The sequence below is a fragment of the Pantherophis guttatus genome, chromosome 6 (assembly GCF_059756535.1).
Source record: "Pantherophis guttatus breed Tessera chromosome 6, ASM5975653v1, whole genome shotgun sequence".
In the NCBI taxonomy this organism is placed as follows: domain Eukaryota; kingdom Metazoa; phylum Chordata; class Lepidosauria; order Squamata; family Colubridae; genus Pantherophis; species Pantherophis guttatus.
In genome coordinates, this window is record NC_142068.1 from 45,243,835 (window position 1) to 45,800,833 (window position 556,999).

A 556,999-nucleotide genomic window follows, 5' to 3' on the forward strand; every position below is an offset into this window, starting at 1 on the left:
AAAGGGGAAAAGAACTCAAGAAATGTGGGAAACACTGAAAAATATGATCCAACACAATACCACTGAAAAAGAAAAGCAAGAAATCCAAAAGGAAACCAGCATGGTTGCACAAAGATCTCTCTGATAAACTGAAAGACAACAAGGATAAGTACAAAAAATGGAAAGAGTGACACATAACTAAGGCAGAATATCAGCAGATAGCCCGATTCTGCAAAGATGAAGTCAGGAAAGCAGGTTCAGAAGGAATAAAGACTTGCAGCAAAAGTCAAAGATAATTTTTAAAAAGTATATTTCAATATATAAATAACAAGAAAAAAGTCAAGGAAACAGTTGGTCCACTAAAGAGAAGGAAGTAGCAGGCAGTAAAGGGAAAGCAGAACTGCTTAATTCATTCTTTGTGTGAGTCTTCACACAAAAAGCCATCCTTGGATCCGGCTGTTTTGGCTAACTATCGTCCAGTCTCCAACCTTCGCTTTATTGTGAAGGTTGTTGAGAGTGTGGTGGCGCGACAGCTTCCCCAGTACCTGGATGAAGCTGTCTATTTCAATCCGCTCCAGTCCGGCTTCAGACCTGGGTACAGCACGGAAACGGCATTGGTCGCGTTGGTGGATGATCTCTGGAGGGCTCGGGATAGGGGTTACTCCTCTATCCTGGTCCTGTTAGACCTCTCAGCGGCTTTTGATACCATCGACCATGGTATCATGTTGCGCCGGCTGGAGGGACTGGGAGTGGGGGGCACCGTTTTGCGGTGGTTCTCCTCCTATCTCTCCGACCGGTCGCAATCCGTGTTGACGGGGGCAGCGGTCGACCCCGAGGTGCCTTGTTTGTGGGGTGCCACAAGGGTCGGTCCTCTCGCCCCTCCTGTTCAACATTTATGGGAAGCCACTGGGTGAGATCATCCGTGGTTTTGGGGTGGAGTTCCATCAGTACGCTGATGATACTCAGCTGTACATCTCCACCCCAGACCATCCCAACGATGCCTTGGAAGTGATGTCCCAGTGCCTGGAGGCCGTGCGTGTCTGGATGGGGAGAACAGGCTTCGACTCAACCCTTCCAAGACTGAGTGGCTGTGGCTGCCGGCATCCCGGTATAGCCAGCTGACGCCATCGCTGGTTATTGGGGGCGAATCACTGGCCCCCACGGAAAGGGCCCGCAACTTGGGCGTCCTCTTGGACGCACGGCTGTCTTTAGAAGGGCATATGACGGCCGTGGCCAGGGGGGCTTTTTATCAGGTTCGCCTGATACGCCAGTTGCGCCCCTTTCTGGATCGGGACTCCCTACGCACAGTCACTCAAGCACTCGTCACCTCTCGTCTGGACTATTGTAATGCTCTCTACATGGGGCTCCCCTTGGGGTACACCCGGAGGCTCCAACTGGTGCAGAATGCGGCTGCGCGGGGGATTATGGGAGCAACGGGGCGCTCCCATGTGACTCCTCTCCTGCGCGAGCTGCATTGGCTTCCGGTGGACTTCCGGGTGCGCTTCAAGGTGTTGGTGATCACCTTTAAAGCGCTCCATGGCTTAGGGCCAGGGTACTTACGGGACCGCCTTCTGCCACCAATAGCCTCCCACCGGCCAGTTCGCTCCCACAGAGAGGGCCTCCTCAGGGTGCCGTCGGCTAGACAATGCCAGCTGGCGACCCCCAGGAGGAGAGCCTTCTCTGTGGTGGCACCTACCCTTTGGAACAATCTACCCCCAGAGATACGAGTGATCTCCGACCTCCGGACTTTTCGTCGGGCCCTAAAAACTCATCTCTTTCAGTTAGCCGGTCTCTCTTGATTTTATGATTTTATGGTTGATTTTAAATTTTGATATGGATTTTAAATTGATAAATTTTAAACTATGGGCCAAATTTAATTATTTTAAATCTATTTTTAATCGTACTTTATGTATAAATGTTTTATTTTGGCTGTTCACCGCCCTGAGTCCGAAAGGAGAAGGGCGGTATAGAAATTTGAATAATAAATAAATAAATAAATAAATAAATAAATAAATAAATAAATAAATAAATAAATAAATAAATAAATAAATAAATAAATAAATAAACCAAAGCCCAACCTACCAAAAGCATAACTGTAAAAGACAGGCTAGAAATAAATATTAAAATAAGCAAGAAAATGGTACCAGACAGAGCACCTGTCTGACCTTGATGAATATAAATCACCAGGACATGATGGATTAGGCCCAGGCTATTTGTCGGACCACCTGCAACCAGCGTCAACTTCCCATCGCCCGGTGCCCTCTCACAAAGAGGGCCTACTCAGGATGCTGTCAGCTAGACAATGTTGGCTGGCGACCCCCAGGGGTAGAGTTTTCTCTGTGAGTGCCCCCACCCTTTGGAATCAACTTCCCTTGCGGCTCCGGTTGGCCCCTGATCTTCGCACCTTCCGCCATGAATTGAAAACCTGGCTATTTATGTCCCCCAGCCTGGACTGATGGGGTAGTATATTTTAAAATTTTTAAAACTTTTTATATTTTTGTGTATATTTGTTGATTTTAACAGTTGCTTGGTCGATTGTTATTGTGAGCCGCCCTGAGTCCTTGGAGATAGAGCGGCATACAAATTTTATAAATAAATAAATAAATAAATAACATCCCAGAGTTCTGAAGAAGCTGACAGATGTTATCTCAGAACCATTGTATCACATCTTTAAAAAAATTGTGGCACACCAGGGAATTACCAGAGGATTGGAAAAGACCTGATGTGGTACCCATCTTAAAAAAGGGGAAAAAACAGACCCAGGAAACTACAGACCAATCAGCCAACATCAATATCTGGGAAGATACTGAAAAAAATCATTAAAAAACAGATCTGTGAACATCTAGAAACAAATAAGCTGTATTTGTACTAGAAGATCTCCAAGGTCCCTTCCAGCTCTGATTCCTTCATGTTCCAATATGGGTACACTCGGGTATGTTTTACTGAACATGATAAAAGAGATGATGTAGTTGTCCAGCGCCACCATTTCTCCATGAAATTCTGAATTAATCCATGCTGGATCTCAATACTATCAGGAGCTTTCTGAATTATGTAAATTGCTGTTTAAGGATTCTTGTTACTATGATTTCCCACCCTCTTTCTTTTGACCAAATTCTGAAGTATTGAACTACTATGGCTGGTTTCTACATTTATATTCAGACTTTCTCAGGCACTATAAAATTCTACTTTCATTTGCCTCAACTTGAACTGAGTATAATGTTTTATGCAAAATAAATTGCAAATCCTTCCAGATTATAACAACAGAAGTTATAGTGCACTTTCATCACCGGAGCTATACCACAGTTATAACCTGGAAAATAGCTCTATCCCTTGCTACATAGTTAGATACCTTCTTTATTAAGTTCCAAATTCTCAGTATTTTTAGAAAGTCTGAATAAAACAGAGGTTTCAGGGGGTAAACTTGGAAAGCTTTATTTCCTGTCTTTGAAAAATATCCTGCATAAACTTAAGGCCTACTGTAGAAGGTGTTAACTAGAGAAAATTTATAATTCACCCTAATTCGAAATGTAACTTTAGCTAATTATCAGTAAACCCTTTCCATTTCTAGGTGAAGCCTCCACTCACTATCTTTTGTCCCATCACTGATGAACATTACCTCTTATTTATGATTGGTTCGCTGTAAAAGGCCTCCCAAATCTGCTACTCTCAAGAACATTGGACACAAATATTTCTATAATTCTCTTCAGATGGTAAATAGAATCCCAAACGTCTGAAAGAAACAATTTTAGAGAAGGCTACTTTAATGCAGGATATGGACTGAGATTTCATCAAATTGAAATAATACAGCAACATTTATGGGCAAGATGACAAAGTTTTATTTCAGGGATTCTTTTGTGAATTGAAACCCTTAAGATTGGAATTCATTCATGGAGGCAGAGCTTAGTTCTGGGATATATTAAACAGTACTGTACCCATACAGAAAAATAATTTCTGAGCATATTCAACATGTACTATTTTTCTTAATTTAATTAACATACATCTGGAATTAAAATCAGCTCTTTCAATTAGAGAGTGCAGTTTAAGATGGGAGGAGCCTTTAACCCTCTGTTTTCTGAAAAACACGTTACCATAATAATGCTACAAATACTATCGGGTGTATTCAAAAGTTTTTAAATTTACAGTAAATAATTATGTATAAATATCTGTTTAAAACAGAATATTCCTGTGTAAAACAAACAAACAAACAAAAAACTCTCAAGAAGCCCATATGGTATAAAATCTGAACATTTCATTTCTAAGGTCCAAACAGGATAGCATGAATAATAAAACCAATATTGTATACCAGAAGGTGATAATACCGAAACCTTCCTACAGCAATCAGATATATTGGAAGTACAGATCAGGTCAAAACTTCCCAGACCCATAGAAATCCTCCTGCCAAAATGAAAGAAGACAAGAGAAAGAAAGAGAGAGACAGAGAAATGAATCCACAATCTGGTTTCCAGGTGTTCCTCCTAAGATGCATCATTTTTAGCTTCTGGTTCATGACAGCATGCGTCCATCTGTGGATGAAAAGTTCAGACATCTGGAGGTAAAAGCATTCATAACTGTCAGAAAAAATAGGATATGCATCAGGTTTTCCTCAGGAAGGTGACAGCATCTGGAGCAAGGGATTTATAGGCTAATTGTATGCTAGCTTTATCCATCTATTTGAATAAAGTCTGTACTTCTTGAGCTTCTTGCATCTCTCAGATGATATCATGGTGCCCCTGGAACCGCCGTACCAAGCAGTAGAGTCCGGAGAGCAAGTACAGGAAGGCAGTTTTACCAGCAAAGATAGCAGCGACTAAATAGGCAGTATAACTGCAGGGCTGGCTGTAACCTCGCAGGGTACAATAGCTGATGCTCCGCGCCTTGTAGCCTATGATGGCTGCAGAAGCCGTGAAGAAAATAACTCCAAGCAACAGGTCATGCAGAATGTTTGTTAGTAGCCAGCGGGTCCCCACCACAGGAATCAGAGCCCATCGGCCCAATAAACTGAGTCCAAAAAGAACCAAGGTAAGAAGCCACACCAGGACTGCTGCAAAGACTGCAAAGTAGGTTGCTCCTTCATACTTGTGTGCAGCTAAAGTTATCCAGCAGACAGCACCCAACAGCAGCTGTGCTATACGCAGCCCTCCTAACAGGCTTCGTAGGAAGGGCCTGTTCAGGCTCAGAGATTCTCTAGATGCTGGACACGGGGGTGGAGGTGAGGAAGGGGGTGGTGGAAGAGGCATGTTATATCACTAGGTCCTCCGCAGCTCCTGTCTCCTCTAGTGCCTTCTTCTGCCCAGCAAATCTCACTCCCCTCTTAGGCACTTCCTGTCTGCAGCTGCCAAACATCTGCAGCTTAGCAGTTGTTCCTGCACTGGGGCCTCTCAATTTCCTGTTCTAGCCCTCCCTTTCCCACCCTTGCCCCTCCTTTTTTTGGAACTCATTTCATTTCTCCTTTGTCTTACTAATAACTCTCTCCCTCTCTCCATTGGTCCTGTAGCTCTAGCCAAGAACTTAAAATAATTTCTGAATGCTGCCTTCTTTAGAATCATAGTTTCCTTAGTTCTGTTACTACTTGGGCCAACAAGGCTCTGCCAAACCAAAAAGATTGACTAAAGAAAACATGGACTCTGCAAACATCAAGTTCAGTTCCTCCCTTCTGCATGGAAAAAGGCCAAGTGATTGTCACTCATTAAACTCCCTAAAAGGAAGAACTTGAAAGATGTAAACCTAAATGTACAAATAGTTTCTTCATTTGTTGCTCTGGCATTTAAATTCTGTTGCATTCTTTAGATTGCAGAGAGGCAACTTTTGATTTTGAACAAGCATAATCTCTAGAGGATCTTTTCAGCCTTCCGTTTTTGCTGCAAGCAAAACTTTTTATCAACCTCAAATTGAAGCTGATCTAATCACATCCATAAATCATTTTAAAACCACACCCTGTGTGTTAAATTAAGAAGCTAGAGCATGAGGGACTTGGAGCTGTCCACCAAGGCATATTGTAACTGCAATGAGTGGAATAAATTTTGGATTTATAGTCCAATGCAAGTTACCCTTTGAGTGTGGAAAATAAATGTTCTGCATAGCAACTTTGAATTTTGGTCAACGAATTTCAGATGGCAGGATTTAATGTATATATGGTATTTTTATTGAATAACTAAGTCGCCTAGATACACTTTGGTGGGATGGGTAGTATAGCAGTTTAATAAATAAAATGAATCCCAGATGCATTCCAATCCAATGGAACTCCTTTTTTTCTGTAAATTTCATAAGCTGTCTCCTATGATGCATTTTAAGTTCTACTTTACTTTTAGTTCATCTCCATAACTGAATCTTTCAGAATTGTTGTTGGTCATTCTTTGTGTCATTCTAACTTAATTTTGGTTTTTATATGCTCTTGCAAACAAAAAAAATTCTATGTGCTGCATGTGTATTATAGGTCATGACTGAATATGTACCATCAAATCTCTGCTGACTCTTAGTGACTATCGGTATATAGATAGATTTTCTCTATGACTATCTGTCCCTAACTGGAGCTTTCAGGTTTTACTGTCAAGATAAGTCACTTACTTTTGGTATTTTCCACATGTATATATGGGTATATAAAACATGTATCAAGTCAAATAGCCCAAAAATGCTAGGGAACGCCTAGAAGCCTGTCATTCAGACAAATCATCAACAGGCACATAGAGATAAACAATGTACATACTACTCAAAAGAGACAATCAAAAAGCCAAAAAAGAAACAAAAACATCAAAACACCTCCCAACCAGCAAACAACACCCATAAAAACAGAGATTAACATCAAAATTAACACCAGACCAACAGTCAGGAAGTAAACAATACCCCAATGAAGGAATTACAAATGCAGACAAACAAGCTAATGGTAAACAGCCTAATGAAGGAACCAAAAGATTATTCCCACCAACACTAACAGGACACGCCACTAGTATATAAAAATAAGACCAAACCCCACTCCTTATTACCACTGATAACATTACCTAATTGGGTAATGAAACGTCTGTAAGGAAATTACCAAACTAGGAGAGCACGAAGGACCCCACAGTTCAACCCTGAGCTACAAATATTTTCTTCTGTAGGTATGGGAAGAATCAAGCTATCATGGTGCTGCTTTAGCCAGACTTCAGCATATAAACTATTGCTGGTAACCTTGTTGTGTGAAAATAGCAGAAGGGCTTTAACACAAGCTAATGGACAGCAACCGCAAGGAAGCCGAGAAGCGGTGGGGGAGAAAAATGGTAAACTGTCCAAAGTTGCTTTCCATAGCGGGATGGGCGGCATATAAATTTAATAAATGAATAAATAAATAAAAATCGACTGTGACACTATACAGTTACAGGCCGTCTATTTATATTGGATGGTGGCCCGCATATGAATGTCTGTGCAGGAGCTGAACACAAAACCACGCGCCCCGCCGAAAGCAAACTTCTAGACAACGACGTCCTTTTGCCCTGCAGGCTAAACACTCCCTTCTGACGTCAACAATCCTGCCTGCCACGTGTTCCCAAACGAGACCTCGCCGTCCCTCCCTCGTCCTCAACTGATTGGCTAGTTTACAGCATTCTCTTCGGCATTTGGAGAAGAGAGCAGCGGAAGGGGATTGGCCGAGATGTTTTATTGTCATTTCTCTTCATTGGCCAAACGCATCTTCTTAGGAGCCGAGTATGAATGGCCGGAGGTCGGTTTGAGAAGGGAAGGGAAAGCTTCCCTGAGCTCGGGCAACTCTGGCGGATCTTCGAGAGCCTTCGAGGGGCCGGCGACCCCCAGCAGGACGGCAGACGCCAGGTCCGTGAGTGTCTGCAGAGCTTGAGGGTCTCGGCTTCAGCCTCGATCGCCGTTCTAAAATTCTGGACGGGATGGGGAAGGGAGGGGGGGAGAGGTGATTCCTTATGGCCGCTCAAAAGCCGTCCGAAGATTTTCTAGCAATAATTCAGACAAATCCCCTTTGTCTGCTGAAATTCGTTTTAGCTAGGCGGCTGCTGCGTATCTTCAAAGAATCCAAAGTGATTGGGTTGGGTGGGGTGGGGTGGGCTTCTCTGAAACGAGGGACTTGCCCTATATTACTCCGTGTATTTAATGACTGGCAGGGAGGACTTCTTATATAATATTAATGGTAGCCGACAGTTGCGAATATCGGAGAGCATTCAGTTAATGGCTCTCATTCGACCGAGAGCCTACCCGTTAGTGTATATTTCAAACCTCCCTCTCTCTCTCTGGAATTCAGGACCCTTCTAAATACGAGCGTCCTCAAACTCCGATATTGTAGTATAAATAAGTGTTCGGTATTGTGTTGTAAAAGGAGGCGCTTTTACCCTCCTGAGAACTGAGACATTAGTACCAATAAAGGAGAATATTTGTAGCTCAGGGATGAAACGAGGGTTCCTTGGTGCTTTCTGAGTTTGCCTGTTTTCTCGCAGACGTTTCATTACCCTAACTAGGTAACATTATCAGTGCTAGTAAGGGAACTTACTAGCACTGATGATGTTACCTAGTTAGGGTAATGAAACGCCTATGAGAAAACAGGCAACCTCAGAAAGCACCAAGGACCCCCCACTCCCCTGAGACATTAGTATTAGCCCTCTCACTCTTCCCCCCCCCCCCGCCTTTCAGCCAGATTGGTGGATTAATCGAGGTGGCTCATTGACATAATCTGCCAGTTTAGCCAATACAATCCCAGTTCAAATTGTTGCTGGTCCATGGTGTGTGTTGCTCACTTTTCTTACCTACTTTTTTGGGCATTTGGATAGGTAGGGTTTTCATAGGAAATTGTAGCTATTGTTACTAGGCTTTGTCAAACACAAGGCATGTCAGAACCTGAAAGGCTGACGGGGAAAAATTGTCCTGTGGTTGACTGAGAAAACTTCCCACCCCAAATGGATCCACCCTGGTACTCATACCAGTTTAGGTAGAATAACCTGGAGCTCATATTTCCTGCTAATTGAGTAAATGTGCAAGTCCTGACTTGACAATACATATTCTATCTACTACTATATATGAATTACTATACAGTTTTCACATTAAGCTGCAATATCTGAATGTCAATGCCTTAAGTCTTAGGCAATGAAAAGCTCTGAATAAACATTCTTGAAATATTGCATACCTGAATAACCACAATGGTAGAGAAAGGAGTCTGCCGTGGATATTTTAATTTGGATTCTTGCACAGAGCAGAGTTAAGACGTAATGACTTAAATGATTCCTCTCTGTTCTGAGGAATCATCTTCTGGGAGGAATTAGGATGAACTATGTTATAAGGAAACTTAGTTCTGACCTGTGGTCCCAAAATATAGGTGCCTCAGATTAAGGCTATTAAACATCTATGCATGTGTCCACTTAGACCCAGGTTATGATAGGAAAGAGGAACTGCTGTCAGGACCAGTTAACTAATCTGCTTCTTCCTGGTTTCATCTTTTCTACAGAACTACCATTAACTACAATATGGAGAGATCCTAGCACCATGGGAACTCCAGCCTCTATTATCTGTGACTTGCCACAGAATCAAATCGCTAAATCATGTGCTAGAAAGAGAGCATCTGCCAATATTTTTCAGGGGGTGGGGTTACTGCAGTTACGTCGCCTCTTCCGTAGCAGTGGGGATATGCAAGCAGAAGAACGAGCCCAGCTAATTTGGGAGCGTGCAGAAAGCCAATGCATTACTCGGGCCTTACAACAGCTCCACAGAAGGCAGAGGAAACTGAAGCTGCAAGCCAATGGGAGGCCTCTATCTGGAAAGGGCAGCAGTACCAGGCTGCTAGAGCTACAGCACTTCAGTCACTTACGGTATGATTTCGAAATTTGCTCTTATACCGCTTTTTAATTTTACTTAGATTGCTGGTACTAGAAGCAGAATTTGTAGGCTCTATTCCCTCCCCCAGAAACACCTTCAGTTACTTTCAACTAAGAGTATGAACATATTTTTATTCCTATTCACAGTTGATTAATGTACTATATATCTTTCTTTAGGAAGGAAGGTAAGGATTTATTTAGCTTGGGTTTTTTTAATTGAAAATGATTTTTGGCATGTATTTAGAAAGTAAAACCTTAGTTAGCTGCTGCACTATTTAATTGTGAACTGTGAACCATTCAACTGGAATATATTTCCAATACAATTGGTATTGTATAGTTATTAAACAGTAATAAAAGCACGTATTGGGAAGAGTTTCTTTAAATAGGTGTCCAATCTTGAAGCATGTTAAATTATATTCATAGATATTACAATATAACCAAATTGATGTAGAATTGATTTTTATAGGGCTTTCAGAAAGGGAAAATAGATTTTAGCTCATATAGCCGAATAGGTAGTTGAATAATTTAGAATACTGCAGATCAGAAGAGACAAAGTTATAGGAAACTGCAGTGGGAGAGAAGATGAAATGATAAAATGCGTCATGATATTTCAAGATAACCTCTACCTTTTGGAAGTGATATGCAATTATGTAAGGGGCAGAGCTTGCATCATAACATCACAAGAAACATTTAATTTTCTCATTTTGTTGCCATCTGGTCTTGCTATAGGCAACCCTGGGCAAATTCTTTCTTCTCCCTTCCTATTGTTAGGGGTTGTTAAAGCACAGAATATATCCATCATGGCTAAACAACATGCTGAAATCAACAGTAAACTGACATTGTGAGATTATTTGGATTTTATTTTCCATCAGTTCTAACCACCATGATCCATGGCAAATTATGGATGTCTAAAACACCTGGAGAATAATATAAGTATTTTTCTGCTAACATAGCAAGAGGATATTGAGTTGAAGAGCAGCTGTATAATTTTTTGTTACATTAGCAAACCAGCATCACAATGCTTTGCTCCCTATTCCTTATCTTGATTGTCTGCTTCTAAGAAAAAGGGAGTATAAGGCAATTCTTAATGAGACTTTTGTTGACCCACAGGATTGAAGATTGTAATACATCTGCTGCTGCTGCTGTTGATGGTGACAGTAGGAAGAAAGAGATAGAGACAGCAGATGGAAGTGGCCACTACATTGCTTCCCAATATAGGAAGAAAGAAAAAGAGATGAGTGTGGCTACGTACACAATGAAAAATGATTGTGATCTTATGCCAATGGTTGTGGCCGAGTGTAATCAGACTAGCCTGGAGAAGCCTCAAAGGGAGAATGTCTGACAAATGATTGCAGGTAACAGCAGAAAAAAATCGAAAAATTCTTTTGCTGTCAAGCACTTTGGTTTGCTAATTTAGACTTGATTAGTTTATGTCAAAGCACAAACACTACGTATTTTGACTATTTATGGTTTATATTTAATAAAGCTTCTTGTCTAAAGACGTCTCTGAATGTAAGAGTCCAAATGTCTCTCTAGTCCAGAACTTCTTTCTCCTAAGAGATCTTTGGGAAATTTACAATCAGAATCCAGAAGAAATTATTTTCCTCATTATTCCACGTATGCAAACTTACCGCTGTTCAGAGGTAGTGTATGTAAACACTCAGTTAATAACTGCTTCTATATTTATCTTCCATCTGATCTGCTTTAACAAATTGTTTCAGAGAAACCAATTTGGTCATTATGCATTGTGTGATTAAGTATATTTTGTCTAGCCTATGAAAACATATAAGCCTTAGCATAACAGCTTTGTGATATCATGATGTAGGAGGCCACATTCCCTCACATCACCAGCTTCATCAGTTTTTGTTCAGCAGAGTGCCAGAGAAAGAACCTGCCCTACCAAAGGTCTGGAATCATTTGCTGCAGTATGCCATATGAAAATACACCAAGCACTACGTCAATTTTAGAACTGCAGGCTGCTTACCTTTGCCTTAAACAACATTGAACTGGTAAGGTTTATTTAAATAAAAGGTTTTAGTGAGTACAGCAAGTTCTGAACATGTTTCCTAATTCATTGCAGATAGAACTAAATGCTTTCCCACTGCCACAAATGCACACAAATATTCTAAAGGCAAGTACCTTTTCTCTACAATTGCAAAAAAAGCACCACAGAAAGTCTATTAAATCCACATCTGTATTCATATGCTCATAATATGTATAAGATATATAAAAATAAGGTCTTTGGCAAGAGAGACCCCATTGCTTCATTCAATCTTGTCTGTCAATCTTGCCATCTTTTATCAATTTTACTGTAAGTTGTTTAATTGTTAGCCATTTGGACTCATTGGGAGTCAGGCAGAACACAACTTTGATAAATTATTACCTTCTCCAACTAAGTCTTAGGGAATCATTTGGCCTTGTATGTAATTAGTTTCACTCAATATATTAACCCAGATTATTATCAACCTGGCACATAAAAAGATAATTCAGTTTCTGTAGCCTGTTTGAACTACTAAGGATCCAACCATATTTTAGCCTAGAGCAGTGCCCTGCCAATTTTTTTTCTTTCATTACCCAAAACTGTTTATCGGAGAATCCTTTTTATCCAACGTAGGTAAATACTTTGTCAATTTAAATGTCTCTGTTGTGATTAGGTAATAGGTTTATGTCATTACCCAAAGAAAAACTACATTTACCCAATTTTGGATAATTTGCTCAAGTCTGAGAAGTGCTGGCCTAGAGTAATATATGAACCAGTTATAAGCAGCTGCAGGACAGCATGATACACTTAACTGTTTTTTCTCTTCATGGATCTGATTGACAACTGCCAAGGAACAATTATGTCATATTGCCATTCAAGCACTGATAGGCAGGTCTGACTTCCAATGGGCAAAAAGTTACATTACTACTTACTTTACCTCTGCAACCTTTTCTGAACATTACTAAATAATCAACATTTGGAAGTGTGTCAAGGCCAAATTAAACAGCAGCATAGGAAAAAATAAGGCACCACAGTTTCCAGGAGACAATATACAATTTTGTATCACCCTAAGCCTAAATGTAATGGTTTCCCTACAACTCTGGAATATAATCCTGTAAATCCACTCCATATTTAATACTGAATTTGAAAAATTGATTTTCAGTCACTACACACATGCAATGCTATCAGCATAGAACATGTAATAATTAAGTATCAGTTCTAATCGGGAAGCAACGATAAATGATTAAAATACAGGAATAATTTATCCATGTTGTAGCAGCTCCAACATAAACCAGGTCCTGCAATCATACTTTACAAATAAAACAAGAACAATAAGGAGGGACTTTCTGATAATGCAGGTATTGTAGTCTAAAATAATCTGTATGGTAAATAAGTCAATCATTATGTCAAGGCACAGTTGCAGCTCTACTGCATGGTGTGAGGCTAGTGAAGGGGGAAGATCCAGTTCTTATTAACTCCAGAAGACAAACACACACAAGAGACTTGACTCTGTAACAGCAGATCTGTTATGAAGAGACTTGCATTGATTTAAATATATTACATACATTTCTATAGTGCATAAGAACAATACATTTCAGTTCGGACTGGCAAAAATGTAAAGTATTTCCAAGTGCCAGCTTCTGCCTGCCACCTCTAGCAAAATGCAGGAAGCTGTCTCTTGAGCCAGCAACACCAGAGAAAAAGAGGTCCTACATTCAGCATATCAGGATTTTATTAAGAGGCAGGAAGCTGGAATTAGTAAAAGGTCTCTTCTTGTAGGTCTGGGAAGCAGCCAAGTAGCCAACTGGGAAACTTATATATAAAATTTCAAATAAGTTCTTGTTGCCAGAGGTTTAGTACAGTAGCCTATGAGAAGCAGCAAATCCACTGTACATAGAACATCATCTTGATATGGTAGAAATTCTACCTTCCTCTTACAATTCTCTACAGCCCTGTAGAAGATATCTCCCCATGTCAGCATCCCACAGAGAATTTCCCTCCCCACTTCCCTCCCGCTACAGATTGTCAATGCTCAAACCAGCCCAATAGAACTCCCACTCTGTAGGACAATGCACACCATTGCCTCTGGAATAGCCTCTCTTATCTCCTAAATCAGCCAGCATTTCTAGAGATGAGAGACAGCTATTGCTTACTCTTGGGAATACTAGAAATGTCTAAAATGCTAACCAAGGTAATAGTGGTAGGTATATAACCTCTTATTCGCTTGCTCTAGGACTATGTGGAGCATGAATGTATGAGCATGGGATGGATAATTTAAAACCAAATTAAAAACTAGTATTTGAGGCCCTTGGTCCTAGCCACATATGAGGAATGGGAAGCGCACTAGTTAATTTTTGCTCTATGGTTGTCTTGCAGAATCCGTCTGCCCTATTATTTATCCTAAGTGGAATTGAAGCTGTTACAATTGGCTTTGGCCCAATCCTCAATAAATTACTTTATATCAGATTAAATTCTGATTATAGCCACATTTCCTATTGAACAGCTCCAAGGCATACACCCTAGGAGCTTCTCCATAGGACAAGAGAAACAGCAAATCCAGTGGGGCAGGAAAACCTGCTTTCAACAGGAATAACAAATGTGCAACAAGGAAGGAAGGAACAACAAGGCTGGCAGTTATAGACAGTGAAGTGCTTCCATCCAATTTGGATTATCCCCTCACCATCAGCCCTTCCTTGTAGGAGACCTTATGAGATGTCCATCCAAATGAACATTAGAAGGATATCTTGAAACAAAAGGGCATGGCATGCAGGCTCCCGCTAGGAAATGCTGTCATGCTTGGGCTGATGATAGGACCTGTCCAGCCCAAAGAGAAGGCAGCAGCAATCAGACCAATGAACATCCCTTGTTTCTCACAGGGAACGTGCAGAGTTGAGACTGACCCTGCTTAAATTCCCGACCATCTACAGCAGACAACCTCAGTCTGGAAGGTTGATTGCTTGCTCTCAAATGATGCCCCCTCTAAAGTTCTTCACTGCGAATAGAGGCAACTGCTACCACCAGGTAAAGAAGGGCCTGCGGCTCTGGAAGCTTTGTGTATATGATTCACTGGCAGAGCGTTGATGGGAGCGAGCAGTCTCTACAATAACAGGAGGCATCTGGACCAAGTTAAGAGGGCTCTTCCCATCCTTCAGGGCTTGCATCAAGTTTAGGATCTAGGAATAGAAGAAAGACAACTGAATACTAAACTAATGTATAAATGGTAAAAATTGCCCAATGCCCAACCCAGGTTCCATCTCTCCAGTGGGACGAAGTACATACCTGACCACGCATTACTGCAATCTGCTTATGAAATTGGCCTCGGTCAAAACCTGGATCTTTCTATAAAAGAAATAGTATATCTAATTAGGATGGGTATGACATCTACATCACTGCTCCTAAGGGTACCTAATATTCCGATATTAACTTGTTCTTGTGGTTACCTTGAAGAGTTCATAGAGATCTTCTTCTAAATCCTTGACAAAATTAGGGTCTGAAATCTTTGGCAGGATAAGATCCTTGATCTCTTGAGAAAATGGCACTTTCGCCTGTGGCAGCCATGCCCAATAGAAAGGATCTTGTGAAGAAAGAACAAACATAAGGCAAAAATTAGGCTCGTAAAGCCAAACTTAGCAATAAGGGTAGCATAGATTCAAATACAAAGGAAATACTTCAGGACTTAACACCCTGGATTTATTAAAGGAACATCAAGAAATTAGCCCTTCACAAACATCCATACTGAGAAAAAAAATACAATGAACTCATATGGCTTCTCTTATTTGGAGTACTTACATGCTCTCCAAGAGTCTGGATGCTTAAGAGGGAAAGCCAAACCATTGTCAATGGCTGCCAGTTTAATTATAGGCTCCTTGACTACAACCCATTCTGAGTCCTACAAGGAAACGGAAAATGTTGCATCAGGAAATGATACAAATCCCAGCAATCATTGCCCATTAGTTGAAGAGATAATGTATAATTCCAGAAGACTCATTGCCCCAAAGCCAACCCAATGGAATGCTGACCATAGCAATAGCAATAGCACTTAAGACTTATATACCGCTTCACAGTACTCTCTAAGCCCTCTCTAAGCAATTTACAGAGTCGGCATATTGTCCCCAACAAACTGGGTCCACATTTTACTGACCTCAGAAGGATGGATGGTTCAGTCAATCCTGAGCTGGTGAAAATTGAACTGCCAAACTACTGGCAGTCAGCAGAAGTAGCCTGCAGTACTGCATTCTAACCACTGTACCGCCATAGCTCTTAAACCATGTCAACATAGTTTAACCTACCTCTGTTTTATATCCCCTCTGCAAAGGTGCAAAAGGAAACCAGGCACTGCTATGTTTGGACTCCATGGTGTTACAGACATTATTAATGCACTTTCATATGTTGCCCCCTATAAAACCAAGATGCCACAAAGAAATTGCCTAAGAAGGGTCTAGCAAATCCTAGATCTCTACATCTATTCCATATACTTTAAGCTAACTCTAATATTTCTATACAGTTCACATGACATATCTAAGTATTTTTATCATATGTACACCTCTAGTATATATGATTAATCTGGATCTCTAGTGTTTGAGCCACTTCCCTAGATCTGTTCCATGCAGGACATTATATGCAAGTCTCTGAGAGCCCCTTATTTTCTGTATTATATACTCATATGGAGTTGTCAGAGCCCCACTGGGCCCTACTCACCTGCATACTTGTACTGTCCAGGGGGCAATCACACTTGATCAGCCAGTTGTCATTACCCCTATCTATAAAGAAATCGAAATGCACAGATGGAAAACAGAGAAGTATCTCACCACACATAACAAACCTCACATCCCAATATTATGGGAGGAAAAAATTACTGGAATATGGCATGACTGGAATATGAAGTAGGAAGGAGGTCCTATACTTTCCAGCCAAACCTTATGACCTTCAGAAATGGCTGGAAAAGAGTCCTGTTTGAAATTCTGGGAAGCTGTTGCTAATTCATTTCAGCAATATTGAGACATATGGAACAATGCCTTGATTTGACAAAAAATTAAGTAGGCATACTGGAGAAGCTAAACAAACATTTTCAATATGAATAACCTCAATCAGCATTCCATGTCAAGAGCAAGGAAAAAGCAGAACCTACCAGTATTGCGTATAATATAGTCCAGCACCACCAATCTCTCAAACTGTAGCAACAATTGATGGTTACTCTTTTCTGGAAGAGGCTCAGACTCAAAGCGCCGCAACCAGTAATCTGCATCCTTATAGCCTTCCACAAAAAGCTGGAATGAACCCACCTGAGAAGAAGAAGCAAATACCTTAACAAGAGCAACATACCAAAGAACTATATTGAATGCCTTACTCTTTATCAATATCCCCTACCTTTGGTGGAAGACCAATTCGATGAAACCTCTGCCCAACCTTTGGCACTTTTTCCAAGGCCAGACGCTTGCCCCGGGACTTCACTCTGTCAATGGCGCTGTAGTTAAATGTTTCACTGGCCAAGTACACCACCTTGAAGAAATTATAAATTCATAATCAGTTTCTGTCTCGTCTATACTAGCAATCCAGCCATCCCCATTTACAGAACAAAGTCATAACTGCATAAATCTATGCATAAATCTGCATAAATCCAAGGCCTGTCTGTCTAGAACAAGTTCTAATCATCTGACTGAATGTAGAATTTAAATGGCTTGAAAAACAAATCATGACAATAATGGAGAATAATGAGAAATTAGAGATTGATGTCAAGTGTCCATACTATAACACATATGCCAGCTCTGAAAGATAGACCAGATCAAGAAACCAATGCCATATGAGCCTAAATCTTAAAAGTCTGAACGCGCTTCTCCCCTCCCTCACTTTATTTTGTGTGAACTAAGGAGTGGCCTGTTTGAGATTTCAGGCAAGGACTCAAGCCCTACTTTCCCAATTGTTACATGTGCCTAACTCTCAAAGTAAGATCAAATCTATTTTTCTTTTTTAAAAAAACGTAACTACAATTATTCTCGCATTACTACCAATTATTTCCTGTCTGCAGTGCCTTTTTTTAAAAAGAACAGGTACTTTTTCAAAAGTACCCGTTGTTTCTAACCAAATATAATGGAGATTTATAAATATTCACTGGACTAGGAATAAGTGACATGAAATGTAAAAGGAGAGCGAGGGGAAGAATGTCATTGTTGGAAGATGTGACATACTGGTGATCTCAAATGCAGTAATGGGAAATCAATCTTTCAGGTATTTTCAAATTGCAACTTCCATAAGTTTGAGTCACAGGGCCAATAGGCAAGCAAAGTAGGAGCTGAAGTTGAATGCAATCCAAAAGCCCCTGGGGTTTTCTGTACCTGGCATGTAGGGAAATATGGTCCTATTCCAAGCCTCATGATCCACAGTTTAATCCCATTTGATTATGTCTCTCCTATGAATGGGCTCACCATTGTGCGAGGTACAATGTTCAATTCCAGCTTTTGGTCAACAAGGCTTGCACCAGCTTCAGACAGATATCCTTGGTTGAGAACTAAACAATCTCTTCCAAAACAGCAGGGACAGCAAAGTTTTTGCAGCCATTTTGTCCACTTTGGGTTCAGATGCCCATAGGGTTCTTCATTCTTCGGTTTGAACACACCAATGATTTTCTGAAAGAGACAGAAGAGTGGATATTGCTAATATAGGCTGGATAAAGCAAAGGGAATTAATCATCCCAGCTTGGTGATAACCCTGTAGCTCCAAGATGTGTGTCTAAGGAATTTAATTCCTCTTTCCCTCTTTCTTTGTAGGAGATAAGGGTTTTTTAAGAGGCAAAGGCTTTAAGTAGAATATGGAGGTTAAATAACATGTGATGTTGAGTATGGTTTAAGCATAAATAAAATCACAAGATTAAAGCACAGGCTGTTGAAAACCATGACTCCAGTAAAAGACACAGTCACCAAAATAAAGGGAAAAAAATCTGAAAAGAACCTCCCATAGAAAAATACACAGGATAATAATATAGGGCTCTGAGCACATCACAAGACAGTATTGATCTCATCTACTAAACAACTGTGACATAAAAAATTGTCTAAAACGTTGAGAGGCTGTATAGAGAAAATAGTCACCAGAGGAAAAAACAAAAATCAAGCATAAACACACATAACCAGATTTAAAACAATCTTGTGCAATACATATTCCTAACTAATGATTTTTAAATCTATCTTTCAAAGATAGCTCTTTTTACAGAAACAATATATTCTTCCTAGACTCCTGGCTGATATTTCAGAATTGTGGTCAATATATTCTGCTCCAGAATTAGAGGATCCCTTGTTTCACTCAGCCTTGGTTTCCAACTTCTGCTTTTGTTTTAAAAGGGCAGTGTATTTCATTTTCTATTTCAGTGTATTTCAACGAGAAAGAAGTTTGGATAATCTGACTTTCCTATGTGATCCAGGGAATGCAACTGCACATAGGAAGATTACAGATCTGAGATGTGAGAATACAACACAAACTAAAACTACAACATCTGATTTTTTTTTTTTTTACTGAATATGGGACGACAGCCTGCCTGCTTTCCTATTTACTACAAAAGAAGCAAGGCATTAAAAACAACAAAGCAATCTTTAGTCAAGGGATTTCCACTCCCTCCTGCTCTTTAACTCTGTGAAGTAGTAGACCAGTAACTCCAGTAGATGAACATAGATCAGGATAAAACCAATTTAGTCATCCCTCCTCTCATGTCTCTTCCCAAATTTATGAAGTCTTCTAGAATGCTAATATAAAAAGAAGCAGTCTTGAGTGTGCTTGCCAGGGACAGGGGGAATCTAGACTTAAATAGCAACTGATTTTATTTTCACAAAATACTTCTGTTTTATAAAAAGTTCACTGGGTCTCATGATTTGTTGAACCCCTGAAAAATGCACAGATAATTTTGCTAAACCTTGGATATAGCATAGTGATTAAGGCTTTAAGCCTGAAGCTCTACCTTCAGCCTTTTTATTCCCATTTCTGTGAAACAGTAGAAACCATTTACAAATAAAATTGAGAAAATAAAGGATAGGCTGTCTGATTTACCTGACTTATATATACTAGTAATAATAAATGTTAGCACAACACATTTTGTCCATCAGATAAATCAATGTTTTTATCAAAACGAGAGCAAAAAATTGAAGTTGGGAACATCATTACTATCACAAAATCTCTTTAAGGAATATTTTTACATAGAAAATTCAAATAGGTTGCCAAGAACCATATTCTGAAACCATACATTGAAGATTCAGCATACTCAGGTGGAATATTCTGAAAATATTTACCAAAATTAGTCCTTTCCTTGCACTATCTGATCTGACTGCCTCTGAAATACAACTTATTAGCAGAAGCATTTCTGATAAAACTAGACTTTCCATATTGTCAGTTCAGTGTTAGATACTGTACTAGCTAAATCACTTCTTCTAATCAAGTAGAAAAGCATATTCCTAAACCAATCTTTCCCAATTTAGCAATGATCAGATATACTGAACTGCTGTACAAGTCCCATTTCTTCCAGTCAGCATAATTTACTGATCATTCTGTGGAGATTATGGTAGCTGTAGTTCAGCATATTTGAGGGCACCAGATTTGGAAGTTGCCCTAAGCCAGATGGGAGAACCAGTTTGGTGTAGAGGTTAAAGTTGTGGCCTAGAAACCAGAAGACTCTGAGTTCAGATCCTCCTTAGGCATGAAAGCCAGCTGGATGACTTTAGGCCAGTCTCGCTTTCTCAGCACAACCCACTGCACAGATTTTTTTTGTTATGGGTAAATAGGAGGCAGGAGTATTAGGCATGTTCACTGCCTTGAGTAAAATATATATAAGGTGGGACAAAAATATAATAATAGTTTAGGATTAAAAACATTCAAACATAGAAATCTTTGCAATAGAAATTATTGCCCCTTTGGGGCAATAATTAGGTCAATCCAACTAAACACACAGACTTTTCATTGTGAAGATAAAAGAGGAAAAGAGAATAATAGATATGACATTCTAATATTTGGGGGGGAAAGATAGAACACACAACTAATAAATAAGTAAATAAATACAACAACATAGCTGTAGCCCCACACATGCAGCAAACATAACCAAATTCCACAGCAAAATCTTACAGTTTTCACTGACCTAATCTTGCAAGGCTAACTGGGAGCAGATAACCCAGATACCAAGTCCTAAATTCCAAGACTTAATTCTTTTATAGTGATATATAGTGAATCAATACAAAAGTTTGATTCATCTCAGCTGCATCTCACAAATCCAACAAGAAAGGAAATTAATTTAAGCAGAAAAGAAGAGCCTGGATTCCTAGCAATGGAAAGATTTGTAATGCTATATGATTTCATGCATGTTGGGAATGCAGAATAAAGGAGCCAAATTAATTTAGTTAGATATAATAGGTCACAAGGAGAACCATCAGGCTACAAACACAATCAGCTCTATACAAACATGGGGAAACTCGTCATCCCATTCTCCATGTGATAAATTGTTCCTCTTATTTCAATACATTATGATACAGCATGTAAAACTGAACCATAGACTGAAACGTCCAGTTTCCTAAAGGTGGAGAAACAGTAATGCAAACAGAAGCAGCAACCACCACCAAAGCCTCAAAGATGTTCTAAACTAAAAAAACTACCCTATGCAAGTTTCAACCTGAGAATTGGAGAGCAAGAGAATTTAAAACCTCTTTCAGTTGCAAATACAGAAGCACAAATGGAGACAAATCTTCTCTTCATGTAATCTTTACCCAAATCGATTTTAAACTTTGAGTGATGCCAATTCCAGTGACACCTTGGGGAATTATCCTCCTGCCAAGAACTCTCATAGCAGTAAAAATAACAAAAAATATGCTTATTGTCTTCTCCAATGCTTTTGATAGAACATATGTATCATTGTCCAGCTGCCTGCCTCCAAACAAGCTTACACTCTAAAATAGCTACAAAAGGATCAATGTATCATAGAATTTTAACCCCTTTTCTAAAAAGCTGGGTTTCAAAAGGGAAAAAAAAGATTGTAGTCTAATTGCCATCAATGACCAATGGGGAAAAAAACAAGAATAAGCTGCATTGGTTTTTGAAAGCTGGTTGAATAAACAATGGCAAAAGTTGTTTGGAAAGCAAAGGGCAAATAGTAACCTGCTTCAGTTTAAAGCTGAAAAGGAGAACAATGAGCAATTCATAAAAGTTTTTCTACAAATCAAATTTGTCTGATTCTTTCAGCTTTCTTTTCCAAATGTACTCTGTATTGCCCAAAGTATGAAGGGCAGAGATTATTTTCAATACTGTATGCAGAATTAACCCAAATCAAATTTTGAAGATTTGATTTGCTTTGTTCAAAAGATCAGAAAACTTAGGAAAGAAGGAGTTGTTCTCAGGGCTAGCAGTTATTTTCCTCCACAGCAATGTTTTGCTATAAGGCAGCCATCAGATTTATAAGAATCTAAAATAATTCAAAGGAATGTATCTGGACTGTATTCCTACTGACTGACTAACATTCAAATTGATCATCTTCATGTGTAATTTGTAAAATAGAACCAAAAGCTAGCAGCAGTATTACTTGAATAAGACTGCACTACAGGACTATTAGAAAGCTTCCACTTCTGATCCAACATAAAGACTTAAGTATAAGAAATTAAATAATACCACTTTATAATGCCTCAATAAGACCACACTCGGAATATTGCATCCAGCTTTGATTGCCACAATGTAAAACATTTGTTGAGACTCTAGAAAGAGTGCAAAGAAGAGCAACAAAGATGATTAGGGGACTGGAGGCTAAAACATATAAAGAACAGTTGCTGGAACTGGGTATGTCTAGTCTGATGAAAAGAAGGACTAGGGGTGACATGATAGGAGTGTTCCGATATCTCAGGGGTTGCCACAAAGAAGAGGGAGTCAAGCTATTCTCCAAAGCACCTGAGGGCAGGACAAGAAACTAATCAAGGAGAGAAGCAACCTAGAACTAAGGAGAAATTTCCTGACAGTTAGAACAATTAATCAGTGGAATGACTTGCCTCCAGAAGTTGTGAATGCTCCAACACTGGAAGTTTTTAAGAAGACACTGGCCAACCATTTGTCTGAAATGGTATACAAATGGTATTTGTCTGAAATGGTTTTCCTGCCTGAGGAAGGGGTTGGATTAAAAGACCCCCAAGGTTCCTTCCAACTCTTAATTGATCATGTCAACCAAAAATATACATTAGCATCAAAATATCCTTTCCCGTAAGTTAATTGTTTTATTACATTATAAAATGTGTGTAATATATATTGAATAAAGGTGATAGGAACTACAGTGGTGTTTATGCAATAAAAACTAGGAATTGTCAACACTATGATAAGGTAAACTAAACTTTTAAAGATGAGGGAGAAAGTATATATCAATGGTAAATATAATTTCTAAATTGTTAACATAGGGCTCAGAACTGTTCAAAAGACATTTCACCCTGATAACCAAAAATTTACATCACCAAACATTTAATATTATTGATTGTAAATTCATTGATACCTCAGCATAATTCACAAAATTTCTGGGCCAAACAGAAACTATGTCACTATGCAACAACGTTGTTTCACTAAACATCATTATCTATGTTCCTCAATATGGTCTCATTAATTCAATAAAATCTTCCATAAGGACAGAGGCATATGGTGTGTCATTTTTTTTATGCATCAGAAGAAGCAATTCCAGTATTATATCTCATTCTGAAGACCTAGCTTAGAAGAAAAAAGTGAGCAAAAGTCAATACGGCATTGGGGAGGGGGGCGCAAGGGACTGAGAAAGGTAGCAACTACAAATATCCCGCAACCCTTGCATCCTCTCTCCAGTTATTTTAAAATTTCAACCAACCCCGTCCTGTTCTTTCTCCCCTTGTCCCGTGATCTGAATACTTTTCCCGAGCCCCGATCTCTCACCCCCTGCGGATCCTTGACGAAATAGCTGCCGCTAGAACCTTGGTAGATGCGCTCAGGGTAGATTCCGCGTTCGCTCGCCAGCTCTGCCAGTCGCACCACCTCGGCGAATTCTGGGTCATCGGGAAATTCATTCCGGTGCTCCCGTTCACCTCGACCCGCGGCGATCCCTACTCCGACCCCCACTTGAGCCTGAGTCTGGGTCGCCCCGGCTGTTGCTACAGTCCCCCGCGTGGCTCCACGCTCCGACCCACCAGCCCGATCCAACAGTGGCTGGCGCTCCCGGTCGCGGCCACCTGCGGGGGATCCCGGTGGGGAAGGACAGGGACACGGTCCAGCGGGAGTAGCAGGGGCAGCGGGGCAGGGCGGGGAGCGCACGGCACCCCCAGGCAGCCCATACCCCGGGGCCGGACCGCGCTCTGGAGATACCAGCGGGCTCGTTTCATCCATAGGCCGAGCCGGTCCGAGGCGCTGATCTAACCCCGGATGGGCGCTTGCACGCATAAACCACGGCCCCGCGGTCTCAGACTCAACGCCGCTCAGTTCGGATCACCTGACGCCGGCCCGCGGCCACTGCCGTTTCCGCCAGAGTAGCATCAGCCAATCACAGTGCGGCCACGCCCCCTGTTTACAGGGGACCCGGAAGCCACGCCTATTAGAGAGCCCATCGTCCATTCGCAAAGCTTGTCCCGCCCAGTGCACGCCCCTTCGTTATGTAGAGTTCCGCCTCCCCCTTCCTAGCTAAGTCATGCCTTTTGAATGGAGCATAAATATAGATCCATTCCTTACTTTTCAATCCGTGCTTCTTCTTTTTTTTCACTAGGCCCCTAATGCCACAATTCCGTTTCTTGAGCAGAGCGCCGCCCGCATTCCGTATTACATGTACATCTTACTGTATACTGTATCGCCTCCTGATTATGCTGAAGACATTCTATGTCATCTAGGCTCCGTTGCTAAATCACACCTACGTATTCTGCGCCGATTGCAAAGACCATTTGTCAATGTGCTACACACAATTCTTTTCGCTATGTCAATGTACGGTATACATCCCGTACGTATAACAACCGCTTTGGAATGTCATACGATCTTATTGTAAATCCTTTCAAAAAATTTATATAACCAACTGCCCGGGCTGCAGAAAGGCTGGCACTGCAATTGTACTGGACGGACTGCGTGGATTTTAAGGGACTTAAAACTTGTAGCGGGAAATAACAAATTATCCCATAGCCTTTAATCGCAACAATCCGTCTCTAAAGACTCCCTTTTCTTAGGAAATGGCTGCCTGTAGCCTCTGGATATTTATGATCTTGTTCATTTCTCAGAATTTTCTACACACCCCCATTCACTTTCATCATGGGAACTAGGCAACACTGTCACTGAATGGTGGAGTCACTGGACAGCTTTCTTGATTTGTCTTCCTCCTACCCAAGAGCTAGTGGTGTAGTGCTGAAGAAACCAAGCCACTGTGAATTCTAGTTCCGCTTTAAGACATGAAAGTCGTCTAGGTGACTTTTGGACCCAACCAGGATTGTTGTTGTTGGGATAATAGGAAGGAATATTATGTATGCTTACTACCCTGAATTACTTATAAAGTTTAAAGGCAGAATAAAAATCTAGTAAATAAATCCTGTTAGAACTCATCTGTTTTAATTATCTGCTTCCCTGGTTGTTTTGTTTCAGTTATTCTAATGTTGAGAAATTTTGTGGCTGTTCTGAGATAAAAATGTTGGAGAACAATCGCAACTCCTACATCCCCAACTCCATTTCAACTAGTTTCAGCACGGCATGCACACTTGGCAATTCCTGCCCTCCTCGCCCCACCGCCAACGCTTGCAAACACTGTACTTTCCCTCTTCAAAGTGACAGTTCCTATTTAATGAGGGGGGAAGGGAGAATGTTTTGCTTAAACTATTGAAAATTTAACCCCCTTCCCACTTCCTTAACAGCCTTAGTGTGCTTCTCAGAAATCATCAGCTATTGGACATTATTATATGTTTTATTTCATTCTTTTCATTCAGAACTACTTAGCACAAGGATTGTATAATATATTGAATATAATGAAAGCTTCTTCTAGCAAAACAATTGTATTTCTCAAGTGCTTGCATGTCACCAAAACTGTTAATATCAATGCAATTCACTATCATATTTATACCAATGCATGATAGCTGTGTCATGTCTGAAATCTTTCTAGAAGAATCATAGGGATATCATCAGTGGTGAAATCCAGCCGGATCTATCCGGCTCGCACGAACCAGTAGGGCTGGCGGCAGGAGGCTCCGCCCACCCGCCAGGATGTCATTACATCCCATTTTTGACCCTCTGCGCATGCGCAGAAGGGGCGCGCACAAGCGTAGCGAGAGTACACACGTCACATTTCCAAACCGGTAGCAAAGGTAAGTGCATTTCACCACTGGATATCAGATATTGGTCCATTATTTAATTATTCAATGAAATTTAAAAAAAGATTGAACTACTATTGTAGTACTCAAGTTTACATTTTTAAAACTAGATTCTTCCATTTATCTGTTCATTAGAATGTCTTGATTCAAGCAATACATAGGGAATCATTTCATTTGTTTGCTTTTGCATTAGCATACTCTAGTTTTAAAACTGTAGTTTATGCTTCAATGCATTGTATAAACCCAGTTTAATATGATTTATTTACTAAAGCATAGTTAAACAAATGATTACTATCCAATTAAATTTCACTTAGCTATCATAGAATAAGAATTTGAGTGATCTCATATAATACAAAAAAATAACATTTTCACAGTGGAGAAAAATGTAAACTGCCAGATCAGTTTATATTATAAACTGTTTTAACCAACCCTTACTAAAATATCAGTTAGGATACCTTATGTAGGACACATAAGTAAGAAAGAGAAAAAGAAATATTGCAGTTATTGGTGTTTTTAATGAACGTGTAGCTTGACCTGCAGGAATCTTATAGTACCTTTTTAATATATTCATGACTTATTTGGAATTAAGAATGAGAATTGACATGTCCATGTTTTCAGATTATTTTACATGATTTACATTAATCAAGAGTAATTTATTTCCAAAAGTTTTTAGAGAATAGGAAAATAATGCTTTTGAGGCTAATTATTATTTATTATTATAAACAATGTTACTTCTCTTATTTAAATTCTGTTTTTCTGTTATATGGTCAATCACGCTTTCTCATCAGATGGCAATATTTTAGAGGAAGAATTAGGAGCGTGCCACGCTATCTGACCTAATAGGATGAGTCATGGTGGCATAGTGGTTAGAGTGCAGTACTGCAAGCTACTTCTGCTGCCTGCCAGCTGCCTGCAATTTGGCAGTTCAAATGTCACCAGGCTCAAGGTTGACTCGGCCTTCCATCCTTCTCAGGTCGGTAAAATGAGGACCCAGATTGTTGGGGGCAATATGCTGATTCTGTAAACTACTTAGAGAGGGCTGTAAAGCACAATGAAACAGTATATAAGTCTAAGTGATATTGCTATTGCTATGAGTAAATGTTAGGGAAAAGCAGTCCCACAGATAACCTGGACCTGGGCTAATTGTGATGACCACCAGTTCACACAACAGAGGTGTTACATGAGAAAACCTAGGGACCCAATTACTGCGCATGCTCTGCATTCTGAACCAGTTGAAGTTTCCTGGTGGACTTTGGGGAAAGATTCATTTAAAGTACATTGTAATAATCCAAACAGGCAGTGACCAAGGCACGAGTGACCGTGAGCAAGGTGAGGAAAGGGAACAATTGGCAACTAGACAAATCTGTACAAAAGTCCCTTCCAGCTCAGTTTTGGTGGAGTGCCATTCCATCCAGAGTCAAAGATGAAGTATCATTTAGGCCTGGAGGGGAACCCATAGCCACTCATCTTGCCAGGATTGAGTTGAAAGTTCCTCCCCATCCAGAGATATATAATTAGGTATTGTTAGCATACTGATGATACTAAATTCCATACCAACAAATGCCAAAAGACCTAGCAGCTTCATGTAGCTGTTAAAAGGGAATGGTGAAAGCTCAAGCACTGGGACCCCACATTGCTTAACTTTTCAATTTCTACCAACACTGAATGGAACAGGCCATGGAAGAAGAAGGAGAACCACTACAACACAGTGCCTCTCATTCCTAAGCCTCAAAGCCAGTCCAGAAGGTGACTGTGGGCAATGGTATTGAATAGCCAGAGAGGCCCAGGAAGATCAGAATGGTCACACCATCTCCATCCCATGTTCTCCAAAGGTACGGTCAAAGCACAAGTCTAAGTCAGTAAAGTAGAAGTCTTCTGATATTTGTCTAGCCTCTATGCTAAAACACCATAGGTTTTCCAGTCATAATCTATACACTCTCATGTTTGGATGTAGCCCAAACCCAAATGGGCTAACTTACAGAACATGTCCAAAATCCAAAATATGTGACTCCCACAGAAATGAAATTTGACAAATTCTATAAATATTTTGAAACATAAAAATTATCATAAAACATTTTATGACATAATACAAAATGTCATAAAAAATTCCCGGCGGTCATCTCTTCTTGTTTGATTATGCTATATAGAGTTCACCATGGCTATTTTCATGGCAGATACATCTCTGGATATCTTGTTCTCTCCCTTTTCCAATGAAGGCAGTATATTAGAAGCTCGTTCATTGTTAAAGGCCTTGAGGGTAAGGAAATATCTCTGAAAAGATGACCAAGTGAGTCACAGTTGTTTAGTATAACTCCTCTAACATCATTTCATTTTATTTTGTTCAAGTGGCTGTTGTGACCAACTGTCGTGTCATAAATTAAAATAAGTCAGAACATCTTTTTGTTTTGTCTATTTTCAGTTAGTTTGAATGTTTCTGGCAATAAAAAGGGTCATATTCAATGCACGACTTATATCCTCCAGGTTCCTTGAAATTGGTGACCTTTTTTTAAAAATTGGCTTTGTCTAAATCCCTTAACACATGAAGGGATTTTGAAACTGCCCAGAAGCCTAAGACTCAGGGCATTATACAAGCTTAATAAATTGTAGCTATTAGTATTAATGGAATTGCTTCAAACATATGTGTAGTTGAAATGAAATACTAATTTCCTTGTTGTGGATTACTATCACTTTTTGGGAGGAGGAGCTAAAATTTTAACAGCCAGTTTAAAGAAAACTTCTATGCATAAATATCATTCAACGAAATTCAGCCACCCGAAATTATCCAGTAGCCATAAAGAAACATTCACTGCATTTCTTACTGAACAAAACAAAAACAAAAGCCAAGCACTTGAAAACAGTTTTATTGTTTCATAAAAGCCCCTCTTTGATCTTCTTCTTCAAGGGCACTGCCTATTTGCTTTAGCATCCTTTCCCGAATTTTGTCTCTTGGGAGCTGCAGCAGGCATCTCTTCCCGCAGATGAAGGGAGCTCTGGAGAGCCTCAGTATGGCAGCCTCTCGCTTCTGTGGAGAGGAAAGCCTTGTCTTTTTGCTCCCTCAGAAATATGGCCGTTCCGTGAAAATTTCCTTGCCCTTCACAAAGAAGGCCATGGAGGGAAGGGAGAATTAGCCGGAAGGCTGGGCAATAGAGGGGCGCGTTACTACCGGTTGTCTAGGAAACCACCAACAGCGTGAGCGGATAATTCCTAGTGGGCGAGTGCCCTGAGAGATGGATGGGGGGAAGCCTGGCATAGCGGAGGGAGGGAGGGAGGGAGGCGGTAGCCCATGGGGGAGAGCAAAGGGGCGTGCGGCTGGTGGCAGCTGCTACAAAGCTTGCATCCAGGTGAGGGGCGCGGTCATTGTTGGTGCAATGAATAGATAAAAGCATAGGAATGACGTGGTCGGGAATACTGCGTGGAATCCGGGCGGATAGGAAGGCTTTGGGGGTAGGAAACTGCAACGCGAAGAAAGGCTGAGTGGAAAGCAGCAGAGGTAGCAGCAGCAGCAGCAGCGACCCGTAAAGCGGGGCGCAGAGCCGTTGTAGTCTACTAGATGGGCGTGGTTCCGGGCTGGAGGGCATGATTTAAGGATGCTGGGCTCGGTCGCGGAGCTGTCAAAAGAGACTTTGCAGTGAGCAGTTTTGATTCCACTACTGAGGGATGCTGCCTGGGGGTAAGTGATGACTCAGGACTGTTAACATTGCCTGAAAGATTGTGGTTTAGGAAAAACTAAAACAGAGGAATATAGTAGTATACTATAGGAGTATCTTTGATTGCTGGCTTTTTGTTCATTGAATCAGATTCTGCTGATGTGTATGGAAATGTCCCCAGAAATTGGGAAACTGCTACCCGCATGGTTTGCTGCTGAGCAACTGCAGTTGCTCTGCTCCGTAAAACAGCTGTAATTATTTCCAGGGAAGCAGCAGTCATTGTACTGTAAGATCCCTGAAAGGACAAGCAGGTCTCTGATTCTTTCTGTGTAGCCCTTTAGCCAGCTTTAATCATTCATTACAATTTTTTTTCTTCAGAGGAAAGCAAATGTGTTTTTTCACAGCAGCAAGTTTTTAAAAATGTGATTCTGACTGGCATTTGAGAAAAGACTGACACAATGTATTTTGCTCCTTTGTACTAGCCTTATCTAACCTAGCATATTCCAGATATATTGAATGTTCAGTCTTACTTTCTTCAGCCAGCATAGACACACTGACTGGATGAATATGGAAGTTGTCATCCAACACATCTGGAGAAAATCAAGTTATGGAACATTCCTTTATACTTTCTCCTGTGAGATGGATTGGTTTGTGTACAGTATTGTGTAGCTTGAATCTGAGATTAGTTTTGAAATCTTGGTTCACTTTGCAGTTATTATGCTGCTAGTTTTCCCATTTAATATAATAAGTAAGCACTCCTATTTTTATAATCTTGGCTTTATTAGCTATGGACAAAAAAGGATATTTTTTTTCTAAATTGACCCCTACAAATCAAAAAGAAATTTAAAATGAATTGGATATGTTATCAAGAAAATAGAACATAACATCTTTTGTGGTTGCTCATTGTACATGTGATTATTGCTCTGGAACCCCTTGGTTTTACACTTGGAATTACTGTCTTTGTGTACTATATACCAGTATGAGAAATGATGTCCATGCTTAACAGCTTATCCAGTGGTGTATGAGAATGACTCTAACAGAGGATTCAGGATAAGTGTATAGCACTAGTATGCTGAATAGATAATCCACTAATAGGAGACGTTTGAGGAATATGGCCACCGCCGAGACTGAGAAGTGAGCATTTTTCCCATATACTATTACTGCTTACCAATCATTTGTGACTCGTTCTTCCTCAGAGGATTACAGTCAGAATATATAGAGTAAAGCAACAGAAATGTAGGCAGAATATCAGTGCATTTCCCTGTACTGGATAGATGAATACCTGAAAAATATAATTATCTTTGTAGTTGATGTATCTCCGAACATTGCCCCTGAAGAATTAACAATAAAGACAACTTGGGCATGCAGGATGAAATAAAGCATAAGTAGTAATAGCTTTTTTAAATATGTAAATCTAACTATTGTCACTTCAGAAAACATTAATGTTTTTTGTAATGTTTAATGTTCCAGCAGTCTTTGGCTTTTCTTTTCCCCCCAGAAGCAATCACATAGCCATTCATTTCTTACAAAGGAAAGGATGGTTCTCACCATACCAACCTTAAGTAATTCCTATAGCAGCAACAATTATCAGTAAGGAATCAGTTTCCTTATGTCCACTTTTTCTTTTCTAGTCTTTAGTGACTTTCAGCATTTAATACATAGGAATATAACAGATGGAACAATACCCAACTCAGGCTATTGAAGCTGTGATGGACAAAGCAACTCAGAACTACAGAAGCCTTGTGAAGTCAGAGAAGCTGATAGAATTTCAGAGACATGAGACTGTTAGAATCTATTCCACAGTTGATACAATTCAATAAACCATGTAAATGTTCCAACTGTTTGAAAGAAAGGCAATAACTCTAACACTTCACTGCTATTAGTATTCAATTCAAATTACTTCCATCTGATTACCTGCTGTGGAAGGGTGGTCTGCATCTTTGAATTGATCCAGCTGCACTCTTTTTTTGATAGAGACCACCCAGTTATTCCAGATAAATTGCAGTCATGAATGTTTCATAAGTGGAGCCCTTTTGCTCAAGCTACATTTAAATCTAGTCCAATGAAATAAAACTAATAAATTGTAAGATATAAGACTTAAATTTGTTGTGTAAGGATTGGATATGCTTTCTAGTGAAAGTACGAACTTGCTCTATATACAACTGGCATTGGGAAATACCTGTAGAATGAAAGTCAGTCTGTGGTGTGAGAATTCTACTACTATATCAATACCATTTGAGGGAGGATCCCATAAGAGTAGCATATCACAATCTATGTTTAAGAGGTTTATTCTTATATGTTTAGGATATAGGGGAATGGCTGAACTGGAAGTGATCTAGTTCAATATTGCATTGAAGTTCATATGAATAAAATTGCAGAATATTAATGGAAACAGTGGTTTTCATTCATTATGACACAACTCTGAAATGCAATGGGTGGCATCGTCCATTCATATTCTTTTAATTTAAGGTATCATGGTATACTATACCATATCATGGTATAGCACATAAGTGATGCTTGAGCAGATTCCGCAGGATTGTCTGGGGCACTACACACCCTCTTCATGACCTGTTTTCCTTGTTACCTTCTGGGAGGAGGCTTCATGGTGTACAAAGCAAAACATCTACATTCAATAATAATTTTGTTCCATATAGCATCAATCTCCTGAACTCTCAGGTTTTCCGTTACATATTCAAAATGGACAGTGATTAATATAGATGTATGGTGTAATATGTGTGGTGCAGGTATATATTTATGTATGTATATAGCATGTGTATATTTGTGTTATATGTGAGTTTGGGTAGATATACACTTTCTCTTGAGGGCAGGCAATAGAATTTCATTTTTAATGTGGCCGGTGTGCTCTCAGTAAAAAACAACAACAATAAAGTTATGTGTGCAGAAAAGGGGAGGTAAGGAAAGACGGGATTAAAATTTACTTTTATCACTCTGAGGGGAACTGTCTGATTTGAGGCCACTATCTGCAGTATGCTACTATTAGTATTTTAGAAGTAATTCTCACATCATAAATCACTATATTGTTTTAGAACAGGGCTGTCAAACTCCCAACCCATGGGCCAGATGTGTCACCCTCTGGCCACGGCCATGTCCAGTTTAGTGAAGGGGGGGAAAGTCCCAATATGTCATGTGATGACGCCATGACGACATGAGTTTGACACCCCTGTTTTAAAAGCTCTTAAGTGACATCAATATGAAAATACAAAGATTGTCTGACGTTTTGTTAATGTTTCAAAGAGAATTTTCATATGCCATTTTAAGGAATATACATTAGAATAAGCTGAACCGTAGGGTGATATATGACTAGCTGGAATCTGGACAGCAGCACTCTCCAGTGCTATATTTTGTTTCAACCCTAAATACATTATTTTAGTATTTCACTAATCCATTCTTATTTTGTCAGAAGAACATTTGAAAGTAATGAGCCAGTCATCAAAACAATGTGTCCATTAGATGTATCCATATAACATATGCTGTCAATTTGGTCATTAAAATTCTTAGTCTTCAATACCATAAAAATATTAATAGTATTAATGCACAATTAGTTAATAATTTAAAGAGAAAATACATAGCTCTTTCTTGGTTTGGGATTAAATTACTTCCTATGCTGTCCTTAGGCTAATTAGGCATTCCAAGCCATGAATGTACTAACTACATAATTGCAATACTTTCTAAAATATATTGTGATATTTGCTAATATCATGCATGAAATTAATACTATGATTTTGTGATGTCTGTGCAGCACCAGAAATTGTGTTTAGCTTACTATTAAGCTCACACATGGTGTGCAGATCATATTTCGTATGAAACCTAATAAAATATGGTTGCTCTGATTTTCGTGATATAGTTAAATTACTTTGGACAATGGATTTACAAGAGGCCCTTTTATATGGTAATTACTTGCTTATTTCAAAATAGGGCAAGCTAAATCTGCTGTAGTAAGAAACAGTGTGCCCCACCCTTTCTCTTGACAATACCTATTGTCTACCTTTTCCATTCGTAGTGCCACAGTTTTGTAAATGTAAACTCCATTCCCTCCTAGCACTGATGAAGTTACCTAGTTTGGTAATAAAACATCTACAAGAAAACTATGAAGCCCAGAGAGCACCGAGGATCCCACAGCTTTGTAAATGTTTCTTCTCCCCTTTCATTCTTGTCTTATGCTGCTTTCATTTTCCTGAACTTTCTGTTGCAGCTGCTATCCTGTCTTCCTGAAAGTTAGTATCATGACCTTGACTAAGGGCTCATTCACTTACTCCAGTGGAGAGGAATACTGTGGGGAATGGAAGGAAGGTAAGTGAATTTTTCATAGGTGCAGTACCATCAGTTTTACTTGTACGACCCTACTTGGGAAAGATACATACTATTTTTATTACTATGGAGAATTAAGCCAGGGGATTTTTTCTATTGTCATTATGAAATAGAATAAATTGTTTTGAAATTGGTTAGATCAGGAACTCTATTAAGATGAAGTTATGAAAATGACCATAGAACAAGTAAAGAGTCAGTGTAAAAGAAGGAGAACACTCTTAATATTTGTCTCAACAGAGCAAAAAGAAAGAGCTTATTATTTATTTTAAACATATATTAGATGCACAAGTATATAGGAAAAGTACTTCAAATCTATACATATCTGTAAACAAAATTGGATTGAAAACAAAGCAATTGGAACCGACAATTACAATGCTAATAGTCATCCAATAAATAGTATTTATACTACTACTTTTCTCAGAAACAAGAAATATGTACCTTGTGTTCATACTGCATTTCTAAAATTGGAGAATTATGCTGTACTTAAAAACAATTGCTATGATAGTTATAGCTGATGAAAGGAACCCATGCTCTTGCCAGGATACCTCTGATGTCTTTCATAAAAGGAGCTTGCAATAATAAGGAACTACAGATGACTAGAAATGTTTAATCCCATTTAACAAAGAAGATGCTTGCATAGCTTTTAGAGAAGGATGGCTATAAATTCTTTATTTCAACTTTGCAGTAGCTTCTACAAGAAGCTATGTTGACTATTGCAAAGAATGGCTCTATTAGGATAGGCAACAAAGAACATAAGCTTCATCCTGGTGAGAGAAGAGGTTCTAAATCTAGTTTTGCAAATAGGTTTTCTTTGAAAAGATGTCTAAGAATAATATGGTCTCTGCCCTCCTCACCCAGATACCTTTATTAGGAGATGGAGATGACCCCCTTCATGATCCCATACAGTTTACTATTGGTTACTAATGATGGGCCGGAGTACATCAATATACTTAATAGGATCATGTGGGATTTGCAAGTCATACAATATGTAAATCTAGGCAGCAATAGGATTATTGTTTTAAGTTAAACTAATGTTCTCCAGTCACTTGTGTTATCTGACAAGAAATAGGACAGTTAACAAAGGTAAGACTTTTCCTACTGCCAGCACAGAAACAAAATCCTAGAATGGCTGTTCAAAAGTGGAGCAACTTTAGGAATTATGATTTGGTGTAACTTTTACTTTCACCTTATGACTATATGAAGAGTAAAGGCTGGAAAGAAAGGATTGAGGTAAATAAACCTATTCAGTATTGTCCACATTGGTAATGACCAGCTATATAGTTCTCTGTTGCACTTTTATTTTATGTATGCAATATCTATTATTCGTTATGTCCAATATATAGAGCTACTGGCATACCTTCTCCCATCTAGCACTGATCACTGCTCTCCACACTTATTTTGGGACATCTGTCTCTGGTGGGGGTGGGAGGTGGGGGGGGCGAGGAACTAAATACTGAAACGTCCAGTACTTTGAGCGGTAGAATAGCTTATGCACATTGCTATCTTTGATAATTGGTGCTCTAAAGCACCCCTTCGCTCATTCCTATGTATGTTGTTGTTGTTAGTTGCAAATTCATGTCCAAATCATTGCAACCCCATGGACAATGTTCCTCCAGGCCTTCCTGTCCTCTACCACCCTTTGGAGTCCATTTAAGCTCATGCCTACTGTTTCAGTAATTCCAGCCAGCCACCTTATTCTGTGTCGTCCCATTATTCTTTTGCCCTCAATCTTTCCCAGCATTAGACTCTTCTCCAGTGAGTCCTTCCTTCTCATTAGGTGGCCAAAGTATTTGAGTTTCATCTTCAAGATCTGGCCTTTTAAAGAGCAGTCAGGGTTGATCTCTTCTAGGACTGACCGGTTTGATCGCCTTGCAGTCCAAGGGACTCGCAGGAGTCTTCTCCAGCACCATAGTTCATTCCTACGTATATGCATCTACAATAGACACACCAAAAATGTGAAGGACAAACAACAGATGGTCACTAAACTTTTTCATCTCTTTTTCAGTACATCGATGATATGCTGGACTTTTTTTTTTTTTTTTTGCTTTTAAGTTTCCTGCAGAAGTGATGAAAGCAATTGGGGAAAGCGTTTCTTTCATTTTTAAAAACTCAATTGTAATTCACAAGAGTTCTGCCAGTTACTCTTTCTAGTCCAAATGACAGAAAGGTGTTTTCTCCCCACCATCTGCCCAGAAAAAGTACATCAGATAGAAAGATTATTATTATTTATTAATAAATAATTTATTATTTATGTATTATTTATTTATCAAATTTCATTTTATTTTTAGCTTACCAAATTATAAGAGTCAACTGAGTGTTTTATGTGACATACCAAAGATCTATCAATGAAAATCACATGCCCTCAAAGACCTACCTTGAGAAAAGAAAGCAATTCTTGTTTTTATACCAGTCGGGACCATAGTAACCAGAATACCTGGCCAACATTATCAAATCTGAAAAATGGATTGAAAACTGGACAGCAATTTCTTAAGCCCACTTCATTTCCAGCCAGTTTCAACATAGGGCCCAGCTGGAAAAAAAAATGTTCTTTACAGATATACATTTGAATCAGTATGGTATATGAGAGTCTTTATGGTAGTAACAGCGGCTATGCAGTCAAATCTAGAAAACTAATCCTGTTCCTTAAGATCCACCCACATATCTTTTTTAAAAGAGTGCTGTGAACCTGTGCATGATATAATGCATGGAATAATGCAGCCCACACGTTTTATAAATAATGATTGGTAAAAGGAACAAACAAGAGGTTCTTTCCATTCTTGATTTGCCTACCAGATTATCTGGCATGGACTCTTGTTATTGTTTCTTTTCATTTTGAAACTAATATAAAGTAAGATGTCATTACAATGATTGATAGAAAAGTAATGCTGCTCATTTTCTTCTATTAGGACGTCGACATGGTATTGGACAATTGACTTTTGCTGATGGCAGCATTTACATAGGACATTTTGAAAATGGTCTCTTCAATGGATATGGAGTGCTCAATTTTGCAGACGGTTCCAGGTGAGTACTGGATTATGAGTTCAGTAGCACTATGCTAGCTAGTTCAAAGAGAGGATCCGCATGTATGATCTGAGTCATTTTCAGAAAATAAGAATAAATATGTAGTACATATTGCCCATGGTATGATAAAGAATTTTATAGAGTGACTGTGTTGCTTCTTTTTGCATGCATGAATTTTCTTTTAATACAAGTGTGCAACAAAAATATCCCATATTTGTTGTCATATACTTTTTCAGTGTAGATCATTGGTAGGCTGTAGAATGACCATTGAACGTTTTAAGATATTCCATTAATACTTCTATGGCTCTTTTCCTTTCATTTAATACTGATGTTTTAAGAACTTTATTATAGTGATTGCAAATGAAATAGCAGTGTCCAATCAGACACACTCCTGTTATTGTTGCAGATATGAAGGGGAATTTGTGCAGGGAAAATTCAACGGTGTTGGAGTCTTCACACGCTATGACAACATGATCTTCGAGGGAGAATTCAAGGGTGGACGGGTTGATGGTTTTGGTGAGTGATAAGGATACGTCCTGTGGGTGTAACTAAGCAGCAAAGCTAATAATCTTGGATTAAATCTATTTAGGGAACTCTGCGGCAGCATGGAACAGGGCATAAGTGAGAGTTCGTTCAAAAATACCATCCTCTGAGATACATGCAGACATATTTCACAGCACTGCATGCACAAATCAACTTTCCTACTGAACAATGATGCTCTATTTTCTCCCACAGGACTTTTGACTTTTCCTGATGGCTCTCATGGGATACCCCGTAATGAAGGCTTTTTTGAAAACAACAAACTCTTGCGACGGGAAAAGTGCCAGACAGTGGTCCAACGTGCACAGAGTGCCTCCAAGATGGCACACAGCTTGACAGCATAAGGGGTATAAATTTTACCATAACACAGGGCTTTCTTATGACTGGCAGCCTAACCCAGAGGTTGGTAAGAGTGTGGAGTACAAGATTCACAGAGGCAAATACCATCTCTAGGATGCAAACTATTATAACTGAACCCTGCTTGCCTTTATCATTTCCTTAAGCAGCTTGGCCCCTATAATGTGAACTGGTGCCAAAACTCAGCTATGAAGCCTATGTCTCCTGTCAGTATCACATCCAAGATCATAGCAATTCCTTTGTCAAAAGCATTCTCCATTAGACAGATTGCTAATCTTATAACCCCACAACTGAGTTGGGCACAATGGGTATCCCAATTACTGGGGCTCATTAATATACAATCCATCTTTCTTGCCACAAACCTAACACAGCTGAAATGTTGTCGTTATATGATCAGTTGAGTTGGTTTCCAGTGGTCAAAGGAGGATTAAAGAACTTGCATTTAGCTTAATTTTCTATCTTCTTATATGTCCCTAAACCACTAATTGATTCCTCACTGCTCAGTCTTCCTTTCTTTATAAAAATTAAATGAATAAATATAGATGAATAAATACAAAAAGCAAAGAATTAACATATTGAGTGGCATTAAGAATTCTAGACTTTCTGAATGTGACTTTTAACAATTTTGCAGATCAGCATAATAAGAATGTCTGAGTTCTGCTACACTTTATGCTTTAGGCTCCAGAATAGATCCAGGATCTCTTTCCACTCGTTATTCTAGCCTTGTGTTTTACACAATTTGCTAAGGCCGTTTTCACTGTGAGCTTCTTGTGTGACAGACAGCATTTCACAATTATCCCTTCCTTACATGAGATGCAGGTCACTTAACTAAGGGCCATAGTAGGAAGAGATTCACTAAGCTCCAGAGATGTTACATGGTTTTCATCTACCATAGTGCCATATACATACAGCTGTATCGTTTTACAAATGTTAAAAAGGGAATACATTACTTTTTAAAGCCTTGCCTCTGCTAGGCATAGGACAAGGCAAAGTTTTGCAAATTCCTTCCTACTTCAAAACTGGAAGTTCTTTGCACACAAATACTCCTAGTCTCCACCCACACTTCCCTCTTTTGGCTTCTGAAATTTTACCACACATTCCATTAATGTTTCAAGCCTGACTTTGCTGCCTTAATGGCTAGACATTTGCTTTAAAATAAAAATGAATCTCAGGATGCTGATCACTAGTCAAATATATTATAATATCATAGAATAATGGCATGCATAGCCCTATATGTATCCAAAATAAGCAACAGCATCTTTTATACAATGCTGTAAAGCTAAAGAGACAGCTGTTCCCAGATAATGCCATACTGTATATCTTTATAGAACAGTGTTTCTCTATCTTGGCAACTTTACGATATGTGGACTTCAACTCCCAGAAGTTGTCAGAAAGGTGCCAAGGTTGAGAAACACCATTGTAGAAAATGCATTACATAACACTGGAACCTAGCACAACAGCTTATAATAACTTATAAATGTGGAGATTGCAGGGCATTCTTAATATACAGTATAGTACAGATAGATGGGCAATGATATGGAAGGTGGAATAGAAGTTAAATTTTTTAGAGATGATAGCAAATCCCTCAGTGGGGTAACAATTGAGTTAAAATGGGTCAATAAAGAATAACTTTATTATCTGTCAACCATTTTGTTTCTGTGCACTAAAATTAAACATGGGATTGTTTAAAACAGGGGGGTGTTCTTAAGTCAAGCATTGACCCACGTAATGTGTGTTCCTAAGTGCCATGCTGGAGCCCTTGTAACCAGCCTATCTCCACACTGAATGTCTGTGTGTCAATGCTACCCTCGTGCCTTTGTGTCTTTGCCCATCTAAGGGCCTTGGCCAAATAAAGAGTTGCTGAAGCTCGACTTTGGTGTATTATTTTTCTCCAGTACTGAGGCAAGTGGATTAGCCTTATTCAATTATGCAGATCCAGAATAGATCTTGTGTTTATTCTGGCCTAATATGCAGTAGTGCCAAGCATCTGAATTTTGATCACGTGACTATGGGGATGCTGCAATGGTCATAAATGTGAAAAATGATCTTGTCACTTTTTTCAGTGCTGTTGTAACTTTGAACAGACACTAAACATACTGTTGTAAATTGAGGACTACCTGTAGGTAGGTTTTGATAATTTTCTTTAAACCAATGTATTTTGTTACATACAGTAAATATATATTTTGTACATTTGTTTAATTGGGTTCTTTATCTAGTTTTAGAACTCATGGGGCGAGCTAGTCACACTTTAGATCATATAGAAAATATAAAAGGGTTCACAAACTTTTCAGCATTACTATACAGGCTCCACTCACTAGTTCCATCACTCACTCATTCAGTCCTTGAAAGATTCAATGGGAACTAATCTGAAAAGCTTCCCCACCATTGCAATGAGAATATCTGTTTAGACTGAATATAAAAACAGGACAAATCATTATCTAACCACTGCAATGTTGGAATATAAGCTGCTGCTGTTTTTTTAAAAAAAGACAATATTTTGCATATGTAGGTAATAATAGACATTTATATACTACTGTAACTCTTATTTTTGATTGTAACGTTCAATTGAATGAACTGGTACATTATAGGGCAACAATTTTTGAATCAAGATACCTCAGATGGGCTAACTTATAGAATGTGTACGAAATCTGGGACCCATGACTCCCATGGATTGAAATTTGGGGAAGTTGTGGCAACTGGTGCAGTCATGTGATCATTAATACTCCCTGCCAGCTTCCTACAAAAAAAAAAGCCAATAAGAAAGCCCACAGGAAGATGGAAGTTGCTTCTGCTCCCACTGCTTTTTTCCTCCTGTGGTCATTCAGTTCAGTTTAATAAGAAACATATCTGAAATATTGACCCAATGGTTATGGGTTGTCTAGTTATTTTAAAAGGTGTACTTCCAACATCTATAATGGACCATCTTTGAATATATGAATTTGCTTTAAATGGTAGGTTCGAACAACACTTAGTCAAGATGCCATTTTGTTTGCTTGTGCCTGAGCAAATGTATGAATTCAGTTGCTGTAATTTATCCAACAATTAAGATTAAATCATAGCTTAGCAGAATGTGTTGAATGCAGCCAATGAGTTATAGATAATGATAAGCTACTCCAATATTTTACGATGTTATTCTATTCCTTTCCGTTTTTCCTTTGCTCCTTTGACTTACAACTCTCAAAACTGCTCCCTTGAGCAACCTTCATCTGATGCTGGTCTTTGTATTTGTAACTACCTACAATGCTGGCAAAATGATAAGTCCTTTACTTTTTTTCATGTCTTATGTTTTTTAAAGAAAATTTTGACACAATTAGTTAGCTTCCACTAACTGGTTCAACTAAACTTAAGTACTTGTAAGGAAGCAATGCATTTTCTTATTTACAACTTCAATTTCTCCCCCAACTTTTTCCACTTAAAGAAGAGATTTTTCATAACAATTTTGTTTCCATGCGTGCTGCTGGAATTGTATAAAATATTTTATGAAACAGCTTGATTAAATCTGATGCTCCAGTCTCACTAATCTGCAGCCATATAGTTATTGGGGTTGGGGCCAGTGGTGAGCTGCTTCCAGTTTGGACTGGTTCTAGCAAACAGGTAGTTCTGACCATCAGCTGGCCCTGCCCATCTGTCCCCGCCCTATCCTATCCTATATTTCTTTCTTTCTGGCTCAGCTGATTTGCGCGGCACAACTGATTTCCGTGCCTCCGCTGTTCTACTGACCGGGGCTGCTTTAGAAGATAAGCAGCTGAGCTTCAAATTGCTGTATTTTGAATGCTGCGCACGTGTTAGGTGTGCAAGCACGCAAAGCACGCACTCACAGAACCGGTTGTTAAAACCAGTTGCAGCCCACCACTGGTTGGGGCTGTGTGTATAAAGGCACAATTATCCACTTCTAGTCATTTTGGATCTGGGTGTACCGCAAGAAGTTGTGCCATCAATTAGCCTTAGTGTGTTTATGCTTTAGCTAAAAATATAGTCATCAGAAAAACTATTGAACAATTCTCCATTTCTTTTTCCAAATATAATGCACCATCATTAGACAGCAGAAAAAGGACAATAACAGAAGCATAATTATCTTGAAGGATGTATTTATATACCATACTATAACACTTCTGCCCTTGAGGACTATGAGCAAGACTCAGACCTATGCAGCAATGTTATGAAATATTTTTTAAAAAACGCTTATATTTTACTGATCTAGCTTTAGTGAATACTATAAATATATACTGTAGATAGCAGTTAGGGATAGATTGTAATGGAGAAAATTTATGTAATCACTAAAAATCAAAAATGATCTGATGGCACATTCACTAATTGCACATTCTTATACCATCTCAAGAATGTTCAATTTTTCAGTGAATCACACAACTATTCAACAAACTCAATTTACTGTGCATTAGGTAGCAGTGCAAATGGTATTTTGACCTAGTAAATCATAAAAATGAATGAAATGTCATCTTTTACACAGGACATTAAAATTACGCACATCTGATTTCCAAATCCAGAGAATTAGCCTTTCACCATTCTATGATTCCAGAACTAGTCAGGGTATAGGAAAATGCGGAAAAGAATAGAAGATAGATAAGACCATATCCTAGACATAGGTGTGCTATGTAGAATCGAGAAATTTTAAGTGGCAAAGGAATGTTGGCCTTCTAATCAATCATGAGATGCAGATACAGCATTTTCTCATCTAAAGCTCCATTCTGAAGATTTTACTCCATTGTTTTGTTGCTATAGCAATGCTCCAATAAGTACATTATGAGTTGAATGAGCTGCATGCGTTTAAGTAAATTGCAAGACATGTGAGCCTTTCCCAATTAGATAGTAACTGGCTGCAGCAAGATTCCAGGCATTGCTAGAACTCCTCTGTCTTTCAGAGCCAGCCATTGGAGGTGAAATTATGGCGTAGTTCCATTAATTGTATCTCAGTTAATGGGAGCAAAGGGGCACGACAAAAGCCTCCTTTGTAGCCAAACCACTCCATCGCCTGCTTGAGACCTGGGACTCCAAATTTCCGGGTGACCTGTTGGAACACAAACAATATAAAATTCTAAAGGCTAATATCAGACTAATATTGCAGAATAACTGTTTACAAATTTCTTTTCATGCACCACTTTGAAAACAGAAAGTGGCACAGATTGAAGACGTGTACTATCTAAGGATTGGTAATGACAATTATTTCTCTGCAATTTTTCCTAAACCTAAGTAAGGAATTCATATCTGTATCATTTCAGCATTTTGAGTCAATATAGTCTCCCTGAAACTATGTAGATTATTATTTTTGGGGGAAATGGTTATTTTTTTACTTACAGTAGGTAACATAAGATCTGGAGTTAGTATAAATCTACTACTAATTCAGGCCAATGGTTTAAATTTACATTTTCCTCTACGTTAACTGACAGATGCAAGGTTGATTCCCAATGTTTCTGTCCAATATCTTTTAACAAGAGATATCACAAATTTATTTTAATACCTTAGACACAGCCAGAATATTTTAGCACTGAACTATGAAAAACAGAAAGACTAGGAAAATTAGTAAAGGTTCATTAAAATTAAAATAGCCAGGATTTTAAATTAAAAGTCCTGGCTATTTTTTTTTAATATTGTGCCTAAAATTAATCTGAAAGTAGTATTTCAAAATTCGTAATTGTAATAATTTGGAGGGGGGAGAGAGACTCATTTTGGAAACACACCATGTGAATGAAACACAGGCTTTTCAAATGTTGTGATCTTTTCTTCTAAATGTGTGGTGCTGTTTTTTTAAAAAAAGCAAAATAGAAATTTTAAATGTGGTAAATTCGAATTATTGGAATGAAAGCAGGAGATCAGTAGACAATGATTTAGCAGAATTGCTTTATCATTGTATGTGACAGTATGGGGCACACAGCCTCCAGTTCAAAGTAGGTTATTTTGACAAGTGGATAGGATTGGATATCAGGCTGATTCCTGGCTGCGAGAATGCCACAAAAATATTGGATTTTTAAAATTATTCTAACCTTCTTTCCCAAAATTTGCCAACAAGGATAGTTCCACTTTCAAATGTTTACGTTCCCCCAGATTTAAGGGCTCTTACTGCAATGTTTGGCTCAATCAATCGGTGCTGCAGTTCACGGGCTTCATCCCAGTTTCCACCACGGCAAAGATCATCAAGCTGACAGACAGGACTGCCTAGTACATTGGCAAGGGCACAGACTCCTCCTGTAGCACCTACAGCAGAGCTCAGAGTCAACAGAAACAGCTTATAAACTATTCATCTTCCCATATATACTTCATCCACCCCAACAGCCTTTCTTGCATATTCTAGAGCATACTAACTTAATAACTGCTTCTTAGCAATCGGTTACATTATCATACAACTATTAAATATTTTTTAAAATATTACAATAGCTGCTTTCCTATTCTGTATTACTTCCCCATATCTTGAAACATTTATCGTACAACCTACCTACAATATAGCTGGCTAGCAAAAAACCAGCTGATCCTGCCAGTACCTGGAAGTCTTCATTCTGTGTCTTGTGGACAAGCAGCCCCAGGCGTGTAATCTGATAAAACATAGATTGATTTGATAGCAAGAGATAGCACTAATCACCAAAATGCCAAAAGGTGCCATTAGCAAAAACACAGGGCACTCATGATGATACTGCACTCATAAGCACACATGCCAAGGAAGTCATAAATACAAGGCACCTTAATGAACATTTTAAAATTGTCTGTTCATGTCACTTGTTTTTGCTAAAGAAACCTTTTACAATGTGGATCTCTCCAGATGTTTTGTCCTAAAAAATCCCAGCAGCTCCAGTCTGCATATCCAAAATGGTAACGGGAATTAGAGGCAAAACATCTGGAGAAGGCTACTCTAAGAAGGTTTGTTATCTTTTTAAAGTTTCCTATTTTTCCACTAATTTAATTTAATTTAATTTAATTTAATTTAATTTAATTTAATTTAATTTAATTTAATTTAATTTAATTAATTTTTTAATTAATTTAATTTAATTTAATTTAATTTAATTTAATTTAATTTAATTTAATTTAATTTAATTTAATTTAATTTAATTTAATTTAATTTAATTTAATTTAATTTAATTTAATTTAATTTAATTTAATTTAATTTAATTTAATTTAATTTGTATACCGCCCTTCTCCTGTTGGACTCAGGGCGGTGCACAGCCAAAATAAAAAACATCCCAATACAAAATTTAAAATTTGTTAAAAGAATTACACAACTTTGGCCCAAAATTTAAAACATCCCAACTAAAACCCATAGACAATTAAAAATCTAACATCTCAAAAAGGCGGCGGGGAGGGTGTTACACCAGCCCTGCTTGGTGAAAAAGAAAAGTTTTTAGGGCACGGCGAAAAGCCCGGAGATCTGGTATCATGCGTATCTCCGGGGGCAAATCGTTCAGAGGGCAGGTGCTGCCACAGAGAAGGCCCTCCCCCTGGGGGTCGCCAGCCGAGACTGCCTGGCTGACGGCACCCTGAGGAGTCCCTCTCTGTGGGAGCGTACTGGCCGGTGGGAGGCTATTGGCAGCAGAAGGCGGTCCCGCAAATACCCAGGCCTATGCCATGGAGCGCTTTAAAGGTGGTAACCAACACCTTGAAGCGCACCCGAAAGACCACCGGAAACCAATGCAGCTCACGCAGGAGAGGCATCACATGGGAGCGCCCCCTCGCTCCCATAATCCCCTGCGCGGCTGCATTCTGCACCAGTTGGAGCCTCCGGGTGCTCCTCAAGGGGAGCCCCATGTAGAGAGCATTGCAGTAGTCCAGGCGGGAAGTGACAAGTGCCTGAGTGACTGTGCATAAGGAGTCCCGATTTTTACAAATCCGCCTGGGGATTACCATGTTTATTCTTACCCATAAGTAAAATAAACTTTGTTATCACCCAGTGAGCTTTTTGGTGAAACAGAGATCTGAACTTGAATCTTCACAATCTAGATATGGTATAGTGCCCTCTATAAAACAGTAATGTGAACTTTAACAAAGTACCTGCTTTGTTGTTCTACTCTTAGTTTAATGTTCAAGTGATAATCAAATATATGGGAAACTGCCATCTAGCTGTGCTAAAAATGTTTTTAAAGTATTTTCTTCAACAGTTTAAACATTAATTCTTCATAGGAGGAAAGAACAATTCACAGATCTTCAGGTCTCTGAAGAGAAAATGTGTACAACAGCTTTTTTTTTTTTTTTTAATTTGATTTATATGCCGCCCTTCTCCGGAGACTCAGGGCGGCTTACAATGTGCTCAGCAATAGCCTTCATCCTTTTGTATATTTATACAAAGTCAGCTTATTGCCCCCACAACTGGGTCCTCAATTTACCTACCTTAGAAAGGATGGAAGGCTGAGTCGACCTTGAGCCTTGGCGAGATTCGAACCTGCAGTAATTGCAGGCAGCTGGTCTTAATAACCAGCTTAATAACAGGGTGCCTTAGACCACTGTAATACCAAAGCTTTCATTCCTTAACATCAAAAGATGCCCAATATGTAAATTCTCATAACACCAAGAAGTATTGCTTCTTGGTGAAGAAGAATCCCCTGAGGGGATCACATTAGAGCAGCACCTGGTTGTCATATTTCACTCACGTTGCCATCACTGTCCTTGATCCCCACTATGTTAGGATGTTGTGCGAGGCTGACCACTGCCTCATTGGGCAGTTCCAAGCCTGTGTTGGCTGGAACACTGTACAGTATCACAGGGATTGGAGATGCATCAGCAACCTGGGAACATAAAGTAGTAAAGCATGTGGGCATACAGGGAAACAATCCACCAGTGAACTACAACCTGCTCTTTCAATATCAATCTTCAGCAAGGTCCCCTCACCTATGTCCAGGCAATACAAGGCAATCTCCAATTATTGCAGAGCCAGGATGGTTCTTTTCAAAGACAAGGTTACCATCCTAAAGTCTTTAGTTGGTATGCTAAGGGCTGTATTTAAACAGTTGGCAGGGCCAAAATAAAAGCTACATTGAATTTAATTGACTAAATATAATTAAATTAAATTAACTAATTAATAGTATTTATCTCAGCTGTCAAAATAAATACTATACTTTGATGCCAACTTTTGGAGGATGTCTGAGGCTTTCAGAGAAAATACATTCTCGGGGTCACAAATTATGTACCTCTGCTGCATGGATATTGCAATTGCATCTGTCTTAAATTTTATTCAGCTTGTTATTGCACTTTAGTATTTAGAATCTGGACAACTGAACTGTTACATGCATTTCCTCAGTAGAATGTGGATAATCAGAATATATTATTTTGGTGAATTGTGATATATCCATTCTTTCACCACAGCACACTTCAGAATTGTAGTCCTTCTATGGCAATTAGCATGGCTTCAAGAATACCTTGTGATCCACCAATTGTTTAACTCAGCCTGTTCTAAAATGGCATCTTTCAAATATGTTGGAATTATAGTTCCCAGTATTCCCAGCCAACATGGCCAAATCTTATATGCAGCAATTCCAACAAATGTGGAGGACACAGATATAGAAAGGCTTTTTCAACTACTTGTGAAATTTTGTGTCTTGAGAATGAATAATGAGAAGTTAATCACAACTCTATAATGAAAAAGAATGGAGGATGCAAATTCCCATTATTCACTTTCTGTTCAACTCTCAGTCTTCAAGTAAAAGAATTCAAGACAAAGTACTTCTATCTGTAATCAGCCACTAAATAATGTAAGAAATTTCACCTGAATCAAGATTTTTTAAAAATAGCTGAATTTCTATTGTGTTTGAATTCTAAAACACCTTGAAGTTCAAACAACATGTAATAGATAAGGAATACATAACCTTCCATCACCGTTCCTAGCATCATCTTACCACACCTTCAAAAACTTTATTTAGTACCAATCATCTAATCTGGTTTATACACAATACTAAGCCATAATGTCAGCTTTACTTTTTTGGCTCAAGGTGTAATGTGATACCTTTGAGACCACTTCAGTCATCTCTAATAAATATAAACCAGAGAATATCGTGACCCACTTCTTTACCTGGGTGTAATGATGGATCAAGGCAGCACTGGTCATGCTTCCACGGAAGTAGCAAGGAGTCACCACAAGAGCAGCATCAGCACCCTTGTCAGCCATTTGTTTTGTTTTCTCAATGGTGCAGTGAGTTGCTAAGGGAAGAAATATAGGTGACTCAAAGGACAGCTCTTGAGATACTAGGAGCTTCTTGAGGGCCAAATAAGGCACCAGACATAGAATCCTTATATAAGGTATGGTCAGCTAGAGGCCAACTCCTCTAGTCTACCTTTTTATTGCTCACATTCACATCCTGACCCAACCAGCAGAAGCTTTTCCTTAGGCACAGCTTGGTTCACCCGCATCACTACTTCCAGGCATTCCTCCTGTGTCAAGTAGGGAGCTTCCCCATTGGAACCATGTACTACAAAACCTAGAGAAATAAGAAGATAACACTAAGTAGCTATTTATGTTTCCATCAAGCAAAATATCCCACTACTATGATTTTATTTTAAGTATGCATACAGGTAGTCCTCGACCTACAGCCATTCGTTTAGTGACCATTTGAAGTTACATCATCACTGAAAAAAATGATTTATGGCCATTTTTCATCCTTACAACCGTTGCAGCATCTCCACGGTTTTGTGATCAAAATTCAGAAGCTTGGCAACTGGCAAGCATTTATGACAGTTGCAATATCCTGGGGTCATATGATCACCTTTTGTGACCTTCTGACAAGGAAAGTCAATGGAGAAGCTAGATTCACTTAACAACTGCAATCACTCACAACAACTGTGGCAAGAAAGGTCATAAAATAGGGCAAAGCTCACTTAACTGTCTTGCTTAACAGCAGAAATTTTGGGCTCAATTGTGGTTGTAAGTCGAGGATTACTATGTTTTTAAACTAAAATTCTCCAAAGCAACATACTGTCATTAATGAATCAAATAATTAACATTATGGAACTATAAGATGAATAAACAATAGAGAAAGCCCCACAGAAGAAGATGTGGCAGGCCTGAAGGCCCAAACGTAAAAGATGGTTTCCGACAACTTGATTGTGCAGAAATGGATAGATTGGCATTGAAAATTAAACAGAAAGAGGATGTAGAATATTATCAAACATGGAATTTATTTTACCAATGGTTGGAAAAAAGGGGTGGAGATTAAGAATGTAATTTGTATTGTTAAGCAAATTAAATGCCCAGACAACACGATGTTTATTAAGCACTAAGAAATGTATTTAATAGAAAATCAATAAAATAAAAATAAAAAAGAAGCACACAAGCTGTTATTGATATAATATGGTCATGTGCTAGTTAATGTTAGTAGAACATTACCCAGGGATAGGAAAAATTTGCTATCCAGTGCATGTTCCTCCATTTTCCATTTACAGTAGGCTAGGTCCAAAGTCTGGGTGGGCAACTATGCTTGTCCTTGAAGACAAAATAATTTGGCTGTGCTTCTCCTTCCTATACTTTTGAAAGCACTTCTTACTTATATACTTCTTATACTTCTTCCTATAAGAAAAGTTAGTAAGAAGTAAGTAAGAAGATTTAGTTTCTTTTTTCTCTAATCTTTCTTAAACTAAGAACACTAGAAAAAGTGGGGCAAAAGGAGAAGGGTAAGGATGAGATGGTTAATAATGTCATCGATGAAATGACTATGAATTTGGAAAAACTCCAGGAGGCAGTGGAAGACAGTAGATCCTTGGTGTACTATGGTCCATGATGTTGCGAAGAGTTGGACACAACTTAGCAACTGAACAACAACAAAAAATTCTGGATAATATTCAGCCATAACGGGTGTATGCCTTCCTGTTACAATTTACTGGTGGCACTTTCTCCACAGTGAAACGTGTTGGTTTCTTGCCCAAAACTGAACATTTTCCATGCCAGAAATGTGCTTTTAACAGATGTCTGTCCAGATGGCCTGAGTTCACTATTTATGAACGAGTTAATATATCATGCTTTACTTAACTAGAATTTGAATTTACTGAATAAACCATAACTAGTTGGGCTCATAACCACAATGTCTCAGGTCACACAACCTTTTATATACAGTGAGTGACCCAGAGGCTTAATGTGGTAGTAAACTCTGTTCATAGACACATCATTAGCTGTACAAAAAGGAAAAGAAATGCAAGGTGGTTGGTTGCTTTTAGACAGGCAAAAGCAAGCATACTGGAAACTCTACGATTTTTTTCTCCTCTTTCCGCAGGATTCATAGAACACATTCAGCCACAAAATATAGATAAGTAACGAATTCCACAGAACTTGGCCAAGCAAAGTAAGGCAGAGTGGCACCCAAGCCAGGATCCCCCCAGGTGGCTCTCGCCTCCCCCCGCGTCTCCTTCTCCCCTCAAGAGTCCAAACTTTACCTCGGAAGGGAATTTCGGCGTAGAGGCGCAGATTCTCCTGCAACCGGGCGTAATCTACACGGCCTTGAGACGTGAAAGGGGTGACGAGGGGCGGATAGATACCCCGCAGGTCTAGGCGGCGAGCAGGTGCCGCTGCAGCCAAGAACCTTCGGAGAACACCTCCCGCAGCCACCCGCGCGGGGCTCGCGCAAGGGGTCCGCGGCCAAAAGGGGCACAGAAAGCGCGGGGCTAGGGTCGCCCTGGCCATCCCGCTGTTGCCTGCTGCGAATGCTCTGCCGCTCCGGGCCACCGGATCCCTTGAAGAAGGCGGGGGGAAAGTCCCCCGAGACCGCCCGCGGGGCGGGAAGTCAGACCACACCAGCTCAGACACAGCTGGCTGAACTCCCTTTAGGACAGAGTTCTCCAAACTTGGCAACTTTAAGACTTGTGGACTTCAACTCCCAGAATTCCTCAGCCAGCTTTGCTGGCTGAGGAATTCTGGGAGTTGAAGTCTACAAGTCTTAAAGTTGCCAGGGTTGGAGACCCCTGCTTTAGGAGACCTGAAAGCAGAAAGCAAGCGCTGCTTTTCCTTCCCTTCGTTTCTTTTACAAGTTTCAGGCTGGGCCTGTTCCTATACGAAAGTAGGCCAAACTCCCTCTGAGTCTAGGTTTTCCTTATCTTTTATGAATTTATAAACCGCTTCACTTGGTGCTATTCTAAGCGGTGTTCAAAAGGAAGTCTTTAAGGGTTGACTTTGCTACAATCCATGAACAAGAAAGGCGGTTGTGGAGAAGAGGAAGAAGAGGGGAAAGCCAGAGGTTAGGGTGAAAAACAAAACAAGAAAGAGCCTTTCATGACAGGTCACCACCACCAGCATAAAAGACCTTGGCAGGCAAAAAGACAGAGCAAAACGGCAATTGCGCTATATAAGTCATGATATGGTTTATTTGATTTTGCTTAGCTAAATTGGCTTAGACAAATGTGGCTTATTCAATAATCCACAGTTAAGCAAAGAGGTTGCTGAGAGAATGGGTTTATTTGCTTTGATATAAATTAGGCTTTTATGGCCTTTTCTCACTACAAAGTAGAAACATCTGCCCATCCCTTGAGCTTGTTTATTTATGGGATTTATAGCTGTTCCAGTCTGATACTACCTATAAATTCATTAATAAGCATCTGGCATCTGTTGGCTGTTTCAGATCAATTCAGTCATTAAAATTCCCCACCAGCCAGTCACCTTACTCTAGATGAGCAGTGACAAACCCTAACATATTTTATAAAGTTTGAGGTTGCTCTTGGGGATTACAGGTTTTTCCCCATTCTTCACTTAACCATGCCACAAATATGTCCTGGCCAGTGGTGGGTTTCAATTTTTTTTACTACCAGTTCTGTGGGTGTGGCTTGGTGGGCGTGGCATGGCTTGGTGGGCGTGGCTTGGAGGGCGTGGCAGGGGAAGGATACTGTAAAATCTCCATTCCCTCCCCAATCCAGGGGAAGGTTACTGCAAAATCTCCATTTCTTCCCAATCAGCTGAGACCTGGGAGGCAGAGAATAGATGGGGGCAGGGCCAGTCAGAATTTTTACTACCGGTTCTCCGAACTACTCAAAATTTCCGCTACCGGTTCTCCAGAACTGGTCAGAACTACTGAAATCCACCTCTGGTCCTGGCCATCTTTGGGGGGCATTTCATGATACGGTCTTCAGCGTGCCCTTAGCCCTTCAGAGAGACATGCTTAAGTATGCCTTAGCTGTACCAGTACTTTCCCTCCTTATCGACACCATCCAAATTTAAGCAATGCAATTATCCAAGGGTGTTAGTGCTTTTAATGGGCAAAAAATAGTGACTGTTATTTTGCATGCTGAACAACAGATCTGATCTCCATTTATTAACCCAATTTGGCCTTGTCTGCCCTGCAATATTGAAACCACATTTCTGCCAAAGAAGCAAAGGTTGTCCTATGTCCTCAAGTGAATTGTTCTTAAGTGAATATGCAACTTGGAAAGTAAAACCAGCAGACAAGCGCATGGCAGCCATCCAATTGATACTTGGGTTCACACTCTAGAAAGAATGTGATAGGTTCTCCAGGTTGTCAGACTTTGCAGTACTGTTAATGTATGCATAGACACCCTCTGCACATGAATTAAATTAATATTTAGGGTGTGCATTGCTGTAATTGGTAGATAATTTTAACAGATGGCTGGATCCATATTACATTTTTTTGGTACTCTGTTTTAAATGTAATGTTGTCTTTTTGTTCACCTTCTAGCCTATGTTTGTGTCTTTTCAACTTTAGTGTTCTGTGTCTAAATTGACTATAGGGTTGTGTTTTTACATGATGTTTTACACTTCCTTTATGGAATGTTTTTTTTTTCTCTGTACTCAGAAAGGCTGTTGTTTCTCAAGCTGTGAGTCTCTCTTGCTATTCACTACTTGGTCAGTTTTAGAAGATGTTCATGTCCTTATTAGCTGCACCTGCAAGCAGTCCCACAGAAATCACATTTGAAACTGTGTCATATCTGACTAATTATCATGCAGCTGTTTGAAACTTGTGGGAATTATCAATAGCTTAGTGCAATTTGACTCAGTGGATATCAGAATTGTGGTTGTTTATCAGACCTTTAACAACTGTGTGACAAGCAGAAATTTCACAATGCCTGTTTGAGAAAAATGGAAAGTTCTCAGCTATTGAATTTAATCTCATCATGCAATTGCCAAAGATAAAATAGCATTATGATTGACTAAACAAAACATTAGAAATAGCTGTTTTTTCACTGTTTTTTGGCTTTGTTTTGCTTTGATTGCATCTTTATTGGGGTTTTGTGACCTCATTTGTTTAAATCTCAAACCATTCTTGCTTCGAATTGCAGGTGTCTGCTTTGTTCATCCAACTACGGTTCATGTTGGCATTTCTGTTGTGTTTGGCTCTTTCTTTTCCAGCACTTCCCGTGTATCTGCCTGCCATAACTGCACCAGATCTGCAGGAGTTTTGCCAGCCTGTGTAGGAGAAACACAGATAAGAAAGTTTGGCAAACTCCAAACTGACATGAAAACATTCCATTACTTCAAAACATGGGTATGCATTTGTTGATTTATTAAATACTTGTCGACAGCATCTGAAAAAGAAACCACATTTCTTTTGCTATTATTTTTGTTACTATTGATTTATTTGCAGATGTTACCCACTGTATAGGCCACAGTGAGTAAAAACTTACCAAATTTTTGGCCAACATATCTGCCCCATGCAAAATCAACATCTTAATTATCTTGTAGCGATTGAGGCGTACAGCATCGTGCAGGGCACTGTCTCCCTCCTGCAGTAGAGAGATGACAATACCACACAATTCACATATAATGCTAATATTTTTAATCAGTTTGTTGAATAACTGTAATGACTTATTCATGGATAATGCTAGTCAACTGTAGTAAAATTCATAAATTACATTGTCAAAAATAAACAAACTGCACAACAACTGTGTTATATGGGAATTAGATCTATATGTAAGATTGGTAGTCAAAATAAATTTGCTTATCGTACCCAAACAGGAGAAATAGAAGCAAATAAACAACTAGATTTTTAAAAATGCATTAAAAATTAGCCTGGATCCACTGAATATAGCTTTCTGAGTCAGCTATAACAAGAAATAGGCAAATACTGTCAGCTGAATAATGTCTATCTGTGATAGATAAAATTGCAGGTTTGCTATTATTATAGGTGAATATTATTAGCACTAGGAATCAGAAAGTAGAAATAGAGTATTTCATTTTGTGTTTTGTAGGTTGAAAATATCTAAGACGATATGAAACAGTTACAATAGAGAATTCCTTGACTACCTTGACAAGAAAAAGAAGCATATTAAGATTGAGAATTTGAAATTAAACTTCAAAAGGAAGATGTTTAAATCCTAAAACCATAGCACATCTCTCTCAAGCTTAGTTTTCTGTTCATTTTGTTTCATTTGTGAGTTTGAGTGCAAATATTTGCATGAACTTCATATTACATTTATATTTCACTTGTACAAAAAAATCTGGGTAGTATGATTCTTACAAAATCCTTTGCATATATATAATTGTGGTCATTTACCTTAAAAAGTGGGTTAAGATGTAAGTTACATGTTAAGAAAACAAGCAGTCAGAAAAAGGTATTTCTTACACGGTCACGGGAATTGACATCCACACCATTGTTTATCAGATGCTCCACAACGTCTGCGACACCAGTGCGAGTGGCCACATGTAAAGGAGTACTAAGAAGCTGAGTTCAACAGACAATAAAGTAATGTAAAAAGGAAAAGCAGAGAAGGATAAATATGATTCCTTGTTACCTATTTTTTTCTTGAAAGGTAGTTAATTTAAGTGAGTCTATTTGGTGCCATAATGAATGTTGAAACTAAAAACAAGGTGACTTGTTGCTGGGGGGAGGAATAAGGAAGGAGGATGTTCATCACTGAGTTATTTCTATATTTTAAAAAGGTAGTATAGAAAGTTAATAAAGTGCTCTGGGACGTTAGAATTCAAAAAGACAAGCACCTGCCACATAACATTCCAGACTTAACAATTGTCAATAAGGAAGACAAAAAAATCTGTATAGTGGACGTGGCAGAACTTGCAGACAGCAGAATTAGAAGAGTAAGATCTGGAGAAAATCACAAAATACAAGGTCCTGCAAATAAAAGTAGAATAATTGTTGCAAGAGAAAGCAAAAATAGTATCAGTAGTAATAAGCACCTTGGGTGCAATCCCAAAACATCTGGGCACCACTTGAACATCACTGGCATTAACAAAATCCCCATCAGTCAAAGGGCAATTTTACTTGGAACAGCTTACATCCTCAAACGGTTTTTTTGACGCCATCAGATAATATCTGTCTATCTTAGGTTCTTGTGAAGGACTCAATAGGTGGATAAAAATGCCAAATCCAGTCTTAACATGTGGCTGACTGTATAACCAACAATAATACTAGAGATGTAGATGTAAGTGCATCCCAAATAAAATACTTACAGTAGATTCAGAAAACCTTATTTTTCAATTCTTCTAGAAAGCCCAGTTATATTCCTCAATCTTGAAAGTAGGGAGATGAAGATTTGTATCTTCACTTGTGACTAATGTACTTGGATGAGACTAATGTATTTGGAAAGTGGGCATTCTAGACAGAACTAATTTAATTTCATTAACTGCTGTCATGTATTTGATAAGTTTCTTCTTTTGTCACATGAAATATTATAGTTGGGTTTTGGAGACAATCTACTGGATCACCTAAGGCTTTGAGAGAAGTACTAGTTGTGTACTTTGCCTTAACATTAGAATCTTCCTATTTCTTTAAAGCTTTTTTCAAATTTCTTGTGTGACATTGATCTCTTTCTTTGAATCAGCTCTCAACTCACCTTGTCCTTCAACTTTAGATTAGCCCCTTTTTCCTGCAAGAGCTTCACAACAGTCAGGTGTCCACCACGACAGGCCCAGTGCATAGCTGTGCAATCCAACTGTCAACAAAAAGCATGACTTGTCAGGAGACAACTGTTCCAGTCTCCTTCCAAGGCTATCTCCAGTATTCTTTGGGGTCCCCTTTTTGAGTCCAAATAATTATAACTCTCAGCCCAAGACAAACAAACAAATAGATCTGAGCACAATAGTGTACCCAGAATATTCTATATCCTGTATATTTCCACTGTGCTTTAGAGGAATTTGGTGGCAATAATGCATAAATAGCCCATGCAGAAAAAGGGTTGCAATCTCAACAGACACAGAGAAGTATCTTACGCGATCTCTGAAGTCAATAGTGGCACCTTGGTCCAAAAGCTTCTGTACGATTTCTGTGTGCCCTTCCAGGGAGGAACGGTGCAAAGCTGTCCTGTGGAACTAAGTGAAGGGCAGAATTAGTCTTCTGTAAAGGGTAGGCTAAAAAGAGAAAAGGCCATGTCCAAAGGTGATTTTCTAACATTCATGGGCCCTTTCCTTTTTAAAAATCCTTGCCAACACCAGATTTTCCATAGTTGCTCATAACAAATCAATATGCGTGACTCCTCCATATGCTGTTTTAAACCAAATTTTACCCCCCCTCCCTATTTTTTTAGGAATATATTGAAAAGAGCAGATGTGCTATTGGAATGACGTTTCTATTAATAAAGGAGAATGTTTGTAGCTCAAGGTTGAAATGAGGAGTCCTTGGTGCTCTTTGAGCTTGCTTGTTTTCTTGCGGACATTTCATTACCCAAACTAGGTAACATTCATCAGTGGTCTATTTCTATTTTCCACTTCCATTTTCCAAACATTTTTACTCTTGAAGTGGACATGAGCAAGCATACAGATAGTCCTCAACTTATAACAGTTCATTTAGTGACCATTTGAATTTACAACGGCTGAAAAAAGTGACTTATGACCATTTTTCACCCTTATGACCATTGCAGTATCCCCATGGCTGGATAATCAAAATTTAGACACTTGGCAACTGATTCATACTTATGACAGTTGCAGTGTTCCAGAGTTATATGATCACCTTTTGCAACTTTCTGACAAGCAAAGTCTTGGGGAAGCTAGATTCACTTAACAACTATGTTACTAACTTAACAAAATGGGCCAACATTCACTTAACAACTGTCTTGCTTAGCAACATAAATTTTGGGTTCAATTGTGGTCGTATGCCGAGGATTACCTGTACTTGAAATCAAAGATGTTGAATCCAGGAGCAATCTACAAACTACTCATCTGCTCCTCTCTTTTATGGATATTTTTGGATATGTTTTTTTCAAAAGAAAGAAAATAACAAATTTGGGGCAACTTATTCCAATTTTAACATTATTTTTATTAGCGAACAAGAGCCTTTTCTCCCAATGGAGTTTGTATCAATTTAAAAACAGATTGTGCCCCCCCAAAAAATCCCCTCGATGAGAAGTTTACATATTGGATTCTACTTGGAGTAACAGAAGCAGCAAAGAACACCCTATGCCAAGCATAGAGCTCAATCAATAAATATTTGAATATGTATCTTTATGGAATGTGAAAAATAGTCCTGAGGAAAATACACTTCCGTGGTCTTACTTCATCGCAGGTGTTTGGGGAGCCTCCATCTACCAGGAACTTCTCCACTACTTGTATCCTGCCCTGCACAGCAGCTTTCAAAAAATCCTCCGCTGCCACAGGCCCCGTCTGTAAGCATTTTTTTAAAAGAAGGATGACAATATTTTAACTTTTATATAAAAAGTTATATGAAAAGTATTTGACAGGAAAAGGTAAATATGAACCCCACCATGACATTATGCACTGGATTTTTAAAAAACACTCAGTCTCCTAGATTCTAGCCTGATGCTTTAACCACTGCCCCAAACTGACACTTGGAAGATACTAAAATTCTCAATAATAATCATGTTGGCTCTTGAATTCTGGGAGCTGAAATTCATATCTTTGTATCGCCTCAAACCCCGGCAAATAAATTTGATAATTCTCTCTCTTTCTCAACAGCCAATTTGTAGAAGATTGTTCTCTGCCATTTTGCTCTGCTTCTCAAGATCTACTCAGAATAAATATTGATCCTTCTCCCTTTTTCTCCAGTATTTTCTTTTTCTCTTCTCCTACAATTTCCTCTGGTTCAGGCTCTGGTTTCTCCTCCTTCTTTTTTTCTTTTTTGTGTAGTTTGAAGAGGTATTCGGTGCCACCAACTTCAAGGATCTCCTTTCTTAAGTCCACAGAACTCTTCCGCACCCTTTCTTGTCCCTATAGGAAGAGAAACATATACAAAAAAACTTATGATTTTCAAAAATTGTCTAGGATCTATTAGTTGTCTGATTTGCTAAGTAATATCACGGAAAAGTTTTTGGCCTGTTACATCAGCCTTTCCTTCCCGGTCAGGCAGGGGAAGGTATGTTGCAGATCCTGTCAACCAAAGAATTCCAACAGGTACGGTCCAGGAAGAGAGCCTTCTTGCCATTACCCCCATCCTGTGAAACATTCTGCCCCAAAAGTGAGGTGGGCCACCATTCTCCTGGCCTTCAGGAAAGGCATAAAAGCATGTCTCTGTCCCCTTGCTTGGGACCAGTGGTGGGTTTTTCCCGGTTCGGACCAGTTCTCAAGAACTGGTAGTAAAACTGGCGGGAGGCCCCGTCCACCACCCCGGATGTCATCATCAGCGATCTGTGCATGTGCAGAAGCTTCTGCACATGTGCAGAAGCAAGGCGCCTGCGTGCGATCCCGTTGCGAACTGGTAGTAAAGGTAAGTAGAACCCACCCCTGCTTGGGACGCACAAAAAAGCATGAAGGCATGAGGCTGATTAGCGCCCTGAAGCCCTCCCCATGTCTTTTAATTAATGTTAACAACTCTTACCTCTTTTAAATATTATACACTGTTTTTATGCTTTTAATATTTTATTATTTTATTTTATGAGACTGCCCAAAGTCTTTTAGTGAGAGAGATGGGTGTTCTTAAATATAACAAAAATAAATAAATACATAAATATAGCAATCTTTAATTCTTTTTTCCTCCAATTTTTTAGCATCTTCATAGCAAATTGATATTTTTATAACAAATGACTATAGAAACTAACAATAGATTTTTAATTCTAAAGGATTTAACAAGTAACTTAGGGGTTTCAGAAGCTGAAAATGCTGCTGATCCAACCTTGTTAACTAGTGTTGTAACTATAAATATTGCTATTGAGTTACACTGGTACAGGATATTTCTCTCTTAACACAGAGTATGTTAAATTGATCCAAAGTCAATGATCATATTTCCATTCAATTTTTCCATATCATCATCCTTTTCCTAATTTTTAAAGTTGAGTTTCCCAATATAGCACTGGAAAAGGATCAAATCGTTTTTGATTAAATATTCCATTCCATTTTAACTGACTTAATTGTTTCCAGGTTTACTAGAGTTTTTGCATACAAGTTGTCCAAATGAAAAATTAACACCATCTATATTGGCTTTCAGTACTTAATATCTGACAATAGGCAAGCATGACGATATAACTCCAGATTCAGAAAACCAATCCCTCTCTTATTAATTAGTAATTGCATTTTCTGTGAGGATATTCTTGGAATCTAACAATCTCACAGTAATTTTCTAAAGAAAACAGTATTTTCTGAAAATGTTTTCCAGAAATATGAACTGGAATTCCTCTCAGAATATAAATTAATTTGGGAATAATATTCATTTTGAGAGCATTCACTTTTCCCCAAAGTGTAAGGATTAATGACTCCCATCTATCAATATCTGAAGAAACCTCTCTTGTATTTATATTACACGTTATGAATCAAGTTATGTCCTTTGGTATAGACATACCTGGATATTTAATGGATTCAGCACAAATATAGAATTTATATTCCTTAAATAAATGGGTAACCAAATGAAGTATTCTGCTGTTTTATTAAAGACATCCATTTGTGCATCCATTCTGAGATACTAGCATGTAGTTCAGAAATAAACAAAATAATTTCATATGCAAATGAAACAAATTCGTGTTCAACTAAGTTATGTTACCACTCCTGGAGTGGTGAAAAGCTAGTGACTAATAAACAGAGAACATTTTACCCAATGAAATATGTTCTGGGTGTGGATTTTGTTGGTAGAATAGGTAAAATAGGATCTAAGAGTCCCACTCACCTTAAGACTTGCAATATCCTTGTTAACAGGTCCATGTTTTTTCCCCTCCTCCAGATGTGGAGTATCCAACTGGACCCCTTCTGGTAGCATTGCAGAGGAGCGTTTTTTCTGGGTTAAAAAAATAGAGAAAGTGTCCAAGCCTGAGGCATCTGCTCTCTGCTTTTTTCTTTTTCTTTTCTAATTTATGGTGCATTCTACTTTTGAGGATTTTATTAGATTCATCTAAATTTTTTCTTCTAAATAATTTTATTAAAGTTTACAAATAGAAAGCTAAGCTAACAAGTAATATCAATTAAGAAAAATATAAAAAGTCAATAAACGATAATCTCTTGCTGCTCCAGGGTAACCTGATAGTTATTTTGAAACCTAATTTTTACCACCAAGATATCCAGATCCAATACAAGAATGAGGCTTTCTCTCTTAATAAGTAGAGTTTGGGATTATTTTGGTTTTTTGGGTGACCTTGATATACTATACTCTGATAAAACAGCAACATATTTCATTCCCCCTTTTTTAATCATAAAATTAAAACTGGAGGTCAAAACATGGCTTCCCCTCTAAATCTGCTTCCTGAACCAATTAACAAAACTCTCTGATAAAACAGCTGTGGCTATCAAGAATATTTTGCTTGACTTATGCCAACATCTTCCACCCATAGTTTAATATTCCAGTAAGTTTCCAAGTCCCATCTTTTGCATCTTCAAGACCCAAGTAACCAGCCTTATTTGGCTTTAGATACTCACTTGCTGCTGTTCATCTTCCAATTTCAGCTTCTTTTCAATCAGCTCCGTTGCCCATTTTATCTTATTGTCCATATCCATCTTTGTTTGTCCTGGAAATCTGAATATTCTCACCTACTCCTCAGATCCTGACTCAACTTCCCAATCTTTTATACTATGTACTTTCTGACATCTCCTCTTGCAGTCACTGGTATTAAGACCAGTCCTGCCCCCGGGTGCCTTTGTCATGAGCTCAGTCTGTCAAACTCTCTTCATAAATCATATATCTAGTGATCCTTTAATAGTCACATATCTCTGGCCAATCAGGAAGTAAACACAGAATTCCCTGAGCTACTGAGGGATACGAGATTTTGGCAGAATTCCTTTAGTCCCATAGGTGGTTGGCCTTCCCTAGTTAGATTATGGGTGGAGTTTATGGCTCCATGTCTGGACAGAATTCTCCGTAACTACTTATGAATTATTATGATGCTTGGTAGAATTATCTAATATATAATCATAGAAGTGATCCTAACTTGGTGCCCTCCAGATGTGTTGGGTTACATACCTGAGCACACCAGTTGACAACAGTAGATTTATAATCCAACACATCTGAAGAGTACCAAATTAGGAAGCTCTCTATTTATTTTAAAATGCTACCTGCTATGGGAAAGTGCTACATACCAGCCCATGGGATTTGCCAGAAAGGTTTGTCAACCTGCCAGGCATCTAACTTAGTCACAAAGCCTGGAATAGTGAGCATGGGATACTATGAATAATAATGGGTGAAACAGGGGCAGATGAGATGACATTAGGAAGAACTGAGATGAGAACTATTTATAGTGGACAGAGTCTCTGTGCTCCTCCCCTCCTTTAAATTATGACAGCAATGTTGCTCAACTAATGGAATGTTCCTGCATACACAAAATGTAAATCCTTTCCCTAATAATCATTCAGAATTTATTTGGATAACTTTCTTTCCAACAATAGACATTTGCTTACATAGGGATGCAGGACAGAATGAGCTACTGGGAAGAGAACAGACTGATTGACCAAACATATTTTAGCTCATTTTACAATAAGGTTTGAATTTGCTTAGCATCCTTTTTCCTACTATCCCCGTTTCCTGAGACAAAATAATGGTTCTAACCACAATCAGCCTATATTTCCTAATTCCTATGTGCATGATAAAAACAAGACCTGCATATACTGTGTATTTTTATAAGTGGATTAAACATGTGCTAACTCTTTCAGTTCCAGAGAATGAATTTATCATCCCTTAAATTCTTTATAACTTGTAATCTTGCATTCGAGGTATTTTTTTAAAAAGAAGTTTAAAGTGTTGAAAATGTAACTTTTAACATCAATATGAACCAGAGGCAAAGCAACTCTGCTACTAATTATGTTGATGACAGTTCATGGCCACAAGTTTTGCAAAAGTGCAAAATGTCTGTACAGTTTTGACATATCCAAATAGTAACAACTAATGTGAGTTTCTAGGGTTCATCAATCAGCTAATTTGACCTCTGAAAAATGAACAAGTTGATTTGTAATTCAGAGTTCACTCTTTGTTATCCCCTCCTTATTTGTACTTAGCAGATGAGCAATGTAAATATGTGTACTGAACACAAAATGAGTCATTAACATACATTATTAATTCTGACATGAAAAAATGTAATTAAATCTTCACTGAAACAGGCACATGGATAGTTGGAAAAAGATTTTATTGATAAATTACACTGGGACCCATATACACAATCCAGTCTCCACATACCACACCTTATCTGGATGAGGGGTTGTCCGTAGAACTAGGATGAGCTGACTTGTAGTACAGTCATCCTTGATGCCAACCTCAATATAAGCAACAGTCTAGATATGAAAGAATTAGCCCTGGCCATTGATTTATTTATTTTGGGCCTAAGGCATTCGTCTCTCATGTGAGAGACACTTTGGTCTCATGCTTTCTCTAAAAGCTTTTCAGTACTCAAATGGGAGCTACACTGAGTCCCTGAAAAGGACTAGACCCACAACCCATCATTTCAGGCTTACAGTCCCAATGTGGGCAATTCCAACTGGACTAGAATTGAAGGGAAAGAAAGGAGGCATTTTTTCGGTGCCAGCCGAGCCTAGAAATGGGTGAGGTAACTAATTCTTTGGAGTTTGGGGAAGGTAAAAATCTAGCCCAGATAGTCATGAGAAGCAAACCATTGGGAGAAACAGAAACCACTTTGAACATTGCACATCCGTACTACTGCTCAGCTTGCTGACTGTGCCCTGCAGTGAGACAGCATGTGCAACTCTTCAAAGGCATTGGCTTTGATTTTGCCAGTCTGCTTTTAAGTGCACTATCTGTTTCTCTAGATGCATAGGACAGACACCTGCTCACACAGGCTTCTGCTCAGTCTCTGGGTCAAACTGGGAGTCACACCAACTATCTCTAGCTCAGTTCCTTAGTGCAGAGGGCTGATTGACAATTACTTGAATTACAAAGTCTTTCTGGATTTTAGTCTCTTGCAGGCGGGTCCTATCTGTCAGCAACTTGCCAGAAAAAAACCAACGTTGCCATGAAGGCTCCAGTCCTTCCTGGGCGTAGAGTTGCTTCTTAAGTTGTCCAATTGTGTCTGTCATGCTGGCATTCAGACGTAGATCCTTGCCAGACGAGAGGCGCACTTTCAGTGGGAATTCACGGCGGGTATTGGGTGCCGGCTCTGGAGGTTCTGCACCCTCCTCTTCACTCCACTCCATAATCAAGTTAATAGGTGGTGCCAGGCAATACACAGGAAGTTGGTATCGGTTACCCAATTCATCATAGCACTCAGTAAGTGAGCCTGTAGAGGAATGAATACACCATTAGAGGGCGTGAGAAGCTTAAGGAAAAAGAAATCACAAAATTATTTTGAGAACATCTTAATTCTAAAATAAAACTTTCAAGTATAAGCTTTTAGTTTTCCTCTCTATAACTTGGCTTCTTTCCGGATGCTGTTCAAACCTAACCATGGACTCCTGTGTCAATCTTCCAGTTCTATAGTATGTTCCAGTTTTATCACAAAGTCCTAAAATCTCCTAAATCTTGAAATTAGATGTGCAGCCTCATGGACCATTGATGAAACTTCTCCATTACGAATGAAAGATCTGCCTCATCACCCAAGATATACCCATCCTTGGGAATTCTGTATGTGAAAGGAAATGGGGAAAAAATGAAAAAAGCTACTCCAACATTCTGCAGAAGTCAGTCAAACAATGACTGTCCAATGAAGATAGACTGAAACTTAACAGTTGTCTTTGCTGTTGAAGCTGATGTGACAAATAAAAATGTACCTATGTACTCAGGTCCTAGTACCAGTGAACTATTATCCTTGTATCAGGAGTAATTGTGATGCAGAGAATTATAAAAGAAGCAAAATATCTCTAAACTCTCAAAATTAACAATTTTGTATCAGCAAGCCTATTTATTTTTTGTTTCTTTGTTTGGTTTGTTTGATTATTTTTCACACTTTTGAACTGCCCATTTCCTTCAGAGAGGGACTCTGGGCAGTGTACATCAAATATTAAAACATAAGAACAATATATAAAATTTTAAAAATGTAGAAAGAGGTAAGGATGATAAAATACTGTTAAAATTAATTAAAAGGCATAGGGAGGACTTTCAGGGTATTGCCAGCCCCATAGCTACATGCTTCTTTGGGCTTCCCATTCAAGGCTATAGAACCATGTTTTGATTCTTTTTTGGAAGGCCAGGGGAGTGGGGACCTGCCGTACTTCTGGGTGGTGGATATTCCACAGGGTGTGGGCAATGGCATAGAAGGCTCTTTTACTGGACCTCACCAAAGTTATTTAACTGTCATACTTGCTTTGCCTGACTGGGTGGTATGGATGATATAAGGAAACAAAGCCCGTTCCATAGGTAGCCTGGCCCCATGCTGTGCAGGGCTTTATCGGTCATAACCAACACCTTGAATTGGACTCAGAAGCAAACTGACATGCGGTGACGTTTTCAGAGCAAAGCCCTTCTTTGGACACCCAAAATTGCTCATGTGGCCACATTCTGCACCAGCTGAAGCTTCCAGATACTTTTTAAGGGTTGCCCCAGGTAGAGCGCATTGCAACAATCCAAATGGGAAATAGCCAGGTCATGAGACCCTCCCTATCCAGGAAAGGGTGTAACTGGTATACAACACAAAGTTGATCAAAGACTCTCCTAGTCATGGCTGCCACTTGCTTTTGGAACAGGAGCTGTGAGTCCTGGAGAATCTGTAGACTATGCACCAGGTTCGCCTGTGGTAGTGCAATCCTCTCCAGGACCAAAGATGATAAGGATCCTGGATACAGAGAGGCCCACTCACAGCCACTCCTGCTTACCAGGTTCAGTTGGATTCTGTCGTTCCCCATCCAGGCTCACACAGTCTCCAGGCACCACAAAAGAACATCCATTGCATCACTCGCTTTACCCAGGACGGAGATATTTAACTGGCTATCATCAGCATACTGGCGATACCTCATCCTGTGATGGCGGATGATCTCACCCAATGGTTTCATGTAGATATGAAGACAGCACTGAACTCTATGGCACCCTGAAAATCAGGGGCTGGGAGCTGGACCTCCCACTCACTATACACAACTTATAGCAAAGAGAAAGCCAATTCTGCTTACTCCTATAACCACAGTTAAGAGCATGGATTTGCTCCATAGACATGTTATGGTTGTAAATGCAAGCTTTTTTTTTTATTTTAGTAGAATGAAAGAGAGTTGATCTGAGGTGCAACATCCTTCAAGTTCTAACAAGTTAGCACACCATTTCTATTATGCACTGAGGAACATACCATGAGGCAAGGTAACTCCAGCACCATCAATAATGGCTTGTGCTAGCCCATGATCATTTGCCTCCACAGCATAGGCAGCAGCTTTGAGTGCATCCCAAATCTCCTTGCGTCCCTCAAAGGCAGGGGCTGTATCCCAAAATTCATCCCGCTTGCTTCTTAGTTGCCCATCTGTCATTGGGTAATCACTTTTCCATTTGGGGCGATCCTTTTTTAGAGGTTCATTACGACCTGCAAAGAGATAGGGGACATTTTAAAAGCAGGAAACTTCAAAACCTCTAACTACATCTTCTTACAACCACTGCTTCATCTTTTTACATCAAATGCTGGCAAGTTGCAGTACTCCTTGAGCTTGTGATAGCTTTTCCTAGTTAATTTATCACTACTTTATCAGAGATAGGATTAATTAAACCCTGACTGAGATTTTTCATGTATATGTAATCACACACTCCTTTTATGAACAAGGAAAGCCTTAATATTTTTTAAGACTTCCCATGGTTTGATCTGAACATACCAATTTTCTTCAACTCCCATCTCTATATAAATCTTACAGACTTCATCTTACATTTTTAAAATTCTGCTTAAAAACTGTTTCTGCTTTTTTCTTTCTTAGCTGCGTCAACCAAAAACTGCTGAACGGTTTAATAGAGGAACAACTAATAGAAAACAGAATGCTACACATTCTGAGAAAGATGAGATCATCACTGAACTGAGAAGCATTAAGGGTGACAATATTTGCCTTTGTTGCTTAAAGCAATGAATGCAGCATACATCAATTTTGTAGCAATTATAGCATCTGACGTTACCAAAAACACTGTAAAGGAAAAATTAAATCAGCCTTCTCCTATCCTGTACTTTCCATGTCTGCTGGATTTTTTTTCTCCCATAATTCTCATCCAATATTATGGGGCTTACGGTAGTTAAAATCCAACACATGTGAAAGACATCAAGTTGGAGAAAACAGGACTAAATTTTCTGTAAGATTCTGTTACAAAGGAGAGCTGTGATAAGAACAAAGTCAGTGACATTTAAATAGGACATGATAGCCTCCAATCTAGATCATCCAAACAGACTGGGGGGGAGGCAATCTGGATATTGTAATCCAACCCATCTAAAAGACACTAATTTAAGTAAGACTACATAAAATGTTTAGCTCAAGGAAGACTGAATAATGCACACATGGATATGAACAAAATAGTTAAGACAGATGTGGACACACTTTAGAGTTATAGCATCATTTTTTTTTAGAAAACAAAGCAAAACACCAGAACACTGAAATCTACTAGCTATAGGCAGACAAAAAAACCCCAGGAGCTCATAAGTAGAATCAGTTATTTATTGCAGTGCAATCATGTAATGATGTGTGTGTGTGTGTGTGAGAGAGAGAGAGAGATAATTAATATTTTCAGGAATGAGAATTCTTTTAATATTACACCAAATCCTGGTCAAAAGCAATAAATAAATATCCTATTTCAGAGATAGAGATTGCTGAGACTGAAGTAAAAAATAAATGCCAGGCTCAACAGGATTTAAAAACAGAATGCTGTGTGTTAAAAAAAGAAGGTGCTACTCACATTCCTTTCTCAGCAAGAGAGAACTAGATGCTGAAAACTAACAGTTCAGGTATGAAAAATACAATTACTGAGAAAGGGATAAAAAATTCACTGCTATGTATAGAATACTGAAAGACAGAGCTTTAAAAAGCCAAATCATGTGACGGTATCACTCAGGACAAGTCATAAAGACACTCCTTAAGTCAACCCTAGTCTGGCATTTTTAAAATTTTCTTTTAAAATTAAAATTAATTTCAAATTAAATCTTTTAAAATTATTTATTTTTTATCAAAATAGTTCCAAAGTGGCTCTTTCAGAACAATTCCACTTTAGCAGCAATTTCCTTTTAGGTGATAATTACCCAAACCTTTAAGATTTTAGCTGACAGAATTTCTAGCCAGTGGATGTTTCAAGGGTGTTTTTCCCTGCCCTGTTCGATCATGCAATTTTCACAGACTACCCGGACATGTCCCTGCAGTTTTCTAGGAAAGGCTTTTCACAAGTGGTTTGCCATTGCCTCGTCACCAAGGCTGAGAGAAAGTAACTGGCCCAAGGTCACTCAGCGTCAGAATTAGAACTCACAGTCTCCTGGTTTCTAGCCTGATGATTTAACCAGTACACAAAAATTTCAAGTTTAGCCTAACATATATGGAGGGCATTAGACTGGAGAAGTCCAGTTTATGAGGGACCAGGTAAAAATGGGTAGAGAAGGGTGTCAGGGATTGCTCCGGCAACTCGGCTGTAATTTACAATTGGTAAACTTAATTAAAGGAGCATCATGGGTACAACAGAGTTCCTACAGTGGGGAGAGGGGTTCTGCCACTGCCTTTGCTTGCCATCCCTTCTCTCCCGCCATCCCATCTCCTTGCTGGATTCCACAGGCTGCTGTCCCTGTGATAAGAGAGAGGCTAACTGAATGGATTAAAGAATAGGGCATGTGATGCACGTCTTCCTTGACCTCGGTCTCCTCCTCGTCCTCTCACACAGGGCTCTTGTTCTTCCATGGTTGCTGCAGTGGGGGAGGAGCCCCCGGTACAGTAATTGCTCTGAAGATTGCTAGCTAAGGAGACCAGGGATGCAATGACAGCCAGCTGCAAACAGAGGGGAAAACCAAAGGCTGCCTATTGCCTGCATTTGTTTCCAAACAAACATACCTATTATCTACAGAAGGAGGTGAAAAAAAAAGGCACTAGGATCAAATGTCTGACACTCTATGGAGCCCAGCTGAGCTGGAACAGAAACAGTTAAGGTTCCTTGAAGTGAAAATTGGGCCTTGGCATGTTTGATAATAGATTCACAAAAAACAAAGAAACAAACCTGATGAGTTTCCAAGTCATGTGCTTATTATCCATGTCATTTGGCCAGTAAGGGGGAGGCATGTAGAAAATATTAAATTATGGAGCAATGGCTTGGTTCACTCTAAAGTATCACCACCAAAATCCCCAGCTGTCATCAACACAATCCTACTTGCCAAGTACCTTACTGTACTTTTTATCATTTTGCAATGCTCAACCTCTAAGACAGGATCAAATGTTAAAGAGATAGTGCAGGAAGACACTGATCTGATCTGATCTGATTAATTCTGATCTGATCAACCCCCACTAACTGCAGTGTCGAAATTCTGCAAGGATATAAATAATTAGCAGTAGCTTCTGTTTCATGGAAGCCATGAGAAAACTATGTTCTCCCTCCTTTACAATATCCACAAATCCCAAACAGTCTATAGTTAAAAGCTTTGCTTACAAACATCAGGCCAGTAAAATCACATGATGTTGGACAAATAACTGCACTTCATCACCACAAAACAGAGTCATCAACCTGACTCAGGGAATTAGGGTGTAGTGCTGACCACTAAGCTCCTGGGACCAGTTAGCTTTTCTGACCTGTATGTACATACACAAAAAAGGGCTTGGGGCAAGAATATCAGAGAGCAAAATTCAAAGACAGCAACTGTTGCATAGAACTCATCAGAACAGACATTAACCTGCACTTCTAATAAGGGTACCTCCTTATCCTGTCCATCCTGTTACCCACTCGCTTCCATAAAGGACAGTACATAGCAGAATTGATCCCCTTGTGCTCTTATCAGGCACTACATTTCACAGGAGAGGTCCTCACTGGCTCTCAAGGCACCATCTCCTTCAAAAGAGATTACACCCACTCAATTGTATCAGAGAATCAACACTATCTGATAGCAACAACCTCTTTGGCACTCACAGATCAAAAACATGAACGTGCATATTCCTGCAGCAAGGTGATCCAAAGTCAGTGACACAAATGAATTAAGGAAATAATTCAACTTTTCCATTCCTTGTTTTGAAAAAGGCTACAGTATTAACAATAGTTTTGAGGATTGGGAAGAAAGAACCTAAGACATAGTGTACATAAAGGATGGCCAGAAAGCTCTTCTTGCCCCATTAGCTGGATTTCATGCAATCATCTAGGACATCATTGGCCTTGTATTTCAGCTTTTGTTCCAGCTATGGCAGCTAGAAAAACATTATTTTAAAATGAAAGCAGAAGATCTGTGGATGCCAAATTCTGTAATTATTAAACTCCAGACAAAAAATAAACATATTCCTACTCCATCATCATTCAGTCTTTTGCCCAGCAAGATTATCTCCTTCAAGATAGGGTGGGGTTTTCCCTATAGTGCAGGCATATTCTCTCTGGAAAGAAGGCAAGAAAAAGTCAGATTCCTCAACTGATCCTATCTAGACTGCCTACGCAAGGAGTCTGAATTTCAAGCCAGCTGTATAAGAAGCCTGTGTTGCAGATTAAATCTAAACAGGATGGTAAATTGAGGGAAAGCATATTCTCAAGACAAACTGTAATGGCAATAATAATAATAATAATAATAATAATCTCAGGCTCAAGCTCAGTCTGCTTTTCCCTAAGCCTCCAAAGTGATAATTTCATTATGGATAATGACTGTGTAGCTCTTGTGGGTTTTATGCCTGCCCTGGCAGGGAGAGAAGAAATACTGCCCTAAATAGGGTATTATTTACTGCCTAGTATTAAAGCTGACCTATAAATAAAAAATAAATCCTGAACTAATGGCAAAAAACACCCAGGCCAGTTTAAAGTCAGTTAAGTAACAATTTTAGGTGAAACTTCTGTATCAAGAGATGGGAATGTCAGTAAGCAACTAAAACTAATTAAATTCCAAATTCTAACTCCCAATTTGCTAAGCTTCAATGCCAAAGTGTGCCTGCCTGACAAACAGGGAGAACTCAGATTATTCTCTCTACCACTTCAAGATCCTGGAAAAAGAAATTATATGGACATGTTTTCTTGCCATAGCTGCATACTCTAGCTAGCTCCCCAGCCCAGTGACTGCCAGATGTACAGAATTCGAACTTCCAAAAACGTGCAGCCATTATCAGCTAAGTCGCTAAGCAGAATCAAGTATTTTTACTGGAATGCTACCTCCCGCTTTCAGGACTAGATTCTCAGATCTGGGGCAGAAGCAACTACGGGAAGTCCTCAACTTACAACAGTTCATTTAGTGACCATTCAAAGTTACAATGGCACAAAAAAATGACTTATGACCATTGTTTATTTATTTATTTTATTCAATTTGTATACCGCCCTTCTCCTAGTGGACTCAGGGCGGTGCACAGCCAAAACTAAAACATATAACAATACAAAATTTAAAATTATTAAAAGAATTATATACTTTGGCCCAAATTTAAAACAATTTGAATTAAAACCCATTGACAGATTAAAACCAAACAACTAAAAAACTAAAAAAAAAAAGGGGGGGTCACGCCAGCCCTGCTTGATGGAAAAGAAAAGTTTTCAGGGCACGGCGAAAGACCAGGAGATCTGATATCCTTCTTATCTCTGGGGGCAAATCGTTCCAGAGGGCGGGAGATGCCACAGAGAAGGCCCTCCCCCTGGGGGTCGCCAGCCGACATTGCCTGGCTGACGGCACCCTGAGGAGTCCTTCTCTGTGGGAGCGTACTGGTCGGTGGGAGGCTATCGGCAGCAGAAGGCGGTCCCGCAAATACCCAGGTCCTATGCCATGGAGCACTTTAAAGGTGGTAACCAACACCTTGAAGCGCATCCGGAAGACCACTGGAAGCCAATGCAGCTCACGCAGGAGAGGTGTTACATGGGAGCGACCCCTCGCTCCCATAATCCCCTGCGCGGCCGCATTCTGCACCAGTTGGAGCCTCCAGGTACTCCTCAAGGGGAGCTCCATGTAGAGAGCATTGCAATAGTCCAGGCGGGAAGTGACGAGTGCCTGAGTGACTGTGCGTAAGAATCCCAATCCAGAAAGGGATGCAACTGGCGAATCAGGCGGACCTGATAAAAAGTCCCCCTGGCCACGGCCGTCATATGCTCTTCTAAAGACACCCGTGCATCCAGGAGGACGCCCAAGTTGCGAGCCCTATCCATGGGGGCCAATAACTCGCCCCCAATAGCCAGCGATGGCACCAGCTGGCTATATCGGGACGCCGGAAGCCACAGCCTCTCGGTCTTGGAAGGATTGAGTCGAAGCCTGTTACTCCCCATCCAGATCCGCACGGCCTCCAGGCACTGGGACATCACTTCAAGGGCATCGTTGGGATGGCCTGGGGTGGAGATGTACAGCTGCGTATCATCAGCGTACTGATGGAACTCCACCCCAAAGCCACGGATGATCTCACCCAGCGGCTTCACATAAATGTTGAACAGAAGGGGCGAGAGGACCGACCCCTGAGGCACCCCACAAACAAGGCGCCTCGGGGTCGACCTCTGCCCCCCTGCCAACACCGACTGCGACCGGTCGGAGAGATAGGAGGAGAACCACTGCAGAACAATGCCCCCCACTCCCAACCCCTCCAACTGGCGCAGCAGGATACCATGGTCGATGGTATCAAAAGCCGCTGAGAGATCTAACAGGATCAGGACAGAGGAACAACCCCTATCCTGAGCCCTCCAGAGATCATCCACCAACGCGACCAATGCCGTTTCCGTGCTGTGCCCAGGCCTGAAGCCGGACTGGAGCGGATCCAGATAGACAGCTTCAGCCAGGTACCCAGGAAGCTGTCGCGCCACCACACTCTCAACAACCTTCGCCAAGAAGGGAAGGTTGGAGACCGGACGATAGTTAGCCAAAACAGCCGGATCCAGAGCAGGCTTCTTGAGGAGGGGCCTCACCACCGCCTCTTTCAAGGTGAATGGCAAGACACCCTCACTCAAGGAAGCGTTGATAATCCCCTGGAGCCAGCCTCGCGTAACCTCCCGGGAGGCCAGCACCAACCAGGAGGGACACAGGTCCAATAAACATGTGGTCGCGTTCAGCCGCCCCAGTATCCTGTCCATGTCCTCGGGAGCAACAGGGTCAAACTCCTCCCAAATGGCAGTCTCAAGACCGGCACCCATCATCCCGTCTGTACCTACCCAGTCAGAGACCAACCCTTCCCGAATCTGAGTGATTTTATCGTGCAGATACTGGACAAAATCCTCGGCATGGTTCACATGACCATTGAGGCATCCCATGGTCACATGACCAAAATTTAGATGCTTGGCAACTGACTCATATTTATGCTGGCTGCAGTGTCCTAGGATCATGAGATCCCCTTTTGCGACCTTCTGACAAGCAAAGTCAATGGGGAAGCCAGATTCACTTAACAACTATGTTGCTAACTTAACCACTGCAGTGATTCACTTAATAACTGTGGTGAGAAAAGGATGTAAAATGAGGCAAAATTCACTTAATATTCACTTAATATCTCACTTAGCAACATAAATTTTGGGCTCAATTGTAGTCGTAAGTCAAGGATTACCTGTAAAAGCATTTACAATCAGGTGGATAAAAATCAATGATTTTTTTAAAAAAAAATAAAAAAAATCAGATTTTTATGATTTAAATCGGATTTTTTTGATTTTTATCGAATTTATTTTAATAAAAAACTTTTGGGGTAAAAATCTATCGTAAGATAGTTTTCTATTTAAGATACATAAATAATTTAGTTTATTCAGCATGAAATGGAGCTTAGTTATGTCGCATGAGGCTGTATATTCTGCAACACTGGGACTATCGGTGAGTCAACAGTGGGTCAAAGGAGTAGCAGAGATGACAGTTGCTCTTTAAAAATTATGATTTAAATCGAGTTGATTTAAATCAAGCCTTTTTACTAGTGATTTAAATCATGATTTAAATTGTGATTTAAATCAACTCGATTTAAATCAAATCCACCCTGCTTACAATCCTTTTACTGTATGACAAATTTCAACTTGTAAACTTACGAATAGGAAGTAGAAAAAAGGTGTCAACGTATTAGTAAACTATTTATCCTAAAAAAACAAGGTCTGGGCTACAATGTTCATTGATATTGCCACTAAAGCTAGTCCGTTATGACAGTTTTTCCAACCTTTTCACCCTGTAGCAATCTATTCTTTATGCATCACACAATGCCTGCCCTCAAAATGCTACAATTAGCCAAGTTAGGCCATATGTTTTGACCTTCTGATTGAACCGAATGTGATAAAAGAAGAACCAACCTTGACAAGCCTTTGGAAAAAATACAGTTAGTCATTGACTTAACAACCATTTGTTTAGTGATCATTGGAAATTACAACAGCACTGAAAAAAATGATTTACAACCAGTGCTCACGCTTACGACTGTCACAGCATCCCTACAGTCATGCGATCACAATTTGGATGCTGGGCCAATAGTAGATATTTACAGTTGCAATATGCCAGGGTCATGTGATTGCCATTTGCAAACTTCCCATTCAGCTTCTGAGAAGCAAAGTTAGTGGGGGAAACCAGATTCATTTAATAATCACATAATTCACATACTGTTAGCAACCCACCACTGGTGTCTACCCTATGTAGTTAAGGGACGTGGTGGCTCAGTGGCTAAGACGCTGAGCTTGTCGATCAGAAGGTCGGCAGTTCAGCGGTTTGAATCCCTAGTGCCGCATAACAGAGTGAGCTCCCGTTACTTGTCCAAACTTCTGCCAACCTAGCAGTTCAAAAGCACGTAAAAAAATGCAAGTAGAAAAATAGGGACCACTTGGTGGGAAGGTAACAGCGCTCCGTGCGGCTTTGGTGTTTAGTCATGCCGGTCACATGACCACGGAGACATCTTTGGACAGCGCTGGCTCTTTGGCTTAGAAACGGAGATAAGCACCGCCCCTACAGCTGGAAACAACTAACAGGCATGTGCAGGGGAACATTTACCTTTACCTTACCCTATGTAGACAAGCCTGCTTCTTCAGTCCAAATTTCAGGAAGGCCTAAATATCATTCCTACATTATGTTATACAGTTCAACTGCCCTTCCAGAAAGCAGTCATGCTTCCTTACAAATCACAATGACTGGATTCATGTAACGTGATAGATAGATAGATAGATAGATAGATAGATGGATAGATGATAGATAGTTTAATGCAAGTGTGATATAAGGGTATATAGCCACAGCATAATTTGTTTGGATGCTATATATAAAATATTTAGAGCGCTACAAAAAAGAATAGGCCAATACCTCAAGGCCAGTGGTGAAATCCAGCCAGATCTATCCAGCTCCTGTGAACCGGTAATACCAGCAGCGGGAGGCTCCACCCACCCGCAGGGACATCATTACGTCCCATTTTTGACCATCTGTGCATGTGCAGAAGGCTCTGTGCATGCACAGAAGAGACGTGTGCACTTACATTCCCGATAACCCAAGAGTGAGGAATGTCGGCGCAACGATGCATGAAAAAGGTTGAGTATATGGTACATGCAGTGGTGGGATTTAAATAAATTAACAACTGGTTCTCTGCCCTAATGACTGGCTGGATGGGCATGGCCATGCTGGGCATGGCCAGGGGGTGTAACAGGAAGCACTCGGCCTCCTGCACCCCCCCTTGGAGCAAAACCGGGCCACAGGGGGGCACCTCCCCCCCTCACCCCATTTTGGGCCTAGTAGGCCTCCCTGCAGCCTGCTGGGAGCAAAAATGGGCTGTGGAGGGCCCATTTTCCACTTTTCCGGGCTCCGGAGGCTTTCTGGAGGCTGGAAATAGGCCCATTTTTGTGCTCTATGGGCCTCTGGGAGGCCCATTTTCCACCTCCCTGGGCTCCACGTACCTCTTGCCCTTACCTTGGATCCAAAATGGGCCATGTGGGGACTCCTGGGAGGGGAGGGGCAGAGTGGGGCGGGGCCAGCTGGTTGCTGGAACTACCTGTTTGCCGAACCAGATGTAAAATTAACATCCAGTTCGCCCCAATCGGTCTGAACCGGCTGAATCCCACCTCTGGGTACATTGATTATAGTGATATATGTACCGTAGTGCAAAAACAAATAATGGCATCTCTTACAGCAGGGGTCTCCAATCTTGGCAACTTTAAGCTTGGAAAAGCTGGCTGGGGAATTCTGGGAGCTGAAATCCGCCTGGCTTAAAGTTGCCAAGTTTGGAGACCTCTGTCTTACAGCACTCAGAGTTTGAGAAATGTAAAACAAAAGCTGCAGCAAGGGAATAAAAACTAACATTTGTACAGATTAAATACCAAGAATCGCCTAGAATTTAACAGAATAAATGTAAAACATAAAATCAAGGAATTTATAGAATAAAAATATTTTTAAAATAGGATAAATATCTACCGGTAATATTAAATATCTAGTTTCCAAAGAATAAGGAAACACAACCTACGCAAGCAAAATTTTCATATGTGTGTGAAAAGAAGACAGGTTTCATTTCAAGTTGCTAGACTGGTTTAACCATAACATTACAAAAATACTTCAGATGCTTTTTTGGAACAAGAAGAATTACAGTAGCTTGTTACTTGATAAGGTGTACTTTGTGAGGTTTTCAAAGAATTAAACAATTTGATTGTGTATTGTTAGAGAAGCCATTGAATTGGATTTTTGGAATTGCTTCATAAAGGTAACATGCAAGCAAAATAAAAGGTACAATAAAGATTACTGGCATAAGAGACACTTTTAAAGGACTCCCTGGTGAAGGAAAACCAAGACTAAAGGGTAATAAGAAAGAATTAAGGGAGAAGAAATAAGTGCCTATGTATTCTTGAAATGCTGTAATTTCACATAATAATTATTTAAATAAATTTGTACCTATTGTTGTCAACAATAGAATCTGCAGAAAAGAAAACACATAAGGGGACTATAGTAATGACATCTGTGGAGTACCTTTCCTGAGTCTATCCAATCTCCATTTCTTCACTTACAGGATAGAGCAGAGCAGAGCTCCCCAACCATTTTGGATCTAGACATATCTGGAAAGTTGAAAGGATGTTATGGTCTCTCCCACAGGATATTTTGATGTTAGCCAAGGCTAATTACAAACACCCATTTCCCAGAATGCAAACTGATACACTCGTTCCACAGCATCTTCTAACCAGGATGCACTCTAAATGCTCAACCGGTGGGCATACTTTTTAACCTAAGCACTGGGATGTTGTTCCCCTTTTTATCTTATCTTCTAAAATGTTTTCAGTGCATACACAACATTAATAGCAATCAAGATTAAGGTTTAAGATTAGCTCACCCTTTACTCTGGATCATCCTACATCCTAATTTTAAAACATATAAAATGAGGTGGGGTATGAATCTAGGAGATAGATACAAATGAGGCAATCTTAAACTCATGGACCTAGTGGGGCATTAGATAATTTTTATTCTTTGAACTACCGTACACAGACTGAATTTCACAAACAGAGAACCAGTTGATATGAACCCACCACCTTTAAATCTTGCTTCTAGACTTCCTCTACGTGTCATAGACTCAAAAACAAAATACAGATAGTCCTCAACTGATGACCACAACTGAGCCCAAACTTTCTATTGTTAAGTGAGACATTTGTTAAGAGAGTTTTGCCGCATTTTATGATTTTTCTTGCCACAGCTGTTAGTGAATCACTGTGCTAAGTTAGTAATATGGTTGTTTAGTGAATCTGGTTTTCCTTTTGTGAGAAGTTCACAAAAGGAAAGTTCACATGACCCTGGGACACTGCAATCGTCATAAATATGAGTCGGTGGCCAAGTGTCTGAATTTTGATCACATGACCATGGAGATGCTGCAATGGTCATTAGTGTGAAAAAAGGTCATAAATCACTTTTTTCATTGCCATTGTAACTTTAAACAGTCACTAAATGAACTGTTGTAAGTTGAGGTCTACTTGTACTGCACCAGAGAGGCTTTTCTTCTCATTAAATATAGCTTTTATTATGTTCTTACAACACTGATTTGGTAAAAATGCATATGAAGTTGAATTTATAAAATGTGCATAAATGTTGATTTGCATATTTGGAGCTCATGAATATATCAGTCAAAGACAGTAGAAGGACAAACACGTAAGGAGGAAACAGAGCAATTTTTCCACCCAAAGAACAGGGAAAGGGGAGGCATATACATTCACAAACTGTCCATTCAAGTTCCCTAAGCAGGTTTCCCTGCAAAATATGACCACAAAAGAGCAATTTAGGAACTTGGACCACTTCTCATGTGATATACGTAACCAACAGAAGGGTTATGTATACAAGAGTTCCAAATCCCAAAGATATTTTCATTTTAAGGTTAGCAAACCATAACAATTGCCCTTCATCAGGAAACTGATTACATAAGTATAGCAATAAATATTCATAAATATTAAAAAGGTAATTGTGATACTATATACAGGTAGTCAACTTACAACAGTTCATTCAGTGACCACTGGAAGTTACAATGGCACTGGGAAAAAAAGTGATTTATGACAGTTTTTCACACTTATGGCCATGGCAGCATTCCCAAGGTCATGTGATCAAAATTCAGGTGCTTGGCAACTGGTTCATATTTATAACGGTTGCAGTGTGTCTGGCATCATGTGATCCCTTTTTGCAACCATCTGACAAATAAAGTCAATGGAGGAGCCAGAGTCATTTAATAACTGTATTACTAATTTAACAACCGTAGTGATTCACTTAACAACTGTGGCAAGAAAAGAAGTAAAATGGAACAAAACTCACTTAAGAAATGTCTCACTTAGTAACAGAAATGTTGGGCTCAATTGTGGTCATAAATCAAGGCCTGCCTGTACAGAACTAAAGAGAAGTCATTGTGCTGTCCCATTCACTCACACCCACATGTAAAGGTGGGCTAGTGGGTTTATTAAAATTCCCCAGCAATTCCTTTTACTAAAAACCCAGAACTGTCCCAATCAAGTTCAGCCAAAAGCAGACCAAAGCTAGTCCACAAGGTACTTGAAAGTTACCAAAATTAAATCCACAATACAAGAGGGTGCATGAGGCAAGAAAAGTCCAGAGTTCACAAATCACTATCCAAGGCAAGAATTGAATCACAATGTTCAGCTAGGAAATGTACACATTATTCCCAGTATCATCTGCTATGTTAAATAGCTTCTGGTGCAGCTCATCAAAAGGGACAAAGCTGCCTCCTCCTGAATAATCAGGCTGACCTTCACTGCTCCTGCCTTTTCTCTGCCCTGCAAGTTCTCAGATTAGGAGAAGGGTGGTATACAAATTGAATAAAATAAATAAATAAAATAAACAGGTGCAGAAGGCAATTCCTCATCATCATTACTAACTGGCTGCAGCTTAATGCTTTCTTCACCTGAAACCTCAAGGCTGTCCTGCTGCAGCTATGCTTCAGCCAAATCACTATCAGTTGGATGCTCAGAGCCACTGACCAACTCCTCTCCTGAAGTGCCCACAACTAGTTTATCCTCCTCTGAACTAACATCTAGAGAAGCATCTGGAGGAATCATCAGTCATACTATAATATAAATGCAACCTCTTTGGTATGGAAAGGGAGAATGCATACTACATTTTACTTGTCTTGCTTGAAACAAGATGCTGTGTGTGCTATATAAATTCTATTCCACAGCTTCTTGCCCAGACATGTCCTTTGCACACAGCTGTGCCCACTTTCTCCTTCCTCCTGCCCTGTATGAATCCTTGGAAGACAAATTACTTTGCATAAAAGAGACATTCTGCAAGAAAATAGACAGATCAGCCTTTTTTTGTTGAAAGAGCACTTCTTGAAGCTGTAAATGATTGATGATTTAGCCAAGAACTACCCTGTCCATTAAATGATGGTAGCTCTACGGTGTTGGGAACTGTCAAGACTACCTGCGTGACAATCTACTCTGTGCTGTACTATGTCATACGGAATATTTCTTCTCTTCAGCTCCAATTATCTTTAGGCTTAACTGAGTAAAACTGGAGCAGATCAGCCACAACACTGCCAAACAGATTTAGCATTAAGCAGCACGAGAATGAAAATACTCTGCTGAAAAAGCTTCATCAACCTAAGCCTTGCTACCATTGCTTCTCTTATGATGCTTAGCTCTAACTATGGAGAAAACCACATGGTTAATTCAGCACAGAAGAGATAGGAGCCAATGTCATCATATTTTGCCATCTAGGATGGAACTCCTATTCTACCATTTCATACAGTAGAACAGAAAATTTTGATCAGTGTTATTTCTCAGCTCGGCTGAATGATGACATGACCAGCTGCAATTGAAAAAAATTTTTTTACATGACTATCGAAGATGCACAACACTCATCTTAATTTGCTTCTGACAATTCGGAGTGACAATTATAGGTAATTCTATTCTGCAAAAAGACCAAGAATATGGCAAAATAAGAGCACTGCATTAAAAAGTTCTTCACTGGACACTGGAATAAGATACACTTAACCTGATCCTTTTAGTTGCTAAACTATGAACATAAATTCTTCTCTACTGAATTTGTGAACCATGCCTTCAAGCAGCACAATCTAAATTTAGGGCCCCAGGTGAGACTGCTACCTTGGATCCCATATGGGAAGACAGCTGGGTAATACCTTCTGAGCAAAACAAACAACAGGCCTGGGAGCTGGGGATTGGGAATTAATTGATGACTGTTATAGGTGAGAAGAAGTAGATTCTTATCAGTACTTCTAAGACATTGGCTTATGAAGAAGTAAATCCAGCCTAATGAGGTTTATATGGCATGCAAAAAGGAGACAAAGACCAGTCTTACTATGCCACGAAACCTATTTCTACTCTAACATCAGAGTAAAATCAGGATTAGCCAAAGCATGCATACAAAATTAGCCAAAGCACGCATACAAAAAAGTATACATGTGCATAAAAAGAAACCAGGAGAGGAAACTTCAGTAACGTTACTGCAAGTGTCAAATAAGATATTTTAGAAATTGAATACAAATTACTTTCAAAAATTGACATGAATTGCTAATTGATATGCATATCCATATAATTTTGTTACCAATATAGTATTGATATAGCCTGTCTAGTGCCTAGACTGAAATAATAAAAAATAAAGGTGAAAGGAGAAACTGAAAATTTCTACTTTTCCTAACTGTCATTTTACAAATTTAATCCAGGCCCACTATTCCTATGTCTTCCTGATTTATTTTGTTCATAGTTCTTTGACTATTCATGGTGCATGCTTTTTAAACTGGAAGATATGGAATATTTAAAGATGACAATTTTCAAAACCAATTATGTGTTTTTCCAGTTTAATGTGCTTTTACATCAAAGGTTATAACTATTGCACATTTTTAAATATATTAACAGCCTTGTGAATGTTTCTTCACAAGATGGGGATCCGAGTGTGAAAAGGTTCTAACTTCCTAACTCACTGGACCTGTATGGTTGAGACAGAAGCTTTACACCAGGAGAGGGAATATCAGAATTAGGAGGGAGAATGTAGGAGCCAGAAAACAGGGTAAAAGAAAGGATCTGAGAAGCTGAAGAAACAACATCACTGGTACACAAGGAAATTTGTTGCACGTGTTGCAATTTAAATGTCTTTATATTAAGGCCAATGAAAACTCCATGTGGGCAAGACAGCATGAGTTTATATTCATGATATGGCTAATAAAACCCAGTAAGGTATATTTTACTCAATTTAAGCAACAGTAAGCTATAGGCATACAAGACCACTTATCTCAACTGGCACTACTCATATTGCCTGTATGCCTGCAAAAATAAATCTAATGCTGAAACTACAATTCTTGGACAGGATGTCCAGATCAATTATGCATAGGTTTCCTGCCCCTAGAGATTAGGGCATCTTTTACCAGGAACTGAAGACGTTTACTTTCAAATAAGCATTTGACTCTATTGTTATTTATGTTAGTTATTGATTCTGGCTCAGTTGTTTTTATCTTTATTGTTATTTTCGGCGTTTTGCAACTGCGTTTTAATGATTTGCCATTGTCTTTATGTTTTTATATTTGTAAATTGCTGCACTGACTATTTTTTGAAAAGGTAAAAGATCCATCTAAATTGAGCTTAACTCTATTAATGGTATTTTTAAACTACTCAGTCTGGCCAACCTCTCTGATATTCCCAGATAATCACCAGTCAAGTACCAACAAAGACAAATGTTCCCTTAGCTTCCAAATTGGCTAATGTTGTTACATACTGCTTACTTTATGTTGCTGTCTGTGACTACTTTCTGGAAATCAAATACAGGGCATAATTTCTGAAATATTAAGGCATTAAACATTACCAACATTGGAAGGATCTACTCAAGTTGATGTTGCTGCTTTTATTTCTACCAGACGAGAACAATATTCTAATATGGGAGAATGAGAAATCTTAGTTAAGAAATGCCTCCCTCCCCACCTACATTATATACAAGCATCTGATGAGAGGTAATCAGCCTCCTTTTTGGAAAAATATAGCTTACAAGGGTTTCTCTTTACCCACTTACTCACCCCTCCTACTTCCTGTTTCTCATTTTTGCCTCCTACAAAATAATAATTATTACTGGAAGCAAGAGACATGCAATTGCTATCAGTAGCTATATGAGCAAAGCAAAAGCATGAGTCAGTTCCACAGTCCTTTGGTGGGGCCAGTTTCTTGTTTAAACAGGGTGTACTCCAGAATCACACTGTTCAAAGAGAATAAACACATCAATCATTTCGTATAGCACCCAAACTAGATAACAAACTACTTTTAGACTAGGTATGTATGTATGCTTTGCTTGTAGCATTCTAGAATTTAATATGAGTTTATGGTTCATGATATGTAAATTAGTAACAGATGCAGCTGACTCACCAACAGATCTATGAAATCCAGAATTCCCACTCAAGGAATTTCACAAACCTATCAGTACATCAAATCCATATGTTAACCATTTGCACATTGTTTATCCATCTATGTAGACACAAAAATGGTTTTTTATTTATTCCAATTTATTATAGCCAATGGATTCAGAATTTGCAGGAGCATTGTCAAAATAGTTTGGGCTCAAACAATGCTATTGGATGGAGACTGAATTATCATTCCACCCATAACACCAATGCAGTCATCTCTGGGGTGGAGCACATGATTTTCTAACAACAATGGACCCATAATTTAGGACCGGAAAGCAGAATAATAGCCTTTGACACTTGGATAATTAGAGTGTAAAAATGCCTTAGCTCTAAATTCCATAGAACTTCAGTGTTCTTTAAATAATTAGACTATTTTATTTCATACTTACTGGAAAAAAGGGGGAAAAACTATCCTGCCACTCTCTGAAATTTCACTATAAACCATACTCCACCGTATTTTAAATATCTTTTTCTTAGTCCAAAAATGTCATTTTACTCAGTAGTTTCTAGCTAATACTTTTTAAAACATTACTGGGGATGTATTTGTGATATGTATTTGATATTCATCTAATCTCATATTTGCAAAATACCAGCAATACATACTTGGAGTGCCATCCTATAAGAAGTCAAAGTTACTCAGCTTTCTATGTCAGCAAGTGTATTATTTAGCATCACAATCTTAACTTTTGACCTCACATTAAGACCCATCTTATTAGGTTCAATAATGCTAGTGTTGCAGTTTAAAGCAAATAAGTTGAAATGCTGATAAAATTAATGCATAAAAGGATTAATTCTTCAGGCCAATAATAATACGTTTTTCTTCTGGAAAAGTGTAACTTCTCACAATACTTCCTTCTTGTATCAGAAAATCATTAGATACTGTCTAATTAACAGTAAAAAATCTTAACATTGGAAGGAAATATATTAAGGAATACAAAAAACCCAAAGATTATTGGAACCATCTAAGTTCAATATTAACTATACAATAGCAACTTGTCAGACTTTGAATCTTGAAAAATCTGCATTAAAAATACCTTGGGATCTTGTACACTGAAAGCCTACATCTATGACCAAGCTACAGACTTTCCTATTTCCCACAATCTAGCTATTAGTGATAGATATTTCAGTGATCCCTGTGAAGAAAATTAGATGTTCTTGCCCAAGATTTGCAAACTATGCCAAGAAGTTTACTTCTCATTTTAAAGTGCACTCTCAGATCTTCCAAAAAAATTAAGGAAATCTTAGTCTTCCACACAAGAATTTTAAAAGAAATACCATTGATACTACATTGTTCTTCTTTACAGTAAGCAATATTATAGCATGTACAATAATCAAGAGACAACAGTAAACCAAAGAAATTTATGGCATGGAGTAAATAGAAAAAAAGGGGGGAATATAGTTAAATCTAGTTTTATGCTATCATTATTCACTACATTTCTCCACATCTTCCTATCGTTATATTTTTGCTTCTGAAATGCCTGTACATTGCTTCATACATTGTTGTGCCATCTGCTTTTTAAACATCTCACTTCTCTTTTTTGAGGATCACATCAACTCGATCCAACTATGAATTGCTCAGTTTCCCTTTCCTCTTGGCCCATTCATTCTTTTCTGATATGTTGCAATTTAATCTTCATTATCTCCAATAGTTTTGTACTGATCACCATTTTGTGTTCCTACACCCGTTCAGCACTCATTCATTCTTGATCTTATCTCTTATGTGACCACACACATTTCTTAAATACCCCATTCTCAGGGCATTCAATTTATTTTTATGTTTCTTCTAATGTAGCTAAGTCTCACAAGCATATAACAAAGTAGATAGAAGCATGCTCTTATACATAACAATTTTCACTTCATTCAACAACATTCATTCTTTCTAACAATTCACATAATATCTAGTACTATTCTACCAGCATTTGCATGCATTATAACATTTCTTCATGTAGGTTTGCTTACTTAATATTCTATCAAGATACAATTTACTTGCTCTAATTGTTCACTATTTGGGTATAACTTGCAATTGTTCATTCCATTTTCCTTGTCAAGAAAAGCTACTTTGGTCTTTGGTACATCAATTTTCAGTTCCATACTCCCTTTTACATCATACAGTGTGAATCACTCAGGTTTTCATAACACTGTCTGCCTAAAAGTATACACCATTTCACACCCAATCCAGATAAGTCTTAATGTTACCACAAGCATTCCTTAAACATTTAACCATCTCTACATTAAACAACCAAGGAAATATCACACACATTTGTAATATTTCCTGCTCAATGCTGAATAGATAAATGCATTCCATTTATCACACATGCTTTACTGCCATCAGTGGGCCTTCTCAGGGTACCGTCACTAAAGCAATGTTGACTGGTGATTCCCAGGGGGAGAGCCTTCTCTGTGGGGGCACCTACCCTTTGGAACAGGATACCCCCAGGGATACGAATGATCCCAGATCTTCGTACTTTCCATCGTGCACTTAAGACCTTTCTGTTTCACCAAGCCGGGCTGGCATAAATTTTTTCTAATTGTCTAAATTTTATTCTGAAGATCTTAACTTAACTGATGAGCCAAATTGGCTTAATTATTTTAAATTGCTTCTATTTCACATTTTTATATATATCTGTTATTTTGACTGTTCACCACCCTGAGTCCTTCGGGAGAAGGGCGGTATAAAAAATTAATTAATTAATTAATTAATTAAATAAACAAACAAACAAACAAACAAACCATTCATATCATTTTCAGCAATCCAACTTCCTATTCACCCAAAAATTTTCTACAAAAAAAATCTACATTGCATGTCAACATGCAATATAGTTTCTTTTTCACATTCATATACATCTCAATGACTTGTGGAACTACAAATTCTGATCTACATAGCTCTTGTCCAACATAAAGCAAGCCTAGATTTTTGGCCATACCCTTTCAGTCAAAATTATGCTAAGTATTTCCCCACAAAACTGTAGCTTCTGCATTTACTCATGCTATCTTTCCCTCTGTATATAGGAACAACATATTCTTTTAATTGTCCGGCAAAGATGCAATTTCACACACAATTTACACAAGTCATGTAATCACTCAATATTTAAATCACATCTATAAATTAGTATTTCTCGTTACACTATCTACACTGACAGACTTATTTTTCAATATGATCAATATGATTTTTTTTCTTAGATACTGTTTATAGCATTTGTTTCAATTCTACTGTTTGATAAATCACAATCTTTCATACTCGTCTAAGCTTTTGGTCACTTTAATTTCATCCCAAATCACAATATCAGATCTATTTTTAGTTCTATTCACTCTGCTTGAGGCTGTTAGTTCATTTCTTTTCTCCATCAAAACTGTTCTGCATTTTCTCTGCCTTTTTAAAGAATAACTGTTCCCTGTTCTCTTTGACTACATCCTCAATTATGGTATCTTTTTTCTCTATACAATTATACAATATTTTTACATTCTCATTTTTTAAACAATCATTCTCTTATATGTATTTTTCTTATCCACAATCGCTTTCATCATTTTTCGTACTCCCTGTTAGCATAACTCCACATATGTTTGTGACAGTCTGTATCATTATTCTTTTCACTCTGTTCCAAGTAGCTACAAACAAGCCTTAGCCCTCCAGAGACTGGTTCTTCTGTTTTACAAGATCAGTTTTGTTAAAAAAGAGAGGCAAAAATAGCAGGAATCAGAGTACAATACTGTATGTGACCAATGGTATCAGTCTCCCCGCAACTCTCAACAAAGTCTGAGGTCTTACTCTATCTTGGAGGGGCATCTTAGGACAAGCTGTTTAATGAAAGCAGAATAGCAGCTGTAAATCTCCTGGTTTGAAACCCAAAAATAATCCTTCTCACAATAGAGTTCCCTGAAGCAGAAAATAGCAAGGGTTCATTGGTCATTCCCCCCTTTTTTATCTGCTGTTTAAAAGCATATGGGGAGATTAATCTGCAGCTTTAAAAACAAATTTTAATCTTGAACAGTGAAGCACGGAAACTAAATTTTCCATCCTCCTCTGATTATTTAATTATTGAGGCATCTCTTTTGCTGAAGTCAGGACTCCTCCATCCTCAAAAATCCTTTATCAGTATTTATGTACCACAATGTTTGGAGTGTCAAATATTGCTGATGAGATTGTTAGGTTAGAACTGCTTCTGCTATCGATCCAACTAATGCAACTACAGCAGAGTGAGACAAATCTTAGCAGTCTAGAAAGGGAATAATAATGCTATCGACTGACATGGACTAAAGAATCAGGGCAGGTCTTATGCACATGGCTTTACATCACAAAGGATCACATGCATGCATTCAAGCAGCACTGATTCTGTGTCCCAACTTGCAAGAATTTACACAGGAACTTTGAACATGGAAACAGACAAGGATTTCTGATCCAAATATTGGTGAAGGCCATACTCCTTTAGTGTAGCAAATACAGTAGTTCTCTAATATGTGTTTTGAGGGTTCCCATATTCTGGGGTGCATAAAAATCAGACAGCAAAGCCAAATCTGTGTTTCTGGCAGGATGAAACCACAAATCATTGTGATTTGTCTCTAAGGAGTACATTTTGATCGAGCATGTGTGCTGAAACCCTGCTAGCCCCAAATCAGTCCTTAACCCAGCTAGCATGTCTGCATTAGTGAGAAGAGGAGGCACAGCAGTTTCCACTTCAACCTGGTGAGACGGGCTGGACTGGCTCTTACATAAAGTGAGTAGGCAAGTTTCCAAATCATCCCAAATTCCTAGACAAGGAATTCAAGGGATCTGTTAAAACTGGGATTGCTCCAAAAGCTTTGCACTCATAATGGGGAATAACGGAGTAACGAAATAAATCTACAGAACTTTATAACCCGGGAGGATAACTTCTCTATCTCCAGCAAGAGGGACCGTATAGTCCCTCTTATAGATATAGACCGTATAGATATGCCCGCTTCACTTCACGCTCATCAGAGCCACACACCTGGGCAGGGAAAGAGGGCGGAGGCACCCTTTCTCAGGCTTGGGACGGGTCGCGCTCGGTGCCCGCTTAGAGCAAGGATCGTGGTTCCCCCTTTAGGCCTTAAGGAGAGGGGCTGTACGGAGACCGGCTCTCAGTATTTGCAGAGTCTGAGCTACCCTTCCCGCGGTCGCCTGGACGGTTTAGTCGGGGAGCTCACCTGCTCGCTTGCGCGGGTTTCCCGGGGTGATCGGCCCCTCTCTGCGCTGTCTTCCCACGCAGCTGCCCATGACCGAAGTCCCAGGGTGCAACTTCAAAGGACCTACGTGCCTGAGCCCGGCTCAGGGCTCTCTCGCTCCGCATGAGGCAAGATCCCAGTTCGCCCTACGGACGCACAAACTTTGAGAGACGCGGTTGGGGGGTTTTCTCCTCCGCCACTTCAGATCCTCGGGTTTTCCTTGCAAAAAAGGGGGGGAAAAGGGAAGCCCGCAAGCAGGCTCCGTAGTGCCGAAGCGAGATCCGCACCAGGCAGGCCCGGGGATCGGTCGTTACAGCGCTACAACCGCCACCCCATAGAGACTGGAGCTCTGAGCCGGGATGAGTCCCGCGGCCCTGGGAGACACTTCTGGGCTCCTCCCACTCCAGGTGAGCATGTGACTCGGCGGCCGGAGCTCAAGCCCCGCCCCGCCTCCTCTCCGCCAGGAAGCGGATAGTCCGTGACCCTGGCCTTAATTCCAGCGGCGAAGGAACGGGCGAGAAAGGATGGCAACGGTGGAGGCTTAGTTCCAAAGCAGGGTGACTAGTTATCAACGGCATCCTTCCAAACTCCTCTTAGAGGACTTTTTTTTTTTTTTTACCCCCGAATGAGAATACAGGCGAGTTAGGGTGAAATAGGCATTTCCCCCTCCCAAATGCCAAAATACTCAGTGGAAACGTGATTTCCCGAAGCTACGAGACGCACCGAATCACCAGCTTCATTTTAGCTTATACAATAATGTTACAGTCAGCCTATATGGCTACTCAATGTGTCTTGTGCAAATCAATAACATTGCTTTGAATAAACAATTCAATTTTCAGCAGGGGGCAGCAGCTGGCTGATTTGGGAAGCTAAACCAAACCCAATCTGGTTAGCACTTGGCTGGGAGATTATTGGAGAATTCCAGGTTGGTAGGTCAAACGGCCTGAGAGAAAACAACAGCAAACCACTTCCATACAGTTGCTAAGAAAATCACATCACTGTGCAAGTTCACTTATGGTTCAGCTAATAATGTATAAATACATAATTCACATAAGAAACCATACATGATAGTGAAAGGGCTCCAACTGTCTCCTTGGTATCTGTTCCTTTTATGCATGGAATTTTGTCTGGTAACTGTTTCCCAACCTTTATAACTTTAAAATGTGTGGACTTTCCATTGGCTGGGGAATTCTAGAAGTTGAAGTCCGCACATCTTAGTTGTGAAAGTTGGCAAACGGTGATCTAATCGATGCCACAGTTCTTTCATCTTTCAAATCTTTTTTTAAAAAGAAAAATGTTTTATGAGATATTTAACTCTGTAGTTGGTTATCTTCCTATGTTTACAATGAACAGCAAACAGTGCCCATGGAAGCTTAGGTCCATCTAATTCAATACTATTGGTTCTACCAATTTGCATTGTATCTCCTGAATTTCAGAAAGAATTTTTGCCCATTGTTTTTTGTTTCCAAAACAAAACATACATATGCATACGTTCAATTTAAGCAATTAACTGAGAATAAAATTGTAAAAATATTCTGGTAGAAGACACTCATCGGAGCCACTCTTGGGTATTGCACCCAAGACAACTGCATGAATATATTCATGAAATCACCAGGAATCAAACACAATTCAAAGACGGTGCTTTCTTTTTCTTGCCCTTTTTAAAATGTTCAGCAATCCCCATCTACAAATGACCAAGCATTATTTTGGAGGGGGAAGGGGGGGAGTGTGTCATGCGTAAGTCTTAATAGTATGGAATTAATTTGTTCTTTGGGGATATTTTTTTCAGCTTCTCTAATTAGTTTACAGCCCCCAGATTTCCTGGTGAATTCCCAAGAACAAACCTATCCCTACTGAGCTTTAGAGGCCAAAGTTGATCCAATGTTAGCAGATGCTGACGAATCATGGCTTACTCAAATCACTTTTATTAGTTTGCATGATACACCAAAACCAATGGGCTGGGTACATGATGCCAAAATGTGGTTGGCAAGTTCTTCAAGAATAGCCAAATATTGTTTGAGCTGGGTCAGTGATCCAAGTTTTGGGGGACTATCAAAAGCAATTTTGTCTATTTCCCAGTTTTGATTAAAACACAGGCTTGTCTTACATTTTGAGCTATTCAACATGAAAAAAAATAGTCATTATTTCTTAGCCCTGTACAACCACTTCTAACAACAAAATCATATAGCATATTTCTTGTTTATATTTTAGATTGACAAGCGAACAGAGAGACACGGGTCGTCTGGGTATTCTGAAATGACTTTTGATTTTTCTACACAGCTTCCCAACTTGTTCCAAAATCAGTATCGTAGGAAATAAAATATCAATGGTTTGCACATTATTTGCATACTTAAGCAAGAGGATAAGCTTCTTACCCTCCATAACCTTAACCTTAACGCCTACTCTGCCCTTCGGCTTCGTTGGCACAACCTTGGCCGGCAGACCCGCCTAGAAACTCGCGCCGCTATTTTTGCCAATCGCTGGAGGGAGTTCTTTTAACGTGATATAAGTTTACCTCGGTACACGTGATAGGGAGACGCGCACGCGCGGTTGCTGCTTCTTGCCCTCCCCCTTTTTTTGCCTCTCAGGTTATCATGGCGGCCGGAGGGGCTCACGTTGCCATAGGAAAACCTGCCTCCCTGTTACAGGAATGCGAATGGGAAAACGCGGCCAGGCAGGCGGGTGAAGGTATGGTCAGGGAATGGGTGTGAATAGAAATGGCATGGAAATGAACTCGCGTGTTTCTGCAGTGCATGCAGAAAACGAGGTTCGTAGGGCAAGAAGGACTACTCGGGGCTTTGAAATAAATGGTGAATAAAATGGAGAGGAAGGCAAGACGATCAGGCTTACATCAGGAGAAAAGGAGAAATGCTGAAGTTAGGTGTGTGGGTGAAGAGCCTTCTTGGGAAATTATGCTCAGTAGTGTAATTCAATGGTATCCTTAAGAATAAATTAATCCTGGGGTTTATAGAGTGGCTTTCTCCCATCTCTAGTAAATGCGTTTTATCCGCCTCTGTATGGGACTCCAGCAATTATAATGGGTTGAAGTTGGGCACAAGCAAGGTGTTCGTTCATCAGGTGGAGCAATGAGTCTTGCAGGGTATGACACGTGTTGTTTTTGGTAAAGGAAAAAAAACAACCGAATAAGAGTTTTTCGTTCAAATAACCTTTCCCCCACTTGGTTTTCTTTGGAACTATATATGAACTGGGGGGATGTGGTTTGAAAAAAAAGGATAACAAAGACTCATGTAAATATTGTTGACATATTATTATAAAGCTGTTCGTTAGGAAAAAATGGTTTCATTTTCATGAGGTGTAGCATTCTCTGAAATACATAACGGAAAAGAGATTGCATGAAGGATTCTTTTTAGCATTTGGCCAAGTGGACAGATGCGTTCCACGGTGTACTTTTTTGTTTAGGTAAGACTGGAAGAATAGTTTTCCTAGCTACAGAGTCATTTATAGCACCAGTCATTTTATGGGTATTGGTTGCAGCCTAGATCAAGTTATAAAGGTACTATGATATTCTAACCTTAACTTGGTTTTTTTTTCATTTTGCAAGCAGTTATTTGATCTCACTTTTTATTTACTAAAGAGACTGCATTGGAGGATAATTAGCGTCCCAATTCAGGAAGAGTTTTCTTAATGTCAACTGTTTTTAGAAACTATGAAAAATATATGCTTGTTTTGGTTTAATACATTGGATTTTGTTTTCCAATCTGAATTGGAACTTTTTCTCATTTTACTTAGGAAAAGGATCAATTGATCGTGAGATTTTATCATGGGTTTTGGTGCTCATTACCAATAAATAACAACAGGGCTGAAAAGTGCTGTTGGAAACTAGCAATTGTATTTTTCAAAGAGACATGCTTTTAGAATCAAACCCTGTTCTTTTCATAGTAAACTTTGGATTAATAAAATGGGTAAAATGCAAAAATTACAACAAACTATTTAGCAGCCTATTAACTAGTTAATGAATTCAATGCTGGACTAGATTTTGAAAAAATTCCATACAATATTTATTTTCCTATTGTAATTAGACAATAAATGTTATTTATAAACTTGTTTACTTTTTTCCATGTACAAGTTTCCCCACTGCTAGTAAGATAATGCAGTTGTTCAATAAAGATTGTGGATACTCTGACCTTTTTGGTATCAATATATATTTTTTCTGATTTTACATTTGAAAATGTAATATACTCAAATATACTGTAAACAAGTCATGGCACAAAGATAACAAGTATATATTGAATGTAAAAATAATTATACTGCAGGCCTAAGTTCCAATATTCCTTTTGCCTGAAATGCAAACCTGCATAACCATTACAAAATAGGGTTCATAGTGAATTTTCAAGTCTAATTCTAAAATAATGGTGCTGTGACTTAACTCCCTATTTCATGAGGAGCTGAAAGCCAAGTCCTTCTATTATTACTAATATTGTAGAAGCACAATAATAACATTTGGATGTATGATCTTTTGGGAATTAAAGAGTTAAGGATATTTATTAGAGGGACTGTTTTGAACTTGGCTAATTAGAAAATGTAATTTTTTTTCTTCAGATGCCTTTTTTTTGTACATATACAACAAAATATATTGTCATTAAAATGTCACACTTAAGAAAAGTGCTAGGGTTAGGGTTAATATTATAATACTTTTTCATTCTAGATGAAAAGCTGAAGAAATTTAGTGAACTTTGTCTACTATAAGAGTTGCTGATGTTTCTGTTCACTATCATGTTGGCTTCTGTAACCCTTTTTTAATATGTTTTTAAAGAGGCAATATAAGTACCTAATTGGTTTGTTAAAGTCTTAACAGGTGTGCATGGTTTCTCAGACTATGCATGATTTCTCAGATCATACATGTAGGCTGAAAATGCCAACCTGTGTAGCTTATTCTTACAATCAGGTCACATTAAAGATAGGTGGGAATATATACAGTACTATATACCAACATAGTCCTCCATTTGGTTCTTGTTAGTGTCAAATGATTTCTGCAAAGACAGTTTTTTTTGGTGCTGCTGAACTTGACAGTATGTTTAGCAATATACAATAGTTAATCTTGATGGCTTGAAAGCATTTTGGAGATAACCCTGGATCCTTTCTAGTGTCAAATGATATAAAATACATTAAAGTGATTGCTTTTACCTGAGATAATGCATTATGGCAAAAAATTAAGAATTAGTCTTGTGTTAAGCACTGGTGTGATCCTAGATAGCATAGCACCTAGACTTATATACTGCTTCACAGTCCTCTCTAGGCGGTTTACAGAGTCAGCATATTGCCCCCAACAATCTGGGTCCTGATCAGGAATTGTACGGACAAGGTGCTAGACCTAGTACAGAGATATGAGATTCTTTGCCTCTTCTTTATGCTCAGCACAGAAAAGAAGCTAAAAGTATAGGAAGGTGCCTCTTTTAGGAAAAACCTACATGCTTAGCATAGTGTAAATGTTCAACTTGTCATGGTATAATGCTATATTCCCACAACTAGAATAATCCATTTTTTGTCTCCCACAGTCACCTGACTCATCTTTGAATGTCAATAACATATAACACCAGCAAGTCATTGATTCCCTAGTACAGGGGTGTCTCGTGTTGTTGTGTTGTCACGTGATGTATTTTGACTTTTTTCCATTTGCTAAAATGAGGTGGGCGTGGCCAGTGTGTGATGCATCCAGCCTGTGGGCTGCAAGTTTGACACCCCTGCCCTAGTAGGTAGCTTGCAGATATAATACAAGTTAGGTTAACTGAAAGCAAGATTGAGTTAGTTGAGTGCAAAATCTAAGCCCATCTTAGTTAATTAAGTGGAATATTTATGCAGTAGAGAGAGAGTATAACTTGCCTGTCTTTTTGCATGTCGCAATTAAACATATCATGAGATTTGGACCAGTAAGACAGACTATGCTTCATGAGACATAGTGTCTTAATTGTTAATTGAAGCACTGTGACAAGTTAACATTGGGATTTAAAGTACATACTGTATATTCCCATTTTTTCCCTGTGTAAAAGTTGAACAAGAAATTAACAATTTCAATTCCTTTTTCTCTTAGGAGTGAAGACTGGAACATGCTCCATCTTAGATGTTGTGGAAATCTTGGGGTAAGTAGATCATTGCGACAATCTCTGTTCCAAATAGTTACATCTTGTCCAGCATGTCTGTGTACTATATTGGAGCAATGGAGAAACATAAAGAAGAATATCAAAATTTTACTAAAATTTTAAGACATCAGTCTGATTAAATGAAATTACTGAATGTTTGAAGGTATGTTTGAATCAGAAGTAGCTCTAAGGATAACATAACAAAAAAGTCAACATTGCCCATTTCCTTTTGTATTTAAATCATTAAATTTATTTTTAACTTCATATTGTAATTTTTCCTTTCAGTTTCTTCTGCAATCTTTTTACCACTAGTGTATACTATGCTAACCAAAGTAAGGAAATATGAAGGGCACATAAATCTTCACAAGATTTAATTCATGTAATATGCACAACGAGATTAGATCTAATAATCTCTTTGTACATATACATTCTGTAGTAAAGAACTAGTTTGAGTAGAATTAAAAGGATTGTGATTTTGAGGTAGAATAAAGGACAAGTGGATGTGGGGGTGGGAAGGAAGATGGAGGGAAGATTAGATGAGTTTAGGTGGGTATTCTGCAGTTGAATTCAAGTGGAAGATTTGGCTGATGGACTGACACATATGTCATACTGAGTGTGCCTCTTAAGATCTCTCTACATTTGTTGCAACCAAAAGCCAGATCACACTAAATGACTTGATCATGACCTGCTGGAATGGTTTGGCCAAATCACTCAGATTTAGTGTGTTTAGTCTATGTAAAATACATTTTTCTTTATGAGAACTGTTAATGATAAATATATTTCATAAAGTTATTCTTATTGAATGGCTAGCTTCTGGATTTTAAAATTTACCTCACATCAGAGGTCCCCAACCCCCAGGCTGTGGCCCATTACTGGGCCTTAAGCCTTTCAGAACCGGGCCATAGAAGTGGCGAGCGTGCATGTGTGCACATTCCCTATTGTGCGAGCAGTGTGTGTGTGTGCCTGCCCCTCGTGCAAATGAAGCTGCCTGCGCTTCCCCATGTACGTGGGAAGCCATCCCCTCTTCTCCTGCCCCTGGTCTGCAAAGCCAAAAAGATTGGGGAAGTTTGCTTTTTGTGATACCCTGTTCTTTTCATTAATAGAAATGTTTTTTGTGCTTTCTGCATTATTTGAAAAAGGCAGGATCATATAGATATTTCTTCATTTCTGAATGAAACACAGAGATATATTTAGTGGCATATCCTTTACTTTTTTTCATACTGTCACCTGTGATTGCTATTATGAGGCACGTGGAATTTTTTGGAAATTATACAAAGTGTAATTCATTGCATATCAGTCTGAAAACCTGTCTTCTATTCTGCTCCAGGTACCTAAAAATAATTACTCCCTAACTTCATAGGATTACTTTTATAACAAATATGCATAAAATGACTGTTCTTGTCTAAACTTAGCATACAAAAAAACCTGTAGAGAGTGAATGTAAGGAAAACAATGTAATGGCACATAATTTGATCATGCTAATTAATGTAATTTCTCAGGGGGAAGAAGGATATATAATTATCAAACTTCCAAAACTCCCAGATTGAGGTTGGGCTGGATTCTGACTATACAAAAAATATTTTAAAATCCTGTTTAACACAGCTATTTGTCATAAATTTTTGACACATAGAAATATCTATTCTGGGAGCAGAAAATGTAAGTTCTTTAAATCTGAGACAAAACAGGAGAAGGAAATTGAGATAGTTGTTTCTGAGCCAATGTTAAAGAGAGAAAGGATTATTATAGCATTATTCCCTCAGAGCCTAAGGTTAAAGTTAGAATTTTCAGATAAAGAATAGAATAGAATAGAATAATTTTATTTCTATACCGCCCTTCTCCCCAAGGACTCAGGGCAGTGTACAGCTTATTAAAAACACAAAACAAACATCAATTAAAATAATTTAAAATTATTAAATAATTCGGCTCAATTTAAAACCCCAGAAATTTAAAACACCCAATTTAAAATTATTATGTTGATAGCCCTGCCTGGTGGAACAACAGGGTCTTGAGTGCACAGCGAAATACCCGGAGGTCGGAGATCTTATGCACTTCCGGGGGCAGTTCATTCCACAGGACTGGGGCTCCCACAGAGAAGGCCCTCCCCCTGGGTGTCGCCAGCCGACATAACTTGGCCGATGGCACCCTGAGGAGACCCTCTCTGCAGGAGCGAACTGGCCGGTGGGAGGCTATTGGTGGCAGAAGTCGGTCTCGAAGGTACCCGGGTCCTATGCCATGGAGTGCTTTAAAGGTGGTGACCAACACCTTGAATCGCACCCAGAAGACCACTGGGAGCCAATGCAGCTCGCGCAGGAGGGGTGTCACGTGGGCACAACGAGTTGCGCCCATAACCACCCGCGCGGCCGCATTCTGGACCAGTTGGAGCCTCCGAGTGCTCTTCAAGGGGAGCCCCATGTAGAGAGCATTACAATAGTCCAGCCGGGAGGTGAGAAGGGTGTCAGTGACCGTGCGCAAGGTGTCCCGGTCCAGAAAGGGCTGCAACTGGCGGATCAGGCGAACCTGATAAAAGGCCCCCCTGGCCACGGCCGTCATATGCTCTTCAAAAGACAGCCGTGCGTCCAGGAGGACACCCAGATTGCAAACCCTCTCTGGGGGGGCAAAGATTCACCCCCAATAGTCAGCGATGGCACCTGCTGATTACATCGGGATGCCGGAAGCCACAGCCACTCGGTCTTGGAAGGGTTGAATCTGAGCCTGTTCCTCCCCATCCAGACCCGCACAGCCTCCAGGCAGCAAGACATCACATCAAGGGCATCGTTGGGGTGGTCTGAGGTGGAGATGTACAGCTGAGTATAAAAGGAAGCAGGAAATAAATGCTTTAAGAAAAAAATGTTATTTTGTTCTTTTTTAATGGATACACATCTGAGCCAGCATTTTCTTTTTTCTTTTTTTCTTTATTTTTTAATTGGTTTGATTTATATGCCGTCCTTCTCCGGAGACTCAAGGCGGCTTACAATGCATTAAGCAATAGCCTTCATACTTTTGTATATACCTGCTTAGTAGGGCTTTTGGCCCCCCCTAAGCGGTGTTTTTTTTTGTACAAAGTCAGCTTATTGCCCCCACAATCCGGGTCCTCATTTTATCTACCTTGGAAGGATGGAAGGCTGAGTCAACCTTGAGCCTGGTGAGATTTGAACTTGAGGTAATTGCAGGCAGCTGGCAGCTAAGTGCTACTTAACAGCACTTTAGTCCGCTGCACCACCAAGGGTTCTTTAAGTTGTTCCTTTATTTTTATTCTGTATAGTGTTAAGTCACAGCTAATTGTAGTTTTTTTTAATTATAATTTTTCTGTGTAAGTTGTGAATTCTGCATAATTTCAGCCTTCAGGCTGAGCATGAAGATATTTGTATGTATAATATTATGAGCTGTAATAAATTGAACTCCTTGCAGCATTTATTTTTGAGATTCTGCCAAGAAATTCCTATTTTGTAGCAGATCAGCACCATCTTGTGATCTCCCTGAAAGTTTTATTTTGCATTGCCTTGTAGAGTTTCAGTTCAGTTAGTGAACCTGAACAAGACAATTGTGCAAATCCTTTTCTACAACAATGAATGTATGCATTTTAAGGTGCAATGTAAAAATGCAATTTTATATTTCTCTTCTTTTTAAAAAGTTTGAGAGAGAAAGACCTGATTCTGCTCTTCATATACTTCTATATAGTTCTATATCTATATATACTTCTACATTGCTGGGAGGAATTGAAGTTATTTTCATTTAGACGCTAGAAAAGCAATACCGGTTTTGAGAGTCCTTTTGTTCTTTTTGACCATGTCAGGATAAAGAGATAACAGCAGCTGAAATGCCCCAAAAAGATGAGTGGTGTCAACAGAAATTACCAAACTGCTACCTCAAAGCAGAAAGTTGAATCGGTGTGAAAGTCTAGAGGGCTTCTGGTAGGAGTAGTTTGAGAGTTCCAACTTTCCTGCCTAAGGGCTCAATTATTCTAGTGCACCTTAGTAGAAAGAAACAGTAGCTGGCTATTAAGCCAGTATAATATTTGTCAACAGCCAAATAAAAGGGAAAGAATTGGCAACTTAGTTAAGTGATCACTTTGGGGTAAAGGTAAGAGTCCCTGCAAATTTTACTCTGCTAGTTGTTGCCAATTGTAGGGGCAATGTTTATCTCTGTTTCAAGGCCACTGAGCCATCTCTGTCTGAAGACATTTCTGTGATCATGTGGCCAGCATGACGTCACAGAGCACTGTTACCTTCCCACCAAAGTGGTACCTATTTATCTATTCGCATTTGCATGCTTTCGAACTGCTAGGTTGGCAGGACCTGGGACGAGGATGGGAGCTTACCCTGTTGTGTGGCGCCCGGGTCTCAAACCTAGGCTGCTGGCTTTCCAGCTGACAAGCCCAGTGTCTTAATCACTGAGCTACCACCCCTCCATACTTTTGGATGGGCCCCAGAAATACTCTGAATTAGTCAAAGAATGTAGTAAGGACATCTCAAAGAACATTTCTTGTCTGAAAAGAATAAAAAAAGAATGGCAGTTGGAGGTTCAGAAAAATATATGCATATGTTAACGATAATTTATCAGAGCAATTTCTGATGCAGTATAATTTAAATTGTGATTGAGCAAGTAAGAGAAATCTCACTCCAACTCCTTCCTGGTAATACAATATTTTTCTCTTTACTTGCATGGTTCTTAAACGTTTAACTCTTATTTTTTTCTTTCTAATGCAGAACTCCTCTGAAGAATGAAGATTCTCAAGTGCGGGCACAGGGCATTCAAGTGCTCTCTGAGGTCCTCCTACAGTGTTATCCCCTCCTCCAAGAGCAGGAAGGTGGGACAAAATATAATTCTCACAGTGAGCTAAATTTCCTTACCAGGCACAAAACTGCCCTCAGTTTTTATTCAGTATTATTCAGTGATCAGGAGCATATGTGTAGGCAAATATAATTCAATGACTTGGTAGCCTTTGACATTTGCATCCTTGTGGGGCAAAACTGGACTGTATGATCACATATACAACTATTTTACATTTTGTGATACAGATAGCCCTCAACAGGAAATCCCAGCCTAGCCACTCTCATTGTCCTGCATTCTGCCACACCAGCTGACTTTCACTGTCTTTATCCTGGGTTTGCACAAAGCTGCTTGCCACATCTTTGCAAGGTCTCTCATGCCATTTTCCAAATAGTGCACAGACCTGTCCAAATAGCACGTATCCTCACAAGGATTTGGAAGGCTTCAAAATTTCACAAGAAAGCCACACACAATTTGGACTAGACTGCATGCATTCTCTGGCCAGCTGCTACTTTGAAAAAGTCCAGGCCTGGCCTGCTTAGTCAGCAGTAGGCATAAGAAAATAGCAAAGGACAGCAAGGGCTGCAAAGCACAGGGGGACAAAGGAACAAGGAGTAGAGATAGGCAGGTGGAGGGAGTTGAAACATCCCTCTGATCATAAATGCAGACTGGCTGCCAAATGGCCATATTTTGATCACCTGGCCATGTATGGCTATAACTTTGGTCATGGGTTGTAAGTCCAATTTTTTAACACTGTCGTAATTTTGAATGGTCACAGAACAAATGGTCATAAATTGAGGACTACCAGACACTCACTCACTCACTCACTCTCTCTCTCTCTCTCTCTCTGTGTGTGTGTGTGTGTGTGTAAAATTTATAATGTTTTAATTTTATGTGTTACTTCCTCATCTTTATAAATATTTAAACTGCAATGTGATTTATGTTTTAGTTTATCTTACCTTTGTGTCAGTTTTGAGTGCCTGAAGGCATTTAGATGTACTGTGCCACTATTAACTAGTGCATATGTGACAATTATGTTTATTTGGAAACGACGAGAAGCATCTTAATATTAAACAATATCTCATAAATTCAGCCAATGCAACTATGCAACTTCTTGGATTTCAAGGCAAATCCACTTTGGATTGAGAGCAGAGTACTATTGTGAGATAGTTATGATAGGCCGCTGCACAATCCCTGAAAAAATTGTATTACTGTAATAGTTCGTGCGCTTGCAAGAAGGCAGCTGACATTGTGGTGAAGCAGTGCAGACAGGCGGTAGCTCCACAAAGTCCCGCCGAATTATTCTAGCCAAGAGGCTCTGCAGGGCTGAAAATTACCCTGTAGGGGTGATGAAGACAGAGGGGATGCTTCGGTAGTCGCGAGGAGAGTGCAGTCTCCTCGTTTGACCAGAAGAAAGCCCCTTTAACTGGGGGAAGAGAAGACGGCCATTATGGCTGAACTGAAGCCATGACAACTGAAACGGAAGAGAAGAAAGGAAAGATCCTGTAACAGTGTGCTCAGTCTGAGTAAGAACTTTCTGACTTTTGCTGTGAAATTTCCTCCCAAAAACACCCCCTTTGGAAAGTGGGACTCAATTGAGGTAAATAGCGGCGACCTGGAGACCTACTGTCAGATTTGGAAAAGAAAGAAAAGAAACTGCAGACAGAATCAACCTTAAAGATAAAGGATAGACTGGATTGGCTAGTTTTTAGCAATTTAAATTGTTTTAAAATATTGGATTATACTTTTATTGCCGCCTTGATTTGAAGGACTTTGGAAAATTATTGGAAAATATTTTTGGAGATATTTTATTCGCAGCAAAAGTGGAGGAAAAAAAGTAAGAGTGACACCTGCTTGCCTGGGAAGACATCATAGAGCTGAAAAAAGTGGAAGAAGAAATGAAAGTGGTTTAGTCTACAAATTAGCTGGAATACACTAAACAACACCTGCAAATTGATTGTACTTGGTGTTTGGAAATCTAAAGCACTGCATGCTCCTAGTAAATGTGAGGTGAGGTGAATAATTAGTAAATTTAACAGGGAAGCGAACTGTACCAGTAGTGACACAAAAAGAAGGATTGATTGAATTGTTTGGCTGTTCCTGGATTGAGAATCCATTATGAATTTTGGCATTTTTGATTTAAATTGCAAACATGTAATACTATCCATAAATTGACATCATCCCTGACAGTGTTCATCACTGAGTATTTTCTCAGGGCCTCCACTTCTTAATGTGGCTTACAGCTGTCTCGAGAGAACATTTCTCCCAGTGTTTGCCATGCTAAGAACAAATGATTGGAACTGTGATTCTGCACTGAGAAGCGTGCTTTGTGATAAGTGGTTGATTATGTGCAGTTTGCCTTCTGGGAGTTTTTCCTTGTTATAGAAACTCTATTTATCATCAACCAAATGTTTCGATGAATGGGGGACTACCCGAGAAATCTGTGATACTTCTTTATTACCCATTTTTGTCCTGTAGTTCCAAGCCTGACCAAGATATCAGTTTGTTACATTTAATTCCTAATGTGTGATTTGAAAACTTGCTTACTAATATAGCACAGTGACTAATAATGTTTTTATTGCTAATTATAGTAATATTAATGTTTTTTATTCCAGTGAACCACCTTGTCTTGTTCTACGAGAACCGTCTAAAAGACAATCACCTTGTCATTCCTTCTGTGCTGCAGGGACTGAACGCTCTGGTGAGAATTTACTATCAATGATACATACGTAGTTCGTTTTGTAAAATTTCCAGGATCTAAATGACAGTTTGGGGTGGTTTTTTTGTGTTTCTGTATCTTTTCCCCCCCTGTATTTTCTTTTTCTCTGGACTTTGGTTTTTTTCTATTTTTCTTAGTTTATATTAGTTTTTTTATCTTTGTAAAATTATAAGTAAAAAAATGTACACCTTTTCTATAAAAATAAATAGCAGAATCTTCCTAACAGAGATGAATGACTTAACCCTGATTTGAATTAAATCTACTTTGCTGAGGTTCTGATTCTGTTCAGGGAAGCTACTGCAGATAGCCATCTCTTAATGCAGATGGACATTTATCAGAATTTTTTTTTTTCCTTTTTAGAGCAAATGTGTAGTGTTAGCTCCAGGACTGGCAGTGTCTGTTCTCAAAGCTATCTTCCAGGAAGTTCACGTTCAGGTGAGCATGGAAATCCTTTACATTCTGTATATATGATTCAACATTCCTTCCAACAGTCATTATTATTGCACTGGTTATACTGTATAGCATCTTATGCCTGCAGTGACTCAACATTAATACGTAGCTAGGGCCTTTCCTTTGGTTTGGTGTCAGAGTCTAAATATGTCACATTCTGCTAAAGAATCTTTATAATCCTATACTTCACAAGTTGAAATCATGTTCTGGTTCACTGATACTATTATTATAGAAAGAATGGTCTCCGTGGTCTGGTCAATGTATATATAGATACTACATTAATTGTCTTGACTTATTATGGTAGATTCTACATTAAATGTCTTGACTTATTATGGTAGATTCTACATTAAATGTCATTTCAAATCAGTTTTCTCTATAAACTTTCTTAGTTGCTTCTTTCTTTACGTTCTATTTTTTGAATGATGTCCTTATGTGATAGCATAATTAAAACAGGGACAAAGTGAGGCTGGATAACTGACCTTTGAGATTAAATCTAAAACTATTAGTATTATAGGTCTTACTCTTGTATATACAGATATGGCCACAATTGAGCCCAAAATTTCTGTTGCTAAGAGAGACAGTTGTTAAGTGAATTTTGCCCCATTTTATGATCTTTCTTGCCACAATTGTTAAGTGAATCACTGTGGTTGTTAAGTTAGTAACATGGTTGTTAAGTGTATCTGGCTTCCCTATTAACTTTGCTTGTCAGAAGGTCACAAAAGGTGATCACATGAACCTGGGACATTGCAGCCATCATAAATCTCCAGTGCAATATCCAGTTGCCAAGCAACCGAATTTTAATTAGGTTGTAAGTGTGAAAAACGTCACACATAAATGACTTCTTTCAGTGACATTGTAACTTCGAATAGTCGCTGAATGAATTGTAAGTTGAGAACTACCTGAAATGTGTGAATGGAAGTTCTTATGTGCATTACACTTATATTGGAACTAAAGTATCTTAGGGTTCACAAGAGGCAGCAAAGTATATAGAGCTGCACTGGGACTAAACATGAGACAAAAAATGGAATGAAGAAAAGTTTTGACCATCTCCGCATTAATACAGATTGTAGGCATAAGCTTTAACTTACATTTAATTAATCTGAATTATCCTCTGTGCCAATAGATAAATTATAAATAAATTTACCTTAGAAGAAATATGATTCTAAGAATATGTGAATAATTATTTTAATAGCCATGCTTTTCTTTTCTTTTAGTCTATGCTACAGTTAAATCGTCATACTGTCTATAGTATCATCACTAATTTCATGAGCAACCGAGAGGCAGGTAAGAAGAGTATTTTTGGAAGTAATTGAATCACATGTCCAACTTGAAAACTGTGGGATCTTATTTGCTACTTTTTTTCCACAGAGCTAAAAAGTTTAGGTGCTGATTTCACCTTGGGCTTTATTCAGGTGATGGATGGAGAGAAAGACCCACGCAACCTGTTAATAGCCTTCCAGATTGTTCGAGACATCATTGTAAAAGGCTATGCACTAGGTAAATTCGGCTCAAAGTGAAGTTAATCATCCAAGGAAAAGCTTGCATTACCATTATAGCAAGTGCAAAATGATCCACGAATGAACTGATCGGAGAACTCCATATTCAGTTTCTTTCCAGATCATCTCATTGGAGGTGAATAGGATCACTGGTTTCCAGAAGCATGTCTTTCAAACCAGAAGCTGTTTTGGGGTGTTCAAAATGAAATGAGGGTATTTCAACCAGTTTACCCCTCAAAATATCTCAAGCAACTTCCAGTTTGGATTATTTGTTTGTGAAAATTGTCAATCAACCCTCTGGAATGGCCTAGTCCAAATGGAAACAGAATGTTCTGGAACTATCTGACAAGAGTTATATCCAGATTGGAAGATTTTAGAAATCTGTAATTTCTACCCTCTTAGTTATGAGAATTTATTCTAGTAAGGAGGAATATTGAACATGGAAAATAGCTAAAATACACTTAAAGTAGAAACCGTTGAATCAAAGTTGTAGATTGTCTTGTGTTAAGCTCTAAGACAAATCTCCCGAGTTGTGGGTGATCACAGTTATGTCACTAGGTGAATTTCAAATATAGATCCTGTCTAGAATTTGAACCTCTGTAATTTGCAATGGCTTAATATGAAATTGTAACTCTGTATACTCAGATGCCATACTGTTATGTTTATAATTTTCAGGGCCTTTTGCAGAAGAGCTGTTTGAGGTGACTTCCTGCTACTTCCCTATTGACTTTACTCCTGTGAGTGAATTGTTCAGATGACAAGTTTGTCTTATAACTAGTTCTCAAACTGAAATATGGGTGCTGAAATAACAGTATCTGTTATGAAGGATATTTTTTATGAAGAGGTTTATTCAGCATACCCAGGGTGGGTGACTGAACAAGGTGACTTCCATAATGTTTTCAATCTTTGATTTTGTTCTAGCCCTCCAATGATCCTCATGGAATCCAGAGAGAAGACCTGATTTTCAGTCTGCGGGCAGTGCTGACCTCTACCCCTGTTTTTGCCGAAGTACAACAATTTTATTCAGCAATTGGTGCACTATTGGTTAACATGAAAAGGGACATGAATTTTCACGACACTGTTTTTCACTTATAGTTAAACGTAGTTACAGTGCTTTTCAAATTAATTGTAATTGTTGTCTCTCCTTGATTCATACAGGTGTTCCTTATTACAATTTTGATATGCTGACTCTAGTAGACAGCTTTTTGTTTATTGGGCTTGTTTTTACACTAGAGAGAAAGGAAGAAAGAGAAAATTATTCTCTTCTGAGCCTTTTGGAATTCCATCACATTAGTGAGGCTGTTTGTTTCCAAATACAGCAGCCTTTTTCACCAATTAGTTTTGTCCTGCTCGGGGTTCAGCTTCAGCTTCTTCCTTCAACTTCTATATACTTGGATTCACAGAATAGAAATACAGCACCTTCAACATCCAAGAGTCTCTACCATTGTCTAAGAGATCTGCCCTTTTATACATTGCTCACAGGTGCCCAAATTAGGCAAGAAGCTTCTCAGTGTTTACATATTACTTTACGCACAGAAAAAGGCACTCAATTATAGTTTGGAATCAATCTATAATATATAGATTATATCATTCAGATCATATCCTGCCATAAGAGGTTGAAAATAAATCCATCAACACTGATATTTGGGAAAGATTTCTGATTTGTTAATAGTAAGGGAAATAGTTCCTAGTACATTCACCTTCAATCCTAACTTCTGGTAACTTCCCTGGATGCATCCATGTGGTTTTCTTGGCATGATACAAAAGTGGTTTAACATTGTGTTCTTCTAGAAGGGGTGTGTGTGTGTGAGAGGGAGAGAGAGAGAAGAAATTTTTCCCCAAAATGTGCTTTTTAATACTTTTTTATCCAAAATGTGCTTTTTATTACTTTTTCCTCCTACAGTTCCTACTTCCATTGCTCATTGAGAAAATAGACTCAGATGTACAAAGTGCCAAACTGGATTCCCTGCAAACCCTGGTGAGAGCACTCAGTAGTGATAATTAAATTTGCCTGAGCCATGGGAATTAGTTTTACTTTATGCCCAAATGGTACAATGTATTGGCAGTGGGGCTGCTTGTTATTTGGCAATTAAGACACGCAGCTAATTATTTCTGTGTATCTCCTTACAGATTGCTGCATGCAAGATCTATGGGCATAAAGAATTGAAAGAATTCCTCCCTAGCCTTTGGTCATCCTTGCGCACCGAAGTAAGAGGAAGTAGTCTATTTTTTGGGTGGGTGGGGAAATAGACTGAACTTCTGGGGATCCGTGCATTCTGAATTTTCCCACTCTGCCTTTCTGAGGTTCTGCCGCACCTGACTTTATACAGTTTTACAGTGAATAGTTTAAAGAAGCTATAGAGATAAATGGAAGAAATAGATTAAGGAATAGATTAAGCTTGCTTTTTAAAGATGTCTGTAATACTAGCTAAATATACCTACCATAGCAAAAACAAGAAGATCTGACTCCACCTTTTTAATAGGTGTTCCAGACAGCAAGTGAGAAGATAGAAGCAGAATGCTTGTCTGCTTTGCGAGCTCTGTCAGCATGTCTGTCCCGTTTGGTGCTCGGAGCTGATGATGAGGATCTTCTGGATTTCTTTCTTAGAGGAGTTCTGCAAGGTAAGCCCTGAAGAGCTCTTACGTTGGTTTTTTTGGTCCTATGATAGGTATTCTGTTGTTTTTCCTTGACGTGCTATTAAAAGAAGTAAACATCTTGAGGAGAAGATAGTTCATTTTAATGTTACAGTCATGATTTTGCTCTAGCACTCAAGGAGAAGGTATCAGGAAATAAGATGCAGAGAACAATTTTTTAAATTAAACTTTAATGCCGTTGGCAATCATTACCCTAGTGGAATAAATACAATATTGGTGCTGCTTTGTAAGGCATGCTATTACTGTTAAGCAATCTTGTTTATTTTAGATTGCAGACACCATCTATGTGAACCTGACATGAAACTGGTGTGGCCAAGCGCTAAGCTCTTGCAGGCAGCTGCAGGAGCTTCTTTGCGGGCTTATTACCAGATCACAAGTAGTGTACTTCCTTTGCTGTTGGAACAGTATACCAAGCATGAGCAGGTGAGAAGAAATTGGGGCAGAAAACATTCTATTGAAGCAGGGTTAAAAAGTCATGTAACTCCAGACTCAATATAGTTTGTGGCAGTTCTGTCATATGCCCTAGGCTTATAATTCGGTTGGACTCCAATTTAGAGCAAAAGTCTGCATATCTTATCTTTTCCTCTATCTAGGGAAGTTTCTCCAATCCATCCTGTGTCCTCTTGATCTCTTGTAGAGTAGTCAGCACAGGACAGTCTTGGAGGTGTTGCTTGGTTTCTTGGAGTTACGGCAAATGTGGGATCCTGAGGAGGAAGGTGAGTTGCTGCTTAGTTACCTTCTAGGACAGAATTTTCTTTTACTTAAGTGTTTTGCTAACAAGACTGTTCTTAACAGCTTCCTTATATTAATGTGCTTCCGTGTTACCCAGAGGTGTGTTCTGCAGAGATAAATGATTTTCATCCATAGGGCCAGAGCAATAGTCTGAGAGGGAAAGCGGAGAGACAGGGAAATTTTTATCCTTTGTAATAGTTGAGGTAAATTCTGGAAAACTCTTTTTCTTACAAACCTAATTCTAAATTTCTAAGACTGCCTTGCTGTGATTTATCATGCATAAAGGAACCATTCCTGCTTGAATTTAGCCAAACTTTTCTTATAAATATATGTAATCAGTTTTGCCAAAGCTGCATATTTCCTCATTTTAGTCTCAGATGTTCTTGATTCTGCATAAGTTTCAAATTCTGTTATCTTTCTCAAGATACTTCCTCCTTTCTGGAGCTCATTTTTTATTCTTCCAGGAATTTGTAGGTAAGGTGGTATTGTTGTATCACCTAGAGCTTTAGATGGTTTTCACTCCTTTAAAATTATAATTTTTCTGCAACCTTCACAGACCACTGGTTCAACACTGAAGGTTATTATTATAGTAGCAATGCTAGCATAAACCTTGTTGTTTCTAGTTTTGAGTATCTGATATACTCAAGATTGTTTCATTAGATGTAACTCCCTCTTTCTGCCTCCTTTACAGACAAAAGTCCACTGCTTTCTTGCAAAGACGCTCTGTGTTCTATAGTATTCTCTGTCTTAGCTGAACCCAATATTCAACTCCAATTGGTTGGGATCCAGATTCTGACATTTCTAGGATCTCGTCAAGGTATGTGTTATTCTTTGGTTTGAAATGGCATTTCTTGGAGGTAGAGGAAATATCATATTTTTTTTCTCTCGAGTGCATTTTTATTTTTTTATATATTTTTTAATGTTTTATTTTATTTTATTGAAAAGACAGTGTCATGTCAGGATAACAATGCAAATAAAGCAGAGCCAGAGAGAGATCAATGGTAAATCTTAACATACATGCTAATAACTATAACTGTACTATGTTAACAGTAATTACAGCAATACAACCGAAAAGAAAAGAAAACTTCAACTAAGTTTCTACTTACATTAACTTATTTACAAATTTTTCCATATTATATCCATAGTTTTATACATCTTTGTTGTACTGACATTTATAAACTTCCCTCTCATTTCTACCTCTTGTCCTTATCCATTCATAAAATTTATTCCATGTCCTGTAATATTTCGAGTCTTCTTTATCTTTAATCTTTAATCTGTCCATTTCAGCACAATCCCAAATTTTCCTAATTATGTCATCGTCCAATGGGGTGTTCACATTTTTTCAATATTTAGCATATGTAATTCTAGCTGCTGTCAATATATGTAACACTAAATAAATGGTTGCTTTGTCATAACTTTCCGACAATATACCTAAGAGGCATGTTTCTGGTTTGAACACAATATGTTGCTCAGTTATCATTTCTTGCCATTTATGAATTTTCTCCTAGTAACTCCTTGCTTTCTTAAAAGTCCACCACATGTGGTAGTATGTTCCTGGAGTGTGATTGCATTTCCAACAATTGGCGGAGGAGTTCTTATACATTTTGGGCAATCTTGCTGGCGGCAAGTGCCACCTATAAATCAATTTGTAAAGGTTTTCTTTATAGGATGTGGCCATCGTCAATTTGTAGTTTCTCTCCCAAATTTTTAACCATTTTTCTAATTCTATGTTGTATCCGAAATTCTTTGCCCAGGCAATCATTGTTTCTTTAACTATCTCTTCCTCCATTTTATAGTTCAGTAAATAATTATATATATATATATATATTAATCAATTTTTCATCCGTCCCCATTAAATTTTGTCCAATGCTGTTTGTTCTTTGTTTACACCCCATAATTTAGCATCTTTTTCGTGCCTTGCTTGGATCTGCAAATACGGCCACCAAGATAAATCCAACCCCTGCTTCTGCAACTGTTGTCTGGATTTAAGATCACCCCTTTCATCTAAAATATCCTTGTAACATACAATTTTTCCCCAATTACAAGATTTAGATATATTATTGCCTCCATTGGAGAGAGCCAGATTGGTACTTTCCTATAGTGTTGCAGTTTAATTTTTCCCCAAATGTTTAAGTAACGCGTTCCTCATATAATACCTCTGGAAATATTTGTGTGCTGTATTTCTGCCATACCAAGGAGAAGTGTGTAATAATAGTCTTCCATTATTCAAGTTTACCCAATCTTTTAGCCACTTGGCTAAAAGATGGAGTGCATTTTTAGATGCTAGTGGGTATACATGTGTCTGGTATGCTGGTTAGCATGTTTCCTAGCCTTAACAGCTGAGCTTCTAGCAAATTGATCATTTTAATGGACTTTGTATATGTTGTGATTACTTCATAAGAAGTAGGATATAATATAGCAATTTTTTTCTGTTTTAGAGCTCCTGGATCTTGCAGATGTGGAAAAGCTTGCAGATCACTTTGCACAGTTCATCCTGAATGAAAAGGATTCCCAAATCAGGTCAGAACAATCCTCCTGATCAAACAAACAAACCATTGAGAATTTCTGAAAAAGCATTTTTCCTTTTTGTGATATTGGGTATTTCATTATAATTTGCTTGCAAATAGTAAAAAGAATTCCACCAATTAATGCATAACAGTAAATTCTTCAATTTCAGATTTCCATATCTTGAACTAAGATTTTTACATGTTAATGAACAGAAAAGGGCATTTCTAATACTGCTGTTGTGATCCCATTTGATTCCTCATGTTTGGTTTGTACTGCCATCCTTTTGATATAAATTTGTAATACTCTAGGCTGGATTCACATAACAAGATAATGCTCAAAGAAATAAGCTATGTTATGGCTCAACGTGAAGTCCTAGATCTCATATCATACTAAAATAAAGTTTTTTTAAAAAATAAAGGTCTAACCACAGACCTACTTTCACCTAGATTAGCATTTCCAGATTAATATTTTATGGAATTAGACCAGTAGTGTTGATAATTTTTCCATAGAAGTACCAGTGAATTCAGTTAAGTTTTCAATTGCTCAAGCTACCATTTAACCACAGTTCAAAGCCTGTCAGATTATTTGAAAATACGTCTAGTGAGAATCCCTATCCTCTACTACCAGTTTTTAGCCTAATGCTTCTGGATGGAATTTAGCAAAATCTAGGCATTTGGTATCAAATGTGTTTATAAACTAACATTTATAAAACCTCACATAGAATATATGGTATTGCAGTTTCAAAAATTTGATCCCCACAGAATGATCTGTGTGTTTCATTATGGCAGTTCATTCTTACTTTTTCTATATCTTCTTAGTTTGGCGGCTATGGATGCTGCTGGCACCCTTGCTCCTGTCTACCCAGAAATCTTCAGCAAGTGTTTGGTTCAGAAGCTTTCAAAAGGACTGGAGTCAGGTAGAATCTTTCCAGTGGATACCTTTCTTAATAGTTGCACAGAAGTGCTAATTCCCTGTCTGAATTTCTCAGTAGTCATAAATGCATTGTAAATAGATTTATTGTAAATAAACTTAACCTGCATATGAAAGATTGCTATTCTATCCTGAGAAAGTTTGGTAGTAACCAAACTAATTATATGATTGATATGTTTCAGAACTTCAGGACAGCACTTCATCCCATCAGAAACATCTACAAGCTCTGGCAGCAGTATCCACTCATCCTAGTATTGTAAGGCAAACTGTTCCTATCCTCTTGCAACATCTTCAGCATATTCAAAAAGGTAATGTTTTAAATGACAGTACTGGAATTTTGAGAAGGGGAACGCTATCTGATGTTTGAGATTGTATTAGAAAGACCCAGATTTCTGCAACAATGGTGATCTGAAAGATGGAAAGGCATAGTGGAATCTGTGTGTGCTTGAAAAGCCTCTTTCCACAGGAAGAGCACTGAAATCTAAATTTTTTCCACCCCCCCATATTCCCCCCACCCTTTCCCTCCCCTCATCCCACCCTTCCCCCCTGACTTCCCAGAGCAAAATACAAGGTGTTTCATTTAACAATCATAAACTAGATTAACCTACTTATCCTCAGACTACTAATTCCCCTCCTGAAACCTTAACTCCACTATAGATAACAAAATACTTCTAATACTTAACATTCATTCATAAGCTATTTGATATTTTCTTGTCTGATACTTATTTTGAATATAGTCAATCCATCTTCTCCATTCCGATACATATCTTTCTTGTGTATAGTCCTTCAAGTACGCTGAGATTTTCGCCATTTCTGCTAGGTTCGTTACTTTCAATATCCACTCTTCAATAGTAGGCAAAGAGTCCTTCTTCCAATATTGTGCTACCAACAGCCTAGCTGCAGATATTAGATTCAAAATCAACTTAGTCTCTGATACTGTACAGTCCATAGTTATACCCAATAGGAACAATTGAGGAGTAAATTTCAACCTTCTTTTCAAAATATTCTGCATCACCCACCAGATTTTTATCCAAAATGCCTTGATTTTCTTACAGGTCCACCATATATGATAATAGGTTGCATCATTACATTCACATCTCCAGCATTTAGCTTGCAAATTAGAATACATACATGATAATTTTTTAGGATCTAAGTGCCATCTATAAAACATTTTATAAAAATTCTCTCAAATTTTGTGCTTGTGTAAATTTAACATTTCTGACCCAAATCTTTTCCCACGTTTCCATCATCACTGGTTCCTGAAAGTTTTGTGCCCATTTTATCATACAATCCTTATGAACTCTAAATTTTTAATGTCTTCTACTACAGACAGTAAATCATTGTTCTATAATTACATATAGCGGGACTTTAAAGCTTGGACTAATTAACGAAATCATGTACTGAGGGAGATGTGCTGTCAGGATATTTGTTGTAGCCTATTATTGTCATGGTGTAGTGTCTTTGAAGAAATTACTATCTCATTTATTAAATCTCACATCTTGATTTATTAAGCTGAGAAATCATTTTTAAGACTGTGTGCACCGTCTCCAAATGGTAGTATAACATTGGAAGTATGAAATAAAACAAATCTGTTTTGAAAGTTTAGTTTTGAGGTCAGTACAAATTTAAAAATCTGTTTTGAGCAGATTCATTTTATAGAAATTATAGGCTTTCTGGTTTGATTGCTCACTTGCAATGGAGAGGAGCATAATGATTGCATGTGGAACCGCTTTGCAAATGATGCACTTTTAATCATTATGCCACAGTGTGATAATTCAACCACAGACAATGTAGTGATCGTTTTTCAAATATGTGAATTTTCAATAAGTACAAGTTCTTTTTTTTAATACTATGAGTTGTGGGTTTTAAAATTCCTTTTGTTTTTGCAGGCAAAATGCCAGCAAGTAATAATTCAGTGGTATCTGTGTGCCACAGCTTGCAACAGGTCGCCCTTCAGTGCCAGCAAAATGCTCAGACATACTGGTATTTCCATCAGGTGGTGGTGCCCTGCTTGCTAGGCTTAGCAGTGCAAGCTGCTTTGGAAGGTAGGATGGCAGAAATACTCACTCCTTTACACCCTCTCAACTAAATTTTAGCAGTACGTGTAGTTAAGGTTGGACTGTTCTTTTTTCCAGTCCTAGATTGACTAATAAAATAATTTTCTTTGTACTTCTGAGTTCTGAGCAAGAAGAGAGATAAAAGTTTTGTGTGTTTAAATTCATGTGTTGGGCTGGCTTTTATTCCTCCTTCATCTGTTCAGAGCTGCTTCTTGTGTTATAATTTCTTTTCTGTGAAACAGCCATTAACAGGCAATACGTTGGAAGGACCCCTGAAAAGAACTAATAAGAATGAACATCTCAATTTCTCTTACCACTTTCAGAAAATTCTCAAACAACACTTGACAAAGTTCTGCTAACAGAAGAAGCTTTATCATCCATGGTGTTAGTCATCAGTGCGGCCTGCATGCACTTAAGCCCAGAGTGAGTAATAGGTCCCTTCCTGTGGTTTCTGATGCTATACAATTTAGTATTTCATTTGGATAAGACTAGGTTTCTGTTTGACATAAATCCAATATTAGGAGAGGTGTTGGTAATCTCTTTCTCCTGATATTTCTGTGCGTTAATATAGTGTCAATTGTTATATTATGGCAGGTTGGCTTCCCAGAGTGTGTCCAAAGTGGTACCTCTCTTCCTGGATGGAGAACTTTCCTTCTTGCCTGGAAACAACTATCCCAGCCCTTTTCATCCCTTTCAGGTATTCGAGCTTAATCTCTGCCAGCTATTTATTTGATGCAATTCAAGGTGGTGTACTTAGGACTTCCTCCTTCTATTTTCCCCATATCACCAATTCCTTGAAGTAAGTTGAGCTGAGAGTGAGTGACAGTCTCAAAATCACCCAACCAGCTTCTGTGCCTAAGGGAGGACTAGAACTCATGATCTCCTGGTTTCTAGTCTAGCACCTTAAGCACTATACCAAAAATGGCTCTCTGTATGGGAAAGCATTCCTAGAAAGTTCTGGATAACCTGCATAGTAAAAATGATGTCTTTTCTACAGGATGGGCCATGTCCAACAGCAGCCCCAAGAAGACTGGTTGCTCTCCTTATGGCCTTCGTATGTTCACTGCCAAGAACAGTGAGTCCTGGGTAGAATTTTCAGTGGTGTTTTAGAGAATGGGATGGGATAATTTATAGTCTTTCAAACATCCACACATCAATTTCCATCATTCTAATCAACATTGCTGATGGTGAGGATTGTGGACATTGTAGGTCAGGAACATTTGGAAATTTACTTGAGAATAGATCGGCACTATGTGATGCCAAGGTGAGAAGCCAGTGTGCCAGTGGGAAGTTTTCTGTTACCTTTCTTCTTCTGCAGTGTCTGTTTTCCTTGCAGGTGGTAATTCCTCAGCAGGATCGGTTGTTGCATGAGCTTCTAGCTCTTAGCTGTTCCTGTGACTGCCCATTCACTGCTACTGCTGCTGCCAAATGCTTTGCAGGACTGATTAACAAATACCCAGAAGGTAATAAATGAAAGCCATAGAATTAGGGTAATACTCTCATGCTACTGAAACTCTAAAACTGGATTGTGCTACATATTACTTAGTTTAACTGTTAGAAAATGTAACACAGGTGTAACAGTTGCTCACTATGTTTCTACTGTTTTCAGGGCCACACTTATATCAGCTCTTGGAAATGGCCATAAAAACGTTGGAACAAGGCTTGAATGAAGATCCCTATCAACGCCAGGCCCTTACTCTGCTGTTGTGGGTAAGTTTGCATAATGCTGTATGCACACTCATTCTTCCTCCATTCTAGTTTCAGAGTTTATTGTATCTTTTTGTCCTTGCAGGTGAGTAAAGCGTTGTTGCTTCGCTACCACCCATTAATCAAACAGCTGACTGACAAGGTGAGCTCCAGAGAAAAGCTGGGATTCTCATAAAGGCCTAATATTTTGACCTCTTCCTTAAACATGTCCTGCTGTTGTTTGCTGTACAGCTACTCCAACTTTTGGGGGACGCCGTTCTTGGCTCTGCAGTGGGTGATGGCTTTGCCTTGCTCATGGCTGATTCTACTGATGTATTGGGCAAGAGCTGTCATGCTGAGGTGCGTCTCATGTTCCGCCAGCGTTTCTTCACAGATTGTGTGCCACAGTTGGTGCAAAGTTTCCACACATCCACTCCTGGTAAGAAATCTCATATTTCATTAAAAAGCATTTCCTGGGCAGTATATTCTCTCCACAGGAGAAATGGAACATTATGCTCTTTCCTGCTTTATTTCTTGCAAGGTTTGGGCTTTCTATTATTGCTTGAGGGGCAGACAGGAGAATTTGCAGCCTTAATTGTCCAGCTCCATGATTAGAGAAAGAATTGAGACATAGAAGAATGACATGGCTTTCTCTTTACTGCCAACAAGTGTTTTCACTATGGGCCTCGGTCTGTGGCTGTTGGAATCTCTTGCAAATGGATGTTGCGATGATATTTTTCTAGAAAAATCTTAACTGGATTGCCTTTTTCCTCCTAGATGTGAAACCAAATTACCTGAAAGGCCTGTCTCACATATTAAATCACTTGCCCAAGCCAGTGCTAGTGACAGAGCTGCCTACAGTGAGTATGAAATGATGGCCAAGGTTCTCTTTACCTGTTGGAGGTTCCTTAAATCCAAGTGTTTAATAGTAAAGGAAATGTGACCCTTTCCTTTTCTTCTTTCCCCATCCCCACAGTTGCTGCCTCTGTTGCTAGAATCTCTGTCATGTTCTGACCATGTAGTGCAGCTTTCAACTTTACGTTGCATACAGCCATTGCTACTTGATGCACCTCATGTTATGCATCTCCACATCGACACACTTGTGGGCAAGTTTCTTAACCTAACAGACAATTCTGCCATGGTGAGGAGAGTAGTATTTCCTTCCTAAGATTATTCTCTCCTTTTCTATCTGGAAGAAGCTTAGAAGGTTAATTTCCTGCCTTTTATGTGTTGCAGGCAATCCGTATTGCTGCACTTCAGTGCCTCCATGCACTTGCCTCCTTACCTACCCCAGTGGTAAGTGGTGAAAGCAAATGTGGCTGGTAATTTGGCAGTTCATCTCCCTCATTCGTTTATAAGTGGGGCTTTAGTTGAGTCCTCATTAAAGTGGTGCTTTCCAATTCATGACAGGTGATCCCATTCAAGCCACGAGTCATTCGAGCATTGGCCAAGCCTTTGGATGACAAGAAGCGCCTTGTACGTAAAGAAGCTGTCATAGCACGAGGAGAATGGTAAGGTTTACATAGTACTGTTTCTTTCATTTTTAATAGCAGCCCTGATCAACTAGGCCTCCTTGATATTAACTGTTTAAAAAGCCTCTGTAATGAAACTAGTCACACAATTCTTAAATGGGCCTGAATAATTTGACTTTGATAATAAGCTTTGGGGAAGCATGGTTTGCAGTGTGTATCCTTTCTTTTTCTCATCTAAATCTGTTGTCTGTTTTTTACAGGTTTCTGCTTGGGACCCCAGGCAGGTGAAACGTCACACTATGAATCCAGATTGACAATCTTTTGTGCTGTTGGCCTTGGACCACTTTTCTTGCAGCAAAGCTTTGGACAAAAATGGAGGAGTTTCCTTCCTTTTTAGGGGTGGACTGCCTTTTCTATAGGCTGCTGGAATCCTAACCACAGTGGATGCAACCCTCAAGCCTCACTTTTTACTGCAGTGCAGTACGGCACAGAGGTAGCAGAATCTCCTGCGTGCAATAGATGGGGTTAGATAAATAACCCATTTGTTGAAAGCTTCTGGAGAAGATGCCTCTTAAGAGAAAGACATTGAACTGAGCATAATGAGTTCAGTTCTGCTATTCTTCATCATGTTGCTGGAGTGGTACATTCTTATATTCGTCATTTAGTGGTATAAAAATTAACCACTATAAACCATAGCTAATATCTACTAGAGGAATTCAAACAATTTTCATTTATAGTAATTTTGCATACATGAAAAACGTAGTCATAAACAAAATAAATTATTACAATTTGGGATAATTATAAAGTTCAAAATTATTCTAAATACAAATGGCAAGAACTATGGAAAGGGTTACTTAGACAGTTGTTTAGCTATCTTGGGTAGCTATGTTTGAGAAAATATAAACTAGTGAAAGCAGAGGTAAGGCTCATTTAGAGTGCTGAGAATATGTTATAATATGGTTGACAACTGGAATGTGGAATTCTATAAAACACCAATTCACCAACAATAGGTTGCCACTTGTTGTCCCTGCTTATTTTTGAGGGAGGGGGTAAGTTGGATACTTCAAGAAACAAAAGTGCTGGGCTGAAACTATTCATCATTTTCTCTAAGAATAACTTTGGAGCTGCAAAATGATATTGGAAATAAAAATGGTGAAGGCTGGTTCTTTGCTGTAAACTAGTCTCCCATTTATTTTAATAAACATTTCCTGAAATAATTGAAATGAAGCAGAGAGGATGATAAGGGAGGTGTCCTGATTTTAACAGTTCCAAGCTAGTTTAGTGTTTAGAACATCAGGATGAAACTCTTGTTTAGATGTAAAATTGGCAACATCTAATTCCTTTCTTATATTCTTAATTAGTGCTGTTTTTATAAAGTATGAATATAGTATTCTACCTAGATTTTTATGAAGCATTTCCTATTCAATCTAATTTTGAAAAGCCTTAACAGTGGGATACTCCCTTGCTGTAAAAGACACTGTAAAGAAACAGAAGGTTTTCTTCATTTAATAATGTCGAAGGACATCTCATTAATGAATATAGCAGAATTGCAACAGAAAGTGGGTAAGAATAGATCATTGCACAGTGATCATGATAGTGTATACTACTGTGAATATTAGGAAAAAGCTGCACTTCACAAGAGTAAAAGTTGTTGAAATATAAAGCTGGGAAGGACTGCTGAAAAGTTCTGTTTAAAAGACCGTACCATTTCAACTTTTTTTTTTTTTTACATAAAATAAATTTTGGATGTTCTGTTCATTGAACATAGAATAATTAATAAACTGGGGGCTCCAGGCTTAAGTGCTTGACTATTTGGTTTCAATACTGTGCATAACAGCTTACGGTGCTTTATTGATAAATAGCTGGAGAAACGCAAGGCCATTCTGGCTACCTGGGGTGTGTAATTTTTGCTACAAAAAGAGTTGGGATACTAGCCAATTGTGCCATGTTCTGATTATTAGTTTACTATATCGGTGAAGGTTTAACTAGGTCATACTCAGTACAGATTTCTGCCTGTTGGGGAAGGGATAACGCTAGACTCCTGTCTCTTTAAATAACCTTGTTAAGCGTGTTATAGAAACATACCATACATGTTCTAGAGCTGCAGCTAAATTGTAGCTGTTGAAACATTAATTTTTCCCATTGACTGAAAAAACAACTTGTTGAATATAGCCTGGATAGAGATTGGTAATGGACATGTTGTTTAGTATCAATGCTATTTGTTGCTTGAAATAACCATTGAATCACAAATCAGTATTAAAAGTAAAGAATTACTATTTTTAAAAAAGAAAAATAGTCTACTCCTATTAGTTATGAATCAACAGTTTGTATTCAAATCTTTTCACTGCTCCTTTTCCCACTAAAGAGGAGATGATTGTTTATATATATTTATTTTTATGGTAAAAAATCTGTCCTTACAGGAAGAGCAACAAGACCTAATATGCCACATTCCTTGAGTTAGGGAAAGAACTAGTTGCCCCTTCTCAAAATCGACAATACTTTGCTCCAGCCCCATTGGACTATGTGCAAAACAAAACAGAGACAGGCAATAGATCCCCAACTGCAGCTGGAGGTTCTCCATTCTCCTGTGGGATGAGCAGTTCATTGCAGATATGCCACTGTGATGTTAGCTTGCCAGTTTAGGGACCGTGTCTTCTGTTATGCTTCCCAATGAAAGAAACCTGTGGTTTCAAGTCTTCCATTGGCTGGGACACTTTGTTCTTCATCCAATCAAATTGCCAAAAGAGGGGTCTTCTGTTGAGCAACATAAGGAGGAGTTTCCCAACTCAAGCCAGATCCATAAGGGGGATGTGGGGAAGGTAGTAGAACTCGAGTGATCCAGTGTCTGGGAAAAAAAGCAAGGCTTCAGTAAGAAATGTGTACAAGTAGTCCTCAATTTATGAGTGGTCACTTAATGACCGTTTGAAGTTATAATATATTCAAAAGTTACTTATGACCCATTGAAGTTATGGTTGCCATCCCACCCTGTGGTCACATGACCACATTTTGGTTGCTTGGCAACCAGCTCACATTTATACTGGGTTGCGGCATCCAGCTATTTTCCCCCATTTTCCGGCAAAAATAGATAAAATGGGTTCACACTTAATGACCACATGGTTTGCTTAAGGAACGTGGCGACTTGCTTGACCATCATAAAAAGTCATAAAATTAAGTCTGGTAATGTGGCACCTTGACTTTTGACCAAAATTTTGGTCCCAATTGTGGTTGTAAATCAAGAACTAGCTGTAACGCAGGAAGACATGGAAGTCTTTTTTAATATTGCTTCCGTTAGCATTTTCTAATTGCAGATACTTAGAATATATTATGAGTCTAAGTAATTCCAGTTATGATAATTTGTTTCCTCAATTGGAATGCTATTCTAATATATGTAGTACATGCACATCTGTTACCTGTGTCTTTCGACACCCAGGAAAACCTTCCAGTTGCCCAATGGACCAAAGCTGTATGGATTTCGAAATATCTAGAGCCAAGAGAAAAGGGGAATGAAACGCAAATTCAATTATTTTGATTCTAACTCAAGTATTCTTCCTCTATAGAGGAGAAAAGGTGTATATGTATTTCAGTGTGATTGGCAAGGACTTCAGATATTTAACAACAAAACTGCGTACAAGACATCTTTAAAATGTACAATAAAGAAAGCTCATGGTAATTGGCATTGAATTTTTGTGCTAGAAGTGTCAACCATAGTAAAAGAAAATGCTCTTGAAATAATTTTTTTGTCCTCAAAATTCCCTGAGCTTTACTTGATAAATTCTAAATTGCTAGTAAAGAAAGGCCTATAATTTATCTGTGATACACAGACCTTATAGGAGGAAAAAATCAGTTAAACCCTTTACTAGATGATGATAATGCATCTATAGAATCCTAAACGCATTAAAATAACCCAAATAAAGTAGCATAAAATTTAAAGCTATGATGAACTGCAGTGTAAAAAATGTCTTCCTAAAAGACAGAAAAGTTAAACAGGCAAATCTAAAAGATTTGTAGGTTTTAAAAGGCATGCTAGAAAGAACTTTTGGTCAGCAGCTGAGTGGGTCTGTCCCCCTTTTTCTTTCTCCCTTTTGGAAATTCAGCCTCTTCCCTTACCTTGCTCTTTTTCTGTAGCCTCTTTTTTTCTTTGCGGTTGATATGTCGTTCGATGCTGGTCTCGCCACGGGTGATGAGGGCTGAGTGCCAGAGCATGAGGGCACCCAATGCCAATGCTACTGAACTGAAAGTTTAAAAAACAAGGATGTCAAACTGTGCTGAGAGGATACTTGTAAAAATGAGTGGTGGAGCATCATGCAAACTCCAAGATTGACTTGGAAGCACTCTGAAAATTTCTTGAAGTAGCTTTTTTCCCTCCCAATACTTTTCACCAAAGAACTAGATCAGTTACCTGCAGAGGACCCAGGCGTACACTATGCTCTTGTGGAAAGCTCGCTGGCGGAAGGAAAAGGTGGGTGGTGGTGTCTGAGAGTAAGTCTGCAAGTAAGAGCAAATGTTGCCACAATTGGAAGTAAGAATGCAGGAAAGAGAAAGCAGTGGCCCAAGCCAGAAGTTGCCAAGGGCTTTCTAGGATGAACAAATGAAATGGAAAGCACAACAAGCAAGCCTGGTACATGTTTAAGACACAAAGACTATGGTCATGAGAGAGATGGGCAGAGCACTGGGACCCAGGACGCATTTTCCTTACTCCCGATTAGCATTTGTCTTTCAAAAGCAGACAAAACATCTGGTTTGGGAAATATTCCCTCTATGTATAGGGACAAAATGCCAGTTGAATGGTGTTCCATAGCTCCCTTATGAGGAAGAATGGAAGGAGTGTCTGCCCAGGAAATTAAAAGTGAATTGTTGTGACAATCACTTCTGTAGAATCAGAATGGAACTAAAATGGTAAACTCCCATTATATGCCCTGTCCTGTCCTTGACTTGAACAGCTGATGAGCAGATACACCACCTGATTGGCTGTCACGTGCAGTTTCTCCTTGTCAAGTAGTTTCATTTTCTATCGGATGGAAAAAAGGCCACCAGTTACCCTCATTTAATTCTTGGCCTATATGCACCCCTGCTGCATAGGGCAGCACTTCTGCAAGTTTCAAGGCCTTTCCCCTAAAGAAAACAGTCTGCCTCCTGTGCTCACCTCAATGGCAGCATAAGCTTCCCAGAACATGTCCCAGCCACTGATACTGCTGTAGATGCAGCCCATGGTCATGAAAAGCATGAAGGAGAAGAAATAGCGATGGTTGTAGTGTCCCACACAGTTGTTAAGCCATGCTGTCTCTTCAGGTTAAAGATCTTTAACTCCAGGGAGAAAGCCAACCTTTTCCCATTTACAACAGCCCAGCCCAACCTATGAACGCTGCTCACACAGCATTCTTTTGGACCTTCAATGTGAACCACTTGTATTAAAAAGAGAAGGCGTCAAACCTTTTCCTGATAAATCACTTGCTTTGGACAATTATTTTCAAGAGATTCCATTCTGTTTTGGGAACAGAATCACTTAAGATTTCTTCAACAAACAATCCACCTGAACCTGATCCTTTACCCTTAGTCCTATTACAGACCTGCAAAAGGATACGGCAGTGATGGTCCATCTTCAACACACACCTGTGGGAGGGAAACAGCATTAATTTTAATCACAGAAGGATTGTTGATATGCAGCATAACTATTAACAAAGGAACAGTTCAGCCATAGAGGTGAAAAACAAAATAAACCAGAGGCTGAGTTGCTTTTTACCCTTTAGTAGAGATTTAATGGACTATGAACATTATTTCCCAGTCTTGGGAATAATAATTAAGCTTGTGTGCTACCCTAATCTCAATAACTGATTAGCTCGTAACAATCAAGGAAATTATAATAAAATCAAGAAAAAGAAAGATAAAAAAATGACAAGTGTGATGGTCAGAGGTCTCATTCTGCCTGGGTAAAGAACCAGATCTTCATGGCTCTTCTAAAGACCCCAGCAGAATTGGGGTCATCCAAATCTCAGGGGGAACCTCTTCCAGAGTGCAGTTGCTGCTATCGAAAAGTCATCCTTCTCAGATCCCGAAAAACGATCTCAAAGAAATTAGGAACACACCAACTGCAGGATTGAACTAACCAGGCAGCAGTGATAGAACACAGCCAGTTGTTCAAGTAACACAGCCCTATGCCATGCATGCTTTATAGTTAACAACCAGCACCCTAAATTGCATCCAGAAGCAAACTGGAAATCAGTGCAGCTGGCATATTATGATTAATAACAAAGTGTATTGATTTTATTGATTACTTCATAATTATTAATATTAATATTAGAGAAGCTAATGTTAAATTTCTGTGCCCAAAGATAAGACTGTGTGTACTCTAAAGATGCATAATCACAAATAAAACATACAGTGTTAGTTGTTTGAAAAGGCTAACTTCTCATTTCTAAAAACTGAAAGCAAATGTTTGGTCTTTATTGCTTTAGGTGATGAAATTAAATATTTTTTAATTGCTGAAGAGTACAAAAAATTCAAATTCACCAAGAGGAAGAGAAATAGATTTAGATTTATAACTAGAATCTATTTGTAATCCCAGCGGTAGCAGAATTTATACAAGATCAATACATAGGAACCTATCAGGTTTGTGTAATTTTTTTCTCTTCTTACAAACAACCCTGCTTTATGTGTCAGTACAAATTTCACTTTGGAAAAAAAATTACCCTAAATTTTTATAATGCAGCTGAAACACAATATAGGGAACATTAGACTGTGCTGATGATGTTACCTAGCTGGATAATGAAATGTCTGCAAGAAAACACCCAAGCTCAGTGAGCACTCAGGACTCCACAATCCAACCCTGAGATACAAATACTCTCTTCTAAAATTAGACTTGTACTCACGCACAACAAAACAAAAGCCCACAGTTTATAGCCAGTCAGTCCTACTGTTGAGGAAATTACGAGATTAAAAAATGCCACCATTAACACTTCACTTCTACCTCAGAGAAACTTTGCACCATATAAATACATGCATTGGTGCTCACATATTATTCTAAGTCAATGATTTGAGCAGTTGATTAAAATATAGCAAGCAGGAATATACTGAAGGAAAACTAGCAATCAGAATGAAGACTAACAGATTCTTAAGAACTTCTGCTAGGCAAGAGTTGTATGCCTAATATTTCATGTTCACAGATTTGCAGATACAAACCTAATTAATAATTTTCATAATCTGACAGGAAACAGCAAGAAATGAAATTTGCAGAACCTCAGATGGGGTCACTGTATGCCTTGCAACAAAAGAGGCCAAGACTAGAGCTTTTCAAAGGTTTTCAAATAACAAGGATGACCCACCCCCAAAAAAGCACAGACGGCAGGGAAGAATAAAAGAAATGAAATACAGGTTTGACACGATGATGGCTCACCTGTTGCAAATGCTACAGTGGTGGGTCCGGGCAGGTTTGGGGGCAATACATTTCCTGCATATTGACACAGCAGCAAGATCATTCTTTGGGTGCTGTAGAAGGAAAAAGCAGTTTTTGAGGATGGTGGAACATTGCTTCTCAGACTTGGCTAAAATCAATTGTAAGTATTGTTTGAGTAGCAAAGATGTTGCCTTTTCATTCTTACCAAAGATAATGATCAGAAACTTTCTGGGGCAGTGCTTCTGAACCTTGGCATACTCTGGGTGGGGGGTGGGGGGGGTGTTGTTCACAGCATGTGAACAACTCCAGCTGGTTTTGGTCCATGACATTTCATAATAAAACGACTAGTGGTCGGGTTTCCACAACATATTTATCCATGGTTAACTGAGCCCAATGTTCTGGATTTACACAACACACTGAATCATAAATTAACCATATGGTTTGCAGAACACATAAGGCTGAAATGTGATTGGCTGGAAGATAGTTCAGTAAGTTGTGTGAACCCAGGAAGACAGAAAAAAGGCTGGAAACCACGCTGAGCAGCCCTGCTTATGAATGTAAAGAAATATTAAACACTAAAAGAAGTCCAAATATAAATATTAAAGCCTCAGTCCTACCTGTGGTGGATAACCAGGCTGAGTAGTGATAGCCATGTAGTAATGGAAAACAATCATGACAAGGTTCCAATGCCCATAGATAACATGCCAGAAGATCCAGGGAATGGGATAGGTCTGGAGAATCACGGGAAGGAGGCAAATGTACACTATGCCCACCACAGAAGTCGTCAATGTTATCACCAGACCCACAAACACCTGTTGAAGGGATAAAGGAATTTGAGCTAGCAAGACACTATATTCCAAGTCAGCCCTTTGGAAGAGAAAGGGTGTGTGGCAGATACATTCCCTTATTAAGCCCTTCTTGTTTTCTGGGAAGCCAAAATAGATAATAGTTAACAGATTTGATGAAGTCCTAATGCCACGTCGTCCTGCAACTTCAGTTCTTTTTTTAATCTCCTCGCTTTACTTAGCAATTTGAAATACCTATGTATGTAGCTTGAAAACTGGAGCTGTAACTTTATTAATACAGAAAATATCTCTCCTTAAGCTCCCAATTTTGTTTTGTTTTTCTAAGTACTCACCACTCCAAACCAACGAGTGACATGATCTACCAGCCAGTATATAGGCTCAAAGAGGGCATCAAGAGCTGTGTCACTATCAGCAAAAGAGTTGTAAAACAAAGAGCGCAAACAGAGATGTCCATATAGCCACAGTTGTTCCACTTGCTGGGTCAGCCAGAACCGGCGCCGCTGACCTATCCGCAAACACTTCAGGAAGAGACGCATGACAGCGGAATACATCCGCCGGCGACTCCTCATCCCTGCAGCTCAAAACCTGGGAAGAAAGGAGGAAGTGTCAGAAAGTATTTGACAGGGCTTGGTGAGGAAAATGTTTGCACCAGACATTCAGAGCACTGCTCTGGCACTGCTCCATCATCATCTTGTTAGGTAATGCCCCACTGTGAGTAGGTGGAGAAATCTTTGCAGCCATGGTTAGCATTGTGGCTGGGGAATCACTCACTTTGGATGTATCCAGTGCATCATTAATGGAAGAGTTATGCCCTCTTCCATAATACCAATGGGAATAATAACACAGTAATAAAGGTTGTGACTTTGCTGATGCTTCTGCTTACTTTCCTAGGCTGAAGAGCAAGATACCTTGTGTGACCACATGCATATTATATTCAAAATGCAGGAGGTGCTCAGAGCTTGCTCTACAATTGCCCGAAGAGCACATCTTTTATGATTATGTTTGGGTTTCTTTTTCCCCTGCATAACTGCAGAGAACCATAATAAAGGGAGAAAAAGGACTAACTCAGAAGGAACCAAAAATATATCAAATGGTGAGGATATTAGAGCTGATGAAACTGGCATGGTCTGGAATTGTAATCCAGGATTAGGCACCTCTCTGAGATATTGGACATCCGTTCTCCATAATCTCTAGCCAACACGAACATCATTTAAACTGCTAAGGAATAACTAGAATTTAGCCCAATACTTTTGAATAGGATACACTATATCGAACACTTCTAGATTTAAGGACAAGTAATATAGCTTGATTTTTTTCTAAAACATCATTGCTTTCATTCCTCATTCATGCTTTTATCTCTCTCTTTTCTAAATAACAATGTATTCCATAATCACTAATCCCTCTCAAAACTAATCTCTCCCTTGGCATCTCTGCCTCACTTGAGCCAATCATCCCACTTAGATTAGTCTATGGCCAACAAGGAAGGCCAAATGTTTAAAATATGACTTTTACCTGTTTGTAAAACTCCAGCATCAAGCAGCTGCTAATCAAAAAACAAGAAGGAACTTGAGCTGGATCAGCTCTGGAGAAAACTGATCTTGGCCAATTAATATTAAGTGAGAATGACCCTGGGAAGTCCTCTGTGGGAGCCAAAAGCATCCTGGTAAGGTGATGCTATGGCAGATTAAATTAAATTTTAGCCAATGTAAAATTAGACCTACATGTTTCTTTCTAAAACTGCAGCAACTGTTACTGGTTTTATGCCAACAAAATCTTAATATCTCTCTTCTCCCATTTTATTTCAAATAAGAGTTCTGCTATAGTCAATAGAAAGCATGTTATTTATTCTTAATGTTATCCCTGCATATGGAGTGGAATTCTTTCTTTGGTATTGAGGAACCTCATTCAGAAGTTTGATGATAATTCACCAAGTGCAGGAGTGTGGCTTCCTGTTAAGTTTCAGAAACAACCAAACAAATTATGTGGAAAGCTTTGCAAAATCAACCTGAAAATTATAAACAATAAAGATCTACTATCCTGAAAAATCTAAACCAGTCTGCTTGCATTCCATCATTGCCTCAAATTCTCTGGTCTTCCACTACCAATTTTAAATACAATAATGCCCTCCTCCAAGTATTAAAAGAGGACCCACCCTTTGTAAAGAGACAATATGACTACACAGATTATGACTGCACAGATTAAGCAGGGATATCAGTTTCTCACACAAAAATATTTCACAAGGAGTCAAGAATTACCTGAATCCACTTCATTTGGCAGCTGTGGGAAGTGTAATATTGTAGCACAGTTCTTGTCCAAAATATTATGCACTAAAAAGCAATGTTGTCAGATCGTTGTATAATCGCTGTATAATATTCACAAAGAACAGATCTCAATTACCGGTAGTTTTCTTGGGGTAGAAAATTTAGAGGGAAGATCAGAAGACCCTGGTAATTCTTGCAGGACAAAATGCTTACATTAATTCATTAAGCACGAGTAGGCTACAGAAAAAAATAATGTAAGCATATACTGAATATTTACTAACACACTTAAGTATTTTGTCTTCCCGTCATTGTCTTTTGCCAATCAAATTTACACCAAGACACCCACGAGGTAACGGAACCCACGAAGCAGAGCCAATGGACCGCTTTCTAAAGGTTGTAATACTTGGAAGTTGAACAAGGTGTGCTCGGGCTGTAACTCCGCCTCTGTGCAAAGCTCAGCTACTTAGGCACACATATGACTTTGGCAATAAAAATCTCAGATGGGGAAGGAGAAAGAAAGGAATTGTCGCATCTATTCATCGGAATCTTTGGAGAAGGCCAAGGCTTAAAAAAATAGAAGCACGTCTGCTTCTGCCAATCGTCCTTTTAAGACGCGAGAAAACAAAAGCATCCTGAAGAGGTCTTGCCCGCATGCATTTCAAAGAGGAGGCTAGGCAATTCTTCGGCCAATGAAGGAGACTTCATCCCCGCTTCGTTTCACAGCAACAAGCAACATCAACGCCAAGAGGAAGGGGACGATCAGAGACTTGAGCAAGAAGGCTAAGCCCTAAACAGCAATGCAGGAACTTCTGGAGGAGCCAGCCGGGGAAACCCAAAGACGCAGAAAAACGCCGTTTATCAACATCAACATCACTGTAAAATCGGTTTCCTTCCAACTCTTTCACGCTTACCTGGAGCTGCCATTTTTGGGGCTCAATCAACCCCGCTCTATAGACCTCTCCTCGACAATTGCAGCCTTCCCGGCATCATTTTTTTTTTTCCTCCTCCTTATCCTTATTCGCACATGCGCGACTACACGTTGGCTAAGCTAAATGAAACTACACTTCCCGTCATTCAAAGCGCTTCAAGGGCCATTCTTTTCCGCCGGCCTCCTAGTTACAGTTACTCTGCTGCAACATCCGAGGTTCGGTCGTGGGCTGCTATTCAGAAGAACGCGTGCTTGGAGGAAGTCATGTGAGCGTGGAATCGCCCAATGGAAATTCCAGCCACCCGCGGGGAAGAGGCGGCCTAGCGCCAAGTCCTTTCCGTCGCCCGGCATGGCTTCTGCGCGCTACTGTGTTCCTGGTGGGTGACCGGGAGAGGGCGGGATGGGAGCCGCTCTAAGAGGGACCGTTCCTGGCTTGAGCGCTAATTTCCTGGGCTCAGCTCCAGAGAGCCTTGTGGGTAAAATGTCTGGCATTCGGTTCAGCCCCAAAGCGAGAAGAGGCTGAATTTGGGGGTTCTGTGAGTTGGTTTGTAGGACACGGATGGCCGTGATCATAGGATTTGTTCGGCGTCGGTTTTAGTTCATAGAATATTAGTTCATAGAATATATCTACGAATGTAACTGGAAGGGATCTGATACAGATAGATCATCCAGACCAACCTTCTGTTCAATAGAGGATTCCTCTATTTTCCCCAACAAATGGTCATTCGACCTTGTCTAGCAAAATAACATTTCACGGTTCTAATCTAGGCAGAACATTATGCATTTTATCGGTCCTCACCATCTCATCTAGCAGTGGTTTAGATAGATGCTTCGGAAAAGCTTTCAACCAGAGCAGCTTGCATGCTTGGATTTTCAAAAAACCTTTACAGTTCTTCAAAGGCTGTTGAATAAAATTAGCAGCCATGGAATAAGGACCTATTTCTACAGGATTGCAAATTACTTAAAAAATTAGAAATAAATTGGATTTTTTTTCTATGAAGGGAAGTAAGTGAATTCTCCAAGATCCCACGCGAGAACCAGTGCTTTTAAGCTTAACCATTAATAATCTTAAACATAAGTACAGAGCTGCCCAAGTTTACAGGTGATACTAAAATACTTAGGATAGTTGAAACCAAAACTGATTATGAAAACCTCCAGAAGTATCTGTTTAAAATTGGTGAATAATCAAGTGTGATTCAATTTAAATCACTTTTAGGCAAAATACCATAACTGTACCTATACAAGAAAGAAATCCCAATTGACACTAATTTTGGAATCACAGTGGATAACTCAGTGAAGATATTAACTCTTTAGAACTGACAAAATAAAGCATTTTTCTACATACTGCGAAATTATTTTGTGGAATTAATTACTGGATGTGACAAAAATAATTTATTTGGATGTTTTAATGGGATTAGATAAATTCATGGATGACATCAGTCAAAGGCTTTCAGTCTTGAGATGTATTGTCACCTCCCGATTAGGGATTACGTGCCTATAGGTATAATACCATCGATTTGAAAACATTTCAGAGATTTCTCCTTGGTCATGGTGAGAAACAAACTGTTGGATTAACCCTTGGCCTGATCCAGTTGGTTTTTTCTTGTGTTTTTATGTTTTTCTTTACTCATTTATTCTATCTATGGTATCTATTTTTGTTGCACATAAACTCATGCACGTGTCACAGAGGAAGTTCTAGTGAGAGTAATCAGACATGAGTATTTAGAACAAGTGTCAAACTCACATCGTCAGGTGACGTGACGTATCGCGACTTTTTCCTTCACTAAAACGGGTGGCCCACGGGCTGCAAGTTTGACACTCCTGATTAAGAACATGAGAAGATGTGGCAGTAGGAAAATAAGATGTTTTGGCTTGTGTTCTATTTCACAGGAGAGCGACTCTGCAGTTTAGAGGAAGGAACCTCTGGGAATGGTACCTACACACGCCATGGTTCCATCTTTGCCTCTTTGGCTGGTTGTTTCATAAAGAAAAGTGAGAATGGCATGGTGAGAATCAAGTATTTCTGCATTCTTAACTTCTCAGTTGTGTCTGGGATTTCAGTTGTAAGTCGTGCACCCATGTCAGTGGACCTGATTTTATTACAGCAGTCATTAAGCTAATCATGTAATTGTAAGTCCAAATCACATGTTTGTTAAATGAATCATGCGGTTATAAGTCTGAATCCAGAAACAGCAAAAGATACTGGAAACCAGAAAAATTTAACATTGCAAATTGTGATCACATGAGTGCAGGACACTGCAACCAGTTGTAAATTTGATCCTGTTGCCAAGTGCACAAAATGAAGTCACATGACGGGTGGGGGGGAGAATGCAACATTTTACAATAGCCAAAAGTATTTTATGGGTTGTAAAGCACCCTTTCCAAGTCCATTATAATTTATGAAACATCATTAAACAAGGACTGCATGTAGCAGTGTGTGCTATGGATAAGTGGGAGGGATAATGATAAGGATTCCGTGCCTTGAATGACTTGACATACTGGCAATCCAGAAAGGGTTGGACTTCAACCTATCTCTTGGTGATAGCTCAATACCCAATGCATGGTTGAATCATGCTGGTTTTGCACCTCCCTACAGCTTCCGGTAATCACTGTGATGAGAGATGTGGAATCTCAGCTACTGCCTGATGTGGGAGCCACAGTGACCTGCAAGGTAGCCTCAGCAGATCTACCTAATAATTTCATTGTTATTTTTAATCCAGGTATTAGTGTCAAGAAAATAAAAGGTAATACAAATAGATAGAATGCTATATTTACTCATAAGTGAAGAGTAGGATTTTTTCCGTGCAGATCATTCATCTTTGGAAGCTCATGTTAGATTTGCTAATAGTGTGATGAATGAAGCAAATTAGGTTTTTGTCTAATCTCTCTCTGAATGGGATCATTTCCCCTACAATAAAGTAAGTATGTGAAACCTAGATCCCAATTATAATCATAATATATTGCCAGTGTTGTGTCTGCATTTATTTTTTACATGTTTTTTTAGTTGTTTAATCCCTGCATTCAATATTTAGCAGGCCCACTGTGATGTTGCAGAAAGAGAAATATATATATCCCAGCTTGGAGATTAGTTTGGTTATTTTCACTATGTAGAACTCTGAAGTATTATCAATTATAATCCTGAAGTTATAAGAGAGAACAAATTGTTACTAAAAGTTGCTTTCTCTCTTCCTCTTTTCCTCTTCAGGTTTGCAGTATTAATTCTCGTTTTGCCAAGGTGCATATTTTGTATGTTGGTTCTACACCATTAAAATCCCCATTCCGTGGAACAATACGGTATGAAGAAAACTTGTCTTTTGAAGGTGGCATTAGAATAAGCCAACTACAGTATGTTAATACTCCATCTCATTCTCATTATTGATGTTTGAGTGATAATGAGAATTGGAAATATTTTTGGTTCTAAAGCTCTGCTGATTATAATCTTTTCATATAATTAGCTAATTCTTCTTTCTAAATTACATTATTACACCAACTATGTTTTTTTTACTTATTTATTTATTAAATTTATTGGTGCTCACCTTACCACAAGGGTAACTCTGGGTGGTTTACAATATTAGAAGATAAAATATTACAAAGCCTATATACAGTACAAATATAAACACTCCACTATAACTAAAAGTTGGAAAAGGAGGGAGTAGGATGCATGGGAAGGGGAGATAAAGTCACTTGTTCTGTAAGATTAGTTGAAGAGGTAACAGAAGAAAATGGCAAAATTATTATTTCATCTTCTCTTCCATTATAGGAGAGAAGATATCCGAGCTACAGAAAAAGACAAGGTCAGATGGTTTTATATTTGGTTATATCAAATGAAGCATGTTTGTTTTTTTTACATTAATGTGTATGAACATACAGAAATGTTCAATCATTTTATTCCACATGTATTGGTATAGTTTTCAGGCAATGGCTAAAACTTGCTAGGAACAAAAATTAATGCAGTTGCGTATCTGGGGTAGTGATTTGATTCCTAAGGTAAGAATATAGGTGGTTAACAACCACTCATTCAGCAACCATCTAAATTTATAGTGGCATTGAACAAGCAATACTTTATGACCAGTCCTCAAAGTCATAGTCATGATCTGGTCACTTGGCAAATGGCCTGGATTTCAGACCATTGATCGTGATTTGCAACCATCCCTGCTGGTTTCCCCTAAGCAAAGTCAATGGGGAAGCTGGCAGGAAGCCTGGATCACATGAGGTCCTGGCTTAACCACCCACAATAATTTGCTTAATGACAATAACTGGAGACTTCTGGGAATTTCATTGGTAAAGAGTGTGGTCACATGACATTGCGCTTTACTTTGCTTAGCAATGGAAATTCCAGTCCCAATTATTGTGGTTAAGCGAGGGCCACCTGTATCTTACTTCAGATTTTTTTTTTAAATGTCATAATTATTTCAAACTTCTGTATCCAAGTTTCATTGCTCTATTTGCCAGAGACATTTGTCCCTTGAAATTGTCCTCGCATTTTGACATTTGCTTTCTCTTTCTTCCTACTTTATGTTTTGACAGATAGAGGTTTACAAGAGTTTCCGCCCAGGAGATATTGTTTTGGCCAAAGTTGTATCCTTTTTCTGTTACCTTTATGCTTGCTTTTCTGATTTTTTGTGGAGATTTCCAGACATTTTCCCTTAACCTGTGGGATTAGATCTCTTTAGGAGATGCACAATCAAATTATTTGCTGACCACAGCAGAAAATGAACTGGGAGTAGTGGTGGCTCATAGTGAAGCAGGTAAGAACAATTATCTTCTGAATAAATTGAAAAAACTGTAGCTTAAATGTGATTTTGTAGGAAATATCAGACATGCCATGTCACTATGTCTAAATGGGAAAATCTAGAATCATATCCAGTCCACATAAATAGCTGTTTTTCAGTATTAAGATGAAAGCTATGCATCATGGGAGAGTAATTTTGAACTGGAATTAGAGTCTTCAACTTACGACCACAACTGAGCACAAAAGTTATGTTAAGTGAGAATTTATTAAGTGAGTTTGCTCCATTTTACTACTTTTCTGGCCATATTTGTTAAGTGAATCACTTAGTAACAGATGTTTAAGTGAATTTGGTTTCCCCATTGACTTTGCTCATCAGAAGGGCGCAAGAGGATCACATGACTCCAGGATGCTGCAACCATCTTAAATCTGAGTCAGTTGTCAGGCATCCGAATGTAAATCATGTATCTGATCATAGGGATGCTGCAATGGTCCTAAGTGTGAAAAATGTTCATAAATCATTTTTTTCAGTGCTGGTGTAACTTTGAACAGTCATTAAATGAATTGCTGTGAATCAAGGACTACCTGTACTGAATTTAAAGATAGGCAGGTTGTGACAACATCAGAAATTGCAGGGTAATTTTCAAAGCAAATGACTTTCTTTTTTCCCCAAGAGGGTATATCTATATAAATATTGACTTTTTTTTAAATTTCAGGTTTACAGATGGTGCCAATCAGCTGGTGTGAAATGCAGTGTCCCAGTACACATGGCAAGGAACTGCGCAAAGTAGCCCGGGTTCAGCCTCAATTTCTGCAGACATAGTGAAAAATGCATACACCAAAACATACGACTGGTAGCAAAAAAGATTAATCCTAGGAGAAGAACCAGAGGAACTTGAAAGAAAAAAAAAGAAAAAGCAACTTCAAGAATGCAGCAGAGCACTTTTTAGTGAAGGACATCATGATTACAACTTTTTACTTTCAATTTTGTAACCTAATTTTATTGTTTTGTAATTCAGAAAACTTCCTACTCTGATTTCTGCCTTCAACTGAAGCAGCTAAACTCTGCTTTAGCAAAGCAAAAGGACAACAAGAAAACAATCCATAAAGACTGTTGGGCTGCCTGCATTTTTCCCTTATAAATTACAAGTCATTGGCCTGTCCAGGAAGTAAGCCTAAATCAATATCCATTTCTCTTCAAATATACTTTAATTGAAAGCCCTTTTGAATCTCAAATTGTCTCAGTGTCGCAACAAAAGATGGGATAAAAACTAGGAACTTGATGAAAAAAATGTTAAAATTATATTTTGTCTTAGATTTAATTTAATATTTTGGGGAGAAGTAGACTTTCCTGCCAAACTACTGAGGCAATCTATACAGTGGCACTCAGTCAATCTCTGGCATATAAAATTATGCAACTCTGCATCTTTTGACAGTATATATGATAGCGAGATATGCAGTCTCAAATTCAGCATCCTTCCAGTGCTCAAACTTTGGAATTGTTTCCTGGAATGAATACAAAACACATATTCTTGACCATGATTTTTTTTTTCAATAAAATCCCACGTCAAAAATGTTTTCTTCCACCTAACCATGTCCTTGTATTTCCTGTACATATTTTCTTATTTTTGACATCACCTGCGATGCACAATATTTTTCAGTCAAAGTGTTGTGTACAGCCTTGGAGTGGCATTTGAGGAACCACACAAATGAATCCCCCCCCCCCTATATTTATTCTGGTCTTGTTTTTTGGGAGTGTGGCCTCTGACATGTATAATCATGCATCCTGGTTTGAGTATCTCACACACATATGCACGAGATTTGTTTCACTTAAAATTGGCAACCCAGGTGATGTTCTTCACTGGAATAGTTACATATTTCTTAATACTATATTAATAAGCCACTTTTACAAGTAATACAGACACAGCAGCTATTGCACATAATTCCTTTATTTTACTGAGACTAGGGCAAATTCAGCCATTGTACAGTGAAATTAGCTCTAGTGTAAATCTGCCATCCATAAGGCAGAGACAACCACACAGACTATGGGGTAGAAAAGCAACGTGATGATACACAGTATCAGGGTTTACTGGCACTACACAAAGGTATTGGATCACAGGTGGAAATTCCAGAGTGGGAGCTAGTCCTAGTCTCACCCTTCCTACATTCAGAAGGCAATGAAATAAGAATTGGCTTTTCATCTAGCTTAAATGAAATGGTGTGTTGCTTATGCAAAATTTAAAAAAAAAACGTAATTAAAAAATGGTCCTTGCAACTGTCCTGAAAGGCAAAACCAAATGAAGCAATACTTGACTAACTGGAGTTCTCACATAAAGACAGCAAAGGTTCCCTTGAGAAAACCTTGGTCTCTTCTTCATTTCAGCAGCACTGAATTTCATTGCTTTGGAATTTGTTTCTGTCAGTAACCCTGCTGATCTATGGTCCACACCTCTAAAATATCTAGCCAGATCCTGCTGGAGAAATGTGAATGTTGAAGGATAAGCCATGGCTCTCATAAACTTCACCATCTCTGGCTCTTCAGCCCTGTCCCTTGAGGCATGTGCTAGGAAGGGGAAAGGGGTTATACTACTGATTACTTTGCCTGCCCTCATTTCTTAACTTTGCCCTGAGCTGCCACAGCTTCCATAGCTTTGCGGACAGTCTCCTCATCTCCCAGGAATTGCATTGGCTTGATAGGCTTCAAATTTTTGTCCAGCTCATAGACTATTGGTATTCCAGTGGGCAGATTGAGTTCCATGATTGCTGCCTCAGACATTCCTGCAAAGAATAACATACATGAAAATATATGAAAAGGTAAAAAGCTTGATTGTATTATCCCATTCAGGACCAATTACCAAAGAACTTTGGTTCAACTAACTTTTTAGACTGAGTCAGGCTTAATCAGTTTTTGTTCCCAAGTTACAAACAGAATACTCACCTTCTAGATGTTTCACAATGCCTCGGAGACTGTTACCATGGGCTGCAATGAGCACTCGCTTGCCTTCCTTGATCTGAGGAACAATTTCTTCATTCCAGAAAGGCAGTGCCCGGGCAATAGTATCTTTCAAACTCTCACATGTAGGTAGCTGATCTTCAGTAAGGTCAGCATAGCGGCGATCCTAGAGAAGGAAAGGCAGCGGCAACTTAATCACAGAGATTGATTCGTGTTTTCTCAAGACTTGCTATAGATTGCTGTACTTCATTTCAAAAAATGCTTTAGAAAAATTGTGCCTGAAGCTATCTGCTTGCTTGATACGTTAGGCACTTAAGTGCTTGTATAGGCTATTGTAATTTTTTTGTAATTCCTGCTCAATGACATTTTTAGATCTGTGCTATTGCCAGCCATATATTAGGCAATGAATAATTTTAAGGTCTCTAATGAAGTTTTAAAACATTAAATTACGCCTTAACTTTTTACCATCTTCAAGCACTGAAAAACTGCCTTCAGTATCATTCACTCATTATTGGATTCATACCTAAACTTATCTGGATTGGTTGCCTCTTTAGTAGCTCTATTCACAGTTTAACTCTACTATGTAGCTTCTTGGTGAACTAGTCTTTAAATATTTAAAAGAGTATCCTACATTAATTATATTACCACAGTACATAAAAACCTATTACAGTTTAAAACGGCATGTGAGGCCAATGCTCTAGCTATTTCTTAATCCATTAACAAATATTGCATAGGTGGAAAATTCTGCCAGTTTAAGAATAGCCTTGACTGTTCCCATCCATAGAATACAAACATTCATGAAAGACCAATGTCAATGATTAATTGCATAAAAGCAATCTGTATTCTAAAATTCTGCTCAAAAAAACCACAGCAATGTGGTTCTGATTGAACCACAGCAATCCCACATGGCTGCCCAAAACAGTGGGCCAGTGAGAATATTGTATGAATAGAGGTCAAACGAGATAAAAGTGAACTACAATGGAACTATTGTTTGAGTCAGAAATCAAAAAAGCAAAAAGCAAATGAAATTACACAGTAATTATATCCTAATCCCAGCATGACAATTACTTTAAAATAACCTCAAAGAAACAGCCATTTCCATCAGATTAATAATTAGTACTTCATCTTACCTTGCTAATGGTGCTATAGAAAGGGTGATCAGGCTCCATTGGAGGTGGAGGGATGTCAAAGGAACGCCTCCATATCTTGACCTGGGCTTCACCATGTTTAGCAGCTGTCTCAGCCTTGTTAAGGCCTGTTAGACCACCATAATGCCTTTCATTAAGACGCCAGGTCCTCACTACTGGTAACCACATTTGGTCAAGAATATCCAGCACAGTCCAGAGGGTCCGGATGGCCCTCTTCTGCACAGATGTGAAGCAGATGTCAAACTCATATTTAGCATCTGGAAGAGCCCAGAAAGAATACTGTAACTCATTTATCTTTACCACAATTATTGCTGACATACAGTTAATCCATTTCCCTATATGAAAAATAATTTTGCAAAAGATAAAAGAATATAAAAAATCTCACAACAAAAGATGATGCTAATGTCCTATAACTAAATATCTTGGGAGAGAGGCGGTTTTAACAGTATTTATAGATCTTCATAATCATCTTGTACTCCTTTGTTTCCTATTGCTCTAAAGTGCACAAAAATTTGATAGTGCAATAATGCAAACTAATGCCATGGTGGAGAAAGTAACAGTTGTGCAACACAGAAGAATGAATGAAAACATACAAGCATGAATAATACTTGCCAGAATCTCCTAAAATGAAAGGTGTAATTTTAAAAAATAACTTATTTATACAGTACAACATGCACACATCAACAATATTAGAACTGTTGAATGAACTTTTTATTCCTTGGATACTATAACACTGATTTCAAATAATCTTGCTTTAAATAGTATTCCTAGGAAAAGGTCAAACTTACAATTTACATTCTATTCAGATGGGCTCTCAAGTCCATCAACAAATTAAAAATATAATTTTAATATTCACATCTTTAATGCATTAACAAAAACTTTCTACAGATTTTATAATTGGCTGGAGAGAAATCAGATGAAACTTTGGAGAGATTGCACAGCTGTGGATAATGCAAAGTTGTCTTCATCCTCTGAGGACTTGGGCTCTCTTTCAGGTTTTAAGGTAAATAAACTAAAGAGCGGGATTAGGCTGTTTCTTGAATCTGCAGAGGTTACAGGTCTTAAATGTTTCCTGCCCCTCACCACCCGACTTCCTGCATTGAGCACAAACTTCTCCTTTCTCTGTTGCAGTACTGAATGACTCAGCTTCTACTACATTTCCTTAACAAATTATCACCCAATTGCCAATGCATCTAGACAGTCTCACTGCTGGATGCTTTCCTTGGAAATAAGTAAGGTATCATTGTGCCCTCAGGGGCAGATGGAAAAATAACGTAACTCGAGGAGACTGCCAAACATGCACAGCTTGGGAGGGAGAGGAACTCTTTAAAAAAAAAAAAGCCACCTATTCAAATTAAAACGTCCCTTTTTTAATGCAGAATAGGGCATTTTTTTAAACAATCAGAACAGTTTCTTCTGTTATCCTGGCGTTGAATGTCAGGTAGCCATAGCAAAATCACCAAAGGGCTCGGTGCTTGGCAAAGGGATTGCCGGAATGACTGAACTCCGAAAGGGGAAAAGGACCGGGATCCGGCTAGTGGGAGACTCCTCCCTTTCGCCTCCGGCAGGAAGGCCATCTCTCGCGTTCCTCCGCCGAGAGGGACGAGGCTGATCGCACGTGCCCAGGCAAAAATCACGGTCTTTTGTCCTCTAAGCAAGTTCCGGCGGTCGCAGCAGAACCTGCGGGCGCCCCGGGACCATTTTAACTAAAACGCCCATCCTAAACTACTTCGGTCTCCCATTCGCCACTCTTAGCGTTGGATAAGGGAGCATCTTTGCTTTCGAAGGCCAATTTTACGCAAAAAAACCCAAACCCAATTTCCATCTAATTCAATGACACTGGGGACACACGGGTGGGAGTATGAATTACCTTCCAAGGCAAACACTGACCCCGCGGAGAGGGTCTTTTTTTTTTTAAATCCACATCAGGTGGTTAAAATCAAAAGAATTCTCCATCCCCCGTTATTACAAGCTGCATTTATGACCTTTATAAAACAGTCCACAATTATCCACCTACCCCAGCCCACCCATTTCAGGAAAATCAGTCCCTCCGTTACTTCCCCCCCACTCCCGTCCCAATTTTCTCGGAGTGAAAAATGAGCAGAGGCGGCCCGGACAGCCGAACATCAGCGTCCCCGTCGCTCCCTCCATCCTGCCCGCTTTCCTCCCGCATCTTCACCTTTCAGCGCTTCGCCGCCGCGCCGCGCTTCTTCCTGCCCGGCTGGGCTCAAATCCGCATCGTACCAGCCACTGAAGCGATTCTCTAGGTTCCAGGCGCTCTCCCCGTGCCGAACCAAGACGAGCCTGTACGCAGCCGCCATGCTCTGAATGGAAGAGACCGAACCGGAGGGCGACGCAAGAAAATCAAGCTTCCTCTCACTCCCCCAACCAAGGAGACTCTTTACCGGCTAGTGCGCATGTGCCGAAAGTGGAGCCTCCTCTGTCTGTAGGACGCAGGCGTTCCCGCAATCTTCCAATCTGTAGACTCGCGCGGATTGTAGGCTACCCAGATTGCGGGTTAATTTGGGTGACTCCCACTTAATAAGGGAGGGGAAGAAGGTACTTCGTTAAATTTACTCTCGATGCCGTGCTTGTGGGCCAGGCACAGAAAGAGCTATTTGCATTATTGTCGTTAAGACTATAAAATGCGTTTAGGAGGTATAGCCGCGTATCATCCGTCCCTCTCATTCATTGCTCGTGAAGCGTATGTAAAAAATGGCGTGGCGTCAGCTGATGAGCCGCGATTGTCTCATTTTGCTCTGAAAATTTCCTAAGGGATCGGAATGAACCACACAGGCAGAAATAATAAAAGATCGGAGCAACAGAGCATCCTATAGAGTGGTGAATGTCAGCTACATAAAATCCATATGTTGCAAAAAAAAAAAAATAGCCATCAAAGGTTATAAGAGACAACAAATCTATTTTAACTTTGATCAAATAAACCAAGTTTATATTCCTTCCTTTTATGTCTAACAATTTTGGTCTGTAGTATCCTCATACCCTGAAACTTGATTTCTTTTTATTTTTAATTTGTCCCTCCTCGCAAGCTTCTTTAAAGCCTTATCAAGAAGCCTCTTTTGCAAATTCAAATAGGAAAATTATCCAAATCACTTTCTGCATAATCAAATATAATCAGCTGTAGGAAGTTAGCACCCACTCTTTCCTGGAAGAGTGAAATATTTTAGGAAATACGAAAAAGGCAGAATATTATATTTCCCTGGGATAAGCATGTTTTGAAGCAGCTCCCATCTTCCTGCCCCCACCCTTTGTCAATGGGCCATTAAGGCTTGGGCCAGTCTATTCTACATAACAAAGATCTACCTCCTTCAGGCAGAGCCGTAGTGGGAATTGCCAAAGATCCAACAAAGATAGGATTAGCCCTCTACACAATAGCAACAGAAACTCACCACATGTGACCTGGGAAGCACATGTGACCATCAGCCAGCAAGGCTACCTAAGACCCCCAGCTCCTGGGAGTCTGACAACCAATCAGGATACTTTTTCGGGGCCCCAAGAAATGCAGAGCCAGAGAGAGCATAAAAACCCGAAGATTTACTGTATCCCCCCACTTTTCTGTTCAGGAACTCAAGCCATGTGATCCTGTCCACCATTAAACCATCTTTCCAAGCAGTCTCCATGTTTCCAGTGTCTTTTTCCCCACTTGGAGCAGAACCTAGAAGGAGATTTCTTCCAACACAGCGATTGGACTTCTGTAACATGCTCTACATGGGACTGCCCTGAAGACCATTCTGAAGCTCCAACTGGTGCAGAATGCAGTTGGTAAATAGTACAGATACCCTTGACTTACGATTGTTTAATTACCATTTAAACTAGGCATTGAAAATATAACTTATGACCATTTTTCACACTTTCATCTGCTGCAGCATACCCATGGTCGTGTGATTAAAACTTTTGCAGTGTTCCAGGTCATATGATCCCCTTTTGTGACCTTCTAACAAGCAAAGTCAATGGGGAAGCCGGATTCACTTAACAATCATATTACTAACTTAACTGCAGTAATTCACTTACCAATTGTGCCAAGTAGAACTCACTTAACAACTGTCAAGCTTAGCAAACATATTTTGGGCCCAATTGTGGTCGTAAATTGAGGACTACCTGTAAAAAGTGCCAGATATATATAAGATAAGCTCACTTCACAATGGGGGAGAAGGCATCCCCTTCTCCTGGAGCCCATTAAAACGCGGAGCATCGGCTGCAGCCAGGCAGGGCTAGTGTCTCGAGGTGGAGAGAACGTCTCCCCAAGCGATCGAGGTGTGAGCAGCATCAAGAAGCGCCGGAAGAAGCGCCCGCAAGATGAGAGGCAAGTACAGGGACGCTTCCCTCCCGCTCTGGAATATGGAGCGAGTCTTCATCCCTGCCATCACCCGTATCCTTCTCAGGCGAGTAGTGACTGGGAGGGGAGGGTGAAGGGTGGGGCCAGCCAGCCAGCAGGGAGCCACAGCAGGAGGACAAAAGAACCGCATGCAGCTCAGGAGCCGCACGTTGCCAACACCCGACCTAGTTGGACAGGTAGAGACTCTTGAAAAAAGGCAATCCTGAGGTACCCCAGTTCCAAGCCATGTAGAAATTTATAGGTAACAATCAGCACCTTGAATTGAACCTAGCAACAGAATGCTAACCTGTACAGCTTATGCAGGAGTGGCTAAATTGCTAACTGGCCAAATATCTTGATTTTGTGTATGCTGAATTGGATGTTTTTAATTTTTTTTTTTTGTTGGCTATACTGTTTTTATTGTTTAAAATGTTGTTTAATATTTTAATTATAAGCCACCCAGAGTCACTGACTAAAGTAGGTGGCCATAGAAATTGAACAAATTAATAAATAATTCAGATCACTGCACCGATGACCTCCTCTGCATATATATTTCAATGTAGTTACTAGGAATCAAGGTTCATGTGACAGCATCATTAAGTTTTTAGTATTATCACTGTCTGCAGGCAATGGCAAACATTTAAATTTAATGGCACAGAAATAGGACTTGTTGTTTTTTAAAAAAATGATTATATCCACCACTCAGAAAAATAGGGTTAGTCCTATTAGAGTCAAGATGATCATCTTATATATTCATACTGAGTAATGGAACTCAGTGATTGTTTTTATTATGCTTAGTCAGCCAGATGTTTAGACTGGATTTGACATTTTTATTTACTTATCTAGTCCTTCCCAAGGACCTGGGATAGGCAGATGATGTTGTTTGATGGTATTAAAGGTTATTATTAATATTACCATCAGAGAGAAGTGTTTTGGGGATTCTCTTGAATATCAAAATAAATTATTTGCCTGACTTTAAATACAGTACTGTGTCCCTTTAAGTTTCCCCAAAAAACCCTTTGGGAGAAAAATTTTGGTTCCCCCCCCTCCCTTCAATCACCTTTCCAGACAATTATTACAACCTTGCATATCCCTCAGAACTTCACATCTGCATATTAGCAATGCTACCTTGGTTGTGTTCTTAAGACAAATTCTATTCCGAACAGCCAACGTAGATGTGGAATCAATCAGAAAACTTCAGAATTCTGCTGTGTTAAGATTTCAAAAAAAATTGAGAAAAAATAAGCTTCTTCCCCTGCCTGTTTTATTTACATCTGTGTGGATGGACTTCATCTCCCAGAATCTCTTAAATTACTTTAAAATGTGTGGACTTCAACTTCCAGAATTCCTCAGCAACAATGCTGGCTGGAGAATTCTGGGAATTGAAGTCCACAATCTTAAAATTGCTAACTTTGAAAAACATTGATTTACATCAGAGGTCTTCAAACGTGGCAGCTTTAAGACTTGTGGACTTCAACTCCCAGAATTCTCCAGCCAGCTATGCTGGCTGGAGAATTCTGGGAGTTGAAGTCCACAAGTCTTAAAGCTGCCAAATTTGAAGACCTCTGATTCACATGAACGTACAGGCCACGGTTAGAAAGGTGTGCAGGGCCAGAAGGAATAATAATCCAAGTCGGAAAAGAATAAAGTGGTCGGAGCTCATGGCTTTGCCTTCTGCTTTTTTAAGCAGCTTGCAAAATGGAAGAATCGGAAGTTGGTGTTCGGTACGGAAGTGGATAACCGGAATTACTTAAAATAGAGTGAAAGTAGACGCGGCACGTGGTTTGGGTCTTTTGCTTTGGCGAGCCGTGGCGAGAACCGAGCGATATGGGTCGTTCGGGCAAGTTGCGGTCCGGTACAGCCGGCAAACTTAAGCGTTGGCGCAAAGGGCACAGCAGCGATAGCAATCCGGAGGGACGACGTTACCGCCAGGCCGCCCGTGGTCGTTTACTCGCTCCCCGGTCAGGTATGTAAAGGAAAAAGCCGCCGCCGCAAAAGCTACGGAGGCGATGGCTTTAATTCAGTTGCGGTGCCCGATTCTTTTCAGTTTTAAATGCTGATCAGCGGTAACTGCAGCTCCTTGAGCGTTAATGAGGAATTACTATTCCACGCAGGAATGTTCTATGAATTTTGAGTAAAAATATATCAGTCATGTCTATTTGCGGATGAAACACCTACATCTTGAAGCTATAATAACTTCATCATAGAATCATAGCATTAGAAAGTACCTAATCTAGGAGATCATGTACACCAGTGGTCTGTTGACTCAAGGATCCGCTAAAAGTTACCAAGGTTGGACAAGTGTTTTGGACAAATGGCTGTACCATCTGTTTGAAGATCTCCCATGAAGGGGAATAAACCACTTTTTGAGGAAATCTGTTCCACTGTAGTTGAGAACTATTGCTGTTTAAGATTCCCCCCACCCCTTAAGATCTGCCCTGAATTTTCTTTTCAGTCTTATTTAGACTACAGGGCTCAGAACTGGACTCAGTATTCTAAGTCTGACCAAACCAAGGCAAAATAGATGGGATGGTACGGCTTTTGATCTGGACTTTCTATTCTTACAAATAGGTCCCCCCAAAGTGTGTGTCTCTTTAGCAGTTTTACTGCCATATCAAACCCTGTTCAGTATGGATCTGCTTGGGCTTGTAAATACCCAAATTCTTCCATAGATTCTTAAGCCCCCATCCTATACTTTTGCCCTTTATTTTTTCACCATTAAAGTGTGACTTTATATTTCTCCCTGTAAAAGTTTATCCTCTTTCAGTCCACTGCCCAACCTAGATCTTTTTGAATCTTGTCTTTATGTACAAATCTGATAAAAATGTATCCTCAAACCATTCATGTCATTAATAAAATCATGTAGTCATTTAGCCAGTTTTGAATCCATTTAATAGTTTTTTCATCTACCTCATATTTTAACCATTTTTTTTATGAGAGTATCATGAAAGGTTTTATCAACTGCTGAGATCAAGAGTGTGATCTATCAAAATCTTCAATAGATCACACATCCTTCTCAATGTCATTCCCCCAATCTATTCAGCTCTGTTAATAAAAGTGGAAAATTATTTTGTTGTATTTATTTTATTTCGCCTTTATTTTATTTATTTATTTATTTATTTATTGAATTTCTATACCGCCCTACTCCCGAAGGACTCAGGGCGGTGCACAGCCATGAAATAAAACACATAGATATACAAAATTTAAAATCGAATAAAATGAATTAAATAAATTTGGCTGAATTAATACCCAATTTAAAATACCCATATTTTAAAATCCATTAAAAATTTAGAATTTACACTTTAGAAGGGAGGAGATTTAGGCGAGGCCAGCTTGATGAAACAAAAGCGTCTTCAACTCGCGGCGGAAGGTGCGCAGATCCGGAATCCTCCGTATCTCTGGGGGGAGCTCATTCCAGATCGTCGGTGCCCCCACAGAGAAGGCTCTCCCCCTAGGGGCCGACAGCCGACATTGTTTGGCCGACGGCACCTGGAGGAGCCCCTCTCTGTGGGAGCGTACTGGTCGGTGGGAGGCTGTTGATGGTAGTAGGCGGTCCCGTAAGTAACCAGGTCCCAAGCCTTGAGTTATTTTTATAAATAACTCAAGGCAGTACACATCCCAGTACTCCTCCCTCCTCCTATTTTCCCCACAACTCTGTGATGTGAGTTGGGCTGAGAGAGTGACTGGCCGAAAGTGCTGGTTCTTGTTAATTGCTGCATTCCTATTCAAATGCTTACAAATATACTATTTAATCTTATGTTAGGGTATGGTTTTGAAAAGCCATGTGTAAATTTCTATTTTGTATCCCTTTAGGCAGCTTGGCTTATTATTTATGAATTTCTTTGCATAGATTATCTGATAGTGATGCTTCAAGAGTTAGCTCAGTGTTTGCCTTTCTCACAGAAAACAGTAACCTGACTGTGGATGCCCTGAAACTACATAATGAACTGCAGTCATCAGGACCTGTGCCTAGAGAGAATGCAAAGGCTTTTATGGTGGAAGATAACAGTGAATCTGCTAAGACTCACAAATCATCTGCAACTTTCTTGAGTGGCTTGACTGACTGTACTAATCTCACCTTCAGCGCAGTGCAGCGTCTTTGGGAATCCAATTCTGCTGCCCATAAGGAGGTATGTGGCTGCCAATTCTTATGAAAACCAACAAATGTTGTGATTAACAAGATTTTCATTATTTTTTCCGCAAAAGGCTAACTTGATTACATCTCTGCAAAGAGCATAGAATGTATAATAGGGGTGTAAAATACTAGCAAAGAGCAAGAGGAGTTCTTAATGTTTGATAAAAGCTTAGATTCTCAATACCTCAACAGCCTAATTTTGTGCAGAGTAGACATTCTGACTATGTAAATATTCTGAACAAAATATATAGAGTATGAGTTTCAAAATTCAAATACTTGATTAGATAATAAAAATTATAGGGAGGATCACAATCCATATATCTATATAGATTATGCCGGTGACTTCAGCTCTCCAGCCACTTCCCTGAAATGCAAACCTATTATCATGTTTGCTGAAGAGTTAATGTGCTGGTCAGCTTGGAAGTTGGAGAAACATACCATTATTTATGTTGCAGAGCATATCAGGCAGCTATATATATATGTATGTATGTATGTATGTATATGGTGGTTTGAAGCACATCAGCCTCTGTTTCCTGACAAATATTAAAACCTTCAGACCAGTTGCCCTAACATCTGTAGTTATGAAGACCTTTGAAAGACTAGTGCTCGGCCACCTGAGAACAGTCACGGATCTGCTGTTAGACCCCTTGCAATTTGCCTACCGAGCAAATAGATTGACAGATGATGCTGTTAATATGACTCTGCACTACATCCTACAACATCTTGAATCTCCAAAGACCTATGCAAGGGTCCTCTTTGTAGACTTCAGCTCAGCATTCAATACCATCATTTCAGATATTCTTCTAACTAAACTAAATCAGCTAGTTGTACCTGACCACACTTGTAAATGGATCATAAGCTGTGGGGACCAGTTGTACATGTGTTTAAATATTTTCGGGGAGGGCCTATTTTCAGGGTGGGAGTATTTTAGCGCATGCATTCAAAAGCCTGATTGGGCTTATTATCCGGGGAGGTCTTATTTTTTGGGAAACAGGGTAAGTAATGCAATGATATGAGAAATCTGTAGTGGTGCACTGAAATCTGAGAAATTGAGTTCAAGAATATTCTTGGAAGAGCATACTTTTTTGAATACAAATTACAGAAATAAATGTTTATTAAGTAATAGCTGGACATTTTCCACTATTCTTCTATTACCATGGAAGAAAGGAATAGAAGATACCCAAGGCTTGGATTTTCTTTGGTGTCTCATCTTTGATACACTGAGTAATAAATGCTGCTTTGTTCACAGCAGTTGGAAGAGCTTAGTGAAAGGATCAGCAGGTTTTGTGTATAAACTGAGAAGTATTTTACAAGAAGTTTTAATTGGGTGAATAGAGTTTTTGACTCTTTAATTTGGATTTCTTATAGATATGTGCAGTATTGGCTGCAGTCACAGAGGTAATCCGAACACAGGGTGGTACCGAAAGTGAGACAGAGTATTTTGGTGTATTGGTAAGTATCAAAGGAAATATATCCAAATGATAGCCTGGCAATTCCAGAACATTGAAATATAAAAATCAATATGTTTACTAAAAACAGAATAATGAGAATCTAAAAATATCTGAAAAGCCACATATTCCCTCTTTATGATACAAGTTTTCATTTTGCTCCCTTGTATATTCTGTAGTCAGTAGGACTACAGACTCCCTTGTATATTCTGTAGTTATTTTTTTTTTAAGTACCCTTCCTTCCACATTTTGAACTCAGAGATTTTCATTGGACACTATAAATGTCAAGTGATCTGATCACTGATCTGAAGCTGGAGAGCAAACATCTCCATGCTTTTGTCTGCTGGATGGGGCAAGGTGAGGCATGGAGAACCAGCAAGTATCAAAGAACAGTATATAGATAGGCTAATGTAGAGATCAGTTTCTTTCAGGATAAAGTCACATGCATCCACCTTTTCTCTGCTTTCCTGAGCTGTGTTATGTCTCCTTAGATGACTACTCTGGAAGCTGTGGAATCTCCTGAATCCTTGGCTGCTGTTGCTTATCTGTTAAGTTTAGTGTTGAAGCGGTGAGTTCTAGGAACACAACAAGCATTTTTGATGAATTTGCGGATGCACTTCAGTATAATTCAGAGAAGAAATTAAAAGGAATCAAGGAGGACAGTATAAAATTCTGTTCTGCAACTCTGTGCAGCAAAGTTGGTTTCTTGGACAAAGATCCTACTACAAATTAGATTCTAGATCTTGCAAAGAGTCAGTGATAGATAATCCTTTTTAAACTTACTTAAAGGAAATATCTTAGACATATATTCTTTTTTATGTAAAACATTTTGAAACTATTAGTCATTTCTTCTACTATGCTCCCTTATCACTGTAACTGTGTCCAGTTTGCTTCCTCCTTGAATTTATTCATGTAGATGGATGAGGGATGATTAAAAGTGCACTGTATGCTGTCTCTGTATGTGTCCTTGTTTTATATTAACAACGGGCATACTACTTATGCCTTACAAGAAGGTAGTCTGTGTCGTCATTGCTTGTGCATTTTATAAGTGGGATTGCAGATGTAAAAATGTGGAGTGTCAAAAGCGAGTTTAGTTGCCTAAGAATGAAATAACTGAATGTAAAAGGCAGTGGAATGCTTGTTACTTATTCCTCTTATTGATGCCTCTCATTTTCTGAATCTTCCCCAGGGTACCCAGCCCTGTGCTGATCAAAAAGTTTTCTGATACTTCCAAGGCTTTTATGGGAATTCTGGGCTCACAAGCTTGCGGAGACTCTACTTTGGCTCTACGATGGGTAAGTACATCAAAGAGGCCAACTGTGCATTATCTAAATATTAAGTATGGGATGCTCTTGTTAATAATAGAATGTTTCCTGGAATGTTCTATATATTTTAAGAGAGAACAAATCTGTTAGAAGCCCCTTTGCTCAGCATTTTGAATTGTACTGTAACAAGTATGTAAAGAAATGCTGGATTGAATTAAGCCTATTATTGGATTTAAAAGAACATGATTTTGCTTGATACCTGTTGTCGGGTACATTAAATTTAAAACTGAACTCCTGGCTTAAGTGTTTTACAGATATGTCAGGAAAGATGCTTCTTGATATCTAGTATTCATAGGACAATCCCTCATTTCTATCCTTTATCTCTTTATCAGATCCTCTCTTGCCTAGCTACATTGCTACGAAGACAAAACTTGATAACATGGAATTACCCTGTGACAATGCAAGTTTTCCATGGTCTTCTCAGCTTCACTGTCCATGTCAAGCCCAAGGTGAGTTCATATATTTTATATGGTTCATGGTTCACAATTTTAAAAGTCTGATTGTTAAATGTCCAGTATAATATGGCTTGAAGCTGGGCAAACATTCTAGCCTAACTTGCAGCCTCTCCTATTTTTCTTGTCTCCTTCAGGTCCGCAAGGCTGCTCAGCATGGTGTTTGCTCTATCCTCAGGGGTAGTGAGTTCCTATTTGGAGATGGAGCTCCTTTATATCACCCAGCTGCAATTTCTACTGCTAAGTTCTGCGTTCAAGAAATTGAGAAATCTGGAGGTATCTAAAGAAACTGTTCCATTTATCTTTGTTTGGCCCTAATTGTGATCCCTACATATTGTTCCTCTGAATTCCTCCTGAAACTATGTATTCTGGTTTCAAAAACAAAAATAAAAATAGCAACTCTTTAGCAGTAGAGCTGTGGCTATGATTCAGAAACTGGTTGAAAGGGCAAGAGGCAGGAGAATTGCAGGTATTCTGCAGTAGGACAACTCTGCAACCCATGCAGAACTCCTGGATAAGTGATTTGAAACTAGTCAATTCCTCTTTTTATGTTCTAAAGCAAATTTGCTGAAAGGCCAACTTGTTTTTCCTAGAAATATTTTCCCATTTTAATTTATATCTAATCATCCTTTTCCGAGGAAGGATCATTTTAATTCAAACTTTTCAAGTAAATATAACACTTGTTCCTAAAAAAATTCTTACGTGATTTTGTTTAATACAGGATTTTAATATTATATATTTATTCCACAATTTTGCACAATCTCAAGATGTTTGTAAAATTAGCTTGAAGAATGGAATGCAAACTTTGCAAGGAGCAATAGAAAACATGTTGTGTGTTGCAAGAATAGTAGGACTAATATTTGCTTGGCTCCTCAGGTGCTAAGGAGGCCACAACAACTTTGCATATGCTGACTCTGCTGCGTGATTTATTGCCCTGTTTTCCTGCTCCAGCTGTCAAATCTTGCTGTGAAACCTTGCTTCGAGTTATGACCCTCAGCCATGTAGTAAGTATTTGTCCTCTTTTTAGGTGGACTTTGTGCTGCCTTGTCTTTTGAATGCAGTATAGTCAAAAGACTCACAACTGCGTAAGCCAGTTGGAGGACCAGAGAGCTTCAGTGGTAGTGAACAACAAAGATGGACTATCTCTATCTACTCCCCTTAATACTTTGGCTTAGCCTAGTTGCAAACCCAAATGCCTCTCTTGTCGGAAATGGATGGGTTGCATTATACTTGATTTTCTAGTTACAGGGATGGGAAAAGAGAAAAAGCAAGAGCAATGATTTTTCTATTAAGTTTAATTGTTACTTATTTTTCTTCTCTCCGTCACTACCCAGATAGTGACAGCATGTGCTATGAAAGCTTTTCATGGCCTCTTTGCTGCCCAGTCATCTCCAATGTGTCTGTCAGCTGAACTTAATGCCCAGATTATCATGGTAAGTAGTGCAGTGATTGAGTGAAGGATGCACAGCCAGCCTTGGATGTTCGAGTAACACTTTCTGTTGTTCTGCACCACCAGGCTCTTTATGACTATGTACCCAATGAGAATGACTTGCAGCCCCTGTTGGCCTGGCTGGCTGTCATGGAACGTGCACATGTTAACCTAGCAAAGTAAGGATGAGATAATAATGGGGCAGATTTATGTGGAGATTGGGAAATGCTGTTCAGATAGTCAGATATAGCCTTTCTTTTGATTTTAGGCTGCAGTGGGATCTGTGCTGGGCTCATCTTCCTCGTCTCTTCAGCGTAGCTATGAACTGTTTCCTGTCTCCTCACAGCCAGGTGGTGGATGCTGCTGCCCAGACCTTAATGGTATTACATTGCTGTTACTTCTAGATGTAGAGTGCTAAGCTGGCAGGAACTATATTTCAGTAACTTTGGTTAACGTAAGAATTGTGGGGCATTTCCATGTGCAGTTTTGTGATGAAGCATTTCCTGCATTGTCATTGTTGGCTTATGTGCTCTTGATCTTGAGAGAATGTGGGCTGATGCAAATGTGAATTTGTACGATTCAGGTTTTGCTCAATGAATGTGTGGCCCCTCATGTGACAGAACTAGGACTTGTTTCATCTGCAACTCCCTCTGGATCCGCTGCTCACATTTGCAAGATGTTCAGGTACAGGAAATAGCTTGGTTGGCTGCAGGAGTTTAAACCTCCTATTTATGGTTTATTACACAGAATGTTGAGATTCTTTTTTTTTTTTTTTTGATTTGCCAATGGATGTTTTTTTCAGAGCAGTGGAAGAAGGTCTGACATACCAGTACCACGCAGCTTGGGCCTCGGTGCTGCAAGTGCTGAGGGTTTTCTTTGAAGCATGTGGGCAGCAGTGTCATCCTATAATGCAAAAGGTAAAGGAATGCTGTAGGTCATTAACATTTATGGCACATGAAGCAAGCAAGACATTCCCAAGTATCCAGATTAAGAATCTGTAGAGAGTAAAGCCTTTGGGTTATTGGTTGTTGTTATCTGAATTTAAGAACCTAGATAAGGAGACAAAATTTGAGTTAGTATAGGAAGGCTAGTGATTTGAGCCAGTACAGGGAGAGATTTTTTAGAATGATTTTTCCCCCTGGATATGAAGGCGCTGCAGTTGGAATTTCTGCAGGCACACAGCTGAAAGAAGTGAGTGCCTCCAGAGCCAGGCACAATTCATGTTTTTCAGGGGAGAAGACTCCAACAAACAAGACAATTTATGAATAAACAGGCTTTGGACTTCTCTTGTTAATCTTTTGATCTTAATTTTGTTAAACATGTTCCAAATTGTGCTTCTTTTTTCAAAAGAAAAAAATGATTTATCTTTGGGAGTTGTACTGGTGAAATTCAGCTAAGAGACTCCAAAACCCATTAGTTGCCAGTTATGCTTAGAGGATATTAAAAATTGTGGTGCTCTTTCCTATGTGATCCTTTCTTATTTCCCTTTTGCTGCAGTGTCTACAGTCGCTAGCTGATCTGCGAAGCTCCTCACACTTTCCCCACGCTGTGTTGCTTGATCAGACTCTGGGAGCCGCAGTGGCCACTATGGGCCCTGAGGTGGTGCTGGAGGCTGTTCCCCTAGATATTGATGGCACAGAGTGAGTACAGTTTCCATCTTCGTATTTGCAAGGCCAGTGCATGTGATGTTTCTGTATTATCGTTCTGTCTTCTGAACTAATTTCAGAATTGCCCCTAGCTTTTAAATTATAGAGGAAGGAGCAATATGACTTGTAATTTCATTGATTTTGCAAAGATTCTGAAAGCCACTTGGTTCTTCAAAGCAATGCCCCCATTTACCCTTATTCACAGAGGGTTTTCTTTGCAGTTGCACAAGGCATTAAGACAGCATCTGCTGATTAGTTTAGGCATAAACCAGAACCTGCCAATTACTTAATCAAAAATCAAAATTAATGAATTCAGCAAAGAAAAAAAAATCCCTTTCGAATTATTTTAGCTATCATTCTTATCTGGTTTGTAAGTTTTGATTGTGCTTTTAGTTGCTTTTAAAGACTTAGCAGTGAAAAAGAGAAATATGCATTGAAATAAGTACATAAGTTGAAGGGACAAATACGAAATACAAATAAGTGTGTTTATTTGTAAATTATTAAATAATTTAATAAATAATTTACAAATAAATTTATTTGTAAAGGGTTTTTTTTGTATGGTTGTTTTGGTTTTCTTAACAACTGAGCTTTTCTTTCATTTGTATATTCTGTGAATACTAATTTTTATAAGGAATATCAAATGTTATCCTTTCTAGACTCAAATTTCTGATCCCTCTATAGTAGTTTAATATTATTGGCATGGATTGGCAGCAATTTTCAAGAATTTCAGGGAGGAGTTTTATCAAACATACACGGTAGGACTTTTACGTGCTAAATATGTCTTTTACACTGAGCTGTGGCTATAAACTGTAGCTTATTCCTTTATCAGTTTATTTTTATCAGTTACTTTGGTATCACTGGGCATCTAACTGGGACAAAAATGTGACTCTCAGGATAAGCATCTCTTATGCTTTATGTGGAATTTTTGAAATCCTACCATCAACTAAAGCCAAGATAGGTGGAATGGACCTGTTAGCACGCAACCCTTGACACTTGCCATGTTTCATGCTCCACAACTTAATTTTTGTATTATTAATTTAAGCTTAATAGAGCAGGGTGTCAATCACTAGAGGTATTTGAGGGGTCATTGGATTGAGAAGGAGTCGTCTTGTGGTTTGAGTATATGACAGTCTGGATTTGAAAGAGCTCCCTACTGACCCATGCCTGTTTGGATATCAGCAGCTGAAATTTGCATTGGCAGAGGGAGAAGAATAACAAGTTCTTGGCAAGTGTTAACTTCAGTTGCCAAAATTCAAGCAGCCACAGAGGTCAAAATCCCTCTCTCCCCTCCTTTGAGGAGTTCTCTGCAGAGGTGGGAAGAGAAGAATTCGAAGCTATGCATGTGCTTGGATTTTGTATTTATTTATTTATAAAATTCATAGGTCCCCCCATCTTACCTCAAGGTAACTCTGGGCAGCTTACAATCATAAATCTGAAATCTCAGATCCACTTTGGATATCTGAAACTCAAGCATGCATGGAGCCCAAAATGCATCTCTCCCTATCTCCTTGTCCTTTCCTTGCTCTGCCTCCCTGCCCGAGAGGGTATATGTGGGGAGGATCTCAGGTCCACACTGAGCTGAGATTTCGTCCTGGCAGATAATCCTTTCACTTCATTGGCTTAACAAGCCAGGAGATTGCTTAATGACCACAACCAGGAGTGCCAAGATTGCAGTCATTGAATGAAGTGATCATGTGGGCATTTTGCTTAACAGCCTCTTCGTCAATGACGACTATTCTCCTCCCAATTTTGGTCATAAATTGAGGATTATCTGTATGTTCAAGAGAAACTAGGAAACCGTCTGACAAGCACGCTAAATTGTCCCTTTGGATTCTAGCCACAAAAATGTCACTAGAAACAGAAAGCCTTGAGGAAAGCATATTGGCACCCAAATCAAATATATTCACTGGTGGTATTTCTCATCTCCTCTTAATTGTGTACCATTATATTATCTACAGGGAGACACTGGATTTTCCTCACAGTTGGCTCCTTCCTGTGCTCCGAGACCACATCCAAAGTGCACCACTTGCCTTTTTCTCCAGTCATTTCCTGCCACTTGCTGCTTCTTTAAAAAACAGAGGTAATTAGACATCCAAGTAGGACAAGCCATATTTCTTCCAAGTTTTGGACATCAAAAATCATATGACAAAATAAACCTGAAGAATCCATCATCTTTACACTGGAGGTTTCCAAAAATAAAACTTAGCTTCATAAAGGTGATTTTTTTTTCTAGGAGATTACAATTTGGACTACTTGGTATATATAATTTTATAAAAATTGAGATTTAAAATAGGTTAATTGCATTTTTTCTCTTCTCTACATTATGAAAGGTTTTGGAAGGTATTCCATAAACAATTTATTGATTACCGACCAAATGTAAAGAAATACATGTTAAATATCTTGTGATAATTTCCTGATCCTCTGTGATATTGCAGTGGTATATATATTTCTGATACTTTGCAGACCCAACGGTGTCAAGTTATTTTTCCATACTAACTGTCATGCAAGGATGGAGGTGTGTTGCGGAATTAGCGTCCAGCAATACAGCTATTATAGTCATGAACAATGAAGCAACTGGGAGATACAGTTCAGTAGCATCTGGAGAGCCATCTGTTCCTCATTCCTATCCCTGTGCCTATTAAAACACAATTACAAATAGATCTCTCTCTTTTTGCAGCCACAGAGCTTGCCCAGGCAGGTCAGGAGTTAGAAGCTAAGATCTACAATACACTCCAGTGGCAAGTGAGGACTTTTGTTTTTGGGTTGGTTGGTTTTTTGGGGGGTGGGGGGTTGGATAGCTGGTATAAAGCATATTATGATTTTGACATAGGAAATATCAGTGAAGGTAAAAGATGTTGACCTTGCCTTTTTTGTCTTTCAGATCTGGACCTTGCTGCCTAGTTTCTGCAACCATGCTACAGATGTGGTACTCTCATTCAAAGGACTGGCTCGCACTCTAGGCACGGCCATTAATGACTGTTCTGAACTGCGGCAGATAGTGTGCCAAGCATTGCGCAGGCTAATTAATAAGGGCTGCCAAACAGGTAAATATAACTTGTTAATTGCCATATTGGCAACATCTTCACCTCATTTCCGTTTTGTTCCTAGACTTAGGAAATAAAGGATTATGATGTAATCTTCCCGAAGTTTGTCTGGGGTGGAAAGGCCTGGCAAGAGTCCTTGTTAAACTGGCTGAAAATCCTTGCACTCACAATAATACTTTCTTTGTTCCATTTCTCTGCTTCCATTTGCAGAGGCTGAGCGTGCTGAGGTTGGACGCTTTGCAAAGAACTTTCTGCCCATCATGTTCAATGTATACAGCCAAGAGGGTGATGATAGTGAGAGCTCAGTGCACCGGCGCTCTTTGCTGGACACCGTCCGGTCTTACTTGACAGTTACTGAAGCAAGGGTGAGCAGCAATCATTGGGGAAAAAATATCGGTCTCCAAATTCACCATTTGCTAGAATACTAAAACAGGAAGACACCTGAAACTAAATTGATTTTGGAATTTATGGTGGTATGTGCTGCTGGTATTGGAAAAAGATCCCTCTATATAGATTTTTTTTCTTTTATCTTTCACTGCAGCTGGTGAATTCCTTCCTGGAGAAAGCTTGTGAGAAACTGACCAGTTCTGATAGTTCAGAATTCACTAGGTAAAGTTTATTTATTTATTAGATTTGTGTGCCTCCCATCCTGTCTAGGTGTAAAATTACCAGAGAGATAGGCTTTATCTTGTGGTGTATTCATCTGTGCTTCAAGTGGATTTGCTCAGCATCTACCTTATATTTGCTCCAGAAGATAGGACATAAATCAGAGTTACTTATATTGATCTGTGAAACATTTCCAAAATCTTTTATTTTTGATGCTGTTGTCTTCCGTAAAAATTTGGGGGATTTTGTCCCATTCCATTGGATAAGATGAGAAGGAAACGAGGGATAAAATAAATTTCAGGGTGAGCTACATAGTCTTTTCATTGCTAATTCTAGTCTAGACCTGGTAGCTTTATGCCATTATAAGAAGAAGAGTTAGTCTTCTTCTATTCTGAAAGAGTTCAAATTCATAAAGATTATTAGGATTGTGTTCTTTTAACTCTGTCTTCCTTGCTGCAGGCTTTCCATTTTGGATTTAGTGGTGGCTATGGCTCCCTATGCTGATGAATCATCTCTGCATGCTCTGTATGGCAGCATCCACTCCTCCCTGCAAGTGAGTTGCTGTTCAGCTGTTGGGTTCTATGTTGTGACACTTCACACTGTGACCCTGCTGCTTTTGATCAATGAGGCTATCAAATTTAAGGAAGAGCTCTAGATAACACATTCATTTTTTTGAAGAAGCTTGCAATTAAAACTTTGTTCGGCAAGTACAAACAGAGTGGTGTGAATTTACCCACGTTAATAGTCACAATCCTATTATTTAGAGTTTTGTTGATCTAATGAAATAATTCTTAAATAAGCTCCACTGCTGCCCTTTTCAATTAAAAAACCAAGGGGCATGACTACATGTAATCCTTATTTCATGGGACTAGTGAAAATATGTTTCATTAACTGAGGGAGCCATTTATTTTTAATTTTTTGTACTGATAGGAAAGACATTATTTGAATTCTGTTGATTTTGTGGGAAAGATCCATATGTGTTTACATTTTTATTTAAACATCCTCTCAGTCACTTGAAATTGCTCATTTATAAGCTTTTTCCACATAGTTTAGGCCAGGCCAAGACAGTATAGCAATGGCCACTTATTTGATTATAGGTATTTCTTGAATTTATTTGTCTTGTATGCTGCTAAATCTTTCAAGACTCCAGAGACCTTATAAGAAGGTCTTGATATTGAACAATTTATATATCCAAAATAATTGCTTGAGAACACCTCACTCACCCCAAACTATAAAATACAAGCTAAATAAATTAAAAGCATTAAAATGCCTCAAATTCAAAGGTCCACCAAGATAAAGATTACATTATTTTTGGCAATTGGGCACCCCCTGGGCAACAGTGTTATCACCAGTAAATCCTTTCAATCCAAAAGCCCTCTACAATTAGCTCTGTAAGTGCTTCTGACAAGAAAACTGACAGACCAGTTTTCAGAAGACCATTGCCAAAGAAGCCCCTGTCCCTTCTACAAGGAGGATAGGGGTAAGATAATTGAACAGTTACATTTTGGGGTCTTAACCCCTCTTACCTCATGAAAATGAGGCACCACTTGCAGTTTCTCTCAGGGCTTGTCTTGGGTGGAGACTTTGCACTAAGTCATGTAGGCCTTTATAAGCCAAAAGTAGCAGTTTGCACCCAGAAACCTAGTTGCTACTCTGCAGCCTTACAAAATAGGTATAATATTCTCAAAGTAACAAGCACCAGCCAATAAGCAGATCACTGATTATGAACCAACTGCATTTTCCAGATGGTCTTTAGAAGTGGTGCCCAAAATACCACTAGGGTGGGGGGGTCATCAGGATATGGTGTCTCCCTTTCAAGGTTATGAGGGTTGATTCCCTGTGCTTTTTATATATGCACATTATATATTTTGAATAATCTATTTGATCTGATTATCCTAGAACAAAGATCATAGAATACAGAAAAAGATTTATCGGGTGCTAGAGGAAGTGTGCGCCTCTGACCAACCTGCATGTCATAATTTTGTGCAAAGTCATTTGGAGGAACTGAAGAGTGCTCTGTTGGACTCCCTAACCAGTGCAACTTCACCTGCCAAGAGAGTAAGGAAAAATATTTTTACCAACCAAAGTAGATAAGATGCAAACTGTGATGGGTATCAAAAGAGTGATGGCTGGGAATGCTGTGTATATTTCCATATCACTTTTTTTTTTGTTTTGTTCTTAGCCCCGGCTGAAGTGCCTCTTCCATGTTATCAAACAGCTGACAGTGGAACATGAAGATTTTGTCACAGCTCTGGTGCCAGAGGTGAGAGAACACAGGAAAAGAGAGGCTAGCACAGCCCTGAAGAAACTGGAAATTTGAGTGTAGAACTATGTTGTCAGAAGATGGAGAAAAATTAAGTGCATGGAATGAAGTATTCATTATTTTATTCATTTATAAAATGTCAAATCAGCTTTTCATTATAAAACCATCCCTGATCTTTGGCCATGATATTTAAATAAGTTTAAAACAACCTCAAATTTGAAATGCAACAAGTTCACAGTAAAAGATCTCTGAAAATATTGTAAAACTATAAAACTATTTAAACTATTTAAACCAAATAGAATAGACTACTTGGCCAAGTGTAATTAGACAAATAAGGAATTTGTCTCCAGTGCAAAAGGGGTAGTAAAGAAGATGGAAAGGATAATAAAAATATAGCTGTACAACATGAGTAATATGCTTAGACATAAGACATAAAACATCAGTAACAAATCAAAAAGTGTAATATAAACTTGGATGAAAGCTTGTAAAGCTCTTAGCAAACTTGTAAAAGAAGGAAAAGAGACCATATCACTTTTGCTTCTACATTGTTTTCTCTTTTTTGCAAACTTTAGGTCTTTCCCTAAGCAGGGTTGTATTTCTGTTCAGCACTCTTGTAATGGAGTTAGCATCAGAGTATCCTGGAATGTGTTACTACTACCATTTGCAGGGGTTATGCAAATTAAAAATAGCAACTTTCTCCTTTACAGTTGGAAGAGTAACTTCATTCAGTGTTCAGTCTGCTTATTTTGCAATAAACGTTGCTAAGGAGTTAATGGATCTGTGTTTAAGTTTAAATAACACTTCAGCAATAATTTAAAATATTTTCTTATTAATTAGTCAATATTAGAAAGGAATTATACATTCCTCAAAGTTAAGGAAATTGCTTACTCTACTGAAAAAACTTTATAGCCATCTAGTTCAGTCTTTCTTGAAAAATAATTACTGCGGTAGGAAATTTCTAAATTAGCTTAGTTTTGTTACTATTATTGTAACTGTAAGCTTTAGAATAATAGTTGGAATTCTAGTCTCTTAGTTTTTCTCCCCTCTCTTTTTAATATATAATTAAATTATCTGAATTTAACTATATATAATTAGTTATCTGAATTATAATTAATGCAGATAATTAAAATTAGGGTGGAAGCAACAGGTAAGTGATCAGACTGTTGACCATATCTTTGCTCTCTCCAGGTGATCCTCTGCACCAAAGAAGTTTCTGTGGGTGCCCGCAAAAATGCTTACAATCTGCTGGTAGAAATTGGTCACACTTTTATGCGCTTTGGTCTCACTCCAAATGGTGAGTCCCAGTTTCTTTATGTGGGGCTTTGCATGAAAAGGTTGGTTCTCTTTGTCTTTCGTTGCCAAGCTTGGTGTCAGGGTTCCAAGTAACACCCACAACGAGTCATCTTTCGTTGGGGATCTTATTTGGAACCCTGACACTTTGTCTTCTCTGTCTCCTTTCTCATTTAGACAACATTGCATCCCTTTTCATCTTGAGTACTTCATTTTTTCCATGATTAGCACTGAACTTCTTCCTATTGCTAGCCTGTACAGGTAGTCCCCGACTTCCAACCATTTGTTTAGTGACCTTCAAAGTTACAACAGCACTGAAAAAGGTGACTTTTGACTGTTTTTCACACTTATGACAGTTGCAGCATCCCCAGAGTCATGTGATCAAAATCCGATGCTTGGCAACTGGCATGTATTTAGGATGGTTGCAGTGTCCCAGGATCATGTGATCACCTTTTGTGACCTTCTGACAAGCAAAGTCAATGGGGATGCCAGATTCACTTAACAACCGTGTTACTAGCTTAACAATTGCAGTGATTCATTTAAAAACTGGCAAGAAAGGTCATAAAATGGGGTAACTGTCTTGCTTAACAGCGGAAATTTTGGGCTCAATTGTGGTTGTAAGTCAAGGACTACCTATATAGTAAAATATTCCTCATTAAACCATAATGCAGCGTTTCTTTTAATCGTGTGTGTGAATCATGCTAATTATAATTCCTTCAACAACCCCTGCTTAAAATAAGTCTGGTCCAGTATAATCTTTGAATACATTTAATGTTCCTATTTAAGCATCGGATTGCAGAATTCTAAAATGTTGATTAATTTTTGCAAATGAATAAATCCAGGTGTCTCTGGTTATCGTGCACAATGTTGTTTAGCTATCATAGCCCCATACTTGCATGTATAGAAAATTGAAAGCCAAAATAGGGATGTGCCAGATGGAAAGGTCCACCAATAGCAAGTCCTTTTTTTCTCTTGGAGTGAATCAGTCTAAGAATTTCCTACTTGCTTGAAAAAAGAAAAGAAAAAAGAAACTGAGTTATGGAACAAACCAATCTCTGTAGAGGCCTGAATTCCAACCTAAGAAGTATTTCGTCCCTTCTCCGCAACTCCAGTCTCCATTGGCACTATCTCTTCATTTCTTAGATTTTCCTCACTTCCTAAAGGGCATCAAATTCTGTGTCTGAGATTATATAACCATGACTAAAAGTCTGCACTCATCAACTCAGCTTCAGATATTCAATGTTTCCCATCATTTTCCCTTTGTTGCCTGTCTGTTGTTAATACCTGTGTTCTCATCTTAGAATGCTGTCTTTCATTAGGTCAGATCATGATCCATTCACCTTAATGGCGCCTCAGGGTTTCATTTTGTATTATTAAAATATGACAAAGTTCAATTGAGCTATGACCGTTATCATTTAGAGGTGGGTGAAAGCTGATATCCCAAGATAACTTGCTTTGAGGTTTTAACATTGTCTCCACAGTTTTTTTTTCTTGTACAAATTTCTGTTCAATTATTGGTGTTCTTGTGAGGCTTTCCATTAGTCTTGTTATAAGTTGTGTTCTTGAGTATCTGATATATAATTACAATACAAATTCTTGCATGTGTCCTTTCAGAGGGAATGCAGCGTTATCTCCTCCTGATCTATGCTGGCTTAACTGGTTCTGTCACTATGATCAGCTGCACTGTGCTTGCTCTTACCCGTCTACTCTATGAGTTCAAAGGTGAGAAAATAGAGGCTGTCAATTGGATTAAGTAAGAGTTTATACCAGCAACAGTTCAAAGCAGAATCTCTTCCTTATACTGGCAATTGCTTTAAGATTAAAAAAAAAAACTAACTAAATTTTTGGGGCTGCTTTTAAACTGAGCTGGGTTGAACATTTGTATAGATATATCTAAGATGGTGTTTCTGATATACTGACTGTCTTGAATAATGAACTGTAAATCTGAAGTTTCCCAACACAGTAGCTGTTGTTGGCACTATAAGTCATAGTAGGTTACTACTTAGCTGCAGAATTACTTGTGTCTGGTAGCAACTGGAAGGATTCTTTTGTTTTCCTAAGACCTGAAGAGAATCTGATGAATTGAAGTTTATACTTCTACTATAATCCATTTTATTGCAGAACATATTGGGTCAGATGCTCTGGAGCAGCTGATGAAACATGTTTGCCTCATGGTAGGCTCGCGGACTCGGGATGTTGTCAAATCAGCTCTGGGATTCCTTAAGGTGACAGTGCTACTCTTGGACACAGCATTGCTGGGTCGGCACTTGGAGACTATGGTGAGAATGGGGAAGCACACTGAGGGATCAGTATCTTAGGAATGAAGTTGGCCCTAGTTTACATAATTAAAAAAGAAGAATATGGAAATGCATTTGAATCCTTAGAACCTGTCCTGCCATAAGGCACTCTTCAGTTCCTTGTTGTCTGTTGAAGTCCATTAATTCATCTTTTGTCCAGCTCTTTGTGGTATTCTTTCCCTCCTATTGCAATTGGGAAGTAGCAAGATACCAGTCCAAGGTATCAATGTATGTCAGGGCAGATTGATAGGAATGGCTTATGGGGAGGTGACGTGTACAGAGTGGCCAAATTTTAAAAGTTTGTGTTTTTCTACAGTTAGAAGCCATTGGAGGATTGACAGAAGACATGAGGCGCCACTTCCGTATGAAGCTGCGAAATCTCCTTTCCAAATTGATCCGGAAATTTGGGTTAGTGCTGAATTTAAAGAGGAAGGGGCTAATATTGTGGTGATCAGAGAGATAAAAAAAATCCATCTCATAACATTCTAGAAATATAGCTCACCCAGAGCCTTGCTATCTTGATTGGCTGGACTTGAGGCAGCCCATTTTAGATACAGGAGTATGTGTATGTGTATAAATAAACGCATATATACACAAATGAAAGTTTGCAATGGAAAATGAGGCACCGAGGTTTGCAGGTATTTCAGGGGGATCTGCTCATTTTTGTCTAGCTTCTTCCCCTGAAAGTACTTTTTAGTCTAATCCCAGATAAGATAATAATTCTCTGTGGTCCTTTCCATTCTCATCACTCCATGCAGAGAGAGAGGAAATAACACTTATAGATGACCAGGCTGAGCCTGAAATCTCCTGATTTCTCCAGCGCTTAACACACTTAGGAATTAATCTGGAACCTGAAATATTACTGAAGAGTTGCTGCTAGGCATTATCAAAGTCTCACCTTTTTTCTAGCAAAGATCAGATAGATTTTTAAAAGCTCAGGTGTTTTAACACAAACAGTAGGATCAGTCAGTATAATGAGATTTGTAATTCGTCAAGTACGGTATGTCCTTTGAAGCTGGATTTTCCTTTATAAATTCTAGATTTGCAGATTATATCATTTATAAAATATGGATGAACCTTTATGAATAAATTCTTTGGTAAACGTTTCCTAAATACAATTTATAATTCAAGAGAAAAGATAAAATACTGTAAAATTAGATTATCCACATTCTTAGAATTTATGCCAAATGTGTTTACAAAGATCCAGTGCATGCAATTAATTTATTGCTTGTTTTATAATTCAATTATGATATTCAGACAAATAGTACCACAAGTATTCTTTCAGCTCAGTCACTTCATCTCCCTTCATGTTCAGAGAGTTAAGGGAAAGAGTAGCAACCATGTTTATGGAAGCCTGCTTTTAATTGGTATTTTTAACCTGTTTTTGTAGAAATCAATTTGCTTTCAGTCTCTTTTTGACCACTATTTGCACACTTGAAAGATTATTGAATTTGGCTGACAATTTAACAGCTCTTATATGAAACTATCCGAGTTTGGATATTTGACTAAATTCCATGACTGAGGGTGAAGTTTATGAAATAAATTGATTTCCATGATTTTAGATTATTATTTTCCCACCCTAGGTTCGAGCCCTTGCAGGCTCTGCTTCCTGAATCATATCGCAAAGTACTGCTTAATATCCGTAAGGCAGAATCAAGGAACCGCAAGCGACAAGCTGTGAAAAGGGCTGCAGCCACTTCTGCAGAAGAAGGAACATTAGCACCACCTAAGGGCGACAGGTATGAATGAGGTGCATGCTCAGAATCTTGAGCATGAGATACTAGAAGGGAGATTAAGAATATTTCTTAATATTTAATAGAATATTAAGATAATAATAATAATATTCTTAATAAGGCTGATTCCAAGTGCTTTGGAACCTGAAATGATCTGTAGACTCTCCATTAATGAGCCTGTATTATTTCTATGCCCTTGATTGTAGCATTGAGGATATTTTGGCAGACTCAGATTCTGATCTAGAAGATGAGACAGACAAACAAAAAGGAAGAGCGACCAGGAAAGTGTTAAGGCAACAAAACCAAGCTTGGCTTAAGGAAGGAGAAAGTGATGAACCTCTCAACTTCTTGGATCCAAATGTGGCACACAGGGTTTTAGGTAAGATGAATTTTTAAGATGGTCCATTCTAAGTTCATAGTATTTACTACTTCAGTTTGATGGGGAAGATGAGAGATCAGTATCTCCAGAATCAGACATATTTTTTCATAAGTTTCTTGTGCTGTTCTATCATGTAGCTACCAGGCCAGGCACTGCCCAAACTGGAAAAGTTAAACATGATTTCAACTTATCAGCTGATGGTCGCTTAATCATATGCGAAGAGGAAGAAGAACCTGCAGGTACAAATATTCAGCAGTTGATTAAATTTACATCAAATAACTATCCAGTGATCATTCCACAATTCTAGTTTCCATTATCAGTTGATTACAGAAATAACCAAAGCTATTTAAACAGAATGAGCTATACAAGGAAGCATTTTAGATTTATATTTTTTATTTTTTTTAAAAAAAATAATTTTTATTGAGTATGTATCTAGAATATCCTTAATGTAATATCTTGGAGCTTAAGGGATATAGAACCCCATAGCTTCTCAGTATAGAATTGAGATTATTTTTAATGCAGGCATTAAAAAAATACTGGACAGTGTGCAGAGAAAAGCAACAAAGATGATAAAGGGTCTGGAGTATGACTAAATTGTATGACGAATGGTTGAGGGAGCCAAATACAGTATGTCTAGCCTATCGAAGAGAAAGATTAGGGGACACAAGATAGCTGTCTTCCAGTACTTGAGGGGCTGTCACAAAGAAAAGAGGATTCAGTTATTTTCTAGGAGCAGGACAAGAAGTAATTTGTGGAAGATTGTTAAAAGAGAGATCCAACTTAGAAATAAGGAATTTTTTTCTGACAGTGAAAGCAGTTAATGAGTGTTCCTGGGGGTTGTGGGTGCTCCATCACTGGACGTTTTCAAAAATAGATCAGACAGTCATTTGACTAAGATGATATAAAGCTCCTGCCTTGAGCAGGAGGTTTGACTAGAAGACATCCAAGGTTGCTTCCAGCCATTCTTCTACTCTTTTTTCTATCCATAAGTTTTATGAGAAGGATTTGGCTTAAAAAACTATGGTACATATTTTGTGCTGTCTCTGATCTCTGTTATGCTGTCTACCACAGGGCTGAATGAGGACTCAGCAGATTTAATGCAGGAAGTTGGAATCAAGAATGTAAGTGAAGAAGGGGAGGAACAAGAATTATTGGCATTCTCTTTAAATATTAAGAAGCGTTTATACCAATACTATGTACTTTGTTTAAGAGTTGAGGTTGAGTGGCATGTTGGAGACCATCTGAACCAACTCAAAGTACTAAATTTGATTTTATTAAAATTAAATGACATTGAAATGATCATTGCAGTCACATATTTTTTTCCCCTTATGTTACATTCCTGGTAATTTTGGCAACATCTTTGGTAGATGTCAGGACTGAATGCAACTGTGGGTTCGCAAGTTGTGTGTGTCTACTTTGCCCCTTAGGGTTGTAATGGCTGGATCTCAGACATTTGGAGACAATTACATTTGACTTATCATGATAGATTACCTGTTGCCATTAAATAATGCAGGAAAGAAGAAGGCACAGAAATCTATAAAGAAGATGGTGGATCTTACCAAGTGCTGCTTTGATGCATGACCTCTCTCTTGCAGAAGAAGGCTCGGAAACGTCGATTTCGGGAAGAGGCAGATGATGAAGGGCTTCCTGCTGATACACAGCCACAATACAAAGGTTAGGATGTTCCTTGGGGGCTGTTATGGAGTGAGCCACCACTGCATGGATTCTAGTGTACTTTGACATGGGGGACGGGTAAAATAGTTACCTAGAAATAAGGCCTTGACTAAAATCAGTTGTGTGTACATATCTATATGATAATCAGTTGAAAGAACCTCAGTGTCACCTCCCTCTGCTTCCATTCTAATTTTGATGAATTGAGCCAAATCTTAAGTAAAAGGTACTGGTTATTTTTTCAGGATATTGATTTTTAATTGATTCTTAAGTGTATAGTTTTTATTTATTGTTCTAAGGTTTTATATCATATTTTAATTATATGACTGTGAGCCACCTACAGTCACCTCAGTGAGAAGGTGGCATAAAATTTTAATAAAAAATAAATAAATTCCAAGGAGTGAACAAGGTGGTTCTCCTTTTTCAAGCCTGAAATTCTTTGTAAGAGTCCTAATCTAACTTGTACTTGAGGGTTTAGTTATCCTGCTCCTGTTTGTTTATTCTTTATAGCGGGGGGCAAAGGAATTCATCGGCCTGTTAGCAAGAAGGCAGCACCTGGGGCAGAATACAAAGCAAAGGTAAGATCATAAGGTGATTGATTGGGGCCCAAATCTGACATAGGTATAGGAAATTGCTTGCTTTCCTATTGTAGAATCACGTGTTATAATCTTGTCAATTGAAGCATGGGTTTAGGATAACTTCACATTTTTTGTAACAGAAAAATCTATATCTTTATTTGGGGGCATATTCTTTAGGCATAATTTAAAACAGGCGTAGGGAATTCCACCTTAGGAATTGAGGTCTGAGATGCTCGTTTATGACTTTTCCTTCATACTCTTTCCCACCTACTCCTCTACGTTGTTGAAGCAACTTCCAAAGTTTCTTCTTCAACAATTCCTCAAAGCTCTCATATCTTTTTAGCAATCTAAAAAGATATTGGGGGGAGGGGGGAAAGGGGATGGTGGGGAAAAAATAGGCCCAAGCCAGATCAGATTTGGTATCAATAGTTCTGAATAACTGACATATCAATAACTGAAATATCAAGTCTTTTGGAAAGCTAGTGGAGGAATGGATTAGGGGATTTAGGGCTGTTACCATGTACTTTGCTAGATTGCCTATCACTGAGCATAAATCCTATTGTTTCTTATAGAAAGGCAAAGGTGACATCAAGAAAAAGGGTGGGCTAGATCCTTATGCATACATCCCACTGAACAGAGCAAAACTAAACAGGAGGTAAGAATGGTGAAGAAGCGTGAAAAAGGTTGCTAGAAACCCAGCAGCCAGTGATAACGTCCAAGTATAGAAAAATCCAAACTCAAAAAGTATTGTTCACTATAATCCATATATTTTATCTCCAAATATATAAATTCCTTTTTTATTCCGTTAAACATTTACCTGCTCAAATGTAGGCAATAGTGATTAGCCTCAGTACTGATTATCATCTATTCTCTCTGGTAGGAAAAAAGCCAAACTTCAAGGACAGTACACGAATCTGATGAAGGGGGCTCAGTGTGGTGCCCAAGCAGGCAAGAGACTCTTCAAAAAGCAGACCCATACCTGAAGGAGAAAAGACCACGCAGAAGTTATCTGGAAATCAGTCCCTTTAGGTCATTGAACTGTGGGTCTTGTTGCTGCTATTCCACAGTCAGAGTTATTTCTAATGAGTTTGCTCATTATTCCTGCATATTGGCAATACCTATTGTTTTCAGCGGAAAGAATAGTAAAAATGTATACATCCTCCCGTTTGTTATTTATGGATCCTTGTAATAGGGGTTTTCATGCCAGTTGTTACTCTAGTTTCTTCCACAGTTATGAGCAGTGTGAGCAAAACTAGAACTTGGGGTAAGAGATTGATTATTGCTTCCTAATGAACCCTTGAGCAATACATAATATAATAAATTCTGTTTCTTCAGTATAATATAGGCACTGGTCCTGTGAAATCTTTTTTTCTGTCTATTTCCTTTCTCTGTTTGAAGCAACTTGCTATTTTTATTTGGCAACTACTACAAATTCTCCAAGAATTTAGATTTATTTAGTAATAGGTAAGAACAGAGGTAAAGGTAATAAAAATAAAATAATTATTATTTCCAAGGACAATTTAGAGTTGTGATCTTAGCTTCTGAATAAAATGGTACTTTTATTGCTACTATCAGACTAGACTAATTAGAAAACACTGATCATAGCCCCAGATCTGAGAATAAGTACTGTCATGTGGAAAAGCTAACTTTTACAACCAAATGTGTGATTTAGGTTTTGCACACATTTTTTGACTTGCTGTATGCAAGAAAAACCCTGCCTCCCAAATATGAAAACAGTCATCAGTGGCAATAATTTTGTTCTATGTAAAATTCCATCATTGATTCTCCATTTTCATTTAAAGACATTTGAGGATGACTGAAGCTATTCACTGGCAGGTTTAAACTCTTCCAGCTATTTCACTGATCTAAGATGCCTTCTTGTAGACACGAGACCTAGAATAGAAATATGCTAGTAATGGACCACAGCATATCTTGGTTGCACTATTGCAAGAGACAAGAATCAAAGCTTAGAAATTCTCTCAACCAGAGACTAATGCTACATTGGATGTAGAACCTTATTTTTCCTGAGAAAAGCACACCTTGGATATAGGAGTATGCTGAACATTGTTTTGGATAGTATTGAAGATGCATGAGCTAATTTACCTCCTCCTAGTGGCTATGCTACACAACTGAGGTATCAAGGAGAGGAATTAAACCCTTTCACCCATAATTTTTTCCCCAAAATCTCTGGTTAGTCTCAGATACATATATGTCCACAGATAGCTGTTAGCCACAGAGAAAGGTATAGGCATCTGTGTTGAGCCTATATGTTTCTTCTGTGTTGAACTACAGAGAAATGATGGTTCTGGATCAAAACTATAATGGATAAAAGGGGCAGATATACAATAACCCTCTAGTTTGTGGGAACAATAAAGAGGTTAAAAGATACCTCCACATATAGGATTTCAGCTGTTGTTTGAGCGTGCTTAGAATTATTTGAACAGCTGCTTCTGATTCACTCTCTGCTTGCTATGGAAACCTTACCTTTGAGAGGATATTTTTCGTTGGAGTACATCCCTTTGGTTAAAAGGCTTAATATAAAACTGAATAACAGCTTGCATGGCAGCTGTGCACTTGTTATTTTCAGATTGAGTTAGTTGGCACTGATTTCATAGGGAGAAGGCCAATGAAAGGTGGAATAGCAAAGAAGTTGCCTGTTATCAGAAAAAGTAAAGTAACAAGGACATAATGACTGGAAATTATTTTTTCTGTTCCTCTAATTCCTTGATACTAAGATCTATATATACAGAAGAAATGTCTACTGAGATCACAAACATTGAAAAGATTTTTTAAGAGGTGGAACTAATTTAAAAAATGATAAAACTACAATATTTTAACATTCAGGAATTACAGATTTTTGGAGTGATACAGAATGAATAATGGATTGCTGATGAGTATCACTGCTGGTATTGATGCCACCATCCAAACAAGAATAGGAATGGAACTCTGCAGACCGTTCACATCTTCTAAAATTTACACTTGCCTCTTTAGACTTTGACTAAATAATTATTCCCATTTATGGAACAAAGAAACTTGGCAAAAGTTGATGAAACATTAAGGGCTGACTGAAATATAATGTGTCTTGCTGTTTTGAGAAGTTATAATAAAGTGTTCCGTTCATGAAAATGCTATTATGTAGATTATGTTCTTTAGATCTTCCTCAATTGTTTTCAAGGAAACAAAAGTTAGAATGCAAGGGTATATATTTTGCAATTTTGAATTATCAGAAGTTTTGGGTGGCAGCACTTTGCTTCCCCCATAAGAGTAAAATCTGCACATTTATCCATCTGCTTGTGTTTTTCTTAATTAAGCTTGGAAGCAATCAAGCTTTTTATTTTCTTAATTGAATCTGACTATACTCCAAACAGAAGCTGCTTCCAATTTTGTTTAAAGCAAAAACTTGCTGGAATAGAGCCTAGACGTTTCCATTTCCCTATAGAGAAAATTATTTGATAAATGTGAATCCTGCATATGAATAAAACACTGTAATTAAAACTTGTAAGCATTCTCTATTCCATCCCTCATGTAAGGTATTTACTAGATCTGCTTATGTGCTTATAAAAACTAGACACTCGAAGCTCGTGCTATTCCTGTTCCTATCTGGACTTCTAAGCCATCTCTTTCCATTGTGACTAATTTTAGGGAAGTTTACAAGAAAGTTCAGAAGTAATAGGGTGACTAAGGAAGGGGCAATTTTTTCAGCTGATTTTTAGATTTTATGTTCTGCAAGGCTTTGCAAACTTTGTACTATTGGACCCTTTCTAATAAGATTTTGGTGAATGCATTGTACATTTTTCTTATCTTTCCAAAGAAATGTCTTTGCAGGGCATCTAATTTAATAAGTGGCACTTAACATACATCCTTTTTTGGATGTATTTCAATTGCTTGGGACAAAAATGGTAATTAGTAGTCTCCATATATTACTACTATAACTCTTACAATCCCTCACTATTAGTCATGCTTGTTAGGCATTGTAATGCCACAATTGAATAAATGAGCCCATAGAAGACCACAGGTTCTCCATTCTGTCTTAGAAATACATTTAGTGTAGAAAGAATTCTACAGATAGCAGTCACTTTAATGGTATGTGAACTTGCCTGACAGGTATGTTAAAATATTCAGGTTCAACTTTATTATACCATAGTTACTGAACAATACTCCAGTTCATGCTTGCAATAGACAACACAACTCTCTGGACAGCCCCCTCCCACCTTACATTTTCCAATGTAATTACAGTCATACTGTTCCAACATGTGTTTAGCTCAAACTCTTGTGGATACTCCTCATGTGCAGTAATGTAATGGTTTGATTTTGGTACTATTACTCATATTTTGCTTTGTAATTTGCAATCCAGAGTGACCAGGGTGGCCTGTAATTATTGCATAAATAAATACAATTAAAACATTCAAATAAAGTAACATAACCCTTACTAAGTGCACATGGACCATTCCATTAACAATTAATCCAGTGCACTGTTTTGGGGCAATTTTCTCTCTTCCTTTAGATTGTTGAGGGAAGGACATTAAAAGCTCTATTACAGTATGTTATAAGGCAGCAGCACCAGGGCCCAGTTCCATGGAGAGAGGCTTTTCTATGGACCAGAGGGGGTGTGGTTTTGTGTGCTGCCTGCATCCCACGGATGGGGCTTCGCTTGTTTGCTTGGTCTGGTTTCCGGCATACCACGGACCGCTGCTGGTACATGGATTGGGCATTGAGGACTCCTGCTATAAGGGATACTCTAAATATGTCTGGGGTTTGTACATCCAGTTTTCAAAGGTTACATTTGCAGAATAACTATCAGAATTATTTTCTGTTTTAGCATTGCCTACCCTTTGTCATTTCAATCCATAGGGGCATCTGATAAACCAGCCAGAATCCACACCTCTGAAGCTTGAAAGTGATCTACAAGTGGACTAGATTTTATGGCCAGAAGCTTAAATTAAGCCAGTAATTAATTCTTAATCATGCTCTGGAGTCCAGCTTTATCACTCCTGTTTCTGAAAATCTAAGTGCTACATTCAGGAAGCAATTTGACACCTGAATATTTCTTTTACAGACTAGGATTGAATAGTCTTTATTGATTCTTAAAATATATATTAGGAAAATTGAGGTATCAGTATAGTTGGAGGGAGATAGATAGGTAGAAATTTATTTATGTTGGTTACCTAACTCCAGTGTTAATTTTTGCAGCAGAAAAAAAGGTTATCTGAAACATTGAAGTACAGGGATTTAATAAATCTATTCTGGCTAATTTAAGATACCCTTCCCCCAAAAGCCAGAAAGAAATGCTTGTCATTAATTAACATACCAAAAATTCAAAAACAATTTATCAATATGGAATTACCATCTGCTAAGCAGGCAGACATGCCCATGGAAGTTTGATTTCTCAAAATCACTTCTTGTACTGTCAGTTAAAAATTATTTTCAAATAGAATGTTCAATGGTTTTCTTAAGCAGTTTTAAAAAAAGATGCAAAATGAAATAATGTGAATATGGTGCTAAATTGCTGCCTAGTTTAAAATTTATTTCTTACTGAGATTTACTTCTGGCCTCACTAAGGGCCTGTGGAAACAACCTATATTTTTTCTTGAAATATTTTCATTTTTTTCTCTGAAAAATTAAAGGTTATGAAAATTCCCTAATATATTATTTTTAAATAATGTGAAATGTTTAAGATGTGAACAATGGTCTAGAAATAATTTCGTAAAAGGCAAATATGGTACTGAAACAAAGCTTCAGTTTACAGAGTCCCTGAAAACTATCAAAATCGAAGCTGCTGATGATAAGCTGGGCAAATCAATGCAAAACATGTTCAGCTTTATTCTGAAAAGTAGTGCTTTCTGTAGATATGTTTGATGTATTGGTGGAAAAATCTAGAATATATAATTTTCTTTGTTTTACTACAGAGTTGATGATTTTGTTTTGTTTTTTGCCCACATTCCTACAAAGCAGGTAAACATGAGATGTTACATTCTTGGGATTCAACAGTTTGTAATTCCATTTTAAATAATTGCCTGAACAAAATATGCTTTTCAATTTTATATACTAACTATACTTTTATAAAGCAACCAAATAATAAATAATATATTTTATAAATTAATGCATTTTATAAAGAAAAAGTGTTAAACTGCACATATTTAATTTTTCTACATTTTAATAATAATAATAACTTTATTGTCATTGTACATATATACACAGTATACCCATGCAACAAAATTTACTTAACACCCAAAGATCAGGTCCAACACACATAACAATCCCCAAACACACTCCCACCCACCGCAGTTCTCCACCCCTAAACCACCCAAACATCCACACAACAGCTCACTGATGGTGGCCCTTTAGTTCATTGTTGAGTGCAATTATAGTTCTGGGATAAAAACTATTCAGAAAACATGTGGTACGAGTTTTAATTGTTCTGTATCTTCTGCCATTTTCATTTTCACCTTTCAATTTTTCTTGTTCCTTTAAAATTTCTAAAAAGGTTAAATTTCTAATTATTCAAACACCATACCATAAAACTCATGTGTTTATTAAAACAGAAGCCATACTTCTAGTTTTCAGTTTATGTACCCAGAATGTCATAATTTTTGCCATACTGTATTCTTATCAAAACAATGTTCAATATGGTACATTAAAAAGTTACCTAATCTGCATAATTCTTCTGCCACATTGTTTACTTTGTTTTAAACTTTCAGCTGGATGATCTGCAGGTCTTTCACTCTTTATGTAGTATGTTCTGCAGATTGAAATATGATCTGTACTATTTTAAATTTAAAGCACTGAATTAACCAACCAGGCAGTTGATTTATATTCTTGTTACTTCATTTCCATTCCATATAAAATTGTCAATTGCTTTGCATGAATTATTTATTCATTCTGTTTCCATTGCCAGATCAATAAAGGCTCATTGCAGGTGAATAGTAAAATTCATGGTAAAAGTTAAGAAATCAATAATTTCATACAGTAAAATATATAGTAATCAATAGACAAAATTATGCAAGTAAAATAACAAAAGCCCAAAAAAATCAATTAAGTTAATTTATTCAGTCTTAAGTAACTTCTGAAATATTAAAAGGGATGGAGCAATCCTTAATTTTAACTAGACATTGCTCCATAACTTTTGTAATGGTTTGTGGGCAATACAAATCCTATATCCTAACTTTGGGCATAGGGTGCTCCTATGTCTCAAATATTTCTAGGGACCTAAATTCAGCATATAAAACTTTCACGTGAGTCCTGTCATTGCAGATGTCCACCTCATTAAAAAACGCAACAGCCACCTTTATCGAGTCCAACGTCACCTCAAAACTACAAATCCCAGGAAACTTAGCGCAATGCAGTTCCTTATCTCTCCTTTCTTATCGGTTTTCCTATTAGTCCGCGACAAATCGTTAAGCGGTTGCCACGTTCGAACAGACCAATGGGTGCATGAAGAAAAGGTGGGGGCCAACAAGCTGCTCTGGAAATAGCCAATTGACTCTTGCGATTGAACGGCCTATGGGAAAGCAAAGCGGCAGATATGAAATGGCGACGGAATCGACTGGGAGGAAAAGTGCAGCTGGGCAAACCTATAGGTACGACAAGAGAGCGCCCATCGCAGATTAAGGCGGCGTCCGGGAAAGGGCTGGGGGCGCTGAAGATTGACGAGAAAGCTGTTTGGTAGTGTTTGTTGTAGGAGCACGGTAGGGCAGCTGGAAAGGATGTTGAGAGTCGGGTTCCGAATGGACGAATAGACGTGTCCTGCGCGGTTGTTTTAGTGGTGAATTAAAGCAGCAGTACATTTTCTACTTCGTCCCTGCCATAAGTCACTATATTTCAGTAATCGCAAAGGTGCTTTTTGAAGAGGCAACTGGACTTTCTGGTTTTTCTTTGAAGACGTTTTGCTTCTCCTCCAAGAAGCTACTTCAGCTCCAAAGAAGTTTCTTGGATGAGAAACGAAACGACTTCAAAGAAAAACCAGAAAAACCAGTTACCTCTTCAAAAAGCACCTTTGGGATTCCACTATGATCTGGATGACTGAGAATCTCCATAGACATATATTTCAGTAATAAAGTAAATGAGTTGTGTGCAAGAAGCGCTAGGTGATCCCTGGGGTCTTCAGATAAGGTTAAAATATTCTTTAATCAGAGAATTGTTAGTCAATGACTGCGGTGGTACCAATACAACTCTAGGCTAAAATGTAGTTTATGGCTCAGTGTGTTGCATGAGCCAAACCAGTGTGGCTACTTTATGATTCAGTATGTTCAACAATTACACCCCTCTTTCATTAGAGTACTGTATGGCTTTATTCTCCCCAATAAGCTGGGCTGTTGCAGTGGTTGCACAATCCACTACAATGCAAGCTACCCTATTATACAGGATGAACCCAGATGATGTGTTAGTTTGTCTTTACTTGTGTCATAGAAATCCAGAACCCAGAGATAAATGGGTAAATCATAATTTGATGGATTGATAAGATGTGCAATGTTAGCTAGTTTTTCTCAAGGAAAGGGAATAGATGATTTGCCAATGCAATTTTTTTTAATAAAACAATTTCCTGTGTGGCAGTTGAATTATTACTTATAAAGTTCTGTTTTATAATTATGCTGCTTCCCTGAGAGTAGGTCCATTTTTTTGAGACATAAACTTGCTATATCAAAGGGGGCAGGGAAGAAGGTGGAAGTATTTTCTTCTATTGTCTTGATCACCCTTTCCCAGCCAGTTACCCTCAAAATATGCTACATGATCTTAACCTCAGCCAGTGTGGTGCTTGAGTATAATAAGAATCATATATGAATAGGTCAGAAAAGGAAAATTGCTAGGGTTTCAGATAATTTTGGGTGATCACTAGATTGGGGATTTGGAGAGAAAGATTCTGAGGGGTTCAAGATAGCAATATCAATAGCACTTAGACTTATATACCATTTCATAGTGATTTACAGCCCCTTTTAAGCAGTTTACAGAGTGTGTATATTGCCCTCAACAATCTGAATCGTCATTTTACCTACCTTGGAAGGATGGAAGGCTGAATCAGCCTTGAGCTGGTGAGAATTGAACTCTGGCAGTTGGCAGAATTAGCTTGCAATACTGCATTCTAAACACTGCGCCACCATGGCCTGTTGGTGGGGTAGGTCAGGTAGGATTATAGTTCTTCTAGCAGAGCAAGTACAAAATGCAGGTATAAAGATGTTAATTGTACTTCAAAAGTCACAATAGTTCTATATAAGAAACATATTTAGATAAGTTTTATTTGTGTAGCTTGAGAACCCCTCAATTAAAATGATAAAACAGAAAATAAGGTATGAGTTCGCCTATATTTAGTTATTTCATTAACCATGGCATAAAAACTAGTGCCGTAGCCATTTTTAAAAGACATATTCTTATGACTGTCTTGATTTTATTATCAGCCTATTGTTTGTTGTTTATTTGTGTCAGAAGCATCACAATTAAAATATAAAATATAAAATACAAGATTAAAATATATACAAATTAAACAGATCTTGCCCAGAAACTAGCAACATTAATTCTCAGATGGATTAATGTAGTGTAGGATTGCCCTTAAAGAGCATTTGGAAGCTGCAGCTGGTTCAAAATACAGCAGTTCTAGGCATTTTTGGATATTTTTTATACATCCATATAACGTCTGTTTGCGAGCTGCACTGGCTCCCAGTGGAGTTTTTTGTGCATTTCAAGGTGCTGGCTGTCATCTATAAAGCTTTACATGGCATTGGGTCACAATATTTGCAGGACCATCTGTCACCTATCATTTCTGCTCAGCTTATCAGAACTGGTAGGATTGGCATGTTCCAGGTCTCTTCTATTAGGAAATGTCATCTTCTGGGACTTGGGAATTGTGCCTTCTCTGTTTGCTCTATGGAACAGCATCCCACCAGAGATCTGGATGGCCCCAACCCTTCATAAGGCATTAAAAACCTAGATATTCTCTCAGGTTCTGGGGGCAGGCAGTTAAACCAGCCCTATATAGAACATTTCAGGTGTTTGTGAGCTACTTTTTAAAACACATTTTGCATTCTTTCAGAAGAATGCTATATACATTTTAAACAGTTCTACAAAATAAAATTATATTTAATTTCTATAAAATTATAAATTGTAAGGTAGTAGGAACGAGCTGATGTCATCTGATACCTAGGCTCCCTTTGAATGCACCAATGGAAAATGCTCCATAAAACCAGAACAAAGTTTGCCGCCTCCTCAACATTGCTCTCTGTTAAAGAGAATGGTTGGTTATAGCTTACTCCATAAATTATTAAAAGACATCTAGTTATGAAGCCAATCTAATCTGGTTTTTGTTCATTTGTCCTTGAAGTTGGTTTCCTTTCTCTATCTGATAGGATTCTACTGTATATCCTTGAGGATTTTACTCGAAGGCCATCTTCTTGATAACTTGAGGAAATCCTTAGCTTGCTAATTCTTTAGTCAAACATGTCTATGAAAGCAAATATAGAGTTGTTTATCTTTCTTCTGCTTCCCATTTCTTTCTTTTTAGTATGCAAATGGGAATGGGCAACTCTCATTCTTTCTTACCTTTAGATAGTGTGTGACTGAATTGTTGGAAAAGAGTTCTGACTTTCATTAGTGTTAGTAATAACCAAGCATATTTTTGTGCGAGGGAGTGTTGCTGATAAAGTGACCTTTCAAAATTACAAAGCCTAGTAATGTTTAGCACGGAATTTAGTAGAGAGTTAGGGGCTGCTCATATTGTGAAATTATTCACCATAAAACAGGAATGAGATTATTAAAGCAATGCACCATAATCCAGTTTATTATACATGATTGACATTTTCAAACAACAAAAAACTCTGAAGATTAATTAGGCTGAAAACATATTAGAGGTGAAAAAGAGGTGAAAACTTACACCTCTTTTTATACATCAAGAAAAATGAGAAATAATAAGGAAATATTTTTAAAGGAAAACCTCTTATAAGATTTGGCTTCATAAACTAGATATCAAATGAGGAAGTAATGAAATAAGATTTTAAAAGAGAAGATAAAACCAAGGCAATATATAGAAATCTTGGGTTAAGCATTAAGCATTAATAAATCTTGGGTTAAGCTTTGAGAGCTTAATACTAGATTCTTCCAAATAAATTGGACAATTGAAATGATAACCTCTTCAAGGATGCGGTCTACTCTCTAGTATTCCGTAAAGTTGGTTGATCTGAGTTCTGCTCTGACGCTAATGAAAGTTGATTATTTGTTAGAAGAGGGCCAACAAATGAGTCTTTGTCTTGTTTATTGTGTGTGGAATTTGCATAGGATGCGTTGGAGCAGGCAGTTCTATTTCTGAAAACAAGGAATGAGTTCTTCTCATTACATCTCTGCTTCCCAATGCCGCGCCAGAAACTTTCAGCACTTGTGTAAGAGATTTGTCTTTTCTATTATTTCAGAAACGGTTGCTTTAAGATTTCCTGGAAATTAAGAATTGAAAGTCCTCAAATAGGCAGACATATACTAGCTATTAACTTGAAAATTGGTTAGGAAATTCTAGAACATGGGGAATGAGAGTTTGAATAGGTGACACAGATGTTATGCAGACTTAGCAGTTTTATTGGGGCAAGACATTAACATCACATTAGTCTTCCTTAGTAGGACATGTTGGGTCTATGATTAGCTTATAAGTCATATTTACATTGTCCTGTCTGACTAGCATATGTTAAAACAGTGCAATGGAGAAAAGTATAAGGTCAATCAACATTCATCCCCAGCTGCTTGAACTGAAGGGCTCCATCTTGTTTTCAGCTTCTTAAACATATCAAACAGCAGGGTTTCTTATGAAGCAGTGCTAGAATTAGATTATTCTTGGCAGCTTACTTGTTCAGGGATGAAGAGAACTGTTCTTTTCTGTGGTTTACTGTTTTTGGAGTGATTTTGACAACTTCATTGCTTGGATGATTTCAGATTTAATTAGCCACTTCAATCCCAGGCTGGGACTGCAAAAGGTTATCTATTGCGATTTTCCACAGTGGCAAATATTGTCTATCTAGGGTAGTTCTGAATAATTTTGATAAAAATATTCCACTATGTTGGACTATTGGAATTCTCAAAAAAGGGGTAAATTCAATCGACAGCTTTTTCTTTATGCATTGTATATTTCAGAAACCTTTTAATTTTTATACAGCATATAACCTAACAAGTCATACATAATTTTCCTCTAAGAAAAGAACCGAATTATATTTCTACTACATGCTTCCCTAATATTACATCCAGTAAGAGCAGAAAATGTCATTTGCTATCCACAGGATGATATACTGTACTTTGGATGTACAGTAACTTCCACGCTAACTCTGTTCTGAATAATTTCCAAATGTTTGTACTGTTTTAGAACATTATTCTTGTTAAAAATGTTTCTATGCTTATATCATAAAAAAAATTGTTAAAAGCTGAATGAATGCCTTTTTGAAGAATAACTCTTAAATTTAATTTTCTCTATGTCAGTTGACTTATATGACCTATAATTGCCCAAGATGGGCAATTAGCTTGAACAGAGCTTGAACAGAGAATGTGTATTTCTTTGGGGCAGTATAACATGCAAATGACTGTAGTTTCTCTCTTATGCAACCAGCATGATTAGTATTCTGATATGTTGCATATTGCAGAAATGGGTGGAATGGTATCCTTAAAAGACATGAAGATTATATTAAAACATTATCTCTACAGTTTAAACTGTAACCCATTTTAGTTTGACTGCCTGCATGGCTAAAGATTATTGCTATATTGTATACGCATGTCTCTCTCAAAGTAATGCTTGACTGTCTTCCCCAGTGATGCCATTTGCAGTTTTGTTATCTGCAATGAGTCTTCCCTTCAGCGGCATCAAATCATCTTTAATCCAGACTTCTTTGTGGAGAAGCTGAAACATGAGAAGCCTGAAGCATTCACAGAACTTGTGGTCAGCAACATTACCCGATTGATTGACTTGCCTGGAGCAGAACTTGCTCAACTGATGGGTGAGGAAGAGCCCCAGTTGCCTGGTGGGCCTAGCATTTCCTCAGGTTTTTTCCGTTCCTTGATGTCTCTTAAACGCAAAGGTAAATATGATGTGTTTGCTAGTGCTTTCTATTGACTTTCAATGATAATATGATATCATGGACTCACTTCTCTATTGGCAGTGTTTCCAAAGAAATGGATACTATTACTAGAGTTGTATCAGGAGGGCTGAAGTTCTTCCAGACTGAAAGGATTGAATGGTGGCATCACAGTTGCCTAAGGGATGCCCAGTTGGGCACTCCTTTCACATCCCTGTTAAATTGCCCACCAATGTGGTACCCATTTATCTACTCATGGTTACCTGTTTTCAAACTGCTGAGTTGGCAAGAGCTGAAACATGTGACGGGAGCTCACCCCATCCTGCGGCAGCAACTGGGTCTCGAACACCAATCATCAGCCCAGCATCCTAACCTCGTGGGCCACCACAGTCAAAGAAATTGATGAAATAATATCTCCCCAAGTATTCATACGGCTGCTACTTTGACCTAAAACTGGCTCTTCTGTTACAGCAAAACCACAACTTTATTAATAAGCTTCCAAATTAAAAATTAGGAAAGCAGTGTTACAAAGGTATCTATCAATACAATCAATCCTTAGTTTTCACTATAGAAATTAAAGAATGGTAATATTTCTTTTTAATATCAAATGGCACATTTGGGAAAAAATAGTCAATATTGAAGGTGCTTCTAGGAGAAAAGCTATCCTGTTTCTTATATTCTTAGAACAGGAGATCTCTAGTTCAGTAATACAACAGCTATTTTAAATATATAAAAGTTCAAAGAAGATAATAGGCTAGATCAGTGTTGGCGAACCTTTTCGGCACTGAGTGTTGAAATGGGAGTGCGGTTGGGGGAGCACTGGAAACAGGAAGAGCAGTTCCCTGGCATGCATGCGTGCACCGGGAAGCTGACCTTCTGGTTTCCAGCGTGTGCATGTGCGTCAGTCACCTGGTCTTCCGGTTTCTGGAGTGCATGAAGACCAGCTGGCCAGCGCGCATTGGCACACCGGAACCCAGAACAGCAACAGGCGATGGCTGGCGTGCCCGGAGAGATGGCTTTGCATGCCACTTCCGACACATGTGCCAGAGGTTCACCATCACAGGGCTAGACGGACAAAATTACAACCCAACAGCTTTCATAGAAAGCAATACTTTCTATCATAGGTAGGTATATTCATTCTACCTGCTATCCCATTGGGCTGCTTAAGAATCTGGGATGTTTCCTGAATTACTAGATTTGGAAAAATGTCCAGATCTCAGACTGAGCTGTAAAACATTTTTGAATCTTGGACAAAGTAGCATTCTATATCTTTGGAGCTGACTACTAATTGCTAACTTCTTGTACTGTTTCTTATATCTTCTTTTTCATATAGTATCTTAGAGAAATGTTTCTGACGATTTAGAAAACGAGTTCTGCATTCTTATCCTGCCTTATGGTTTGCTATGTTTATGGAATCACATTGTAATCTAATTAGACTTCTTTCCAAACTGAATTCAAATATGCATCAATCTCTTCTTGCAGTGTAATTAGAAGTTCCATTCTGTTCTCTCTCATAATATAATGACAGTCACATTTAAGAAATGACATTTTAGATTGCTTAAGTGATTTTTGAATAGTCACAATATGCCTACAAATACTAACTAGAAAAATCTTAATTTAGTTTTATATTGTAACAGTAATTTCTTGGACTAAACTACTTTACATGGGAATGCTATTAAAAACCATCCAATAAGTAGTAGAAAATGCAGTGGCCTAGTTACTGGTAATATTACCAGTATTATATTATGCCTGTGTTTCTTACCCACATCTGGTTATTGACAGGTTTTCGGGTCTAATTCAGAGTACTGATTTTGACAGACACCAAGTCATTAGTACCTACAGGGCTAGTTACTGCTATTTTTATCAGCCTGTCTGTATGTTCTGCCTTGGATAAGCTTTGATCATGCCTCACTTTCTTGAAGAAATGGGAAATGGAGGCCTGGAACTGCAGTTTGTTCATTGTTGTTCTGGGCTTGTAGAATAGACTTTCCTGAGAATTAAGATTTGTTCCTTTCCTTCTAATGTTCCAGAAGTGATTGAAAGAGGAAGTTTTCTGATTAAAGAGCATGTAATTGCTATGTTTTATTTCAAAAAACATTTTTATCAGGAGTTGAACTCAACTGGAGTATGTGTGTATGTAGTTTCAGCAGCAGGTGGCAACACCTGCTCAACCTTGTCTAGAATCCAAGCCAAGTAGTTCAGGCAGGGTTAGATAATCAGAAGGTGAAAACTGGCTGTGAAGTTGAAAAACATCCCAGAAAAGTGCCAACCATTCCATATTGATGCTAAGGAAATTACATATGTCTACGAAGTCATCAGAAGTTACTGTTGATTGGAAGATGGCAGTACAAATTTATTTTCATGATACAAAATGGTAGGCTGGAATATATCTCAGTAACAACTACTGGAACTAGCATGGATACAAAATGTGAAGTATTTGGGGATAATGAAACGACTTAAAGGGAGAACTAAATGGAATATTTAGGAAAAGAGTGCTGAAAAGAAGAGAATATATGTAGCTGTAGGTTGAAATGAATAAACTGCACAGATGGATGGAAAATAACTCAACAAAAAACCCCAACATGCCCACCAACAGGGCAAGTTATTGTACATAAACAGAGAACAAATCCATACCCTTCTAACACTGAAGATATTGGCTAGTCTGGTAATGAAATGACTGCAAGCAAATAATCAAGCTCAAAGAGCACCCAGAGCTCCCAGGAGCGTGCACATGAAATACATTTGTAACTATAAGTTATTGTGAATAGTAACATATAATAGAATCACGGCTAGTATGTACCAAAAATAAAAAAATAAGAGTGAAAGTACATAATATGGCAAAGAAGAATTGAATGAGAAATCATTTGTCAAGCTAGCTCAAGTATTTATTGTACCTAGCAGCTTGACATATATTTGTATTTCAACAATGTGATTCTCCCAGGATCTTTGAAGTATATAATAATGATTATACTTACTTTTATTATATAGTTCAGTGTGCTAACATTTGAAATAGTTTTTTAATCAAGGTAGATTCTATCATATTTACACACATACACGCATATCTTGAAAGCTTAAAATAACCATAATTCCCCTAACAACTGTAAGAGAGTCATATCATCCGTATGTACATGCTTGTTTATGTTTATTTACATAATCATTGCACATACATACAAGAGCCATGGTGGCGCAGTGGTTAGAATGCAGTCCCAAAGGTGTTTTTTCAAGAGGCAACTGGACTTTCTGATTTTTGTTTGAAGACTTCTCATCCAAGAAGCTGAAGCATCTTTGGGACAACCATGACCTGGATGACTGAGAATCTCCATAGACAGTTAGAGTGCAGTATTGCAGGCTAGTTCTGCTGACTGCCAGGAGTTTGATTCAGCTTTCCATTCTTCCGAAGTTGGTACCCAGGACTCAGGTTGTTGGGGCAATATGCTGTCTCTGTAAACAGTTTAGAGAGGGCTGTAAAGCACAATGAAGCGGCATATAAGTCTAAGTGCTAGTGCTATGCTTGTTTGGTAGCAATCTTTGCCAAAACACATCATTTTCTATGTTTTATAGAAAAAAAAATAAAAACTAAAATAAGAAGCTTAAACATCATCATCTTTTTAAATTGTCTTGCTTCCTATAATTTCAGTACTTCACAATACAGCCAAGAAATTGATTAGATTTAGTTTTGTTTAATAGCAGCAAATAATTGAGAATATGAGTTTTATAACCAGAGCTACAAAACACTGTTGTGGTACATTAAATATAGTAGCAAAATATTATGACAAGTTGTTTTGCTTTTCTGTGATATCAGCACATACCCTTATGTGGTGAACGTTGGTTTCTACAGATATTATTTTAAGATTGTTCTTGTTCAAAATAATAAGTTGGTTGGATGCAGGGAACTTACATGAGATTGCCAGAGCATTTTCTATTACACTATATATATCAGGATACTCTTTTCTTCTTCGTCAGTTTCAAAATATTACATGTGATTTAATCCTTAAGATTTTGGCCTAATGGATAGGCCTAATCTTGAGTCTGTCTCTGAACATGCAGAAGCTGTTGGGGTGATAAACCTTGTGGACCATTTCAAATAATCTAGTCAAGGAAGTTAGTTAGTTTACTTTATTGTCATTGCACCTCATACAACGAAATTAAATGCCATCTTCAGTGTACAGTATACATCAAAAATAAAACAAAAACACACATCCTTCACATTCTATACAATTGAATTGAAAACCCCTGATATTGCATTAATATCGCACTATACAGTAGAATTCAATATAGTTACTGCTCTGGGATAGAAGCTAGGGTGGTGGAGGTGGTGAGAATGATATAGATTACAATTCATACCTGGGTAACCAAAGTATTATTCCTAGCTATGATGCTTTTAGCAGATGACTAAGAATCAAGACCTGACCAAAAGTAAGCAAGATACCAGTTTTTTCAAGTATACTACAATTTCAATTAGTTAAAATACTGAAAGTTGACCTAGAACGGGAAAGCATCTCTTATATACAGTGTTTCTATGAATCCCAGGTGCTGTGAACTAATGTTCTATATATATCAGTACACAGAAATACCGAATCTTAGGTATTTGGTATTTCTGAATGTTAGATTAGATACTGTTTTTCCCTGAAAATAAGACAGGGTCTTATTTTCTTTTGAACCCCGAAATAAGGGCTTGGCCTTATTATTGGAGTGGGTGGGTGGAGGCGACGTCGAGCGTGGGACTGGATGTCCCGTCATTGCCGCCGCCTCCCCTCCCTGTTCTTCGCGCTGGCCGAGTGGCTGGCCGCCACTGCCCTGACATGTCCTGCCGCTGCCCTAACGTGTTCTGCCGCCGCCACTACCTTGTGGAGCAGGACTCTGCAAGGCTTGTTGTGCCGTTGCATGCACGAACTGCAGCACCACCACAAGCTTCATCATACTGGCATAGCTGGCATCCTGCCGCTCGCGGCTGCGCCAGTATGTCATACCTCGCGGCAGGGCTGCCATTCGTGCGTGCAATGGCACAAGCCTTGCAGAGTCCTGCTCCACGAGGCGGCAGTGGTGCAATGAGTCTCACAAAGATTCATTTCTGACAGGTGGGGCAGGGGAGAAGTGAGATGCGTGGAGCAAGACATGGCTCCCCTTGCTGTTTCTCCCCCCCCCCCCCAGCCAGGCATGGCAGGGCTCCTGCCCCTTGCTTAGCCACCTGTCCCCTTTAGGGATGCAATTTGGGGGTGGCAAGTGGGGCGGTCAAGAAGCGGGATGCGTGTCTTACCTTTCCAGCTTCGTTGCATTCCTCGCCGTTGTGTCCAGGGAAACACGTTGTAAAAAAAAAAAATTCATTGAACTCATGAGAAGGGGTTTTGTGTTGTTTGCGTGGCAAGCAACCAGAGGAAATGGCCGGCTGCGCATGCATATAAGTAGTTGGTGGGGGGGCTTATTTTAACTCATGCGTTGAAAAGCCCAATTGGACTTATTATCCGGAGAGGTCTTAGTTTCGGGGAAACACAGTAGATGTTTATCTTAATTAGAAAAAAATATGTTGCTGATATTCCTTCATAAACTACACAATGTGAATACTACAGTGTGAACAAAACCCAGGCATAAATATAGATAAAAAATATCTGTTTTGTGACATAGCTTCCTTTATAGAAATCAAACAGTATCTCTTTTCCAACCTGATGACTTTTGCACTAATAATAAGAGTAAGGTTTTATTTATTTTTTTGAAAATGGATACTGAATGAACATATATTCTGGCCCAGGTTTTACTTCTGACATTTTGAGATAGTGAATAAACCAATCTGAGTTTCAATAAAACAGTTAATATTCTCTTTGATCATGTCCTTGTTGCTTTTTTGAATTTATAGAGAAAGGGGTGGTATTTGGAGCACCACTGACTGAAGAAGGCATTGCTCAAATATCTCAACTCGTTGAGTATTTGCATAAGAGTAAGTAATTTTGGAGATCTTTCTATAGTTCTTAAATTAGCAATTGTGGAATAATCTGAGGCAAAAATTTGATTTATAAAAACTTTCTACATATGCTTCTAGATCTGAACATTTTCTTCTCTCCTTCTGAAAATAGTTTTTATTTTATGTTTCTTTTGTTCTGGTAAACTAATAGTCATCACTAGAAAAGAACACAATCTGAAAATAAATTTAAATGACCATTCTGTGATATAACATGAGAACATATCAGCTCAGCCACAAAAATGTATATAAATGAGATATGACAAAAGTATATAAAAGGTAAACTATGATTCTGTGTTGGCTAATAACAAGTTGGAAGGCGTAAATATTTTAAAACAGCTTTTCATAATTTTCAGGACTGCTTCTTTCAAGTGCCATTGGAATAATAGAATTCAAGTAAACTCCACCCAAATGTTTGCACTCAAGAAACACACTCTTGTTTTGTAAATCAAGTCTTGATCTAGACTTTAAGAAATTCCTTTCATTGCATTCAATAGTTCCTATTGCCCTCTGTCCTTGGTAATCTTGAACCCACAAAAGATAACCAGATTGTTTCTATTTGATTTTGTGCAAGTCATTGACTCTTCTATTAGGGCTCTGAAGAGATTTAAAAAGAAGAAGAAAGATGTGAAAAGGGCCATCATATCTTAGACTGCTAAAATCCGGACAATCACTTGATCTAGACTCTAGCTCAAGATCTCGAAATTAAATCTAGATTCAAAATTAAGAATGGTAGCAGTTACTGTATCTGGCATATGTTTAATACCTCTCCTATCACGGTGCAGATTTGCGGACAGAAGGCTTGTTCCGAGTGCCTGGAAACAGTACTAGGCAACAGAACCTGAAAGAAGCTTTGAATAGTGGAACAGAAATTGACCTGGATTCAGGTGAATTTCATTCCAATGATGTGGCCACTTTGTTGAAGATGTTCCTGGGAGAATTACCAGAGCCTTTGCTGACTCACAAACACTTCCATGCACACCTTAAAATTTCAGGTAATCAACATTAACTAGGCGATTTTATCAGTTATATATTCTTTCCTGCAGGCACTTTTGAAAGAGATCCATCTTTCAAAATATCCATCTTTCTAATTCATCTGGTCATTGAAGGCACAATGGTCAGAGGCTTAATGATGCTGGAAATGGTCTTGGCTCCAAGCACTGTGTGGCAGCAGAGCTCCTGTCACTCACCTCAACTTCTGTCCATCTCACAGTTCGAAAGCATGTCCTATGCAAGTAGATAGATAGGTACCTCTTCAGTAGTGAGACAGGCTGGTGTTCTATGCAGGCAGTCAGATTCTTGATGGCTGTGAACCTTCCAGTTTGCAGCACCCATTTGCGGGGCAGTTACAGGAAGGGCCTTGAGTAACACTGCAAGAAGAGCCACTTGTTTTTCTCTCTGGCACAAAGCCTCCTGTGACATACCTTGGGAATTGTACAAGCATCTCCTATAACAAGATTGGTACTTTTGCAAGCCAAACTACTACTCTGCAATATCACTGTGGTTTCCTGGCCATTGTAACAATGCCATATGCTAATAATAATAATCTGCTGCTTTAAAAAGTTTGGAGACCTTGATATTTCCCTGTTCAAACCAATGGCAAGGATATTTAAATATGAAGTTTTGAGGATTCTTAAAAGAGTAATCACAAGTTGAAAATAAATAGTTTTATTTGGATAGAATTACTGATGCTACTGAGATTTCTTTTAGCCAGCCATGCTTAACATATATTTTCTTGATTCCTGGTTAATAGACCTGATGCAGTTTGATGACAAGGGCAACAAGACCAACAATCCAGATAAACAGCGTCAGATTGAAGCACTGCAATTGCTCTTCTTGATCTTACCAGCTGCCAATCGCAATCTGCTCAAATTGCTACTGGATCTGCTCTATCAAACAGCCAAGAAACAGGACAGGAACAAGATGTCAGCACATAACCTTGCTCTTATGTTTTCACCTCATATTTTGTGGCCCCGAAATGTAAATATTCTGTTTCATATAACAGTAAAAAGGGGAGTGTGGGGCAAGTAGGAAGGATGGAATTGCTTAATAGTTTGAGTGCTGTAGTTCACCTATTAAAATACACTTGCTTCTGTGATTTTACAACTCATTTAACCTGTTCTCATTCTGCATCTGTTGCTAGGTGACTGCCAGTGATCTGCAAGAAAACATTAACAAACTGAATAATGGAATGGCTTTCATGATCAAGCACTCACAAAAACTCTTCAAAGTAAGATCACATAAGAGAGAGGAACTAATCTCCAACTCTGTTGCCCTATTGTCTGAGGATATTACGCATTGGGGGAAAGTGTGTGCTATGAACAAACTATGAGGTGCTCTGCTTTTTTAGAAGTGCTGCTTTGGAGGTGTTACTTCTGTTGCTGGGCTTGCTGGCATTTACCTATTTTTACAAAATTATCTTTCACATGTGGAAGTTTTTAAAAAATATTTTCTACATGTACACCTACATGTAGGTGATATTTAATGTTATTAAGGGTTTTGATGAACCTAAACTCTGTATTTACTAAGCAGTTCTCTTACATCTTTTTCTTATCAGTTATTGATTTGGTTATTAGACCTTTAAAGACTTTTCTGTTTTCTTTGGGATTATGTATGCATAATGTATGATGTCTTTAGTTAGGCTAAAGTTTCTTAAGAAATGAACATTCTTTTATCAAAGTCAGCATCTGATAGTATACAATATATCTGAGAGTACAACACAGATCTGAACTCTTCAAGAAATTTACTTTCTAGTATTATATGCTCAAAAGTAGAAGTTTGACATTACCCACAAGAGAGCAATAATGGGTAAGATAACTGAACTTGAAGTGATAGCTAAATTAAGCTATTTGATTAGAAAAAATGAACTATGGACATTTATGGCTGACTTATAGACTTTTTACCTAAAATGAAAAATGCACTTATGACTTGAGGTTTTGATGATTAAAAAAAACTGAATAGAAAAGAGTGAAAGTTTGCTATAAAAAGGATTGCTACAAAAAAGATTGGAAACTGTTTTCTATTTCTTTCTATTCTTTTTTTCCTGTTTTCTTTCTTTACTATGTTTACTCTTTATTACAGATAGTCCTTGACTTACAACCATTTAAGACCATTTGAAGTTATGATGGTGTTGAAAGGGACTTACAACCAGTCCTTGCACTTAACAATTGTTGCAGCATCCCTACAGTCAACTGATCAAAATTCAGGGGTTTGGCAATCACCATACATTTACAATAGCTGTGGCATCCTGGGGTCACATAATTGTCATTTATGATCTTCCTAGGAGACTTTGGACAAACAAAATTGGTGGAAGAGTCTGATTAGGCATGATTCACTTAATAACTGTGGCAAAAAGTTCATAAAATCAGGCATGACTCAGCTAATGATAGATTGCTAGCAATAAAAGTTCTGATCCGAATTGTAGTCATAAGTCAAGGACTACATGTAGTTTGTGTTAGTTTTAATGTTCTTTGTAAAACTTTCAATAGAAATTTAATAAAGAAAAACATTAGTTTTCTATGCATGAAGTAAGGATGGGCAACGGTTTCCAGATTCATCTGTAGTTATATTTGCTGCAAAGGGATTTTGGCATCCCTACTTTATGGATAGAAAGTATTACTTTATGAGTGGAAAATGTAAATTGTCATAGGTGTGTATATCATCTTTCATGTGCAATTTCCCACATATAGTCATCAAAATCACCTTCAATTCTCATTTTCCCCTCACTTTGGAAAAGTTTTATATTGAGGAAAATAACTATTTCTAAAGCTAATGGGAGCAATCAGATATGGCAGCATGAAGGATGAAGAAAATATTAATTTAACTGCCAACCATTTCTTAAAATTGGTAACCTCACATAACATTTCTGCTTATAAAAAATTAAGTTCTGATTTGCAGTTAGAAAGAAAGGCCACTTTTTTTCTAAACCCAATTGCTCTACTAGCGGAAATAAAGTGAAGGAGAGAAGGTTGCAGATGAGCTCCAAAGGCTCATGCATTGTATGTGACCTATGGGTCAGAGAATCCCTAACTTGAATTCCATACTGGAATTATGTCAAAACTGATCTTCTCTTTGTGAAGAACTAATTGGAACCATCTCTGATACCTCTTTCAAGGAAAAGGTAACCAGAAGAAGGATCCCTGGAAATTCCTGATCAGTTCCTGTAAAACTATGTGTGTCTCTTGAGTATCAAGAGCATTTTGATTCATCTTTCTACTTTTCCTTCCCATTTTCACTGTAAGGCTCCAGTATATATCCGGGAATATGCCAGGATACATTATTTGGACTCCAGAACTCATGCCTCAAAGGTAAGAAGTTGTGCCATCTTTTACAGAAGGAAGGATAGAATTTAGGCATAGCCTGGACAGCAAACTGCAATCTGAAACAGGCTTCTTAATGAAAACTAACAGGAAATATTGAAGATGGAATCTTGTGGAGATCCATGTTTGGATTAAAAAAAGGAATGGCAGAATTAAATTTTAGATTAAGCATTTAGTTTATTATATACGCTTACAAATTATGATATGATGGATGACCTTTTTTAATGGGTGACCTTCTATCTGCATTTGGTGCTAGATTAAATATGAGAGATACAATATACACATGACAGCCATCAATCATGTATGTATGACAGCCTAGACAGTCTTTATAGGTTTGAGCCAATTTAGTGTAATGATTAAGGGGCTTCACTAAAACCAGGATGGCATATATTGTATTATCTAGTCATGGAGGCTGGCTGGGTGATTTTGGGTCAGTCATAAATCCTGCACCAATCCTAACCAATCTCATAGAGTCATGAGAAAATAGGAGGAGGGAGCATTATGTACAGTGCCTGGAATTGTACAAAATAAAGACAAGATATAAATCTAATAAATATATGCATTTGGATTCCTCATTGGGAAGTAATTAGACCTTGATGGCCTAAATAACCAATGGCGACTCTATGATAGGATGCTGGAATTATGGAGTGGGTGAGGGATGGCATCTGCTGAAAACCATTCTGGGGATTTTGGAGTATTCTCTACCCGTGGGCTGGGAAAAATGCATATCTTTTTATTCAACTGTCAACCAAATAAGAAGTCCATTTTAGTCAGTTCGGTTACAATGCACAATATTTGAACAGAGGAGAAGGGAAGATCAGGCCCCAGATGGGACAGGCAGATATTGTTCTATTACTGGATCTAAGGTTCATATTGGAAATATTCTCATGGAAGACTTTCACTGGAATAATAACCAGCTTTAGAGAATCAAGCGAGTTAGAACCAACAGCTTAATGGTCTGTTTGAATTTCTAAAGGATGACCTGGATTTGCCAATGCCCCAGAATTTCAAAGACATTCAGCTTCTCAAATTCAAGAAACGAGGGCTCTTAGATCCTTCTGCCCATTTGGAAGACACACAGCACCATACAGAAGAAGCACTGAAAGAGCTTTTCTGCCATGTTCATAATATGCCAGACTCTGCCAAGAAAAAGAAGCTTATTCAGCAGGTATGATTATTATTTTTGATATTGATATTTAGATTATGGCTCACCTCACAAAATAAAGATGATGTTAAAGCACCATATCATGAAAGAGAAAATGCAACGGAAAAGGTCCCAGGAAAGAAAGAGAGCCATCAAAGCAGTTTTACAGTAATAATAGGCTATATTGTACGGTGGTTCCAAATAACGAAGATCACAGCTTTATTAAAAGACCCGAAGGCATCACCTAATATCAAATTGATCATATAGGATGAGCCTCCCAAGAAAGGCATTTCACAGCAACTTTTACATCCATCCAGTGAGCCATTTGGCAGTTATTTATCTTGGTCCTCTTGGCAGCAGATTTCAAAAGGAATATTTCAGGCTCAAGTTAGGTAGATAACCATGAGTGGGAGAAAGCAATCTTTAGATATCCTTGTCTCAATGAGAGAGATTAAAGCATGGGAATCTTTGTAAAAGTAGGTGTTGGGGCAAAAAGGCATGAGTGGAAACTAGAACTGGGCTTTGGCGTAGACACTGGACAACATCATGGAATGAACTGAGCTCTTAAGTTTTCTTCTCCTAGTTTCAAAAGCATCCTGAAGCCCTTACTCCTCAGACAGCTATGTCCACACAGATTCAGAAACGTGCCCGAACTCGTTCCTTCAGCGGCCTAATCAAGGTAAAATCCATTCTACTGTCACCAAAATTTTCTGATGTAAAGGAAGGCATTGCATGAGGTGTGTCTTAGATACCTTAGATAATGGGTGTCCAACATTTTGGGGCTTGCTTGGGCCATATTGAGTGAAGAGGAATTGTATTGGGCCACATATATATAATATGTTAATGTATATAAAGAACAAACTTCCTTTAACATTTTACGATCTTGTGGGATCGTATTGCAAGGTCTCCAAGGTTGTATGCACAGCTTGTGGGGCACAGGTTGGACACATCTGCCTTAGATGCTGCTCCATTAAGGGCACTTATGAAAGTTGAAAATATTTTCTTCCATCTCATTTTATTATGTCTTTTCCCACGTCTTCTACATCTTCCTCAGAAATAATAGGATTTCATTTTAATAAGCTTGCAATGGTGTAAGAGAGACAGTATAAGACTTCTTGCAGAAAGGAAATATATTGCTTGGTCAAATGTGGGATCCAGAATCAAAACATCTCTGCAGAAAATATAGGGAAAGTACAGGGAAAAACTCACTGGTTTTTCACCCAGAGAAACGTATCTCTCATTATGCTGGAAATTTCCAGGAATAAATATTGTTCCATTACTTTCCTGCTCCCTATCACAGTTCAGAATAATTTTCTTTTCCAAATGCAGCGTAAAGTATTGGGAAGTCAAGTGATTTTGGACAAAAAGAAAAATGATACTGTTACAGAATCTGTAAGCACTAAGGATTCAAAGCATGGCAGCAAGGAGAATATCAGCATGGTAAGGTTTGCTGGAAGAAGGGTCTCTCCTATATTAACCAACGGAATTTATTTGGCAAGGGGAAATTTGTTTAAAAAAACTATAGGAAGTCCTCATTTAGTAACCAACAATTGAGATTGGCAACTCAGTCACTAAGCAAAACAGCAGCTGTGCTCATGATCTTACGTCAGCTTTTCTTGTTTTAAAAACCTATGAAAGTTATAACTGTGACAATTAGTTACAAAGTTACTTTTTCATCACAGTTGCAATTGAATGGCTGCTAAATGAGGCAGTTCTAGATGAGGATTTCTCTATATGGCATATGATCTTACTAACATTTCCAATGTATATCTACATTATTCTGTTTCCCCAATTTGTCTTGAGAATGAGAGTCTAGAATCAGGGCTACCGTATTTTTTTAGGACTCTTGTTTGCATAAATAAATTATACACCAATTAATCCTGTATTTCCGTTATACTGGAGCTGGAAGTGCACCCATAAAATAGCTTCCATATCCAGATTGTGCTCAGCCAATACTGGAGAAGGAAATGTAGCGGAAAGGAAAGAATACCAGTAATCCTCACTTAATGACCATAACCGGGATTGGCAATTCCATTGCTAAGTGATACAATGTGATTTCACATGAATGCAGCATACTTACGATCTCATTTTCACTACAGTTGTTAAATAAATCTCTGCGATCATTAAGTGAGACATCACATGAGCACAATTTGCATCTTGCAACCTCAAGATGCAAGTTTGGGGGATGCTACGGTAGAATAAACTTGATTACGTTTCCTCAGAGGATATAATTTCTCAGATGCTTGTGGGATTGATATGACCACTATTTGTTGTGTTAAGCAATGTAACAGCTAAATTAATGTCAAAAGCTTAGAACTGCTTTGACAACTAAGGGAACTAATAAATTGATTAAATGAGTTAATTTAAATTAGGATAATTGAGGAGACTCTAAAACTGTTTTAGTTTTAAAGGTCATAGTGAAGTTCAAAGAGTCTCAGTTTGCATCTTATTTAATTGCAGACACCAGCTTCTTCTCCAGCAATTAATGCGATAAGAGCTAAGCTGAAATCTCTTGAACACAGGAAAGAGGTGAGAGTTTTAATATATGTAAAGGAGCTGCATGCATATTTATATTTATAACAAGTGTCCTGGATAGATTGATCTCTTGTAATTGCATGTTCTTTGCCACGATCTCTATGAACTTCTATCATACAACTAAAAGTTAAATGTATATGATTGCATTTGTACCCACCCCCTACCCCCAATTTACAATAGGAAGTAAAAGCTTACTCATCAGGGTGTTTTTATTATGTGTGTCTGTGGTCTCTTGAACCATGGGACAGATGATTAATTTTTTTTTCTTCTGATTTAGGATGCCTCTAAAAATACTTGATTTCATGGAACTTCAAGAGTATTCCACTTGAGCTGATGGTGTACAGTATATATCTAACTTCACTTACTGGAGTTTACAGCTATGTGCCTTCCAGAATAACAAGACTTTCCCTTTTATAAGGACATTTCTGTCTGTCCCTTTGTTGATGCACTGGATGATATTTGCAGTGTAGCCTGTCTTCGAAGAGGTTATTATTTAGTATTATTTTTGTTCCCAACTGTTTACTATTTTGACAACTGTTTGAGACTTGGTTTGCATCCTCTGTCTATGCTCATGTTTACTGGTGAAGTTTTGTTTTTAGCAAGACTGTGTCTTTTTTTTTAACCTGGCAGTTCCCATTAGCATCCATCACAGTTAATTGTTTGAAGCTACACTCCTCTTATGATCTTTGGAAATGGCAGTTCTATGATTATGACTAAAATTGGAAGAGGAGTATTACATTTAACTATCTCCCACAGGTTGCTGGGGCCACTCTCACACCAATTTTTCAATCCCTGAGCTAATCTTGACACATTTTTAGATCAAGAGTGTGGAGAAATTGTGCTATGCACAATCTCCAGAAAGTGTCTCACTAACAAAATGTAGCAGGCTTCTTTATTAAAATTCTACTTAGTGTTCGGAATCAGTTACATCTTTCTCCTTTCACAGGACTAGTGATTCCATTGCTAAATGTACTTCTCCTGAGAATGCCATTCTTATTTTCTCCTCAGTGCTGCGAAAACATTTTGGATGAAGCTCCCCAGCACCACCATTACATTTCCATTGTTTGTAATCCAGGCTCTGACTCACATTTTTCAGGCAGGGCCAAGGAGCTGACAGTTTAATGACTAACAATCTACTGGAAGAATACTAAAAGGCAGAAGAGCTTGTTAATGTGGAAGGCAGCTGACTTGCTCATTGGGAAGGCGGGAAGGCTGTCAAATTACTAAAAGAAATGTTTCCTTTTTCTTTTGTCAATAACAGACAAACACATGTGGGAGGAGGATGCACTGATACAGCAGTGCTGCTGTTTGAGTAAAAAAAAAAGACTACAGCAATATTGCTAAGCAATACTGCTTGAAACTGCTAAGTTTCTTCCTTCTCTTGAAGAATCAGAAATCAGCACTGAGCTAGGTGAACATTTTTGCCATCTTTCCAGAAAACACATTGCTGTCTGAAAGATTTGTAACATGAGTTTCATTACCACCATCACCCCAAAGAAAAGTCTATATGTTGTCTTTTGTTTCATGCTGAGGTTTTATTTTGTTTTTAAATTTCAGACTATATTTTCAAAAAAACTGAAGTAATATGGAACAAAGCCTGGTTTGATTTTTTTAAGGATTAGGAGGCTATTTGGGTTCCTTAACTATAAGGACTGATATTTTCCTCCTCTTTTAAAGGAGTAGGCTTCTAAATCTGATATATACAAGGTGTTCTCTAGCAGGCTGCAAATACCCACAAATCTACTTGTCAATATTTTGAGCCAAGCAATAAAATGGTTGCTAACATTGTGAAGTCATAGGTTAGGCTGAGAGTATGCAAAAACAACTGAGGTAGGGAAAACAGTAGAGAGAAACTCTCTTTAAGTTCTCATTCTTACCTTGATTTGGTCATGTTTTACTACACTGAGAAGAATCTGACAGGAAGATGTCCAAAATCCCATTCAAATCTTGAAAGCGAAGCTTTCTTGTGTACCATGGACAAATCACTGTCATATTTTATGTAATACCAAGCCATTATTTGGTATTGTGTTCTTATACTTAACTATAATCCTTTTTATGCATTCTTTCCAAATAAGTGATTACATTGTGGCAAACCATTTTTTTAACTGCCATTCAAACTGGCAAAGTCTAGTTGGTATCTTCCCCTTCATATCAGAATTGCAAACTCTTTTGGAGGGAAAAATGCAAACTGTACCTCAATAGTTCAGATATAATTGTAAAGTGTAGTCCTGTACAAGCCATGAAATAATTAAGCATGCTGTGCAGGAGGAGAAAGTGAATGTGCAGTTTATTAGTTAGTGTGATATGTGAATTGTTCTATCACACGCAAGGAATTCACTATTTGAGACTGCCCCAAAAAGCATTGCCTAAATGCTTAAATATATTAAGCTCATTAGTAATTCAGATCTTTGAACTTAGAATTGGCAATTCTAGAACAAATCTAGAATAATTGCCTCCAAGAACTGTTACATTTTATTCTAAACTTCATCTGTGCTATGGAGAAGTTTCACTTACCAATGCAATGTAATATTGTAAATAATACTTTTTTAATGTTGTCCTATCTGTTAATGTGAAATTTCTACATTAAATAATTCTTGGTGTTGGATCCTTGTTAACAAATTTCTCCATTTTTGTTTCTTCAATTCTGGTTTGTAGCACCAAATGTGTGTCTGGGAGGTTTATAACATATTTAGATTGAGTTTTAAAAGATTGCGTCTCGAACTGAATTCCAAACAGAAAATTTCTAAGTATTAAAAGTCATTGTTTTTCCAGTGTAAAGAACGTTCAAGTTTCAGGAAAGATATATTCCAATGGAAGATAATATCTATAACTTGGGGCTGGACGATGGAATTCTTGGTGCTCTGTGAGCTTGATTGTTTGTTTGGAGATATTTAATTACCTAACTAGGTAACATCAGTGCCACTCAGAGAGCATCTGAGAGTAACTATTGGATTGTATATTACCTTATTTATGGATAGATGTGTGTCAAATTGTACTATAGATTGCATTCATGTTCTTGAGAGTGCCGTCTCAATTGAGTTTCAGAACTATGTTTAAAAAATCTGATTTAATCAATTTTAGGTTAAAAAATTGGGTTGACTTTTTCTATTTGTTAATTGGCTCAGGGAAAAAAGGTGCTGTGCATATGCCTCAGAAATATGTCTCTTCTTAAATTTTTCATTGTATTATCCTGATCTAATAAAATAAATTTATTTTTTATACAAATGGTGAAGTGAGAGGAAGAGAATAACATAGACTCCATCAATGTCTAATTGTAATTAGAATGCTCAGGATACCATTCTAGAAGAAAAAGACATTTTAAGAAGGAATTCATGAAGGATTTCTGGCTAGTTTGACCAGCAAGAAGCTTTTCGAAGTGTCATGAAATACCTGAAATGCTTTTTTTCCAATGTCTGGAGAAAAAAAAAAACTTTTGAGTAAATAAAGCATGAAAGAGAAGGCAAGACCCCTTTGGGGGTCATAAAATTCAAAGCAATAGAGAAAGGTGTGCCAAAAATCATTCACCTTTTCCAGGCAGAATGTTACTTGCAGTGCTTCAGATATGTTTTTGTTCACATGCATGTTTCTGATGTGGATCTGGAACAGTATATATGTAAAAGCAGAGGGGTAATAATTTCCTTTCTTCATTATTCATGTAAATCCCAGCCTGAAATTTAACCATGGCAATGACAGTACAGGGCAGACATAAAGTAATGAGGCTGGCCAGCAACTCTGAAATAACTGCTTTAATTTTAAGAGATATAAAACAAACCCAAAAGCTTAAACAAAATTGCACATCTAATTAATTAACATGTCCACTGCTCTTGGTTTTTTAAAATCAGTTTATGGGTTCTGGGGAGAAATATCTTTGCTTATGTTTTAGAAAGAAATGATATATTCACAACTTTACTGTTAAATAATATTTTATTACTAAATGAAGAGCCCATGTTGTATCATTATTTGATGATTTATTGAGGTAAAATAGTATTTTATGATGGCATTTTAATGTACATTTTGCAAAAGGTGAATAGAAGCAAGGCTTCCTTTAACAATTTGTAAAATATGCTGTCAAATGAAAAAATGAAGAGTGAACAAAGGCAAAGAAGTGAAAGAAAATTAAAAAGCAAAAGACTCAGGAGCTGGTATAAGGACATTAAGTGCAAAGAACTGGATGATTTATAGGATGAGATCAGTGATAGGGAAGAGGAGATGATATAAGGTTTAAGGAACTGAAAATAAATGGTTATTAGTGAAATAACCACTTAAATAAATGGCTGTTAGTTAAGCAAATAAATATTGTTGAAAAGTTTGACTCCTTAGCTTAATCGTAGCTATAGGGTTTTGAGGTAAGGAAATATTTGATTTCTTTTGCAGAGTTGACTTGTTTTTCTTAGGAAGATATATTCTTTTGGGGATAGGAAATGATTGTAGGTCAAATGTCTTCCTTTTCCTAGAAAAAAAAAGATGACTTCTCCAAAACTACCTTTTGCGATCTGAATTCTGATTACTTTACCATGCATGCCACCATTCTGTATACTGTTTTACTTGATGTTTAGACTGTCTATAAAGCAGTTTGAATTACCCAAAATGGGCCATTTGCTGATTCCAAATATAAAACTATAATAAGATTATCCTTGGAACCACAAGAGGGAGTTAGTTGTCCATCCTTGTTTTAAACCATGTGCTTATATGCCCAGACTGCTGTTTTCATGCACTTGGCAAGCAAAGAGGAATTGTGAGAGGGGAAGTGACTACTGTCTTTTGAAAAATTACTGCAAGAAATATTAACCTATTCTGGTTTTGGTAAGGCCCAATCTGTCCCTTTACTGGGTGAGTCCTGAGATTTAAGAACTTTACTGTGTTCAGTTATTCATTTTTATAAACTGTGAATAGGCCCAAATCCTTTACCGAAATAAAAACTATTCCACAAATCAACATTGTCACAGGCTATATACAGAAACTAGTAAGTGGCAAATCAGGATCAGAACTTACTTCATTCTAAATATAAAAAGACAACTTCTTGGCACTTCCTTGAATTAAGAAAGATGGAGCTATTGTATCTCCACCACTTCTTTAGCTAAAAGAAGAATTTGATGGTCTATGCAAAAGAAAGTTAAATGGAATGAAGAATAGTAGTGAGTAGTTCTTCCTAGTGCACATCTTTAGAAATCTTTTTGGCTATTCTAGAAGCTAAGGCAGTCAGGAGAAGCCCTTGGGAATCTAAATACTCTTTAACTAGGATGTGTTTATTGTAGTAAAACTGCAGTGCTTGACACTGGAGAATTATCTGAGGAATACTTGGCAATAGCAATGGAAAGTTAGCCTAGTAAGCAGTAAATTATCCTAGCTTTTCGGCAAAGGCTAATGATTTTCACAAAATAAGGAGAATGAAAGAAAGAATTGTTAATATGATCAATGCTATAAAGAAGAATAACCAAATGTTCACAAATTTGTCAAATGTCTAGACGTAACCTGACCTATTTTTGTGCATACTGTGGCTAGAGTGCCTTGGGGATGGGCTCAGTAGCGTATCTTTCAGTCTGTGTAGGAATCATAGAACTTTAAACAATAATCTCAAGTTGGTACACCTGCAAACAAATATTTGTGTGGTAAAATTATTTTACTATGTGGTAAAAATCATTTTTCTTATTCTAAAGAACAAATTGATATATTTAAGTTTAAAAAGAAATGTTTCTCTGATACATTCTGAAAGCCAGCCTCAATTAATTATCAAAATAACCCATGAGAACCTCTGGTCAGGTGACATAAAATATGCCAGAAGGCAAGCTATGACAAAAGTGGCTCTACATTGTAGCAGATATGTTCTATATTGTACATTTTAAAATCTGAAACTCATAGAAGGAGGAGGTGTATGCATTAACATTAAATACACGAACAAGCTAAAAATGGTGGGCATATAAATACGTAGCAAATTGAGCAAGTCAAGCTGTTCTTGACTAATACTTTCAGACAATTCATTTCTGGTTCAATTATCACAATTCTTTTTCTCTTTACAAGGAATGTCTGAAACAATCTGGACAGCATTCAGGACAGCTCTTACAGTTTTGCAAACAAGTAAACATAACCCCTGCTATACACAGAATTAGCCATCTTTTTCTTATAGAAGACAAAGAAATAGTTCATTGCTCACAAATTGCTCTGCAGTTTCCAAGCTTCTTGTTCAATAAACATTTTTTTGATCCCTTCAGCTCATCCTCTAAAAATAAAAATAAAAAACTTTGGCTATAATTATCACCTGTTTCAGTATCAAAAAGAAATTGAGGAGGAATAAAACAAAATATAATTTGGACAAGAAAATTTGGTCCAAGCATTTGAAGAGCTTAGGAATAATGTTAATAATATAGGAAATAAAGGATAAATAAAATAATGTAAGTGTAAATGTAAGTGTCTAAAATCTGGAGATGGGAAGAGATAATTGCTGTTATTGAAATATGAGGTAAGGTACAACAGAAGCTGTGATACATATACATCCATCACAAGCTGGGCATATACAAAAAATGATGGTGGAATCTCTGCTCTTCAGGCTATGTGCTCTGCCATAGAATTCCAGGTAAAGACTAAGGCACATAAACATGAAAGTGCACTATTGCATAACTGGAAATGCTCAGCTTTCCCTTTCTCCAATCACCAACTTCAATGTATTCTTCAAGATGAGGGCCCTGTAGTACCAAAGCATATTATAGAAGCATCCCCATCAGTGGTGAAATGTAAAATTTGTTACTACTGGTTCTGTGGGCGTGGCTTGGTGGTGGTGGGGATAATGTGACTGGGTGGGCGTGGCCAACTTTTTTTTTTCTTTTAAAAGCATTTTTTCTACAACCTCTTCGGCCAAAGAAGTTGTAGAAAAAATGCTTTTAAAAGGCTCTGACAATCCCAGCTGAGCCGTGCGATCATCAGAGGCTTTTTTTTAACTTTTAAAAGCATTTTTTCAGCCGAAGAGGTTGTAGAAAAAATGCTTTTAAAAGTTTAAAAAACAGCCTCTGATGATCATGTGGCTCAGCTGGGCATGGGGGGGGGGCCGCAGGGATTTTTGCTACCAGTTCTCCGAACCACCTGCCACCATCGCTACCGGATCAGGCGATCTGGTCCGAACTGGGAGCATTTCATTCCGATTCCCCATGGTCAGGAAGGCATTACTACAGTATTGCTTCAAGCAAGACTTTGTTGAGATACTCAAGGGTATCTCAAGAGTCCGTCCCCTCGCCCCTCCTGTTCAACATTTATGTGAAGCCGCTGGGCGAGATCATCCGTGATTTCGGGGTGAAGTACCACCAGTACGCTGATGACACCCAGCTGTACATCTCCACCCCAGATCACCCCAACGATGCCCTTGAAGTGATGTCCCAGTGCCTGGAGGCTGTGCGGATCTGGATGGGGAGGAATAGGCTCAGGCTCAACCCGTCCAAGACCGAGTGGCTGTGGTTTCTGACATCCCGATATAGTCAGTTGGTGCCATCACTGACTATTGGGGGCGAATCATTGGCCCCCACGGAGAGGGTTCGCAACTTGGGCATCCTCCTGGATTCACGGCTGTCTTTAGAAGAGCATTTGATGGCCGTCACCAGGAGGATTTTTCATCAGGTTCGCCTGATTCACCAGTTGCGTCCCTTTCTGGATCGGGACTCCTTACGCATGGTCACTCACGCCCTCGTCACTTCCCGCCTGGACTATTGTAACGCTCTCTACATGGGGCTCCCCTTGAGGAGCACCCGGAGGCTCCAACTGGTGCAGAGTGCGGCCGCGCGGGTGGTAATGGGAGCGACATGGCGTTCCCATGTAACACCTCTCCTCTGCGAGCTGCACTGGCTCCCGGTGGTCTTCCGGGTGCGCTTCAAGGTTTTGGTTACCACCTTTAGAGCGCTTCATGGCTTAGGACCTGGTTACCTACGGGACCGCCTACTACCACAAATAGCCTCCCACCGGCTGGTACGCTCTCATAGAGAGGGGCTCCTCCAGGTGCCGTCAGCCAATGTTGACTGGCAGCCCCTAGGGGGAGAGCCTTCTCTGTGGGGGCACCTTCTATCTGGAATGAGCTCCCCCCGGAGATACGGAGGATCCCGGATCTGCGCACCTTCCGCCGCGCTTTGAAGACCTTTTTATTCCACCAGGCAGGCCTGGCCTAATCTTTTCCCTCTTTTCTTTTTAATATGCAAATTTTAATCTGTTTTTTAAATGATTGGGGTGTTTTAATTTGTCTGGGCCAAATTGTTTAATTCGATTTTATCCTGTTTTTAAATTTTGTATTTATGTATTTTACTGTTTGGCTGTTCACCGCCCTGAGTCCTTTGGGAGTAGGGCGGTATACAAATCAAATAAAGAAAGAAAAAAGAAAGATACTCTTCAACTAATACAGTAATTGATCATTTGGTAAAACATGTATGCTAAGAACATGTATGGATAAGTACCCTGTCCACCATCTCACAAGTTGGAGAAGGAAGGCATGTTGGGTGCATTTCTTCACCAGGGATGTGATCACATTTAGAAATCCTTTTTTCTGTCCTCCATCTGCATGCTCCATTTGCATGCCAGAGACAAAAGACATATCAATATTATTATTGTAATGGGGCTCAGAGGGGAATATGCATGTTCAAGGGTATGCAACAGGAAAGGTGGAAATTACATTCTCCAGTTTGCAGGAATTGAGATGATTTCCATGGAAAGTAGAATTTTGACAGCCCAAACAGCATAAATCAGAAATGTATGTTCAGAAAGTGATATAATTTAAAGACTTTGATTCAAGAATTTTGGTAGGTGGTCCTAGGGGCCAAAGTAAAGACTTCCAGATGTAGCTTTGTTGTGATAATTATATTACTTAGTATCCAAATATTTTTTCCTCCTGGAGACTCACTGCAGTATCAGTCATGAAAAGCCTAGGACATCCATTTTTCACACACTTTTTCTTCCAAAGTCTGTTTCTTTTTTTGTCCCTTAGGAATTGAGGAAAATTCATATTAGTTGAGCAAATGTGTATGGAGATAGACTGCCTTGTTTTTTACTGGTTGCTCAGTTGAAATTACTATTACTGTACATCTCCATCCATTGATACTTTGAAATATTTCAATGAAAATAACAGCTTATCTTAATTACTTCTACGGTAAAATTTCATTTCTTTGGCATAGCTTGTTCAATATTATGAGAACTATATGAAATTATATTTTGAACTTGCACTAATTAATTCAAATTAATTGACCATTGGCTTAATAACTGCAGCTATATGTAAGAACAAAAGATACCAGCTCACCACAAGAAGCCTGTTGGTCTTAGCTCTGGCAAAGAATGATATGTATGCAAACACATTCTTTCTAATATGCAAAAATGTAAAAGTAGAACAAAATTTCATTCTTTGACAATTTCAAATCATTACATCAGTGAATGGATTATCCTGGGTAACAATCATTGAGTCTTTTTTACAGGTGAGAAAGTGAAGAAATCTTTCAATTTCTCCATCTCCTGCTCCTGAACTATTTTTACAAAGTTGTCAGGCCATATTTACTTCTGAAGTCTGGCAATCAGTACCACATTTTTTCCAAAGGCAACTGGAAGTATCGTAGCTGAAGTTAAGACTTTACGAACAAAACACAAATTGTTAACTAAAAACAGATTTTCTCCATGTACTACTTTTGTATAATTGCCATATATTTTTCTCTTTTATCCTTTCAATTCTGATTAAACTGCTAACTCATATTTATATTTATACACCAGATGATAATTGTTTTGTTCCTCTCATGTGACTTTCCCCTTCTTAATGCCTTTAGAAGTATCCAACTATAACCCCTATTGTATCAAATCACCTTGATTGAGGAATGATGGGAATTATAGCTTAATATGTCTGGAGTAGAATGCTATAGAACTTTATTGTGGACCTTGGGATTTGTATCTCCTTGAAGATTCCAGAATTCAATAAAGTCATACACTTTGCCACAGCATAATACTGAAACTTCGGAAAGGATCATAACAGTGCTCACCCCTGCCACACACACTTTCTTTCCCATATTTGGCAAATTGAACTGATTTCTGATTTAAGGCCCTTTGACCCAGTTTATTGTCTTGTCTTCAAGGTGAAATGATTTTATGATCCTAAGAAACTTTCTCATCAACTTCCTCAACAAGTCTGCAGGCTTCCAAGATCTAGTCCATAAAAGCATCCAATCTTATTCTAATATGATTTAGTATCTGAAGCTTTCAAAACCCGTGAGTTATATTTAGCAACCAAGATGAAAACAGATTGGTGTCTACTGCTCCACTTCAAATGCTGAATGGATCAGCAGCTGTATCAGTATTACTTCAATACTAGTTACAGGATAGCATCCTCCTATATATAGGTTCTCTGGTACCCACAGTTCTCTGTTTCACTACCTTATTGCCACTGCATATCATCCAGCATCTGCTACCTGCTTGATTCCCTTAGTTATACAGCTAGTTTTATCACTAGAGTTTGAGCCAGCATTTGTGAAAATGTGCTTTTAATTCTTGAATATATATACAACTTTTCAGCACACAACACTGCAGAGTACTGTACAGTTTAAGCAATTGTTTTAATTGGATGTGTGTTTATTTGTAGAAATCCATGATTAGAACATTGCAAATATACAGATGGAGCAACAGTGGTTTGAAGCCCACACAAGACTGATGGTGGCCTTCTGCCTCATCTGCAGTGTTTTGCCTATTTGCTAATTATTACTGCTGATTCACATATCACATCTTATTTTTGTTTCCCTCCCCCTTAAAAGATCCTAAAAATATTGTCTCCATTTTGATGGATTCCTAAAATACAGATGCTTGCGGCTGATTACCATTTAAAAATTTAGGCTAGTACCACCAAAGTTGACTTTGATTCTTTCTTTTCACTTTTCTTTGTGTGCCCAGAAACTTGGCATTACTGAAGAAAACAATTGAAAATGGGTTTTGGTATCTTGCTTGTGTCTGAGATATAGCTGACTAATTTATGTTGGATTATAAGAACTTGGCTTTCTGTCTATCCTTGGGGACATGGTATAAATCACATGGTGATATATTTCTGCAATGATAACTACCCAGCAAACCATGATATCTCTACAAGAGATTACAGCATGGATTTTGCTTCTAAGGTTAGATTAAATAAAATAATTCGAATTTGTAGATGGGAAACTTTTATTTAACAGTAGATTAACTATTGCTGAATGGAAATTCATTTAAGTACTCATTAGAAGATAGCTTTGACAAAAAAAACATTACATGTTGTCTTAAATGCAGCATAGAACTTCTATTTGCGCAATCTTCACCCACCTACAGTTATTAATATATTTAGTACCAATACATGAAGCTTGAGCAAATATCTTTTTTTAAAGATGTGATTTCTGGCAGCAAATCTATCAATATTTAATTATGGGGGTTTTTTTGCTCTAAATTCATTATCCTTTCAGAATACATATCCATACATCAGTATATTTTGCTCAAAATCTGGTATCTTATATGACCAGCAAAATGAACAGACTTGATGAAAGAATCTGGAAATAATAAATAAATGATGAGGCTTAGCAAAACCTATATTACATCTCCTTTTTCAGACTGTACAGTCTCAAGATTAAAAATACATTTTTTATTTATTTATTTTATTAATTTAATTTGTATACCGCCCTTCTCCCAGAAGGGACTCAGGGCGGTGAACAGCCAAAATTAAAAAACATACAAATGCAAAAGTTAAGATAATTAAAAGAATTAAATCATTGGCTACCCAAATTTAAAACCCCAAATCCATAAAATTTAAAATCCCAATTAAAAAACCATTTAGGCTAGGCCGGCTTGATGAAATAAAAACGTCTTCAGGGCTTTACGGAAGGTCCGGAGGTCCGGGATCAATCGTATTCTAGGAGGCAGTTCATTCCACAGGGCGGGTGCCCCCACAGAGAAGGCTCGCCCCCTGGGGGCCGCCAGCCGACATTGCCTGACCGACGGCACCCCGAGGAGGCCCTGTCTGTGAGAGCGTATTGGCCGGTGGGAGGTTATCGGTAGCAGCAGGCGGTCTCGCAAATACCCTGGCCCTAAGCCATGGAGCGCTTTAAAGATGAGAACCAACACCTTAAAGCGCACCCGGAAGACCACCGGGAGCCAATGCAGCTCGCGCAGGAGAGGTGTTACGTGGGAGCGCCACGTCGCTCCCATAATCACCCGCGCGGCCGCATTCTGCACCAGCTGGAGCCTCCGGGTGCTCCTCAGGGGGAGCCTCATGTAGAGAGCATTACAGTAGTCCAGGCGTGACGTAACCAAGGCATGAGTGACTGTGCACAAGGAGTCCCAATCCAGAAAGGGGCGCAACTGGCGTATCAGGCGAACCTGATAAAAAGCCCCCCTGGCCACGGCCGTCATATGCTCTTCTAAAGACAGCCGTGTGTCCAGGAGGACGCCCAAGTTGCGAGCCCCCTCTGTGGGGGTCAGTGACTCGCCCCCAATAGCCAGCGATGGCACCAGCTGGCTATACCGGGACGCCGGCATCCACAGCCACTCGGTCTTGGAAGGGTTGAGCCGAAGCCTGTTCCTCCCCATCCAGACCCGCACAGCCTCCAGACACTGGGACATCACTTCGAGGGCATCATTGGGGTGGTCTGGGGTGGAAATGTACAGCTGAGTGTCATCAGCATACAGATGGCATCGCACCCCAAAACCACGGATGATCTCACCCAGCGGCTTCACATAAATGTTGAATAGGAGCGGCGAGAGGACCGACCCTTGCGGCACCCCGCAAGCAAGGCGCCTCGAGGTCGACCTCTGCCCCCCTGCCAACACAGACTGCGACCGGTCAGAGAGATAGGAGGAGAACCACTGCAACACGGTGCCTCCCACCCCCAGTCCCTCCAGCCGGCGCAGCATGATACCATGGTCGATGGTATCAAAAGCCGCTGAGAGGTCTAACATGTGTTTTTGTCCAAAAGAACTAATTTTAATATCATGGTAATCGGTTCATTCTAAAAAAGATGCAGAGGTTAACCACTAAATTTAACAGAGCATTTTTAATTTGACCTGAATGATAATATAATCAAAATAAATTAAGATAATGGTTAAAATGAATTAAAATTGAAGAGAAAAAGGAGCCATATAATATTAATATAGAATTAAATCAATTCTTTAACATAATGCATCTAAACCAAATGTATGTTTTAAACATATTGCTTCATCTCCCAGTTTTACAATATGTAAACATTTCAAAAATTAGTAAACCTGAAATATATTGTACAGAATTTTTATTCAGACTAACAGGTACTTTTGCACCAGAATTCAGCCTCAAATATCCCAGCCCATACCATGAAACCTTTAATGATAAAAACTGGCACCTTGAATTGGCCCGAAAAGCAAACTAGCAACCAATGCAGGTTGCAGAGGAGATGTGTAAAGTGTGTCATTCTAAGAGCACACATAATTGCCCATGAGTAACCATGACCAGAGCCTTCTGATCCTGGAATGGGTGCAATTGTTGCACAACACAAAGCTGTGCAAAAACCCTCTTAGCCATTACTGCCACATACTTTTTGATCAGGAGTCACAAGTCTAGGAGGACCTCCAAGTTGCTTACAGGGTTGCTTGGAGCAGTGCAATCTATTCAGTACAAGAGATGGTGCAGTTCTAGAATTAGAAGCCCTCCAAACCCAGAGCCCCCAGTATTACAAGCTTCAACTGAAGCCTGTTGTTCGCAATCCAGATCCCAACAGCCTCCAAGCACCTGGATAGAACATCAACAGTGTGTTTAATTTGCTAGGAGCAGAGGTTGTATAATTGGATATCATCAGCATATTGATCATACCTCACTCGTAGTAACAAATAAAGTTACTCAGTGGCTTCATGTTGATCTTAAAAAGGAATGGAAAAAGCACTGACTCTCCTCCTCAATTGCCGACTGGTAACAACTCTGAAGACAAGAGGAAATCTGCACAATTCCTGGAGCTGGTCCAGAAGGATACCATGGTCAATGGTATCAAAGGCCATTGAGAAGTAAAACAGAGCGAGGATGGATGCCCAACACCCAAAAACCAGCACCCCAAAAGTATCCACTCAAGGTTATTTTATTCCTCTTTATTTTTCACAATAAAAAACCATTGTGCTCTTTATTCTCCACAATAAAAAAATGTTTTGAAGTTGGATCCACTTTGAGTTCATCATTTAGTTTTGAGGTTTTTCAAACTTCATTGTCTTCTTATTTCTTTCTCCTCTATATGTTGCTTCTTCTTCTGCTGGAATGTCTCCCACAAGGAAGTCTTGCACAGAGTTCTTTTACTGATTAATAGCCTAACTTTCGACTAGTGGCTGCCAAAATTGCCCGCTGCATTTCTTCATACTGTCACTTTCTATGTTGCCTTCAGGATAAAAATGATTGCAGCTTGCACCTACTGAACCTATGCAGTGTGAGTGACAAGTATGATTAACGTCTGAATCACAAGATTAGAGTGAAAAGCTGTGTACATCATCATCAATTTTATGGAAGAAAGATGCTGTGACAATTTGGCCTCTTTGTTTCCTGAATCTGACATAGTAGTTCTGAAATGGTCCAGAGCCCTCTCGGGTTCCATGTGTGATGGAAATCCTGCCAAAAATAAATCCATTGGGGTTGCAGGGTGGGGTAAGGTATATGTCCATATAAATTGTTCTTTGTAAATTCACAACTTCCAGACTTGTGTAATCACAGCAAGGTTATAATACTTGTGTAGTTTTCACATATTAAAACATAGGATTCATCTGTTTGTTTATGTTTGTTTGTTTATGTTTTATTAAATTTGTATACCGCCCTACTCCCGAAGGACTCAGGGCGGTGAACAGACACAGAATAAAACACAGAAATACAAAAGTTAGAAACAATTTAAAACCAAATTAAATAATTTAGCCCAAGACAATTAAAAATCCCAATAATCTCTGTACAAAACATCAGTTCATTTTTTATAAGGGGCTCAGATTATAGTCCTGATCCAAAGGAATTCATCCTAATTGTTGTCACTAAAACTGCATGGACAATATTCAGGACCAAACTTTTATCCTCTGTAATCATGTAATGTCTTTAAGGGTTTTTACCATTCTTGACTTCTGGTTGCAACTGGACAGTTCTACTTCTCTCACCCAATCCATCTCATAATTGGGGAAAGAACTGGCTCATCCAGGACTATATCAGCTACAGTGAGATGAGTAATGAGGAAAGAAAGATGCCTGTACTTTCAGGGTTTTTTTTTGAGCTTTTTCTTTTAAAAAAAAAAGGTTTTTGTTCCCAATGATTCTGCATTGGGAGTCACTAAGTGAAATGGGGACTATAGTAAAGTGATGGATGGATGAAATAAACAAACAAACACATTCACAATCTCATCCCTTCTTACAATCTCCTCCAAAAGAAATTCAATTATGTTAAAATCAGTTTTCTGAGACTGGAGATTTAGAACTTGTTCACGTAATTTATTAATGGGGGAATTCCCCCCCACTGCTTGTTTGTCCGGCTTTGTAAGTTTTAATGCCATGTTTCCACACAGACAAACTTTTTTAGAAAAGAAAAGAGAGGCAAAGAAGAAAAAAAAACTTCTTTCCAACCAAGATCAATATCAGATCTCCAGGAAAAAGAGAACACAAAAGTAGAGCTTTATCTTCAATTGTAGCCAGAGGTATTTATTCCGCTACTTTGTATCTTAATAGGAAACGGAAGGACTCTCCCTTTCAGCCCCTTCTCAAGCCTCGGCAGTCGCCATTTTTAAAAATTCTTTTTTCCTTTTCCTTTTCCTTCTTCAGTAACTGTTATAAAATAAATGAAATACTTGCGATTCAGGGTCACAGGTCCAGCTCACATCCTTTTTAATTATTCTGTTAATTTTGTAGGCTTGTTCTTGTCGCCTAGCTCTGCATAAGCAGAGGTCTCCCAAAGCCCTTGTAACCTCACGCACGCCCTTGTCACCTCCCGGCTGGACTATTGTAATGCTCTCTACATGGGGCTCCCCTTGAAGAGCACTCGGAGGCTCCAGCTGGTCCAGAATGCGGCCGCATGGGTGGTTATGGGCGCAACCCGTTGTGCCCATGTGACACCCCTCCTGCGCGAGCTGCACTGGCTCCCAGTGGTCTTCCGGGTGCGATTCAAGGTGTTGGTTACCACCTTTAAAGCGCTCCATGGCATGGGACCCGGGTACCTTCGAGACCGACTTCTGCCACCAATAGCCTCCCACCGGCCAGTTCACTCCCACAGAGAGGGTCTCCTCAGGGTGCCATCAGCCAAGTTATGTCGGCTGGCGACACCCAGGGGGAGGGCCTTCTCTGTGGGAGCCTCAGCCCTGTGGAATGAACTGCCCCCGGAAATACGTAAGATCTCTGACCTCCGGGTATTTCGTTGTGCACTCAAGACCCTGTTGTTCCGCCAGGCTGGGCTATCAACATAACAATTTTAAATTAGGTTTTAAATTCTTGGGGTTTTAAATTGAGCCGAATTCATTTAATAATTTTAAATTATTTTAATTGATGTTGTCTTGTATTTTTAATAGACTGTACACCGCCCTGAGTCCTTTGGAAGAAGGGCGGTATAGAAATAAAATTATTTATTTATTTATTTATTTTATTTATAAATAAGATAATTTATTGCACTTACTTTATTTACTTTTAGGCTTTAGAGAAGGAAACCTATGGGGTTTTGAATCTTTCAGATCCTGAACCCCCCTCTTTCAGCATACCCTTTGGGAATTTTTGAGCTTGACATTTCTGAACCCTAGAAAGAAAGTAACAGTTGTAGGGGGTAATTGAAGGTATTTTTCTTCTAAGGATATCTCTTTCTTATATTGGAGCAACAATCTAATAATTTTATGTTCTTGGATGTGATCTTAAGAAGCACAGAACGTAACTTTCATCTGTTACTCAGATCTATTTATTTAATCATCATTAGTAGTCTCCAATGAAAACAATACTGCACCATTCTGTTTTACAAGAAAATGCATTACCGGTAATTCTAACTTCATCTTGAAGACCCAGATATTAAGGTCTTTTCTAAAATAGCATATAACTTAATGTTGCATATGAACTGATAGGGCAAATGCGATAATTTTAAAGAAAGTTTTTGTTGAAATGAATTACTTTGGTATGAAACAAGCAGGAATGTATTGCAGTGCAAACAATCACTTAGGCTGATCCATTTTTTCTGCTTGAACCATGTTCAAATTTTACAGGTATTATTGCCCATAATTTAAGAAATAAAAATCCAAACAGGACTATTTAATTTTATTCATTAAATAATCTTATTTAATACCAAATAATTGGAATTGTTCCAGTCAAACAATATGTCTGATATAAAGGCATCAAGATAAAAGTAAGTTGTATGTCAGATACAATATATATAAAAAGACAAACAATCATATAATACTTCCAAATGACTACTTGTCCTTAATAGTTTGGGGCTATCCACATATTTCTTGGTACTTGTTCATATAAGCATAGCCATGTTTAGTTTGAATAATAGGTTCATTATGAAATCACATTTGATTGACTAACACTGACATCAAGTTAATGTTAATTCTTAGTGGCCACATTGATAGGATGATCTCTAGGATGATCTGTCCACTTCAGGTCTACCAATGGTGCATTTATTGCTTCTGAAATCAAGTACAGGTAGTCCTCAATTTATGACCCAAACAATTGAGCCCAAAATTTATGTTGCTAAGTGAGAAATTTGTTAAGCAAGTTTTGTCCCATTTTATGACTTTTCTTGCCACACTTATTAAGTGAATCACTGCAGTTGTTAAATTAGTAACATGGTTGTAAAGTGAATCTGGTTTTCCCATTGACTTTGCTTGTCAGAAGGTTGCAAAAGGTGATCACATGACCCTAGGACACTGCAACCATCATAAATGTGAGTCAGTTGTCAAGCATCCGAATGTAAATCATATAACCACAAGGATACTGCAATGGTCATAAGTCTGAAAAATGGTCATAAATCACTTTTTCAGTGCCATTGTAACTTCAAACGGTCACTAAGTGAACTGTTGTAATTCAAGGACTACCTGTACATTCATCTTGATGCTGGTTGTCTGTGCACCATCTCTACATCTTCTCTTCTACCTCTCCCAGCATTAGGGATTTCACAAGGAAGGCAAATCTTTGTATAATTTAAACCTGGTCATTTGTGCCTGTGTGAGAACTCAGATCAACTCAAGTGATTTGATTTATAATTTATTTGGTTGTATTGGGGCTATCCGTGGTATTTTTAAGAGTCTTCTCCAACACCAAAGTTTAGAACTTTCAATTCTCTTATCTGGCTTCTTCAACTTTCACTTCCATGAAGCATCATAGGGAAAAAATTGCCTCCACGATTCTGATTTTTTTTTATAGGTTTAACACATCATAGCATTTGAATATCTTTTCCAAGACTTCCACTGCTACTCTGCCAATTGCTGGTCTGCGATGTATTTCTTTTTAAAAAATATTTAAAATGGGTGGGGTTTTTTTCGAAACAGGGGGAAAATACACAAGGGGGGGGGGAGAAAAAAATGTTGATGCAGAGAAAATGTAGGTAGACAAAAGAAGTTACCAAAATCATACCATTACTACTCAGGATATTATGTCTCCTCTGGAAGGAAGCTGGTACTGTGGTGATTCTGTGTGGCTATGTGGATGCCTGCATCAGCGCTCACTCCTGTACAGGTCTGCCTTATGTTTGCCGTCTGCAAGAGTTTTACTCTGCGCATCCCTTTTCCTGGTCCCGTTCTCCTCACTGTTTGTTGTGGGTGGGTGGGGGGTTGCATCTCTGCGCCCGAGGCGAGTGCAGAGAGTGAGCTAAGGAGGGGGTGGGAGAGGTGGAGCCAAGGCTGCTCCTGCCATCTGGGATTGATGGATGAGTGCTCCTTCTGTGTGTGTGTGTGCCTGCGTGTGCGTGTGTGTATTTGAGCGAGAGAGAGGGGAAGGGAGAGCCCGTTCGCCCGTGCCCCGAGTTCCGCGTTCCGGACGCGCAAAGGCGCGACAGAACCTGGCATCCTTCGCTTTCGTCAGACACAACGAGCTGCTCCACGCCGCGCCAGCTCAACGCGCCGCTGCGAGATAATGTGCGGGGCAGCTCCTCGTTAGCAGGCTTGCCCAGGCAGGCGGCATGGCTCCGAAGCGGCGAGCGGGGTCCGGCGGCGTGTGGCTGCGCCTCTTGGCCTGGGCGGCCGTTTGCCGCGTCCGGGCGAGCGCTTGCCCCACACCGTGCGCCTGCAGCGGCACCACGGTAGACTGTCACGGGCTGGGGCTCCGCGCTATTCCTAAGAACATCCCGAGGAGCGCAGAGAGGCTGTAAGTGTCGCCTGACTGAGGGGACGCGCCGCCGCACTGGGAATGCTTGCGGCTTTACGGGGCCCCGAAGGGCCACTTGGGAGGCGTGTGTTTGGCGCGTTTCGCCGGCGCCCGCGGGATCTCCTCAAACGCTGGTCGTCGCGCTTCCCCTCCCGCCCCTGACAAAGGAGCCCAGCCGCACTCGGACGCTTAGGACGCCTCGCTCCGGGACGCGCTCTCACGGTCCCGGAGGCGGCCGAGACAAAGGTCCCTCTGGGGAAGTCGGAATGCGGGGTGGAAGTTGAGCCAGACTCGGGCAAGCGTCCGATTCCGAGCGTTCCTCTGAGGCTTCGGGAACAATCCCTCGGTTTGCCTTTGTTAGGCAGCCGTGGCGCGCTCCCGTGCGGCTATGCCCCCCTCTCAAACCTCCGGGTCTGCACGAAGCAGGAGCCTCCCGCCCTCCCCTTCGGCAGCCGCGGGGCAGCGGGTCGGGTCGGCTGAGGAGCGGCGGCTCCCGCTGGGCGCAGACTCGGGATCGCGTTTCCCTCCGCGGCGAATAGCGCAGAGATCCCCCGCTAGGCAACTTTCTTGTCCCTCCAGCTTGGTTGTTCGGGGATATTCTGTGTGTGTTTGTGTGTAGGAGGGGGCGTGTGTGTGTGTGTGCTAGGTTGTGCGTTCGCAAGGCGGGTGTGAACCTTCTGGGGGCCGGCTGGGGCTGGTTATTTCCCAGAGCTTTCCACGAAAACTGTTGTCTGGGGCTACCTCAGATGTGTGGAGCTCCAATGGGGATAAAGGGAGCTTTTCACCCAATGCACCCAAAGGGCACCAGGCTGGGGAAAACGGAGCTGCAGAGATAACCTGCTTTGGAAGGAGGGTGGGAATGGGGAGATTTTGTGGAAATGGGAGAGGAGGAGGAGGAGGATTTGAAGCCGGCGTTTACATGGCTGGAACTGGCTGCCGTCATCCTACCGCTCTCTGCCCTTTTGTAAATATCCTTTCTGAGTTGGTTGCAAACCTCTTCGGCAGGCAAACGTATGGCTAGAATGTATCTGGGTTGTATGGAGACTGCAGCAAATACGCAGGGGCTCAAAACTAAATGGTTGTTGTGGGACGGGCGCTTCTCCTTCCTAATGAGCCTGCAAGGCTTAAGGGCACTACCCTCCACACAGTCCCAGTTAGCTCCCTTCCCCCTCCTTTCAGCAGTTTAACTAGGGCTGTAGGAAAGCAAGAGGAAACTAATTGGGGAGATAACTAATTCTGTGGCTCAATGAAACCCATTTCGGCTTCTTACTAGTTGCCTGAAGCATTAGCAAATAAAGGAGAAATCAGGTGGGCATCTTTGATCTCTGTTGCTTGTGAAATTCTTCAGAATAAGTTAGTGATGATAGAACTATTAAGGCTCATTCATAGCAGCCTCATTTGCTCTGCTGATTAGAATGACCCCTATGTTTCTGCAGCTTGAAGGTGACCGCTACTTTGGAGGGGGTGCAAAGGGAAGTAAAGGTGGAAGGCATATTAAATAATTCATTAGAAAGTGCAACGCTGGATTGTGGAGTTTAGGCAGGGGAGGAGGACAAGTGGGCAAGGTGGAGTCACTGCTACTGTGCAAAATATTGCCTCTCATACTTCTTGTGGTTTCTCTTTGAGAACTAGTTGAAACTCTATGGATGGTTAATGATTAAAGTCTGGTAGAAAGAACTGATACCCCGTTCAGACCCCGCAAGCTCCATGTTGTCCGTTCTTCACTTCCTGCCAGTTCTGCATCCATCCCTGGGTCTCAAAGCTTCAATCCACCACTCTTCCAAAGTCTCCTGCTCCCCCACCCCCAAGAATTGCGTGTCCTGAAGCCAGATAGATGGTATGCTGCTTGGTGCAATGGATATACTTTTATAGATTTAAGCATAAGGTAACCTAGTAGAGAATGAAAATGGGCTTAAAATATTCCAAGGCAAGGTTTGTATGAGCAAAAAGTGAAGCAGAAGCAAAGGGGAGGGACTCCCCTTGCTGGGCAGAGCAACGGTTACACCTGACGTGAATGATACAAACAGCAGCGCAATGAACATTTCATTTGATATGGTAGCATTGCGGCATTCTGGTGAGATTTATACTTTGGAAAGTGACTAAGGGTGGACTTTCACAGCAAGCAGGTGACTTTCCTCCCTTTAGCTGCTTACTTCCTAGCTTGAGCTTTGTTCCCTCTGTGCTCATCAAAGCCAGATGTGGGGGTATAATCCATCCTTCTGGAGACTGAAATGAGACAGTCCAGTGACAGTTACAGCCTCCCCTACCAGGACTTACAGCTGCTATGGGCTGGAAGTAGCCATATTCTAGGCTTTGAGGATGCCTGGCCTATTGTGCATCTGGAGGATCATGTACAGGGCGACCCACCCCTCCTATTGTTGTTCCTCCTACAAACCAATTAATGTTCTCAGATTAAGCCTAATTAGGTCATACGCCCATGGACACCTCTGTGCACAACAAAGCAGTCTTGGTGAACTCTCCTAGCAGCCCTGCGTGATGTCTTCTTTAATGGCATTTCCTTCTTTGGCACCTTAATTGCCCTCACTGAAGTCATTATTATGCCTGAGCCATAAGGAGCTGCTTGGGGAGCATAGATGAATGGAATCTGCCCATCACCTGGCATGTGCGGGATCCTCACATACAAGATTCTGCTCTTAAATGGCATAATACCAAGAATGGGTACCATGCTGTGCTGACAAGAGGCATCTAGTTTGTTACTTACAGTTGCAATGCTGTCATTTCTTGTAACTCTTGCTTGCTCACATCAAAACTGGCAGAGGAGGAATGCAATGGTTTCAGGAATACTTTCTGAATTTATGGATAATATGAACACACTCCTCCTCCTCCTCCTCCTCCTCCTCCTCCTCCTCCTCCTCCTCCTCCTCCTCCTCCTCCTCCTCCTCCTCCTCAGACATACAGGGATTGATAGCATATGTTATATAGATCTCCTTGTTTAAAGGGGAATTGTGTTCAGGAAAAATTACTCCTACTCCTATATCTACTCCTACTATTATAAAAAGTACTATACAGGTTTTAAAATGCTCCCATCATCTGACCAATTAAAGTCCAAGCACTTGTTTAGTTAACCCTGGGTACTAATTCTGTTGGTCCAACAATCGAAATATGTGAGAGGAAAATAATCTATTATAGCTGTTTATTATGCTGCACTCTTTATTTTTAGACTTCCAAAGAACCTTTAGTACAGTGCAGTTCATGGAGTGATACACAGCTATCTGTACAGATATGTTTTACTTTATTATTTTAAGCAAAAACAAATGTAAGAAGGAGTCAGGTTGCTAGACTGCTAATTCTGTTAGGGCTGTTTCACATTTTATATATGGAAATGGGATGGCTGATGTAAATTATGAATTTGGTGATCATACATATAGCCAGAAGCAATTCCTGGGATGATAGTGACACTTTCCTGGCTTCAGTAATTGATGCTGGTTGTATCTGCAAATGCTTGCTTGGAAAGTTATAACTTCTATATGAATTCATACAGTACTTGGAAAGAATACAGATGTTCATATAAAGCAGAAAATGTGCTATGGAAATTGGTTTTGCTCTGATGCTTAATGCCTTGCTAAGAATAAAGTAATGCCTCAATTCAGACTTTATGCTTAATGAAAATCAAGGTTTAAAATGACATCCAAACTATGGAATTCTTGATGTTCTCCGAGCTTGGTTGTATGCTTGGAGACATTTCATTACTGAAGTAATGTGAGTCACACTCATCAGTGTGAGTGAGTGTGATGTTTACTCTCTGTTTATATAGAGTACTTGTCCTGCCTGTTTTAGTGGGGGCGTGGTTTTCTCCTTGGTAGTTCCTTGATTAGGGTTTTATTTTCCACCTGATTGTTGGCTTGATGTTAATCCCTGCTTATCTGGGTATTGGCTACTGGAGGGGATGTATTCCAGTCTTTTTGTTTTTTTTCTGAGCATTTATATTGTCTATTTTGAATTGTATGCAAATACAGTTTATTTCTGTATGTCAATTGTTGGCTGATTTGTCTGAATACCAAACTTCCAGGAATTCCCCAGCATTTTTATTTATTTATTTAGCTTGGTCTAGGATGCTCACCTTTTCCAGTTAAATTAAGGTTGGGTCTGTTTATCTATTGTGAGACTAAGGAGTTTTCATTGTGTCTTCTGACTGTTAGCTGGTGTTCATGGATGCATTTTACTAGTCTTCTGCCTTTTATTGGATGTCTTCTTTTCTAATATTTTCTTCTATTAGATGTTCAAACTGAAAACCATTTATTTTCAATTGTCTACCAAGGCACAAGAAGAAATAATGTACTAATAGAATTTGATAAGATATCCAAATAAGCAAATCATACCTAAATGATATTTGTATGCTGCTCTATGGAGACAAGAGTGAGTCAGGAATTTATGAAGCAATCATTGTAAAAACAGAAAAAACATTCTTACTCTTTCTGCATGTTTGATGTTCAAAACAGTAATTTGAATTCTAAATGATAGCACGTTTGTGTAATACCTGAATTGATCCAACGTATCTTTCTAACTCTGCGGCAAGGTTAGGGTTAGGGTAAGCTGCAAGTAGGACCAACTTGAGATATTTTATGTGAAGCAAACAGCAAATGATAAGCATTTTGAAGCCAAGTACAGAGTATCCAGCTCAGGTTAAATTAGTGTGAAACCTTTAGCAGTAAATTCTACAAGTATCTCTCTCCCTCTCTAGTATTTTCTTCTTCTTCTTCTTAGTGTTTTTCCTACGAGTGCAGGGTTCACATTTTTTTGCAGGAAGGTATGAAATCAACCATGTGTTCATCCATTGGTTGCCCCAGGAGTTGACTGATTGGCTTGTCACCAAGCCTGACATTGTGTGCTGAGACAGAGTGATTAGCCCAAAGACATCCAGCTGGCTTTTATGCTTAAGGCACGACTAGTGCTCACAGTCTTCCAGTTTCTAGCTTGATGCCTTAACTACTAGACCATACTGGCTCACATTCCCTCTCTAATAATAGAAAGCAATAATACAGTAACTAAAAAACCAGTTTTTATTATTTCCAAAAATCAGCTTTTCATGCCTAAAGGTAGACCAGCACTGCATTCTCATAAACTGAGATGATACAATAAAAGGAGTACATAATATCCTTAAGGTAACTGCATTTTGCTCTAAAATGTGCACTGAACCTTTTCCAAAGACTTTCCAAAGTTTAATATCTTCCCCCTGCCCCTGCTTCACACTTTTCCTGTATTTGCATGGTTCAGGGTACCACAGTTCTGTGGTTCTTTGAGCAGATGCTATTCTTGTTTCCTTTAGTATCACTAAGGAAGTTAGCTAGCCAAGTAAACTTTGTTTATAGATGTGAGCTTTGTTTTTCTTTGGCAAATCTGGGGGAGGCAATATGTTAGGAGATAGAGCAAGAGCTGTTCCGATGCTTTTTTGACTGCCTTTCACCAAATATATGGGCCTCTTTCTTTAACAAATAGGTCCCCTGGTGTCCTAGCTTCAGAAATAAATACCAAGCTGGAACAGTTCATGGATAGTTCTTTCTAAAGAAAGGCACCGAGAGAGCATTTGGTGAGCAACTAACATTGCAGACAGATTGCTAGATACCACTCGCTATTCTTAATGGCATTCTGCAAGATACTAAAATAAAAATGTAACTGTTAAAACAAAATCATATGAATGCATCTGAAATAAACGCTAATAAAGTCAAGGCAGCAGTTACTACTATAAGAACCCGGGAAGTGGGGGAATCAATGTATAAATTCTAGGTAGAAATACAGCCAACATCATGTCGCTGGCCTTAAGCAGGTGACATATGGTCAGCTGACAATCAACCCGAAGACAAGCATTTGTTGCAAAGACAACAACATCTCTTGTATGAAAGAGTTGGGTGACCTCACAGGTCCAACTCTGAATGGGTAGGAGCTCTTGCATTGTGGCTGTTTCCCATGCTGCTTTGGTAAGGCTGAAAAGGAAGCAATCAGGCCAACCGGCATGGTGATTTTTCATTGCAGTGTCACCAGCAAAGCAGTGCTGGGATGGGAAGCAGCCATTTCAGTCACATTCAGCCTGTGCATTTCCTTTTCTTTACACAGTGCTAGATAGATATGGGGAGAAGCCTTGCTATAGTGCGGCCCTACCTTATTGTTAAGATAAGCATATCAATTGAGCCATAGCTTCTTCCAGAATAGCCAATTGCATCTCTTTTTTATAAAGTTTCTGAGTTACAGGAACTATATCAGCTGTATTGCCATGGTGTTCTAATGATAGTCTTACTTTTCACACCTCACTTATTTTTATGACATGGAAGAACCTGATTCAGATTATTTAAGTGATATCTTTTCTTGATTTTTCTTAAGACCATTATATGCTGTAGATTAAGGATGTGCAAAATGTTTTGAATCTAAAATGTTTTCAGTTGCAAATGAGTTGCTCCTTTCAGTTTTAAAGCACATACCTTGAACTTAAAGTAATCCTGGGCTACATTTCATCTTTTGAACAACCGCTTTAAACTTGAAACAAATCTTCCAAGCTCCAATGTTTCAAATTCAAAAAACCTATAACCCTGCTGTAGTTCTTCATGGGAAATTTGCGTGTTCCAGTATGTGAAGGTCCAAATATTTTTTTATAATTGTAAATTACATGTTTCTCTTTAAGAAATTAAAAGTTAGTTTTCAAGTAACATATAGAACAAAGAACAAAATATGTCATTATAAACCAAGTAGGTATCAAATATGTGCAAAAATATTTTTTGGGGATGTGGGGGAGAGAATGCCAAAATCGGTATACTCAAGGTGAAAGGAACACCTTTATGTCACAATCCCTTAAATTAAGAGAAGACCCTACTGAAATCCAGTTTGGTCATGTCCAGATAATTGTTTGCTGTGATAGAGGTAAAAAACAAAGAAACCTGAGGATGAGAACCACAAGCATGCAGCCAACAAGAAAAAAGGGTGGGGCTTTGATCTCATGCTTATGGCTGTCATCTTGACTTTTTTGACCTCTTCCCTATGGATGCATCTGTTTACATTTTACCAAGTGCTATTGTGAACCTATCCTTCTAGGAAAGAATAAGATAGCTCCAGTTAACCATCCTGACCTTCCAATTATTTATTTATTTGTAAAATTTATTGGCTGCCCATCTTACCTTAAGGTAACTCTGGGCGGTTTACAATTGTAAAAGATAAAAATTATATAAATTAAAAACATAAATAAGTTAACACAAAAAAATCAAACAGTGTGGCTCAATTAAAAGATGTGGAAGGCAGGAGCAGGATGGTGGGGAGGTGGGATCTGTTCAGTGGTGGGTTTCTACTGGCTCGCACCGGTTCAGGTGAACCGGTAGTGGTAATTTGGCCTGGGTCACCGAATCGTTAGCGACTGCTGGATGGCCATGCCCCCGAACCGGTAGCCTGGTTGCCGCTCACTTGCCCCGCCCACCTGCCCAATGGCTCTCAAAGTGGCTGGGAGGCTTCTCGCAGTCACAATGAAAAAGCAAAAGCCTCCCTTTGAGAGCCACTAAGTGGCTGCGGTGGCTGGCCGCAGGCCATCGAAAGCTACCGAAAGTTGCCGAAAAACGGCAACTCATATCCCATTGCGTGCTGCGTCAGTCCGAGCGCAACGCAGCAGACAATGGGATACACATACGCAGCCAGCGTGAAGAACAGAGCGCTGATGGCAGCAACTTTTTTGGTAGGTTTTGGCGGCCTGCGGCCAGCCACTGCCTCTTTGAGAACTGTTTCCTGGCAGTGGCAGCTGGCTGGAGGCCACCAAAAACTACCGGAGGTCAGCTTGCCTTCCGGAGTCCAGATCAGCCACCACGGGAGGAAGGTAAGGAGCCTGGAGAAAGAGGTGGGGTGGGGGAGGAAACGGGAGTAGGGCTGGGGCCGCTGAAGGAGGGGAAATGGGGTGACGTGTATGACTGACGAAGGGAGGGCAGGGTAGCATGCAGGAGGAGGTCTTTGATAGATTATGGCCTGGGCAGAAAATAAGTAGATAGGTAGAAATTCAAAAAAATTTCCTACCTTTTTCTTTGGGTGTGGCTAGGTTGGGTGGTCATGTGACTGAGTGGCCGTGGCTGTGACTGACATCAAGTTGTCCATGCCCACTCATTCACATGACCACCAAGCCATCCCACCAAGCAAGCCAGGCCCACAGAACCAGAAGTACAAAAATATGAAACCCACCACTGGATCTGTTCTTAATAAATGCTCAATTTGTGGCTGGGTTGAATCATAGAACTTCTAGACTCGATTGCACTATCTTCACATGAGCGTGCTTTGCAGTTTCATTGTCCTTTATGCCTTTAAAAAAAAAAAAAAGTTCATAGTATATTGTCTCTGTGGCTTAGTCACATTATTAAATGAGCTATATAGCAATTACAACAGAAATACAGATAAGACTACCTATATAGTATGTATTTCAGCCCTGCAGAAGTCATATGTTTTCTCCAAAGGAACATCTAAACCTTGGGTGTCAAACTCGATCACGTCACATGATGTATTGTGACGTGTCGCAATGTTTTTTGCCCTTGTGGAGCCAGGGTGGGCGTGGCCTGTGTGTGACGCATCTGGCTTGTGGGCCACCAGTTTGACAGGCCTTACCTAGAGTGTGCTGATGTTCCAGATTGCTGTTAAAATAATAGAAGCTCTTTCTGTTGACTCTCCTAAGATCTCTCTTTAACCCTGATTTTCTTTTAATGGGTCTCAACACACCCATAAGTTGGAATATGTCTCCACCTAGACTAAATTATGCTGAGGTGGTTTATGATTTTGCTCCTCCTGTTACAAGAATCCTTTCCTTTTCTGCTTTATTGTATTGCAGATTTGTTTGGGTGTTACTACCATGTTTCCTCAAAAATAAGACCCTGTCTTATATTTTTTTGAACCCCAAAATAAGCGCTTGGCCTTATTTTCAGGGAGGTCTTATTATTTTGGGGTGCATGGAGCAAGATGGGGCTCCTCTTGCTATCTTACCTGATTTCCAGCTCTGCATTTAAATATTTTTGGGGGAAGGCTTATTTTAGCGCATGTGCTCAAAAGCCCTATTGGGCTTATTATCAGGGGATGTCTTATTTTTGGGAAAACAGGGTACAACCACTGCTGAATGGGATGGTTTTAGAAATTTAAATTGCAACTAAATAAATTATACATAATTTTGTATCCCAGAATGAATCACATAATTCATTCATCACAGAATAATTCTGAGAGAAACTTTAGTGTTTCTTTTTAGTCAGTAGGCAGAAGTGCATCCTTTCAATGTCAAGAGCTACATATGTGGTTCCTGAAAGGCTTGGGTACAGCCCACCCCCATCCCCCAGAGATTTTCACCCATTATTATCCAGTTGGGAAATCGTTAAATAGATGAGTGTAATCAGTTACTACTTTTTGAAGTGTGGTACTAGGCAAATCACTCAAAACCTTTTGCCTAGAAAAATTGTTGCCATATGTGCTTTGGGAAAATACGGATATACATCAGATCTTATTTTGGAATAAATGGGAAGTAGTGAAGCCACTTTATTCCTTTTTAATAGCCAGATGTTGTAAGGGACAAACGAGCTAATAATTCTAGATGGAATATGCATATATCTATTTTGAAAGTTTCAGATACATTTAGCTAATATGAGAGTTAAGTTGCTACTGGAGAGTTCACTGTTTTGGCACAAGACAAGATTCCTTATGGAAGTAGCATTATAGGCTTGTGATAGATCACAATGGCAGTCATGTTTCATTTCATTTCCTTCAGATCCTTGCCTGGGTGGTGGGGAATTTGCAATTCTATTCCAATTTCTCCCTTCAGCTACTTCCCAAGCAGATGCTGTCAGTATATTGCCATGGAAACACTGAGTTCGCCTCTCCATGGAATTGTGTGCTGAAAAAATATTAGTTTAAAAACTCTGCAGTGTTTGTATTGATGGAGCTGAGGTTGTTAACCAGGATGGATTGCCCCAGGGATGGAAAAAAAAAACACTAATAGGCAGTAAGGCTGCAGAATTTGCCTTCAGAGAACATTTTTCAATAAAATACAATAGATTTCCTACAAATTCTTATTGCCTTGTGTTTATTATGCCTTATATACGCTTGCTTTTAATCTATTATAGTGGCTTCTGAAATGCGCAGATAGTTTGAGGAAAACTATACGTTTATATCTCCAGGAAATCAGAACAGAATTTTAGCTTCACAACAAACCTTTAAGATAGACAAGTTTGATAGAAATTTAACAATAGACTATGACCTATTTGGCTGCTTCTTAGTCTTAGAAGGTTGGCAGAGAACATTTAAGCAGTCTGGTAATGATGACTAGACATGGATAGTTTCTAAATGGACCATACCTATGGAAGAAGAACTGCCCACGTATGGATGGAATATAAATAGGAAATCAACAACATATGATAACCGAGAGCTCAAAGAACAATAGGAAGAAAATGCAGATGCCACTGATATTTTAATTAGAAAAAGAAATCAGGTGAGTGGATCAGGCTGTGTGTTAACCATAGTATCTATATATAATTTCTAATATCAAAGACAGTGGCTGTGTACTTATTACAGAGCTACTCATGGTTAACCTAACTAAAGCTTGCTTAGTTTATCCAATTCTCAGAGTTCATATGACACAATGATCCAACATAGGCTGGATTTGTCCACCATTCTAAGTGAAAGTGTGGCATTGTGATTCAACGTGTGTGCAAATACAACCACACTGTCTGAACACCAGGTGCTGGGGAACATAAATGGGAGGGACGACTATACTACAGTTCTTCTGTAGGCTTCTGATTGGCTATAATGGCAATAGTGCTGTGTTAGACAGGTCATGAACCTGGTACAGTGGCCTTTTTCTTACTTCTTTTGTGCTTGGAATTTTTAGACCTAGTGTCACCAGTAATTGCTACTTTGCACTTTGCTTATGATGCTTCAGTGCTTTTTGAAAAGCCTTTGCCCTTTTAAAATATGCTTTTTATACTCCAGCTCATCATAAATAAAATGCTTTTGATCCAAGAGTGGAAAGTGGGTAAGATTCTTCCTTTAGTTTGAATTGTGTCTTCTTTTAAGAGTGAGAATTGTCTCTGTATTATGAAGGACTATTAAAGTAGTGTTAATCAAACCAGTTGATGGTAGATCAGATTCAGAGGATATTAGCTTTGAATGGAGTGTCATAATCTGTATGTGTGTTGTGCATTTGTATGTATAATTTCATGTTATGGTTGGAATGACTGAAGGTAAAAAAGCAGTAGAGTTGAGATAACTTCTGATGACTATAGACATTCAATTTTCTTGGCAGTGCAATAGAAAGGATTTGCCATGGTCTTCTTTCAGAATGCCTTTTTTCATTAATAAGAAACCTTGTATTTATAATCAAATCTATGTTATTATACCTGTGGCTCAATTAAACCTTTCCTTTATTCAAATAAGCTCTTGCATATAATTTGCTGCTCTCCCCACAAAGATCGGGTCCTGTGATTTTCAGGCACAGCAGTCATGATTCTGCTGCAGGGAAGGAAAGCAACACATCTTAGGAAGAGATATTTCTCTAATGATTTTGAGCTTTAAGAGGAATAGATTCCAGCTGATGCTTGAAGTGTAAATGCTAAGTTGCAGAACATCACAACAATTTCTTCACTATGCCTGTAGGTCTTGTATACTTTCTTGAAGAGCACCAACTGTGCATTGACTGAGTTTACTTCAAAAGTTGGAAGGAAGACTTGACTGCAGCCCATTGAATTATAGCATAACTGCATCTTCCTTCAACTTGATATATATCCTCCCAAAGTGATGAGTTTCTTATTGGCCACTAAAGGCAATTCAATGCATGTGTTAAACTGAGAAGGCGCATAGCTCCCATACTAAAAGTAATAACCAGAATGGTCTTATGTTCCTTGTTCTCCCAAATCGGGATCAGATCCATTTCCCTTCTTTCTCTGCTGATTACTCCTGCTGCTATATAGCTTGTCTTTCCTATTGTGTTACACTTTGGTTTTTCTTTTTCTACTGTGAACTTTTTCTACTATGAGATGGAAATTCTCTTGATAAAGATTTCATTGTTGGTTTTAATAGCTGTAGGTTATTGTGGCCTTGCAGACAAAGTTAGGAAACTTTGTAATGTTGACTCAGACAAAACATATAGAAAGTCAGTGGCAGATTAATAGGAACCTGATTCTGGTAGAGTGACAAACAGCACTGTAACATCTTAAGGTTCTTTGTTGTTGAACTGAAAAGCTGAACAGAACATTGTTTCCCTGGGCAACACATATGAAGAGACCTTACCCAATTTATATTTCAGTATTTGAAAGATTCAGATAGAAAAATACGTTAAACCAATGCAATAACAGAAATATATTAAACTAAAACAAGTTATGCCCGTATTTACTTTAAAAGACAATCTGCCAAAGACACCAAGAGAGGCAGGCAGACAGACAGAGAAGAAAAATTACATTAACTTGAGATGCAGTGGAATGAAAATCCTCTGCATGTGTGCCGGGGCAAGAGAGTACAAGGAACATTGTCCCCCTGGTCTCTTCAAGTCTTCAAAAGACCTGACCTTGAACTGATATATCCCGTAACCTAGAGAACGGTATTTGGTTTAAATAAAAGCATCCTGCCGACGTCCTCATTTGTGATTTATCAAAGAACCTGTGTGTCACAGTGTAAAAATATTCCCCCTCTCCATAAGATCTCACTACTCCACCACAGCTTTAGGGTACATAAAATCCTACAGTGTCTATTGTGAACATGACCAGCTATGTGTTTGGGGCGTATGGAAGGCATGGCTCACCCTCACCTCTTGTCTCTAACTTGCTTCCACCTCTGCTTGCTCTCCCACCATAGGCCCTCTTCGTTACTACTATTTCCTGAGTTCCTTGCATACCCAGTCATCTCCACCAGTTTTTCTCCAGCTGTCAACATGAATGAAGACAGGACTCCATTGGAAGGGCGGGAGGAGAAGAAGGGACATATTTGGAAACACTGTTTTAACAATACTCTGAATGGCCAGTGTCACTTTTTTTTTTTGAGAAGGAGAGGGGAGATATTTGTGTCATTCTGCTTAATGTGGCATGGTTTTTAAGGTGTTGGACTGAAAAAGGGACACCCAGTTGTAGTCCATCCTTAGTCACAGCAGCCATTGAGTGACTTCTTCCCAGTTATTCTATCCTCACATGGAGGTTGTTGTGGGGTTGAATGAAACACAGGTTTTTTTTAATGTATTTAATTAGTTATTATATTTGCATCCTCCCATCTCATCTTCAAGTAATTTAAAACTACTCAATCAGGAATCTTTGTTGCTTATTTCATAATTTAGTTATAATTTGTCAGTTTCAGTCCCTTCCTCCACCTCCCAAGAGAACAGTTGTCTAGCATCAGTTGCGTGTAGGCTGCCCTGCAGGACCTTGCTACACTCATGGCTGGATCTGCCTCCTTCCTCCCTGGGAAATTCAATTATTTAGTATCTTCAGTATATTTCTTTTTTTCATACTATTTTCACTTGGGAGGCTCAAATGGTATGTGCAGGAGTGGTAGGCAAACCTGCCTAGAGTATCCGAGGCAGACCTAAGGCAGACCCACCCCATTCCTCCTGCGGTGCCTTCCCCTGGTGGTATTTGAGGGGCGGAAGTAGGGAGGGGGTTGTAAAGCCAGAGGAAGAAACCAGCCTCTGCCTATAACAAGGGGCAGATCCCCAGCTCATTTAGCAGTGGCAGAGAAAAATATAAGGGCTGCCAATGTGGATAATGAACAAACGTTATGCTGGCATTTGTTTGATCAAAGTGGAATTGGTAGCAGGGAAAGGAAAAGGCGCACAATTACCGGTATGTGTCAGAAAAAGAGAACAGTTACATTAGGTTCTGTAAGAGGCAGTAAATAGAAGTAATGCACATAAGTAAGAAGGCAAATATATTTTCAGATGTCTTGACACAGAGTCTTTTTCTGGACATAGCAAAATGATCTCCATTATATTCAGTTAATTCTTTTTTTTTTCAGCACTTCAGAAGATTAGCTCTTGTAGCCATTGTATCAGAAGCCTGATTAAACCTGAATCATATAAATTTGAAGTTGAAAAGCACCTTTTTTCAGGCAGTCAGAAAGAAGTCAAGTTTCATTTAACAGATGAAGATGTGAAAATTAATTCTAAGCTTTGCGAGTGGAGAGCAACAGAAGTGGAATTCTCCACAAAATTTCCTGAGGTGAACAATATACTGTATATTTTAAAGAGAAGATACAACTGAGATCCTATTGTACCTTACAGCAAGAATTGATGACATTCTAATGCTGGAAAAGTGGCTGTTCTGTTTTGAAGGAAGAACTACTGGAACTTTTCTTGTGTCTCTGAGACAGAAGAGGGAGAAAGTCAGATTCCAGATCAGATCTTTTACATAAATCTGCAAGGCCCAAGGGTTAAGGAATGGGATAATTGCTATATTGGAGAAAACATACAAGTATCATACAAAGCTTCTCCCCGCAGGACTTCATATTCTATAAACAGAACAAAGCCACAAGGACAGAGTAGAACTGCTATTAATTTCCCAAACTAAAATCTAATTCCAAATGATGCATCGTGTTCATTGGCATCATTATATATGTAAAGGCTAAGGTATTAGATATTCCTTCTTCATCCAAGTGGCTTCATAGAGTTGCTGCTATGGTAAAATGAGGGGAGATCCTCATATCCATCCTGATTAACCATTAAGCAAAATAAGGGCATCAACAGAAGTAGGGTAACACAGAGGTTTTCCCTCCCAGCTATCATGCCCTTGAATCTTTCACTGCCACACTCAGTTCTAGTTTTCAGCACTTATTAAGTCTTAATGTATTTTCAGTTAAGGCATGGAAAGGCCAAGGGGCACCAATCTGATCTGTGTTTAGCGTATGAGTTGGCTGTAATCCAGTCCTGACACTGCCTTTAACCACTTTGAAAAAATGTGGGATATAAATAAATAAACAAGATGGATGCACTTTATAATGCTTCACAGATTCTGCTCTTGAAAAAAACCCTTTTATCTTATGCTTAATATTTGTTCAGGCATTTTCAGTTACTCCCTAATGATGAGATCGAGAAGACAACCCATTCTGATATACTCTTATTTAATCTCTTTGACTGGATTGAGTTTTCCTGGTGATGCAGAAGGGAACAATAGCTTTTGTTAACACCTTTTGTGTACTCTCTGGACTTGTTAAGGAAAAACACGAAAGAGCTTAGGAGAAAGAAAGGGTGTTGCATTTTAAAACAACACCTAACTCTTTTAGTGTGCATTCCTTGCCTTGTACAGCTGGATGAGTGTATGTGTGCACATATGTGTGTAAGGAGAGAAGAAGGGTAGGAAGGGTTATGCTGATTTTATTGTAGAGAAGAAATACCTCTACTAACCTTGTCCAGAATATTTAGGTATTTGGAATTAGATGTGATTTAGCAGCATTGTTTTTTGGTTCACAAGAATCTTATGGACAGCTCCAAGTTGAAAAAGTACAAAATTGGATTCTGAATATCAAGAGTAAGGGTAGACAATATGAATACCTCCAGTTGTCTTGGGACTATGGTTCCCATCATTCACCTCCAGTAGCCAAATTCCTAGCCTAGAAGGAATGTCTAACGGGGGGGGCTGGATGAATTTCAGCATGAAGATCAGATTGGAATGTCAGGTGATTTCTAATAATTGTTCACATCACTCAGTACATCAGGTTTTGTAAAAATTGGGATAAACTGACCCTACCAGATTCTTAGCTTTTAAGCCTGAAATTGAAAGTTGCAAAATCTATCCAAAGTAATGTGCCATAACTATGACAGATCACTGGTTTGAACTTCTTAGTGTGCTTGTAATGTCAGAACTAGATATTACTTAGGAGGAAATTGGGCATGTATTTTCTCTTAGGACAAATGAAATAAGAGAAGTGATTAAGATAGAATTCAGATTGGGGAATTGATCTTTCTTTGGTATTTATTTATTTATTTCCCATCTTTGTTATTTTTAGAAATAACTCAAGGCTGCAAACTAAAACTCATATAGCTCTCATGTTGATCCCACACCTCTGACATACATCATTTAAAAAGAGATAGAGGGGAAAAAATGGAAATATCCAGTTATATATATCCAGTTAATCAACAAACGTTGATTAGTGAATTCTAATAGCATGATATGATATCCAGTTATGGATATTTCACATCATACTATTAGAATTCACTAATCAACAAGATTTAATCAGTATATATGATGCTTTTGACAAGAAATCATGATTCACAAAAAGAAATATTCCGCAACCTGTTGTTCTCCATATAGGATCTCATTCTTCAGTTGTTCAATCACTGTCTCTCAGCAATTGTTTCTTTGAATTCCTCCTGTGTGTGTTAACAATGATAATACTGTATCCAGACATCTTATCCCCCATCAGCTTCTTCTGATTGCCTTCGATTTTTCTAAGTCATTGATTTCGCTAGTAACTCTGGCTTTTGCATTATGTGTCTGAAATATTTAAGCTTTATTTTCATAATGATCAGTGTTTCTAGTGAGCAGCCTGGTTTTACTTCTAGTATTGAATAATTTGTTTTTTCCTGGAGTCCTAGATAATCATAACAATTTTCTCCACCACATTTCAAAGGAATAGAGTTGTCTCATTCAGCCTTTCTGATTGTCAGCTTTCACAGGCATATCTGGGAGATACAGCACTGACAGTATGAACCACTTAGTAAGTTTATGGCTCTCCACTTTGCTATTTTGTCTAGATCTGTCTCATAGCCTTTTCCCCAACTACCAGAACTCTCTGTTTTCCTGACTCGCTGCTCAGACATTCCTACGTCTGGGTTATCTTCACTCTGATTTGTTCCACTGAATGCCAATCATTCCCTCTGAAGCTGGTCACGCCATCCCTTCCGGCTTTCCATCAGTCTTTTTCACTCAGTGAAAGGTTTCAGACTCGAGTGCCTTTCTCTAGTACATTTTCTCTACCTGAGCAATTTCTGATCTCTAATTTTGGACGTGGGGCTGCGCGACGTGGGATTTCATCTCCCAGTGGCTTGACGCGTGAGTAGGCGATCCGGGGCTCCGGACGCCGCTCCACGCTGTTTGCTTTGCCACGTTTGAGGCAGTTACATTTTGCTGCCATTTTGCCTCATTTGCGATCGCAGCTTCGGCTGTTTAGGTTTTTTCAATCGCCCGTCAGCAATTACTAGCGGCAATTTGAATTCCTGCCGGCTGGCATATTCTAGTTACAGGGAAGCGCCTTGCGGAGGCTGCGGTATCCCGCCTCCGCATTTTCGGCCCTGCCGTTGTCTAATTTGCCGCTTGCCCTTACTGTCTCATTAGCAGCATTGGAGTCCCTGCCGGCTGGCATACTCTTCCTTCAGGGGCGCGCCTGGCGGAGGCTGCAGTTCCCCGCCTTCAGCATTTTCGCCTGACCAGTTTCCTGATTGTCACCATCTCCTCTTTGGCCCTGCATCCAGCGCTTGGCTGCTGCTGTCATTCTGCGGAGGTTCCCGAGCCGCCATTTTGCCGCCACTACCCGCCCGCCATTTTCTTGTGGATTGGCGCGGTTTGACATTCACGCCATGGGTTTTGGTTCTCTAGGGCACAGAGAAAGTCTGCAGGCTTTGGACGCTGTCCATTTAGACCTGCTTCCAGATCTGCCCTGGTCATCATGCTACTCTGTATTAGTAGTAAACAGGGATAAGAAAAAGGTCTTACCTTCTGCATTTCGATATCCAGATAGACGATACTCCCCTTACCCAAGGCAGTCCTTTCGTCCTGACCAGGGAACCAGCGGTTCCTTATATCATCACTCCACGCCGTTCTCCTACCAGCCTGCTTCCGTCCGGGCTTCCTTTCGGGACCGTGGCAGACGTCAATCCAGTTTCCGCCGTCCGTTCAGAGGCTCTTCTGCCCGTTATTCCCATCGAGGCAAGTGACTCGTGGCTCCTGACTCCCATTGGAGGCAAGCTGCAAGCCTTCTACCACAGTGGGAGACTACCACCTCGGATGCATGGATCCTTCACACAGTTACCAGCGGCCTACTCTTAGAGTTCACCTCCACTCCCCCGAACCATTTCCTCCAGTGTCCTTGGCCCTCCCAACCAGCCAAGCGACAGCTCTTGACTCTAGAAATACAACATCTTCTTCAAATAGAGGCCATAGAGCCGGTTCCGGATGGTCAAGCGGGGACTGGGTTTTATTCAACCTTGTTTCTTGTTCCGAAAAGTTCCAGGAGTTGGAGAGGAATTCTGAACTTGAAGCAACTGAACAGGCATGTATTGTATCACCGCTTCAAGATGCATTCCCTCAAATCTCTCCTGGAATGCATCCGCTAAGGAGACTTCATGCAATCGATCGATTTGAAGGAAGCTTATCTTCATGTGCCTATACATCCAGCACACAGACGTTTTCTGAGATTCGCTTTTGCCACCAACCACTTCCAATACAAAGCGATGCCGTTTGGGCTCTCGTCAGTGCCACGAACCTTTACAAAGATCTTAGCGGCTCTAGCTGCATCACTCCGGGAGGTGCCAGTCTGTCTGGTTTGCTATCTAGATGATATTTTGATTCTTTAGTCCTCGCTCTCTCAGGCAGACATGGACAGACAACTTGTGATTTGGTCTCTGCAACGCCACGGCTTCACCCTGAATCTCGACAAAAGCCACCTATGTCCCACGATGAGAATTTTACATCTCAGAGCGGTAATAGACTCTGCTCAAGGCCTGGTCTCCTTGTCTCCCAACCATCAGTCCAGCATTCGGGACCTGATGACTCAGGTGTTGACGCACAAGAAATTGCCCTTGCTCCTGCTTTCCCAGCTTCTGGGGAAGCTCATCTCGTGCATTGCAATAGTTCCGTGGGTGCGTTACCACTTATGACATCTTCAGTGGTTCCTTCTCCTGTTCCAATGACAGGGGCGAGGGGAGTCTCTCTCCAAGGTCAAAGTGCTGGCACGAGTACGTCTCTCTCTCCGTTGGTGGCTCTCTCTGGCTCTCCGGCAGGGTTCTCGCTTCCTGGAACCGGAGCGGGTCATCTTGACCATGGATGCCAGTCTGTATGGCTGGGGGGCCCATCTACAATCCCACCTTGCATAGGGCACTTGGTCTCCCGCGGAAAAACTTCACAGCATCAACTGGTTGGAGTTACGGGCAGTACGACTGGCGTTGGTTCATTTTCATCAACTAGTGCTGCACAAATACGTTCCTGATAACATGGCCACGAAGACCCATGTCAACTGTCAATGGGGCACGCGTTCCTTGTTGCTGATGGAGGAGACGGAAAGGTTGATGTCGTGGGCCGAGTGTCACGTTCTCTCATTGAAGGCGGAGCATATTTCTGGAAAGATCAACCGCGAGGCGGATTTGCTCAGCTGGGGCCTGTTAGATCACTCGGAGTGGAGATTGGATCCTTGTCTGTTTCGAGAGCTGTCTCGTCGGTTCGGGAACCCAGTACTGGATCTTTTTGCAACTCCATGCAACACACAGCTGTCGAGGTTCTTTTCCCACTTTCCAATGCTGGGTGCAGAAAGGCACGACGCTCTTCAATCCCCGTGGCCTCGGGGGCTCCTCTACGCCTTCCCTCCGATACCGATCATTCCCAACCTGATTCGGAAGGTGATCAGGGAGCAAGCAGATCTCCTGCTGGTGGCACCACATTGGCCTTGGCGGGCGTGGTTTGCCGATCTGTCCCTATCCGTCGAGAAACCGTGGCGAATTCCACCCGATCAGATTTCTCTGACTCAAGGCGCTGTACAACATCCAGAGCCGGAATGGCTTCGATTGACTGTCTGGTGCTTGAAAGGACGGCTGACTAAGAGTCACCTGTCAAGTGAAGTTATCTCTATCATCCAAGCGGCCAGACGGCCATCGACTGTCCGCATATACAATGAGTCTTGGAAGGCCTTTGCCAAGTGGTGTGCTCTTCATCATGTAGATCCAACTTCGGCTTCGGTTCCAGATATCCTTCCATTTCTCCATTCGGGCTTCGCTGACAGTCTAGCTCCTTCAACGCTCAGAAGACAGGTTGCCGCATTGGCTACGGTTCTCGTTGGAGACAACCAGCAGTCCTTGTCTCATGATCCTCGGATCAAATCCTTTCTGCAAGGTGCGTCGAACCTCCGACCTCCTACGATACATAGGTATCCCACATGGGACCTGATACTTGTCCTGCAGACATTGACATCGGCTCCATTTGAACCTCTCCGTACGGTTATTCTACGTTACCTCACCTTAAAAATGGCCTTCTTGTTGGCAATTACATCTGCTCGTAGGGTCTCCGAGATTGCGGCTCTTTCTATTAGAAGTGACCTTTGTGTGTTTTATCAGGACCGTGTGGTTCTCCGATTGGACCCGGCATTTATCCCCAAAATTAACACTCATTTCCATCGAGCGCAGGACATCGTGTTTCCAAATTTCTGCCCGGATCCCCATCCCCCTTCAGAAAAACGTTGACACACGTTGGACGTGCGTAGGACCTTGAAGCGCTATATTAGTATTACTGCCTTCTTTAGGAAGACTGAGGCATTGTTAGTGTCCTTCCTGCCTTCTTCTCTAGGACAGAAGGTTTCTTCTGCGACTGTGGGCAGATGGCTTAAAGCCTGTATTTCTAAGGCTTACAAATTACGGGGTGACCCTGTTCCAGGACGAATCCTGCCTCATTCTACACGCAGTGCCGCTACTTCGGCAGCCTGGGCCACTGAGGCGTCTATTGATGACATTTGTCGTGCAGCCACTTGCGGTCTTCGATTTCTTCATTTGTTAGACATTGCCGTTTAGATGTTTATGCTTCTGCTGATGCCACTTTCAGCAGACGTGTCTTACAATCAGTAATTTCTACCCAGGGCCAGGAAGGGGCTTCGATCCCCGCCCCGAGTACTTGAGCTTGGGTATATCCCAGATGTAGGAATGTCTGAGCAGCGAGTCAGGAAAACAGACGTTGCTTACCTGAACATCCCTTTTATGCATGTTGCAAAGACATTCCGTCCCGCCCGTGATCTCGCCTTGTCCTGGCCTTGGGGGGGGGTTTCTTTCTTGTTTCCCTCTGCAGCTGGTGTCCCTACAACATTCAAGCCATTATAGTCCACTCTTGTCTATGATAATCACCTTCGCGAAAAAGACTGATGGAAAGCTGGAAGGGATGGCGTGACCAGCTTCAGAGGGAATGATTGGCACTCGATGGAATGAATCAGAGTGAAGATAACCCAGACGTAGGAATGTCTTCGCAGCAAGCATAAAAGGGACGTTCAGGTAAGCAACATCTGTTTCATGGCACAGACACAGGCATTATCCCGGTACAATTTTTGAGCCTTTTTTGAGATAAAGTCTGTTGACCACCACAACTTCTTCTTCACTGTTTGCATTGGGTTGAAATTGTCTATTGACATAACCTTAGTTCTTTTTTAAAAAATTGAGCAGCAGACAATTTTTGCACTTTTTCACCTCAGCAAGAAACTTCTTAAGTCTTCCTCATTTCTACCAAAATGATATCATCAGTATATCTGAGGCTGTTGATATTTCTTTCAACAATTTTAATTCCAGTATCTATTTTTCCTAGTTTGGCATTTTTCTCTAATAGTTTGCTTTTGATTTATCAAATAAATAAGGTGATAATATAACATTCCCTATTCTGAACCTTTAGTTACTCCATATTCTGTTTAAACTCTTGCCTCTTGTCATCACACATAATTTACAATATTTACAGCAAGTGGCACATTATCCCTATTTTTCTAATTTTTTATGGTCCAGACATTAAAAGCGATTTTATAATTAATGCAGTAAATATGTCTTTTTAAAATGCTCTTTTCCATTTCTGTTGGATGTTAGCAATCTGTTCTGCCCCAGCTACGGATCCCAAAGAACACAGCACACACAAACTCTGAACAAAACTTAGTTTACTCAAATAACACAGTTTTAGCAAATGTCGGCTGTTAATAAGCATTCTTAACAGCCTGCCAGAATTCCACAGATAAGATAGTCAGAGTCTTACTGGAGTTGGCAGAAAGCCCAGAAGCAAGATTGCAGAGAAATCCCAACGTGTTGATTAGCGAACTAAAGTTGTTTCCTGCAGCTTGTTGCAAGCTGCGTTCTTTCTTAAATAGGCTAAGGGAGTGGCCAATTAGCCCCAAGCCTTACTCTCGAGGAGACCTCCTCCTGAGGAACCACTCCTGCCTTTTGGCAGCTCTGCGTGCCCGTGCATTGAGAAGAGGCTCCTTCTTTTCATCCTCTTCACTTAAAGGAGCCTCTAGAGGTTCTGAAGGCTCTGACTGAATCCCTGCCTCTAGCACCACATCTTCTTCAGCCTCCTCGCTGTCCGACTCGAATGCTGGCTGCACAGGCTGCTGGCGCAGCACCACACCAGCCTCCTTGTCATCGGGATCAGCAACAATCCGCACAGGCTGCTGGCGGGCCACAACACAATGCAATCTTGAGGGCCCTTATTTCTTCGATGCTTCTGTTGTATGTAATGTTGAAATCTGGATTGAAAAATCTTGAGCATTATCCTACCAGTATGTGAAATAAGTACAATTATTCGGTATTTTGGATATTCTGTAGCACTGCCTTGTTTCGTCCTGGAATATAAAAGTCTCTAGGCTTGTGTTTTGTTTCCATATCCATGTAGTATTGTTACTGCCTCATTGTATAAGATTTTAAAAAGTTTTGCCTGGCATGTGAAGTTCTGCAGCTTTATTATTAGTAATACTTTTGAAGACATTTCTCTTCACTTTGCAGAATGTCTGGTTCTAGGTTAGTGACTAAGTCATAATATATATACATATATATTCTCCTTTATATTTTCTTACTCCCGTAGATTTGTCTCATCTTTAATCATGCTTACTTCTGGGTAAAATATTTTTATTTTTTATTTTTGTTAATTTTCTTAATGCTTGCAATTTTTTTTTTTTTGTTCTATTTGATTGTTATCCTTAATTTCCTTGCACTGCCTATTTAAATATAACTCTTCATATCTTCTTGGTCTTTTTTGAAACTCAGTATTTGCTTGGGTAGTTTTTTTCTCCTGTCTGTTGCTTTCTGCTTTTCTTCAGCTATTTTCAACATGACAGCAGGCAACCATTTCACTTTGTTTTGTTTCTTGTTAGTCTGATGATTTTTGTTTTCTTCAAGCTGTAATTTTGCAAGGAGTTTATTGTCTGTGCAGCAATCAGTACAAGTTCTATTTGTGTAACCAATTAGGGCTTATAAGTGTCATGGCTTGCAGAATATAGAGAATCTGATGTACTAACACTGATAACCTTTTAACAACAGAGGCCACTTTCATCTTCTTACATTTTTATGTTTTATGTTATATTTTATGTTGCCCATAATGGAAGATATTTCTCACATTCCCATTCCAATACATTTCAATTTGTTGATTCCTAGAACAGTAGCATTAGGTTTTGACATTTCATAATCTGACATTATTACATTCTCCTTGGAGCAAGATTCTAACATAACCATATACCAATAGCAATACATTTCTGAGCACATCAATATCTAGGTATCCTATTGGCTTTAATCCAGCCACAGGGAAAGCACCAGTATTATTCAAACCCACTGCTCTCCTCTAATAGTTCAATGGAAACCTTTCTACTTGGGAATCATCTTCCATTATTACTGTTTGTGTACATTTGTTTCTTGATAAAAAATATTGGAGTGGTTGTCATTTCCTTTTTCACACTTCATCTGACTCCTTATAGTAGGCCACCTTTCTGGGATTTGCCACATATTGGAACTATGTGCAGTATTACTCAGTGGTTACTGATTAGCATTTGCTGACCTATTGTCACTCATGGTTAGAAAAGGTAGTTTTTTCACAATGTAGAGAAATAGTTAGGTATTATATTTAGGGATTCTTTGCAGTCAAATGGGGAAAGTGAATTCCCGATGTGAAACACCAAAACCTCTTGCATGTGACAGATTTTTCACAGTCTCATACATGCATGTCTGATTCTCATTAGCATAGTATTATTTACAGCTTGCACTCTTCCAAGAATATATTTTTGTTTTTTATTTAATTAAACATTGCTGGGTGCAGGAACAATTTGGGGATGTGACAGTTTTAACTAGTGAGGTATGATTAGTATGATTTTATTCTGAAAGAACACATCCTCTTGTGTCCTGTGTAATTTATTTTACTTTTTAAAGACACACCTGTAACCTTCTCATTTATTTAATTGATGTTTTGCTCTGAGTGTAGTTGATTTCTCCATCTACGGTATATTTAAAATACTTAAAGTAATGTTAAACAGCAAATGGGCTTTATTATTATATCTGATTGAAATAAGCCGGAAATGGAACTTGAGCTTCCATCAGAAATAACCAGGCTTCTCTGCAGAATGAATAGGTGGGAATGATCCTAGCAGCACAGAAATGATAACTTTCCCAAAATGGCTATTGTTACTTTATTTTCTTGAGCAGTATCAAGAATATCACTATAGATTTTTCACACATCACTGTTACAGCCATATCATCAAGGCTTTGGGCTAAGAATAATACTACATTAAAAAAAAATCAGTATGAGATTTGCCTTGGATAGAACTCATAGAAGTCATGGGGCAAATTTCTATTGCATACTGGACCTCCATTACAACTAGCCAGTTGTCCTTTGTAGAGAATCCAGTCAGACAGATAAGGTTAGGATTAGAGTTAACATGGTATCCTGAGTAATTTTGATTCTTGTTATTGACTGTATTCATACAGCGTGCTTAATATGTTTATTGAGTTAACCAATTTTTCTGAGTTTGCATAATATATTGAACCACAGACTACCAAATGAACTTGATTCATACAATATATTAAGCTAGTTAAAAAACCCTACAAAATACTGCAATACACTAAGCTTGTTTAACACTAAACAAGCTTAGTGTATTGTCGGAAGGAAACAATGAGATTCACTCATGAAAAATTCAATTAGCTATTTTATTGTTCATGCCTATAACACAGGAGTCTTCTCAGACTGCTGATTTGCATCTGAGCCAAACTAGATAAGGTTCAATAGCATTCAAGAGGGGTCGGACTTTGCCCTCTTGTGACTATGTAGAGATTCCAGGCTAATTCCCTCTTGATTCCTCCCCTGGATCTGCTAGTCTCTTTCTGACATGTGTTATATAAATGAAGTTTCTAGCTCTATAACTTAACAAGTTAAGTTTTTTGGGTGAAAATTGCCTTTGTCTTTCATCATATATAGACAGAATGGGTGAATATTTTTCCAGTCATTAAGATGCTGATGATTTTCAAAGTCCAGATATCTGTAAAAAAATTGCTATTTTTATCTAGGATGTTTTTTGCTACTTAAAATTTATCTCCCATATAGGCCAGTATTATTAAGAACAGTGTTTCTTATCACCATTCTGTCTTTGTTAACTTTAGGGCAAATTGATTACAAGCCTGAGTCCGTAAGATAGCATGTTCCAATATCAGAGAGGAAATAATGTGAAATGTACATATCAATCCATATTTTTTAAGCAATAGCTTGATGAAGAAACCATAGTAACTTGGTTCACACATAATGCAAATTCCCAAATGCAAGCCATAATAGCTAGGTTCACAAATCACATTATGTCACAAGGAGACAAGGAACAAAGATACTATTTAAGCCTGGTTTTGGTAGAAGATTAGTTTTGGCAGACAATAATTAATACCTGGAGAATGGATGGAGACTTGGAAGTGGAAGGACTACTGTAGAGTCAAGTAGATTCACTGCAAATGATTTTTCACCAGCTGTTATTTCCATTCTTGCTTATCATTGTCCCTCATTCTTCTGAACACGGAGGCAGTAGCTTTCCTATGGCATGGCACAAATGATGGACATATACTGTGGGAAAGGGTATGAGCAAAAAAAGGGAAAATGTTAATCATTTGGATTAAATCAAAATATCCATATTCCTACAGATTTATGCAGAGGGACTTTGGCCCCCAATGTGGTTTCATGGATGCTAGTCTATCAGCAACACTTCCCTTGGTATCCCCAGTTCATTGCTCTACTTGATTTTAATTTTTTAAAAAAATATTTTAATTTTTAAAAATAAAAGGACAGTTACTGTACTGCCGTGCAAAATGCTGGGATTCAGAATGTCACTGGGTAGCCTACTGATCCCAGAGGTATAATTAGGAACACTTCAGTGATTCATTTGAAAAGTGCCCAAAATTTGAAGTTGTAAAGAGCTAGAAAGTATGGCGGGGTATAGTCTCATCAATTTACCTTTAGGTTACTTGGGATTTTGACTGATTACACTTTTCAAGTCAATCTATCATATAGCGGTTGGGAGCAGTAACATATATTATGTATACCCTTAATTGATATCTAGTCTGCATATATAGTTGTGGTAAAACCCATTTGATCATTCTCTTCTGGCTAAAGTAATGGAAGTAAGGGCACAATCAAAGGCCCACTCTTTTAATATGTTTCAGGAAACACAATTTTAAAGGCGGGGAGGGTCTTCATCACTCTGTCATAGCCAATATCTTGCCCTTTTTTTACTTCCCCTTCCCCTGCTTCCCCACTCCCAGCAGATGCCTCTGATTGGGAGAGCAATTTTCTTTCATTTATTCCACGCAACACCCAGGGTGAGTCTCTAGATATGATTATAGTTGCTAGCACCTCATGGAACCAGGAAAACCTTGGTCAATGCAGCCAACACTCAAAGCTGTTCATTTTAAAGTACACAAAAAAGCAGCAAGCAAAACATTCCCTCTTGGAGCTGGATTCTCTCTCCACTATCATGCTAAAAATCAGGAATACCACTGCATTTACTTGGCAGGGTCACTGCCAAGTGCTTTTCAGAGAGATGCACTCTAGTTACTATATTGAAATGAGCAAGCGGTGCATGTGTGTATGCGTCAAGCCTTCACAATGGTTCCACTATATTAGGAATTTATTGATCTCCTTCTAACATTGATTATGTCAGGGTTCCAAGTAACAACACCAAAGCAATCAAAACTCTTGAGCCCTAGAGTTTCCTCAAAATATAAAGCCCAGAGCCCAATGATTGTACTTCCATAATTGAATATGTAAATTCCTGTGGCACTGGGGCATTTGAGTGACAGTGCTTTTGCTTCACACTGGTACCCAAGACAATAGTCCAATCTCTAAGATGGTCTCCAGATACCACAAGCAATATAAATGGCAATTTGCTGTGGAAGTCATTTTCTTGAATCTGACTGGGTTATACCCCAGAAACACATCATGAGCCTGAGCTGGCGGTTGGCGGCGGCTGCTGCTGCTCCTCCTCCTCCTCCTCTGTCTGATGAGTGCAGTTTGCCAACACCTGCTGAGGTGCATAAATGTTGAACCAGTGTTAGCAGCTGTGACAAACTCTTTCCAGCAGTTGTCTTTACAGAACTCTGATGACGTTCTCTCAAAGGTCCTTGTCAATTCTCATTCTCTAGAGGTTCTGAACTTGTTGGGAGGGCTTAAATTTCTCTTCACAACATGCCAGTAAAGAGAGAATCACTATTATTATGATTGTATCCGGCTGAGGATAAAATTACTTTGGCAGTTTTTCCTGCCTTACAATTTTATCCAGGGGCTTTGCTGTTTTTTTTAAAATGTCATTAAATGAGTGGCTGTCCTCCTTTCTTTTGCTAACTAATTGCCTTTAACTTGCTATTATCATTCACAGCAAATATAGCCCAATTTCTCAAAGAGTTAGGAGATACGATCCATTCCTAGTATTGATGTGAAGCAACATTTAACAGGCTTCCTATCACTGCTATGCAGTGTTGAGAGAAGTTGCACACCTGTTACTAGTTTGCATCTGAACTTTTAAAGAGTAGAAAAGCAATTGCTGCATTATTAGCCAATCTGTAGGTGGGTTAGTTGACTTTGAAATCAGAAACTATCAGTAGTGCAGTTTTTCTTGTGCAAATTTCTGTTCCTCTCAGAATATAAAATCATTTTGCACACTTTCTTCAGGAATTCAAATAATTAACAAAATTGTGCCTTTTCTAGTCATTGGCCTTCAGCCCTAATACTAGCAAGTATTGCCAAAAGAGCTGAAATCCAACACATGTGGACAGCCCCTGGTTGAGAAATGCTGGTATAGACATTCTTTCCAATGGGTTCCCTCTATCATATTCCTTTCCATTCTCTTGTGAGTCTTAATCATCTCAAATTCAAGCATGTACAAAAATATCTATCACTGCTACATTCTGAATAGCACACATAAATATGTATATATTCAAATTTTATTTTTTTATTAATTTCAGTTTCCATCTAATGCCTCTGATATATGCAGACCTAAATTCTTTGTTTTTCTGCTCTCCCTTGGTGAACTTTACAAATCCTTCCACTTTTTACTAATTTCTTAATTACGATAATTTGAACCTGTACGGTGGTAGCAGTCTTGGTAGAACAGGAATTCTGAAAGGTGCTCATTTTAAAAATACCTCTTGATTATGAAATGCATTTCATAAGGGACTAATACAGAGCACTGACTGGCAAGAGAATGAGATAAACAATTTAATGAAGAAACAGGAGAGTAGGCTGCTTCCAAAAATGTCATAGTCCAGGAAGAACCTTTAGTTTATGAACTAGCTCAATAAATAATCTATACAAAAACTGGAATGACTTTATGCTTTATGGATGAACTGCTATATAATAGTTTTCCCCAGCTTGGTGCCTCCAGTTTCTATAGCTAACCTTCAACAAATCTGTAGCCAAAACATTTTGAAAACATCAGGTGGGGAGCTTGTGCTGGGGATTGTGGACTTGCATATCTCTTCATTGTTGATGTTTCCTTCTTTTTCACAGGGAACTGAATGGAAACAATATCACTCGGATCAGTAAACATGACTTTGCTGGGCTGAAGCAGCTGAGAGTTCTGTGAGTGATTTTTCATAATAAAACATAATCACCTTGCTCCCGTCTCTGTCTCAATATCACTCCAATTTTATGCCAGGTGTTCCCTTTAGTTGACAATGGATCTAGTCCCATAAGAGGATGGGTCCCTGTCTCAAGGAAGATGAGTCAAAGTCAAGAAACATGACTTCCACTTACTAGGGTAATAAGTGTGCCCTTTGTCCTCCTGTTTGTCCCTTTAGATATCCAAGTTCTGATTCTTGTTTCATTCTTATAGGCAGCTGATGGAAAACCAGATCAACATGGTGGAACGAGGAGCGTTTGACGACATGAAAGAACTAGAGCGACTGTGAGTGTCTCAGGGCTCTGGATGTGGTATGAAAGCTGGTGGTGGGGAAAATGCCAGAGAACGAAAAAGAGATGCAATTTCCTAATAGATATCTCCACTTTTTCTTCTCAACTAAACCATGCATTCACAAGCATGAGTTTGGGTTCCCTTTGGACTTCCTGTTCCTTGATAGATTAAAAGTGGAATTAAGCAGGGATAGGAAGAACACACCTTATGGTCAAAGGCAATCAATTCCATTACCTAGATCAAGAATAATTTCTCTCTGCCCCCACCCTCCTGCTCATATGAGCAGATGGTGCAAGATCTATGTGATTTTACACTCATCTTGAACAGCTTGGCTGGCATTTATACCCAGATGCTTCTCAATCTGTTTGCCATTCTTTTCAGGTCCAAAATAATTTTCAGCAAGAAGCATCGAATCAGGAACAGTGCACAGACCTGTCTCAGCAACATCTGCATGTTTTCTTCATAGCAACTGTAAAAAACACTACTTAAACACTTGCTGCTTCTCTCCTTAAACAGTTACCCAACTCTGCCACACTCAGAAAGATAAAACATTCCCAGTGCAATGTTGACTAATGTCCAATATCCTTAGAACCTCTCACCATTTAAGTTGGCATTTCTTGTAATAGAGATATGTCATCTATAAAGTGCCACACACAATGAAAGCTTTCTGTTTACTTCTGGGTGTATTTTCTGTGTCACATTAGCCTTTTCCCCTATGTCTGTACTCTTCCACCACCATCCCCATCCTCTAGAACAGGAGTGTCAAACTCACGCCGTGACATTGTCATCACGTGACATATCGCGACTTTTCCCCCCTTCGCTAAACCAGGGGTTGGCATGGCCAGCCGCGAGTTTGACACCCCTGCTGTAGAAAAAAAATCTGCCTCCATGGTGCTATTCTATGACTGAGTACCTTATTTGCTCTTGCATCATTAATATTCTCTGCTGTTCAGTGGTGGGTCTTATCTGGGAGGACAATGAAGATACCTATAGGGAAGAGGTGAAGGCTCTGGTGGACTGATGCAATAAAAGTAACCTGGTTCTAAATGTTAATAAAACAAAGGAGATCATTGTAGATTTAAGAAACAGTTGGCATGGTCATACTTCACTCAGTATCAAGGATGCAGCTATAGAGGTGGTTAACAGTATTAAGTATCTGGGGGAGCAGATACGGTAACTAACGATCTGAACTGCTCTCTCCACACATCATCCTTAGTGAAGCATGCAAACCAGTGTCTGCATTTCCTGCATTGGATGAGGAGAGCACATCTTTCTGCTTCTGTCCTGGCCACTTTTTATAGAGGCACGATTGAGAGTGTTTCAACAAACTGCATCACTGTTTGGTTTGGTGGCTGCAGTGCCTCAGAGAGAAAGTCCAGAGCGTGGTATGGACAGCCAAGAAGATTATAGGAAGCTTGTTTCCTGTCATTCAGGATACTGTTTATAAGCCCTATGTGCTTAGAGCTCAAAGAATTGTGAGAGATCCCACACACCCACTTTACGGACTGTTTCTGTTGCTGTACCACTACCAGTAGCTTTGATGGCATGGGATATGTTGAAGGTTATACTGCGTCACTGGTAAACTAGAATATTTCATTGTAGACATTTTACAGGGTTTGTGTTGGTAATCCTTGGCTAATGTTCATGTTTTACTGCACATATCTATGTCCATTTGCATAGAGAGATTAATAAATATGGACTAGGAAAATTATTTTTTAAGAGCAGGGAAGCATTATTCCATTCTAGCCATAACATTTTGAAGATATCTTGCAGAAAACTGACAAAAATAATTGAATTGCCACATATAGTAGTCAGCACTATAATATCCCTAGGTTGAGGAAGTCCACCTGCTTCTAAATGTATCTAAGAATGCTTATGATGATTTCTTTCTCCACCCTCCATTTCTCTAGACGGCTAAATAGGAACCAGCTACACACTTTGCCAGAGCTCCTCTTCCAGAATAACCAAGCGTTGTCACGACTGTAAGTAATGTACTGCATTTTGTTCATTGCTTGTTATGTAATATTTTGCAACTTGTTCTCCTGAAAAATGATGGTGAATTGGTGCTGCCATTCATTCAGGCATTTAAAAGCATTTAAAGTGCTGGAAATAGGCGTCAGTACCATGATTCAGATGAATCATGCAAGCAAGTATACCAGGGGCGTCAAACAGGCGCAGTGGTGGGATTCAAATTTTTTTACTACCGCTTCTGTGGGCGTGGCTTGGTGGGTGTGGCATGGCTTGGTGGGCATGGCTTGGGTGTGGCAGGGGAAGGATAGTGTAAAATCTCCATTCCCTCCCACTCCAGGGGAAAGTTACTGCAAAATCCCCATTTCCTCCCGATCAGCTGGGACTCAGGAGGCAGAGAATAGATGGGGGTGGGGCCAGTCAGAGGTGGTATTTACTGGTTCTCCGAACTACCCAAAATTTCCACTACCGGTTCTCCAAAACTGGTCAGAACTTGCTGAATACAACCTCTGAACTGGCGGCCCATGACCCAGATACATCATGCAGTGGCCATGCCTACCCCAGCTCCGTGAAGGAGAAAACTTCATGAAACATCACGTGACAGCAACGTGACACCATGAGTTTGATACCTGTGAAGTATACTAATGCAGCGTGAATCCTGGGGGTGACTTTGTTTTGTAGTTGTTCAATAAGAAACAGATAAAATTTGTTCAGTCTTTACCTATAGATGTTCTACTTCCTTAATACATGGGTACCAGATCAATACAAACCAATGTTTTTGCTTTCCTGTGCTCCTAAGATCCTTCTATATTTTAAGGAAGTCAAAAGCTATTTTCTATATTGTGTATATCAGAATTTATGCATTGTATATGCTAAGGTGAACATATTATAGTTCATATGTAAATACTGGTACTAGATGTGCTGAATTCTACCAAATGACATTTTAGGATAATAACTGAGATATGAAACTTGATTGGTAATCAGCTACTCATAGTGTTGATTGTTCAGTTGGCTGTACTTCTACAGGAATTTTTGGTGCAGTCTGATTGGTTAGGCATAGAGTAAGTATGACAATTGGGACAGGCAGAGTGCTAGCTACAAAGGAGCTCCATTGCATATCCAGATCCAGATACTCAAGTAATGAAAAGTACAAAGAAAGGAATAACTTCACATGCTGCACAGATGTACCTGGGTTGAAAGGATATTACAATTATGCCTCTTGCTAAATTGATATTGATACATTTTAGTAGCATAGTATACATGTATGACTCTTTGTGTACATTCATGTGAAGTATTTTCCAAATTGTTTCAGATGAGAAATTCATGAATGAGAACTGGATTTCTATCTTACAGAATTAAATGCTAATTTAAATATTTTATGTTTCTCATTAAGCAGATATGTAATTATTTGTTTTCATTTTTAATTGTCAGGAGTTAGAAAAGATAAGGGGATTATACCCTTTAAAAAAACTGTAAATAAATTAAAGGCAAAATGTACAAATGTAAAAAAAAATCCCTTTTATATTTGTATCCCAAATTGCTTGTCCTAAAATATTTAAACTTCAATTTGTTGATAAAGCATCTTTATAATTATTGTGTTTCTGTATAGCTTTTCTAAATGCAAATGTAGCAATAAGTTAGATAATATGTTTCCTTCTATGATTGTTAACTATTAGCAAAACATAACATCATGTGAGAGGGGAGCACCTGCTGAGGCTCATTATCACATATTGGAAGGATGTGAAAAGAGCTTCTGGAAAAGCTTTTGAATCAGAAAACCTTCTTACATAATTAGTGAGTGCATGCTTTTCCAGTTAATGAAGGTAAGAGCACAAGTAGAAATTTTAAGTAGTATTGAACCTGAAGTGGATGCAAAAAGGTGACATCAGCTATACATCAGCTTTGGATTTTTGAGAATGTCAAGAGTGGCTGTGTTTGTATAGCATGCCAGACTAGTCTGTTAGGTAATTGACTTATCTGGGGATACACCAGCAAATCATCAGCGGATCTCAGCTGCATTTCCTTAACATGTTAATGAAAAACTGAAAATTCCACAGTGAGCTCATTGTGGTCTGAAGCATCACAGAGAGATAGCACTTAGTTTCCAGGTTCTTTTTGACTCATTTTTTGTTGGATTTGCATCCTTTATCAAAGAACTCAGGGAACTTTATACATTCCTTTCCTCACAACAATTTAGTGGGGTACATGGTCTGTAATGGGAGAAACAGGTTGAAAATGAATTCCTATGCATCTGAGGGAAGGGGATCAAAAATAAATCCACTAGATATGGTTTCCTTAGAGAAGTCCTAGTCTTCAGGGTTGCTTTTGGTTCGCATTTCAGTGAAGGCAGGCAGAAGTATCTCAAGTAAACTAGGATCACCATAGTTAGGCTGCAGAAATCTCTATCACCACAGAAAAAAAGGTATGGAGAGTCTCTTTCTTTGCTGCTATTTTATGGTTGTCCAGATTTCTACAGGCCAGATGTGGTAACCCAAATTTAACTCCAAACAATTTTGTGTCCAGTTTGAGTTAAAATGCTACGTTGTTGACTGGATTTTCATGTTTGTATAATACAGTAGCCCTAGTTTGAATCAGCACATCATTTGAATCCAGCTGATAAAATAATTTCATTTTTTCCTGTTTCCTTTCTTCTTCCCATTTCATCATCTCTTCTGTGCTATGTTTTTATTTTCCACAATATATACTTGAATAAAGAGTATTATTTGTACCTTAGGATGGGATAGGAGTTTTTATAACTAAAATTGATGCTTTAAATGATTTGTAACTTGCCCAATGACATGTTTATAATGTTTCCAAGGCCATATTTAAGTTTTATCAGAAAAAAAGTTTATTGAAATCAGAAGTGACTATTGATACATTTTATTTTCAATACATTTTTATTATCTGAAAATGTTTATAAAAATTGAATATCAAAGTTGTTTACATAGCATTTATGGTGTCAGAGTGCCCATAAATATTTTCCTGATTTTTACAAATGTAATTATTAAAGACAAATATTTTACAAGTGCATAATATTTAGTTCTGATATTACCTCTGAAGCTCATAATGGTAACAGAGACATTCTTAGGAAATAAAAATGCTGCACCCCAGGCCTTTGAGTCTAAGTGTGGTCATCTTTCCAGAAAAATAGAAAAACTTTGGCTAAGGTAATAGAAATCATATGGAGTAGGAGGAGTAGAGGGAATAATAGGACACAGCCTGACTAGTTTGCCTTCTAAGAAATGGTTATGACTGGGTTTGTCCATCCTGGTGATATTTTTGTGGGATAGTAGCCATGGGAGGATCTCACAATTCCAAATAGATATAAAGCTCACCTCCCCCTCCAATTTTTTTTGAAATTATGAGCTAATACAAATTAAAATGTATTAGGGACTTTTTTGTGCCTTGCATACCTGAATGGTACAGTTCTGAACACTGTGAATATGTGACAAATTGTCTACTAGTGTCTAAAGCCTATTCAAAGCTAAGAAAGATAAATTGGTAGTCCAACATAATATGGTAATTTTATAGTTTATCTACACAAGCCAGATTTTATAGTGGAAAGAGGCAGAAAGCCCAGTTTTCTTTATCATACATTTTTGGGTAGTCTAGTAATGAAGGAATCCAGCAGTCTCAACCAGTGGGTGGCATTCTCCCACCGAGGAAGTGCAGAGCTGAAGAAAGAAAACCAAGCTATCAAGGAGAGATTTGCTCTCCCCCCATTTTCCCTTTTAAGAAACCCATTTCCCTCTTTTAAGAAACCAAGTTGATTCCTATGGAATGCCAATTTGGTTTGGTAATAGGGGCTTCAGTCTCAGGGACAATTGGGGGATGGGGGGTGGAGGAGAGATGTGCAATCCGTTTCCCACTGCAGTCCAGGACTTGCTTCTCATCTAGATGGAAGATTTTAAGAATGAGAATGAAAGGAAGTACCAAGGAGATGGTTTCCTCTGTTTTGTAAGGAATAATATAAAAGGACAAGAGCAAGGGTAGGTCTGTGCTAACTCTCTAAAAAGCATGGTTTCTGAGGCAGCCGTTGCCAAGGTAGCTGATTACTTGATCTGGCTCACTGCCATTGGCCAATGACTTTCCTCCTTCAAGTTTTTAGACAGTTGCCCACTGTTGTTGGACAGTATCCCTCTCATAAATAAAACCATAGCCGTTTCTAGATTTATGAGGGATCAGTACATGTACATGTTGTGAATGGATTAAGCCCTTCCACACAAATCTATGTGTCCAAGTCCCCCTCTCTGTTCTAGCTGGATCTAGGTGACTTTCAGCTTTCTTTTCCTGTTAGCATACATCTTTCAAACTAGATTATATGTTACATTGTCTTATATGTTTCTAAACTTCATTATGTCTTCAAGGATTTTTGGAGAATACAAAATATAAATCAAAGCTACAAAGGATTGTATTATATTTAAGTGGATTTTTCTGTCTTCTATTTGTTGTAATGGTGCATATGTTTGCTCTGAACCTAAAACTTAGGGGAATGCAAATGGCTATATGAGCTAAGGACATCCATGCATTATTTCTTGTACTGCATTGTATTTTTAAATGTCATGGAATTTTGCATACCTTAAATTTCTTTTCAATGCATTGAAGCACAGGATTTTGTTTGTTTATAGGTTACCCATTTCATTTTGAAAATGAGCAGCATGGAGCCACTGAGGTTTAGCATGATAGGCAATTTTACTATTGATTGCTATAGAACAACTGTAAATTTCAATGGTCTTTATGTTCAATTTATTTATAATAAGACACAGAAGTTAGATCAGAAAGAAACATCACACAAAAATTGCTATAGATCCAAGATACCTCTCCTGTCTGGAATTCTGAAAAATAGGTTGATGTTTCAATTATTTGTGGTGTTAGCAGTTATATCAAATGTTTTGTGGATTTTCTACTCCCTTTTATTTAGCTTTAACTTGAATTAAAATTTTAATTTGATAGAGGCTGTCAAATAAAAATAATATTGTATAAACATCTAACTTTAAGGAACTTATAGAACAGCAGACTAACTTGAGTTGCCTGGATGAGTTTTCCTAGGCTGTCTTAGTGTCATTTTGTACTCTAATGAAAATATTGTTATAGCCAATTTATTTCTATTTCATTTCAAAGCAGTGGAAGGGGTGAGGCAGCCTAAACTAGCAAGTAATCCATGGTGTCAATTAGCATGCAAGTAATTTTTTTCTCAGTTTATCCTAAATATTTTTGTGTACTTTTTGGTTATTATATTTCTCTGTACTAACAAATTAATGAAATAGAAATAAGTTCTGCAGGCAGGAAATTCTATTTATAGGCACTTTTGTTAAGGACTTAGTCTGCTTTTGAACAAGCACAGAGTTACTTTTTAAGCACATTCTCATTTTTCTTTGCATTGCTGTCCTATAATAAGTCTATGTGGTCACTAAGAGTTGACACCAACTTGACAGCATGTAATCAATCAACCTAAAATAAGAAAGACAGGCAAAGCTTCCAGGATGTGGACGAGATATGTGAGCGTAAGACATTTTACAGTGTCACCTTTGTCGTTTATTTTGTAACAGAAGTAGTCATTATTAAAAACTTCCTCTTTCTGTGCATATGGCTCAATAGATAATTAAACAATTAATTGATGCTGCCCAGACTCCAATTGTTTGTCATTTATATTGTTTGAAGCCATGAATATTTTTCACATTTTTACTGAAGAATTTGAAAGGTTTTGTTTCTAATATGAAAATTATCTATGAGACATATTCTTATAACCGGGTGGGGAGGAACCATTTACTTGTGTTGACAGTAGTAAATAGGATGAAGTTAGCCATGATTTTGATGAAGTAATTGCAGCTATATTGCAGCTTCATCAGTAATACGATATAAAAGACTATAATATGACTGCACTTCTAGGGTTATTATAATATTTGCCAAGAAGAGATAGGGAAACTACTAAAACAGGTAAATTATTACTGCTTCTACTAATAATAGTAATAACAATACAAAAATTATAATACACAATTGATGGAAAATATGTTGCAATAATAGAATCATACAGTATATATGAGGGGCATTGTTGAGCTCAAAACCTAGAACCGGCTTTTTTTAACTTTCCAGATTTGGGAGTAGCACAGTTATCTGGTTCTCCTCCGGCCCCTTTTTTTAATGGAATGCATAAGCCTTAATATCCAATTCTGAGCAGAATCACTTCGAACTCTGAGTTGGGAGGCAAACAAACGAACAAACAAGCAAACAAATAAGAAAAGAAAGAATAGTCAACATAATCAAATATTGACATTCTGTCATTGTACTTTGCCATTTTCATGATGGAATGGAGTATGGCAAAGTCTAGTTTGAGCACAAAGAGGAATTGCAGCCAAATCACTGTCACCCTTAACTTGGCTGTGTGTAAAACACTGTGAGGGCAGTTAAACCTTGTGTCATTCGAACAACTAGCTGTCACTGTGCCTTTTATTAGACTTTATTTAACCCTTTGCAAAGCTGACTTGGAAACTTCTCAAGTCAGTTCAAAGGACAAGCAGATACTGGTTTAACTGTTAACAGTTTCTGCCAAGAAACCTCTCAGATGGGTGGGAAGGGATTCCTAGCATCTCTGTGACATTACTTTCCATAGATGTAACCATGACAACCTGGTTTGCAACTTGTTTGATATTCATTATATAGTCTCAGTGTTTCTTTGAGTATCAATGTGCAAGACATAGAGAGAGAACTCCCATTAATTGATGTCTATTTCGTTCTGCTGTATGACTTTTTGTTGTAGACAGGTGAAGGAGAAAAGTAAGGAATTTATTTCTGTCAGGAAAACTATTTTATAAAAGGACTAAAGGAAAAATGGACTAGTGGTCAAGACAAAAATATATAGATTATGAATAATGTTGTACATTTCAGATCATCTACTTTGTTGAGGGAGTTTGTGGATAAACAGATTCTTCCTCAAAATATATTGCTTTGCTAAATAAAGTTGTGTTTCAAAGCACTATGACCATTTTTGTTTCTCTTCATGTAAGCAATTAAGAGACATAGTTGTGTGCTGCTAACTGCTGCAGCATTCCTAAGTTACAGTATTTTCATGGTGTATGTATATGTGGTATGGATATTTTTATGTATATACATTTTTAAGGCATTCAAAATAGTAAAGAACTCTATTCCTTTTTAGCTTCTTAGTTGATCTGCATGGAATGTGGGAAGCTCTGATTTGCTGAACATCATCTGGTCAGCTTCTCAGCTACTCAAGACAGACCTCTCTGTTGTCCCATGCTACAATTTGTCTCTATAATGGGCGCACACTCAAAGTCTGATGGTGTATGCAGTTACCAGAGCTCCTCCAAAAATTGCCATAAGCATGTTATTTTTAATGTGGCAATGGCAGATTATTAAATAAACTGGAAGTAATCATATTCTATTTAATGTAATTTAATTTGAGTTAATATTAAATCAAATTAAATCGATTTTTGAAGTGGGCTCCTGGTATGCCACTGAAAGGCCAAATGTGGCATTCAGCTTCCCCAAAGGTTGCACATCTCTGCACTATTGTAGATCATATGCAGTGTTGTGTACATTCCCTGGATGGGAATAATTGAAAGACAATTATATTGGGATGGAGAAATACATGTCCTTAAATCTCTCTTCCCGTTAATGAACGTTCAGAGCCAGGAAATGGTGCTTGTCTGATAGTTTGCTGGAGAAGACCCAACCCTGCTGACCTTATTTCAAATGGGGTTCAATTAAATTGTCAGCCTTGGACAGATGAACAAAAGGCCAGGCCTTTCCTGCTCCTTTCCTGCATCTCGCATTTGCAAGAGGACCAGTCTCACTGTGAAAATGAAGAACTGTTCAGTTGTCAAGGTCACCTTTTTGCTTTGGTAATCATGAGCTAAATACATTTTCATCATTCTTCCCTTGCTAGAAGTATAGCTTCATGACCCACATGGGCAGTGACCTTTGTTATTATCTAAGAAAACATATGGCAGGGGACTGTAGTGAGAGGGAGAGCAAATGTTCCTTTTTTCATAGCATCTAGCATTAAATTAAAGTATAAATAATTGCTTTCTTTCTTTCTACGTGTTTGTGATTGCATGCATCTTCAGCCATGATGAGGATTCTATATTATTCCTGTTTTTTTTTAATGCAAATGTTTTTTTTTAAAAAATGCAAATTCTCATGGCATTTCTGGACCTTTGCACAAGTGGATTGCTGCTTCCTTGTCTAATAGACTGCAGAAAGTCAAAATGGGGAACTCGCTGTCTAATCCTGCATCAGTTAACAGTGATGTTCCACAAGGAGCGTTTTAGATCCCACACTTTTCTTGCTCTATATCAATGATCTATGTGATCAACTTAAAAGCAATTGCGTCCTTTTTGACAATGACGTAAAATTATTTAATACTACAGATAATTCTGTTAATTTGCAAAGTGATCTCGACTATGTGTCTGAATGGATATCCATTTGTCAACTTCAAATTTCGATTAATAAATGCTCTGTCTTACATATTGGTAAACGTAATCAGAATGTCAAGTATAAGCTGGGTGGTATTGATCTAGCAGATGACCCTCACTTTGTTGTTTTTTTTAAAAATTTGTTTTATTTTTTAAAACAAACAAACATTTAATACATCAGTCATTCCTTCCATGTGACATCTCGGTGTTGTCTTCAATCGTTCTTCTTTTTGTTATGTCTTCTGTCTTTGTTCTCATAGAATCAATTACAACAATTCATCACTAACAAAATTTTCTGATTATGGCATTTTTATATATAATTATTAATTTACTTATTTATATCTCTTTTCTAACCAATAGTAAAATTGATTCCATATCTTAAAGTATTCTGAATCTTCTTTCTTTAATCATCAAAGTCAATCTATTCATTTCTGCACAATCTAATTTTTTTTAATTAGTTCTTCTTCCAAAGGTATTCTCTCTGCTTTCCAGTATTGTGCATAAACAATCCTTGCAGCTATTATTACATGTATAATCAAATAGATACTTTCTTTGTAATTTTTTCTGGTAGGATACCCAATAGGAACAGTTCTGGTTTTAAATCAATACGTTGTTGTATCATTTCTTCCAGTCATATCTTAATTGTATTCCAATAATTTTTTGCTTCTCCACATATGGCAATAAGAACCTGGTAACTGGTGACATTTCCAACATTTAGCTGACTTATCTTTAAACATTTTTGCCAGTTTCTGAGAGGGCATATGCCATCTATAAAACATTTTATATTGATTTTCCTTATATGCAGTGGACATTATTAATTTATAATTCTTTTCCCATAACTGTTGCCATTTATCTAGATCTATTGAATGTCCAGAATTCTTTGCCCAGGCTATTATTGTTTCCTTTACCTGCTCTTCCTCCAGTTCGATGCTTAATAAAAAATTATAGATCTTTTTAATTAATTTATCCACTGTTCCCATGAGTATACCATCCAACTCTGTTTTTTCTAAGTGAAAACCATATAGTTTAGCATCTTTTTCATATCTTGTTTGTGTCTGCATGTACATATACCAATCCATCTCAATCCCCTGTTCTTCCAGCTCTTGTTTCCCTTTCAAATCCCCCTTATCTGTTAGTAAGTCTTTATATCTAACAATATTTCCAACATTAAAAACATTTGGGTGTATCACAGCTTCCATTGTTGATAACCATATTGGTATTTTCAGATAATATTTATCTCTGATCTTCTCCCATACCAATAGCAATGCATTCCTTATATAATGTCTATGAAAGTATGGATGTATCTTATTTCTACCATACCATAAAAATGCATACCATCCCAATTGTAGATCATGACCTACATGATCTACAATACATTAATAATCTTGTATTTCTTAGACCCTCACTTTGTTAAGGACCTAGGTGTATTTATCTCTGACGATCTATACTCCAAAGTTCACTGTAACAGCATTGCTAAAAAAGCACTAAGAGGTTGTAAACTTAATTCTACGAAGCTTCTTTTCTGGAAACATTGTATTGCTAACTTGGGCTTATAAAACTTACAGTAGACCAATCTTAAGAGTACTGTTCAACTGTTTGGAATCCCTACCATAGAATAGAATAGAATAGAATAGAATAGAATAGAATAGAATAGAATAGAATAGAATAGAGTAGAGTAGAGTAGAGTAGAGTAGAGTAGAGTAGAGTAGAGTAGAGTAGAATAGAATAGAATAGAATAGAATAGAATAGAATAGAATTCTTTATTGGCCAAGTGTGATTGGACACACAAGGAATTTGTCGGTCCATATGCTTTCAGTGTACATAAAAGAAAAGATACGTTTATCAAGAATCATAAGGTACAACACTTAATGATAGTCATAGGGTACAAATAAGCAATCAGGAAACAATATCAATATAAATCGTAAGGATACAAGTAACAAAATTACAGTCATACAGTCATAAGTGGAAGGAGATGGGTGGTGGGATCAATGAGAAGATTAATAGTAGTGCAGACTTAGTAAATAGTTTGACAGTATTGAGGGAATTATTTGTTTAGCAGAGTGATGGCATTCAGGAAAACACTGTTCTTGTGTCTAGTTGTTCTGGTGTGCACTGCTCTATAGCATCGTTTTGAGGATAGGAGTTGAAACAGTTTATGTCCAGGATGTGAGGGTCTGTAAATATTTTCACAGCCCTCTTTTTGACTCATGCAGTATACCGGTCCTCAATGGAAGGCAGGTTGGTAGCAATTGTTTTTTCTGCAGTTCTAATTATCCTCTGAAGTCTGTGTTTGTCTTGTTGGGTTGCAGAGCCAAACCAGACAGTTATAGAGGTGCAGATGACAGACTCAATAATTCCTCTGTAGAACTGTATCAGCAGCTCCTTGGGCAGTTTGAGCTTTCTGAATTGGCACAGAAAGAACATTCTTTGTTGTGCTTTTTTGATGATGTTTTTGATGTTAGCTATCCATTTTAGATCTTGTGATATGGTAGAACCTAGAAATTTGAAGGTCTCTACTGTTGATACTGTGATGTCCCTTCTGGGAGAAGGGCGGTATACAAATTAAATTAATAAATTAATTAATAAATAAAATAATGTCTAGTATTGTGAGAGAGGAAGTATGGAAGGGTTTCTCCTATCACCATTTCTATGGTTTTGAGTGTGTTCAGTTCCAGATTGTTTCGGTCACACCATGAGGCTAGTTGTTCAACCTCCCATCTGTATGCGGATTCATCATTGTCTCGAATGAGACCGATCACTGTTGTGTCATCTGTGAACTTCAGTAGTTTAACAGATGGATCGTTAGAGATGCAGTCATTGGTATACAGAGAGAAGAGAAGTGGGGAGAGCACACAGCCTTGGAAGGCCCCTGTGCTAATTGTACAGGTATCTGATGCGATTCTGCTTAGCTTCACCTGCTGCTTCCTTGACATTAGTACAATCAAGCAGGTTCAGAAGTACTTTACAAGAAAAGTCTTGCATTCTTCTGTACTTTAATTCCTTATGCTACTAGGCTCGAAAGTCTTGGTTTGGATAATTTGGAACTGCGTCACTTGTGGTCAGACTTAGGTATTGCATACAAAATTGCATCTAGTAATGTTTTACCTGTAAATGACTTTTTCTGTTTTAATTGCAATAATACGTGCATGAACAACTGTTTTAAACTCAATGTAAATTGTTCTAAACTTGACTGTAAAAAATATGATTTTTTGTAATAGAGTTGTCAAAGTCTGGATTACTCTATCTGATTCAGTTGTCTCAGCTACAAATTTTCACAGTTTTAGTCACAAATTGACTTCCGTGGACCTCACTCCATACTTAAGAGGTCCGTAGAGTGGGCGTGCATAAGCGCACTAATGTGCCTATCCTCCCTGTCATTGTATTTTTATATTGTTCCTGTTTTTGTTTCTGTTTGACAAATTACAATAAATAAATAAATAAATAAAATGTATTTTATTACTTGAGGTTGACTTCACTCTCCAAGGGAAAATGCCATGCAGTGGGAAACTAAGGACTTTTTCTCACTGCTGAGTAAAATCACTCTCTACTCTGTGCTCAATATACACATTTTAACTATTTCAGATTCTTTGAGTCCGTGAAATCTATACCGGCCTAATATTTGTTGTCCCATTGTCAAGGTTTGTACTGCTCCTATTCTGACTCACTGCAAAATGACACTGCCTTAAGTACACTGAAAAAGTCCTCAGAGCAAAGGTGGGTGCATACGTTGTCCCAATCGGTCTCTCATTTAAAAAAAGCTGCAACTTTTTCTTGGTTGCATAATAGCCTCTTATAATCACAGGAAAATATTATTTTAATATGTAGTGAATGAAAGCAAAAGCATATGATTGAGGCCTATAGTTTTCCAGCAATCATCCATAGGGCCATTTTCATCCTACATCCATTTGGTCCTAAATCAAGTGGAGGATAACCTATGACAAGACTGAGATGGGGTGCTGTGTTCATTCTGGCCTGCCTTGATCAACATAACAAACTAATAACATAACAAACTAATACAAAATAAAGAGAACAAAGAGAACAAAGAGAGAAAGAGATAAGGAAAAAAAGACATGCAGAAAGAAAGAATCTTCTATTTTCCTTAATAGCAAATACAAGTACAAAATTATCCTTATGATAACAATTTGTAATTATTCTTATGAATACAAAAAAGCTCACTTTATACACACACACACACACACACACACAAAGTAAACAAAGTTAATTTAACCATTACTGCAAGTTCCATCATTTTCACCAACCATTCCTTTATTGTGGGTACTGTTGAACCTTTCCATTTTTGAGCATATAGTAATTTTGCTACGGTAGTCATATATGTATAAACAAAATTCCACTACTTTGCTTTTAGTTATTTGTCCGTTAGTGCTAAAAAAAAAAGCCATGGGATTTGAGAGTATTTGCTCACTTCAGCCTGTAATGCAACACTCTGATCCCTTTGATGTGTCCTTGACTTTGTAATGGGTTGAAAAGTGGAACAAATTTTGTACTTTTATTCTCCTTATAGCTGTTATTGGATGCTTTTGCCTTAGGAGGAAAACATTATTTAATGTTAGTACATTATTTAAATTGTCCTTAAGGACAACTTAAGTCTATTTCACTCAGGACAAAATTAAAATATTAACATAGCCTAACATAGCAAATATCTCAAGGTGGGTAAAATACTTAATACTCTTTTCTCCTTCTATTTTCCCATAACACCCTATGAGGTGGATGAGAAAGAGTGATGACCCAAAATCATCCAGCCAATTTTCATGCCTAAATTGGGACCACAGCTGGGGAAGTCTGTGCTGTGATTAGATGCAAAGCACAGTTTTCATTCTATATTACAGGTAGTCCTCGACTTACAACCATTCGTTTAGTGACCATTCAAAGTTACAATGGCATTGAAAAAAGTGACTTATGACCAGTTTTCACACTTACAACCATTGCAATAGCCCGTCATATGACCAAAATTTCAGGTGCTTGGCAACTGGCATGTATTTATGACAGTTGCACTTTCCCAGGGTGCTTTTCTTGCTCTTTGAGACACAGTGTGTACTCACAGTAGTGTAGAGTGCACACTGAAGCCTCTCTGCAGCCACTTTGGATTAACTGTCTCTCTACACTCTCTGTTTCCTATTCTTATCATTGTAACATTATTTAATTCCAAACAAATTGAGAAAATAATCATTTAGTTCACCGTCTGAATGCAAATATAATGCTTTGTTTTTAAGTAAGGAGATTGTTTATGAATGTTCCATGCCATTATACCATTATAACCAGTACAATATTAGGTTCCAGTATCACAAATTCAATACAAAAGCTCTCTCCTTTTCAGGCAACATTCAGATTAGGGAAGTGCTTCCTTAGAAGTTTCCTGGTATAAATACAAAATTGAGATAATGTCAGACGACGTGTAATAAATAACCCTACTTCTCTATGATCACTTACATTGACCTCTAGGAGGCACTGCATCACCAGTTTCAGCTTTAGAAGGACTCCTTAGATATGAGTAGTTCTCTAGTCAGAAGTTATTCTATGAAGTTTAAACCTTCTGCCAGGAATTGATCTCACAGATTTTCATATTTTAGTTGACTACATAGAGCGCATTAGCTTTAGAAACTATTCAGCTTCTGGCACTCAGTGTTGCATCACAAGGATATCTAGGGATATCTTGAAGCTATCAGGAAGATAAATACACACCACATACAGAGCGTCCCTGAAGCTCTGAGAGCAGAGAAATACCAATGTTATTGATTATATCATGTTCCTGTGTATGAAATTGTTTCTATAGCCACTTAGTCCTCCTGTTAAGATGGTGAACAACGTTTTTCTGTTTTAGCCAGTTCCCTCTATGAATTAGAAATACTACCTTTTTGTCATGCTCATCAGCCCTTTTAATGACTAGATATGGTGGGTCACATCTGAAAAGTAAAATTGTCAATATAGAGTGGGGAATTAAAATAAACTGTACATTAAAATTGGATGCCAGTAAGACATGCAATATTTGATTCATGTAGTTCCCATCTTTTCCAAGGTACAAGCTTTATTATTACTCATTTCCATATTTGTGTTTGAAATTAGCTTCTTATTCTGCATTTAGAATTTGCAAATATATTCATTTTGAATAGACTTTCTAACTATTGAGAATGATTGTCATTTATTTTACCTTTTAAAGTTACATCCTTTTGATGTAACTTTACACCAAAATTCAAGCCCAGACTAAGATGTCATCTGCAACATGTTATGGGTACCTAGATGACCTAGTGCCACATACAAAACATCTAACTATGTCTTACACAACAAATAATGTTACAAATAACCATTGTTTGTTGCCATGTGCAAATCAAGCAATCTGTTTTAGAAGGTGGATCTAGTAAGTAAAAGGAGAAATGTGTGGTGTGTTAAGTATCCTAATCACTAACTGAGTAGTTCAATTATTAATAAAGAATGTAAGAATTTAATCATTCATACTAAGGGATTCTTGATGAGAACCAATGTGTTCTCTCTCTTTTTTTTTAATTTGATTTATATGCCGCCCTTCTCCGGAGACTCAGGGCAGCTTACAATGCGTTAAGCAATAGCCTTCATACTTTTGTATATTTATACAAAGTCAGCTTATTGCCCCCACAAACTGGGTCCTCAATTGGGCCAAAATCTGAATGAAAACGTGATGGAGGTTTCTAGCTGTCTAGTTGTGTGTGGAAAGAAGTCATGTATCAACAGTGGGTTGAAAAAAAGACACTAAAGGCAGAACAGGAATCCTTTTAATAGGCATGCAAATTTCATGGTGATACCATTTTCTCCTGGCATAAATCAGCAGAGCAGGAAAACCCCTTACTTCGGTTTGCCGTGAAACTTGCACTGTTTGTTAGGAAGCATGCTCTGGCCGGTTTTTTAACAGGGCAACTGGAAGAATAAAATAGAATAATATTTATGTGTCAGATTAAATTTCTTGAAGAAAAGCAGGATATTTACTTCATAATGACATTGTTAAGATGGTGCCTCTTTGGTGCTTCTCAAAGGCTCTGAAACTGCCAGAAAAAGGATCTCTTGATTTAGTCTTTAGACAGACTCGGTCTAGAGAAGATATTCAAATCATTTCTGATTTAAACAGGATGTTGTTAGAGCTCAGAGCCTTAAAGTAATAAGAAGTTTTTGTATCACAATCCATCTCAGCAAATAAGAAACATTTGCCTATGTTCCAGCACCAACTGATGAATTAAAAAGGCAAGCTTCATACATTTCCTGTCTAGCATGCACAGTAAAGCTCCTTTCTATTCTAACAATATAGCAAAACATATTTTTTCCCTTGATGCTTGGCCTACAGTCGTGGCTTAAATTATTTCTGTGCACCTGGATCAATGTTGCAAGTTGCAACTCTCCAAGTGTCAACTTAGTGAATTATTTAAATACTGCTTCTGTTGGCTAAACTGGCAGGAAATTTGTGCACATTTAGAATTGTAACATTTCTCTTAAATGAACACTGTATTTAAAACAATGAAAAGTTAATAAAGTAATATCTTTTAGCATGGAACAAAAGGAGAAAAGCCTACCACTCTCTCCTTAAGAATAGTTTGTATTCCAAAATTAACATTCTCATTATAAACAAGAAACTAGCCAAATGATAAACTTAATTTTATAGAAGGATGCACAGGGAATTGCCCATTTTAGGACTTAGACGCTATTAGCAGAAAGAAAACACCATCTTCCTAATGCAGTTTAGTTCAAGCAATATAATAAGAATAAGAATAAGAATTACTCAAAGTAATTATCAAAAGTAAATAACCTTATCAACTGTTCACCAAGCAGGCCAGTTTAGGATAATTTGATTTGTGGAAAGGAAAAAGGTTAAAAAATATTACCTTAAATTGGGGTTATTGAAAGTGACTAGAGATATGAAACAGGGATGAAATCCAGCAGGTTCTGACAGGTTCTAGAGAACCGGTAACGGAAATTTTGAGTAGTTCGGAGAACCAGCAAATACCACCTCTGGCTGACCCCAGAGTGGGGTGGGAATGGAGATTTTGCAATATCCTTCCCCCAGGAGTGGAGAAGGAATGGGGATTTTGCAGTATCCTTTCGCTGCCACGCCCACCAAGCCACACCATGCCCACCAAGCCACATCCACAGAACTGGTAGTAATAAAATTTGGATTTCACCACTGATATGAAGCCTCTGGAGTTGACAGATTGCCCTATAGCAGAGTAATGTAATTGCATTTACTGGGGACATTTGCCTTATTTTGGTTTTCTTCCAGTCCATTGGTTTCTTTTTGCTGGATTTCTCTGCTGAACAAAACATATGACTCCTTTTGTTCTGTAATTGCCTGAATAACAACCCCTATTTAAATTCCCTTTTGTTTACATTTTGTCTTTTTCTGTATATCTTGTTGCTGACATGCTTCCATACTGTTTGGAAATGGAAAGATAAATTTACTGGCAGAATGTATCTGTTTAGACATGAGCTCATCGCAAATGGTTATATAGCTAATTTGAGCCCCAGAAAGTGAGAGCTGGATAGAATTGAATATAAGGTCTTTTAATATATATATAAAATAATAGATTTAGTTTATGCTTAATAAGAACACTGTGTCCTTCTTGTGAAATATGTTAATTAGCTGAATGTCAGAAAATATTAGAGATAGTTTGGATTTTTATTGGCTATGTATCCAGGATATTCACATAATGTGTGGTAATAAAACGCTTCCAAGAAATATGATGGCATCTGAATTGGTTCACACAGCATGCTAAGACAATGGCTAAATTGCCAAGCCATATTAAATCTTCATGGATGTGAAGCTAGATGTTATTCTTTGTAGGGTTTGGATTTAATTCTGCTGCCTCTCCATATATCTATCTGTAAATATTGTTGTCATCAAAGTTCCCCAAAAGTTATTATTATTTTGTGGAAGATGCTTTTCTTCTCTTTAGATGGGAATCATAACATGTCTGCCTTTTCCATTGTCATTGCTCCTTGTCACCAAGCTGGCAGGCTGCCCACTGTAGTATTTTATATGGACTTGGTTCCAACCTTCCTTGTATTTCTTCCTTTCCCAAAAGATTTTCTTTCATACATAGGCAATACACAAACATATTACATGAATTTTTAGTGATTTAGACTTGTTGAAGTCAATGGCACTTTTATTTGTCCATCCATCCATCTGTTATGGCCTGTCAGCGGCCTGCACGGATTGTGGCTGATCCCAATGACGAGGAGGCTGGTGTGGTGTCGCGCCAGCAGCCTCTGCAGCCGGCGCTCGAGTCGGACAGCGAGGAGGCTGAAGAGGATGTGGTGCCAGAGGCAGAGACTCAGCCAGGGCCTTCAGAACCTCCAGAGGCTCCTTTAAGTGAAGAGAGTGACGTGGAGGAGCCTCTTCTCAATGCTCGAGCATGCAGGGCTGCCAAAAGGCAGGAGTGGCTACTTAGGAGGAGGTCTCCTCAAGATTAAGGCTTGGGGTTAATTGGCCACTCCCTTAGCCTATTTAAGTTTGCACACAGATAGCAAACGTTGCTGGAAACAACGTTTGGTCCTACGCAGAGCATTTTGAGAGTGAGTTTTTTGTTACAACTTGGTTTCTGGGCTGATTGCCAACCCTTGTCAGACTTTGTTTAATCTCTGTAATTCATAGCAGGCTGATATGGACATTTGTGGTTAAAGACTGCATTTTGAAAGGGGTCTGTTTGTATTAAACAGAGTTTTTGGAGCTGTGTGTGTGTGCTATACTTCTTGGGATCCGTAGCTGGGGCAGAACACCATCCATCCATCCATCCATCCATCCATCCATCCATCCATCCATCTATCTATCTATCTATCTATCTATCTATCTATCTATCTATCTATCGGCTATCTTGCTGTGGGGCTACTCCAGGTGGCTTAAAACAGTAAAAGCAGAGAAATGAAAAGAAGTGTAAACATAACAGCAGCAAAATAACGAAAAAATAAAATAAACAATGAAAATGTAGTAATATGAGATTAAAAGATGGGTGAAGGGAAGCAGGGAATGAGGGAGGGGAGGTGGAGTTTACTATCAATCTACCAGTAGTAGCCACCAGTAGTGTGGGACTCCCCCACTGGATCCCTAGGCCAATTGGCAGAGCCAGCTCTTCAGGCTCTTGGGAAGGATAGGAGGGTGGGGGCAGATCTTATTCGGGGAGGTGTAGGGTGTTCCAAAGGTGGGTGCTACAGCAGAGAGGGATCCTGACAGCTGGAGTCCTTTAACTGATGGTATCTGAAGAAGGCCCTCTCTGTCAGCATGACTGACCTAGTAGGACAAGATGCTTTATCAGGTAGCCTGGACCCAGAGCTTTAAAGATCATAACCAACACCTTGAACTGCACTCAGAAGCAGACCAGCAGCCAGTGCAATTCGCGGAGCAGAGGTGTAACATAGGCCATTCTAGGGGCCCCAAAGACTGCTCACGCTGCTGTACTTTATACCAGCTGAAACATCCTAATGGATTTTAGGAGTAGCCCCATGTAAAGTGCATTGCAGTAGTCCAGATGAGAGATGACTAGGGCTTGAATGACTGAGTGCAGGGAGTCCAGATCCAGGAAAATTCACAGCTGTTGCATGAACCAAAGCTGTGCAAAACTCTCCTAGTCACACCTATCACCTGTTCTTTGAGCAGGAGTCATGAGTCTAGGACAGCGATAGCTAACCTTTTTGCCATCACGTGCCAGGAAGGGGGGCAGGGGAGGTTCACGCATGCCCACTCCCATAATTCTATGCACCCCGCCCCACGCATGCGTGCGCGACTCCCCCTCCTCCCTGCTCCTAGCATGCGATGGCCCTGTAGGCCTGTTTTTCTTTCTCACCTGGCTCCAGATCCTCTCTATGCATCTGGGGAGGGTGAAAAAGCCTTTCTCACCCCCTCAGAGCCCCTCCGGAGGCCTGAAACAGCCTGTTTTTCAATTTTCAGTTGGACAGGAAGTGACTTTTTTGCTGTTCCCACTTCCAGAGACTCCTAGGAGTGGAGAGAATACTGAGCCCTGTGTAATGCTGCAGATGAGTGGCTAGGTGCTGGATCTCTCAGTCCCTATCAACACCAGTTGGGACTGGTCTTAGAGAAAGAGGTTGGATCAGTGTAAAACTGTGCTGCCTAGCCTGTGGCCAGCCCAAAAGAATACCATGATTGATGTATTGAAGGATGCTGAGAGGTCAAGGAGCACAAGAATGGTTGCACTTCCCCCATCCCACTTTTGTCAGACATCATCCATAAGTCCATGGATGAATGATCCATAAATCATTCTTTTGGGAATTCTTTAAATGTAAGTTCCTTGATTGCTGGTTATAAATACTCTGATGTGGCTATCTTACTTTAGGAATATATGTTCACTTTGATATGGGATGGGTATGGATGATTAGAGGGATGCCGAATGAATTGGCAATGGTTGAGCCTTGCCTCTTCTGATATTCAGGCATGGCCTTCCTGAGTGGTATCAGATGAGATGCACACAGCAATTAGATATGCTGCATCAGCTTTTGCTTCTTGTAAAGGTCTTGGTTTGTTTTGATCCTTAAGGTGTGATTTCAAATACCTTGTGCTAATATAATGAGATTACAAGAAACTGAAAAAAATATTACATGAGAAAGTTATTGCTTTTTTATCAATTCTGCTTAATAAGATATATACATTTTACCAAAAGTCAAGCCCCATAAACAAATTATCTTATAAATTGCATTAAATGTTTGAACTGGCTTTTCCTTGTTAGTTTGAACATGACCCTTGAACATTCCTAAGTACAGTAAACTTATCTCTAAAAAATAATTAATAAAACATACTGTGATAGGGGACCTGACTTTTGGTATACCCTGTATAGTATATGTATGCAGGCATAAACACTCATCCTATCTTTAATAACATCCTAAATTCATCTGTTTTGGAAAAATAAGACTCATATATCTTGTCTGTTAAACTAATTACAATTCCAAATTTACCTGCTGTTAGGTACCTAGCCTGACATGACCTTTGTCTAAACTGTCCTAAAGCACTTGAGCAATTAAACAGGCTTTGGATTAACATTTCTCAATGTTTGCCTTCTGCTCCAACCCAAATCCCTTGGAGGCTCCAATCTCATTTTACACACGTTTTTCCTAAAGACAAGGAAAGCTGGATTAATTTTTACTGTGCCCAAGGGAACTATTTGCAATTAAAGATGTCCCGGTCACTGACTGTGACCGGGTGGTAGGAAATAACACTAAAGAAAGTTTGCAGGATATTTCTTTCTCATCTACTACTTATCTACTTCAGCATCTGATCGAGAAAAAATTGAGAGACGAGAATAATATTTCACTTTTATAATAAGGAGTAAACTCCAATTCTGCTATGGCATCTTTCATCCTAATTCCAGGAGTATTTATAATTTTTCAAATTTCTTCTCTTGTACTGGAAAACAGGCTTTTCCAACTTAGTAGGTGTGTTAAATTAGGTGTGTTAAAAGTCCACAATAGAAAATCAAGAGCCTTGGTGGTGCAGCGGACTAAAGTGCTGTTAAGTAGCACTTAGCTGCCAGCTGCCTGTAATTACTGCAAGTTCAAATCTCACCAGGCTCAAGATTGACTCAGCCTTCCGAGATAGGTAAAATGAGGACCCGGATTGTGGGGGCAATAAACTGACTTTGTATAAAAAAGAACACTGCTTAGGGGGTAAGGGCAAAAGCCCTACTAAGTAGGTATATACAAAAGTACGAAGGCTATTGCTTAACAAATTGTAAGCTGCCCTGAGTCTCTGGAGAAGGGCGGCATATAAATCGAACCAATAAATAAATAAATAAGTTGCCTGGGAATAGGTTTTATAAATCTCTTGTATGGGATACTTGTCCAACTATATTATATGGAGTGAAATGTATACTGAATTCTGTTCATTTAGAAAAGAAACACACTGTCTAGCAGCCGTTCCCAACCTTTCTGGCTCCGCAAACCACAGCAGTGGTGGTGGGGAGAGGGGATGGTTTTGTGCATGCACCCACCGCTTTCCCAAATGGAGTGTCATGCGCTCATGGACTCACCCGCTGTTTGCACAGCCTGGTTCCCAACAAGCCATGGCTTGGTACCGAGTTGCAGTCTGGAGTTTGGGGACCCCTGTTGTATAGAATTGAAAGTATTTCAGTTTATGGTTCATTTAGGAATATGGCATTTGCATGAACATTGTAGGTTCACTTTAGCTGATTATGTCTGGCTCAAACCTGACATCGTTTATATAAATTATGTCTATTTTTAATATTTCATTCTCAAGTCTTTTCCATAAACTTAAAATAGAAGTCACAGATGATGAACAGAAAGTTGGAAAGAGAGTTTAATATTTTTCTTACTCCGCTGTGCCAAAAAATGGAGCTGTTATTTTATATGGGAGAAAGTGTCTGCCACTAGTGACAACTAGTTTCTTCGCCAAATCCTGAAGAATATACCATTCTAAATTTTATGTTACTATATCAATACAATTCAGCCAAATGCTAATGGGAAAATAAATAATGCTAAGAGAGACTGGAAGCTTCTGCGGATCTTGACAAATAACTAAATAATGATTATGGTGACAAAATCTATTACTTAAAACAACAATATGCAGAGTTCTTGATGCACTCTGAGGTTGGTTGTTGCTTGCAGCATCTCTCGGGTCACATGATCGCAATTTGAGTGCTTGGCAAATTGCTCAGCTTGCAATTATGGTCACAGCATCCTGCAGGCACATTATAACCATTTTCTAAATTCACTGCCAGCTTCCAACAGGCAGTCAATGGAGAAACCGGTAGAAGGTCACAAATTGTGATCACATGACCACAGGACGCTGCAACTGCCTAACAATGGCAACTGGAACTGTTGCAACTGCTGTTGTAAATAGGTCCGGTCACATGATGTCATGCTTTATGACAGCTTTGTTGAGGGACAGAGTTGTTGGTCCCAATTACTATAGTTAAGTAAGACAAACCTTTAGGGTATAAAAAAAAAACAGGATGCTGAATGAATTATTAATGAATGTGGATTGAATACAAAAGTCAGTCATACCAATCAACCAATAGGAAGGTACCACATAAATACGACTTACAGAGTAACTCAAAGCATATATTCCAGAGGCAGACATTCCCTGAAGATGGGCTCCAGCACGAATCTAAAAGCTCGGAAGAGTTAAACCTCTTCTCCTGGTGACCAACCCTGATTCGATTTTGCAACAAAAGTCAGAGACCAGTATGAAAGAAGAATGTTGAGTATTTGATAATGAATAAGTAAAAATGATTAAGGATAACATTGCAAAAACCAATATATGAAAAAGGAACAAATGGACTAAGAGGAAGACTGAGTAAGCCATAGTTGGATGGAGTTGTTAAAATCTTCAAAAAAAAAAAGGAAAGGTGATAAGTTTAAAGAACAAAAGGCAAATAAATTATAGTGGAAGCAAAATTAATTTTGTAAGGATAGAGTGATGGGGGTACACATTCCCATGAATACAACCTTTAGTTGTGTTTCCTTTCCTTTTTTATTGTTCCTTTCCTTTATTTTGTTTATTATTTTATTTCTTCTTTGTGCTTTCTATATTATTTAAAAGGGAATAGTATGGTGTTTGGTACAGCTGAAATGTCCAAGTGATGTTTACAAAAGGCTTCAGTATAGTAATTTGGCAAACAAGAGTCTATCCTTCCCTCACTAAGCTCAAGGATATTTCTAAGTATTGTTCCCCCTTGCTTAAATAGATTTTCCCTTCACTATAATTCTGTTGTAAGTGCTTTTGCTTCTTCGACTGTAAGAAGACAGAGAATGGTGAGAGTCCAGGTTGGTAACAAATGCCATTCCCTCCCCCTCCCCCATTTCTACCTATGTTACAGCTGGGATTTTATGAAAAGGAAAATATTTACAAAGTTGCTGAGTGTGTGCAGTGGTTTGCTCTGCTAGCTTTTCTCAAAGGTACATTAAGTGCAAGAAATAGAAGGCCTGATGCCTCACCTGACTCCTTCTCCAGCCCCTTAATCAGAAATAGTATTAACTCATTGTTTTCCCTTTCCAAATTTAGGGAATTAGAAATCCTGGCTCTCTGCCTGCAATTGCTAAGACACAGTGCTGCAAGTGCATTGTATGGTTTACCCAGCAATAAGTTCATTCAGCCCGCAGAGACCTGGCATTTGGCTGCTAGATAAATGAAAGAACATATTTGACTCTCTAGGCCCCTCAAGAGGGGATTAGCTTTTCCAACTGGAGCTGAATTGGGAAGGGAGGAGGAACTGAAGACTTATGGAATAACATTCCTAGGAAGAGCCTAAAGATCGGTTAGGGAACTGCTCCTGGTTTATTCAGCACAGGACAGTGCCAGGCCCTCAGGATCCCATTATTTGCCAGCAGGGATTCTGAGCCAGTTCAGGACCCAGCTGCATGTGTTTTTCCCAGGGGCTATTGTTCCAGGTTGCTAGGAAACATGGCCCTTCAGGTGTCGCTAGGGAGACAAGGGCCTGGGTATTTGGTTTTAGGTCAGCCACAATAAAAGCTGCAGAACTGCCTGGGCGTCCTGGGTCCTCCTCTGTCATTTGTCAGCTGCTCCTCCTTCCCTGTGGTGTGTGTGTGTGTAGAAAAAGAGTGGGAGTGTAGGCTGCTGAACAACATAGGACCGATGCCAGTTTGGTGATCCACCTGACATCTTTGTAACAATGTAGTACTTTGCGGAGATGCTTCAGGCCCATGGCTGATGCCTTCTTGGGAATCCATTTCCTTGGTCTTCTGCATCTTGAAAAACATTTAAATCATCCCTGGCAGTTGTCAGTTCCTTTCTCCACCACCATGGCTTTCCTGGTTTGGAAGGACAAATCCTTTCCTCTGCCTCTAAGTCCTTTCTTTGGAACAGATGGTGGCAGGAATGGGGTAGGGGTTGGGAGTTCATCCTCCATCAAAGGAATGGTGCTTTCTGCCTCCTGTAGAGGTGTCAGTCCATTGCTATTGTGTGGCTCCCTGTATGAGGGGAACCACTCATTCAAAACAAATGGAAGCAATCCCTCCCCCCCTTCACTTCACTGTCTTTGAAATACAAGTTCAAGAGCTATGAAATTGGTTCCAGTGGCTGTATGAGAAGGAAGAATATACGTCAACCTTGCTGGTTTTTCTGACTGTAATCATCCACATGCCATTTTTTTTCTCCTCCAAATCTTCCTCCAGATGGCACAGATCAAATGCATATACAATATTCTTGAAATTAGATTTGTCGGTGGATGAATAAAGGATGCGAGTATATTTAGATGTTTATTCCATTGCAATACATATTATTATATAGTGCATTGTCTGATTTAAGGATTTGGTACTAATAAGATAAACACACTCATTTTAGATTTACAGACCAAACTACCTTCTCTCTCACTGTGGATTGTGTGGACATGGTCTTCCTAAATTCTTATCCTTGAATGTGGAGCCCTGAGACATTCCAGCTCCCACACAGTCTAGTGGAATTTGGTGCTTTCGTAGCTCATTACTATGCACATGATTTTCTGCAGCATGTTTGTTTAGCCATTTGCTTAATGGCTGCATGTTAATGTAAGTGGAGCAGGTGTAAGTGCAGACACTGACCATTTAATATGGAGATTTAAAACAGTTAATCAGTTCCAGTTTTGCCTCTCTACAGAGGTCAATAACTGATTTTGGTACAAAGAAGAGTAGTGTCTACAGGAAATTATTTTTTGCTTCATATACATCTGAGATAAAAAAGTTGTACTCTACGGAGTATCAGTTTTAGAATATTGTTTATTGATAAGCTGTTCGCATGATTCTGTATTTCCATGAGACTTCCTTTTGCTTTGCCTTTCTGTCCTTTGTTTCCTTGCTACAAATGGTTGTCTTACTGCTTACCAAGTTACAAATTCCTTTCATTAACCATGTTCTAGTTGCTGTTCTGTATTGATTTATTTTTTAAGTGCTCAGCTTCCTCCATATGGCACAGATCAAATGCATATACAATATTAGCTATGAGTAGGCTCTTGACTGACTCTGGTATCCTCTGGTACGATAAGGTTTAACTCTCAAAAAAGCCATGATGTTATATACCTACCATAGTAAGAATACCCAGTTGGGTAAAAAGACTCTTGTTAACCAACTACCATAATGAGGAAGAAGTCTTTCTTTTTCCTATTCCTGAAATCAATCAGATTTTTATAAGCTCAGACTAGTAGTGGCCACTGTCATTGTAAATATTCATTTAGGGTTGGACTTTCATAACTCAAGGCACCTCATAACCTACATAGAAAAAATAAAATCTGGCATATATGTTTTTCATTATTCTTATTTCTAAGAAGATTGTTAGTGCTTAAGATATAATTAAGAGTAGTGAATGTGACAAAATTTTAGGTGAATGTCACAAAATTTAATTTAAAATTTTAATTTAATTTAAAATTTTGATCAGACAGGGCAATAATTAAGGGAATACCCAAGTTTAGCTTAAAGTTTTGGGCACTGGGTTTCTTTCTAGGGACCTGGATTGTTATTTGAATTTGGTTGCATATTATCAGTGCCTTCCTATTTGATTTTGAGCCATCAGAGTTGCTGCCTTCCCTCTCATTCTTGGAGATCGGATGGCCAGATACATACTTCTTTCCTTTAATATAGAGATGCACAATCTTTTTTCAGGCCAAGAGTTGTAAGTTACGAGTATGTTTCTCTGTTCCCAGCCCAGCAGGGTTGGGTCACAGATTCTACAAGTTCTTTTCGATTTGGGAGCAATGACCCCATCAATATGAACAGGGGACTTTTATTCCAAGCCAATATTTAAAAATCAAATCAAAGAATCAGAGACAGAAATCAAAGAATATACAGGAATACGGAAACTATAACATTACCCAATATATTAAGAAATATCAATTCAAGACAGCAAGTAAAAGCATTCAAGATTACAACATGACAAAAAAGAAAAACTTTATACCCTTTCTGCTAGCTAGGAACCACAGAAAGTTGGTGATAGTTACACTCTTTCAAAGTCAGCAAATATGCATCAGCACTCAGGTAGGTCATCACTGAAGTTCCATTCTATGAGATTTTTAAATTAACTTATATAAGCCCTGAACCCTAATTAAGCACACCTGCTTTTCAATTGGCTCATCTCACTGGATTTTAACAAGGACAAAGAGAAAAGGTCGACCTTATCTTGGAACACTTTGTCGCTTTGCCAAGAGTGGAACCATCACAATTCAAAACTAAGCAGTCCTGCCAAGAATGAGACCATCAAGGCTAAGGAGACTTTGTTTATAACAGGTGGTGATGAGAACATCTCAAAATTAAAAAGTATCTGTTTCTCAGGGTTTATTGGATTGAAGATGAGAAAGATCGTAGGTTTACATAGATTTCTCACTGAGGACAGGGCAGAACAAAACAAGACCCAAGTATGACCCATTACTGAATAGAATAAATACTTGCTTAATTCTGCATTATATGGAAATATAAAGTCATATTAACTTCTATTGGTGAGGAGGAATTGGCAAGGAAGAACTGAGTAGTGGCATGTGTGATGCACGTAAAGGAAAGAGGTATATACTAGTAATTCAAGTTCTCCAAACCAATTATCTGTGGAACTACCAGCATTCCAAATGTAGGTTCCTGCTTTAAATAAAATTGCTTTTAGTATATTTTGTATTGAATAAGGTGCAGTATGGAGATCCTATGTTCATGGGTGAGTAAGGGGAAGAAAAGCTAGTTAAAGAATACATTAAAATGGATCATTTTGATGATATATTCTTTCTCAGTTTTAGTGTCATCGAGACTGAGGGAGGCCCACCTGTTGGCCTTTTCCAGACATTCTGTCTCTGAGCTGCCTCCTTATTGCTTGGATTCATGTTTCTTCCTTCTCTCATTTCCTTCCACAAATAATGAAAAAAATAAATAGTGCAGAATTCAAGAGCAGGGATTCAGGGACTGGGGAGAAGACTGATGTGCAGGATAGATTGCCAGTCTCCTGTAGAGCATTTTTCTCTCCTTTTCCACAGGTGCTGACCCTTGACATTCCACAGCAGCCTGGGTCACTAATTTGAGATAAAGCAAACATTAGCCCTCCCCTGAGTCTTAGTTGTGGGGTCTAGACGTCTTGCCTGCATTTACATTGCACTTGTGGCTGCAGGATGTGTGGTCTTCATAAAAATTAGTCATCCTATTCTTAACCATAGGCAAGCTTCTCTATCAGCCCTGTCCTAAAGGTCTACTCTGGGGATATTATAGCCAAATGCTGGATTCAATGAAGAGTAGAGATTTCACATAGAACATCATAGATAATGCACTTAAACTTTGATTTAAAGATCCTTAAAGCTGTTATATATATGCTTTCCTTAGCCTTTTAATAGATTTGCAAGTTCTCTATTTTGTTCTATAGAGAGATAGCTTTACTGATACAGATAATATTGTAGAGTTCCTCTTATAAGGAACTGGACAATGAAAGCTTGATTGATGATTAAGTTGTCTTTTCTGTATCCTTTTCTGTTCCTGATAGCTCTGTATGTAAATCTTTTTTTTCTCTAATGAAAAGTATAGGTTTTCACTAGGCGGATAAATGGGTCTGTTTACATGCTAAGAAAGTAACCCGATAGGGGTAAGACTTCACTCCTACTCAGTTTTACAATATATTTTTAACTATCTATTAGCTTTCAAATTATATTGTGTAACAGATATAGAATTAACTTAGTAGCTACTGGTGCAAGTCTGATGGATGAAGATCTCACCTATTTTGTAGCAAAGCTCCATAAATCATGCAATCTGTAACTAATACAAGACTTGGACATGAAACAAATCTCCAGTTCAATAAATTCTTTCTTTCCCATCCTGCAGATGGGACATTTCATAGACATTTATGAAAGCTAGATGTATTACAATAAAATATAGTAATAATATGCCCATCTTCAAATGTCTATAATCTTCTTTTGAGTCCACAATTTATATTAACTATCTTTGCTTAAACAACTTATATTAACTGTTTTTGTTTTTGTGTGTTTTTCCTAGCACGCCACTCAACAGATCAGTATGTAAGGATTAAGTTCATAATACTCAGTGTTAATCAACAGCATAGAAAAACAATACATTCTGAATAAGAAGAAATGAAAAAAAAAACTGTTCACATAAATTAGGGGGTTAAATGAGTACATGGACAGCTAAAGAGAAGAACTGCAATTTCTCTCTGCTTATTAAACTTATTAAACTTAATCTAAATTTTAGGTTCATATACTAGTGAAATATGGTCAATGACTTTGTACTGATCTTCCAGATATTTCTCAAATATTTGTGGATGAATTCCTCTTCTGTTTGTTCTCCTCTTGATACGTTAAATAACAACAAACTTGATTCCTAGCACATCGTTCTTAAGTGTCAGAATAACACAAAAGTAAATGTCAGATATTCTTGAGAGTTCATGGCCAAACTGTTGATGATAGAGGAGAAGATATGAAGTAGCTCAAATTTAACTTAAGTGTGCTTAGGCTAAATCAGACTTCCAGTCCAGGGAATGTCCTCCGGCTATCTCATTGTAATTGCAAAGGGCATGGTAGCTTCAATAAAAGTAGAAGTCACACTAGGGCATTATTGCATCACCCTTCAAACTCTTTTCAAAATAGCCCTACTGGAAAACTAGTTACGGACCAAACCACCAATCAATCAATCAGAATAGAGCTGGAAGGGACCTTGGAGATCTTCCATTCCAACCCCTTGCTCAAGCGGGAGACTGGCCGTCCAGTCTCTTCTTAAAAACCTTCAGTGATGAAGCACCCACAACGAAGGTCAAGCTGTTCCACTGTAATTGTCTTCACTATTAGGAAGTTTCTCCTTAGTTCTAGGTTGTTTCTCTCTTTGATTAGTTTCCATCCATTGTTTCTTCTCTTGCCTATAGGACAAGAAATCATCTTCTTCATTTTCAGAAGTGCCTAACAGATGTTTCTGAGAAATTTATAAGCAGGGTACTGTGGTGTTGGGTGACTTGTGCACGGCTGCTAGACTAGCAGGAATGAAGTGAGATGACAAATAAATTCCACTGTTGTGCTGTAACTGTGTTGTAAAAAATTCTGTAAGTATCCAGGTATTAAGATTCTGGGAGGGAAAGCCATAAACCGCCCATAGTCATTGGATACAAAATGGGCAGCAAATAAATTTCACAATAAATAAATAGATAATAAATGTATAAAATTTAAAAAGAGATGCAGTTTGCAGATTAAGGCTGCTAGGTTAAAAATTGTAGTAGTCCTCAAATTATGACCACAATTGTCCCCAAAATTTCTATACCTAAGTAAGACATTCATTAAGTGAATTTTCCCCCATTTTACGACCTTTCTTGCCACAGTTGTTAAGCGAATCTCTGCACTTGTTAAGTTAGTAACATGGCTGTTAAGTGAATCTGGTTTCCCCACTGAATGTGCTTGTCAGAAGGTCGCAAAAAGTGATCACATGACCCCGGAACACTGCAACCGTCATAAATATGAGTCCGTTGCCAAGGGGCTGAATTTTGATCACGTGATCATAGGGATGCTGCAAAGCTCGAAAGGGTGAAAAATGGTGATAAGTCATTTTTTTCAGGCTGTTGTAACTTCGAATGGTCACCAAACAAACCGTAGTAAGTTGAGGACTATTGTTAGTGTGCTAAGTTCTTTCCCTACCTAATGATAGAGTTGGCCAGGACTAGTGCCTACATATTAGTATCACTGCATATTTTTGTGTGAGTGTACACACACTTCACAGTCTCTCTCTCCACTGGTAGCTTTTGATGATAGGCATTTTCTTTAGGTTTCCATTAACAAATACCCCTGTTTTCTTGCCCAGTATAAGAAATTTATATGGAAAACCTAGTCTTTTCACTCTAAGAGGAATTAGCCCTTACTCTGTGTGCAAGAAGGTCACAGGAACTGGAGCATGCAACTTTATTATGTGCCTTTTGTACTGTAAATCTTTGTTAGAATAAACTGTCCATGGCCGCCTACCCCAGTTAAAGGGCATAGGCTTTGGTGACAGGAGCAGTCTGTCATTATTAGCATTCTCTTTCTGGAATGAAACCTCGTTTGCTACCAGTCTGCTAACAACTCTCTCATCCTGCAGATGATTACAGATATTGGGAGAGAATGCTAACTATTAGTCTTGCTTTCTTTCAAAGTCGACATTAGCTTGTGGCAATCTTCGTCTTAGAACCGTATGTCTATGACCTCTGAACATCAAGTAGGCTGTGATGAATTGTTATCAGCCTTGGATGCACATGTGTGCACTCACCAATAAGGTCTTGACAAAGTACAAATTTAAGCTACCTTCCTCTGAAAATTGCAACCATTTCCCCCCCAGAATATGAATACCTAAGATATTTATGGAAGTTCTTATAACATGGTTATAGCATGATCCAGTCTGTCAGTTTAACTGTATATAAGTATAAACACAGCAATATTAAGAAGATATGAAAAATGTAAGGGTTCATGACTTGAATGAGTTCTATTATAGCCTTTGTTTTGAATAGTAGCATTCTATTCTCATAGAATAATAGCATTCAATGTTTTCATGGGATTTCTCACAGAGATATTAGGTGATTTCGTGTTTGGTCATTTTGGACATTTTGTGAAGTTGGAAAAAAGTTGCAAATTGTTTTGAGTATTTTCCTTCATGCAAATTTAACCCAATGAGTAAAATGTGGCACCCTGATGGTAAACTCTTCATTGGAAAAGAATTCAAGCTACAAAAGGAAACTCATTCTTTATCTAATGGTAGGGTTTTTTCACACCATGGCTGTTGGAGTGTGATCTCTTATAGCATATTTAAAATGGCTAGGCAGAGGGCTTTTTGCCACACCTGACTGTTAGCATCTATTGTTGTATATCAAGAAATCGGCTATACTAGCACCCAAAACAGAATGGCTTCCCTTATAGTAGCACACAAAAGCATTATTTCAAGTAAAACCAATCTGCTTATATTTGGTATTCTCTCAAAAGCATGCCAGGTGTTCTTTCATATAATATATAGCAATTTGCTTTCATGCCCCAGATGGACTTCAACAATAAACTAATTCAATCCTGGTTTTTTCTCTAGAGAATCTCTCCTATTGTAGCAATAGTGGGTGACTGATTAATGAAATGTAAAAGAGAAATTAAGGTTTGTATCATATTAAGAAAGGACAGCTGTCTAAATGGAAGCATAGTAATAGAGTATTCTACTTAATGCAGCCAAAATCCATGTAATTATTTGAAGGTAAGGGGATGAATTAAATGCCTTTGTTTTCTAGTTTTATGCTATCATGTGAATTTTAAAAAGCATTGGTTGGTTAATGAATGACATAGCATATATAAATGTATTGTCTTTGTTGTTATTTCTTGTATTGTGTTATCCCTATAAAAAGAGCATTGAAATTATTCAAGCATGCCTATTTTTAAAAAAATCGTATGACTATATATAGTATCTTAACATTAAACTTCATGCAACTATTTGCAACTAAATAAAACATGCTAATAAGACTCATAGACCAAGGAACTCTTTTGTCTTTCTGGTGCTACTACAAATCTGACTATCTGAAAAACTGTTCCCATTATTGCTCACACTGATGACTCTTCAGAAGCTATATTGCCTCAGTATTGTGTTCATGTTCAAAATGGAATTGTGGACATTTACTTGGTGGCATGTTGTTGAATATTTCTCCCTAGGGTTGAACTTGCTCACCTTCCCAAATTCATTCCACAGATAATTTTTAAAAAATCTCCTCTGGACAGCAATCCCAGACAGTAGTTAAAGTTTTTATTTCTGCCTGTAAATTATTGATAAGTTACCAGACAATAGTTTGTCATGTGTGATGAAATCATAGGCTGCCCCTAGGCTGACAGGTGAAGAGCAATGGTAAAGGCCAGAGGTGAAGGGCCCAAATAAGCCTTCTCTTTTCACATTTATAATTAGAGCATACCAAACCATTGAGTGCCATATTTTAGCATTCAAAAATGAAGACAATTGGAAAAGAAGAATTAGTTGTTTATATCGTGTGCCACACATGTCACATAATTTTAAAAATATTTATACATGTAATTTTATTTTGTAGTATGTTTTATTAGTTTTTACTTCATTACAGTGAAATTGCAAGTGACTCATAAAATCAGTTAAAATCCCTTTGCTTCCACCTAAACTAATTATACCATAGATATTCCTTTTAAAAAGTTGCCTTCTAACCTACTATCTGTTAGTGACAATAAGAAATCTCTGTCATTTATATATTATGGTTTGTGGTATGAAATGAAATGCAATTTCTGACATTTGAAGTGATGCTTGCATAACCTCCTTGAAACAACAATCCTAATTATCCAAACCTCAGGCTGAACCTTCTGGGACCTGCAGTAACACTTCTGTTAACATGCTTATAGCTTCTCTTTTACATATCAGGAGCAGCAAGAGCAAAGCATCTGTCCTAGAGACTATAACCGAGAAGTACCACCCTTGTCCCTCCTGAGTGACTATTGTGAGTGATGCTACCATCTGTCTTAATTGCTTCAGTTGTAGACATTTTGGGATAGGCTCTTTTCCCCAGTCAGATGGAGGAGAACAGTTGTGGAAAATAGATGTGTTCAATGAGATCTGAATGTAGGGTAATCTCAATTGAAATCTCCCTTTGTTAGAATCAAATATCATAATTGGCTGGATTCAAATTCCCATTAAATCAAGAAATTCTCTCGAATACCTTTTGGGGATTATCAACTGTATGATGAATTTATTTCAGAAGGATGTTATAAGGATAAACAGTGTCAGATGTAAATGCCTTATTCCCTAATGTGTAAATAATGTATATATGGGATATCAGGGGTTAACTTATTCTTTGGTTCTTGATGTATTCATAATTCACCACTCCCACTCTTGGCTCCACCCTTTGTATATATAAGGAGCCACTTTCACCATTTTCTTTGCTTCTATCTGTGAATATTCAGTGAATATAGAATGCCTACTATAATTAAAGAGAAATATATTTAAACCTCTAACTCTCATTATTATTATTGAGTCTGATCCTAAAAATATTGCAACAAACTGGTAGCAGAGGATGGTTAATTGACTCAATAAATACCTAAAAATGTCTAAGAAAGATAGGCCCAACACCAGGGCCTACAGCAAAGAAATAGAAACTGAACAAGAAATAATCAACAAATCCACAAACGCGATTTCGAGAGAATCCGAAGAATACACCACTGAAGAAGAAGAATTAATAAATGAAAATGATGGCCAGGAGGAAATCGAAATAGAAAATAACGAACTCAGGTCAGAGATACTGAAGCTATTAAAAAGCCAGAAGAATGATGAAAGCCTCATCGCGAACCTCCAAGAAATGCTGAAGAACAGCGGAGCAGCGAGAGAGAAAAACATCGCTAAAGAGAAACCCAAAGACCAAAAAACTGTGAGTGATATGACTACAGAGAAAGTCGTTATGAAAAAGAAAAGATGTGATCCCGCGCGAAATTTTGAATGGCAGCCATCTTGGTTTCAACAAGCCTCCAAAGTGAGCGAAGCAGAGCCAATCAAAATGCTCAGTTCAAAATTTCTGGCGCGAAAAACGTTATCAGACAACGAAAGTGAAAAGGAGGATTCAAACTCTTCGGAAGAGCCAGAATCAGAAAATGAAAACGACTTAACGAAATCCCAAGTAAAGTCAGCAATGAAGACGCTTTTTGCTGCATTTGGGCCAAAATTAAAAATTTCCAAAGCGCCAACGAAGAAGCAAGCGAACAAGCCGATACTTCAAGACCTGCACGCTCCCATCCTGACTTCGAGAACGACGACGCCCGAGCCCAGAGAGCCATGTCGATTCCGCCCTACACCGCAGACCGAAGCAAGTGCCAACGCACCCAAAAGAAAGAGAAGAACAGTCGCCGCCATCAGAACTCCTAAGACCGAGCCAGAGACCGACTCGTCTGAAGAGGAGCGGAGCGAGCGAGCTACAATGGAGAGAACCTTCCACGACGACGTCAAAGAAGAAATGAACAACGCGCATGTGCGAAACTACGTAGACGGTTCGGAAAGACTTGAACTGGCCAGAGAACCGCGCAGACTCGTTGCGAGCATTCCCATGCCGTTTTGCAATTTCCTACACTTGCGAGACCACGGACTACCTCAGGTTGTAAGTAATGGACAAAATAATGTGGGTAACTTACCCAGTGACTTCCCAAAACTTAGGGTTGATGGCATTAATTTACAAGAATGGTATCAACAGCTCCAGGTTGTCTTTATGAAAGAAAATTTACTATTTTTTATCACTAGTCCCCCAAGAAGACCTTGGACTTTAAAAATAGATTGTTTACACCATAAGGCATTTTTCTTAATAATATCTAGCGTGTCTCCTGCAATGTATCATAGCATCAAACCAAATCTAACTGTTTCAGAAATAATTCAATGCATGTTTAATTTGTTTCACAGCGATAGTGTAGCTACCACCACAAGAATGTCTAAGGACTTCTTTTCTTCCAGAGTAAAACCAGGGGTTTCCATAAGTGAGCATTTAATATCTTTAAACAAAATAAGAGCTGAGCTGCATTTGAGGGGGGAAGTGATTTCAGATCAAACAATGAAAAGTGTTATTATCAACTCACTTGATTCATCATGGGATAGTTTTATGTCACACTTAGACACCATCAATCTAGGATATTTGTCAATAGAAAGTCTGTCTAACAAATTGATAGCAGAAGACAATTCAAGAAAAAATCGTTATAGCAATCACACAGAACACAAATCTTTTAGGAAGGTAGCTTTCCAAGAAAAATATAATGAAACTTTTAAATGCCACAATTGTGGGTCCAGAGAACACAATAGAAGAGATTGTCCCAAAATTTCAAAGGAAAGACATAGGTCAGAATATAGGAATAAATACAATTATAGACAGTCTTCCACAAATAGACATAAATATAGAAGCCCACCAAATTACAGAGAAAGTAGAGGGGGCAGAGAAAATTCAAAAGAGAGAAAATCTGGTTCACTGAATGGACTAAATAAACAAGACAGCACTAAAACGCAACCAAATGAGAACAATAATTGGCTTATTGATTCTGGAGCAACTAATCACACCACTAATAACAAAAATATATTGTCTTCATTTACAGAAGATAAGTTTGTAATAAAGGTAGCTAATCAAGAAAAAGTTCAAGTATTAGGCAGAGGGAATGTGACCTTGCCTGGTCTAGGAAAAATAGAGGGGGTATTGTTAATACCAGAAATACCTCATAACATACTAAGTGCCATAAAACTAAGCAGAGATTCTGACATCAATATAGTTTTCTCAAAGGGAAAAGCAACTTTAGAGAAGAATAAAACAAATGTAGGCACTGTGATGATTAAAGGAGGCCTACCCTATCTGATAACAAAAGAAAGATGGTTACATAACATTGATTCAAATATGGAAGATTGTATTGAGGCAGATGATGAAAATATTAGTAACAGTGACAATGATGAATGTAAAATATCTCATGATCACACAGATACACACAATGAGAAGAAACCAAAAATAGGTAAACCAATTCATGACGAGTGTGCTCATATCTTACATAGGAAGTTAGGACATGCAAGTTTTCCTGTAGTACAAAAAATGACTGAACACGCAGAAGGTGTCAAAATAAAAAATTGTGAAAATTATTTGGAATGCTCAGTATGTAAATCTACTAAATTAAAAACTAGTCCCAGGCCAAAAAAATCCACCAGATCAACTAACAAAATTTTTGACTTAGTACACATGGACTTAGTTGGTCCATTAACTCCATCAATCACTTATAGAAAACGTTACTTCCTAACAATAGTAGACGATTACAGTCGCTATGGTTTTGTTTACACATTAAAACACAAGGATGAAACCTTTCAAAAATTTAAGGAATTTTACAAACGCATAGAAACACAACATAATATCAGAATAAAACAAATTATGACAGATAGGGGATGTGAATTCATGTCTAAAGAATTCTCCCAATGGTTAAAGGATAGAGGAATGCTACATTACACGTCTAGTCCATTTTCTGCGTTCCAGAACGGGATTGCAGAGAGAAAGAATTCCACATTACAAACCATGATTAGATGCACATTAGAGGATGCTGGTTTAGGCAAACAATTTTGGTCAGAAGCCCTACATTATTCAAATTACACTCAAAATAGAACCTGGTCCAGTATTGTGAATAAGACACCATATGAGGTGATGTATAATAGGAAACCAAAATTAGCACACATGCACATATTTGGGGTCACTGCAGACGTACACATACCCAAACAGTTGAGAAGAAAGGGAGAAAACGTATCCAGAAGACTAAGATTTATGGGATATGAAACTGGCACCAAAGGGTACAGATTCATTGATAATAATAATAAATTTATAGTTTCCAGAACAGCTGTGTTCCATGAACAGGCCAACTGGTCTAAATTACATCTTAATGAAATATTTCCGAATAAATGCAAAGATACCAAATCTCGTGAGGAAGGGACGATAGAAAATCAAAATGTTAACAAAAATAAAAACAAAACCAAAACATGGACAAATAGTCAACACAAAATAAAGACAGACACATTAACAAAAAGGGAAGCAAGATATTTGCATGACTACCATAGCAAACCAGAAAGAGCTATTAGGAACAACAGAAATCAAATACCAAATAAATACAGAGATTACATAATGCATATGGATGGTGAACAAATAACACCTAATACATATGAGGAAGTATTAAAACTACCTCGTGAAGAAAAGGAAAAATGGGAACTAGCTATGAAAAAAGAGATGGAAAGTTTGCAAGGATTAAATGTATTCACACCTGCGATTGCACCCAAAGATAAAACAATTATTGGTACCAGGTGGATTTATAAAATTAAGAACCTAGAAGGAGGCAATACCTTATACAAAGCTAGATTGGTTGCACAAGGTTATGCACAAAAATATCCGGAGGACTATACTGACACATACTCCCCCACAGTAAGAACAGAGAGTGTTAAAACAGCTCTAGTAGTAGCATCCGCACTCAATCTTGATGTATTTCAATATGACATACAGACTGCGTACCTACACGCAAAACTAGATAAGGAAATATATGTAAGAGCACCTCACAGTCAATACACTAATAAAAATGAAATTTGGCTATTGAACAAGAGTTTATACGGATTAAAGCAATCTAGCAAAAGATGGTACGATTGCTTGGTAAAAGTACTTAAGACCATGGATTTCAACGCTACCACTGCTGATAACTGTTTCTTTGTCAAAAAGAGTGATGATCACATTGAATTTGTATTGATTTATGTAGATGATATTTTATATATAGGAAAACACAAAGAGAGAAGAGAAATCTTTGTAAACAAGTTAAATGAACATTTCTCGTTGAAATCTCTAGGTAAAGTAAACAAATACCTTGGTGTACAAATTAACAAAACTAGAAGGGGATTCAAACTTACTCAGAAAGATAAGATTATTGAACTTCTAAACAAATGCAATTTAAACAATGCCAAACCCTGTGACACTCCTATGCAAACTGATTTCCTTAGAAATACTGATGAATCTTCCCCTGAATTCAGGGATAATACATTTTATAGATCAGTCATAGGTTCACTTCTTTATATATCTAATTGGACCAGGCCAGATATTGCATTACCACTCAATTTATTATCAAGGCACGTTAGCAAACCAACAATGTATCACTGGGAAGCTGTCAAAAGAATTTTAAGATATCTGAAAAGTACATTAGACTTTTGTCTAGTATTAGAACCTAGTGATAATAAAGAACCAAGACTTACATGTTACGCAGATGCGGATTGGGCTGGAGATATATCATGCAGAAAAAGTACTTCTGGTTATATTTTTCTGTTAAATGACTGTCCAGTTTACTGGTACACTGGTAAACAAGAACTGGTAGCCACTTCAACCACAGAAGCGGAATATGTTTGTTTATCCAAAGCTGCAAATAACCTTGTATGGTTTAATGATTTAATTTCAGATGTTTGGAAAAAACCTGCTTTGCCTTTTGTTATGCATGAAGACAATAAAGCGGCCATTGAAATATCTAGATCCGATGCCATTGGACAAAGATCCAGGCATATAGATATAAAATTTAAGCATGTGAGACAATTGTCTCAAGATGGATTTATCAAAGCAGTGCATTGTGATACCTCTGAACAATTAGCTGACATATTGACGAAGCCTTTACCTTCTAAACAGCACAAATACTTAACTTCCAAATTGTATGTCTTATATTGTCCTGAATCTGAATGTAATTGGTGTTGTATAGCGAACCGGCATTTAGAGGGGGATTTGTCAGATGTAAATGCCTTATTCCCTAATGTGTAAATAATGTATATATGGGATATCAGGGGTTAACTTATTCTTTGGTTCTTGATGTATTCATAATTCACCACTCCCACTCTTGGCTCCACCCTTTGTATATATAAGGAGCCACTTTCACCATTTTCTTTGCTTCTATCTGTGAATATTCAGTGAATATAGAATGCCTACTATAATTAAAGAGAAATATATTTAAACCTCTAACTCTCATTATTATTATTGAGTCTGATCCTAAAAATATTGCAACAAACAGGATGTGGATGAGGATAAAGCTCTAAGAATTTAAACAAAAAAGCAGGCTTCTATATATAGATTCAGAGATTCACAAATATCAGCTGTAAGGATCTGTAGGATGATTATGTTTTATGGATAGGTTGTAGGGAGGTGGAGGGTAGAATGAATCTGACACAAGAACTAGGATAAATTCTGCCCAGCCTCCTCAGACTGGATGTGGGCATAAGCAATTCAAGTCGATAAGGAAGGACACTGCATTTTAGATGCTGCTAACTCAAATATCTTGATAATATTCTCTTGGGTCATTTCTCATTAGGTAACCAAAGCAGAGTTATTGGTTGCAAGTGCCAATGAGTGGAGGAGGCTTACTTGAAGCCTTATAAGTGGCATTGGCTGAGCCACATTAGACCAATGGATGTTGGATTACTCATCATGGTTTTGACAGTCTGATTTGAACATATGTACCCCAAACCCATGTCTCAGATGAGATAAAAGGATTTTTATACAAAAATTTTAAGCTAGTAGGAAAGTAGCTTTAGATTTTTGCATTCCCATGGCATCAAAAATATTGTAGAACTGAGGTGACTTATTTCTGAGAAAGCTACGAAGAAGATTAAAGGATGTGAAATCAAAGATTTTTAGTGGGTTTAAAAACTACAGTTGTGCTTCCATGTTAGAGACAACTTCTTGCCTTGTGCCTTCAGCTCCTGAATTTCAGGGCTTTTGTCATGACATGACATGTACATTATTTGATTAAAAATCAGATCATGAATGGTTGAAAAAAGATTAGCAGACATCTAAACATTACTCAAGTAGTTTGGAAAATGGACAGCCAACCCCTCTTTTAGAAATGGAATTTTAGAAAGAAATTGAAGATTTTCTATCCTAATGAAGATCAACTGTGCTCTAGAATGAAAGCAATACAGTTGTTATAAATTCTGTATTATAATCTTTTTTCCAGTTAGTAAATCTTGAAGCAGTCTCAGTGGGAAACTTGTTTTCAATGAAGCAGATTGCGAAAAGTCTTACAGCTTTAAAATCTCAGCAGTTTCTGAAGCCAGGAGTGAAAGTGACAAGAATGTGATCTTCAATATACCCAGCTGGACTTTAAAGTCTTTGGCTGCATATCTTTTCTTCTTCCCTTTGTGTGGAGTGACTACGAGAGATCTTCATTGCTGCAGGTTCTGTATCAACCTGGGGCCTGGCAATGATTTTTAGTCCTTGTTCTCAGCATTTCAAGTCATCCAATTTAAAAAACATTCTCTGTTCTCCTCACAATGCAGTAGGCATTTCACTGATCGTGGGTCAGTTCATATGTGCTTGCTTTAATTGATTAGGGGTCAATGGAAAGGTAGAGTGTCTTACCTCTGCTTTAAGGCCTGAAGCTTCACATGTGTTGTTTTTGCCCACATTTTTACTAAATATTTCAAACTTCTATAAAAGTTAAATATTACTAGTTCCATTAAGTGACTGGCTATTGCATGACTCAATCAAGCAACTGAGTATTCAAGCCTGTAATTGAAACTATTTGAACATTATCATATATATCATACTACATGAACTATGGTTTGATATATATAATGATACTCAAACTGTAGCCCACTAGTTCTACCTACAGGGTGAAAACAGAAAGGCCAAGAATAGATTCATGCTCATAAAAACATCTATCTTTTCAGCTTTCTAGAAAATATTCCTGAAATATTCCAAAATCCATCTGAAATTGTCAGCTTATAGATAGATCAGATACTACAATTTCTATGAATGGTGTAGTGGCCCCAGTGGTGGGATTCAAGTAATTTAACAACCGGTTCTCTGCCCTAATAATTTCTTCCAACAACCAGTTTACCAAACAGCTCAGAAACTTAACAACTGGTTCTCCCGAAGTGGTACGAACTGGCTGAATCCCACCACTGAGTGGCCCTGATTTATGGTGACATTTTCGAAAGGAAGGACTTGGAAAAATTAGTTGAATGCATAAGAGAAAAGAGCTAGACTTGTTTTAGTGCATGTTCATGCTGAGCCTGTTTCTGCAGAAGAACCAATTTCATGTGCTGAAAGTCCTATTCTGTAGAGACAAACCGCAGAATCTAAACCATCTTATGTAGTTTAGTTCTTGAATATCTATGTGCAAATCTTATCATTCTTAAATAATACAAGAGATCCTAAATATTTAAATATATATAACATCTCTTGTGCACTGAAGTATATAAAAACTCAACACTAACAGCATCTCTACCACCCTAGACTCAGTGAGCTACAAAAAGACAGTTCATGAAGAAGAATATACATTTTGAAGGCAGCACGGAGCTCTGAATGTTTTTTAAAATGCTAATTCCAAAGGGTTATATGCACACACATTTGAAGTAGGGTATGGGCATTCCTCAAAAAAAAATAATAATGCTAGTCACTAACACTGTTGCAGACAGCCATAGCTCAGTGACAAGAGCACAAACTGCACACACAGTAATGATCTAGTTCGCGCTCGCCTTCAGCAGCATAGAAAAGCTGCCTGAACCCATAGGTAGCCACTGCTAATACGTGTTGACAATATTGGATTCTGCAAATCAATACAAAACAGTAGCCCTTATTTATATAGTTTGTTTTAGTGAACATTATAACACTAAAACTCCAATCATTCCTGATCACTGGCAATGTGGACTGTGGCTGATATGATATATGGAGAGTCACACATTCCCCACTTCTGCTCTAGTTATATGATGCTAACTGACTGACATGGTGTGCATGAGCTTTATAGAAAAGCCTTTCTTATGTGCATTTCTTGGTGTAAAGTTATGAAAGCAAAAGAACGAATTCATTCCCCCCGCCCCCATGCCTTCAAGTTGTGTTGATTCCTAGTGAGTGGCTGGACAAGTTCCTACATTTTCTTGGCAGGATTTTGGAAGTAAATCCAAATCCAATGGCAATGGTTTGCCATTGCCTACTTCCTAGGGCTGAGCAAGGATAACTAATGTCATGCAGTTGGCTTGGTGCTTAAGGCGGGACTAGAACTCATGGTCTCCCAGTTTCTAGTCTGGTGCCTGTAATCACTATACCAAACTGGTGCTCTCAACTCAAATTTCAGCATTGTGAAATCTTAGATAACTCAGTATTCTGTTGAAATCAGTAAAACTTAAATGTATGGCTACACATTGTAAGCAGCAGCTCATTAATAGTTATGCTATCTTTTCCTAGTGACAAACATAGATTATAGTATTGAATAATATTTACCATGCAGTGGCCTTTGTTTTGAATTCTTAGCCATCAGCTAACAAAAATGGTACCAGCTTGGTTAGTAGAGACTCTTAGATGTATTTTGTTCTCCTACATACATCAATATATAAATGCATTACTGTTTTGAACTTGATATCAGGATTCCATCTCAGGCAGTCAACAGAATATATTTCCTAACACACTAAGTCAGGGTTTCTGACCAGAGTTTTAGCCAGCATGGAGAATAAATGAACCACAGATGGCCCCCTTGTACCCTGTGTGAAAAATGAATAAAGATTGCTCATCAAGTAAAAAAAAAATTCCTTGCTACTTTATGGCCAGAAACATTCATTGGATAGCTTGCCTTAGCTAATGTAGTATGAGAAATAATTTTAAAATTACAATAATAACATTAAATAACACAGAAGAATAAGTCCTGTAGTGAGCCTCAGAAGCCCTTGAGGAATCAACAATGTACAGCATTTGAAGGCAACAGGTTCCATGAATATCCAATGCTATACTAAGTCTCAGATTAGATATTTTAGTAGCTCATCACATACGGAATAATTCTATAGTCTTACAACTTGGAAAATCAGGCACCTAATGACACAAAGGGGCTCTCTAGTAGAGTAGCCCTATTGCAACCACTTTTTATATAGAAAGGGCAAAACATTGGAGATTAACATTATGGTTTTTTGCCATTCTTCCTGCTTTTTTTCTGGTTTTCCTGTTTTTCTGTGGAATGTTGAGTCTGTAAGTCACAGAATTTTTCCATAATGCATGGAAATTCACAAAGTTGCAGTTTCAAACATCTGGGGAGGGGCAGCTTATAGAAGGCAGCTTAAAGAAGGCTATTGTGCATTTGAGATTATTTTGTCCTGTATTTCTTTTATTGCACTGTTCAGGGCCACTTGAGAAACAAAATAGGAGGAAGAAAGCTTTATGGGCTACTTTTTGTAATAAAGGCAAATGGGTTTTGTGATTATTTTAGTGCAGCAAAATGATGTATGTCTCACAGTGGGGGAGGAATTATCCAGAAATGTTTCAATCATTATGTGACTAAAGGTTTGAGGAGGCAGCTGCCTGGCTGTGACTGGGAACTAATAGGACATGCTAATACCAAGATCTGAACTATTGCCAGCTAGTCAATGTCAGGAGACTGTGGTGTCAGACTCAAAGAAAAGATGCTGGTCTTGCCAATTGCTGTATGCTTGGCAAAAAGGCAGTGCCAACTCTTGTTCAATTGCCAAGTGCTGCCAAGTTCAGCAGGGAGACAAAGTGGGGGTCCTGGTCTTTATCTGGGAAGCTAGTCATGTTCCACTAAGATGTATTTGGAAGAGTGCGGTTTTGTGGCAAAAACACTAAAGCAGGGCTTCATAACCTTTTTTGTGCCATGGAGACCTTTGAGAGTCTACTGAAACAGAGGGGCCCCCTTTCAGAAAAAGAATGTAAATGCATAAAATAAATAAAATAAAATAAGCAGATATATAGATTGTATTATGAAAGCAACTACAGACTGTCACTTCAAAACCACCTCTCAGAGCTCCAAAAACCAGGAAAAACAAAACAAAACAGAAGGTAGTTTCCATAGAACAGTATCTTCTTTTGTCCCCTATCTTCATTCACATTTCAGATGTCTTCCAAACTGGTACTTTGGAAATGTCAAACAAACACACAGCAACTTCATAATATATTTTCTTGTCATGTAAGAATCTGAAAGCATGTTGGTTTGGTGCATTTAATATTAGCTTTTGCAAGCCAAACCTACAAATCCTATCATTTATGGTCATCTTGGTGGAGGTAGATCAATGGGAAAGGAATATACTGTAAATGTCAAGAAAAGAAAAGAAAAGTGAGAGGGGTGGGGGGAAAGCCTATTTTCTTTTCCTTTCTCAGGGTATTCAGACTGAACAAATGTTTCTTCCTTGTTACCACTGACAATCCTAGTGTCATTTCTGCTGGTGTATGTTTTTGCAAATGGTGAATTGTTGTATCTCCACCCCATTGCTTCCCAAAGCTGTCCTTATTTGCAGGGTGGCAGGGGCTTCCCATTTTGACACCCACCCGACTCGCTTCCCATCCGGTGCAGACTCGCCCATCGCCACCCTCCTCTAACAGCTCACTGGCTGGCTGGCCAGCCGGCCGGCTCTCCATCCAGCACCCTCAGCGAGTTGTCCCCACAGCGAATTTACGGTGTTGCGATGTCCTGCAAAGAGATGGCGGCAGCGAGTTGGCATCAAGGAGACAGCAGTGGCGTGAAGGCCGCCCCCTGCTGGCTGCGTTGAGCTAGCGGTGTCGAGTCGTCATAGACCCTTCCTTATATGCTGTCTTTCCTTATTCAATATGAGATGGCTGAAATGTATGCCAATCATAGGGTCATTTATGCAATAATTATAGTGGCTTAATCAGAGGAAAATATGAGAAAAGCATTATGGAAGGCTGCAACTTTCTGTATTGATAAAAACAATATTTTGGTAATATTTTGGCATTGTCATGTTGTAGTTGAAGTGTGCTACTTGGGCTTTGGGGTAACTCATGATACCCTCCAGTTTAAAATTGTAGAGCTTTAAGCAAGGCAGAGTATTATTTATTTGATTGACTGATTGAGAGATTGATTTTTAATCTTACCTGTACAAGTAACTCAAGGTAGCAAACATACATAATATGTCTTTCTCCTCCTATTTTCCCAACAATGCTATTTATTTTATTTATTTATTTATTTATTTTTAAAATTTCTATACCGCCCCCTCTCCCGAAGGACTCGGGGCGGTGAACAGCCAAAATTAAAAAATATACAATATAAACATTAAAATACTATAAAAAACAAAATTAAATTTATATTTTATTGATTGATTGATTGATTGATTGATTGATTGATTATATTTCTATACCGCCTTTCTCCCGTAGGACTCAAGGCAGTGTACAGTCAAGAAAAAATATAGATACACAAACATCATAAAATTGCTAATTAAAATTGTTATTATAACATAGTTTGGCCCAATTAAATAGAACCTAAAATTAGATAACATTTTAAAAACATTCACATGTTCATATGTTTAGCCCCGCCTGTTGGAACATCAGGGTCTTGAGGGCACGGCGGAAAGCACGGAGATCAGGGATATTTCGTATCTCAGGGGGCAGTTCATTCCAAAGGGTTGGAGCCCTCACAGAGAAGGCGACTGGCAACTGGGAGTTGCCAGTCAGCATAATTTGACTGATGGTACCCTGAGTAGTCCTTCCCTGTGAGAACGAACTGGTCGGTGAGAGGCTATTGGTGGCAAAAGACAGTCTCGTAGGTACACAGGTCCTAAGCCATGGAGCGCTTTAAAGGTGATATGAGCTGTGTTGGGATGAAAGTGGCTGGCCCAAAGTCAATCCTGAGTTATCTGACTGTATAATGATTAACACTGACCTTTAATTTGAAAGAAATAATTATACTGGATATTTAACAATGATACTCAACACATAGTGCTGTTGAATATATAAGGGCATTATATTTATTTGACAAATATCTTGCTGAGTCTTACTGCACAGCATTTTCTGCGTAGTGATTATGAGAAAGTGTAACTTGCAAGGGACCAAATACATAAATTGTCAATAATCTAACTCTGTGATGGCGAACCTATGGCATGCGTGCCAAAAGTAGCAAAGCCATCTCTTCAGGCATGCCAGCCGTTGCCCGTTGCTCTTCCGGGTTCCGCCGCGCATGCTGGCCAGCTAGTCTTCGCACACACATGCGTGCCAGAAACTGGAAGACCAGGTAACTAGTGCGCATGTGCACACCAGAAACCAGAAGCTCAGCTTCCCAGGATGCACATGTGTGCAGGGGAACTGCTCTTCCAGTTTCTGGCGCTCCCGCACGTGTGCATCAGGGAGCTGCTCTTCCAGTTTCCTATGCTCCCCCATGCGCACGCGCTCCTGTTTCGGCACTCGGTGCCAAAAAGGTTCACCAACACTGATCTAATTGCACTTCATCATATTGTTAGAAATTTCAGTATAATTTTCTTCTATGTGATCTATTGATTAGCAAGAGGAATGCCTGGTCCAATGAGGTGATATTATTTATCCTTCCATTAACCAATCCAAAGATGAGAATCAAAACCAGTCCTAACAACTATTTTTCTTCTCAGAAATCTCCGTTGTGTCCAATTTATTTATGACAAAATATAATTTTTATATATAATATAAAGTATTTTATAATTGTATGATGGTTCTTATAACCATTGTCTTCTAACAATCCTATCTAGTCTATCACATTCCCAGTGTTTATATTTAAACTAATACATCTGTATACATTTTTTGCTGAAATCTCATTAGTTCTTTTTATTTGACTTTTCATCACCTTCAAAACACAGAATAAATTAGTATTTTAATACAAATACGGTATATCGTAACACACTGACTAGACTATTTCTAAGTCAGTGATTGAGGCGTGCACCTGAATTGTAACTTTATACAATTGGAACTTGGTTCTGAGTTTTCTCTGCTTCATCTTTTCCTTTCTCAGACCTGGGTAGGTGAGAATATCTAGTTCACACTTATTAGTGAAGTAAAATCACAGCAGGAAATAATAGAAACTCTAAGCACATCATCATGCAGTGTCCTTGGCAGCACAGCCCTCGGTAGAAATAAGTAACAACTTGAAAGAGAAAGAGAGAGTGTGTTTTTTCCCCTCATTTTCACTCTGGAGAAATGTCTAGAAAGAAGAAGGAATCCCATGCTGATAGGGCATGGATTGAGGGCATCAGCTGGTGATAGATATCCCATTAGCTGAATAGAGAAGTGTAATTATTATATAACTTATAGCAGGCATAGAATGATTTTTGGATCTTCTTGTGACAGAATGCCTCTTAGAGTCTATCCTTGCAGCAGAACAGCTTATTATCTCCTCATCACTGTTGGGGGATGGCCAGGCGCTTCAAAGATATCTCATATGATCCATAGCCGAGAGTCTTACTTTATATTTGAATAAGGGCAAGAACTTATTAAGACAAATTAAAAGAAAGAGAGAAAAGAGGCACATTTGAAATGTCCTACAGTATATATTCAACCAGTGAGATGGCATACTTTCAATAATCACTCATGACTTAGAGGGTTGAAATGCACCCATTAAACTTTGGGGAAATCCAAAGTAAATTAAAAATTGTCTCTAACATTTCTAAGAAATCATCCAAAGAAATTATTAGTTATGAATTCTATCTTTTTTGAGTTAAAGCAGGAACATTGTGCATCAAAGAGAAAAAGTCTGACCAGGCATAAGGTCTTATCTCTCTTCTGCAAGGCCTCTGACACTCTCCAACATTTTGATCCCTGCTTTCCTGCCATGGCACAACTGCTTTGTAGTACTTTCACTGCCACCAGTGGAAGTCCAGGGAGGCAATTTATTTGAAATGATTCCTCAGTTGTAACATCTTCAAGGCATGGATTTTAAAATAATATCTTTTAATTCGTGAGAGAGGGTTGGTTAAATTGCAGGCACAAACATTTTCAGAAACTTCATGGTTCCATATAAATCGAACTTGAGCTGGGTATACAATAGTGAGAAGATCAAGCTATAACCTTCTGTCCAAGGTAGCTGTTAAAATCTTAGTAAACTGCAGTTACCAAGGGAAAAAAATTACAGTATAATCACAACACAAAAATGTAATTTACTTCATTAAATTTATTTGGAAAAGGTATTTATTAAATAATTTATTAGAAAAAACCATTTAATTTTTTGTTAAATATGATTTTATCTTTTTCCTTTAACCTGTAAATAAATATGTGTGTAAAGCAATTTATAATACAGACTTCAATATGAAGCAATCAGCTCAAGACTGAAACCTACGTTCTTTAACAAACATTTTGAAATAATCTGCAGCAGTTTCTCCTTTTTAATTGTTTTTTTTATTTAAAAAAATGATTTGAACCTGGGTTCGAATCACAGGATATGGCTAGATGATGAGAGGTAAATAGGCTGAAATAGATCTATTCTAGTCTCCATTTCTTTCTTTGTTGGTAAATATAAATTTAACATCTTTTTAATGTTAGTTTTGTATGAAAAAGTCAATTTTATGCTTGTAATATCAATATTCTAAATTGTTACTAATATTGATAGGCTATTTTGCACAGCATATTGAGGCAAGCTAAACAAACCACATTATGGCTTAATGCAATGTGTAAACACAATTTAACTGGACAAAGAATAAATCATAAATACCAAACCTTTCTATTTTTACTTGAGTAATGTGGTCTGTTCTTTGGCCATATGCTGCATTTCTCTTGGTTCTGCCAATATTAACAGTGTGCAATATTATTTAATTTTGAGCAGTGAGATAAGGACATAGCTTGATCTACATATGCAGAAAAATGTGGTAGAAATGAGGAGAAAGTTGTAAAGCAATAAAGAAGTTATGCTAAGTGGGTGATACCTTTTAAAAACCCATATATGTGTATGTATATACGTAATCTTTGCTTACAGAAACCTCTCATAGCAGAAACAAAGTGAGGGTCTTTTATCCGTAGACCTTTTTTTTTGTTCCTCAAATTCACTGCAGGGATTTTTTTTCCCCTACCTTGGAGAGCAAAATGATATCCCTACTTGTAACTTTAAATGACAGGATTCTTACATTTATACAGTACCACCTTCTTATCTTAAGCTCTTCTGAATGTGGTTTTTACACCTAGAACAAAGCGGCTGAAAGATGTGTAGGAAGTTAGCCATTTTCAAATAGTGCAAGAGAGACCATACTATCTAAGCTGATTCAGAACAGTTAAATAGCAGTTCCTAAGATATTTAGAGGAAGGGATAATTAGTTAATTAGCAGCAACACCAATCAGAGGCAGAAAGCACAACAGCTTTGGGAATTACCCACCCACTTTTTTCTGTAACAAGCACAGCTCAGAGTGAAAATCTTCTGTAGCCATTCCATAATGATGATGTTATCTTTTCTAAAAACTCATCCCAAGTATATCTTCATCATTGGCATAATGTGTGGTATGCAGTCTACAAATCCTGGATGGCCCTCACTGCTTTCATCTGATTTTTTCCCCCAATTTGTATCTCTAATGGGTAAAAAAGCTCAGTTGAGTCAGCAGCTGTCAATGCTTGGTGCTGGGAGCCAAATTGTCACAGCCCAATGCAAGCTGCCAGGGCTGCAGAGTCAGGGTTGTAATGAGACCTTAATAGTGCAATTACCACCCATTGATTTACCCAGCACATAATTGGCAGTGGCAGCAGCTGCCTTGTAATAGATGGCTGTGATTATTGGCAATGAGGAGCCTGGTATAGGCAGCCCTGAATTTTTGTGGGCCCAAAGATCAAATGCATGTCTTGCATACGGGAAGTCATACACTCACTCTTGTGGCTCTTCGGTAAAAATATTGCAGGCTAGACCTTTTGGGGTAGGAGTTAAGGAGTCAGGCTAGAAACGAGGCGACCAAGAGTTCTAGTCTTGCCTTGGGCACAAAGCCAGTTGAATGACTTTGGGCCAGTCACTTTATCTCAGCCCTAGGAAGGAGGCAATGGCAAACCACTGCTAAAAATCCTTGCCAATAAAATTGCAAGGACTTGTCCAGACATTCTCTAAAAATTGGACACAATTGAATGGAAGACAACAAAAGGATTTCAGAAAGTGGTTTCAACGGCTACTCTACAAAAAAGTAAGGTAAGTGGAGGTGCATTTGAAGAGGCAGAACCTGCCTTAAAAAATACAGTGAAGGGAGCAAGAGATGGAAAGGAAGAAAGAGGAAGAATCACTTTGTTGCAGCCTGCATTGCTCACCATTTAAAATGTTATTCTATCATTAAGTGTCTAACTAAGAATATTTCTAGCCACAAAACCATGGAGTTGGAAGGGATCACAAAGATAATCTAGACCAAATCCTCTGCAGTGTATAAGAAAAGCAATGAAACATCCTTGAGAGTTGACTGTCTTCTCAAAAAAACTTCACAGATGGGGACCCACAATCTGCCACTTTCTCTTCATATTTCACAGATCAACCAGATTACTGACAATATCACTGAGGACAATGTGCAAAATTTCCTTCACACATGTAAAGGATTTATCTAGATCCCTTAGGTATCTGGGACAGATCATTTTCACTGGCTCATGGTTTCAAATGTCAGCTTTCTGTCAAAAGTGATCTGCCAAAAGTGGTCCATGATAACACAGACAAGTTCTTCCACGCTTTAATTTCCATATTTTGGAAAATCAGCTAAAATCATCTCAAGTAGCTAAGAAAATTTATTAGAAATTGATGTGAGCAGAACCTCAGCACCATCCTAGCCACATTAACAACATCTACTGTATTCGGATCTGTCAGATGGAGTACTTAATCAGCAGGATGGAATTTTTAAAGTTACTCTGATCTTAGTCAGCTGCATCATGAAAACCCAGCAGAGGGTGGTGGAAGTTTTTTTTTTATTATCCCATTTTTCATGACAGTATGTTACTTCAGCTCTATAAAACAAGATTCATTCTGGGATAATAAATGTTTTGTCAGCAATTGATCTGGCATTCAAGAACAGGATGTTTAAATTGGAAGAACCACCATATTGCTATTGATTTCCTTGGCTGCATCCTTGAAGGGTGGCCAGAGGTTGCACCTTCCCACCATATCTTCTCCAGACATTTATTACTTAATGTTTCTGGCCAGACTAATATTTATTTCTCACTCATCTATATTCTGCAACTGCCTGACTTAATACCAGGCTACAACCAATCATCAGTCCACATTCATTCCCTGACCTTGGTGTTCACATAAGCATACAGAAATAAAAACAGAGCAACTTTGGCCTCCCTAATGGGCTCTTGCTAGAATACAGAAGCTGATCTCAATCCAGTTTCTCAGGGATATATTCACTTAGGGAGTTTGTAAATGAAAAATACATAGGCTTTTCATGTTGTTTCTTGAATTATTTATGATATAGCATTGGTAATAACCCCTTTAGCTTTAACAAAATGATGTTGCTTGACTTGAACAATTCCATGACTAAATCAGTCATTTCATTAGAAGCAATGTTCCACATCTTTCTCTCAGTTGCCACATTTTACTACTGTCGTATTAAATCTACATTTAGAGCCCCTGTATATGGATCTTTTATTTTGACACTAGTGAGCCACCTTACATTAAGTCTGTTGTGTATCTTTATTACACGGAGTCAAGAATTGAAGTTTTGGAAAGGACCATTTACAGCATTGAGTCCAATTCTCTGCATAGTCCTGAGATCCAAATGAAAGCAGACCGAGACAGAGGGCTATTTAGCATCCACATCCAATGAAAAAAACCATATCACCACTCTTAGCAATTGGTTTTAAGCAGCTCTTACTGTTTTTTTTTTTAAATATAACATTGAATTGGAATTTGTCCTCTTCTGATTTAATTCATTATTGTATGTCTTACACTCTGGAATAAGATATAGTTTCTAGTATTTGAAAAACACTATTATATCCTCCCCTCGGTTGTCTTTTCTCAAAGTTAAATATATCCATCTCCTCCAATCTGTTTAGCAGCGCTAAGAGCCCAACTTTCTAATACTATTTGTTTGCTCTCCTGTTTATTTAGCAAATTTATTTAGCAAAGAACTGTTCCAATTCTTCTAGATCATTGGACATAATACTTGAACAGGGTCTGGTCAAAACAAAATGGAATGAAATAGTGACTGCCTGTCATTTGTTAGTTAGCATTTTAATGATACAACCTAAAATTGCATTTACCTTCTTTGCAGTCATGTCAGACTGCTCATTCATTCTCAAATTATACTAGTTTTCCAAGATCTGTTGCTCAAGTACTATTGCCTTGTCAGACCCATCCTATATTTATGTATGTAATTTCTACAATGTTTATGGATTAATGTTAACCTCATAACTAAACAATGTAACATTTGTAAGCAAATCATAAATGTCATTCAACTTTAGAGATATGCTTGTTTCTGATATTAATATGAAATCAATCCAATTTCAAAAATTCACTCACTCAAACATTATAATATTTCAAGTTTCTTTCAAGTAGACAAGACAAGTGGTTCATTCTGAACTACCAAGAAAATAAATGGCCTGTGATATTTTTTGAAAGTCTTGTAAAATCATTCAATCAGTCTCAGTATAATCAGTGAAATTCCTGGTAATTTGTTTCCCTATATGCATTTTCTTAATAAGCTACCTGAATAAAATATTTGTATGGAATTAACAGTCTGGAAAGGACCCTTTTGGGAAAAGTAGTACAGCATCTCCTCTGTTGCATTTTTTTTTTAATTTGATTTATATGCCGCCCTTCTCTGGAGACTCAGGGCGGCTTACAATGCGTTAAGCAATAGCCTTCATTCTTTTGTATATTTTATACGAAGTCAGCTTATTGCCCCCACAAACTGGGTCCTCATTTCACCTACCTTAGAAAGGATGGAAGGCTGAGTCAACCTTGAGCCTTGGAGTGATTCGAACCAGCAGAAATTGCAGGCAGCTGTGTTAATAACAGGGTGCACTAAATCACTGTACTATCATCGTCATGAATAAGAATGTTTGAAACAGGAGCAAATCACTGTTCTTTGACAACACCTTTCATTTGCACAATTCATATACTAACAAAAAAAATATTAAATGTTTTGCACTTTCGTTGTTGTTGGAAGTTCTGGGCCAAGATCGTAGGCTTTCCTCTCCTTTTCTCCCTTTTTAAAGAAACAGATCAACTCAGACTGTTTGGCAGGAAGCCATGCTACTATTAGGACTTTTAGTCTATTGGCTCTGCTCAGTGAGAATTGAGATCTCTCACTGGGTTCAGCAACTTGTAGTGCAGCCTTCTCCAATTTGCCATCATTCCACTATGTTGGAATTGCAACTCCCAGAATTCCTAGACACAATATTGTGATATGTGGCAGAATGTCCCCAAGAAACAGTCAAAATTGTCCAGGAGAAAAAGATCAGTGATTTATACTTTTATCTGATCATAAATAGAATCTAAATCTTTTCTTAAGAGAAAACATATTGTCTCCTGTTTTGCAAGCTACTCATAAAGTAAATGGAAAAATTGAAGATTGTATTGAAAGTATTATGGGCGCAAGAATGCCCACTCAAAAAAAGTAGCAAATGGCACTATTCCTGTTGTTTCCAGTTTAAACTTTTATCTGTCAAACATTTGTTTTCTAAATTATTATTTTAATTTTCAACTTTGAAAAGACAAATCAAATTTATAAAAATTCCAGTGTATTCACAGCCCGGAAAAGTCTTATAATAGCCACATCCACAAGTTTAGCTTCATGGATTTGGTGGCAACTTATCCTGTGTCACATATACTTTGCAAACTGTGAACATCTGAAAATCCCTGTTGAAATCTTATAAATGCACAGGAAAAAAACAACCCACTGAAAGATATCCTTAGTGTATAGAGCATTCTTGAAGCTCTTCATCTATAATGCAAGCCTGGATGCACTATTGATTTCCTTCGCCAAAGGCACTCTTTTTTATCCTTAGATTTCTTTTTTTTTATAATTTCATGTCCTGGGTAATATAACTGAATGTTGAGGAATGGAATTCATGCATTCAAGATAAAGGAGATAAGTAAAATTCCTGTAAAATATTTTTATGCATTTCCAGGTTGCATTTATAAGAGATCTAAAATATTTGGCTGCCTTAGTCAAAAGTAAGATGGCTACCAGTTATTATTACATATAACAAAGGCAGTTGGACTGGCAGTTGGATAATGTCATCTGTCCAGCACCTGAGTCAGTAGACGACCTAGGTCCAAGACAATATTGTCCTCCAATACACTGGAACAGCTGGAAGGCTCCCATCACATGCAATGGGCACTAATTAAGTTAGACCTGGTTGAGTAGTATGGATTGCGTATTATCGTGGTACCTATGCATGATATTCCATATGTTTCAAGGGCTTAAAGTGGCCTCTTAGGGCTACTGACATTGGTTCTTTCTTGCATTCATGGAAGCAGTTACCACTTGGTCAGCTTCTCAAGCTGCAAGATGAAGCTGCTGTGTAACATCTGGCCTGATGCTATTCAGTATCCAGCTAGCTGCAGGAGTTTTTATTTTATTAATGCACTAATACTTTGGATAGAACGTTTTAAAGAAAGACTATAGCTTGAAGACAAAGCCATTTAGGAATCCTAGTCCTTTTGCTCTGGCGACTAAAATTATCAAATCAGAAATTCAGTTTGAGAGTGCTGGGTGTTAATTGCAGCCCTATGTGGAGAGGATATACCTTGTGACTGACAGTTAAGGTGGATTACTATAATATGCCCTAAATCAGGGGTGTCAAACTCGATTTCATTGAGGGCCACATCAGGTTTGTGTTTGACCTCTGGGGGCTGGGGTGGGTGTGGCCAACATGTCGGGGATGCTTGTGGTGGCACGAGTGTTCTGCCAGCAAAATGGGCTCCTGAGCTCCGTTTTTGGCTGCCATGGCCTCCTGCAACCTGCCAGTGAAAACGGAGCTTGGGAGGGCTGCACACGGCCCTCCCAAGCTCCATTTTCTCTAGTAGAGGGTTGCAGGAGGCTGTGGCAGCCAAAAATGGAGCTCAGGAGCCCGTTTTTGCTGGCAGAAGCACCGTAGGCCAGTCCTTCGTTGTTTCCAGGGCAGCCCCACGGGCCAGATCTAAGTACCCCAGGCCTTGAGTTTGACATCCCTGCCCTAAATGGAGCTCCTCTTGACAAAAACTTCAATGGATGCAGAATTCAACTGTCTGAACATTAGTGGAAATAAGACAGTTTCGTCTCATCTCTCAATATTCAGTGAGAGTTAATAATTATCCTGTGATTTTATTGACCAATAATAAAGTGGTGCTCATCCATTTCAAATGATAAAAAATATAAAATAGATGTAATTTGATATGTAGATTTGATCAAAGCTGGAGATAAGGAATATATAACATTATAATTCCTTGCAGTATCCTGCCTGCCCAGAAGTTCTGAACTGATTAGAATCATGGCCAAAGGCAAATTGTGAATTTCCTGCTGTAGAAATTCCAGAGGAATTCTTAGTTATTCTTAGTTCGTCCATGGCAAAACCTTTCCAGGACTTCATGTGATTATCCTATTATCAAAAATAATTTCAGATTAAGATATAAAACAGTTACATTTTTCCACAATTTATTTGCAGAATCTGCTGTCCTAAATTACAAAATTCAAAGGGTTTTTCCCGTCATCCTTCTAACAAAGACAATTTCCTCTTGTTAACAGTGTCTCTTCTCTTCAGTCTCTGTCTACATGTGGCTTTGCTAAAAAAGCCCCTGACTTTGTTTTGCAGATTAGAAGTAATGGCAAATGCAGTTCTTTGCAGCTTATTCCAGTGCTTAAATTAATTCATTCATACTCATTGTTGTTCCATAGTGGAATGTGTCATGCTTCACCTCCCAGCTGTCAGTTCATGTTGTGTCTCTTTTGCTCTTTAGTGCTCAATTTCTTCTCCCTGGGAAGGTATCTGTCAATGCACCAATTCCATTGTACCTTTATTTTTAAAAGATGAAACAGATGCGAGGCAGATACCTCCCATCGACTTTCTTGGATTTGAACATATGCTTGTATATGTGCAGGGACATATAAGATATATATGGATGGCGGACTAAGGAGCCTTTCATAATATGCCCCTCTCCAGGCACTGAATTGGCCCAAGCATCTCATTTACATGCAGGGGTCTAAATACTCTTCAGATTTGTGGTCACAGCAGGAGAGGAAGGAAGCCACTGCTCCTGCAGTAAATTACATTTGAATTTGCAAGTGCCTAACTGCTAATTGGACAGTTTTAAATTTGTTTTGGGAGCCAGAGAGAAATGGATTTTTGGAGAGCTGATCAGAATACTATAAACCCTAGAGGCTTTTGATCAGAGATGGCTTTAAATGTTGCCATGACAATTCCAGAGACTGTCTATTGCCTCCTGCCCAGTACGGTGGACGGTGCCATCCTTGTCCTTCTCTCCAGAAGTGGTACTATTTTATAATCTGCTACCATAAATGTATTAATGTTGATTCTGTTACTTTTTATATTTTAATCCTAACCAGAGCTATAATTATAATTTTAGGACCTGGCCCTTTGCTGCAGCAACAGAAAGCTTTTATTAAACAAAGCTGCAAAGTATGCTTCCTTTTGACACAATACAAATATCGCTTGAGGAAACATCTTTTACTCTGGCTAATTCTACCTGTCTGCTGTCTGTTGTCTGCATGCTTCCAGCAGACAAGAGCCAAACCAGCAGCTGTGAAAGCATCAGTCCCAGGGGCTGAATCAGAGGCGACTTTTGTGCTAATTACTATGTCCATCATGCGGGGAGAGATGAGATGGAAGGTTTCAAGGCTGCCTGCTGTTTTGGTGGTGCTGGTGACCAGCTGGATGGGAGGAGTTGTGAAACCTCTTAAAATTTTGGCTCCATAGGGATTTCTTCATTCCTGTCCCCGACAGTGACAGGAGAATGCATTGCATTATAGGGTGTTATGAGTTTTCCAGAGCAGGAGGTGGGATACTGGCAGATCTTGGAGGGGACTTGAGAGGAATGGTAGCAGGTGCTTTAGCAGCTTTCAAACAGGCCTAACGTCCCATAGGAATGGAAGTCATGTGCTTAGTACCAGGAAACATCTATTTTCTAAGAAAAGATTAGCATTACACTAGCAATATATACAGTACTTTAACCAGCCAATATACCAAGGCTTTTCTGGCAGAAAGGAACACAAACAAAGATACTGTGATATGAAAGCCTTTAAAAGCCTTATTCCCACTTGCATTACTCATTCATGCCTTGACATAATTTCCCTCCTTGCCTCCATGATTTAGCCTTTATCTCATCCCTTCCCACGAAAGAGACGGGCTTAAGTCATCCTCAGCCCTATTAGTCTTAGATGTCATTCCTGTACTCTAGTATCATCCAAAGCTGAGCATGAAGATGTGGAAAATCAGTTGCATTTTACCATCCATTATTGTGGTGGTAAAGTCAGGTCAACATTAGGAAGCATGAACAGAAGCAAGTTTTGGGAGTGTTGAGAGGCATAAACATGTCTCTTTTCTCATCGCTAGCAGTCCTTCACTTCAGTTATTTGTCTCAGTCTCTGTTCTCTCCATCACAATATTTCCTGAGTTCCTTCAGATCTGTCAGCTCCCTGGTTGGCCCCACCTTCTCTCAACAGGCTTCCAATAAGGTTGGAACAAACCTCCATTATTTCATCTGAGGAAGCAGAGGAATACCTTTTTGCTTATTTGTTAGTTTCCCATTGAGGAACAGAAACATTTACTTAAAAAAACATTGGCAGACCTCTAGAACTATCCTCCCCCTTCCTGCTACAGTGGTCTGCTTGAGGGGATGTTTTCTCGACTGGCTAATAAAAAGCTGCAGAAGAACAGCAAAGTAGAAAACCAAGTAGAAAAGCTGCAAAAGAAAACCAAACTAGAAATGGTAGAAAAACCATTGCCTTTGGCATATTCACCACACAAGACACTGTTGGGCAGTGGCTTGGAGTAGATGAATAAAAAATGGAGATTGGCTCTTTAATTTTATAATAGATAAAAAGGGTCTAGGTTGCACTATCTAGTTAGGTGGAAAGATAGCTCAGCATAAGCTAAGTCATGCCCAGCATGGAAAAGAGAAATAAGTTAATAGAATTAGAAGACCCCTTCAGGACTCTGAGTACAACCCAGTGGTGGGTTGCTCCCGGTTTGGACCGGTTCGCAAGAACCGGTAGTAAAACCGGCAGGAGGCCCCGCCCACCACCACAGATGTCATCGGCGAACTGTGCATGAGCAGAAGCTTCTGCGCATGCGCAGAAGCAAGGCACACGTGCGAACAAAGTGCGCGTGCGCAATCCCGTTGCAAACCAGTAGTAAAGGTAAGTAGAACCCACCCCTAGTACAGCCCCTGCTCAGTGCAGGAATCCAATAAATGTGGTGAGTGAAATGAAAGGGAGCCCTCTGAGTATTTGATTGTACTCTTGAATTGCTTTTATTGTTAGGAAGCTTTTCCTAACAATTTCAATCCCTTTCCTGTAACTTAAATCCATTACTCAATTTCTCTAACTCTGGAATGATAGCAAGCATCATTGGAGCTACTTCAAGTATTTGAAAGTAATTCTCCTCGGTGTTCTCAAGGTTAACATGCCCAGCTCTTAAAGACTCTCTTCACTACTTAGTTTCCAGTCCCTTGATCATCCTCATTGCTTTAGCCGAATCATTTACTTTCTCTGAATTCTTGAAGTCTGATGGCCAGAACAGGAGACCGTATTCAAGACTGGTTCTAACAAAAATAAGCTGAAGCACTTCCTCCCATGATTTCGAAACAGCTTAAAATTGCATTCCTTGTTTTGGAGTCAATTATACTTCTGATTCATATTTAGTTTGCAATCAAGAATTATTCCATTGAGAAAAAGATAATGTTACTACTTTTGACATCCTCCATGCTATAGAACAGGGCAGAGGTGAAATCTACTTACCTTCCCTACCGGTTCGGAAGTGCATGCGCCACACGTGCTTGCTCTACTCGCACATGCACACAGATCACATGCAAGCGTGGACCCTCTGTTCATGCGCAAACCCTTCTGCGCATGCACAGAGGGTAAAAAACAGGTTCCTTCCTGGTTAAAACCAGGAAGTAATGATGGCTGGGCGGAGCCTCGCACTGCCGTCGCTACCAGTTCTCTGAACCGGTAGCATTTCACCCCTGGAATAGGGGTCTCCAATCTTGGGAACTTTAATCCTGGCGGACTTCAACTCTCAGGAGTTTAACTTCTGGGAGTTGAAGTCCTCCAGGCTTAAAGTTACCAAGGTTGGAGACCCCTACTATAGAATACATTTTATTCTATCACTTGCAGCCTTTCTCTGTAAGCCAGAAACATTGCTTTGAAATCTATTTCTTTCTAAGGCATTAACTCAGCTTCATGTTAAGGTGCAGATTTGATAAATATTCTTTTTGCATCTTCATTCAAATCAAGAATAGAAGGCCCAAATATGTTTTTTCAACTGAATGAGAAAGCACTTATAAACAGTTTTAAATGCAGTTTTGAAGAAAAATATGTATCAATTTAATTGTCATGCTATCCAATTGATACTTCAGCATTTTCACCAAAATGTTAAAGGGTAGTTTATCAGATACTTAGCTGATGTCCAGGTTTATTTTGTCTATAGCATTTCCATAATCTGTTGAGGAAGTTACCCAATCAAAACATAAAGTAATTTTAATTTTAATTTAATTCTTTACCAATCTATTCAGATTGCTGGTAAACACTGCATTATTTTCAAACTGCATACAGATTTTTTTGTATAGAAGATTTTTTTATGATCTTCTCAGGAATCTTCCCAGGTTTCAGGTTCAGACAAAATGAACTGAGTTTGCATGTTTTTCCTTTTTCCCCATTTGAAGATAGGGACTTCCCAGTGTGTTAGTACTTCATCAGTGCTCGAGGATTTCTTGGTCGTTCTATATAAGGATTTATTCTCCTAGGATAAAATTCATCTGGTCTTGGAGAGTCAAAGTAAATAGGTCTTCCATTACCACATTTCTATCAAGCTCATGCTCCAGCCAGTGGTGGTATTCAATTTTTTTTACTACCGGTTCTAAGGGTGTGGCTTGTTTGGTGGGCGTTGCTTTGTGGTCATGTGACTGTGTGGGCGTGGCTAGATGGTCACGATCGTAGTTCCCCCTACAAGGATTCCTGCATCCAGACCTTTTGCAATCCCCCAAAGGGTCAAAGGAAACCAGATTCCATACAAATCTGAACCCTTAAGGCAAACCAAATACAAGTGGTCCTCGCTTAATGGCCAGTTGCTTAGCAAGTTTACGACTGACCTCCCCAGAGCTACTTGACCTGTTTTTGAAGTTTTGACAGCCATGCACACACACACACATTTATGACCAGTTGCAACATCCCATACAATCATGTGACTGAGGGTTTCTATGTTTTTTGCCAGTTTCCAACAATTTCTTCTGGTTTCCGTTTAAAAATGCCCATTGTGGAAAATGGACTTGTTTAACAACCACAGTGTTCACTTAATGACTATAAGGTTCACTTAACAACCATGGTGTTTGCCTAACTCAGGGGTCTGCAACCTTAAACACTCAAAGAGCCATTTTTCTATTTTCTTTTAAACAGGTATCTCTCTCTCTGTCTCTCTCTTTCTCCCTCTCTCTGTTTCATCTCCTCTCTGTTTTTTTCTCTCATTTCTCTCTCATCTCTTTCTCTTTCTTTCTCCCTATCTTTCTCTCATCTCTTTTTCTTTCTTTCTCTCTCTGTTTCTCATCTCTCTCTCTCTCTCTCTCTTTCTCTCTCTCATTCCTCTCACTCATCTCTCTCTCATCTCCTTCTCTGTGTGTGTGCATGTGTGCACCTTGTCTCTCTCTCCCTCCCCTCTCATCTCTCTCTTTCTCTCCTCCCTCTCTCTCTGTTTCTGTCTCTCTTTCCCTCCTCCCACCCTCCCTCTCTCTCTCTCTCTCTCTGTCCATGTGGGCTGGGGGAACTGACGTCCAGAGGCTGAACTCTGAACTGGTGCTGGGTGGTGGGAATCTGATGTCCGGAGGCTGACTAGCCAGGTACTGAAGACCAGATGGGGCAATCCCACAGTCTCCCCAAAAATAACAGATGTCTTGTCACTTGCGAGCACTTCTGGTGATGAGGAAGAGAAGCACGGTGGGAGGAGGCTTGACGGGTGTCAAAGGGGTGGTGAGCGCTTCGCGGCTCCTAAAGGCATTGCTGGCAGCCGCTTCCTGCGTCAAGAGGCCTGTGCTCTTCTCGCTGCTGCTCGGCCTCCTCAATGCACGGAGGCAGGAGGCGGTGGTTTCTTTTGAGCTCGACCCCCCCCCTTAGGAGCCTCAGTTTACTCGTGAGCACCATTGGCCTTTCTCCCTGCCTCTCCTGGCCAATGTTGTTCATGAGTAAAGTGCAGCTACCATGTTTCCCCCCAAATAAGACCCTGGCTTATATTTTTTTGAACCCTGAAATAAGCACTTGGCCTTATTGCCATGTGCTGAAAAGCCTGATTGGGCTTATTATCAGGGGATGTCTTATTTTGGGGGAAACAGGGTAGGATCTCCCTCGTGCTTCCCTCGCAGGCCAGGCCGGCTGGGGGAAACACATGGGAAGGGCTCCGGTGCCACGATCTGCTGTGTGCTTCCCTCGCAGACCAGGCTGGCTGGAGGAGACACATGGGTAGGGGTCTGGTGCTGCGATCTCCCACGTACTTCCCTCACAGGCCAGGCTGGCTTGGGGAAACACACGGGAAGAGCTCCGGTGCTGCGATCTCCCGTGTGCTCCCCTCCTTCCCCACACGCATCGGTCCACCCACCGCTGGTATCACCCCTCCGCCAGCTCTCCATCCCCTGCCTACCTGCTTGCCTGTGTCCTTCAGCCTTACCTTTGCCAGCAGCAGTGAGCAGAAATATGTGCCTAGATTCTGCAAGTAGTGGCTGGGCAAGGCAGGGTGGGCAGGCAGGCAGGCAAGGTGAGTGTCGAGCAGGTGTGCGGGGTGAACGAGTGGGGATTGGGCAATTGGTTCGGGGACATGGCCAGCCAGAGATCACTACCGGTTCGGCAAACCACACCAAATTTCCACTAACGTTTGCCTGAACTGGTGCGAACCAGATGAATATCACCTCTGGCTCCAGCCTTGCCTTTTCATCTTGCTTTTCATAACTAACTCATGGAACACACCTTAGTTTTTTGGGGGGCAAATTAAACCAAAGAATAGGTGAATTGTTGTTGATACCTGATAGCCTTTTATCAGGCTAACCATTGAGCAATTGAGCAACTGTTGTAATGATTATTATATTTTGGTTAACTTTTTGTTGTTTTACATCCTTTGCCAAACTTAACCTATTCCTATTCCTTAGCCTATAATTTTGATCATCATTTCTACTGTTCTGGGCTACTAGTACATATTATTCCTCAATGACTTGGCTGGTTTTCCAACTCCTATATGTGTCCTTTTTTATTCTGAGGTAGAGAAAGATGAACTAAACTTCATATTTTATTAGTCTTTAAAGTATATCAAGATTCTTGCTTGCTTATATAACTAATGGCATAAGTGTAGTGAAAATTTGAGAAGGGAACACCACAACTGCAAGTTGATTGTTTCTCTGACAGCAACTGTGCATTGGAAATAGAATGGTTGATCTGAGGCAGTAAGAAGCAATTATCATCCTGCTGTGTCCAGCCCTAATCCTCTCAGCACAAGGAACTGGCAAGCCAAACATGCTTCAATCAGGTTAAAGTGTGAAGTTGGGATTAGCCAAGAGAATGAAAGGTACATAATACCATTGCATCCCCTTATTGCATCAGGCTCAGCCTGGCCCGTAGGGCAGGAGATTAAATGCTTGGTTTACTTGTCTGAGCGAGCACCCCACTAAGAAAACTGTGCCCTATGGTTGTCAGATAGTTTGGCTTCAGTTCTTTGCTGAATGCTGGCCAGCACATTGGAAGACCTTGCTTTCAGTCAAAACACCCATCCCAGATAGGTCTTATAGATGACATGTCCAAAACATATACGGCATGATGTAGGAGACAAAGACAACAGGCATTGGGTGCCGAGGCAGACACATGTTCCTATGCAATTCTCTGTGTGCCATAAACATGTGGTGGGATGAGATAACAACTAAATTAGAAATTTTGTTAGATTGGTCTTAAAGTCATGGTCATTCCATCAGAGTGGAGTTTTACTTTCCAGGCATTAAATCATATGGTCACATGCTAAGTATAATATAGGACATTTCTTGATACAGTCACTATTACATGTTTGACAGAATCCTGATGGTTTGTGAAGATTGATTGGAGTCTGCAAATGTCAGTTCTGGAAAAATTTGATACTATGTTGGATGGAAGCTGCTGAGGTCAAGTCACCCAAGAAGTGATGGGAGAATTGCATTATCTTCAATTCATAAACACCTGCCCCTTGATTATCAATGCTTTTCATCAGAGCCAGGGAATCATAGTACCCCTGCCTTTCTCCTCTTTTGAATAGTTGTCAGGAGAGACGAGGAGGGAAAGAGAATGCAAAAACTGAGTCATGACTTGTATGTATGAGGACACGGAACCTGTGCCTAATAGTTGTACTAAATTGTAGTGTAATTTCATGCTTTTATTTATTGCAAATCTCATTGAGTTTGATTTTCTGTTTATAGATTACAAATAGGTCTAGATTACTCCTTTTAATACTTTATCATTTATTTATCTTATTAAACACATTTTGCCCCATTTTTGCACCAGTTTGTGATTTTTTAAAAAATCTGCATAAATATTTGTATGTATTTTCATAATTATCATGTGCATTTTATTTATTTATTTATTCAATTGCTATAGTTGCCCTACTCAGCTAAGTGACTCAGCTAAGTGACGCTTCATCTCTTTCTCTAAAGTTACAATACGATTCTTTTCTTTCTACGTACTCTTTCTAGCTATCCTGTATAAACTTTTCAAACCATAAATCATACATTCATTTTTTTTTTTGTTTACCATAAAAAAGTGTATACAAGTGGTCTTTGACCGTAACTGGGCTTTCAATTTCAGACATAAATTGTGAAAGTCATAAAGCAATTCACCCCATGACTATACCTGTTTTTATTATGTTTTTGCTGTGGTCGTTAAGCAAACGCCACAGTCATTATGTGATTTCCACAATTGTTAAACAAACACCATGGTAATTAAGCAAACACTATGATCGATAAGCAAACCCAATGTAAGCTATGGGGTGGGTTTTTTCGGAAACCTGAAGTAAATGCCAGTTTCTAACAAAAATGCCATAAATCACAGTCACATGGCCACAGGATGCTGCAAGTGGCCATAAATGCAGGCCTGTTGGCAACACCTAAAATGTGGTTACATGACTGCCAAGGAGGGCAGAGACATCAGAACTTGGCATCCTGGGTTGTATGTAGGTTTTTCGGAGTCTGTTGTAATTTTGAAAATTTGCTAAGCGGTGATTGTGAATCTGTAAAGGATTTCCAGTCAGCAATAAATGCAGATATTATCTTTTCTCCAATGAAAGAAATCAATTTGGAAATCTCAGTGAGTTTCATCATCTTCACCAACCATTCCTCCCTTGTATTTTGTGCTGACTTGTTCCATCTTTTGTGCATAAATAATCTCACTGCAGTTGTCATATAGATCACATGAATCAGTGTATGTATTTGAATCCAAATTTTTCTAGCTTTTTTACATGTCCACCAAACATGATCAAATATACCTTCTTGTTTGCATTTCCTATATGAATTTGAGGTACCATTATTAACATTCTTGACAATTTCTCTGATGACAATTTTATAAAAATTATCTTTATGACTATAACATAGTGTAACTCTTAACCGTTCAATCACATTTTCCAATTGTTCCATCTGTATATTATAACCAAAAATGTTAGACCACTTTATCATACATTCTTTCATTTGTTCTGTTTCAAATTTCGAACAACAAATTTTGAAATTCATTCATTTTAGCAATTACATATTTATTATTTGTACATAATTCAGTTTTCAAATTCAGTTTTACAGTGTTCAAAATCATAAACCCTATTGTCTAAATTTTTATACTGTGATATTCTCTAATTAAATATAGAGAGGGGGATAGAGGGAGTATTAGAAATTGAAACTTTAAAATAATGATACATAATCATATGTAATTAGAAAGAATATATGATTTTGTGTAATATTTTTAGAATTTTATTAATCCAATCTTTTGCCCCCCAGATACATTTAGCCATTTTTTGAATCAGAATTTTATCACAAGACTTGAAGAAATGTGAAAAAATTAAAAAATAATTAATTCCCAGATACAGCATTGAGGAATGCAAATTAGGTCAGTTCATATTAAAATCCAAACCAAAAAAATATTTTTTTTTGCTTATCCTTAGTTAAATAACAAATAATAAAGGAGCATAAAATTGGAGATGAATAGAATAGGGCCTCAACATGATTCAGCTGTGTAGGCCAGTATTTGCATTGCCAGGAATATGCTTGGTGAGGCAGATGGGTCTAACCACATGCTCAGCTAGTTTCCCACTCATTGCTGGGTAGTGATCTCTTATTCTGTAATAAAGCTGCTTGTCTTTGGATATCCATTTATCTGACTCAGCATGAATGGATGGCTGGATGAGGGAAATAGCGGCCAGGTTATTCTTCTAAAGTCAGACAGAGTTCTTGCTCCAAACTGTTATTCATCAACATTGGAGCAGTTCATGTCTGGGAAAGTGGCAGCTTAATGTTCCTTGGAAAAGCCATGAAACTGAAATCAAAGTTGTACAAAGGAACCCCTTCCTTTCCTTCAGGAAAAAGATCCCGAAGGAAGCTGTCTCTGGAAGAGAAGATCTCTAAAGGTCAGACACTTCATCTTTCTTCCTAGCCCTGCAATCCCACAGTTCTGTGGCAGTTTTATAGAGGTCTTGACTAACGACAGAAGAGAGGCAACGATCCAAAAGTGAATAAAAATTCTCAATAGGAAGGAGTGTATGAGCTTAGCTGATACGTCTTCAGGGATCTATTAAATCTATAAATGTCCCATTTTTATAATAAAGCAATTTATATAGTTCAAGAAATTGGAATAAAATACTTAAGTTGTGGGGAAAATAGTTCTTTTGAAGATTGTCCCTACAGAGAATTTTATTCTTTCATGCTTTCATGTTTGTATTGCTACTGAAAAGCACAGGTTGGTGGAACAGAATTGACAGAAGCTCCTTGTTTTTTTGAGAGAACAATGATCCCTATGAAAGCTTTGTTTTGGTCGCCAGGGTGTTTAATAGTAATACTCCGTGAATTAGTATATACTGCCATAATAGCGGACTAGAGTGTGTGCACTACTAATCATTGCCTAAGGCAACATTCTGAACTAGGGAGAAGAAGGAGGCAAAAGAATTTCTGCCTCATGTAAAGCAGTCCTGAGGTAATGAAGGCAGGTGTTTTCAAGGCAATACTTGCTCTCCATGAGCAGAAAATGCACAATGTAATTTGTGCAGCAAGATATGAAACTAGTTCTGTCTTTCCTAAGGCTAATAGATCTGTTTTGCAAAATTCCAGACACCCACTAGATGGCAGAGTTGCTTGGATTTTTACAAACCAGATCTGATAGCCATAGCTTTCACCAGCACAAATGCTCTAGTTTACAAAGCATTGCATATCTATTATAAAATAAATGTTTCTATTATGGCATGAATCACTTATGATTGGTTACTTGGCACAAAATGTGCAGTAATCAGGACTTCCCCAATTTACATGTCAAATCCAGATGTTCAATCTCAAAGATCTTAGAAACAAGACACTAAACAGAATGGAGGGGAATATGCCCAATGTCAATTAAAAGCCTATTCTGCCCCCTGCTGGAATCTAGTTCAACATATTGTCATTCAATTATTTGCAAACTGTTGAACAATGTAGTGTGGGGTATGCGTGTGTGTGTGTGTGTGTGTGTGTGTGTGTGTGTGAGAGAGAGAGAGAGAGAGAGAGAGAGAGAGAGAGAGAGAGAGAGAGAGAGAGAGAGAGAGTTTTATACATTGTAATCCACTAATATAAACCATTCTTATCTTGGTAGCTTTTATTTATGCTGTGAAATACACAGTTCACCAACTTCAAACAAATTAGCCACATAGCAACAAAAGAATTACTGTACAAAAGAAAGTACTCTGAAAGATATAACTGAATTCCACATCTATTGAACATCCTTAGGCACAGTTTTAAATTATTAGTAAAGTATGATTCAGATTGTGAAAAAGTTAAAGATTGTATGTCAAATGGATGAAGAATTTGAATATTTAGGGTAGAGGTACAAAGTGGAAATTTGAACAGAAGAGCGTCAAATATTTTGAAAACTATACTTAGAATTGTTTTATTTTTGGTATGATGTTCCAGTTTTGTTTTCTAAAATGAACAATGCTTTTTCCCAAAAATGTTGGGGGGAAAAGGTTTTAGAGATTGGACCATTTTTCCTTTTTCAAGCGTAGCAATGTTGCATAGTACAACAGTACTGGAAATGTTTAAAAGTAGAATGAAAAAAAATTGGAAAGTTGTAATTCTGTTACAACCTGAATATTCTTATTAAATTGTGCTTAACCATATATCCCTTCAATAGATCCTATGTAATTTTAGTGGAAACATTCTTTGATTCATTCTTTGGAAGAAAGGCTAACTAAACTGTGAAAGTGTTCTTAAATAATATCCTAATTGAAAAATACATTGATTTAAAATTTAATTGTAATTGGAAACTATATAATGGACTATAATGTTCTATAAGAGCCATCTAAATATCTTGATTTGAGGATGTTTCAAATTATACTATCAGTATAACTTATAGTATTGATTTTATACTATTGTTTATGGACTTGTTACTGATTTCTGTTATGTTAACCATTTAGTTTTAAGTCCCATGGGGATATTTGAATGCTATTGAAACATCAGTTTTATAAGTCTTTAGTGACATATATGTTACTTTATTATCTTAGATTTTTTTTGTTTGCTCCGCTGTACTTTGTGCCATATTTCTTGTTCATACATATTTTTCTATATTTCTATATTCTATATTTTGCTATTATTTTCTATAATAGCAAATTATTCATTTAGTATTTCAAAAATACTAACTAAATTAAGGAAAAGTGGACAAGGCAAGCTGAAAGAAAAGGACAGAGCACATATTTTAGATCTGTGAATCAGGATTTCAGTGTGGCTCACCCAAATCCAAGGATACATACTTTTTATTTTTTAAAAAAGTTAAAATATAAACATATAAGATTTTTCAAAAAATACAAGAAGAGTTCCTTGAACTTCTTAAAACCAAATTAGTTATAGAAATAGGCCACAAAACATCTTGCTATTGCAAAGTTACCCAAAGTAACAATTATTGAAAAGAATCGACAATGTGGAATCTGTATTTCCAGAGCTCATTCTTGATTTGGTGCCATCAAATCAGTGTTGACTTATGGCACCTTATGGATAAATTCTGGTGTGTGTAACAATAGTAAAGGTGACCATGCACCTGGGCTCCACCAGTCCTTGTCTCCTATTGCCTTATCAGCCTCTTCCTCTTAATTGATAAGTTTTTTTTCAAATTTATCTTTTGCAGAGACCTGAGTGAGAACCTTCTTCAGGCTGTGCCCAGAAAGGCATTCCGTGGAGCCACTGATCTCAAGAATTTGTGAGTGACCATGGTAGATAGGATAGTGTGCCACTGCATCATGCTGTTGATTTTATCATTGATTATGTGCCATCAAATCACTTTTGCCTCTTAGTGCCCACCCAGGGAGATCTTTTTTTCAAATAACAGTATAACAGAGTTTGAAAAGATCTCAGAGGTCTTCTAGTCCAACCCTCTACTCAAGCAGGAAACCCTATAACATTTTAGACAAATGGTTGTCCAATCTCTTCTTAAAAACCTCCAGAGTTGGAGCACCCACAACTTCTGGAAGCAAGTCGTTCCATTGATTAATTGTTCTAACTGTCAGGAAATTTCTCCTTAGTTTCAGGTTTGTCAGGATGGGGTTGAGGGTTGTCCCCGAACCGTGAACCAGCTCACGAGCAAACACACTAGGACTGAAATAAAACTAGCAGAGGAGTCTTGTATAAAAATATACTTTACTTCAAAATGTTTAAAAAACACTATATCTTTAAAAAGGCACATTAATAACAAAGTCTTATCTTGGTTAAATAAAGCCAGGCCATCTCCCTAAATTCCTCTCCACAATACCGAAACAGTCCATAAAAAAAAACTAACATGACATTAAACAGCTTCGGTGTCGATACATCATCGAGGTGGTAGAAGGGCAGCAGCATAGGCTTCACAGCTAAAAGTCACCTGTGAAAAACAATTCAATCAGCAAACGTGGCTTGAAGCTCCTGGGAAGGAAACTGTCCAGCAGCAACAGTTCAGATGTTGGCTTGCGTGCTTCAACTCAGCAAAAGGCAAGCCGAAATTGGAGACTTCAAAAGGTTCCCAGCTATCTCAACTCACAGTTGCAGCTAGCTCCATGGGAGTATCTTTACACAGCTCTTCGACTCCTTTTCTGCTGCAGCCGTCAGGACTCCTTATCTGAGTTCTCCCTTCTGCAGCTCTGCTCTGGGCTCTGCATCCAGGTGCTTCAGCACTGGCTCTGCATCTAGGCCTAAACAGGCCCAAGTAGCAAGCAGAAAGGTCCCTGCTTATATGGGGAGTTAACCTGCAATTAACTAGGGCGGGGAAGGCTTGCAGTTAATTGCAAACAGGAGATGGCTTGATTGGATCCATACTGTTTGTAACTGATCAAGTAGCTACAGCAATTCTGAAAACACTCGTGACAAGGTTGCTTTTCTCTTTGATAAGTTTCCACCCACTGCTTCTTGTCCTGCTTTCAGATGTTTTGGAGAATATAGATTGACCCCCTAAAATTTTTAAAAACAATTTTTAATTTTTAATTAAAGATTACACATAGAAAGAATGAAAACTGTACAATCTAAAACAATATAAGAATGAAAAGAAAAAGAGAAAAAGAGGTAACTTCCCTATTCATCCCAATAAGTACAATGTAAATAATTCATCAGCATACAGCATATACTCTCCTCACCTCATATCTCAATTATTAACTAAAATCAAAACCCAAGTTCTTGTCATTTGTTCTTTATCAGAAAGAAATCTATAAGGGGTGCCAAATATAACTAATTAACTATGTTAAAGTTGATCAGATAAGCCAATCTTATATTTCTTGTCTTTGCAGCTTCGGATTTTGTTTTCCTGCATGGAAACAGTGACAACTAGACATCCCAAAGAGTTTAATCTAGCCACTTCATAAACACATACCCATAATTAGTACTCTGAAAGATCCCGGGTTCTTCTTTAATAACATGTCAAGTGCTATCAAACAGGAGGGAATCATCATCCGATACTATATTGTCAATACAGTTTCATTATCTATTCATGTGGTTTTCTTGTAAAATAGAGAAGTGGCTTATCATTGCCTTTCTCATACAGTATGAAAGGATGGCTTTGCCATCCTCAGTAACCTCTCCAGTTCTTCTTATATCACTGCTGCTCAACATAAATACCCTGTTTCCCCCAAAATAAGACATCCCCTGATAATAAACCCAATCAGGCTTATGAGCGCATGGCAATAAGACCAAGCGCTTATTTCAGGGTTCAAAAAAATATAAACAGAGTCTTATTTTTGGGGAAACACGATACTTAACTTGCTTTAAATGGGCAGCCAAGTGACCTTCTGACGTGGGTACCCTGGTGGGAGTATGTACTCTTGGCATACGTATTGTTTAATCGCCCCTCCCAGAAACCTACCACTGAAATGAGGCAGCATAACAAGATGAGGCAGTTGATGATTTCATAAGCCTATGCAAAGGAAGATAAATAGGTTAAAAACAATGTCTGCCACTTATTATGCAATATTTGTGGATACTGTTCCACTCCAAATCATAATCTCCCCAGTCAAACCTTCCCATCATCGGTTCTTGCAGTTCTCTAATGCTCATTTCTGATCACAGGTTTCTTGTGTTCCTTCACTTCTCATCTACTAAAGCTGTGCTGATGTATGGAACATCTTATTGTACAATACATCTAGAATAGGTAGCACTTTTATCCTGTCTTTCTTCAAACAGGCAGCTGGACAAGAACCATATAAGTTGCATTGAAGAAGGGGCCTTTCGTGCTCTTCGTGGGCTGGAAGTATTGTAAGTATCTCTCTTAAGGAAATATACAAGAGTTGTCTTCGTAGTCTTCCCCAATCTCAGGATCTTCTAAATCTGTGGATTCTAAATCCCCAAATTATTAGTAGTAGTTATGCTGTTTGCAGAATTTTGGAGTTGAATTCCACATTCATCCAAGATGAAAAAGCTGTTTTTATCTTTTGCATCCCAGATTGAGCTACAGACTTAGAAGCTCATGGGCAATGTCCGTGATCACCCCCTTTGAAAGAGGATTTTGTAAGAGAATTCATAGAACCCATGACTTCCCTTCCATTTGTGGAGAATCATTTAGTAGATAAATAAATGGTTATGAAACTGAGAAGGGATCCCCCATGTGTGATTAATAGGAATTTGTGTTTCTACTTAACACTTAATCTGATAGTTTAAAGTGGCTCAAGGTGCCCAGCTTCCCCTCCCAGGTGTGGCCGATAAAGACAGCAGTTGCTTCCTCGTTTGGGGAAGGGATGGGACTGCTGTTTGGGGAATGGGAGAGTATTGTGATGGTGATGGGGGTGGGGGCAGAGGTGGTATTCCGCAGGTTCTGACCAGTTCTGGAGAACCAGTAGTGGAAATTTTGAGTGGTTCAGAGAACTGGTAAATACCACCTCTGACTGGCCCTGCCCACATCTATTCTCTGCCTCCCGAGTCCCAGCTGATCGGGAGGAAATGGGGATTTTGCAGTAACCTTCCCCTGGAGTGGGGAGGGAATGGAGATTTTACAGTATCCTTTCCCTGCCACGCCCACCAAGCCACGCCCACAGAACCAGTAGTAAAAAAATTTGAATCCCACCACTGCATGGGGGAATATGGTGAGAGTCAGAGAGTCGGTTATTTCCAGGGATCATGAGACTGATGTTTGTTTCTGGTCTTGTGGTCAGCTCCTCGGTCTAAGCCCTGATATCCTGTCAGCAGATTTTCAGAGGCTTTTAGCTGCTGCTTCTGAATGCAAATTTGGTTTGTAAGAAGGCCTCCCTTATGAGTAATTTAGTTACTGTTGAGGGGGCTGACTGGGCATGTATCATTTCCGGAGCTATATCCAGTTAGGTTTTGAGTCTGGCATCAGCTGAGATCCTGGGGCAGGGTGGAGCTGTGGCAATTGTCATGTGGGATGTCATATGGCTTTCAGAGCACTGTACTACATGTCACTGGTTATGATGAGGCCCTCCTGCTCATTAAGCTGAGCTGTAGGGATCAGTTGGGTTTGCTGCTCTTGTACCATTCTCCCTGCTGCACAGTTCTTTGCCTGAACTCTGTGACACCATTTCTGGATTGGGAATGGACCCCAGACTCAGGACCTTTTGATATCTGACAAACCACCTATGCCTTCCCCATTAGTCTGGCAGAGAATACTTGCTGTAGGTTCTGTCTGTCTGGAATTACATTTGGTGGTTCCCAGGAGGTGGGCCTTCTCTGCCATGGTGCCCACCTTGTAGAATCTTTTTCCTTGAGATTTTTCAAACAATTTTTTTAATTGTGACTGTTTTAATGTATTTGTTTTTAATTAAGTTTAAAGTCACTTTCTTGTGAAATGGACTACTATACAAATATAATAAATAATACTGTAGATGATAGATAGAAATAGATAGATAGATAGATAGATAGATAGATAGATAGATAGATAGATAATAGATAGATAGATAGATAGATAGATAGATAGATAGATAGATAGAATAAGACAGTGCATGCATTTCAAGTATTAAGTGATGCTCTTCCTTTTTCTCATTCCTGCAGGACTTTGAACAACAACAATATCAGCTCCATTCCCATCTCCAGCTTCAACCATATGCCCAAACTGCGTACTTTGTGAGCACATAAGGAAATGGCTTCTGGGCATGATAGGGTGGGGGAGGCAGAAGATAACTGACTGGGTATCATATATATCATGAGGAACCAGAAATTAATAAATATAAGAGGTTCTGATGGAAATGCTTATTGACAACTTTAGATTCTGCAGATTACCTTTAGGATTAATGTGTTCACAGTATGAAACACTCCCAACATGCTGGGTCTTATATGTGGACCTCTAGCCAAACTAAAGTACTTTGGAAAACTAAAGAGGGATAATACTGGTAGTTCTTGGATAGAAGAACACCAGAAAATCTCAGGGCTATTGGCTGGAACCGAAAGCGAAAAACAAAAACAAAAACTTGGTGAAATCATGAACCAATTCTTACTATTGCTATAAAAACTACTTGTACAAATCCAGGTAGACACTAAAGCTTGACTTGTGAGACACCATAATAACATGGGAAGATCTTTAAAAGTTTAGTTGTGTGCCCAAGGACATCTAATTCAGACAATCACAAAACCAGTGAAATCTCTTTTTGGATGTTCAGGCAACATATACTAAAAAAATTACCCTTTGGGAAACATAGAATCCCACCCAATTTCAGAAAGTATCTAGTATCCCACAAGATCTAGCAAGACATCTATCATCAGTAGCCTCTCCCCCATTGGCTTCGCCACTGTTGCCAATCAATGCTTGAGAGATATGTTCTATGCTGCTCAGCTTTAGCGGTAACATCTCTAATGAAGATACTTGCTTCTTTGGCTACTTTTTCTGCAATTCTTTTTCTTTGAAGACTTGATATACAAAATTGGACAATTGATTGGGGTTATGATTCTTACCATACAACAGACTGAATGGAATTAATAAACCTGGACATGACTCAGTCTGAGGTTGCTTAGTGGATTAGTTGACTATCTCAGATGGCCTTTTTTTTGAGTGCCTTCCAGGAACAGTGTGGGTGGGTGAATGTCGTCATTGAAGAGGCAAACAGAAATCTGGGTAACCATTTCAATCCACTTCTTAATGCAGGATTCATTCCTAATCCTATAGAATCAGAATCTCCTTTCCAGAAAATGTCCCCAAGTCAAATTCATTAGGTTTATCCTATTCTCTAGAACTGGCTTTGTAAATTAGAAGTATCAAGCAAAAGGTGCTTTTTTTTCTTTCTTTCCTCCCACACCTTTACTTTGTCTCTGCAGCCGCTTGCACTCCAATCAGCTGATCTGTGATTGTCATTTGGGTTGGCTTTCCCAGTGGCTCCGCCAGCGACCTACTATTGGGCTCTTCACACAGTGTGCTGGTCCTCCATCCCTTCGTGGTCTAAATGTTGCAGAAATCCAAAAGAATGAATTCAGCTGCTCAGGTCAGTGGCATCAGCGAAGTGCTAGGAGCTTTCTCTGTGGAAGCAAAAAATATGAATTTTCCTCCAAGCTTTGGAAGAAAATCCTCTTAGGATCCCCCAAAAAATCAGGAGGAGGGTCTTGTCTGCTTTCAGGTTTAATACAGACTAGCTAGCATTTGTACCAAAGAGTCAATGGTTAAGCCTGCCAATTTCCCTTCTACATATAACTATTCTTTCTTTTATGATAATATGATCTCAGGGAGCATTCCTATTTCTATTTTTAGTTAATGAACAGCAGAAATTGTTTCATGCTGCAACAATTACCTGTGGTTTTGAAGAGAATTCTGTTTGTCATGGGTTCTCTGGATTGATCAAATATAGCATACAAGGATCTTCATGTGAACCCAGTCCATTTAAAAATATTATTATTGTTTGAGGCATACCAAGGATAGAAATACATTTATTTCTCTGTAAGATTTACTCCTTCAGCCAGATAATTATCCAAGTGACATTCAACTAAAGCATGCATCAGAGCTTCACAACTACTTGTCCCTCCCCCTACCTTCTGGCATCTGCCTTCAAAGAAGGAGCGAATGTAGCAAATTGTTTTATGACCTAATTACTCTACCATTCCAAGGTGAAATATCTTCCTGCCTTCAATAATATTGTTTCTGTTAACATAGTAGCATGCATGTCATAAACTGTAGCAGGGCATAGAATTATTACTAAATTCTCCAAAGAGTTAAGCAAAGGCTTCAGGTAAAAACTTAACTGGCAACCTCTTGCAGTTAACACAATGTTAATGCTTTTGAATGGTTTCTTCCCTTTGGGTGTCTGCACCAGACAGATAGATCTCATGTCATGCTGTCTTCCTTCTTCCACAGAAATGTTTATTCTATTTCCTCTTCAGTGATTTTCGATTACACTATAACTTGCATCTCTTCAGGAGACAGCATAATATCTTCATTCGCTAGCTATCCTTTTTCTTTAAGACATCTCTATTGTTTCTACTAGCTTCCTACCACTTCCACTACCACTTCCAATTTCAACTTTTTCTTTCTGTAAAAGACGTGTTTGTGTGTGTGTGTATTAAATCTTTTCTTATTTTTCCCCACCTTTTTTCCAGTCTCAGATTATCCCTACCAATACAGCTTCTATGTCTGTGAGATCATAAAATGATATAAGGTGTTACATTCTCTGTTCTGTCACATTGCTAACCTGCTTTTTCCATTCTCTGCAGTTTCTTTACTCATTGTACACTCAGCCTTGTTAAAAGGCATATTTGCTCCTTGCTTTTTACAGTTGGTATACTTGTGTCCCTCAACGTTTGAACTCAGTATTGGTTCTGGTTGACCAAAATGAATATGAGAGGTATCAGTTCCAGTACGCAATGTTTTCTTGAACTCTCAAATCAAATATGGGCTTACTATATTCAGAAATTTACATATTTCTAGTCCATATTCTCTCCAGCTTGCAGAGGGAAAAGGTTTAAAAGTGGTACAACAATTATATTTTTATTTTGCATTTGAAGAGTTTACACAAATTTAACTATTGTCTATACTGTGACCCAGTGTTGAAAGATGTTGCTCAAAAACTGTCAGTTAATTGATTAAATTCCTTTGCTTAGGTCAAGCCAAATTTTCCCCACATTATAACATAATATCTGCTCACAAAGATTAAGTGCATATACAAAAGTCTGTCTCTTGTGTGCACTGCAGAAGCATTCATCTTTGCTCCTCTTGTATAGAGAATTCAATAACTTTCTCCTTTTCTTTCTCCAGGCCAAGATGATGCTACCAGAACTCATATCTGCAGTTTTTCATCTGGGTCCTGTCCTGCCATGTGTACTTGTAGCAATGGCATTGTAGATTGTCGTGGTAAAGGTCTAACAGCTATCCCTGCCAACTTACCAGAAACGATGACAGAGATGTGAGTAGGAACATATTGGGTAGGGAATAATTATGTGACCTAGTAGTAGGGGTGAAATCCAGAAGGTTCTGACAAGTTCTGGAGAATCGGTAGCAGAAATTTTGAGTAGTTCGGAGAACCTACTCAATACCACCTCTGGCTGGCCCCAGAGTGGGATGGGAATGGAAATTTTGCAATATCCTTCCCCCAGGAGTGGGGGAATGGGGATTTTGCAGTATCCTTCCCCTGCCATGCCCACCAAGCCATGTCACGTCTACCAAGCCATGCCCACAGAACCGGTAATTTTATCCAGGAGGTTTATTTTAATTTTTGGCTCTAAAGGGGGCTGCACTGCCCAGATCAGACTTGAACGCAATCTGATGGTCCTTCTGCACTTACAGCTTTCACTTGAGAAGCAGTTAAGAAATGTTGATTGGAAGGGACCTATTTCTGTACCCGTATCTGGATTAGAAGACCCTATTCATAGTCACTGATGACTAGGTAACCTCTAACATGGGTTACTGGCACATGCTCTGCATGGGTTTGCCTTTGAAGAGCACTTGAAAGCTACAGTTGATCCAGAATACAACTGGCACTGGCTGCCAGTTGGCTTCTAAATGCAATTCAAGGTGCTAGTTGTCCGCTATAGAGCCATTCACAGCATAGAGCAGGACCACCTATCTTTGATTATGTCTCCCCATTGCAAGTACTGATGGGACACAAGATAATGCTTTCTCTGTCACCACATCTATCCTATAAATAGCATTGTCGCCCAAGATCCAGATGTTCTCTATCCTGCCTGCCTTGCAAAATTTTCAAAGACTTAGCTCTCCCCAAGGGAGTGTTGGGCCAGGCAGCTTTATAAACTTGTTTTACTTATTGGTTTTAGTTCATTTTATTTTGTCAGATGTTATTTCTTGGTTTTAATTTGGTAGAGCACCTTAAGTTTTGTATGGCATGGACAGCCATATAAATTGCATGAATGAATAAATGAATGGTTGTCTGAATCCAACTTTTGTTTGTTTAAGTGAAGAAAGTGGAATATTGATGTATTCAAATGTATGAACTTTTTAAAAAAATAACTTATTCTTGTGCTTCCTTCATTTATTAAATCACCCCTGAAATTCTATTATGCAGACAAAATATGAGAACTACCCTAAGTAATAAGTTTTAAATAGTCATTTCATGAATATTTTATCTAGGCTTAAATATAATTTATAACTAATTCATGCATTATATCCAAGTAAATATACTAGGAAAATGAATTATGTAGATTTGCAGATTGAGATAATTGAGAAATTATTTACTGTGTGATCATGTGATTACATCCACATAAGTAGCTTGCAAATGAATGTACAATGTGCTGAATAGCAAAGTGTGTATATGATTATACCACTTCACTAAATGTAAAACTCTGCATGGATTTCCAAAATATATACTATATCAATTTAATTGTATAAAAATATTATTAATCTGCAAGCTGAGCTGAAAGTCATATTAGTTTGACTCATGTACAGATAGGCAGAACTCTCCTTTCTCTTACAATTCTGTTTGCTCTCTAAAGTGCCCCTACTGAATAATATAGTATTTCATCTATTTTTATTGGTGTACCCCAGTTGTTTTCTTTCTAATGCTTGGCTTATAACACAGACGTCTGGAACTCAATGGCATCAAGTCCATCCCCCCTGGAGCCTTCTCATCGTACAAGAAACTACGTAGGATGTGAGTGTCTTGATACAGATGATTTCCATCCAATTATTCAGTTTCTATCAATTACATTTCTCACCACTTTGGATTTAGTCTATGCTTCTTTGGCTTTGTGCAATCTTTGCTCATTATACAATTAACTCTTCATTCATGATATCTATCTATTATCCAGCAAGGAAAAGATAAACTGAACGGCAAATTAGACCTAGATCAGAGACAAGGCATTTGAAATCCACAGGTATGGCTAGCTATCCTTAAACAGAAAGAATGAATCCAGCTCTGAATCTCAGAAGGGTGGTGCAAAATTATATTATGTTATGTGGGTAAAGAATGGAAGAAACGAGGAATAGGCCAAGAGTTATATATTTCTTCAGCTTTCCAAGGTTATCAAGTGGTCCCTTTGCTGTCCATCATTGTCACAGAAAATATTTACTTATGGTTATCTATAATTCAAGACTTTTAAGCTTGAAATGGCAAATAGACTCTTTGGGGGAAGAGTTTACAGGGGAGAAAAGTGACAAGGCTTTTGAGTGTTTGTGAATGTTGATTTTGTCCTATATGTTCTAGAGACCTCAGCAACAATCAGATTTCAGAAATTGCACCTGATGCCTTCCAAGGCCTTCGTTCACTCAACTCTCTGTGAGTAGTCAGTGGGGGAAACATATGAAATATATTACTATAGTTATGGATGCAAAATCCTGCCTGCATGTTGAGAAAGAATGTTCTTCTTTCATGACTCCACTTGCACAACTTAACTGATGCCAGCCAGAGTAATGCTTACAATATCCTGAAAATTCCAAGCTGGAACTCCTGAAGATGCCAGTCTTTGTTCCCTGTTTCTTTGACCAATATTTTCTATAGCTATTTCAGTTTCTAGATACTACCAAATCTCTGTCCTTAGAAATTCATTTGGCTCATCTCCTAAATATAATGTGTAGAATAGTTACCTCATAATTCATTTTCATAGTTAGTTAGTTTCAGAGAGAAAATATTTCTGTGAATGAGGTTTTCATGCCATTATGCTGATTAATTACACTACAGTATTGCAATTCTTCCCTTCAGGGAGTTTGCAGTGGAATGTTTGAAAACTGTTGCTTTATAGAGTTTTAGCTATTTGTCTGATTTAAGCAGCTACATATTTTGGGTATATTGGATACAGTACTTATAGGAACCCAGATTTTAATCTTTTTAAATGCTAAAACATTGCTGTTGTGTGTGATATAAGGAAACTGTGTATTAAAAAGTGAGCCTAATATTTAATAATACATGATAGCCTCCTTTTTTAATACACTATATAGGGCCTCACTAATCCAAGGACTGGTTTTATTTCTTTTCCAGAGTCTTGTATGGGAACAAGATCACAGAGTTGCCCAAAGGAGTATTTGGGGGCCTCTATGCACTACAACTACTGTAAGCACCAATAAGAAAGATGGCTTAATGGCTATCTGGATATCAGCATAGTAGGAGACCCTTAGATACCTCTGTTACAGTCATCTAGAACTTCATTTCCAGCGACATAGTTATTATTTATTTTCAGAAACTAACAGCCTCCCCAGTTGCTTAAAAACTGAAGATACTGTACTCTATTTTCCACACTGCCTGCCTTACTCATTTATATTTTTTCCACATTTTCACACCTAGTTGCTATCATTTCATTTCCAACATCAGCTTCTGCATCTCTTCTTAGCCTACCTTTATTCCCCTTCCATCTGCATTATTCCAGACGGAAACATTATTTGTTTTTATCCCTATAAATCTTCCCTGTGGACTTTTCTCCCTATCCTTTTACTTGGCTTGAATTAGGGCTGGATAAATAGCTGTATACTTTTTTGTCATTTTTTCCAACCTTAAATGAATGGCATCTCATTTTTGCATCAGTTCACCATTAAAAGCAACTACGTGAAAAGTCATACAGATTATCCTGTGCATTTCATTGTTTTATATATATTATTCTTTCTTCTACAGTTTTACAAGCAGTTTCCATGACTCAATTAAATGTGGTACATTATTCCTATTGAGATGTGCATTTTTATGTGAATATAGCTAATCATACCACTTGAAAGATGCAAATATTATTTATTTATTTATAAAATTTATTGGGTGCTTGAAAGGTGCAAATGTTAAAGAATAACTTTGTTTAATTTTCATATTGACTTGGAAGTATGCATTAGATGACTTCAGATTAAAACGCAGGTTTAATTTATTTCTTTGCCTGAGCTTTGCTAGTAACTTGGTGGGGTGTACCTGGGTAGGTTCTTTGCATAATGAGCAAATATGGTAATTTTGTCTAGTATCCAGTACTGTTATCACAGCATGTGCACAGATTACTATAGTATGATTGCTCCATCACTCCAGGCTACTGAATGCCAACAAGATTAACTGCATTCGGGCAGATGCCTTTGCTGACCTGCAGAACCTCTCACTGCTCTCTCTTTATGACAACAAGATCCAGACCCTGGCCAAAGGCACTTTTGCCACCCTGCGTGCCATCCAGACACTGTGAGTGCCGGCTTCTGTACAGATTTGTCCAGTGATGATATGGGGTGGTAGGAGGATGGTAGAAGATTTGAATTCTAGAGTGCCGAGGGGAAGGCAGGCCAGAGTCTGAGGGAAAAGAACCAGGAGATTACAACAGAAATGTCATCTAAAAAGGAACAAGAAGTCCTGCTCTCATTGGAAGATACTGACTCAATACTCATTGAGCCAATGTAGTGCTTTGATTAATGTATTGGGCTATAACTGGGCAGACTCAGATTCATGCCCATCTTCAATCTCAGAAGTTCATTAGGTAATGTTGCATCATCTCTCAGCAAATCCCATCCCATGGGGTTGGTGTGAGGAAAAAGAAATGGAGGACAAAGTGCTCCATATACTGCCTTGAGCTCCTGGATGAAAGGTAGGTTATAAACTTAATGAATACATAAATCATGAATAAATAAAATAAAATAAATTCCTAGAGGATGTGTTCCAGAGCCATTGGCATGCCTCCATGATCTTTGAGATCTGCCAAAGAGAGGGGCTACTGAAAAAGCATTCAGCTTTGCACTGGCTAGAAGCACCATTTTAGCAGCCACACGTGGCTCTCAGATCAACCACCTGAGCTGCCCACAGATTCCTGAATGGTTATGCTCAGTTGTTCCTTTTTCTTTCCTACTGCAGCCATCTGGCCCAGAACCCTTTTATTTGCGACTGCAACCTGAAGTGGCTGGCAGACTTCTTGCGTGCCAATCCTATTGAGACAAGTGGTGCTCGTTGTGCCAGTCCCCGGCGTTTGGCCAACAAGCGCATTGGACAGATCAAGAGCAAGAAATTCCGCTGTTCCCGTATGAGCTACTTTCCTGCTATAGGGTTACTTTTAAATTTGGGTCCAGGAGAGTAATGATGGGTGCCCTTTGCATGTTCTAGCATATCTTTGAAGAAATTTTGTCTCAACACACAAGTAGACTATAAAGAACACGTAGAAATGTTCTCCCATCCCTCCCTTCCTTCCTTCCTTCCTTCCTTCCTTCCTTCCTTCCTTCCTTCCTTCTTTCCTTCCTTCCTTCCCATAATACCTCCTTTGCATTTTATGCATTTTGCATTGTACCCCCCATTTTTAAATTTTCTTGTGCCCAGAGGTCTAAGGAATCAGGATACATATAAACCATAAGCCATTTTACACCCTGAAAGTGAACAACAGGAATGGCCTGGTTGAAATGAGCAACTAGTCTGCAATTTAATCTTTTATTTAATGTCTAGAACACAGAGATAGATCTGTTTACTATAAATTGGTTGACTAAGTGTTCTAACCTCTTAATTTGAAGAAGAAGAAAAAATCTTGTGCCAGAACATATGTACAGGCTTGCTCTAACATGCCTGAAAGAGTTGTGTTTGTTGCATTTACATTAATACTCTTTGCCCACCTTTCTTTACAGCTAAGGAACAATACTTCATTCCAGGTAAAGGGAAAATATTATAATGGGATATGATGGGATTAATGTATTGATTGAATGCATATACCTTTCTTTCCTGGGCAGAAATTTCAGAATTTCCCTTTAAGATGAATGGTTTATGTTAAAACTTCCAAGTGCCATTGAATGGCTTATGTTTAAATAACGTATGTTAAAACTTCCAGGTGTAACTCAAGCTACTGGTTACTACCTGTAAAACCTTTCGTGGCATAAGCCTTGTTATCTAAAGGAGCATCAGTCTTCTTTAGTTTTTGCCTTTCGTGCATGTTTGTCCAAACTTGGTGTACTCCAGGATCCATCTATTAAGCAGTATCATCTGATGGGATCTAGAAAATGTGCCTTCACTGTTCATGTGCCCCCTGGGACAACATTGTCTCCTTCTTCCCCAACCATGTTTAAAACAATCCTTAAAAACGTAGTCTTTCCTCGATTTAGAATGTATTACATGTGGGGTAATACAAGTAGCCCTAAACAACAGTTTGTTTAGTGACCGTTTGAAGTTACAATGGTACTGAAAAAAGTGACTTATAACCATTTTTCACAGTTACATCCATTGCAGCATCTCCATGGTCAAAATTCAGATGTTAGGTAATTAACTCATATTTATAACAGTTGCAATGTCCCAGGGTCATGTGATCAGCTTTTGTGACCTTCTGACAAACAAAGTCAATGAGGAAGCCAGATTCCCTTAACAGCAATGTTACTAATTTAACAATTGCAGTGATATGCTTAACAAGTGTGGCAAGGAAGTTCGCAAAATGAGGCATAATTCACTTAACAAATGTCTCACTTAGCAACAGAAATTTTGGGCTCAATTGTGGTTGTAAGTTACAGACTACTGTAATTATCCAACCAGGTACTTTCCCCCAATAACAGTGGCCTTGGTTGTATGTTGCTACAACAGCTCCAAAAACAGAACCCCCACTTCTGAGGCAGATGGAGAGAGCAATGGGTAGCCTGACATTAGTTAGAAGATGAACTAGAAATCCCAATGGGAAATTGGTTTTCAGAGCAGAATTATAACTAGAGTTAACTTTTAAAAGCAAGCATCATGAGATCAGTCCAGATCCTGATCTGATGAAGTGACATAAAACACTTATGTGGAAGTCCTTTTATTCCTGAATATGAAATGCCAGAGTACAGTTGGAAGGCTAACCAATGGAAAATTTAGTTTAAGATTCTTGCAGATTGATCTATCAAACTCTTTTTATAGAGAGCACAGGGGTAGAGAAAGGAAATTTTTTTGCTTTTGCAGATGATCCCTGCTCTCCACTGTTCTGTGCAGAGAAGTGACAATGATTATACCTAAGTGTAGAGAGTAGTAAGGGACATTTTCTTGTCTTCTAGAAGAAGGTTCCCTAGCAATACAGCTATCTTTAACTCACACTTAACTCACACTTCATTTTTCTGGCAGGTACAGAGGATTATCATTTGAACAGTGAATGCCATAGTGATGTGGTTTGCCCGGCCAAGTGCCGCTGTGAAGCTAATGTGGTGGAGTGTTCCAATCTGAGGCTGACAAAGATCCCAGAGCGCCTCCCACAGGCTACTGCTGAATTGTAAGATCTGAACTTGCCCTGCCCATCATTGAGCATCCATTCATGTCTTTTCACAATCCAAATGGAGTGCTCTTTGCTTCTTTGTTTTTCCTGTGGCTCCTTCAAACAATGAGTTGTGAAGTGTCATTATTTTTAGGATGTGTTCTGCCACTGTTCCTTAATAAGATAAAGTGAGAAGAGTACTAGGCTCAGTACTCTTCAATATCTTCATAAACGACTTAGATGAGGGAATAGAAGGGGCATTTACCAAATTTGCAGATTATAGTAAACTGGCAGGGATAACAAACACCCTAGGTGATAGGCTCAAGATCTATCTGGATCTTGACAGACTTGAACACTGGGCCCTAACAAAATGAAATTCAATGTAGAGAAAAGTAAAGTCTTACACTTAGGCAAAAAACTCCAAAAGTACACATATAGACTGGGTGAAACCAGGCTTAATAGCAGTAATTGTGAGAGGGATCTTGGAGTGTTAGTGGACAACCAATTAAATATGAGCCAATAGTGTGCGGCAGCAGCCAAAAAAGCCAATGCAATCCTAAATTGCATTAATAGTCAAGATTAAGTGATGTACTAATACCACTCTATAAAGCCTTAGTAAAACCAGACCTAGACTACTGCATCCAGTTTTGGTCACCACACTATAAAAAAGATGTTGAGACTCTAGAAAGAGTGCAGAGAACAACCAAGATGATTAGGGGACTGGAGGCCAAAACATACGATGAACGTATGCAGGAACTGGGAATGGCTAGTCTAGTAACGAGAAGGAGCAGGGGAGACACGATAACAGTGTTCCAGTATTTGAGGGGCTGCCACAGAGAGGAGGGGGGTCAAGTTAATTTTCAGAATACCTGAAGGCCAGACAAGGAATAATAAACAAGAAGAGATTCAACATGGAAATAAGGAGAAATTTTGTGACAGTGAGAACAATCAGTCAATGGAACAGCTTGCCTTCAGAAGTTGAGGGAGCTTCATCACTAGAAGCTTTCAAGAAGAGACTGGACTGCCATATGTCAAAAATGGTGTAGGGTCTGCTTGGGGGTGGGGGGTGGACTAGATGACCTACAAGGTCCCTTCCAACTCTGTATCTGAGATGCAATACCTATTCCACATGCAGCCTCTTTGGAAAACTCTGTACAAATGCTCATGTCCTTCTCAGGAAATCCCCAAGCTTTCCACTGTGCCACTCACTTCATTTTTTCCTTATTCTGGACGGTTTTTGTATAAGAAAGCATGGCTATTATATTGTTCATGCAGCGTAAATCTTTGCTCTCAGGCTTGCATGTTTATTTTACTTTCTTTCCCGTGCAGACGCCTGAATAACAATGAAATCACAGTGGTGGAGGCGACAGGTATCTTCAAGAAACTTCCACACTTAAAGAAAATGTGAGTTATATGGATGACAGCTTCTAGGAACACATTCCTCCTTAGATAGGATTTTGGAGTGGGCTTTACAGCATAGCAATATTTTTAAAAGATGTGGCAGCGAAAGAGCTGTCACAGTTCCTACAGGCATTGGTATAAATGGATATAAAGAACTATGCTGAATCCATCTGCTATCTCCTTGCATATATATGAAGTCCACAACAAGCACCCTCTTCCTCCTCACATAGCCTACCAATTTTAGGAGGCATATTCCTTCTGATAGTGGAAGTAATACATAACTATTTTAACTATTGTTATTCTTCAGGAAACAGATGCAAAAATGCCTAGACTCTGATTACTCTCTCAGCAACCTGCTTGAGGTTACAAAATTAGGCCTAAAATTATGACAGATGTTCAAGTGAGTGCAGAAGTAATCTAGGGGGAGAATTGAAAGCTGCTAAATGAAACACACTTCCACCATTGGATCTATCGGAACTAGTCTTCTTTTGTTACCGTTGAAGTAACAGAGACTGGTAGACTGTGAAGTAAGATGCAACCCTTCCTATATTGACTTCCTGCTCCTTGCTTTCCTAGAAATTTGAGCAACAACAAACTCTCAGAGATCGAGGATGGGGCCTTTGAGGGGGCAGCCTCAGTGAGCGAGTTACATTTGACTGCTAACCAGCTAGAGTCAGTGCGCAGCTCCATGTTCCGGGGCTTGGATGGGCTGCGGACATTGTAAGTCACCCCTAACTGGGAATAGTAGGAGGGAGGAGCACCATTTTGCAGAATATCGATGCTTCTTGCTAACAACTTACTGTAAAATGGCTTCTTCCCATCTTCTCTTTTCTCCCCAGGATGTTGAGGAACAATCGCATCAACTGTATTCACAATGACAGTTTCACTGGGCTGCGCAATGTGCGCCTTCTTTCCTTGTATGACAATCAGATCAGCATTATTTCACCGGGGGCTTTTGATACACTGCAGTCACTCTCTACTCTGTGAGTTGTAAGAAAGGGAAATGTTAGTTTAATATAACACAGGTCTTTTCTCTTGGATTTTTATGTTATTTTTCCTTTCCAAACTATTCTCTGGTCTCAGAAATTGCTTCCATTATGAACTGATCCAGGTTCTGGGGTGTTCCCATTTTAAACTTAGTATAGTTATCAGAGAACTGTTTGCAAAGAGCCACATCTCTTGAGTCATGACTAGACAAGAGGAAATTTTCGTTTGTGAGAATGGCCCTCTTCACTTTCAGCTGGGGGCCATGGTTGAAATGCTGTAGTTGCTAAAATAGGCATTTATCACTGTTTCAAACCATGGGATGTTGCTAAGAAACTATTTTGCATATTGGTAATATTTGATTTTATCTCTCAATTTTGTAAATCTCTTTATGGGGAGTAAAGCTATTAAAAATACACAAATGGTAACAAATGAATATTTATACCATTTGCTTGAGTCAAAATACTACTTCATCTTATCTTCTAAGCTTGCTCTTGCTCTTTACAGTTACTGGGGAAGCACTGAGGTACAAGTGCCACAATTTGCCTAAGGCAATTTAATGAGTTTATATTTCAGAGGAAAGACTTGTGCAAGATTTCTTAACTCAGAACTCCTTGATTCAGTTCATGATCTCCCCAAATGAAAGATGCTCCTCTAAGTAGGGTTGGGAAAGACAAGAGAACAGAACAGTTCCGCTGAATTGGATCATGCATGTTGCCCAGCATTCTGTTCCCACAATGGCCAACTAGAAGCCAACAGGAAGTCCACAGGCAGAACACCAGTATAGCTACTTGTGTTCTCATTGCAGGAGGAGAACTATGTTAGAAGCCTTTATGAATAAATTAATTTTTTTAAAAAAAACATATAGGTTGGTAGCCAATCTGAAAGCTCTGCAATTGGTCTATTCTTGAAACCTTGAAGAATTCATGGTAATCAATGAAGACCAATCTTAATTACCAGCAGCTCCCCAATCCTCCTGGAGAGCTGCTGGTAATTCCTACAGGCTGTAATTATAAAATGATGGTGTAACATTGTCTTAACATCCATGTTTGGGAAATATAAACAATGCTAGACTAGGTGGCTAATAGTTCAACTCGACAACATGTAAAGTAGGTTTATATTATCAATATATAATTAGGTGTTTACCAGATATGAGAAAGGTGATTGGGTTTAAAAGTGGTCAGGAAATTTCATTCCAACTGCGAGAAGTTAAAATTTCCATCAACAGTTGTATTATTTATCTTCTTTACATAACCTTTGAACCCAGGAACCTACTGGCTAACCCCTTCAATTGCAATTGCCATCTGGCCTGGCTGGGTGATTGGCTTCGCAAGAGGAAGATTGTGACTGGGAATCCACGCTGCCACAATCCAGATTTTCTGCGCCAAATCCCACTGCAGGATGTTGCCTTCCCCGACTTCAGGTGTGAGGAAGGTAACTTATGGGCGCTCAGTTTTTGGGTAATAGCAAGGACAACAAAGCAAATATACAAGCTTTACACAGTGAGGTTTCTTATATATGTGCGCCAAATCATTTTGTGTCTTCTAAAAGAGCAGTGTAATCCAGATTCATAAAGAATCATGCTTAAACATGATGCAAAGCTCTAATTGACTTCTTTATCCCATTTCTCTGAATGAATTGAAAATAATTCAACATTGTTTTGTTGTAAATCTAAAAATAGCATAGGGTACTCACATAAACAGACACTGAAAAATAATGTACAGTCTCATTCTATATTTCAACACATTTTGCTTAGATTTTTACTTTTGAATCATAGTTCAGTTCCATGTATATATCAATTTGCACATTTTGATGCACAAAGCTAAATAATATATATCTATATATCTATTGCTCAGTCTACTCATTTTTGCAAGTGTTTTCTTTTAATATGCATATATCAGTGATGGTTAACCTTTTTGCCATTGTGTGCCAGGAAGGGGGGCGGGGGAGGTTCGCATGCACGTGTGCCCACACCCATAATTCTATGCACCCTGCCCCGTGCATGCAACCCCCCTTCCTCCCGCTCCTAGCACACGATGGACTGGTAGGCCCATTTTTCTTTCTCACCTGGCTCCAGATCCTCTCTATGCATCTGGGGAGGGCGAAAACGGCCTTCCCCATCCCCTCGGAGGCCCGAAACGGCCCGTTTCCCAACTTCTGGTTGGACAGGAAGTGACTTTTTTGCTGTCCCCAGCCTCCAGATACTCCGACGCATGTGCACCGGAGCTGAGCTGGCGTGCCAGGGGACATGGCTCCATGTGCCGCCTGTGGAAAGCATGCCATAGGTTCGCCATCACGGGCATATATCATGCAACTTTTACCAATATACACATTTTTGTGTGCCTTTTCCTGCCTTTCTTTCCAGATTTTTTAACCTGTCCCAATCAGTAAACTATTTTTGTATGAATGTTTTCTTCAGAAAATTACATCAGAGTATCAGGAAAATCATAAATATCAAATAATGACAACTGCATTTTTGTCTGCATATAGGTTAGGAAAACTTGAATTTTGCATTGAAATTATAACTGAATTAGCTTTTCCTTCACTTTTTTTTCCTTCACTCAGTTACAAATACATGGGCATAACCAACTAGTCTAATATGATATACACAACTCTGTGCCATTTAGATATATAGAAACTAAGTATTGAAGGGTAGCACCAAAGTAGAGAAAACCAATTAGTATCCTCAACCCACAAATTAGCCAAAACGTAATTTTTGCTAAACATGCATGGATTTCTAATTATTAATGGTTCCTAGAGTTATGTCTACTGATTTTAAGCATTCTTTTTTAAGGTTGAAAAGTTGGTTAAAGACAAAGCAATTTAATTAGCTATGGTGTTTAACCATCCAGATTAAGTAAGTGAAATATCTTGATGCAAAAAATATTTTACGATAATACTGATTTACTAAACGAATAAATCATGTGAATTTGGCAAGCATGTGTACGTCATTGGCCTTGATCCAATGCAGTAGCTGCTTTCAACGTAGCCTTTGTGTGGAGAATTGGTAGGGATGGCTGTGACCCAGAAAAAATTAATCACAGTAAGTTAGCTTTTTGAGTGCACTTCTCTGCCTTGAAACCTTCTTGTAATTCAATACAAAGGCACCGTTTCAAAATGGAACCTTTCCATCACTTCCCATAAAAACCTACATTGTTTTTTCTAATGAATTAATCACATCAGTTGATTAACATCCCGAGTTCTAATTGTTCTTGATATTTCTGACTCTTGAAGACCTACATACTAATAGAAAACCCAGAATTTCTTGCAAAGATTTGAGACAAAGTTTATATCTGGTGTGTCATATTGCATTCTTCTTGGCTTGTTCCTTGGCAGGTCAGGAGGAGACCATCTGTTTCCCACGTCCTCAGTGCCCCCAGGAGTGCACCTGCCTAGACACAGTAGTTCGCTGCAGCAATAAGCACCTGAAAAGCCTTCCAAAAGGGATACCCAAGAATGTTACTGAGCTGTGAGTATAGATATATAGGATATCTGCTGGAAGGAGCATTATGAGAACTGACACTTTGTATCCATGGATGAAAAATGGTTAGCACAGCCTTTTTAGGCTAACAATCACACTTGGTTTTGAGGTGGTGCTAGGGACTGGACTGGAGTCCCCAAAAGTAGAACAAAAATATGGGTGGAATCAGTACAAAAACAAATTTCTTTTAGAAGACATTATATTAATTAAATCCAGTTAATATGATTGTTTTCCATATATTTAATAGTTTTTTTTAATCACATTAAAAATAACACGTGACTAGCAAATTTTGGAAGAGCTAGTGAGGTTGTACCAGGGGTGAAATGCTCCCGGTTCAGACCGGATCACCCGATCCGGGAGCGATGGTGGCGGGTGGTTCGGATACCGGTAGCAAAAATCCCTGCCCCCTCCCCATGCCCAGCTGAGCCACGCAATCATCAAAGGCTTTATTTATTTATTTATTTTTAAAAGCATTTTTTCTACAACCTCTTCGGCCGAAAAAATGCTTTTAAAAGTTTTTTTAAAAAGCCTCTGATGATTGCGCGGCTCAGCTGGGATGGTTAGAGGCTTTTAAAAGCATTTTTTTCTACAACCTCTTTGAGGTTGTAGAAAAAAATGTTTTTAAAAGCTTGTAACGATCCCAGCTGAGTTGCCTGATTGTCAGAGGCTTTTAAAAGCATTTTTTTCTGCAACCTCTTATGGTTGTAGAAAAGATGCTTTTAAAAGTAAAAAAAAAAAAAAAAGTTGGCCACACCCACCCAGTCACATTAACCCGCCCACCAAACCACGCGCACAGAACCGGTAGTAACAAATTTTACATTTCACCTCTGGGTTGTACCCATATTTTTAGGAGCTGGCTGGGTCTCAGGTTGTACTCTCTGGATTTGGAGCAGCAAACTGACTAATGCACCTAGTCTCTTGAGTTGCACAAGATTTGCAATTTTGCTGCCATTTGTATGAAGAAAGATTAAAAAATATTTTTGGATATTTTGAACTATTATTCCTGTGTGGCAAATGTATTGGGATATTAAGTTTGTCGTTATGGTTTATCATCCACAAATAGTGAATCTGTGGTATGCAGAAAGGGCCACAGTTATCAATATGTTGCTTTGTAATGTTAATTAACCATCTGCATAGCAGTAACAGTAAAGAAGACAAGGTGATAAACTGTACCTTCATATTATACATTTTGCACACGGAGATCTTGAACTTTGCTCTTTTAGCAGTTCAGTTGTAATATCTGATGCATATTTTTACTATTCTTGCAGCTATTTGGATGGCAACCAATTCATCCTTATTCCAGGACAACTCTCCACCTTCCGTTACTTGCAGCTGGTGTAAGTGTCCGAGAAGCTCTAAGAAGTTACTCATCTGATGAAACCTACAGTGGTCTTTCCTGGAGATGGTAGATTAAATATAAGGATCATAACACCCTCTAGGATGTTCTGAAAACTGCTAAGATCTTCACCATAATCTAGATCCATTTTCTCCAACTTGCTGACTCGAGATGAGTAGGTGTGACCTGGATTCCTTTGCTGCATATCTAATTGGACAAAGAATAAATAGGAAGAGACATCAGTGTGTTGTTAATTGATGTAGTGATATAAATTAAAGCTGGTGCAGAAGATAAGGGGGTCTATAGCAGCTTTTAGTAGAAGCAGATGGTCATGATGTTACTAATATGCAGTGAAGCTTCACATTGTTATAAACAAAAGTAAAACATAAGGCCAGACTGCCCTGTACAACCCAGTGATTTATCTTTCATATTCTTTTTTTCAGTAATTAGCAAAAAGCACTGTTTCATTAAAAGCATAGAATGCCATAGAATTATGTATATTGAAACAGAAGGGGATCAGAGAAGACCAAGAAATAGTCAAGAGAGGTAGTCCCCTCTTATCTTCTGTACTGTCCATTAGAAAACATCTGAGAAGAGAAATAGAAACATTTGCATCATACAAAATGATGTTTAAAGCAGAAAATGGAAAAATCTTAAGGAAAAAAAATATTAGGAAACATTTTTAGATTCAATTTTCCTATTAGTCTTCTTAATTTAGTCTTCTTAATCATGACACCCTCTTAAAGCAAATAAAGTTGCAGGGTTCTTACAAGAAAAATTCAGCCATTTTGAATTGGATACAGCTAATTTGAGGTAGAATAATGGATTGCATCATGCAATCGTCATGCAGAAAGTTGCATAAAAGTGCTGATAAACCATAAAGCGGATTTATGAGTATATATATATATATATGTATACTGCAATTGCAAAGGATTGTAGATTTTTGCTTGAGAAATAAGAGGAAGGAAGAAAGATTATGTTAAAAGTGATATTAGAACCTGCATCATGCTTCTGTTTTGCAGAGACCTGAGCAACAATAAGATCAGCTTCCTCAGCAACAATTCCTTCACCAATATGAGCCAACTGACTACTTTGTGAGTGTTTTCCAACAGAGCTGAATCTAAAAGAGTTATCCTACTTCAGATTGCAGGGACAGATATCATTGGGTTCCTGTGGTGAAAACCTGGGCAAAGGCCACATCCACTCAGCTCTTTTGCTATGTTCCCCTTCTACCCTAAAGCTAGCAGGAAATCCATATTTTTGCTGCCTCTGTAGCACATTCTTACCAGGTACCTGGAACAGGCCCAAACTGAGCTGCTTTCTATCCATGTTTAGCACAAAATGACCCAAGGCCAGTGATTTGGCTATAATTCCAGCCCTGCCCACCATCATCTAGCATTTGAAAAGCCTATTCCATTTAGAATGCATAATGCTCTAATAACTCCATGCAGATTTTTTCTTTTCCTAGTGGCCTATTTTTTAAAAACAAACAAATGTGGTTTGTTTTGTGGACCACTATTTGGCAGAAGGGAGTATCAAGTGAGGAGTGAGCTTGTCAGTTTCAGGACTTCTCCCTATCTAGCTGGACCTGCCCACCCACCCATTTTTCCAAACAACAAAAAAGCGGAAAAAATTGGAGTTCCAGTTTCCCTTACAACCGAAAGAAGACTTAGAGAGAATAAAGAGATCAGGGACCGAAGAGACTGGTCCCACAGGAAACTAGCAGAAGTAATTGAAGCCACAAAGTTGCTATCACAAAGCATGTCATGCCACCTCCTGAATGCCCATTAATGCACTCTACATTGCCAGCATACAGTGTCCTAAGTGGGATATTAGGGTAAGCACAGTATCTTAAAGAATCTTTAAACCCGCTGTGGGAGTCACTGAGATGCAGGCAGATGCATAAGGTTATGTTGTCAGGAAAGTCTTAGCGTGCCTTCCTTGTGCCAAGGCAAGAAGGTTGTATGGATTTACTTAGAGACCTTATAAAGATATCTGCTATATGGCTTTTTATTGTGCAAAGCAGGTTTCCTTTATAGTTGCGATTTATATCCTGTCCAAAATGAGATTGATTAGGAGAGAGATTCTGATTCAAAATATTTAAGATTTTTCTATGAGTTACCTTTTAGTGCATCTTACAAAATACTGCAGAGAGGAATACAGTCAATGTATGGGATGTAATTACACAACATATGATTGTTTAAATTGTTTCTGCCTCTCTCCAATTTCATGTAGGATCCTCAGCTACAATGCACTGCAGTGTATCCCCTCACTAGCCTTTGAAGGTCTCCATTCACTACGGCTGCTGTATGTATCTTGTCTTTTGCACCCAATTCATATCACCTGTCCTTCCTTATTCATTTCTCTGAGGAATCTCCTGTTTGTGGTTTACTGGAGAATGAATTTTGCCTGGTCATTATTTTGTTTTAATGGATAGCAACCAGGCAAAGATATGGCACATTGGGAATTTGGGGGTGGGTGAACGGGTTGAGAAAATGACTTCCATTTTAAAGGGCCAATCATAAATCATACATTTACTATAAGGCAAATTTATGATGCCTCTCTCCATCATTACCTTAGCCTAGCCTCCCAAATACTTTCTACTACCTCAGTCAAAATCAACTTTGTTTTTTACCGGGCAGGAGGGCAGATTACCAAATAAAGCTGTATATTGTTTAAATAAAGAGAATATTAGAGGCTGGATCTTTACTTTGCTGCAGGCCAAGTTCCGTTTTATGTTTAAAGATGCTTTAAATAAAAAAGTCAGGTGAAACAGAGAGTTTGGAGGAGTGAAAAGAAATGGCCATGGGGGGTAGAGGTGCCCTTGGGTCCTATTTTCCCTTATTGTGGGGTGCTCAAGAGAAAATTGATTAATTTCCTATGACCTGAGAGCACAGGTGGTATTCAGGAGATTGTGACAAGTTCTGGAGAACTGGTAGCGGGAATTTTGAGTAGTTGTGAGAACCAGTAAATACCACCTCTGACTGGCCCCACCCCCATCTATTCTCTGCCTCCTGAGTCCCAGCTGATTGGGAGGAAATGGGGATTTTTGCAGTAACCTTCCCCTGGGGTGGGGAGGGAATGGAGATTTTATAGTATCCTTCCCCTGGAGTGGAGTGGGAATGGAGATTTTACAGTATCCTTCCCCTGCCACGCCCACCAAGCCACACCCACAAACCGGTAGTAAAAATTTTTGAATCCCACCACTGCCTGAGAGACCTTTCCTTCATATAGTCCATGTTTGTATGTAAGGTATATGTACAGCTATTATCTTGCATTATTGTCCATTACTTACTCGTGTTACCTGCCTAGGAAAAAATACCCTTGTATGAGTTCATTTAATAATGGAGATCAGAATACCCATCCCATAGAATTTTGATTTACTGGAGACTAGAAATGGCCCAATGGCAGAGAAAGCAACCCCTTGATTTCTATATAACCCCTTGCTTATATAGATTTATATAAATTAGAATATACTTGTAAATTATGGTGTCAGAGATAGCGAAGTAATGAAGGTCGAACTAAAACAAAACAAAACAAAACAAAACAAAGGTTTATTGAGAATACAGAAACCATGTGTTATAATAGTAATAAATATCTGGTGTTTCTCTTTCTTTTCTTATCTCCCTTGTCCTTGCTTCCCATAGTTTTCCTGGCCTCTAAATATTCATTCTCCTTGTGATCAACGTTTCTTTGCCTTCCTATTTATGGCTTTACTAGCATTTTTATTGCTTCTCTAAGGGGCCCAGGAGAGGTGAATGAATTGGGGTGGTTATGGGTGATCTGCTTAGACTCTAGCTAATACCATTTTTTATACTTCAGTCCCTCCTTTTGGAGTTCAGACTGTACTGCATCTCTGTAAACTCCACTCATGTGAACCCTTATAATTCAATTTCTTGTTCCTTCATTTCTAAATTGTGCTTTGAAATCCAGTGCTTGACTGGTAGAAAAGATGGCATGCTGATGGAGGAATGCAATGAGCAATAGGCATATTCTGCAAGAGGCAGTACAGGTAGTCCTTGATTTACAACAGTTCATTTAGTGACCATTCAAAGTTACAATGGCACTGAAAATTTTTCCACACCTATGACCCTTGGAGCATCCCTATGGTCACATGATGAAAATTCAGATGCTTGGCAATTGACTCATCTTTATGATGGTTGCAGTATCCAGGTGTCATGTGATAACCTTTAGCGATCTTTTGACAAGCAAAGTCAATGGGGAAGTTGGATTCATTTAACAACTTTGCCACTAACTTAAAAACTGGAGTGATTCACTTAACGGTGGCAAGAAAGGTCATAAATGGGGGCAAAACTCACTGAACAAATATTTCACTTAGCAACAGAAATTTTGGGCTCAATTGTGGTCACAATAAAGTTGAGGACTACCTGTAATTTAATTATTCTGTAGTGTAAATACAAGTAGTTCTCGAGTTATGACCATAATTAAACTGTGCAATTATAATCAGTCATAAGTTGTGATGGTTGTAAAGCAGACCATCACATAATCATCAGACCCGCTTTTATTACCCTTTTTGGAGCAGTGATTAAGTGAATGCAATGGTCGTAAAGCAAGTGCAACTCATTGTTTGTTATGGGGTATTATTTTCTCACAGGGCACTGCAAATAGCCATAAATGCAGGTTGGTTGCCAAGTGCCCAAAATATGGTCATGTAACCATGAAGGGGAACTCGGATATTGGAACTTTGGAACCAGGTCAAAAGTAGTTTTTGGGGGAAGGGGGTCCATTGTAACTTCAAACTGTTGCTAAGTGACTGGTTGTAAATTGAGAACTATTAGTATTGTTCAAGTAAATGTCTATGTTTTCCAGTTATCCATTAGATTATGAATGATGAGATTAGCACCAAAAAGGTCGTGTTACTTTTTTTACAGCACAAAGATCAATAATAAAATCCAGGGAAACTGTATCCCATAGTGTAGGATGGGAGGGGAGCAGCTGGAACAAACTAGCTGGCTTACTAAGCCCAGTCTTTGCCCAGCCGCAGGCATGACAGGATGAAGCATTGTCTTTGACATTTGACTCTTTCATTCGGATTCTAATGCAATGTTTTGAACACTCACCACACCTACCACAGCTTTATTATCATGGTAAAGTTGTAATATTTATTCCTTGAGAGGAAGAGGAAGATATAAAAGAGCATTGTGAAAGGAGTATCCATCAGTCAGATCATGGTGGAGGAGATGGCCAGAGAATATCATATTTAATCTTGCATGAGAGTGCACGTAACAGCTTTTTATATGAACTAGAAACACAGTTGACACAAAAAATGGGGAGAAAATATGTGTGCCTGATCTGACATGGAGCAAGTGTCTGAGCCTTCTGCAGTTGCTCCACACTCTTGGTGGCCTGCTCCCTCCAAGAAATACCTCCACTGTTGGAATATTGGTTTTGTGGCCCACAGATCTTTACTTGAAAATATCATTGTTTCTTTCAGTCAGGAAGAATAAGGTGAACGGTAAAAAAAAAAAAAATCCTCCCCTTCCTTTGTCAAAACCTGCAAGAGAACAGCTCTTGAAGCCGATTCTAAGGCATCAATTTCCACAGCTAAGGAGTGGGTGGGTTCTGGATGCCTGAGTAGCGCTAGGGATCAAAAGAGATTTTTCAGGGTGCTCTTGAGTACAGCATTTAAATTTCTTTCTTCAAAAGTTGATTGGTGTTAGAGTGGGTCTTCTGAAAAAAAATCAGGATGTCATCTGAATTTTAACAGGAAAACAGCTGTTAAATTTCCATGGCCCTCTTCCATTCAGATCAAACTGTAATCTCCTCTTAAGTCCAATTTAGTGAAAATGCCTGCCTTCCGAGAGTGATTCGGCAGATCTGAAATAAGAGGCATTGCATAGTGGTTGCTAATGGTTACAGAATTCAGAAGTCTGTAATTGTGTACAATTCTCAAGGAATTATCTTTTTATAAGAAACATTGGCAGACGTTGGATATGTAGAAGGGTAAATAAATCCTTTCTTCAGATTTTCACCCAGAGACTGTTCTAAAGTGATTAACTCTTTCATAGACAGAGGCTATTATCTTTTGTGGGGCATCTGCCATCTTGTGGGGCATCAGGTTTTAAGTTGACGCTACAGTCACACACCCAATGAGGAGGCAAGGCAGCTACTTCCTCTTTCACCAAAACAACAAGAAAATCAGGTACTTTTCTGGGAAGGGAGGCAATTCAGGCTGGCATAGGAGGGAGAGAAGGAAAAGAGTGGCATGTCTGTAAATGGGACTGTTGATACTTGTGAGAGAGGAGAGAAATTGCTTCCTGCATCTAATGGATAGTTGGATTTTGAATTATAGCCAGTCTATGCTGAGTATAGGAACATGTAAGGAAAATGTGATATAGAGTGGCAAAAATTCTGTATTATTATTTATTTTCAATTTGAGAATACTACACCTAAAAGAAATTGTCCTTCAATTGTCTCAACTAAAAGGGCTTTAGTACAACTCAGCACAGCCAGTTTGGGACAGTCAGCTCATTCTGTCAGCTCCCCATCACCAAGTCACTTCTGCCAAATCACTGCCGCCAAGTCACAGCAGGACAATAACGGAGGTGACCCATTTTCACACACACACACCGCTGCCTGTCTTGGCCACCACCACTGTTGTCCCTAGTCTCTTTGGCCTGGAGTTCAGAATGGTTGCAGGCACAGCGGCAGGGAAGAGGGGTTGTATGTGAAAATTGGACACACACACCCCAGCTGCCGTCACCTTCCTGCCAACTGCCTGTCACCCCTGTCCCCGGCCTCTTTGGGCCAGATCTTGGTGTAGTGGTAGTGGTGGTGATGAAAGGTGTGTGTGTGAAAATGGGAAGCCTCCAGCCACCACTGCCGCTCTGCTCTCTGCCCACCAACTGGCTCTCCCTCTGGCCAGCCATGGTGAGTTGTCCCCACAGAGAGTTGGCCGTGTGGAGTTGTCCTGCAGTGAATTGGCGGTGGCAAGCTGCTGGTGGTGTGTTGGCCGTATCAAGCTGGCCATGCGGAGTTTTCCCATTCTAACAAAGGGTTCTGTAATAACTACACGGGAAACGCAAATTAACACATTGTAGTGTCATCTATGAAGTTAGTTGTGCCGAAGTCTAAAGTGTAAAATTGTATTTCTGCATCAGCAAACAAAACAAAACAAAAAACAACAACATAGGAATATTATCTGCTGTTATTTGCCATATAAACTCTTCTTAATTTTTTTTCAGGGGCCCTGTTAAGCATCTGTCTTTCTGATGAGAGAGAAAGGCTTTCAAGATTGCCAGGCCTTTAAAGAAGACAAGATCAATTAATTGGGCACAGAAGAGATTCCAGGAATTCATATAATACTGTAGGGTAAAATAGCAGAATCTTGAAAGCCTCTCGGTTTCTCTGTGCCCCATCTTACACAAACAAGATCAAGCTATTTTGAGAGTTGGGTTATTTATGCTCTCCTTTTTTCTCAGGGCTGATTAATCTTTTCTGAAAGTTCCTTGGTGGTTTAGTCATTGTTTCTCCATTCTCAAGGCCAAGTTTACATTTCTTCTTAATAGAAACTCAATATTATGAGTTTTCAGAGTAGGTATCATTTTAAGAAATTTCCCATATTGAGGATATATCCAGAAATTAGCTGTCAGATAGGATCACACCAGAATAAGTAACACAAACTCACAATTCTCCTTCCATCTTGGGATAATGATTCATGTGTGTGCTTTCTGCAAATAAGGAGCCTAGGTGTGCATATCTGTAAAGTCAGTACTAACATCCTAGTGGTATAAACAGATATAGCTCCATTACCAATTGCAGTAAAACAAAGCAATACATGAATTCCCCAAGGGACAAGAGGGCAGAATCAATTAAGCTAGTAATCTTACAAACCTGTTTCTATTGTGCAAAATGAGACAGAATTCTTGAGAAAAATTCTTGGCAGCCTTGGGAAGTGTTGGAGGCTCTGAATTCAATGCAGAAAGTGTCATTCAGAGGAGAGGAATGGAGGATATAAATCTCATCTTCACCTAGCTTGATCATTTTCCCAGCAAGGGTTGTGTACACCCTTCACATTTCACACTTTATGACCTTAAGAGTTGTTGGGGAGGGGGGCTGTTAGTACCTGGAAAGAACTGGCACTGGATAGTTATTTTCTCTGAGATTCATGGATGGTGGATGTGATCGCCAGATTTCAGCAAATGGGCAAGCAACTCCAGTGTTGCCTTAGCCTAGGTAAAAATGGGCTGACATTGTTTGATTAAAGATAATGTTGGCCCATCTTCCAGGTAGACCTAGAAGCCATTCCATACCAGAGACACAATCCTCTCTTGGAATATAAGTGACTGAGGGTCATGGGAAAGTAATCAGTGTGATATCAAAGCTCAGGAGTGTCTAAAAATTATAAAACAACATGGCAAACTTTAACTATAAATTAAATACAATTAACAGAAAAAAAAAAGGATAGGTAAAGGCTTCTCTCTCCTTTGAACAGTTCCTAAAAGGACATTGGGTATAGGAGAAACTGGTCATACACCTTGATTAAAATCACAAACAGCATGTTAAAAAAAGCTGGGGTGCAGTAGTTAGTAGGTTGGGGCTTTTGCAGGAAGTGGGAGTAGCAGCAAAAGGCAAATGCCCAAGGAGAAATGGCAAGCATTGGGAGGCCTGTGAGACATGGTGAGGTTACGATTGGAATGAGGGAGGACTGTGGACTGAGCAATTGGCAGCTGGAGTGGCGGAGTTGATCACAGCTGGGATATCTGAGGCAGGACCCTGTGGGAACTAACTGAATGGGGATCCCTGCGAGCATAATTCGACTTGAGAGACCCATTGGTGTGGCAGGGTTGGTCTTCCTCTGGTATGGGTGAGAGCCAGTGGAGGATTGACCTGCCTGTAGAACAGAATAGAACAGAACAGAACAGAACAGAACAGAACAACAGTATTTTGGGAACTGGGTTTAGCTAATTTTTTTCTTTTTCTTCTTCTTCCTCTTCTTCCTTCCTTCCTTCCTTCCTTTGTCTTTCTTTGAGGTTTACAGAGTCAGCATATTGCTCCCAACTATATGGGTTCTCATTTTACTGAGCTCAAAAGCATGAAAGGCTGAATCAACCTTCAGCTGGTCAGGATCGAACTCCTGGCAGTGAACAGAATCAGCCTACAATACTGCATTCTAACCACTGCACCACCACAGCTCATGTGTCTAGGAATCCTGAATTCTTAGCATCCCATTAGTTTTACTACGACTAATTGCACAAAATGTAGCCTTCTAAAGATAGTAGACAACGGGTAATCACAACATGAAAAATTAGGCTCTATTTCTTCCTCTCCATAATTGGAGCTTTTGTTTGAGCATAAGAACAATTGTCTGTATTTCCATTCAGGTCTCTTCATGGAAATGATATCTCCACGCTCCCTGAAGGGATCTTTGCTGATGTTACCTCCCTATCTCATCTGTGAGTATCTGTATCATTAATGTAAGCATTTGTTCCTTTTATTCCAAATAGGGTTTTTTAGCATTTTTTTAGGATGGTGCTTGGAGATACAAAGAAGAAAGCACCATTTATTTACTTTTGTTTATTCAGCTGTGCAAAGATGCTAGGCACATGTCTTAGGTAATAACTTTCCTGGACAAAGTACTTCCAGAAATTTTGTAGGTAGCAGTGTTCTCATTAGTTCTGTAGTGATAAGAAGTGTGCTTTGCTGAAATGCGTTGAAGTTCCTTCTGGCATCTGGCATAATCAGTTAGCAGCTTAACTTAATACTCCATTGTGTGCTTACAAGGAAAATTAGCCCTTGAACCCTCTTTCCTCCCAAGAAATTGGAATGTGTATGAAGTCTTCTGCTGCAGTTCAGAAGAATAAAAGACAAAGACTTCTAGATCGAGGCCGGGTTAACACATGACTTAGCAAACTGTGATTTATAAGTTAGAACTTAGTGTGTTGAGAGAAGCCAAGCAAGTGTGTTTATTCAGTAAGACATCACTTAAGTGTGTTGGGTGAACATACCTCAAAACTTTAAAGCACCACAATAGTCCCAATTACAAAGGTTAATACAACTGGCAATGATCTTAATCTTGAGCTCATAGGGGTTTTTTCTGGTAATTGGCTAGGATATTATTCCTTAAGAATGTATATATCTTTTTAGACATATTTATGAGTGCTATCTTTGGAGGAGGAGAAAATTCTACACACACTCTCAACTTACATTCATTGCACAGTATCTGTAACGTCAGAGTATGAGTGATATGAGCATGCAACATTTTACTTGGGGCATTTACAGTAGCAGATTTAGCATCAAGTATTAAGACATCAAATAAAATGCTGAAAATAGAGACTATTCGAAATGCAACAATGTTGCATTTAAAAACAAATGGAAGTAAAAATGGGATTATTAATCAGTTCTAGGACATCTAGAGGCTTTTCTGCAGAGTGACCAGATAAAAGGTACTTGTACTTGGTTCTTGTACTTTGAATAATTATATAGACTTTATGATTCTTTCTGCTGTGCAGAGCAATTGGTGCCAACCCTCTGTATTGTGATTGCCACATGCGCTGGCTCTCAAGCTGGGTCAAAACTGGCTACAAAGAACCTGGCATTGCCCGTTGTGCTGGTCCTGCGGATATGGAAGGCAAACTTCTGCTCACAACTCCAGCTAAGAAGTTTGAATGCCAGGGTAAGATACAGAAGCCTTATAGATATAATGAGATTATAATTTCCAGAATCCCTAACATAACATAACATAAGTTATGTTATCTCATAACAGGCCTAGAGTCTGAGCCCTTTCTTCTGTGTATGTCACACCAATGTAGAATTCTTTGAAAAGTTCTTTTACTTTTTCCTGTGAAAACTATTCCTATGAAAGAAATTTGGGGGGGGGGGACCCTGCTTGCTTTGCAGAAAATTAAACTATTTTAACACCAGGACTCAGTATTATGCCTAGGAATAGGTGAATGGGTGTTCTTTTCAGCCATTATCCACTTTTTATATTGTATAAAATATTGTATAAAATACAATAAAATTGTATATTGTATATTGTATGTATATACCCTGTTTCCCCAAAAATAAGACATCCCCTGATAATAAGCCCAATCGGGCTTTTGAGCGCATGGCAATTAGGCCAAGAGCTTATTTCAGGGTTCAAAAAAAATGTAAGACAGGGTCTTATTTTCGGGGAAACATGGTATATACACAAATTTGTCAGAGACCCCATGGTTTCAGCTGTTGGGAAAACGGCAATTCCTTTGAAGAGATACTGATCAGGAAGCACACGATCTTTATAGTCAGATATAAGAAATGTGTCTTTAGTTATTTCAGCTATATTTCCTTAGTCTTATTCATGCAATGTCTTTTTTCATCTATGTAGGACCTCCCTTACCGGTCATCCAGGCCAAGTGTAACCCCTGTCTCTCCAATCCCTGCCAAAACAGGGGCAGTTGTCAAAGAGATCCTCTGGGCTCCTATCACTGTGTCTGTCCCAGTGGTTATAAGGTAAGTATGGTGAAAGGCAGGTGGGTGGGTCACCTAGGAAAAAAAGGGAGTGGGTTTGCTGCCTATTTAAAGTCATATCTTGCCAAGCCTCAGACAGCTGACAAATTTAAGAAGTGAAACCTACATGGATTCAAAAAGATATATATAAAATGTTAGACTGGGTGGTAAACTTCTACATGGGAAATGCTGTGTTCCCACAACACTTTTAACCAAGTTAATGAAAGACATAAGTTCATTCATACAAAATGCTGAGGTTTGCCTTTTTGTGGCTTTGAATGTTGTGCAATACTCTGGATTATTTTATGTTTCAGTGTAGATTGTCCTCGACTTACAACAGTTTGTTTGGTGACTGTTCGAAGTTACAACAGCACTGAAAAAGGCAATTTATGATCACTTTCCACACCTTCAGCTGTTGCAGCTTGCCCGTGGTCATGTGATCAAAATTCAGATCTTGGCAACTGATTCATATTTATGACGGTTATGGTGTTCCAGGTTATGTAATAATCTTTTATGACCCAACAAGAAAAGTCAGTGGGGAAACCAATTCACTTAACAGCCATGCTACCAACAACTGCAGTGACTCACTTAACAACTGTGGCAATAAAGATCGTAAAATGGGGCAACATTCACTTAATAACTGTCTCGCTTAGCAACAGAAATGTTGGGCTTAATTGTGGTCATAAATTGAGGTCTACCTGCATTGTACAAACTCAGAAAATGGGTCAGTTCAGTAGTGAAGTTAAACATGTTCTGTGAACACAACCAATTGTTCCTTTGACATTGAGCAAAAAAAAAAAGAAGAAGAAAGAAACGAGGAGAGCTATTTCTGTTAAGAAAAATAATTTAAAAGTTCAGGAAATTTTATATATAACAAGTTAGTCTTGTTTCACTGTACATAGATGGTTGGTGAGCAAGTAATTGGTTTTCAGAACTTGTATTGGGCAGAACTTTTCCATTTAAAGCAGGGGTTTCCAACCTTGGCAATTTTAAGACTTGTGGACTTCAACTCCCAGAGTTCCTCAGCCAGCAATGGGAGTTGAAGTCCAGAAATCTTAAAGTTGCCAAGGTTGGAGATTTAAAGTGTGATTGTTTCATTTTATTTCCTTATCTCAGGGCAAATACTGCGACCTATCTGTTGATGGTTGCTCCGACAGACCCTGTGAGAATGGTGGGACCTGCCTGTCTCAAGAAGGAGATGGAGCCAGCTTTAAGTGAGTGGTGGCAGTTTAAGATTTCAGAAAGAGTCTCTGACCTAAAATGGAAAAAAAAAAATCTTGGTTAGCTGCAATACATTATCTGCCAAGAACCCTGGCAGAAACCTATTACAAAATTGCCAGATGTCAAACTAAAATAAATCCAGTTCCATTTTCTCCCTTAAGCCAGAAATAGACCCTGAAAAGTATTGGGAAGTGTTTATTCAGTGTTAATCATATATACTTGCACTCCATGACTTAGGGGACAGGAGAGGTTATTGGTACATGGTCTGATTCTGCAGGCAATTTATTTCTATAACTATGGCTTGGGATTTGGGAGAAAAGCCACTGGAATACATGTATCCCAATGGATTATCAACTGTTTCAGTTTTTTGATACTCTGAACCTTGATGTGTACCCTCCCACTCTCCTCCTCAGAATACAGTGTGGGTGGCTTTCTGGGAAACATACCATAATTAGTAGCTTGAAATAAACTGCATGCAGCAGAGAAAAAATGGGGGCCCTATCCGATCTGTACATTCAATTTGCTAAACTGCTAAATGGCTTTTCATCATATCACCATATCAACATAGCATCTTTAAAAGCCAGCACATAATGTCCCTTGGGAATAACAAAGATTTTTCCCTACACATGCCACTCGTTATTATCCCTTTGTAGAAAGATAGCAAGAAGGAACATGAATGTTTTGATCAAGGGCATCAGAGCTGACAACTCCCTGCCTTTGTTAGGCAAGGTCATCAGTTTTTTTCTGTCTTTGCTTCTTCCTCTAAAGTCCATGCAATAGAAATGCAAATGCCACCATATTATGCAACTCACAATATCTCACAACCTTCATCTACAATATTCTCCTCTACTTTACATGAATGTGTATCTGTTTGAAGGTGTCTCATATATAAATTAGTGTATTCTATGAATCTCCATTATTATACGTGTGGTTCAAACAGGATTGCCTCAAGAAGTACCACGTATAGTCCTCAAACACAGCTACGGAGGTTGCTTTGAAAACTTAAGAAATAGTTAAAATAATAATCTACAACTTCCCCTGCATTGGAATAGATTTAAGGAAGTTAACTGAATAATAATTTATTATTATTATTATTTTTATTAGTCATATTTCTATGCCGCCCACTCTCCGAGGACTCTGGGTGGCTTACACCAAAGACAGTATACTAAATAGCATATTGCCCCATAACAATCTGGGTCCTCATTTTACCCACCTTGGAAGGATGGAAGGCTGAGTCAACCTTGAGCTGGTGAGATTTGATCCGCTGATCTGTTGAACTAGCAGTCAGCTGAAGTAGCTGCAGTACTGCACTCTAACCACTGCGCCACCTCGGATAATAATAACAACAACAACAACAACAACTTTATTGTCATTGTACGTGTATACACAGTATACCCATACAACGAAATTCGCTTAACACCCAAAGACCAGGTCCAACACACATAACAATCCCCAAACAAACTCCCACCCTCCACAAATTCCCCACCGCTAAACCACCCAAACATCCACACAACAGACCAAGTAATCCGTGGATGAGGCATCAGAGGTGGCTCGGGAGTTCATGGCTTCCATGACGGCCATGGACCTGACCCAGTTAGTTCAAGGCCCCACTCACATAGGGGGACACACTCTGGACTTGATTTTTGTCTCTGGTCAGTGGTTGAATGATCTTGGTAGAGGGGAACTAGACATTAAACCCTTGTCATGGACAGATCATTCGCTCCTTCACTTGGATTTTCCTATCGCTTCCCCCCACCGCAGGGAGACGGAACCGACCAGATGGTTCCGTCCCAGGCGCCTGATGGATCCCGAAACGTTCCTGACAGAGCTTGGGCCATTTCCTGAGACTCTGACACACGACTCGACTGAAGAGCTGGTGGCCGCCTGGGAGAGTGCGGCCGCTGGAGCTTTGGATCGCGTCGTGCCTTTGCGGCCTCTGACCCGATGCCGATCTCAATTGGCTCCTTGGTTCTCTGAGGAGCTGAGAGAGATGAAGCATCAGAAAAGGCCCCCAGAGAGCATTTGGAAGACTAGTCAATCCGATTCCGACCGGACACAGGTGAGGTCTTATGTCAAGACCTACCTAGTGGCAATAAAAGCGGCAAAATCTAACCATTTTTCCGCTCTTACCGCATCTGCAGAGAACCGCCCAGCCACCCTGTTTAGGGTGACCCACTCCCTTCTTCGGGGGGGAGTGCGGGAAGATCCCTTGCAGGGTCTTGCTGAGGATTTTGTGCAATTCCTGCATGATAAAGTCGCCCGGATTCGGGATGGCTTGGACTCCGATTGGATGAGTCCAGGGGAGGAGACGAGGGTAGGTCTTGAGAATATTATCTGGGAGGAGTTTGATCCTGTGGCTCCCGAGGATGTGGACAGGGTTCTGGGTAAGATTAGTGCCGCCATGTGTTTATTGGACCCGTGTCCCTCCTGCTTGGTACTGGCCTCCCAGGAGGTTACACGAGTCTGGCTCCAGGGGATTATAACTGCTTCTTTGAGTGAGGGTGCCTTTCCTGCCGCCTTGAAAGAGGCGGTGGTGAGGCCCCTCCTCAAGAAGCCTTCCCTGGACCAGGCTGAATTAGCCAACTACCGTCCGGTCTCAAACCTTCGTTTTGTGGCGAAGGTTGTTGAGAGCATGGTGGCACGACAGCTTCCCCGACACCTGGATGAAGCTATCTATCTGGACCCGTGCCAGTCGGGCTTCAGGCAGGGGTACAGCACAGAAACGGCATTGGTCGCGTTGGTGGATGATCTCTGGAGGGCTCGGGACAGGGGTTGCTCCTCTGTCCTAGTCCTATTAGATCTCTCAGCGGCTTTTGATACCATCGACCATGGTATCATGCTGCAGCGGTTGAGGGGGTTAGGAATAGGGGGCACCGTTTTGCGGTGGTTCTCCTCCTTCCTCTCCGACTGCTCGCAGTTTGTGTTGGCAGGGGGGCAGAGATCGACCTCGAGGCACCTCGCATGGGGAGTGCTGCAAGGGTCGGTCCTCTCGCCCCTTCTGTTCAACATTTATGTGAAGCCGCTGGGTGAGATCATCCATGGTTTTGGGGTGAAGTGTCATCTGTACGCTGATGATACTCAGCTGTACATCTCCACCCCAGACCACCCCAACGATGCCCTTAATGTGATGTCTCGCTGCCTGGAGGCCGTGCGGGTCTGGATGGGAAGGAACACGCTCAGACTCAACCCCTCCAAGACCGAGTGGCTGTGGCTGCCGGCATCCCAATATAGTCAGCAGGTGCCATCGCTGACTATTGGGGGTGAATCTTTGCCCCCCACAGAGAGGGCTCGCAATCTGGGTGTCCTCCTGGATGCACGGCTGTCTTTAGAAGAGCATATGACGGCCGTGGCCAGGGGGGCCTTTTATCAGGTTTGCCTGATTCGCCAGTTGCAGCCCTTTCTGGACCGGAACGCCTTGCGCACAGTCACTCACGCCCTTGTCACCTCCCGGCTGGACTATTGTAATGCTCTCTACATGGGGCTCCCCTTGAAGAGCACTCGGAGGCTCCAACTGGTCCAGAATGCGGCCGCGTGGGTGGTTATGGGTGCAACTCATTGTGCCCATGTGACACCCCTCCTGCGCGAGCTGCACTGGCTTCCAGTGGTCTTCCGGGTGCGATTCAAGGTGCTGGTTACCACCTTTAAAGCACTCCATGGCATAGGACCCGGGTACCTTCGAGACCGACTTCTGCCACCAATAGCCTCCCACCGGCCAGTTCGCTCCCACAGAGAGGGTCTCCTCAGGGTGCCATCAGCCAAGTTATGTCGGCTGGCGACACCCAGGGGGAGAGCCTTCTCTGTGGGAGCCCCAGCCCTGTGGAATGAACTGCCCCCGGAAATACGTAAGATCCCCGACCTCCGGGTATTTCGCTGTGCACTGAAGACCCTGTTGTTCCGACAGGCCGGGCTATCGACATGATAATTTTAAATTGGGGTATTTTAAATTTCTGGGGTTTTAAATGGAGCCAAATTTATTTAATAATTTTAAATTTTAAATTGATGTTTGTCTTGTGTTTTTAAATAAGCTGTACACCGCCCTGAGTCCTTCGGGAGAAGGGCGGTATAGAAATAAAATAATTATTATTATTATTATTATTATTATTATTATTATTATTATTATTATTATTATTATTATTATTATTATTATTCTGTCCAACAGCTCATTGATGGTGGCCCTTGAGTTCATTGTTGAGTGCAATTATAGCTCTGGGATAAAAACTATTCAGAAAACATGTGATCCAAGTTTTAATTGTAATTGAAAAATAACTCAGGATCAGGATTCTCACATTTGTGCTTTTCTCTAGTTCTTTCCAAAGGCTCTGCTTTTTCTTTTTGATGCTAACATCGAAGACCGCAGTAGGATGCCATTCCATCTGTCCCAGTACTTAAAGCAGCTTTAGCTCGTTTTCAGTTCAGGGCCTTCTGGAGTGGTGCAACTATCTCCTGCAGTTGGAGGCCAAAATGCTTGGTGTATAAGATGGATAACAAGATGGAACACTGAGAATTATGAAGATACTGAACCCAGTTTCAAAAAAGAAGTAGCATCCCTATTTTTCATCTTTCTTAAAATTTAGATAAGGGTATAAATTCTAGAAAAGCCTAAAAGAAAATGTTTCAAAGTATCAAATAGCTCTTATTTTCCTTATTCATAGATGTGCTTGTGTAGATGGATTTGAAGGTCCAAGATGTAATCTGAAGACGAATAGTTGCAACAACAGTTGCAAGAATGGGGGCACATGTGTTAATGGGTCCTCTAACCACACATGCTTGTGCCTACCCTTCTATACAGGTATGACTTCAATTGTAAGCTACTGCTTATAGTGGGGGAGGGGGGGTTACAGAGCTTCTGCTTTTATTTCTGAAGAGAGCAAAATTGTCATAGTGTCTAAAGTGACCTTATATGGTGTTGGGAATGGGGAGGTCCATATCCAGACTACTAATATGATTTTATTATCCATCCCTTCTTATAAATTGAGAGGATTATATTGGATAATTATGTTAAATGTATCCTATTTTGGCAAATGTTTGTTTTTACCTTTTCTTAAGTGCAGAAAACAGCTAGTGAAAAGATAAGCTGCTTCATTCTCCTCATGATTAATTCTTCAGAATTGCTATAGACAGTGGAGATATTTTCTGTTGGCTGGTATCTTACTAAATTTGACATTTGGAAGAGGAAGGGAAAGGAGTGAGTAGGCTTTCTGGCCTAATAGTCAAAATACTTATGTATAATGTGTAGCTCCTTGCATGACCTCAAAAAGTTGAATGGTTTCTGCATAATAGAAAAAAAAAACATCTGTTTATTTTAATGTCACAGAATTTACTTATTGTGCATAGCTATCCTGAAAAAAAATGCAAGTCAACCACCTGAATTGGCTAACATAAAAAGGATCAGGGATATTTCAGCTTTTGAATGACTGAATGTTTCCATCTCATAGGTCCAAAAGGCAAAGATTTTAGCAATACATGTTTTTGTTCACTAATGCTATAATGCAAATAGGGATTCTTGAGGTCAAATATGGGCTTTCCTCCTTTCTATGTACCATTTCTTTGGGGCAGAATGAGGCAAATTCAAGGAGAGACACTATTTGTTATGCTTCTACCTTATCTCTGTATTTTTCCCACAGGGACATATTGTGAACAGCCGATGGATGTATGTTCCCCTGAGCTCAGCCCCTGCCAGCATAATGCCATATGTAGAGTCTCCCTTGATGGACCCAAGTGAGTGAGGGAAAGAGTGGAGTTTGGGGAGAAGAAAAAGATTTAAAAACAAGTGGAGGACATGAATGTGTATCAAATAATGTATAGTGGAGTTAGGAAAAACACAGTTATATTCATTGCCTCAGCCATTTCCTTGCTGTTCTTTTGAGCACTAGCCAGGCCCTCTCAATGACTGGATCGCATTCTTGTTCCTGCTTCCAGGTGTGAATGTATGCCTGGTTATGCGGGAGATAATTGCAGTGTGGACTACAATGACTGCCTAAACCACCAATGCCAGAACAATGCCAAGTGTTTTGATGAACCAAATGGTTATTCCTGTCTTTGTACTGGTGGTTTCAGGTAAGGATGCTAGATGGAGATATTGCCAGAATTCACATAATTTCTACAAAAATACCAAGTGTTCTGCAAAGCTCAGGACCGAGGTTTGCCCTTTATTGGATGATTGATCCTTTTCCCAGTTGCCTGAAATATAGTCAGGAGAAAGAAATGTAACAAAAGGAGTAGTGTTTGCAAAAACATAAAAGTAGTGACCAAACTTATTAGTAACTAGTTGTTTCCAGAGCGGCTTCATTACCCTTGCAAGACGGCGATCCCGTAGCATTTTTCATGTGCTTTCAACAACAGGTTGATCACAATGCCACCTGTTTATTTGAAATCTTATCCAATTTGTTTCAAGAAGCAGTGTCCAAAAATAGATGCCACAGCATTCTCCTTCCAGTATGGTTGGACCATATTTTTATTAAGTCAGGAAATAGCAGACAGCAAGTTGAACAACAAATCTGATTTCCTGGGATGCAAAATATATGATTACTTGAATTATGAGAAAATATTAATAGAATTTATACACCTGGGTGATGCCAATGATGGTTTATGAGATGCTGAAAATGAGGGATCCATTTAGAACATTGGAATGATAAGGGAACACATCCTGCTTCCAAAAATGTATCAATTTCAATAGCTGATTCTGGCAATAAACTTGTGCCCTGTTGTATGCTTGCTTCATTCTAGTGGTCAGCTCTGTGAGATCCCATCTCATGGCTCCTTTCAGTCCAGTCCCTGTGAGAGAGTGGAGTGCCAGAATGGTGCCAACTGTGTGGAGCTAGGCAATCGTGCCTTATGCCAGTGCCTTCCTGGCTTTGGAGGGCTCAAATGCGAGAAGCTACTGAGTGTCAATTTTGTGGATAGGGACACATACCTACAATTCACAGACTTACAGAATTGGCCCACTGCCAATATTACTCTGCAGGTAAAAGAGATTTAAGTCTCTGCCCCAGCCCTCCAAGAAGAAGCATTATCTACTTTCTAGTACAATGTTGGTTTTCCTATCTGTTGTTTTCCCACTCCCTTGTTGTCTGCAGGTCTCCACAGCTGAAGATAATGGGATTCTATTGTATAACGGGGACACTGACCACATGGCAGTGGAACTTTATCAAGGCCATGTGCGTGTCAGCTATGATCCAGGCAGTTACCCTAGCTCAGCTCTTTATAGGTAGCTCTTTGATTTCTCATTCAAACAAAGGGCAGTTTGATGAAATATGAGCAAATTTGTCTGCATGATCCTACAATCTGCACACTGACTTTTGGGGGTGAAGGGGAGATGCTAAGGTTTAGATCAGGGTCCAACAACGTATGTTGAGAGTTGATGTAGAAAGGAGAGCGTGATCTTTAAAGAGAGTGTTGAATGAATGTTGGGTGATCAAGATTGTAGATGTTAAGATGTCATGAAAATAATGTCTACAAGAGCCTTTCTCATCCCATCTCTCTCTTTTCTCCCAGTGCAGAGACCATCAATGATGGACAGTTCCATACAGTGGAACTGGTAACATTTGAGCGGATGGTAAACCTATCTATCGATGGAGGTGATCCCATGACCATGGATAGCTTTGGCAAGGCCCACACTCTGAATTCTGAGGCTCCACTCTATGTGGGGGGTAGGACTGCAATCTCTGTTGGGGAACAGGGAAGCAATATCCTGCTGAAACCAGAGAGAGCATCAGTTCTTTCCAACACTTCCACACTTTTACAAGGAGGCTACCATATGGACTAGGAGGTTCTAATAATTCTTAGTTTGGACCATTTATACACTATCAATTGGGAGAAGGAGGAAGAGAAGGAATTTTTTCTTTCTCCTTTTCAGAACAGAGGCCAATATGTAGAGAGTCAAGGAGACAAGAGGGCCACTGGCAGGTGGAACGAAGTAGTGTAATTGTCTGGGCTCAGTATTCCCTAAATTGATATCTCTGGCTTTAACATTTTTCTACAATATACTAGGCCAGTCTTCTCCAACTTGCTATGCTCCAAATAATTTATGAAATTGATTAAATTGCAGTCCCAGCATGTTTAAAGTGTATCAGTTTGGGAAAAGCGGAGGCTGAGACTTTCAAAGTTTATTTCCTTACATCAGTCATGTTCTTACTCACCAGCACTCTGATCTTTTTTTCTTCCCTGCCTGATGTTGCTCCTATGGCCCTCTCTCACCAGGCATGCCAGTGGATGTGAATTCTGCTGCCTTTCGAGTTTGGCAAATCTTGAATGGTTCCAGCTTCCATGGATGTATCCGCAATTTATACATCAACAATGAATTACAAGACTTTACTAAGACTCAGATGAAACCAGGAGTTGTTCCTGGTTGTGAACCTTGCCGCAAGCTCTATTGCATGCATGGCATTTGCCAACCCAACACTGCTCATGGACCCATTTGTTACTGTGAGTCAGGCTGGACTGGCCCCCATTGTGACCAGCCCATTATTAACCCTTGCCAGGGACACAAGTAAGTACAAGTGTTAAAATTCTTTTCTGCTAGATCTGGGGAATACAATCTTTTTTTGGGGGGCGGGGGGGAGAGCAAATGTGGAATTATGAGAACACTCACAGGACATCTGCCATAGGAATCTTGCCTATTCATAGCTGCTATGACATATGTGGCCAGTCACAAAATATCCAGGAGAAAAAAGAATCCTGGATATGCTCTATCTTCCCAGTGGGGCCTTTGATAATGGACTTTGATGTGTGAGAAAAGAAAATGTGCTTGTTTCAGCCATCACATACCAGTTAAGTCAACAAAACCTGGAACATTTTGGTTATGAGTTTTAAAATAATAGATGCTACAGGTAGCTCCATTATCTTGTGGTATTTTAACTTCTAATTTCATTTTGTTTTAATTAGAATTATTTATAAAGAAAATCAGGTGGTCAGAAAATGTGGTTGGCACTAAGTGAAGTGTACAAGGGCCTGTTAGAGCCAGTTTGCTCTAGTGGTTAAAGCACCAGGCTAGAAAGCAGGAGACCGTGAGTTCTAGTCCCACCTTAGCCATGAAAGCCAGCTGGATGACCTTGGGCCAGTCACTTTGTCTCAGCCCAACTCACCTCACAGGGCTGTTGCTGTGAGAAAAAAATAGGAGGAAGGTGTGTTGAATAGGTTTGCTGCCTTGAGCTATTTGTAAAAATAATAAAGGTGGGATACAAATAAATAGATAAATATTACTGTCCATTGCATGAAACTATCCCTGCAAATCAGGTATCTCATTACAATGCTGTGAGCAAAAAACATGTATTGAGAGTATCTTCATTGCTGAAAGATTTATGTCATACATGGATCCCTAAGTTACTAATTGTCTCCGATTGAAGATAGTAGGGAAGAGTTGAAAAGTGATACTGGCTTAAGTGCAATTACATGTATCTATTTTATTTTATTTATTTATTTAATTTTGTCGAGTACATATTAGATAATATATATAAGTATAAGCATGAATTGAATACATAAAATGAATACAATTAAAGGGAACATTAGGACAGGGATGGTAGGCATGCTGGTGCTCTTATGCACACTCCCTACAGACCTCTTAGGAATGGGGTGAGGTCAACAGTAGACAGTTTTAGGTTAAAGTTTAGGGGGTTTGGGGATGAGACCACAGAGTCTGGTAGTGCATTCCAGGCATTAGCAACTCTGTTACTGAAGTCATATTTTCTGCAATCGAGTTTGGAGCAGTTCACTTTAAGTTTGTATCTATTGTGTGTTCGTGTATTGTTGTGGTTGAAGCTGAAGTACTCGTTGACAGGTAGGACATTGTAGCTTTATTTATCTACCTAGCTTTATTTATCTACCTAGCTTAATGTCTCACTTTATCTTCAGGTGTGAACATGGAATCTGTATGCCTCTTGATGCACTTTCCTATAGTTGCCAGTGCCAAGATGGTTACAAAGGAGCCTTATGCAACCAGGAACTTGAACTACGTAACCCATGCAAGAGCCTGGAGTGTGTTCATGGTCAGTGCCAGATCTCAGATGCAGGAGAGGCCTATTGTGAATGCAACTCAGGATTTGATGGGGATTTCTGTGATCAAGGTTAGAAACATTTGTTTCCATATGTGTTGACCATTAATAAATAATGACACTAAGGGAATTTCCCTTCTGTGCAAAAAGTTAGGTTAACATTTTTGCTGGCAAGTCATATTAACCCAGTCCTCTGTGAATGATAGAAACCTTATTCAGGAATCAACTTCCTCCTGGAAGTGAACATTCTAGCAAGTAAAATATTGTTTCTCTGAGATGATAGGAAAGCTTCTTGGCACATCAGCTGCAGCATAGGAGGTCCCTGTAAGCAGTTTCTTCCAACTATGGTAGTTATAAGTGACTTGAATAATGAAGGAACATGAGCAATGCAGCCACAATTCCTGGGGTTTAAAATCTAGAATGATTCTTTACTGTCAACAAAATTATATCTTCTATTTCCATTGGAGAAAGCAGAGGCATAAGTAAATAGTGCTTTTCTGAGTCTGTCTCTAAACTATTGGAAGCCTCAACAAAAACAAGTATGACAACAGATAGCAGAGCATTATTTTAGATGCCCTTCGCTAGAATCCCCCATTTCATGAGGATAATGACTATGACAATAAAATCATGACATTCTTAAAGTCATCCTTTTGTCTGACCTTTCTGTTTTCCCCAGAATCAGAGTGTCGGGGAGAGGCTGTGCGAGATTTCCATCAAGTCCAGCGAGGTTATGCCATTTGCCAGACAACACGCCCAGTGTCCTGGATGGATTGCCAGGGATCATGCCCAGGATTAGGCTGCTGTGGAGGACTGCGTCTTAAGCGCAAGAAATATACCTTTGAGTGCAGCGATGGCTCATCCTTTGTGGAGGAAGTGGAAAAACCTAGCAAATGTGGCTGTTCCCATTGCATGTAGTCTCCGGTGAAGGGCAGGCCATAGCCAGAGACCTAAGGGTGAGACCTGCCCTAGCAGAAGCCTTGGGAACAGTCAGGAATCTGAGCAGTTCCTTTATTATGGTCATGGTGGTTATTCAGGACAGAAGAGACAAAGGTGTAGATAAAAGCGGTTTGTTTGTTGTTGTTTTTTGCTGGCAAATCCAGCTGAACAGATGTATTTATATCCAGCACGGATTCTACCTGGGGCCACTGATTGGGCACACCATGGATTCTTATTGAAGATCTCTACAATTGTTTTTGCTGCCCAATGTAATGTCCTAAGAACCATGCCCATGGGTCATGCCTGGCCTCAGGAACCAGTCATTTTGTATCTTTTGTACCTTAACTGGAATCTCCTAGCTGCACCATTTTTTTTTCTTCTGTTGGCCAATTCTACTTTTTCTCTTATCGAGTAGCTTCTCTTATTCTCATTCTTAGTACCTGCTCATGGTAACTTCATCTTCTGTTTATGGGGCTAAATTGCAAGCAGTACAGTGACCAGGAGCAAAGGGAACATTGTTACAAGACTAGAAAAGAAAAAAATACTTAAGAAATTGAGGAAGGAATTGTTGCTGCCTACAGCTTAATGGTTATAAAACACTGAGGAATAAAAACAGCTTAGACATGCAATTGCATTGTAGTCATTACCTGAAAGCTGCCTTCATTTATTAATAATTAAAAAAAACAGAACGGCTGAACCACTGGCATTACTATTGCTGTACTGTTGCAATTTGATGCTAACTTATTCAGAAGTAAAACCTACTCAATTCCATGGAATTTAATTTCTAAATAAGATTGTGATTACATGAAGGCTAAAGAACCTACAGGGCTACAAACTGCAGGTCTGCTGACAGGGAGGAAAAGGACTACATCCAATTCTTGTTGCAAATTCTCCAACTGCCACAATCATTTCTTTGATTCTTTACTCTTATCAGTCTTCTATACCATAAAATCATTTTTTACTACATATCACTTGATTATTGTAAGAAATAAGTTTGCATTGATGGAAGATGTCAGTTCTACCGTTCATTGCTATCACCTATAGAATAACCTTGTTCACACCAATCAGTATTCATGGAAGAAAGATGAACAGCATGTATCTCTTGCATTCAGCTTATTGTATTATTTTTCAGCCCTGCAATAGGATGCAGCAGGCCTTCCCATAAAATAGAAGACTTGTCCTTCTGTAAATGAGAAAGGAATGAGATTAGGACTTTGCTGCATCCACTGGGAATAAGATGGAGCAAGGCATTTAAAATAAAATAAGATCCCTGCTTGAGAGAAGGCTTTTGTGGAGTACCTTAACTGCAGGAACAATTTGCTCAAGGTTTCCTATCAGTAAATGAATTCTGTTTGTACTTCTTACAATTAGTTGACATGTACAATACTAGTAGCTTTAAATTACAAAAACAAAGGAGATTTTCTGTATTACTGAAGACCTAAATTTTACAAAAATTGGCCTTCTCTCTCTCTTTCATGCACATACAGACATAAATTAAGCAATACACTTGCAGTTTATTTGCATAATTTATTTTGCTGCTGGTTGGGAAAAGCAAGGATGTCTATTAGACATCAGGGCTGCTAGTTCCAGATTATATTGTGATTATTTTCTGTCATGTTGTAACTAACTTCAGGGGGTTCTAAAGCCAAAAGCTTTCTGAGCTGATTTGTTTCTTGGCACATCAGTTGGCAAAATGACATTCTTTCTCATTGAACTTTTCTCCATTCATATTGTTGATGCATCTAGAGGCGCAGTTCGCCATTGCTTCTATTCTCAGGATGCCAGAACCAAGAGAGTTGCTACAACCTTGCCGATGGTTACCTGGTCATAAGGCAGATGGCTTGGACTTTTAAAGCAGTCGCTACTCACCCTATCACAGTGCCAGTTTTCTGTTGCATTAGCATTTTGTACAACTGTGTTCACCCCCAGTTCACCATATCGTCCTGATCCTGTCTTTCGTGATTGGTGACTCCTTTTTTTATCATACTATATTCCACTTATATTGTAGCTAACCAGTATATCTGCAGGCTATCACACTATTTGCCCTTGTGGGTGCATCCTTGTCTTTCCATGTAGGGATCCTACTGATAGAAAATATTTATCCTTTTCCAGCTTTTGAAACCTCATCAGATAGTAGACATAAAAAATAACCCTGCTAGATTGAGAAAAGGCCCCCTTTGTTTCTCATGGGGGCCACCCAAATGCAACTGGATGCTTGGAAGTAGGAAATGGAGATACTGGATGCACCTTTCTGGCCATTGTTCCCCTGCAACGTATATCTAAAAGCCTGCTCCCCATGCCCTGGAAGTAACCTTGGGAGCTGACACTATTTCCCGATACCTTTATAGCACAGTGATGTTACATTCTTTTAAGTCACCTGGAGGGCTTATTCAAATATTAAATAAGCTCATGGTAGGTATTATCATGCAGCAGCCTTGCAAGAATGCAGTTATTAAGCAATCACAGTCTGATGCAAGCTTTGAGGCCTTAAACTCTACCAATGTTCTTGTTTCCAAGACAACCTCAGCCAGGTGTCTGTTGTTTGAAACCTATGACTTTTTTTTTTTTTTAACAAAAGGTTCCGCTGGATAGGTAACTCCTTGGCAGTAGCTTGAGAGCATGTGACACGTGCGATCTCAAGGTAACCGTTTCTAAAACATCAGATTTTATTGTATAGCAGTTTCAGTAAGATATTCCCGAGGGTGAAATAGATTACTATAAGTGTATGCATGGTGTCCATTAAACTGGCAGTAATAAAGAAATAGCAGTAATAAAGCCATCTACTTCCTGTGGGGATATGCAGGAAGCTAGGGAGTGATTACTCAGTGAGTTCTTGCAGAAGCTCCTTTTCAAGGTACATAAGAGTTATCTCTGTGTATGAGCTTGTGCCTACATTCCCTGGCTTACTTTGGGACTTGTGCTATTGCTTGCTACATGGGTAAATGGAATAAAACTGAGGTTTATTCTGCTATGGCTATTGAGACTTGCTGATATCTAAATCAGATTCAAATACATGATTTACAGAGGCATTTTAATCACTACCATGCTTCCTAATATTTTTCATTTTTATTCTAGAAACCCTGCAAAAAGTTAATTGTATTCTTTTTCTTACTGAGAAAATGAAACTTTTGAACTTTTAGGATGACACAAAATATATACCTAGGGCTCTTAACTTTTTTAACGACTTCCTATTTCTAATGGTAACCATTAGAATCTACAGAATATCATGTCTGAATTTGTACACCGTGTTTGCCAATGCAATACATAAGACATATGTTTGAATAAACAAAGTGACATTTGATCATGCTTACATGCCTAAATTTAGCTGATTATGACCAACTCACCCTCCATTCTGTATATACACTTAGAAATATGGGCCTCAACTCTCATAATTTTCATTTAATACATTCTTTGGTCATAATATGAGTCAAAGTCTGGAATGGATTTATTTGAAATCAACAAAAATAATGTGATTCTTTGTCTTCTTCCCTTTCTAAGGATTCCCATGTCATTTGGTACTTATAAGACTGTCAAAGCACAATTCCTTAATTCAGATTAGTACTGACTTTTTAAACTGGTGAAGCAATGGTGTCTCACTAACCTCTGCATTTGAAAATTGTACTAAGCTTTGTATGAACATTATTGAAAACAATACTTTTGGTGTCCCAACAGTCTAATCAATGCCACACCTGAATAATCATGTGAACTGCCTTGCTTATGTAAGCTAACATACTCCTTTATACATATACCTTCTTTAGAGCAGCAATCTTGTTATAGATTTTGAAAAAAGTAGTTTGTGATTTTTCACATGGGAAGATAACATTAATTCAATCAGAGACATGAAACTAACCATCTCTGTCTGTAACAAAATATGTGTCATCTTCCAACTCCTATAATGGTTGTCCAAGTAAAATATGCTGTGTTCAGTTTTCTAAGAAAAATGTCAAAATGATGAGTTTTCCTCATTATATGATGGAGGAGTACTTCTTTGTCACCCAATCCTGCTGCTTTTTAATAGGAAACAAAGAAAAATAGATTAGTGGATTCCACATATTTACTTCAATAAGAATCTGTCTCTCCTTTCTACCCAAAACAGGAAACAATAGACTGAAAATTCCAGTCAATAAAATCAAATTTGTTATTCCTCTGCCTTCTAATTATACAGCCTCTATTATATGTGTGTAGGCATGCATGTATGCATACCAAGTTGGTGTAGCAATTAAGGTACCAGCAATTAAGGTGTAGCAATTAGAAGTCACCTGTACTAGTGGTGGGTTGCTCCTGGTTCTGTCCGGTTCTTTAGAACCAGTAGTAAAAGCGGCTGGAGGTTCCGCCCACATGTCATAATTGACGAACTGCCCATGTGCAGAAGCTTCTTCTGCACATTCCGTTGTGAACCGGTAGTAAAGGTAAGTAGAACCCACCCCTGACCTGTACCAATCTTTTTCCACCTTTGGAAGATGACAGTGGCAAACCACTTTTAAAGATGTAGCCAAAAAAACAATGTGTGGACTTACCTGAGCAGTTTCATGAGTTAAGAATGACTTGAATCCACTATAAACACATGTATCATTGTATCACTTTTCACAAATCAACTTTGCAGCAGGTTTTCATACATCCTGCTTTTGTTCTTTGATGTATACAATGCATCCATGCAAATGTGCCTGGCATTTATGCATGCAATATATTTGCTCTTTTTTTAAAAAAAGTATTTTAATATAGTTTATGCAACATTTATTTTTCTACTTGGTTTTGATCTCATAAGCTGAAAAGATCTTGGAAAACTGTCACATTATTCTTACAAAAGAAAAAAAAAGGAAAAATGTGCCCTTTTTGAAACTTGAAAACAATAGAAAAAATATTTGCATCATTTGGACATAAATTGCAAAAATTAGCATACTGGATATTCAATATTGAAGGATTTTATTACATTCTGTTCTTATTTTAGACCAAAGTGAAACACCAGCATGAGAATTGTAAGAGAGCCCATTTCTGGCTTAGTATTTCTATTACCACTTAGCCTTCTGACTTAACTATTGCCATAACTCTGAAGGGAGAGGGAGAGGTGATTTACTCAGCAGTGAGCTGTAAGAAGTTAGCAATTCTCTCTTAACTCTTGTCCAATGTTCGGCATGGAGATAGGAGCAGTGAGATATAAGACACCTCATGTAGGCAGCAGTGCTAAGGCAGGGGAGAAAAATATCTACATACAGGTAGTTCTCGACTTACAATAATTCATTTAATGACTGTTCAATGTTACAATAGCACTGAAAAAGTAGCTTATGACCCTTTTTCACACGTATAAGTGTTGCAGCATCCCTGTGGTCGTGTGATCAAAATTCAGACACTTGGCAACTGACTAATGTTTATGATGGTTGCAGTGTCCCGCAGGGGTCATGTGATCACTTTTTGTGACCACCTGACAAGCAGAGTCAACAGAGAAGCCAGGTTCACTAATGACCTTGTTATTAACTTAATAACTGGAATGATTCACTGAATAATGTGACAAGAAAGGTCATAAAATGGGACAAAGCTCACTTAACAACTGTCTCACGTAGCAACAGAAATTTTGGGCTCAATTGCGGTCGTAAGTTGAGGTCTACCTTTCACATTGTAGAATTTAACCTAATGAAGTGGTGGATCAAATAGGAAGGAATACTTAAGTAAAAAAAAAAAAAGCAGAAGAAAAAGAGTTGACATTGAAACAGGTCTTGAATAAGCATGCGTTGGACCAGTCTTCCCTGATCTGGTATAGTCAAAATATTTTGACTATAACTTCCAGAATGTCCAAGCAGCAGAGTCAAAAGCTCTGCTTATGTTCAGCTTTCCTCAGGATTTTGATAGCTATTTCTTCATTACTACAATTGTCTCTATAATCTCCACCAATAAAATGAAGCCAGGTGAGAGATGGGCTGCTTTAGTTTCATATATTAAAGTGGGGGTTATAATTAACAAAGAAATATTATCAAGCACTTCTGATTTTTCAAAGATTCAATATCTGGTGTATTCACTGCAACTGGTATCTCAAAATAGCCATTGAAATTGATAATCAGCTTGATCTTCCATCAATCGGCTAAAAAAAACTTGTGAAACACTAGTGAATTGTGGACCATGGCTTAAAAATTTTTATATTAAACTTCATCACACCACACCAGTGCTGACATTTTAAAAAGTTTAATAAGCTGCAATAAAATAAGGACCCATGGAGTACATAGAGTCCGTCACAATGCATAAAAGAAAGCAGCACAGAAAAAAGATAAAAGGATTAAATCACTTTCCATTGGTTAGTCAAAGAAATAACAGACACACACAAGTATGAAGCTGACACAATTGATACAATTTCAATGGTAAAATAGCCCTAGCTGTTATAGGTTTATGAATTACTGGAAAGCAACTGAGAATTACCTTTTATATACATTTAAAATGTTCTTCAGATGAGGTATATAACCATTATCTAATGACACATTTTAACCAACAATACACAACAGACACATTCTTCTCCTAACATCACAGCATTTTCCTGTGCCCTGAAGAGAAGAAAAGGATCTACAATCAAACCCTTCCAAAAATGCTACTTATCGTATGTAGGGTTTGGATGACAATATCAGGCTGGTCAAACATGGGGAGGAGATATCCCCATACATGATTCTTGAGATGGGATAGAAAGGACTGCTTTGGATAAAGAAATAAAAACCTTTGTGAGAGGAAGGAATATAAATTAATGCATAGAATATAAAATTGCCAAATGCATTTGTTTGCTTGTTGAGTGCAAGACATTGATGAGGGCTCATTGAACTCCCCCCCCCAAGTTTTCAGGTATGCTATTGGAAAATAAAATGATTGCAGAAGGTTAGAAGCCTGCTCCCTATACTAAACCTCCTGTAGCAACTTTGTAAGAGAAGTGAAGACATTAACAACAAATGCAGGCAGGAGTTAAATTTCTGGATAGCAGAAAGTGGGTGCAAGAATTAGCAAAAAGGAGCTACATATAGGATTATGTCTTAAAACAGGCAACTAATAGATTTCCAGAAAGAAGAATGGAGCAAGCATTTTCAACAGCCCAAAGCACATGAAAATCACACGCTTAGGAATATCCACACAATCCCATAAAAATAATTATCAAATAAAAGAGAATGATATCTTAAATAGCATAGTGCGACCTAAGGAGTGTTAAGAGAGAGGAACTAGGGAATATAAAAGTATGATCCAAGAAATAAAATAAAAATAAAGAGGCCAAAAAAATAGGACCTAGCTCAACGCAGCAGCTCAAGATTTGGAGTGAGAATAAGAATTGACAAGAATCAGCTGCAAATGATAGAAAGCAAACAAACATTCCTCATATGTGCCACTGCCACCCTGCCACCCCCCGCCCCCCCAACTTCTAGTAAAATCTCCTTTTATTCACTATCCCTGAGTCCATATCCCCAATCAATACATTTATTCTGGATTGCCAGTTATTCCCTGTGATGATGCCCAAACATGCAGTAAGACTGAAACATAAGATGTTTCTTTCTTTAGGTGGCAAGACCACTGAAGAGAAGCAGGCTTTACTGAGACATGCATACATAGGCATACGGCCGCTCATATGCCATTTTTTTCACAAAAAACTTTATTACTAGAATTCTTATTGCTTTCAAGTGCTGTGCCTAAAAGTGCACGTGACCAAGCAGTTTTCAAAGAACTGTGCTCAAGTTGAATTTTCAAGTCACTTCCACAGAAGAAAAAAAAAACGAGGAAAAAAAAAAACCCTATCATATCATGCTTTGAATCCATTTGATGTAGCTTTTACAGAGATGGTCAGTCTGTGTCTGTGCTATTCTCAATTCAGCCTGAAAGTTTTAAGAATTTTAATTCCTGTCTACTATAACACAGCACTTGTGCTAATGCAGAATGTAGTCTATAATGGTTTTATAATGCTTAATATCAAGATTTCTGTATTAAAGGTGTTGGTTTTAACATAAAGGAATATTTAATGACGAGTGTGAGATATTTAGCCCATGCACAGGCTTACATCTCAGTAAGATCTGGAATTTGATTTTGCAGCATAAATTCCAGACCAGTTGACAGTTCTTCTGTTTAATGCTATTTGCAGTAGGAAACATGCCTTTATTATTATTTTTTTTAAAATACCACCACCTTTCTATAATATTGCAAACCAACAGAACTCCTGAGACTTGTCAGCACAAAATACAGGAAATAAATATTTAAAACTATTTATATTTACATTATTATTCTTCCATTTTGTGACTACCTAGGGAGAAAGGCAGAATTTATCCTGCACCTAGGAAAGCATTTTAATCTCTAGCCAGATGCTGGGCAAACACAGCATCATGTCCATGTGTCTGTACTACACACACATATACATATATGTCTATATTCAATTGCATTTCAATGTAATGCATACACACACACTTGGAAATTTTTGATAGCAATGTAAAGAGTTATTTATGCAAATGATTACATACATGTTAGAAAAATCATTCATTTTTAATTATTTAGGAAGCCTGCTCAAAAAACAAGCTTTTAAAGAAGAGAAGAGTTTACTCTCAATGCAAATTTGAAACTCCTGAGATTATCCTAAAATAAGTATTCTGCAGTCCCTTGGGTAAATGCAAAAAACAACAACCCTTTTGTTCATCTATTCAATTCTTCTCAGACTGAGATAGGCAAATATTGTTTAATTTTATTAAAAGGAACTGTTGCAGTATGTAAGCTGTTCCAAATATAGGTAGTCTTTAACGTACGAGTGGTCACTTAACAACTGTTTGAAGTTATCACAGATTTTTTTAAAAAATGTTACTTCTATCCTAATAGTTACAACTGATGCATCACCTCTTCCAGTCATGTGATCACATTTCAGGCACTTGGCATGTGGCTTGCATTTATAACCAGTTGCCCTGTCCCATATTCACATGATCATGTTTTGCAACTCTTTTGCCATCTTCAGGCAAAAAATGCTCATCAGATAAAATGAGTTCACACTTACAACTATGTGGTTTGCTGAATAGCCAAATAACAACCATGGTGACTCAATGACCTGGTAAAAATGGCTGTAAAATCAATTCTGGTCACATGGTACCTCAATTTATGACTATAATGGCTTACAGCCAAAGATCCAGGCCACTGTGGTTATAAGTCAAGGACTATCTGTACAACTATCTTTTGCAACTGATTGTTGGTGATTTTATGAATGTCAATGGTTCTCAAATGGCTCTCTGGATGTTTTGGAATTGCACCCAAGGAGCTTACTACTATTAGTACTATTGATGTTTTCTTTTGCTAGAATTGTTCTACTTTTTTTTGCAGGTCTTTATATTTTATGATTTTCTCCAGTTCATCATCATTATTATTATTTCAAAGTAAAAGCATATACATGTTGAGAATATGTGTTTGACAAGATGGAAAAAAAAGCCATTAACAGAGAAAAGTGAGTGCTCCAATTGTTATAGAGGTTACTGTTATGCACAGAGATGTGAAGGTGCAATTCTTCACTTCATAAACTACATGAGTTTAAGCTGTTCTATATAGCTATTGCTAGAAACTACTGAATGTAACAGCATGCCCAACCGCAAAGCATCAAGAGTTTGGCTAAGAGTAGGATTACTAAGAGAGAACGGAAGCATGCCAGTTGGAAGAATTATGGACAGACAAAGAAAAAGACCACAGTAAGAAGGATAAGATACAAATATGATAAAAGCCAAACAACAGGACAGGTTTGGGGGATTTTTCCTATGGTAATCGGAACGTGAAACTGCACCTTACATACCTAATATCTATTAGATGGGGGAAAGGTAAAATGTTCACAATAGAATGCAAGGCACATAATTAAGTCCTGTAGTTTCTAAAAGAAAACCCAGCAATAGCACAAGCCAAGTTTCAAAGGTCATTTTAATGAAGAGACTTGAGTGTCAAAAAAGAAGTGTTCTGAAGGACATCTCAAGGAACTCTTAAAAAGATACTTGAATATTAGAGGCTCAACATCTTTGCCAGGTATGAACTTTGCCAGAACTCGTCTGGACTATTGTAACGCTCTCTACATGGGGCTCCCCTTGAGGTGCACTCCGAGGCTCCAACTGGTGCAGAGTGCGGCCGCGCGGGTGGTTATGGGAGCAACGTGGAGCTCCCATGTAACACCTCTCCTGCGCGAGCTGCACTGGCTCCCGGTGGTCTTCCGAGTGCGCTTCAAGGTTCTCGTTACCACCTTTAAAGAGCTCCATGGCTTAGGACCTGGTTATCTACGGGACCGCCTGCTACCACCAATAGCCTCCCACTGGCCAGTATGCTCCCATAGAGAGGGGCTCCTCCAGGTGCCGTCAGCCAAACAATGTCGACTGGCGGCCCCTAGGGGGAGAGCCTTTTCTGTGGGGGCACCTACGATCTGGAACGAGCTCCCCCCGGAGATACGGAGGATCCCGGATATTCGCACCTTCCGTCGCGCGCTTAAAACATTTTTATTTCATCGAGCTGGCCTGGCCTAAATCTTCTCCTTTTTAAATTTAAATTTTAAACACAAATTTTAATCTGTTTAATTATGGGGTATTTTAAAATTCAGCCAAATTATTTAATTCGTTTTAATCTATTTTAAATTTTGTATCTCTGTGTTTTATCTTCTGGCTGTTCACCGCCCTGAGTCCTTCGGGAGAAGGGCGGTATAGAAATTTAATAAAATAAATAAATAAATAAAACTGAGTGTCACTGGGACTGAAGCACAGAGCACTGTCTTCCAATTAGATAATACTTTGTTTTCTTTTATCTCAAGACTTGTTAGCTCTCTATACCAAGCTGCATATATTTTTTTAAAAACTACCTAAACTATTTTGAACTGCTTGGTTAATCTCTTGCTTCTAATATTTTGATTGTATATAAAGAAAAGGCATGTCCAGTTGGCAGCCAAGACTGCTGAAGTGTAGGATGGTATGGCCTTCTCCTAAAAATAGTAAGAAGCTGAACTAAAACTATCAGCAACTCTGGGCCTGGCAACCAATTGATTTCTCAGAGTTATGCAACATTGTATGGGCAGCAGATTAGAGCAAAACAGGGTGGATTTGAAGCTGATGCATGTTACATAATGCTTACATAAGGAACATTTAGACTCTAGACCACACAAGAAATTGGACAGCACAAATTGTAGAAAGATTTTATTAGCAGAGATCTAAATCAGAATCACTTAGCTTAAAGTGATGTACCACAAAAAGCCCCAACTACCCAGCAGTTTGTTAGGAAGCAGCCCTGGGCAGAGGGAGCAGGAAGTTGAATGCATATCTGAATGTAATCATGTAAAGTTGGGGAAAAAAAGATTTTTGCAACCCCTTGCCATTACACACACATGCATGTGCTCACACATTTCCTTAAATATTTTTAATACTCCTGGTGGAATGTCTAGCACATTTGATATTTACAATTAAAATAGCAACCAGACAAATTCATATGAATCTTTACAGAGAATATTAAGACTAACCTGATGCTTACAACAATTAATTTTATACATCGTGATTTAAATGGAAAGAGAAGTTAAAAATCAAATGATTTAAAAATATTATATAAAAATGGGTCCACCCTGATATGTCTTGTAGCTTTAGGGCACCCTCTCAAGTCACAGACTTGAGTAAGCGGGCGAGCAACAGGGCTTTACATTTTCAGATGCCAAATTTCAATTTCCTTGATCAATTAGGAACTGTACAATAGGTATGGTAATTATCAATTTTCTGCCTGCAGTAATGAGCTTTGGTATAAGAATAGAAATGCTAATGTACTCTATCCTTTAAAAAAAATCAATTTCCTCACACCTTCATTCTCCCCAAAGTTTATCTTATATTCAATAACCCCCTCACCGCTTGGAAAAACTGGTTCAGGCTAGTTAATACAATAATGCATAAAGATGTTTGAGTTTGTTGATCTCATCTGGTATCCATGGCAAGCTATTCTGAAAGGTCAAACTATCTGAAGGCCTTCACAGGAAGCTCTCAGGAGTCAAACATGGCAAACATGAGGAGGTCTGCACAAGTTTCTAAGCAATTATCTAGGCCTTTGTTGTGGCTTAGTGAGAGCTACAAAAATAAAATAAAAAGCTGGTCCTTACCTTTCTTCTCCAGCCTCAGAGCAAAAGGAGTCACTGTTACCTCCCAAATGAGCAGCACAAGACAGGATGTTTTCTTTTGAGAAAACATTGCTTCCCTTCTTATTCGATCCAAAACAAATGTCTGAACTGGAAAAGTGACTATTGCATTTTAAGTACATTGTATTCTCATAGGAATGACTTCTTTAAAGAAAGATGACACCTTTATCTTTATATAATACACAAATTAAACTTTGAAGGTAAAGCCAGGCAACTTGCATATAAAGTTAATGAATAATCGGTGAGCCTACATCTTCTTGGGGGAAGGCAGAAAGAAATTTACTTCATGTTAAGTTGCAACCCATACATTTGTGAAAGTACCAGAAAGTTCCAGCTGCTACTTTATTCACAACCAGCATTGTCATGTTTTTACTTTTTAAAAAGCCTTCAGATATCTGAAGAAGTCTATAGAAAAGAAACTTGCAGAAACTTCATAGTAAAGAAATTTTAAAAATCTTCAGCAATGAAAGTTCTCTGACAAGGAGCACCTTCCAATACTTTTTCTTTACAGATATTTTTCTCTGAGATCCATACTTAATTTTAGCATCATAATATGCCTATGAATTCAGGAGTATTTTAAACAGGGATTCCCCCCCCCAAAAAAAATCCCAGGAATTTTGGGGTAAATGCATTTCAGAATTACTCCAGCAGAAATTGAGGCAGCATTTTAAAAAGTAGCCTTTAAGGTGTTTAAGGTTTACAGAAATGTTAAAGGAGGCAAGCAATCTCTATTTTAGGGTAACATTTTCCATTCATCCAACAGGACTAGTTTCTTGGGTAGGCCAAGCATGGCTGACTATCACTGAAAACATAAAATATTTTTTTTTACACAAAACCTGGCTAACTTATAGCCAAACCCTAAAGCCCAAAGTTACATCACATAGGTAATTATTAATAACTTAATAATAAAATCCATCATTATAACCTGCTAGTAAAGAATATAATTAGAGGAGGAAACAACTTTGGGTTTTGGCTTCATAATGCCCTGCACAAATTAAACAGTGTCAGTATGCTACAATGCACAAAAGGAAGGAAACGCTCTGTAGGATCCTTAGCAGACATGCCATCAAACTCTGTGGGATGTGCATGACAGGTGGTTGGTTCTCTTTCCATTACAGTACAAGTGCATGTGCATTAACCCATAAACTGCTAGCTTCAAATCAAGCAGACTAATTTATTTGTTTCCTAACATGATAAATAAGGCACTGTACTTTGAACTGAAACTGCCATGCTTCCAGTTCAACTCCAGGAACTTTCAACTTTTCTTTCTCCGTGATATAAAAAAATGGTGTTCGCCTCCGGATGCAACTCAAATCGAAGGCTCCTTAAAAAGCAAGAGGGAGATGGCCTTTAGCCAGACCCAAGCGCCCCTCCCTCCTTCTCTGTTCAGCAGTGGAACTACTGAAAGAAAGAGGAAGAGTTTCTATAACACACTTCCTACCCAAGACGTTGCTACTTTGCATCCATCCGCCTGCGCTTGCTGGGTGAAGATTCTTTCTTTGCCCTCAACTTCCTCTTGCTCCGAGTTTTGTTCTCCTGAATTCGTTTCACTGATCTGGTGAGAGCTTTCTCACTGCTTGCCTTTTTAAGAGACTGACTGGGGGAATCTCGCACCATTTTCTCCTTTAGAGCCTTCATAAGCCCTTGCTGCTTGGAAAGCAGGCTGGCTTTTTGACTGGTACTGGCTTTCCCTATGTGGGTGGGAGACTTTTTTTTCCCAGGTCGTGAGTCAATAAGTTTCTTTGACTTCTCATTCTGAGAGGTGTGCTTATTATTTCTTCCTGCCGCTGTCTGCTTCCTAGTAGTTGGAGCTCCCACTTGCTTCACTTTACTGACTTTCTTGAGAGAGATTCTTTCCTTGCTTGAAGGACTCAACTGCCGCATGGCCAGTGTCCTGATATTCTCATTCGGTATCTTTTTTTTGCTTTGCTGAAGGCTGCTTTTAGCGGAGGTGTCCTCCTGTAACTTTCCTTTCCCTTTTTTCCCCTTTCCTCCTTTTTCAATCGGAGTGGATTTAGTAGGAAGTTGGATGGCTTTCACTTGCTGGGCCAACTTGGGGGACATCAAGGGTTTAATGCACATGCTCTTGTTGCTTGAACTGCTTTCGGCCAAGAGCTGCTTGGCCACACAGTCATGCCTCTCCTGTTTGACCACTCTATGGAATCCATGAAGTTTGCCTCTCAAGTTGGAATATTTCCTCAGGATCCGTGAGCTTGTCTGCACCGGCATGCTAGGGGAAGGCTGGATGCTCTTGGGTCCAATACATTGTGCCAAGCTGACTTCAGAGGGAGGTGTCTGCTTTGGACCGACAATCTGCTCTGACTCAGTCTGGTCACCATTCTCTCGAAGTCTGGTCCACAGCTTTTGGATCTTTATAGTATTTTTTGCTGGGGTCATAGCAGCAAACTTCTTTAAGTGTTTCTTTAGACGCTCTGCTTGGAGAGAACTGGGGTAGACGCTAGAAGAACCCTTTTGGAGTGGAAGCTTCATGAGAGGAATGTCTCCTGGGATACGTGTGTTCAACTTCTTCACAATGACCAGAGATTTGGTTTCAGTTGTCTCCATAAACCATTTGCAGATATTAGATATATCAAAACCCTTCATGAAAAGCATCTGAACAGGGGAGAGTTTCTGGACTTCAGTGGATCCTTTAAATTTTCGAGTCCTCTTCTTGCTTTTCCAAATCTCTTTCAACTTGTCAGATTTATTCTTGACCTTTGGAGCTGGCTGAGCCTCCTTCTCCAGTTGAATCCAGCCTTTCTGGATCTTCATATATTGGGTATTAAAGTTAGTGATGAGTTCTTGGTTGTCTTCCTCAGCACACCATTCCACAAATCTTGGCTTGTCAGAAAGTACTTTCATGCTGTTAAAATCAATAGAGTTTTCATTTCTTGCATTTGGGTCGTCTATGACAACAGGATCTGCTGATGTGGCCATGATGTCAGAGTTTGCTTGTACAATTGTTTTTTCTGATGTATTTCTTGTGGCAGTGACCACATGAGCTGTAGTAGGGGTGTGCCTCAAGTTATAGAACTGTAAGGCTGGTTTCTTGCATTTCATTGCCTTCTCTGGCTGTGCATGCTTGCTACCAGGACATATGAAGCTACTTGTCTCATGCTGGTTGGACAATACTTCAATTATATTCATAGGGCCATCAGAATTCTCTAAACTTTCTGGCTTTAAATCTACTTGCTTTTCGGTTTTATCAGACATCTCTGTTGGAACATGAACACTTCTCTTGTCAGAATTGGCTTCTAAGCAAATTTCAAGCATTGCTGCTGGCTTATCTTTGTTATCTTCTCCATTCTGGCTTCCCTCTATTACAGATTCCTTTGCCATTAGTTTCTTATAGGTCTGCCTTATTGTGATGTCATTTTCATCATCTGCCTGCTGTTCAGTAGATTTGCTACTATCATTTAGCAGTGTTTGATGGTGTCTGTCATTAGGCAAACACACAGATGTTGCCCCATCAAGATGTACCTCTCTCTTAAAACGCTTAGCACCAGGACTTTTAGAAAGCTTTATCTGTAGCTGAGGAAACTGAACAGAATTGGAAGAACAGGGTTGTTCAGAACTGTCTTCTGTAGGCGCCAGAGACTGCTGGCTTCGAAGACAGCGATCCGAAACAATGTGGGGTTTTTTCTCCCGCCTTCGTTTTTTGTCTATGTTTGTTTTGGAAGGAGTCTCTTTCTTGTCCTTTTCTGATGTTTTGGGCTCTACTGGAGTTTCACTATTAACCTCCAGTTCCTCATCAGACTTGGTGGTCTCACTGATGTTTATTGTATCATTTACATTTTTCTCTCCCTTATCTTCATTGCCAGCCACAAGGGGCAGCACATTTTTACATTCAACAGAGAGTCCTTCTTTCAAATTCTGGGAATTTTCAATAGTGGTTTCGTGTGTGTTAGTACAATCCAAACTGAGAGGCAGCTTTGCTGCTTCTAAATTGGGAAGCAGCTGGGGGAGCTCCACATTCATTTTGATAGTTGCTACCACTGAAGATTCTTCAGAAAGAGTCTCTGAAGGTTCTTGGTCAATATGAGTAGGAAGTTCAGGCACCCCACCGGTAGGATGACTTACAGGAGACATGCTCCTTGGGCTGGCAACAAGCTGCGCAGGTGATACACTGTTGGAAATACAGGGAATCTCTGAAGGAAAGGTCATACAAGGGTCCAGAACATCAAGAGCGGGTGGTACTACTGAGGGTTCTGCCAAATCTATAGGGGAAAGTAGTGGGGGTTCTATAGATGGTGATACATCTATAACAGAAGCAGGCTCATCTAATGGAGGCAACATGTCCATGCTATTGGCTGATACTTCAGGCATCAGCAGATCCATGCTAACATGGGCTTCTGGCTCTATCAAAATAGGAGGTTCTGGGATAGTCACATTTCCCAAGAACAGAGAAGCTGATTTATCGTTAGCAGCTTCTGAGACAGGATGTACAACAGAGTCTGCTATATTGACACTATTTTCTTTAGATCTATTACAGTTATACGAATCTGAGCCAGAGCTATGTGCCTCCACGATGTCAGTACTGTCTTGCAAGTCCCCTTCATCCTCTTGAGGGAAAGAGACAGTCATGGTCTGCAGTGAAGACACAAACAAGCTGTCTTTATCTGAATGAAAAACTGGGCGGGGAAATAGAGAAACAGGCATGGTAGCTTGTTCAGCAAGACTAGCTTCTCTCTGCTTGAGGACACTGACCTCAGAAGAGATACTTCCATAAGAGCATTGCTCAGTTCTTATTTCATTGAAGGAATCTTCTTGAGTAGGGGCCACTGTGGAAGATCTTTGATCATCATTGCTATCCACAGCTTCAGCTGCAGCCAAGTAGCTGTCACTTGGAAGAGAAATGCCCTGGATAGGACTTGTTAGCACTTCAGGCCTTGTAGCCAGGACGTTCCCATTCTCCTGTGAATGCGGAGTCTTGGCCAAGGTGCGAATAGTAGGAAGCTCACAACATTCACCGTTGTAGTAATAGCCACGAGTGCTCTTCCTTGCTGTCTTTCTTGCTGATATTGTCTTTTTGCTCTCATAGTGACACTCTGTAATTGGTTGGCTAATATAGACAACATCATATTGATTATCATAATCATTTATTCTTAATCCTGAAGACTTCTTGCTTTTACGTGTACTTTTAGTAGAAGCTGAAATACTCTTGACTCGGGAGTGCCCATTGGTGGTTTTGTGCTGCACTACTGGCATGGAATTAATAGGCAGCCAAATGTCTTTGGCATTCTCCATGTGAGTCTTGTCACCAGGATGCATGTGGCAGACTCCCTTGCTTTTCCCTGAAGCCAGATAGTGATTCTCTACCTTTGATCTTGTTTCCTGGTCATTGATTTCCGTATCTTGGTGCATAAAGGCTTTGGAGCTGCACTGCAAGGCATTCTCTTTGTCTGCTCTCCGTGGAGAGCTAGCGGTGAAAGCCGTCTCTCGAGTTTCCTCTGGGAAAGCTTTGAAAGGGTTCTTCAAAGAACCCATCCTATTCTCTAAATTCTCCTCATTGTTTACATTTGTTGCTTTCACAGCTACATAGCCTCCCAGTAAACCTCTACTTTGCATCTGATCTTTGTCATCTTCACCTTTTCTAGTCCCCGTCTCTTGCTCAGTAGCAGAGGTCTGCCCTTCCAGATTTTTAATAGAGTGATGGGTATTGGAGGCAGTCAGGTACCCTTGAGTGGGACTATCTCTGGGACTTATAGAAGTTGTTCTAATAGTTGGAAGCTCAGGGAAATCTCTTCTGACGGAACTGCAATTTTCTCTTCTGTCTGTAGATTTCAGTTCTACAGCATGTTTCAGTGCATGGCATAGTATTCGCAAAGAACCACGGGCCTCTGATTGTTCTGCATCCAGCAATAGAGGGAGTTTTGACTCAGAGCAAGAAGTTCCATGCTCCTGATTCTCAATATGATATTGGCTACACCCTGAACTACAAGTAGACACATCCATGTTTTCAGGTCCAGATAACTGCTGGCCTTCATAGCCTGTTTGTACTTCAGTGCAGATGTCATTCAGGACACGGACGAAGTGTTTCTGGTGGTATTCGCAGAGTCTGACCATAATTTTTTCCAATGGAGATTTCGGCTGGCCAAGAGAATCTATTGCTACTGCCTGTGCTGTCTCCTCACTAGAGAGAGAGAGAGAGAGAGAGAGAAAGAGAGAGAGAGAGAGAGAGAGAGAGAGAGAGAAAGAGAGAGAGGGAGAAAAATAGTCAGTATAGTACAAAATTCAGGAACAAAATTCACAGCAAAATTGTCACAATTCTCTTCACAACTGAATTATTTGGAAAGACCATATATTTATATTCTACTGTAATTGAGCAAGTAGATAACACAAAATCCCAAACAATATTAATAGTATGCCTGGATTTCTTTTCTGGTTTCTGTCTATTTATATATAACTCAAGCATTACTACTACCTGAATATGACCCTATTTACAACATAATCCTTAAGAGGAGTGAATCTAATGAGGTGGGAGAAACAACCTGAACAAATTAGTATGCAATGACAAGCTATACAAACAGACCCAGTCTGGTATAAAAGCTTGGACTGGGAAGATCCAGGATCAAATACACCCACAGATGTTTACTAGAAAGCTTTTGATCAGCAATTACTCTTCAGTCTCTCTCAGGCCAACCTATTTCAGGGTGATTTTCAATCTGTAAAAATTGAAGGAAGGAGCACAACTTGGTAGGGGAAACCTTTACCTTTTTTTAATGTTATGCATAGTACCTTGAACTCCTGAAAGAAATGTGTGGTAGAAATCTAATTAGCAAAACTTAATAATTTAAAAACAGGCTTGGATAATATTTACAAAGTATATAACACCAGGTAAGCTATTTTCATTACTGTTGATTCTGAACAAACAGGCAATACAGCACAATGTATCATTCATGTGGTTAACAATCTCTTCAAAACATGCTGCAAGGTTTAAGTGCAGCAAAGACCTTAAGAAAATATAAATTCCTTCATGTGTTCGAAGTTTCCAGAAGTCTTCAACTAAAATCTCACCATTTTTTTAAAAAAGTAGCATGGAGGCATATTTCTAGGTTTATGGTTGGGAGGGAGAATGGCTTATGGGTGTTACAACTTAATGAATTCAGAAGAGCACAAATTTCTGGCCAGAATATTAGACCAAGTCTCCTCTCCCAAAGTAAGTGGTGAGGTTTTTCACTTTGATATAATTCAGTGGCCAAACAGCTTGGTGGGTGGGGAATACATCAGCCTAAAGAAGGCAGCAGTCATAACTTATTTAGCTTAATATTTATTCAAATTTACATATAGTATATTGCTCTAGAAAGCAAAAGGACAAATGAAATGTAACATTTTTAATGTTAAGCAGTTATTTAGAAACTGAAGAAAGATACAGTGTAAAATTGAGTGAAGTATTGTTTCAACAGTAGAAGACAGAATAATAAATAGGTCTGTGTAGTGTTTTGGACTTGAAGGTAAATTAATGTTCCAGAGCAGATGGAGATATTTGTATATTTGAGGTGGACGGTTTTGCTTCAGAAAGTTGCAGGCAAGTATAAACTATAACAGTTTTCCTACATTTTGGGATGTGAAAAGAGCCTTAAACTGTTGGATTTGAATTATCTATTTTGGATTTCTTTCTTGTATTGATAAATATATTATAACTATTCTGAGCTACAAGGCAAGAGAGCTACGTTGGGGCATGCAGAAGATCTGGTTGTTATCCATTACGATGATGGGAATTAATAATCCTGATGAAAGCCACAATTACAACTATATGGAATATAATCATAATGTCACTCGGGTGGTTGTTTTTACTTTTATATATATATGAGGATATTCATTACTGATGGGGGCAGATGATGACTGAAGACTTTGAACAAACTGTTGCACCAGGATGCTACGTTACCCAATTATGGATGAGGGACTCAACAATCCAGTGGAAAGACATCAAAGAAGATATTATATGGATTATAAATTTAAAGTTATTGTCTTTTTTTTTTTAAATAACGGAATATATACATATATATATATATATATTTTAGCAGAGTGGGCAGTGGATTAAAGATATTAAGAATTGTTGTGCATGGTAATTTTGTAGGAAAGTGGGTGGAAATATGTTAGTCTACTGATGGATTAGCTTAAGAAAAGGGATGTTTAAGTGATATATTTAGGGTAGTGGAGGAAATGGATAGAGTTGAATAAATGTTAAATTAGGATTTATGGGGAAGGCTGCTTTGAAATGTTATATTAATATACACAAAGAATAAATGTTAAAGTAGGATCTATTATACAGTCTTAAAGTGGAAGGTTGCTTTGAAATGTTGTAATAATATATAGATACAAGTTTTGGGGAGGACAAAAAGGGCAGATTATTGCTAAATTGGGAGTTATAATAATATTATGCTAAACTAGAAGTTATCATACAATATTATAGCAGACTGCTTTTTTTTTTTGAAATGTATGGTAAAAGGGGAAAGTAACAATATTAATAATATTTTTAGTAAGTAAGGGTCAGTATATAGAGGAGGGAGTAAGGCGATGGTAAAATATTATGTAATCTGTTATGAATTAGGTTTTTGGTGTGAAGAAGTCACGGGGGGGTGGGTGGCGAGGGGGGGTTAGGGAGGAGGGGGGGAAGGAAAAAAGGGAAAAATTTGTATTTGAAAACTTTTTCAATAAAAAAATAAAAATAAAAAATAAAACCTGTGTTACTATAACAAAAATACTGTCTCAGTGTTTTCACAAAAAAGTGGATGCCTTTTTTCAAATTGAAGTGGCAAAGGTATGCCAAGGAAATCTTATTTATTTATTTATTTATTTATTTATTTATTTATTTATTTATTTATTTATTTATTTCCATTTCTATACCGCCCTTCTCCAAATAGGACTCAGGGCAGTGAACAGCCAAAGTAAAAAACAGAGCATACAAAATTTAAAAACAGTATTAAAATAATTAAATATTTTGGCCGTAAATTAAAACAACCCAATTTAAAATCAATTTAAAATTTAACTCAAGCCAGCCCAGCTAGTTGAAATAAATAGGTTTTCAGGGCCTGATGAAAAATCCGGAGGTCTGTTATTGTACGTAACTCTGGGGGAAGATTGTTCCAGAGGGTGGGCGCCGTCACAGAGAAGGCTCTCCCCCTGGGGGTCGCCAGCCGACATTGTCTGGCAGACGGCACCCTGAGGAGGCCCACTCTGTGCGAGCGTACTGGCCGGTGGGAGGCTATTGGTGGCAGAAGGCGGTCTCGTAAGTACCCCGGCCCTAAGCCATGGAGCGCTTTAAAGGTGGTCACCAACACCTTGAAGCGCACCCGGAAGACCACCGGGAGCCAGTGCAGCTCGCGCAGGAGAGGTGTCACATGGGAGCGCCTCGTCGCCCCCATAATCCCCCGCGCGGCCGCGTTCTGGACCAACTGGAGCCTCCGGGTGCACCCCAGGGGGAGCCCCATGTAGAGAGCGTTGCAGTAATCCAGGCAGGAAGTGACTAGTGCCTGAGTGACTGTACGTAGAGAGTCCCGATCTAGAAAGGGGCGCAACTGGCGTATCAGGTGAACCTGATAAAAAGCCCCCCTGGCCACGGCCGTCAAATGATCTTCTAAAGACAGCCGTGCGTCCAGGAGGACGCCCAAGTTATGAGCCCTCTCCGTGGGGGCGAGTGATTCGCCCCAATAGCCAGCGATGGCGTCAGCTGGCTATATCGGGACGCTGGAAGCCACAGCCACTCGGTCTTGGAGGGGTTGAGTCGGAGCCTGTTTCTCCCCACCCATCCATCCATCCATCCAAATCTTGATTTAACATGCTCCAGCACATTTGAAGGTACAGACTTGCATTGTTTTAATTTTGAAGAAAAAAATAATAAGGAATAGACATCCAGAACAAGGAGGCTATGTAGCAAGTACTCAGAATGGAATTAAAGTATATGAATGGGATATGGCTTCTTGTGAGGAGTCATTTGGATTTGTTCAAAATATTCTTTTATTTTCACATCACTTTTGTGAAGTTAAGGGAATGAAAGTTAAGTCAGAAGCAGCTAGTTTTTGAGTGGTGCCCTGCGCATCTAGAGTAAAATTAAATTAAAATTAAACTTCACTCTCTCACTTCTAATATTCTGGAAACTCTTCCAAAAAGTGTTCCATGAATAGTTATAATTATCTTTACTTTACCTTGAATTTATTTATTAAATTTATGTTATTATACTTTATTATTTGAAGCAGCTTGTTATAGTGAGGAAGATACCAGGCTAGTAACTGAAATACCATGAATTTAGGCCCAAAGCCAATTTGCTGATTTTGAGCCAGTCATTCTCTATCAGTGCTAGGAAGCAAACAATGGCAAACCATTTCAGAAATCTTGACAAGGGATTTGTCCAGGTAGTTGCCAGGAGCCAACTCTGACTCAAAGTATTACAATCTGTTTAATATTCATGTAATTTTAATTAATAATTGTTTTTAATTTATTTATTGTTACTGTGTATGTTTTACTGTTATAGATGCTTTTTTTTTACTGTTTTGAAAAACCACGAGTCTGTATTGATTTGGCGGTGTACACGCCGAATAAATAAATAAATAAATAAATAAATAAATAAATAAATAAATAAATAAATAATCTATTTTTGTCGACGAGCATATGATAGAATATCAAGAGTGAAGCTATGATTTCTACAAACAGAACTGTTGCCATGCAACAGTCATAGTGCTACAATTAATGCGCTTCACAATTTGCTGTACTCTGAAACTGTCTACATAGTAGGATGTTGAAACTTGGGTGGAAAAACAGAGCTGCCACTGATTGATTTTATGTTTTCAATTAGAAGGGGAGTACAAATATCTACATCTACACTTCATTTTTTTTTCTGATTTGATCTGAAAGATGCACACAGATGATAATAAAGAGCACTGCAAAAAATCTATACTCTGATAAAATGTTTTAGGACGGAAACCAAAGATATAGCTGAAGTTAGAAACAATAGCAAGTTTCACTTGGGATGTTTTGGAGGATTTATTTATTGGAATAGAATCTTTAAGGTTAAATACAGTCAATTTGGCTCATGGTTACAGAATCACCAAAAACCTTTTCACTTGGTATGTACTTATTTTTTGTCTTGCTTAATAAAACCTAGCAATATGATTCTATACCAGTTACAGGTAGGGAAAGGAGATAAGTAAATGTTCCTTACCAGAATAGCAGAACTGCTGTATATCCACACACACAAAAGCCCACTTTATCACCCACTCCAACCAAAGTTTTTCACTATTCAATATATTTAACCTTTCCATCTTTGTTTATTTCACTGGAAAATCAGTTTCAGATTACTAGTTTACAGGTATGTAAGAAGCAGCGGAAGAACAAAAGTTCAAGGCTAAGTGTTTCTGTTCCTTTCAAATCATTTTAAGCATCACAATTATAGATCTATAAAAAATGAGATAGAGCTATAAGTTTGTATCTCCCATCCCTAGATTTTTATATACCTTCTCAGATTTATTTATTTCCCTTCTGCCTTATGCTTTTCAGAAGTCTGACTGATTAGCAGAAGCAGCCCCAGCACCCTGCTGGAATTACAGCTTCCTCCTATTCAAACTAATGGGGCAACAAAAATCAAGTTTTAGGTCATTATTTGAGGAGGTTATAGTTCAAGATTATTAAAAATAAAGGGAAGAAATATAAAGTTGCTTTATTTGATCAAAATTAAAATGGGTATGTGGTTATTTCTGGGAACCCTTAATGGACTTTTGCTGGTTAGGACTGTACCATGCGTTTTGAAGGATTTGTTTATAGGTAAGAGATGAGATATGGGAAGAAATCACTTGCTGTATTTTAAGAGAAGATGATTAGTTACAATTGTATATACTTATTGTGATGAAGGGAAAGTTATTTCTTTATATATCTTTTTCTTTATTATATTCTTTTTTTCACATTCTATTTTTAATTTTTAGTCTTTTATTTTTCTTAATTTATATTAGCTTTTGTCTTTCAAATTGTAATGTTTAATAAAACTATTAAAAAAAGAACTGCATATATTAATTCTGTGATTTTTATTTTACTTTTTAAGAAGGCTGATCAATGTATCAAAAGTATATTTCTTGGCTGTAGCTTGACATATGGCTCATATTCCTAAAATGGATTGCTTGTCAAACAGTGGAATTGAAAAGGACTTCTAAGTAAAGCAATAGCACTTAGACTTCTATACCACTTCATAGTGCTTTACAGCCCTCTCTAAGCAGTTTACAGAGTCAGATATTGCCCCCAACATTCTGGGTCCTCATTTTACTGATCTCGGAAGGATGGAAGGCTGTGGCAGTCAGCAGAAGTAGCTTGCAGTACTGCATTCTAACCGCTGCGCCACTACGGCTCATTATGTATGCTATGGAAACAAGGGAACACATAAGAAAAAGGGATAGTCATCTATCCAGTGCCAAATGTAAACAGGGATGGTTCTCCAGGATTGGAAGGGAAGAGAATCAAACATTTTGTTTACTGTAAAGATTCAGAATTTCCTTAAGAAGTTGCTGACTTTATTTTCATGGACACAGCTAATCATTATTTTATCATGCCTGTAAGTTAGAGGTTTTAAGATTTTTTAATTTTTTAAAAAAATAGTCTTCGTATATTCTGCCTGCATCTAACCCAAAGTAGATGGGTAATTCTCTCTCACCTAAATTCACATGCACCTGAGTAAACATTCATTCTAGAGTGTTCTGTTCTCCCTCTTTTCCCATACAACATTTGAATCACCAGCTGTGACACATCTAACAGCCTTCTTGTGGCTAATTGAAAAACATTATCATTCAGTCCATCCCTTTAAAACTAGAGGAGTTTTATCATGCTGAAACATTAACCCACGTACTGCTTCCTTTTCAAGGGCTTTGAACAATGGTCCAGCTAATTTTCATGCTCATCAAGGACACTGGGAGCTTTCCTATTTTCTCCCCTTAGGATAGTAAAACACCACTCACTGCCTTACAAGTCGGCTCCATGGATAAAACCATAACAGCATATAGCATCTACATAAACAAATCATAAGTAAGTCTACAAGTGGATAAATTCATAAAAAGCTTTAAGTAACAAAAAAAAACCCTGCTTGTAAAATCTTCAACATTATTGCAGGATAACAATTTAAGCCTAGAGAGACTAAGCATCGTGTGCTGCAAAAGTACATATATTAAGGCAATTCTGGTTAACGTTTTGATTGATTACATGCCATAAAAGTTGGTGTAGACTCTTAGCAGCTATAGATAGATTTTCTCCAGGATGATCTGCCTCCTCCAAGTCTTTCAATGAGGCAACCTTCATTGCTGTAATTGAGCCCATCCACCTTGCTGATGGTTGTCCTCTTTTTCTCATTCCTTCTACCTTTCCAGAAATTAAATCCAGAAATAATAGCAAAAGGCAGTTTTACTTGGAATAGCTTCCATCCTGCAATGATACCTTTAACACCATCAAACAACATATACCTATCCCAGGTCAATAGGTGGATAAAAATACCAAATCCAGTCTGAACATCTGGGTGACTATGCAATGAACCTGTTGTGACCCCAACTCCCAAGCCTGTCCTAACAGAGGAAGAGGACTCAGAAGGTGATGGGGAGGAACTGACAAGGCCTCTCTCTCCAGGACCCTCCTTTCTGGCAATGCCTCAGTTTCCATCTGAAGGCCAGGAGGAACAGCTGGGATGTGCCAGGAGGAAGGCATATCGGAGCACCAATTGATAGGGAGTGAGGATGATGAATCCTGGCTTGATCCCAGGCAGCGTCGGAGGGAGAAGCGTGCACAGCAACGGAAGAGGCGTGGGAGGGCCAGAGATTGAGCTGAGTCACAGAGCCATGCCCCACCAGGAATAAAAGTGGGTGGGATTGCTCTTCAGGCTTTGTGACAGACAAAGTTAAACCCTGAAAGTTACATCGTGATCTCTGAAATTCGGCTTGGATATATTTTGGACTGAACATTGACTAAACTCTTGTCTCATGGATAATTTGTTGCTCCTGGAATGGACTGAAGATAAGTCCTCTTCTGCTTTATGGGAGTGAAACTGGTCTTGGCAGGCATTCAGCAATTTGGTGCCAAAGCCTTGGTCTGCCAAGAATTCTAATCTGTTTACCTAATAAAATATTGGCAGGCGTGCTTGGTATACGTTTGCCTGTGTGAGGAAGGGGGACAGAACAGAACCCATAATTAACAACATATGTTCAGAACATGATTAATTTGATCCTGATCAATTGTGCTTCAGGTGAGAACTCTGGATCGGTTTGTTCTATGATCCAGGTGTTTGTTTTCTTGGCAATCTATGGTATTTTAAGGAGTCTTCGTTCAACAGTTAATTCAAAGGATCAATCTTCTTTCTATCTTGTTTCTCGAAGTCCAACTTTCACTTCCAGAGTAACAGTAAAAACTACTGCCTGCACAATTCTTTTGGTTCTTTTTTAATTTTAATAAAGTTGACAATTGAATCTCTTTAAACACTATGAGACACATAATACATTATTTTTTTTTTTGATATAGTGACATTTGTGGGTTTCTTTCTAAATATTTCGTTGCCAGGTTAGGTAACATCTTCAGTGGAGTTTAAGGGATGTCAGTATCAATGTTATTTTGTTTATAAAGGCTTCAGGTGTTGGTGTGTCAAGTCTTGTGCTGGATCAACTGTGAGTCATCAGTGAGTTTTGTGATGGGTCTTGAGATGCGTCGTGATAAGATTACATCAGGTCAGGGTCATTGGGAGGTACACTGCGGGGGTTGTTTGAGGGTCGGTGCTGTCTCTGGTTGGCTATGCAGTTGATTTGGATTCTAAGGGGTTCGTAGGCTGGTTGTAGGTCAATAAGTCTGTTGATGGAATTGGAGTCTGTTGGTGGAATGCCAGGCTTCAATTAACTCACGAGCATGATGGGTGGTACCATAGCTGATTATTTTTGTGTTTCTCCAATTGAACTGGTGGTTTGGTGTCGATGTGGGTAGAGATTAAGGATTTAGGATTGTGGCGTTTGACTGCCAGTCGGTGTTCATGGATCCTGGTTTTTAATTGACGTGATGTTTGTCCCACGTAGAATTAGTTGCAATGGTTACAGTGTCAGCGTTCCAGAAAACTCCCAACTCCAAGTAAAGACGGGGAAGCAAGCATTTTCCAAAGTTCTCTTTACTAGAGTAGATAAACTCGCACAATGAGTTTGCAGATTACATTGTTTCTTTCAGCCTTCTGTAATTTGTCTTTGGTTCTGAATAATTCCTGGTGGAGTATGGCTGTGGGTTTGTGGGCTATTGTTATTCCTAGGAAGCTCGCATGGAACATCCCCTCTCCCAGTTTGCAAAGCCAGAAACATTGGGGAACTCTGTTCTACAGTTTCAACCTGACTTGTAGGGTCAGGCAGAGATGACATGGTTCAGATCCCATTTATAAGCAGTGATACTGAAGGGATCTAGGAAAACTTTTGATCACAGGACCTGTCCTCTGGAACACTATCCCCCTTTGACCCCAGACCTGACTGTATTCAAAAGCGTTCTGAAAACCTAGCTCTTTTCTTAGGCCACAGGGGTCTGGCAGGTTTGTTTGTCTTTTAAGATGGCTTTTTTTCTTGGTATCTGGGGAGGTTATTTCTGCTTTAATTGTTTTTACTATATGCCATCCAGAGTGACAGTTATAAATTTCTAAGGCAAATAAAAATATACAATTGCAAGAAGAGTGTAGAGATTACACTTTCAAAATTCACAGCTAGAATTCTTAAAATTATAGTTTAAAATATATTGAGGACACCAGATTGAGAAGGGTTGATATATGAACACTTAATCTAGACTGATGTATTCATTTAAAATACCCCTGTATCAACTACAACAGCTAACAGTGCAACTGATTCACTTATGAAGTTAAAACAACAATAACAACAAAAAAGGAGTCAATGGTATCTGTGGGCCAATACTTGATTTTTCTAAATTATTTCAGAAAATGCACAATGTAAGCATTGTTTTGAGAAGCAGTGTCATTTGCTACTAATTAAATTCAATGATAATATTTATTTGCAGTAATTAAACTTAACACTTGTTCAAAAATAACATCTTAGTATATAATTGAAATAAAGCTCCCAGAAGGCACCACAAGTACAACGCTCCTTATTCAACTGATAGCGCATAACTGAAGAGTAATTCCTTCAGAAGAAGCCTTGACTTAACACCTATATTATGTTGGGAGAAATATGCAGAGATCCCACTGCAATGCAGTGCATAAAAACGAGTGATTCTATAAGTAGCACATTAGAGTTGGGAGGAGGGAAAATGAAGTTGTGTGTTTAATAACTACATCTTCTATTACCTATCTTTTTTTCCCTCTTTCTCTTACATGTAATCATGAAGAATAGTGAGATATATCAGTGAAATATACATCAACTATTGTTGAATTGCACTGCGTTTAGTAGAAAAATATCTGGAATACTTAGACATAACAGTTGGAGTTTGTCAATTCATCAAACTGTTTCAAAGGTATGAGCTATTGTGCAAAAAGCAAGAGGTGTAAAAACTTCCAATAGTTACATTATTTGGGTTTACTCTTCAGGGAAACTACATTTGCTAACAGGTTAGCTAATACTAATATTAATATCGCATTCAATAGCATATAAATCATAAAAGAAAATTACTATCCCTATTATGGTTCTAACAGTACTACTATTTAGAATTTATTTATCAACTCATATGGAGCAGGAAAATAAATCCTTTTAAAATTCAATGGGAATATGTATCTAAGTAAAAAGTGTTCAGAATTAAAAACATCAAGAGTTTTAACAGCACCTGAAAGAACATGAGAAATGTTGTGCTGAAAGGAACTAAAAATAAAAGAAAATCCTTTGGGGAAAGAAAGTAATCCAAAACTCTATTTCATTTGGTGAGGAGGGAGTGGCTCCAATATTTAGTGATCCACAGAGTGGTCAAAAATATGTTTCTATACAGACTGATAAATATAATAGAAAGGGTGAGGGTTTTGAAGATTTCATCCTCTTAATTTAGTCCTTGCTGCATATGTGTTCTTTTGATTCTGTATGTTTGAACACAAGCAGGAAAACAAACACATCCTAATTATTATTTCAACAAGTAATCTCTACCAGGGATTGGGGGACTGTATCTGGTTCATTAAGGTTTTGATTATGCTGCAGCAGAACAGGATTACTCTTTTAATCTTTAGTCTATGAAAGGGCATCTAGGAAATCCTGGCTTTTCTCTAATGGATGTACAAATTTGTTCAAAGATGTAAGCATATTTTTCTGCTAAATTTATGTTTCTTCTGCAGTAGAGACTGATAAAAGACAAAAACTCCATATAGTATCACAATATAATTAATAGACCTCAAAACTTCAGTTAAGATTCATTACCCAGAATGTTCCAGAATCAAGAGATTGAACAGAAAAGTGGTACATGTTTCCATCAAATACTAAGTAGAAACATTCTTGGTTATGTAAGACAGTTCCTAATTCAAACTGAACTTTCTCTGTATCATCCCCTAATGTGATTGTGTGATGTTCCAGGTTCCTAAAAGTTCTTAAATCATTTCCAAAGAGTACTGTTAATATGTTTTCACCTCCTGGACTGCTTACAAACCGTACAAACTTTATATATAGCCACTTCCAAGCATAGAAAATGAACTGTGAAATCATTCTTGATCAATGGTCCTGCTCACTAGAGCTCAATGAAGAATTCAAATTTAAGAAAATACATCTACGTTCCACTTTATTTTATCACTTAAACAGTAAGTTCTATTAAATATTGTAGTGATCTGTTTAAAGAAATAAGGCCGAACAGTCTGAAAAAGCTATTATTTTCAGCAAAGGATGGGTAGTATGAAGAGAATTGGTATTGTAGTAAATATACTAAATGTAGATATGGAAGAGACCAGTGATGTATACCTCACTCTCTGCTACTGCATTAAACATTCAATTTCAAAGCCTCTTAAAAAGTATCTACCTAAAGTTGCAAAGTTCTGTAGCACCCTAATGATGCTAAGGTCTAGATATTATATTAGAAGAAATGGTAGTTTAATTCTCTAAAAATCCTATTGAATTCCTTATCTGGCAGGGATGTTATTTACGATAGCTGGTTCAGCCCGATTCCTGTGAACCAGTTGTAGGACATTTGGAAGGTAGCAATTCTGATAGGAATCCAGCATCCAAGAAAATGGCGTGGAAAGAAAAACTGGTTGCATTTAAATAGAGTGCAGATTATGTACCTTGTAAGTGGCATGTGCTTAATTAGGGTAAAAAGAAAGCAAGACAACTCTGCCAAAGGCACCTGGCAACATGCACCCTAAAATGCAAGGTCCAGGCCAGCCTCCTGCTGTACAGTTTGACCCATTCCTTTCTTGAACAGGAACCGCTTGTTGACTAATGTAGACTACATCTCTGTTTTATGGGATACCCCCCCAAAAAAGGGGGGGGGTTCATTCTACCAATGTTCTTGAGCATACCCTTTTACCATTAAAAAAATAGGAAAATATAATCATTTTTGTGATTTTCTATTGGTATAGCATTTTGTATGAGAATAATAGTTCCTGACTGCCTATGAACATGAACCCAGACCCACTTGTTTTAACAAGATAATTTATATTATTCATAAAATAAACGAGAATTGAACATTGTTAAAAACTCTATGCCAGAGATAAATAAAGCTAGAATAAAAAAATGATATATACGTAACTTGAAAACTATGCAAGATGCCAAAATGAGACAGATATGATTATAGAAATAATATGAAATTATTGGGTGAATACAGTGAATCACCCTGTGAGAAAAACAGAATTAAAAAGTTGGTTTAGAAAGAGGAGGAATTTTAATTTTTAAATGTACTAGGTTATACTTTCGTCTTGTTTTGCATATAAACACAAGATTGTTGCAAATATAATTCTAATACTGAGCACAATGATTAGCAAATATTCCATTTGATTTCAGGGGTATATTTCTGGTAACAATGAGATAGATATAAATTCATCCATTATTTTCATGTAGTGATAATTCCTTCTGTACATAATGACGCATCATAAGGTCTGAGATTTATTACATCTAGAGATCACAGTACTGCAGTATATACTAATATTTTACTGCACTGAAAGAATATTCAGAAAAAAATACTGTAAATGAAAACGAAAGGCAATCTTGTGGTGACATTTCTCATCAGATATTGTTTATAATCCAAATTCTTCTCTGAGGGAAGAACTATATTCAGTCAATTCAAGTAAGATCCCGTTTCTAAAACTGATGTAAACATTTTGTTGCAAGAGCAGATATTTGCATTCATAGGCATCTGTTTGACTTTTCATATACATTTGTGGCTTCAACTCATTGAAGCACATCAATCTACTTCAATATTCCATTAGACAAATACATCATGAAAAGCATTACTATTATTATTTAAAAAGACACTTTAGAAAGCAGTGCTATAAAACGTTCAGGTTTTCACAACAAAATTTATTAGAAGAATAGTGGTTCTGAAAAGTCTAGCATCCAGTGAAAACTACCATACATATTACAGCTGGGAATGTGTTTCCAAAATGACATGGCCAAATACAAGAGGGTTGTTTAACCCTTATACATGCACAATAGAATCAGCATTTTGACATACAATGAAAAGAGAGAGAGAGAGAGAACCACATGAATTAAAATTTTATAAGTACTTATCACATATATTAAGACACAGCTTATTAAGTCCAGTCAAAAAATCAGAACTGCATTAAAAATTAAATGTAGTGCAATCAAACCAAAAACCTTAATTTGTGATCATAAGTGCTCTACTACATAAAATGTTGATCATAGCAAGGAACAAAAAAAAGTTCAAATCACACAGTACAAAAAATCTGTAAATAAATACAAGCTACAGTACAAGAGAAATATTAACTTATACAATTCCGTCAAACTGTAAACAGTATATTGAAATGAGGTCCATAGATTAAAAAGGGGGTTCCTGCTTTATTTTTCCATGACACTTATACTTTTAGAGGTCTGTAAAAATGCCATTTTTCCATATTTTACATGCAGAGAACTTTATAAAGTGTAAAAGCATCAAATAATAATACAGAAGCATCATTAGTGTATAGTTACAGTGAAATTGATGCCAGTACAAGCAGTTGTAATTATGCTAATATGTTACTCACACTAACTTTAATGTTCACCAATAGACCCATTATTAGAGCTGTTAAATGCCAATACATTCATGATCAATGCACGGCAACTAGAGATGAAACACCTGAAAAGGGCTACAATTTGGAAATGATCATACGTTTCTACAATATATGTGCTCCTGCTGATTATTTGAAAAATTTACACACTTGCCATATTACATCAACTTTGGCAGAAGGTTTACTAATAAACTCGAGCCTGTCTGACCCATTGGCTTCCATCACAGTGGCCAGTGCACAGAATTCCTAGAGACATTGCATAACTAGAATGTAGAGGTCAGACATCCAAGGGCCAGTGCTCAAGCTTAGAAGTACCTAAGATGAAGGAGAAACCACAGCTAGACTGAGAAGCTGCCCCTGCTCTATTTACAGAGGCAAGTAGGAATGTATTTGACATTAGCTGTGCTGGCTTGGTAGTGGCATTTTTAAATATTTAAGATTACATATATAATATATATGTATATACCATAATACACATACTATATATAGAAATTTCTTACAATACATAATTATCAGGAACCCCCCCCCTGCGATCTTGCTCAGTAGTAATAACTGAATATACAGAATGCCACTACGTGTCTGAGGCACTGCGTGCTGGAGAGTAATATGCAGCTTTAAAATCCGTTTGGCTGAGTTATACCTGGATACCTGAACTGAGTTTAAATTGACATTCATCAAGGATGTGCTATTAGCACATTAAAAAAAAAAAAGCAAAAACAAAAAAAAACCCACGAGTCACTGCTAGGTTTAAGAATAGTGTACAAGTACCTGAATTGAATGAGGGTAGTGTGTAAACTGTCCCTGAGGGTTTTCAAACAGTGTGTGTACAAGCTGGAATCCTAAGCACATTAGTTTAAAACTTACACTGTGGACTGATAAAATACCAACATTTGACGATTGAGTGGAGGTTAGAAAGTTATGAGCAAACACTCAAAACATATTTAGACATGTTTAAGCAGTAGTTAGCTACTGTAAACCAAAGTCCCATAGATCTCTACCCCAAATGGGACTCAAGAGAAGTTGCCATCTGTCAGGTTTTTTTCTTTGAGGCTAGGGCACACGACAGCCGCCACCGACCCTCTTTCCAACAACTAAATGTAGGATGCACCTAATTACAGACTAGCAATTCAAGGTTAGATTTTAATGTATTTTCTCTATAACATATTATAAAATCCCTTAAGATCACTAATGCTGGTATGCTACTCTAGTTTGTTTTTTTTAAATTCTCCCTTCATTTAAGAAATATACCATTCAACGGCATAACAAATATACCATCCAACTACTTAAACATTAAGATCCATTTTCAGTCCTCTGATGTAAAAGCATGTCAGTAAATTTATATTAAAATTTACATGGTAAAAAGGCTTGAATTTCAATCAAAGATTCTAAATACTGCTCATTCCCTGAAGATAAAAAGGAGAAAAATCCCTACCCATTTCCCTAGTGATATATTCTCAAACCAAATTCCACACAATGTTCTACAATTATTCTTCATTTAGGAAACTTAACTTAGCCTCCCACATTTAGACCCCAAATTTTAAAGCCCTAAATGGTCTTTAAAATAGTCTATTGAAATGTAAAGTATCAGACATGTATGCCTACAAGTTTCCTGAACATTATATAACTGAGTTATTTATTATCAATAGAAATTATCTGACCTAAAAGCAATAAATCTTTTGTGGACTGAAACTTTTAACAGTACCTTAGACTTGAAGACCAGATAAATTAAGACTAGAGTTGCAATAATAAAAGTGCTGAAGGTCCATTTCCTGCTTTTCTTTTTGTTATTTTTAAAAATCTGATTAGACAGGTATATTAATGGACTGTAAAGATTAATAGATATTTTTATAAAAACTGTGAAATTCTGTTAAATGTAGCACCAAATGTGAGGTACGTTAGAGACAGAGGTGGCACACCCATAACTGCAGAATGGGAGAAAAAAATCTATCTATTTTTTATAAACTTGTTACCCTCGGTTAGTTTTTTCTTATCAAGGATTCTTAGTATATGTTGTACTAATATAAGAGAAAGATCTTGGAATCTTAGAAAAATAATTAATGGGAGTGTTATGAGCAGGATGGTAATTTCTTGAAGAAAATATGAGTGCTTTCAGGACATAATCCAATTAGAATACTTCTGTCCTATCAAGAATGCTACTGATATACAAAAGGTACAAAATCCAGTTATCCATCAGAGAAAGAATGCAATGGCTAATATTTTCTTACTATAGTATCTTCAGTAGGGATCTTCTGCCTACATAATATCTTCTGCAAATGAAAGGAAGTAAATCTATTACTTCTGTTTAAATTATAATTGCATAATTCTACATTTAGCAAAAAACCTATTCATTTATTAAACTTCAACTCATGGCTAGATATTCTATGATGTATTATCTAAAAAATAACCAAAAGTTCTATATCCAAGAGCTGCATAATCAACTCTTTTAATTCCATTCCTTTTAGTTCCAAAGATGACTTCTGATTTAGTGATGATTCCTGATCAACTTGTTTCCTATGAAGAATTATCAGAATTCGTAGAATAATGATAATATCCAATTACCAGGTAGTTAAATATAAGGTGTTATAATAATTGATACTGCTACTGCATTGTCCTCTTTTGTGATAGAAAGAAGCTAAAATTTGTTGGTAGGGTGAATGATGGAAAATAATTATCATGTCTCAAGTGAACCAGAATCTTAGCTACTGAATTAATTTCTTTTCATTTCTTAAACTGCTTAGAAATTACATGTATTTCACAAGTTAATTTGGGAAACCAATGACAAAATAATTTACCAATTATTCACCTATCATATTACTCAGCAATTTTGTCCTATTAAAGACATGTAAATTATTAACCTGTTGTTTATTTACTGAGAAGTAAAACAGTAAGTGTGGATCGAAAATATATGACTATCTCTACCAAATGTAAAATATGAAGAAGCATGGTAGAGTTTCTAAACAAAGTCTGACAATAAGTAGACAAATGATTAAAAACACCAAATGCAAGTATCAAAATATGCAGTCATCAAATTCAAGTTATCAAAAGGAGAGGGAGGGAGGGAGAGGGAGAGGGAGAGGGAGAGAGAGAGAGAGAGAGAGAGAAAGAAGCAGAGAGAAAAGAAATCTTTTTAAACAAAAGGAAGAAAGCAAAAGAGGTCTTATCTCAATTGTTTACATTACAAACTGTTCTTTTGAAGGCTGCTTAAATCTTTCAGGCAATCTTGTCTAGTACATTAATCTTTTCACCTTTGGACTGAAGGAGATGACTTAAATTTCTAGAGCTCTAGCAAAGTGCTTCTGAATAGGAGAAGAGAATGGTAAATGTGCTTCCCCATCTGCCCATGTGCCATAACTCTTTTCACCTCTAAAAAACTCACAATATTTATAAGCATTTAATCCAAAATGTATTGGATTAGAAATTGTGACTAAATATTGTATCTACTTAAAATCAAGTTCCCTCAACTGCCTATACTTGACAATATTCAAAATCAACTATTACAAAGAAAACAGTCCCATACTGCTCTCCTCTTTAAAAGACATATCATATTCTTAAAACAATATTAGAAGTTATTCGGATTTATTTCAAAACATAATTAAGAATACATACAACCTAGGGGCTTTTCGTTAGGCAGTTGGGAGCAGCCTTGAAATTCGCAAGAAATATTGATCTATTCTTGGTGCATTTGGAGGGATGCAAGTGTAGGATCTTTAAATGCTCCTAATTAATCAATTTGGGGATTATTTCACTTGGATAATTAAAAGTAAGACTATAGCCCAAATCCTATAACTTGAATTCTTGATAACTACAGTGTGGTGAAGAGGCCTGAGGCACTAGAAATAAGGTCCTAAAGTAGCTGATAGAGAGGTAATTGTTCATCAGATCTCCAGATTTTTCAGGAAATAACTTTTATATTTTACAGATCCAAGTAAAAAACTGGTACATTTTCTACACACAGGGCTTGTTCCACAGAACTGTACAATAATTAACTCCACACTTGTACCCCTACAACACTAAGCCTTAAGTCATCTGTATAACCTGCTGCAGTAAAAGGTCACCAACCAACATCTAAATTCCAGTACAATAGAAAACTTGATTTTAAACATTTTTTTACACACACACACACACACTCACATTCTCTCTCTCTCTCAAATCCACACACACATAGTCATTAGTCTTCTGGGCTGGGAGTAAAGGGAGAACTCACTCTTCATATACCGTCTCTAAAAGCAGAGGCTGCCATAAATGATGTTCACAGTTTGTTTCTGTTGTGCAGGTGCAAATAACACCATCAACAGATATGCCATATCTCTACAAAAATTCTGGTTTTAGGTTTAACATACATGATAAAAATGCCCCAATTTTCCTCCTGCAGACTTAACTTCTGAAGCATTGCACTTGGCTATTCCTTAACCTGCCATGAAAATCAGCAAGGAAAACAAGGCAAACATTTCTTGCAAAATTTTACAAGGACGTCCAGTTATTAGAAATGGGAGGAAACAAAGATTTTCTTACAAAGACAGTAGCAAACCACATTTTCCCACTTCAACCTATGATCAGTTGGGATTTTGGTCATGCAAATGTCTGTTCAGCATAAAATTGAACATGCTAATGGGTAAACACTGATTCCATTTTTTCTACAGGCGAAATGCTCCCAAATACTACTCAAAGCTACACCAAAGGCGCCTATTAGAGCAGTCTGACTTTAATGGACCACTTAGGGATCTAAAGCAAGATACAGCCACAGGATGAACCACCTTGGAAAAAACAAGTAAGATGAAATCTTATAACAAAAGTTTAACATTAAAAAGGTGCACCTGAATATTACAACTAAGTTTACAAAACCTACAATAAGATAAAATATAGATATATTTATATCTTTTGAATATTCAGCAGCGTTTTGTTTATTTTTGAGAGGCTTCTGAAATTTTAAAAAGGGACAACTAATTTTAAACATGCTTCACAAAACAATAATGGCTATTTTATATTGCAATTACCAAAGTAATGCAATTAGTGCTTTAAAAATAACCTACTTTTTCTTTTCTTTTTAAAAACAGAGACCTTTTGAGGAAATATGGTTGTTCCAAAGCTTCTGGGTTTTTTTTTTTACCTGAATAGAAAGTGATCACAGATAATAAGTGTTACATTTCAAAGCTTTGTAGATAAGAATCTTACAATCTTCAGGTCCCAGGACTTAAATCTGAGAAAATTGTTTGGTTGTTTAATTCATTTTCTAACCAAAGCAATAAGAATACACAACTATCACTATCTATTTACAGTTCTTAACCTATGGTCTGAAATGACATACAATTAGTTCTCTTCTAAACTGCAGCATTAAAGGGTAGGCACACCATTTTTCTGCTGCACGATTGTCATCCACTTAATGATACAAATTGAAAATATTAAGTAAGCAAAATGAGCACACCAAATACAATAACAGATTTTACGGAACTCAATTCATACATCACTTAAATAAAAACAGTCACAAAAGGTTAAACCTCAGACAGCTAAAGTCTATGCAAGTGTTACACTTCTAGCTTGCAGCAAACCCTCTCCCACACTTTCAATAGCAGATGAAACCACAAATTTAAAACAGTGCATTTTATTGCAATCTCCAGTGAAACTGGATTATATTGCAGAGTTTCTATACTACTACAGGGCTTTAAACAGATGTCTGTACTGAGATGGCATCTAGGACAGCTAAGGAACTCTGCTTTTTGAGTATGGAAATACATTAAGCAATTTAAAAAAAAGTACATTAACAGTAGTACAAAGCATATATGGGCTAGAAGCCCAATCTCTCTCAAGAATGAGAAGTGCATATTTAACATGACAGCAATGGTGTGCCTAACCTCTGCTTCCCAGCAATCCACTGTATTCAGTCAACAAATCAAGAAGGCCCACAATTAATTGCCCCAAATTCAAGCAGCAGCCCTGGGGTTACTTAGGCCATCTTCCTATGAATCATAGCATCCACTTTCAGTCATCAGGACAAAAACTAACCATGAACAGTGCTTAATGTCATCTTACATACAAATCCCATAGCCTCTTTTGGTTGTGCAAAGTAGAATGGAGTCCTATCAATCTTTTGCACAGCTATGATCAAATTGTCTCTCTACCTGAAGAACCATTAAGTCTAATTCAGTGAAGCTGCAGATCCAGAAAGCTTTATTTAAAGCTTAAAATATAAGAATGAAAAGATGCTAACTAAAAAGGCTGAATTGTGGATTAGGAGTGCTTCAGATGATTTACCTATGTGTGTGCTACTCCACTATTAAATCAATAGTGGATAAAACAAAAACAAAATGTCAGGAGATGCAAGAACATTTCCTGTTACTGGCAACTTTAGTATTTAAAAAGGAAACACCCATTGGGTGTTCAACCCTGACAGCGTTATAGCTAGATAAGATGCTCAGCCTAAACCAGACCAGAATGATCTGATCATAGGTTTTATTAAAATTTGTAAAAATTTCTTCCCTGAACATTATAACATAGATCCTTCATTTATACAACTATTTAGTCAGACTACTGAGGTTGTAATATTTAGAAATTAGTGAATTTACGAGGGTTTTTGTTTGTTTGCCCAAGAATATAGTAAACTGTTATATGTATTTCTGACCCCCAGAAAGGTATGTTTTAACTAATTGTTGGAAACACACAGTCTAGTGAACTCAGGATCAAATCTACGAAAAGCATATTGGTCACAAAAAACCATATTCTTGTTAAAATGAGGAATACCCTAGTGTATCATTCAGTGTACCCTGATTCTCCTAGAATACAAGGAGTTTGTTGAGATAAGGCTACATCCTCAAGCAGGCAAGTCCAACCCTCACCTTTATAAAAGAATGAATAAAATTACAATGAAAATAGTGTTCCAAAGAAATTAACCAAAGCATTTTGCAGGTAGTGTACGTATGTAAAGATTTCCCCGTCCCATTCCCACCCGCTTCACCAGGTGAACACTAAGCAGATTGCAAACAATTAAGAAAAACCCTCCCAAATTTAAAACAAAATGGCTCCTATTAGATCCAATAACAAACCAGCCCCAAATCTCTGAATTCGAACAGACCAATTATTATTTTAAAAAATTCTTTCCAACCAACTGGATGGATCCAAGGGAACAAAAAGAGAAAATCTAAGTATAATCCAATAATCCAGTTTTGTTTTCAAAGTCTGGTATTAAGAGCTCAAGAAAGGGATTATTATTATTATTATTATTTAAAAGGCCATATGAAAAAAGCAAACCCAGTAAAATAACTGAAAGTCCATGCAGGCTCAAGAGGCAAGCAGTCCACTTCCATGTCTGCATTTTTTGTGAGGTAACTCAATTCTCTATAAAATATTAGAGAAACATGCAAAAGGCCAAAAAACAAAACAAAACAAAACAAAACACAAAAGGCTCTAAGCCATACTGAGCCAGAAAATTTACAAATATGCAACATTCAGAGCACCCTTTTCCCCTGTGCCCTCACAAGTCTCTGCTGAATTGCAATGGAACGTGTTCTGCACCCGGTGATTGAAGAGGAGTTAGGTACACACAGCTGGAGTTGAACAATGCCATAGTGCTCACCCAGTTTATTATGTAATTGGCACTCTACAACATCCCTAATCATCCTTTGACTCATTTGCAGTGTGTGCTGCCTCTCCCTGGGGATCTATCTCAAGCTTTACAGAGACATCTTGTCCCTCCGAACGCATTAATTTCATTTTTTTCTTTGGAGGGTTTTTCAAAGTGCCCAGCCTCTCTTTCACTTTATACTCCAGGGTGCTGTGGGGAATCCCATAAATACTCTGAGCTTTGGAAACGCTCATTTTCCCATTCATCACCACAGAAATTGCTTCCTCCAATATCTCACTGTTGTATTGTCTGTATCTGCCTCTTTTCTTCCGAGGTTGCTTAGAGCCAGGATCACCTTCCTGATCAGAGGTGGAATATGGCTGTCCAGAGGTAGATTGCTCAGCATCTGAGCCCCAGGAATCTGGTCCAGGATCCAGCAAGCTCCTCCTATTTTGTTTTGGAAGGATAGCCCTTAACTTTTTACTAAGCGCGCTCTCCGTTTGTGAACCCATCACCAAAGAGCTATAGCTATACTGGTCACCAGAACGGGATTCCCATGAAAGGTCCATGCCTCGAACTTGTGGTATCTTTAAATCCACAGGAGTTGAATGGCTCATGTCCTTTTTCCCATCCTGTTTAGTTTGAAGTGCCATTTTTTGAAAAGCAGAGTTTTCTGTAAGAAAAGGAAGGTCACTGATGTTGTGGAGTGCACCATTTCCCCTGAATTTCATTCGGGTAAAGTTGAATTCGTAGTGTGGTTTTGCCCAAGAAGCCTCCCTGGATAGTATCATGTGCTGTCCGTGATTCTGCAACCCAGATGGCCCATGGCTGGCAGCGGTAGCATGCTGGTTTCTGCTCAGCAGTTCTTCACTTATCTGCAGTGATCGAGCCAATGGAACTTTGAGAGATGTGGAGTGGCCAGACCCTTCCCTCGTTCCATCCTGCCAGCTTCTTGGGGGTACCCCATCACCACTCCGAAGTCCCTCTGCATGGTGCTGGCTGGGTCTCCCAGGTCGCCTAATTGGATGGAAGGAAACTGATGTGAGCAGGACTTGCACAGGTAGGGAGGAATGGGTGAGGGGGCCACTCCTTTATTAGAAGGCCTTGCTTGGGTAACATCACTTTTGTGGTTTTATTATTTTTTTAAAGTCTCAGCAGTCAGTTTTTAAAAATGTTCAAAAAACAAAGAGAAGCTTTTTGGGCAAAGAAAAATGAAACCTGTCAGCTGGTCTTTGGTTGGGTTCACAAAATCTTGGAGCAGAAAAGAGTTCGCGCAAGTGTCTGAAAATAGCATCTTAATTATAGATTAGAAAGGAATAATCACCAGAGTCTATTCACGACTGTATTACTAGTGTGACGTTACCACTAAACAAGTACAGTAATAAAAGAGTAAGCCAAGTGACAAATTGCAGCAAGATCAACACACACTCATACACCACCAGCCATCTACACTTTTTATAAAAAGTGAAAACGATATGGATTCACACTATAAATGCTTGTTGCTGCTGCAGCATCAAAACTATTCAGCAGAATTCAAATCATTTTGTTCCCATTAAACACAAAAACAAAAATAATGAAGAGTTCACAAATTTAGTACTAATGTCCAGACTTCATTTATTTTAAAAATTGACATCATGAGTTACAAAAACATTAACCTCATTTTTTCTTTATGCCAAGTCATGAAGAAACAGTTTCTATTTCAAAACTACAGTACTCAGCAGTCTATGCACCTTCCAACTTTACTAATTCAACAGATTAGGAATTAATCTATTTTAATGTTATCCAGTTTAATCAGACTATTAAAAACCCGTAAATTATTTACAGTGTATTCTAATCAATAGTCCCCCAAAACATATGTTAACACATTCCTCTTTGTTGTTTCCATTAGGACAATCATAATGCAAGTTTTCCCATTCTGCAACTAGAAAAATCTGAGAGCACGGAATGGACAAAGAACATATTTAAAAAGTTTTTAGGGATTCTAATCCTTTAGGCATCTGTTTTCAATATTAGAATCCAAATTTAACATTTCGTTTTGATAAAATTGTTTCTGAACAAAACAGCCCTGTGGTTTATATTTCTGATAAGACATTTAACACGTGCTGAGTATTTCTACTAGTCTGATAACAGTGAACCATTGTCCAGGGAACATTAATTAAGAAGACAAATGTTCAATGGCATTAATCTTAACAGTACAAACATAAACATAGACAAACAGTACTGTTTGACATCACTTAATGCCAACTTCTTTACATAAGACACAGCAAAATATGCTGATCTTTTGAAGATGATCTTCAACTTTCCGTGTGGTATGTAATGTTTAAAACAAATTTCAGAAATTTATGTTAAATTGTTCAGAAAATGAACGGATATAGTCAGATATCCCTCTTTAAGAAACTTTGGGATTTTAGTAGCCTAGAGATCACGGGGCTAAATAAAGAATCCATGTAATGAGCAATTTAAATACTTCATTTTGCAATTAAAATCAGTGGCTGCAAACAATGCTATTTTATGTAGAAGTCCAACTAATTATAACAACATATTTACATGGTTAAACTAATCCTGAAGAAAATATTTTTATGTAGTCTATCCTTACTCTTATATCTACAGTAGCCCTTACAATGCCATTCTGTATCTCTTTACTTCTAAATGATTTATATCAGCAGGCATAGCTAAAAATTCAGAACCGACAGGACTCTACAAGCTTTTTCAACAGAAGTCTTTCCCAGTATAGAGTTAGAATAGTATAGTAAGTGCTTTTATAGTATTTTATTTTGAAAATATCCCCAATATAAGTATTTACAAATCTGCCTTGACCTAACGAATCGTAAGAAACTAGTGCAATGACAGTACTATGTTATAATAATGGTTTATTTCTCCTCTTTGCCTCTATCTTTAACAAATTTTGTACAATTCTTCACCCACTAGTTTGCTTTGGCACCCTTGTCCAAACACTGTGTTCATTAATATTAAGCATTCTTGATTGCTTTGTGTTAAATTACTGAAACTATCAGCTATTAACATTTCAGTCTATTAAAAAAATGGGACCTGGCTAAGTTATTCAGCCAACCTCATGCAGTCTGTTATAGGAGCCTGCAGAGCTTTTAGAGGCCTAATAACCCAAACTGACAGAACCATCAACAACATGGTTGTAGATAGCTGCTAAGGCTCAAAGGTCTAATCTTCATCTTAGACTCAAAAGAATTGTAGAGTTGAAAGCGACTACAAGGATCACTTCTCTGCAGTGTGCAGTAAAAGCAATTAAACTTCCTATGACAGGCGATTTAAACTCAGTGACATGTTTCCTCTCAACAAGTTTTTCGATGGCAGATAAACTAAGGTATGTATTGTCTTTGTACCCAAGATAATGTATTATGATGAATGGTTACTACATTCTGTTTTCAGTCTATATCACTGTTTTTCACATGAAAACTTCATAGTAGCCATATTAATTGTGAAAAGCAGAATCCACTACTCCAAAGATGATGGCAGGAAACTTATCTGAAGATCCTCTAAAAATTGTAGCAGGCCCTCTATGCACAGGTCATATGTAGACATAGTAGTATCTCTATAAATGATCTATATAGGAAGTTCTTGCCTTAAGACCACAATTAGGACCAGAATTTCTGTTGCTAAGCAAGGCGATTGTTAAATGAGCCATGTCAGATTTTACAACCTAAAAAAGCCATGGTTGTTAACCAAAATTGCAGTTGTTAAATAAATCACATGGTTCTTAAGCAAATCATGCAGTTGTTATATTAATCTGGCTTCTGCTATTGATTTTGCTTGTTAGAAGCTATCTGGGAAGGTCGCAAAGGGTGATTATGTGACCTTATGACACAACAATCATTGCCAAGTGCCTAAATTTTGGTCAAGTGATTGGGGGATGCTGCAACAGTCATAAGTGTGAGGATCAGCCATAAGTCTCTTTTTTCAGTGCCATTGTAACTTCAAACAGTCATTTGGTTGTAAGTTAAGGACTACTTGTATTTAGGAATGCTGTAACTGCAATAATAATATAAACTTTATGAAGTTGCTATGATAATATAAATGTATATAGGTTTTAAATGGAACCTAAGTAATTTGTATAGCTTTAAGTCAAAGTGCAGGTTCACACAAGTAGTGCCTCACACAATTCTTGGTAGGTTTTTAAGCATAATAATGGCCTAAGTGCTTTTGCATCAAGTCTGTGGGTGTTAATCATTGGATATAAATTTAGACTTTAAAAGCTGAAAAACCCTATGTCTATATTCAACAGAAAGACTGATTATTTCTCTTTATTTTATAGTTAAACATTGGAAATAAGAAACTTTCTAAATTAATTAATAATCCAAAAAGTTAAAAACTCAGCCTATCAAAAGCAGTTGACTTCAATTATACCCCCAAACATTAGGTGTGAGCAAAAATATTAAGAATTTCTCTTACCCATTTCCAGGAGTAGCAGAGCAGCCAGGTGAATGGCTCAAGGAGGTGTTGCCTGCACAAGGACTTTTCTTAGTGGACAGATCAAGCACTCCGTCTGCAACAACATGAGTGTAATTTAAGAATGGGAAAGAATGGGAAAACCAAACACATATTTGAAAACTTATTAAGGTCTTAACTTGTTAATCTAGGTTCAATTCAATGACTCTTCCTGAACTTCGCATTACAGTATCTTAGCACATCAATAAGTATTTTTATTTATATTATTTATAACATATTCTTAAGTTTAGCCAAAAAAAATCTCAAAGCAAAATCTTCCAATATCTTTGCTAGCAAAGATGAAAAGCTTTTCAATTAGTATAAATATTTCTAGCCAAAAATGTTAATTGTTGTAAACCTACATCAGCAGGCTATATCCTAGAAAGATGTGGAAAATATTTTGAGATTTTAGACATGGAGAGTTTCTTCCCCATATGATTTTCAATTAAAATTACATAGAAGCATAGGTTTAAAAAGAACCATGGAGAAGTTCTAGTCTGACTTGCCAAGGGCAGGAATCCTCGGACACCTTAGACAAATGGCTGTCAAATCAGTGATGGAGCACCCATGCTGTTATTCCATTACTTAATAACTCTCATAGTCAGGAAATTCCTCCTTATCTCTGTAAAGTTTCACTTATTGGTTTCTGTCCTCCCCTTGGGCAGTATGGAGAATAAATCCATATTTTTTCCCCTGTGACAGCCCTACAAATATAGAAATACTGTTGTTCTATTCTTCATCTTTTCTTATTCAAGCTAAATATAGTCAATTATTTTAACCATTCTTATGAATTAGCCTCCAAGCTGTTCACCAGCATGTTGTTCTTTTCTGCACTCTTTCCAGTTTCTCAGCATCCTTTTTTTTTATTGTGGCAACCAAAACTGGATACAATATTCTAAAGTGGTCTGATGCAGGATAGAGCAGACTATTACTTTCTGAAATTTTGGCATTGAATTTATGTTGATACAGCCCAAGACTGAATTCACTCTTGGTAGCTGCAGCAGTTCATATGTGGTCTTTCTCACAGGTACAACTGCTGAGCCAGGTACCATTTATCTTGTAAATTCAGAACCCTACATTTCTTACTACTGAACTGCATTTTGTTGGTTCAATGTTCAAGTCTATCAAGATCCTTTTGAATCCTGAGTTTGTCTTTTGAGGCATTGGCAATCCTTTGCTGACCCCAAATTCGTGATATCTGTAAATTTACTGGCCATCACTACTAAATCCTCTTCTAAGTAATTTATAAATATTTTGAAGAGCACTTGATCCATGATAGAACCCTGAAGTACCTTATTGCATTCCTTACTCCACCTAGATGTATATCAATTAAGGGCCACACATCAGGTACAGTTGTTCAATCAATTGCAAATTCATTTAATAGTGGGACCACCCATCTCACGTTGTTCTATTTTATTAAGAAGGTGACTCTGATCAACTTCACTGAATGTCCTACTGAAGTCTAGATACATTATATCCATAGCATTCTCTTGATCTATGGATTTAGTCACTTTGTCAAAAGAAAAAAAACAACCCACTATGATTTGTTTAACATAGTCTTTGCTTAATGAAATTATGGTTATAGAAATCACATTGCTCCTTTCTAAGTGCTTGCAAATCCACTGCTTGATTCTTTTTTCTAGGATTTTCCCAAGTAGTTAAACACACTTCTCTAAACTAACTCCATGGAAAATCTCCTGGGAACACTAAGTTAAGAATAATAACTTTTAGGAAATGCATAACTTTGTTAAAAAATACCCTATTACAAACAACTCTAAAGAAGCAATAAGAGGGAAATAATAATTGTCTAAGTAATGAATCTCTACATCCACTCAAAATGCACACTTCTATTACCATAGTTATAAATGTCCACATCTAAGATTATGTTTGCAAGTTTTGCTTTGTGAAATAGAGTAAAAATTCAAGCTTTTCATTTTCTAACCAATTCAGATCAAAATTGTTGCTATGCTAAGTGACATCCACACTATCTTTAGCACACTAATGAAGAAGCTTATTGCAGATCTTTTCTTACATAGCTAAGTAACACTCACAAACTTTTATACTGTCAATGTGTTCTGATTTAATAATTATTCAAACAATTGGTAGTTAAAAGAAACTCACATCATCTTAGCAATACATACTTTGCCTCTGACATCTGCAAATGGGGTGGGTGACTACTAAGTAGGCAATGACTTTTCAAGACCTCATTACTTGTAGGGGTTTCATTCCAGCCTATCCATAGATAGCAAAACAATGGATAACAAAACCTTGAAAAACAATCTCTGTGCATGCACAAAAGGCCATCTTCAATTTTGTACATGTGAAAAACATACAAAAATACTTGAAAACAGAACCACATGTCAAAGTTAAAGGTACATGAAATATTTTTTAGTGAATAATGAAGGTTTTTTTTTAAACCGTTCATGTAACTGCAGGTACTGAAACAATGGATAATGAGGCCCATTTATATAAATATATAATTTGTTAATATCACCAGATGGTCAATTGAAATCTTGAGTTTCTCTACCAAGGAAAAGCAACAGTACATTGCTCTTAACATTCTTTCTTATCACTTTTCCTGGATCAGGTGGCCCTACTTAGTCACTCATATCCTTCTCGCCACACAGTTGTAGTCTTCTAATGTGCTCTACATTGAGCTGCCATTAAAGTTTACCTGGAAGATTCAGCTATTACAATACACAGCAGTCTAGGCAATTAAGGGAGTACTAAACTTTGCCTGTAGAACCAGTAAAACAGGAGCCAAGAAGGCTGCCAGTTGCTTGCCTTCTTAGTTTCTATTTTAATGGTGTTCTACAGGCAAAGTTTACTGCTCCCTTAATTGCCTGGACATATTGCAATAACTGAATCTTTCAGGTAAGGGCAGCCTAGTGCAATTCAAAGTCCTGTCTATCACTTTTAAAGCCCTCTGTGCTCAGGGCTTCGATATCTTTGTGACCAGTTTCTTCAGGTAGAATAGGCCTGAACCCTAAGCACTTATAGGAAAAGTATTTGAGGAGGGTCCCATCATTGCAGGAGGGCCAACTTCAGGGACTGGAGGTTCATCTCTTCTCAGTAATGGCTTTGGAATACTGTATCACCAGATATGCAACCATTACCTTGCAACATTTTCAGAGAGCTATAAAAATGCAGTTCTTCAGGAAAGCATTTGGGAATGTGTATAGCCAAGCTATTTCCAAACTGTGTCACATCAGATTAATTAAAAAAGTAAATTCATACAATTATAAGTTTACTATATTTCTACTGTAAACTACTCAGAGTTTCTGAGAATTTTGTGGATATACTGTAAATTGTAACACAAACACAAAGTCCGCTTCTCTGTCACTCATCTTCAGCCTAAACTCAGCCTAAAAACTGAAGCTTTTCATTATATCCTTTCTCAAGTTCAATGCACGTTCACTTGCATCTTGCCCTCAATCTAACCCAATACTCAGGAAATAAAACTTGTCTTTATCCTTATCAGTCTTCACAGTATGGGATTATAACGCTTGTTCTTCACATGTTTCCACCCTTGCTATTTCTGCTTCTTCCTGGTGTTTTATTCAACCATTTCTGGAATTTTAAAAATAGTATTCCTTAACTAGACTAGGAGTAAGAAACCATACAGTAAGTAGGAAACCTCTTATTTATGAAATTTCAAGCAAGGGTTTTCTCAATCTAGATATTCTGAAAGAACAACATTGCTTCAACTACCTTGCACATTTTGCCCAAAGTAAAAATAGAGGACGAGGTGATTGTCTGCTTTCTTGTTTTCATTAGCATTCTTATCAGTGTGAGACCAGTGGAAGAGATCAAGGTTCCTAGGGGCTTGGAGGTATGGATGGCGAGAAACAGATTCAGGCTGAGTCCTAGCAAGACCAAGCAACTGTGGGTATTTGAATCAGTGGAACAGGAGACTTTTCATCTTTAGTTCTGAATGGCATTGCACTTTGCTAATCAAGCAATTCAAAAGTCTTTTTAGACTCAGAGCTCCTACTTGGAAAAGCAGTTGATAACTGATCAGGAAAGTGTTTACACAGATTCATCTTGTACATCAATTGCAGCTGGATCAAGAAACTGGTGCAATTGAACAGTCATTCAAACTCTGATCACCTGACATGTGGACTACCTCAATGCACTCTATGGGGAGATGCCACTGAAAACCGAATTGGAAGCTGCAGATGGTTCAGAATGTGATAGAATGGGGAACTATGGGCATGCCACAGTAAATCCATGTAATCCATCTGCTTTCTCAGCTATCCTAGTTACAAGTAGGCCTCAGAATACAATTCAAGGTGCTGGTTATTATCTATAAAGCTATTCAGTAGCATAGTGTCTATCATCTGTCTCCTGTTGGGTGTCTGCCAATTGTGTTCAATTTGATAATGTTGGCATGCATTGGATTCCATTGATTAAACAATGTCATCATAGGATCCAGGAAGTGAGCTTTTTCTGTTGCAGTGCATACCATCTGGAATAGCATCTCCCCAGGGATCTATGGTCCCTAAGATATGTACTCTTCCAAACTGTTTCACAGCAAAGAGGTGTTATGAATTTGGGCATCATACAAATTTCATAAATAAAAAAATAAATAAAAATTGTTTACATGCCCAATTTGTCATAAAACTGAAGCTTTACTTTTAAAAGGATTACAGGCAAAGCTACAGACAAATATTGATTGGGGCCAGCTACTGCATAAATACAACTAGCTAGCATCAACATGAAAAGAAAAATATTGGATTGCAGAACCATAAGGAATGAAAAAATTCATTATTTCTAAAGTTCAGCAGAGGTTCTGGTATTTTGAAATGTGGTTTCATCTCTGACATTACATAGATCTTCAATGCTTTCAACATTCAATATGACAAGGCAGAAATAGTTTTCCCAATATAGCCATCTCACTCATAGATTTGGGGGAAGAGAGCAGAATTTGAGATGTCATGTACAATGGGCCAATCTGCTGGGGCAGACGTTTCCTAAATCTCACAATCATAATTTATTCTTCTATTCATTTAACAATTCATACTAACAAATTTTAACTATCTGCAAAAAACAAGGCAGAAATGTATGCATACCTTGTTCACTAGGGTCCAACTGTGACTTTCTGACAGTGAGGTCCAAGGGTGAGTCCTGGTCAGCCATGAGAAGTTTGCTGAGCACGGGATTTTGAGCTCTTGCACCTGCAGTGGATGAGGCAACCGGAGATGCTTTCAGCAGGCTTTGGTTCTTTGTGCTATTGGGCGAACTGGAGTCCTGAGTAGAGCTAGTTTTTGAGGTATATTCAGCAGCAAATTGTCGGATCATCCGCTGCATGATCTCGCGGGCCACTAAGGGAATGTTGGGGTCTGAGACCCTGGGACTATCTAAAAGACATAAAATTTGAAATAGTAATACTCAGAAAAAATGTAAACTTGAATTATACATTCATAATCTACATCCAAATATTTTTAGATTCATGTTCAATGATTTTAAAATGCCAGCTCAAGACTGACATATTTTTATTGTTTATTTGATGTGGACACTGCCTGATATCCATTGACTGTAGATGGCTCACTGAGTAAAAACAAACAATAATATGCAATCCAGATAAAAACAATGAACGACATGGCAAATCTGGCCAACCCTGCAAAGGGTTCCAACTACCCTAGCTTAAAGTCTGAATGAAGAGCCAGGTCTTCAAAACCCCTTGAAATGACAACAGAGTGGGGGGCACCTGGATCTGAGGAGGAATCTCATTCCACAAGGTCAGAACTGAAACAAAGGCACATTTCTGGGGTCCCAATAGATACTGTTTAATCAAAAGGACCTGGAAACTTCTACACATCATGAGGCAATTTCACAAATATCTGACAATGTAAAGGATTTAACTGCAAATTGGAATACAAATCTAATACCAATCTTTGTTATGATGATACTACCCTCTCAGCACAACTGAAACAAGGTAAAGATTTCCCTGTCCAGTCATGTCCAACTCTAGGGCACAGTGCTCATCTTTTGTTTCTTGGCCAAGGGAACCAGCATTGTCTGAAGACATCGCTATATGCCAAAGGCACACGGAATATTGTCTATGCAAATCTATAACTCTCAAAACGGAGAGGGCTCGTAACTTGGGCGTCCTCCTGGATGCACAGCTGTCTTTAGAAGAGCATATGACGGCCATGGCCAGGGTGGCTTTTTATCAGGTTCGCCTGATATGTCAGTTGCGCCCCTTTCTGGATCGGGACTCCTTATGCACTGTCACTCACGCCCTCGTTACTTCCCGCCTGGACTACTGTAATGCTCTCTACATGGGGCTCCCCTTGAGGAGCACCCGGAGGCTCCAACTGGTCCAGTATGCAGCCGCGCAGGTGATTATGGGGCGACATGGTGCTCCCATGTAACACTTCTCCTGCGCGAGCTGCACTGGCTTCCGATGGTCTTCTGGGTGCACTTCAAGGTATTGGTTCTCATCTTTAAAGCGCTCCATGGCTTAGGGCGTGGGTACCTACGAACCACCTTCTGCCACCGACAACCTCCCACCGACCAATACGCTCCCACAGAGAGGGTCTCCTCAGGGTGCCGTCAGTCAAGCAATGTCGACTGGTGACCCCCAGGGGGAGAGCCTTCTCTGTGGGGGCACCTGCCCTCTGGAACGAGCTACCCCCAGGGATATAATTGATCCCGGACCTCTGTACTTTCCTCCAGGCTCTGAAGACCTTTTTCTTTCAGCAAGCCGGGCTGGCTTAAAATTTTTAATTGTTTTATGGGTAAGGGGTTTTAAATTGGGGAAGCCAAATGGATTTAATTATGTTTTAAATTATTTTAATTTTCATATTGTATGTATTTTAATCCTGGCTGTTCACCGCCCTGAGTCGGTATAAAAATTTAATAAATTCAATTCAATTCAAAAGGGCAAAGTTGGGACATTTTCTTCATGGATATTAACAAGGTTGAGAACTCCTTGAGAAAAAAGAGATTTGATGGAAATTCCAGAGAAGAAAGATTTTATTATATGAAGATAAGCTGGAGGGAGTGACTTAAATTTAATGAGTTAATTGGACTTAAGATGAATTTTTACAAGTCTGATATGTGTAATTGAAAGAAAATTTTGATGCAGTTTTGTGCTCATAAAGTGGGTCTGAAAATGTTTTTTTTATATATAAAATACTTCAGTAATTCCTAAAGTTTGTAAAATATAATTGAATTTGAAAATATGAATGTTAGGAAGAAATAAAAAAATATGTATTAGAATTTATTAATTTTAGAAATATGTTTAAAGAAGTTTAAAGCTTTAAAATTGATGTTAAAAAAGGTCTTTCCCCTTTAAGGTTAAACAACCTGAGACAGTGTAGAAAATTTTAATCTAATTGATGATTGTTTATAAAGACTAATAAGTATAAACATAAATAGATATCATCTCCCATAGCAAAAAAAAAAAAAAAAAAAAAAAAGTAAAGATGGTTAAATTGATGGCTTTATTCAAAGAAAAGAACATATCTAATTTTGTTTCCATTTGGAAATTGCTTCTGGATTTTGTGCTTGTGATGAAAAAAAAATGAAACTTTGATTTTGGTTTTGTTGATAATTGTCAGACCTGGAAGCCATCTTTGCATTGGATCTTCAGGCCTGTCACATTTAGTGCTGTGGGAAACTGGGAGGGGGGATTGTATGGAGCAGGGAAGAGATGTAGTCATAGTAAGATTCCTTTGTCTGAGAGTCAAGGACATCTTGCCCTGCACCTGGAGTGGTGTGACTGGGAGGCATCTCCAGTTGGGAAGGTGCATTGATTCGACCATATGATGGACATGTGGATGCTGGGCAGAGACTTGGACTTTTCTATGGGTGGGGAAAATCTGGAAGCTTTCAGATTTGGGTTTTCCCAGGTGTGTCAATATGATATCTCTAATAAAATGGAACTTTGAGCCTTGGGAGTTTTTTTTCGTTGGGGGTGTTACTTGGAACCCTGACAATAGGTTTGTTGTTATAGAAATGGCTAATATATATTATTGTGTAAAGGTAAATAAGTTGAAGCTGGAATGTTTTTTTCTTCTGCTGTGCTAAAAAGAGTTGGAAGTCAACACCTTTTTTCTTCTTCTTCCTCTTCTTCCTTTTTCCTCCCTTAGTCTCCTCAATATTTTCACTTTCTTTATATTTTATATTCTGATAAATTAATAAAATTTTAATTGAAAAAAAAAGAATCTGGAAATGCTTGATGGATTGAACCCTGCTGGATTGAATTAGCCAGACTTGCCCACTTAATGAGCTATCATAAAGATAACCAACATAATATATACACTGTGAATACTTGAAATGTGCTAAGTAAAAGCTATTGTTATTAGTACAGGTAGTCCTTGGCTTACAACCAGTCGCTTAGCAGCCATTCAAACTTATGATGCCGCCCTCCAAAAGGTACTTATGATCTGCATTCAAAGTTCCAACAGGCACATGACTGCATTTTGGGTGCTTGGCAAATTGGCTACCTTTATAGCCATTTGCAACTCCCATGGTCAAGTGACCACAATTTACAATGCTTTTTGACAGAAATGGGCGTTTACTTGAAGTTTTCAGCATAAAATACCCATTGCAAACAATGGGTTTTCTTTACAAATTTCACATTCACTTAATGACTGCCGTAAAAAATGTCATAAAATTGGGTGATTTACGAAGTGCCTCGACTTATGACCATCATGATATACAACAGAAATTTTGGGCTCCATTATACTCATTAGTCAAGAACTACCGGTACTTGCAATCCTACAAATTATTTTTCTTTCTTATTAACATTTGAGAGCATCGTTCATTAGTACTGCTACCTGATATACAAGTTTACATCACAACTTTGCCAAATCGATTATTTAACAATCCCATTATTTTCAGTATTTCATTATTTACTGTTTTTTATATACATTTATGAATTTCAACTCTGTACAGCAAAATTACAGTTAAATAAACAAACACGAAAATATATACATGATAAAAACACAGCAACAATACCTGCAACAAAAATAGGTTTCACTGTATCCTGCTAAAGGCTTGAAAATACTACTAGGAGTCTATCAGAAAACAAGTAAGGTGGGTCTTAAATACAGTATATATTTCAACCTCTCACATTATAATAAGTAGAACTTGGAAATACAAGTAATCCTTGCTTGGCAATTGTGAACGGAAACTGTCTCACTAAGCAACACAGTCATAAGGTGCAATGTCATGTGACTGTGCCAATTTATGATGGTAGCTGCAGCAGTTCCAGTTGCTGTCATTAGGCAATCCTAATGAGGCAGTCACAGCATCCCGCAGTCACAACATTGCCATTTGGAACCTCCTGACAGTTTCCCCATTGACTATGCTTGTTGGAAAACAGAGGTAAAGGTTGCAAATGGCAATCATGTGAAAGTGGGATGCTGTAATGTTGTACTTACAAACCGTTTACTGAACACCTGAATCGCAATCATGTGACCATGGGAATGCTGCAACAGCTGTAACTATGAGGACCCATAACTCCTCTTCGTTCAGTGCTGTTGTAACTCTGATTGGTCACTGCATGAGTGGATATTAACCAAGAATTACTTTACTTCTTTTTCAGAAAACAAAGCAGGTTAAGCATTTCGGTATGCAAAATAGGAAATATCACTTTTTCCCCCTAGTATTTTTTCCTGAAGTGTAGGAAAAATGCATACATTTTTTTCAGAACTGAATCTTGATCCATTGGTTGAGATGGAATTGCCTAAGCCTGGTGCCATGGATTGAGAAAGAGAGACTGGCCCAAAGTTACCCAGCTGGCTTTCATGAATAAGAAGTTGCAGTCTGCTGCATTCTAGTCTGGTGCCTTAACTACTAAACTAAACTGGCTCTATGTAACACCACAAATAGACCTAAACAAATATTCTGTTTTTAGTGTATTTCTATTTTGTTAAAAAAATTGCACCAGGAATTCTATGGAGTGTTTGGATGAGTGAAGCAAAATCAGTTTGTGAAATATTTACCATGTTTCGCCAAAATAACACAGGGTCTTATTTTCTTTTGAACCCTGAAATAAGGGCATGGCCTTATTATCAGGGGATGAGGGTGTTCTTATTATTTTGGGAGTGCAGGCAGCACCGCCGCAAGCTTCATAACGGCACAGCTGGTGTTCTGCCGCTTGCGGCTGCGCTGGTATGTCGAACCTCGCAGCAATGCTACCATTCGTGCGTGCAACAGCAGAAGCCTTAGAGTCCTGCTCCATGAGGCAGTGGCGGCGGTGGCGCAATGAGTCTTACAAAGACTCATTTCTGACAGGTGGGGCAGGGGAGAAGCGAGACGCATGGAGCAAGACGTGGCTCCCCTTGCCATCTCTTCTTTCCCCCCCCTCGTCGGGCATGGCAGGGCTCCATCCCCTTGCTTAGCCATCCGCCCCCTTTAGGAATGCAATTTGGGGGTAGCAAGTGGGGCAGGCAAGAAGCGGGACGCGCATCTTACCTTTCAAGCTCCGTTGTGTTCCTTGCCATTGTGTCCAGTGAAACACGTAAAAAAAACCCTCGCAATTTAAATCAAACTTCTCAAACTCCCGAGTATAATTTTATAATGTGTTTTCCTGGACACAATGGCGAGGAATGCCACGGAGCTAGAAAGATTGTAAAAAAAAGTTTTATTGAACTTGCGAGAAGGTTTTTTTTTTTTACGTTTCCTTGGACACAACGGCGAGGAACGCGACTGAGCTTGAAAGGTAAGACGTGCATCCCACTTCTCGCCCGCCCCACTTGCCACCCCGAAATTGCATCCCTAAAGGGGCGGGTGGCTAAGCAAGGGGCAGGAGCCCTGCCATGCCTGGCAAGGGGTGGGGGGAGAGAGATACGGTAAGGGGAACCACGTCTCACTCCATGGGTCTCGCTTCTCCCCCACCCCACCTGTCAGAAATGAGTCTTTGTGAGACTTATTGCGCAGCCGGCACCGCCCCGTGGAACAGGACTCTGCAAGGCTTGTGCCACTGCACGCACGAACGTCATCACTGCCGCAAGGTTTGACATACTGGCGTAGTTGCGAGCGGCAGGACGCCAGCTGTGCCGTTATGAAACTTGCGGCGGTGCTGCCTGCACTCCCAATGTATGATGAAGCTCACGGCGGTGCTGCTGTTCGTGCATGCAATGGCACAAGCCTTGCAGAATCCTGCTCCACAAAGCAGCGGCAGGACTGCCGCAAGGTTTGACATACTGGCATAGTTGCGAGCGGCAGGACACCAGCTGTGCCATTATGAAGCTTGCGGCGGTGCTGCCTGCACTCCCAAGGTATGAAGAAGCTTACGGAGGTGCTGCTGTTCGTGCATGCAATGGCACAAGCCTTGCAGAGTCCTGCTCCACAAGGCAGCGGCAGGACACGTCAGGGCAGCGGTGGCCAGCCGCTCGGCCGGCACAAATAGGGAGGGGAGGGCATGTCCCCTCCTTCCCCCCTGGCCTCATCTCACCTTGTGTTGTTAGCACGGCAAGCAACCAGAGGAAATGGTGGGACCGGCTGCACATTTGTAGTTGGTGGGGGCTTATTTGGGGGTTTATTTTAACTCATGTGCTGAAAAGCCCGATCGGACTTATTATCTGGAGAGGTCTTAGTTTCAGGGAAACATGGTATTAATTTGTGAATCTGAATGCTAAAACCTCACATAACACTATCAATAAAAACAATACAAGGCACTTTGGATGGATGAGGGAGGAAAGCATGCCGTAATAAATAAGGGTCATAAATAAGAAAAGAATGTCAGTGATGGAAATAACTTAGGTCAGTGATAGTGGAAGATAGACATAAACAATACTCAACTTTCTCTTCATTCTAGACAGGATAGATTGGGAAATTTCGACAACTCACACATATTCAAGAGACCATAAAAATATATGCACATTTTCGTATCTCCTCCACACACTAATTCGACATTCAAACAGAAAACAGAAACTTTATCCATTTCTTTCTTCCTGCTCCCAAATGGCTGCTTATCCCTTGCTTTTAATTAACGAACTGGGCAATGTGGAAAAATGAACAGAAGTTCAATAACTATATTCAAGTGTTGCCAATATTCTGTGGGTTATCTATGTATGCTTTCTCATAAGTAAAACAGAAAGGAAGTAATTTGAAGGACAAAAAAAAAAAAAGCAAAACTACTGTAGTACTTTGGTTCAGTCAAAAAATTATGTGTTCCCCTAAGACATTGTGAAGGATAAGATGAAGGGCAGCATTGAAGATTGAGACAGACCGAAACATGGTTGGGAACTACCAATGTATTCAGAGATTAAATCTCTGTGATCAAAATTTTATCCAAAAGAATTGATGGAATGCGCCATACTAGGACATCACAGAAGCTGAGAGGACAGATAAAAAGGAAGTCAATGGGAAGATGAGGGACAGGGATATGTCACCACACTAACATTAAGAGATAGATGAGAGAGCAGAGGAAAAGGAAGGCACTTGGAAGATCGGGGAATGTGCAGGCCAATGAAATATGCTACACTGGATCATTAGTGCAGGAAGGTGAGGAAAGAAAGATGCGGAAAGGAAAGAAAGAGAATGAAAAAATTGGGGACCAGGGAGACTATTGGGAAAGCATTGGCAATTGATAAGCAGAGGAGAGGAGGCAAATATTTTACTATTGCAAAATAAATATTAAAAATTAATATATTGAACCAATACATTAATTTTTTTTTTTATTAAGTCCAACCTTTTCGATAAAAGACTTCATGGAGGAATTCTTCCGCTTGCCTCTCAAACCAAGTGATCTTTGTTTGCTCTTGTTTAAGCAGAGCGTGATGCCCAACTTCCAATGCTGGATCATCCAGACTGACGAAATGTTCCTGTGAAAACATTTAACAAAAGAATAAAAACAAAATACTGCTTCTCATTGTTAAATTTAATAAAACAACTGCAATACTATTCACATAATCAAGTATTTATTATGCAAGTATACATACCAGTTTCACTGTGTGAGTTGCTGTGTTACTACACAACTTCTATCAACTTACTAAAATCATTTCTAGATGAAGGTGTTCTAAAACTATCTCTAAAATTTAGGATGGACAACCTGTGACACTAAGGCAGAATGCAGACCAGATCATAACATCATCTATGCTATGCTATGCTATGCTCTGCTATGCTCTGCTATGCTATGCTATGCTATGCTATGCTATCCTATCCTATCCTATCCTATCCTACATAGTGTAGATGATGAATTAATGAAGCAGTGAATAAGATTGATACCAAAATTTGGAAAACCTTTCAGTCCGTATTTTGCTTTGGCAGATCTTTAGAAGGATTTCTGTATCCAGCTAAATCAATCTATTCTTCCTCTTATAATTTTCTCCATATTTCCTTACAGAACTTATCTAGCTCAACAATAATTACATCTTCCTGAATGTATTGCTCATCTCACATCTCTGCATAAATTTTCAATAATATTCAAGTCTAGGGATCCTAACCCTAATCCACTTTTGCTATATTCTTATTCTGAATCTGTAAACAGATGGACATGAATAGCAAATGTGCATTCAGATTTACAAAAAGATGTGGTTTCAGTTTTTAGCCATATAAAGATTCTATCAGCTTCTTTTTACTCAGAATTCACTGAAACATTCATTTGATCTGGGATGGACAAAAATTTTGCATGTAACTATATTCCCTATTAGGGTTTTTTTTACTGTTTCACATAGATTCAAATAAAATTAGCTGCTTTTCTATTAATACAGCCCCTATTCCTCCTATATAGTGTATTTTTGAAAAATCTACTTATTAGCTCTTATCCCAGTGCAACAAGTTATGGCTGCAAATATTTTTAACAAAGTTTAAAAAAATCGCAAAAAAAGACTGTGGAATTATATATTGAAGTGGGTCATATACATTATGCTATTTAGCATAAATTAAAAAAATACAAAACATATCCTAATTTTGGAGCTAAGATAATATATATATCTAGTGATCAAATGAACAAATCTCAGTGATTTCAGTAAGATCAATACTAATAGTCCTTGACATATTATTGAAATATGTCCTAGCAATCTTATTCAATGGAAAGGGATACTAGATATTGTAGTGATGTAGCCACATCAAAAATAAGAAGACAATGCTGGTTCAAATCTGCAGATGTGCTAAGTATCTCCCATATTCAGTATCAATTACTCTGAAGCAACAAATTTAAAATACATAAAAAATACAAACAACAGAATAATAGTGTCAAAATCTAACCAATTCTTACACTTAAAATCAGTTTTACTGACATTTCTTGCATCATTTCCCATGAAATTCTTGTTGACCTTTATAGCTCTACTCCCTACTGTAATTATGATTTTAAAAAAACAGTAAAGGCATTTACATTGTATGAATGAAATACACCAGAAATGCAACAATCGCTCCAATAAATGTAGTATCTCATAGCTTACTTATAAGAGTATAATATATAAAGATAATGAGAATAAAATGAAAAGATAGTACACCGATAAATACATCAAGAAAACAAAGAGCAGAATTATAATTTTATATGTATTAGGCAGTCTGGCTTTAAGTAGCTACTAGTGGTTACTATTTTCTTATCTAAGGAAATACTAGAACAGAGAATTTTAATATTGCAGGACAGAAAACAAAAAGGGTGCATCTATTGGGGGAGACCAATAGATGCAGCCTTCTCTTTAAGCCATGAAATAACTGCATGGCATATACGGTTAAAAGGTACCACCATGGAAAAAGAATCTCCACAGAGTGCAAGCACAGGTAGAACTCTTTGTATAACAATTGCAGTGAGAGCTGCATGCTTCATCCGTACTTTACATATTGCACCTCACAGCTAGTAGCCACAAAACATTTAGTGTCATCTGCATTCTCAGGCACAGTAAGAATACAGTTGTCTTGAATCACTACAGATAATTTTAAAAATGAAAGCAAATAGAAAAAAAAACCACTTTGAGAAAACACTTCACCCAGTCAATATTGCTTACTTTGTTCAATATTCTCCTGCTTTGAAGAGGTGAATAAGGACCAGCAGAACCACCTTCTGATTATGTTTTCCCAAAAACAAAGCTAAATGAAATCCCTAGTCTTTGCCAAAGTTTATCTTTATTGAATTGTTACCTTCACTTTTTCTCTTCTCAAACAGCAGAAAAGACAATTTTCATCAAAAGACCAATCAGAGACACCTTCAGGTTCAAAGTCTGTGAATAAGAAGAAAAAGTTATTTCACATCTATAAAGATGCAACTTTTGAATGGTTAAAATTCATTCCTAATTCCCTACCCGTTTTATAAGACGCTTGATGCTATATGAGCAATGCTAGTTTGAATGCTAACATGCTTTTCATTTCCACAATGTTACAAAAGTATAATTTTCGCCTACACACAAAGCTAATTTTCCTAAGCAACACCAAAACCACTGCCAGTTATGCTCATTAGTAATTTTAGCCAATATGAAACTAACTGTGAGCACTGCCTGGGGGAGGGAAAAAAAGCACAAATCACCAAGGTAACATACATTTTCTAGAGACAGAGCAGAGGTTGAGTTTGTCATTAAAGATGCAGATCAAGGCAATATATATATATATAAATATACTGTATATATAATACCTTTAAACAAATTCAGATCTTTTAATAATTCAGCTCCAAACAGCCCTTCTAGAATACTTTCAAATCCTAAAATTAAAGAAAGAACGTTTAATTTCCTCAAATTATATATCTCAATGCCAGAATATTGACAATTCTACATTTATCTGTTATTAGAATAATCTGAATGTGCTTTTATTATGTAGTCTATATTTCTTGGTCAATCCTATCAAAATCAGTTAAAACATGCACGCAGATATAATTATATAAATGCCGCATAGTGAAAATGAACCAAAACAGTTTAAAAATTGAAAATGTTCTATTTAAATATAATTCAATTAAATGATTCCAACATTAAAAATAAGTACTCACTTCAGATTATGAATTCAAAAATGTATCTCCCAGAGTCTACTTTTAAGATTTATAAATTATTTGAAAAGGAAAGCCACTGAAGTTAATCTGGAACCAAATATGGAATGTGTTTACTCTGTAGATGTTTAATTATTACTGAGGTATTTACATTTTTTTTTACAATGCTCAGAGTTCCTATTTCAAATATTACACCTCCCCCTCCCCCCAAATTAGTGCCATATTTGTGAATATAATTACAGTGTACTTTTGGCTTGCAGCTAAAGAAACAGCATACCTATTTATCAGCTTCTCAGAATATAAGGGCTTTAGAAAATATACTGCATTGTAACAAGCACAAATTCTACTGAGGTAATCTATTTACTATTTATATGCAAAGATATTGCACATAAAGACTTTTGCTGTACAATATCTGAACTGAACAGTAGAGATTTCACATTTTCAATATAAAATAATTCAAGGAATAAATTATTTCTTTATCCATATTACATAGTGAGTGATGGACTATTTCACTCTGGAAGAGAAAATTACTTCTGGTATGCAGAAGAAGTCCAATGCTCATTTAATAAATATTATCAAGAGTCATAGTGCAATTTTTGAGGCATAATAATTAAGTAGATCCCGAAAGTACAAGAGCACATAACACCACGTGTATAGTTGGAAGGCAAAACCACAAAATTCCACCTTACTTATTTTAGCTATATCAAGCAATCAAACCCACTGGAAAAGGCAGTTATGCTTGGAATTGTCAGCAGTAAAAGGAGGCCACTCAGAAAACATGGTGCCTAGACACCATTAAAGCCAACACCAGCCAGCGCATAAAATATCAATTATAAAATAACTAAAATATTGGAGACAGCTAGTCCATAAAATCTTCAAGAATCAAGCATGATTGAATGGACAGCATCATAACATCTTAAAAGTATTTACTAAAATAGTCAAAGAGCTGTGCTGGAATAAACTTGACAACATAATCACATTTTAATCTATAATGTAATGACAAAACTACAAAGAAATGGCAAAAGTATAGGGGAAATAAAGCACAAATTAAACAATAGAAAAATAAGGAATTGAAAAGAACACTTACACATACACAGATAATAAACCCAAATTTTTGGATGCAGATGGTGTCTTAGCCTTGCTTTAATTAATTTTAAAAGAGCTCTATCTTTTAAGTAAAATTGACACATCTCTAATTCACAATAGAAATAGTCCAGTAAACATGGATGCTTTGTATATTACATATTAGTATAAATAAGTACATTTAAAAAAAATGTTTTTAGAAAACTAAAAGCTGACAAAATTTAGACTACTGAAAAAGAAATAAAATTTAAGAAATCTTACAACACTTTAAAGATTTCCTATTAAAATATGCAGGTAAATGCAACTAAAATGTGAAATGTTAAAAACTTGCACATTTTAACTTATACAGGATGGTCTCTAAAAAAGAAATCTTTTAAATAATGGTCATTAATTCCTATCACACAGAATTTTTATGCAACTAAATAAGCATTCACAGTGTCTATGAAATGGATTATATAAAGTATACAATCTTGCTTGCTTTGTTCACTGTTCTACCAATGGTAATGACGCTTGGTGTATATTAATATTAAATATTAGATTTAACAGTTGCATAGCAACAGCAGAAAAGCTTATATGTAATACTTGTCACAGAAAATGCCAAACAAGCAAGGATGAACATATTTTAAAAATATTTTAAACACCTAGCACTATTATAATTTATTAGATTTAGTTATACAGCCCAATCCAATACATCAGAAATAGCAACAAATTTATCAAATAATATGTTTTGCTATGTTTAATACAGAAAGAGTCAAAGTAAACAAGGGTGCATGGAACAATTAAACTGGAAGGAGTTTAGATAATGAGAAATTGCTAATATTTACTAAGACTTCTCTATCACTGTTTTAGGAACTAAAGGAAATACGATTTTATCCACTGATAATAGTTTACTCATTTGCATTGAGATGTAATATATTCCTATTGATTTCAAGAGGAAACAATATGGCTGCCTTTGTTTGACTCTTTTATTCATTCCCATGAATGTTCGATCATTTCCACTTCTGAATAGAACAGTATTAAAAGTCTCCGGAAATTTTCATTTTATTATTTCCACTTCACAATGAATTTGGATTTTCTGTACTTGGTGGTGGTGGTGATTTCAAGGAAATACAGTTATGTAATCCTTCTATTAAAAAAAAAAACCTACCACAAATAACAATACTTGACCTTTTCAGTAAAAAAGTTCCACTGCAAGAGAAAGATAATTTACTGCAGAAGACTCACTGAGGTATTTTTAAAAATTCAAGGATTAATGCCAATCAAATCAAATCAAGTATTTATTACAATCATAAACCAGTATAAGAGATCATTGCAAAACAAAACTGTATTCTTAAGACACTCATGTACTTAGATTCATACTTAAAAAGTTAGCATGTATTATTTGGTTATTATTTCTGAGAGCACTTCCAACAAACCTTTTTTAAATTGGGTTATCTTAAATTAAATATGAAAATCTTATTGTAATATGTATATATTTACATGTTTTTACTTCTCTTAATGCTTTATTATCTTGAATCTATTCTCTTTGGAATTTCATATGGTGAAGCGCAAATGGCCCAGTTCAGGCAAAGCCAGTATGAAGACTCTTTCTATAGCTATACCATAATGGCTGGCTATTCCCTGAACTGAGGGAAAGTCAGTGAATGTAAGGTTAGAGTAGCTTTCTGAGATGAACCTATCCTATGCTTTCAGGAAGCCTTGGTAGCATCAGTTGCTGACTGGCCAAAATATCTTGCCACTATCATGTTAATTTAAATTACAGAGAAGATTCAGCTGTTCAGACCAACCAGGGATAAATATCACAGTCTTTGTATAACACATTCTCTAATTATTCTTTCTTCCTGTTTGCCTCAGTTTCCTTATCTTTTGTGTGGAAATTATTTTTTTGTTTGAAGATACAAACCACTGAAACTAGAAAAACTTAGAACACATTCAAAACTGGATACCAACCAGGGAAAGAAATTTGGATTAATCTCATTATTTTCAGTGAATGCATCATCCATTGCCCTTCTCAATAACTGATATACCTGATAAAAACAGGAAGATGAACAATTGGGGAGGAAGAAAAAAAACACAATGCATTAAGAAAACTTAATTTCTGGGAGGACAGGCTTCAAATGATTTGCTCACTGATCTCTCAAGATAGGAAGCAGAAACAAAGCGAAGTAACTCCTTATCCATAGGATCTCTACAATTGTATAAAATTGCATAAAGGATAAGACTTTTTAAATTCTTCACTTATACTGCAGAACAATGAAGGAGAGAGCTCATTCAAACTGAATTAGGCAACAATAAAGAATTATTTTACAATACTTCCTAGAGCAGGGGTCCCCAACTGCTGGTCTGTGGACCTGCACTGTTCCGTGACATACCAGAAACTGGGCCATATAAACAAGTGAAGTCCCATCCGCAGGATGCAGGCAGCACATGAAACCACGCCCCCACCAGTCCACAGAAAAACTCTCTCCATGGAACCATTTCCTGGTGCCCAAAAGGTTGGAGGCAGCTGTCCTAGAGAATTCTTATAATAATGTTTGTGGTCCTGAGCTCATTGAAACAAGGATATAACGACAATGGTGATTTCTCAGAATATTGGAAATCCCTATGTATCTCTAATGGATTTAATTTAAGATCAGATTAATTTTACGGTTGAAATCAGTGGTGGGATTCAGGTAATTTAATAACCGGTTCTCTGCCCTAATGATTTCTTCCAACAACCAGTGTGCCAAACTGCTCAGAAAGTTAACAACCGGTTCTCCCAAAGTGGTGCGAACTGGCTGAATCCCACCACTGGTTGAAATATATCAGAAACTTTACAATAGATTATCTAGATATATTGCCACTTTTAGTTAAAACAATCTTTCAAATTCCAGTTACAGTCCACAAGAATATTATGGGTATTATGATTACCATACTTTTTGGAGTATAAGATACACTTCCCCCCCCCCGCCTAAAAGAGGGTGGAAATGTTGGTGGGTCTTATACACCAAATACAGCCATTTTTGGCCTCCCGAAGCCCCGCCCCGCATGTCCCGTTTTTCGTAAAAACGGGGCATGCAGGGGCTTTGGGAGGCCTGCAGAGTGCTCCTGGGGGCCGGGGAGGGCAAAAACTTTTTTTTCTTGCTTATCTCTTCAAAATCTTGGTGCGTCTTATACACCGGTGCAATTTATAATCCGAAAAATATGGTAACTGCTGCTCTTTTCTTTAACTTGAAAATCTAAGGGTTTTTTTTAACTCCATTTTTTACTTGCCGTGAGTAATCAAGAAAGGTTTGCATTCTTAGATTATCTCAGCATACAATACAAACAGAGTTGGAAGCATGATAGACAGAAACTGGAGATAATGGGGCAACATCCTGCAAAGTACTTCTAGTTCAAAATTCAGCTACAAGTCATAGCCAGTTCAGCAGAATAACTCTTATCCAGAATTCAACTAGTTACCAATAGGCAAGATCCAAAATTATTACTATTAGCTCCAGTATATAAAGGCCTTTATGGTTCAGGTCTTTTCTCCAATCAGAGTCTCTGCATCTAATATGTCCTTTCTGGAGACACTGCTTGTAACTATGTCAATTCCCAAGGGAAATACTCTGAAATAGGTTTTCCTATAGGTACCACAATACTACAGAGTATGTTGTTGTTTTTAACCATTTAGTCATGTCCGACTCTTCGTAACTTATACAGAATATATAGGTGTATACAAAATATACACTTCCCTAAAATCAAAATAGTTCTCTCTCTGTCTCTTGTTTTTTGTTTTGGAAAGAGATAAAGACTATCCTTTTCATCAAATTCATGGAACTAAGTTGATTGGAGGAGATGCTGTTACAAATTATGCCCGATAGATCTATCTATACCTGTCCCCTTCATTCATTTTAAGAATGTTTAAATTCTTTCTGTTTAAATGGAGGAGGAGGAAAAGACAACGTTCCTTCGTTCAACCCATTTCCCTTAAAACACCTTCCAGATGTTGTTAGCATCTGCATTATACGCACACATACATGCACACAAATAATTAGTTTAAAAACATTACATTGGACTATAATAATTTTGAAGAATTATATGTTGATTTTCTGGTTGATTTTCTATCACCACAATCATTAAATCTGGATAGTTGTGTTGTTTTATATTGTAAACTATCTAAACTCTGTGATTTGGATGGCATAATTTTTTTTTGAAGTTTTATAAAACCAGATGAATTACATAGATACAAAAAGCAGGATGGTAATAGATTGAAAGCACTATGGTCAGAATTAAATCTGAAACATCAGTTAATTGCTTAATGACGACTATTCACAAGTAGCACTGGCATAAGCATCACGATAAGGAAAACAAACAAATCTTAATTGATTAAAAAAAATCTCCCTCCTATGTTTCTTATTTGTCACAAGTGACTATTTTATTAATTTGCTTAAAATAACATTTTGTACTCTAGCAATACAATACAAAGATAAGAAAAGAGGGTGAGTTGGGGGAAAAAATCTGTCTCAAGGCAAGGAAGCTTTGTACAAGTAGAATCTTCAATCCTTATACTCTACCTGACATACTAATGCTTTGAAACACCGAAAATTAGTTACTTATTAGTAGGCGAAGTATTATAATTAAAATGCAGGCTTTTGCAGGCTGATATAGGGTTGTGCTATAATGTACTTTTTTTTTTTTTTTTTGAAAAACAGTGCCTTGTCAGGACATTTACAAATAGTGTGAAAACAAAGAAAAATTAATAGTAAATCTTAACACACAAATTAATGATAAGATACCAGTAATAATAGTATAACCAAAAAAACTTAAACTAAATTTCTTCTTACATTAGCTTATTTACATTTTTATCCCTTACTATAGTTAGTTTTATACATCTTTATTTTCCATAATAACAATTATTAACATTCATACTCTTACTTTCTCTCATTTCTACCTCGTCTCTATCCATTCATAAAATTTATTCCATGTCCGATAATATTGAGTCTTCATCATCTTTAATTTTTAAAGTTAGTTTATCCATTTCAGCACAATCCCAAATTTTCCTAATTATATCCTCATCTGATGGGGTGTTCACGTTTTTCCAATATTTAGCATATATAATTCTTGCTGCCGTCAATATATGCAACACTAAATATATAGCTGCTTTATCATAACTTTCCGATAGTATACCTAAAAGACATGTTTCTGGTTTAAATTCAATATTTTGCTCAGTTACAATTTCCAACCAGTTATATATTTTCTCCCAATATTTTCTTGCTTTACTGCATGTCCACCACATATGGTAGTAGGTGCCTGATTGCATTTCCAACTTTAGCATTTGTGCTATAATGTACTTAAGCATTACTTCTTGTCCAATTTTATTCTTTCATTCAATTGTGTCCCATTCCATTCTAAGAGATTGCCTGAGAGAGTCCCTGCAGTTTTCTAGGGAAGATTTTTCAAAGGTGGTTTGCCACTGCCTCCTTCCTAAGGCTGAGAAAAAGTGACTAGCCCAAGGTCACCTAGCTGGGTTCATGCCTAGGCAGAACTAGAACACACGGTCTCTCAGTTTCTGGTCTGATGTCTTAAGCACTACACCAAACTGGCTTTCACTTCTTGTACAGTATTTGTAAATGCAATTAAGCAGTGTAGTATGACTGTAAAATGGTATAAAATCTCAAATCAAAGCTCCTGCAAAGAGTAACAATCAAAACCTCTAATATCTAAGTATCTGCAGTCAGCATCAGGACCATATATTATGAACGTGCATCGTTATGTATTTCATCTAGACAGGGAAGTTCATGCCCACATGTTCCAAGTGTACACAGTTCAATTACACATTTATTTTATATTGAACAAGTACAATTACAATTACAAATTGTACAAACAAAGTTACAAATAAAATTAAAAAATACTCCCAACATTTATTGTTGCTAAAATAGATTTGGAAATTTGAAGATTTCTAATAAATTAGAGAAGCCAGAAAACTTGAGTGGTAAATAGGACACACAACTTTAACTTTTTTTATTATTAAAAAATAAATAAAAAGAATGCAAAAAAAACCCTTAAAGAATGGTGTTTGTAAAGAATAATAATGAAACGTTTGCTCAATTTTCTGTAGTTACAAAAAATTTTGTAACTAGTTTTTACTGTTGCCTCATTTTTTGTTTGAATATTATTTGGGAACATAGTACATATAGTTAAGTCTATTTATCCCTTCCACCATATCCTTATGGTGGAAGAGACCCGAGAGAAAATTAAATGGGGTGGAAAGAGTATGCTTGATTTTACTTTTCTCTCTTACTATCTTCCAGGAGGATTTAAAAACATTAATCTCTGAAACTTCTAATATTCCATAGAGAAGTGCTCAAAAAGAGACCAAGCATATTTTTTGGTAAAACCTATGAAGGGACATGGTGGCTCAGTGGCTAAGATGCTGAGCTTGTCGATCGAAAGGTTGACAGTTCAGTGGTTCGAATCCCTAGTGTCGCGTAATGGGGTGAGATCCTGTTACTTGTCCCAGCTTCTGCTAACCTAGCAGTTCGAAAGCACGTAAAAAAATGCAAGTAGAAAAATAGGGACCACCTTTGATGGGAAGGTAACAGCGTTCCGTGTGCCTTTGTGGTTTAGTCATGCCATCCACAGGACCATGGAGATGTCTTCGGACAGCGCTGGCTCTTCGGCTTTGAAACAGAGATGAGCACCTCCCCCTAGAGTCGGGAACAACTAGCACATATGTGCGAGGGGAACCTTTACCTTTACCTTTACGAACAGCACTGAGAATACAATTCTACAATTTTGGGGCTAGGGTCCAAGGCTGAAAAAATGCAGCTTTCTAAAACCATTCTTCCTATTCACAGAATTTAATTGATATGGATGAAACAAATCTGCATCCCAGATAATCAGTGCCTTCACCTTCAAGTGAGGTGTTAATTGCCCTGACAGACTATGTCTTCATCTTCTAGATGATTTGGACAGGAAAAGCAACACACCTTTTCACTTTAACTGATTAGCCAACTAAGTGTAAATGCTTTTCCCTCACAGAACATGCTTTAAATAGCACATGCTTCTGGTCAGCAAATTGTTTTATTCAACATGCAAAAAAACCTCAGACCACGATCCCAGAAATACATTTACCAATTTTCCACAGGAATATTACATACAAAAAAAAAATTCTTTAACTTCTTGACAATACTACAGCAATTTTTTTCCTTTTTCCATACTTCCATAGTGTCTGCTCCCAATTTGTCATTTATAACTATTTTGCTGACATTCACATGGATAGAAAAGATATGTGCAAATTAAAAACCGAAAACATAGAATAACTTTAGCAGGTACAAAGAAATCATACAAACACAATATTGTTTGTGAAGCGGCTCATGAACTAAAACAGCGGTCCCCAACCTTTTTGGCACCAAGGACCAGTTTCAAGGAAGACAATTTTTCCACGGATTGGGGTGGGTGGGTTGGTTTTGGTTTCACTTTCTCACCTGCCACTCACCTTTACCTGTGCGGTCCTGTTCCTAACAAGCCACAGACCAGTACCAATCCAGTACCAATCCGTGGCCTGAGGGTTGGGAACCCCTGGACTGAAAAAACTTGGGTTGCATTTCCTGAATAGGAAAACTTAACACACACACACACAAAAAACCACTGACCTGAACAAGGTTCAAAAAAATCAAAACTATTGTGTGACCCATCCTGCAGGCAAAATAAGGACATCTGAGAAAAATGTCATGCATTATAACCCCCACTGTCTCCTTGGCCATTTATCCCATCATTCCCAAAAGTATGGAATAAACTCTCCTCTGTCTATTCAGCAAACAAAAAAATTGGAAAACTAGTGAAAATAAACACATTTAATACAACCTTTGCTCTAAAAGTTAGTAGTAAATGGAATCCATCACTCAAAATGGTTTAAATTGAGGACCTCCTCTCACCTTGATTCCTGAAGGAAAGGTGTAAAGAAAGAAAGAGCAGAGAACTCTGCCCTCAATCACTCAAGCCCTAGTCATCTCATGCCTGGACTACTGCAATGTGCTCTACATGGGGCTATTCTTGAAGAGTATCTGAAGCTTCAGCTGGTGTAGAATACAGCTGTTCAGGCAGTCTTAGGGCCTCTAGGGCGGCCTATATTACACTACTGTACTGTGAGTTGCACTGACTAGTACAGTAGTTTCCTTCCAAGTCCAATTCAAGGTGTTAGTTATTATCACATTTAAAGCCCTTCATGGCATGGGACCGAACCGGTTTACCTTAATGGGACTAGCCACCCCACTTGTGCCAGCATAAGGGGCCCCTTTGGCTAAAAAATTTTGGCTGGCAGGGTCCAAAAGAGGAGTGTTTTCTGCCATGGTTCCCACCATCTAGAACATTATGCTCTCCCAAGATGATATCTACATGCTTCCTTTTGGCCTCCTGAAAGACTTTGAAGACATGGCTGTGCCAACTAGTCTAGGCCCCAATGGGGATATGACATTTTGGAGGGAGCCAATGGAGTAGATAACATCCCCTGTTCCCCCTGTGCACGTTTGGTTCCCTCCCTCTCCATTTTTATTTTAACCATATTTTAAATTTAAGAACTTCATTGTTTCAATATTTTACAGCGTTATTTTTAATTGTATATTTGTAAGCTGCCTACAGTCAACACTGGGGAGAAAGGTGGTATGCAAGTTTAATAAATAAATAAATCCAATGATCTCTAGCTGACAACTGGAAGAAAGGAAATTAGGAGTTTTGCATGGAAGGATGTGACAAAGTGAAGCTCAGAGTCTTTACTCAAATATATTTTCAGTAAAAGATGGTTAGCAATTTCAGCTAAAGAAAAAAAGCAGAGTAATCCAAAATGGTTAAAGTACTGAGAGCCAAACAGCTAGTATAGCTAGAAGAAATAACTTTTAAGTAAATCTGATCTTAACAAATGTTCTTTTGAATAATTTTTGTTAAAGTACCTTTACAAGACAATTTGATACTTCTGAGAGTCAAAATCTATATCCAAGCCAAAATATTATTTTATTGATAATTTGTTACTTACTCCACATATAGAAATACTAATTTCAGTTGACCTTTTAAGTTTGAAGTCTGGTTTCTGTACTGTAAGCTACATCATTAACTGAACCTCTGATTTTCCTAATATTCCTCTAAGTCAGGGGTCGGCAACCCATGGCTCCGGAGCTGCATGCGGCTCTTTGGGCACTCTGTTGCGGCTCCCTGTCCCATCGCTGGTTGGCCCCGCCCTTCGCCCCTCTTATTTCTTTTTTGGACTCCATCCCAAAGCAGCAGGAAGCGAAGGCTGCCTTATGTGCAAATGTGGCAGAAAGGCAGGTACAGGATAGCTTTGCTCCTACACTCTCGTCCCCCTGAGCCGGAGCGTGCAGGGAGACCCTCCTCAAGCAAGCACCAAAGTGCAACAAAGGTGCATGTGGGGTGGGCGGCCATTCGCTTAGGAGGGTCTTAGCAGGATGCGGCTTCTCTCCTGCACTAATGATTAGGCCATTGTCAGATCTCCTCCTCCCACTCTCGTGATGCCCTGGCTGTGGCTGAGCCAGGAGCATGCGCACGAGCGGGGAGATCCTCCTCAAGCAAGCCTGAAGCTCAGTAAAGGTGCCCGTGGGGTAGGCAGCAGCTCGCGTAAGAAGGATCTCCCCACGTGTGCACATGCTCCCGGCTCAGCCACAGCCGGCCAGGGCGTCATGAGAGTGGGAGGAGGAGGAGAGTGCAGGAGCGAAGCTTCTCTGTACGTGCCTTCATACCACATTTGCATGTAAGGCAGCCTTCGCTTCCTGCTGCTTCGGGCTGGAGTTTGCACTCGGCTGAAGAGCTGCTGGGGGTGGGGGATGAAATGGCAAGGCGATGGCCGGAGCATTAGTGCAGGAAAGAAGCTGTGTCCTGTTAAGACCCTCCTAAGCGAGCAGCCGCTTTGGGCATCACAAGAGGGAGGACAGTTGCCCGAAGGGAGGTGGGGGAGAGAGAGACACACACACAAATACAGAGAGAGGGGGAGAGAGAGAGAGAGATACAGAGGAAGAGAGACACGGGGGGAGAGAGGGGGAGATAGGGAGAGGGAGAGACAATGGTTTTGTGGCTGGGTAGGCGTGGCTAGGGGGGGTCATGTGACTGGGTGAGAGTGAGTGACATCGAGTTGGCCATGCCCACACAGGTTATGTGGCTCCGGTGTTTTTTTTTCCCTCTGGGAAATGAGTCCAAATGGCTCTTTGAGTGTTTAAGGTTGCCGACCTCTGCTCTAAGTCATGCTACAATTCCAATTAAAGAAAAGTGGTAGCATGATCTAATAACCCAGGATCTAATATGACTCCCTGGAGGTACATATTTCCTATTGAGAAATATATTACCCGTTTCCAAAAATCTAATGTGGAGCATGATGCAAAATAGTTCGTCTAATAGTATTTGCAAAATAGCTTAACTAGCCAGTCACACCCTCTGGATATGATTGCGTGCATTAGTCACACTTCTCATTTCCAGGAGCAGAAATAAAAATATTCAGATATAGATCTATCCATGGTCAAGAATTCAGGTCAATTTAAGTTTCTGTTTTTCAAATAAAAAAAAATTACCACCATATCCTCCAGTTTCTAACTTATATTGTATAATTCCTCAAAGTCTAAAAAAAATATTTCAGAGGATTCTCTCAGGAAATTAGAAGTGGCTTCAGAAAACGTACATCAAGCTACTTTTGTAATTACTTTTTCTAAAGATGTATAAATGAAAGTCAACTGTTTAATTCTTCTCCCTAAATTGTTGTTTCATTTGCGTTAGTAATCTTGACTTTACACTGCTGTATTTCCAACGTTTTCTGATAATGTATTATACACAGCTTTCAGCTTCTACTAGTTTTAGAATTATTTGCAGTTGTGGAAGTTTCTCCACAGGATAAAGGAACTTTACTGTATGCTTTGTGTCAGGGGTGTCAAACTGGTAGTCCGCAGGTCAGATGCATTATGCACAGGCCACAAATTCCCCAGCTCCACAAAGGAAAAAAACATCGTGAAATGTCATGGCAATATGACGCCGCAAGTTTGACATCTGTGCCCTATGTGATCATATACTGTTTAGAGTTCAAGCAATTTTAAAACAATGTGGGGAATTTGGTATATGTATATTTGTTATATGTATTCACATACGTATTCATAATTGCTTGCAATCCTGGGGTAGGGAGATGCAGTAAATATTTTTTTTCTCCCTTATTTTTACTTCATCCGTATCTTCAATAAATCGCTAGAGATGTGCTATGTTCCTTCTTGCTTCAAATGCTCTACTATCATCCCAGTGCCGAAGAAGCCCACCATCAAGGAACTGAATGACTACAGACCAGTTGCTCTAACATCTGTAGTCATGAAAACCTTTGAAAGGCTAGTGCTGTCCCACTTGAAAACCATCACGGATCCGCTGTTAGACCCTTACAATTTGCATACCAAGCAAATAGATCAACAGATGATGCTGTTAATATGACTCTGCACTACATCCTACAACATCTTGAATCTCCAAAGACCTAAGTAAGGGTCCTCTTTGTAGACTTTAGTTCAGCATTCAATACCATCATTTCAGACATTCTTCTAACTAAGCTAAACCAGCTACAGGTACCTGAACACACTTGTAAGTGGATCATAAGCTTCCTAACAAACAGGAAGCAGCAGGTGAAGCTAAGCAGAGTCACATCAGATACCTGTACAATTAGCACAGGGGCCTTCCAAGGCTGTGTGCTCTCCCCACTTCTCTTCTCTCTGTATACCAATGACTGCATCTCTAACGATCCATCTGTTAAACTACTGAAGTTCGCAGATGACACAACAGTGATCGGTCTCATCTGAGACAATGATGAATCCGCATATAGACGGGAGGTTGAACAACTAGCCTCATGGTGCGACCGGAACAATCTGGAACCGAACACACTCAAAACCGTAGAAATGGTGGTAGACTTTAGGAGAAACCCTTCCATACTTCCACCTCTCACAATACTAGACAACACAGTATCAAAGTAGAAATTTCTAGGTTCTGCACTAACTCAGAAAGCTCAAATTGCCCAAGGAGCTGCTGATACAGTTCTACAGAGGAATTATTGGGTTTGTCATCTGCACCTCTATAGCTGTCTGGTTTGGTTCTACAACCCAAAAGCAAAATAATCATCTCTGTGTATGTGCCTGTATGTATTTAAAAGCATGATAAATCATCTTGACATTGGTATATAAAAATCTTGGGTTCATTCTTCTCCATTTGGGACAAACTGTGACACTGATAAAAGAATATCAGAATAACAAAGTTAGAAGGTACCTCGAAGGTCTTCTATTCCAACCCCCTACTCAAGCAGGTCATTCTATACCATTCAGACAAATGATGGTCAATCTCTTTATTAAAAACCTCTAGTGATGGAGCACCCACAATTTCTGAAGACAAGCATTTGTTCCACTAATTGTTTTCATTCTCAAGAAATTTCTCCTTAATTCTAGGTTGGATCTCTCCTTAATAAGTTTCCATCCATTATTTCTTGTCCTGCCTTCAGGTGCTTTGGAGAATAGGTTGATCCCCTTTTTTGTGATAACTTTGTGATCATTTGGGACATCTGAATATTACAGGTGGTTTAATTTTTCAAAAGTCTTATGTCCAAACACTGCTACTAGAGAGGGCATAAATGTCCTTGAAGGACAATGGAAAGATCAGTTACCAAGACAACGGTCACAAAAGCATCACTTAAATCTATTCCAAAAGCTAACGAGAAAATGTCTCAGACAGGCCTCTCTTTAATTTTCACAAAGATAACGTGAGAAGGGGGAAAGATATTACTATCTGCAATATTCTGTAACAATACCATTTCAATAAAAATAATTTTAGACTTATATGACATTAGTCTGATCTGCTCTTTAGGGCTGACAACTACAGATCTTACCTTGCTTCATGCCTCAACCAAATTTTATGAAGTAATTGGCTCTTCTTTTATGATCTTACTTAGGCATGTTAGCTCTTCTTTGTTAAAACAGATATGCAGAGTATCAGGGACAGAATACACTATGTCAGCAAATATAATACCTCAAAAAACTCATATTCATTACAAGTTACACATTGGGATTTATCTCAAAGAAAGAGGTTTTTAAAGTTTAAAAACTGTATTTGGTACTCAGAAATCAGAAGGCATGCTTATCACAGTGCATTTATTACCATAAATTATTTACCATAATTCAGAATTCTAGAAATGTTGGCTTTCTAGCAATAAATATTGCACTAATTCATAGTGCTTGATTGCTCGTGCTTGGCATTAAACGCCAGCAGAAGCATCTAAGCCTCAAAAACTCTTCAATGGGATGACACGCAAACCAGGATCTCTGGGTTGATGCACTGCCAATAAGAATGAGTTGGAATCATTTGTTCTCGGCTTTTGATTCCTGACTTCTTAAGAAGAGAAAAGAAAAGGGAAGTAAGTTTACGTATCATGATAAACAAATTATGAAAGAAATTTTCAGGGGCTCATTTAACTCTTCCTACTGAGAAGCTTACCATTACATACTAATAGAGCAATACATGGAAGAGTCTATTTTCAAGTCTTCTAGAACAGCGGCCCCCAACATTTTGGGCAGCAGCAACTGTTCCATGGGAAAAAAAATTCCACGAACCGGAGGCGGGGGAGGGGGGAGTTGTATATTTTTTGTGCACTACCTAGATCCCGCACATGTGCAGATGAAGCTTTGCTCACTGGCGGAACCTGGTTCCTAACAGGCTGCAGACCAGTACTGGTCCTCGGACTGGGGATTGGGAACCCGTTTTGTTCTCTATTTTTCCCCCATATTTTCATTTTTATCTTGAATTTATCTCTATTCATTTGCCATTTTTACAGTATAATTATATATTTGCTCTAACCTACAGGACACTTACAAAATACAAAGGATCTTTAATGCTGAACATTTGAAAATACTTAAAAAGCTTCAGCCTGTATATTTGAATAACCACATCAAGGAACAGAAACAAAAAGTAGTCCCCACCTGCCATCAAAAACAAATTCAACGAAGTCCTGTAGTAATCTGTGGCATCTTCAGAAAAAAAAAGTACCAATGTTGGCTAAGACACGAGATATCAGTCAAAGTTGTGAAAACTGCATCAGTCGCATCTCAAAGTTTAAGCCAGTTCATCCGGGGCAAAATGCAATAGAGAATAGTTTTTGCCCTCCTTGTAATTCCTACCTTCTTCTGTTTCTATTTAGTGCCATCCAAATTACTGCAGCTTTTCTATAGAGTAATTTTCACTTTACACCTTCCTCGACTTACGACCACCATTGAGCCCAAAATGTATGTTGCTAAGTGACAATTTTGTTAAATGAGTTTTGCCCCATTTTACAACTTTCCTTGCCACATTTGTTAAATGAATTTGGCTTCCCCATTGACTTTGCTTGTCAGAAGGTTGCAAAAGGTGATCACATGAGCCTAGGACACTACAACTGTCATAAATGTGAATCAGTTGCCAAGCATCCGGATTTTGATCACGTGACCATGCAGATTCTACAATGGTCATAAGTGTGAAAAATGGTCATAACTCACTTTTTTTAGTGTGGTTGTAACTTTGAACAGTCACTAAATGAACTCTTTTATGTCAAGGACTATCTGTAGTTAAGATGAAATTCTCTATGAAAGCATTGAAGAATCTATTTTTTTTTTCCAAATTGCTTAGCAATTAAGTAGATGCCAAATATTTAAAATATGAAAAAAGATTTGCTATCAAACATTGGACTGATTTAAAATGCCTATCCAATTGTTAGGTTTCTCAATCAATCCTTATTACAGAATATACAGATAGTTGTCTACATACAACAGTTCGTTTAGTGACCGTTCAAAGTTACAACCACATTGAAAAAAATGACTTATGACCAAAAGTTGATGGAGGTAGCAGAGATGACTAAATTGACTGCTTTGATTAAAGAAAAAAACATAATTACTTTTGTTTCTACTTGGAAACCGCTTCTGGACTTTTTGCTTGAGGTGCAAAAAAAAGAAAGAAAAAGAAAGAAACTTTGATTTTGGGTTTTGATTAAATAGGTTTGCTATTATATAAATGGGCAATTTATATTACTTTGTAAAAGTAAAAAGTTGAGGTTTAATACTATTATCTTATTCTACTGCATCAAATGAAGTCGAAAGTCAACGGCTTTTCTTTCTTTTTTCCCTCTGCCTTACACTTTTCCCTTCCCTTCTCCCTCCCTTACTTTCCCACTATTTTCTTTTGTTTTTAGTATTAGCAACCAGTAAAAAATTGATTTTTGTTTTTCACACTTATAACCACTGCAGCATCCCCGTGGTCATATGATCAAAATTCAGATATTTGGCAACCGGTTCGTATTTATGACAGTTGCAGTGTTTTGGGGTCATGTGATCCCCTTTTGCAACTTTCTAACAAGCAAAGTCAATGTGGAAGCCAGATTCACTTAACAGCCTGGTTACTAACTTAACAGCTACAATGATTCTCTTAACAACTATGGCAAGAAAAGTCATTAAAATGAGGCAAAACTCACTTAACAAATGTCTCACTTAGCAAGATAAATTTTGGGCTCAATTCTGGTCATAAGTGAAGGACTACCTGTATATGGATATATAACAATATATAATATAAGAAATTTTTCAAGCAATCTACCTACTCAACATGGTATCTCAACAAAAAATTATGAATATTCCACTATGGGATACAGTTGTAGATTTTAAAATAAAATCAAAATGAAAAATACAATCTCATTATTTTGATAACTATTTGATCAGTAACTGAAGGACAGTACTAGTTCAATTTACCAACTTATCTGAAACTAGTTAAAGATAATCTAGTGCAAGCCACATTATATATTATTAGTAGTACACATTTTTTTGAAACCTGTTTAAAATGAGATTTCCAGGTCCATTTTAAATTATTTAAAACAAATTTTCTTAGCTTTCCTGACAAAGAGAATAGACCTTAATTTATGCTTCCAAAAACCTATCATATATAGATTAATTAGGAGCCCAGCTTTTGCCAGACAATTTGGACATGTTGGCCAAATTTACAGAAGCTAACTTTCTTTTGCATTCACAACGCTATTCTAGCCAAACAACCAATGTGCATACATTGGCAAGACAATATAGAAACAAAAATAGTTTAAACATACTAACATCCTAGTCTTGGGGCATCCAGTCAAGCTACGCAAAGAGGTGTTTTTGTCCCTTGCATACTCCCAAATGTGGAAGTAGGATCAGAAACTGGATCTGGAAAAAAGGGTAAACAGCATGTTAGTTAAATTCACAGATGGCACTACTTGGGTACGGCTACAAACATTAGCAAGAACAAAATTACAAATGGATTTTGGAAGACGTGAAGGAAAATGCATATTTCACAAACATGACACTGATATGCAGAGTTCAACAGACAGTGAAAATGCTCCCAAAAAATCCCAATACAGAAGAGCAGTGAGAGATAAGAAAACGTAAGGACTAGAAATGTTTCATTTCTGAGCCACAATAAAATCACTCTCGCCTCGCTACACTGAGTAAAATTAACTATGGACACTTTCTATAGAAACCTTCATTCACTTTCATACACATGGTCCTTGTACCATAGTTACTGAACCTTTAAAGGGGGGAAACTGCATTTCCTCTCAGAAAGATGCAATAAACGTGCTTAGGAAGCAAAAGGTGCACATTCCTATTAAGGTATTTAGTTTTCTACCTAGATTTCCAGCTATATGGTAAAGACAATTTTTTTCTACACTGATTTTATTTCCATCAAGTGTAAAAAGTTAGGCCCAGAATTTACAAAAGAATAACATATTTTAGCCTTTTTTGTCAGAATAAACAATTGTTTTAATGGGAACATCAACCATAAATACTTCCAAAATAAGACTGGCGGTTCACTTGACTTTCTAACAAAATCTAACTGAAAAATTATGAAAAATTCCTCTTTGCCTGTTTTGGCAGAAAATACCCTCTGGCTACTTTGGTTTCAAACAAATAGTACAATGCAATTATATGGATTTGAATCAATGGCAGAGTTTTAGATATTATTCTAGTTAACACATATGGTTCATCTCATCACAAAAGACAATACAGCACTATAGCATAGATGGCTTTATGTATTTCTCTTCATACGGTTTTCTGCACACTATTAAAACAAACTGGGAAAATAATGTGCAACAGATAGCAAGCTTCAACACCTGTACTCAGTCTCAAAAATAAATATTTCTTGATCAACAGACCAATTACTTCTGATACTTATTCTCTATCATTTTGTAAATCCATTTTTATTCAGAATCTATTGAGAATTATTAGTTTGCAATTTTGTCTGGGATCTTTACAGTTTGCTTATACCACACATGACCCCTTCCCCTCACAAATAACCTTATATTATACAATTTAGAAGGATTGGAATTCAAACCTTCAGCATTAAATTTTCTTATCTGTGTTCGGGGTTTTCCTGATTTATCTTAATGATATGTTAAGAATGTTATGATCGTATATATATATACACAAACACACACAAATTTCCTCAGAAAAAACTGGTAAAATCCACATAAAGTAACAATATACCGCAAGGTAAAATTTTAGAATATAAATACTGAGTTCTGACAACATATTGATTATATGCCATCAAGAAGGAATTGATTCATACTGACCACATAGATAGAAATGCTAAAACTACTTGATATAACATGGGCCAACTTCAAGGCTTAAAAGATATTGTATTACTGCATACCATCTGACAGAATATTTGTTTAAACAAAGAAACATCTAACCATACAAAGGGGGGGGGGGAAGAAAGGCAATATTGTCTATTTTTAGTAGAGGGATTTGTAAGACAGGATTTTCTTTCATTATCTATAGAAAATCCTGCATGGCATTAAAATATTCAAGCAAGCTATTTATTCAGAACCATCTTTAATCTAAGAGTAAATTTATGAGATACTTTATTATGTTTAGCAGAATGTGTGCATGACTTATAAAAGGCACATTCATGTACACACTGTAGCTTTTTCCTTTGAAATACATGCATGATGGAACCCAACCCTTTTCCCAATTACCATGTTTGCGTCTACTAAAGACAAAGACACTTTTAAATACATTGGTCACTTTACATTTGATGAAATGGCAATTTATTTTTACATATATGTTGTTTCCTTAACTACAGTAAATGTCCCTGGGTGCTTAAAACATACAACTGCACATTTTATAAACTTTAAATTGCTTTAACATTATTCACTGCTTTATAAAACCATAAATATACTTGCAAGTTTGATGTTAAGAAATAAGGGAACTCTGCAAATAGGAGTTCATGAAAATAACTTGTTACTGAAGATAACAATTATGTAAACATAATTGTTTTACATTTGAGAAAGAATAGGTTATCAGCTGTCACATATCTTACATACCGAGAAATTCTTGGTTAATAAATATGCATCAACAGCAATACCACTTTTACTTTTTAGCTTCCTGTAAGCTATTTCTTTAGTATTAAAAAATCTCAGAATATAGCTTTTTTTAGTTAAGTCATTCACTTCTCAGTTATAAGACACATTTAAGGTTTCTAAAGTCCACAGTTAACTCTCTGGAATATCTCTCTTGAGGTCTTAGATTTACCATATAGTGTTTTTCTATAAATTATTCCCAGTAAAAAAGACTTCTACTTTTTTTCACTAAGACACGTCTCCCATTAGAACAGGCTACATTAGAATTTTTTAAATTACGAAGTAGATCAGCACAACACAGTCTTTTATAATCAAATCTTTAATAGTTTTACCACAAGGTTTATAAAATTGCTTACCAGACGTAAAGGAGGAAATGACTTTCATTCTTAGATAGCTGGAACAATTTCTGCAAAAATTACAATTTTCCTAATCTAATTATTTGACTAAGAACTAACATCTCACTTTTGATAAATAATCATGGAGATACAACCTTGGATAATACTCTTTTGGCAAATACTTTTATCAATGTATACAATCTTGAGGAAGTCTAATGTAAACATAAATTTATGCTCAATTTGAGATTTTGCTGCACTGTTTCCTTTATTCAATTTTTATGACTTTCAGAGATTTGCTAGCTAAACAATTCACAACAATAACTTTGACATTTTTATGTACCTTCCTAGTTGTGTGTTCACCAACACAGTACTACCAGATGCCTGGCAAAGGAACATAGGGCGCTTAACATTAATCTCATTGTCACTCTTTTGCCAGAGGCCTTTCCTGAACTTCATCTGTCCTGTATAACTGAATACTTTTCTCTGAAGACAGGATTTGTTTCATCAGTATTCTTTTCCAAATCAGATAGTGCCAGCTCTTTCAACTTCTGCTACATTACCTATAAATATGATAAAATTATACTTATAAGCAAAAGACTAAAATATTCAGTTACAAATTCAATTATGTTTCTGAGATTATAAATTTAATCTATATAACAAGATACATTATCACAATTATAGATTTTTAGCTTGTGGTTTCAAAGTCTGAAACTCAAATTTGGTAAGCTGCTATATGTACATTAAAAAAATATATACAATATCAGGCATTTTTTCTTCACCTGACACAAAATGACTACATGTTCAAACAATAGAGCTGCAAGAGATGAAAAAAAGCTCAAGATGAGCTCCAATATCTGCAAACAGGATAATCAGAAAAATTAAGTATTAAATGTACAATAATGGGTATTCAGAAAGAGATGGCCACTAAGTGCCAAATGACTGAGTGAAAATATCCATTAGAAATATTTAGAAAATATTTCTAAATATAATCTTTACTCTAGAAAGTATCTCAAATAAATTCTACAATTCTCCTGGTAGAATATCTAGTTAGTATATTAACTATAATGGAATTTTTTTCCATGAAAAAGTTATGAAAATTCATGAAAAACTTTAAGTAAATTTATTCCCTGCGTTCCAATATGTATAAATGGCATATTTTATCTGAAACTAAATCATTATTTTCTCATTTGCTATAATATCCATGCCAACATTTTAAAATTAAGGAAAAAAACTGAAAGAGTTATTCCATTGCAATAGTTATTTCACCTGATCAGGTGAAGTCAGTTAGTATGCAACATGCAAATCAAAAACAATAACATACAATCTTATTGGTACCAATCATATTCCTTTTATTATATTATAAAAGATAGATTCTGATACCTTGTTTTTTATTTGCAAATCCTCATTTCTATTTGTAGTCCTGACATACAGGCAAATATTAAGGAAATCATAATACTTATTTCTAGTTTCTAAACAGCAAATAGCTTTTACTCCAAATGTATCTTGATACAAGTAGAATAACTCATTTCTAAGCAAGTAATATCATATTTAAGAGCTATTTCTGTATCCCAAATCAAAGCATACAAGTAATGTTTAAAATATGTAGGTATGCCTTTATATATTTCAGAATGCTTAAGAACACAAGATTCATCATCTTATTTTAATGATTTTATATCACTCCAATTTAAAGATGCCATCTTCCTTCTATTTTCCCTACTTGTTACCTTAAAAAGGCTAGATTACCTGCCTTGTACAACATGTAAACAAATTGTATGGAACCTAGCCTCTGAAATAACAAGATTTCTTTTTCAGTTCTGCTACCTAAGATCAACTATGCAAACAGAACAGATAGTATTCTATACTATCAGGCTTTCCTTTCTCATAAATGAAAAAGAAATTATATACACAATTGTTTCACTTCTATGAAATAAGGATCAGAAAATACCTTAATATATTCTAGTAATTTTATGAGAGTTGGTACATGAAGTAAACAACACCTCATAAAATGGATCACTGTGAAGTTCAAACTATTAGGTACAATACTATCAAGATAAAATATCACTAACATAATTATACTTTGGACTGTCTAAAATGTTTTTGTACTTTACCTCCAAAAATAATCTGGATGACTAGGTGATTAACCTTCACAGTTTAGTCATTTCCTTCATATCTTTTGTTTACACAAGAGGGGGAAAGTACACCCAAATGGAAACTGGGGCTGCAAAGAAGGCAAGAGGAAAAGGAGTGAAGCATTTAGCATAGATAATATTTTTCCCCAGAATACATTAGGTTGCTAAAATAAAAAATTATCTCCAAGTCAAGTTCAGCTTCTGGAGACTTCATGGATACCATCCATGTAATTTTCGTGGCAGCAATATAGAGCTGCCAATGCCTTCTGGGATAGTGTTTTGATTTCCAAGTCTAGCCTACAGTCTGGAAATCCCTGGTGGTCAGCTTCTGAGCCTAAATAAGGTCAGCTAGATGTTACCATCTGCTCAGAAATTGACTGGTAAAATTACCCAAACTGCTTTATAGCTGTCCTTCCTTTGAGCCTACAACTAACTTTAATAGTTCTATTTGAACAAGAGACCATTATCAATACATCCAGAAAATCAGTTTAAGCCACAAGCCCTCTAAAACTGAAAGTACAATTAAACCCAAGAAACCTTTCAACTATCTGCCCTACAAATATGTTGGATTACAAAACAAGGGCAATACAGGCTGAAGATAAGATCTATATTCAGTACATCTGGAGAACATCACAATGAGGAACACTAAAGAATTTGTGAAAACAGATGTAATGAGAGAATATATGAGTGTTAAATCAAGTGATATAGCAGCAAAATGATTAATCTCCTAGTAAGATCCTAGTAGTCAGAGACTAATCTGTATAAACTCTATGCACAAGAGTCTCCTTAAAAGAAATGTGTTTAATACATTACATTCTTCAGGTTTTTTTAAAAACAGCACTAATATATATAATATATATTTACATTTTAAAAAAATATTAACTCTAAATTACTTTTATGACATAACCATAGTCAGATGCTTACAACTGACAATATATTCTTATAAATCATGGGCTATTTTTGTTACAATTAACCAAAATAGTTTACTGAGCAATATACTAGTGGAACAAAAAGAAATTATTTCATGTTTTGAATTCAAATATCAATATGTGGAACAAAAAGAAATTATTTCATGTTTTGAATTCAAATATCAATATGTTGTAAAAAAAAAAAAGTAAGTACACGGTTCAGAATAAATAAGCACATCACAACTGAATCATAATAAAGATCATGATTATTAAACTGAATTATGCTTGTGCTAAAATTTGGGGGTTTCAAAGTAAAACAGCAGTAAATATTTTTATGATCACAGTAAACATATTCCAGCATGTTTCCTTTGCTATTTAAGAAACAAGATCTTAGTTTCTACTACTCCTGCACATTAAACAATTATACCGGTATGCTTGAATTCTAAGATACACTTACTTGGCAATAATGTCTCTAAAACAGTGAGTGTACTTCCAATAAGCATGCAAAAGATTACATTGTAAACTTAGAACTTCCAAGTTAAGTACTGAGTTAATAACAGTACTATATTGTCTTAACCTGAAGTACTATATTGTCTTAACCTGAAGAAAAATACCTTACTCTTCAAGAAAATCAAGAGAATATATACAGCATGAATTTAAAAAGATGTTTAGGATATAATCCTGTACTAATTTACCTTGGAAAAAGACTCACTGAACTCAGCCTGGCTTAGTGCTGAACAGACTTGTACAGGATTGGATGCATTGTTAATTACTGAAAGATGCCTATATCGTTGATGCATTTTGAAATTCAATCAGATAGTAAGCCTTGTTTCCTAAATTAGTGCATCCTTCACCTTCATCTTTGTTTTATCTCTAGCAGCTAATTATGATTGCAATAACAGCTACCTTTTCAAGAAGAAAAAACCATGTACAGTACCAACATTCAAATCAGTATTTCCTTTAAAAATAGTTTAAGCCGCAGGATGTATTTTTGACCAAAATATAATTTAGATATTCAAAATATGAGTTAAGGACCATTATCTTTCGACCCTACCACCCCAAAATAAGTTGGCGCTTGTGTCTAAACTAGTGCTAAGAAAAGGCTACTCCTTAGTTACGGATTATAATTCGGCTGTCAACAGGGGAAAGCCAGGAGCAAAGCGGGATGAGGAAAAAAGGGGTGGCCATGGCGATCTGCTCGTTAAAATCTGGGGAATATGAGAGGGGCGTGGTCACCCGGAACGATTCGTCTCCACGATCATCCCCCACCAAGGGCAACTTTCTCCAAGTCGCTCAGCTTCTCATCATGGATGTGCCTCGCTCGGCGAGGGCTAATCTAAACACTTCCTTCCTTCACCCGTTCCGGCGGATACAGACCGGCCTAACCCCTTCCCCCAAACAAAGGGCCCTCTTCCTCTCCCCCAAAGGGGCGGGAGGCCAGGCCGGAGTGGGCGGGGCGGAGCCTAGGCCGCGGTTGCTCCGTGAGGCGCAAATGGGGGAGGGGTAGAGAGCGCGCGAGAAGCGACCGATCCGCGCGTGCGGGCGGGCGCGTGCAGGGCCAGCCGGCGAGCGGTTGAGCAGGTGGGAGTGAGTAGGGGGGGGGAGGGTGCGGCGCGCTGTCCCCTCGCTGCAAGGGAAGGGAAAGGGGGAGGGGGGGTCAAACAGCGGTCAGCTTCCCCTCCTCCCAGAGTCTCCTCGCTCCCCCCTCGGTCCCTCACCCACACAGCGCAGCAGCCGGTGTCGCCACGAGTCGAGCTGGTGGCGGAAGCCGCGCCTCTCGATGGAGCACTTCTGCCGCCCGCACGGACTCGCCATCTTCTGGGGGAGGGGCCCCAAGTCACCGCCGGCACGCCTCTGCCATCTGCGTCACGCTCGCGTCAACGCGCACGAGCCGCGCGGGGGCGGGGCGCAACTGCCTAAGACCGCCCGAACCACAGTGGGCGGGCTTTGGTTACATGGCAATCATAGCTGGGATAAAAGCCTCTGTTGTTGGCAGGTGGGGAATCTCTTCCCTCCTCCCCTCGCGTCTCCCGCTTGGGAGGTCCGCCGAATTCGGCCAGAGATGCGTTCCGGCCAGGCTCGGCCCACTAATAGGAGAGTTTAAATTAGGAGCGAACTCGTGCGATAAATGGATGTAAAATCTACACAAATGCGACTTTCTAAATCCAAGGGGTGCCACCAACTAGCCTGCAGGCCGTTGGACGCGGAAGTCCTTCCAAATAAACAAAATTAAGTTCAACTGCAAGAGAAAAGAGTTAAATTTGACATGAAAATAAGAGGCATTCTTTTTCAATCTTTTAAATAACAAAACGTATTTCTAATATACGTTAAAAATACTTATTTTATTTTTTATTTTTATTTTATATTGGATTTCTATACCGCCCTTCTCCCTGAGGACTCAGGGCGGTGTACAGCCAGATTAAAAAACATGCAGAACAAATATTAAAAACAATTAAAAGATATATAAATTTGGCCCAATTAAAACTCATTTACCAATTAAAAACGTTTAAAACATTTAAAAACAGTTAAAAATTTCATCTTAAGCCAGCCCGGCTTGTTTAAATAAATGGGTTTTAAGGGCGCGACGGAAGGCACTGAGGTCTTGGATTCTCCTTATCTCTGGGGGGAGCTGATTCCAGAGGGTAGGTGCCCCCACAGAGAAGGCCCTCCCCCTGGGGGTCACCAGCCTACATTGTCTGGCTGATGGCACCCCGAGGAGGCCCTCTCTGTGGGAGCGCACGGGCCGATGGGAGGTCGTTGGTAGCAGCAGGCGGTCTCGAAGATAGCTAGGCCCTATGCCATGGAGCGCTTTAAAGGTGATAACCAACACCTTGAAGCGCACCCGGAAGACAACTGGGAGCCAGTGCAGCTCGCGCAGGAGCGGTGTTACATGGGAGCGCCATGCTGCTCCCGTCACTACCCGCGCTGCTGCGTTCTGGACCAGCTGGAGCCTCCGGGTGCTCCTCAAGGGGAGCCCCATGTAGAGAGCGTTGCAATAGTCAAGGCGAGAGGTGACGAGGGCGTGAGTGACTGTGCACAGGGAATCCCGATCAAGAAAGGGCCGCAACTGGCGAATCAGGCGAACCTGACAAAAGGTCCCCCTGGTTACAGCCGTCAGATGTTCCTCCAAGGACAGCTGCATATCCAGGAGGACTCCCAGATTGCGAGCCCTCTCTGTGGGGGCCAATGACTCGCCCCCAATAGTCAGTGATGGAGTCAACTGACTATATCGGGATGCCGGGAGCCACAGCCACTCAGTCTTGGAAGGGTTGAGCTTGAGCCTGTTCCTCCCCATCCAGATCCGTACAGCCTCCAGGCACTGGGACATCACTTCAAGGGCATCGTTGGGGTGGCCTGGGGTGGAGATGTACAGCTGGGTGTCATCAGCGTACTGGTGGTATCTCACCCCAAAGCCACGGATGATCTCACCCAGCGGCTTCACATAAATGTTGAACAGGAGAGGCGAGAGGACCGATCCCTGCGGCACTCCACAAATGAGAGGCCTCGAGGTCGACCTCTGCCCCCCTGCCAACACAAACTGCGACCGGTCGGAGAGAAAGGAGGAGAACCACCGCAACACGGTGCTTCCCACCCCCAACTCTTCCAGCCGGTGCAGCATGATACCATGGTCGATGGTATCAAAAGCCGCTGAGAGGTCTAACAGGACCAGAACAGAGGAACAACCCCTGTCCCGAGCCCTCCAGAGATCATCAACCAACGCGACCAATGCCGTTTCTGTGCTGTGCCCAGACCTGAAACCCGACTGGAACGGATCTAGATAAGATGTTTCCTCCAGGAGTTGTGGAAACTGTCGTGCGACCACACTCTCAACAACCTTCGCCATAAAGCGAAGGTTGGAGACAGGACGATAGTTGGCCAATATTGCCGGCTCCAGGGACGGCTTCTTGAGGAGAGGCCTCACCACCGCCTCTTTCATTTAAACCCTACGCGATCATCTTTAGGTATGGTTGGTACAATTTCATGAGGCTCTGCAACATTGCCTTTCATTTCTTCACATTTCTTCCCACAAGTATTAAGGATATATAGGATGACTTCCTGAACCTGAATGTTCTGTATTCAAACTTGATATAATTATATTATGAAGAATGCTTCTTCAGAAAAACTATGTTGAAGAAACCACATTTTGAATATTCCAACACAACTTCTATATATTTGTAAAGTATCCCAAAATCTGTTCTTCTATCCAGAAAACAGATATTTCACTGCATTGCCATATTTCATGGCATTTTGAATGAAAAACAATTGGAAATGTACATTATTTCTATAATAGTACAATATTTATATACTAAAAAACTGGCCGAAGAAGAAAAAATGATTACACATAACAGGAAAAATCTGCCAGAAGGCAAGTAAGGCAGCAACTCGATTCCAACTCAAAGCTACATTTTCTGCTGCATCTTTCTCCCATTAAATGTGCTCTGCCTCAGATACTAAAAGATAATTAGTTCAAAATAATATGGAGGTTTACAGCTATTAAGAAACTCCCTGGATTCATTGTAACAAAAGAAAATTGAACCACCAACTATATCATTACAATGAAAATATTAGAAATATTCTAAAATCTTTCAGCTTTTGTAAAAAAAAAAATTACTGTGTCCTTTTACTGTAGGTTACATTAGGCAAGGGTTTATTCATCTTTAATTGGCGAACAACCATATTCCTTCACGAATGTTGCTTTAGTTCATTTCTTATCATTTATTTTCTAGGTAATCTAAACTCCTCTGTCACATTGAACATTTATAGACTGCTAACTTTACCCTGGCCAAAGACAACAGATGTATTATTTCACCCACTTATCATATGAAGGAACAAACTGATGAGTAACATCTTCTGCCATATACTTTCAGCACAATTAATACTTTTGTCTCCTAACAGATCTCACAGATATTGGTCGTATTTGGCAGAGTGTCATGAAAAGAGCCTGTCTCATCTGTCACTACATAATTCTGAAACCATGTAGTATGATGCAGCAATTTCTGTATAAGCTTCTTCAATAAATCTTGACAGATTTATTTTCGGACAAGAGGACCGGACTACAGTGGTTCATGCCCTTATCTGTAACCAGTTAGATTATTGCAACTCGCTGTATGAGGCTGCCTTTAAAGGAAACTTCAGTTGGTGCACAATGCAATGAAACAGGGTATTCTTGGATATGAACTGTTGGGCACATATACCTGTTCTCTAGCCCTGCAATGGCTGCTTATTAGCTCCTGAGTGCAGTTTTAAAAGCTGGTCTTAAACTATAAAACTCTTTATGGCTTAGCACTTGGCTTCCTGAATCTCACCATTAGAATTGGCCTGATGGTTTAGATCCTGCTGGAATTGTCCCCAATTCCAGATCATGAGGGGCACTATTTTTTGGTAATGGGCCTGTCCTCTGGAATGACTTCGTTGGAGGTTCATTTGTCCCCAGCTTGTCTGTTTTCCAGAAAAAGTTGAAGACTATACAGTTTCCAGAAGATTGCCGGAGCTCACCCTGTATTGTGCTGGGCTTTGTTTGCCTTATTTCTAAGTTGCTTTATTATTTTTAAATATTTTTCCCGTTTTTAGTATTTGTATGAATAACTCAAAGTAGCAAAGATACTAATGCTCCTTCCTCCTCCTATTTTTCCCATTACAATTCTGTTGGGTAAGTTGGGCTAAGAGAGAATGACTGGCTCAGTCATCTAGCTGACTTTCATACCTAAAATGAGACTAGAATTTATAGCCTGGTTTCTGGTACCTTAATCACTAGTTCAAATTGGCTATTTTGTATTTTTTATTGTATTTCTTTGTCTCATGAGCCACCAAGTCTTGTGCTTCTGGCAGTATACAAATTTAATAAATACATACATTTCTGAAAAGAAACATTGTTTCCATTTAAGATCCTGCCCAAGGTTAGGAAAATTATATTGGATAATTATAATGAGGATGCTAAGCTGGTCAAGTAGCTTGCCAAAATTATATTTTATCATTGCCCCAAAATTGATAACTTTTGTTTAATAGGTAGTCAACTTAAAACCAGAATTGGTACCAGAATTTATTTGTGCTTTCAGGCCATTCACTGGTACTTTGTGGTTGTGTGTATATCTTCCTTTAGTTAGATATATGCATAAAATGTAGAAATATTTATCCTTTCCTCAGCCTAAGAATAAACACATTTCTGTCCTCGTGCAAATTCTGATAGAGGACCCAAGCATTGAAGATACAGGCCACCCATAAGGGTGAGATGTGAAATTTTTTATGTAACAATTGCTTGATCATAAGTTGAATGAAATCATTAATTTCACTCATGGATTTACAGAAAATTGTTTATGATTGGGTAGGGAACGCGACACTGCACATTAGGGGACTTTGGCTGAAAATACTGAATTTTGAGCAGAACTCAGACTGGTGCATAATCCATATGAAGTACAAAGACCATGAAGAACTCACATATTATCTTCAGAAATGTAGTAGAAAAACTGGACATTTTCTTTCAAAGCTTTCATTTGGTGTATGCCTCCTTTAATTTTCTCTTTGTTATTCATTATGAACTTTATTGAAGCAATAAGAAACAAATGGAATGAAAGAAAAAGAGAAATTCTCACAAAATATGAATGGGCTGTTGAATAATACCCAAAAGAATTCTGGGGTTTTTTTAAGTAGTTAAATTAGCAATCAAATCACATCATTCCAATGAGCATCAAAACTAAGAACAAGCTACAGGTAGTCCTCAACTTAAGACCACAATTAAGCCCAAAATTTATGTCTTTAAATGAGAAATTTGTTAAGTGAGTTTTGCTCCAATTTACAACTTTTCTTGCCACAGTTGCTAAATGAATCACTGCAGGAGTTACGTTAGTAACAGAGTTGTTCAGTGAATGTGGCTTTTCCATCAACTTTGCTTGTCAGAAGGTCGCAAAAGGTGATCATGTAACCTCAGGACACTGCATGGCTACCTTTTGAATATTGGATCTAGTTTCCTAGAAATGTGGATAATTGTAAAAATAACTATGGGTCTGTAGGGGTGCCATGTCATATTGATGATTAGACATCACTTATACCTATTTGAAATCTCTGGAATATCTTCTAGATAGAATATGAAGTCACCTGTCACATAATTTCAGTAGATTGTTTTTCATAATACTTGAATTATGTATCGGGTGGGTTCTACTTACCTTTACTACCAGTTCACAGCGGGAGCGTGCGCGCATGTGTAGAAGCTTCTGCGCATGCGCAGATCACCCATGACGTTGTGGCAGGTGGCAGAGCCTCCTGACGGTTTTACTACCGGTTTCTATAGAACCAGACAGAACCGGGAGCAACCCACCACTGTTATGTATTTCATAATACACAAATCTTGTGACAAAGCATACTCCCAAACCAGCCATTTTATAGTAGCATTCAAATGTAACTACTAGCCAAAACAGCTCAGCATTCGCATCTAATGATTTTCTGTCTGATGAAAAAACTGAAATTTCAAATTAGATTATTTCAGTTGACAGTGGTTGAACAAAGTCTATCTTCATCTTTGCATGTTTTAGATACCTGCATGCTAGTGAAAGATAATCCCTTACATATATCTTTACTGATTTCAAATTAAAACCTCTACCATATGCCTCAACATATATAGAAAAGAAGTTTTGTTACTCAAAGGATCCATCCAAAGCATAACCTTTTGGCAGTGAAGAACTGAACCTAGCAGTTCATGTTACTTCAACATTGAAGACCCTTCCCCCCCACCCCAGAAAATAACTTCTTGACTCTAAGAATTCTGTACACACGTGAAATATAGACCAGAAATACTATTTGGATCTTTTCCTTCAATATATGAACAAGCATAACGTTTGTACTCATATCTAATTATATGAAGTTCTGTGGAAAACATTGTTTTAAGTTATATTAAACAAAAATATTGACAATTCAAAAGTGTTCCAAACTTCCAAGCGCCACTGTATGCTTAAAATGTTTCTATTCATGTCTGTCCTATAGCTTTGAACTGAACAAAGTATAAACCTCAACACAATCCATTTGTTTCTATCTCCACTTGCAAATTCTGTACAGGGCTACTTGAACCTTTCCAGCCGTAGCTATATTACTCATTAACTGCTGTTTGTCACTCCCTTCATACATACTAGAATTTTTAAGCAACTCCTTGGACCTTTGGAAGTGACAAAGTTCACACCAACTATTATCCTGAAAAGAGAACGAAAGTTGGCATAAACTCATTAGCAATTCTAAATCCCCTTGTGAAAACGCCACAATTGGTAACCAAGAAATTTGAGTTCTGTGGCAAAAGTTTATTTTTAATTTTTAAACAGGAAATACTATTCCTAGCCTATCTGTGCCTTCTATACAAAGACAGTTTGGTGTGGCAAATATATAAAGCTAAATGGATTAGATTATTGAGGAAGATTACAGAAACTTTAAGCACTTAATACAGCCTTATTTTCTTAGGATTGTTATGGCCGCACATCAAAAAAGTGAAACAAAACTCAAAAGATTGATATGGACTTGAATGCCATTCACTTATCTATTTCATCTCATTCTGTGAATAGAAACACACTAATATGAACCACTTAATTTACTCCAAATTAAAAATTTAAAAATATGTAAATTTCTTTTCTCCCAAAGTCTCCACCCATCTTTGCTCAACTTTATTACTCAGCTTTCCCTACCAATTGGAAAAGAAATTTGGAGCTCTGCTGCTTAGCTTCCAGACTCAGATTTGGTAAGAACCCAACATTCAAACATAATGAGAAGCTAGTGGATGAAGAGAATATATACAGGAAATATACAGGAAAGGCAAACTAAAAAGTATGCTGCATGTTGTAGTACTGCAGATTTTAATTTTAGTAATGGCCAATACTTGTGGCTTCTTGTGTGTTCAAAAGAAACTGTTACTGTGGAGAAGATTCTCAGAGCTCAGGGTTGAACTATCAGAATAATATAGCCAAAAAGAACCAGTATTTTATAGAACTATGCTGCAATGGGTAAAAATGTATAAATAAAAAGAATGTCATGGTATTAGAGAAAGTCTAAGAAATGGCCTCTTCTATAGGGCCAAGTTGCACTTCCATCCCAGGCCTGTCAAACTGGCAGCCTGCAAGCTGGATGTGCAGGCCATACCCACCCTGGCTCCGCAAAGGCAAAAAACATGATGATACATCACGTGATGTGATCAAGTTTGATACCCATGATTCTAGACTATTTGAAGGCAATGTTGATCTGGTGGGTTGTATAAGATATTCCTATTTACTCCTTTGTTCGTTTATCTCAAGCCTGTCCATATCTGGGTCTCAGCAGTAACACATTAAAATCTAGTACAAAAGTTCCAGTTATCCAGCAACCGAAGGAGATGGATTATGCAAAGAGCTTCATTAGCTGTTAATTTCATTTATGGAACTGGCTAAAAGAACTGCTTCGCATACATTAAAGTGTCCAATTCTTTTCTATTATTCATGCATGTAGTATTTACTGTTTCTGCTACTAAATGTAATTTAGTTATATAGGAAAAGCATGCATCACAGTGAAATCCTGTCATCAACCCACACATGCAGTGAGCTGCATTCTCGAAGCACACAGTGAAATGTAGTAAAAAAGCAGCAGCCTCACACTGACACTATCAGAGTGGACTGACAAGTGCCACGAGGGGACATGGAAAACTTGGCAAAGAGGGGAGATGGAGTCGATTTATAGGCCCCAAACCCTGGCACCTGGTCAAAAGAATGACAACATAGAAAATGGTGTGAAGAATAATGAAATATTGAATAATGACTAACTTGGGAGTGGATGTACCGAACAGGAATGCATTTGCTGAAGACTGAGGATTTTTTATTTCTACATTCAGGCACTAAATGGCATCATGAATTTCTAGACATTTATATATTTTCTAGGTAACAAAGGCAATTATCACAAGAAAGTTTCTCAAAGCAATCCAGGATCCGAATTGCTCTGAACTGACATGCCATGATTGAACTTTTGGCTTATCATCTGTTTCGATCAATTAAATAGTACTCCTATAAACATCTGCTGTTGAAGTCATTAGAGATGTAGTTGCATACTGTAGCTTTATGTCTATGTTTGGGATTGTATGTCTATGCTGCTCCACTATAATCCTGAAATTATGCTAGGTATAACATGCTTCAATTCTGTATTTCTCTTACTGGAAAAATGCAATGAAATATTGTGGTATAAATATTATAATATGAAACCATATTCTATTCATACTATAAAATCCAAGCCTTGCAAGCAGTCACTTCAAAACAAAGCGGTGGGCAATTCCATATACATAGCCAAAGAAGAGGTAGGTAGACTTTCATTAGTTGAGAATATTGTCTTTCCATGGTAGTGGTGGTAGTAGTAGTAGTAGTAATAGTAAATAATAAATCATTTTTTCTTGCTTCAGTGTTTTTTGATTTATGCCTAATGCCATCAAGTGGCAAACAGCAACACTGCTATTTGTTCTCATGCATCAAGGTAGAGTATCTCCCATAGAAACAGCATATCTGAAAACCTGCTGTGAGTATCCAAGTAGAACTGTCATCACTTTGCCTGAGCTTTTACTGTACAAATAGCTAAGGCAAAACAGGTTCTGAGTAAATTATCAGGTTGTGAGTTGCTGTTCTGTCCTTTGCTGTTATCCCCCATCCTGCACAAATCCTAATGTTCAACTATTACTTCTAGCAGACAACACATTTTCTTTAACGTTTTCAAATCTGTTTTGTAGATGATTTTAGGATGGAATGCATAGGATAGTACACGCCCATTAATGGAAATCAGTGCCCAGACATGTTGAGCCCTGGTTTGAGTTCTAGTGGATGGAATAAGGGTCATAGGCAAGCACTGCTTCATATAAATAGTCCTCAATTTTTGGACCATGAGATTAGAATTTCTGTTGCAAGTAGTCATCACATGAATAGGCCCAATTTTACAATCATTTAATAATGATAATTGACTCATAGGGTCACTAAGTGTATCTAGCCTCCCCAGTTGATATCCCCCCCCAAGAAACTGGCTGGGAATGTTATCAAATTGGGATCATGTGACCACAGGATGCTGCAACCAATTGTAAATGTGAGCCAGTTGCCAAGCACCGAAATTGCAATTGCATGACTGTGGGGGGTGGTACAATGGTTGTAATTGTGAGGACAGATTGTAAATAACTATTTCCAGCCATCCTAACTTTGAACCATTGTTAAACAGTTAAATCGAGGATTACCTGTAAAATTAATTGATGTTTCAGTTCAGAAGTATGTGGAACAATGTTTTACTGGATAGAATCTACTTTATGTGTCAGAATTAAGCGAAACTAGCAAACCTTTATTTCTTATGGCATAGTTTCATTGGAACTTTCAGCCAGCAAAACCAAATGAGGTTTCAGACAGCACAGTCAACCAGGTTAAGATGCTCAGGATAAGGGTTCAGTGGCATGAATAATTCCTTGTTTTTGCAAATCACTAGGAAAACTAGAATATTCAATTATTTTTTGCATAAAATGGGAATAACGTTGAGTTCACATCTTTATCCACATCCTTAACCGTAATTTGTTTGTAGAATTTGTTAATCAAGGTAAAACGAAAAATTTCATTGTTTGCTATAGAGCAGGAGTATCCTCAATTTAATTGAGGGCCACCTCAGGATTGTTTTTGACCTTGGGGGGCTGGGTGGCCATGGCTAGCTTGACGTCACTCATATCGAGGGGCGCCTGTGGTGGCCTGCCATTTTCACTGGCAGAGGCACCATGGTCAGTCCTTCGCTGTTTCCAGGGCGGCCCAGATCTAAGCACCCCGTGGGCTGGATCTATGAATAGAGATTCATAGAGATGAAAGACAGAATAAACTGAAAGGTAAGAAAGCAGGGATTCATAGTAAGAGAACAAAGCAACTAAGCTATCCAATAAATACAAAATGTTCTCTGCAGCGTTTTATTCCCATGTAAAGCCTACAATCCTTTAAATAATGAAGGCAGTTTGTAATTCCTCCATTGTTGCTCGCCATCTCCCCCGCATCCCACCTCCTGTGTATTGGCCATTGGCACCCATTGTCTGCTGTCTTTTGGAGTGGGGGTTCTGATAAACTGAGAAACGATTATTAAAATTAACTCTTGTAGTGATAGAGTGAGAAATAGCCATAGATTTGTTAAGTCTATAATTGGAATTTTATTATCTGCATAGCAATTAAGTGGACTAGAAATTGTCAATATATTTCCATTCCTATCCCACTTGTTAAACAAAGGTCCTTCCCTTAAATAGCTGTTAGGAAAAACCCAGAATAAAATTTTTTATGTTTTATATTTCATTAAAAAAATCATGCTGGACATGGAGTTGGCCTAGAAGGGGGCTGTTTGCCCCTGCAACTAATCTGAGGTAAGGCTGGTGTAGGTAGATGCCTACTGGGCAACTGAGCCCAAGAGAACTACCGCTACCTCCGCAGACTTCGCTGAGCCTGCTTCAATAAGGTGTCAAAGTCAAGAGAATCATATTTATTCTTCAGATGGGCAGGTTGAAAGTCATCTTGGCTGGAATCTGAAACCACAAGAACAATAATTCATCAGAATTAACAACCAGATATGCACATTAGAAATGTTAGTTCCTTGCTCCACAGAGACTTTCGTTCATAATGATTGGGTTTGCACATCATGTTAACTCCAACACTTAAGGCCAAACTTTCTATGTTTTCAATTGGGAGCACTTTCCTGGTGTATTTCAGATTTTTGTTCCAATCTTCTGCACTAAAATGTATCATTTGAATGCCCAACATTTCAACTAATTAGCCTCCATCACGGACTCACCTAAGTCAGTGTAGCTTCTTTTACAGAACTGTCGACGTCCTCCAAAGCCCAGATCAAAGGGCTGTTCATCAGGACGAAGCAGTGCATGTCCACCTTCTATAGCAGCAAAGGCATCTTCAGAGTATCGATAAGTCACAAAGCCGAAGTTATCTCTACCAAGCAGGACAGTTATGTATTAAAAGACACGGCAGTCATGATATACATAATGCAGGATAAGCAGGGAAGAAAAGAGAAGAATTGCTGCTTTTTCTGAATACCCCATTCCTTTCTCTCCCTTTTTCCATTAGCTCAATATTACCCAGTAGGTTGACACTTGCGCAAAGGAAAGTCAGAGCTACCCCTTACCCATGCTCCCGGAAGTGCAGTGTGCAGTCTTCAATGTCCCCAAAAACTGAGAAACGATGTCGCAACTCTGATCGGGTCATCCTGTTGTGGATCTTACCAATGAAGACAACGCGGCGTTCCTCCTATGCACACAATTCAGGGCCAACATTCACTCACAGCTCTATTATTTGGACACCTTTCTCTTGCCAGCCAATTCAACCCACTTTCTTAGTAAACCATGATCTGAACTAAACCTTCCTAGGGTGCGGATCACAATGGAACAGAAGTTATGACTGAATCTCAATTATTAAAAGTGAATTGTAGTTGGATAATACTATTGGATTTAGCAAGCAATATGGATTCTTCTCAATCCATGTCTGATATATAGAAATGTTTCTGTAAAGCTTTCTATCCTGCAATTCTTTTCTATGAAATTTTTTTTTATATAACTGACTTTAAAAAAAAAAGTAACTCTAAAAAAACAGCCCTACATGGAGGTTGTATTCTTCCCACAATATTATTGTACAATACATATACTCACGATTGCACGTTCTTTATATTTGTTTTTCTGCCTTTGGTAACGTTCATAGGAACTGCTGGAATTGTAGCTAAAAAAAAAAAAAGAGCACCAAAAATACAAAATTACGGTTTTGTTCAGTGTTCATTAATACCCTTCCTATCCTATGGAAAAATAAAATGGTGGTAAACAGAAAAGAACATCTTGATTCTTTGCTTAGGAAATGCGATCAAGGTAAAATATCTCCATTTGGTCTTTGAACACAAATAAGACAAACACAGGCCCCAGGTAACTTGCAAGAAAGAGTCTGAGCAATGATTCTAGGTATCTAAGATGAAAAAATTGATACTACAAGGACTGCTCATAGAGAAAAGAAATCAGATTTTCCTATTGCAAGTATTTGAGGTTAAACACAGTATTCTGGGTTCTTTGAGGAAAAAAAACAATTTAGTATGAAAAAAAGTATTTATGGGAAGAAATATCATAGCAAAAAATCTCAGTGTTTAAAAACAACTTATTACTTTGCATTAGATATAATCTTTATATAATGTTCATGGGGTTATATTTTGCCAAATATTTCAAGCAGAAGTGAGAAATTTATGTTTCCAGACATTGCTGGACTATCAGAATTAATTAGCATGGCAAATGCTAACAAATGCTAAGAATTGCAGTTCAACTTCATATGAAAAGCCAAATTTTCTCCAGGCATGCTTTGAAACCTTATAAATCAATGGGGGAAAATACCCTCAAAAAGTCCCAAAAGAGAAGAAAATCCAAATTTATTTATTTTATTTATTTATTTTATTTTTCAAATTTATATGCTGCCCTTCTCCCGTAGGACTTGGGGCGGCTCACAAAATAAAAACAACACAACAATCCAAGTGCTAAAATTAGTCAATTAAAAACCCCAGACAATTAAAAAAACCTTGCGACAGATCAGGGAATTTGCTGAAAAAGCCATGTCTTCAGCTCGGTGCAGAAAGTGCGGAGGTCAGGGGCTGTCCGGAGCCCGGTGGGTAACCCATTCCAGAGGGTCGGTGCGGCCACAGAGAACGCCCTCACCCTGGGGGCCGCCAGCCGACATTGTCTGGCCGACGGCACCCAGAGAAGGCAGTCCTATGTGAGCGCACTGGGCAGTGGGAGGCCGGTAGGAGGTGGTCCTGCAAGTACCCCGGGCCCATGCCATGAAGGGCTTTATAGGTAAGTACTAGCACCTTGAAGCTAATCCGGAGGGCCACCGGCAGCCAGTGCAGCTCGCGCAGGAGAGGTGTTACATGGGAGTAGCAGGAAGCTCCCGTAACAACCCGCGTGGCCGCATTCTGGACCAGCTGGAGCCTCCGGGTGCACCCCTAGGGCAGCCCCATGTAGAGGGCATTGCAGTAATCCAACCGAGAAATTGTGTGTAATGTGACCTGATTTTTTAGACACTACTTCAGCTTGTAATTATAATGTACTATAGATTCTAGACCACTCTGTTTGACTCACTGAATATCATCTCATCCCCAAATGATAATTTGGATTTGGATTTGGAGGTAAAGAGCTATAAAATATCAAGGATGTCCCAAAAACAGAAACTTTGCTAAGACGTTTCAATGCCTCAAAAACCTAGGAATCAAGGAGAGAAAGAACAATTCCATTTTCTCACCTTTTCCTGCAACTACGCCTTCTGTGTGGAGAAAGGGACCTAGAAGATGATCTTGATCTGTAAGAGGAATTGGAGGGAGAGTGGGACCTGCCCCTTGAATGGCTCCATTTAGCGGAAGAAGAGCTGGAATTCCGTGAGCGACATCTAGGAGAAGAAGGAAAATCCTCAGGGATGATTCACACCCTGGTCAGTACTTCTTTACTCTCCTACCATCAGGCAGGAGATATAGAAGCATAGCCAGCCAAACAACAGGCTGAAAAATAGCTTTTATCCGTGGGCCGTCATCTAGACTTCTGAACACAAGAAAACACCACAATTAGGTTTAATATGATAGACTTGCAGGGCCAGCGCAACATGCTGCATGTTCATACCAGTATAATATAATATAATTTTATATACATATATGTATATGGGAATGTGTGCTAGTTGTTACTTATTTGGATTTAGGGATTTCTTTTTCTTTTATTTATTGAGTTATTGAGATATATTCTGTGTTTCAGGGGGAGCTGCACCAAGGGAGGCTCATTCAATCTCATTGTACACGTTGTGGATTGACAATAAAGGTTTGGTTTGATTTGTGACCCGAACATGATCATGTATGAAATCAGTATCTAGTATCTAACTACCGTTGGTTTTTTTGGGTTGATTGTAACTTGTATGTTTGTGTGAGCATTCAATCTTTTTCAAAAAAACCCAAAAAATTATTAGGTTAGGAAGAACATTTGCTATAGGACAGATTAAGATGTATGCCAGTATTTGCTGAGAATGATTGTCTGTCCAAATATTTAAATCTTTTAATCAAGTTCTAAAAAGTAATCATAGCTCAGGAGTTAGGCCTCTGGTTTGTATTTAGAAGATCCCGAGTTCCATTCCAGGAATCTACAGTTAAAAAGATTAATAGCAGGTCAGGGGTGTCAAACTCACCTCGTCACGGCGGTGTCATGTGACATATCGTAACTTTTCCCCCCTTCGCTTAACTAGGCATGGGTGTGGCCAGAATGTGACCTATCCGGCCCACAGGCCAGGAGTTTGACAGCCCTGTAGTAGATGATGCTAAAGACCTCAATCACTAGTTAGTTTAAACACTACAGAGCTAAATGAACAAATAGTGTGACTCTGTACAAAAACAGATTATGTTGCAAGAAATAAACACATTGCTAACAGCACTTCAAACATATGTGCAGCAGCTTTAAACTATTTTATTCTTAAAGTAGATGAAATACTGTTAAGTGCCACATATGGTCAGGCACTATAGTCTATTGCAAATTGGGAAATCAAGCTTTTTAAGTAGAAAGGATGAATTTATTTGCTTGATATATATTGGGTAAGTCAAGACCTTTGCATTTATTATAAATAAATTATATTCCACTTATAGGAAAAAAGTGATAATTCAGAAGGGCCTGGTGTCTCAGCAGACTAAAAGCATTGTGATTAACACCAGCTGCCTGCAATTTACTGCTGGTTCGAATCTCTCCAAGGCTCAAGGTTGACTCAGCCTTCCATCCTCTCTAAGGTAGGTAAAATGAGGACCCAGTTTGTGGGGGCAATAGGCTGACTTTGTATAAATATACAAAAGTATGAAGGCTATTGCTTAACGCATTGTAAGCCGCCCTGAGTCTCTGGAGAAGGGCGGCATATAAATCAAATTTTTTTAAAAAATTAGCAAGTCTGATAAGATTGATCTACAAGCTGCCCATACTGGAACATTTTCCCACTATTTTCTCATGCTATAATAGAGGGATCACATATTAACTCATCACAATATGATTCACTTAGTTTGTAACTTAACATACTGCGCTGAACCAGTTGTTGATGTTTGCAAATAACAGTATATGGTTCAGCATATTATTTACTAAAGTAGGAAACCCTTCAGACAAACAAACAAACAAACAAATAAATAAAGGCAATGAAAGAGAATATCAAACGTAATTGTGGTTTTCAGGAGAAAACAAAATTTAGACAATTAAAATAAGGACAAAAGAAAGCTGGAAACAAACTGAACAGTTTACGCATTATCTCCAGGAGGAGGAATTAAGTTAAATTGCTGAGAGAAAAATCACCATGAGTAGTTATTCAATAGAAGAACATATACATACATACAGTCATTCCTAAAATATACATACTACATATAGCCATTCCTAAAACAGCAACCAGTTATCAAAAGCTGTAAAGAATTTATGACACCCTTTAAATGTCATAAGCAGAGTCCATCAGAAATTCTCCCAAAGGTGCTTTTCAAAAAGCAGCTACACTTTTGAAAAGCACCTTTGGGACAATTATGACCTGGATGATTGAGAATCTTCATAGACATCTGTCAGAGATTGTATTTGTGCCAACCATTCACAACCAACATTTTTTTACATTTATTTTGTTCAAATAGAATCCCTTCTTGAGCATGGCATTTCATGATATAAAGCAATTATTTCGGCAATAATTACACCTAATTCTTGAAATACTGAATCTATTTAAGGCGGAAAAGAAAGTATTACTCACCTTCGCCAGTGTTTGGATGGTGGAGACCGAGAACGTGATTGTGACGAAGAAGATGATGATGATGAAGACGACGATGAAGATGATGATGAAGTATCACTGTCACCATCAGAGCTTGAACTGAAGGACCGGCTAGCATGGTTTCGTCGGCTTCTCCCCCTTTGGCTTTTCGGACTAACTGACCTCTGTCTGCTCCGGTAGCATCTTAAGGAGCGTTTCGAAGCAAGTGGTTTCTGCTGTATCTCCTGAAGTTGCTGTAATGTTGATTCTCCTGAATCTTGGCAAGGGGATGCAGCTGGTGACAGCAGTACAGAGCATGGATCATCATTGCTCTTAGTCATGGACCTTGGAATAGTAGTCCGGTGGTCCAATGCTTCTTTGCATGGATGTATAAGACTGGTCTCCAACAATGTTGAATTTAAGGTAGTGGGTTTCAAGTCAGCCGTAACAGTCCTGGAATCTTTGGTTTGGCCCTTGTTGGAATTAATATGGTTGGTAATTTCTCTAGGATTCTGGCAAGTAAGAACTACAGGCTTCAGTCTAACAGTAGCAGGGGGCCTCTTTATATCAGCAGAGGTCTGACCTAGTACTTGTCTTGTTAAGGTCTTAATAGGTTTTATGGTGATATCCAAGTTTTGTTTGACATTCCATCTGGCACCTCCCTTTGGCTGTGCAACAGTTAGTTGACAGTAGTCATGCTCACCAGAACCTACATGGACAGGGGTTACAGCTTTCCAGTGTGATTTGTTTAGGGACTTCAAAATCTTGGTATCTTTTGGAGACCCATCCTGTCCCAGCAATGAGACAGGTACCAAAGGTTTCCACAGCTGATGGGGTGGAGTGGCTGGTGGAGTCAAACCTGCATAAAAATGGAAAGAAGGAAATGGAGCATCAGTTAAAACATAAAACCACGAGCTGAGCAGATTTAGTGATTATTTCCACTAGAACTGCTTAGTAAAGGCTCATGCCATCCCCAGCAAGCCACCCTCCTCTACTATGGAAAGCAGTATAAAAGTATTTATACTGCATTTTTCAGAGTTTAAGACGCTCTGGAGTATAAAACGCACATTTGTTTTTGGGGAGGAAAACAAGGGGAAAAAAATCTGCCTCTGCCTACCAGCATCCATCTGGCTAGCATCCTTACAGCAAACAGCAAACAGCCTGGTCAGCTTCAGCACATTATTGCAGCCTGATTCAGCATGAGCAGCTGATTGGCAGTTGGATTGGCCTCCCGGAATATCAACAATCAGCTGTTCCAGGCTGTGGGGATCACCACAGCCCATCACCGCCACCGCGCGTCCCATTTTTTTGCCTCCACAAACGCCATTTTAGACCCGTTTCAGGCTGCCGGGATCGCTGCAGCACATCAATGCCGATCAACACCTCCATGCATCACATTTTCAGCCTCTGCACGCCCCATTTTTGGCCTCCACGTGTCACATTTTCAGCCAGTTCTAGGCAGCAAGGATTGGTGGTGGGGAACCGCCTGGAACCGGCCGAAAATGCAACATGCTGAGGCCAAAAATGGGGCATACGGAGGCCGAAAACACGATGTGCGGAGGCTGAAAACGTGACGGTCAGAGACAGCGATCAGCAGCAATGTGCTGTGTCGATTCCCGCTGTCTGGAATGGTTCTAAAATGGGATGTGCTGAGGTTGAAAATGTGACACGCAGAGGCCAAAAACGCAACGCGCAGAGGCGGCGATGTGCTGTGGTGATCCCCACAGCCTGGAACAGTCTAAAACGGGCCGTGCGGAGGCGGAAACACGATGCGCGGAGGCGGTGATCGGTGGCGATATGCTGTGACGATCCCCGCAGCCTGGAATGGGTCTAAATGGAGCATGTGGAGGTCAAAAATGTGATGCGCTGAGGCTGAAAATGGCCAAAGGGTGGGGGACAGCTGGTGGGCAGGGCTTTGGCAACATTTGTTGTATAAGACTAATGTGTGTGGGGAGGAAGTGTGTCTTATAGTCTGAAAAATATGGTAATTTCTATACCTGTGTAGTATTCTCAAAACCCATATGAATACCTACATTTTATATCTTCATCTTATCTCCCTCCACAGTCACAACAGAAGAGGCTTTCTTTGGATAAACTCTTCAAAGTAAGTCCCACTGTGTACTTCAGCAACTGCTCAGCGGGCTTACAACTATACGCAGGTGCTAAAGGAAGTTTGTTATGCCAAAGAAAATGTCAAACATCACAAATCTTTAACATTCTCTTACTGACAAAAAGACTAAATCCTGGGAAAGAGATTTCTTGGCTTTTCCATTTCAGAAATATTCTGAATTCCACAGAGAAATTGTACCTGCAACATTAATGAGCTCTGGTGCATGAAGCCGGTCCACCATTTTCTTTTCCCATTGTATCTCAGACCTGAAAGAGAAAAAAAGGTTCCACTACAGACCTCTCAACAATATTCTCCATAGTTTCCTACCTAGCATATAAAGCACCAAACCAAAGGGTGCTAGTGCTTCTTAATGGCATAAGAGGACATTTAAGTCAAGATGCTCTTGCTTTGACTAATATGTTTTGTCTGTTTCCTAACAAAATATTACAGGTAGTCCATGAATTACAACCATTCATTTAGTGACTATTTGAAATTACAAAAAGCTACACCACCATAGCATCCCCATAGTCACATGATCAAAATTTGGGTGCTTAGCAAGCAACATATATTGACAATCAATAAAGAATAATAGTTCAGGGTTGAAATGAGGGGTCTCTGGTGCTTTTTTACCTTGGTTGTATACTTACAGACATTTCATTACCCAAACTAGGTAACCCCACTAGTAAGGAGTGGGGTTTGCTCTAAGTTTATGTTCTAGTGCAGTGATGGCTAACCTTTCCCAAACCGAGTGTCCAAAGCATGCACAAAATGCAATGCACATGTGGCCCCTGCACATGTGCCCTGCCCCCGCCCGGCAGAGACATGAAGACCAGCTGGCTAGCAGGAGGCGCATGCATGTGAACTGGGGTGACGGCCAGAAAAGGGCGCTGCATGCCACTTGTGGCACACATGCCATTAGTTCGCCATCACGGATCTAGTGGCTTGCCCTGTCCATGTTGGTTGGCGTGGTCTTAGAAGTTCTTTGGTTGGTCTGTTTATTGTTGACTTGTTTGGCAGGTCCTTGATTGAGGTATTGTTTACTTGATTGTTGCTCTGATGTTAATCTATGCTCATCTGGGTGCTGATTGCTGGTGGGGAGGTATTTTGCTTTTTTGTTCCCGTTTTGACTTGTTGATTATCTCTTTATACTCTATATCTCTAGCATACTATGTAGATATTGCTTATGTGTTATTGATGGTTAGTTTGTCTGAGTGCCAGATTTCTAGAAATTCCCTAGCATTTTTGGACTTGGCTTGGTCTAGTGGAAACTATAGTGAAGTTTGTCCATATGTTGTGACATTAAAAAGTTTTCATCATGTCTTATGACTGCTAAATTGTGTCCATGGATGCATTCTGCCAGTCTTCTGCCTGTTTGTCCTAAATAGTGGCTGTTGCAGTCATTACACTGTATCTTGTAGATGACTTGTTTTTTCTTTTAGGGCTGCTGGATCTTTTGGTTTACTTAGGATGTTTTGAAGGGCTTCAATTGGCTTTAGTTGGCCCTTCAAGACATGATGAAAACTCTTTTGCCACAAAACTGTGGCAAAAATACAAGTAGTCCTTGACTTAGGACCATCATTGAGTCCAAAATTTATGTTGCTAAGTGAGAAATTTGTTAAGTGAGTATTGCCCTTTTCATTTTATGACTTTTCTTGCCACATTTGTTAAGCGAATCACTGCAGTTGTTAAATTAGTAACATGGTTGTTAAGTGAATCTGGTTTCCCCATTACTCCGCTTGTTAAATTCAAAAAGGAGATTGCATGATCACAGGACACTGCAACTGTCATAAATATGAGTCAGTTGTCAAGCATACAAATATAAATGACGTGACCATGGGGATGCTGCAATGGTCATAACTGTGAAAAATTGTCATAAATCACTTTTTTCAGTGCCATTGTAACTTTGTACAGTCACTAAATGAACTGTTAAGTCGAGGACTACTTGTATTGTAATACTGGCTATGACCCATTTAACAACCACCTTGCTTAACAACAGAATTCTGATCCCAATTGTGGTTTAAGTTGAGGACTACCAGTACTAAGAAACAGGATGAAGACCAGGCTCAGGATCAGGCCTATGCTTACCCATTATTCCCTGTAGATTTATTTTTCTTTAACACAGGAGATACTTCCGTTTTGGCTGAAAAACAGTGTCAACAAATGTCAAATATATTATAGCAATAGCCATTAAGGCAAGATCTGATTCTAAAACACGGTGCTTAGTCAAGACGATGGTAGTCTAATAATGTAGGAACAGATCTGTTATACATCTAAGCTTTAATTATTTTAAAATGCTTCAAATTCATCATGAGACAAAACACTTTGAAAATATTAAAACAAAAATATTGTTGGAACAAGAAAACCAGGGAGGTGTCTGAAGAGGAAAGCATAAAAAAGTATAATTCTGCATCCTGAACAATGTGTAAACATATTGTGGTTTGTAAATCAGTTTATGGCTTGCTTAGCATGTGGTACAAACCCAAGCAACTCTCACTTAATAATCTAGGGTTAAATAAATCAAACCTCAGTACTATTCTGAAACTCAGCCACAAATTAATGAAAAATCCTTTGAAGTTGGAAGGTATTCCTTGTCCTTTGGATAACTTTAGACAAAACATTTTAATGGCACCAAACTTAGTCTTGGTCAACTTGTCCTGTTTAATCCTCACCTTCAGTCTTTTCAAATTGCTCTAGCAGGCTAGATAGGTCAGAGGCCTCAATTCCTAAGGGAGGGAAAAAAATATTAATTTTACACACTTGTTGGTACTTCTTCCATACAAGAAGTTTCATTGGCTCAAGTCATACACAGATTCTGCTCACTGTCCCTCTTTCCCAATCAGGTCAGAAACGGGTCAGTATGTGTACATGGGTATCGAAACACAATACTGAACTTTATATAAGCAGCAGTTTAAAAAAAAATATTACCAAATCCTGGGCAAAGAGGAAATAGAAGAATATTGCTTTCACATTTGAAAGAAAGCATAACGTATGAGAGTGTTCAAATGGAATGATTTGTGACTTAAGTTTTAACCCCATGTATTATTGCCAACTATCTTAAGCCATGTTCAGTAAGGTCATCTTCAATAACACAAATACTCACCAATCTCATTGATAAATGAGTGAACAAGATCTTTATCGTGCTTATGCTGTGCAGAGCTGATGAAAGGCTGGTTTTTCCACATAGGTGATGATGTTTTCTTGGAAAGATTGCCATTTTTCTGTACTTTCTGGAGCCCTGATAATGTTGAAGGATTGGGAGCAATTAGGACATGTTCTATGATATCTGACTGGATTTCAGCTGGCTTCTTTTGTTTTCCAGGTGCCAAGGAAACTGAAAGGGAAGAATGTTCCTCTGCTCGGGGCTTCGTGTTGTTCTGAGCCACAGGAACATTAGTAGCTTCTCCAGAGTCAGAGAGTTCAGGGTTCTTCTCTACAAGCTGAAAGTCTTCTTTTGAAAACTTCAGTTTATCAGCAGGTTCTCCCAGTATTTGATGGGAAGGAGGCACAGGAAGAGGCACCTCTAAGGACTGCAGGGCAGAACTTTTGCATCTGTGCTGAGTCAATGCTGTTTCTTTTGAAGGCTTATCAGTTGATGGCAACAAAGGCAGTTTCTCCAATGACTGAGAACTGCTTGAAGTTACTTCAGTTTGGGATTGAAACGTAGAGAGCTGTGTTTGTCTCCTTGGGTCAGATATTTTTCTGGGACCTAACTTTTCTGCTGAAGGAGCTTCTACTTGGTATGTCTGGACAGTTGGGCTTTGACTTTCACTGACCACATTTTGAAATCCAATACAGGACTCTGGCGTTAAAGCCGTACTTTGCTGGCTAGGAAACCCATCAGAAAGAGATGAGACAGGTAAAGTGCCAACCTGAGGACTTTGCCTGAGACCTCCTTGATCTCCATATGGGACGGGCAACATTGGAGGTGGCACAGGTATTCCAGACCAGTAGGAAGACTGTGGCAGTGGAGCCCACTCAACAGAGCCATAAGGCAGGGCTGGAACAAAAGGCAAAGGAATAGGTGGGGGAGGCCACGTTGGAGGGGGTAAGGGGGGAACTGTATGGAAGAGAGGAGAACAAGCTTCAGTAGCAGGTGGTGGTGGTGGTGGCAAGCTTTGGTAATTAGCTGGTAGAAGAGCAAAGTGAGACCATGAAGATCCTACTGGTTGGGATGAGCCCAAATTGTAGTGATTAGGAGGAGCTGGTAGGAAAGCCTCTGGGGCTGGTGGCACATGAGGTATGGGCAATGGTGGAGGCACGTGTGGCCCAATGTGAGAAAAAGCACATACTTTACTAGTAGGCACAACAGGAATAGGGGTAGGTGAAGGAAGCTGTGAAGATGGAGGATCTCTTTGTTTCAGAGTTGTAGAGGAAGAGGGCATGGAAAGGGTCATGGCACTTGCTTTGTCATCGGGGGCAAGAGTAGTGGAGTCAGCAGGTTTTTCAGGCTCCTTTGCAGGTTTAGGTGCTGCGGCTTTGGTGGATAGCAGAGGAGCTTGCAGGCAAGGAAGGTCAGCCAACTTTGTAGGGAGCTTGGGAACGCTGGGCCACTTGCTGGCACTCCGGTTCTCTCTGGTATTTTGGATACTGTCATTATTACATTGGCGCTGCCGCCGGCGTTGCCTGTATTCACTCAAGCTGAGAGGCCGAGGTTTAGCTTCCCTTGGAGGACAGATGACTTCTTTATTTTCAGAGCAAGGTGTATCCTTGGTCAGCTGCTCTGTAAGTTCTGTAGTGCAACCAGGGAGCATTTGGGAAGTTTCTGAGCTAGATATCCCAATCATTGGTAGGAGGAACTGGCTTTTTTCATGGGGTTCTCCTGGGGCATCCTTCTGGACAACAGGCACAAGGTCTGAATTCCCTAGATTTTGTGTAGGCTCCTCTGCATAGGGCAAATCCGTGGCACTTACTAAGCTTGACAGAAGCAGATTTTTGGACCCTTTCTCTCTCGCACACTTTGACCATTCTACTTGAGGTTCAAATGTTTCCTTTGTCTGAGATACTTGATTTAGGATCAATTCTTTCTCTCTAGTTTTCTCTGGTTCTTTTTTTCGAAAACTAGAATCTGAAACAGATTTCCTTGCATCAATCCTGGTCTGCATTCGAGGACAGGCAGATATTTGTTGGCAGTTTATGGTTTTGTGATACTTCATTTCCTCTCTGGATTTCTTCCTCTTCTTCTTAATATTTGTAGATACCTGACCCTTCTTTGAGGCAAAGAGCTTGGCATTTTTTGGAGGCACTGAGGCAGGCTTAGATGTATTCTTTTGATTACCTGTTGATTTCTGAGTGTCCTTCTCTATCTGTGGATGATCATCTTTTAAGTTTGGAAGGACAGCATTAACTACCTTCCCATCTTGTTCGCATGAGTCAATCTCTCGGTCCACACTTGCGTAACTCATCATGTATTCAGGCAATTCTTTTCCCAGGGCAGGGGACAAAAGTTCTGCTTCAGTATTCATAAGGCCAGTTGTGCAATTGCTATCCATTGTAGGTGAGAGCTTGGTCTCCAGGAGCTCTCCAGCATCAGGCATTATTTCTAAGACAAGTGGGCCTGTGAGATTCTTTTCAGCAAGGGACTGATTATCAGAACTCAGGCATACAGTGAGGATGGGCTGGCAGTAAGAGTGCACTGATCTCACCAGCTCATCAAGGGAAATATTTTCTGCGGCAATGATATAGGGATCATTGCATTCATCAAGGTCTCTCTCAGGTTCCATCTCCTTCACAGCTGCCATGAGACTCTCCTTGCACCCTTGTGCAACTTCTTCTTCCTCTCCATCACTGCTCTGTAGTACAGGTGATTCTTGTTCTTTAGTCTTGAAGAGCTTCTGTTCCCCCCAGAATGCTTTGTTACTCGCGTTGTTTGAAAAAGCCGAAAGTTTGGCACAAGTTGAAGATAATGAGAAGGGAATGCCGGTAGTACTGGCTTCAACCTAGGGAAAGATGAATCAAATCAGAGATTATGCAACAAAGTAAAAACAACTGAAAGTAACCAAAATACTGTTGGGAAGAAGGTATTTCTGACAACCCTGCAATTTTAAGGGTGCTTAAACTATATCTATGAAACAGCCCACAAAGCCTGAAACAGAGAGTATACTCACTCCTATCATTCTACTAGTTTGCATGCCAGTTAAAACATGGGGATATGTAGCATAAAGATTACACTTGGGCAACCCTTTTCTACCCAAACTGGAAGTATTAGTATAGCTTTTAATCCAGCAGGATACATGCAAAAGAGAGCATACAACAAATCATAATCAGGGGTTTTTTCCTGGGCAGAAATTAAAGGTGGCAGAATCAATTAGAGCCACCTATGTCTTAGTTTTCACAAAATATATCACCTTCTTTGACATAATGGTGCACAGTCCAGGCTCCTGGAAATCCTCAATATTGTGTAAATCTTGCTCATCGGGTGTCACAGAAAAACTAAGAAATTTCTGAAACTGATGGGAAAAAAACAGTTTGGAAATAACACAAATTACAGTAATGACCCATCTTCATTACATCAAAATACAAGAAACATCATGCTTGTCTGTGATGCTAAGACTAGGAAATATCAAAAATAATAACTCAAAGGCACATTAAACATTTTCCTTATCTTTAATAATCTGCAAGGTAGTCCTTTAACATCTCCTGTGTATCTTGTAAACACCATAACAATATTAAATAGATACATTTGAGCAATAGAGGGCACTCTTACCCTGCAGAGTTCTCAGTACAGTATGTTAAATTTGATGAATCTGGATGCCAATTTAAAGAAAAAAATTAAACTGCAGACACCTCTGACAAATGGAGATGCCTCTATAATTTTAAACAATGTTGGGAAGTATTACCCTGCAGTTGAGATTTTGCCAAAAGCTGCTAATTGAGAATAGAAAGCAATTCCTCACGCATTACTAACTGGATGAAAGCACTGAGTTAGTAAACCATAAAGTTGAATCCAAACAAAAAAAAAAATGACGCAGGACATATTTCAGGCCAAAGAAAGAACATATGAGGATCATTTATACTCCACTCAGAGAAAAAACATGCAAATTAATTCAATATGAATCAGGTATTATCAAATTTATTTGCTGCCTATCTTGTGGTTCAAGGAGGCTCTGAGCAGCCTATAGCAAGAGGTGAGTAGAATAGGTAAAGCAATAATTCCAAATATTTACAAGGGCAAAGTTAATGCTATATTAGATTAGATGAAACTTGTTTTTATTTGGTTTGAATTGCTTTTAAATATTATAGACTTATACAATCTTAATTGAAGAACTATAGGACATATTAAGAAAAATAACTATTTTTAATTAACCTTCCAGAGATGAAATAAAATAACTGTTAGGATGGCATAACATTTAATTAAATATCATCATACCGAAGAATTTTCAATCTCTCTGGGTGATGTGAGCAATTCAGATTCAGGAATAGGATCAAAGGGAGACAGTGTCTCATCATCCGTGCTATCAAGAATATCTGTTATTGCAGTCAACAGGGAAAGTTCATTCTCTGCATCCATGTGGCTTTTTACCTGTTATTAGAAGAACAAACCACAGTAGAAATGTTATCCACTGTTCAACTCCAATAATACGAGCGCTTCCAATAAATCACCCTGCCCTGACCTAGTCCTCTTCATATGTGTTGACTGTACCCATCTGATTGAACCAGGAGGATGGAAGATTGATCATCCTTGCTGTCTACTACATTTGATAGGTAAAGCTGATTAAAATTTACATAGTAAAGAAATCAGATACGTGGACTCTGAAGTCAAATTCCAAGACTTTTTCACACCACACAATCAATGACTGGAACATAAAAGCCTGAAATGTACCTACATCTATTCTAACCTGTTCCACAAATACAGAAATTGAAGTGTGATATCAAAAACTAACACTTTTAAAACTATTATTCTGCTTCTTCAGGCCCCCCGTTTTATATTAATAATTTACTAAGAGCAAATTGAGAGTATCAGAAAAATAGCAACTTTGACTTTCATTCCAGGAAAATGTGAGCTGAATTCTGAGCATTCAGCATCTTAATTTCAGGATTCTGGCACAAGAAAAGTGTCAAGAGTCCAACTTCTGAGCTTCTTTCATTTTTAAAACCATGCCTCCTCATAAATATGAGGAATTCAATATAAAACTATTATCTGTTCAAGATAAAACCACTTATTAGGCTGAAGTAGATCTTCTACTTCATCACAGAAACCCCCCACTCCATTTATTGTCCACAAAAGCATACAATGTAATGAAAGCAGAGAATTGCACTTTCACTATATTTAAGGCAAGAAGAAAAGCTACGTTTGTTTTCTTCATTTAGGGCTAAGCAGTCCACCTTAGTTCATGTTACCATGCACAAAGCAATGCAGAAGCCAGTCATCTCTAAGCACACACACCTCAGTCAAACTGCTGAAATCTTCAATGATGGAAATGACAGAAGAGTCTAAGTAGTCCTGCATTGTTTCCAGGAATTCCCCAGCTTCAAGGATGGTTTCTGCTTCCAAAGATGCCAAGTGCAAATCCTCTGCCAGTAAACACTGGAAGGAGAAAATACAGGGGAAGGGAGGGACAGTAAAAATAAATCAGATAAGAATGAAAGTAGCTGAATGTGAATTAAGTATTATCTTCTAGGGCACAGAATAATTCCCTCTAGTACCCAGGTTAAATGAGGAACTGAATGCTAATAATGCTTAACAGCAATAGATAAAAGGCAAACAACTTCTTGCAACTGCCAAATATGTTCTTGTAGTGTACATGTCTCAATTTCTAGAATTTGAGAACTTTACAAGTTTCATCCATCATTAGCTGCCATGTTTTCTTAGCTTAATGCTTTGATTTTCATTATTACCAAAATATCTGATATTTTGGACTACAGTATTGTTTTGTTTTCAAGCTGCCCAAAAGCTTAGATTTAGAGGCTGGGCATTTAAAATAAAAACTTATATTTCTGAGACCCAAATCTACTATTCTGCAAATATGGTTTTCTCCTAGTTTATCAGACCCATATGTGTAATTACTGCAAATCTTTTCAACCAAGACTATCTACAATCCTGCATCTATGTAATCAAGCACAATGCGAAACAAACTACTCACTGAAGAAGCTCATTGAAATTTTTAATCAGATAAGCAGGATGTTTTAATTGCAGAAAGTTGGGAGGACCAAGACATGATTGCGTCTCTTCCCATACTCTTCTGCTGATTAACCTGTAATAGTCTCTCTCATCCTGCTGCATTCTAGATGAGATAGAACAGCTCCCAGTTATCCCAATTAACATGAAGGTTTCCAAACAAGAACCAAGCTTTGAAAAATATACATACAAATGTTTAAACAGCATCAATTTTAATGCAGTTGTCAACATCTACTCCTGTAATTCTGAAGATGAATTTACAGTTAAATACTGGCATGCTGACACTAGGAAGTCAGGTGCAGCAGAAGGCAAATGTAATAATAAATCACTTTTTAAAAACCATAACAGAGAAAACATGTTCACATTGAGTTTTGACTGGCTTCAGAGGGCTAAAATTGTGAGAGGAAACATCAAGGTTGCACAGAAAGACCCTGCAAGAATCTTGCCTTAAATCAAGGATCAACAGCTACTGGAAATGTTTTATTGCAGTCATTGCTACCTGGGGGCGGGGGGGGGGGGGTTTCCAGATATTTGCCACAAATACATATGTGGCCTTATATCATTCTTTTCCATAAATAAACAAATAAACAATGTTTTGGCCATTTAATTGAGTTCCCTCTATCTAATTTTAGGACTTGTTTTGGGTTATATTTATGCAGAAATGTTGAAAATTCAAAGGGATTCACAAACTTTTAAACATCATTGTACATCCCCCAATGTTTTTCATTACTGAGTATGCTCAGCCACATTTGTAGAGATGCACTTTGAGGGGTCTTTGATGCTCTCTGAGCTTGGTTGTTTTTTTGCAGATATTTCATTACCCAAACTATGTAATATCACCAATGCTATCGCATTGCTATTATACTAATGTTACCTAATTTACGTAATGAAACATCTGCAAGAAAACAACCAAGCTCAGAGAGCACCAGGGACCCCTCATTTCAACTCTGAGCTACAAATATTCTCCTTTATTGGAGCTGCATATTGAACATCCATGCTGATAGAACTAAAAACAATTTCCCACTCTTCCTTTATCCCTCAAAGACAGTGGTCATCTCTAGAATAAGAGATATGTTCTTAAAGAACACTATCTGAACATCACTATTTTGTTATGAAGTAAAAAAAGTACTGTAGTTACACTTCTGGCATGAAAATAATGCAGTGTGGAAAATAGAGAAACTGAAGAAGCCTTGATACTGTTTATCAATGAATTTACCTAAAGTTGGAATTAATATGCTCACTACATATCTTTCTCTGAAAATACCTACTAGTACAAAAGTTTAATATTCCTTTTAATTCTGTCAACTGAATGTGAAATTACTCAAAATAATTTCTTTCAACTCTTACAAGGTGACACTTCAGATTCTTTGCCACAAACTAATGAAATTAGTTAAAGCACTCTCTAATGATGACTGAAGTGAAATTTCAGAAATTATAAATAAAACTACCACGAGACAAGTCCATCATTCAGTTTGCTTTCTCGGCTGATTACCAATGTAATCTTAGACACAAAAATTAAAGGGTTATCATTTCACATTTTGGCATCCAGATTTGTGGGTGTACCCAAAGTTTCCAGTTCTCTAACTTCCAAAGCTCATGCTTGATTAGTTATTAGTCTGTGACCCAATAAAGGAAGACCAATATCTCTAAAAGGCACTATGTTAGGGGACCGCTGCCCCAAGCAAACAAATAGGAGAAGCAATACTTGTTTAGTTTTATAAACTTTGGGGGCACTTTACTATGTTACTCATCATGCCACAATCAACAAGCCCAAAAAGGTCCAAAGAGACAATTTTAAGTTGCGATATAACACTCTATATATTACATATTGCTAAATGTTTTTATTAAACAAATTTATATAGTGATAATATGGTTTACAATGTGTTTAGGAAAAGAATTATGTTTAAATTGTGTGATGAGGGAAAATACAGTTTTAAACATATTCAAATAAAACTCGTGAAGAGCTTGTTTAAAGCTTTAAATCGCCCATCTTCATGCTGCATAACACAATATATATGCTTTGTTTTAAAGCACACATTTTTCTGGGTTTCTTTTCCCATTTCCAAGTCTTTTTTATTGTAATTAATTCTATGCCCTCCTCTCCACTTTCTCTTGTCTCCTGATTAGACCCTACAGAATTGAGAAGATGTCAGGCAGAAAACAAATGATTGTGCTTGGGTAGAATTTTTTAAAAAGTGTCCTTACCATTGTGCAAAACATATTAAGACTTGCATAGAAAATTTTAACTTCCAAAGATAAAGTCTTGAGCAAAAAAAGTTGATTCAAAGCAAAACTAAAATATAGCTCCAATCTTATTAAGAATGTGAATCAAACAGCCTCAATATTTTGTATAGTAAGGGAATGAGTTACATCTTACTTTAACTACAAAAGACTTAGCATTTAAATTTAACTATTATTTAGCACAGCAACACAAAATGTTTTTTTTTTCTCTTATGGCTGTGGCACAATCTCCTATTGCACTCAGTGGAAGATAATGTGTAGCAGGAAAAAGCATGAAAGAGTAGGCGTTTCAGCAGACTTTTCAAGTGAACAGCTCATTATTTCTATTTGTCATTCTAGTACAATAGTATAGTAAGTTCCCATAAATGGCTTCTCTTAAAACTGCTTTCTAAAGTGAAATGATTTGCTGCAAATTATTATTATTTTTATTTAAAGGGGACAAGGCATTCAGGATTATGCTAAAATCAGACTCCGAGAACAGGAGAAGCAAGAATAGGTAAAAGTAGACACACACAAAATGATTTTTACACACAAGAATTAAAAAAGAACTGCTGAGAGAGAGCATCATCAAACGGGGCTGAACAGGATCAGCAAGTGGGAGGATATGAACACACCCAGAAGGGAGAACAGAGCAGGGGAAAGCACTGGAATTCATTTTTACATAAGAGAATACTTTCTAGTTGGTGCTCCCCCATCAGCCTATTAGGTATACCCTGGTCTCCCCCACTTCCTTAAATTCTTTTAAGTTTTTTTTTTTTTTTTGGCACGTTGGGGGAAGGGGACAAAGCAAACGAAAGTTTTAAAAGTCGATGGAAAAATTAAAGCCGCAAAGAGTACCATTTTGATAAGTAATTCAAAACAATGAGGGGAAACGCACGACTCGATTAAGAAGCACTCTAATCTTACAAACAGCTTTTCTATTTGCACATTTTCCAAAGGACCCCGACCAAGGCCAAAATGCTCCACAACTCAAATAAAGTAAGTGTGAGTCTACGCCAAAAATTCACGGGGTCAGGACGCCTTGCCACACCTAGCGATTCCAGGATTTGCCTTTGCCTTAAAAACTCTCGACTTTCATTGTTCCTGCATCACGGGGGTGGGGGGGGGAGATGGTCTTCAGAAAGCCCCCAAATTCCTGAACTGCAGCTAGTTCATCCTGGGCATCTGCTCCACTACGCTAATTTTGCCGCACATCGTCCGCCCATTCCAGCCCGCCAGTCCACCATTACCAACTGTATGGAAGCTCAAGCGAAATGGCCACCAACTAGGATCGTGCAGCCAAAGCATCGCTTTGAGTTTCTCACAAGCTCCTCTCTCTGAGAGGCTTTTCTACCGCACATTCTTCCCGGTGCCTGCCTCCATTCCAAAGCCCCCGCAGCCCGCGTTCCCGCTGCCGCTGCCAGTGCCACCTCCCTATGCCAGACACACCGCTTCCACGTGTCCATCTAGCGTTAGCCGACGCGGCTAAATGAAACTCTCCAGCTCAGTTCCGAGGAGCCAGACCGGCCGGTACCTGCGTAGAAGAAAAGCTATTGCCCACCAAAGGCTCCGAGGCGCCTCGCATGGGGAGGGTTCCCCCAGCCCCAGCATGTCCCGCACCGCCGCCCCACAGGGCCGCCATCTTGGCACCTCCTCACAAACAGCTTCAGAAGCCCGGCCGGCACTGTAGAACTATATTTCCCAGGAAGCAACGCAACTGAAAGCAGAGCGGGCGAGGGTTTTTTTTTTTTTTTTTTTGTGGAACAAAGCATGCTGGGAAATATTCTCCTAAGTGTCGTGGGCATTTTTTTCTTGTTCAATCTCGAGTCTAGACTGTGCTAAACGGTAAATTCATTTCAAGTGAATGAAATGCAATACAAAAGCAATACAAAAGCAACACTTTTAAATATTGGTAGAGTTTGACCTATTTGGTGTAGTGATGCATAAAAAGAGAGAAAAAAAAGGGCGACATTTGAAGAAACGTAAATGGTAGGTTATAATTTAGATTTGATATTTAGTATTCCTCTAGTTGGCACACAACTTTTCCGGAAAATAATTGCGGGCTATAGTTTACTAAGTATACTCAATTTGCTGGATTAAAACTACCCTTTGATTAGGAGAGATGAGGATCTTTGAATGCCAGCAGAACGGACACACATTTTTCTGCAATTCTCTTAACCTAAGTTATCAGTAACGGGTACAAATTTAAGAATGAAGGATGCAGCGCCTTTGCAGGAGTCAGCAGCGATCCTATAAGAGACAGTTCCGAGTAACGTGCGTAGCATATTACTTAACACGTTAAATTACCCACTCGTTCATTTAAATTTGATGGGGCACAGCTCATTGGTTTGTTCCTGATTTTGACACGGATGTAGCTGTTAATAGGTTTGTAGCTGCATTCCATAAGTTATCTACCGTACTTTAAAATCATCTCGCCTTTAATAGGTTCCTACCTACATTCTGTAACGTATCTACCGTGCTTTAAAATCTTATCGCATTTTGCTCAAAACGCTGCAGGCGGCCTCTAGTAATAAAACGAAGACCGCAAAGCGATTGTAGTTCAGCTTTGCTTAAAATGGAAGCCATTTTGCACCGTCTGATGTTTCAGCTTCGTCTCAGCCGTGGACATCCCACCACCCAATTCAAAGAGTAGCTGACAACATCGTCGCCACCTCTTTGTAGCCCGATTTTCCCGCGGTTAGCAGCCGGAAGTTAACACCCTCCCGCTTCGTTTCGTGGGCGCTTGGCTTCCATGAGGGCAGCTTCTGTGCGACGACAGCGTGGTGGTGATTGCAGCTTCCTTGTAACTTTGCCAGGAAGGATGCAGCGGTAGGTCGGCGGAACACCAGACATCAAGGTGCTTTGTTTAGCATTGCGCATTTTGAGTTCACCCTGCCACCAACCGCTTGCTTGTTTCAATGCCAGGATTACATCAGGCAGCAGTTTGTGCTACTCTGGTTTGTTATGCCTCGGATTTCAAACAGCAACAAATGCTACAAGATCCATGCTAAATCATGTTCTGCTTAATCACAGTTTGCTGACAAAACCATAGTGAACGTCATTTGCACAACATACTAAACCACCTGTCTCCTGATCATGATGGAAAAGGAGTACGATATGCTTTTAAGTGTCTCCACTGGCATGTATTAAGTTCTATTCCTCCGTTATATTTTTTTTTGTTTCTTTTAATAGCAATAAAAATAAAATAAGCATGCTGAAAGGCAAAGACTGCAATTATAAGTGAAGTCTCTTATTTCCAAAAATCCCACACAGATATCAAAGACATCTAAACATTAGTAATGCTGAGAAAATATAGTCAGAAGTCATATTATGGGTGCAGCTCGTTGTGCCCATGTAACACCTCCTGCGCGAGCTGCACTGGCTCCCGGTGGTCTTCCAGGTGCGATTCAAGGTGTTAGTCATCACCTTTAAAAGGGCTCCATGGCTTAGGACCTGGGTACCTAGGAGACCGTCTTTTGCCATCAATAGCCTCCCACCAACCAGTTCATTCTCAGGGAGGGACTACTCAGGGTACCATCAGTCAAATTATGCCGACTGGCGACTCCCAGGGGGAGGGCCTTCTCTGTGAGGGCTCCAAGCCTTTGAAATGAACTGCCCCCGGAGATACAGATATCCCTGATCTCCGTGCTTTCCGCCGTGCCCTCAAGACCCTGATGTTCCAACAGGCGGGGCTAAACATATGAACATGTGAATGATTTTTTAAAATGTTATCTAATTCTGGGTTTTATTTAATTGGCCAAACTAAGTAATAATTTTAATTAGCAATTTTATGATGTTTGTGTGTCTATATTTTTCTTGGCTGTACACCACCTTGAGTCCTACGGGAGAAAGGTGGTATAGAAATATAATTAATTAATTAATTAATTAATAATGGAAATACTCTTCTTCCTCACCCAAACACCATGATAAGCTGAGCTGGTAGAACTGCAGTGGTCAAAGGGAGGACTATGGATAAGCTTCCAAGTTTGCCCTCTGGTAATGAAGCTTTTGTAACAGCCTATGTTTTTTGTGGTAAGAGAGCCAGTTTAGGGCAGCAGTTAAGGTGTGGGGCTACAAACCTGGAGACTTGAGAATTCTAATCCTGCTTTAGGCACAAAGTCAGCTGGGTGGCCTTGAACCATTCACTCTCAGGCCTAGAAAGGAGGCAATGGCAAGGCATTTCTGAAATCTTTTTTTTTTTTAATTTGATTTATATGCCGCCCTTCTCCAGAGACTCAGGGCGGCTTATAGTGTGTTAAGCAATAGCCCTCATACTTCTGTATATTTATACAGAGTCAGCTTATTGCCCCCACAAACTGGGTCCTCAATTTACCTACCTTATAAAGGATGGAAGGCTGAGTCAACCTTGAGCCTAGTGAGATTCGATCTTACTTTAATTGCAGACAGCTGGTGTTAAATTACAGTGCTTCTGTCTGTTGAGCTAAACCAGGCTCCTTTGCCAATCTTGCCAAGAAAGGTGCAGGAACTTGTCCAGGCAGTCTCCAAGAATTAGACACAACTGAACAACAACAACAAAAAGCTCTTTGTAGCATGTTCCATGAATAAGTAAGGAATGTTCTCAATATTGGGGATCCCTGTGCAGACAAACTATAGTTTGGTTTACCATGTTGTGTGAATGTAATTTCTGAAGTTTTTGTAGCAACAGATTAGCAGCACTTCCCAGGTTGAACACAGGGGCAACCTGCACTTGGCTCTCAGCAAGAAGCCTCCATCTCACCCTTCAGAACTCATTTCCAGAGCTTCTAATTTTGTATGTCCTAGACTGGAGAATATTGGAGGTGGGTAAACCAAGACGGGCTTGGTAACTGGGAATGTTGCCAGACTGAGTTGTGATAAGAGGTAAGAGGAGACTTGGGGGAGTGGGGCAAAGGCAGTCCAGGCCTTGGATAAGGTCATTTTCAAATTCTTGACAGTAGAAAGAACTTGCAAATGTCCTTGAAAAATAAGCCACTTCTTCAAAAGCATATGCAATCAGAAAAGGAGAAGGAGAAATGGTGTAAAATGTTGCAGGGCTTTGATTCTGACAGACAGAACAAAATTTGTCTTTCTAGGAATCACATTCCAAGGATGAAACTAGTAGAACAGCATGATGATTATGGGCTGTTCATTTCCATCATAAAATTGATTAGTAAAGGCATCAAAGTCTGAAGTTTTAACATGAATCTCTTATGAAGTTTCAAATTGAAAATTTGAAATTTAAAAATTTGAAGAGACCGTGAATGGAAAGTATATTGCAGATAGTGTTCAACTTACAACCATTTATTTAGCGACCATTCTAAGTTACAATGGCACTGGAAAAAGTCACTTTTGACCATTTTTCACTTACAACCATTGCAGCATCTCCATAGTCACGTGATCAAAATTTGAGCACTCGGCAACTGGCTTGTATTTATGACAATTGCACTGTCCTGGAGTCATGTGATCACCATTTGTAACCTTCCCAGCTAGCTTTCGACAAGCAAAGTCAATGGGAGAAGCCAGATTCGCTTAAGAACTGCATGATTCACTTAACTTTAGTGATTCACTTAACCTTTTATAGGTTTGTAAGAAGTTAGCACCCACCCCTCTCCTAAAAGAATGAAATATTCTAGGAAATATTAAAAAGGAAGAATATTATACCTCCCTGGATGAGAAAAGGAGAAACATGCTCTTGGAAAGCACCCTCCACCTTTGCTAATAGCCCCAGAAAGGGCCAGCTTATCTACAACACAAAAGACCTTCACTCTCAGAACATAATAGGATTAGCCCTCTATCCATCTCACCACATGACACCTGGGAAGATTATATCACCCAGCAAAATTCAACCAAGCCTGTGACTCAAGACAACCTACAAAGTTACCCTTGCATGGCCCCATGGGAGTCTGACAACCAATCAGGATACATTTCTTGCCACAGGAACAGGAAGCAAGTTCAAACCCCAACAGGGTATAAATCTCTCCCTCTCTCCCTCTTTTTGCTCAGGACCTCAAACCATGTGGTCCTGTGCACCATTAAACCAAGCAGTCTCTATGTTTCCAGTGTCCTCCTTTCCCACTTGGAACTGAACCCAGATGGACATTTCTTCCAACAGGCTGGACCGTTTTTTTCTTTTGCATAAAGACAGGTGCAAAGAATGAATTAAGCAGTTCCACTTTATCCATGCTACCTGTCACCTCCCTGCCATCTTTTCCCATTAGTGGACCAATAGTTTTCTTTCACACGTTGAAAGATTTTTAGTCCCACCATAAGCCTGAAAGCCAGCTATGTGATTTTGGGTCAGCCCAATAGCAACAGGGTTGCTGTTATGGGGAAAAAAAGGAGAAACAAGCATTAGATATGTTAGCCATCTTGAGTTATTAACTACAAAATAATAAAGGTGAGGAATAAATAAAACAAATTAAAATAATGACCTTTCATTAGATTACATCATGCCCATAACAGGAGATTTAAGAAAGTGAGAAACATCATGCTATGCATATTTTCCTGGATCGTTCTCTAGGGGGCACTTCTGTGCTTCCTGCCCTGTTAGCTGCTGACTGTAGTAGGGATATTTTGAATATGCCAAAGCCCCTGTAAGGATTGGAGTACCCTATAACAAAAAGGTATGACTGAAATATTAAGAAAATCTATTCCAAAGTAAACCAGAAATTAAAACCTCACTACGGTAGACCAGTAGTGTTTGGTGGTCTATTTATTCCCTGGTTAATTGCTATTGTTGATGATACATCCAAAGCTTTTGTGGATTTTTGACAAGCTCCATTCATTCTGGAGCATGTAATGTGGATTATTTAACCACATACATTTTTCCCGTTTTAAAAAAGTTTTACTACAGAAATTAATGCATCCTTCATAAATACACGCCAGTTGCCAAACGTATGAATTTTGACCATGTGGCCATGGAGAGCTGCTGGAACAGTTGTAAGTGTGAAAAATGGTCATGAGTCACTTTTTTTCAGTGCTGTTGTAACTTTGAAAGGTCACTAAACAAATGGTTGTAAATTGAGGCCTACCTGTACTGGAAATTTACCTTGAATAATTACTAAGTTATCCATAGGGACTTAATGTGTACATATATGGGGGTGGAGTGGCAAGGGAACTGCTCTCTGTACCTCCCACGTAAATTTTCTTCTACCTGAGTAATTAATAAAAATTAATCTAGGTATCTGAGCAATGGTGGGATTCAAATTTTTTTACTACCAGTTCTGTGGGTGTGGCTTGGTAGGCGTGGCATGGCTCGGTGGGCATGGCAGGGGAAGGATACTGTAAAATCTCCATTCCCACCCCACTCCAGGGGAAGGTTATTGCAAAATCCTCACTTCCTCCTGATCAGCTGGGACTCGGGAGGCAGAGAATAGATGGGGGCGGGTGGTTTTTACCGGTTCTCCGAACTACTCAAAATTTCCGCTACCGGTTCTCCAGAACTGGTCAGAATACCAGTTCTGCTGAATACCACCTCTGCATCTGAGTCATTAATAAAAGCATGTTATTGAACACCAAGGTTGGTCAACACCAACCTGCACAATTACTTTGTAGTTAGGCTATAATTTTTGAACCCAGATCATGGGTTATATTGTGGTTAGGGAATAGCACGTTTAATCTTAATTTGTAATCAACAGTTGTCATAGATTTTTATTCACCAAACCCATGGTCTGGTTTTGGTCTTCTGGATTTTTTGTGAGTCAAGCGGTTAAACTCACAGTTATAATGCAACCTATATGGACACAAAATTTGCTTGAGTCTTTTCTTAATCACTTTTGGAATTACTTTTTTACTGCTTTCAAATATTAAGAACCTTTGGAATTGCAAGTTTTATGGTATTCATTAAGAGTTTCCTTCAATTCTTAATGAAGGAAGTTTTAAGTACAAAAATAAGGATTTAGAAAAATTCTATCTATGGACGAATAAACAGCAAAAGGGTGATTAGAATATTGATTTTGGAAAGTTATAAATGGGTGAAGGGTCCAGATGGATTGGAAATAAGTTATTGAAAATAATTATAAGAATCCTTCCTATGGGAAATTACTGATGTTTTGAATTCTTAATAAAAAAACATAAGATGGGACTCGAAGACTGGACACTAGATGGAACTACAAAGAACTACAGATTACAATTAAGGGAGAAGAACACTTAAATTCGACTTGCTAACATAAGAGTGGAGAAAAATACCTTAATATTGGAGGTATTGAAGGATATTTTTGAAAAATTGAATCAGAAATTAATTTTAAGAATACTTCCCATTAGAGACTGTGCATAAATGATGAGAAGCAATAGGAGCAAGTTATACCAGCCAGGACTGAAATTGATTTGAATGTGGATTTAAAAATAACAGGCTACAAAAACAATATGGAAAATATATTTATTCAGTTTCTATAGCTGCACAACTCAACCAAGTAACTGGACAGCTTATAGTTCTAAAACTGAAAAAAAATTTAAAACATTAAAAGAACACCCACAAATAAATAAGCACAAATAACAGCAGTGATGATTAATCAATTAATAGCAAAGGCAAGTAACAAGTTCCTCAGCTAATTCTGAGCCCCAGTTCTATGTAAATGCCAAGTTTTTTAAAGCTTTGCGAATGGCCAATGGAGTTGTAGCCATTCTGATCCCCAAGGGAGAATATTCCATAAGGCAGAGGCTACAGCAGAAAAATTCTGGCTTCTAGTCCCACCAGTTGATACTCTGGCTCAGCGGTCACCAACGTGGTCCGCAGAAAAATTATTTGCCTTTTTTATATTGCACTAAATACTATTTATCTTTTTAAAAAATTCATATTAGTGGTCCGTGGGATTTAAAATTATGAATTTAGTGGTCCCTGAGGTCTGAAAGGTTGGCAACCCCTGCTCTGGCTGATGGGATCTGCAATATGTCTATTGGATCAAGTTGGATGGGTATAAACTCTTGGAAAAAGATATACTGGATATATAAATGAAACCAGGTGGTTTTATTTTATTTATTTATATATAAAATTTGGAGATCACCCATTTCCCTCAAGGGAGCAATGCTGGACAATGCACAATGAAAACGTAAAAAAACATATAAATATTATATTCCAGTAGGAGGTAATTAAAACAGGAATAAAGTAATTAAAGTTGAAAATATGGGGAGTGATTTCAAGGTGCTAATCAGCTCCAAGGCTGCATACTCCTTTGCGAGTTCCAAGCAAGTTGGCAGAGCCAGGTCTTCAGATGCTTCACCTCATCTCTTGGGGTAAAATATTCCAAAGGGCAGAGGTGATGGCAGAAAAGACTTCCTTGACCCCATCAGTTGAAATTCTTTAACTGGCAAGGTTTGTAACATACCCTTCCCGCCTGATTGGCTGGGATGGCCTGATATAATGAGGTGGTGGTTCTGCAGGTAAACTGGCCCCATGCCAAGGTCATAACCAACACTTTGAATTGGATTTAGAAGAAAACTGGCATCCAAAGCAGATTGCAAAGCAGAGGTGTTAACATGTACTGCCCTTGGGGTGCCCATAATTTCTTGTGCAGCCATGTTCTGTATCAGCTGAAGCTTCCATATATTCTTCAACGGTAAATTCCATGTAGAGCAGATTACAATAGTCCAGACAGGAGATGACCAGGGTGTGATTAAGCATGAGAAGAATTTCCCTATCTAGGAAAAAGCATAATTGGCCCACACTACGAAGTTCAGCAAAGTCCTTCCTAGCCACAATTGCCACCTGCTCTTTGAGCAGGAGTTATGAGTCCAGGAAGAACCCCAGATTATGCACCAGGTCTTTGTGGGGAAGTGCAATTCTATCCAGGGCCAAAGATGATAAAACTCCCAGAAGCAGAGGGGGCTCTTGTTTGATTGATGTTTTAATAATTAAAAGGCACATGCAAATAACTAACCAGAAGAATGACTTGGATTAGTTTCTTATAGTAGAAGGCCAGTTTGTTGTAATTGTTGTGGCCGCTAGCAGCCTGCGGAGCTGACAGCAGTCAGACAGTGAGGAGGCTGGGAAGGAACATGGGCTAGTCCTGGAGTCTAGGGAAGGCTCAGACAAGGGCTCTGCGTCAGAGGCAGAGAAAGGGCCATCTGGGAGGTACGGGCTGCCTCCGGAGCCTCCAGTTGGACCTCAGCAAGGCAGAGGAACAGGGGGAGCCTGTTCCCAGTGCGTGCATGCGCAGAGCTACCAGAAGGCAAGAACAGTTAAAACAAAAGGGACGACTCGGGAGTAGGGCTTGGAGATGATTGGCCCCTCCCATAAGACTTAAAAGAGGAGCAAAGGCATGTGGGCCTTTGCAGGAAGCAACATTTGTTCATTCTGTTCAGTTTAAAGCTTGAAGCTCTTTTTGATTCTGGACTCCATGTGGCTTTGCCAATTAGGTCTTTGGCAGTGTGTCAAGGGAGATAAAGGTGGGTGATTCTCCCGAAGGACTCTTTACAACTAATTGGGACTCATCTGTGAATGATCAGAATTCACAGCTGTTGCAATAAAAGAGGTTTTTGGGACTACTGTGTTTTAATGACTCAGGAAGCCTAGGTCAGAACAGGTGTTCTCCTAGAAAGGTTAAGGTGTTGTCCTAGAAGTAGAAAACAGGAGACTGAGTTTTCTACTCCTGCCTTAGCCTTGAAAGCTGACTGGGTGACTATAGGCCAGTCATTCTCTCTCAGCTCAACGTACCTCAATGGGCTGTTACTGTGGAGAAAATAGGAAGGAGTACCATGTACTGTATATTCATTCCCTTGAGTTACTTATAAAGTAATAAAGGTGGGATAAAATCAAATAAGTTAACATTCCTCTGCAGAGATCTGTTAAACTTTTAAAGGATTTTGCAAGAAGAGACAAAGAAAAAATAAAAAGAATTCAAAGATTAAAGACCAAGTTTATTAAAAGTAAAGTTAAGGAATATAAAATTGGTTTACTTGATCAAAATTAAAACATATAGTTTGCTATGTCTGGTAACTCTTAAAGGCCTTTTGCTGACCAGGATGGAATGATGAGGCTTTCTTTTGTTTATAGATAAGAGATGAAATATGGGAAGAACAGATCATTTGATGTATTTTAAGAGAAGGTGGTAAGTTATTAAAATTGTTAATAACTGTACAAAGGGGAAAATTATTTCTTTATATATTTCTTCCCTTTTTTTACTATATTTTTCTTTTCTATTTTTCTCTATACTATTTTTTCTTTTCTACATTTAGTTTTTGCTTTTACATTTTTTCTGTTTAGTTTCTATTAGCATTTATCCTTTTGATTGTAGTGTTCAATAAAATTATTTTAAAGAGAAAAAAAATAGTGGAAGAATTTGAACAGTAGAACTTACAGTTGGTACACATTAAATTATTGAAACTTTTTATATTGGCATAGGTGATGGAATGTAGTCAGAAGGCAGATTCCCAGGAGGGACATGATGCATTCCAGAGAGGCAACTTGGTCCAGATACTATGTGTAAAAGAAAGAGGGTAAAGTCTGCTCTTCCCTAATACAAGAAGTCCTCGACTTAACAATAGTTCATTTAGTGACCATTCAAAGTTACAACAGTACTGAAAAAAATTGACTTATGACCAGTTTTCACTTGACTGTTGTAGCATCGCCATGGTCACATGATCAGACTCTTGGCAACTGACTCATATTTATGACGGTTGCAGTGTCCCAGGGTCATGGGATCACTTTTTGCAATCTTGTGACAAGTAAAGTCAATGAGGAAGCTAGATTCACTTAACAGGTGTGTTATTAACTTAACAACTGCAGCAATTCACTTAACAACTGTGGCAAGAAAGGTGATAAAATGGGGCAAAATTCATGTAATGACGATCTCATTTAGCAACAGAAATTTTGAGCTTGATTATACTCGTAAATCGAGAACTATTTATAGTTCACAGTATATTGTAGGTACAGTTCGTAGTCAGTCTGGAAAGATTTTGTTACAGGTATGAAACAAAAAAGAAAACAGCTTGGAAGAGTCAACATGTGTTATTCTTGGTTTTGGGCCTGACAACTTTTCTACCATAAAGCCTATTATTGGAAATTTCTGGATTCTTGTCCACCATTTAATTGGTTCCAGGTTAGCCTGATGAGAGAAGCTGGACAATAGCTTCAGAATTGAGGAATGTCACCATTGTTTCCATTGCCTACTCCTTTTCATGTAATTTTAATTTAGACATTGTGTGGAAAAAGAAAAGTGAAGTCAGCATAATTTAACCCTAATATAAATAACTGAAGGATTATTACAGTGGTCATCTTTGTGAGTAAATTACTAGTCTTTCTACTACTGTACATGAAAAATAAAAGAGCATTATTTTATAGAGAAATATAGTTATCTGTTCTCTAGGACATTAACCAACCTGGAAAATACAAACTCCGTTTACAAGAAAAAATTAGAGTTGTCATTCTTTTGGGATACACCAATTTCTTTCATTCTTTTATTGGAATCATTCAGTCGTCTGGATGATTACAAAACTGCAGCCAGTTTATGGTCCTCTCAGTGGGGTTTTTAATCTCTTCCCCAATCTTACATGTCTAACATCCTTCCAAAGCATGAAACTACAACTCTCAGAGTTCAAACAATTCCTTTTATTTTGCCTTCTGAATCTGTATGAGGTATAGACAAGCATCCGCATTACCCAAACCTAGTTAGCAGAAAGACCAAGTAATGTTTATGTGGGTACATCATTTTCTATTTATTAATTTGTTTATTTTAAATTATTTTTACTTCAAAGTCGGGTGGCATGCATTCAATGGAATGTCTGCAAACATTTTAACGCTTAGCTTCCCTCCTCTTGATATTACAGCTATTATCAGAACTCCTGTGGAATTCCATGCCACAGAAGTCAAAAGTCCAGACAGCTCTCAACACAGAAGTTAGCTGCTTATCCAGCATCTGCAGAACTCCCTGTAAGAACAGTCAGATCTGAGTTCTAAAAATGAGGTCACTCTGGGGATAGTTACAAATTAGAGCGTCTTTTTGCTGCCATCTAGTGGTTATCCGGATTTCTTCAGCCCAGACTAGATCCTACAATTTCCAAGATTGGGCAAACAACTGAATTTTAGCATGTTTAACTAAAGGACAGCAGCTTTTTTTTAAAAAAAAACATCTGTAAAGAAACTGACGAGCCTTTGAAAGGAACAGAAATCCCTGTCATCTCTGGATGAATAAATCCTGCACATGTCTTTGGATAAATAAATCCTCTACCTGAGAAATGTATTGGGAGAAGTCAATACAAACTCTAGTATAACAATGCTCTCATAAAAAATAAGAAGTATTCTTAGATCCCTGCATTGAAATAGGCTAAGCACAGATACGGATCCACATTATTTTATTGATTTTAACTGTATGTACTGTTTTACTATGTTTTATATTATGCATTTTAAATTGTTCTAAGCTGTTGAGTGTTTATACAACAGAAAGATGGAATATACATTTAATATTAAATAAATATAAGGGAAATGAAGAATGTCTCTGGATTAAATTCTAAATTGACTGCCAATATAATCTATCTTCAAACTTGAACGTATGGCTCTTTACAGCCATCAATACTGAACAAAGCGTCACTTTAGAAAACCTGAAACTAGCACAATTCAGGTATGAATTGTTTTTAAAGTATATTAGAATTGAGAACTCAGCAACTGTAGATTTCCCTATCCTTTCTTTCCAGATGCCAGTTTCTCAAAGCTCTTTTTCTTGGTTTAAAGAAGCCTTTGAAAAATGTATCTGAAAAGGGGAAAATAATTTAGCAGAAAGCTCTTTCAAGAGCTAAACAACTGTGTGTTATGCAATGCATCAGAGGCTAAGCTATGAGTGTATGTTGATAGACTTGTGCTGACCTCCTGATTACTTCAAATCTAATCAAGGCTGCCAAGATCTATGACACACCCAGACCTTTCTGATGTAGATCAGCAGCATTGCTTTCCACTTATTCCTCCTTGTAGGAATGCAAAGAGAACAAAGACATGTGTTATTCTACGGTTTGCTATAGTATCACCCATGAGCTGGAGATACCCAGGAAATTCATCAAAATAGTTTTTCAGTAGACCATGTTCTTATTAGACTATAAAGAAAAATCTAAAACACTACATTTTCACAGGAAAATCCATACTCAAAAATCCCAGACTGTATATTCTGCTCTGATTTGAATTCAGAATGGAGCTAAAACTAAAGTTTTCTGTTCAATCCTCTCCCCCTTAAACCGAATGATGCATTTTATCATCTGAACTCTACCCATTTCAATTATCCTATTCTTGAAAATCTGCCATCCAAAAACAGACAATAATCCCATTATTAATTTCCATTCTTTTCCTATTTTGTTGTCTATTGGAATGACTATATGCAAGCAGCTTGATGATAACCACATTTTTTCCTGTTGTCCCAGCCATGCTGTTTGCATTCCCCAAATTATGGACAGATTGTCCTGGAGAATATCTTTGTGATCAGTCAGAGTTGACAACAACTTGATGGCACATAATCAGTCAATCAGCTGGATCAGATTAGCCAGTGAAATGTAGCTCACTTAAAGGTAGCTTCTTTCCCTATAGCTTAAATAAATTGTATCTTTGGAAACACTGTTTTACTTACTCCAGTGTCTTTTGTAAACTATTTTATCTTGTGTCTTTTTTTTATAGCTATGTTGACTTAATTCTGCTAAGAAGTTGGTTTTTATAATCTTGAATTTGTATAAAACATGTGACTTTGCTCTCAGTGCGAGGCTTCTTAACATCTAATCAAAACGCAAGTGTCATTCTTCCTTCATCTTTATAAATATTGTGTATAGTTTGAAGCAGGAGTCTACACAAGCAGATAATTTGGACATTATTTCATTGGGAACTGTGTGTATGAAAGAGAATTTCCATTGTTTTCCTATTTTTCCTCTCCTTTTATATCTGAGCAGCCCCGCTTTTAATAATACAATTTTATATATAAAGAATATATTTTGTTTTAAAGTATTCTTGAGGTAGCATTTTTTCTTGTATTTCCAATTCAATTTACATATTCTCTGAGTACTTTCTGCTGGGTAAATTCATTATAGAAATGCACCATATAATGAGGGTAATTTTTCCACTATTAATGTATATAATGAATATAAATAGCATTGTATCTTGTAAAGGAGAATGGCGTCAATGTTTATTACTTGGCCGAACAATAATATACTAAAGCAATTTTGAAGTTATGTGCAATTTCTTCTGAGAAGTTAAGAGTATTTTCTAGCTTTCCCTTTTTCATTCTGTTAACTTAAAACTAGATTTTAACAGTAAAGCAGTACTTTCTATCTGGTTTGCCAAAATGAGCTCATGCTTGGAAATCTCTTTCATACCACCAATTCCTGCTGAAGGATCTGGCTCCAGTCAGCAGGAACCTTGTGTTCCCTATAGGGCCTCCTTTTTATGTTTTTATTACAGCAACTCCTCCCATGACATCTCCTCTGTGATTTCTTTGTCCTTTGCTAAAACTGCTGGAAAATTCCCAACTGGTTTCTTCACCAGAGGTAGGCACTATGAGACCTTAGCTAATGACATCATCTTTGCCTCTGTGCATTTTCTATAGGGTTACAACCATGTAGAATGGTTTTTCTAACTGAGATGCAGAAGACAGTTTCCAGGTTAGAGATAAGCTTCAAGACTATGAAAGAAATTTCCAGGTTATCTTAAGTATGCTTTACTTTAGCCATTATTCCCACAATATATTAGCCTATTAGGTCATTCATTCTTAAGGGGATGGAGGGGGTGCTTGGCTAGCTCTGGAATTACTGTATTGTATCCATGTAAGAATCTGCTCTGGTCAGCCATTTAAAAATACATTTGATAACGAATAGCATATCCAAGACAAAAGAGGCATACGGTAGACAAAATACTCTAAAAGAAAGAAAAAATAAATAAAATTATCCTATACTGCAGTCTAATTCTTAAAAGAATAATGTAATTCTAACTTCAATTCTAGTTTAATCAAGTCTCCGGATTTTTTTTTTAAAAAGTAAAGGTAAAAGATTGGTCAAATAGGCATATTATATCAAAGCACTCATTTTTCCCCCTCTTATACAAAAGCCTAAAGAGTTGGGTATATATTTTTAAAACAAATGAGTTTTTTATATTGACCAATCCTTTTCTTGAAATATGATACGTATTCCTTCTCATGATTTCCATAATCCAGGGAGTTATTAATCTGAAAAGAGGTGTATTGGCAAAACTTTGGTGAATAATAATAGAAAACATTTATTCTTTAATTACAATATAAAATATACGTTTCTCCTTCATTATTTGTTTAGGGAAACATGAATGAACAGCTTTTAGATTGGCTGCCGGACATGCTGCTACTATCACAAAGAGGTTTACCCTCATTTGGACTAAATAATTAATCAAATTAATAAAAAATATTTTTATGTAAAATTAAAAATATGAACCAGAACATCTATAAAGAGGCTTTCTACAAGGCCTCTACTGATATTATGAAGAAATAAAAGCATTCTACAATTAGTCATTAAATAGAAAGCAGAAAATCAACAAATAACTGAATATATTCATAATATATCTAAGAAACCTATTTAAGAGATTTAAACCCTTATTTGAAAAAAACAAAAACAAAATATGAAATGATTAAAAAGAAACTGTTAATATAATCCTAGTATTAAAAGTGGCAAAATTAAACAAACACTTGTTAATTATACTTATACATATTTATATTGTACATTAAAGAACTTTCCCCCTGTATTCATAATAAATCATAAACTACATGTTAGGAATCATTGTTTTGATATTGTAATCAGAAAAATGATCTATACTTCCTTAACAGTAATCACCAAATATTCTCTTAACTCTTAGGAAAGATTGAATCTCAGCAAAAGGAAATCTGGAGGATGTGCTAAATTTTAAATGCAAAAAACAGAACAGATAAAAAAAGGTGAATCAGAACCCAGAAAGTAAGATGGAAAAAATGTGAAGGAGTAGCATACAATGATCCTATAGAGCACAGATTTAAGGACTCACCAGTCACAATCAAAGTGATTGGTGATTAATATGTTGGGAACTATAGTTATTCCAATATAGAGGAAAAAATAGAGGATACCAACCCTTCCATAAGTGTATATGACTTTTAATGACAGGATCCTACTCTTAAAAATTGAGGGAAAAGCTATTTAGGTTGAATGTTAAACTGCAGGAACAATCATTTTGCAATATACTTTTTATTCCATTTGTTGCAAATCATCTAACCTGGATCTGAAAACTACTCAGTTAACTGCACTGAGTAGTAAAAAGAAAAAAAAATACAAATATACAGCTTTTTCCTGAAAAAAAAAGTTGATTAAATGAGAGACAGATTTAAGGGGGATTTGGATTTGGATTGGATATTTCCTAACCATTGCACACGTTTTACCTACAAACCAATAACCCCACTCCCACTGTGGCGAGGTCTTAAGATTTTTTTGTGGAACAGCACTGTGAGCCTTAATCACTTCTGGAGTGCCTATTTGCCCACCTGTGTATGGCTTCTCTTTTTGCACCTGGCTTCACCTAGTAAATCTCAGGATTCTAGTTCCTAACAAAGCAGAGCCTACTAACCCAAAGTCTGCTCCTCCTTGGGAAAGCAGGGTTTACACTCCAGGCAATTTGGAAGAACCTTCACTTCGTCCTTTCCAGGCAGTGAAATATTCAGCCCCCGAAGCCCAGTGGATCGGAAGAGCCTGAACTCGTCGGAAAATGGGAAAGTCTGCTCTAATTAAAGAGGAAATTCGGATTTTAAAAAAGTACTGCCTTGGTGAAAGGGAAACGAGAGGATTTTTTTTTATTTTTTTTACTTACGCGGGTTAATCTATATCACAATTCGCGCCTAAAAAAAACAACAGCCTGAGCCCAAGTGAAGCCTATATGGTGCCTCTGCCTGCAAACATGCCTGCAAACGTGTCAGCACATGTCTTTTTCTGAGCGAGCACACACACACACACACACACACACACACACATGGAAGCGCGCGTCTTGCCTTGCGTTCCCTCCCTTCCCTTCCCTTCCGTTCCCTCCCCTTTCCTCTCCTTGCGCGAGCCCGCCTAGGGTGGCTACTGTGGCAGAGATTGGTGTGTTTTTCTCCATCTGCGTCACATGGCTGCCCCTCCCCCCCTCTCTCCTCGCCCTTCCCTTCCCTTCCCTATCGCGGCTCGCCACTCAGCTCAGGTCACTTTGACAAGCTCGCTCTCCTCTTCTTCTTCCTCCTCCTCCTTCGCCGCGCAATTAGCATATTAATCAGCCCAGCGATCGGATTCCGAGTCGGTCGGAGCGCAGGGTCGTCTCGCGCCCAGCCAGGCCAACGCAGCCCAGCCCTGCCCAGCCCTGGACTTGCCGACGAACGGAGGGAGAGAGGCATCGGGCTGCCCCACTTACTGCGGTTGCTGTGCTTCCCGGCGGGGAGGCCCCACAATCGGGGGGCGGCCTTGCCCAGCGATTGGGGTCTCTCTCGGAGCGGCGGATGCCAGGACCCGCCGAGCGGGCACGTCGCACCTTTGCTGCGCCAGGCCGGGCATGTGAAGATGTCAGTAGGCTGTGCATGCCCAGGTGAGTCTAGGCGCGCGGAGAAAGAGAAGGGCTGGGGCGTACATCCTTTTGGCGAGTCCAGGGACTCCCCTTCCTCCTGCCCCTGCCCGGGCCCCTCTGCAGTTGGGAACAGGCAGTGGGAAAACAACCTCCGAGCAATCTTCCTTCTTCCAGGAAAAGACAAGGGAGAAAGAAAATGGCATTTGGGAATTTAGGTTCCCCCAACAAGCAGGGGCGCGGGAATTCGGTTTTCTGGCAGAGGGGGAGGGGGCAACAACCTGGTATCGGTTTGGGGATGGGGCGCACAGTGCCTATGCTTTTGATCGTTTTGCTTGCCGTTAATTGTTGGTATCAGTTGAGAAAGAAGTCCGGGGTTCCTGAGGGGTTCCCGGCTGGGAGGTGAATATCCGTGGAAGTTACTATGGAAGGGGAATATCCGTGGAAGGGAAGGCAATCTCCGGGAGAAGGAAAGGGGGACTGGGGGACTAGAAGTATGCTGCAGGTAATCTGAAGAGGTGCTGGGCTACGGAATCCATGTTACAAAAATAGTTAAGGGGGGGCTTGTCCTCAGTGGGTCCTATTCTCTAGGGCTTCTCTGCACGGGCAGAGCATTGGCCAGGACTGTTTGTGTTCATAGCAGAAGGATGCAGCTGTGCTGAGCTGGTTTTCTGTGATCTGGCCTCTCCTTCAAGATGGACATTGACGTCTGAAACATCTCTTCAGTTTAGGATCATGAATGCCCATTATTGAAGGCATGCCAATTCTCAAGGATGTGGTTATTGAGTTTGCTCTGTTTGTGTCAGGGCAAAGCTTTGCTCCCTGATGGAGGAGGAGCTCTGTGAAGGGATAGCTCTTTGCACTGCTAAGTTGGCCTTTGTGGCCTGGGTGGGGAAGATGATGATAAAGTCTGTTTATGTGGAGGATGGACAGACATCTTCCACCTTTAAGAAATGGAACCTGCATAGCTTTTAAACATGGTTGGCATAGATACAGACTCATCATTGCTGAATAGATTATAATGTACTCTATAATGGCTCTTTCACATGAAACTTAGAAGGAAATGCTACACTGTTAGGTTTAAAAAAAAGTCAGCATTTATCTTGAGTCAAGCTTGATTCTTAGTGACTTTATGGACATACCTTGATTGTTTGCTTGGCAACAGCGTGGAAACATTCTGTTGTTGTCTTCTCAATTAAACCGATCTTGCAATTTCATGGTCATTTCCCATCCAAGTGTCAACCAAGGCTGGCATTGCTTAGCTTGCCGAGATCATCCAAGACAGTTGGATACTGACATTATGTGTTTCTTTCACTGCCCCACAATTTTGCTCATGGAGCTTTTGGATTATTTTAAGCTTCCTGGAATATCTTAAGCCTCCCACAATGAGATAGATGGCAAATAAATTTAATAAATAATAAATAGTACTAGAGTTTCCTAGAGGACATATAAATGTATTGAATTTAGAATGAGATATGTTCCAAAATTGGAAATGCAATTCAGATATTACTCTTCCTTAGAAACAGGACTATTTCAGCTTCTCTGCTTGAAATAAATGAACTATGCATTGTAATAGGGATAGTTTAGGACTTGCAGACAGGCAAGTCTGACATATTTGGATGCCTTTCACTCCAGGTATGAGGGATGATCTCCTCTACTGTAGTTTGACAAAGATATGATTTCTCTCTGTGAGAATTCCTGCAGTTCTTGAAAAGCAATTCAGCTCCATGCTGAGATTCTGCCAGCTCTGGAACATCCAGATAGTATTACCCAAGTTGTCTGTCTCAGTGCATCATGTTCCTTGCTCCAGATATTGGTAAATTTCTTCAATGTGTATAGGGCAGCACAACCATTCCTCCCTCCTAGAAAGCCAGAGCCACATGCCTGCTCTGTTGCTGGATATTTGAGTGGCTCACCTCTCTGATTCTGCCATTGCCCCCTACCTGTTGTCTGGCTGAATCTATTTCCTTAGCTTGCAGCAATCCCTGCTTTAAACAAGTCCTTTCCTTTCCTGTTTCCCTTCCCCCACCACCACTGCCACTACTACCTCCTTGTCCTCCTCCTCCATCTCCCGCTGGAAGCTGCCAGAGCGGCTGCTGCTTCCTCAAGCAGAAAGTCACGTGTTCTCCCTCCAAAGCCAGGCCAAACATTTAAAGCACCAGGCACAGCATGGGCTTCTCCCCCTTCCCCCATCCAACTTCCTTTCACACTTTTCCAGGATTTCACCTCTCTCTCCCTCCCTCCCCCCTTGCCCATTGACTGAAATGGGGGCTGGCAGGATAGCTCATGGAACCAGCACCCTCCTTCCAGGCTGCAGCTTGGACATATCTGATTTCTCTGAGGGAATTTCACATTCATACTTGCTCTGTGAGCTTGAGGTTAATTCTTGCTGCATCTGTAGCTAAATGCTCACAAATGTCTGTGCAGGATAATGCCATTATCCGCTATTTTGCTTTTTAGCTGAGCCTTGGGGAGGGTGGAGTGGCTGTGATGCAGCAAGGATTTTATTAAATCTCACCTTCCTACAACATTGCATTTGAAACAAACGCTGTGTTGTTACTATGCCATGCCCCAAGTTATGATGTAATCATGTTTATAGATAAGGTATTATAATTGCCCTGGGATTCAGAGGGCCTCCTAGAAGAATCAAATCAGCCTGCCAGTTGAATGTGGCCTTTTTTTTAAAAAAAAAAAATGCAAATAAGAAGTAAACTGCTGGGTTTATATTTTCGTGTATGATTTTTCTTCTCAAATTGAAGCTTTCCTTGTGATTTTGCTCTTGGAGTTCATGACAGACTGTTTATTGGAATGAAGAACAAACAAGCTCCGGTTCTGGCTTTCTGCCAGCTAGAAACATTTAATGAACCTCTCATGTGGCTGCTCTTCTGGGGAGGGGGTGCATTAACTTGGAGGAGTTTCCAGCTGTGGGTGTCTGCCTTTAAAGAGGAAGCAGTGGCATTTGTAAGTTATAACAAAAGGGCTGCCTCCATTGGTCATTTCTACATATGGTGTAGCTCTGTATTTCTTCTATTCTCCAAAGGATAAGGCAAAGCAAGTTCCTCATCTTCATTCTTTAGAGTGGAGGAAAATGTCTGATCCCAGTATTTGATCTGTTCATTTGCTTTTTGCTTTACAGTTCTCCAGTTTCCCAAATTCAGATTTTTTAAAGAAAAAGTTTTCCATTTTTAGAGGGAAAAGAATGGCAAAAAGTGTATAATGCAGAAGGAGGGTATAACTGATTGAAGCTGGTGCTGGACATGCTCTCCCTTTGTCACCGTTCACTCAGTGAAGCTGCTCTGTAGAGTGCTTGATGATGATTTTCATGCAGTCTGGGAACTGTAAGAATTTCTACAATTGAACACAATTGAGCAGAAGTAACTTCAGTTCAAGGGGATTGCCATGGCTAGTATCCTTTAAAACCATTTTAATGGATTGCAGTGAGTCAGGCAAAAAAGTCTGCTTGGAAAATAATGAAAATGTTTAGATTTGTGAATGGTTTTTGTTTTCATGTTTCTAATATGAAAAATTGACTGACAATTTTGAGTTCACTGTATATCACATGCTTATGTGCTGAATCTATTTTCTAAATGCATTCATTGATCTACAAGTATCTCTACTATAATATTGGTGGCTTGATTATCTGCTTCTCTAAACATTAAACTACAAGATATAAGCTTGTCTTCTGGGAATAGTAAAATATAGGAACGTCTACCTTGATGTAAAGATATAAAGATAATACTTCCAAGCTCAGTAAATCTGTATATCTGTAAATATTTTGATATGCATGTTTTACAAAGTGCCTTTAATTTTTTTCCTCAAAATTTCCCTCTTAGGCACAATCAAGTAAAGACTTTGGGTTGGTTAGATCTTGTAACTGTAGCCATTGTCTGACTACAGGATACTTTTTTTTTTTTACCTTGTGGTAAAACTTACTCTTTCTTTTTGTTAGTGTGCTGCTGAGGATTTCCAAGTTAGGATTGGATTACAAGAGCTTTCCTCTCAATGTAAAAGTGTCACATATTCCTGAGAATTCAGATAACCTTCCTTGCAAAGCTTTTCTTATATTTTCACATTCCTCTACGTTTTTTTACAAATTAGCATGGGTTAATTAACATCCTCTATGAAGTGGGGTGGGTGGATTATAATACATTTGGAAGTAAAGGTCTTTAAAGGGTGGAATGGCAAAGAAATACCGTATTACCTTATTTCACATAACACACAAAAAAACTTTATGGTATTATGAAACCATTTCTTATGCTTGCATTTTCTTCATTGGCAGAATATGTAATGCTGTTTACCTGTGTTATTCTACATTACTATTAACTTTGTTATTGTTTATTTGTGATATTTTTATTTCTCTTCATGCATTTACTCAAATTTGCTGTTTATTTATTATTAGATTTATAATGATTTATAATGTTAATAATACATTTAAAATATATTTAAGAACTCACATTTGCCTGGCTTTGTTAAAATTGATGGGTATAAATAACTGAAGTTGCTTACCTGTCATGTACCTCTCATTTCCAATATTCACTTGATACAGATTGCAAGAATGCAGGATTAGTAACTCAATGTTAAGTTCAGTGTGAAATCACAATGATAAATACATTTTCAAATTACAAAGGAAGAGTAGTGCCGGCATTGCAGTATTGTGTCCCAATGTGGAGGCATTCTAGATTATTTTAGTCCTTTATCCTGACTTTATAATCTCAGACAGAAAATATGACTTGGAGGCAGGGGTGAAATTCAGCCGGTTCTATCTGGCTCGGGCGAATCAGTAGTGGCGGCTGCGGGAGGCTCCATCCACCCATGCGGACGTCATGATGTCACTTTTTTGTGACGATTATAAGCCTCTGTGCATGTGCAGAGGGCTTTGTGCATGCGTGGACGACAGCGCATGTGAGCAAAGCGAGCACACTCATGGCGTGCACATATTTGTGAACCGGTAAGGAAGGTAAGTTTATTTCACCCCTGCTTAAAACCGAATTGCCAGCAGTCATACTGGAAATTATGGCTGAAATCCTTCCCTTTCAAGTCCAACCACCACTTTCATAAACTAGGTTAACTGCTGCCTGAATAGAATAACACTCTATCATTCATCTTTAGATGACACATCACAGCAGAAAATAAGGACCAAGGATCTGATTCAGGGTCATATTGTATTCTGTGAAGGAAATACCAGTTCTAAATTATTGTAAATATTATCTCTGAATTGCTTTTTGTATTGAGTTGTCAAGATGGGCTAGGAGAGAGATCAAGGAAATAAAAGTGATCCATCCTTTGTTTTTTTTCTCATACCGGTAGTATTTTTAAAATATATTTGAGCAAGTGAGAGAGAAATTGTCCATAGAAGTACTTGATTCAGCACATTAGGAGCTTGAGTAAGTTTCTGTGTAAGAGCTTAGAAATTCTATTACCCTGTTTTCCCCAAAATAAGACATCCCCTGATAATAAGCCCAATTGGGCTTTTGAGCGCATAGCAATAAGGCCAAGCGCTTATTTCAGGGTTCAAAAAAGAATAAGACAGGGTCTTTTTTTCAGGGAAACACGGTATTACTTCTAGAGCAGTGATAGGCAATTAGGAGCTCTCCAGCTTTGGGGAACTACAACTGAATGCTCACAATTGTTTACCATCACCAGAGTATGTGGGAAAGAGGTACCAGAAAAAACTCTGCAAATGAAATATTGACTGAGCAGTGTTGGGTTTTAGGGTTTAAATACTGCCTGTAATTTCATGAAGAGAAACAAAATAATACCGAGTCAAATTTAAGCAAATGCTGATGTTGTCCAATTTCTCCTAGCAATGGACATTTGAAAGAGTGCTTGGCAAACCAAAAGGAAGGAGTTTTCTTATTATCCAAGCCACAGGATGGCAGTAGTTGCTGACAGGAATTTTTTTTCATTCCTAGTGTCTCCCTTCTCCCTCTGCAAGTGCATGGTCTGTCAACTGAATGTTGATCCTTTGATTGCAACAGGAATTGACTGATCAGCTTCTTGCCTGAGCCTGATATTCAGGCTGAGAGAGTGACTAGCCCAAAGTCACCCAGCCAATAACTTGCATGCCTAAGGCAATACTAGAACTCACAGTTTCCTGGTTTCTAGCCTGGTGCCTTAACCACTAGACCAAACTAGCTCTCAGATGCTGATAGGAATTGTTGCCGAGGAAAAGAGAACTGGAGATAGGACTTTGCTGCCTGCAATGGCCAGATTAGAAAAGCAGTAGAATGAGGATGGAGACAGTAGGTGGTAAATGGAGGCAGGAGCTGTAAATATCCATCGGTGACGGTTGGTGGGAGATGAGAGAGCTATATTGTCCATGTGTGTGGCTTTTCCTGCGTATGTTCAGAACTGGAGCAGGAGTTAATTGGGAACTGTCACATGCTGGGTGCATGTGAGACCCTGCCAGCCAGACTGCAGCAACTCGCTGTACTCTGCCGCTTGGCTGCCTAGGGGATTCACCAGCCAATCACCTCCAAGAGAAATACAAAAGAGCCTCCTTGCTGCCAGCCTGGGGCTTGCTCAGCACCGCCTGGGCATGCACTAGTCTTGGGAATAGAGAGGGGATGGGCAAGGCTGGGGGAGGGGGGACTGCAGGAGGCAGGAAGTGCTTCCTACTGGGACAGGCTAAAGCTGCAGCAAACTGGAATTCCCCTTTACCATCCAGCTAGTTCTCTTGCAATCACTCAGATTGTTTTCTGTTGAAAGAAGCTGATTCTAAACAAACTCTCAGGTCCCTTCTCGACCTAACCATCTGTCTTTCATATTTGCGAAGAACTTTCCTAAACTGGCCTCCCCTCTCAAGAGTCATATCTGCAAAGATAAACTGACCTCTGAAAACCTATGCTGGAGCAGCTGGAAGAGGCAATTGCAGCAGAAAAAACGGCAAGAGATGAGAGAGACTAAAAACCCCTCCTTTCTCACTATTCTCAATTTCTTACCCTCCAAAGGAGCTTTGCTAGCTCAGGATTTAAATTTATATCTTGGTGGAGGTTGGAGGGCTAAGGAAGACATACAAGCAATAATGGGAAGCTAATTCAGTTTTGGGTTTAAAAATTTAGCATAACACTAGATACAATAAGAAGACCTTACAACTGCATGAGAACAAAACATTGTTCACATTCCACTACACTACAAGCTATTATTTTTATTATTATTTTATTTGTGATACAACAGTTGGTTCACATATGGCATAAAGCCATGCAATTAAACTGAGTGGGCAGCTTTCCCAGGATTGGAGGCTGCAATTTGCATCTCCAATCAACATGAAGGTCAAAGTTGATGTCACTGGTAAGGAAGGTGCCCCTTTTTAGCCTTGGGGAAATTAAGGGTAGGAATAGAGACAGGAATCACTGGGAGACAAATTGTTCCCACTCCTACATTAAAAAAACTTTCTTAGATGTTAGGGTATGGTCCAAATCACTGCTAGATTTTTGCAATTCCACTTTGGACTTTTTGGGAGGATACATGAGTGGAAATTGAAACAGTTTGCCTCCTAGTGGCTTTTTGTTCACATCTTTTTAAGAAATAAAAAAAAAATGTGCTGCTGAAATCAGCCATTTTGCCACCTCTATTTTCTTTATATTTTGTATTCTCTTTCACCTAATCCTTTCTGATTGTACTGTGTTTACATACTTTCTAAAACTGCCACTGCCACAAATTCTCCTTGTGCAATTATATTTTAGGGAAGCACATGAAATACCGTAATACAAGGTAAATCAGGTTTCCACTGCAATACCACTAAGCAATATAAGGTCTTGATTAAGATGTGCTAGTTATTTAGCTGATTAGAACAATGCAATTATAAGATTGAAAGCAGAATAAATTTAGGAGGTTTGACCCTTTCTGATCTGGGACCCTCATAGTAAACTTTAACATAGAGGTGAGAGGAAATCTCAACTTGCAGAATTGATTACAATAATATTCTAAATGATGTTCCTTCACCTACTATAATATTTTCAAATAGTTACTTGAATCCCAGATACGTATTGCATAACTTTGGTCACTACTGTATACAACTTTTTCATTGACTGAAATTTTTCATCATGCACAGTTAAAGAGAAAATAAGATTCTTGTTTTATGTCATTCTTTAGCTATTAGCAGTCTTAAGGATATAACCAGGAATTATACAGTAGTATATGTTTCTGTTTCTTTGCAAAATATGCTTTGAAGTCATAGTTCTATGAAGCATTTGTCATGCAATAATTCTAACTAAGGTGCTATCACAAACTCTATTGGTCCTGATTTCTAGGTAGGATATGCCAGACAACAAAATTTTAGTAATCAGTTACAGTAGGTATCTCACAAATGTATGGGGACACCATGGGGTATGTTTCATCTTAGCAAAATAAATTTTAAGATGCCAGAAAAATTAAGGAAATTTAGCTTTGTATGAGTAAAGAAACGGGGGGGATCTGAACTTGTTATAAAATCTAGAATTTAGTGCTGAGATGATACCCTGCTGTGAAACTGGAAGGTTACTTAACTCATCCTCTGGATTTTTTTAACAAATAACTTATGTAAAAGGCCATGTTTAAGCCATAATCATTATCTCTGCACTGCATAGATATTCTTTCATTCTAATAACTTTGACTATGAAATGCAAATAAAAATGGTCTACTTAACAGAAATGTATTGTCCTACACCAAAATATTATATAGAAATAAGAATAGTGAGAGTTTGTTTGTTTACTTGTTTGTTTATTTATTTATTTATTGATTGATTGATTGATTGATTGATTGGTTCGATTTATATGCCGCCCTTCTCCGGAGACTCAGGGCGGCTTGTTCCTCCTCTGTTTGTAACAGTTAAGTGCTCCAAAAAAGCAACAGTATTTCCCCCTTTTTCTAGCTGAATGATGAACAAGAAATTTCTTTTCAGCTGTTTACTCTGTGAGAAAGAGAATGCTATTCTAATATTGCCAGCCTACAAATAAGTTTCTAACAGATTTTAAAAACATTCTGTTAGCTGTGCCATTTTTCCATGAATGAATCTCAAATAGTGAAAGTTATGTTTCAGTGATGTTGGTGTCTCATGAAGGTATTTCTATGGACCTTTTCCATTTTGTGAGAATCATATACAGAAATAAAGTACACAACAGTCACACATTCACCTCCTGCTATGGGAAAATGTATATAGTGTTTCAATACATAGGGTAATATTGAGCATAGAAACTGTGTTGGCTTGAACTACAATTATTACATTAAGCAGTCCAGAACAGTCCAGAAGCAGTGATTCCCAGTAACTATAAAAGTATAATTCCATCTTTAGAATATTTCTTTGCTGGATTTTTCCACTTCACCTTAAAATATTTGGTATAGTAGTTGGTGGGAAAATGATCAGAATAGAGCTGGAAGAGACCTTGGAGGTCGTCTAGTTTAATCCTCTGCTCAAGCAGGAGACCCCATACAATTTGAGGCAAGTGGCTGTCCAGTCTCTTCTGAAATACCACCTGTGATGATGTACCCAAAACGTTTGGAGGCAAGCTGTTCCATCAGGAAATTTCTCTTCAGTTCTACAGGTTGGTTCTCTCCTTGATTAGTTTCCATCCATCCATCCTTTAAGGTGTTGGTTCTTATCTTTAAAGCCCTCCATGGCTTAGGGCCAGGGTACCTACGAGACTGCCTGCTGCTACCGATAACCTCCCACCGGCCAATATGCTCTCACAGAGAGGGCCTCCTCAGGTTACTATCGGTCAAGCAATGTCGGCTGGCGACCCCCAGGGGGAGAGCCTTCTCTGTGGGGGGCACCCGCCCAGTGGAATGAGCTACCTCCTGGAATACGACTGATCCCGGACCTCCGGACCTTCCATAAGGCCCTGAAGACTTATTTATTCCAGCAAGCCGGCCTAGCCTAAATGGTTTTTAATGGGATTTTTAAATTTTATAGACTTGGGGTTTTAAATTGGGTGGCTGATTGATTTAATCTCTTTTAATTATCTTAACTTTTGTATTGTATGTATTTTAATTTTGGCTGTTCACCACCCTGAGTCCCTTTGGGAGAAGGGCGGTATACAAATTAAATCAATCAATCAATCAATCAATCCATTGCTTCTTGTCCTGCCTTCAGGTGCTTTGAGGAATAGGTTAATTCCCCCTTCTTTGTGACAACCCCTTAGATATTGGAACATTATCATGCCACCCCTAGTCTATCTTTTCATTGAATTAGACACTCCCAATTCCTGCAACCGTTCTTCATATATTTTAGTCTCCAGTACCCTAATTATCTTTGTTCTTTTCTGCATGCTTTCTCAACATCTTTTTTATATCATGGTGACCAAAACTGGATGACCATACTTGGTATGATCCAAGTGTGGTCATACCAAGGCATTATAAGGTGGTACTATCATTTCATGTGATCTTGATTCCATTCCTCTGTTAATGCAGCCTAGAACTGCATTGACTTTTTTGGCAGCTGCAACACATTTCTGGCTCATATTTGATTCTCCACTAGGACTCCAAGGTCCCTCTCACAGTAATTACTATTGAACCAGGTACCACCTATTCTATACATATACATTTGGTTTTTCTTGTCTAAATATAGAATCTTACTTTTCTCACCACTGAATTTCATTTTGTTAGATAGAGCACATTGTTTGAGTCTGTCAAAATTCTTCTCTATCTTGAGCCTATTTTCTGGACTGTTGGCTATTCCTGCCAGCTTGGTGTCATTTGAAATTTGATGAGTATCCCTTCGTCTAAATGATTTATGAAGATATTGAAGAGCACTGGGAAAGAGGATTCTGGAATAAATGTGCTCCAATTCTTATGATTTGAGAGGCTGACTTGAGATTTCAAAAAATTGTCCTATAATGTTGATACAATATAGATCAGGACTCTCCAAACTTGGCAACTTTAAGACTTGTGGACTTCAACTCCCTGAATTCCACAACCAGACATGTCTGTTAAAGTTGCCAAGTTTGGTGATTCCTGATGTAGATATTAATAGTACTGTATATTGTATTGTCAATATAATGCTAGAAAAGTGACTCCTTATTTTAACAGTAACAGTTTAGTGACTGGATGAGAGATGTAAAGAGTTTAGCAATTTTTTTTTTTTTTTTAGTTTCCTTTTTAAAGCAAGAACAAATATTGGTCTCCTGTTTATACAGCATTGTATTGTTTGGATATTAACTTCATCTTATTATCTGATGGGATTTGGAAAATGGGCTAGTAGGATCATTTTCACAGACCTGACAATAGTGCAAACTGTGGGTTTTATATGTATGCATGTAATCTTGGGGAAAGAAAGAAATGGGGGAAATAATGGCAAGAAGGAAATCAAGCCTGCTCCTCATGTTTTTTTTTTTTGCATAAAATGACTTATAGGAAAGGTTCTTATCAGGCAGCTGCAGGAGAACTTGTGGTTTCCTTCAGTTGATGGGACATTGGGAGAGGTGAAATAGCTCCTTATTCATCTTCTTGGGAGAAAAAACTTAACTACTTGTTTATAGCTCATATGACACAGATACTTTATTGATTTATTTGATTTATATCCTGTTTATCATTCAGGAAGTTTATCATTCAGGAAGTAAAGGTGGACTACATAGTACTCTTTCCTCCTATTTTCCCCCACAACATTAACTCCATGAGGTAGGTTGGACTGAGAGTGTAACTGGCTCAAAGACACTCAGTGAGCCTCTGTGGCTGAAGATGGACTAGAATCTGGGTCTCCTTGCTCCAACACCAATGTATTATCCTGGTTTTCTAAAAGTCAGAAGATGGATGGGGACAAAGTTAGATCGTTTAAGGTGTCCTCAGTGAAACAAACTTTCTTCAAGTGAATTTGTTAATGAAAAGTGGCTTACATTTGGTATGCCATGGTAATGTTACTAGGAAAATAAGCAGTCTTCTGTATTCAGATGCTTTCTAGATAGGTTGAATGGCAATTCCTATAAAGTTAGGCCAACATGACTAGTGGCTATGAGTGCTAGTAATTATGAAGGTTCTTAGCAATAACAATTATGTGGGAGGCATCCAATATAGGAAAAAAATTAGGAGAACTGTCCACCACCTGCTGCCCAAAGGATGTATTGAGGGACTAATTTTATGTATCAGTATGCATTCCTTGGAAAATGACTACTGAACGTGGATAATATCTTGAAATCTAGATTCAAATGTGTATGCTTAGGAAACCAGTTACCTTTGCAATTATATAAAATAAAAATATGAAAAAGTAACTATGCAGAGCCTGCAGATTAAAAACATCTCAGAGCCCAGATGCACAAACATGTAGATTGAAGCACAGATCACAAATGTTCATACTCAGGAGATACAAATTGCTCTATTATTTGCAGAATGCCTAGTGTTTATGAATGCCTACATTTAGTATATAACATCCATATATTTGCACAAATACCCAAATGCAAATGTTTATTAACACATATACAATAGCTCAAACACATTCATTGCCCCATATCCTCCATTAGCTCTAGCATCTGGATTCCTAGGGGAATGTTGAATGCACTAGGAAGACAGTTTCTCCTGCCAGCTCTATCCCAGGAGAACAGTATAGTCCAATCCAGACTGGTTTACAGTCCCTTTTGGGATCCTGCCTAGTTAAATAGAGAGTTCCCTACTGAGTAGGTATTTTTTCTTTTTCTCCTGTTTAATCCCTCAGCCCTGTGTCCAAGTAAGAAGGAACACTTCGCAAGTTCTAATCTTAGTGCTGCAGATGCTGCTACTCCCTGTTGAGTTTGGTGTTGTTGTCTGATAACATTTTCTGCCTAACTTGGAATTCACAAACTGCCTGCCCTGTACAAGGGCTCTGCAACAGATACAAGCTCCTTACCAAAGAGTACCCATTGTGTTACAGGGATCTAGTTAAGATTTCCTGTTGTAAGCATACTACTATGTTTCACTTTCTCTTTTCATAGTAGAGTTAATTAGAAATGCAGCAAAAATTGATTAGTTGAAATGTTTGCCTTAGAAGTATTGCACATTATTCTCAGCAGAGAAACCATATCAGCTGAAAGTCTGAAACCCATTGTGATGTATCTTTAGAAAGTGACCCTAGAAAGCAATATAACAAGCAGCACAGATGGGGAGATTTTGGAATGGACATCACACAGCGCACCTGGCAAATTGCTGATGCCACCAGTTCTGCGTATATGCACACTATGTAACTTCTGTCATTATCCCATCAAACAATGATGGTACTTACATATACAGCACACAAAGGATTCTCCTGTCCAGCATCTACAAGCTACAAAGAAGCTTCCTGTCCAGCATCTACAACTATACAGACCAGTGGTTTTCCTTCACAGAGTGGGTGGATTAAGCTGAGCTACTACCATTACCACATATATCTCCTTGTAATTAGCTAACTGCTGTGGTCTTTTAGTTCTCAAATCATTACTCTATCTGGCAGCCTGTGATACTGTAGCAAGAGTAGCTACAATGTTCTATGATTATAGAAATAGCAACCTTGGTCATAGTTTTGCAGTTATTTGTGACTTTGTTGCCCTCCCCATGTTTTACCTTCACAGTTCCTCTTCTGAATTTGACTGATTTTCTTTCCTTTTCTGAGTTTTATCCCATGTATTGATTAAAAAAAAAAAACCTTCCTCCTTCAATCTGTGCAAAGATTATCAGTTGCCTTTTAACACAATGGGTTATTTTGGGGAAACAACTTGTTTTATACCAGCTTTTCCCAACCTAGCATCCTCTGTTTTTGAAAGAATTGCATCTGCCAGAATTCCTGCCAAACACTCATTTAAAGATAGCATCATCTACTTTAACCTTATCAGAATTTTACAATTCTATAGAGAAACTTATCTTGATAAGGAGTGGGTAGCATCTTTCCCTTCCCTCTGCTCTTATCAAAGGAAAATATTCCCAGTTTATTTACTCTTTTGTTAGTAGGATTAGTTTGTAATCTCCTGATCCTCCTAGTGGCCCTTTTTTTGATTTTGTTCTAACTTATCTGAAACTTTTAAAAATGTATACAGCTCTGAGTACAGTATTCAAATGAAGTATGCTGAATATAGAGTAACATTACAGTCTTACATCCCATGATTTGGAAGTTATATTTCTGCTAATGCAGCCAGAAATTGTGTTTCATAATGTTTATTTATTTAATAGATTTATACGACCAGGCATCTTAAACAACTTTGGAAAACTTACAATTATAAAATGAATAAATACATAAAGCATAAAGCATGAAAACAATAAAATAATAAACAAAAACTCTCTGCCATATCAATTTCCCTTGGGATGCCTCACAAAAAGCCTCAGTTCTCTCCTTCCATGTCTTCTACCCACACCATCCCAGAATCTCAGTAGAAAGCCAGCCCTTAATGGCCTTCTGAAAGGTAGAAGGGCAGGGACCAGTCGTGAAATTCAGCCGGATCTATCCGGATCGCCCGATGTGGTGGCATCAGCAGTGGAAGGCTCTGCCCACCTGCCCGGACATCATCACATCCTGTTTTTGACCCTCTGTGCATGTGCAGAAGGCTCTGCACATATGTGGAGGAGGCGCGCGTGAGCGCATTCACATTTGCTATCCATTAGCGAAGGTAAGTGAATTTCACCCCTGTTAGGGACCTCTCAAATTGCTTCCACAATAGAGGCAGCCACGGAAAAGATACACTTCTAAGGTTCTGCTAGATGGCAAGATTTCAGGGAGGGGACCTGGAGCATGCCCATCCTATTTGATTTAGTGGGACAGGTGAATATTCTTAGGCAGTCCTACAAATAACCAGGTCCTGTGTCAGGTAGGGCATTAAAAGTGATAACCAGCACCTTGAATTGCCCCCAGAAGAAAACTGGAAGCCAATGTAGTTCATGCAACAAAGGTGTAACATGGATAGGTAACCAATACTGTATCTGCTGCTGTGTTCTGCACCAGTTGTAACTTCTGAGTAGCCTTCAAGGGCAGCACCATGTAAAGTGCATTGCAATAATCCAGCCTGAAGGTGACTAAATTGTGACTGATTGTGAGCAAGGCTTCCTGGCTAGGAAAGAGCACAACTGGTGCACAAGATGAATCCCTAGCCTTGACTGCTACCTGCTCATCAAGTAGGAGCCCTGAGTCCAGAAGGACCAAACCTTTCAGACTTGCAAGTTCTGTTAACATAGACTTATAGTAAAATAGAATTAGTCCATCTTGTTGTGTTTCCTGACTAATTTACCTGGAAGGGCTGACAACAGTTTTGCAAATCTGAAAGTACAAACTTTCTGACACCACTTTTAACTGCTTGATCTATTAGGGTGGATTCTTAAGTTTCTTTTTCAGGCAATTAAACTTCTGGGAGCTCCTGCCTCTCTTTCTGATTGTTTCCTAGGCAGCATCTGTATGCATTTCACAGCTCCCTGTACTGATGTGCTTTTATAATTAATATGTTGAAGTTGGACTTGGGAGACCCAGCTTCCAAGTCCAAACTTGATCAGAGCTCACAGGGTGATTTTGGGGTGAGTCATTGTCTTGGCTCAATCTATTTCACAGGAATGTTATGAAGATAAAATTAGAGAGGAATCCTTTTCCCTTCCAAGGCTACCTTGAGTTTTCAGAGAAAAGGTGGGATATAAATATAATAAAGAAAGAAAGAAAGAAAGAAAGAAAGAAAGAAAGAAAGAAAGAAAGAAAGAAAGAAAGAAAGAAAGAAAATAAATAAGTTAAATTCAGCAAAGCACAGAAATTGCAAAGACCTATTTTATAATATCTTCTAAAACTAGTTGATAGCTATTAATGACTGTCAATTTAAATGTGACATGAAATCTCAGAATTCAAGAGCAGATTTTAATTAGTAACTTCAAGGAGCAAAGAAATAAAAACTAAGACTTCCACGTCTTTAGATGGGACATGGTTTGGCACTTGTTGCTTGGCCATTCTGGTGGTTTAAAAAAATATAGAGAGTATACAAAATAATCAAAATCACATAATAATATTGAGGCTGGATGTTTTGTTGTCTTATTCAATTTTGAGAAAAGATAGTTCTGACATTTTGCTTTAGAAAACAGACAGAAGAGATCAGAACTACTTCAGTCCCTTTAGTAAAGCATGCCCTCCATAACAATACAAATGTTTGGGTAAATTCACCTGGAGATAAAGCTGTTTGTGAATATGATCCTTCACTGAGCCCCTGCTTAAAAAAAATAAAAGAAAAAAATAAACCGTATGTTCTCTTGTGGCAATGGCAATCAAATTTGCAGCATCTGCAGCATGAGTTCCTGGAATCTTGAGAATTTCAGAACAGACAAGGCCTGGTGCAAAAGTTTCCTGGAAACTTCATTGAGTAAAGAGAGCACACTGTGAGCAAATCAGAATCTTTGGCTCCAGAACTTGCTCTGGAGGAGGAAAACCAGGGGTTCAGTTCAGAAGGTCTGAAGAAAACACTTAACTTTCTGAAACAAGTGACAGGAAGCACCTGCTCAGCAGTGGCCTCTACACCTGCAGAGTTTACCCTGCTTCCAATTTATTCTAGTAAGTCACAGAGCAGACCTGCCTGTTTCACTGATGGTAATGTTCTCCCTCATGCACAAACAGAACGATAAGAAATGCCGGATAGCAAGGGTAAGGATTTGCTATCAGATTGGTGCTTTGTTTTGGTGTTTTCTGTAGAAATTAGGTTCCAGAAAATATTGACCTTGCATTCCCAATGCCTTCAAGCTTGAATTCTGTGCACGTGGTTTGCAAATTTAATATAATTTTTCTGCAGTCTTCATATTTCCCAATGTATTGTAACCATTGCTGTTCCAATCTTAGCAAGTGGAGGGAGGCACCTGCAAAAAAGGCCTGAGTTTCTGAACAGCTGTGTCTCTTATAATAAGAGGAAATGCTGCTTGTCTGAGAGTGGCATCCACTGCCACGTGGTTGGATCAATGGCCATAAAGCTGTGTCCATGTGATTTATGTCTCCCAGAGCAGCAGTGCTAGCTGCACAGTGTGCAGTAAAAAGCCTGATGAACCAGGATATACAATAGAACTGAAAAGAAAGCTGCAGGTATAAAAGGGGGTGGGCTGGGGAAGATGGTACTGTAGGATTTCTAAATACAGGGTTTGGGGGAAGAATACATCAATGCCTCCTGCTGGGGACTAAATGGGACTTTTGCCAGCTGCATCCCAATCCATCTCAGCATTCATCCAGTGCATCTTAAATTATTAACTTGACCATGGGCATGGCCAGAATCAGCTGGAGTTGCTGCATCTCAGTGGGTCTGCACCTAAGTTACATAGCTTCAAGACTGCTGTATATCTAGGATGCCTTCACAATGCTTTCCTCAGTTTGCTAACTGGTTGTTTTAGGTTCTGACTTTCAGAATTCTCAACCAGAATGGCTTTATTTTTGTAGGCTTAAAATACAAGGAGTTGAAAACAGCCATCTGGAGGGCACCCTATTGAAGAAAGGATAGAGAGTAAGATCTATGCTGGTGCTTATACAGTACATATTCTCTTTTACACAATGCCAAATTAACATGAATCACTATACTTCTAGTTCTAATAGCCAGAGAAGCTATTTGTTTCATTTATTTCCTAGAAACATGTATACACATGCACATGTGCACATATACAAATACATTTGTATACAATATATTGCAACACTATTTCATGTGGCATCTAGGGTGGAATTGACTCTTGATTCATCCCATCTCTGCCACAAAACCATTGATCAGAAAAACTCAAGCTCATTTCTATTGGTGTAAAATATTAATGTTTCACAGGGTTATTTTCATAGCAAATTCAATAAAACCTATCACATAGTTTGCAAATTAAAAATGCCATAGTAACTACCATGTTTCCCTGAAAGTAAGACCCTGTCTTATATTTTTTGAACCCTGAAATTAGCGCTTGGCCTTATTGCCATGCACTCTAGCATTGGAGGTATTGTAATTTGTTTTAATATTTCATTTTATAGTAATCAGTTCTAGAAACTCAACTTTGGTGTTTAGGTTAACTTGGATATGCTTCTCAGTATGATAGCAACATAAATGTGGAAAGGAGAGAGAAAGGGTATTTTTTGTAGCATTCTGCAATATATACAATATCAGGATATTTTTTGTAGCATTCTGCAATATATACAGTATCAAATTTCTAATATCTACATCAAAGAACTGTAAATGTTCACTTTAATTAGGAAGCATGGATTTTGAAAAGATACTAGATTAAGAAATACTCATCATCAATACCTCTATGCTGACAGGTATTTCGTTTTCCTTAATTATCTCATTGGCACTTATCACTATGGAAAATTAGAAGGTCTCCAGCTAGTTCATGAGGGAAGAAGGATTTTCTTCAGAAAGGTTATTGTAAAGGTTTGTATTGTCATTAGTGAATTTTAGGTTTATCTGAAAAACTGGATTGTAACTAGTCCTTTTGAGTTTTCCATGGCTATTCAGCATTCTGTCACAAAGTGTGCCGCTCAGCATTTGGGGAATAATGACTCATGTCTCTGCTATCATAGTGAACCATAATTGGACCAACATACTTCCCAGTCATCATCACTGCAGCCATAGCAGCTGGTTATGCCAAATGACAGATCCACCATCTCTTTGTTGCTGCCAGAAGGAACAGTTTACCCTGTTGCTATACATCTACTTGTAACAAGTATTTTCTGCAAACCCAAATTGGTAAAAAGACTGTTGCTAGCCTTTTAAATTTGGGTCAGCTTAACTTTAGTTTTTTTTTTTTTTAAATACACTGTTTTGCATTTCATTTAGTAGCATAGGAGCAACTGGAGGAATGTGTAAATACTGCCTTTGTTTACTATGCTAAAATTCTGTGTTGCACTTGAACTGAGAATGTTGGGTTTGGGGGGGGGGGTTTGCAAAAAAAAAAGGATTCAACAGTCATTAAGCAACATAATTTGATTAATTTGCCTAAGATGGTGGATTTTCACAACATGCTAAGCTAAAAAATTGTTAGTTTGTGGCTCAGTGTACTTTGCAAATCCAGGGAAATAGCTTAACAAACAATGATTATATGAGTTAGCATGTTGTATGAATTTAGTTGGTGTCTGAGGTTGAGAGGATCAGATTTTTAAAATGAATACAGACGGGATAGATATTTGAATGCAATGTTTTAGATTTTCCTTAGGGTTGATGTGCTTTTGGGAGGTGCAGTGCAGAGACTGTAGAGCACGGGTGTCAAACTCGATTGTATTACATGACATATTATCGTGACATTTTTGCCTTTGCGGAGCCGGGGGTGGGTGTGTCCTTGTGTGATGCATCTGGCCCATGGCCCACCAGTTTGCCACCCCTGCTGTAGAGTCTGCAGGATAATGACACAAAGTAGGTAGTCTACAGTATGTTTTCATATTTTATCTTTTTTTTCACATATGCGGATGTTTTGAATGATATGTTTTATTTTAAAAAATAAGTGAAAGCTGTTCTGGGGATTTATACAATTGTTTCATTATCTCTCCAAAATAAATGACACTAACTTTTGGCACTATACCAGAAAAATCTGATTCATACTTGGAGAGGACTCCAGAAGGAGGCAGAAAAATGGAATTTTCCTCTTCTTAAACTGATGCATCTGAGACTGGTACTTGTCATGGAATATTAACCTAGACACCCAACCAAGTAGGACTATTTTTATATATTAAGGCATTTTTATATATTACAGATCCAAATTTGGTGATTACTCATTGAAACCAACTGAGTCTTGGAAAATTTTGTGATCTGAGTTCTGAAGCTTAGTTCTGATAATTAGAACCATGCTTGTTGTTCTATTGTTCCAAAGCGTAGTCTTATTTGTTCCAATGGTAGTTTGACATGTAGTGCTCTGGCCAAATTATGTTTGTGTGTATGATATAGTATTTCAGAACAGAAACTCCAAGCTCCAAATCCTTTCATGGAAAAGAAAACAAACATGCAGGCCTTTAGTTTTAATCAAATGCAATTGCTCAGAATACATGGAGTAAATTTTCCAGCAGCACTATGTTTTCTTCTTTTGTTTTGTTGTTTTTTGAGCTAGCATTTAAAACAGCACGTTTGCTAACTTCTAAACCGAGCAGTGGATGAGAATATGATAACTGTTTGGTCTCCATTACATTGAACTAATTAAGGACTTGTTGCTGTCCATAGTTTAAAGATTTGCCTCATAGGTATACTTTGGGAGTGGGTGGGCAGCAAGGACAAATGATAAAACTTACATCACATTGCTGCTATTCAAACCATATGATTTGTGTCTAGACAGTTGGATAAAAAGATGGGCCTTTTGTTTTCAAATCACTACATGTTACATCTTTTCATTTACTGTTTCCTAATTTGCATTGGATGCCTGTGGTTTGTTTTATTATAGTAAACCTAGAAATACATTAATTTTTTTTAAAAAGTTCACAATATTTTAAAACAGATGCAAATCTGTGGGGTCCTTGATGCTTTCTGAACTTGGTTGTTTTCTTACAGGTCTTTCATTACCAAACTAAGTAACAGCATCAGTGCTAGAAAGGAGTGGAGTTTGCACTTATTGTATATACTAATGGCTTGCCCTGTCACTGTTGGTGGAAGTTGTTTTGGTGGTTCCTTGGTTAGGCTGTTGTTTACTATTAGATTGTTTGTTTGAGTTAGTGGTTTCTTGTTTACTAGATTGTTTTTGATTGTTGCTCTCCAAGATTAAGACTAGATCACCAATCAAGAAGTAAACAATATCATAACCTACAAGTTTATGTGTTCTCATCTTGCCTTAATGTCTTCAGGATATTTAACAGGAAAAAGTAATCCATCTATGCTCACATACATAAATATATATGCAGGTTGACGTATGTCCACAACTGAGCCTAAAGTTTCAGTTGCAGTTGTTAAGTGAGTTGTGCCTCATTTTACAACCTTTTTTGCCACAGTTGTTAAGTGAATCACTGCAGTTATTAAGTGAATCACACTGTTGCTTATTGACAGTGGCCCTATCTTGTTGGCATCTATATTAAATATAAAAATTCAAAAGCAGAAGCTTTAACCATTGTAGTAATCCCATATTTCATCTGTTGTATTTCTGCATCATTACAGGTTGAATAGGAAATCTACAAATTGTAGTCTAAAAATAATCTGAGGACACCATATTGGGAAAGGCAGTTGTTGGCGTCTCCTATTAGTGATATGTATGAAAATTGGCAACTCAACTTCTAGTTCTAAAAGTCAACTGCAAAGTTGAGTCTAGAACAGGGCAAACCCTACCACTAAATAGCATACAGCAATAATCTCAGGATACATATCAGATTTGGTGGAAATAGCAGGGATCTTATCTGTTGAGGTAGTTTCTTCTATATTCCTTGCCCTTTATTGGAAGGCAGAGCTATATAAGCTATATAAGACCTCATATTTAAGAATTAGCTTTCTATTTTAATATTGGTAATGACCATACTAATTTCAACCAGGCTTTCATTATACACTGCTCAAAAAAATAAAGGGAACACAAGCAGAAGATATCCGAGATCTGAATGAATGAAATAGCCTTATTAAATATTTTGTTTGTTACATACAGTAGTTTTGTGTTCCCTTTAGTTGTTTGAGCAGTGTATAAACTACTGTATGTAAAGAACAAAGTATTTAATAAGGCTATTTCATTCATTCAGATCTCGGATGTCTTCTGCTTGTGTTCCCTTTATTTTTTTGAGCAGTATATTTACTTAGAAGTAATTCCCATTAAATTCAGACAGATTTGCTTGCTAGTACCTATTCTTCTGATTGCGGTGGGGTTTTTTTCCTAGTACAAATGTGGCCTTGAACAAATACATCTCACTCTTCCACACCCTTGTAACTGAGGCAATACTGGCTTTATTTCATGCAGATATATAAGAGAGCACCCAGATATGACAAAGTTCTGTTTCCTTCCTCCCATTTTCAGACTCCCAAAATATAACACGCACTCTGAAGCTTTCCCATCCTTCTTGGATCACGGTTTTTTGGGGGTGGGGAAGAGAGGGAACAGCCCGAGAGTTTCTTCCAAGGTTGGGGGGGGGGCTCTTCTAGTTGCGAGATCTGTTTTGCAAGGCAGCTGTGCGTACTTTTACAACAGGAAGCTTTTTCCTTTTCAAGGGCTGGCATCAGCTCCTGCCCTTGCCTTCTCTCCTCTGGTCTTTCCGCTGCGTTGTCTCCCTTCCGCCTTGGGGATTTACCTCCTCTTTCTGCCGGACTCTGCCTCTCCCTTTTGTTTTTCTCTCAGCCTTGGCATAGCAGATCCCTCCCTCGTTCCCGCGATCAGAGCAGCTCCTGGAGCGGGGGAGAGAAATGGGAGGAGGGAAGAAGGTCCCCCTCCTTGGATAGCTTCTGGGCCTCTTTCTGAGAGGCACTGGGAGGTGTGTGTGTTTGTGTGCGCGTGTACGCGAGAGCGAGCGACTGTGCAATAGCAGGAGCCTCCTCCATACCCCAACAGAGGGCCTGAGACAGCAGCAGCAGCAGCAGCAGCCATTGTTCAGGGAAAACCTGGCAAACAAAGGACGGGCTTCCTCCTTTCCACCGAAGCCTTCCTGTTTCCTCCGGCTGCCATTCGCACAGCTAGGCCTCTCGGCGGCCCCCTCGCTCCGCTCCTGCCTCGTCCGGTTGCAACTCGGCTTTTCTCTGTTATTATTTTCATTTTGAACTTTTCTCTCCCCCCCCCCTCCCCATGGCTGGGTTGGAGTAAGGCGCCCGCGGAACAGAGATGTTCTGAGTTTCCGTCCTGCGTTCTCCCACCTTTTCCCTGCCCCACCACATCTGCACCGCTCCGGCAGTTCTCCTCAGGTAAGCCTCTGGGTTGGGATGGATGCGGAGTCCCAGGGTGCTTGGAATTGGTCGGTGGTGGCGGAGGCACTTTCCAGTGGCTTCTCCCCAGCAAATGGATCTCTTGCTGCTGTAGTAGTTGGTGCCAGATCCATGTGAGGATTTGTAACTAGCTATGCAAGAGAGAAAGGCAAAAGAGGCTTCAAGCCAATGCTGGAAGATTTTGGATTAATGGGTTTGGATTGGATATAGATATATGTGTGTGATCTGTGTGTGTGTTTATCTTTGTGTTTGTGTGTGAAAGTGATCTTTGGGTAAAGAACTTGCTATTTCCCACCTTATGCATTTTAGTTTCCTTTCATCCTCTTGAATTGATGGGTAGAGATGCAAGTTCTGCTCTCAGAAGATAGTTGTAAATTGGATTGTGGAGAGGGAAGTGAAATACAGGAAGTGCAGAGAATATAACTTTGTACGGGGAGGCTTTTGGATGTGGGTACTCTGTTTTGGAGGAATGGGACTGGAAAACCAGGAACATATTTTAGAAGTTCCCAATCGAGGTGTGCAGTTCATCAGGGGGCTGAATGAAATGGCTGGCCAATAGACAACGAGGTAGGGTTTGACTCTGCAACTTCTAGAGATCTTGATGACTTTCAAACAGGAAAGGCAGGTTCCTGGTATCCTAAAAAGAAATCCACCTCAGAAGTGTGCAGTATAGAAATCACAAAGTGTAATGAGTAGCACTGTTTGTCTGGAGAGAGCTCCAGTTCATGTTGTCAATCTATTCTTGCAACCATTTCTATAAGTCTCAGACCCTTTCCCCTCACTTCTCTCTTGTTTTTTTCCCCCTTGTAAATAAGCCCCCTGTACTTGGCTGAGGTTGCAGGTTTTTCCAGTTCCCAGACTATTTCACTCAAGTAGAAGAACAGGATTGGTTGGTGATAAAATGGAGTTTGTAACTTAAATAAGTGTGTGTTGGCATTGCTGCCAGATTATACAGAGGGGCCTTCTTAACCAAGCCTCATGCTTTGCTGAATTTGCTACACCATTTCTAGATTTGAAGCAAATGGCCCCATATTTTTATGCTTTTAATATATGCAGCCCTTGGGGAAAATAATGAAGAGCATTGTCAGCAATTCTGTTTAATATCCTTGAATCTGAACATAGTTTTTACACTGAAGAAATTGCTTAATGGGTGAAATGTATATTGAGTATGGTTGGAAGGCAGTTCCTTGTGTCTTGATTTATTCATTTAGAGAAACCTTGTCATATTAGAAACATGCTTGCCTGGAGATTATTATATATTAACTAATTTTGAACATTAGAGACTACTGGTTACTCAGGCCATGGTCCTGAATATTGATATAGTATTAAAATGAGATTTACAATGATAGTATTATCAAGGGTTAAATAAAAGTCGCATATTGAATTGATAGTAGTATTCAAGTTATAATCTAGATGGCCTTGGGGCTGACATAATATTGCTAACCTTTATTGTCGTATGTATGGTGCTTGCACTAAACTTTGAAATAATATGGAATCTGCATATCCATATTTTATCTAAAAGAAGCCTAGATGCTGAACCCCAATAGTTTACTTGTGCATAAGCAAAAACAGAACTGTTTCTACTCTAGCACTATTACATGTTCCTTGCAAATCTTCTGGCAGTTAGGAGAAAAGATAATTTAAACAAATAGGATTTAAGACAGAGGTCTTCAAAGTTGGCCGCTTTAAGACTTGTGGACTTCAACTGTCAGAATTCTCCAGCCAGCTATGCTATGCTGGCTGGAGAATTCTGGGAGTTGAAGTCCACAAGTCTTAAAGCTGCCAAGTTTGGGGACCCCTGATTTAAGACATGGCAGAGTGGAATGAAATTTCTGCATGCCTTTCAGCTTGATGTTAAGGAAACAGCAAGAAGGCTGATAGATGAATTTGCAAAATCCTTAGACCTTACATACAATACATACTCATTATGAAAAATTGGGGAATACATATTTTTAGACGATTTGGTGACTTGTTCCAATTACCTAAGTCCTTTTCTCATAGAAACTGTTAGACTCACTATATGGTGATAGATGCAGTGTTGGAAAGCAATAATATCTCAGAGATAGGGTGTCAGTATTCATTCTAATGCAGAGTCAACATTGGGCCCAGCAGAGTGTTGTAATAGGTCAATAAAAGTCAGTTTGGTGTTTGGCAAAGTATGGTGTCCACTACATAATATTAGAACTTTGGGATCATCCAGTGAAACTGAATTGGGAGAAATTCTAGTCAAATGAAGGAAGTACTGCTTCAAACAGCACATGATTGAAGTAGAATTTGCTATTACAAGATGTAAGGCATAGCTTCTCATAAAAAGTTTGGTAAGCTACCTACCTAGTATGAGAGATAGAGATTTTATTTTCAGTACTAGAAAGATTGAAATGGGGATAATGTTGTTGGCAGCATGTTCTATTTGTGGGCTCTTTCAGAGCATTTTGTGAAGATAGAATGCTGGGCTACATAAATCTTTGATTTGATTCAGAGTGATTTTTATTTATTTTTAGGTAGGGCAACAATATTTAACTCCTTTATATGGGGGAATCATTTCTAGTTGTTGTCCTACTTACTTACTGCTACTTAATTCTTTCAAATTATTAGGTAAATATATTTAGGAAAAGAAACAGAGACATGCATTATTGTATATAATTTCTTTTCTAGAGGTAACAGTGCAGGAGCTGACAGTGTCTTTATTGATAAATCTAGCCCTTTGGCTGATGTTAAAGAGTCAAGATTGTAAAGATAAGAGAGGTGGAAGGAGGGAAGAAGAAATGTAATACATTTTAAGGTTGGAAATATTTTTCATTGTTTAAAGGTAAGAATCATAGGTTAGGCTTCTTATTTCTAAGCTTTATTGCAGATGATAATTACAAGTTGTTTCAGCATCTCCTTACAATGAAAACATATCCTTTATTTGAGTGTTGGTGGAGAATGAAGTTGAGTTTGTTAACATCATTACAGTGGTCCTTTGGAGATTTAGTAGAAATAAATCTTGTGGTATTCAGTCCAACATTGGCTGCAACTTTAAGCGTAGTTATAAGGCATTACATTTTTGCACAGAAACTTAGGATAAAAACTTTAGGACATCACAACAGGTAATAAGAATATTTAAAATGGAACGTATTATTTAGAGGAAGGTTAGACTGTAGTTTGATTTGATCTTGATTCAGATGTGAATTCAGATTTTGTCTCTGTATACCCATATACAGACCTGTATATAGCCTGTATATAGAGCCTTGGTGGTGCAGCGGACTAAGTGCTGTTATGTAGCATTTAGCTGCCAGCTGCCTGCAATTAGTGCGAGTTCAAATCTCACCAGGCTCAAGGTTGACTCAGCCTTCCATCCTTCCGAGGTAGGTAAATTGAGGACCCGGATTGTGGAGGCAATAAGCTGATTTTGTAGAAACACCGCTTATGGGGGGGCCAAAAGCCCTAATAAGCAGGTATATACAAAAGAATGAAGGCTATTGCTATAAGTGCATTGTAAGCCGCCCTGAGTCTTCAGAGGAGGGCGGCATATAAATTGAACTAATAAATAAATCTATATAAATAAAAATGTAAATGTCCGTTTGTACATAACCGCACATCTCCGAAAGTTCTTCACCGATTGCTTTCAAATTTTGACGCAACATTGCATTTGACTACAGGCGTGTTTCTATATACCTATATTATATACATGTCACACCTGTGACAGGTAAAAACATGAAAAACATTGGAAAACATTGAAAGACATTGACAAACATTGAAAAACAGCGCCATCTGCTGTTGACGTAAAACCAACATTGCAGCCTCCCAGCCCTGAGTATGCTCAACAGATTTCTGCTCCTTATATTTAGACTCTCCATATTGCTTCCAAGAAACTGCACATTTGGAAGGCAGAGACACCCGAGGGCCATATCCTGCCACCAGGCTCGGCAGGTAAGCAGCTGGCTCCCCGCCAGGAAGCCCTCGCAGCCGGCGCTTCTAGGGCTGGGCGGGGCCTGCCCGAGCCTGGCTCTGATCTCCCCCTCCCCCGGCCACCCCTCGAACTATCCTCACCCGCTGCTGCTGCCCATCCCCCTCGCCAGCTGCTCTCGGGGCTCCCTCCAAAAAACACCTGGCAACGAGGCTGCCTGGGTCCGCCGAGCGGGAACCCTCCATCCCTCGTCTGGCCCAAATCGTGCCTGGCCCAGCGCTAACACGGGCCCCGAGGTCAGAAAGACCAGCCGCTAACCGGTGCTATGCGAATCTGGTCGGTGAGCGTGAGATGGAGGCAACTGGAGCCTTGGGGCTGCCTTTGACCAGCACCTCCTTTGATTCCCAGGTGGGCGCTCTGGCAGTTCACGGAGCCTACACGAAAATTTCGGCCTCTGGCAGAAAAGAGGCTCCGGGGAGGCTTCGGGGGGTGGAAACGGGCAGGAGGGAGGATGGGCGGCCCTTCTTCGTTTTGCCTGGAAGAGCGGGGTATTTAATCATTCCCCTGCCCTTGGCAGGCAGGGGAGGAGAACTGCGCAGCAGGGTCCAGTGGGGTATGCGTGACTCCTGGCTTTGCCGCTTTCTTCCTTCGGGCGGGAAGTCCCAAACCAGCCTCGAACCCCCGCCACACCCCCTCCCTCCCTCCCTTTCCTTCCCTGCCCTGCCCTGCCATGCGTCTCCCCGATGAGCCTCCAAAGAACATCTGTGTAGGGAGGACGGAGGGGCCCCCCGAGTTTCTGCTGTGGTGTGGAGAGCTGCGAAGGCCTGGCCTGAAAAGGTAAGGGCGGTGGCGGGGGATGCAGAAGAGGCCAGGCCAGAGACAGAGATAAACAGAGAGAGAGGGAGAGAGAGACATAGAGAAATACAGAGAGACGGGGGAGAGAGAAACATACAGAGATACAGAGAGAGAGGGTGGGAGAGAGAGAGACAGAGAGATGCAGAGAGAGGGGGGAGAGAGACATAGAGATAGAGAGGGGGAGAGAGAGACATGGGGGAGAGAGAGACAGAGAGATACAGAGGGGGGAGAAAGAGAGAGGGGGGAGAGAGACAGAGATACAGAGAGGGGGAGAGAGAGACACATAGAGAGATACAGAGGGGGGGAGAGAGAGACACAGAGAGAGATACAAAGAGAGAGGGGGAGACAGGGAGGATTTTGTGGTTCCCATTATTTTTTAGCAACCGGTTCTCTGTCCTAATCACCAGCTGGGTAGGTGTGGCTTGGGGGCTGTCATGTGACTGATGAAAGTGAGTGACGTCGAGTTGGCCATGCCCACCAAATATTCGTGGAGACTTTGGAACTTCAGCCTCGCTCTTATAGCCCAGCGGAAGCACCAGACTGGGCCACAGCAACGCGTGGCCGGGTACAGCTAGTAATAAATAAATATGGTATATATTTTGTCTCTGTATAGACAAGAAACAATGGATGGAAACTAATTAAGGAGAGAAGCAACCTGGAATTAAGGCGAAACTTCCTAACAGTGAGAACAATTAACTAGTGGAACAACCTTTTTGACATGGCGTGCCAAAAGTGGGGGGAGCGCATGGGTGTCACGCGTGTAGGTGCCCACACCCATAATTCAATGCTCCCCGCCCCCCGCACATGCGCGCATGACCCCCCCTGCACTCCCCCCACTTTTGGCATGGAATGGCCCAGTGGGCCCAGTAGGCCCGTTTATTGCCCTCCCCAAGCTCCAGAGGTTTTCTAGGAGCCTGGAGAGGGCGAAAACGCCCTTCCCCACCCCCCCAGGAAGCCCTCTGGATGCCGGAAATGGCCCATTTCCTGACTTCCGGTGGGACCGGAAGACCCGTTTTTTCGCCCTCCCCAGGCTCCAGAGGCTTTCTAGGAGCCTGGTGAGGATGAAAATGGTCTCCCCCCCCTCAGGAGGCCCTCTGGAGGCTGGAAACAGCCCATTTCCCAACTTCTGGTGGGCCCTGAAAATCAGCTGGCCAGCGTGCATATATGCACTGGAGCTGAGCTTGAGCAATGCTCACATGCCCGTAGATATGGCTCCACGTGCCACCTGTGGCACGCATGCCATAGGTTCTCCATCACAGGTATAGGTTCACCTGCTTGAGCAGGGGGTTGGACTAGAAGACCTCCAAGGTCCCTTCCAGCCCTACTCTGATTAATATCTATCTGAATAAAGCTTAGTGAAAAGGAGCAAAAACAGAACAATTTATTATTAGGTTTGAGGCAATAAGTTTTCAGGAAAACTTTTAACTTTTCCCCTGCTTAATGCACATTTGTTTGGTAGCTTTTGGAAACTATTCTAACAGATAGATAGTTTTCCATTGGATTTATTTAGATTTAGAGTTTCACAGTAGCACGTCTTAGCCTAGTCTCTTCAGGCCCTTGACATTAAATTTAAGTCTATCACTTTCTTTTTAAAACACAGTGGTAGTACCAACCCATGGGGCTGGTGGTTACACAAACTGACCAATATCACTTAAAGAGCACACAGTGAAAGAATTGTACAATCTAATGAAAAACCTGAATTTCCAACTATATAGAAAAAAATGCTCCACCAATTAAATTTCTCATTTCCTTCAGTGGTACTTAAAGGCAGATTATTTAAGGGTTAATATATAATATATAATATTTGGAAGACTTTTGGGAATAAAAAAAAAGATGATGGCAGATGAATAACTGAATTTGGAAATTAGATAGTAGCTATGCACTGTCTAAATGGAGCTGCTCTATCCTTCTGTGGCTGAATATGTAACCTTTTGAATTTTACTGTGCTGGCAGGAAAGAAGCCTTGAGGTTTCATATTGGAAGGATAAAAATTATCAGCATTTTTGCTTTGCGGTTATTAGCCAGACTTTTTTCAATTATGCCTAATTTTAAAATGATAAGGACATACAGAACTAGAACTCTGAGAGATTAGACTTGTCAACAACCCAAATTCTGCACATGTGATCGAAGGAACACTACGATAGTCATGAATTCAAGAACAGGTCATAAGTCAATTTTTCAGTGCTGTGGTAACTTCAAATAATCATTAAACAAATGATCATAACACTAGCTGTAGAAATTTATAGCCTTAGACTATAATCCTATGAATCTTTACATGAGTGAAAGCTCAATTGAATTTAATGGTTTTACTGTGGTGGGATATATAAACCAGCAGACAACTTTCCCCCATCATAATCTTGCCTTATTGTCTGATGCAGTATTGTAATTAGGATGTAGTATCAAATCTAAAATAACACAAATTATTTTACGAATTGTGTAAAAGAAGCTTTGGGTTTATATGGAGATAGATAGATAGATAGATAGATAGATAGATAGATAGATAGATAGATAGATACACACACACACACACACAAACACAAACACACACACTACCATACGTTTTGCAGAACTCACAGTTCAGTATAAGATACCAAATGATACATGCTGACTATTATTCTTGAATACCTAAACTCCATTCATGGGTAGCAGGAGGCATAAATATCCTAATGCTAGACAAAGGGTTGGGATTCCAAAATGTCAGTCAAACACATGACAAGAAGACTCTGCCTAATTACATCTTTGCAAACAGAGAATTCTGAAAGACTTCAGTGGCTGTTTAGTGATCATAGAAATGTTGATTACATTCTGGTTTCCATCTGTTTCTTTTACAATTACTTAAATAAATATTGCCATACTCTAGACTCTTAAATTCAGAACTGTTACTTTATTAAACAAAAAAGGTTGATAAGAAATAGTGATATAACAGAAGGATTGTTAGATAGGTAATGTTTGTCTTTTTGCTGGTGCCACAAGGGTGTATATTAAACTTGATGTTCCTGGGGATATTTGTAACATGGAAAACGATTTGGCATTGCAGGAAAATTGTTCAAAAATGTGGAATGCATTTAATTGTTTCTAAATGTAAGATTATGCATGTGGGGAAAAATAATCGCCTGGCAGGCTACAGTATTAGGGCTCCAGTGCTAGAACAACAGAAGAAAAGGATTTAAGTGTGCTCATAACAGAAGACTGCAAAATAAGTAAACAGTGTGGCCAGGCAACTGTGGAAACAAAATTCTGGGATGTATCACTAGAGGGATCACCAAGAAAAAGGAGGTCTTAATCCTACTATATAGTCAGATCCCATTTGGAATACTATTTCCATTTCTGGAGACCTCATTTTAAAAAACGATATTGATAAGATTCAGTGAGTCCAAAGACAGGTAACAAAAATAGTGCAAGTTCTGAGGACAGAACATATCAGGAGAGATTGGAGATATGTACAGCCTGGCAGACAGAAGGGAAGGAGGCGGGACACGATTGAAACCTTTGAATCTGTATATAAGGTTCTAGAAGGCAGTATTTTCAATATTAAGCAAAAAACAGAAACACGGGAGCATAAGCTTAAACTGACAGGAGGGAAATTCAAAAGTAATGTTAGAAAGTATTCCAAAGGTGCTTTTTTCAAGAGGCAACTGGACTTTCTGGTTTTTCTTTGAAGACATTTCGCTTCTCATTCAAGAAGCTTCTTCAGCTCTGACCGAATAGCATTTTTTATGATACAAGTCTTTGAATTGTCTCAATAGCCTGTAATAAAGCAAAAATGGTAACATCATGTTTTTGTGGTTCTATCCACTTTCATTCTGAGTTGAGTTGTATAAAAACATAGTTGTGGGAAGTTACTACCAGTAGTTGTAAATTAGAAAATTGAGAAGGGGGGGGGATAAAACGGATTAAGGGACTGTAGTAGTCAGTGATACACATTTAAAAAATATTTTAATATTATACATTATATAATAATAATATTATATAAGGTATAATATTAAGTGATTTGACATTCGGATCTCCTAAGCATTTGTTCCTAGCAATACAATTTAAAGTAACTGCCAAAGTAAATAACTTGTATTGGATTTATTATTGCAGTTGCTTACTAATAATGAAAACATCCCTGCATGTTGTACATTGGTGCTAAAGGCTCATTAATGAAAATTAATCATATTTCAACAACTTTTAAAAACCCACATTAGATATTAACTAATACTAACTTTTATCTTTTCATATATCTATATATTATGCAGAATGTCACTGATTTAAAGTTGGTACATTTTTCCTTCAGTACCTCCATGATGTCTGGATCTTATTTCATATGTCAAACCTTGTACCTCTAAATATGAGATGACTGCCAGGATATAAAAGGCTTAATATTGGTTCAAGTTAAAGACCTGCAAATTTGTATTTATTTTATTTCTTTTCATTTCATTTCATTTCATCATTTATTTTATTTTTTATTCATTTGTATAGTCACCCATCTTATACCAAATTTTGGGTAGTCAAGAATTAACAATAATAAAACAACATAAAACTATATTAAAATTATTAAAACCATAAACATTAAAAGGAAAAAAATTAGCACCTTTAAGCTTCCAGTAGGTAGTCACGTCATCCTATCCCAGTGCTTGGGAGGAAAGTCAAGTCTTCAGGACTTTTCAAAAGACTAGCAAGGTAGATGTCTGCAGATTTCAAAGGGAAAGTGTTCCATAGAGCAGGAGCTGCCATAGAAGAGCCACACTTCCTAGTTCTCCTAAGGTGCATAATGGTCCCATAATGTTTAAGGGAAGGGACTACCAGTAGGGGTATGCTCACACTATGATGGTAGGACAGGTAGATTTCTTTAGGGAAAGTTATTCCCACTGATAACTTGGTCCTGTGCCATATAGAGATTTAAAGATAATAACTAGTACCTAGAATTGCATCTAGAATTGCAGAAGTGGACCTGAAGCCTATGCAGCTACTTTGCTTATAATTCTTATTCTTAAATGGACTTTTCCTAAAATACCACAAGTTAAATGCTACAGATAAGGCTGTACGATCTTATATTCTCCTTTCAGAGCAAGCAGGAATGGTAAGTGAAGTACAGCTAAGTGAAGAGGTGAATAACTACAGTCCTGTCCAACATATGATTCAATCTCAACTTGGAATTCAGATTATGCATAAATTTTTAATCTGAATGTTTTAATCAGGACTGCAGCTTCCCCTTTTCTATTTTTTTCCCAGATATTGCAAAGATTTATCTGATTTCTTTGTGTACCTTAATAGCACTTCTCTTTATTTCTTGGTGCAGTATCTGCTGAGTGACAATAGGCAGCTATATAAATTGGTTAACTAACTAAATAAAAATGGTTCTGTTTGTCCTGGGACTGTGCTACTACAGGAAAGCCTTCAGGGACTAGTGTCATTTCTAGTTGTTAAGGCAATTCTTTTTTCATCTGATCTATGTAGACACTGCCCCATTTTTCTGGCTTTCCCCAAGTAAATCACAATCAATATTACACTCTTATCTAGCTAAATCTTGTTTCACATTAACGGCTAATAATATCTGGCCACATAACTGATAACTGATAATATAGATTTATCCTATACTATATGTCTTTCTAGACTATCTGGCTGGGTTCTAGTTCTAGACTGTCTTTTTAGAGGATCTCCATATGTTCTGAACTGATAAGCACTGCTATGTCATACTGTTAATCAGAGAAGATATATCTGCCTCATAATTATTGCAAATTATGACAATCATAAAATAATATTGATTAACTGCTGTGCAGACCCAAGTTCATCTTTTGACCATAACTGATTTAATGAATTTGTAGTGGCTGGGGCATTGAACTTGATTAGTGAAGAATGTGGGATTGAATTGCACTTAAAATCCCTTTTGCAATTGGGAAAAAGTCTTTGGATAGAGCTTTGGATAGAGCTGTGATGACGAACCTATGGCACGCATGCCACAGGTGGCACGCAGAGCCCTCTCTGCGGGCATGCCAGTCGTCGCCCCAGCCCAGCTCCACTGTGCATGCAAGTGTGCCTCCCGCCGGCCAGCTGATCTTCAGGTCTCTGCCATGCATGTGCGGGGGACACGCATGCTCAGGGGGATGGGGTGCATGCGTGGGGGGTGCAGGTTGGTGCAGGAGGCTTTCCAGGCCCAAAATGGGGCACGCGGGGGCCATTGTGCCCCATTTTCTCTTCCAGGTTGGTGCAGGCCCAAAACGGGGCACAGGGGGGCCTCGTGCACCTTTCTAGCACTGAGTGCCCAAACCAGAACGTGCGTACCGGAGCACCGGAAACCTGGAGACCAGCTGGCCAGTGCACATGTGTGGCTCGCCAGCTGGTCTTCGTGTGCGCCAGAGCCAGTGTTTCCAGCACGTGCATGTGCACTGGTCAGCTGTTATTCCAGTTTCCGGTACTCCGGTGCACATGAAGACCAGCTGGCCGACGTGTATGCGTGTGCTGGAAACCAGAAGAGCAGCTGGTGACTGTGTACGTGTCCACAGAGAGGCTCTGCATGCCACCTCTGGCACACCTGCCATAGGTTCACCATCATGACTATATATTGTTCTGTGGAACTGAAGTTTTGTCCCCGACACACACACACACACACACACACACACCGGATTTGTATATTAACGTTACTGTTCTATTTGTTTCAGTTGTATGCAGAATCATGTACAGAAATACATGTTTTCTGACTATCTTATCTGTAATTTCAGCCCTTTTCCTGCAATGATGAACAAGGTATTTTCCTTTATGGTTTGTTGCAGTAGGTGCTTTAGATAAAAGATATGTAAGGAGTAGAACTTCACAGTGGCTCAGTGAGGTAATTTGAATACCAGCTGCTACCCATCCAACACTTACATAACAAAAGATTTCCATTGGAGTTGCAAACTGCATATGTTATCCACATGGTCAAAAATATTTTAAATACACCCAGACACCCTATTTCTCATTGATTTTCTATGCATCTTCAAATCCAGTGTCAGTTTTTTTTAAAAAAAAATTAAATAGGTATGCAGCAGAGTAAAGAGGCAAAATAGGTCAATACAGATAGTCCTCGACTTACAACAGTTCATCTAGTGACTGTTTGAAGTTACAAAGACACTGAAAAAAGTGACTTATGACCGTTTTTCACACTTATGACTGTTGCAGCATCCCCATGGTCACGAGATTTACATTCGGATGCTTGACAGCTGACTCACATTTATGACAGTTGCAGTGTCCCAGAGACATATGATTCCCTTTAGCAACCTTCTGACAATCAAAGTCAATGGGAAAACCAGATTCACTAACAACATGTTAGTAATTTAAGAACTGCCGTGATTCACTTAACAAATGTGGCAACAAAAGTCGTAAAATGGGCCAAAACTCACAAATTTCTCCCTTAGCAACATAAATTTTGGGCTCAGTTGTAGTCATAAGTTGGACTACCTGTACTATCCAAGTTTTAAGGTAGGGGATACTTAAAGTGCTGTCACATGTTAATACAATTTTTACACACTATTTGTAGAGAGAACTACAATGATACTTTCTTCCTGCTATACTACTTTTCTAAATAAAGGGAGCCTTTTCTACGCAAGGAAATTTTACCTGATTTGATCTTTTGTTTGTACTTCTGAATCTCAGTTTCATCTATTTCATCAGTATCATTTTTCTTTCAGTCTGTTTCCCATGAAATAAAGTGTATACTATGTACTAACATACAAGAATAGAAATCAACAGCCCTTTTTTGAACTGCTGGGGAAAAAAAGAACAAAATAAATGAAGTTGGTTGATACTTTTGTGGCAATGAATGAGGGAGTATATTTTGATTCTCTGGTACAAAAGCCATATTTTTGTCCATCAAACCAACATTTTATACCTGTAATGAAATTATCAGCCTATGATAACCAGACCAGTTTTACTTTACCCAGTTTAGGTGGCGATGAAGCAAAGAGATTACAGTTGCTGTGGATAATCAAGTGTCCTGCAGCCTTTCCCAACTTAATACCTCCCAATGTGCAGGTTTCAGAATGTTCAGTAATGCCTAAGCAGACAGAAATTTGGGGAGCTGAAATTCCCACATCTATAAAGCACCACGTAGTTATAGTACTTAGGGGATTTAGCAAGCAGGAGGCCAAATGGGGAAGAGAGACTCAAAAATTTGAGTTTGCAAAAAAGGATGGAAAGCAAGTTCATTACATTCCCATTTTGGTATGAACTGATACATTTCATACTTCACAAACTGATTGCAATTAAAGATCGCAAACAAAAATTGCAATTATTTTTAGCATGCTTTTGCTTTTTCAATATAGTTATTTCATCCAATAATACACAGTGACATAGGGTATAGAAAGATACATATTATGAGAAATACTTTTTAAGCATTGATAAATATAAATGAAAATGAGGGTGAAGGTTCATTCTCCGAGCTTGTTGGGTGGTTTCCGAACGTTTCGCTACTAGCCTAGGTAACATACATGAAAATATTTGACTTCAAAAATAGATGGGATGGATCTTTGGCAGATGGAATATAAATGCAACATGAAACAGAACTATTGCCTGTGAGATCACAGTTGAGATTATAGGTTTTTCGGCCTCTGCCTTTTAGATACCCTATACATATGTGTTCAGAGATCTTCTAGTGTAGATGCCATCTTATTCTAATACAAGAAGTAATAACTGTAAGTACTGCAGAGTATGGCAAGAGTAAACTCTTTCCATGACAAAGATGGATGATTCTCTTTGACTAGAATCCCAGAATGTATTCATTCATTCATTCATTCATTCATTCATTCATTCATTCATTCATTCATTTTCTATGGCTGCCCATTTTAGTCTCTGACTGAGTAGGTATCCTAGTTCAAAAGGTGAGCATTTAAAATTGAAGTATTCTGAACTCATGAATTAGTTTTGAATGTCAAGCAATAGAATATACTCCATTTTCTTTTCATTGCAACAGTAGAAATTCGGATAGGAGAAATGAAAATGTTGTCATCAGAAAATTAAGAATCATAATTGTCAGTTTATTGCATAACATCTGGAAATCTATCACTAGATCCAGTTGTATTTTTTTAAAGTTTACATACTGTATATGTGCATACAAAATATATGTGCAATATATGCTGCTCAATACTACATTTCCAATCTAAATATTGAGCATAATCTTTGCCTCAGAGTAGAAGCAAACAAGGCAATGAGTTTCCAAAGGAAAGTAATGTTTTAAAGCAACTTGTTATTTTGTTATTAAACTGTGCTAATATAAAGAGTTTTGATCTTTGGTCCTTTGGCCCTTGGGTTTTTTACATAATTACAAAGAGATGCTACCCCACTGGCTGACTTGCTCTATCAAGTTTTGATATTATGACGGTAAATGTTCTCCAAGGATGGTCACAAGGATTTGGAAGCTTTTGTTTCCGTTTTAGATTATTTTATCTATTTATTGGGGGAGGGATTGCCTGCCTCATTCAAAAGTATCTGTGTGGGTTATATTTCCAACATTAATATGTACGAGTAAAATTGCATAAAATAAACAATAAGCAGCCCCTCCCCCAGAATTAAACCACAGATGAAACCAGAGAATAAGTAATAAAATAACTATAAATCAAAGGATCCCTTAAAAGTCCTTTTAATAATTTCCTGCAGTCTAATAAGGTATTTTTTTATGATAGACAAGGCTAACAAAGTAGTTTCCTAAAATAAGTCCACTTCAAGCCCTCATTAAAAGAATTAGCTTATTCTGGCAAATCAGCTTCATATACCTTTTAGATGCAGCAAATCTAAAACAATTTTCAAATCTTTATGGCTGGCCCAGTGTAGAGGGAAACTACATGAGTTTTTGGTTGTTAATCTTCATATAAACTATCAGTATATTGGCTTTCTGAGTGAACACAGCTATCTTTCTTGCCTCTCTCTCTTGCTGCATATTAAGGAGGAACTTGGTTATTTTGGAATGCCAAGTCTAGATGCTATGAGTTGGCCAGAATAGTTGACTATCTTTTTTTGGTCAACCTGGGGTTGCAGTCAGCCTGGCAAGCTCCATTACTCACCCAGCAGCAGATGGTGACTGTCAAGGGATGCTGGGAGGGGAGGAGCCGGGTGGTTGCCTCGGTGATTTCTGTATCTCCACAGCAACGGAAAGGTCACCCAGAAGGCCCCTCATGCTCTCCTTTTCTGTATGAAGCTCAGAGATCTGTTGAAACATGAGTTAGGGGTATGGCTGTAATTAAGGCTCTGCTGGGGTGAGGCAGTATACAGTGGGTGAATGGGGTTTATATGTGAGTTTTCAAGCTAAGTGGAATTTATTTTGGGGACGCCACTCCAGAACTCTTCTGAATGTTATATATTGGAGTTATGCTTCATGCAAGTAAAATGAAGACTGAATTCACACTGCTTTATCCTCACACTGAGAATAATCTATTTTTTTTAAAATTTGATTTATATGCCGCCCTTCTCCAGAGACTCAGGGCGGCTTACAGTGCGTTAAGCAATAGCCTTCATACTTTTGTATATTTATACAAAGTCAGCTTATTGCCCCCACAATCTGGGTCCTCATTTTACCTACCTTAGAAAGGATGGAAGGCTGAGTCAACCTTGAGCCTGGCGAGATTCGATCTTACTTTAATTGCAGACAGCTGGTGTTAAATTACAATGCTCTGTCTGTTGAGCTATCCATATTATCCATATGTCTTGTGTCAAAATACAGGTAGTCCTCAACTTACGACCACAGTTGACCCCAAAATTTACGCTGCTAAGCGAGACAGTTAAGTGAGTTTTGCCCCATTTTATGACATTTCTTGCCACAGTGGTAAAGTAAATCACTGCAGTCGTTAAGTTAGTAACACCGTTGTTGTTAAGTGAGTCCAGTTTGATCCCGATTGATTTTGCTTGTCAGAAAGTTGCAAAAGGTGATCGCATAACCCCGGGACACTGCAGCCATTGTAAATATGAGTCAGTTGCCAAGCATCTGAATTTTGATCACATGACCATGGGGATGCTGCAACGCCCATCAGTCCTTTTTTTCAGTGCTGTTGTAACTTTGAACGGTCACTAAACAAACTGTAAATTCAGGACTACCTGTACATGCAAAACTAACTTATCTTGGATTTTGTAAGTTTCTGAATCTGTATCGTTCAAAGCTACTGTTCTGTCTGATACATAGCAGCCTCCATTTTATCACAAGAGCATTCCTATATACATGTTGATTGGGTTGTGTAAAATTGGGTGAATATGAATTACAGTTTTGCTCAGTTTTTCCAGTCCGAAATTTGTTTCAACCTGTAATCCATGTCATTTTATTATTTAAAAAATACACAAATATTGTGTTAATGTTTATGTACATTTCTCATCATGCGTTTAGTATACTGTACTTGTATGTATATTATGCACAAGTGATTTTTTACATATATGGGTTTGTCTGCATTTTGTCTCTAAATTCATGCTTCTTTATACACATTTTGTTCTGTCATATGATTTTGAAAAAAAAAGTGGATTTTGGCATTAGACTGTATATTTGTTTGGATTAAATAGCACTGAATGCAATCCAAATTTCTTGGTTTCCAGAGCAACTGCTATCGAGCAACTATATCTTAATTGTAAAGAAGTATATATCTCAGGAATGAGTAGTGTGGGCCACTCCAGCTGTTTTCTTCATATCATTGCTGGGAAAGTGACCAAAAAGAGTCTTTGAAATGCCAGGAATAAATATGCAATTATAGCATGATTGATCAATTGATTATATGCCATCAAGTTGGTAACAATTCTTAGTGGTCCTATAGATTTTGTCCGTGAAGATCAGTCCCGAATCTGGTTCTTCAAGTCTTCCAATGGTGCATCCATTGCAGCTGAATTAAGTTCATCCACGTTGCTATTTATCATCTTTTTTCTTTTTCCTTCTACCTTTCCCAGCATTATAGATCTAACAAGAGAGCTAGATATTCACAGAATTTATGCAATACTTTATTATTATTGTATAATAATTTATACAATAAGCTTATGCATACCTTGGACAACAACTGTGAGTTAATTTATATAAAGATGCATTTCTTTATTTTCTTGACTATGCATGGAATTCTCAGGAATCTTCTCAAAAACCAGTTTAAAAACATATATATTGTTTCTGTCTTGCTTTTTGAAATTCAACTTTCACAGAGCATCACAAAGAAAGCCATTGCCTGCATGATTCACTGCCCCCCTCCCCCGTATAGACACATCATGGTATCTGAATATAATTTCTAAGTCCCTCTTTGCTACTATACTGAGTGCTAGTCTGCAATTTTTCTATTGCAGATAATTGATATTAAAAGGCAGAAGCTATCCATCACTTTAGTATCTTCATTGCCAGGTGAAGATTTGAAAAGTGATTTGCTGTACCTGTTGTTAGTTTGGTCTTTATCTTTAATCTTAATCCCATATTTTTCACTGTGCTCCTTGACTTTTATATAAAGTCATAGTGCGTAAAATTCCATGTCTTGGCCTGATTTTTGATCTGGTAGTTTTTAGTTGTTTCTTAGTCACTTTTATTGTGGTGATGTTTCTGCAGTTGTCAGCTAAGCATTCCCAACATTAATTAAATAATCAGTACCAACGGCTATACCTGAATGGAGAAAATGAGGTGCTGCAACATGTGTGATATAGACATGATGGCACCTGCCATGTATAGAACTGGTCTTTCTTGCTTACCAAGAGCTGTTAATGTTTTGGCATGTTGCTTCTTCTAGAAGAACAAAGGCAAGCTCTGGCTTTGTTCTGCTGATTTAAATGAGGGAAAAGGGAATGAGTGGAAAAACACCCATAAAAATGGAATGGGAAGGGAGAGAAACTGGAATCTTTGACAATGAAATGCATTGATTATAGAGGAAATTGATGAGCAGCACATGGAGCCCTCTAGTGACATTTGTTGGCTGGCTAAGAGAATATATCTAGAATCGCACTGCTCTTTTAAAGGATAATCCACCAATTGCTTTTGTTATGTTTAAATGTCATCTACCTCAGTCCCCATGCGCTTTTCTGAAATTGACATAGTTTAGGAAAAAGCCATAACAGTTTCAGCATTGGTTATTGAAACATGGACTAAAAACCCAACCGCAAAACATCTCTTCCTTAGAAGAACATGGTGGTTATAGGCAATAGAAATGAATGAATGTGACTTGATGAAATAATCAAATCTGCAGTGGATTACTGTTTCCTATTTTTGTGAAGTTGCCAATCCTTGAGGTCTGTAATTATAGAATATTCTATTCTATCATGTTGATCTAGAGAATAGGATCAATAGTAGCATTTTGGAACTGAAGCCTTATATAATATGTTCCATATAAGTTTGCATTGACAGGAATTCTCAAATCCAGGGTAAGCGCCTTATAGTATATACTTTCCTTTTCTTCAATAAAAGAACATTCATTTAAACCGTATTTAGGATTCTTGGAGTCACTAACCAATGGTTCATCCAACAGTGGTATTAATCTGCCTTTCATTGAGGGAAGATATTGTTCTGTAATGATCTTGAAGCTTATCTCTGTTAAATGCTTTGATGGTACCAAATCATGTGCCCATAAACAACTTCAGAAAGGTTAGAATATGAAAATAGACTCTACACTGAGGATTTTCATCATTGTGCTTAAACTGCAATTGTCAGCAAGCAGGTCTTGTAATCTTGTGCAGAATGAAATACCATCTACAAGCTCGGAACAATCCAAGTAGTTAGAGTACAGTAATCATATATACAAATTGGATTATACATATGAGAGAGTTTTCCAACATTGAGAGTACTAAAAGCTGCAATTTTTATGTGTCACTAAGATCACCAAAAGGATCTAGGCAACCTTTCTTGTATATGTATCAGTGTGGTATCTGAAATACATAAATTTATAATTCTGAAACACTCATTTGTCTCAGATAGTATGGATTATGTATTAAATTCTTTTGTCATCATTTACTTCTAGTTCTTTTGCTTATTTTTTGAGGAAACTAGTGTCTCTTAATGATCTTCCAGAAGACATTATTCTGGTAATTGTGGATGTATACATCAATAACACACAGAAACTGGTGTATATTGCCACAAATATTATCCTACATAATGCTAATTGGTTGCTTAGTTTTGTTAGTTGGTTTCATTGATTTGAAATCCAACGTGTCTCTGATATATTATTACTTTTGATTTGTACTGTCTTAACAAAAATCAAAATCTTTTATCTACAGTAGGTTTGGCTGAGTAGAAAAAAATAATGCTGCTTATTAATTGTAGATATTAGTTATAATTCCTACAAGAATTATCAAGGCTGTAGAGGAAAATGCTTCCTTTAAATATTAGATATTTCTCTACTACTGATCTCCTTACATGTAGCCGTTTGAAATGACAGCAGTGGGCTACCTTAGTGAGTTTAACCACTTCTGTTAGGAACTTGAAGACATGAAACAGACCTAGTGTACTGCAGGGTGAATCTTAGAGTGTCTGTAACATCATAATGATATTCTACAAATGTTTTGTTTTTTCTAAGTAGCATTCATTAATCTATGGCCTTTTTTTCCTCCCTCAGGCTGTTCCTCTAAGTCATTCAAGCTGTACTCTCCAAAGGAGCCCCCAAACGGCAACGCCTTCACCCCCTTTCACTCAGGCACTATGCTGGATCGAGATGTGGGGTAAGTGAAAAGCTCTATAGTCCAAAATTGGGATGTTCTTGATCAAAACCAATAAAATCTCAAACCTGCTTCTTCTATTCAGCTGTGAGGCATAACCTTTATAGCCAGTGAAGGGTCTTTAAATTCCAGATCAGAAGTGATGAAAGAAATGGGTTCTGACATCCGACAAAGATCATTCATGAGCTATATGTACTTTTTAGCCAACCTGGATATGGCCTGCAAGCTCTCTGCCCAGCTAACCAGTCACTGTCAACCTAATTAATGTAATTTGTGGGAAGCATCCCAACATTGATTACTTTGGAAGTGAGGTGGACATTAGGACTGCTAAAATGCAGGAAATAAAACTCTAAAGATACTGTTTTCTTCCCATGTTGAATCAAAATCAAATACAAAACATTACCTCCTTTATTCATATTTAATTTATATTTTTATGTTTTTTCAACTGGCAAAGTGAGTGTGATTTGTTTTTGAAGTTAAAATTAGAGAAACAACCTGAAAAAAAAGATTCTATCCAGGATACAAAGCAGCTTTTTTCCCCCAAGATCCATTCTTGATTGGAAAGAGGATAGGCCAACACTTATTAATCATGCAGAGACACTGATGATACTAGTTTGTGCTGATAATAAACTTGTGATTATTTATATTCTCCTGGCATGCTAGTGTTCTTAGGAGCACAGTTTAAGTATCACTCTGGAGCAACGTGTTTCAAGTGGTAGGAAGTTCCAGGTCAGTTAATGTGTGATTGTTGGAAAATGAGTCCACTTATTCAATGATACCCTGACCTATAACATACTGCTCTTCAATGATGAGGAACCTGAAGATAGATGTGAGTCTTAAAATAGAGAAAACTTTCTTGCAGGGATTTTGGACAGAGATGCATAGTTCTTATAGCAGAGTTAACAACCTGAATATGATGTAGGCCATGAGAACTACCTGCATGTAAAAAGGAAAAGGAAGTATAAGAATCAAAACTGCCAAGCAGCTTCTTGCCAGACAAAACATGTTATCAAACTCCTTGACAGAGCAAGGGGATCTCCATGGAATAGGAATGGTCAGATTCATAAGGCTTGGATAACCAGTTTCTCCTGGCTCAGTCTCCTGTGGAAGGGTTGCAGTTTCCCTTTGGTATGGTTCTCCGTCGTGCTGATTGGATAATACAATTCATGGGTTGTTCTTCTACTTCCTTGCTTGAAGCTGAGTCAAAAGTCAAAACTGATTTTTAGGGTTTTTTACCCCCTTTTTAAAAGACGCCAAAATACAAGAAAAAGCACAAAGAAGTATTCTCCACAGATGTTCACTAAGATGCAGCGCTGTTAAATCACTTCAAATATTCCAAGACAAACTTCCCTTAATTATATTTTTACTGTACATCAATGATTCTCCAGTGGGAACTTTGATGCAATACTTTTGGTTGTGAATTTTGCCAGTAATAAATAGTCAAACTGATCTCTAATTGGGGTTGTAGTTTAAACCCTTCATCCAGTCTGATGTATATGTGTTTGAGTACAGTGTGAATTATCTACAGCACTCAGTATATTATAAGTTATGGTGATCATAATACTACCCCATAATAATAATACTTCAATAACTTTGAAGTCACTGGAGGATCTCTAAGCTAAGAAATAAAATCTGAAGTGGGAGGTGGACATTGGTAAAACATGTTCTCTTCCCCCCCTCCCCCCCTAAAGTTATTTGTCTGGGATACACTCTGCTTTGTAATGAAATGATTTGATGGGGTTTTGATTAATCTTATATGGGCTTATTTCTTCGCAGACCAACTCCTATGTATCCACCAACATACCTGGAACCAGGGATTGGGTAAGATACCATATAAAGTTTGTGTGTCTCCTTGTTCAACTTAATGCCCTCCAAATGTGTTGGTCCTGCTGGAGAGGGGAGATGAAATTGAAAAAGCTTCTTATAATACTAGCCAGAGTACAGCTAAATCAGAATATTTCAAGTGTGATTAAAATGATTTCTTGATTATTATTATTTTCTTATTTATAAGAAGTAAATACAAATAATATCTTATTTATTTATTGCTTTTTAATTAATAACAAAAAGCAAAAAGCAAAACACAAAGATAATAATGATGGGGAAACATATATTGTCAAAGAGAAGGAAAAAAGGAAAAAAGTGCTTTAACAAAAGTGAAAGAAATATGACAAAGGAAACATAATATGATATGGTTTTACAACAAGAAACAGTTATAATTCTATATATACTAGTCTAATGCAAATATTCAAGTATGTATACATTACATTTGAACAATTACCGGTATCTTATTCTATACTGTATTCTGTATAAATGACATTGGGCTATATCTGATAGATAATACTTAAAAAATCATCTTCATTTATTAGATGAAGTTAATATACCCACTTCCATTCAATTTTTTATATCACCATCTTTCTCCGATTTTTAAAGTTGGGTTTTTCCAAAAAGTCAATTTGCCAGGCTATTAAAATTCCATAACTTTTTAACTGATGTAATTGCTTCCAGAGATACACTGCAAGCAGTTGTAAATGTAAGCCAATTGCCAAGTGCCTGAATTGCAGTCATATGACCATGGGGTAGTGCAGTAGTTATAACTTCTAGAACAGATCATAGGTAACTTTTTTCAAGCTCGTGATAACTTCAAATGGTCATTAAGCAAACTGTCCTAAGTCAAAGACTACCTGTAATTTTCTGCATTTTCTATAAAGATGTTCTCAGAATTGCAGAACCCCAGAAAAATTGTTTAGAAATTTTCTAAGCAATTTATCTTCTGAAAATATTTTATATATATATGTGTGTGTGTGTGTGTGTGTGTGAGAGAGAGATTTCTTAATCTTTATAATCAGGATAGAAGAATTTAGAATTTCCCATTCTAGAAACAAAGTAATCAAGTCCTATGAATATTAAAAAGTCAGCCTTTTCCATGTTGTAGTAGTGATTTGCACTCATGAGATAATGCACTTGTGTACAGAGTCCTGTTTAGAAGTTTGTAGAGCCTACAAACATGTTTAGTGAGAGCCCTGACCTGTCCATATCAATAGCTAATGCAACTTCTGCTGTACTGCCTTAGTTCATTTAGAAATGTCTTAGGTAATTCTCTCTTAACTGCCCTGTTTAGCATCGTTCAAAGTTATGTTGCTGCTGAAAAAGTAACTTTACAACTTGTCCTTGCAGTATGACTGTTGCTGCAACAACTTTGTGATCATGTGATTTGAGATTCAGGCACATCACAACCAGCAAACATTTGTGACAGTCATAGTGTCCTGCAGTCATATGATTGCCATTTTGCAGAATCAATGAAACCAATGCAGAAGTCAGCAATAAAATTGCAAATTATAATCACACAATGTTTCGCTTAATTACTGTGGGTGATTCACTTAATAACCACAGCAGAAATGTGTTTATAAGTCCATTCTCGTCACGTGATGTCTTGCTTAATGATTGTTGCTTAGCATCAGAATTGCCAGTCCCAGTTGTAGCTGTTAAGTGAGGACTGCCTGTAGTCATCCTTTCGACTCTACTAGAACAATATAAAGTTTTTTTTGACTGGTGTCATGGATTTCTAGCCCCTTTGGCGTCATTTCATAAGGTTCAATACTGAGAGAATAAACAACTTCTTCTGGATGGATATAAATTATGCTATTTTTCCTCAGTAGACTATAGGAGATGTATACAGTAAGTTCACTGCAATTATTTCTCATGTTGGGTGAATCTCTCTTTCAGAACAAACTCTAAGGGCAGCAAACTGAAGCTTCATCATCTAAGTGTTTCATTATGTCCCAGAATTCATTGGGTGATTCCTTTGCCTCTTCTAAGAGACAGGCAAAACCTCCCTACCCCTACTTTTGCTGTGCCATTATTGGAGACCAATGAAACTTCCCATTAAGGACTCAAAGGTTTCTAAAAGTGCTGTTCCAAGCATGAACAAAAAAAAGTGGGATAAAGGCTTGTTGCTCTCTAATTCTGGGTTTGGTGGCATCAAATCTGCAAAAAGAATTGCTCTCAATCTGCTGATCTTTTTTAACCAGACCATTATGCTTCCAGAGCATCCTCTGATATCTCTTTCTACTTTGTTACTCAATGCACAAGTTGAAGCTCTTTGGTTAGAAGACTTCTGTTTCTATACTGGTACGATTACACATCTCTTGGCCTTGAGACTTAGTAGTTTTCTCAGACAGTAGACCACCTGATATACAAATTGGTTCAAAATACGATTGTTTCATCAGTCCTTATTCTGATGCTTCTGTCTTATTGATGGAACTCCTGGTCTAAGCTAGCCAGTATTTGCTTTCTTATCTAATTGCAACTTTTTCAACCAGAAGCAATTTGTTTTGCCAAGCAGAAACTGAACACTCTTACTACAGTTATCTTTCCTTACTTTGCATTATCATGCCTGCTGCTGTTCCATTAGTCTCTCACTGGAGACTAAGATTAGAACTGAAGACCATCCATTTGATGGGAAATTGTCTATTCAGCAATAAGACTAATCCTGGATAGGGTCCAAAATGTTTCATTTAGCAACTGCAAGCTGTCTATAGCAACCATTTTTCATTTCTGTTCATTATCTTTTATAGTTCTTATTTTGTCTAAAGATAATTTGATTAAATAGTAAAAAGTAGTAGATAATAAGTAGTTATGATCAGTCCCTCTTGTCAGATACTGGAACTGTCAGTTTCACTATTTTTCAAATAATGTGAGTTCTGTAACTGTTAATATATGTTTTTCAAAGTTACAATTCTGAGCTTTCATCCAGCTCAACACCAAACTGCCCTCCTGATTCCAGAACAACTGGAATGGATATAGAAATAGAATAACTGAGTTGGAAGGATCTTCTAGTCCAACCCCCTGCTTAGGCAGGAAACCTATACTCAGACAAATAAATGGTGTCAGAAGTTTCATGCAAAAATAAACAGTTGGAAATACTTCTCCAAAGGAAAATAATTCCACACTCATGTCCAACTATTTTACATTGCTAAGAAGGATAGTGGACTTAGACTTCTTGTTTGAGGTATTCTTTATTTTAGAATATTTATCACACCGCTCCTTCTACAAAGTGAAACATGACCTGTTTTTATAGACTGCGGAATGCTTATTTTCATGTTTTTGTAGTGTACTTACTATTGTTTTAATTTACTACGATTTTGTAGTACATGAAATCTGTGAGTAAAATAATATTCTATCGTTTGCCCTTTTATGGCCCTGAAAATATTTTCTAAATTGATGGAGTTATCTTTTCTTTTTATCTGCAAGTCATTAGTCCATTCTCTTAAGTAGATGGCTGTTACATACTCCTGTGCAAAGTTATCCTGCCAAGTGCTTCTCCTTTTCATCCTCTTGGTCTTCAGATCAGTTATGAAAAAAGTATCCTTCTTCCCTCGTAGTTTATTCAATTTACAGGGGCAATGATTATGCTGTCAGAGAAATTGCCTTGATATCATTACCATGGCTCTGTATGTTTCAAGCATGTATGCATAAGATCCTTTCTTTAGCAAAAAAGAGCCCACATTATTCCTCAGCTCTTCACATGGCAGCTTGCATTCTTCACATGACAACTAACTTCAGTGTTTTGTTCTGCAACCTACATAAGTGCTCCCCTGGAGCTGTGGTAACTCCATTAAATTTCCCTGAATATGAATGTAGGATAACTCTTGCTCCCCATTCCACCCTGGAATATGGCTGTTTTCTTTTGACTGTAGCTGTGGCATTAGCTCATCAGGCTAAAAAATTGCACCCTACAAAGAAACTCCCTTCTTCATTTTTTCATAGAGTGAATATTGCCTAGATATTTCTTGCTGCCAAAACAGTTTCTGTTTTTCGCTTTGACATAATTATGCCTCCTTTTCCCCCACTAGGAACATTGCTCCATTCATTGGATGTCTGTTACACCTTTTAGCTGGACTTTATGGCACCCTTCTGCCAATTCAATACTTATTCTTGGCCTTCTAAGGGCTTTTAAATTCTTTTAAAATTTAAATTGAAATTTTAATTTGTTTTAAATTTATTGGGATTTTAATTGTCGTGGGCCAAATTATTTAATTTGGTTTTAAATTGTTTTTAACTTTTGTATTTCTGTATTTTATCCTGTGCCTGTTCACCGCCCTGAGTCCTTCGGGAGTAGGGCGGTATACAAATTTAATAAAACCTAAAACGTAAACCTTTCTAAAAGTTTGTAGGCTTTTTGCTCAAATGGGTGGTCGTAACCATCAAGGATTATTATGAGCTGCCATGCAAGACCAGAAACCTTCCTCTGAGACAGGAAAGCTGTGTATCATTTGCCATTAATAGATGTCTCAGAGCTTTGCTGGGCAGGTGTATAGTCTCAAGCTTCCTCCCTTATTATAGAGTGGACTTTTGCTTCTAAAAGGATGCAATCTTTATGGAGTTCTCCTCTGGTCATCTTAGTGGGCCAAACCATACTCCTAGTAAGAAGCTTGCTAATCAGCAATCTTTCTGAATCTTAAGGACTATGATGAAGAAGAATGGGTACTTATTTGTGATTGTATTTCTTTGATTGGTCAACTATTAATTCATCCAGTATGTCCTTTTACCTTGTTAACTCTGAGGTGATTTGGCTGTTTCTTTATCCCACTGTATTATTGTTAGGAACGGAAGGGGTTCAGTGTAGTCCCTCTAAATGTTTCTGTAAACTCTTGAAGGTCCTGTGAAGGTGCGCAACCTAAGTGAGTGAATTCATCGATGACCTCTGACAAAACTGCTCTTACAGATAAATAAGTAGTTTATTTCCTGTTCCATCTGCCTAATAATTTTTTTTTATTTTTCAGCAGAGCTACACATAAGAACCACTTAAAAGTTGTATTTAATTTTTAAAATTCAAATAAAATAAAACATTTCATAAAAATATGGTTTGAGATTACAATAGCATTTATGTCTCATCAAATAATAAAACATTTTGCACACTCAGGTTTCTTGGATAAATGGCTTTTTTTGTTAGATAATTGCTATGGTTGTTTGACAGGAGACACACACCATATGGAAACCAGACTGACTACAGAATATTTGAACTCAATAAGCGGCTTCAAAACTGGACAGAGGTATGTTACTGTGGCTTCTGGATGACTGAATTAGAAGAAAAGGAACAGCTTTGGAGGGATATAGTACATATAGCTGTTAACGATTACACAAGAGAAGAAAGGACTATGGCTATTAATCAGTCCTTGGTTTTTATTTAACTTTTGAGAACTGATTTTACTTATTTTAATTCTTTTCTGTATCATTTGCCATTAATAGATGTCTCAAAACAATTTATAATTTAAAATTACATTAATAATTAAAACAACAAGTAAAATTAATGAGCATGTATGTTAAATGTTTTATAAAAACACATTAGAAAAATATAAAATAAACTCAGCAAAATATATGACAAAACAATAGTAGAAACAAAATTAAGCAATAAAAAAATGACAGCCAAACTAAGAATGAGTAAAAGTCCTGAGAATAAAAATATTTTTGCCTATCACTGAAGAGGTAAATAAGGATGGCGTCATGAATATCTCACTAGAGGAAGACATTTCAAAGTTTAAGGGTCACCATTGGAAAGAGCCCCTCCCAATTAATTACTTGATGTACCTCAATGAGAAGGCATTTGGAGCAGATATCATTTTAAGGTACTGGTAAGAAAATATGGAAAGACGCCTCTTTCACATAGTGTTACTTCAAACTGCAAAACCCTTTATAAGATAAAACCTACACTTCGACTTGAAACTGGAAGCAGATTGGAAACCAGCTTTGTATGTTTATATTACCAAATTCCAGTCAGTACTCATGTCTCAACATTTTGTATTAATTGAAATGTCTAAACAGTTTCCAAGGGCATTGCAGTAATCTAAAGAAGACATCACTGGCAGATGGATCACTGTACTGAAGCTAGCTGTATCCAATAGCATAAGTAGAGGACCAACTAAATTGGTAAAAAATAATCTTGGCTGCAGTGGCCACTTGCTCCTGAAGCAACAAGGATAGATCCAGAAGTACTCCCAAACTCTGAATTTAATAATTTATGTGGAATGTTCCCCTATATGGAACAGGTTGAATTCCACTCACTTGGACAGATACGCCATTCATTAATAGCACGTCTGTCTTGTATTTGCTCTTCTCTGTGTCTACAGGAATGTGACAATCTCTGGTGGGATGCCTTCACCACTGAGTTTTTTGAGGATGATGCCATGTTAACAATCACCTTCTGTCTGGAAGATGGACCAAAGAGATACAGTGAGTCACATAGAGTTTCATGCCTGTTCGATATATACTATTGTCTTACTTCATAAATCTTTCATGTATAAAGCCACAGATGCAAATAGTTATCTGCTTATCCACCTCCTGGAGTAAATCCTAAGGGAACAGCTTCCATTGTCTTTATGACCTTGGGAACTAGTACACATTTGCTGTAGCTGCCTCAGATGCCTCTTTGTCTTCATAGTCCATCACAAAAAGGAATATTCAGAAGAATTCTGAACATTAAATTCAGAAATTAAGAAAGTTGGTTTTAGACTAGATTAAGGGACACGGTATCTGGCGGTAAAGACACTGGGCTTTTTCACTGGAAGGCTGGCAGTCCAAGACACAAGCATCTTGCAAAAGCATGCAAATGCAAGTAGATAAAATAGATACTACTTTAATGGGAAGGTAACAGCATTCTGTGTACCTTGCTGACCACATGACCGCGAAAGTGTCTTTGGATAACATTCCCAGCGATCATTTAGCATTTATCATCTTGTATAAGAGTTGTACTCCTCATTGGATATTTTTTGAAATTCCCAGCTAGAATATATTACCTTTGGGTTGACAAACGATTTTCAGGAATGATTTATATTGAAAATTCCTTGTTCCACCTACTTATTATATTTTTGTTATTCTAGGGAGATTTGTATTTTACATTAAAATTATGTATCACTAATCACAATACTGCTGGAAGTCCACTTTATGTAATGCTTCACATTTTTTCCTTTGCTCTCCACTTTTAAAAATCAGTATCTGATAAGATTTTCCTTTGGTGTTTCTTCCAAAATGTTAGAAGTTACATTAAAAGGATGCTTAGGGTGTTTGGAAAACCCATTAAATATATCAGCAAATGGATATTGTTCCTATTTCAGAATATTAAACTTTGAATAAAATATTACTAACACATTGAAAGTTTTCTGGACTCAGGAGTCATGCATGCATTGACTCCTTCCACTTGTCATGTTCTAGAAAGTAGATGAATTATTTTAAGATGGAAAAATAAATTATATCTGTTTAGAACAATGTAAAGCTGCTGTTGTGTTACTGTGGGAAAATAAAGTTCTTTTTGAGATAGTCCTGTGCTACTACCCATACTTTTTAAATTAGAGGAATCTAAAAGAAATATAATTAAGATGGGTAAGGGATCTTGGCAGCATCAAGGAATGATCAACAAAAACATTATTGCTTATGAGCAGTACATTCAGGACTTGGGTCTTGGCCTGTTGTCAGTTCCATTCATTGTTCATAATCTCAAAAAAATGCTTTTGCCAATGCTAGTCATGAGTGTATACTACAAAGAATGACAAGTAATTTGATTTTTATCATCCTTTTCTTCCTGATGTCTAGCAATCGGCCGTACCCTAATTCCTCGCTACTTCCGCAGTATCTTTGAGGGGGGTGCTACTGAGCTGTATTATGTTCTGAAGCACCCAAAGGAATCCTTCCATAACAACTTTGTTTCACTTGATTGTGATCAATGTACTATGGTCACTCAGCATGGCAAGCCCATGTTCACCCAGGTGAGAGTGCAATGGTGTTTCCCCAGCCCCAGGGGAACTTGTGTATAATTACAGTCTTCACGTATTCTTCACGTATTCTTGTAAAGAGATCTTCTGCTTGGGAAGAGTTGGTAGCTACAAATAGAATTAGAACAAAATTATATCACAGTGTATTTTTAAATATATTTTTATTCTAAAAAAATAAATAAAAATGCAATTGCATATAGCACATGTTTAAATTTAATTTTAATTCAGCTCTGTTTAGAAATGGGATAGGCAGGTATAGCAATTTTTTTAAAGTAGAAAAATAGAGCCTGGAAATTACATTTTAAAAACCAAGTGCTGCAAAAGAAGGAATGGATGGATTTATATTCTTTGCAGTCATTCTTTGCAGAGAGCTAACAACCAGATGACCCCAAACAATGTAACTCCTCCTGTTCCCCACCATTCAATTAGAACTAAAGAAGCTCTTCCATGAGAAGCAAAATGTTTTCAAGGAAAAAACCAAGAAAACCCAGTTGCCTTTTGGAAAAGCACCTTTGGGACAACCAACTTCTGCCTAATATTCGCTGAGGCAAAGCAAATTTTGTCATTGTTATGTTACCCTCATTTTAAGAGAACAGGAAATTAATTTCATATCAATTAGTGAAATTGTCGTATTGATTAATGAGAAAAGGACATTCAAGCTCATTATAATATAATGATGGGCTCATTACATCTGCCCATCCCACCACATTCAGCAGATAGGGCCTGCTGAGGTTATTTCATTTGGTAGATCTTAGGCAGCAGGCCTTTTTCTGCTATCAATTTTTATTGACAGACCAGGAATTTCTTATTTGTAAAATTTCTAAAAGGGCAAAATAAAATTTTGTTATTCATTTATTTGGTCCAGATGCAATTGCTCTTTAATGGTTAGAGATTTTGGAGAATTTTTTAAGGCTTCTAAACCAGTAATCCTCCTTTATAGAAAGCTGAAGAACGTTAAATTAATGTTAGTTATTTATATAACCTTTGAAATTATTTATTTATTCATTAAACATATTTATATAGCTCCCACCTCACAATTAAGTGATTCTGGGTAGCATACAACAAAATTAAAAACAAAATCTACAAAATTAATATTACTAATAATATGAATGCAAATATAAAAAGCCACTGAGCTAAAAACAGAATAAAAAAGCAATTAGGTGCAGGGGAGGTATTAATTAATTAGTGGTCATCTCAATATTTCACCAGTCCCTAGAGGTCACCAGGCTTGTTGGCCCAACTTAAACCTGAGGAACCTCAAGCTACAAAACATGAGGCCAGATTTACTTTGGAAAGGAATTTTTCTGTTAGATAAAGCAATAATTCTTTTAGGAATGTAGTTTGAAATTATAATGGTTTCTATAGCTCATGTTTTAATTTTAGATACCAAAGAATGAGAAATCAGGAAATAATCTAACAGAAGGCAGTTATAAGAAAAGAAAAGTATATGCCTGCTGGGAAAGACTAATAGAATGTCAGATATTCACTAAATGAATTTCAGATGTGGTCTAATAAAATAGTATAACTCTGGGGATATAATTTGAGTAGTGGGATGCTATAATCTAAAAAGCGATCCAGAATTTGATTCTATTATATGGCTCATAGACTTTATATACAAGCGTTAAAATAGTTACTTAGAGAATACTCACTTGAATCTCATAGCCCTTTGCATTCTGCTTGTCCAGGTATCTGTGGAGGGCCGCCTCTACTTGGAATTCATGTTTGATGACATGATGAGGATAAAGACATGGCACTTCAGTGTCCGGCAGCATCGGGAACTTATTCCCCGTAGCATCCTTGCTATGCATGTAAGTTCAGAGGTTAGTAATAGCCTCTGTTTAGACTGGGTTTAAATATTTCTGAGAGTGAGTCTTGACAAGTTGTTTCGCTTGCTTTGTGCCTATTCATTGTGTTGAGGGTTTTTCTGTTGCACCATTATTTTTTGAAAATTTCAAGCTTCAATTTTTATTTTGGTGTCCAAATATACTGTATCATTTTAAAAGATTAACCTTCCAGTGCTCCAATGTACACTTTATGTGTTGAGGCAACATATTTTTGTTTATTCATTTTTCATTTCTGCTTCTAACATTCTCTCTCCAGGCTCAAGATCCCCAAATGTTGGACCAGTTGTCCAAAAATATTACTCGATGTGGACTTTCAAACTCCACACTCAACTACCTCCGAGTAAGTACTTTTCTTCAGCACCTATGAAACTAAGAATTACATTCCATGGTATTTCCTCCTTCGGACAGTAGCAGAATTAAAAATGTCATTTGGACAATAATGTTTTTCTATATTTTACACTACTTTAAAAGCTATTGTAAGGAGTTTTTTTGGTTGACTGTTTTATGTTTGTGAGAATATACATGCTTCTATGGTTTAGATGATTATTGGCAGATAATGTATATATAAAACACAATCATATTCTCACTAGTTACATGTTTAGAGTAGTGGCAGTATTGAAATCTATTAGGCACTTTTTCTATATTACTATGATAGAATAAAGGGGTGTAAATTCACTAGTGATGTACTAGAAAACGGAAAATATGCTTTGCTTCAAATCTGAACAAACAGATCTGGAAGTTCTACCAAACCATTTTGGATGAACCATGACTGGTGAAAACAAAGTCTGCAGGAATCTCCGAGTGGTTGTACAGGGCAACTAGGGTAAAGCTAGTATACACAAAATCAGAGGAATCATAGGGTCTGAAATGACTTTGGAGGCCTTGCAGTTCAACTTCCTACCCAGAGCAGGAATCCTCAAATCATCCCAGCTAAATAGCTGTCCAACTTTGTTTGAAAATCTCAGTATCTCAGACTATTATCTGAGCTACAAAGGATGCCCGTTTGCTTCCGGATACAATTCAAGGTGCTGATTATTCCCTCTAAAGCCCTTCATGTCATGGGACAGCACCTACTTAGACAGAAGGGTATCTTACAAACACAATTGAGTAAAGAATTTGATTGGCGGGGTCTAGGAAGAGAGACTTCCCTGTCATTGACCCTGCCATATGGAGTATCATGCCCCAGAGGAGATGTGGGTGCCCACTCTTATAGACTCCAGAAGATCATTAAGATTACTAGAATATAGAGGACCGCCCCCCCCCCCGCCCACAGCCACTCTGTCTTACCAAGGCCAGTTGTTTCCATCCAGACCTCCAAAATCTCCAGGCACTGCGAAAGGGCATCCAAGGCATGACCCAGGACATGACTGTACAATTGGGTATCATCTGCATACTGATGATAGTACAGTCTATGGTGACAGATAAACTCACCCATGGCTTTGTGTAGATATTAAAAAGGAGCGGAGAGAGCACCGAGTCCTGCAACACCCTAGGTGTTGTGGGCTGAACCTCACTCTTGACCAACACTGTTTGGCATTGGCCTCAGAGAAAGGTGAATGTTCTTTATTTTTTAACAATAATTCTTTATTGATGCACTTCATTATTCTTTATTGTACGTCCCAGATATCAGGCACTAAGAAATTGTTTCTTTTGTCAGAATGTCTGTGTCCATATCTGGCCAGGTTCAGATCAATGTCTAGAAATCTATCTATGACTCCAGGAGGATTCCATCTGGGATTGTCCTCTACTACAGAATTTCTCTCTCCTCTTCTTCCTACCAGCTGTGCGTAATCCTAGAACCAATGCAGGAGTTGATGTCTCGACACAAGACCTACAGTCTCAGTCCTCGGGATTGCCTCAAGACGTGCTTATTCCAGAAGTGGCAACGTATGGTGGCGCCACCTGGTGAGACTTTAGAGCGGTAGGGAAGAATATCCTGTGCACTGACCAATAAATCAGATGTATTTCCTATCAAGCCCACCTGAGGGCAGCAGGGCATTGGCTTCCTGCAGATGGAATGCCTCAGCGCTTTGATGAGTGCTATCCTGTGCTAAAATCCTATCTCTGAAACTATAGCACAAGATGTAAAAATGAAAGTGGAAGTTAGTGTGGAAATATAGATATGCTATAAAGTTTGAATCAGATGGAATATAAATTTATGAATAAATAATGGGAAGTATTCATTTATTCAAGCCTTGCTTGGAACATGCAAATTTACAATTTGACCGTGTTGAAACAATTGGGAACATTAGATTCTTTTTACTAAAGGCAAGATATCTCACCAAATTTTATTTCACAAACACTTTCATAGCTGAACCTGCACGTCAGCAGCCTAGTAAGCGCCGGAAAAGGAAGATGTCTGGAGGTAGCACCATGAGTTCTGGCGGAGGCAATACCAACAATAGCAACAGCAAAAAGAAGAGCCCAGCCAGCACCTTTGCCCTCTCCAGTCAGGTACCTGTAAGCATCCCCTTTTCATTTTTTCTTTTCCTTTTAACCTGAGAATTCCTTGGCCTGGGGCCATGTTTCATGCAGCCGAAGCACTTCCCCAAAGGACGGGTGATGCTTCCTATAACAAACCTGATAGAATTCAGGCTTCTAGGGGTCCTCCTAGAACTCAGGGAAACACCCTAAGAGTTAAGGATCACGTCTGAGCATGTAAGCCAGACATAATTGATCTCTCAAAGTCCTTTTATCCAGAAATCCATTCCCGATTTTCCCTCAGATGTTCTTTTTCAGCAACCTGGTTTAGAAAGGGAAAGCAGCTTAGTTGTTGCTGTTAAATGAATATCAGGAATCCTTGCTAATCTATTGTAGATGTCCCAGAGATATTTATCTTGATTATGCCCATCCTGTCTGACAAGGTAAAAAAGATTAATGTAATCCTTTAATGTAGCTGTTCATTTAAAGGCTCTCTGTAGACCCTGTTAGGGCCAGAGTCTCATTTTTGTGTGTGAGTAGGAAGATATTCAGATATTATAGATTACAATAGGTCTTGAACCATTCAGGAGAGAATTGAGAGGAGACTTTGATTCTCCAATATCCCAGGGCATCCATTGATTTATCAGATGCTGTCTGTGCCCAGATACAATAGAAACAGATAGCAGCATTGTTCTAAGTCCAGAGAGGGACAATGTTGGAAGGGAATATTGAAACCTTCCCAAATAAAGTGCCTTCTAGAAGTTCTGTGCCACTTCTAGTTGTTGAGTCTCAACACATCTGGAAGGTGCCAGATTCGGGAAGGGTGAGTAAAGGCTGAGGCTAATTTTGATTCCTCATTCTAGGAGGGTAGGGGGAGAGGTCCTTGCTGTTGTGACAGCTGGCTCCCTTGAACATTGTGATATGGGTCAGGGCAGTCTCCACCTCGATTATGTTTCGGGACCCTCTTCCCTCCTCAGGATGTGATGGTGGTGGGCGAGCCAACCCTGATGGGTGGGGAGTTTGGCGACGAAGATGAGCGCCTTATCACTCGACTGGAGAACACACAGTTTGACGCTGCCAATGGCATTGATGATGAGGACAGCTTCAACAACTCTCCCGCATTGGGTGCCAACAGTCCCTGGAACAGCAAGCCCCCTTCCAGTCAGGAGAGCAAGTCTGAGAATCCAACGTCGCAAGCATCACAATAAAGCCCCCGAAACAGTGCCCAGCCGGGCCTATATTTGACTTGGCTGGTGTCCCATGGACTGAGTCGAAACCATTCTACCTGGACAATTGTGAAGAAGAGTGGCTGGCCAACAAGGTATCAAGGCCTATGAGCACTGCAGCGCCTGCCTGCCTACAGTTAACCTGGCCACGATTCCCTGCTGTCTGCACTCTTGGCTGTCCCCTTTAGGGCAGAATTGGAACAGTGGGCTTTTAGTCCCAACAGAATTTTAATTCCTTCTCCTTCCCTGTCCATGCATCCAGTGCCCTGGATACCACAAGCAACACTGTTAGGGAGTGGTATTCATAGCAGTCCCTTAGAGCCTCAAAGCTTTGGTGGATCAGCATGAAGTACCTTGGGAGGCCACAGGACTGAGTACTTAAGATGGGCAGGAAAAATCTGGTCTAAGGTCCCTTTTATCATTCAGTTTTCTATAAGGGACATCAAGAAGGTTCCATTTTAGCAGGAGAGTCTTAAGAGTCTTGTGGACGATGTCATGACTCACATAATGACTCACACTGGGGCAGCTATGATTTTTGTGGGTTGAATTTTAAGCAGTTCATCTTGACTGACTTAGAGATGGCAGAGCAGTAATTCTCTTTTGCCTGAAGATCCCAGAAAGCCAGTATGGCAGGAGATTATGTGGAGTTTTAAATTTTCTGGAATGCATTAGAAAAATATTCTGCAGTTACCTGGAAGGGCACTTGCCCTTTTTGTCACATCTTTAGGCATGGGCTGTTTTGCCCCAACCTGCTCTTAAAGGAATTTGCAGTCCTCATACATACCCTGCCCTCAGTATTTTGGGCTTTTTTAAAGAAATAAAATAAAATTGTAAGTTTAAAAAAAATCTGCCCGCCCTCCCTATTTCCCCCAATCCTGATTTTTGTACAGGCTTGTCTACTAATTGGGAGTCTTAGTTTTTGTATACAGTTCTGAGAGCTTCAAACCAAGGAGAGACTTTGCAAACTTCCTTTATACACTCCTTTGAGGACAGCATGGCTGCCCCCACTCCCCCCCCTTGTGTAATTTGTGTGTGCTGCTGTTCCTGCTCCACCCTCTTCTACCATATCCCTCCCCTTTTCAAATTTGTGTACCTCGTGCTTGTATATTTCTGCGCTGTATGCTGTGTGTATGATGCTGTTCTTTCACTGTGTTCTCACTAAGGCTGCCACTCCCATTACCATTGGAAGTGGAGGAGGAGTTGATTGTGATGGGTGTCCTTCTTGGGAGGCAGGAGAGTTCAGAAGGTACTGTCACCAATTTACAGCAGTGCAGAACCACAGGAATGGGGCTGTGGCATCTGGGGAAGCAATATATCCACGTTTTGCAAAGAGAATATAATTGTTTCTTCTCTTTATGGAACGGTCTCTAGGAAACCATTGCCCAGACAGACACATCCATTTTTATTTGAAATACTGGTACTAAATCCCCAAGGAAACAAACCCACCTACTTTCCTTTCTACCTTCCAATGCTCTTCCTTAAAGCCTAGGTTAATCCTGTACGTCTTGGAGAGAAAAGATGCTTTATTATGTCACAGAGGCCTCAAAGTTGCGAGTGAGGCATGGTTTTCCACTTTTGAGAAGAGTGCAAAGTATCTTTAAGATATTTTGGCCACCTCATGGCCTAGACCACGGGTGTCAAACTTGATCATGTTATGTGACGTGTCAGGAAGTATTGCGATGTTTTTTGCCTTTTGTGAAGCTCGGGTGGGCGTAGCCTGTGCATGATGCATCTGGCCCACGGGCCGCCAGTTTGACACCCCTGGCCTAGACTGATTGTCAGGGTGATTGCAAAGGCTGCGCTGTCATGGCACAATACTCTGTTAACTTACTTAGGGTATTTCTTCAAGAGGATTTCTATCTGCAAATATTTTTTCCCCTTTGCAGCATTATTGTCATCAGTTTGCCTAGAGCTGTTAGTTTTGACCATGTGAGAAGAATTTCCTTTCAAGTCATGCTCTGGAATCCTAGATATTCTCTACTCTGATGGAGCCCAGTTGGATGAACCTGAGATATATTCAGGGCGGTTTGGTCACTTTTTTATTACTGGGCCCAGGTCCTCCCCTGCGGGCAGGTAATTATAGCAGCCAGTAGTGTAATTTACAAGGGATTAGGGTTTTTTTTTTCTGTATCAGTTTCCTACTTCAAATAAGAGTGTCACGTTCTCTACTGCTGTGACTCAGCATGTAGTGATGACGTGTACTCTGTCAGCTCTCTCCACTTGTCCTTTTCCACTTCCCTGGGGCACTGTAAAGCTTCTTCTTTTTTTTTTTTTTTTGCATAGTTTGTGCCATTTATGGTCATGTATGGTACCAATAAAACAACTTTTCGGTTTGGTGCTCTCCTTCCAGTGTCATTTCTAATGTGGATCTTGAGAAAGGAGATATGTTCTTACGTGCAGGTTCTAGCCATCAGAATTCTATGATTTAGACTGAGGTAAACAGCTGATATGATGGAATTCAAGGGCTAACACTTGTTCTCTGCTGCCAGCATCTCCCAGTTTTAAATGTGGTCCTTGTTTCCCAGTTCCCTTTCCATTTCTAAATAACTGTGTGCTGAGCACATCTAAAGATAACAGAAAAGTTTCTGGAGCTGAAGAACAAGTGTTCTTGTGTAGAAAGGGGAAAGAAATATCACAGAGAAGCCTGAGCCATGCCCTTCCTACATTTGCAGCCAGGCAGTTTGCAATCCAAATACGGTTGCATTGTCAACTGTTTGATTAACAGAAAATAGGGCAAACAAATTTGATAGAAATCATGAATGTCTTGGAAAATGAGCTGGTTTGGTAGTTAAAACATTTTATCTCCAACAATGGAGTCCCTTTATTACTAATTCAATCTACAATCACCCGTGTCGCATTGGGTAAGGGGTGGGGAGAAAAGCTAGCCATGTGCCTAGTATTGGCAATGCATGAAAAGAGATAGACTGATACCTGAAATATTTCTGCCTCACTAGCCAAGGGAACTTTAGCATTATATTAGCCTGCATCTTCCCTTCCTCCATTTTGTAAGATGTTAATACCTGTGTCTTTCAAAACTATTGTAATCTTATGCCATATTTCATTCTTGGAATCAAACTTTGCAACATTAAAGAGACACAAGGCTTTGGCTACTCTTTTGCTTCTCTCCATGTAAATTTTTTTAAAATGTGGGAAATATATTTTAGGAAACAATTAACAACTTCTGTATATAAACCTTTTATTACTTAAGCCCAATTGTGAGTTTATCCATCATAAACCCATATGATGGATTGGGTTCCATCATAAACTGTTAGACAGCAGAGGAACAAATCTGCTTCCAGGAACTTGACACATTTCATTTTAAACATTTAACTGATGGATCTACAGTCACATCCCAATAATTTTCCTACCAGAATGATTCTTGTGGAAAGAGAAAAAGCGTATCTCTACTATTCTGGTATGAGTTGGATTCTTGGCTTTCTGTTGTCTAGCTTCCGGTCCCATTAGTAAAAATGGTAGGCTTAGTAGGAGAAAAAGCTGTCATTGGTGGAGATCATGTCCATATGGCTGAGGAGGCAAGGAGACTCAAAGTACTTTTATTTTTGTTATTAATTAAACTTGAATAATGTAACAATAAGATTGATAACATGAAATGGAGTTAAAAAGGAATGCAAAGTAAGTTTTAAAATGTTAGTTCAAATTGTTCCTAGTAAGGTCTTGATGGACAACATTTGGTAATATTATAAGACAGTGCATCACTCTGATAATAGGTTTATGTGTAGTTTGCACTAAGATTGGCAATAAAGAAGAACATGGCTTGCTGTATAGAGGATACTACCATATTTCTAATAAAAGCATTTTATTTTTTCCAAAATACAGAAGAACAAGATCAGTCATTAAACAAACAGAACTAAAAGAGTTTGGTTAAGAGGGTTAAGGCAGAATCAAGCCTTATAGAATCAAGCCTTGCTCATGTTTTAAAGCAATATCAAAAACTCATATTAGTCTGGGAAGTTACAACCAAAACAAAAACAAACCTCAGAAGAAAAGAAGGCCAACTCACTTCCATATTGAAGTAAATTTGTCTCTTTAAGTTATCAGCAACTGAGTTTGACTAGGAGACTTAACTTTTTAAAGGATGTCTTTTGAAGCCAATGCTTTGCTCAAGGCACCCATTCCATCCTACAAAGCCCACAAATGCTAAAAGGGATGTGTGTGAGTCTAAAAAAATCCAGTCCCACCTATATTTTTGGTCCGTATCATATATGAATCCGCTCAACCAGTCTTCAGTACAGAAACATGGAAAATAGCCTTGCATTGTGAAGTGATCAGGTACTGTATATGATTTTTTTTTAGTTTTCATTATGCTACGTTGGTGACACATAAACTTGATATCATGGATTTTAAGGGAGAGCATTTTAATTGTGGACCATTTACATCACTAATAAACTATATGCTCATAATCTGCTTTATTACTGTATGGATAGACACACATCCTTTAAAATTACATTGAATTTTACTCCATTGTGCATTATATCAAACAAAAAATTATTTTGTTGTAATTAACTCATTGTTTCTTGTCCTGACTGCTGGAACAACTTTGAACATTTTTGCCCAATCTTTTCTAGTAACTCCAGATACAACTGTAAGAAAACTATTATGTCTCTTTGCAATGTTCTGCAAGTCAAACATATCCAGGGTCTCCAACTGTTCATCTTTTTATTTCCAGACTTCATCTTTGTGTCTTTCCTCTGAATATAACTCTAGTTTGTCGGTATCATCCTGAAATATGCCCCAAACTGGATTTTTGTTAATCTTAACATTATATTCTATTGATAAAGGGTAGGATTGTATTCACTCTTTCTCCAATTCCATCATCCTGTTGGTTCATGTTCAGCTTACGATCCACCATTTATTGGTATGTATTTTCTTCCCCTATGTCAGCCAAAAGTTGGTGCTAAAATGGCTTCCTGTCCTAGGATATCTTAATGAACACTGAGAAAGAAATTAAATAACAATTGGGATGTATTTTGAGTCATATATGTGTGGAAGAAATGACTCTTAAAAACGAGCATTTGCTGATAGTCTGTTGCGTAATACAAAAATGACAAATTTGTCACTTTCCTGTGACTATTACCAAGAAAAAAAATGTATCAACAGTCTTGTCCTAATAGTGCAGGCAGCTGGAGAATTATGTTTCCGTTTAATAAATTGATAAACTTAATTATGTTATAAAAATCTCTTTTTCTGTATTTAAGAATTCTAGAATACATGTATAATGGGGAGGAATAGAATGTGTTTTGTGTATTATAAACCCAACACCTTAATGTTTATGTAATATATTTCAATGCAATACTAGACAAAGTCACAATATCAAGGAATGGCTCCCAAAGACAGAATAAATTCCATATCAAAGCCAGAACACTGTGGCTCTACCCCCTTCCACCTGCTGATTGTAAATTTGCTTCCTACTTCTGTTCTCATGCATTGCTAATCTCTACAAAGGTGTTCCTGTCAGCCGCACCCATTGTAAAAATAAACAGTTTCCTGTAGAATAAGAACTTGTCCAAGAATTCCAAATCTAAGAATAGAAAATGGCACTTTCTTTTTCTTTTTTAAAAGTGTTGTAGCCATATGCAGGGATACAGTTTGTTTTACAAGTTGTTAATAACTCTTGAGTTCTGGTTGAGATAAGATAGTGAAGGTTGCATATCTACAATTAGGCATATCTACTTAAAAGGCTTTTAAAGGTTTTGGCAAAGATTAAAAATGGATCTCCACACCCACAAAATGAATGAGTTCACACATGTGCTTAAGCAAAGTAGGAAATCCAAGTGCTTCACTTTACCTCTTGAGGGGGAATTGATGAAACAATATTGGTACAGCCAGAGATGTCTAGTTTCTAAATTACAGCATCATAGAACTTACACTGTGTGTATATGTATCCCGTCTATCTCGCCTTGCAATGGCAGGAAATCATACTGATTTTAGCAACTGTAGTTAGAAGTAACTCTGTCCATGGCAAAAATGAGAGTGGGGAGCCACAAATGGCTCTGGGGCCTCGGGTTACCCACCCTTATTCTAAACTGAATTTAGCTTAATATGAACCCAGTCGTGATTTATTCCACAGAACACAGGGTTCTTTCAAGGAACAGCATTAACATGCAGTCCTCCAGCAATTGAGTCATCAGAAAAGTATGGCTGGCATAAATTATTCTGCCCAGACTGCCAAGCCCTATTTATGTCTTCATAGTAAAACTGCTGAGTGACACTGTTCTTTCAGCTTGTAAGGTCATTTATGGATTCTCCAGCTTTGTTCCATTTCATGATGAGCATCACTTAGTAGGAATAACAACCACTCCACTCTCTAGTGGAATGGGGTTGGATGGCCAGGCAGGGTTCCTAGGGTGGAGGTTTAGCCACCTTGTAAGCTATCCAAGTGACTGGTCACAGGTCAGGTGGTGCTACATACCTAAGATCTGTAACTCAACCTGTTTCTGAGAAATGACCTACCAGTCTTGTAAAACTGCTAAATTTAGGTTCAAAATTATGGCTGGAGGAGGAATGTAGGGATGGTGCAGGAGGAAGCAATAAAGACGTGCTGGCAGTCAGTGACTATAGTCAGCAGCACTTTCAAACCCAGTTAGAAAGGGAAGAGAGAAACAGTCTTTAGATGAAAGACGCAATCATTTCTATGGAACTTTGATAGCAGAATGTACTACCCTGTTTCCCCCAAAATAAGACATCCCTTGATAATAAGCCCAAGCGCTTATTTCAGGGTTCAAAAAATATAAGACAGGGTCTTATTTTTGGGGAAACACGGTATCGTAAATAATAATCAGAAAGAACTGGTCTTTCCCACCTCCTTTGCCCTCCCATCCTTCGGGATAGCTCTGGTCTGTCCCACTTTCCTATGACTCTGATCCCACTGGAAGAATGTGGTAGATCTGGTCTTAGGAGCCAGGCATGTGGTCCATCTAGACTTTTAAATTAAAGGAATAGTTCTTTAGGCTGCATTAGGAAAACTACTTCTGAAAACTCACCAAGAAAACTGCAGGGACTTGTCCAGGCAGTCACCAGGAGTCAACATTGACTCAAAGACACCACAAAAAGAAAAACAAATCACAGCCAGTACAGAACCCAACATGTCTCTATTTTCTTACCTCTTCAATTTATATTTCTTTGAGCTAGTCTCCCTCTTGTAATTTTTGGATCTGAAGTTAGAAGATCTTAGCTCTGTCTTTAGTGCATTTTGTGATTCTTTGAAATCCATTCAAATACTGGAAAGAAATTTTGCAAAAATGTTCACCATTTTCTTTGTTTATCTGCAGGATCACTCTCCGAATCTTGTACAGAATACAAGATATATATTTAGTTTAAAAAGGGAACTGGCAAAAGAAAGAAAGATTGTGTTAGGACTTGAGCCAAATTGGGTCAGGGATTGTGGAAGTAAAATAAATCCCCAGGGAGGCAGCTGGGCAATGCCTCAACACCTATTCTTCCATTTGATGCCTCCCCCCTTCTCCTTCCTAATAATGTGAAAACAGAATTGAGCATATAACTCTCACATTGTATGATATGCACATATATGGAGTTGCAACACATTATTTTGTTAAAAAGAAAAAGTCTCTACTGGTGAAGAGATTTGGAAAGAACTCCAGAAGCCATGAGCTATAGTGCTTTTCCTAATGTATTTTAATTGTCTTGAGATCTTTGGATGGGCAGCAACATTTTTAGTGGGAGGGTCAATGGTGTAAATAATAGTTTACATTTGGTAAATCCTATCACAATACCAGATATTTCTTAACTGCCAATTTACTAGCAAGATTACGGTATTTTGCTCTGCTAAAAGACCATGGAGTCCAAATGAAACAGAGGTGGTGCTCCTCACCAACAGTTCGTCTCAGATGGGCAGTGAATCTCCTCATCTACAGAAACCTCCCAACCACTGATGCTGAGCTTGGCATCGTACATTCTGTTATATTTATGTTTGTAAACAGTACAGTAGGTAAAGAGAAAGGTAAACCAATGGATATCAGGCAGATTTAGCAGCAAGCCTTTTAATATGAAAGTCTAGATCAGGGGTCAGCAACCTGCAGCTCTGGAGCCTCATGTGGTTCTTTCACCCCTCTGCTGCAGCTTCCTGTCACTCAAAATATGTGTCACAACTGCCAATGTGCGATACCCGCCGGCACGCGATTTAGTGAGCTTTTCAACCCCCTGTAGGCCAACTATGGATAAATCCAAGAAAAAGTTTCAGAAGAAAACAACATTTAATTCAACTACATATGCTAGTTTTGTGACCCCTTCTAGAAATAGTCAGGCACCGGAAGGGTTTTGTGGCTCCCGGTATTTTCTTTTCTGTGGGAAACAGGTCCAAATGGCTCTTTGAGTGTTTAAGGTTGCAGACCCCTGCTCTAGACATTAAGAAAACAATATGCTCACACGCGCACACACACACACACACACACACTCTGAATTAGCTCTTGCATCTAAACTCACAAGATTCTTGGGGAGTGGCAGTGGAACTGAGAGCTTTGGACACATACACACTATTTCCTATACTGTACACCAAGATTCCTGTAACTTCTCTGAAAATTAGCCTTTCCTATGTTATTGCTATAAAGGACACACCAGGGGTGAAATTCAGCTGGTTCTATCTGGCTTGGGCGAACCGGTAGTGGCGGCTGTGGGAGGCTTCACCCACCCACACGGACATCATGACGTCCCTTTTTTGTGATGATTTTCAGCCTCTGTGCATGCGCAGAAGGCTTTGCACATGTGTGGATGATGGTGTGTACGAGCGAAGCGAGCACGCGCACATTTGCAAACCGGTAGGGAAGATAAGTGAATTTCACCCCAGGACCCATTATTTTAAAGTCATGGTTTGGATAAAAGCCCTTAATTTGTGTTGTGTTTTCTGTTGTAAACCTGGGTATCTTTTGTCCTTGTTCCTGATGTTCCACAAAACTAGCAAGGGATAATACCTGGTGGAAGAGAGGCAATTTGCTGATCTGTGTGACCCTCCTGATTGCAGGAGCTGTTTGCTTTGTAAATTTGCATTTACTGGCTCTGAACACTAAGCCAACAAATGTTTCTTCACGTCAGACATTGCCACCTCTTTTGTCAACAAAGAAAACTGGTCTTTACATGTCCCATGTTGCCAAAGCACCTATGTTGATCATCAAATAACATTTTAAAACTATTTTCCCCAAATAAAATATTTTGGATTTATAAGAAGTGCTCAGTACATTATTAGACTATCTTGAAAACTATGAATTTTTAAAATTATTTCTCCTTGAAGGCAAATTAAAACTCACATTTGTATTTGTACAAGCTTTAAGAGATTTCAGAGATTCTTGATAGGTTGCCACTACTATCCCCATTATCTATTACCTGATAGTTGGGCTGTCTTCCTTTCCACACAATTGCCTCAGCTTGCCTCATTTCAGCAATATACTTCAGAAAGGATCAAAATCACTTTATCACTGGTACTGCTAAAGAAATTCTTGCTGATCTCATGAACGTAGAACCAACATTAAAAACACAAACCTAATCTATCTATCTAAAAGTTTCTGTTGCTGTGTTACCATTTTAAATTTAAATATTAATCATTTCAGAAATTACAGTTTTTTTCTCATTAAGAAAGAGCATATTGAATAGAATAGTTTACTGTAGTTTCCGTAAAACATATGTTTCGAGGGCAGAGAGCAAACTACTGTATGAAAGCAAAGCTGTATTCTTTCTTTGGTAATCTTTGTTAAATTTCATTATCTGAATTTTGTTTTATTTTGCAAAGTGATTGTTTTTTTTTCAGAGGCATGAGCTGATTTCAAACAGAATGCCCTTCTCAAAGGACAAAAGAAGTTCAGACTCTCAGGAAACTGCTTCACTCTACCCCAAGGCACTCTTAGCAGAGTGAACAAGGACCTTTCTGTCAGAAGTGCTTCATTCTCCAGACTCTACCACCACAATTTAGCATCTGGAAATGGGTGATACAGGACCCCCTCAATGCTGTGGAACAGGATGGTCTAGTTCCTCTCATAGGAAAAGAGACTAAATAAAACAATTTGTCCTGGGTTAGATAGCGCAAGAAAGGAGGGGGTGCAGTAATAACTTCACTAATTCTTGTTCAAATTAAAAATAAATGCATTAACACATTTCCTCAAATTATAAATTTCTCATATTTAATAAAGTTGCCACACCCATGCTTTTTATTTCAAATTTCTGACTTTTATATCTGTGAATTATGAAAACTTATTATTCTTTTGGCAAAAAGAAAAGTCATCAGTCCTTTAGTAAAGCTCAGAGGAAACCTGACCTTAGCACCACATATTCATCCTGTGTCACCTTCAGAGTTAACAAATATAACTGTGAGTCAGAGCTCAATTGAACAAAAGCTTCAAGCGTGACATTGCACAGAAGATCTATCACAATGGAATAAGAGTGAAATACATATGTACAAGAAGAAATACCACTAAATAATAGCGAAAGTCAAAATCTTTTTTAAAAAGGAAGAGAAAATAAATCCTGATGATGGACATGCTTGTATACTCTTCTTAGTAACAGGATGGAACTGATTTGCCACTGCCTACATATATAATAAACAAGATCCAAACGTTATTTAAGAAACTTGGAATGCATGACATGGAAAGATCTTTATAATGCATACCAAATGTTTGTACTCTTCCTTTCTGGATAAGCATTGTTATGTAAAACATAAAAGAGTTAGAAATAGAAATAAAAAATAGAGATAATAAAAATAAAATATCAAAGGAAATATAGTCATATTTAATTTTTGTTGATACAATTAATATTTATGTTTGCAAACTATCCCTGCTTCCATTATATCCATTAACTGCTTTATGATCCAATATTTTGTTCCTTAAACTCACTTCTCTTTTAGGATCTCATTAGTCCATCCAACCATGACTTCCTTAGTCTTTCCCTGCTTCTCAAACCATTCACTCTTCATGTACAGGTAGTCCTTGACTTACAATAGTTCGAAGTTACAACGGTACTGAAAAAAGTGACTTAGGACTATTTTTCACACTTACAGCTGTTGCAGCATTCCCATTGTCACATGATCAGAATTCAGATACTTGCCAACTGACTCACGGCTCACTCATGACGGTTGCAGTGTCCCAGGGTCATGTGATCCCCTTTTACAACCTTCTGATAAGCAAGGTCAATGGGGAAGCCAGATTCACTTAACAACCATGTTACTAATTTAACAAATGCAGTGATTCACTTAACAAGAATCTGGCAAGAAAGGTCATAAAATGGGGCAAAATTTACTTAACAGCTGCCTTGCTTAGCATTAGAAATTTTGGGTTCTATTGTCGTAAATTGAGGACTACCTGTATATGTTTTATGATTTGATCTTCATTCATTCATTCTCTCTGTTTGTACAAACCAGCTCAATTTAAGTCTTTTGTATTCATCCTTCATAGTATTTAGTTCATATTCGCACAGCAACCATTTGCTTTTCATCTATATCTTATCACACCTTTCTTAAGTTCCCTATTGCATTTCAGCCTGACGTTTTAGTGGGTTAAAACAAATTTACAGTAAGTCTATTAAAACAAAATATTGTTTCAAGTGTGAAAAGTTATAACATCTTTTCAGTTAAATACAATTTAAACTACTGATTTGGTAAAACACTCACAGATGGAATCAGCTATATTCTATTAGGGAGAAAATACTGTGGGACAGGAGGAGGTTTTCTCTTTGGAGCCCACATACAATTCTACTGAATGTTTTGGTAGACCAGTAAATCCTTTGAAGATAACCGTACATGCAGGGTTAAACCACCTGAATTAAAACTTTTAAGGCTTTGAAAGAGGACACAGAATTTTAAATGGAAACCAGAAAAGCTCTGGCAATTCATATAGCTAATACAGGATGGGTATAATCATGTCAGCAACACAAATACATTCCATTTAGTACCAGTAGAAGCTTCTATGTAATGTTTTAAGGTTCTACAAATGCCCTACGGTGGACAGATCAAACTAAGGCTACCACAACCACATACAATACAGGTAGTCCTCAAGTTACGAATGGAATGGAGCCTGCTCATTCCATTCATAACCTGAGGCTTTGTGGGAGTGAATCTTGTACTTTGAATGTGATCACTCCCTCCTTTTGCCCACACATTTGCTAATCAAATCTGTGGCTCATTAAGTGCACATGAGGTATTTCAGAGTGGGGAAGGCCATGGGGGGGCCTACTGATGGAACAGGTCACCTGCTTAACACCACCCAAGGCCTCCTCGACCCACTGAAATACCTCATGCTCCCCATAATTCCTCCCCCCCAGGTCACTTACTGTGCTGTCTCCTTTCCAGCCTCTCAGCTGTGTGCGCCGCTCTGAAGCTCCGTTTGGCATGCGCAGGCTTCGTCCGGCACTTTGCAGCCCAAAACAGAGCTTCAGAGGGGCATTCCCGTTCCTCCAGAGTTCCATTTTGGGCTGCAAAGTGCTGGACAAGGTCTGTGCACACCAAAAGAGCTCCTGAGGGGTGCACCCGCCCCTATGGAACTCCAT

The 556,999-nt window shown here is 38.7% G+C and overlaps 17 protein-coding genes and 2 long non-coding RNA genes across 60 annotated transcripts; 10 read left to right on the top strand and 9 right to left on the bottom strand.

Annotated features, from left to right (window-relative positions):
* Window positions 1–3,791: 3,791 nt before the first annotated feature.
* Window positions 3,792–5,330, bottom strand: MARVELD1 (MARVEL domain containing 1). The gene has a single exon (XM_034439867.3). It carries the CDS (start codon window positions 5,214–5,216, stop codon window positions 4,689–4,691), a length of 528 nt encoding a protein of 175 aa, XP_034295758.1. The 5' UTR covers window positions 5,217–5,330; the 3' UTR covers window positions 3,792–4,688.
* A 2,162-nt stretch (window positions 5,331–7,492) lies between these two features.
* On the top strand, window positions 7,493–11,284 carry AVPI1 (arginine vasopressin induced 1). Its single transcript, XM_034439870.3, has 3 exons — window positions 7,493–7,779; window positions 9,413–9,773; window positions 10,890–11,284. The coding sequence occupies exons 2-3, from the start codon at window positions 9,451–9,453 to the stop codon at window positions 11,119–11,121; spliced, it is 555 nt and encodes a 184-aa protein (XP_034295761.2). The 5' UTR covers window positions 7,493–7,779; window positions 9,413–9,450; the 3' UTR covers window positions 11,122–11,284.
* Window positions 11,285–13,268: 1,984 nt separating this feature from the next.
* Window positions 13,269–24,260, bottom strand: PI4K2A (phosphatidylinositol 4-kinase type 2 alpha). The gene is made up of 9 exons (XM_034439868.2): window positions 23,656–24,260; window positions 18,183–18,383; window positions 17,128–17,259; window positions 16,889–17,042; window positions 16,459–16,520; window positions 15,550–15,649; window positions 15,201–15,334; window positions 15,040–15,099; window positions 13,269–14,933 (listed from the first exon to the last, which is right to left on the bottom strand). Exons 1-9 carry the CDS (start codon window positions 24,154–24,156, stop codon window positions 14,772–14,774), a joined length of 1,506 nt encoding a protein of 501 aa, XP_034295759.1. The 5' UTR covers window positions 24,157–24,260; the 3' UTR covers window positions 13,269–14,771.
* A 4,978-nt stretch (window positions 24,261–29,238) lies between these two features.
* MORN4 (MORN repeat containing 4) lies at window positions 29,239–39,816 on the top strand. Of its 2 annotated transcripts, none has more exons than XM_034439872.2 (5): window positions 29,239–29,721; window positions 33,912–34,009; window positions 36,934–37,048; window positions 37,455–37,564; window positions 37,784–39,816. In XM_034439872.2, exons 2-5 carry the CDS (start codon window positions 33,943–33,945, stop codon window positions 37,930–37,932), a joined length of 441 nt encoding a protein of 146 aa, XP_034295763.1. In that variant the 5' UTR covers window positions 29,239–29,721; window positions 33,912–33,942; the 3' UTR covers window positions 37,933–39,816. The 2 variants fall into 2 exon arrangements, with proteins under 2 accessions (XP_034295763.1, XP_034295764.1); XM_034439873.2 differs by having other exon boundaries at window positions 29,251–29,392.
* A 2,200-nt stretch (window positions 39,817–42,016) lies between these two features.
* On the bottom strand, window positions 42,017–50,744 carry HOGA1 (4-hydroxy-2-oxoglutarate aldolase 1). The gene is made up of 7 exons (XM_034439869.3): window positions 50,300–50,744; window positions 48,226–48,354; window positions 47,949–48,076; window positions 46,534–46,668; window positions 44,394–44,490; window positions 44,022–44,155; window positions 42,017–42,971 (listed from the first exon to the last, which is right to left on the bottom strand). The coding sequence occupies exons 1-7, from the start codon at window positions 50,544–50,546 to the stop codon at window positions 42,822–42,824; spliced, it is 1,020 nt and encodes a 339-aa protein (XP_034295760.1). The 5' UTR covers window positions 50,547–50,744; the 3' UTR covers window positions 42,017–42,821.
* Window positions 50,745–52,936: 2,192 nt separating this feature from the next.
* On the bottom strand, window positions 52,937–60,779 carry ANKRD2 (ankyrin repeat domain 2). The gene is made up of 9 exons (XM_034440323.2): window positions 60,612–60,779; window positions 59,869–59,976; window positions 57,846–57,983; window positions 57,312–57,419; window positions 56,034–56,132; window positions 55,658–55,756; window positions 54,430–54,528; window positions 53,492–53,590; window positions 52,937–53,273 (listed from the first exon to the last, which is right to left on the bottom strand). The coding sequence occupies exons 1-9, from the start codon at window positions 60,687–60,689 to the stop codon at window positions 53,175–53,177; spliced, it is 927 nt and encodes a 308-aa protein (XP_034296214.1). The 5' UTR covers window positions 60,690–60,779; the 3' UTR covers window positions 52,937–53,174.
* A 1,510-nt stretch (window positions 60,780–62,289) lies between these two features.
* On the bottom strand, window positions 62,290–87,922 carry UBTD1 (ubiquitin domain containing 1). The gene is made up of 3 exons (XM_034439874.2): window positions 87,162–87,922; window positions 65,405–65,632; window positions 62,290–63,412 (listed from the first exon to the last, which is right to left on the bottom strand). Exons 1-3 carry the CDS (start codon window positions 87,229–87,231, stop codon window positions 63,027–63,029), a joined length of 684 nt encoding a protein of 227 aa, XP_034295765.1. The 5' UTR covers window positions 87,232–87,922; the 3' UTR covers window positions 62,290–63,026.
* A 1,468-nt stretch (window positions 87,923–89,390) lies between these two features.
* MMS19 (MMS19 cytosolic iron-sulfur assembly component) lies at window positions 89,391–116,552 on the top strand. The gene is made up of 31 exons (XM_034439876.2): window positions 89,391–89,867; window positions 93,229–93,277; window positions 97,984–98,084; window positions 100,663–100,748; window positions 101,127–101,201; window positions 102,431–102,500; window positions 102,585–102,713; window positions 103,388–103,449; window positions 103,634–103,720; window positions 104,616–104,690; window positions 104,843–104,920; window positions 105,196–105,334; window positions 105,636–105,790; window positions 106,005–106,083; window positions 106,791–106,916; window positions 108,538–108,619; window positions 109,426–109,523; window positions 109,720–109,845; window positions 111,427–111,582; window positions 111,918–112,017; window positions 112,189–112,291; window positions 112,592–112,669; window positions 112,931–113,057; window positions 113,204–113,304; window positions 113,387–113,443; window positions 113,533–113,719; window positions 114,058–114,140; window positions 114,257–114,421; window positions 114,517–114,576; window positions 114,691–114,791; window positions 115,013–116,552. Exons 1-31 carry the CDS (start codon window positions 89,774–89,776, stop codon window positions 115,038–115,040), a joined length of 3,057 nt encoding a protein of 1,018 aa, XP_034295767.1. The 5' UTR covers window positions 89,391–89,773; the 3' UTR covers window positions 115,041–116,552.
* A 574-nt stretch (window positions 116,553–117,126) lies between these two features.
* Window positions 117,127–126,248, bottom strand: ZDHHC16 (zDHHC palmitoyltransferase 16). 6 transcript variants are annotated; one of them, XM_034439879.3, is made up of 12 exons: window positions 126,121–126,199; window positions 125,204–125,275; window positions 123,281–123,533; window positions 122,760–122,954; window positions 122,143–122,234; window positions 120,334–120,362; window positions 119,896–120,029; window positions 119,713–119,760; window positions 119,152–119,237; window positions 118,860–118,983; window positions 118,163–118,233; window positions 117,127–117,597 (listed from the first exon to the last, which is right to left on the bottom strand). In XM_034439879.3, exons 3-12 carry the CDS (start codon window positions 123,515–123,517, stop codon window positions 117,483–117,485), a joined length of 1,131 nt encoding a protein of 376 aa, XP_034295770.1. In that variant the 5' UTR covers window positions 123,518–123,533; window positions 125,204–125,275; window positions 126,121–126,199; the 3' UTR covers window positions 117,127–117,482. The 6 variants fall into 6 exon arrangements, with proteins under 6 accessions (XP_034295770.1, XP_034295768.1, XP_087728916.1 ...); XM_034439877.3 differs by lacking the exon at window positions 125,204–125,275 and having other exon boundaries at window positions 126,121–126,248; XM_087872790.1 differs by lacking the exon at window positions 126,121–126,199 and having other exon boundaries at window positions 125,204–125,326.
* A 13-nt stretch (window positions 126,249–126,261) lies between these two features.
* On the top strand, window positions 126,262–132,457 carry EXOSC1 (exosome component 1). The gene is made up of 8 exons (XM_034439883.2): window positions 126,262–126,514; window positions 128,028–128,143; window positions 128,734–128,808; window positions 129,343–129,431; window positions 129,898–129,931; window positions 130,665–130,715; window positions 130,801–130,885; window positions 131,583–132,457. Exons 1-8 carry the CDS (start codon window positions 126,262–126,264, stop codon window positions 131,687–131,689), a joined length of 810 nt encoding a protein of 269 aa, XP_034295774.2. The 3' UTR covers window positions 131,690–132,457.
* A 340-nt stretch (window positions 132,458–132,797) lies between these two features.
* Window positions 132,798–140,604, bottom strand: PGAM1 (phosphoglycerate mutase 1). Its single transcript, XM_034439882.2, has 4 exons — window positions 137,147–140,604; window positions 134,950–135,224; window positions 133,805–133,985; window positions 132,798–133,644 (listed from the first exon to the last, which is right to left on the bottom strand). The coding sequence occupies exons 1-4, from the start codon at window positions 137,286–137,288 to the stop codon at window positions 133,475–133,477; spliced, it is 768 nt and encodes a 255-aa protein (XP_034295773.1). The 5' UTR covers window positions 137,289–140,604; the 3' UTR covers window positions 132,798–133,474.
* Window positions 140,605–140,819: 215 nt separating this feature from the next.
* Window positions 140,820–166,722, top strand: RRP12 (ribosomal RNA processing 12 homolog). Its single transcript, XM_034439886.3, has 34 exons — window positions 140,820–141,266; window positions 143,204–143,430; window positions 144,804–144,887; window positions 145,375–145,451; window positions 146,073–146,178; window positions 146,541–146,657; window positions 146,798–146,936; window positions 147,537–147,664; window positions 147,995–148,093; window positions 148,177–148,268; window positions 148,358–148,469; window positions 148,673–148,773; window positions 148,892–149,006; window positions 149,587–149,729; window positions 151,694–151,815; window positions 152,413–152,477; window positions 152,617–152,779; window positions 152,990–153,144; window positions 153,321–153,388; window positions 153,845–153,938; window positions 155,285–155,443; window positions 155,568–155,648; window positions 156,837–156,942; window positions 158,553–158,660; window positions 159,060–159,217; window positions 159,552–159,643; window positions 160,819–160,974; window positions 161,175–161,347; window positions 161,485–161,586; window positions 162,419–162,468; window positions 162,943–163,021; window positions 163,529–163,596; window positions 164,169–164,251; window positions 164,477–166,722. The coding sequence occupies exons 1-34, from the start codon at window positions 141,128–141,130 to the stop codon at window positions 164,577–164,579; spliced, it is 3,864 nt and encodes a 1,287-aa protein (XP_034295777.2). The 5' UTR covers window positions 140,820–141,127; the 3' UTR covers window positions 164,580–166,722.
* Window positions 166,723–171,024: 4,302 nt separating this feature from the next.
* Window positions 171,025–193,194, top strand: ARHGAP19 (Rho GTPase activating protein 19). Of its 2 annotated transcripts, none has more exons than XM_034439887.2 (12): window positions 171,025–171,173; window positions 176,362–176,627; window positions 182,476–182,556; window positions 183,363–183,572; window positions 184,331–184,557; window positions 184,721–184,807; window positions 186,819–186,884; window positions 187,873–188,064; window positions 188,624–188,719; window positions 189,370–189,480; window positions 190,501–190,569; window positions 190,853–193,194. In XM_034439887.2, the coding sequence occupies exons 1-12, from the start codon at window positions 171,028–171,030 to the stop codon at window positions 190,871–190,873; spliced, it is 1,572 nt and encodes a 523-aa protein (XP_034295778.2). In that variant the 5' UTR covers window positions 171,025–171,027; the 3' UTR covers window positions 190,874–193,194. The 2 variants fall into 2 exon arrangements, with proteins under 2 accessions (XP_034295778.2, XP_034295779.2); XM_034439888.2 differs by lacking the exon at window positions 171,025–171,173 and adding an exon at window positions 174,858–174,956.
* Window positions 193,195–209,384: 16,190 nt separating this feature from the next.
* Window positions 209,385–355,229, top strand: SLIT1 (slit guidance ligand 1). Of its 2 annotated transcripts, none has more exons than XR_015728626.1 (37): window positions 209,385–209,841; window positions 238,512–238,583; window positions 238,837–238,908; window positions 240,825–240,896; window positions 308,968–309,039; window positions 311,481–311,552; window positions 313,299–313,370; window positions 314,556–314,719; window positions 316,480–316,627; window positions 318,257–318,328; window positions 318,881–318,952; window positions 319,652–319,723; window positions 320,669–320,812; window positions 321,473–321,636; window positions 322,228–322,251; window positions 323,678–323,822; window positions 325,134–325,208; window positions 325,782–325,925; window positions 326,045–326,188; window positions 327,457–327,623; window positions 329,526–329,658; window positions 330,939–331,007; window positions 332,029–332,100; window positions 333,242–333,313; window positions 340,351–340,422; window positions 341,479–341,642; window positions 342,333–342,457; window positions 343,571–343,668; window positions 348,328–348,464; window positions 349,300–349,393; window positions 349,595–349,732; window positions 350,402–350,639; window positions 350,752–350,882; window positions 351,170–351,443; window positions 351,875–352,163; window positions 353,525–353,736; window positions 354,341–355,229. XR_015728626.1 is itself a non-coding variant. In XM_034439889.3 (37 exons), the coding sequence occupies exons 1-37, from the start codon at window positions 209,657–209,659 to the stop codon at window positions 354,577–354,579; spliced, it is 4,590 nt and encodes a 1,529-aa protein (XP_034295780.2). In that variant the 5' UTR covers window positions 209,385–209,656; the 3' UTR covers window positions 354,580–355,229. The 2 variants fall into 2 exon arrangements, 1 of the variants encoding a protein (XP_034295780.2); XM_034439889.3 differs by having other exon boundaries at window positions 351,170–351,324.
* Window positions 355,230–367,872: 12,643 nt separating this feature from the next.
* LCOR (ligand dependent nuclear receptor corepressor) lies at window positions 367,873–439,500 on the bottom strand. Of its 23 annotated transcripts, none has more exons than XM_087872793.1 (10): window positions 439,286–439,420; window positions 436,639–436,748; window positions 434,871–435,090; window positions 431,911–432,003; window positions 414,389–414,454; window positions 413,902–413,981; window positions 411,506–411,638; window positions 403,926–404,213; window positions 398,818–398,911; window positions 367,873–372,848 (listed from the first exon to the last, which is right to left on the bottom strand). In XM_087872793.1, exons 8-10 carry the CDS (start codon window positions 404,161–404,163, stop codon window positions 368,168–368,170), a joined length of 5,013 nt encoding a protein of 1,670 aa, XP_087728919.1. In that variant the 5' UTR covers window positions 404,164–404,213; window positions 411,506–411,638; window positions 413,902–413,981; window positions 414,389–414,454; window positions 431,911–432,003; window positions 434,871–435,090; window positions 436,639–436,748; window positions 439,286–439,420; the 3' UTR covers window positions 367,873–368,167. The 23 variants fall into 23 exon arrangements, with proteins under 23 accessions (XP_087728919.1, XP_087728923.1, XP_087728921.1 ...); XM_087872797.1 differs by having other exon boundaries at window positions 434,552–435,090; XM_087872795.1 differs by having other exon boundaries at window positions 439,290–439,387.
* On the top strand, window positions 383,063–403,280 carry LOC117678611 (uncharacterized). Of its 2 annotated transcripts, XR_004595072.3 has the most exons (6): window positions 383,063–383,161; window positions 389,300–389,399; window positions 391,478–391,605; window positions 395,274–395,452; window positions 397,586–397,732; window positions 398,828–403,280. It is a non-coding gene; the product is annotated as an uncharacterized LOC117678611 (long non-coding RNA). The 2 variants fall into 2 exon arrangements; XR_004595071.3 differs by lacking the exon at window positions 395,274–395,452 and having other exon boundaries at window positions 383,070–383,161.
* A 10,185-nt stretch (window positions 439,501–449,685) lies between the features above and the next one.
* On the bottom strand, window positions 449,686–470,476 carry PPRC1 (PPARG related coactivator 1). Of its 3 annotated transcripts, none has more exons than XM_034439896.3 (14): window positions 470,297–470,476; window positions 465,811–465,951; window positions 464,794–464,946; window positions 463,772–463,873; window positions 460,528–463,363; window positions 460,097–460,150; window positions 459,513–459,567; window positions 457,626–457,693; window positions 455,321–456,176; window positions 452,828–452,971; window positions 451,207–451,273; window positions 450,687–450,808; window positions 450,342–450,493; window positions 449,686–450,075 (listed from the first exon to the last, which is right to left on the bottom strand). In XM_034439896.3, the coding sequence occupies exons 1-14, from the start codon at window positions 470,402–470,404 to the stop codon at window positions 449,972–449,974; spliced, it is 4,962 nt and encodes a 1,653-aa protein (XP_034295787.2). In that variant the 5' UTR covers window positions 470,405–470,476; the 3' UTR covers window positions 449,686–449,971. The 3 variants fall into 3 exon arrangements, with proteins under 3 accessions (XP_034295787.2, XP_034295788.2, XP_034295789.2); XM_034439897.3 differs by having other exon boundaries at window positions 470,324–470,462; XM_034439898.3 differs by having other exon boundaries at window positions 470,212–470,430.
* A 189-nt stretch (window positions 470,477–470,665) lies between these two features.
* Window positions 470,666–482,166, top strand: LOC117678613 (uncharacterized). 2 transcript variants are annotated; one of them, XR_015728628.1, is made up of 3 exons: window positions 470,666–470,751; window positions 479,732–479,786; window positions 481,504–482,166. It is a non-coding gene; the product is annotated as an uncharacterized LOC117678613 (long non-coding RNA). The 2 variants fall into 2 exon arrangements; XR_015728627.1 differs by lacking the exon at window positions 470,666–470,751 and adding an exon at window positions 471,520–471,619.
* Window positions 482,167–486,650: 4,484 nt separating this feature from the next.
* LDB1 (LIM domain binding 1) lies at window positions 486,651–547,611 on the top strand. 8 transcript variants are annotated; one of them, XM_034439899.3, is made up of 11 exons: window positions 486,651–487,243; window positions 529,144–529,246; window positions 531,020–531,064; window positions 536,220–536,295; window positions 537,370–537,472; window positions 538,829–539,001; window positions 540,693–540,815; window positions 541,108–541,191; window positions 542,633–542,756; window positions 543,163–543,311; window positions 544,250–547,611. In XM_034439899.3, the coding sequence occupies exons 1-11, from the start codon at window positions 487,219–487,221 to the stop codon at window positions 544,478–544,480; spliced, it is 1,236 nt and encodes a 411-aa protein (XP_034295790.1). In that variant the 5' UTR covers window positions 486,651–487,218; the 3' UTR covers window positions 544,481–547,611. The 8 variants fall into 8 exon arrangements, with proteins under 8 accessions (XP_034295790.1, XP_060538930.1, XP_060538931.1 ...); XM_060682947.2 differs by having other exon boundaries at window positions 486,728–487,243; window positions 540,693–540,827; XM_060682948.2 differs by having other exon boundaries at window positions 486,729–487,243; window positions 540,693–540,827; window positions 543,163–543,305.
* Window positions 547,612–556,999: the final 9,388 nt, after the last annotated feature.

Bases quoted from the DNA above. Each gene is read 5' to 3' on its own strand.
- MARVELD1 (XM_034439867.3), bottom strand. From the start codon at position 5,216: ATGCCTCTTCCACCACCCCCTTCCTCACCTCCACCCCCGTGTCCAGCA.
- AVPI1 (XM_034439870.3), top strand. From the start codon at position 9,451: ATGGGAACTCCAGCCTCTATTATCTGTGACTTGCCACAGAATCAAATC. The intron at 9,774-10,889 runs GTATGATTTCGA...GTTGACCCACAG, and splicing joins CAGCACTTCAGTCACTTACG to GATTGAAGATTGTAATACAT.
- PI4K2A (XM_034439868.2), bottom strand. From the start codon at position 24,156: ATGCGTGCAAGCGCCCATCCGGGGTTAGATCAGCGCCTCGGACCGGCT. The intron at 18,384-23,655 runs GTGAGAGATCGG...TGTCTCTTTCAG, and splicing joins TCGTCAAGGATCCGCAGGGG to AAAATCATTGGTGTGTTCAA. The intron at 15,650-16,458 runs GTGAGTAGGGCC...GTTTCCTTGTAG, and splicing joins TGGACAGTACAAGTATGCAG to GACTCAGAATGGGTTGTAGT.
- MORN4 (XM_034439872.2), top strand. From the start codon at position 33,943: ATGACCTTGACTAAGGGCTCATTCACTTACTCCAGTGGAGAGGAATAC. The intron at 34,010-36,933 runs GTAAGTGAATTT...TTCTTCTATTAG, and splicing joins CTGTGGGGAATGGAAGGAAG to GACGTCGACATGGTATTGGA. The intron at 37,565-37,783 runs GTGAGTGATAAG...TTTCTCCCACAG, and splicing joins TGGACGGGTTGATGGTTTTG to GACTTTTGACTTTTCCTGAT.
- HOGA1 (XM_034439869.3), bottom strand. From the start codon at position 50,546: ATGGCCAGGGCGACCCTAGCCCCGCGCTTTCTGTGCCCCTTTTGGCCG. The intron at 48,355-50,299 runs GTAAAGTTTGGA...TTATTTCTCTAG, and splicing joins CGCCGAAATTCCCTTCCGAG to GTTTTGTAGTACATGGTTCC. The intron at 48,077-48,225 runs GTGAGCAATAAA...TTCTTCCCTTAG, and splicing joins GGTTGGGTCAGGATGTGAAT to CAACTCACTGCACCATTGAG.
- ANKRD2 (XM_034440323.2), bottom strand. From the start codon at position 60,689: ATGGATATGGACAATAAGATAAAATGGGCAACGGAGCTGATTGAAAAG. The intron at 57,420-57,845 runs GTAGGAGAAGAG...AAATGCTTACAG, and splicing joins AGCCTGAACCAGAGGAAATT to ACGGGGCCTGTGGCAGCGGA. The intron at 53,591-54,429 runs GTAAGAAATACC...TCTCTACTGCAG, and splicing joins ATGTCAATTCCCGTGACCGT to GAGGGAGACAGTGCCCTGCA.
- UBTD1 (XM_034439874.2), bottom strand. From the start codon at position 87,231: ATGGGCAGCTGCGTGGGAAGACAGCGCAGAGAGGGGCCGATCACCCCG. The intron at 65,633-87,161 runs GTGAGCTCCCCG...ATCTCTTTGCAG, and splicing joins AAACCCGCGCAAGCGAGCAG to GTCGTAATGAACCTCTAAAA. The intron at 63,413-65,404 runs GTATGTTCCTCA...ATTCCTCTACAG, and splicing joins TGGAGTTACCTTGCCTCATG to GCTCACTTACTGAGTGCTAT.
- MMS19 (XM_034439876.2), top strand. From the start codon at position 89,774: ATGGCGGCCGGAGGGGCTCACGTTGCCATAGGAAAACCTGCCTCCCTG. The intron at 98,085-100,662 runs GTGGGACAAAAT...TTTTTATTCCAG, and splicing joins CCTCCTCCAAGAGCAGGAAG to TGAACCACCTTGTCTTGTTC. The intron at 114,792-115,012 runs GTAAGGTTTACA...TGTTTTTTACAG, and splicing joins GTCATAGCACGAGGAGAATG to GTTTCTGCTTGGGACCCCAG.
- ZDHHC16 (XM_034439877.3), bottom strand. From the start codon at position 123,517: ATGAGGAGTCGCCGGCGGATGTATTCCGCTGTCATGCGTCTCTTCCTG. The intron at 122,955-123,280 runs GTGAGTACTTAG...TCCCTTCAACAG, and splicing joins TCACTCGTTGGTTTGGAGTG to GTGTTTGTGGGTCTGGTGAT. The intron at 120,363-122,142 runs GTGAGCCATCAT...TCCCTCCCACAG, and splicing joins CACTGTAGCATTTGCAACAG to GTGTGTGTTGAAGATGGACC.
- EXOSC1 (XM_034439883.2), top strand. From the start codon at position 126,262: ATGAAACTACACTTCCCGTCATTCAAAGCGCTTCAAGGGCCATTCTTT. The intron at 130,716-130,800 runs GTATCCTTTTTC...CTGTGGGATTAG, and splicing joins ATATTGTTTTGGCCAAAGTT to ATCTCTTTAGGAGATGCACA. The intron at 130,886-131,582 runs GTAAGAACAATT...TTTAAATTTCAG, and splicing joins GGTGGCTCATAGTGAAGCAG to GTTTACAGATGGTGCCAATC.
- PGAM1 (XM_034439882.2), bottom strand. From the start codon at position 137,288: ATGGCGGCTGCGTACAGGCTCGTCTTGGTTCGGCACGGGGAGAGCGCC. The intron at 135,225-137,146 runs GTGAAGATGCGG...GGGCTCTTCCAG, and splicing joins CGGCGGCGAAGCGCTGAAAG to ATGCTAAATATGAGTTTGAC. The intron at 133,645-133,804 runs GTGAGTATTCTG...TATTCTTTGCAG, and splicing joins CATTGTGAAACATCTAGAAG to GAATGTCTGAGGCAGCAATC.
- RRP12 (XM_034439886.3), top strand. From the start codon at position 141,128: ATGGGTCGTTCGGGCAAGTTGCGGTCCGGTACAGCCGGCAAACTTAAG. The intron at 146,179-146,540 runs GTAAGTACATCA...TCTCTTTATCAG, and splicing joins CTACTTTGGCTCTACGATGG to ATCCTCTCTTGCCTAGCTAC. The intron at 146,937-147,536 runs GTATCTAAAGAA...TTGGCTCCTCAG, and splicing joins AGAAATTGAGAAATCTGGAG to GTGCTAAGGAGGCCACAACA.
- ARHGAP19 (XM_034439887.2), top strand. From the start codon at position 171,028: ATGAAGAAAAGGTGGGGGCCAACAAGCTGCTCTGGAAATAGCCAATTG. The intron at 186,885-187,872 runs GTAAGAAGTTGT...GAATTTCTAAAG, and splicing joins CCAGAACTCATGCCTCAAAG to GATGACCTGGATTTGCCAAT. The intron at 188,720-189,369 runs GTAAAATCCATT...TTCCAAATGCAG, and splicing joins CCTTCAGCGGCCTAATCAAG to CGTAAAGTATTGGGAAGTCA.
- SLIT1 (XM_034439889.3), top strand. From the start codon at position 209,657: ATGGCTCCGAAGCGGCGAGCGGGGTCCGGCGGCGTGTGGCTGCGCCTC. The intron at 240,897-308,967 runs GTAAGTAATGTA...TATCTTTTGCAG, and splicing joins AACCAAGCGTTGTCACGACT to AGACCTGAGTGAGAACCTTC. The intron at 314,720-316,479 runs GTCAGTGGCATC...TTCTTTCTCCAG, and splicing joins GAATGAATTCAGCTGCTCAG to GCCAAGATGATGCTACCAGA.
- LCOR (XM_034439891.3), bottom strand. From the start codon at position 439,382: ATGGCGAGTCCGTGCGGGCGGCAGAAGTGCTCCATCGAGAGGCGCGGC. The intron at 411,639-413,901 runs GTAACAATTCAA...ATGTTTTCACAG, and splicing joins TGAGAAGAGAAAAAGTGAAG to GAACATTTCGTCAGTCTGGA. The intron at 372,849-398,817 runs GTAAGAGAAATT...CTCTCTCTCTAG, and splicing joins TCTGCTACTCCTGGAAATGG to TGAGGAGACAGCACAGGCAG.
- PPRC1 (XM_034439896.3), bottom strand. From the start codon at position 470,404: ATGGCGGCCCTGTGGGGCGGCGGTGCGGGACATGCTGGGGCTGGGGGA. The intron at 457,694-459,512 runs GTAAGCATAGGC...TTTCTCTTTCAG, and splicing joins AAATCTACAGGGAATAATGG to GTCTGAGATACAATGGGAAA. The intron at 451,274-452,827 runs GTGAGAAAATGG...TTTTTTTTTTAG, and splicing joins AGGCGTAGTTGCAGGAAAAG to CTACAATTCCAGCAGTTCCT.
- LDB1 (XM_060682947.2), top strand. From the start codon at position 487,219: ATGTCAGTAGGCTGTGCATGCCCAG. The intron at 487,244-529,143 runs GTGAGTCTAGGC...TTCCTCCCTCAG, and splicing joins AGTAGGCTGTGCATGCCCAG to GCTGTTCCTCTAAGTCATTC. The intron at 539,002-540,692 runs GTGAGAGTGCAA...CTGCTTGTCCAG, and splicing joins GCAAGCCCATGTTCACCCAG to GTATCTGTGGAGGGCCGCCT.